This window comes from Ammodytes marinus (genome assembly GCF_949987685.1).
Source record: "Ammodytes marinus genome assembly, chromosome: 4".
NCBI lineage: Eukaryota > Metazoa > Chordata > Actinopteri > Uranoscopiformes > Ammodytidae > Ammodytes > Ammodytes marinus.
The window spans coordinates 10,295,589-10,872,304 of record NC_137233.1 but is presented as its reverse complement, the minus strand read 5'-3'; the positions used below and the strand labels follow the sequence as shown (position 1 = coordinate 10,872,304).

Genomic DNA, 576,716 nt, shown 5'->3' with positions numbered 1-576,716 from the left:
ACAGCTTTGTGTTTTTTTCCCCTGGTTCCACACATTGAAGAGGTCTTGGAAACCCCAGTGACAACACCACTGGCAGCCATAAAATGGGAAACTCCAAGTCCACTGAGTATTAGCTGTCAGCTGTTAGACATTTCTCATTCCATTAGATTTAAATTTATGTTATAAGTATGACTACATTTATTTAGAATTAAAGTGTTTGTTTGTTATGATTATTTTGCTGATGTAGTTAGGTTGGGAGTACCAGCAGCGCGGCCATTCTTAAGCAAACCTCGACTTTGCATTGCTGTGTTGAGTTGCACAGCTAGGGAGATTTAAGATCACCCACAAAAGAATAAAGCTTGACAGGGATGTATGGTTAAAGAAATGTCAGCATTTAATTAAATATTTTAATGAAGTGTGTAATATGAATGCCAGCATTCATATCAGCAAACATAACAATCATGACATTTTTCAGGTGTGTAGCTTATTTACATTCAAGGTCTCTTAGCTTCTTTCTTTATATTATTTAAAAAATCTATGTACAATGAGAAGAGATTTCGATTGTGGATTTATACAAAAAAAAAACACTTTCATAGTGTCACTTGTAGAATCAAGCTGAACTATTGCTACAGGCTGATTTCATTTGATCAGCATTTCACACCCAAATCTACCAAAGTTATTTAACTGTTTTTTGGCTCACATCCTGTTGTACCATAATTACAGACATTCATTCAAAACAAAAGTTTTAAAAAATCTGGAGAAAATGGCGACATATGGTTGTTTACAGACTTAATATCTTGGCAGCCTATTGTGCTCTTCAAATGAAAAGGGGAATTCATGCTTGCAACACATCCTTAACCAGGAAACTGCACCTTCAGCTCAAGTGCCCTTTTACAAATCTTTATTCAACCAGGGCATTTAACCTGATGGCTAATGGTTCTTCAACAATTGATCTAAGGTCATAAAGGGGCATTTGAGCCGCTTACGTGCCCCTCTCTTGTGAACCTAAGGCAAACATTAAACTAGTTTCTACCATAGGGGCACCCAGTAACACATTGAGCCCCTCACTTGTTTTTCATCTTAAGGGGCCCCTGAAAGGACACTTCCATGCTCCTTTTATGCCCCTGAGGTCACACCAGAGGGGCATTTGAGCGGCTGTGGCTGTGTGTCACTTTATTTATCCAAAACTAATATTACCCCAATATCTGAGTGCTTAAGCTTGCACAGGCCTCCCCTTAGTTTCCATAGAGGAGGTGCCTTTTTTTCGATTTTTGAAATCTGTCCTTTAGAGTGTCTTTGCACGCCACTGCCCTTAACCACATCTGTGGCGTCGAGACAAGCTGAAGAGTAAACTTTTGGATTGCAGCAGGTTTTGTGTCCACATCGCTGTATCTCAGTCATCACTGTCAGACCATGGATGTTCTGAGCTTTCCTGCAAAACACAACCAAAGAGTTTTAAACCAAACCTCTCGTAAACCAAATTATTATGTTTGCACATGGTTTAAATAATCTAAAATAAAGCTGGGTAGCTCTAATGTTGAAGGTGGAGTCAGCGATTTTGGAGAATGCTTGTTTTCAAAATCACTTTTAGTCAATATCAATCAATATATCCTCGCAATCCGCTACCTTTAGCAAAATGGCCGTTTACTGAGCCTAGTCTGTGGTTTAAAACCGTAATTTTTTCTTAAAGCATACACAGTACGGACAGGTAGTGCATCGTGACGTGATATTCACTGATTTTAGCTAAAAGTGATTTTGAAAACGAGCATTTTTCTGGAATTGATGACTCCACCTTTAAGTGTTCCCCTCTGGTCTGAGTCTCACCTGCGTGTATTTAAACCGGTCCTGTAGATAAAGCTGCCCCAGGCCGGTAATGTAACCGGTATCCTTTCTGGAGAGCTTGGCGATCCTGGCCGTTAAGTCCGCCGTGAAGGCCAGCTTCACCAGCTCAGGTGCTGTCGGTCGGACGGTGGGGGCTTCGTGGGTCGGCGACGCTTCTTTCTCCAGATACGCATCAGCCAACTTCTGGAAGGAATTGTATGTCATCCCCTGGAAGAAGTTGCTCAGGGTGGGGTTATCCTTCATCTGCGTGGGATAAAAGAGAGAAGGCAGGTGAATACAGTAAACTGATAATAAACATTCTGAGTTGCATTAAAACAAACAGTTACTGGTAAAATATGTTTTTACATTACATAACCAAACTCAAAACTGTTTCTGATTCCTATTCTTGCACTACACCTGTCAAAATAAGTTTCAAACCGACCAGGTTTTTTTTTGTTGCCTGAACATAGCTTTAACAGCGCCCTCACATGACATGCCGTGTTTTACATAACAGACTTCATGACTCTTGACACTACACTATCTTGCTGGAACTACACTTTCAATATTGTTATCACCCTTGCACAGCTCGTCTAAGGGGGTTTCTGAGAAACGGAACCAATATTTAACCAATGCAGAGTTGAAGGAGGAAATAAAGATGACAAATCACTAAATATCACAGGCTGATAGGAGTTTGTACTTTTTATTATGGTGACTAATACTTTTTATGGTTTACTGGTGTTTTTTTTTACCGCTGAACTTGCTGTTTTCCGACAATCTTTAATTCCTTAATAATTGACCAAAGGCATTATCTTATGATTCACCGCTCAAAGTTTAAAGCAATTAGCCCATAAATAATCCCAGGATATTGAGCGCTACTCAAGAGTTTGATTGACTTGAACTCCAAACAGAAATGAATACCAACCTTGTCATCTATAGCGTCGCCCTGCTGCTTTGTTAGAGCAATGATCCTGTTGATGACTTCCTCTGAGATAAAACAAAGGCAAGGAGAATCAATGTGCTGAACAACTCAACGATGACTCAGATCATTATGTGACACATGAACTCAGCAACGCTTTCTCTTCGATACAAACTGTATTTAGAAGGGAAATGCTGTTTACTGTATGCAGTGCAATACATTGATCATTTTCATTGGTTTTCTCTCACACTAAAAAGGCCATTTTGCGCTCAGCCCTTTAGGACTTTCATAACTGAAGAGGAACCTGTTTCTCACCATCCGAGAGGGGTTCAACTTCCTCTTTTTCGTGAACCTCGTGGACAATTTTTTCCAGTTCTTCTGACATCTTCTCATAGTAAGAGTAGGTCGATTCCACACTGACCGCAGCTGCGAAGAGCGAATAAAGAAAGAAAAAAAATTCTCATTTATAAATCTACTTTTGCAAAAACAGCGAGTGCACTTGAACAACAACAATCGTTAGCCTGGTTTCCAAAATGTCTGCTTACATGAAAAACATTTGACACTTGGATCATTCTATTTGTCAGTTAAGTAATCTATCCAGCCGCTCAAACTTACCTTCAACTCGGGTGATGTCAGCAGGGGTACGATCTTTATCGGCTTTGTTTTTCGGAATAGACAGACGCCTTTTGGAGAAGCGCCTTTTAATGGACTTTCTCTTCATAGTTGCTTTTGGTAAAGAGGCCTGAGTTGTGGGCAGGCAGGGGGTCACAGTGGCAGATGGCTCTTCTGCTTGTGAGGGCTTGGGCATCTCTGACGGATGGTCCTGCAGCTCTTCCTCTTTCTCCTCCTCACTCTTCCGAGAGAAAAAACCTAGGAAACTTTTCCAAAATGAGGGCTTCTTGTTCTTCTTTGATTTCTTAGTGGGCTTTTTTGGTTCTTCGGGACTCTGTGTCTCGGTCTGATTTGTGGGAGGTTTGTCCTCAGAGGCTTCAAATACTGCCTTGCCGTTTAATTCCTTGGGCAAGTCGATAAACGTGTCGCTAGAATGCCGTCGAAGCTTTCTTGGGTGCGTCACCCACTTTTCTTTCCTCTTGGCCCTCCTATTCTCCAGAGCCCCATCGTTCAGGCTGAGGCTGCGCTTCACGTAAACCTCCAGCAGCCGAACTGTATCCTTGTGAGGCACATAAATCAACTGGCTGTTGCTAGGCTTCTGACTTTCTGTCTCCATGGCTGGACCACTACAAGAAAAAGAAAACAATCATACATACAATAGACAATGAGCTTCTTGGAAGAAGGCTTCAGACATTAATTATGATAAATGGATTAATCTACAGAAATATCAAGCATAAACCAAACAATGTTTTCTGCAAGGTTATCAATTGTAATTGTTTGTTGTTGTTATTTTCTTACGTGTTAATAATAAAACTAAATATATATTTGTTTTGTCAGACAAAACAAGCAATTTAAAATGAGTGTTAGCAATTTGAGTGAACCGAAAAATGTACATATATATTTTAACTTTTTTTCTGACCTGTCAGACTATAAGATGAGTCAGTTAATGAAGAAATAGCTGGCCGATGAATCGATGATGAAAACAATCTTTAGTTTGGCAATGAACTTTATTTAGGTTGCGGCTAAAGTTTATTTTCATTATAGATTTATATGCCAGTTGTTTTTTCTTGGTTGATCGATTGATCATTTACTCCCGAAATGTAACAACAAAAGACCTGTACAGTCCTCCACGGCTTATGTTGACTCATTCAACTGTGTGTTTGTCTGAGAAACAGTCAAGCCCAAAGGTATTAAGTTTCTTATCACAGCGAACTCACCTTAGGACAACTTTAAATGTTCATGATGTAGCCTATACTAGAAAGAGTCCTGCTCTAACCATTTCTATTACATAGTCTTTGTATGTTAATAAGAGCTTCCAAACACTTTCAGGAAGAAGTGTAAAAACAGAACAACAAATGTCTATGTGACTGCACTATGGCCTAGTCTACTATAAAATGTAATGCCATTGGCTGAAGTTACTGTAACAGTGGACCCACCTCGTCTCCTTCAGCTACAGTAGAATTCACAAACTCCTTGCAGAGAGCACACAGCATATATTGAACACGACCGACTCGCAGCAGCTGGTTTAATAAATGCACCTCTCCTTTGTGTTAGGGACTCTTCGGACGAAGTGCGTGCGGGCGTAACTATAGCTTACCTGCTCACACACTCCACCCATGTTTGGGCACGTCGCTGATCACCAGCCGCACCGTCATCTTCGCTGAAAGAATGTGGGCGGATGAGGACGGGGAAATTGATAAGGTTTCCTGCTTTCAACAGGTGAGCCCATAGATAGCCTACGTAATGCTCCGACTCTTGTTTACGGTTTCGCCGTCGCGTGTTATATGCACATGGTTTCTGGCCACGTTGAAGCAGGAAGCAAAAGAGAAAGAGAAAAAAAGGAAGAAAAAAAGCTGAACAGATCATTTGCTTCTAGATAGCCTACCTTTTTAGGAAGAAACACTGGTAGCTCTGGCTGCTTTTGTGTCTGCCTATTGGGCAGGATACAACATCCTCAGTAAATAGTAGCACTACGACATGAAGAAGTCAAAGTCTTGTAGGCTATTCAAAAGTTAGCTTGAGGAAAATAATAAAAGTAGGCTATAAGCAGTAATTAGCCGAACTACTGAATACCAAAAAGTAAAATGAAGCTACTCATTAGGCAAGATGGTCCATTTCATTAGAATTTATGTTGTAAGCCTATCATAACTGAAAAAATATTGTGTAACAATGCCTAATGTTGTAGCCAGTAAAGGTGGAGCTAATTTAAACTAAGTTTATAGGCTACTGCTTGGTATATTAAATTAATCAATAATTAATTATACATCAGCATTTATATTTTGTAGCATAGTAATAATATCAATCTGCAAACAAACTTAAAACTGAAACTGTCAAATTTAAGTAGTGAGGTAAAATGCACAATATTGTTTTCCAAAATGTAGTGGAGTAAAAGTATAGGCCTACTGTTGCAAGTATCGGAAATTAGTATTTAAGTACGCTACTTGAATAAATGTACTGTCACACTCGCACACCAGATTTATAGATGCTATAAAGTGCAGTGCAACACAAGCTGCATTAGCCTATGTGTAGGCCTAAGGTATGATCAATGGGCATGATCCTGAATCCTTCTAACTTTAGTTTACCTAGAGTAGACAATAAGGTCCGGCTGAGTAGAGGTACATTGGTTTGCAGCGTGGACACTATGTTGAACACGCAATAAAACCCACACATTTTAATTAAAGATGGCAATCAAGACATACAGTGGTGAACAACGCTACACATGGCTGTAACAGCAGAGCCAGTGTATTTTCATATCATGGAAAAAGAAGCTCTTATTTTGAGATTTTGGTGTATTGGAATAGTTTTAAATTAAAGGGACTTCCTGAGGTGGGAGCTCAAGCATGGAGTATGATGACAAATCATAATGACATTTTGATTGAGCTATTAAAATATATCAAAAACAAAATGGTATTTTGATTTAATTTTTACATTTTTGAACCATGTTGTAAATAGTGTTTGCCTTTAGTGTTGAATAGTGTTTTACCTTATATTACGCCTTGGGATCGGTATGTTTTGGAAATCGACAAATAGATAAGATACCTTTAATTCATAATGTAGTAGATACAATGAGTTTGATAAAGACACCAAAGGAGGTTATGTCAGAAAGAAAAACATAAAAACTAAAGTCTGATAACCGAGACTGGATCCTATCAAGCTGTGTATTGATTAATCAGTGCCCAATGATTCTGCAACATGCATTGCTGTGGTGCTGAGGGGTTAAGGTCAAAGGTCAACAAGAGCAGCAAATAATTATTCTTATGTTTGGTTAATAAGTCACAAACATATTTACTATTCATTAATAGTAAGTCCTAAAATATATCAGAAAATGAGAATCATACGTTTTCCAAAGCCCATGGTATTTTCAGATTTTCATTATTTTGTCCAAAAACCAACAAAATGTTCAGTGAACAATGATATAAAACAGGGAAAAGAAGAGAATCGTCACATTTGAGGAGCTGCAGTATTTTTTATCAAACTAGTTATAGAATAATGATCCGTCAATCAACTCATAATATTGTTAATAATCATAGTAATAATACTATGAGTTGTTGGAGCATGTTTTATCTTTATTAAAAATAAAATACTGGTAGAGTAGTTTATTTTTAATGTGAAGAACAGTACTTCAAAAATGTTTTTCTCGATGCCATTTTAATGACTTTATTCAATTCATCAATATTTTCACCTTTGTAATCTTGTTAATTATTGACCATGTGCAATGGCCAATAAACCGCCCTCTGTCGAATAATCCCTTCTTTTCCCTGCAGTTTGCAGACATGAATGAGCTTGGCCTCAGGAAAGGAGCTGTAGAAGTATGTAGCACTGTCAACGTTTTCCACGGAATAACCGCGATCAAAGTAAAACTATTTTCATTTAAGGGAATAGGGCTTGTCTCCTTCCTTATTTTGCTATCTACCAACTATCTATATGACCAGACTGACATCTGACTCCATGAGTAATCTGTCATCATGTTTACTGGAACAAGATGCTTTATGTAATTGAAGGCGAAACCACTTTGATTGGTCTATGATGCAACTTGTTCTAGAGGCAACAAAGCAGCTTCTTCTTGCTTGTTGTGCATTGTGTGCAGAGATGACCGGAGTTTGAACTTTAACAGCCTCCGGTGACCTCGAGTCCCCAATGTTGGTTACAAACAACACGTTTCCTGATCACATTGCTGATTTGTTTTTATGTTTTCAAGAAAGATATACATTAATTCTCTTTCTTCTAATTATCTTGTACTTTGGAGAGATTTTCATTCATCTCAAAGACAAATGAGAGTAGGCTACATTTTGACATTGAATCTGTTTTAGTTGGACTCAAACCCTCATGTTTGAGGTTAGGAGAAGAGCTAATACTAAATATTCTGATTATAATTCACGATAGCCCCAGAAAATTCTAACTAATTTGGTCCTATTTTATATGTAAAGCCATAAATGAGTGAAAAAACCTCTACCAGTGCGCTTTGGTGTAGTAACACAGAGAACCCACAAGGTGCCATGCTTAACACTGTGAACCGCTTCCGCCTGCTGGGCCTAGCAAATACAGCAGCAGTGGTCTAGTGTATATAGGATGTACTTACTATTACTTGCCAAGTCATGCTAAATAAATAGCTTTAAAGTTCCCTTGAAGGATCAAAGTATCTATCTGTCTATCTATCTATCTGTCTGTCTATCTGTCTGTCTGTCTGTCTGTCTGTCTGTCTGTCTGTCTGTCTGTCTGTCTGTCTGTCTGTCTGTCTGTCTGTCTGTCTGTCTGTCTATCTATATATCTATCTATCTATCTATCTATCTATCTATCTATCTATCTATCTATCTATCTATCTATCTATCTATCTATCTATCTATCTATCTATCTATCTATCTATCTATCTATCTATCTATCTATCTATCTATCTATCTAATTCAGAGGGAAATATTGTATAGCAATTCTACTACACTACATTTGTTTTACAGCATTTAAAAAGAAAAAAAATTATAGAACTTCTTTCAACTTCTTCAACATTACATGCTGCTTGGATGTTAATGCATCAGTAATGACATTATTATAGTATAATGATCACAGGGGCCATTTTTTTTGCATGATTATTACTTTAACTTATGATTTTGCTCATAATATTCTTACTTTAATGACATTTTCAATACAGGACTTTAACGTGTAATGGTGTATTTCTATATTGCAGTATTGCTACTTTTACTTAATTAAAGGTGCATTCTACAGTTTCAAGTGAGGGGGATTTGTTTACATTTGCAGAGCTTGTAGTTAGGTTACAAAACATTTTTTCACCAACATGGATTTCTTACTATTGAATGATTCTATCATCATAAATCAAACCTTAATGATTTTAAGACACTTGGAACCAAAAGTAAGACTAGAATTTTTGTAAACTAAACTGGGGGCCGTGCTGCTGTAAACAACGACAGTGAAACAGCTTTCTAACTTCAAACAGTGTTCCAGGGATCACATTTTCCTGTTAGGCAAGTGTGTTTATTCAGATATGAAAGTGTTCCTGTAAAATGTTCACTTCTCCGACACACCCAAAGTTACATTGTGCACCTTTAATAAATTATCTTAATGCTGCCTGTTGTTTAAGTGACTTTGCAGACCCACCCACATCTCCCAGTCAATGTTCAGGTTGTATACTTGATAGTTTGTGTCGAACTAAGAGTGTCGAATGTCCAATCTAAGAGAACATTTATTTTATTTATCAGGTAGAATAACTCAATACTGAAGTCATAATGAATGAATCTCTCTTTATTCTGGAAGCTTGGTATTTGGTTTATGAAGAATAGTAATTAAGGGTGTTGTCTTTGTATTGTTATCCGGATTGATCTTTGTAATGAACTACAGCTGCATGACCGATATTTCTGGCACAATCATATCGTCTCTCCAATGAGTCTCTGTAAATATTTCTGCTTGTCCCAGATGGTAAAATCTGCCTGTGGCCGTCTACTGTCTGATCTTCGGTTGATACTTTAGGTCACCTTCTTCATTTTTCATGGCCGCTAAGCAGGACAAATTTGAGACTCATGTTTCGTCCCACAACGCCTGGCCACTGACCTCAAGGGCTGACGCACTGCAGTCACTGTGCAGTTACCTGTCATAAATCTTTATCCCCTTGAATCAGGACTCGCTCTCTCTGTCATGGGATCCCACTCTCTCCAATCTCAAAGATGATGGATATGGATTTAGTTCAGCATGGCAGATCGGACCTGAGCCAACCAAGCACATTCACACAAATACCGTTAAGTGGCATCCAAAATGATGTATTATTTTTGCATAAAATAAGCCGTAAATGCTTTGTTGATTGATCATATGAATTATAATGGGATATTTGATTTATTGAGAGCTGGTCACCAAAAACAGTCCTTTCAAGCCACTCTTAATTATTAAAGTGGACCAAAATGTCATTTAAATAATTAAAGACTTTTAATTAACAAATTCTTTCTGCCTCAAACTCTCAATCAGGATCACATAGATAAGTTACTTGTCATATCACTGAAAGAGTCTTAGAAGTATGAGAGAGAATCTGTCAATGTCATGTCTAACATAGCCAGGCGTATCCAGCAAAGAAAAATAAATGAATGAAAAATAACAAATTTACTGTTTAACAGCAGTGAATAGGTGGACCTTTGGGATGCCTCGATGACATCAGATCTCTCCAGTATGGTGGAGAAAATGAGAAACAGAGCATCTTCTCAAACATGCTGAGTGTTTTATCACACTGTGTCACGATGCCTGCCACAAAGCGGTCGAGTCCACCTGTCCTTCCTTCATCCTCTCCAGTGCTGTGCGAGCAGATGGGGCATCTCACAAGCTCAGTTTATCTCATGCCAAAAATATGCTGCTCATGTGGCTGTCATAATGCACCCTGTTCCCTCTTTTCGAGAAGATTTGTTTCTCTATTCAGCTTAATCATATTAGCCAGGTAGTCGATAAAGAAGCTATAAAAGGAATGCAAAAGCCATGTCTGAATGCTCTTGGTCAGCAAAGTCAGGGCATCGAATCAATGGCTCAAGTTATACTGTAGGGGAGCCCAGCGGAACGTTGATCAATATTAAACCCATGAGGATTGCTTTGCCACTCAACATTACACCTGCTGTGCTCCAAGGCGGCATCGCGTTTGCCACTTTGATCGAAAACGTCACGGCAAGGTCATTTCGAGCGGTGTTCAAGACTGGTGCCACCGGGTTCTCTTTCATGCTTCCAGAAGAGCTACAGTCACAAGGAGAAACGGGAGACTTCGGAGAGGTTGAACACAAAACCAAGCCGCCCTGGTCCAAGTGACTTTGCTTTCTAGAGGGCGTGAACTACAGTACACGAGCTGCTGCCAATGCCGCTCTAAAATGGCTTTTAACGTGTCTGCTGACAACAACAGAAACCCAATCCGCTGATATGAGGCTCACTCTCTGAGCTTTCGCGTGAGACCCATCCATTGTTTCCCTGGAAGGAGTCGGACACAGCTTGGACAGACAGTTAATAACAGACAAGCCACAGTGACATTTTAAGGTGCACTAAAAGTTGCAGCCCAGTCTGCTGTTCTTTGACTGTATTTCTTGTGGTTAATCTATATCAAAGGGGCATTGGATCTCTTCGTGGAACACCCCATCAATTATTAATGACAGCCTCACTTTGGCTTGACCTTGCCGGTGACACCTGTCTGTTAAATGCCAAAAGGCGATCAGGCCTATTAGTTGGTCTATCACTGTGCGATCTGTGGTCAGCAGGGCAGAATGGCACTCTGCTGACCTGACTGTTAAGTGACGAGACAAATAATCGGCGACAAAAACACAGCCGGGATGTTTAAGCATGGAGGCCTAGTGAGGAATCCATGAGCTCAAAACATCTAAAATCCCGAGTATAGAAGAGGTGCACAAATAAGAATTAGCTACTGATTTAACATAATGACAGACAATATGTCCTTGATGTGACTGTAAAGCATCAAGTGAAACAGCCAGCTCCTATAGCCTCAGCCTATAACAATTAATTAGCTTTTTTACCTTCAATTAGGTACTTTTGCTTTTGAAGCTGTCCCAGTCAACACATGTTTAAGCTCACAGCGGTACAGTGTTCTTTCATCGAGGCAAGAGTTGTGTGGCGATAGACAGAAAACAGTATTCACTTTTTTGACCGATAATTTAGACAACAACAACACTCCTCAATGACTGTGTCAATTCTCAATCTGTTGCATTCCTGCATGACTTCTATTTTTAGCCATGCTGTATCCAACACATTTCTCAATTAGGTAACAGGCGTGTTACCCAGAAGACACAGCGAGAAACATCTGCTCCTCCACAATATGCCAACACCGACTGCGGATATATATTTTTTTTAATTCAGCCCGGGACTTTTGGAAAGAGAGGAACAGGGAGATAGAGAGAGAAAGAGAGAGAGAGAGAGAGAGAGAGAGAGAGAGAGAGAGAGAGAGAGAGAGAGAGAGAGAGAGAGAGAGAGAGAGAGAGAGAGAGAGAGAGAGAGAGAGAGAGAGAGAGGGATGCCATCATGATATCATTGCAGAGAGCCCAAAGCGAGAACACTAATAACAGCTAACATGAGGTGATAATGAGTATCACATAATGAGATTAAAAATAAACTTAAAAAAAAAAAACTTAACGTGAGCTTGATGTCTGATGTGACAGGGACAATTCTATCCTAGAAAAGAAACCACAAGAGGGAAACTTAACACAGTTAGGATACATGTTTAATAAAAGGCACTCTTTACAGAAGAAATAAAACATAGCAAATTATGACATTGTATATTGTACAATGTTGACACAAGTAACAGTCCTCATACATTGAGTACTTCATAACATAGTAAAGTGCTGAGTACCACCGTGCTTATTGACGTCACCTTATTGCATTTAATTTGAATTAATTACAGGTATTGCTCTTTCCGTGGGTGAAAAATATAACACCTTAGTTTTCCACCCACCTGTCATCATTGCATAGTGTAGCAGTAGAAGAAAGGCCTTGATTGTGCTACAACTACATCCAGTGCCATTTCTATAGAAGCTGCCTTTATACAGTATGTATAATGAACTCATATATAATACATTTCCAAGATTGGATTGTGGCATGCATATACTGTATATAGTACCAATTCCTGTTTTCCCTGTGGTCACAAACAAATCAAGTTAAAATATTGGCTTTCCCTATCACATGGAATATAATGATCTTCACTAGTATATGATTAAAATACCATAACATATTTAGCTACATTAAGTAAGTCAAACGTTCATTTACTGGTAATAAGAGTTTAACCTTATTTCGGCACACTATGCCATGCAATACAAACGAGAGAACAAATGTAATGTGAGACGATTGTGCAAAGTTTTTTTTGTTAGCCATATCCTCGATTCCAGGCTGATTACAAATATGTATCTCATGATCTCAAATTTCTACACACACAAAAATATGTTTTCCCTGCCATAAGTTGATGGTGTAAAGCTCCGAAAGTGCTTAAGATGTGTGTGTGTGTGTGTGGGGTGGGGGGATGGGGGGGGGCTTTCTTTGCAATGAATTGATATGGTTATACAAGGGTTAATTCACATTATGATAACATGTTAGAATGGTAACTGCATTTACAGCTATATTGGCATTATCTGTGCCAAATAATAAAATAAAAAATATGAATTTAAAAATAACCTTTGATTTTTAAAGTTGAAACAGCTGCATGCAACTACAGTACTTCATGTGTTATAATGCAGTGAATGTTAAGCAGTTTCATTGATGGATTTTTCTTATGCAGCCTATCTACAAGATCAATAGCAGATGTGCTAACCTGCCAGGTATTTATCACACATATTTACGCAGTGCCATAAGTAGGAGAGCTGGAAAACCATTCACAACTTCATATTTGCTGATAAGACGATGTGCGCACTGATGTCCTCTGGCCTTGCACTGCACTCATTCCCCTGCCCTTGAAAATCATGCCAAGTTCCATCTAGCTTTAGCTGAATATTACAGGGTGTATTATACTAACATGGATATGTGATGTAATATGAACTTCGAGGATACTTCTAGTTTCAATGCTACAATTATCAAAACTGTTTTAGATTTATTTTCTTCTGTGGGATAAAATTACCGAATTCAAGGACATTTTGGTGAAATTGACAACATACTCTGCCTTTAATTAGTTATTCTATTGATTTACATTTTAATTGAGAATGTCTCTACTAAAAATAAGCCATCATATCTCTCTTCAAATTGCTCTGGATGGAAGAAAATCATTATTACTTTCAGTTATTCTCATCGAAGTTAACTGACATAGTAGTTGCTGAGTTGTGTTAATTGCACTTTGACACATCCACACGCGGACAGACAACTTGTGTAATTGCTGTCTCACCACACAGTGCCTAATACTGTAACAATGCACAAATGCTGCCATGTTCGGAGTACAAAACAGTTAGAAAGATAAACTGATATCACCCAGTGCAATCTCACCATTGGATATGTTTGATTTGACCTTGTAAATATTCAAGTTTCTCTATTATTGCATGCCGTTTTTCTCATTCTGCCAAGCTCCGTTACTTTTGCTTAGAGAAGGTGTGCTACCATACTTGTTTGCAGCTGACATTTTCTGGGCAGCCTCTGCCGCTGCATCCATTATCTGCTTCTCCTCCTGCTCAGTTTCACGGTGATAAAAATAGTTAAAATTTGAGACGATGACGGGGACGGGCAAGGCAATGGTCAGCACACCAGCAATGGCACAGAGGGTGCCGACCATTTTGCCTCCGATTGTGATTGGGCACATGTCTCCATATCCCACAGTGGTCATTGTCACCACAGCCCACCAGAAGCCGTCAGGGATGCTAACAAACTGTGTCTGGGGCTCATCCACTTCTGCAAAGTAGATGGCACTTGAGAATAGGATGACTCCTATAAAAAGGAAGAAGATGAGCAGCCCAAGTTCCCTCATACTGGCCTTCAAGGTCTGCCCCAAGATCTGAAGCCCCTTGGAGTGTCGGGAGAGTTTAAAAATTCGGAAAACTCTCACTAGACGGATGATTCTCAGGATTGCCAGGGACATGTTCTGACCAGAGTTAATATCATCATCAGGGGTCGTGGCCAGCTCTGTTGCCAGGGTTACAAAGTAGGGAATTATAGAGACTATGTCAATAGTATTCATGATGTTATTGAAGAAATCCCTCTTGCTGGGACACACCACAAAACGGACACTGACTTCAAAGAAGAACCATATAACGCAAATAGTCTCCACAATGAAAAAGGGGTCCGTGAAATACGCCAGTAAGTCTTTAGCAGCGGGCCGGGAGCCAGGTAATTGGGTCCCGTTCACGATTAAACCTGGGATGAAGTCATTGTCATCCCTGAACTCTGGCAGAGTCTCTAGGCAGAAGATGAAGATGGAAATGATAATGACTAACACAGAAACTAGAGCTACAGATTTGGCTGCACTGGAGCTTTCTGGGTATTCAAACAGGAGCCAGAACTGTCGTTTGACTTCGTTGGTGGGCAATAGGACCTCTGGCTCTTTGACAAACCCTTCGTCTTCCCGGAACTGCTCCATGGCTTCATGACCCAACTCGTAGAACACTATTTCATTAGCAAAAACATCTAAGGGAACATTGACCGGTCTGCGGATTCTGCCCCCCGACTGATAGTAGTGCAGAACTCCATCAAAAGATGGGCGGTTTCGGTCAAAAAAATACTCATTCTTCAGCGGGTCAAAGTGCCTTATTCTCTTCATGGGGTCACCGAGCAGTGTCTCGGGAAACTTATTCAGGGTGCTGAGTTGGGTCTCGAACATCAGCCCCGAAATATTGATGACAACTTTCTCGTCCTTTTCTTCCACGCTGTGCTTTTCAAACAAGTCTTCATTCTCATAGCAATCCTTGGCCATCTTGCTGAAGACACTGTCGGTGGGAGACTCACTATTGATCAGGAGCTTCAGATGGGAGATCAAGCTGCCACTGCTGGAGTGTGCTTTAGTGGTCGGAGTCGGAGGAGAGGTGGGTGACAACCCTTCTTGGCCGGACTGATGCCTACGTCGTCCTCTGTGCGGCGACTGGTGAGGAGAGGTCAAATGGCGGGGTAAGAGATTCTGATCGGGGGCCTCTGAGGGGGGTGAAGTCGGGTACCCGGAGTCATTGGGGTCTCCCAGGTTGATGCCAACATCATCCATGTTCTCAAAATCAACAAGCGGCACCTCCATCCCCTGCGTCTATCAGCCTGGTTTCGGGAGCAGGAGACAGAGGGGACACCCCAACCAGTGCCACGCAGAAGATTCTGGCAGGGCCTCCTTCCTCCTGACTATCATTCAGGCAGCTGTATGCTACTTTTGGATTCAGTCCTCTGTGTTATCTGTAAAAGAGAAGGGGGGGGGGTGGTAAGGGTAAAGAAAATAAATGTTTTATTTTGTAAAGAAGTGCAACACAGTTTTGTTGGTGAAGAGATTTTTCTGCCGGCTCCTGTTTGCATCAGCAGAGCACTTGGCATTTGATACTTGGCTTGCACAGGTATCCCCCCCCCCCCCCCCCCCCCCCCCCCCCCCCCGTTTGTGCTGCAAAACTGAACATGCTTAATTTCCTAGTGTAAAAAAAAACATTTGAGCTGAAGCAGAAACTCATCCAAACCGAAACACGTGTATTCCTCTCAACATTAAGATGCTTGTGAAGTCAGTTTTCTACTTTCTTGGCAAATCATCCCAAGCCTGTTTTGGGCAACCTAGTATCAGCATTACGTTTACTTTAGCGCTAAGTAGCTGTTTATCGTTACATTTGTCTAATTCAGACAGGTAACCAAATCCGGACAAGGACTTTAAGCTGCGACGTCTGTGTCAACTTGACACCAAGGGCCCTGCGCACACCGAGGATCTCATCTGGTTGTATTTCCACTTGCATTGTAGCAGATAACGTAACAGTCCCGGATACAGAATTGAATATTCTTATGTAAATGATATCATGATAGAGCAAAAAATAAACCAATCGATTGTGCCATAACAGTAAAGAGGGGTTACAGAGTCCAAGCGGTAGGACAGTCAAAGATGCAGAAAACATAAGAGTGCAGTTAGATCAACATCCGTCCATTTCAGACACTTTTGTTTCTAAAATAAACTTTTTGCTGCTAAACTGCAACAAACTGAACTAACTCACACGCCTTATCTCACACTGAGCTACAGTAACAATTTAAAACATATTAGACCTGCTGATATCACGCCCTTATCTATTTGAAACTTCAAGCTCCCACAGATACATGCAAATGTATGTTCAATTAGGTATAAGGTTTAAATCCAGATGATGTCCGCACAACTCACCCTTTTCCCCGGCTCTGCAGAAGTTGCCGTGCTCTCTCTACCCTGCTTGTAAGCTCTGCATATGCTTCCCCTTCCTCCCTTCAATTTCTCCCTCATCTAGACTCACAATCAAGAGTGTCTCTAGCTCTATTAAAGCTCCTATTGAGTAATTCAACACCCTATACGAAACCAGAGATGCCAGAGAACCCACACACACTCGCTAACTTACACAGTCACAAACGCACGGAAGCATAAACACATGCAGTCAACTCACTGTATTTTCAATGTGGGGGTGCTCCCTCCTCCGCCAGTGGGATAAGTGAGGGTGTAATGGGTAGCCCTCTGATAGGTGATTTACTCTGCAGGAGCCAATCGCTGTTTGATGTGGCGAAGGGAGAGTGGGACCCACTCTCTACCTGCTTTCCTGCCGACTAAGCATCCACATGCAGGATCATCCAATCCATCCTCACCTTGGGGATTATACCCTATTCTTCCCTCTTGCTTGTCACAGCTCTCACTACTATCTGCAAAGGGGCTTCAGCTCTCTTGTTTACAACCTTAGTAATAAATGCTGATTTTTATTTTTTTTGATTAAAAAAGAAAAATCTAGGATCTAGGATTATTCTATTATTCTATGAAATTATCACAAATACCTTCATACTTCAACTCTTCTGACTCCGGAAATCTCCATCAAACAGCCCTTGATGTCTGTGCTAATGCATGTCCAAAAAACTATACACCAGTCTTTGGAAAAACAAGAATCAGACTGCACACTGTAAGTGTTATTGATAATACTTAAATTCCTCACTGAGGTCATTTATTCCAGGCACACATTTCCCCTAGGGGTGTTTTGTATCGAGCTAGAAGAAAGTCCATAGGTCGGAAGAGAAAAACAGTCCTTTATATAGGAACATCCTGCAGATCTTTCAGTGTTCTTTATTCAATGCTGTTTTACCGACAATGGCAGAAACTTTCCGCCTGACATTATCTGACTAATCTTAATTAAAGGTTAAATTACAGAAAAGGCTGCATGTTCCTTTTTAGTTCTGACTGAATTCTCTCGAGGAGTGAGAACTTTAATCAAAGTTAATCTAGTACTTTTTCAGAAGGGCGGCCAATTTGGCATCACAGATTGAATATTGTGTTACCTGATAGAGAACCAGTTGCCTGATGTCAGTAATCATTACCTCATCTCACTCTCTCCCTGCTGCAGCTGGGGGTTGGCTGTCTCCTGGTCCCCGGTTACATTGCGGTGTGAGCAGCAGCACTGCAGGCACGGGCACATTGCTTCAAGGTCATAGAAAAGTGTTTTAAAGACTTTGCAGCCCACGTTTTGCTAAACCACCCAGAATCTCATTATGCGTCCTCACGGGACCACCATGCAAAAGTGCATCAGTGAATTTTAACTACACATGATCATACCGGAGATATACAGGAGTATATTCAGGAGTATAGGGATGCACATGTGCACGCACAAACATCCAACACAGCTGACTCAACATACTCCTGATCGTTTTCTCGTGGGATCCTGCAATGTCTTACATGTCATTGAGAATGCTGTCAGCTGAGACATGATCTGTCACTCAAACACTTCATATTCTAATCTGCCACAGGCAAACAGAGGAAGATTGACAGTGAGGAGGCGATCATGGACTGTGCGAGTAAGACTGAGAGGGTAAATAATCAATCCATTCCCCTGCAGAAACTATTTCTGTCAGTAAAAGTGGGGGAGGTAAATGGGTGAGATGGACCCAGCTACTGCAGTGTCACTCGTCTCAGGATTCCTGACAGTGTACCAGAGGGATAGTGTCCCTCCCTCTGTCCTTCTATGCAGCCCTCAATGCCTCATCATCGCTCCCTCCCTCCCTCTCCCAAATGACACTGTCACCTTAGCCGTTAACAGACTGTTGACAAAGCTATTTCTCCATCAGCATGCCTGTTTGTGAACTACACTGACGCTGCACAGGTATAAAAACCTCCTGTGCACCTTTATAGGGCTCGACTTTGAACCACGGACGCCTGACAGGAAAAGCAACATCTGTTCAGGAAAAATTAATTATAACTTCAGCACTGAAGGGACTTAACTCAGACAAAGGGAGTATCCAGACTGTTCAGTAGTAGAAGTAGCATACAAAACTGTGGTATAAAACTGCTTTAATTCTGGCTAACAAAATACTACTTGGGCAAATGTGTGTACTTTTGTTTTACATATTTAGTTGTAAGTAGAACAGTACTATGATAGTATCATGTTTTTTTTACTGCCATTGATATCATCTTATTGCTGTGTATGCTTATTAGGACTTTCAACAAACGTCCAAAGGGAGTAACTATGTATTATCTGTCCAGGGACCTTTGGGCCAATTCCAGCATATACTGTAAATATAAGGATTTATCAATTAATTAATTAGCAAGATTTAGTTTTTTCAACTTCATTTGACAGTTGAGCACAGTGTAGAAATGAGAGGTGAGAGAGGGGGAGGACATGCAGCAAATGGTCCAGGCTGGAGTCAAACCCGGGCCACTGATTAAATGATTGCAAGGAGAGGAGGAATGACATAGAACAGTGGTCCCTGGCCTGGCTAAAAAAAAGGATGGTGTAACAACATGGTCAGCATTTTAAACTCTTAATCTGTAAATTAACTAGAGATTAAAGCTGTTAATAAACGCAATAGAGTAAAAAGGTAATTTCTCGCTGCAATGCTCATTGCTCAGGTAATGTACTAGTAGGCCTACCTCAGAATGTTCTTAATTCTGCATTCATGGATTTTCTAATGGCCACTTTGGGTCAGTGCAAACAAGAAATAATCAACATCACCTTTTACGTTTATTTGACAAACTTATTTGCAAATAGATGCTTTTTTTTCACATCCAGGAATCACAGAGCAACATCCTTAGGAATCATGTTTCTGGCAACCTGATGACTGATATCTCTTATAGCTCTGTTTTTGGTCTCTGTTTACTCCTGAGAGAAATATCTGGCTAATTTAGCGGCTAAACACTCCACTTTGTTTACCAGCAAGCTGCTACTGTGTCTGTCTGCTGTTATACACGCAGTACAAGTACAGTTTTATAGTGTAGAGATTTTCACTGAAAACAGTGTTGTTTATGTGGCCATAAACAACACTTTGATGAGAGAGAAAAAAAAACAGTAAAAGCTGTGGGTCGGACAGCTACACATGAGCTGAAATTGATTATTAAGCACCGTAAATCTTAAAGGTTGAGTCAGCGATTCTGGAGAACGCCTATTGTCAAAATCACTTTGTCAACATGATTTAATATCTCCTCACGATCCGCTACCTCCGCATACTGTGTGCGCTGATAAAAAAGCCAGTGTTAATACACAGCCTAGGTTCTGTAAACAGGGATGTTGCTAGCTACGGTGTGCGCCCCTTTTGTTTACATACCCTTTGTTTAGTGGTCTACATACAAGTTTACAGAGCCTAGGCTGTGTTTTAACACCAAATTATTTTCAGCTTACACAAGGTACAAGGTTAGCTGATCGTTATGAGACTGATTTTGACAAAAAGTGATTTTGACATTAAGCTTTCGAGCGACACCTTTTAAGTAATCATTAGATACTTGACACAACAGTTTTTGAATTCTGAGTAGACTTAATCATGCAGAACATACCCACTGACGTGATGAAAATGTTACAGTGCCTCTACTGTATCTATTGCTTGTTCTTTGTGAAGGTTATTTGATGATGCCTGATATCCGTCAGATCAAAACATAAGCAGTGAGATCCTTACTCATTACAGTGTGAAGATCGTTTGTCTGACTCCAGTTTGTTTTCTGATCCAGCAAATGAACAAGTTGTGTTTTGTGCGAGCTGGATACTTTTATTTGTCTCTGGAAATGACAAAGTAACAAAATCTGTTGGCTACTCATCTTGTGCACATGATCCAAGTAATTCTATCTGAAAAGCTCAAATGCTCATCCATTAAGGGTGACAGGATTTCAAAGTGCTTGTCAGGTAGATCGGATTAGATATTCCAACCAGGGTAATCTTATATCAGTTGTAAAGGCAGCTGGTTACTCCAGGCTATATTACTATAGTCATCCTATATATTGTGACAGAGGTCCATCACGTTGCAAACAACATACAAGGTGGGGTCAGAAGGATACAAGGGCATACCTGCTAGATTATATTCAAATCACATACGGCTCAAAACACAGTGTTAGGTAATGGTAAGTGGTATGTCCATCCCAAAGCTCAGAGTGCCAAGAGTTCATATGGACCCAGAGATCAGGGTTACTCAACCATAAGGTCAGGGTGGGTTCACTTGATATTTAGATTGAGTCACAAGAGCATAAATATGTTTTGAATATATTATAATTTCAATAGTTAAGGAGATTCCTCTATGGTGTTTGGAATAAAACACAATAGAAAACAAAAATAAATGCATGGTGGCCTGAGAGTTTAAGAATCAGATGTCCCCAGTTTATGTCTGACTTTTTTAATTCAACCTTTTTGTTCTGGCCAAGACAGGCAGCAACCAACAGTGTCACAAAACACAAGACGGATAACACAAAAGGTGCCATTATTTAAAAAATCATGAATAATATTTCTAATACAATCATGAACGGGATTTCATAAAAAGCCTTAATTGTGCCTTAAAACAACTCAATCCAAAAAACAAAACAAAAAACGTTATCAGACAAATGAAGAAGCTTAAAGGAATACCTCGCATATACGGAAACGGCGTTCTATCATTATGAAATCGCTTTTATAATATAATGAATGAGGTTTTTCTTCCCTCAGATTTTCCTCAGTCTTCCCTTGGCCCAGCTGTCCTGTTATTCCTCACCCTACATTTTTACTAGTGTGATGTCACACCAGTAAAATGTAGGGTTAGACCAGGTGTCTCTAACCTTTTTTCAACTGAGAGCTACTTTCAAAAAATTTAAGTCGCCAAGAGCTACTTGTATCAAATCGCTTATATTTATTTACATAGCACACATCAAATGAATTAAGCTTCTGTTTGTACACGTGTGCAATTGCAATACCCAATGCTTATCATAAATAATTTTCCATCAAAGGTCCAGGAAAACATTACTTTACACTTTTTGTGGGCCACATATCAGTGAAAACTGACATCAATGTCTATATTAGACGTTATTGTGTCGCAACTCCTGTCGCCCAGGAGTGGAGGAGGCGCGGCGCGCCAAAAATGTTGGGGGTATTTTGCTCAAAGATGCCAATACGCACTACAGAAATGAACAACTGCTTATTTGAATAAAACAGACAACTGACCTTACAGTTGTAACTTTTTAAAGTTCCTTTTTGGATGGGGGGCTGTTGTGAGATTATTGTGGACAAATAGGCCTACTGTGATGCGATAGCCTATAATTCATTAATGGTTAATATTAGCCTACTTGCTTGATTTCTTTTTAAATACAGAGGTTATTGGTCGTTTTGGAACATGTATTTCCCAATTTAAAACAAAAATAAAGCAGCATTGAAAATTCTGAAAATAAATCTTGTATGGCTACAGTAGCATGCTGTTTTACAAATAACTCAATAGTTGAAATAATAAATACAATGTGTTTTCCCCTTAAAATGATTAAATAAGTTTATCCAAAGGTCAAAGACAGTAACAGTGTGGCACTTCAGTAAACTTACTGAGGTGCCTGGGCCATCACTCTCATGGATTCTTCAAACTTTTCTCTGCGCTGTCTGAGGTTGTGTAGGCCACTGTGATGTGGAGTCTGAACTGTTCTAGCTTTACACAGCACTTCTTTCTGTTCAGCTAAATATCCCCATAGAACCGCGCTGCGTTTATTTTTGCCACCAGTCAGTGACGGCTTGCTTCTGCTCATTTAGGCTACTCTACCGCGTGCATGCCGTAGTCACGCATGGCCGCATGCAGACAACACAACACAGTCGGTCAACCTATCAGGCGAGCTACTGAATACCTGCCCGCGAGCTACCGGTAGTTTGCGATCGACGTGTTGGAGACCCCTGGGTTAGACACTGATTTACATAGGATCTCAGAGTTCAATACACCTTTGTAGTCCCACAGGTGAAGTAGGTCTTTAACTCCACCAAAACATACGGGGGCGGGAGTACTGAGTCGGGCCGGGAGTACTGAGTCGGGGCGGAAGAAAATACAAATAAAATTTTAACGTTATTTAGACAAATTATATTGTTTTGGCGATTAAGTTCAGGCATCACAGCTGGGTGGTTAGGGTTAGGGCAAGGGGATAGGGAGAGGTTATAATATATATATAGAACATTAGATTATGTTCAGGCATCACAGCTGGGTGGTTAGGGTTAGGGCAAGGGGACAGGGAGAGGTTAGAATATAGATAGAACATTAGATTAGCCACGGCGCTAGCTCCACTCGGCTAACGGAACACCGCGGCGGCCATCTTAAGAGGGTCACGTCAAACAATAAAAAAGACCGCAGACCGATATGGCTACTAGCCCCGACACAGTACTCCCGGCCCGACTCAGTACTCCCGCCCCGACTCAGTATTGTTCTCCGGGGCTGCAGCTAGACTCTACTCAATTTTTGAGTGCACACTTCCCTTCATTGTTTGGACTGAGGATTTGGTAAGAGACGCCCATAGTGACTTAGAGGACTCCACTAAGGAGATTATACAACAGGAGATCAGATGGTGTATCACCCTCACAGATGAGGACTGGGACAAAATACTACTGGCTTAATTGAAATGTCTGGATTGTTTCCAGGATCACTAATCAAAAGACGAGTGCTAATCTTGGATGACTCTTCGCAACTGACACGGAAGGGGGTGGAGGCTCACAGCAAACCAATCAGAGAGCAGCAGCAACATTTAACACTCAGTGGTTTAAACTCACAGATTAAATTACACTTTCTAATGCAAACATCCATCTTTTCTGGGCTACTTCTGCTGTTAGAGCATTTAACAATCATCTAGTGCAGTTGTCTTCAACCGGGGACCCGTGGAGGTACTGCAGGGTGTATAATTATTTGGAGAAAAAAATGCAACACCTTTTCGTTTCCCCTGCTTTTGTGTCATCCAGTTGATATAAATTAACAACATTTCGTTAATTCAAATTAAGGTAGTGAGAAAAAATGTTTTCCATGCAGCCATCATGCAGGGAGGTTATATGCCACTCGCCAGCCCCTATACTTTGACATCAGTATTCCTTACCATTGGATGGAGAGGTCCCATGGCTGCAGGCGCTCCGAGCCCATCCAAAGCCTCCTCCTCATGTTCCCATATGGCCTGTTGAAGTGAACAAAACAGTAGAATAGTAAGAAATGATCAGTGAGTCATAATGATCACATTTAAAAAAAGAGGTTTGGTGAACACTTTGAATACTATTGAAGAATAAACTATAATACTGAAACCCCTACCAATATGACTACAGACATAAATATAGCACTTTTTCCTGTATCAGTTTAATTTTTAAATTAAACAGCATCTATTTAAAAACTACACTACTTAAATACATTTATCTATGATTTTATTTTTATTTTTTTGGTCAATTGAAACACTGTATTAGTTATTAACATTGCATTACATCGCTGTACTAGTTTAAAAATTAAAAGCAATAAATAGGATTTACCTTGGTATCCGGCTGTCAAAGATGCCTGTCCAAACTCACTCTTGCTTCCTATTGGATTAAGTAACCAAACATGCAAGTCTTAAGGAGCAGTTGTTAATCTCTGTGAGGTTTTGACATAAGGCAGGGCAGTTAAAGTTAAATACCCCATAAACAAGACAGATGTTTAGACAAACAACACGTTTTCAATGGATTTAGCCAGTCTGGATAACACGCGTATACAAAAACAAATCCTCACTGTGACCCCTGTTCACATTGTTTAACTTTAGGAAACACATTGTCCCCTATACTGTTATAGACTTTAGAACTGTAATGCAACAAAATCTACAAGACCTTCACATAAGGACGGTAGATACTGCTTGACAAGCCAGAAACTTGAGCGAACTTCTGTGTGTGCAGCACAGGGCTCATTTTTCTCGTTGCTAGTAAAGTCCTGAACCTGTCTGTCGGCCTGCCAGGTGCTCTCGCTTGGTTCTCGATCAGATTTCACACTAGTGCGTAGGATTCACTGGACACATGCCAAACTTTTTTTTTTGTGTTCACCTTTCTGCCCCTCTCTCTTGTGCATTGACTCCTTGTTGAAAGTCAGTGTGCAGTTACAGATAAAAGGGAAAAATAACAACAACGAGATACGAAGACACAGGTTGCCTGTATTTTACTTCAAACAATACTACATAGATCATCACACAAGCCACGAGCAGGTCACACATGTCATTAACCCAGTGTAATATCTTGATATTTTCGCGCAAAGTGTGGTACATACATGTGTTTTAATGGTTATATCTTTGGTGATCTTTTTACTCACATCCAGCGCCACAGGTCGAAACATAATTTTTAAAGTTGAGTGATGTTTTAGCATGCCAACCAGGTTTAGTGCAATGTTGGGGATTACATCTGCTAATTATCAGCATGTTAGCATTGACATTGTGAGCATGATGGCTTGCTGACGTTAGCATTTACTTCAAAACATTGATGTGCTAATGTACAGCCTCACAGAGGCTTATAGTCTTGTCTATGCTTTTGTACGTGACAATGATAGCCCATTGGATTAGTTTCAAAGATATCTGATTATCTAAGACACAAACTATAAATGAAGAATAAAAAAAAAGCACACACTATTAATATTGGATCACCCCTGCACCTCGTAAGATATATATTTGTCCCCCCGACTCCAAAAAGAAGCGCTCCCTTTTTCTGCCCTTATTCAAATTAAAATTGATTGTTCAAACTATTTCAGTGCCTGACTATTGTTACCACAGTGCTGACTGGTCCTGTGGCTAACTGCATTTTATGGTTGATGACATGGACAGACCAATATCCAATATTTATTAAACAATGATTTTTTCTTAAAAGTTATTATTCACATTCAGCATGTATGCAGTCTCTTGTCATTTGAGGCCAATATATACTTATATAACTGGAGTGCAGCTCTCAAACCCACAAGAAACCCATCATCAATTCCTTGCTGCTCATATTATCTTCTGGAATTACATTTCTTCTTGGCTTATAAAATATTTCTGCACAAAATGTATTGAATCCACCTGAGGTTTCTGGTTGCCTTGTGTAGCCTCCATGTATTGCTGTGTGCAGGAATCAGGTACCCCAGCATGGGTGTTTCAAAGGTGCTGAAAAGTCCCTGGTTGCTGGCATGTTACTGGGAACAGACAACCAGGTATTCACCTTTGAACAAAGGGTATCTTCTTATCTAGTGGAACATTGCTGTCCATTGTCACAAAGGTGTGGTTCTGTGGTTTTACACACTTTAGTAGGAGCATAATAACAAATCTAAAAGGTAAATTGTAGTTTATTGACAAGGACAGGTTTCCTCTCTGTGTTAACAGCTGCCTGTGTTCCTGTGAAAATCACTAAATAGCATGAATGTGTTTATTACTTTACTTCCCTGTGTGTACAAGTAGTTATAACATACAGTATTTTTTTCCATTGTATCAATGCTTTGTCGACGAACAAGGTGTTTCTACTGCATTACTCTCTTTGATCAAACATTAATAATAGATGAAGGGAAGCTGCTAAACCTCCTTCACTAGCCCTTTCACCTGACATATTCCACCCAGGAAACCCATTACGTCAGTAAGCAACCAGCTCCAATTTCTGCATGATAACACAGACACTGTTCACTTTCACCATATTGTTATAAGAAGAGAAAATGCTGAACTGCATTATGGGTAAAGATGATCAATATTTTTATATTGACAATGGGTCAAATGACTGTGGGTAAAGTGAAAGGAGTGGCTCATACTGACAAGACAAAAGAACAATCACGTGACTGCAGTTTCCCTCAGCTATGGACGAGTGTTTTAGCATCTTTCAGCATCTCACAGGTCTCACCAACTGAGCTCCCAAAGGCAGACAGACAGTTAGTGAATAGCTAGTGGAGCAATTAGCAGCTAGAGATAGACAGTGTTTCCCTCAGGAGCTGGAAGAGAGCAAAAACTGAGCTAAAACAGTGAACATTGGACTCGCAAAACATACTAATGTATATGTATGTCTGCTGTATGTTTACAATCCTACTGTTTGCTAACATTTTCCCCATACTAAGTTTGAGGAAGTTGGTCTGTAAATGAATGGTGAGTTAAGTGAGCCTGTTGGTTTGTTTAAAACATGGATGATCTACTTGTGTTTCTTGCCCTGTCTGACTGTAAATAAGATGCAAATTGTAATTACACCTACTACGTGGAACTTTTGAATTTTTATAAAAGTCAAATTTTTCCTCTGATGATCATATATGACCTGCACCAGCAAACGAGACCATCAGTGAAAACAACACTATCTTTATATCGTTTTTATTAATGCCTTTGCTACAGTACAACATCCTGACAAAACAATTTACGGCAGGCAGACCGAAACATCCTGTGTTTTCCTGAACAGCACTAAATCAAAGTTTACTTTGCTTCATCATCATCATTTTACCATTATAAATCTTACATAGTCACATCTGAAAACATTACCTCATGGCAATGCATCCTGCGGTCTCTCTTTCACTCGTTTCCTAAACAACTGAAAGATCTTTAGGACAGCAGGCGCTGGCGTGATAAGAACACTAAAGGTGCCACTAGAATGAACAAAAACTGAAAGTTCCTCGTAGCCACGTTAACACGTATCCTTTAAGGCCTTTACATGGCAACTTTCCCCCTTAACCCTGCATGAATTATAAACACACACACACAACAAGTCTTCTATCATTTTAGTTTACTTTGGCAGAGGAACAAAAGCAGCGTCATCCACACAGTGACAATGCTTTGTTTGGAGGTGGGAGGCCCTTTCTTCAAGAGATCATTGCATACATAATGAATAAGCTCTGTGAGCACAGTGGGATGCATTTACCATAACCCACATGTACACTAAAACACTGATTTCCTTCTGCTGCTGCTGCTAAACTGGTTTTGTGTTCATCACTCTCTGCGGTAAGGCTTATTAAGCATATTTTGAATGTGCACGGACAATCACAATTAAATGTTCTCTAAACGATTCCTCTCTGTTCAAATGATTCTGGAAAACAACCAAGGGTTTCATATCTCTTTCATATGTTTTCTATATTGAACTGGTTTTCAGTAAGAAGCGCAATTATTTTGGACACCCATCCAACAAACATGAGGAGGTGGAGGGGAGTTGAAAAATCAGCTGTTAGGTCCAGACTAAACGCAGAGCATTAAGTGCATAACAGATCTCCTGCTGTGTGCACAATCTCAGAGTTGGATGTAAGATGAAAGAGGGGGAGAGGCCCTGGGACTGTGATGTTGATGAAATATTAACTCATGCAGGATATTTAAAGCCACTGACATTCTTTTCCTGGTCGACATGTTGGCAATGGTTTCCACCAGTACAAAGATTTACTAGACTCACTACACGTTGGAGGTGACAGCAAGTTCAGCGTTTGTACAATTTAATCGATCATAGCTTCATGCATCTTCTGGCCATCACATTGATATCAATAGTTTAAAATGCGATGGAAAACCGGCAAACATAGAGTGTCTTCTTTGATTCTTTAAGAGGCTTTCCCTGCTATTCTCAGCAATTAAATTCATTTTGGAGTATCTAAATTATAAATTAAATTAAATAGTTAAAAGGAAAAAAGACTATTGGTTCTACTTTAACATGAGGCACTCTTTATAAGTTGTTACAAACAGCTCCATTATTGTTTATAAATAATTTATAAATGTTTTATAGATCAGTTATAAGCCAATGATAAGAGCCACTTCTAGATTGCAGGTCTTGACAAACCCCTATGGTTGGTGATTTTACTTTATAATAATAATAGGCTAACGCACTTATAAATAAAATGGTAACCCGTTAATAAATACTTGTCAATGTTAAACCTTTATAATAATCAATTGAGTCTAGAGTTATAAATCATACAGGAATAAACCTTGTAATATAAACCTGCAAAATAGCAAATCTCAAGTATGTGCACCTATTCCTTCAATAAGTTAATACATTTATATTTGATGATTTAGTAAAAAAACATAAAAAGGGTAAGACATAAAATGTTAAACCGAAGTAGGATGAATTCAACCCAAAGGTTATTAGTAATGGTTAATAACTGATGTATAAACATTAGTTATTAAACATGAATACAGTTAATTGTTTCTAAATTTTACCCCCCAATTATTATTATCAAGTGATGATAGCCAGAGCTAACCCTAACATTAGCATTTCCGGCCTATAGCATTGGGTTGTTGTTCTTTTGTGTTGGTGTCCTTTCATTCATAAATCTCTGCAAGCTTTACCCACGCACCACGAACAGCTTCAGGCTCCTAAACCTGTCCCCACTTTGTCTATCTAGATCACTATGTTATTATGTAAAAGAGGACTCCCTCCAGTTTCCATACCAGTCCCGTTTTTCATATCACTTAATGGCTCCTGGTTTTGTGTTTGCCTGTGAGATCCGGAGCATCTGTCCCCTGGTGGAGCGGTGTTTGCTCTGACAGGTTCACCATCCCCTTTGAGATGGAATGCATGGTTGGTTGAACTTAACCCAGCCCATTTGTCACCCCCTGAGGGGTGGAGGTGGTTGTGTGTGTGCGCACTAGTGGGTCTATGTATGTGTGCGTATATGTCTGTATGTGTGTGCGTGTCCTCATTCCCACTCAGTGTGGCCGTCACACAACATGTATTGATCCTCTGACTCTGGAGGGGTTGACCTGTGTCCCATTTTGTCTGGAAACCGAAAACAAGTGTTACTTGAAAATGCAATGCATTATTAAAATTGTACACATGCAACTTCCAACCCCTTTTCTTGTGGCCCCTTACAAAAAGCAGTATTAAAAATACAATAGCATACAACAATATGTTACTCACAGGGTTCATTAAGGTTTAAAATATTGTTTTTAAAAATAGGCTTTCTAAGTTTATCTCATTGAATGGTGTGCCAGAAACGTAAGCACTAACATTGTGTCATTTTAGAAACACCACCCCTAGGGGGCAGTAATGCTTTCTCCTTCTTTATTTTTCCTCATCACTGAATAAACAATGTTCCAAGTTAAACTAAGAGTCAATCTCAGTTATTTTAGACTTCACTCCAACACAAACCACTGAGGCACTGTCAAAGTATGCTAAATAAGCAACTCAATCTTTTAAGTTTCTTTCCAGGGTTTCTCGGGTCATGACAGAAAAAAAACCCTCACCAGCTGATATCAGAGTTGGAGTTAATGAACACCTCCTAATAAACGGGGTGTGGTCCGGTACTGCTGGATTAGCAGCGAGTCCCACAGCGCTCGTCTGTTAATTACAAGATGGTAAGCAGTGCAAGCCTGTATGACTGCTCAACCGTGCTCCTGTGTGCATGCTACCATCCCTGAGACAAACACACACACACACACACACACACACACACACACACACACACACACACACACACACACACACACACACACACACACACACAAACACACACCTCCCTAACAACAGCTACCAAAATGCTGTGGCCACCTGCAGCAGTCCTTGGCTGGGCCGCCCCATCCCGATGCCTCTCCCTTGGTTGCCCTGGTTTGAGCAGAGCAGAGCGAGCGGCTGAGTGCTGCACTGCATCGTCGGATCAAAGAAAAACTAATGACTATAAAGCAGAGATGCAGTTACAGCACAGAGTCCCAAAGTGTTCGGTTAAACCACAAGTGGGCTAAAGATAGCAGGTAGCACAAGGCAAGATGACAGCTTCCTCTGAAAACAAATGTCCAGGTGCAGCTGGGGCAGGTGAGGAGGAAGAGGCTTATAAAGGGAAAAATATTGTCACAAGAACGCAGAAATATGACTTCACCTGAGAAATACAACTACTGTATGACATTTAATTGTATTATCTTAAAGTGCAGTATAGCAGGATTGTTGGACCTGAAAGAAACTCACCTCAAGTTTATCCTCAAACCAACAGCATCTGTAAGGAAAAAAATGTAATACATTTGTTTTTGTAAACTGGGGCTTCTTACACATGATGTACACTTGGGTGTCAGCACTTCCAAATAATTTTTTTCCCCCTTCCCCATCTCCTTTCCACCCTTCTTTATCTCCTCTTCTGCTCACATTCCTTCTCCTCCCCTCTCTTTCTCCCACAAAAATGCTATTAATAGAACACCCTGCTCTGTCTTTTAAACTGCAGGGAGCGTATACGGTACACTCAAAAGGAGGAATAAAGCTGAAGATACAAGAAGGCGTTTGAAAATGTCCTCCGTGGCTACAAAGATGCTGCGTGTCCTAAAAATAACAACAATAGAGGCCTGTGATCGATCATGGCATTTCGTATGAGTGCGGACACTCCTCGGATAAAATTAGCTCCTCATTTCATTTTGCTGACTAGATATCTTGTGAAAAACTTGATGTGTGTGTGTGTGTAGGGGGGTGGGGGGTGGGGTGGGAGACATATTTTCAGTCGCTTCATCCACTCTTGACGCCCAAAATGTTCTTGACGCCCAAAATGTAAACCGCATCATTTTTAAACCGATTGAAAAATGCAGCAATGGAACACAATAAACACACTGAACACACATTTCAGTTGAATTATTATTGGCTTCATCATTGATATTACTTTGTCAGGGTTATGATCATTTTGGAAGGATTATATGCATTTTTAATTTCACATGTTTTTCTTGTCCTTAGATTGTCCTTATAGTCTTGTAAAGTGCAGATAATACTACATTTTGAATCCAGACTTCACATACAGTATATAGTACATGGTTCTTGCTCCATCATCCATTGGTAAATATTTACATTATTGTCATTTCATAGAAAGAAAATCCATTATCTACTGTACCGACGTCGATGGATGTTTTCAGGCCTTATGACATGGGGAGGTGAACTGTACATGGGTGTTTCAGTGGATGCCACACTATCAGGTTCTGGGGTCAAACAAAAAAGAAAACTGTTCATCCTCAAACGCACACATGCATACAGATTGCATATTGATCATCTTGTTTTCCCCCTGTGTACGAGTTATTTGTTTATGCAGTAGCCTTGTCTCAAAGAGCTGATGCCACAGTTCAAACAAACCCAAAGCTCAGATAGCTCAAATTCACATTCAGCCAACGTGTGAGTGTTTGACGTACAGCAGCAGAATGTAGCAAAGTGTGTCTCTTCTGCTACGAAAGGTTCCTTTCAAAATGTGCAACCAGCTCTCAGGGATCAACATGCAATTTGTCCCAGAATAAAACACAAAAAGATTTGTACTTAAACCAGCTCAACTATCAGCTAATAATCATTCTGTGCATAGATTTCATAGAGTGTATTCACTGTTGGGCACCCTTCTCATGCAGCCGATTTGCTGTTGGGTCCCTCAGCTGCGGTGAGAGGTGATACTTTAAGAGGCTGTTGTGCTCCCTAAATAGCAAGATAATTTTGTTTCCACTGAATAACTTTTTACAGATTAGATCTGCAGGTGTACAGATGAGGATAATTCTACTCGTCTTTGTGCTTTAAGCAGATATAACTATCACACTGTGATGTGAGTTTGCTACAGTGAATTTGTCTGAGGTACAGTAATGTGGCCAAATTCAAACATGACGGATAAATGCAGCAAGTATCTGAAACATTTATTGTTAACGTCTGTCCAGAGAAATGTAATGAAGACAATAAAATACAATGCATTTGCATGCATAGACAAATATTTTTGGTCAGACTAAGTGTTATTTTTTCTTCACATATACAGATATGCAAATGGTCTTGCATAAATGCAACTGTACATCCAGACACTGACATTCAGTGGTTCTCTTGCTTACTCTCATACACACGCACGCACTCATGCATGCACAGACAACTCCTTTATATCTGTGCACCAATACACGCACATCAATACTCAACTGATGATCAATAAGATCTCGGTTAGACTGTGGAGGCCCATAAAGGTTTAAGGAACATCCATGTTCTCCACACAGGCTCTTCCACTAAAAAGGATTATGTGAATATTGCTAAACAATTATTTAACCTGGTCCGACCTGAAAAATCTGGTCCGACCTGAAATGATTGACCATTTTAACATGTACATCCACCTTTCTGCTACTCTTGGGGAAAAGCAACGAATAGAACTGCTCCAGTTTCTGAACTAAAATTATCTTAAAATCTTTTAAGATACATGAAAGCAGACACGGATCTGGACGGAGACTTCAGAAGCCCCTTGCCAGGCAGTTGGATGAGGCATCCTGAGCACATATTGGCAGCATGGCGTAAAAATTTTGCTACTGCAAGTTAAAGACTGTAGTGACTAGAATGAAACCCTAAGAATAAAGATGTACATCCTGGTATGACATCATTTATTTAAAGACTTCATGCTACACACATCCTCCTAACCCATTCCCTTTCTAAATACCTAAGATAGTGGAAGGCAAGAGGAGTCAGAGGACCACCAGGATTGCCAATATCTGCTACACTGCTGCTAATTATCACTTCCCATATTGACGTTACTGCCTTTGACTGTTACCTTGGCAGTGTTGAGCAAACAGTGAAAAAATCTCAGATGGACACAATCCAAGAACCTAATTCCCATTTGATGACACATTTTAAAGACAAATTTAGGTTCTGGCATCAAAGACTCCATTTCAATCTGGCCAATTTAACAGCAATAAAAAGCTATGCGATACATGATTCTGGTTATGGATGATATGGTTTTGAACAATAGCCTGCCAATAAACAACTATTACATAGAAGGCAGTTTTGAACCAAGTGAAGCAAACTCTTTCAATATAAATCCAGGTTGTGTGACAGATTTTCTGGATTTATCATTAAAGAAAAAACTTTTAAAATAGCTAGTAAGAGTGTGTCACTCTGAACAGGTTTTAAATATGAAAACATAGACACAGTGCTCAGAATTATTATTATTGTCATTTTAAATAAAAGCATGGCAATGATCTGCGCTTTGTGGAAAGGCTCTTGCTTTCTCTTAAACAGTGCTATTTAATTTTTTTTAATTCTCTGATAAAAGTATATGTTCTTTATATGTGTACCATCTGTATACATATATTTAATGTATATATATATATATATATATAAGAAGTAAATATATCTATTGATATAATTATACTTTTTTTGTCTTAGAGACTTCTTCTTTGAGCTTAAATGCATGCTTCTAGGAATGTATTTGAGGTCATGCAACACTAGGGGAGTAGCGTAAACCCAGATAAAAAGGCAGTTCAGGGGAAGCATTATTCCATACAGGAAGTCCTTTAAAAGTTGCTATTTTGATCATGAAGATATGGTCATGTGTCATGTGAGGAAGACAGAACTGCAAGTCTATCGCATTTGTAACTGGGATTAATGTCCAAAACTTAAAGTGTGTGCGTTTTTCCGCCTGAAATTACAGCTCAGCCGTGGTGCGTTTACAGCGACCTGGCGAACGTTTAAGGGCAATGACTTCTACGGGGAATGTTCATATTGTCAAGGACACTGCATCCTGTTAAGTGGAGGACTCGGCCCTATGATTATTCCTTAAGAAATCCTCTAACATACAGCTTAAGGTTCTTTAAACAGCTACCTGCAGGCAATCCTTTTAAAAGAGTGGATTTGTATAGAAGGCAGTGTACAGACAAATATACAGTGGTGCAATGAAGCAAATGGCAGTCTAGAAATAAGTGGACATTCTCATTCAGATAAAAATGTCATGCAATAATCTACTGACTATGTCTAGACTGCTACTAACAGCACCTACCTACCTACTGGCCATCAGTCACAGTTAACCTGTCTATCTATATGAATAAGAACTGTATGTGTGAAACTGTGAAAGACAAACAAAACAAGAAACATTCAAGTTGTCCTCGAAGCTCTGCAGTAAGACATGTTTTGGGTGAATGGAAGGGGCAAAGCTTGCATTGCAATACAAACAGTACATGTAAGACCAAAGCAGTGAAAAGTCAAGGCCATTCTCAGTCATTCATCAGATACTGATGCCTGCTGGGAAACAAAAAGGTGTCGAACCATAAGCTTAGCGCCAATGGCTGTCATTCATCCTTAAAATAACGTGGGTTGCTTTACCACCAACCTCGTCACTATTCACTCACAGGCCGCATCAGCACATGAGTGGGCTTGTTTATGCTCACACATCCTCTCATTTCTTAACAGTGTAGCATATGACAGTTTTGTTTCATTGGCTCCAGGAAGCAGCATATGTGACGCACAAGTAGGGCTCTTCAGCAAGCGCATGGCACAGCAGTGTGCCTTGGGATATGAGGGACCAGGGGACAGGGAACTAAAGCAGGGCTTGTGTGTTGGGTTGCTTTTTTTTCTTTTTGAAAGCAATAACTAATTTTTTTTCTTGCTGTGTTTCTCCCTTTTATATTTTCTCTTTGTGCACTACTGTTGTGAGCAGGGAATTTTTAGACGTTATTATCATTATTACTATTAGATATTTTTTCTTTTCAAACAACCACACAGACAAAGCCAATTCCATGCAAAGATAGAAATTCCACTCTGCTTGAAAGCTGTGAAGTGTGAAGATAGGATGATCGTGAAGTAAGCGGATGGTCTTTTGTTATTTTTTCACTGTCTGTTATCATCATCAACATCCTGTATTCTATTGCCTTGTATTTTCCAGCACAGGGGCGGGACACTTTTACACTAGTCCCGTCCAGTTGCTCAGTTCCACATGTCCCGCTGCGACGTGGAAGAAATCTGCAGATGACTACACGTCTGTGAGCATTTTGGTGATGTTTACATAGTTTGTGTTGGCCAGCGTACAGTTGGCCGTCTTGAGGTTCTCCTCCGGAAGGTCCTCGGTGCTGTTGTTCACAGCCTCCTGGATCTCCATATAGTCCGATTTACTGACGAGGGAGCCGCTCTGGCTCTTCTTCAGCTCCTCGGCTGAATCGGTTTTGGCCACGTTGACCTGCAGGTACTGTGCCTGCTCCTCACCTTCAGTCTCACGGTGATAGAAGTAGTTGAAATTGGACACAATGACAGGCACTGGCAAGGCAATGGTCAGCACACCTGCAATGGCACAGAGGGAGCCCACGATCTTGCCGCCAATCGTAGTTGGGACCATGTCACCATAGCCGACTGTTGTCATCGAAACCACCGCCCACCAAAAGGCATCTGGGATGCTTTCGAACTGTGACTCGGGCTCGTCTGCTTCTGCAAAGTACACAGCGCTCGAGAAAAGGATGACCCCGATGAAGAGGAAGAAAATGAGCAGGCCGAGCTCTCTCATGCTGGCTTTCAGGGTCTGACCCAAAATCTGAAGCCCTTTGGAGTGACGGGAGAGCTTGAAAATTCTGAAGACTCGCACCAAGCGGATGACCCTGAGAATGGCTAAAGACATGGCTGGCTGACCCGCGTCAACATCCTCTGGCCTGTCTGCTAGCTCTGTGCCAAGAGTGATGAAGTAAGGGATGATAGCAACAACATCAATAATGTTCATTATATTACCAAAAAAGCCTGCTTTGCTGGGGCAGGCAAAGAAGCGCACTAGAAACTCAAAGGAGAACCATATAATGCAGAGGGTCTCCAGGATGAAGAAGGGGTCAGTGAAGTATGTGTTTCTATAGGTAATGACTGTGGTGTTCAGCTCAACTGAAAAGAATGATGAGACAGGCTGGTACTGATCTTCCTCATCGTTGCGGAAAATGGGGAGGGTCTCCAAGCAGAAACTGACTATAGATATCAGGATGACCATGACAGAGATGATGGCAATAATCCTAGCAGGACCTGAACTTTCTGGGTACTCAAACAGCAGCCACACCTGTCTCTGAAACTCATTATCGGGAAGGGGCCGCTCCTCCTCCTTGACAAAACCCTCGTCTTCTCTGAAGATCTCGATGGCCTCGTCGCCTAGCTCGTAGAAGCGAATCTCCTCTGAGAAAATGTCAAGGGTGACGCTGACCGGCCTTCTTAGCCGCCCCCCTGACTGATAAAAATACAATATGGCGTCAAAGCTGGGTCTGTTCCTGTCGAAAAAGTACTCATTCCTCAGCGGGTCAAAGTAGCGCATCCTCTTTTTGGGGTCCCCAAGTAGCGTCTCTGGGAACTGTGAGAGGGTTTTGAGTTGAGTCTCAAAGCGCAACCCTGAGATGTTGATGACCACTCTCTCACAACACTCATGGTCGGCCTCCGGGTCGTAGTCCTGCGGGTGTGTGTGTGCTGCCTCGTCAGAGGGGTCGACCGTGGCAACAGTCATTCTGCGGGGAGAGGAATCCTGCACTGTTCAGTGAGTGTGGGTCCTGCAGCCTGGAGAACTGCAGGCAGGGACCAGGAGAGGGAGGGGGCTCAACGCCGTACAGACCGGACGGCCACAGGATGTCAGCTAGCATCTGACTGCATGTAGACAGAGAGAGCAGAGACAGACAACAAGGTCAGGTTAACCTGAAACATGATTCAGCACTCAATACTTCTGACATTTATTACAGAGATGTCAAGACTAAGTTAAAGCTTAAAGAGCAAACACCTGAAAAATGGTGAAAATTAAGCCCCCCTCTCAAACAATGCCATAAGATCAATTATGATTTGTGTAAAGTTATATTGACATGAGAGGGCAGTCGATACAGAAATAAATCAGCTCATGGAAACTTGAAGCTGGCACTCCTGACTTGGGAAAATTAATATGCAAATAAACTATCTGCACTGCATATAAATGTCTTCAATGCAGATACATTTGAGGGCTAACTGGCGTATAACCTAACAGACGCTCATAAATTAGGAACTGACCTGCTGCTATTAACAATATGCAGTGAAATGATAAGGATTACCTTTTGCAGTGAAGCCATGCATGAATATGGCAATGCAGCAGGCAGGCATCAAATTCATCAACACAGCATCCTGTCTAGAATATCATAGAAGACCTCTGCAGTCCAAACATAAATGTATGAGACGCTTTTAAAGATTTACTGCTGTACCCAGAAAAACAAACGCCTCATATTCATCGACTTCAGCTTAGTTGTGTTGGAGCATTTTTTGCTTCGAAATGGTGCCTGTCTCTGAAATATTCAAAAACATCTGTAAATAATTTATACGCAGAAGAAAATAGGTTCCAAGAGAAGAAAAAACTGTATCTTGTCTGCAACATCTCCACTCACAGTGGGAGCACGGTTTTACTCAATCAAATCCTTATCAAACAATGTTATAACTGCAGGTGTATTCCCCTTTATCACGTTTCCAACTGAAGTGCAAAACACTGCATCAAATAAAAAGAAAAAAGCCAAGACTTTATAACATAGGCTACATCATCGCCATCACAGAGGTAAACCTAGGCTGTGTGTTAATACATACCTGAAGACATGAGTTGGTGCTCCTGCTGGACACTGGTGTCAGGGAGTGGAATAACCAGCTGCGACAAATCGAGCCTTCTGTTTTCAGAGCGTGATGATATGTAAAAATGTAATAAAAATTAATTTCCAATACGGGCGGTCGATGAAATTCACCTCATGTTGACTGCAGCATCCTCGCCGTGTACACCGGCTACAGTATATGTGCGGGTGTGTCCTCGCTTTCCCCCTCCCAGACTCCTCTCCTCCGGTTTGCCTGCCGTGGGATGGCGATTGGCAAAAGGAGAGGGAGGAGGGAACCGATCAAAGGAGGTGCTGGTGCTTCCGTTAATAACCAAAGGTGCTGGGATCAGCAAAATGATTCTGCTTTCGCTTTTCCCCTCCACGCCATGTGTGACTGTGCGACGAGCGTTGGCTGCAGACAGACAGCCGCAAAGGTAAACGGGTCCTGAGGAGGCGCTCAGAGAAGAGAACATCTGCAAAGGGAGACAACAAGCAGGGCGTGGAGGAGGAGAGCAGCTTAGTTGAAAATAAAGAAATAATCATTTTAGAGCAAAGATTTAAAAATTAGACGCGCTTTGGATTATGTGCATCTATTATGATGTGTGTGTTTTTTTTAGATATAGCATAGGCTATATATTTCAGTACGTGAATAAATTAATTCAGCCATGCGTCATCCAACCAATTTAGATTCGTGTATCCACGTAAAACAACACCTCGAGAAGAATCCAATGTACGAGCTACATACATGCGCAGCAGTCAATTAGAAGTCTGATAGTAGCCGACATGGTGAGCAAAGCAGCATCTTCAGGTCAGACACTGACTTGAGATGACGCGCATGAGAGAATCGCCCTTTGAAGTGAGCTATAGGAGATTAGACACTTAACACAAGTCCCCACTCCCACATAAGCATAACGCGGCCTGTATTGGTCCTTTGTGATGGTCTCAGCTCGGCAAGGGGCGAGGTGTTTGTTTATTTGTGTATTTAGATGAAAGAGATATTTCTGGGTGAAATATGTGTGCAGTCAGCATTGGCTGGCGGGCTGGGCGAGTATAGCCTTTATAAGACGTAGTCAAACCTGCATTCGAGCATAGCTATGCATACCAAGAGACGCGCTGCTGGTGATGGAGAAGGAAAAGGCGCCCTCCTGTATAGCACCACTCCTTACCTTATCTGCAGTGTGGGCAATTTAAAGGGATAGTAGTCTCCAGCATTGTTCAGCTGCATTGCTGTGGGTCAGTTGGTTTCACTTGCTCTGTCAAATGTTTAGTCCTATGTGCATGTATCACAGCCTTTTGTCTTATTTTGGCAGTCATAGGGACCAACATGAGCTGACAAGAACAGGAACCAGTGGCATTACTGTGACACTACTAGATTAGACTGCATCTGTTATTTAGGAAAAACAGGTCATTATGTTTGAAGAGCATTGTCCCACAAGCAGTCTAAATAAATACTTATTTGAGGTGTAATTTTTCTCATTCAGGTGTCCTTTTCGGATCTTTATTCTTGAAAATAATGCAATAATGCAACCCACATGCAGCAGCATGCAACAGCAATAATGAAGTCACTTACTGCCTTGTAATTCTTACATCAGTTATATTTGTAATATTTCCTGGCAACAAGCTTTGTTAATAATAGATAGGACGGTGACTAAAATAGAGCAAAACCCCCATCATTGTGCTTATGCTATATTCACATCAAAGGGCTGATCAATAGTAAATCCTCTCCAGTCCCCTACTATCAATTATTGAGCTGTGAATGAAAGCATCGTGGCCAGAAACAACCTCCATAGAAGCCAAAGGTCAGCGGGAAACCCTCTGCCGTGAAGGGGAAGAAGTGAATGGGGGGTGGGATGATTTGTGTGTGACTCGGCTTTGCCAAGGTTACTCCCGGCAGACCCAAGAGCTCCAAGACTCCCAGCCTCGTCCCCTTCTGTCTGCCTGCCTGCCTGCCGCCACACATGCGAATGGATACCTCTCACTATCTCTTAATGGCTTTACCAGGTTCCTTAATGACAACACCGTTATTTATAAGCTAGGAGGGGCCCATTACAAAGACTGTTAATGCAGGTTCCAAAGCTTAGTTCACTCTGCATTAAATGGCTTGCTTTAATTAAAAGCGACGCAGTGACAGTGCACCAAAGGCATGTTTCGATCATAGGGGTGAAGTGGGAATGGGGGGGGGCATGTTGGCAGATGAGGGTGTCAACTAGGAATTGGTTTCCATGGAGGTTATTGATTTCAGGGCTCCTCCTCTTCTCCATCAGATGTTGTTTTGGCAAAGGAACATGGAGAAGTGAAAATGAACTTGAGGACGTAGAAAATCAAGGGTCACCATCAGCCAGCTTTGTGTTGACAGGTCATTTCTTCACACACTTCTTGTTGTTGTTTTCATTTAAAAAAAGGATTTGAACATTTGGGTTTACCGTCTTCTAAATCATATGCAATGAGGAAGAGGCCTATTTTCTATAGCTGATTTTCTTTAGTTTTGAGGAGGATTCTTTTCATTACTAGAGGTGATGCGATGCGATGAGAAAAAAAAACGATACTTTTTTACAATGCTTTTGTCTGAGATAAAAGAAGAATGACTTCTTAAATGTTGAATGATGTCTAAACACAAGCAGCTGTACAGTAACTTTCCTCAAGACAACAGGCTAACATTGGCAAAGCTCTTGATACCTTAAGGCATGTTTTATTAAATAGAAGAAAACACTGACTGGTAATGTGATGAGATTTGAAAACAGAAATTGTTGAGATTCATTTTACATACAGTATATCTATCTACACCAATAGATCAAGGAGAGGCCCCCAATTTTCAACATGTTGAGTAAGACAAAATAGTACATAAACTAAGAATGTGAATAGAGAGCTGATGTATGCTTTCATTGGACAACTTTATTGAAACTTAATTGACAACGGAGTAAAGTGGGTAACTGCCCAGGACCTAGATAGACCAAGAGTGGTATTTGGATTGACTTCAAATTCGTCAGGGATATCAAACATGAAAGTACATCAACCTAGTCTGGTTCTTGGTTATATGCTGATTTTGTAGCTTTGTCCTATACTGGAACACGGTGTCAACATCTTTCAGCTTAATAGCTAGTTTATATTGTGTTGACACATGGAGAATACTCCCAATAAACGAATAAAGTTTGGTTTGTATAATTTAAACCACAGCATAGGATTTCTGGTTGCACTGGACTTTGTGGGAACTTTGGTCGTCAGGGTTAATTTTATACATCATACATAGGGCATTAGGGGTCATAGGGGCCTAAAGGCATATTTATGCCACAGGTCTAAAGCTAATCCTGACTACTATCCATGAGAATGATAGAATCAGTGTGTTTTTAAACAAAACAAATAAAACATGTTCTTGGGGATTTTATACTGTTAACTCTTATCAATGAATAAGTAAACCAGGCTACAAATCAAACTTTTAAACTCTCTCACCACAGACAAAATAAAGACTTAATAGAACTGTATATTAAGAGACTTGTCTCCTTTCTAAGAATGCCCAAAGGTTTACCAACCAAGCCTATACAGAAAGTATCAAGGTTCAAGCTCATATAGTGAAAACACTTACAGTATTTAGGCCCATATTTGATGGCCTTCTACAGTGTACTTATGATGTGGGTTTTATTATTTGGTAGGGAGAAAATAAATACTCGATCAAAATTTGCTGCACCCAAAGCCCCCCAGGTGACTGAGAAGTAAATATGTTTATCCATTGCATCACAGCTGTTTAGCCCAGTCCCTGGGGTGCAGTGCTCTTTATCTGAACACTGGAGGTCTACCTACTTGCTCCTCCTTGATGCTGCATTGCAGCAGCCACAGGTTACACACACACACACACACACACACACACACACACACACACACACACACACACACACACACACACACACACACACACACTCTCTGTAGGAAAAACGCTGCAACCATATTCCAACGTGATTTGTCTACAGGACCCTGCTTGTCCGATTGCGAGCTAGCTACCACTGGCCAAGATAATGATCATCAGAAATCAGATGGAACAGATGAGGTCTGTATATCATGAACCCTCTTGGTATTATTAACAGACTTTATGCTCCTAGATATGATGATGCAACACTCTCCTGTGTATTAATTCCTCTTTAGCAAATTCTCTAATGCAAAATCATCACCAAATTTGATAAATAAAATAATAATAAAAAAAAATCTTATGGTAAAGTTATTTCTTTTCTTTTACTCCTCAGGGTATCTCACTAACCCACAACACTTTTTATTCCATTGCATCTCCACTGAAACTCAATTGCTTTGACCCTCTGGGAAATGAGTCATTCCAGTATCACTGCTCAGGAGAGACAAACTGAGGTGACCTGAACAAGAAGTAAGGTTATACATATAACTACAGGGCCGGGCACAGAAAGTGGAGGTAATAAATCAAAAAAGAGGTTAAGTTACACTATTATTCAGCAAAGCAGCTCCCTGTGTCCTTCACAGTGTCCCCTGGAGCTAACAATACATCGGTGGCAGAGGCAAAATAGAGATGGAGAGAAAGGAGAGAGGGATAGGGAAGAGAAAAAGCATGGTGCACACGCAGGGAGGAGAAGAAGAGAAGGGAGAGAGTCGTGCTCATCACATTGAGAGCCAGCAGGATGGAGGGCATGCAGACGCTGGAAAGGAGCCAGATGCCAGGAGGGACACAAGGACACTGTTCCACTGCGGTATACTGCCAAGCTGCATCTCACTTAGCCAAATACGCTCCCAGAGATCTGCACACACCCACTGCACGAGTGTATTGTTATTATCGCTTATTGTTCAAACTCGTGGGTATAGTGGCTACCTGTCGACAGTTTCCACACAATGTCTGTGTGCTGCATTGTCACGTGATTCTGTTCGGCAAAGGTTGAAAGTTACAGAATGCAAACATTTGGCTGAAACAAACACAAGCACACTTTCCTAAACGGCTTCTTCATCCGTCAGTTGCGCAGACAGCAGTAAATTGACAATAAATAAATAGATAACTGTGGATTCATTCAATTCAGTGAGCTATCCTGATGCGTACATGGAAGGGCTATGAGTCAGTATAAGGGGTGAGTCAGAGTAAATGTTGCAGGGATACCCTTATGCTGCATTTTACAGTGTGTCTATAAGTGTGACTGCAATTCAAGTCAAGTTAACTCTTGTTTCAGGAACATCAGGGTATGTTACACCAAGGTCATTCTGAAAATGAGATGTTTGAAAGAGAGAACACAAATAAAACGGATTGTGTGTCAGGGACTGTGACAATACACTTTTTTTTAACATGCGGGAGGCTTTGTATAAAAGGAGGTGGTCTACTTTATGCATTGCATGCAGAATTGAATTATTGCAGCATATTGCTCCACCCCTGAGCAAAGTCTAGTTTTACTACTATTTCATGTGTTAGAAGGTGCACAAAATTGTTTGGCATTAAAATCACAAGCACTGTGCATATTCAGGTCTGCTCGGCAACCTCTGATCTGAGGAAGAGAGTGGCTGCAGTGTTTGCTTGCTGCAGCACAGATGCACATTATTGGACTTGTGAGATCTACAGTGACGACTCCCGTGTCATTGTAAAGGATGCAATCCTTGAGTTTTTTTTACCAGTGATTCAGGGAACCGATATGCCTCGGCCTCGTGAAGCTGTCTGATCTGATCTCTCTCTCTCACCTGAGGGATGAAACCGAGCAGCAGTTACCAGGGTCAAACAGTCTCATAAACAAAACTTCAAACCCATCTTACTTTTCCCACTAACATTCATCTTGTTTGTCAAGGTTAGGATAAACAGACTCCTGGAAAAATGCCCCAAAACACAGTGTCTCAAAATAAATTTCCCAATGTCAGCATTGTCATTGTAGCTGGGTGCATCTTTTTTTTTCCTTTTGCTCAGCCTCATTCGGTTGCCACGGAGACCATCTCCAAGGGCAGCAGTGGGAGGAGGCTGGGCAGTGACATCACACCTCACTGATGCCGCTAGGATATTTCAGGTAAAGCTATAGCACGATGACAAAGCACTTTTTATTTCCGTGCATCCAGGTACATTACTGATGTATATGAGGTTAGAAAAAGTGTAAAAATATATGAATGATCAATTTCCATTTTTATTTTACAGTTCCACCATGATCTCCGGCATATTGCACGGCAGCTGCATATATGAAACCGGTTATGCTATCCGCTTTAGCATGTCATCTGTATGCGGGGTGAGGGACATACTGTATGTTATCTGTGACATGATTTCTGAGCTCATACAAAGCAAACTGAACAATGAGTCTTGATGCAGAAGAGTGAACTTTATGAATAGCCCCCTGAGTGCCATTACATGTTCTCTAAAGAGCAAATGGATGAATGGCACCCTGAGATATAGTGGCAATATGTCTCACGGTTTCTATTTTTGGCAGCTTACGGAGAGAGTTAGGGCAAATACTGTGCCACATAAAAATATAATCAGAGCAGGGAGAAAAAAATGTGCAGTGCTGTGAATAATTTCCATAACTGCAGACACTGCCTTCCCTCTTCCCTTAACCGCTTTGGTTAAGTTCAGGGACGTCAGGCAACACTTCACCTGGCAGACACTCCTCATGTTGGCGTGATGGTATATCATTAGAGGTAGTGTGCTGCTTCGAGGCATCACTCATGTTATATAGGGACCGTTGCCATGAGGACAGTGAGGAAACGAAGGGAGAGGGGGAATCCCTGGGTCCCCTCTCCCCCCTCCCTGACATAGCACGATACTGATCATGCATCATCGCTTGTGCCTGGAGCGGTAGTGTCACAAAGGACCAGCTTATGGAGCTGACTGCTGTGTGTATCACTGTATCAAGCATGTGAGTGGGTTCCCTTTCACTAGCCACAGTTTGTGTGTATGTGTATGTGGGTGTGTGTGTGTGTGTGTGTGTGTGTGTGTGTGTGTGTGTGTGTGTTTGTGTGTGTGTGTGTGTGTGTGTATGTATGTGTGTGTGTGTCTGTGTGTGTATGCTTTCTGTTTTTTCAATGACCAGGATCCCACTGCAGAGTGCATTCAGGTGTAGGGGACAACGGGGTAATTTGTCACGCGGGTTGGTTGTCACAATCGTCATATCTCGGAAACAGAAGGTGCTGTCTGTGAAATTTTGGTATGTAAATATCCAGAATTGGGATCAGAGGTCACCTACATAGTCTTCCTTGGAGTTAGACTGCTGAATTTGAGGTGAGAGGACTGTTTGTGTTTTTCATGTCAAATTGAAAATATTTAGCTCCTCAGTATTTTTCTTCTAGGCTTTTACACAATGGGTTTATAACAAAACACTTGTTACCCATACAAAGTGTGAAGGGTAAACTATAGTTTAGATTGTGGTTAGCAAGCTAATTAGTTGTCGGATGGTTGTTGGCCTTGATGTTAGCAAGAAATTAAAGTTGGGGTTGGTCGTCAAATTTTTTGGGGGGTTGGTTGTCACATGTTATCTCAAGGCTGCAGCAAGAAAAGGAACCCAATAACGAAATAAATTGTCAAGCTGTATCCTCACTGACACCCCAGAGAAGGAAAGAATAGAGCAGGAAAAGGCAGCTAGCATGCAAAAGAAAAAAGGGCAACAAAATCAAAACAACCCAGTGCATCCCAAACTAGACCAGCTGCCAAGGCTACAGTAAGTTATGTAGGCCTATTTGTCAACTTGACAATGCAATTAAACTTTCTAATTTAGTTCTACTTGCTTGCCTTCTTTTTAAGATCATTCCCGATAAGATAACATTGTGACAAACAACCCCATAGTGTTTGACAACCGACCCCTAGATGGGGTTGGTTGTCACAATGTGTAAGGGTGTCTTTGATGATTAATTTCGTCTTTATTACAATAAGATAGAAAAAGTGAGGGGTACACATTTCAAGCCAACACCTTAAGCTTCAATTTAATGTAGGAATGACTATTGAAAGATGTTTAGGTGATAAGCAATTCTCACTAGAGTAAAAAGTGTGCCTACTTACCCCGTTCTCCCCTACCAGCTGTGACCATCTTACAGCTGTGCTTCACTCAAGCATGTTTAATTGTGTGCACACACTTAGAAATTGATTCATGGACAGACAATTAGACATGTCCACACATTTTAAAACTGGCAGACACACACGTGTTTAAGTCATAGAGGGCGCATCCTGCTTTAAATGTATTTTTCTACATTCTTCATTCTGTTTTATTTTCTGTATTATATTATTTATATATTACAAGTATTGTATTACAGTTATTATGACTGGGGGAACTTTTGAATTAATTATACTTGTGAGTTCAATACCCAATTTTCAATACAGATACCAAAACAATACTCATCCATGACGTAACTTAGAAGAAAATAAACTTTAAAAAAATAACTGTCAAATGTTTTATTTAAATCGATGACCATCTTATCAAACAAAATTAATCAGGACCACAAATGTGCTCCCACCTTTAGAGCTGCATTTATTTTTTGGGCCACTAGGCAGCAGAGAGAAGAACTGAAATAAAAGGGCAGATTATCTGTGTTCGTCACTGGGAGGGACACCTTTCACATTACACAAAATCACTTAATCCTTTTTTAACACAGATATATTGATTAGTGCAGCTTTAACGCTCTTTTAATGTAAGCACTGTGAAAGCAACATTGATCTGCTAATGAGGCTACAATATCTCTTAAGTCTAACAAGTTTACCTCTAATGAGATTCCCTCCTCTCCACAAACCAGAGCACCACAGGCTCAACTGCAGGTGTCCCTTGCAATCGCTGCCGTAGAGCTCTGCATGAGATGATTAACATTGCAGGGGGACTTTCAGATACGTTTTCATTTCCCCTGGTTAAAAATACATTGAAAAAGGACTTCAATTACAGTAAGGGAGACAGAGGGAACAAAGCCAGTCAGCAGTTCTGGGACATAACAGAGCACCTGGAGCCATAGGCTGAAAGCTATCTGGGTCTGAAGGACAGATCGGAACTCTTAACAAAGATAGTGGACGATTGGTTAAATCTGTGAAACTTTAAATTACTTCACAACAAATGCCAAAAAACAACTATTTGTTGTGTGAAATGTTCTGTGTGTGTGTGTGTGTTGCTAAAGAAAAGCCTTTTTTTCAAGTGTGTCATTAAAATCACTGTCATTAAGACCATTTCTTACGATAAGAAAATAGAATTAACCAAATGAAAGCTCTGTGCATTATGAATATGAATGCCAAAAGTGGGTTACATGAAAACATGCAGAGGGATTGTCAAAATAATTGGATAATTATAGGAACGATTTTGCAAGTATGTTGGTGTTTATTTGGTTTCAGCACAAGGCTATTATTGAGCATCTTCTCTTGTTCCTGGATCATAAATTCAGATCTTATGTTAAAATGTTGCTTTGCAGAAGAAACTATATGCTCATCGATTCCACAAAAGCGGATTTGATTTGCAACAAAGCAAATGTATACAAACCGTCATGTCCATTTCTGAGTGTGTTTCAAAGAGGTTAATGGAGACAACTAAATATGAATAGGATCTCATGGTATTGTTCTTACACAACTTGTATTATATATGTTCAGGGTCAGTGTTACAGCTGAAGTCTGAGACTTCAAATGTCCATCATCATCAATTCAAAATCATGTGTTTAAACATTTCTCATTTCATCAGGTCCTAAATTATCAAGCTAATAATAAAAAAATATTGCCATGTTGGTTGGTATGTTTTTGAGCTGTTGGGACAGCCATACGTCTTATTACTGAGCTCCAAAACAAATCCTGCACTCAATTATAAATTGTAAATTTAACTCCATCCCAAAATGAATAACTCATTTTAACCACTGGAGGTCAGTAGCAAACCATTTTCAAAATGATAAAGCCTCATAGCAGCAATTTAACATCATATGAACTACTCTGATGCACAGAGTTATTAGAGTTAAGTTTAATAAAAACTGTGTTGTCTTCACCTTTATATTTTGGAAAATGTTCACAAACTTCCCACAATGACTTTAAAGTAAGTAAATTCCGGGTCAGTGATCAGTGAGCACTTCTAATCACTCTACACAATGGAATACATTGAAATAAATAAAGTTATTATTGACTGAATGTACTGAAATTATAATTTTATTAATGGATTGATCGACTCCTAAAGAATGAATTGGCAACTATTTTGATAACTTATCATTTTCAGTAGTTTTTATTTGTTTTAAAGCAAAAACAATTAAAGCCACTACGAGTAACATGGCACGTTGGCGTCCCCTTTGGACAAAAGCGGTAGTATTTTTACGACGCCCGCTGTCGCAAAGCTGTTTTCTAGCATGTGCCAGGCGTGCGAGTGTGAACTGAGAAGGGCGCAATATAGTGCATCTCCGTGTGTTGAAAGTGTGAGGACTCTTTTCGGCTCCGTGAGAGTGGTTTTGACACTGCATCAACTAATGCCAGTCAGTGCTACACACACCTGATTGCAATGAGTTGATGCAGCAGCGTCACCTAACTACTCTCTCTCACGGAGCTGAAAGATTACGTGTCCTCACAGAAAGCGAATGAACGAGAGACGGCAGTTAGTATGGATCACGATGAGGTAATGTGTTTGTGTCGTTGATGTAAATAATGACTATTTCAGATAATGGTTATCTGACGATGGTGAAGCAAAGCAAACTTTGTGTTAGTACCAACCGCTCATTCATTTAGGAGTAAACACTGCAGTCTAGTTTCGCTCTCGTGAAATTGTACACACGTTGCTTGGCAACGCCCTCGTCCCGCCCGTAGCCTATATCAGTCTCCCTTTTAGCTTTTCTTCATTGCATTCTCTTTTTTTTCTTTGATGGTTCAGCCCCGTTATCAGTCATTATGACGACAAATAACTGTCTCAAACAAGGCTCCCGCTCCCCTTCCCTCACCTGGAGGGATAAACTTCTCAAATCGCGTTGCAGCGCCACACTGAAATCTGCGACCAATACGGATATGCGACCATAGAGCCTGCATGAGCGAACCGAAAATCGGACTGGGTGTGCGACCAGACCAAAAGCAGTAGGCTAATAAAAACTATATAGAAACGTCTTTCTTTGCACTGATGGTCTCGTTTTCTGTTAAAGGTCATTTATGATTATCAGAGGAAACATGAGGCTGTTTAAAATATATTTAAATGTTACTCGTAGCCGCTTTATTAGTCTGTGTGAGGGTTTGCAGCTTTTTTCTGTAGGCTACATAACACCTACATTTGGGACTGTTAGCTGAACAAAACAGGTCGTTTGAAGACATAATTGTTCTGATTATATCACAATGATTCTGATAAATTATAATATCGCCGATAATTCAATATTAAATCAAATGTATTTGATCAAAGATTAATCAACAAAATCCACAGATTATCGTTCATGAAAATAAACATTGGCTGCATCTGTTATCATTGTAATTCATTCTCAGCTATCTCCTTAGAGATTGTCTTTTTGTTTGCTTCAGCTCTGAGCCACTTTGCACTAAAAAGAACACGTGCAAGTGTTAAGGGGATGGGGATGAAAGGTATAACTGACGTCAGACCTAGTTGATATGCCAACTCAGTGAATAGAGCTCACAGCTGAAAAACAGAGCAGCCGAGAGATGTATAGTGAAAACAAAGAAGGCTTCAATTAAACCAAAGCTTTCCATGATTTTTGCTATACCATTTTCTACATGTCAACATGACAACCCACTTCCTGAAACTACAGCCTACCAACTCTGGACTAAAAGGTTGTATTGTTATTGGTTTAAACACCTTTAAAATCCATTCAATAAACTATTGAACCCCAAGTTAGTTAAGTTGATATTATAACAACTGCAGCAGTAGCCCATAGATTGTATATAAAAGAGTTGCCCCCGTTAACCCCTCCATGGACGCAGAGGTGAGGATGAACCACTCTGGAGATTCTTACATTAAAAAAGAGGGGGTTACCCGGGAAACCACCGTTGTCAAGGAGACTGCATCACAAGGCGGGGTGCATCGAGCAGGAGCAGAAGGTGTGCGCACGTTTTCCCTCCTTTCTGTTTTCTTCTGTGACGTCACAGCACACGTGACTTCAAAACACAATTATTCACACTTTATTATTTACTTCATATTCCCCCTCCTGCTGCGCGCTTTGGACGGAATTTACAATGCTGTAGCTTTTAATATTTCGTCAGAAGGTAGAATTACATTCTGAGTCGGGATCACTTTATTTAGGTTTTATTTAATATAGTCTATAATAAAAAATAAAAACGTTACCAAAGGCTTGACTTATAGCGTGTTATCACCTGAATAACAATCTGAACAAAGCCTCAGAGTATAGGCTACAACATTTAGACAGGTGATAAATATAGCCTAAACAGGCATTTGGCTGTAATAATTACCATATCTATTCGTTAGGCTACATTACCAGACGATGAAACTTCTCTTTCCACGAAGCACAAGACGTCAACTTTAGCAATAACATCAAGATATGTAGGCATTGTGTGGCACTATACGCTGCAGAAATGTCTGTTTTTCTAACAAGCCACTAACTTGAGGTTTGGAGAGTCGAAATGAATACTTTTCCAGTAGACATATTTCGGGACATATTTATACTTCTTGTTCTGAGAAATAGGCCTACTCAAAACATGTGAATCTACACTGGAAACCAGTAGAATCAGAATTTCTCGTTGCTTATAATGAAAAGTGATTACTTGTTGAAACGGACATTTACGCAGCGTCACATTACGAAAATCTCTATATAAAAATAACATTATCGCTATTATTTCTTCATGCTTCGCCATGGGGTTCATTTACACGTCTGTGAAGATCTTCTTTATGTTTACGCAGTTCTGGTCGTTCTCGGTGCTGAAGTTGGGCTGTATGATCACATTGTTGATGCCCTCCTCTATTTCCTTGCACTCGGATTTGCTGAGAGACGCGGTGCTGCTCGACCTCCCAAGCTCCTCCGGGGCGAGGTGCTCACAGCTGCCCGCGTGCACGTACTGTGCGTGCTCCTCTCCATCAGTCTCCCTGTGGTAAAAGTAGTTGAAATTGGACACAATCACTGGCACGGGTAAGGCAATGGTAAGCACGCCTGCTATTGCGCACAGCGACCCCACTATTTTCCCACCAATGGTCACCGGATGCATGTCTCCGTATCCCACTGTGGTCATTGTGACCACGGCCCACCAAAACGCATCTGGGATGCTGGTGAAACTGGACGAGGGGTCGTCTGCTTCTGCAAAGTAAACCGCGCTGGAGAAGAGAATAACTCCGATGAAAAGGAAAAATATGAGCAAGCCCAGTTCCCTCATGCTGGCCTTGAGGGTCTGCCCCAAAATCTGAAGTCCCTTTGAGTGTCTCGACAGCTTAAAAATGCGAAAGACCCTCACCAATCTGATCACCCTCAGGATGGCGAGAGACATCGCCTGTTGGCTGGTGTTGGTTTGACTCTCGGCCAGCTCAGTCCCCAAAGTGATAAAGTAAGGGATTATGGCGACTATGTCAATGATATTCATGATGTTTTTGGAAAAGGTAGCTTTGCTTGGGCATGCGAAAAACCTGACCAGCAACTCGAAAGAGAACCATATTATACACAGCGTCTCTATTACAAAGAAAGGGTCTGTGAACGGGCTGTGCACATGGGGAGCAGTGGCATTGGCAGTGGGTGCCACATTGGCTCGGTCTCTCTCGTCCCGAAATACTGGTAGAGTCTCGACGCAGAAAATAACAATTGAAATCAAAATAACAAGCACCGAAACGATGGCTATTCCCCTCGCTGGTCCAGAACTTTCAGGATACTCAAACAGAAGCCACACCTGCTTTTGGAATTCGTTTTTGGGAAGCACGCGCTCCTCTTCTTTTATAAACCCTTCATCGTCACGAAATTTCTCAATGGCCTCCTCTCCGAGTTGATAAAACCGAATCTCCTCGGAGAAAATATCAATGGGGACGTTGACAGGTCTGCGTATGCGCCCCCCGGACTGGTAGTAGTAAAGGATGGCGTCAAAGCTCGGTCTGTTCCTGTCAAAGAAGTACTCGTTCCTCAGTGGGTCAAAGTAGCGCATCCTCTTCCTGGGGTCCCCAAGCAGTGTTTCTGGGAACTGGTTGAAAGTTTTAAGTTGCGTCTCGAAACGTAAACCCGAAATGTTGATGACCACCCTCTCGCAGCATCCGTATCGACCCACCGACGACAGGTGAGGCGCCGAGAGCATGGCGGACTCCTCCAGCATGTTATCCACCGTCATGACGCCCCTCTCCGCCTCGGCATAACCCCGGCTGTCCCTCGCTCCGTTGCCCCTTTAGGTCTGTTCATCCATACAGGTGGTTTTCGGTCTGGAGGGTCAGAGTGCGCCACGCCTCTCCCAGACAGCTAAGGCCGACGACAACACTTCCATTTCTCACAACCATCACCACCTATCTGCGCGTATCTATCCACACACACACACACACACACACACACACACACACACACACACACACATACACATACACACACACACACACACACACACACGGAAGCACTGCACTCCTCTCTGCTTTTTTCTTTCTTTGCAAACACGTCGACACCCGCCCACGTCGCGCATGTGTCTGACATACATCCCACCACCCGCCCAATCGGAAATGTACATGAACCTTATAATATCATGCACACACCTTCCCTGGAGTGTGGTGGAATAAAAACAAGTAAAGAAAATCTCATCCACCTGTGAGCTCATTGATCTGATCGCCTATATCATTAACGTGGAAAACAAAGCCATATCACATTTACTACAAATACAATTAAAGAGATACAACAGGAAATACCTTCCGGAGCAATGTCCTCGTCTGTGTCCTGCACTGTGTCTGCACACAAGTCTGGCAATTATTGTCAAACACTTTTCACACCGACAGAACAATGTTCGCATCGGTCATTGCTTCACTTTTCCCACAGAAACTCAGCTGATGGCACCGCTCGGGTTTTTCCTTTTAAACTTTTTTAAACAGACGACAATGGACTGCAATGTGGATGTGAAGATAGTCACTGTACACACCCGATGAATAAAAAACAGAATATTTATTAATAATTTATTTTACGTTTTGCTTCTTGTTGAGGGCGTGTTGCTCTCCATGGTGCTGAAAACAAGCGCACACCAAATCAACGCGCGCTCTAATCTGTAAATGAGCAGTTGAGTTTGAGTTCTTTTAACAAGTGGACAGATATCCTGTGTATGTTGTTATATGAAGCTTTTTCTTTGTATACCCCATATGTAAAGTGGATACACAGAAAGCCTCGGGATCGGTCACCTCATTTCCTCTCGCCGTGTGTTGATGAAATAATCTCAAAGGGTCAAGAGTGTCAGCCTTGGTAAGAGCTGTGTGTGTGAATAACAAACATGTAAAATCAATGCTGTTTGTAGTTTATAGTGACAGGCTTCATCAAAGGCGTCTGTCACTGTCTGTGCTTTGAGGAGCACGTGCACGGTTAATGAGTTCAAATTATATTCAACGCTAATGCACAAGCTGCTTTTTATTTATTTATTTATTTATTTATTTATTTATTTATTTATTTATTTATTTATTTATTGCCAGTGTGGGTTTTAATTTCAACATGTCAAACCCGAAGGAAGAGCTGAGAGCCTCTCTTCTATTCCTAATATGGCAACATCTAGTACTCTCTACTATTTACATACTCGGAAAATCCTCTTAAAGCGGATGACACTGCTCTAAAAAAACCTTTTGACCTCTTTTGCACTGCTAGAAAAAAATGGTTCTAGGGCATGGGAAACCCTCTCACTGAGGAAACACTGTTTATAAAAAGAAAAGCAGACTAAAGCAGCATGATGCTACCAAATTACCAGGCACAACACAGAGTGACATCACTAAAAAAAACAGATCATGTGTTGAAATAAAATCTAAAATGTGTTGTGTACACTGTTTTATACAAGACTTTAACTACTACTACAACTACCACCAATGTTATACTTATTACCTCTAAGGTGGTAAATACGGGTATGCGAGAGCCTATAGGTCTAGAGCAACACCACTGTTTCTTCAAACCTATACTGTATATTTCATTTCTGGACCTCCTGTTCTGCCATCGGTTTCTCTGTCATAACTTGATCGTCATTCTCAGTTTTGTCTCATATCCTCCCTGCTGCTTGGAGATGGATGGGCCTTGTGGCCATTCTCTCATTATTTTCCACACAGGCTCTCTCCTCTCAACCTCTTCACAGTCTATTTCAGATAAAAACAATATTGGTTAACACAAGACAGCAAACACACAGCCCTGATGTAGAATTAAAATGATCCGAGATGAAAAAGCATGAAGCTCATTTCCGCATTGGTTCATGTTTGATAGGGGAACGAGAAACATAACAACACGAACAAATAGAATAGATTAGATCCTGGCTTATCTCATTTTAGTGAGAGGATCGATTGATCTATCCTTCCTATGTAACAGTAAATACTATGTAGGACTAAGGTATCGACTGTTACAACACTGATCATTGTTATATTGAGAACTAGAACTTTTATATAAGCTCACAGACATCATTCATACTGCCACTTTACTGACCTTAAGAAGAAAGTTATTTCAAAAGAAATACTTATCTAGTCTAGCATTACAGCACTTTCAGTGACTCATTTCTATTCATGTCCTTTTTTCAAAAGCTTTCAAGGCTTTGTTATTTTTTTCTCAAATGAACCATCTTTCAAGAAAGTAGTTTATAAATGCAGCCCTTTACATTTCACATTCTGTGTCAACCACATCCACACAGACACAAATGAGAAAAGGCAACATATCGCAATATTTATTTCTGTGATATCTGTATCTATCGTCAGATCAATATTTAAAAAAATAAATTATTAGAATAAAAAAGTTCTAGACTGTTTGTGAACTATAATGACAGCTCCTGTAGCTGTCGCAGTATGGATAGTGCCCTCAAAATGACGAGTTTTGAATTTGAATTAAATTAGTTTTTACTCAATTTGTCATCTGAATTATTAATACAATAAAATGTGATGTATTAACACCACCCAGATCATACACAGCAACTTGTACTTCGGCTGTTTTCGAATTTTTGATGGCATATCATATCTGAAACCATGTATCCTGATGCGTATCATATCGTGAAGTCCTTGCCAATACACAGCTCTAGTTGTTACTGAGCTATTGAAATGCAATAGGTGCGACAGTACAACTTTTTGCTTGATCCATTGGGCATCACAAAGAAAGAACCAACTGCTACTTTTGACAACTTTTGTAACCTTTATCATGCTGGCAGGATAACCTTTAAAACACTAGGTAATCCAGAGGTAATCTGGAAAAGAATGGCCTTAAAGTATTACAGTATACATTATAAGGTAAGGTGTTCATATTTATAAGCTTTCTGAGTTCAACTTAATGCATGAGACTAAATACTGGGAAGGTTTATTTTTGGGTGTAATGACAGACTTGATCATCTTCTCCCTTTGATTTAAAAAAAAACAGCAGAAATGCAAATGCATATATTCACGTTGCTTGGTCTGGTCATTTTGTAGGCACGCCACAGCCACATCTGCTTGTCCAAATCCCTGAGTATAGATCTGTTAAACATTCAAATCTAGCCGTGCTGTCGTGCTGTTATTAGCAACCTCCCAGTTGTTGCATCTCAGTAAGGACAGGAAGTATTGTCTGGGGTTTTGGTCTCCATGGCAACAAAACAGTGGTTTTCTTTGGTATATTCTTTAGTTTTTTTTAAGAGGAAAGGAGTCCAGTTGCAGATGTTTCATAATTTCCGGTCAAACTCGTGCAGGAGCGACAAGAACAGCGACTATTTTTCCCATTCCCATTGAGGAATTAATATATCGTGTGTGTGTGTGTGTGTGTGTGTGTGTGTGTCGAATGTAAGGCCGCTGCTCATCGAACAAAGATGAAGCGGCTCAATAAAAAAGGGGACAGATATGAAGCTTAGACCCTGGGCAGGAGAGGAACTTAACCATTTTATAACAGCACTCATTAAGAAACAGCCTTCATCTCCCTTCCGTTTTTTCTTTGCTTTGTACTTTCTCTCTCTCTCTCTCTGTCTTGTATGACCGATCGAGTGCATCAGCTCAGGGCCTGATTCCATTCAGAGAAAATCCTCTTTTAACTAGCTCTGTAGCTGTGTTGAACCTTTGATACGAACGGTCAGGGATGATGATAATTGATGACTGAAGCAGCAGAAACACTCCTCTTCTCTTGTGCATTGAAAGTACTTTGCCTTGTTATGAGACTGAACGGACCTGCGCCATCTGTACGTTTAAGAAATAAATCCCAACAGCTCATGTGTTAAATTGATATTCCCATGGAGATATCACCCATGGTGAGGGCCAAGGTGTCATACTTAGTAGTATCAAGTCTAATTCTTTAACAGTCAATACACTACAAGTGATTTATTGTCTTTATAAACACAATGCAAATATTATCCCAACTGACCTTGTTATACACATGCTGCTATCCAGTCTCACATGCATTCATAATTGCTTAATAGCGTTTTTTTTATTCCACAAGGTCATTCACTCCATTTTCTGTATCATTCTCCATCAGACCCATTCTGTTGGCAGCCTGCTGTGGATAAAACAGGCATATTTTGTATCTAAATCTCTCGAGCTGAAGGCTAAAGATAGACTTTTTTATCGGTCTGGGAAGTTGATAAAAAATGACTTATTAACTCTGACCGAAGCTCTAACATTGTGCCTCTGGCCTGAAGGGAGTTGAGGGCATTTGATATAATAATCCCTTCCAAAAGATATCAACTGCATTTGTCATTCTTCAGCATTGTGTCGGGGAAAAGAGGGCTTGTTTCCATCAAAAGCAACGGAAGTGCTCTTTGAGTAATGAGGAGCAAGGCTTTTTTTTCTATCTGTTCGGTCTGTCTCGCAGGGCAGGCACACACTAAATGATCGATACAGGCAAAGAGAGAGAGAGAGAGAGAGAGAGAGACAGAGAAGGAGAGAGAGAGAGAGCAGCATCTATCGATAACTCATACACTGGCTGTAATCCCTGACAGAGCAGAATCATTACACATTCACACTGTCCGCAGCAACAGCAATCAGTAGTCAAGGTGAGGGCCAAGGTCAATATGTGATGTATGTGTGAATATCTCATACAGTCAATATCTTTAAAATACTGAAATGTAGTTAACAAATTCAATCCAATCAACTCAAGGCAACTAATACATCCATTGCCTTAGCAATCAATCTACTGGATAACACAATGGCAAATGGCAACACTATCTATAGGAAATAAAATGTACTGTAAACACCACTCATTTGTTTTTCGTGATTGTGCATGTGTTATACTTGAACATGGAATGTTTTTGGAGTAGTTTAGAAATGCGGCTTTTCTATAAAGATGCATACAGGTACAAGGTAGAATGATTTTGTATCATAGACAGGGTTTGTCCTGTCTAATAGGAATTTTGTAAATTTTAGGAAAATAGTGTCAACATCTACTTTTTCTAATATGTGACGATAACCATGTTCTCTTCTTAACTTTCTTTTAAAACGCGTTGAGTGCCTATAGGCTAAGGCAGCCCCTTTGAAGAGCTTTAATATATGTAGCTCACTTTACAGCAATCCATCTAACTGTCAAGATATTTAACTCAAAACCAAGTATAAACCTCATTATGTATCTCAATTAATCACCAAAGTTCCTAGCATCTTTCACTGAGGGACCAAAAGTATCTTATGAAATACAATAACAATGCTCAAGTAACAAGCATGACATTTCATGTCAGTAAACATTTTGCAGTTCTGAATAAACATTTTGCCACTTTTCCAAAAAGTCAAGATTATTTTCATATGCAGCTTAACGGTTTCCAGATGTACAGTTCATATCAAAAGAAAAAGTATTATCAATCATTCAAATAAAATAAAAACTGGAGATAGGAGGGAATGATAAATCGGTTAAATGATGGACATATTGTAGATAGAATAGACAATTGTTAAGCTATTCAGTCAGAGACAGCCTTCTGGAGATTTGAAATGGTTGGGACGGAAACGTAGTTCAGGTGAAGTGTTCCATCATATCGTATTTGCTGTTACAAATTAGTTGCATATAAGCTCTGTGCGTATGGATCAAAATGTTTGTCCCAATTATTATTATTAATATTGATATTTTGGATTTGACATCATGTATGCTTTAGTAAGTCAATCTAATAGATAGATAGATAGATAGATAGATAAATACTTTATTGATCCCCCGGAGGAGAAATTCAGGTGTCCAGCAGCAGATAAAAACACATCCATCCATCATACAAGCATTAATAATTACAATTACATAGACCTAAACAATACTAAAATACTAAAAAACTAAAATACTAAAAAGTAAACTACCACCAATGGTACTAAAGTACACATGCATTATTTTAGAGTCCTGTTGTATAATCACCAAGGAAATGCGAGCAGCTGCTGCCACAGCAATGCATCAAACAAACAGACACACGTGAAAGACAACAAGGGAATTCAACTCAGGATCTCATTAACTTCTGTACCTTAATGTTATGGTTGCACTTCAAAAAGGAATGAACAAAACAGACATGCCACCAGTGCATACTCATATACAGTATCAATGTCAGTTTCTTGCCAATGTGACCGACAGAGAACAAAAATTGAAATGCTTGTACTGAAACAAATCCCCTAAATGAATTATAAATAATAAATACTTCTGATATGCATCATATGACCTTTTGCTACAGACAAATGCATCAAATGTGAATTCTTATCAGGATCCTCTCAACTCAAAAGCGTGCCCAAACTGGCATATGAGTTACAGTCGCGAGCAACAGCCGCGCTATCCTCGGGGATGTGATGCCAGTATCGAGAGTTACAGCGCCACATATGGCATGTGTCATTGCTATTCCAAACGGCATCCCTGCAGTGGAATGTGAAGGTCAATGGCAAAGAGGAGGGCGTATGTTGGGGACAAGATCCAGCCTCCTGGATTAGATCTCCCTGGGGAGAGCCAGCTCCATGGCCTCGGCATGACACACTGTCACAGAAATAGATTGGGCTACACAGAAAGGCCCCCCAGAGCATTGGCCCATTGCTTTATGTCCGACCTGAGACGACCACAGGCGCATGGGCTGGATGCTAATAAAGTTATAACGATTGATTGTGGACTGGGCCATGCCATATATTTTGTCAGAAGGCTGATGGGAAGGAAAAGATGAGGCAGCGGATTGTAGGCCCTCTGGGATTCACTTCCATACCCGCCTTGTGTTTAACTTCTATCCAAAATAAAATCACAGTGAGAGTTAAAACCTACATTACAATGAGTTTTAATCCACACCCTTGAACCTAGTACACAGTAAAAGGGTTATTGCAGCTCTTAAAAGGATTAGTTCAACATTTTAAATTTTTAGGTCTTTGCCTTACTCTACAGCTAATGAAAAGGTTACAGAAACTGTTCCTGTAACTGTGCATGCATTTTTTTAAATTGAAATCAACAAAAGTTGCTCATCCATGTTATTTTAGCTCAAACACTGTCAAGTGAAGGGGAGCAGGTCAAAAGAATAACTTTACAACGTCACTAAATACATACTGGAAGTAAAACAGGAAGTGCCCATGACGGTTACCCATATTTAATAAAAAAATTACATAACATGTAAAAAATATAGAGCGAAACATAACGTGGTGAATAACACAAGTCCCAACAAGTACACAGGAACATTAAGTGATGTTGTGAAGTTCATATTTTGACCTGCTCCCCTTGACTACCAGTGTTTCAGCTAAACTAACCTGGATAAGCAACCTTTACTCATTCCTCATTCCTATATCAAAAATGCATGCACAGTTACAGGAACGTTTTTTCTTGAGCCGGAGTGAGGCAAAAAGCTGCAAATTTAAAAAATTTGAACTATTCCTTTGAAATAAAGAAAGACTGACTATAGTGGGCAAAACTGTAGAATAATCTACATTCAACAGGTAATAATCCCTTAATCCCCATTTTATCAGCAGGGTAAACAGTATGGATGTAGTTTGGGAGTAAAAAGTTGAGCTAATGTTATTCCTTCCAACTTCTTTCTCGAATATGTCTTAAAAACCGTACCCTGTCACATATTCTTCTGCAAATTAACAGGCTCGCACCTCCAAACAGTAGCCGACACCGGAGACATCTTTGAAGTGCGAACCACAGTTTGTAAGAAGCAGATGGGCTGGTTAATTGAACTCCTGACTGGTGCTGAATGCGCTTTGCTGCCAATTCCCAGCGGGAGATGGCACAACGCCTCATTTGGGAATGTAGCCGACTGCAGTAGGAATCACCAGGATCGAGAGGAGCAAGAACTCAATTAAAATTGTTATCACAATAAACAACGCCACACATATGCTTCTTTAATTATTCATTGTCTTCTTCTCAGCTGCTACTCCACTTCCCTTGTTTATCTGACAATATGATTCATTAGGAGCCAAGAAAAATAGGAGTCTCCAAGCATCTCAGTACAACAATACTCAAAATGGGATTCAATTATTTTGAAGAAGATATCTATCAAGGGTATGGGAGGGGTCACACAATCACTGAAATGTAGAGAAAACTATTTGTTTGTTTCAGCCATGATGCTGATGATATTACAGTTACTCTGCTGGCAAAAACTGCCATTTAGGGAGAAATTATGTATTCTGGATTAAAGTCTCCATGGAAGCACAAAGAATACAAAATGTGGGTCTACTGTGAGGTAATATTATTATTACATAATATTTCAGAACCACCAAAAATCTTTAAAAGAAAAACTTCTATATTTAAGTTTTAGATTTAAAATGTATTTTCAATATATAATAAATGTTTTAGACACAATAGATAAACTGAGAAACTACTGTACAGGAAAGAAATCTAGAAAAGTGTTTTTTTGATGAATTAACAAAATACCATAGAGAACACGCTCACTTTATAATTGCAAACATCTACAGCTATGTTGCCGGCTATGTGTGGAAGTTTGCAAACCTTCTCATAACTAATTTGCTGACGTTAAGCAGCATGTTCACCATCATAGTGTATACTGGCTTGCTAACATTGCTATTTAGCAAAGTAAACACCTGAGGCTGATGGGAATATCTTTAAACCAACCTAATTTCACAGCAATTCGGGCAAGATTTCTTAGACATTTCACAAAAATGTCAACATCATTACTGAGAATGTAAGGGAATCACAAACGTACAAACCAACATTGCCCAAAAATGCCTAATGCAGCCAAATATGTTCAAGGGTAAGATTACAAAGTTTATTTGTGTATAAAGGAAAGCATTGCTGATATAAAACCACCATTCGGAAATCTTGTCCTATACCTTGACACGTTGAATATTTTGGAACAGATTTCTATGTGACATATGTGAGAAAAAGAGAAAATCTAGAACGGTGACCATCCCTGTTGGTCCAGTTGCCTAACACTGTACTATACTGTATACAGTCATTCCAAGTAAAACCAATATCAGTTTGCAGCAGATGTTGGCAGCCCTTTGATGGTATGTTGGCAAGCTGGTGGTAACCATGGTAACCACCGTAAAAGGGGGGAATCATATAGTACCACAATGATGTAGTGGGAATTGTCCTCCCCAGTATTCCAGGCTGTGAAATTAACACTTTGAGATTAACTGTCATGGCCTGCTTCCCACTGCACACTGCCCTCCAAGTGGCTGATCCCCCACAAGTCTGCAAACACAAACTAACATGATTTGATATGCACTGAGTAGGAAGATATGCCAAGCAGGATTTCAAATATCCTATTTATTTGGCTTTCATTTCACACCGTAGATAAACTTGGACTTCATTCAAACGACAACAGTCTCGCCAAAAACAGTAAAGTTTTTCCTTTACGATTTAAAAAACTTTACATAATTAAAAACCTTGGGATTTAAGGGTATATGGTCCTTTTTCCTGATTTTTAAATCCACAAAAACTACCTCATTTAATGACCATATCCATTAATACAACACAACATCCTTTAATTTCGTGAAGTATTTGACAGGCTTGACATCACTACAATCCACTATATTCATGTCGAAGTTTTTTTCTCCATTGCCTGTTTTCCAAAAGGATATGACTGCTGTCTATTCCCATTAACCCCAACAAGGGTTGCGTAAACAAAACCACAAACACATATCGATGATGATAGCGAGCGATAACATCCTTCCATGACTCTGTTACAGGACCATTAACCCTCGCCGTCACCAGTTTGCATCCAAATATTTACAGAGTGCGCTGTGAGGGGCCTGACTGAGGTAATGATCCAGGTCAGTGGACATGATGAGAGAGCTGGGGCACAGCTGTGGGAAAATACCCAATGAAAAACACTTTGTGTGTTCACACACACACACACACACACACACACACACACAAACACACAAACACACAATGCATTATCGGAGGAGAGAGTGCTGTAGTGCAAATACAATCAGAATAATAATGACTATTAATTTCGCCCAGATAACAATGATAATGTTGAAATATTTCTATCCAGCATTTCCCAGAAGAACGTAACCGAAAACATGCACACCATATCACAACAATCACATCTGATTGATATTATCCACTAATGAGGTTCCCACTTCATTTAATTTTAATGTTACTGGCCCAGAAATTCATCTTTTCTATAAATCTAAACACAAGCAAACAAAGCAAGACACACTGCGAGAACAGACTTCAAAGCGCGTTTCAACTTTACACATACAGTGCCTTTGAAGAGACATCAGCAATCTTTGCTGCAAAATCACAAATGAATCTATCTAGCAGTTCTGTTTTTCCACCACTAATTATGAACACATTAGCGGAATGTATTGTTTTTGGCTTTAAATGTGTAGTAGGGGAGAACGAGGTAATCTGAGCCACTTTTTACATTTGCTCCCCTCTAAGGGAGCTAAAATGATTTATCACTCAAATGTACACATTTCCCATTAATTCAGGATGTTTCCTAGAAATGGGCATTAGCAGAATTTTTTCAAGAGAAAATATGATTGTTTTAAAAAAAGTTGTCATGTAGCTCACTTTACCCTAGCTGTGGGGTAAACTGATCCACTTACTTTTTCCACTCTGACACTACCATAACAACACATATTGTAACAGTAAGAATCCTGAAAGCATGATGGGGTTTGGTCAACTAAGCAAAGCAAATTTTCTAAACACTTAAAAGTAACTCTGAACAAAATCAAATACAACATATTATAATTCAAAAGATTTTAATAAGATTCAAATGAAAGATAGAACCAGTTAGATTAGAACACAGTCTGGGGGTCAGAACACAGGACCCTTAGAGCCAGCTAGTGTCTGGGGGTCAAAGCATAGGAAAATCAGAACCAGCGAGAACAGCCTGGGACTCACAACACAGGAGAAGACCCAAATGGATTATAACATCAGCCTGTCATACTCTACAACTAGGCCTACTCTACATTCCAGCCCTGAAGGTTACAGGGAAAGATGAGAAGGTGCTCTTTCCGTGTGGTTGCCCCAGGTCGTCTTCCTGGTGTATTTCCTTGGCATGATGGCTTTTCTACAATGTGTATGACATTAAAATAAAACATATGTTATGTAATATTACATTAACATATGTTTAAGACTAAACTTAACTTGTGCCTCATGGTGGGGGAAAGTGAGACAGTGGCTCACTTTCCCCCACAGCATTTGGCTCACTTTCCCCCACCACCACAATTTGAGAAAAAACTACCTCTCTTAGTATTTCAGGCTAATCTTCAGTTATCAGCATCACATGGTTTCATATGTTGGTAGTTCATCAACACGTATGATAGAAGCTTTTCTACGTGAATACATTTGCTTTGGCACAACAGTTGATTAAGTTGACAGCAAGAAAATTTACTTTTACATGCAAAATACCTATTTTGGTGAAAAAAACATGCTTACCACAGCACCATGAGGTCCTCTCTTTCAGGGCCATGGGGAAATGAGAGGGGCTTGAAAACATATATCTCACATGACCACAAATGTTTTCCATTGCCTAGATACAGGGGGTGTCTCACATTACCCAATGCCTCAGATTCCCCCGTTCTCCCCTATGTATCTGCAGCTCTGTGACAAGCAAAATGGTGTTGAACGCAAGCATGCATGTACACTGACTGGATTGAGCAACCATTGGCAGTTTTCTGCTGACAGGCACTGCAGTGCCAAATTATACTCATAAATCCTGTGAAAGTCTCTGTTTATTGGCTCTATCAAGAGGACTGGTGCCATTTCTGACTGTGGTGGCAGTTAAAGAATTAAGGCCAATTACTGTATTAAGAGAAATGGTTTGTAAATGGCCAGTTTCAGGGTTTGTTATAGCCTTAAGGTCCACATATGCTGTTCTTGTTTTGTCTTATCAACAGCCCAAAACACAAACAAGATCATTCACAATATAAATATAATAATATTAAATACATTTAAGGAACTGGAACCAGAAAGTTAATTTCTATATAAGTAACTTGATTAATATTTTGTTGACCAACTGATTAATTTATCAATAGATAATGTACCTTTAGCTTATTATTTCATTTACAAACAAGTTAGAGTACTGTACTCATACTGAGTATTGATCCGAAAGTAATGATCTCTTTTTCAATATATTTCTGCACTCATCCTGGCCGAAACAATGATTTTTTTTTTTAACTGCACTGAGGTTGCGCCTACCCTGGGCATGAGGGAAACTATGCATGTTTCTATAACTAATGGTGATGTTGCTTTATGTAGCTGCTCACATGAAGTTCTGAAGGCTATGTAACCATGATTTCATGATTTTTTATGGTGGCATCATCCAATTCAATTTCATCTCTATGCAATTTGATTACATACATGATACGTTCCCTGGGTTTTGAACAATGTGTTGCTTCATGGTGGGTAGCGGCGATAATTTTTCAATCTCAACATCATTACAAAAATAATGTTCAGGGCAGACCATCACTTTCTGTAATGGATCCAGGATTTTGTGGCAATAATAATTAAATTCCTTCGGTTAATTATAGCGCCACCATGTAACTAGGGTTCCAGTTTGTGGGCAAAATTTCAAGTTTATAGCTCATTCCAGCTCATGGCAATTAGAGCCACGGCATTAGACAAGTAATAACTTAAGAAAGAAAGAATAATAAACTGTGACAAACTCAGCAGGGGTTCAGCAGTCCTTCAGTCGTGAAGCCTTAACAAGACATATCTGATGAAACATTAAAAGGATTTTAAAAAAGAATTACAAAACTTTTCCAAGTAGCCTGCAGCTATTGTAACACCCAATAATCAGCTAAAGACTATTATCTTGAACGAACATATTTGTGCAATTGTGATCAAATAGGAGGCGTGCATGGCCCATTTACTGGAGTGAGCGATGCTTGCAAAGCCCTCACACAGATATAGTCATTCATGCACACCATGAAGACACAATAGAGTGACATATTCATTGAAAAACATCCGGTCATTCTTTAACTGCGTCATGTTAGAATATGTTAAAGGGATAGTTCAGGATTTTGGACATAGGGCCTGATTCCCAAGTTAGCCTGAGTGTTATGTATCAGTGGAGACAGTTTTCAACACATTTCATTCAGTCCTTCTAGTTGCAGAGTTGGCTCGTGCTAGGCTAGCGCACGGGATTGGGGTCAAGCAGAGCTGCTACTAAAACAGTCTTACCCACTCCACAGTACACCCGAGGCTAATCAATTATAACGCTAGACTATCGATGTAAATGTCTGTGTTGATAGAATCATTTTAGAAATAAAAACAACCTTGCATATTGCATTTTGAGAGACTTGGTGTGTCTCAGCAGCAGTGTTTATATGCGGCAGCGGCGGACTGATACCTAGGTTACCGGATCTATAATAGGTATTTCACCTGCCGCTGTCATTGCTACAGACGCAGAGTAGCCTACAGTGCACAAAGGAATTTTATTAGCCTATTCAATAAACAAGATATGGCCACGTTTGGAGGACTGAGCGATGCGTCTGCTTTTGAAGATGATTATGAGGAATTTGTTGTATCCACCGAACCGTACCTGTACGAGCCGGAATACACTGATGAAGAACTGAGAGAGATGGATGCGCAAAGGGCAGAAAGAGAAAGAGCGTCTATAGAGACAGACAGCCCCCGCTGGAGCTGCAGTAGAGGACCGGGACAGAACAACGGGAGTTTGCAATTAGCCCCGCCAGGTACCTGTAGCTATACCATTACCTAACGTTGTCACTCTCCAAAATGCACGTCATCATCAATCTATCAGTAGGCTAACATTATGAAAGGGGCAAGCTTTATTAGCTAGTGTAGCCTACCAAAAGTTATTACCTGTTCATCAGTGGCTGTTGGTGCATCTGAAAAGACGGATATGGCACCGCATTAGTTTTCAGGGATTTCTTATTGCGGGTTTTCTCAAAGTCGTCCGGTCTGAAATTATCGCTACAAATACACCGTTCGCGAACAGTTTCCGCCGGTGTATTGATGTCCAAGCCAGCAGCAACAAGCCACAGTTGCGTCCTTTCTGGATCTCGCACTGGAAATTTGTGGAAACCTTGTGGTGTCCATCTGTAGGGTTTATTTGTACAATTCCTGAATGCACACTGACGCACCATGTTGCCTAGTCGTTCGTTTCAGTTTCTGTCCCACGCTGCTCTGTTTACTTTCTGCTGTAGTGATTCGGTTACATAGCAAAGTAAAATTCCGCTTCGGCTGAGAAAGTAGTCCCTCAAAATGCGATAAGTCATGCAATGCGAGGTTGTTTTTATTTCTAAAATGATTCTATCAACACAGACATTTACATCGATAGTCTAGCGTTATAATTGATTAGCCTCGGGTGTACTGTGGAGTGGGTAAGACTGTTTTAGTAGCAGCTCTGCTTGACCCCAATCCCGTGCGCTAGCCTAGCACGAGCCAACTCTGCAACTAGAAGGACTGAATGAAATGTGTTGAAAACTGTCTCCAATGATAAATAACACTCAGGCTAACTTGGGAATCAGGCCCTATGTCCAAAATCCTGAACTATCCCTTTAACATTTGTTCCCTTAGCACATACTACACAATAAAGTAAGAGATATTGGACACAGTAGCTGCTCCACATTAAAAGGGAGGTCTCACCCCTTCCTGCCTGTGCAATTGCTTTTGCTCAATGATTTATGAAAAGAAGAATGCAATTTGTGCACAGATGGGACATGTATAAATATTCTGACCCGTCACAAATGGGCCACACTACAGACAGTACATGCTGGTGATCTATGACAATGCACACACAGAGTAGTGCTTTTTACAGTCTATGGCTGGAACGAGATTAGTGCTTCTAATTAAAAGGGCAAATCATTTGGAAAAACACACCAAACAAATGTGTTTGTGTGCTCATTTCAAACCACCAAGGCTCTAGTATTGGATGTTTCTGTTCTGATCTTGAACACAACGTTCAAATAAAGCCGTTTTATAAGACTTTGCACCACAGCTTACACGGGTCAGCTGGCAGATTGCTCATTTTACTCTTCCATTGATGGGTATATTGGTTGGATGATATAACCGGCTGATTTGAGAATATCAGTTTATATTTGTATTGGCTTATACAGACCCGCAAAAACTGAATTCTTAACAACCTTTTGTATTAGTAGAGAAAAAGGCTAAAAAGCTCATACAAACTAGCAAACTGACCGAATTCTATGAGATCCATCAATGTTTACGTTCGCAACACTGCATCCTACATATGGCATCCTACACAACATTGAGCTCCTCCAAGGCTTGGCGCAGCATGAAATGCATGTCATGTCTATAAATAGTGGTCATTATTATGCAGGAATACCTTACGGATGAGCATGAATAAAGCATTCCTTGAGTAGTTTTCTTTAAAGCTTCTGTCTGTATTCCTGCACAATCAAGTCAGTGTGCTGCCATAATCTTACAACATGTCTACATCCAGTCAGCCCACAATGCATTCCAGGCTTGGACTGTCACAAAGATGAAGCCACTCTTGCCTTGGGGGTTTTATTCTGTATGCCATTCTGCCGCCGTTGCTGCTGCTTCTGCGGGCATGTTATCTACTTCCAATCTATGCAAACCTTCCTTCACAAAGCAAGTTCGATTCATCATATATTTTGAGTTTTCCAGCAGCCAGTATGTGCATCTGTTATTGTTGTTGTTGGCCTCGCATAGTGAAACAATCCCTGAGAGGATTCATTTGCTCGTTCTTCTAATGAGCAGTTGGACAGGCATACCTGCCGTGTCACTGCTCCTCAGAGGATATCGGCATCAAAACAGGATGTTATGCTATACATCTACTGGCAGGGTAAAGAGTAAAGGAACACGACACATTACAGGAAATGGGATCACTTTGAGTGTATAAATTACATAAGGGAAAAAAATATATATTTATATATTATTATTTTAAAAATAAATAAAAAATTAACAATGAGTGGAAGTTCACATTTAAAAATGTGTTTAATATAAAAAACAAAAATAAACACTGACGTCTTAAGATGTTAAGTCAGTAATACACAGTTATAAGTCTGATGTATACATCAATTAGCTGTGTGAGAGTAGGACAATTCAGTTAAGCCATCCCTTTGTCACAACAATGTATCTATAATCATGACACCTACTCTGTTTATGTTTTTTTTATCCACTATAAACAGTGTCCCCACAGCTCCACAGGAGGGCAGCAGATAGATGTCAACACTGCTCCCACACTTGTGGCAGACTGAGGCATTTCTTTCTTCCCATCTTGTTTCAATTCAGGCCATTCAGAAGCAGTATGGCTGGACCCAAACAGACACCAGACAGATTAATTGAAAATGACAGCGAGGGCTTAGTAATGCTTTTATTTCCTGACCCTCTCATGCGGCCGACTGACCCACCAACCTGTGTGTGGATTAAACATGTTTAAAGTGAAAATCACACATGCCATGCTCGCTGCAACTTCAGGGCCTGGGGGTTTCAGAAGCCAAGGACATGGAGGTGCAGCTAAGCATGGTGCACAAAGATTCGTGTTTACTCTTCAGGTTAATTCATCTCCGAAGGTCACCAACATGATGTGGAACACATCGTCACATATTTTGTTGAAATCAATATCCAGTGATCTGTAGCACCTGTTTGAATGTTATTGATGCTCTTGTTGCAGATTTATGATCTAGCAGATTATACTGCAGAAAAAACATCCATAAATGAATGGCCGCTGGGATTGCTACAGTAAACGATTACCCATAAATCATTTCTGAGACATATTGTAATTCAAACTGTGGTGATGGCAGCCATGTTGGAAATTATGTAGATATAGATTGTATACACCTGGCATCCAGATATCCAAATATTTGGGAGCCATTGCGTGCTGCGTGTGTTTTCATGACACAAGTGGCTCTAATTAAGTTTAGCTGTGAAAAAAAAAAGTTTAGCTGTGTGAGACCTGGTCAGCTGATTATGGAAGAACTACATTTCATTATACGAGTTCTTATTCAATGCCATGTATTAAAAAAGGAAATCCCAGGAATAAATTAAATAACTGTAGTAGGAAAACATCAGATGGCCTCTTGTTATGTAGATGAATACCTTAAAAAATTCCAGCTCAATTTCTGTTGAGTAAAAGTACACTCAACAAAAATATAAACGCAACACTTTTGTTTTTGCTCCCATTTTTCATGAGATGGACTTAAAGATCTAAAATTCATTCCAGATACACAATTGTACCATTTCTCTCAAACATTGTTCACAAATCTGTCTAAATGTGTGATAGTGAGCACTTCTGCTTTGCTGAGATAATCCATCCCACCTCACAGGTGTGCCACATCAAGATGCTGATCTGACATCATGATTAGTGCACAGGTGTGCCTTAGACTGTCCACAATAAAAGGCCACCCTGAAATGTGCAGTTTTGTCTCACAGCAAAATACCACAGATGCCACAAGCATTGAGGGAGCGTGCAATTGGCATGCTGACAGCAGGAATGTCAACAAGATCTGTTGCTCGTGCATTGAATGTTCATTTCTCCACCATAAGCCGTCTCCAGCAACTTCGCACAGCCATTGAAGAGGAGTGGACCAACATTCCACAGGCCACAATTGACAATCTGATAAACTCTATGCGAAGAAGATGTGTTGCACTGCATGAGGCAAATCACACCAGATACTGACTGATTCTGAGTCCCCAGACCCCCAATAAAGCAAAAAAATGCACATTTCAGAGTGGCCTTTTATTGTGGACAGTCTAAGGCACACCTGTGCACTAATCATGATGTCAGATCAGCATCTTGATGTGGCACACCTGTGAGGTGGGATGGATTATCTCAGCAAAGCAGAAGTGCTCACTATCACACATTTAGACAGATTTGTGAACAATGTTTGAGAGAAATGGTACAATTGTGTATCTGGAATGAATTTTAGATCTTTAAGTCCATCTCATGAAAAATGGGAGCAAAAACAAAAGTGTTGCGTTTATATTTTTGTTGAGTGTATGAATATAGTATATAGGAGCTTCATGACTTAAGATTTTGGATATTGCATCCCTCACTGGTAGTGACCCTTCCCACACTTTTTTTGTGGATCAACAAACACTGCAGTACTTCCAAAGGCAATTCACAGATTTTTTTTTTTTTTTTTAACTGAAGAATAACCAATCTATTAAAATCAAGAAACTGGCCCTGTGGACTGGACATGATTAAACTGTTTGACAAACAGTTACATAAGAAATCATTCATAAACAGACAAGAGGCACATACAGAGAAATAGTTACACAAATATCCAATAGCCAACAAAGAGCAGTGGACTAACAAGACAAAGGCAGTTTAAGGGAACCAAAAAAGATGGACATTGACAAGAGGAAATCTGTTTTATTTTTAAAGTAATCAGTAGCAAGTTGTCATAATTTTTGTTGCTGCCAACTCATAATATAGCCTACAATTTTTTTCTAAGCGGGGTCTTTAAGCAAAAAACAACAACATATAGATGCTTTGTTGGCCCTAAACTAACAGTATTAAAAGGTGCTGTAAGCGGAATGGTTCTTTTAGCTAACTTCCTGTCAGTTACTGCAGTTAGCAATCCCCTCGCTCGCCCCTACTTCACCACATTAATGCACTGCGGTGCGGTCTTCAAGCAGCAAGTTATCTAGCATCATCTCAGATCCATAAGTGTGATAAAACATGATAAAAACCATCAAAACAGACATTGGGAAGGATTTTTACCTGCTCCGCCATTGTAGGCGCATACACATTCACCCATCTGTTGCTCTGGCGTGCACCGGCAGTGAGACCATGGAGTGTATATAATATATATGTGTGAGACGCGTGTCGGTTTGTAGCGTTCTCTCTTCTGATTGGATAAAAATTTCGGGATACTACAATAAATTAATTTGCCGATTACATGCAAAGCAGCTGACTAAGAGATCGGCTTTATGAAACGCGCACATTATGTAAGTGATCACTGCATGAATAAAGAGCGATTTTACATTTATATTAACATAAATAAACCGCTTACTTCACCTTTAATTGTATTCATCTCATCAGAGTATCTGTAACCGCAATACAATGGAAGAGAAAAAAAAAATCCATGTAAAGAGACAAAGGGCTGTGTTTCACTCAATGTGTCCTGAGCAGAGGCGGAAGGTTTGATCACATACACAGTTTCAAAGGTTGGAGCGTCACCTGATCCTCTGTGTGTGTTTCTGTGTGTGTTGGGGGTTGGGTTCTCAATGCCTTCCAGCAATAATATAATAGGCACCCAAGGGTCAAACCTCTCCAAGTGACCCCCCTCAGCCATATTTGATTTCAAGGGCCAATTTTTGAATTGATGGATCCTGGAAAGGTACGGAAGAGACACAGGGAGATGATTGGGCTCTTTTGATTTTCTTACCAAATACCCACACTTTTCACTTAGGATTGAAGCGATTAACCGGTTTCACTATTGACCGTGTATTAAAACGTCACAGTTTTCTAACAAAAACTCTCAGGTACACCGATGTTTCTGTTATGACTCATTGTGCTTTATTATTTTTCTGTGAACAGCTATACTAAACTAACATCATAAGCAAAATCTATAATTGCTGCATTTCCTTTTAACTGCCAGGCTCAGACCGTACTCTGTAATTTCTTTCTACTGTAGATCATGAGTGCTCGAGTTTAAGCAAAGTATAATGGCCCTGTATAATACAAGCAATTTATAACAAGTATGTTTGATTTGCCAAGTCAATTTACTGTAGGGGAGAACGGGGGAATCTGAGGCATCGGGTAATGTGAGCCACCCCCTGTATCTAGGCAACGGAAAACATTTGTGGTCATGTGAGATATATGTTTTCAAGCCCCTCTCACTTCCCCATGGCCCTGAAAGAGAGGACCTCATGGTGCTGTGGTAAGCATGTTTTTTTCACCAAAATAGGTATTTTGCATGTAAAAGTAAATTTTCTTGCTGTCAACTTAATCAACTGTTGTGCCAAAGCAAATGTATTCACGTAGAAAAACTTCTATCATACGTGTTGATGAACTACCAACATATGAAACCATGTGATGCTGATAACTGAAGAGTAGCCTACACGGAAAGAGCACCTTCTCATCTTTCCCTGTAACCTTCAGGGCTGGAATGTAGAGTAGGCCTAGTTGTAGAGTATGACAGGCTGATGTTATAATCCAGTTGGGTCTTCTCCTGTGTTCTGAGTCCCAGGCTGTTCTCGCTGGTTCTGATTTTCCTATGCTTTGACCCCCAGACACTAGCTGGCTCTAAGGGTCCTGTGTTCTGACCCCCAGACTGTGTTCTAATCTAACTGGTTCTATCTTTCATTTGAATCTTATTAAAACCTTTTGAATTATAATATGTTGTATTTGATTTTGTTCAGAGTTACTTTCAAGTGTTTAGAAAATTTGCTTTGCTTAATTAACCAAACCCCATCATTCTTTTACTAGTCCGACATTAGTTCTGGAATGTGTGGCTAGCTTTCAGGATTCTTATTGTTACAATATGTGTTGTTATGGTAGTTTCAGAGTGGAAAAAGTAAGTGGATCAGTTTACCCCACAGCTGGGCTCAGATTACCCCGTTCTCCCCTATATAGCCTGTTGGAAAAAAAAACAGAGTTGACCAAACTGCTGTTCAAGTTCAAGTGAATGGCACATGTCTAGCGAGTAAAATCAGTAGCCAAAAAAACACAAATAGTAGTAAAGGGCAATGAATGATATAATTTATAATAAGAGTATACATTACTATAAAACAAAACAAACATTAAAACCAATCAAAGTCCACTGAAAACATTCCGAATGTATGACAGATAAACATTCTTGGAAAAATCTTGTGTGCAACAACAGACCCCTCTGTCAAACTCAGTGATCAGTGCCGCGGGGCATCAGCGGCGTGATGTAGGCCATGTAATGCTTTGTGGAGATTGGCCTTTACACTCTTATTGTTGCAGAATGCCACTTAGACTGACGTACATCCTCTGACATTAAGACCACAATCATCATAAATGACCATCTTGAAATCATGGACAATGCACGGCACACTTACTATATGATATGTTCACTTAAATACAGCTGGCAAATGTTTAAAGGGCCATGATTGTGTAATATTTTGGTTTAAGCCTATTGGCTATAAATTACCGGATACTTAACATGATTGTCAACCATTCTCCAAAGAGTATTTTTTTAGACTGATTATCTGTCATAAGGCCCAGACATTTTTTAGCATATCCATAATAATCAATCATTTTTTGGCCCTTATTTATGTACATTAAAATATCAGTAACATTGTTGTTGAACAGTCAACAGACCACTTTAAAATCTGTACTTGGCCTCAAACAAAATGTGAGTCAGCGGTTGGAAAAAAATTGCATTCATAAATTATGAAAATCAAATTAAAAAAGACAACAATGTAACAAACATGAACGTTGTGAACAGTACTAGCAGGTAGTGGATTATGAGGAGATATACAGTTTTTTACAAAAAGTGATTTTGTCATTAAGCATTCTCCAGAATCACTGACTCCACTTTTAAATAAACTAAGTAAGTGTGTGATAAGTTGGTTCTTAGAAACTAACAAGGCAGTGAACATCAGAACTTTTCTTATGAAAACTGTGGCTTGTGTGTCAGCAGTGGGTCCTCACAGAGCGATACAATCTCCCACCAACTGCACACACGCACACGGGCACACACACACACACACACACACACACACACACACACACACACACACACACACACACACAGAACCCCTTTGTAATCAAACACTAAAAACATCCGCCGATCGTCCTGGCACAACTGTAAACACAGATGTGCTGAAGATCTTGTCATGTAAAAGAAACAGACAATGGAGTACAGAAGGGTCTGCAAAAAAAAATCATTTGCACACATTCGAGACACTTTCTACACATTTGAGAGCTGCTGTAGCCTATAGAAAGATATAAAGCCAAAACATTTGATAAAAGGGGACCCCTTGGAGAACTAATGTATCGGGTGCAATTGCAAATATGGATTCGGATTAACTCTGTCGACTGAGAACAATAAGATTTCAGGATAGGATAGACTCAAACAGCCAGACATGAAATCACAGCATGGCAGTGACATTTTTTGAATTCTTCTGTTCTGTTAGAAATTGAATCCAATGCAGAAATGTTCCTTTCCGTCAAAGACAACACAGCCATTGTCCTCCAGAGAAGGGGATCCTTTCCCCGACAGGCTATCTGCCTTGCAGCCCCAGGCTGATTTGGGCTGCGTAGAGAGGTCACAGGGCACATGCTTAGCCTGGTTTTTGCTGGTGGTCTGTGCACAAATCCCCTAAAACACTACTGAGGTCAGGTGCTCAATTTGCTTAAGCTGATCTGACAAAACAAGTAGTGTATGTTTATTCAGTAGTTTTGTTTCAGAAGAAGCAGGCCACCGCTTTAAGACTAATTTCCACGGAGTGGTAGAGTTTGGTTTGGAAAGGTAGGGCACATGTCTATTTGCTTTTCCACTGTCAAAAGTTGGGAAGGGTAGCAAAATAAGCCTACACTACGTATTTTTCGTCACCCTTTTGTTGGAGTATATATCAATCAAAGCAAAGGAGTCACACAGGTCACCATGAGGAACCAAGCAGGGACCATATTTCAAAAAATATTTAAATAAATAAATTAACACATGTTATGGTACACAGGTTTTACATTGATTGGCCTATATCTATGCTGGTGGGCACCCTCAGCAGCATTCAGAAGGCTGATGGCAGAAGAAATAGGACGTTAAACAGAACTTTACTTAATATGTGTTCAGAATGACTCATGACCTGTCTTAATTTTTGGTCCACCCGTTTTTTCCAGAGGGAGCTCCGGTCTGTCAGCTTGATTCCAATGCTCCAAGACTCCAAAGTCTTAGAGCAGATTTTTACATTGCTGCTGAGGCTATCCTTGTCCGTCAGCCAATACATAAAACCAGCAGATGAAAGAAAATGCTAAGGGACTTTCAAATAAACAAATGATTAAAATAACATAAAACACTCAGACATTAAAATAATTGGGCCGGGCAGTTCCCCGAAACGTCGATCAGCGACGTTGTGGGCGGCTGTTGGCTATGAGACAGCGTTTTAGATTGCCGTTAGCGGAGCTGCTGCTGTGTATAAACACCCAACTTTTTTTTAGCCTGCACACATGACGAACAGGTAGCTGATTATTTTCCAAAAATAATTCTGGATTACAATTGCTAAGTAAGCATTTAACCATTGATTGTCAAGTTTTATATAAGTTTTATATAAGTTTTATATATTCTATATTTGCCTGGGGTCAACACTTCTCAACATAGGCAATTTTGCAGTGTCATAAATTCAAAACCAAACAAATAAATGTCCATTTATCATTCTGGGTGTTTGCATCCCAACATCCTCAATATTGAGCAACCAGTATAGGTAAAGCTGGCACAGAGTTGACCTGCGCTACATGTTGCTCTGATAAGTCTTTGTGGTAATCAAAGCTGAATGTTTCATAGAATGAAGACTAAGCCCTTACTTCCTGCTCAGTTCCACAAAGTCAGCTATCTTTTCAAACGCTGGGACTGAGTTGATGTGGCTGATGAAGGCCAGATGTGGATCGCCACAGCTCACATATTTTCTTTCTTCAGAGAAATTGAGATTTACAGTGTTGCTTTACAAACAGATGATCTGTGGTCTTCCATGACTTACCATTCATGTCACAGGTAGTTCAAAATGTACAAAGCAACACCTTATTTTAGTTTTGAAAGGGATGTTTAACACCACATATATGTTTGTTTTTTATTTCTTTACCAATGACTTGTCCATCAGGAAGGGTCATTGGAAAGGCATGAGGATTGTTGCATCTACAGTATGTTCTGGGCTATTTGGTCCCCGTTGGGATTGTCAGAATCCTAGATTTAAACGTTTTCATACTGTTCCACTCAGAACACATCATAACAGACATTTTTGTACCAGGAAAAAATAATGCAAGACAGGTCCAAAGTGGGACTCAAGCTGTTAAATCCTTCTTTTCTCACTTCGGTCATGTTATACTTCCATTGTTTTGAATGTAACTATTGGAATTGAAGGTTGAAATATGAGAAAAAGCACTTCCCTTTTCCCAGACACCCCCCATTATCTCCCCTTTGGAGCTGCCATAAACATGAGCCATAACACTCCTCCTGTCATCTTCTGTGCACACACTGAATACCCCCCCCCCCCCCTCAAATAAGACAACGTTTCTTTGCACCACGGGCCTGCATCCCATAGGAACTGATTTGGATGCTCAAATTACATGTATTATGAAATAATGTACAGTATCCTATCCTGACCTTCAGTCGACAACACACTAACTAGAAAAAGAAAGTCCCCCTTTAAATGTAAACCAATAGTTTCCCATGGTCAACGACCAGGTGCGTGCTAGTGCCAAATTAAATTTGTCAAAGCCACTTTGTGTTTACACAATAAGACAACCTTCCCTGTATTTTATTTACCTTAAGGAACCAGTTATGCTCAAATGCAGCATTTTGTAAAGGGTCTGTGAGCCACAAGTTCACATCTGAACACTGGAAACATTGATGTGTCCGAAAACAAGCATGTGTGACTTATGTTTCCTCTGCTGTTACGTTTATTCCCGGCCATGTGTGAAGATGTCCAAAATCTGTAATGAACAGCAGGGGAGCCCAGCCTGGCCTCAGTGACTAACTGGGCGCATCCTGCAAATTAGTTTTACATCATATCAGTGAGATCCAGGTTTCAAATCCCCAAAGCCATGTAGTTTCAGAGAAAGCAGGAAGAAGCCACTGATGTAACTTGTCTCTCTCAGGCGTCAGGCCATTCAGATCCCCTAAAGACAACTGGGTCACACAGTAATGCTCATGGATGACAAATTGAGGGTTATGAACTATGAACAACAGAAAATCAAAAGGGCAGCTTCTCAAAACATGGCCATGACCACTGTTGAAAATACCATTTATGCCAAGAAGATTTCAGTGCAATAATCAAAGCCACAGTATAATCCCTGTGTAATATTATGTAGTAAGCAGATTTTGCTTCCATATGTTCTTATTGGGATCCAGATGTGCGAGGAGGTGTTGACATAAAATACGAGCACACTGAAGCCCTTATTTTGGAAGAAATATAAATATCTCAACCATTATCTAATTTATGAGGAAAGGGCTTTTTCGGGTAAGATGAGAGAAAGAACACACAGATCCATACACGTACATTCACAGCCACACATGTTATTTCCCCACACCTGGGGTAGTTTAGGCCGTCGCACCTATGAGCTCAAATCTCTTCTTGAAACATTAGCACTTTTCACTCACACACATGTCTCTCTGTGCTTCAAACACACCCGATAACTCAAATCCAGTGCCAAGGTTGGTATCAACATTACATCATTTTGAAAAAAGTTTAACAATTTTACCCATTCTGGGGGGAATATATGCACTTATATGAATAAGGAATAACTGAGGTGAAACAAAATTCCTGACTGGTACAACGTATTGCATCTCTTGTATGACACAAAAATAATAGAAAAAGACACTCTCCATTCAAGCATCAGAGTTCAGAAGTTCACCGTCACAGACTTTATATCAGCCATCATGGGTACATTTGTAATGTTAAACCCTTTGAAAGGCTCGAATCTGGGAAAGGGTTTGCTCAAGAAGGTGATCTCATGAAGATCTGTTTCTGTAAAACATCTGCTGTTGCTTTTGACAAGAAGAAGCCCAAATCAAATTGGACTAATCAATTGAGATAAGAATACTTTGGGGGAAATTGTAAAAGAGACTGAAAACATCCAGCTTTGTGGTGCATCACAATCAGAATATATGGGTACCAGTTACTATTACAAGCTACAATAAGCACTCAACATATGACATGCTCATGCTGACAATGCTTACATCATGATGTGCACGAATAGGAGCAAAGAGCAGAGGATAGAGTTTGAAAAAGAGATAAAGTAAAAAATAAACAGTAGTTATAAATACACTATTAAATGTTCCAAAGGAGAGAGCCTTGAGGAAACTCAAGAATTTATTTGCAAACGACTGCTGCTGTTATCATTGTGCACATGGCAATAAAGGATATTGAGTCTTGAAAAGGTTGTATAGTCGTAGAGCTGGAATTCATGTTTTTGTACTAACATCACGTTAACAAACTGTATATTCTAGTAGTAGCAGTACTTACTTTAATAACAGCAGTAGCAGTAGTACTGCTCTGTGTCATTAAGCCTATCCGAACTTGAACGACCATATTTAAACATACAGTTAAATAAATCATCAGTACAACAGGCACTAGGACCTGAAGCACTCTACAGTCCGACAGCGCCTGCAGCCGCCGGAACGCTTCTCACCCACTTACTGAACAGTTTTCAAACAAGTGCAAGACTCAGAAAGGTTTGGAATAATTGACATATTTTTTTTGTTGTCCTCCGTACCATCTTTTAGAATTGGACACAAACTGGAATATATTTCAGTGATCCTCGGGGGGCCTTACATCGGTGGAGAAAAGACAGAGCTTTTGCAGAGGTAGAGGGACTTTTTTTACTTTCACCTAAACTGCATACATCTACAGTGACTTGCTATTATATAAAATACAAAGTAAAAAGGTAATGTAACATTTTGCATGAATTAAAACCAAATTACAAAGAAAGGAAAGGGTTTTATTTAGAATATTGAATATGTTTCAAGTTTGAGTAAAACCTTTATTAAATAGAAGAGAAAGAAAGTGTTAAACAAGACAACATTTCCCAGGTAGCAATTAAGACAGTTTCACACTTTTTGTCTCTTTATTTTATAAAAGTTACCTGGTCAGGATTTCATTTAAATGTTCATGTTTTAGATAGCTAATACAGGAGCTTAGTGTTGAAGATCAGACCCAACAGGGAAATGATCATCTCCTCCATCCCCTCAGAAACTGTTGAAGCTTAGCCTCAGGGCTCATCAGGTTACAATGGCACCGATCAGACCTGAACCCGTCTCCTTAGGCTAGTTAAAATTCTCAAAGCATTCCTGCAGAGTTTTTTGTATTTGTAGGGTATGCTGGGTTGAAAACAAGGAGCTAGCTGCAGGGTAGCTTTCTCAAATTGTGTGTGCCAGGGAGTTAAAACAAGTTATTGCATTCTTGACATAATAGTAGGTGATTATGCTCGAGAAGACTTGTGCTGTTATGTTTTTGTTGGTCAATTTGGAACGGGAACTCAATCATACCATCAAATATAAGTATGATTTATATTACCTAATACAATTGCATAAACTTATTTCCTTTCTCTCTTATTGAACACTTAAATTTGTTGATTTACAGCATACTTCTAATGTTTTCTGGAGCAGAGTTTCTTTTTTTATAGTAAGTTGGTGTTTACTGGGGTTTGCATGGGTCTGGCTTTGGGCTCCATAGTAAATACATGAACAGAGACACTCAGTTAAAACCTAAACCACATGGCTATTATCGTTTGGCATGGAAAATAGTGCACTATCAATGGGGAGTCTTCTCTGCACTCAAACAAAGGAGGCAGTGGTCAGTTTACAATGACAAAGAGAGTGATGAAGTCTCAATGCCTAATTAAAAGGTATTTTTGTAAAGGTAGCGAAAGGTATAGAAAGGTTGGGGCAAGTTTTACTTTGTGTGATGGGGAACAGTTTGTCATCAGTTTGTCATCTTTTGAGACATCCTTGAAGTACCATTCAGTTTTTCTGTGTTCAATGCTGCCTTTCTTGACATGGAAAGCTTGAGCATACAGTATGCTATATGAGTCCTTGTGAATTTATTTTCACATTTTAAAATATTTTATTTTATGAATTGAAGATTCCTTCAGTTGTGATAATAATGAGGCATAGTTTCAAAATTAGGCCTGCAACCTTTTCATGTAATATCTTGATTAACGTTTCAATACAATTGTACAATTGTTCACTTTGAACCAACAGTTTAAAACACAAAATATTATATTTAATTTATAATTATAACAAATAGTAAAGTAGCAAATCACCACAAATAATAAGCTGAAACCAGAGACAGTTTGAGGAAAATGTAAAATTTTTAAAGTAAATACCAATTATTTAATTTGATAATCAGCTCAAATCTTTCAGCATTACTCAAACTTCCCTCGCCTAATAAAAATAATAGATTCATATTCATTCTACTGAACCACAAGACTAAACAGTTCAGCTCAGCATCAGTCTTGGCAGGGTCTACACTACAGAACGCTCTTCTTGCACTGCCTGCCGTTTTTCAATTAATTCTCTATGCTAGAACGCTCAAGCAGTGCACCTCTTCCAAGCGCAGTAGCTGCCCTATAAACCCTGTCTGCGATTTGCGTTTTTAGGCGGAGCACTCCAAGTGTCTCAAGTTGCAAACGGTTAAACTTTTGAGGAAAAGTGCCAACGTGTCTTTTCCGAACAACCAATCAAAATGTCTGTTGTTTGTCCCATGTTGACACAATTCGGAATTTTTAGATCTGAGAGAATTGTTTAAATATAAACATAAAAAAAAATGTTGTTCTCAATGTTAGACCTGAATGTGGACTGGAGTTTAGTTTCCCGCGAGTCCACATCTCTGTGGGTTTCCATCTTCTGGTATGCAGAGCTACAGTTTACATCACTGTAGCTTTTTTACAGCATTCCACGTTTCTGAACAATGTGTTCCACAGGTGGATGAACTGGATCTGGCAGACTCTTTGTTACAGATGCTAATGGTCAATATGAACAAAACCAGGGTGTAAAGCGGAGAAACCTGTCTGCATTTGACATCTTTTTCTGAACCAGCTGTGCCGGAGACAAGGTGTCCATTGTAAAAAAGTTGCAGTGATACAGATATATTCTTTTTATATATAGATAAGTTAACCATTGCCAAAAAATATTAAAAATATATGGCGGATTTTAGCTGTTGTGTAAATGACAGTCAACTCCAAAATTCAATAAAGGGATCTTTACATTTTAATAGCGATGATATAGCTTTTTTGTTAGGATTCCCTTATGTTATTTTAAGACTGCTAAATGTGTATTCTATTGGATTAAGGGGAATTGATGCATAAAAACCAGACATCACAATACACACATTAAATAAGAAGACATGTGGCCAAAGATAAAAATTCTGTGGTCACATTCATAACCTGTTATCAGGTTATATTCATTTGAGCAAATGCACAAACTTCACAATAAAAGCCTTTTTAAGAACAATGTGATGCTAACGCTCAAGAATCTACTCACGAATAGTTTGAACAAAGTGCTGAGCATAAACTAACCACTGAGTCACAAAACTCCAGATTATATATTCAACATTCATTTTCCTCCCCATCAATGCCAGAATCCCATTTAAAGCAAATTTTAGAGGACAGCATATTTGGGGTCAAAGCTCAAATTTCAATTTGGGTAAAACTGGAAGAGCAGACCATGTTGAAAATGCAGGCTACTATTTGCCACAAAGTCTCTCTCCATTGGATAGATTGGCTTTGCTCTGCACAATGTCAAACTTTTGGTTCTAGAGCCCTGTGACGGTTCCTTTATGTCTCGTGTCTTTTGTTACAATCCCTATTTTGCTGGATTCCCAAGTTTGTAACAGAGAAAACGTGCATCAAAACCTGATTTATGAAGCGACTGAAAAGGGGTTTTATGTGAAGAATGAATTATAGAATGTACAGCCTACTTCCCGTTCTGCCTATTTCTACAGTCTGCCTCCTGGTTCTCATTTGTTGGAAGTGAAACACAACAGTATTAAGGAAATGCATTGTCACACTCAGAAGAGACACCTGGCCAATCACTGAAGAAAGTGGAAAAACTGCAGGTTAAAGTCTTAAATCTATTTAAATCAACCTATTTAAAGCTGACTGTTTCTTCACATATTTAGGTGTCATCCTACAATTCTTCTCCTGTAACCCCCAAAAGAGCAGAGCTGTAATTGCCAACAATTACAGCAGCATGTATTATTCCTCCCTTCATTGACACTAAACCCTTAATTCTTAATTGCATCAGCATCTATCCTTGCATGCAAACATGTCCCATCGTCTCATGCCGCCCTGGGCACAGTTCAAGGAACATAGTACCCACTTTCAAAACATTCAAAAACATTGAAAAAGAAACATACCGTTTAAACCTCCTGTTCACTACTGTACAACGGCAGAAAATATAATTTCTGTTAAATTATATTACAGTTAAAACCTACTCACGATCCGCTATTTGTACATAAGACAAAAATCCAATGTTAAAACACAGCATAGGCTCTGCATGCCCGGATGTCGCTAGCTATGGTGAGCCATCTTTGTTTACCTATCTTTTGTTTACATGCCCGTTTACAAAGCCTTTTTCAAGGCACAAACTGTATGGACAGGTAGCGGATCGTGAGGAAATATTCACTGATTTTGACGACAAGCTTTCTCCAGAATCGCTGACTCCACCTTTTAATAACAGTTTCAACACCCTACTCAAACGGAAGTCGCTGGTTTTCCTCCCTCTGTGTTGTTAAAGGCAAACTGCTAACACAGATCAATGGGCTTCTCCAACATCCAAATTTGTATTAATGAATCAACGTTTTCAAGCTTGTTATTTGCCCGAGTCTTCACAGACATACTGTAGATTACAGACTAATAGGAATCTAAAGGAATCCACTCTTTGATTTGATCCACTAAAACAAATAAGGCCAGACGGCCACTAAAAGTGACAGGACGAGGACACAATTTTCTAGAAACAGTAAATGTTTGGCCCAGCATCACTTTATTTATCTTCCATAACAGGAGAGGTGAATTTATTTGGACAACATGTACACCGTGATATAAGGATTTGGAAAACTGTGTAAAAAAAACAATGGCTGCAGTCAAAAGCCCAAAAGATGTGTGAGGGTATTTGAGAATCTGTTTGGTCATGGGGAGGGGGGGGCTGATATGTCACACGCAGTGAACCTGGACTTAAAAATAATCGACTTGGAAAGAGAGTCTCAAAGCAAAAATGTATTTAAAAAAGGAAAGGAAATGGAGAAATAATTGGTACAGGAGGGTTGGCGCTTGACAAGGCCCAAAACCAATGTTGTGGCAGTTTTACTGCCAATGTTATTTCATCTATATAAACCCGATATGAGCCTCTTTGGTCACTTTGCCTCCTGGTTTTCATTTAGCAAATGTCTGTTGTGACACACAGGAGAGTCACCGCAAACAGAAACAGACCGCAACCTAATATATACCAGGACAACACATTAAGATTGTTCCTATACCAGAAATATATTGTGGATTATGTTTTCAGACTAACATAGCCACTAAAAACACTCTGTAAATCTTAACATGTTTAAAATGGAGTTCCTCAGTAATACTACAGACATACAAAAAGAGCAATAAACACAAGTGTAAGCAAAGGACTCATTTTTACTTTTACTTGCAAAATAGTCGGCTTGTTTGTTTCTTAGCAGAATTCCTTAAATGTCAAAGATTTTTCTGGCAGTTTCTAATACGCAAATAATGGACTCAATTTAGGATCAGAGTGACTGTGAACACAAAGGATGTGCAGGTCTGGCCAAATAATCTGTCCAAGCGTTGAAAGCCATATCTGATCTGGCATCTGCCGTTGTAATGTCCTCCAATAACCGAATTGGACGTAATCCTGAAAAACAAAATCAGCGCGGTTACAGTGATTATCGGCATGAAAATTTGAGACAGCTGCACTTTACCGAAACCATTTTTAGGTTCAACTTTTCACTGGGCCAAAACGAATTCACAAGTAGACATAAATGATAATATATAGTTGATCCCAGGAGAACTGAGGTCTGCCAGGGTTTGAACACTGAATGCACAAACCTAACTTCCTCGGCTGCATGATGAAATCCATGAACAACACATAAGCAGCTGACCCCCTTCAGGTCATTGTAAAAGTTTATTTAAATAATTTGTACTCAAGCGGAACCTGTATCCCCATCGAGCCTGTTGTGTTAAGTTTAATTGTGTAGAGAGACTGGGCCAGCTGTGTTTCCTCTGTGCTGAGACCTAACACAGCTATCAGTGAGTAATGAAACCATCCTTGTTAAATCTGCCATTTATCGTACTCATGTGGTTGTTTCTGTCATAGCGAGGGATTATATTTCATGTGTCAGGATTATTGGCACTTTGAAGAAAGATGTTGTGCACTTTGCACACATGTCACACAAATTCTCTAGCTGTTTTCACTTTTCTTTGACGTCAGAAAGTTCAATAGAATTTATTTTGCATGCAAGTACAGATGTATGATCCACTGTATAATCGGAGCGGTCAATGAGAAGTTTGTTCTATGTCATCTTGTGGGAAATGCTTAGCTTGTAAATACTAAATCAAACATTTCAGATGTATCCTATCACAGGAAACATAAACACTAGGCTATTGTCATCCACATGTTGCAATCAAAGTGCATGTTCTCAGTGATAGTTTCTCTACTTAAATCTTTTTTTTAAAAACAGGCCTAATGCAGTCTTTGAGCCTTTGCTGACTGACTGGACCTCCCTGATCCTCTCTTTGGCTCCACTCAGTTCAGTATCAGTTTGGACCTGATGCAGTGTTCTGGTCTCAGCTCCAGGCAGACTTTCACACATCTGCCTTAAATCACAACCGACTGCCAGCAGAGGCCCCGTTTCTCAAGCAAAGGGCATATTATGTTGGAGACACTTTCTCACATAGTTGTCTGATAACAGTAAAACAGAAAATTGCTTCAACTAGATGCAACAGAACGTCAGTCAGGGTTAATTATGTACTTCAATTGCTTGCTATTATCCTGCTTAACGTTTTGTTTCCTTTGACTAGTTGCCAAAAGACAAAATAAAACAATTTCACTTCCCCACAAGCTGTGGACAAGCAGAGGCAGGTTAAGTTAGAGGCTCAACCATAAAGGTAATCTGAAATCACGAGCGTAATTGAGCATTGCAATGTTCACATTTTTGTTGAAGCAAATCATCCAATACCACGTGCAAGCAAGTGTGACACGTCTATTTTGTTACTCCAAGCTAAGTACCAAGTACAGTATTTGATTGTATCAGTAGCCTTAAAAACAGGGCTATAAAAAAATTAAAAATTAAACACTTTCAAATTTCACTAACATAACTTTAAGTTAGTCTGAACCCCGTGTGTTAAGTTGATAATGTTTTGTTCAAAATCTGCAAATAATTAATCTTAGCAGACATTTATGACCTCAACCGAAGCTGCATTTTGTCACTGATTAAAGTTTTTCCCGAATAACATACAACATAAGAAAAGCTTTTTTTTTTTTTTTTGACTGAGCTGTCTGCAGTTTATCTTCTGAGCAAATTCCCTGCAGTGTCTTTAGACCATTGCCAGCTATCACCTGTTGCTGCTGTGCTGTTTGTTGGTGTGTGCACAGGGCTTTGTCCAATAGATTCCAATTTGAATACACTGAGGGCTGCCTGATGCAAGATCTGTATCCTGAGAAAACACCATATCTACAGTGGGCCATTGGGAGTATCAATGAGAGAGCAAGAACTAAACTGTCATTCACATTTGTGTGCCGAACCACGGACAAGAAATATTTCAGTAATCAGGAACAGTTCTCACAGACTGTAGTAAAAGCTACCCCTGTAGTAAATCAGAATATTTACATGCCTCTCGATTTTTCCCCCAATTTTAACCCCTACTTCTTTTTGTGAACTGAGTCTGTGCCATATAAAAAAAACAGCCCTAGGAAAGAATATACTGTACAGTTACCAGAGCAACAAAATGAAGTACCATTTATCTCTGAATGAAAACACAATTCGAGCAAAGAGTTGTTTATACATTGTCATTCCCTCATCTTCCTGCCTGTCCATGTCATCATCACAGAAGAGCTGTGTACATGGTCAATTGAGAGTGGTTGAAAATAACAGGACATACTGCAACAACTGAGAAGCTAAATGCTTTGCCAGTAACTAGAGTCAAATTATTGTGGCAGGCAGCAATTTGGGGACTAGCAATTTAGACAAAAAATATTTAAAATAATTTCAATTTCACATACAGTTGATTAGATAAAAACATCCATGAAGGAAAATGTCAACTGGGGCATTTTTACAGACATTTTTGGTGTTTCGAATAATCGGTTCAGCAGATCAATCGGGCCTATTATTGTCATTTTGAGATCATTGGCATCGGCCGTTATCTGCCATCCAGAGGCCGATTGTTTTTAAAAATGTAACCCGTATCTAACCCAAATATTTACCTTGTATGTTTTTCTATTTCAATAATCACAGACTGCTGGAAAGTCCCTTATTGCAATATTTTAATAAGCTAAAACTAGAGAAGGCCAAGGGAAATAGACCACTACTTTCGTTACTAATCAAATTATGTAGCATTTTTGCTGAAATTTTGACAAATTCCACAACGGTTTATTATTATGATCTCTAAAATCAAAGTCATGGACTTCATCAATTCCACTAGGTTGTACTTAATGAAATATTCTCCTTTCTGCCTCCATTTTGGTAAACCCCATAAAGTTATAGCAGAAATTACAGGTTTTTCCGAAGTTAGACATTTTGAATATTTTTTCAGCACCACCGGGGAGAACATTTCCAGTATTTTACTATATGATATTAAGGATCAAAATTCTTGACAAAGCCGTTTTGGAAGTAACAAAAGGGGGGAAAGAAGAGAAAAAGGACGAAAGATTTTTTTAAATAAGTAAAAAAAGGAAACTAGCTTATATCATGAATGTACAGTCAGTAATAATAATGGATTGGATTTATATAGCGCTTTGCTTAGCACTCAAAGCGATTCACAGGGTTCCAGTTTCCATTCATTCACACACAGTCATAATCGGTGGCGGAAGCGTGGCTACCATTTAGCGCCTACGGCCCCTCCGACCACCACAAACATACAGCAGTCATACACATTCACAATCAACAAAACAGTAGCATTCCTGTTCTTAATAAGGATCCCCACAGTTTGCTTTGGCTGTCATTCCATGAACCTCCGAGTTTGAGGGCTTAAATTCAGCACAAAGAATACGTTTCAACCTGGTGAGCAGTTGTGCAAGAATGACCACAGCAACGTAATGAGCAGCATGTCATTCAGAGGCCATTGGTGGCTTTCAGATAAAGTCACCTGCACCTCCCATTCTCTTTGAATGAGAGCCAGCCCCTGGTGGATCAGGTTACTAGAAGGGCCTTGTGACTTTTACCATATGAATGAAGCCACTGCCATTTTTTTCAGGGGGAGGCAGATTGTTCGTGGTCTGCAGACTGAATTGTGCAACGAACCAGGGCTGCCTGTCAGTCATCCCAGGCAGGGCTCATTAAACTGACTCCATTAGAGCTAATGAGTTGTAGGTCAGTGGTTGTGGGTGGCCTCTCCATTCAGGGGTAACAGACCACATAACTGATTGGCTTGATGATTCAGTAAATTCACACCAACAAGAGAGTACCCCGTTTTGGTGGGGTATGTTGTCGAACCAGTTGACCAGACCAAGCTTTGATCCGGTCGTTCAGTTCTCCACAGTATATAAGAGAAGTTCATTATCAAATGTGGCAAGTTGGAACCATGGCCTTCGTCCTTCCGTGTCAGCTCTTCCTGCTCAGCGTCACCGCGCTCATGCTCAGCGTCTTACACCAGCCGTGCTCTCAGATGCCGTAGATCACAACCTAATGAGAGCTTCTGTGTGACGTCAGTACTGACCTTGTCTCTTTTCTAGCCCAGCTGACATGAACATTCATATACCACTTAGCACACACTAAAGCTCCACCCCTAGTATTGTAACAGTAACATTAACATTGACACTGAGTAATCTTCAAGTTAGAAATTAAAAACAGAATAACCCTTACTGGTCAGATTCTCCTCCGATTGATGATTCTGGAAGACTAGTAGGACCAGGATGCTTGATAGGCGCAGATCTAGTTGGGCCCTGGATTGCCATTCCTGTGGATTCTGTATTTTGGTAGCTGGAATGCAAGTAAAATAATATTCAGAATGCCAGAAAATAATTGACAATCATGTTTAGAATATCAGCACTTTCTGTAATGTTCCTAGATGTTATTTTGATATTATTTGATACTATTGGCTCCATCATACTTGTCATTTACAAATAAACTGTGCACAACAGATTGTGTTCTTTCTTTTAGGAAGCCTTGTCCCGGGGATTAGCAGTAGATACTGTAGATTGCAGCCGACTCCAGATCACAGCAAAGTAGGCCAAAAGGCACCAATCAATTTGGTGCACCTCTATAGCTAAGCAATCATCGATCTGGGGTTGATTGCTTGAAGACGACAGCTAACAAAGCCCTTTTCAAACAACAAGCTCCCCAATTTTCCAGCCATATTGGAACTAGCAGTTGGGATTTAGCTGACGTTAACCACTCAATTTAGTGTAGCAAAATAGCCTTCTGCAACGTAACTAACGTGGCAATGCTACGTTAGTTACTTTGCTGTTTGTCTGCCTCAGCAATAAAGTTAACCTGGCTAACCTTAGGTAACAGACGGCGTAAACCACAATATAAAGTTATTAACGAACATAATTATTTCACATGCTTTGCAACAGGAAGAAAGCCACATCTGTGTAGCTTTAGAGCCGATGTTTATCCTGCTTTTCGTCCGACTTGGTCCAATTCTCGTTTTGCCTGGCGGGCTTCAGCTGATAGTACTCTCTTTTTTTCTTACATTAAGTCTGACTTGGAGTGTGTGTTGACGTGGTTGCCGCGGTCTCTTGTTAGCAGACTCCATTTCCATATAAACGCGATGCTCTGTTGCCGCTGTATGTTGACGACGTGAGAGTCTAAAGCTGAAGAAGGCACCCGAGTTGGGAGCGTGCACGCATGCTAATCACGAGAGAGTGCTCGACCCGGGGCATCTCAAATGAGCTAACCACAGTGAGCCACAGGCTCCTTAGAGGCAGATAGCTCATATAGCTTATGTAACTGCCTCATAGGAATTAAAAAGCAGGATTTTTCCTGCATAGAGAAATTTTCGGGTGTTTTGAAAAACTTATAGATGACGAGAATAAAAAGTAAAACTAATTGCGTTGTCTGAAAACACTTCAGACTCACACAACAGACTAAAATAATGTGTAAGATATGTCACACGCGGACACGTGAGTCACGACAGAGAGAGATAAAAAAAAACGCTTTTGTAACAGAAATGTTGACTACTACACCTTTAAGTTGACTTATACTATGACTGAGTTCCATTACCCAAATTTCCATGATATTTATCATAGCAGAACAATATTTAGGATGTCCCAATACATGATGTCAAATGCAGAATACCCAGATGTACTACTACATTCGCTAATATTTTGCAGTGTACAAACCAACATGCAGCCAGCATTCTGACCCACAACCCTCTGCACAGATGTCGTCACACTGTGTTATGGCGAAAAAGTATGTGTCAAGAATAAGTTTTATGGACAGCTGCAGTAGAGTACAGTATAGTATTATTACCACCTACTGGCCAGTGGCCTGGCATGATGACATCAGCGTTATCAATTGTATTTTGAGCTGCTGTGTGTAAGGAGAGATATTCTTAAACACCAATGTGAGGATGGGATTTTTTTCTGTTGAATATTTGTGTATGGACATGGCCGCTCAGTGAACACCTTCAATAGCTTTGCCAGGCAGTGTGTGGGAATTCCCAATCAACATCAAAACAACTCCAAAAAAGGCTATTACAGAAATGTACAATAGGCTAGCCTTATATCTATTCAATTGAGATTGAATAAATAAATCCAAACCCAGCATCGGACCGTTTTCAAGGCAAGCAGTTACGCAGCAAGAAAATTGATTGTAGCCTAAATAAAACAATTATTGCTCTATTCCAGTACCGAGGACATCGACATAAAATATCAAGTGAGTTTAAAACAAAGATAAAGCCATAACCAAACAGGAATTAGATTGCATAACCGATACAGTTTATAATTATGCCACAGTAATACTCAAACATTCAAATGATCATCCCTGATCCCTCACACACACATTTAGGCTAAATAACTTCCCAGATTGTCTTACATTACCAATTTAGAAACACATCAGGCTAACATAATTTGGGTTTCAATTGAAATATTTAGCAAAAACAAAGCTTGAGAACCAATGTCAGAAACAACAAGAAACTGATTCACATTAATCAGATGCAAAAGTAAAAGACAGAGCAACCAAAAAACTGAAAACTACATAACAACCATACAAGCAGTGTAGGCTAGGCTACTGACTGCACCAAGCTAAAACGTGTTTACCATTAGCTAAAATAACTTAGCCTACTTAGCTTTGTGATGTGAAGCATTGGTCCTCGGCATTTCAGCTTGGAATAACCTTGGGGTTTTAGCTACCCAGGAAGTCCAAAAACTTCAGTTTCACCATTGTGAAGAAACGTTTTCAAGAAGACTCTGGCTGCAGGTGTTACACCTCTGGCGTCCAAACACGGTTATTAACTCACAGGTAGGTTAGGCGTATAACCACGACATGGTGTTTTTTTGCATATGGACTAATGGGCCTATGAGCAGCAGTCACTTCGCCTATAGTTTGCGAACGATAAAAACAGTGACAGTTTAAATAACCCGCCCGGGTCCCAACTGGAAGGGGGGGGGGGGGGGGGGCTCCATATGAAGATGTGAAGCGAGCGGAGCTGCTGGAAAAAAATAAGATTAGGCCTACACGTTGTATTTCATGATATCCCCAGGAAAGAGACACAAACCTTTCCAGGATAATTTCACACTACCTTAGGTCCATATTGCTGTCAGTTTTACTTATTTTTTACTACGTTTTAGACTACATTTAGTGTCACATAGGCTAGGCCTATGGCAACATTGTTCAAGGCTACTAAAATACCCATGACCCTCAGCTGCCGTTACAAGATGCTAAAATACTTACGCAGGCTAAGTAGAAGTCCTTACAATTAGACACCAATATATAAACACACAGTTTTAATTAAATTCCCTCAGGAACATCTGTGAGAGCTGCTGAAAGTTGGGGTACCAGGAACCTTATCAGTGAAAAATTCTGAATTTATTGCAAGCATTTTTTTCCCGCCAAAACCACTAACCCTAACCTGCCATTACCTATTTATTTTTTTACGTATAGGCCTACATTTAGCATCATAACTCCTGAACCAAACATGATAACACATAACAGGTGATGTGTACCCATATGTGTTCGTTATCAGGGATAACAAACAATATCATACAACATCAGAAACTGTTTAGGTGAACTCAATGATCTTGCGAAAATGAAATCACAGTATCTTAGAACCTAATTTTGTTCATTAACCCAGGCATAGGCTAATGTGTCTGTAAAATAGTATAACAATATTCTATATCCCCTACAGAGAAAAACTGTGATGTATTCCTCAGCTTTTGTCCCAAATCAAAGGGGGTGGGGAGCACAACCATATCAGAATATCCTCCTAAACAGGCTTTCAATAATGGTTTTGGAAATGTTCCACTGGGATCTTGTTCATGCAGTGTTATTGTTGGCACATTGTCCTGCAAACATCCTGTCCGACATCTTCCCAGTGGTGTTTTATTGAATTAGGTCTTCAGTAAGCTAAAATCAAAACAAACGTAACATGAAGCAGTGCCTGTTCCATTGTGCAGCAGATTATCCTGCCGAAAGCTTCAAGTAGTTCCACACATGAGGGTGAGGTGTGCCAAAAAATAACACTTCCGTCCTTCACTATTCCACTCTCCTGTTGTCAGGTGGTCGTGTGCTGCTGCAGCCCATCTGCTTCCAGGCTGAGTGAGTATAGTGCTATGTGCGATGCCCCAGTGCACACTAATGTTGAACAGCGGTGTTATGTGCATATTTGTGGCCCACCTAGAAGCGTGAATGAATGTTGCCATCCAGTCTTCTCTCACCACAGGGACCAGATTTCAGCTGGCTGCATGTTTCTTAACCACTGAGACATTTGTTTTCTATTAGAAAGCATGTTCATATCTCAAATAAAATTAAAAGGTTGTTGTTGAAGAACTTAAATATAACAACATGAAGACAGTTTCTTAGTATTTGATTTAGCTCAGCTGCTGGAATTAATAGAAGTTCAATCAGTTTAAAACATCTAATCAACTACAAAGTCATAGTTAAAGTTTAAGTAAAGATTCAAACACTTAAATTAAAGATAAGATATGTCACACCTTTCACAAACCTTCAATTAAATATGTATTATATTGTGTCACAAAACAATCCCAACTCGAGGTTCACTCAATTCACATTTAGGATGAGGAAGGCAATGCCCAAAACATCCATGATGAGGAACGGAAAATTTAAAAAAATGTTAGAGGAAAATTTGTTCTTTGTCTCTCTGTGTATAGATTTTGTTTCTCCTTGCTGGGGAGGCGATGCGTATGAAGGCAGTGAGTAGAGCCTGTTTCTCCTTTGTTTTGTTCAAGGTCCACAATATTTATCCTGGCTGTCATGCAGGTGGATCTGTTAACGTGTGTGCTCTTTGTGGTTACAATCATTATAATTATTATGATTCAATCTATGGCACTTTAAGGTCTTCTCCCTCTGGAAGACATGGCTTGAAGTTTGCTACTGATCTCGCACATGGCAGCAAATCCATATCCATGACGACTGAGAAAAACTCCAACTACTGATTCTTTGGCACATGAAATAAATGTTACATAGTATATTTATACGAATAGCTGCCATATGTGCATGTTCTGTATGCATTTTAGTTCCATAAACAACCTTGAGAAGTGTCAGTGTTAAAAAAAATTGAGTACACATCTGGAACAGGCTTCTCCTAAGTATCAGGCTTAACACCAACAGCAGTTTGGGAATTCCTCATTCTCTATGTTTGCAGAGTTCATTGCTTTGATCCTGCAGAAAAAGATGAACATTTGTTACTGTTAGATTTCTGTGGGTTAAAAGGATAAAAGGACTTAAAGGTGAAGTAAGCGGTTTATTTGTGTTAATATATGTGTTATATCACTCCATATTCCTACAGCAATCACTTCAACAGAGTGCGGACTTCATATCGCAGGTCTCCAAGTCATTCTGATTTGCAGTAATAGCCCATTTAAATTGTTGTAGTATCCCGATTTTTTATCCAATCAGGAGAGAGAACGCTACCAACCGTCACTCGTCTCACTCATATATACTATATACACTCTATGGTCTCACTGCCGGTGCACGCCAGAGCAACAGATGAGTGAATGTGTATGCTCCTACAATGGCGGAGCAGGTAAAAATCCTTCCCGATGTCTGTTTTGATGGTTTTTATCATGTTTTATCCGGTTTTATCACACTTATGGATCTGACATGATGCTAGATAACTTGCTGCTTGAAGACCGCAATGCATTAATGTGGTGACGTAGGGACGAGCGAGGGGACTGCTGACTGCAGTAACTGACAGGAAGTTAGCTAAAAGAACCATTCCGCTTACATCACCTTTAACTAGAGCACAATTCAGGGTTGAACAGCCAGTCCTGCTGATGAAAGGTCACCGGTTTGTGTCCCATGGCAGCCAGAGACCACCGTAAAGCAGGAACACTTTCTGTAACAGTGATTCTTCACAGGAGTACACTGGTGTCATTTATATTTACAGCCCATTTACTTCTGTTTAAGCATAACTTACATTCCTTTCCATTACTTCTAACCCCCATCAGCCATGTGTTAACATTGACTGCCTGCAAACAATATCTTTAAACTAAATTATGAATACAATTGAGTTTTTTTAAGGTCTTTTCTAATCTTTTCTTTATTTTTTTTTACTTTTGCGTCACTGGCAGTCAGGTAATTGACTTTAAGTGAGGAGAAATATTACGCGTAGTGCTGTCACTTAAATCTAGTGCACTTGAGCGCAGTGACATGAGGCTAAAACCAGATGACAAAACAAAATTGCAGCTTGTGGTTTACTGTGATGGATTATCCAGCTTGAATGGCGAATGCTGTGTCGAAAATGATTCATGGCACTGTTAATGTAAGAAATCAAGCCTAATGGAATAATGTAACAGACAATGAACAGATATCCAGACGTAAGAAATGGTATGTGGTGTTCAACACCATTGACTCCTTTATAGCCGGCTCATACACAAAATTCCTAAATGATCTGGTTTCTACTTGTTCTCAAAACGTCTTATGTCTTGCGAGCGTCTCAACAAACCTATTAACACTCATGTATAAAAGAATAACATGAGTATAATAAGACTAACAGACTTTACAACGTTAAACTACATAGATAACCTACACTATGCAGGTCTGCTTCTTTGTTTCAGTATGTTCAGTATGTGAGGATCTGGTGTGCGGGAATAACCTATTAACTTTCTCTTTCCCGTATTAGCCTCAACCAAGAATGTGTTTACAGTGGGTTTTATGAGCCGGATGAGACACTTTCTGTGCTTGTCTCTCAGCAGGGGGATACAGAGCGGAGGTTGGGCTGCTGGATGGGGGCCACAACCAGGCCTGATGGCAGGAGCACAGACCACAGCCAGCTCTAACCGCCACCTCTAGAAGCTGCCGCAGAGGGGCTACAGTTCACCTGGAGACACTGCAAAGGTATAGAGATGGAACAATGGCACTGTCCTATATCAAATATAGCATACGGGTCTATCGATGATAAACACAAAATACCACACCTTATTTTGCCACATTTAAAGCATTCCATTGAGATTGCTCACTACACAATGATACTGGTTTTATATTGGAGGCCTGCATTGGTCCAAGGTAAAAAGGTAGTTTTATTTAAAGTAATGTTTTCACAAAATCTAATTTAGGCCTTAAAAATTAACATTCTGACTCTATGGTTTGTTCTTTAAAACCATAAACTTAAATTTTCAGTATTCTTACTTACACCTGTGCTTTTCTGCTGTGACCCTTAAAATGTCATGTACACTCAAATCAAATCGAGGGGACATATTTGTTTTTCATATGTATATGCATCACATTCTATAGCGTATTAGTAAAATGCTTTAGGTCCTAATTTAATCATTAATTTATAACTTTTAGTTGTAACCTCAATTGAAAAAGGAAACCCTGACAAGATCATTTGCCTCCTGTGTTTATTACGAGCCTTTTACTTCCTTCTGCAAGATAGTTGTTGCCATTGGGTAGGCTCTGTGCTCGTTTAAAGCTTTTTTCTCCCTTTCATCTCCTTTGTCTTAGCTTTTTATCCACTGGATAGATGTTTCCTGTTTCCTGCTTTAATGCAATCTTCCTGTGTGTCCTAAAGCAAATACAAATTGGTACATAATTTAAGAAACCAAATAGAGACCGCTCTCCTCTGCAGTGGTCTGTTTATAGCAATTACACTAATCATCCTAAAAATTATGTCGTAATGACTTTTTTTTTTTTTTCATGTCCGATGGTTGCACCCCACACAGGGAGAGAGAGCAAGGTGTGAGGTTAGACACTAACCTTAATTAAACACAAAGATTTATTGATGTAATCACAGCTGGCATTGTGTGTCCTTCAACAAGCTCTGATTTGTGTTTGGATTTGCTGTGCCAACCACTTTGATTCACGAGCCTTCGCCCTGATACCTGAGGCAAACTTGGCATATGATAAAAACCTGCCTGACAGAACCTGTTAGTGGGGCCATCCCAGGTGTTAACACGCCAGTGATCCCTGATATACAGCATTAAATACCGTAAACAGCCGGTCTGAAGGGACGTCACAACAGGTATTTCTTTGGGCAATATGACTCGCATTCACATGGATAACTTAGATACACATGATCTATTCATGTACATGATATTATTTAATGATTAACAAAGGTTTTTCTCTATTTCTGAAGAATTAAATCAGTTTTTTTCCTGCTGAGTCAATGACAAATCATCCATTCCTTTTTACACTTTGAACATTTTGTAACTGTGAGCGGATTGTGGATATCATTTGGAATTGAGAGACAAACATCTCAGAAAGATTATGGATATTCAAACTTCAACATACAGTGGTACCTTGCCATTGGTAACCATAAATTAAAAACTATGGCATAAAAACAAAATATTGAATTCAAATTAAAGTTTACGTCCTGCATACAAATGTTTGGTTGCATTCTCACATCTCCTGTGGAATAAAACTGAGAAAATACCATTTTGTTGGAGTGACAGGGCCATCATCATCATGCCACTGTGTTCAATACAGAATATTTTAGACACTTCACTGTGGATGGTATTACAAATAAAACATTCAACCACTTCCTTTTAACATCTTTATTTATTTCTAAAATCTCTTTACCATGCCCTAAGCTTAAATATTTGACTGTGATCCAAATGATTAGACCTTTTACCATCTGTAACATAAACATACCTGACATTCCTGGGAATCTCCTTTTTGGTGAGAAGTTTGTGCAAACTCTTTACTTGTAAATGAGCATTAGGTAAAGGCCTTTAATAAAGGACAAGATGTACAGACATGTTCCCTTCTGTACCTTGATACTGCACTAGAAACATACAAAAAAGACAAGGGTTGAATTCCCAAGGAACTTAAAATTTAATTGAAACCTTGGTTCTCTGAGTAAAGATACTATCTCTGCAGCTCAGTACATATGGAATATGTAAGAGAGTGGAGAGATAGTCCGAGACAATAGAGAACATGATATTCGTTTCAATTCAACATACTGAAAAAATTAAAAACTAAGGAAAAGTCAAAATTTCAAGGCAACTGTCTCTCCACATAATTTTTGAATTATGAGGCCAAATAAAACAATTTGAGGAAAACTGGCCATATGTGAGCCAATTAAATACCTTTTGTTGAGATCATCATTCATTCTGACAATATATATGTTATATGTATAATGTACTTTGAATATACTTCAAATTTGAGTTCTACATACTAATAATTTTAAACAACAACCTTTGTGTTAACTTATACACATGCAAATAAACAAACAAAAAAGTTTTTCAAAATGTTAATTCAAACATTTAACGGTGTTAAAAACTGTCAGAAAAACGTACTGAAAAAATAAATAAGTTGACACAACTTAATTCTTAGCATGTAGAACTCAAAACATAAAAAGTTGAATTAAATATGAATGATAAGTTATCTCAACGCAAGATGTTTTTGTTTTCCTTTAAACTTAAGAGTTTTAAATCTAGGGAGGACAGTTTTCTTGTAATTTTATGTTTTCCAAACCTTTACATTTTTTACAGTGTTCTTGTTGAAGTGTAACAGGAGCAGTCACTGTGTTTTCTTGTTGACACCTTCAGGTTGAGTGCCCCATGAGGTCGTCCATGCTGGTCCTGTTCCTGCTCTTCAGTGCCCGGGCTGTGGCCGTCATCGGAGGAGACTCTTGTGTCGCCACGACGGCGCAGCAGCAGCAGGATCCAGGCAAAAACAACCCCAACTCCATCCCTGCAGTGGACCCCAAACTATTCACCAAGCGCCGCTACCGCTCTCCCAGGGTGCTGTTCAGCGCCCTGCCCCCTGATGCAGACCCGGCAGGGGGGTCACAGGGTGCAGGCAGACGGACACGCAGGCGAGTGGACCAGCCCCAGCATCGCGGAGTTTACTCAGTGTGTGACAGCATCAGCGTCTGGGTGGGCAACAAGACCAGAGCCACGGACATCACGGGCCACGAGGTAACAGTGCTGCCTGACGTGAACATCAACAATGTCAACAAGAAGCAGTACTTCTTTGAGACAACGTGTCACAGCGCCAACTCGGTCTGTCTGGGAATCGATGCCAGACACTGGAACTCCTACTGCACCAACTCACACACTTTTGTGCGAGCGCTGACCTCCTTCAAGAAGCTAGTGGCGTGGAGGCTCATACGCATCAACGTGGCCTGTGTGTGTGTGCTGAGCCGCAAGTCGTGGCGCCAGTGAAGACTGTCCATGCACATCATACAAACACACACACACACACACACACACACACACACACACACACACACACACACACACACACACACACACACACACACACACACACACACACACACACACACACAATCTCAGTGAAATGCAGTACACAAACACAGACATACTCATCACCAAAGACGTTTAACCTTCTGCACAAAGTAAATTATTGGTATATGTCAAAGCATCAGGACTGCATGTATATACACCAGGCCTGGGTCAGTTTGTAGCGTTTGTTTTCTAACAGTTTCAATCGTTAAGGGGTTGTCACTTAGAATCTGAGGTTTATAATGTTCGACCTGATCGCTAAGCCACCATTTGACAAACTATCTACAAACTAAGAATTTCACTTAGAGAGCTGCTCGAATGATTTGACACATCAAAGTCCTCAAAGAGATCTCCACAGTTCTCTTAAATGTAAGCAAATTGTAAGTAGCAAGATTGCTAAATTTGTGGCAACACATTCCCACACTAACTATAAAAGGGCTCTGTAGATGTCTACTTTTGTCTCGGCTTGGGTTCAGATGAGCCGCAACTGAACCGCACAAAAAGTGTGACGATGTTACCTTATCAGATGAGCCGGTCTGTGAGACAGACTCGGAATAGTGGTATTTGAGAGGAAATTCCTCTCAGATGTCTGATTTTCTACCATGACAATCTGCAAAGGAAAGAATTTAAAATATACCACTTGGACCACCCAAGTGGTATATTTTGTGTGTATTTTATGATGTTTAGTCCAGTTCCACATAACCTTAAAGCTCCTTTCAGCCTATGCAGGAGGTTCAGTAAATGTCACATACAATAAGAGTTGATTTCTACAGGACCTAATCACTGGGTTTAGATCAAATCACAGGTTCATTTTCAACTGCAGCTTCCAAACAGCAATGTTTTTTATGAAAGGACACAGTTTTGTTGAAGAGAGAACAGGTCTAAACTGGTCTTAAATCCTAAAGTTTGAAGTTTATCCTAACAACACAATCATGTTAATTATAGTATTCATTATAGCATTGTATCGTCCTATAGCACATCCCACTCTAAGTAGACTGAAGTACATTTTGACCCAGGTCTGATATAAGCAAAACTTTTGTTAAAATGTTGTTGATATTGTTATTTATTAAACACTTACATACATGCACTGTGTGTTTTTATTACTGTATGGATGGAAGGCCCGGACTGAGTTACCCCCTTTAGAAATGTAGTCTTTTGGCCTCTAGATGGGAAAACAAAGAGTAAACCCATATGGGTTCATTTTACTACCAATTTGGTATTTTGGCGTTGTTACGTGTTTTTCTCCTGCTCTCCATTCTACTGTAGATATGAAACAAAAAGGAAAAAGATCAATGAGACTGCGCATATTTTATCACGCCAACTGACAATATCATGGCTTGCCATTTTCTTTGTTTTGGCAGTGACTTTTAAGTGCCGAGATATTCCGTCAGCATTGGTTGTGATTCTTGTTTTAAGGTTCTTGGCCCAATCCTATCACAGCTGACATTTAAGATTTCTGGTGTGAGTTCAGGGAGCTTGGAGGAAGAAATGGAAACAGAGATAAATATAAATGAAAAAAGGCTGCTGAGATTGTGTTTCTGGAAATATTTTAGTAGAGGTATTCCAACTAGAGCTAGTCTACCGTTACACTTCAAAATAAGATTTTTAAGAGCCAACCATAAAGCTATGGCATCTCCAAAGCAATGCCTTAAAATAAAATGCAACACCTCCCTCTAGGGGTCAGATGCTGAGACATGTTGGATATGTAATCAAATAAAACTTTCTGTCAATTACATGTAAACAAATAACAGTTGATATAAAATTACAATAAAGTCCTGTTCTTGACTTTGGAAACACCCCATGAGGCTCATGCCTCATTGCAGACCCGGTTTGTAATCCGGCCCGGGTGGCTCTCTGCATATGATTCCCTTCTATTCCCCATTTAATTTCTCTCTCCTAAAAAAAAGGATTGCAGCAAATGTACACAGTTAATACTTAAAACAGAATATTCATAACAATGTTGATATATAGTATTATAATAATAATCAATTTTTAATATAAGGGCATAAAATGTAGCCTAATTAGTCACATTTCTGAAAAGTGACAAGAATATCCATCCTTATTTTATGTTACTGTAACTAATTTAGACAAACCACAGCCAACAGTATGTATTGTCACTGCACACTCTGTCCACTAGATGGAAACATTGATATGATATATTAAGCTCCATTCTACTCCAGTTTATCTAGTCCTGTTTTCCACTCTGCTGTGTTGTCCTGGTGACAAAGAAACAAACACATGTGGTCCCAGTTCTCAGATACTGATGCACAGTATAAACACATCGAAATTAATCTTAATGTTTTTTAATTTTTTTACAGGTTTTGTGTCACATTTACAATGCTTTTAAGCCTGTTAATTTATTTGTTATTTAATAGAAAGTTCCATATGTTTCAATTATTTAAAATGAAGCAACTAGCATGGCACATTGTCATCATAACATTCATGTTTGTCACCAGACTCTTCTCCTCTAATGACTGATGATGACTCACAGTTGCACCATAGAGATCAGGTTACGTTATCGCACCAGATTTACATATGAAACATGAGGGAGGAGGGTGAGGAGAGGATGAGGCTGTGGAAAGATAAAAGGATTATACTCCATTATACCCAAAAGATATGGTTTCAGTTCACTTGGACTTCTATTGTGATAATTACTGCTATAAAGTCATGCCAGGATTGGATGACCAAACTGTTATTAGGATGCAGTTCAGTTCATCTTATTCTGGGTTACTTGGAAACTATTAATAATTTGTAATCTGTCTATCTGTCTGTCTGTCTGTCTGTCCGTCCATCTATCCATCTATCTATCAGAGCTGCCAGGGTCCCAAATGGATCCTTTTTATAGTTATGCGGAGTCTTGCCGTAGTTGCCATCTGATAAACAGAGGACGTAGGCAGTGATGTGATGTGTCTCATGATCCGCCCTGGACTGATCCTGGCAAACAAACAGGGGGTCGCTGTTTCCCTCCCACAGCAGTGCAGCAAACAAAAGGCAACATTAACATGAGAAGCTGGACTGTGAGAATGATGGCTGAACCCGAGCTGAACTGAGGAGACACAGAAGAGCTGCACATGCGGGCGTCATATGAAGACTATTCAGTGTAGCAAGTACAATGCCAAGTAGTACTGTAATTGTGTATTACTGTAACACACATACAAAAGCAGGAATGTCTTAACAGAGTTTTAACTGTGACAGGTAACAATAAAGAATATGCTGCAACTCTGATGCTACTATTGGAGACACTAAGGTCATGGTGTTTTTTTTTGTTTTAGCAAAGTAGGGGGACTTTACATTCTGCAAATTAAAGATAGCACCTTTATATTTTAGACTCCGGCTGGTAGGAATGATTAGCATCCAAACAATTTAGAATATTGACCTGAAGATAGCAGGTTTCCAAAACGTTTTTACAATTCATCCTAAAGAGGAAACTATTGTCTGTGCTTTCTCAATCCCTTAGAGGAAATTGGGTTGACTGTAACAGGCTTCATGCACAGTGTCAGTGCTTTTTCACTGAGACACTGCTAGACTTACACCAATTGTATGGCAACTTTTCCAATAAAACATTTTCTCTCCAAACACCAAATGTCAAAAGTCTTGGTGGAGATAAGAGACAAAGCAATAGGAGAACCACAGTACGTAGGGTGTGTCCTTTGAGGAACACATATGCCTGTTCAGAATGTCACGTCAATCCGTCCAGTTGTTCATATCAGTCTGGACCATAGCTTTATACCATAGACAGTAAATAATAGCTTTATAGCCTACCAGCAGAGACATGGACATTGCTTACTTGACACACATCACTGGCCTGTGTCCACAAAAAGAAAATTCCTCTTCCAAGACTCAACAAGATTCAGCATTTTCACACATCCACAGGGTTAAACCTACATACGTATATAATTAAAATGTTAAAGGTGCTGTAAGCGGAATGGTTCTTTTAGCTAACTTCCTGTCAGTTTCTGCAGTTAGCAGTCCCCTCGCTCGCCCCTATGTCACCACATTAATGCACTGCGGCCTTCAAGCAGCAAGTTATAGCATCATCTCAGATCCATAAGTGTGATAAAACATGATAAAAACCATCAAAACAGACATTGGGAAGGATTTTTACCTGCTCTGCCATTGTAGGCGCATACACATTCACCCATCTGTTGCTCTGGCGTGCACCGGCAGTGAGACCATGGAGTGTATATTGAATGAGTGAGACGAGTGTCGGTGTACAGCGTTCTCTCCGCTGATTGGATAACAATTTCGGGATACTCCATTAAGTTTAAGTGCCGATTGCATGCAAAGCAGCTGACTGAGAGATCGGCTTTATGAACGCGCACATTTTGTAAGTGATCACTGTATGAATAAAGAGCGATTTAACATTTATATTAACATAAATAAACCGCTTACTTCACCTTTAACTGAAGTTGGGACTATGCACTCATGGCTTGAGTAGGCTATCAGTCAGTGACTTATCTCAGGTCAGATGTAGACTGTACACATGTTCCAATATTTCCATAATAAACACTGTTATCAGTGTCTTTGTGGAGGAATATGCACATTCAAAGCATCTCAGTGGGAGAAAAAAAATATCTCTGAGTTGATGAACTACTGGTCATCCAGGTTTAAAAAGGGACAGTAAAAATGATTGGCCGCCCACTGGCTGCCAGGGCCGGCGGTAGCCAGGGGCCAGGGTGGGGCGTGCCCACCCAAATGTGGGCTGTGCCCACCCAATCAATTTTTATTTTTTATTTTTTTTTTAGGTGGAAGTCCAGACCCACTATCGGACGGACCTGTTCATTCGCTCTCCAAGAAAATGTCAAATAAAATTCAGACAATTAATTAATACTAAAGAATATACCATTACCATGCATTGCTTCTATTTGTATTATTGGGTGGGCAGGACAGCCTGCCTCCAAGTTACCCACTCGCTTATAGTGGTCACTGGTCAGCAGAGTCGGCCCGAGGCATAAGCGAATGAGCGGTTGCTTAGGGTCCCGACTGCCAGGGGGGCCCCCCACATTTTTATTTTATTTTAGTTTGTGTGTTTGATATCAACATCATATTATGTAAATGTAAATTATCATACAATAAAAGGAATACAATGTTTTGGTAGATAATAGCTTAATAATTGAATCAGTTCATCTGGGAGGTAATCCAAGGTTAACTGATAACGTCACGTTCAAGTCCATGGCATGCACAGTGTGTATTGAGTTTATTTAAAAATATTTGAAAACGGGGCTGCACTCAGTTGCCCGTGCACTGTGTATAGTCTATAGCCTATTTCAGCCTCGTCCGTGGAAAAAAGATAACTGGACAACAGAGTTCTTCTGCTTTGTTCCTCTCACTGCATTCAAATGAATTCATTAAATTACAGAAAAATATCTCCCGTAAAAGAAAAAGAGTACCAAGCCCATCCCAGAGGACCCTGCATAATATTTCATTTCAAATTTATATTTCTATGGAAAATCCATGTGTCTTTCTTCAATAGTTTCTTATTCATCCGACCCAGTTTCTCCAAATTATTTGTTCACACAAAATTCCTCAGATTTAGCCTCTTAATTTTCCTCTCAAAGTGCACCAGATTCATGCATTTCACTTTAAAAAGGTTAAAAAAAAATCTCCCGGGGGGGCATACCCCCAGACCCCCCTAGCAGGGTCGTGACCTCAGCTGGCGACTATTTTCACCCAGCTGGACATCGGAGGCAATAGTGGAAAGACTATATATCTATATAGTGTGTATAGTATATAGCTCTGGACTACCACCATCCAGGTTGCCCAGTCCCAAAGCTTTCTCTTCTATCAGCTCAGGCTGCCTACAGTTAATACTGTGATAAAAAAAAAAGATACATTATGTTGTATATAATGTATATTATATGTTAACATTAACATTTGGGGAAAAAACATGCAAGAATCAAATCTCCCACACAGCAACACTCAACGTTTATTTGCATATTGTGTTCTACACAATTCACAGTAAATGTGCCAAAAAGCAGACGCAGAGATCTTACAAGGGCAAAAAAATCCGGTCGCACGCTCGCATCTAACTGTCTAGAACCGGGCCTGCTGGCTGCTGTGAAGTTTGGTATACGGCTCAGATATGGAGTGGCTCCTAAAGACCCTTGGGGGTATTATTATTGGAGGTGTTATTTTTACTATAGCAAAAATAGGGACACAAACAGATGGCAGTTCTCTACACCAGTTCTTTATGTCCCACCCACAAAGATTGCTATGTAATTTAATGTTTACTCAATTCTGCAAACGCATTTATTTTATAAATTGGGTTTAGTAGAAACATGTGATTAACTGTTTATTTAGTCTTTAACTGCATTGGCAAACCCATCACCTTAATATCACCGTGCCTAACCCATGGAAGAGATCTTGCATTTCCTATTCGTTGTGTTGTGTTGTCAGCTCAGCGGTCCCTGAAGCCCACCGTGCACAGCTTGGCGCGCGTGGATGGGCGGCGCGAGCAGGGCGCGAGGCGGTGTGCAGCAGCATGAAGCAGCCTGCGCGGCTTGTGCGCATGTTTGGACGTAGCGGTGCACCGTGCAGCTCATCATTGTCCTCAGTGTGAGCGGTTAATGTCCAAGTGGGAGAAAGCGGAGATAACAGCGTTCAGCTCGTAGAAACTGACGGAGCAGGTGACACCATGGGCAAAGTGCAGGGTGGGATGAAATGCGTGAAATACCTGCTTTTCGTTTTCAACTTCATATTTTGGGTAAGTCCGCTCCACTGACGGCTTGCATGGAAACAAAGCTTACTGTACTATTTTGAAATCACCATTAGGCTATGTTATAGACAGCCTGGTCGTGTTTATTTTCATTGTTTTGTTAGAGCTTCGTTGGCATTTAGAAAACCCGTTAGTGCTCCGCCTTATTGTAGTGTTTACATCATGTTGGACACACTGCAGGCGAACAGTATGTCTGTTGTTGACACTGTTGGATATCGTTTTTAATTAACCTGGTTTCGTTGTACACTGTCTGGAGAGCGGTGCAGTTCATCTTACAGATTGTCTCCATCCACCTGCTCGGTGCAAACTGAGCAGGTGTTAGTCTCTCAAATGTGTGTCCCTAAATTCTCAACCCCAGCCTGCCTCATCATATCAATAATTTTCTTTTCATTTAAAAACACCATAAAGTGCCTAACTGCAGCTCCTATCCGCTATCTAAGAAATGTTTTGAATAATTGATGAGTAAATGCAATGGGATACTGCAAGCCACAAACCTTTTTTTTATTTTATTTTTTACACTCCTTTGATTTATATGGCATGTAATGTATGGTGGGCATTTCACAGCACAAACAGAGTTGCTATGTGTTAGTATACTTTTCCAACACACACCCACTGTTCAGATCCTCTCCCACGATCCTTCTGTATTGTGCTGTGACTTTCCTGCGGCAGCTCCTGGGACTGTGTGGGGTGTTTCCTTGGATTGTTTTACAAACAGGGTTAATCTGTTTTGGGCACATCATTGAGGTATTTGTTTTTGGCCAGGTATGATACATTAGATATATTCAGATAATGACGTATCAACCCAAATAAGGTCTTCTCATTATCTGTACAGTGGACGGGAATTCAAATTTCGGGCAGTGGTCCCCCAAAAGGTGTTGGCTTCTAATTTAAACAATCTAAGAAAAGATATGTAGTTCCTAAAAATAAAAATACATTTCTATTTTTATGTTTTCCTGTTCAGTTAAACATCTCACATCCCTGCAGATTTGTTCTGCTATCACTCGCTGTGAGAACCAATATAGAGAACAATATCAGTATCAAGTTCATGTTTGTTCAGATTGCACAGTCTGCCTTTATTATAGGTCCATGGTCTGCATCCATTTTTTTTCTTTTAATGACTCAATTGTGTTTATTCAACATTAGTTTAGAGCTATGTTTCGTTGCATTGTTTGCGATGGCTTAAAATGTATAGATAATAAATGGATAAAAGACAAGAAATAGATATAACCAAGAAATCAGTTGGAATCAGTTTCAGTCGATCATAATCAATTAACTAATTATTTTCTCTGTAATCTATTGTTCAATAAAATGCTTAAAAGTATTGGCAACTAAACATCAAAGTATGCCAAAGGTGACATTTTCAAATTGCTATTTTTGTCTGAAAAAGAGCCCAAACAAAACTCAAAAGTAAAACAAAAAAAATTACTTAGACAATTAATTGATTGTCACACTAGCTGCAGATTCATTTTATCGATGTATCACCTGAGCGTTTCAGCTCTAGGTAGTATTACAGGCTCTTACAATTACCATCGACTAATGTTCATGTTTTACTGTCAAATTACTTTGTAGATATGGATTTAAGACGTCTGCGTTGATACATACAGTCATATGAAAAAGTTTGGGAACCCCTCTCAGCCGGCATTATAATTGACTCTGCTTTCACAAAAAAAATATAAAAGTGGTATGTCTTTAATTTACCAGGAACAGCTAAGTGCTGGGATGTTTTCCAAACAAAGATTTTTTGAAAAGCAGTATTTGGTTGTATGAAATAAAATAGAATGTGAAAAACTGGCTGTGCAAAAATATGGGAACCCTTGTGGTTTTGTTGATTTTAATGCCTGTAACAGCATGTAAAACTGATGATTTTAAACACAAAGTTGGTTGGATTATGTTGTTAAGCCTTGAACCTCATAGAATTGTCTGTTTAATCATGAGAAAATGTATTTTAGGTGCCTAAATGCAAGTTGCACTTCTCTTTGACTCTCTGCTGAAGTGAGACAGAATGGGATCATCAAAACTGCTCCCAAAAGATCTGAAAAACAAAGATTGTTCATTGTCATGGTTTAGGGGAAGGCTACAAGAAGCTTTCCCAAAGGTTTCAATTGTCAATTTCCACTGTAAGGAACGTTGTCAGGGAATGGAAGGACACAGGCACAGTTGCAGTTAAACCCAGGTCTAGCAGACCAAGAAAAGTACAAGAGCGGCATATGCGGCGGATTGTGAGAATGGTTGCACACAACCCAAAGATCCCCTCCAAAGACCTGCAAGAACATCTGGCTGCAGATTGTGTATCTGTACATGGTTCAACAATTCAGTGCAATTTGCACCAAAACATCTGTATGGCCGGGTGATGAGAAGGAAGCCCTTTCTGCGCCCACGCCACAGATACAGTTGCACACGCCACAGATACAGTTGCACTCCTGTTTTTTTCTTGGTCTGCCATGCCTGGGTTTAACTGCCACTATGCCTGTGTCCTTCCATTTCCTGACAACGTTCCCTACAGTCGAAATTGACAATTGAAACCTTTGGGAAAGCTTCTTGTAGCCTTCCCCTAAACCATGACAATGAACAATCTTTGTTTTTCAGATCTTTTGGGAGCTATTTTGATGATCCCATTCTGTCTCACTTCAGCAGAGAGTCAAAGAGAAGTGCAACTTGCATTTAGGCACCTAAAATACATTTTCTCATGATTGAACAGACAATTATATGAGGTTCAAGGCTTAACAACATAATCCAACCAACTTTGTGTTTAAAGTCATCAGTTTTACATGCTGTTACAGGCATTAAAATCAACAAAACCACAAGGGTACCCATATTTTTGCACAGCCAGTTTTTCACATTTTATTTTATTTCATACAACCAAATACTGCTTTTCAAAAAATCTTTGTTTGGAAAACATCCCAGTACTTAGCTGTTCCTGGTAAATTAAAGACATACCACTTTTATATTTTTTTTGTGAAAGCAGAGTCAATTATAATGCCGGCTGAGAGGGGTTCCCAAACTTTTTCATATGACTGTATGTGCCCTGTAAGACGATCACTGGTGTCACCCAAACAAACAGCGGCCCCTTTGTTCGGGAGTTTCGGGCCTGAAAGCAGAGCTGTTGCAGCCAAAAGGGGCGTACAGTACGCTGTTATTTTGGGGTGAAGAGCCAAACGAGCAGCCAATGCCAGTGCGAGTTACATCACCCAGGCAGTGTGAGGCTGGCACAGCCTGTGGCTGAAATGCACCATGGGATATGATGGGAGATTAATACTGTGATGTCGATATGATCATTTTGATTGTCCATATGGGCACATGAGCTGCTGTTACAAAGATGCTCCATTTCCAACCAATTTGACTCTTGAACGAGCTTCCTGGAAGTAGATTCATTGTGCAGAGAAGCTATCAGAGTTGTGTATTTTGCACTTGATATAGGTAACTGTTTAAATTTGTTTTTCCACCTGCAAATACAGCCAGCCGATGATTTGTTGACAAAAAGTCTAAACAAGTCTTAAACTATTCAACTTGTAAAAAAGAAGAAGAACTTAAGTTGCTGAAGAGTTAATGCATTAGCATTTCTGGCAGAGTTGTGTGTCAAATAAACAGGAGAAACAACGGGTGGTGAGAGCATCAAGAGACACTTTGCAGACGAGACAAAGACAAGAGCGCCACCTGCAGAATCTTAATGGACTGTAGAAAAACATGCTGGGCCTCAGTGTTTACTGTGAAGGGATTTCTTTCTGGGCAAAGTCCCCTGCAACACTGAGAGCTCATAGAAATCCCTAAAAAAGGAGCCAAGTTTCAAGAGTTTTAAAAAAGAAAGAAATTGTGGGTTGTTATTCTGCAAAACTGTGTAATCTGGACATGAATATTGATGACATGACATATCATCCCTCAGCTGTCGGGCCTGTTGGTGCTGGGCGTGGGACTTTGGCTCAAGTTTGACTCAGAGACGGCGGAGCTGCTGACAGGCGATGGCGCCCCTGACACCTTCTTCATAGGTACGTGGCTTTTTAGTTTTTTTTTATTGTATTTTATTGTGAAAAATGTTTGAATTATGTTGATTCGCTGACGGCATTTAAATAACCCAGCGTTGCCAGTTTTGTGTGTACATCCACCACTCAAAACTGTAGATATGGTGCTGCATCTGTTTTCCATACAAGTAATGATACGAGTAAGCCACCGATCTCCAAATTTGACTTCTATTTAAGAATTTAAATTCTATGTGGCTGAATTATTTCCTCAGTAACAGTTGAACAAGTGGATGTAACAAAGGTAAGACATGCTTTTTCTGGAGATTGAGACATTCATTTAAGTATAAAATAAATCTGTAATGCCTGATGACATCAGGTGTTGTGCTGCTCTGAAATAATCCTCGAACAAACCACTAGGACTTCCTGGGGGAATCCCAAACCGCCAGTTTCAACTGGAGAACCTTTCAGGGCCCGCAAGTGTTACAAGGCAGTAATGAACCCTTAACAGGTTCCTTTTTGCCTACTCTAAGTGCATTGTTTCATCACTTCCTCCTCCACAGCTCTCAATTTAGAGTAGTTGTATCTGCAAGTGGCCACTCACATCACGGATGGTGCTGTGTGCTGAGGGGAAGTTGAGAGAGGATGCGCCAAACGATTATTGCATTTCAACAGCGTCGTGCATTGTGAATCCTGGGTTATGGAGATAATTGCTAGTGTTTAGAAACATTGAATTTCCTTTCACATTAACAAAAAAAAATTATCAATAAGAGATTCTCCAACAGTGACAAATGGGCCACAGTGGCCTGTCAGTTATGTTTATAGCACTTGCTACTCTGGTGCCTTTTTGATTCATATTGAATGTAGAGCTCCTAATAAAACACACAGTAGGTGATTTAAGTGTATAGTACACTACACAAACACCCCTCAGTGTTAAGCAGTGTTGCAGAACTCCATACAATAGGCCCTCTCTCTCTCTCTCTCTCCCTGCGTAGGAGCAGACGATTAGAATGAAGCCTATTCTTGTTACTCCCATTTAGACCATGACCTAAAATGGTGACTTCACTTCATCAGATCTCGGCTGTGCTTCCATGGAACTGGCTGCCTCCCTCAGGAGACAGGCTGGCGGTTGGGTGGGGCAGGTGGCAGTAGTTTGAATCCCTAAACACACAATACAAACTGCACTTTAATGCATTCTTGCAAAATATTATTCAACTCATTGAGCCATTTGTTTATGCAAACGACTGCATGTGAGATCATTTTTATCATCATTTCAGTTTGATTTAATCTCACATGCAAATATCCTAGAGCTCATCCAACTTGTGGCACACATTTTTCTATGTGTATGTGTGTACATTTACTCAATTGTATGTAACTCCCCATTTAAATGACAGATGTACTTTTCAATCAGCTACTTTTTTACTCCTAAAGTTACCTTGCAGATTAAGATTTCTATATACAAAATATATGAGCAAGCTCTAAACTGTATGTTTTGTCTTTTTATAGTTTCAACTTTCCAGTAGTATAAAACATTGGCTGAATAATTTCCATCTTGACAAGCTACAACATCAAAATTACTACTACTCAATGCATCATAAATCAATAACTCATAGTTGAACAGTTAAAGGGGACAATATAGATGGGTATGACACTTTACATTTTGCTGCTAATACTTGTTTACATTTCCTTAAGAAAAGAAAGGCCTGATTGCTTCCTGCATATGTGTATTGAACGGCGCAAACCCTCGTTCTTAGGCAACAACAGGCTGCAAAGTGATTCATTTTTCTTCATATCTGAAGGATCCTGCAGAGGATCGATCGTCTTACGGATAAACATCAACAGAAGCTTCCTGCGCCGAGTGACAGAGTGTCTGCATTCACCTCGAGCAAAGGGACCGAACACAGTGACACCATAAAGAGGCGGATAAATCACTTTCCATTTTGGCACCTTAGTTGCCCCGCACGTCTTCGTGTAATCAGCCATTTTGCACACGTAAAAGACACAGACGGAGTGTAACTCAAGAGACAGTGAGATCTTTACACACACTAACACGCTTTGCTACCTGCATTAACAAGGAAGATTTATAGTTGGCAGTGGAAAATATATCACCAGTTGTCCTAAAGGGGAAGTGCCACAGGAAAGAAAAAGTGCATATTAAAGTCAGTGATTAAGTGACGGAAAACATAAGCAGCCAAGATCCCCTCAGTGTAGATACTTTGTATATACAGTAGGAGCTCTCTTGGCCCATTATATTTTCCATCGCTAACTCTCCTCTTTGCTTTGAAGCAGCGTATCCGTCTCCTGCAGCAGACTATTCACCTCGTCTCTACCTCCCCCTTTCTTTTGTCCAACGGCAGGAAAACAACAGCTTGCAATCCCCACCCCCCATGTGGGTTAATTAAGTTGCTGCAGTGGTTGCTGTCTACATGTCCCTGATTGGGCCCTTACCGTGGACCTTGGGGTCTGGTTTTGGGTGTTGGGTTACAGGGTAAATGGCTCAGTAGTGAGGGCTGGGAGCAAGGGAGTACAGCGCCACAGGGGTGACGACATCCAGGCCTGGTGGGAGCGGGGATGGTGGAGGATGTAGTCTTATATTTGATTAGCCTTTTTTTTTTTAACCAGACATATGGCATCTGTTTTACTGCTTTACCCTGCAGAAACATGAACGCACAAATTATGAGAAATGTCCTATAACGTTTATGCATCAAACAAGAATATACCAGAAGTCTTGTTTCTCAACAGGCTGTGTAACTCTGTAAGCTTTAATTCATATTTCTAAGACCTGTAAATATGGGTGGGGTCTCTAGATCTTATACGTATAATAAGATAAGATAAGATAAGATAAGATAAGATAAGATAAGATATACTTTATTCATCCCAGCAGGGAAATTCAGATGCTACAGCAGCCAGCATACACAGAACACAGGCCACTGTACATGTTTATTTTAGCAGCCTCAGCTGTTGGATAGTTTACATGCTGATGTAATTGCTTCATGCACGTAATATAGACATGATGACAACTACAACAGCATGTGGTCTATATACAAACACCAGTCCTGATCTGACAGATACTAATTTGTCACTCAAGTGAAAGCAAAATGACAAAGAAGTACTATTTTAAGCAATGGGGAGCCAAACAAGTAAAAGTGCCAGGAAAGTGTCAGAGATTCTCTTTGTGTGTTTCGGACTGTTTTCATCTCCACTCAAAGCTTTGAAATTCCCTGATAATCAGACTGAATTGTGGGAGGCGATTCAGAGGTTTTAGGATACTCGAGGAGTTCCCACCTACACTTCTGCTGCTGCTGGTAGTCAAACACAACAATAGTCCTTTTATGAGCTGTGCTTCAACAGAGAAAGAAAAGCATTTAGCCGGTGCTGCCATCCTCTGGTGACACTGTGAACTGCAGCAATGGGACAGAGCATCAACGCATTGCGATCAGATTGTTTAGTCCTTTTGGGATTTAAGTTCCTACACTATGAACATGACAGTAATTGGAGGGCTGTTCATTTTAATAGATTTGTTTCTTAAGAGTAACATAGTTTAAATGACCAATATATCCGCCTCTTCTCTTCTCTCCTCTCCTCAGCTGTGTACATCCTCCTCGGTGCAGGAGGGCTGATGATGATCGTTGGGTTCTTCGGTTGTTTCGGGGCCGTGCGTGAGTCTCAGTGTCTTCTCACATCGGTGGGTTGTAGTGCTCAGAGGAGCGGCATCCTTTGGCATTATCCCTTCACTTGTATTTCAAATATATGCTTGTTTGTTTTACAGGTCATGCAATTCTGAATTAAATCTACTGTATGCGCAATTCGGAGACTTTGATTGCAATTATTTATTCAAATTAATTGCTAGGGTAACTGTGATTCTTTGATTCAGGGAAAGCAATGTGACATTTGTCCGCAGAATGAACAAATAAAAAGATTTTAGTTTCTAATTTACTGTATAATAAATCATGAATACATATATAGTACTTTGGTTCGGCTTGTTTCTCTCATGGACGTTCCTATTTTTGCCAATAAAAGAAGTAACGTAATACCAAATGATGTTTGGTCGACTGCTGTTCCCAGGGTCAACATTGCAATTTCAATCTCTTTATTATTAGGAATTGGACTGATCCATAAAATGAAGTGTTACATTCTTGGTCAGTCACTGAGTCAAACTTGCTAGAAGGTTATAATAAACATATTTCCTGTTCTGCAGTTCTTTGCTTGCCTCCTGATTATCTTTGGAGCAGAGGTCGCCGCTGGTGTGTTTGGATTCCTAAACAAGGAACAGGTGCAACACTTGTGATTCAGTTTTTTTAAATCAGTTTGTAATGTGTCTTGTAAACTTACAAGAAAAGAAAAACACAATCCCTAATGTAACCGATTGTTTTGTTATCTTTTATCCAAAACAGATTGTTGAGGAAGTCCAAAAGTTTTACAGCACCTCCACCGCCGACGTCTCCAATCCGAATGCCACCGCAATTGCTCTCATATACCACAAAACTGTAAGTAAAACTGGACCTGCTGGAGAAAAAAAAATCTGCTGTTTAATACACAGCTTAGGCTCCATAAACGGGTATGTAAACAAAGGGGATGTAAACATAGGCGGCCCACTGTAGCTAGCAACATGCCCATTTACAGGAGGGTAAGGAAAGGTAGAGAATCATAGGGAGATATTTACTGATTTTGACAAAAACATTAATTTCAAAAATCGCTAACTCCACCTTTGATGTCACAATTCTATTCTTGTATACCTCTTACTTCAACAGCTGAATTGTTGTGGGGGCTCTACAACGGACACGTCTAATACACTGTGTGCCGAGGCTCCGGAGGACACCAAGGTAATTCCTGGCACGCCCGCAAGGACACAACCAAACCACATGGTGGCAGCACAGGGCTGTTTTCAGTCAAAAATATGTAACACAATTCACAGCACCTGTTATCGCAGTAACAATACAAATGCTCCTTTACTCTTTTTTTCAGGACTGTTTCACTGCAATAACAGACTTCTTCAATGAAAAGCTGCATATTATTGGATTCATCGGGATTGGGGTCGCAGGAGTCATGGTGAGAAAATACAAAACCATGGATTGAATCCCAGTCCACCTAGGGTTGGGCTACTTAACATGAAGCTGCATACATGTTTTAACCTGTTTCGTATACGGGCTTGTGATTTCAGATCCTAGGAATGATCTTCAGTATGGTTCTGTGTTGCGCAATCAGGAACAGCAGGGAGGTTATATAGATGGTAAGTTTACCCCCCACCCAACCGGCCCCCTACCACTACACCCTCACTCAACCCGTCATTATCTAACTGTCTGCATGAGAAGGTAAAAATCACAGTAACATTGTTATGTCATTTCTCACAGTCCACAGTTACCTGGTGGGGAGGTTCACTGAATACCACAGAGATAGAGAGAGTACATTCAACACATCCCAGTTGTCCCAGTTTTCCACGGGTCAAAGTCAACACAATACGCTGGAATCGTTATCTTCACACTTTCTCCTCCACTCTGCCAGCACTGATCATTTATTTATTTGTTCTTTTATATGATAACACACGCTCTGCTTCTATGACAACTCTGTGACATTCCTGAGTTTTGACACATTTGTTTTTCATTTCATTGCCGACAACACACAGCACATGAAACCTTCTTTGACACGGGAATGTTGTGACTGAGGAGTATTTGCTGTAAATATGGACAGCTTTTTTATGCACTTGAAGTTAACATTATTTATCTTGCTCTTTTTTATGTAATTTATATTAGGCCTCATGCCAATCATACTTTGTGTGCTTAAATGTTTTGAGGACTAGTCTACCTTTGCGCTGTAAATTTCCATCAGGTGCCTAAATTGAGTCACACAAACAAGCCTCCAGCAACTACTGTGCTACTTGCATATTCTTTGACACACGTATTTCTACTCTAAAGCACAATTAAGGAAGTGTAGAGGTGATATCAACCAAAACGGTTGTGAAAGGTCTGATGACAAACTGCCACTCTGTGAATCTCCAAATTCATCTAAAAAGGTCACAAATAACACACACTTTTGAGCTCTGCAGCAGAACTGACAGTGACCTAGTTTGCATTTTTTTTTTTGTGAATTATTTTGGATGTAAATTTTGTTGATGTGCCAGTAAGATGTGAATTATAGAATAATATAGTTTGTCACAATGTTAACCATAATTAAACACAATATTGGGTGCTTTTACTGATGTGTTTCTGTTTCCAGTCTGTGAAGTTTCTGAATCACAAGTTGTGCTTCCTGTAAGTGTACTGGTTGACCTGAGCAGAAGCTTCACATATGTAAATGATGTGGTCGGTGATCATGTCAGAGATCTGTGTAGACCTATCTATGGTGAAGACTCGTCCACAGTAAAATGGCAGCCATTATGAAAAGCACATGCTAAACCAGAGTGAAATTATAATGCTGTTTACAAACCCAGCATACTGACAGGAGAGGAGCCAGGTTCTTAAAACTAAAAAAAAAGCACACAGGACGTGGTTGAAGTATTTTTAAACACCAAGTGGAACTCATGTTCAGGGTCAAGAATGAACCTTCAAGCTGTAAATATTGCACTGACTTCAGGATCAATGTGCATTTTTTAGACTTTAACTTCTTCACAGGTAATGTCCACATGTTGATATCAGAGAGCTATGACTTTTTATTCTGTATACACTTTAAATTATTTGCGTTTTGTTGAAGAGGCTGCTATCATTTGATCAGCTGTGGTTTAAACACAAGTGTCCTCCATTGGTTACTGAAGTTTGTACCCGAGTGCAATTTGGAGGTACTTGTAGGTTGAGTATTTCCATTTTATGTTACACAAATTGCAAGTATTCCGTCATTCTAAATGGTACATTTCAAGTTATATTTCTCTAAATGTACATCATGCTGATTATAAATTCACTTTATTTAGAGCAGTAATTAAATATGCAAGAGCCATGGGATGCAGCATTTTTAATACCTGCACCAAATAAAGAGCACTTATAATTAGCACTTTGAACATTACAATATAACTCATTTAATCAAACAAACACAATGAGTGAGTTACATATTTTAATGTATATATACACACACACTGTATATACAAAAAAACAACAGACAAAATATAGTAACAGTCATCTTTCATTGCCGGTCACAGTATTAATGATTTTGGTTTTCACCAAGAGCATTGTTTTTTTGCTTCAGAGAGAATTGTCGACTTCGTTTCGGCATAAAGCAAAAAACAAGTGAAATTGCAGGTTTGCATATTCAACTGTAGAATCTGAAGTTATCTGGACAAACATAAATATAATGCGCATGATTGAATTTATTATGAAATGACTGCATAGTTCACAGACTACTAAACAACTGTAGAGCTACTATCAAGTATATAACAGGACACTATTTATGGTTTGGCAAATGTGTATGGTCCCATGTCAGTAGGAAGGTTATGATAAGTCAAACTAAACGTGTACACTTAGTTATTTCTGAAAATGCAAGTTAAAAAAAAGATCCCTTTGCATTGAATTGTTCCCAATGTATTCTCCTTTGTTCCAACTCAAAGGCTTTGTAACATTAGACGGCAAAGGAAAAGGAAGAAACACATAAGTACTGCAAGCTGCTGCATTTTCAGCAAATAAAAAATAAAACTATTTATGCATTAAAAAAAATATATATGAAAACACAAAAATAGGGCTGTCTATTGGAGTGATCTCCCCTCCCTCACAGAGGGAAACAGAACGGGGCTGTCCAAGGGACAAAGAAAGAATAACACTGCAACTCCAAGGGCACAGCTTCGAGTGCAAACGATGGCCGTAGCCCACTGAATAAGTCACAAAAGTGTTTGAGTGCAACACAGCAGTCGAACCATACAGAAGATGACAGCATAGGTCCTTAAACCATGACGCCCTTCTGACTCAGTCAGACAAGATGTACAAATTGTTTTTTGCTGTAAACAGATGGTACGTAGCTGCCAGATGTTCCACCATTTATCTCAAAAGGTCCTGTGCATAGCCAGCAGGCAAGTTCTCACGCCGAGTGAACGCGTAGAGGCGAGTTGTCAATGATGTATTCGCCAACTCCCACAAAGTACATAACCTGTGCAATGCCAAACAGAGGAGCGATGACTAGGGCTCGACAGCCGGCACCTTTCAGGAACGCAGAGGGTCCCTCCTTACGTAGGATTTTACTGTGGAGAACCAGAGGGAAGGTTTAGATTAACATGCGCATGAAAAAGAAGAAAGAAAAAAAGGGTTGTTACGTGATAGTGAACTCATCTTACCTCACACAATCCACAACTCCATTGTATGTCTCCTCACTGGAACCTTTGTTCAGGGTCTGCAATCTAGTCTTCACCACTGGAATTAAATTTAAAATAAATAAATTATAAAACATTTCAGAAACCTAACATTACTAATAAACAAGAAACGTCATGGCTGTCAAGACTTACCATCACAGGGGTTAACAGCCACGGCAGCAGTAGACCCCGCCACACAGCCTGAGAGGAACGCCCAGTAGAAAGGCGACGACTCCTCTGGGCTGGGCTTGCCGAGCTTGTTCAGGTTGGCAAACAGCGGGAAGTAAACCACAGAAAAGGGAACATCCCTGAAAGAAAACAAAATGTTAATACGGAATAAAAACCTGATGCTAATGTAACTGGTCTAACAAGGTTATCACAGTTCCTCTTTCAGGGGGAATAAGAGTTTTACCTGATCAGTGTTGCCCCCAGGCCTTTGTAAAGCCCCTTGATGCCCTGCGTCCGGAACAGCTCCTTTGCGATCTGTGTGGCGGATACAGCTCGCGGTGCAGAGACCACCGTGCCAGAGTTGTAGGATCGGCTCAGCATGGTGTTTGTCACCACAAGCTTAGTGGGAGACATCATGACTGGTTTCTGCTGCTGGGCCGCTGTGGACAAAAGACAAACAAACAAAATAACTTTAATACACACAGGCATTGTGGTTTAGACTTCATTTAAAAATAAGGTCCACTCTATTCAGTTCCAACTTTAATTTTCTTCTCACCAAGTCTGCCTGCATCCTGTAGCTGTATCTTGAGCATTTCCATTGGGGTGGTGACAACGACTTGGCACATGCCTGCACCACAACCTGCCAGCATCTCTTTGAACACCGTCAGCCCCTTTCTATGAACAGATAGGAGAAATGTTGAGTATAAAAACAATGGGTCTACTGTATTTTCCCAAGATTGCTGATTTCATGCGAAGATCTTGCTCACCCATCCTTGGCCAGGTGTTGTCTAAAGAAGTCATTAGCAGCTAGTTTGATTGCCTTCTCAGGGGTGACCAGAGTTAAATTTACAGCGGCACCTGATGAAAAAAAAACACACAGTTAGCACTGACGTCACAATCCAGTTCTCATTTAGGACATGTACAAAAACATTTCCCCCCCGCCACTATCATTACAACAGTAGATGTAATACGTCCATTGTATAGCTAATTAAACAGACAAGACAAATGCTCATTTTAAAATAGCTTGAGTCATAATGATGGAGAGGGATTACATCAAAAGGAAATTACATTAAAAACAGGAGTTTCAGAAAGAACATGAGAAACAAAGCAAACACAAGACAAGAAATGAAATGAGGGAAATGAATATCCAGAGGGAAATGCAAACATCAAGTTGATGAAGTACAGTGGGTCAGTTTATGATGAAAAGGGTCTCAGTTAAGTGGACAAAAACTTTAAGACAGGAAATCTGTGTCTACTGAAGAGCTACAAGTCAATAAGTATGTTAATGACGACAGACAGAGACAAGAGACAAGTAAGTGAAAGGACAGACAGAGACCTCGACCATGTACTGTGCCTGCACACTTTTAGGCAAACTTAAAAAAGTGATCCGTGAGACTCCCGAGCATCAAAAATAAACTTCAGGTGACCACAGAACCATTTTCAAGATCAACTAAAAGTCGGCAGGGACACAATTAATAGTCTTTAAAAAATGAGGATCTCAGAGAAGTTGACGGGACAGTGAAGAGGAAGCCATGTAGTTATTAAAAAGTAGTCAATTTACGGAACAAACAGATGGCAAAACAAAAACATGTGCCTATAACTTTAAATAGAGCAATATTGTAAGAACCATGAAATGATTTGCCTCCAGCGTGGCTGCGCCTTATCGGCTAGCCTGCAATATCCCAGGGGGAACCATGTCTGCAATATGAAAAACACAGATGCAAACAAAACAGCATTCCGCACACAAGCAGAGACCCAGACTAAAAGGTCTCGATTTTCCTCATATTTAATTTATTTCCACAAGATTAACTTTTCAACATTAATATCAATGAACTGCTACTTCAACTTGTGTTTCCCCATTTACTGCAGGGTTGTTTTACTAAACATCAGAGCTTATAGCTGCAGAACCACTTTGCAAGAGAACGGCTTTAGCAACTTCTTCCAACTAGTCACTATCATTTTAGGTACATCATGAAACTCATGCACTCAAAATACACCGTTTGTGAACTCCAAGCAGCTTGTACCCCATTGTAATCTTGTGATCAATGATCAGCCTCACCACAGAAAGATCTTACCCTCTCCTACATGTACTAGTCTAATGGTTCTTAATATTCACATTTGAATGAATCTTACCTCTGTACATTCCAAAGTATCCCTCTGATCGGACTGTTTTGACAAGGCAGTCCATCCTGGAGAACAAGAGAGCAAGGAACACATTATTGTATGAACCATTTTAAAGCTGATGGTTGAAAAAACACATTGGAATATGTTATACAAGTTAAATTATTTAGAATAAAATCCAAGTTAATAAGATTTAACAAGAGTTGAAGTCAGCAGGGAGTGACTGCTCTAAGGAGATGATCATAGGGTGTGGAGAAGTACATTTCCATTCTTCATAAATCCTTCTAACCACCTCATTGGAGAGGAATGACAACAACTTATGATCCATCTAGTGAAGAATTTCCCCTAATTTCCATTCCTCAATGATGCCCTTTGTGTGTGTCCGAGTGGGATTAATAAGAATAGGCCTGGATTATACCTGGGTGTAGTAGCTTTAGTGAAAAAGGATTTGGCAAACAGTGTTTCTATGTGTGCCGTGCAATTAAACAGGAACTAGATGTACTTACATGCTCTTGTAGACCTGCTGTCCTGGTCTCTGATTCTGTAACCTGGTCTTTGCCAAGTCAATGGGAAAGACACAAGTAACCCCGACAATGCCAGCAATTCCTCCATTAATGAGTTTGGCTGGGAGGCTAAAAGGAGACAAAATAATGCAGAGACTTTAATGGGAAAATTCTTCTTTAACTGTTAAACCAAGGCTCCAAAATAACCAATTCTAAGTCAATTTAGATTTATTTTGATTTATCGTCTGGTCTATAAAATGAAGTGACCAGAATATCTTGCGTTTGTCTGATTTATTCCAAACAACCGTAACAAGCCCAAATATAATAGTTTAAAACAGCAAAGTTCTAAAAATGAGAAACTGAAACCATTGTTATGTTTCGAACAATTTCCAAACGTCACATCATTTCAGTTTGGTAAAAACTTAAATAATAAAACATTGGTCACTTTGAATGGTTAAACATTCAGTAAATTATGCCTTATGGAGAAAGGAGAATGAATGACACTTACTTAATCTTCTGCTGAGACATGATGACTTTGAAATAAGTGAAGCTAGAAGTGTAAAAATGTAGTACTGTAGGTCTGAGTGTTCTTCAGTCAAATGAATGAATAGAGTCCTGCAACAGAGATAAAAGAAGGAGTCTGTTAACACAGAATATGTGAGCAGGTTCCTGAGAACCGGCATGCTATGTTTACATAGATAATACTACCCACAAAGCAGAGGGTAGGGCTTATCTCGGTGCCTCAGACTCACGGGACCGTGATGCAGGAGCTAAGCTTCTTGCAATACGAGTAGTTACAAGCTTTGGGGCGTGGTTTAAACCCACATACCGGAACACCATATATGGACATCACTATCACCGTCGATTCTCGTACATTCTTGCCATTGATAAGGCAGAAGATCAATTTCTAAGTAAAAATGCAAGCAGTGGCGTGAACTTGGTAGCCTATACAACGAATTTAACCCGAGTTTCAAGGGACAACGTTAATGCAAGTCAGATATAAAGAGCCTACATACTTTCTTACAAGTGCAAAACACATAAAATGTTCTGCATGAACACAACGTAGGCATGCTATGTCAAAATAAGCAATGTGGGTTTATTAGTAAGAAATAAATAGCTAAAATAAACTTTCTAAACGCATTTGTCGAATTAGATTTAGGACCCATTTTTTAAAGTGTCATACATAACGGTTGGTCTGGTAAGCAGGAGGTTAGTTTGAAAACCCATTCAAAAGTATTCTGAATACCGTCCCCAAAAGCGAACAAGCAGGCTATCGCAGACAATATGATGCCTTAAAACGTCAAATACAGGCTTTCACTTACCAAACGATTGTCTTGTTGATCTTTGTTGAGGATTGTTTCGAGCCGTTAATGTCTGCTTCCGTGCCCGGTTGCTAATATAGTGACGAGTAGAGAGAGTGGAAATTTCCATTGAGATTTAAGGAAAGGGGGGTGACGGACTCGCCCAAGTCTTTACTACAGTTAGCTCCCGTTCTCAGAGTTGATTGGCTAAATATGACCGCCTCCCTGATTTCATTGGACAAATTGGCCAGTCAATCAAATGACACCAACAATCATATGGTTACTTTGTTACATTGTTGAATGAGGGCGTAAGATGAGAGAAACCATTGTTTGACGGATACGATCTCAAATATTTGGGTTAAAGCAGAGGTTGAAAGTATAAGATTATGGATAGAAATGATCACGGCTACAAAAATGTTAAGGTGGAAAGATTAGCTATGGTCAATGAAGAGGGTCAGGACCATGGACCTATTATAAAAAATCAGGGCACTGTTTCTCAAAAGCATCTTCCGGCTAAGATGATCTTGGTCCAATTGGTGTCAATGGGCTGAGTCTAATTGCATTAAGATCACCGTAAGCTGGTTGGTTTAACTAGTGCGGTGACATCATTTTACTCTATTCTGTATTATTCCAGTCTGTGCACATGGCTCGTCTTAGTAGTGGAAAATAACACTAATGCACATACTGGTTGCCTACTTACACGTTTAAAAGAAGCCGAGGCCTACATGCCATACAGCATAGTTGCAAGTTACAGTATAGTAGCTTACGGTAGGCCTATTACAATGTAACCTCCACAGCAGAATCAGTTATAATATGGTACATTGTTTAGGATGCTCTACCCACATAATTTAGCTGTCTGTTACAGCCTTAAAATGCTGCTTAATGTATTAATAATGAAATAATGCAAGATTCACAAACTCTGATTGGAGACATTTGCCTGCATACTTTAGTTTTGGTACTTTAACTGCATTTTGCTTTTATAAAGCTTCCAAAAACAAAGGTGTTAAATGTTCCCCCCTCTCTATCACTGTTGAGATGTTCTCCAGTAAGTAACACATCATTTTGAACTGCCTGACTCACAGACCATGATTGTGTGCAATAGGCTATGTGTACATATCGAGCAGGTTATTTTGGAAACAAGCCAGGACACCCAGCTAATTTCCCTAAGTAAATACTTGTACAAATAAATAAGGTTAAAACATGGGCAAAATATATAGCCTGAATTACCCAAAGGGAATTATGGGTTTAGAGAGACCTTGCGATAAATTCTACTGAATAGCTTTCAATTGCAGGAGCTCATAATACAAAGTATAAGCAGCATCATTTACTTAAAGGGTGGATGCCAGTGATAATAGGGCTCTTGTTGGTATTGAAACTGGTTTATTTAAGATGTGGTTTTAAGTATATTGACACATCCCAAGTAATTAAGAACCGGTCTTTTACTGCTGAGACATGAAAGTCACCGCAAAGTTATTAAACATTGGGTGGTGCAAATCATCTGTGAACATTACGGATCATAAGCGGCATCACATACTTGAAAAATTACTGTTCTAGAGTGTTCTGTTTTGTTGTGTCATGTTTGATTCAGTCAACCTGAATGATATTAAATGTAGGCTAAGTGTCTTCTACTGCATTTGTATGCTATAGGCTACTGTACATTTTACAATTGATTTACAAATATTTTACCTTATAGTCTTCAACAATATTTCAGCATCTAATTCTGTGCATGTGTAATCGTTTTTGCAATTACTGCGAATTGAAACAAAACAAAAACGTATACAGGCATCAGTAGTCATTATACAGTACACATGTTTTCCAACGGCACCAAGGCACGGTTACAAAGGTCTAGCTGACTAAGATGTCTATCGACTGTACTTAGGCATGATGGTACTGGGAGCTAAATGCTTACACATCTTTCTTGAGAAGATGTCAACATACTATCATTTACAAGTATTTTATGTAATAATTTAATTTGTTCATAAACAAAAATATTGGACGAATACAATAACTTCCCCTTTGTCGTGCTTCAGGAACAGTTAAGGTATCACTGAATAGTTCACAATTCCTCCCAAGAGGCTGACACTAGTATGGGAACCAACCTACATTCTTGGCCTCCACACCTAGTTTGTGGAGACATGCAACAAGGTCACATATTATGCTAAATGCACGTTTTAAATGTGTTCTAACATATCCATGGGTCCACGGTGTGCCTAGAGACTGCCAAAATATTTTAAAAAATAACAATCTCTCCTTTTCTCACTCTCCCCCTTTCTGAAACCCCCACCCCTCCCCCCAATATACTCCAGTCAGAATTCTCCTCGTTTCTGACCTCACAAACTGGAAAGCCAGAAGCTTCCACTGTGCACCCCACACCCCTATTTCTTATTGGTCTACGGCCCTGACAGACAGAGGGCGAGGCGTATCTGGCTTCGCTTCCGGACAGGGGGCGGGGGGAGCTCAAAGATTGTATATTTACGAGGGGAGCTGCAGCTCTTTTAAAAACATAGGCCATTGTGAGATTAGCTGAACATCAGCATAGTACAATAGATTATCTGAAAGTTTTTTTCAGCAAACAATTAAAGAAAAACGTATTAGGGACCACTAAGACCATATAATATGGTGTATAATAGTACCGAAAAGTGTATAATATGGGAGCTTTAAAAGCACAAATGTGAACCTCACAGTGGTGCTAAAAGAAGGGTCGAGAATCACACAGTCATTAGCGTTTATCTTCTAAGAACATGTCTGTACAAAATCTCCAACAATCAATCTAATATCCGATAGCCTACTTATAACCATAATGGGCAACTTTCTGGTTGCACCGAAAGGAAAAGTTGGAGGATCTCCAAAGTCTGAAGGCTTTCTTAATCCATTCAATAGTTGTAGCCTAGAGATATTTGAGCTGTTAGCATGGCTAGAAGAATTCTCACATTTTTTCCAGTTGAACAAACCCAGCACAAACAAAAGTGTATACGGTTGGTCTGAATGAAAGACTGGTCGGTATGTGCTCCACATAGCTGCTCCTCTTGAAATGCTGATGAAAGCAAATTCCATTTCATCTACTGCTTTATCTATTAGGGTATGAGGGTTTTCAAAACACCACCATACCGGGAATTTCAGTTGGGCAATTCAAACCATTGTGCCATATCAGTCATAACAGGTCAACTGTTAGTATCAACTATAAAGAATAGCTAACCCTCCAGCATATGCGAATTTATGAGTTTGTCTTATTAACCATAGACATCATACTCATAGATTTTTGAACATTAATAAAATAATAAAGGTGTAAACAAGTATAAAACATATTTTTGTTATAACATACCATTTAAAAGAGGAAGCACATTAATTATAAATTAGAAGTAAATGTATGTGTTGGAGCAACGCATGGGATGATGTAAGATCATGTGCATGTACAGTATGTGTTGCTATGGATATACTGTGCTAAATAGAAACACTTCAACAATTGCATAAGATAATGTATTGCTGTAACCCCCCCGCCCCCCCCTTCTACTGGTTTGTCTTGTCTATGCAATAGTCTTGTCCTTGTGTTGTGAAACTGTCCTTTGTGTGTGTTTATCTTTCATGGAAAATCTTTAAAAGAATGAGGGGAAATGCTAACATATACCAAATCTTGTCTATTGAACACATGACTTAGTCACAGGAAAAAAAAAGCAGTACAGAATCTGACATACACCAATAGACACATATATAAATAATGGTCTACATCCCAGAGCGGATGTTATTTGCTGCCATTTTGTCAGCTGACTGTTTGCAAGGTTAGACAGTGCTGGATTGTCAGAGGTTGTACAAGCCTCCTTGAGGGAATATAGTCTCTCAATGTTTTACATATTTATTTATTTCAAGACAATAAGATTTTGCTTCCTCCTGCTCCTTTTCTAACACATATAATTCATTTATTTATATATATTGTTTCTGAGATTATTTGGGGGGTTGTGGGGGTGCGGGGAGATTAGGTTTCACACTTGCTTATTATTATTTGTTTTCATCCTTATACAACCCGTACAGTCAACTGGCTCTCATCTAGTCTGTTCCAATTCTGCCTTCAAACAAATGATCAAAATGCGTCATTGTATGAATCGTGTCAGGCATAACATAGGAATGGAGAGTAACGCAAATCGTGAATCCTTCTCTGTCTGTTAGAGGATAATTCTCCTTGACCATTGTGCTATCCCTTTAATTGTAATGTTTTGCTGGCCTTCTGTTAAATTGCTTTCTATTTTACTTCATGTTGACTTTTTGGATCAAAAGGCTCTAGAATAAGAGAAGCTGTCAGCGGTGCAGAACATACAAAAGAGCGAGTAAGGCTCAGTTACATATACAGTTAAAGTTTGAGACAAACAAAATAATGATTTAATTTACACAGAAACAGTTTAATACTGAAACTGCATCTGACAGACAAGTGTTGTATGCACAAGTGTCAGAAAATGGAATGAGGTGATGATGTGAGTAACGTCACACAGAGGTTCACATGATGGACTTGTCATACATTCTCCAACTCTGAACTGTTGCGCTATTAATAAGCATCAGCTGTCTTCCCAAATTCACAAACCTAAACTCTCTGCTTGGTATCAGACGAAATAGCGTTTCTTAGCGCCTGATCTTTGAGGATTTACACCCACACGGATAATCTGTTTAACAAGAAGAGGTGTGTCAACAATCATGTGCCTTCCAGAACGAGAGGCTGAGACGAGTATATGGTCAAGAGGTGACATTGTGGAGTGTCATTGCCTGGTGTTTGCAGTAAACGCTCAGGTCCGGCACAAGCTGTTATAAAAACAAGAACAGCTTAGTCAGAGAGCTATTTAGAGACTTCAGCTTTAATTTAGTTGCATTCAGAGTATTCCATTCAAAGTAAACACAATATGTCTGGGAGTCACACACACATGAGTGTACAGGAGGATAAATAATGATGGCTGACGTAAATGCGCACCACCCCATCCCCCATTGTAAACTGAGAAGCAGAGCTGTAGCACAGACAGGTCGGGCAACAAAAGGCACAATAAAATGGGCTGGGACAAAGGGGACCAGGGCAGACAGTGCAGACAGCACTGGGTCCATCAAAAGCTATAAGTATGGACTGTTGTCTCATCACAAAACATTCAGGTTCAGATTGGATATAAAATAAAATTAAATAAAAAATAAAAGCCAAGCAACAAAAAACAGCTGAGAAAGTATAACAGAAAAATCAGAAAGGGATCATGTAGTTGCTCTGGCCAGGGTACGGGTAGAGACGTCTGACTGGTTTGGTACACCTAGCTCCAGCCACACTGGCCCTGTGTGCGCACTCATCGCTGTCAGTCCTGCAGGCACCGCAGTGGCAGCTGAGAGCCACTGGGTAGGTGAAGACAGAGTTGGTGTCAATGGGACATCCCGGCAATATGGCCGTGCGGTATTCCACCTTGTCATAGGTGCAGCCTCTCTGGATAAGGAATGGTGGGCCTCGTATGACCCCCACATTGCTGTCCTGCTCACCACACACACACACACACACACACACACACACACACACACACACGAATATATTGTGCATTTTAAAATACTATTAATCATACTATTAATAATATTTAGGTTGTTTTCAGCTGACAATGGGTCAAAATACTTCAATTATTATGTGACTTTTGAACTATTGTCAAACACCTGTGAACCTAGCAATACATGTGATTCAGGTTGTACGGTACTTATCTTTTTAACAAATGAATACCTAACTCATATGTGTTTTTACGATTTTAACCCTGCTGCATTATTTTGTTCATATTTGAGTCATTTTCAACATTTCATAATGTTCATAATGTATTTTAAATGTAAATAATCATAATAAATGTCACTGTCAAAGTTGTGATTTTAATGGAACATTGTTTTATTTCAGAAGATAACCTGTGGTTTACTCCTTCCCCTCATTATTTAAAAAATGTTCAGAAATTCTAAAATCCAATACAGACCAGAACATATGCAATACATTGTCACAACTACTGCACATTTTTAAAGATACTAACAATTGAATCCGTCTTTATTCTATTCTATTATTTCTCCCCTGAGAACATACATACCCTTGAGTAGCAAAATCCCATGCAGATGGTAGTGTTGATGGCAACACAGAATTCACACTCTGGCCTGTCCACGTACAGGGTGAAGTCGGTGGGTAAACACAAGGGAACTGCTGGACTGAGCAGCAGAAAAAGGAGCCAACAGGAGAACACTGCAGTCTCCATGTTGAGCTGTTATTTATTTTCAATCAATTTGGCACCTGTAGGAGAAAAATGGAAAAATAAGAGACAAATTGACAACCTGATAACAGTTTGGTATCTTAATTAATATATACCCCTTTGTATTGGATTCACCTGGTCGCCTGCAGGCCTGATGATCCTGTGAGTCTGAACATCCCTGCTGAATGGTATTTATATGAAGAATTAGTAATCCACCTCCATCCAAGCTGGCCATTACCTTCTATCTGTGACGAAAAGGAAGAACTAAGCTTTCAGTCCATTATGTGGATGACATGAATTATTGATTGTCCTTCATGGAACAAATCATGCAGTAACCGAGGAAATTGATGGGATAGATTGCGCACTTGCTGAAAGCTGCTGTGCCACTCTCAATATCATCGTGTAAAGTATTCTAAAAGATCTCCACTAGATGTCACAAAATGACCCAAAGCTCCATATCAACTTCTCCAGATACAGACTTGCAGTCAAGTCCCTTAATACAATTTACCACCCAACACTAAAGGGATCTTCTTATCTGTATTTCAGTTTAATAATTGTTGAGGATAATCAAAGCCTCTAAGAAAGAAGTCATACCTGTGAAGTAAGTGATTGTTTTTAATGTCAATATAGATGTTTTTTTCTCTTTTTCCTTTATAGATCAATAGAAAAAATCCTACAGACAAATACAAATTTCTCTTTGCATTCATATACTGTGTCATAATAAGCCTACCTCACAAATGTACACTTTCAGTACTTCTCACCAAATGTAAGTCCTCATCTAATAACAGTTATCTTTTATAAAGCACATTTCTAATTGACCGACACATGTTGTCATTTAATGAATCAGGAAAAATTAACAATTCACGCAAATAACATAATACAATACTCTGAAAACACTTTAGGGAAGGTTCAATGTCCAAATTAGCTGCTCATTCTGTCTTCCAAGCCTTTACAAACATTAACAGTAAGTGCCATTATTGATTAACCTTCTTAGAAGGAACTTCAACTGATGCTCTCATTAAGAGTGACTTGAATTAAATCAACCATATAATCTCTATTCAAAAGATAAGTAAATTACAAGAAAATCATAACTCAATATCCGAGGTACTGACATAAAGGTGCCTGCCAACAGCTTACACATACTTTCTTTGCATAGTTCTTTATGCATCACTGGAGTGTAAAACAAAGATATAGATGTGCAAAGTAAAGCTATAATAGTGATGAATAAATATAATAACCCCATTTGACTGTATTGCATATAAAAACAGAGATGACAGCAGGAGTAGTAACCTAACATGCCCCCTGAAATTCCTCACATAACTAATAACTACTGAGTAACCTTGAGTTCTATACAAACCCCTCCTGAATGTGTCACTATGTATGTGTCACTTTATAAGAGTACATTTCTTGTTTACCATCAGACAACAGGATCATGACCTTTTACAATCACTGACAATATAGCTGACTTCAGTGCTGTGTGTCCTTGATGGATTATTAACTAAAGTGAACTAATCTTTATAGTCTGTTGAAAGCATTGAAGAGGAGCAGACTACTGTCACTTGCAGGAAACGTAGCTGAAGTACCACATGGTTTGATCGGTCGGAGCAACAACCAAGGCCAAGCTGAACACAGGACTTGAGCCCTCTTTGGATTTTTCTATTCTTTGACAAAGGTTTGAAGTGAAACTTAAGATGAGTGCACTTGATTTAAATACGTCTTAGACGTTTTTTTTTCTCTTGCTGTGTCGCAAGTGTGTACTTTGTGTCTTGGTTTATGTACAACTGGATGTGAGGACAATCTCAGGAAAACTTAAAGGAAAGATTGCATTACATAGAAAAACCTTTTAAGCATCTGTCTTCATCAATCAGACCATCAATCTAAGCATTCTTGACGACGGTTCAGAGATACGTATTGACCACAAGCTGCTGTTGAACTAACCATGGTGGGTACAGGTGGACCAGTGGCCACTTTCTCTGTGTGGGATTATGTGGTGTTTGCTGGAACGATTTTAGCCTCAGCAGGCGTCGGCCTTTTCGCGGCCATCCGAGGCCGTAAGGAGACCAGCAGTGCAGAGTTCCTGCTGGGTGGACGGCAAATGACTGCTGTGCCGGTTGCCATGTCGCTCACTGCCAGCTTCATGTCTGGCATCACAGTGATTGGAACACCTGCTGAGGCCTACATGTTCGGAGCTGAATTCTGGTTGTTTGCCATATCCTATGCCATCATGTCAACCGTCACTGCTGAGCTCTTTGTCCCGCTCTTCTACAGACTGGGGATCACCAGCGCCTATGAGGTAAGGAAGCACAAACTGTAAATGATTACAGTATGAAAGCAATCTGCTTTACTGCTAGGCAACAGAAAACTAAATAATCAGGGGTTCATGGCTATGGAAGACTGTAGAGATCCAGCTGATATAAAAGTACTTTCACTGAACGGTGGCTGGACATTAAAGTAAAAAATAAATAATGGAGAAACAAAATCAACAGAACAAACCGCCTTAATATTCCATGAATGTGGATATATATATGGACAGATATAAAAAAAACGCTGTGTTTATTAAATAATCACTTCAATGACATCCGACTGTTTCCCTTTTATTTCTAGTACCTGGAGTTGCGCTTCAGTCGGCCCATTCGGTTAATTGGGACATCTATGTACATTGTACAGACGGTAACCAAAACATGCTTTTATAAAAATAAAACAATTAAAATGTATTACTTTTTGTAATATGTATTCTTGTATTTGTAATTAACATGGTAAAAGGCACCTGTCTTTTTTTCTTTTTGAGATTAATATGAATCACAAGCTTGCAGTGTTTCCACCTAATCAACTAATGGTTTCTCAGGCCCTGTACACCGGTTTGGTCATCTATGCTCCAGCTCTTGCACTAAATCAAAGTAAGTGTATACTGTACATGGCCTGTATTTGAATAATTATGAATAAATAGTACATTGTGATGTTATCATCCTCTGTTGTTAATTTATCAGTATTTACTTTACCACAAACTCTCCTGACGACATCTCATGGATTACAAATTTAAATTACATGGTCTAGCTTTGAAAAACAAGAAGGCTGTTGTTGTTTTAAGAATTAGTTTTACTAAACTGTAAATTAGTAAACTGCAACAGCAACCTGGAGATACATTGCTGTGAAAGGATACAGCTATGTTTCTTTCTCACGTGTTTTGCCTTTTTAGAGGTCCAACCTTAAAAAATAAAAAAAATAAAAGAGGTGACCAATTGTGATTTTGTGTGAGATACAGGGAAAATTCATTGCTAGTGCAAAGTTACAAAAGATGAGAGGTTACAGAGACTTTGGCTTAATATCACTTAAGCCGTCCCTAAATCAGTCACGTTTTCATGTCTCAATAGGCTTACTTAAATATATGAATTCTAATGTAACTTTTTTTTCGTCATTATTCAGTCACAGGACTTGATCTATGGGGAGTGCTGGTGGCTACAGGAGCGGTGTGCATCGTCTATTGCACGTTGGTTGGTACAACTCTTAAAAAGTATCAAGTATATTATTGACTTGATAATCTAAATACCAAAAGATTATAAAAGAGGTATATAATGTATTCAAATAGACGTAAATTAACACTTTGGTTTCCCATAATACACCTATTTTAGTTTGTGGTTAGTGCAAAATATCTGATCTGCTTGTGAAAGAAATGCTTAAGTTATTATTGACTTGATAATTTAAAAAAGGGCAATGGTGAGCTGATGGTATTTATTTCAGGGTGGTCTGAAAGCAGTAATCTGGACAGACGTGATGCAGATGGTGATCATGCTGGCAGGTTTTGTGGCCGTTATAGCTAGAGGAGCTGTACTGCAGGGAGGCCTGAACAAGATTTGGGAAGACGCCAGTAAAGGAGGCCGACTTGAGGTGTTTGAGTAAGTCGTAAACAAGAAGACTTGTGTCAAATAGTGTTTGCTGTTTGTTTAAATCTGATTGCAATATCAGACAGATGGGGCTTCTTTAAACAGAGCAAGTAGTTAGGGACAACAAAACAAATGCACAATCTTATCTCCTGTGACTCTTGATTGCACTTATATCCAAAATTCATTTTCAATGATGCCTGCTTATTGTCTCAAAAGCGTCATCAAATATTATCAGAGGATTGCACTGCTGATGTCACCAAACTTTGGACCTACCTTAAGTATTCTTCTGCAAATTGTTGACTTTTGACACAGTTTCAACCCAGATCCTCGGCAGCGACATACTTTCTGGAGTATAGTAGTTGGAGGCAGCATGATGTGGATATCCATCTACTCAATCAACCAGTCCCAGGTGCAGCGATACATCTCCTGCAAAACCTTGAGACAAGCCAAGCTGTAAGCATTCCTGCAACGCAATAATGCAAAGAGTATATTATGTACCGTGAGCCAAGGTTCTTGTGACTACATGTCTTTCATTCCTCAGGTCTCTGTATGTCAACATGGTTGGCTTGTGGGTAACTGTGAGTCTGGCAATGTTTTCTGGCCTCACCATGTACTCCATTTACAAGAACTGTGACCCACTCACAAACGGTGATGTAGGCACCTCTGACCAGGTATCTGCAATTGTCATGTTAAATTACCAACACAATGATTTTCCAAAAGGCAATGTCCACAATGATGTTGTTTGTTATGTAATAAAACAACGGTTTTTAACAGTAAAATATTGTGTTTATTTGTGTAAACCAGCTGCTGCCCTACCTCGTGATGGACATCCTGGCAGAGTACCCCGGCATCCCAGGCTTGTTTGTGGCTGCTGCTTACAGCGGGACACTCAGGTGAGGCCTGAGGCAAATGAGTAAAATATTCTCTTTTTAGGTCACAATTAGAATTTCTGTGTTGAAAAGGAAATGGTATAGCAGATAAGATGCAATGGTAAGGAAAGAATGAACTGTAAATACCTGGTTATGTTGTTTCCAAGGAGTCCACATCATTGTTCAACTAACTGAACAAGTTAATGTTGGACTGTCTAGTCATTTTTGAATACATAATGCAAGATACTACAATCTACATGCGACTCATTTTTATCTCCAATCTTATCTGCTGTGTATATGCCATCAGTCTTCCTGTTCTGTTCAGTGACTCAAACTCTTACATATTTTTCAGCACGGTGTCTTCCAGCATTAATGCCCTAGTTGCTGTCACTTCAGAAGACTTTATTCTCCCAGTGTTCAAAAACCTCACACAGAAACAGGTGACCTGGATGAACATGGGCATGAGTAAGTGGTGTAAAAAAAAAACAAGAAAAAAAACTTGCAGAGTCGCCCAAGAATGAGCAGGCGTTAGAAAAAACACAAGGTGTGTGGAAGAATGCTTGAAAAACAAAAAGCCGTTTGATATATTTTTTTATTTGATCAGAAATGATTTAAAAAGTCTTATCAGTTAGTATGAAGTTACATTCTGACCATATATATCACAGGCATGAACCTACAGTGTGATTCATTGAAGCTTGAGTACAAGGAGGATACCAGAAGGAACTGATAACCATTATCTTATCTTGCTATTCATACTATTTATTCAAGCCTTCCTGAGACATTCCACTGTGCGACTGCTGTCATACGTTAAAGATAGATAGCCTGATAAGTGATAATTGTGATTGTAGCAAGTCTCTTCAGGCAGACTTCACAAATGTGCACATACAGATGTTTATGAAACACAAATTTGCGGTGTATAATGAGGTATACTTACTGAAGAGATCTGCACAAGCAGGAACATGCATGTCCTCTGATCTCCTAGATAAAATCGGGGACGCGTCCAAAGCTATATTCTGAGATAATATTTACACTGGTTAAAAAAAGAAAAAGGTCTCAATGTTCCTGTTAATTACAGTGTAGTTATAGGAGTTAATCAGAAGTGTTCATTGTGGGAGGGAAACAGAAATAATCAGGGTTTAATAATCAGAAAACCAGTAGTTCAATATGGCCTTGAAATAGGTTTTCATCATGTCCCAGGCATATTCTATGGAGCCCTGTGTATTGGGATGGCTGGAGTTGCTTCATTGATGGGAAACATTTTGCAGGTAAACCTCTACGACACCATTCACCAACAGTACTACAGCCATTTGTTGCTCTACGGCACCACCAAGAGCTGAATATTGAGTACTACAAGCCTTGTCTATTTTCAGGCAGCTCTGTCCCTATTTGGTGTGATCAGCGGGCCTCTTCTCGGTCTTTATCTATTAGGCATGCTTTTCCGCACACCAAATTCAATAGTGAGTATTTCCCATTGCAGAAACATCCACTGGTACAACTGCAACCTCTGACAAACACAAACTTGCCAATAAATGACAAATTCAGGAAGTATTTAACTGCTACTTCGCAGGGAAGCCTTACAGGAATGATCATTGGCCTAACGTTGACTCTCTGGGCATGGATTGGAGGCCAGATTTACCCACCAACAGCTGACAAGACAAATCCTCTCCCACTCAGCACTCTAAACTGCAACAGCACAATTGGGCAAAACTACACAACGACAGCCCCGTGGACCAGTCCAGTAACCCTGCAGCCTGAGTGAGTCCTATTAGCTTAAACAAAGGATTCGTGTGCTCTTCCTCAAGCTCATGATAGTTTAAATTTCCCCTAAAGAGAATTGTCATTCGTGATACTAGGTTAAATAAATACAATTGACGTGACAGTAAATTAAAATACTAATTAATGACGTAAATTATTAAAAAGTACAATGAAGTTGTTCAATGCTTAAACACTTGCATGAATAGAGTTATTGACATTTGCTGATTCATTTTAGATATAGATTTTTGTAAAGGGTTTGAATGTATCTCAAAAGAAATTCTGAAATAAACCTAAAATGCACAGGATACAGTGAAAATCCAAAGACAGTCTAGATCTAAACCTACAAAAATATATACTCTCTATAACTAAGCAACAACAATGTGTTGCTTAAGCGATCAACAGAAATTTGAATGACAAACCTAATCAAATAATTGTATAAGTCACTGATTGAAAAAATAAATCATTCCTTGATTTCAGTTTTGTAAATGTATGTTGCCTTTCAATCATCCATATAATTCTAAAGTGAATATCACTTTCATATCTAATTATATTCACCTGAGAATGTCTTGTGACATTTCAGAGTTCAAACAATTAACCCTTATATAAAGATAGTCTTTAGTTGCAGCCCTCATGTTGGCGCAACATCAAATGCAGAATGAGATGAATATTATTACTAAAATGATTTCCTCTATGTGTCAGTGTCAGGCCCATTCTGGCAGACACCTTGTACTCTTTGTCCTACGTCTACATCGGGCTCATGGGTACACTGACCACCATTGTGTTTGGCATGGTGGTGAGCATGATGACAGGTAGGACAATAATGTCCACAGCAGAGGCACATCAATGCTTACATGGTATAAATATTCATTATTGTAATCAAAATCTACAATGGAACAGCTATCAGATTAAGTATCTTTTTTCTTTTTAGGTGGGTGCACGCAAGAAAAACGGAACTCTGACTTGTTTGTGCAGAAGAAGGACCTGATCTGCTTCAGCTGCTGCAGTAAATCAGAGGTAAGAGAATAACCCATTTATAATGATAATTAGTAACCAAGTAAGGATATATTATTGACCACACTGCACATGATTTTGCCATGTTGTTAATACTTTGTTAATGTCCTCAAACCACTACAGGCATCGGACGTCACAGAAAAGGCTGCTACAGAATTTTATATGGGAGCTGACAACTTAACATTCACAGACTTCGATGTGATGAGTAAAGATGTTCAAAAATCAACCAGACTGTAATGCTGCTCTTTCAATATATTGTTCAATACATTGAAGCCATTTTAATGCATTTTTTGGTTTTATACCAAATGACAAGCCACAACTGTTCTGCCGCTACATGGTGCTTTTTTGATTTGCAAAAATAAATCATTGTAACCCTATGTATGTGCATATTTATGTTAATAGGATTTTTAATGTGATTAAAACATCGAGCTTAAATTGAGAAACAAAATAATTTTGATTCTACATTAAGAACAAACTTGACAACTTGTGACAAAGCTTGACAGCACTAAACCCTAATTTTAAAATTATATTTAAGCCCAAAGCACTTAAAAAATACAGAATGTTTTTGCAACAGTATAACAAAGTTGTTTGTGTTAACCAGGGCATCATCTTCCGAACAAATGATAAAAAACATTTAAGTGACATCATCTTTAAAGTGGATTTAGCTGCTCCCCTTCCCTGTTAGGTGATGTTTTATTGTGCCTTGTTCAATTGTTCTCCCTGATGGCACCGTCTGTATCTTTTCTATCTGAACATTGTAGCCTACTTTTTTGCTGAATGCTGACACAGACAGGCCCAGTGGAATATTTCTATTTCTATATTTCTACTTTGAAGCAATGATGGCCATTTGTTAAGGAATATGTTTATTAGCCTCTCTTGTTGCACTTTTTATGAAATACTTGTATAAATTAGTCACATATTCTATTTGTAAATAAATGTTTTGTACAAAGTTCAACTGTGTTGACTGCAAACACATGTACACAAGCATCAGATAAATTCAAGCTCTATTACAGTTTTTCTCAGTTGCTTTGGTGCTTTTCTCAGATCAGAATGAAAATTCTCATAACTATTAGTTCAACCTCTGCAACATTTAGTCATTTGAGCACATCATAGTAGCAATTTCTCCTTCCTCTGAAAAAATTGCAAATGCTTTTGGACATGTTGCTTTCATACAATTCTCTGCTGTTTTATAACATTGTCATTTTCTTATGTCATGTCAGTCAAAATGAACTATACTTATGGATGCTGAATAGTCGTTCCCAATAAAACTAATAGTCTTAATTTCATTGCTTGAGTCATTACATACAAAATTGTTGAACTAGTTATCAAATTCTGTCAAGCAAATTTTATACCTTTCTTTATAATTTTTTCCTGGAAATGTCTCCTAAATTGAACAATTGCTCTCAAGTGGACTTAAGCTTTCACTCACGAGGAGGTGTGTGAAGCATTAGTTGTTGTTCCTCGCTGCATTGCAAGGGATAATATCTGTTGCGATGTAGATGAAAATAAGTGGCCAGACAGACAGGAACGTCTGGATGTGCCAGAATGATTTACCATATATGTTCAGTTACAATATGTCCTGTTATATTGTTCACATTTGTGCACAGCTCTACCAAAAGGGTGTTTTTTTATGTTTGTTCTAAATAAGTGACTGAAGTGTGTTTTTCTTTTGCACAATGCTGTAGAATTGCAAAGAGCATATACAGTAAACATTTGAAACATACGTATTCAGTGTTTTGTACTCACTTACTCCCCTAACTACAGCAATGTGTAACTTTACTGTAGTTTTCAAATGGCTGTACAAGTAGTGTATAGTGCTGTCTTGAGCATTTTCAGGTAGTGTCACCGAGTTCTGACCTTTTTTTGCATTGGAAAACACTGAGAGAATAAACTGTCATAATGAAAACATGACAAAGCCATTTGACTATCTTGTTCATAAACAATGGTGTTCATTGACATGAATACTTGCTTTTGAGGAATAGACTATCCATTTTGAGCAAGTGACGCACTTTTGCAGGTTATCCACTAGGTTTTGCAGTTTGCACTAATTGTTTTGAGAAATGCACTAACTGCTGTGCAAATGTTAATAGTGATGTGAGAAAAGCACCAAAGCGACTGAGAAAAACTGTGAGAAACATTAAAACTTCAGTTGGGAATACAGTAGCCTAAATGACCTACGTGTGTCAGAGACACTACAGTGCAGTAAAAAAAAAGTTACTCTGAATATGCAGTTTCTCTTCTATTCAAGGCAGTAAAATGTATTTTCCCTGATAAACACACACACAGAGAGAGAGAGAGAGAGAGAGAGAGAGAGAGAGAGAGAGAGAGAGAGAGAGAGAGAGAGAGAGAGAGAGATTGAGCTTTGGTCTAGGTAGTAATCCAGTTCTTTGTTTCCTTGGCAACACACAATAGAGGAAGTTTACAAAGCACTGGCCTGCCCACTTTAACCTGACACTGTGCCAGCAAATCAACCCTTTGGAGGTTTCAGGTTTATAGGAAGTGGAGTTAGTTGCGACATGGAGAAACACACACTGCCATTAAACTGAACCAAGTGCCATTTTCACGAGGCAAGGTGAGCCTGTTTTTTGTTTGTTTCAATAAGTCTAACACAGCAATAACTTGGTATTTTACTTAGTCAAGTTTTCACATGAGAAGAATATTAGAAATGTTTCCATCGGTAACAACAAAAGATCAGAGTTCGTGAACAATTATCTATTATCTTACAGCGTACTCAGTCATGTTAAACGTGTCTCAACAGATCTGTTTATGTTATCTTTGAAAATGCAATCCTTGAGATGAACTTACAAACGGTTTTGTTATGTTAGTAAGGTATTGTTTAAAATGCCTGATATTGTCAGGTGCCCAGACTTTAAAGTTGCACTATGCTGTTTCAGGGGAGGTGGATTTGTTTACATTTGCAGAGTCTGCAGATAGTCTACAAAACATATCTATTTTACATTTAATAAATAGTATTGAATAATTATATCATCATAAATCCAAACAAAATGATTTTGAGACACCTGGAACCACATCTAAGAATGTTTGTTGACAAAACTACGGGCCCTGCTGTGAAACAGTAACTTTTCAGGTAACTTTCTAACTTCAGTGGTCTAAGGATTTCGGTGAGTAAAGTTTGTTTATTCAGTTGTGAGAAAATATTAATGAATATGAACATGAATATATATATCTTAGAAAATGTTCTCTTTTCTAACACACCCAAAGCGACATAGTGCACCCTTTAGTTTAAATTAAATATTACCAAGATAGGGGAAAACAGATTATTTAGTTTATTATATGTTTGTGCTTTGTTTCCCAATACAGAACTTGATGGCCATGGATACCACTTTTTATAAACTGGCTTGTTACCTTCTGGGTCTCTTTTTTGCTGTGGTACAATCTGAAAATGGAACTATCACACCTACAATATCAACCCCTGCCTTAAACCTGACACAAACAACTGCGATGAAGACGCCATCCAACTATACAGAAAGTGTAACTGTCATCTCAAACTGGACTGAGAACACAACTCCGTTTAACACGCCCCAGGACAATACAACCTTCACCAAAACTACAGCCGCTACAAGTGAGAGCACAAGCCATATCCATACTTCTCAGTCAACTACCATCATGACTCCTCTTACAAATAGTACATCACAAACGACCACAATGTCTGGAACTCACAGTACAACATTTACTGCCCTGACAACGCCATCCATGCAGACCACGGGAGGTTACATAAGCACACCTGACACTACAGTAATTACAACAGCAAATCCGTTACACACTGTCAATACAACCTCAAATTCAATGTACACATCCACACAAGGTAAGCATCTGCCTTCCTCTTTCACTAATTATGTAGTTGATATTTAGCTAATGTGAACAACTTAAATTGGTCAATTTTTTCTATGTTTTCAGGTGCAGTTCTAAACATTTCTGAGAGGAATATGACTATTCTCTTCAGTGTTGTACTTGGAGTGTTTGCTATGGCGTTGGTTGTGTTCTTGTTTCACAGATGCAAACAGAAAATCCAATACATGCATCAACCTCTAAACAACACTGATGACACAGGTAAAAAGTTTGCCTCCATCAGACTATCAACACAAACTATTACGTTTATCATTCATTAGCAGTTAAAAATACATGTATTTCATTTTCAACAGATGCATTTGTGGCAGACGATGACACACTCGTAATTTCTGGAGGACTTTATGAAGGCCATCCTATATATGACAATGTACCAATAACAGCCCCAGCAGACCAATCTCAATTCCGTCTGGAGTTCCTTCATTAAGGAGAGAGTTCCTATAGTTTGAGATTTCAACTTTGGTGCTTCAAAGGCAGATACCAAAACCAATTCTCTCTATCCATCAATTTGTACAATATCACTATTGGTAATTTCTCGGGAAAATAAAATTCTGAAAATTCTAAATCAAAAAGAGTAATGAATAATCACAATCAGAAGAAATTTCAAGTTAGGACAATGCTGATCGATTTAAAACATATATTTTAATTATATTATTTTCGATTTAAAACATATCTTTTAATTATATTATTTTCAACTAGGATACATAAATATATTAAATAAAAGTTAAATATATCAAAATAGTAATGCATAACAATAACACCTTTTCCCACACCAACAGTTCATCAACTTCAGATGTCTTAGGAACACCAGTAAATATAAATTATTCAATGCAACAGCACTAAAACATACCAAATCTTTTTCAAAGTAATTAGGAGTTTTGATGGTGACTCTACTGTCACTTAAAATCTATCTTCAAGCCTCAAACAAACTTTGAAATATGAACACTAACATCTTATATGCCTGTTAAGTAATACATTTTTTATCTTATTATTATACCTTCTGTATTATATTACTCATACAATATAGTATTATATAATATCCTACTCTATCGCTAACAGTACTTTAAAGGCATGCCAAGAGAACTGGAATATGAACACCTAAACCTATTTTGTAATAATAACTGTTTACCAAGCCTGTAAAGGGACTATTTATGCAAAGATCTTCTCATTGGTCTTCTTCTTTTTTTTGTCACAGGCAGTAACAGCAGTCCAACCAGCATCTCTCATCCTTTTCATAGCAGCTAGCTTCAGTGAGTTGCCTGGTGATTTATGACTGGCAGGGCTTTGGCTCTGAAACAATGTTGAGCCAATTTTTTTAAATGAAAAATACCAGGGATAATTTCTTCTTTGTCAAAATAGAATTATTTTGTTTTAAATAGCATAACACCACTATGGTTATGTTACCCTTTTGAAGATGTTGATCTTGCACTGTGGAGCAGAAAAAGTGGGTGTGGGTGCACTTGCAAAGGTCTGTCAAAAAAGGAAAAGAGAAGGCCAAATCATTTTGAACAAATGATCAAATAAAATTCACAAAACAATGAGTTCATGATACTGTATACTTGTAAAAAATAAACCTTCAACCAATAAAAATACAACTCACCAAGAGATCATTTTGATCAGAGCTGTCAGACTTGGGGTCAAGGGTAATTGGGCTCTTCCCAAAGCGTGCTGCCTTTTTACCAGAAGGGGGCGTCCTTATTCTGTAGGACTGTAAGGGAATCCATGAGTTAATGTCAGCAAAAGACATTCTCATTTGAATTAATGTCAGTAAAATGTCAGAATAATTTTGTGTATTACTTTGATCTTTGATCTGCTGCCAACTGAGCTTGTAATACTTCTTGGGGTTTTCAGGTCTTCATTGGGAGTTTTCTATGATTCAAAGTAATTGTCAGTCTGAGCTGTTATGAATGCTACAATAGTAGAATAACAGACTAAACTAATGTTTTACTGGTCTCTCTCATCATTGCCAGTCAATGTTCACTTTATGAATACATTAAACTTTTGTGTACCTGGATCTTTGGTGTTGTTCTATATGGTGTTCTGATGGATTCGGTGCCAGATTTCTAAACAAAGAACAAAACATTTGATTGCCTATAGTAACATTATTTAGTCACTATTTAGATACAAGAAAAAGTGTCTCTTACACATAAATGCAGATACATTTAATCTTGTCATGCACATTCATGTTTCCCCCACACACAATTTAGGTGAAAAGGCATTACGTCTTAATGAAAACGGTTAATACACCATGTTAAGAGTATTTTTTGCTTAACTTTTCTTAAACATAAAAAAATGGCAATTAAAATTCCAGTTATAATTACGTAAGAATGAAAAATAAGTTAAAGAGACACATTGCTTAATCTGTCTAAAAACCTGTGGTAGTTTAACTCACAGCTTTCCTCTTAACGGCACTTCTTCCATCATCTTGGCTGTTGGAAGGAGTTTTCTTTTTCTTGGAGAAGTCTGACATGTGTCTCCTGGCATCGCTCTCCACTGGAGTTTCAGAACAGCTTTCTTGTTTATCATAGCTTGAGCTTGGTGACTAGAATTATAAATATGCGTCCTTGGTTAGTTCAAGTGAAGACAAACTACATAATTAGTGCTAGCTTTTTGCTAATGTACATGTATTGGACCTGCTTGTCCTTTGCTTCTGTCAGCTGAGTGATTTTCATTGATGACATCTCTTTCTTCAAATCGACGAGCTCCTTCTGCAGGTTTTCCTATCAGCAATGAAAAGAGTTTCTCAGAGAACACACAGTCTTTCAAAAGATAAAATACAAAATGTTTAATCAAAATGCCCAAAGATACAAACAAAAAGATTAAACCTATAGGACATACCTTCTCTTTCACTTCTTTCTTTAGCTGTGTCTTCAGTTGATCATGACCTGTCTTTTGCTTTGAGAGATCCAACTCCTGATTTTAAAAGGATTGTTTGGTCAATGTTATGATAATTGATACATTATTAATTACAGGGCACACACTAATAACTTTTTTATTGAAGGCAGAATTCTCAAATTACGTGATGTGGTAAATTACCACACAGTACAAATTATTTACAAGGCTTCAAAGAAAAGCCTTCCTAACAGTTTACAAGCAATGTTTGAAGACAGAGAAGTTTCGCATGATTTAAGAAGAAAAGGTAAATTCACTGAGAAAAATATACGGACCACACTTAAATCCTTTTCGATATCTGTAAATGGTATTAAGCTGTGGAATGGACTTGATGAAGTTGTCACAGGGAGTTGCAGTTTGCGCAATTTCAAAGCAAATTATGTTTCAAAAATTATTGAAAATTACAGACCTGAGCACAATGTCAATGTCACTTTCATTACAATGTTGTAACAAATAATACAGGCCAGCAGACAGACTTGTTTTGGAATACTTTTGCAGAAGTGTTTAGACTACCAGTTTAGTAATGGAACAGGCCAAATACAAGGCCACTTGACACTTTATACACTTGGCATTGTCACAGAAAAACTGAACTGTGCTGAACTGATTTTAAAAGCTGAAGCAATTAGATTAAAATTGACTGTGTATTGGACTGCAGATTCTTAAAAAAAAAGTATGTGTATGTATATATATATATGTGTATATATATGTATATACATATATAGCTATATATATATAAAAAATAATGTTTTTTGTTTGTTTTATTTTTATTTTGTAACAGTAATCTGTGTATCTGAATCCGAATTTGATGAAAATGGGGGCGGGACCTGATAAGCCTTTGGCTTCTTCCGTCTCCCTTCGGACAACACAAAGTATGATGTATGAATATTTGCAAGAGAAAATTGTGTATTGTGTGGAATTGTCCGAAAGAATAATAAATAAATAAATAAATCTAATTGTTTTATATGTTAATAACATAAATCTAGGACTTTTGAGCATCATACCAGTGATTTCTTAAGGGCAATAGCCTCCATCTCTTTCTTCTTCTTCTCATCAAGCTCTGCATCCTTTTCTTCAACCATCCTGTCATACTGGCTCTAATAATAACAATTCAAGTTCCTTTCAATGCAACATGTTTGGATTGACAGTCCTGATGTTAACATCCTGTTTTTGATTCACTAACCTTATGTTTTTCCATTAGTGCAACCATATCTGCTATCTTGTGTTGACACTTGAGTTCATTTTCTTCCTTGTTTTTTACGGCCTCTCCTGCTGTTAATCTTAGCTTTTGTACCTGTAAAACAAGGTATTTATTCTTAATATTGATGTACGCTTATGAACTACAAAGATGCTAAATAACAAAGCATTATAAAAGTGACCTCAATTTCAAGCTCTGCTGCACAAGTTGTTTTGGACTCAAGATCCTGAAGCAGTTTTTGATACTCTTCATCGTCCACTGTTTTGAGGATCTGTGATTCCTCTTGAAGACTGTTTATCTAAAAAATAAAAAATAAAAATATTTTTACATATTACACGGTTATACTTATTAGTTTAATTCAAATATAATACAGGAAGACGAAATAAAAAAAACAGATGTACCTCAATTTCAAGTTGACTGGATTTCGCAATCTCCTTTGCTATTTGTTTCTTAAGCACTTTGTTCTGAAAATAGGGAAACGTTAACTGAAGAAATAACAAAGCCATCTTATTGTTTACTTACAGTTTCATCAGTCATCACAAACCTCTTTCTGGTATTCGTCCTGGGTTTTAGTTTTAATTTCCATTTTTTTCCTGAGATTGCACAGCTTAAAATCAAACAATTTCTTGTTAGTTCCAGAAAATAATGAGCAATAATAACAATATTTTGACCTTTAAGGTTTATAATAACCTTTGTTTCCACAGCTTTGATTTGTTTATCTTTTTCTGTAAGTTCCTCCTTCAGATTTTCACACTAAACACAAAGAGTTTTAATTTTAATTTGACACTTTCTGAACATGCATCTTGTGTTTTTATTGATAATTTGTTTTGCATACTTACATTTTCTTCAAGTTCCTTCTGTAGAGTCTCTGTTTCCTGATATTCCCCTTGGATTTTGGTTTTAATGGAGTTTACTTCCTCTCTATATAATGAAAATATAGAAATGTAAATCTCGAAAGAACAAGCCTTTTAGGTCTCTAAAGTGCAAACTCACCGTAAACATTGGTTTTCGTCTTCCAGTTTTTTAATTTTTCTTCTGAGCTTAACAGCCTTCTCCTCACTCACCTGAACAGTAAAAATAGTCATTTATATGATATAGTAGTCAATAAAAGAAATTAAAAACACTGACACATAGCAAACTGCTACTATACACATGAAAATTATCTGTCACATTTGATTGGATAATTCAGACCTTCATGTTTTCCTCAAGAGCTTCCACATTTAAAGATCCACCCTCAAACTGCTCTTGAATAGCTTTCTTCTCAGACTGCAGCTCGGAAAAGTTGGATAATAGTTCTGTGTACTTTAATCTGGAAAATTACATGAATTAAACATTAGACGTTACAATGACAACAGTGTAATATTCAACTGTATAAAGTACTATTATGAAATAACTGGCTATTAAGAACTTACTTATTCTGTGTGATGTCGTTGGTCAGTTGCGCCATCTGAATGGTGTGTTCTTTATTTTTCTTCATTTCAGTGAACAATTGTCCCTCCAACTCCTGCACTTTGATCTGAGGGTATTAAGTATTTATTAGCTAAAAAAAACAATTTCACAATGGTGTGATGATGAATGCATCAAGAAAATGAGTAACCTCTGTCTCTGTGTACTTCTCCTTCAAATCTTCGTGTGCCTTTTCAGCAGCTTCGCAAGCCAGCTTCAGTAGATCATTTTTGGCAAAGGCTACTTCTGCTTCATTCTGTCAATGGAAAATATTTACGATGGCATACATTTTAAGGTATCTGTATTAGACAACATAATAACTACAGAACAGTTTATTTGTGTTACCTTTAATAGCTGAGATTCTTCAGTTTTCCTGCAAAGATCAGCTGAGAGCTCTTCCACCCTGACTTCAGTCAAGTCAAATTTACCCTTCATGGACTCAATGGATTTAGATTTTTCATCCTAAGAATAATAGTATACTCTGAGTGTCTTCAAGATTACTATGAAAACTTTGAAAACAAGAATACATTCCTGTAGAAAATTCCTTACTAGTTCTTCTTCAAGGATTTGTATCTGCTCATCTTTCTTTGCACTCTGCTCTATGGTCTCTCCTGTTGAATAAGACATTTTATTTCAGCTCAACTCCAAATCAAAAATGTCACTCTGTGATGCTTACCTAAAAGTGTGCTTCTCCTTTCAAGTTCTGTGTGGTTTGCCATGAGTTTATCTTCAAGTTCCTTAGACCTTAAAAATGAGTCACAATAGAAGCAGAACAATATCATTTGTATTTTGGCAAGGCAATGTTGAGTTTTCAGGAGTTCATTTTACCTCTGTGTCTCTAAAGCTAGTGAATGCTGTTGCTCCAGAATGGTTGTTTGAATCTCCTCCAGCTTCTCTGCTTGTTGTTTATTAACTGTGCTGAGCTCCTGCAAGCTTAAGTCTTTGCTTTGAATCATCTCTGCATATTCTTCTTTACTTTGTTCCAGCAATGCAGAAATAGCTTCAAGATTACTCTGAGGGAAAGCAAATATTTTAATAAAAGCAGACAGAACAGAATAGATCATGGTTTCATTGATCATGTCAACATCTGGACACTTTCACCTCAGTTTCTTTACACTTCTTCTCTGCAGCATTCCGTTTCTGAAGAAGGGATTCTTGTTCCGTTTTTGAGCTTTTGAGAAGATCATTTTGTTCATCTGTAACGTTATTAAATATAGTTAGTTATCACAAAGTACCTACACACTGCACACACAATTCTATCATAACTATTGTAACATTTGTAGTTGTTAAGTTGTTACTTCCGAGATCAGTTTTTGAATAGTTTGTTGCCAAAGCTGTTATAAAATAAATGTAGAAAACAAAACCTGGAGAACTTTGTCATTGGTTCACTATGTTAACATCATTGAATCATATCGCTCACTATATGAAAATGTAATCATCGCTGTTACTTGATAATTTTCCAATTTAACCTCATTAGTCATTCAACATTTGCATTGGTAATGTTTCTCCGAACATTGCTTACCAAACATTTGATGTTGTTTCAGATAACGATAGAAAATAAAAATAAATACAGCAGGGAGGACCTTTTCTTGAAATCTCATCATATTACCTGTTGTTCCTTGAAGTTGTTTGCATTGCCTCTGGGTTTCATGGAAGTCAAGCAGGATTTGTTGTAGTTCATTTTCCTTATCCTCAAGTTTTGTTGTCAGTACTGCTATCTGTCAATCCAGTGCAAATCCTTACGTTTTTTGTATCATTGACAAACAATAAGTTCCGAAACAAATAGAGCTGAAGAGGGCTATATTTACTTACCTCTTTCTCTTTCATGTTATATTCCTGATGATATCTCTCCTTTATATCTTCACATTCCAACAATTCCTCTTTGACTGAAAAAAAAAAGATAAAATAGTTAATTCTTCCTGGTAGAGACGTTCTCTTGATTCTATCAACAATTAATCCTATGTCATAAGTAAGAAGTAAGCCGTTTATTTATGTTAATATAAGTGTTAAATCGCTCTTTATTCATACAGTGATCACTTACATAATGTGCGCGTTTCATAAAGCCGATCTCTCAGTCAGCTGCTCTGCATGTAATCGGCAAATAAACTTATTGGAGGATCCCAACATTTTTATCCAATCACAAGAGAGAACGCTACAAATGGAAACCCGTCTCACTCATGGTCTCACTGCCGGTGCACGCCAGAGCAACATATGGGTGAATGTTTATGCGCCTAAAATGGCGGAGCAGGTAAAAATCCTTCCCAATGTCTGTTTTGATGTTTTTTATCATGTTTTATCACACTTATGGATCTGAGAGAATGCTAGATAATTCGCTGCTTGAAGACCGCAGTGCATTAATGTGGTGACGTAGGGACGAGCGAGGGGACTGCTAACTGCAGGAACTGACAGGAAGTTAGCTAAAAGAACCATTCCTCTTACAGCACCATTGAAGTACACTTTATCCTGGTGTTATTTTTGACTGATGTTTAAGACTTGGAGTTACTGTAGTGAAAAACCTAATAGTCATACACAAAAAAAGAAAACACACCTTTTTGCAACTCTTTTTGATCAGCTTCTGCTTGAAAACGAAGGCTCTCAAATGCTGCAATCAGTTTCTAAAGAATAAAAGTTAATTTCAAATTGACAAAATCAAACCTTATCTTCTCATGTTTTTACCAAACTATGTCCAACAAATTATTTCCTTATAAAAAATTACTTAATTGTGATGTAGAATAAGGGGTGTTTTACCTGAATGCTCTCACTATTTGCCATTAAGAGGTGATGTGTTTCTTCTCTTTCAGATTCAACTACAAAAAATATTTTAAAATATGTAGCAATGTATCATTAACACTAAATAACACAGCTGGTAAAGACATATTTGGGCCAAACATTTTTAAGCACTTTTAACTTACATAAATGCATTTTATCCGCTGTCCGCTGAAAGGTATCTTTGAGTATATTACACAAGTTTCTGGTTGCGTTGTTCCTGTATTCAAAATGCAGAAATTGATAAACCGGTTAACAGAACATTTCATGTACACAAACCATTTATTTGAAAATGTCACTGTCATGATAATCTTGCTTTTAAAAGGGCACATTTGGTGTGTCTCAAAGCATTTACAAACATACAAAACCCCTACTTGTTTCTTAAATCCTCATTTTCACTGATCTGTTCCTCCAACTTTATGCTGAGACTTTCATTTCCAAACTGTAAAGACAGAACACACACAATAAATACCAATAAATACATAAAGGGTGTTAGAGTATGCTGTTATTATATTTCATTCATTTCATTTAACTTTTATTTATCCTCGAGAGACCAATTGAGGGGTGACCCTCATTTTCAATGACGTCGAGTCAAAACAAATTCAAAACAACAATACAAACAAAATATTCAATGCAAAAACATCAAATACACAACAAGTGAAGAGAAGAAAAAACAAAACAAGATCATTAATAACTATATGAGGTTAATTTAGAGAGAAAGAAAACTTCTCAATGTGGCACACACCTGCAATTCCTGAATGGCTTTGCGCTGAGTTTCAATTGTTCTTTTGTTTTCTTGGAGTCTCCTTTCCTTATGGACTGTGTCAGAGTCGGATTTGACCTTCCAACACTTAATTTTCTCAACTTCATTAAACAACTTGGAGTAAAGCTGTCCAGGATTGCAATTCTTCTGAGGAATATTCACAGTGGGTGGGTTGTTTGTTTTAGAATAAACAATGGTTATTAGATAAAGGTCAAGTATGCTACTGAAACATTGCGTTGTTTGTACAATTTAAAATATTACCTCTTCTTTTTCCATTGGTGACACAACTTTCATCTTTGGAAAATCTTTAGAGGATAGACAATAATTTGTTTATTTTTTGATTCATGACACCTGCCAACTGTTTTGTGCTGAAATTATGTAGCCAGTGTTGTTTGATAGAAAATACCTTGTCTGGTTGGTTTAGTTGGGGCAACCACGCTTGTGTTGGGGAAAGGCATACTCTGCTCTTTGTCAAAACATTTAGTGAAACCCTATGGGAAAATAGCAATTATGCTTAACCATAAAATTATTCATAATGATTGCTTCTACTACAGCTGACCCTTGTGTTTCCAGCTTACATGATGGAAACAATGCCCACAAGTGTCCTAACTGTAGCCCTACTTTTAATTAAGACTTTCATTATTGCTATATATCATATTAAAATCAAATGTGTTTTTAAAAAGTTGGCTAATTATTTTGTGTAGAAGTTGTCAGTGTTGAGCTAGCACAAAACGTTTTGGTCTTTAATTTATAAATTCATACTGATGGTTTACTAGTTATAAATACAACTTACCTGCTGCAATGTATTCATGAAATCACCGCAATTTTCAAGGATTTCCTGAGGTCGAACAGCAGAAATTTGTCCGTTATTTACTCTGGGAGGTACCAACAGTTTGAAGTTAAAACCCCGGTCTCTTTCCATCCTGAAATGACAACGACAGCTTTTCTTTATATAACATAACATAGTTTCCTGAACAGTTAATGACACACATTTATATCAGGAGGGAGAAAGTAAGATGATGTTATCCGACCACCTTCGTATTATTTAATTTGATCAAAAAGCATGACTTACCTTAGCGGTTGGCTAGGTTGACTAATTTTTGCTAGTAGCAACTCTGTTTAACCTATGTCATATGATGTTAGCTTACTAATTCCTATGCAACGATGGTAAAAATTAGCATTGTCGCTACGTTATTTTGGCCGAAAAAAGTACTTAGCCTACCTACCTCTCTTAAATAATGTGAAACACCAAGCTTTTACCAAGACCTGGCAAAACTAACTGTTTCGAGCGAACCGTTAACGGTTTATAATCGTTTAACTGACTGCTTGCGCGAGCAGTAACTCGCGTGCTCAAAGGAACGCGACCGTAAACGTTACGCTCTGCGGAGCCTCTAGGCAAGGCTAGCACACAGTGTTGCCAGATTGGGCGGTTTTCCGCCCAATTGGGCTACTTTTGTTTACATCAGGCGGGGAAAAAATACATTGGGCGGTTGAATAAAATTTGGGCTGCTTTTGCCCACATTTGGCGATTTTTTAATAATGTGAAAACAGCACTCTCACTATATCTTTTAAATTAAACAATTAAAAAATAATTAACTTGAGTTGTAGTTCATTCAATTCGCATCTTTTCCCCCCCAATCGGCATCATTACATTTGGCAACTTAACCGTGACGTCAGCTCAGCAAACGCACTGTAGCCGCTCTAAATTTGAAGCGGGTGGCCTAGCTTGTTAGCATCATGCCGAAGTGGGGAAAATATAAAAAATCCTACAGAAAGGAATGGGAGACCGACCCTGAACTCAAGACCTGGATCGCAGCTGTCCCAGGAGACGACTCTAAAGCCCGCTGCAAGTTTTGTAACACAGAAATAAGAGCTCACCTTAATGATTTAAAAGAACATGGCGCCACAAAAAAACACAAGTCCCGCTGTGCGCCGAGTGTCAAATCGTTTGCTGTACGGATGGGATCTGGTGTAGGACAAGGCACAGTCAAAGATGACCAAAAACGTCGCGAACTCAGGGTTGCAACCTACGTTGCCTGCCACACTTCCATCAATGCTGTTGAGGACTTGTCAGATATACTCGAAGAGGAGATGGGAGCGTTCAAAATGCACAGGACAAAGTGTACAGCGGTTATCACATCTGTTCTGGCACCACATTTCAGAGAGGAGTTAAAGGAAGATGTTGGTGAGTCTCCATATTCTCTCTATCTGGACGAAACTACAGATATATCGGTTAACAAGCTCCTCTGCATATGCGTTAAGTACCGATCACAGAAACACAACAGGTTTGTCAGTACTTACCTGGGGCTTGTTGATCTTCTCAGCGCGGATGCTCAAGCCATATCAGAAGCAATTGTTTATTTCCTGAGTGAATGTGGCCTGGACATTAAACATATGGTGGGGATCGCAACGGATGGGGCAAGTGTTATGGTCGGAAAAAATCATTCCGTTTTCACACTCCTCAAACAAAAGCAGCCTAGTTTACATCTTATTCGCTGCGTTTGCCACTCATTGGATATAGTGGCTCATAAAGCAATGCAACTTCTTCCAAGCAATCTGGACTACATGATAAGAGAAACCTACAACTGGTTCGCACACTCAGCAAAGCGCCAGGGTGACTATAACAACGTCTATAAGGCCATCAATGACGGCGGCTGTCCTCTGAAATTCATATCCCCCAGCTCAACCCGTTGGTTGGTGATCTCAGACTGTATCGAAAGAATTTTAGAGCAGGAAGATGCCCTCAAGCTACACTTCAGTTTGGTTTCAAGTGCCGAACACTGCTATGCAGCCAGGCTTTTGAATGAAATGTACAGTGACAAATCAAACAGTCTGTACATGCACTTCCTCCGGCCCGTGTTGACGGAAATCAAAACTGTCAACAAAAATTTCCAGCTGGAAACGGGAGATACGCTGGGTGTTTTTAGGGATCTTGACAGGCTGTACATTTCGACTTTGAGGAGAGTTGTGAAGCCCAGCGTATTACGCATGAACAACGACAGTCGTCTCCGGGAACTTGACCTTAAATCATCCAGCCTCTACCTCTCACACCAGAGGGGTATACTACGAAACAAACTCAACAGAGCCCGGCTCTCTTTTTTTGATCTGGTTCAACATAACACATGCCCTCGCTCAGAGCTAACCGGTATCACGAAGGAAGTTATCAACCTCTTATGTTGAACGAGGGTTTCGGCTTCAGGCTCTGTGCGCGTCCCCATGAAAGGGGGCGTTTGACCCGTCATTTGACTCTGCATCCGCACAAAATGGACTGATCTTGTGCCGCTAACTTTACACAAACGGACTGATTGCGAGCAGCTGAGTAAAACAAAAGTGTGTCGCCAACTTAATTCAAAAGGAAAAGTTTGTCAGTCAGCAGAAAACAGAGAGCCGAAAAAAACTCTTACTGCAAATAAGGAGAGTGGAATGCTGCCAGCATGGAAATGATTTATTTATCTTGCCGATCGTTCTCGCAGTGCGTAACGTGACATTATAAAACAATGAAATGTTGAACTCGGATTTAAACTATACCATTTAGCCTAATATAGGCAACTTTGCTATATGTATAACACTACGCCTATAGTCCCACACTTAAGAATGCAATTTAAGTCTGACACTGTCCCCAAATGAATAGCCTATGGAAAATCACTTTAGTTTTGGGCCACATCATAATGAATACAATTTTGATTTAGACTATTAGCCTTTTATTTGAATCTTACAATTACCAATAGGCCTACATTAAAAAACCTGTAGTCTGTATTTTTTGGACAAATATGAATCTACTGTGAGAAGCTTAACCTGCGAGTCTGCAACGATGTCCGAACTGTGACAGCTGTCACCTGTCACGTCCCAACTGTAATCGCTACTGATGAAAAGAAAGAAGCCCACAGTGACATAATGTTGCAACCTGTGATTTTTTTTATAGAACGCTTCATTAAGAGCCAGTGTGTGTAGATCGGCAGGTAAAATCATTTGAGGTGAGAGAGCATAGAGTGGCGCTGCATACAGTAGGTCTAGGCTATTTAACATTTTCTGCAGTTCACTCTGCTGTAAGCCTTATGTCACGGCTTCGTTTCGTTCATTATATTACTGATCAATAAGTTTACTTATTTAACGAGTTTCCTCAGTGAGAATTTATCGCTCAGACAGGCAGGTCCGCGGGATTTCCAAATGTGTAGTTTCCTTAAAGGGCAGCGCTCTAAGACCTGAATTTAAGCTCAAACTCTGAAACAAAAACTGGTCTGAGCAGGTTAGCCTTGCAGCCTCTGTTACCACGGTGATCTAGCCAGGTAAAAAGAGAGCCACCTTTTGTGATAGTGAAAACTCTGGCTTCAGACTCAACAGACCTCGCTCAGCCCTTAATCTCGCTTTGTAGTATACCCCTCTGGACGCGGACCTGGGCTTCTCATTCCAACAGCGGCTGGAAGCCAGCACATTAGCGCCGGAGCTGAAGGATGTAATTTCCGCGCGCTGTTTTGATTTTCTAAAAGAAGTGCTTGTGCAGTATCAAATGCGTCTTCCTGCATCAATGGAAATGCTCCGCAAACTGGAGCTTTTTTGTCCGAAGCAGGTGATGTCAACAATGAACAGGCCAGGAGTAAAAGACTTGCCCGCTGAGTTGTTCTCTTGTTCGGTGGACATATTGGAGAGCCAGTGGAGAAACATTGCATCAGCCGGCTTCTCAAGTGATCAGGCCATTGACGCCTTTTGGATGGAAGTTGAGGCATTTCAAGATGCTGGAGGAAACCAGTGTTTCAAAGATTTAGCACTGGGTGTCATCAGATTGCTCACTCTGCCAATATCAAATGCCCACGTTGAGAGAGCGTTTTCCCAGGTGGCGCTGTTAAAGGATGACACTAGAAATCGCATGGGATTACGGCTCCTTTCCAGTCTCATGGATGTGCGCTCTGGCCTGAGCAGAAACGGATTGACGTCCGCCACTTTCAAACCTCCCCGACAGTTGTTGGGGAGGTTTGATTCATCCATGTATTAGCCAGCCGACCTGGCTTCCAGTGACTGTAAATAGTTCTTCGTTATCAACATTGTTCAAGTTAATGGAAAGACAAAGACGCTGATTCTGCGTAAAGGTAAGATGTTTTTTTTTATGTCACCTAATCTTATTTGCACTGTGACTGATTTGTAGCCCACGTATTCTATGGCATTAGCTTGTTTATTTTAAAACTAGTTTTTCGTGGTTGTGTGTTCGGAATCTCAATCAGCTGCTACAGGTGTGGAAAGCAGCGAGGAGAAAAGGAGGAAGAGGGAGGGAGGGAGGGAGGAGAAAAAGAGAGGCAGGGAGAGGCGCTCTGTGCATATTTTTTTTTTGTTTTAATTTGTTTCGCAAGTAGGCTAGTCCTCAACTCCTCATACGGGTCATTTGTGTAATTAATGAAATGTATTAGGCCTACACGGCTTAAAAGTGCACCTTTTTACGTACAGCTGACATTATTACTAATCTGGGCCTTGCACTAGAATGCCAGAGGTTCATCTTGCAATTTGTGTAGCCTATGGTTGATTTTAATTCGCAAAACATATTTTTCTATCACGTAGGCCTATGTGTGGTTATTTGATGCAGATATGAAGCTCTGGATACTTACGAGTGTTTTTCTGTTGCATGTGTTATGATTCTACGGGTTTACACGGGTGTCTGGCAACTTCGTGGTTTGGGCTGGTTTTTAGTGGAATGGGCGGGTTCTAAGATGTGATTGGGCTGGAAACTGTCAATCTGATCTGGCAACACTGCTAGCACAGATAGGGATATTTCTATGAGCTAGGCCTACTTCAGTTTCACATGTTATGATTTCGAGTTTTTTTTTTACAATTTATTTCGTTGTCTCATTGTGTGCGGCCTGTTATTATATTTGTGTTAGCCTATGGGTTTATTGATAACATGACACAAGCATCCTAACTTATCACTTATATATCCAACAAGTGTCCCAAATGATGATAGAGTAAATTTAACAAGGCTGCGCAAACCCTCCAATCCAGTCTGTATAAATTATAGGCCTTACTATTATAGTAAGGCCTATAATTTATACAGACTGGATTGGAGGGTTTGCGAGGGTTTAAACAGTAGGCTATAATAGCCTACTGTTTCTGAACAATAGGGCATCTTTAGGAACAATATTTCATTAGAAAAACAAACAGTGGACTTTTTTATTCTTGCCAAATGATAGCCTAGTTTATTGGATTTTCTGGAATTTCAGTCAATGGCACATTTTCCTAATATGCGAACGTGTAGGCCTACACAAAGCTATGAAATGCTCAAAGAATAACTGATAGTTTCCACCATTCATCAATAAAAGAGGAACTAAACATAGCCTAGCCTATGTGCTTTTTTTTAAAATAAAAAAATAAATTGAGAACTATTAGGCCTATGATTAGGCTTATACAAAGTGATAATGGCAACAAGGATGTTTTCAAAGCTTCCAAATTGACAAATAGCCTACCTTAAACAGGAAAAAGTAGGCTATTTGGTTTTTGAGAGAGATGATGTGGCAAACAAAGTGAATAAGCTAAGCTACTATAGGCTAATTGTACACGTCACTGAGAATGTTTGCAGTCGTTTTTAAAGAAATGCTGCACCGCACATTGCATGTTCCTTATTCGAAAAATGTGTTGAATAATCTGATGGTACATTTGAGAAGGACGAAATAGTGTGAAAAATAGTTTTATTAAAAAATAAAACCTAGAGAGAGGTCTTAGTGATACCATCTGACATCTAAAAAAGTAACATAATATCCCAACAATAAAATTGACAGAAGATAATTATCTAATCAAATATACAGAGCAGGCCCTTTAAGAATAATATAGGTATTTTACATGTATGGTAAACTACATTGCTCAATATTTATCATATGTAATAGGTGTGTCAATATTTGAAATTCAATTTCAAATAAGGCTAAGATTTATGTGGTGACCTCAAAAAACTACACAGAATAATATCGTTCTGTCGTCTTCTTTCAGTTAAGCATAGTTTGTCTTAGAATATATAAGCCTATAAGGATAATACTGAACAAAACGTAACTTTTTGTAACAATGTTATTTAACATGGGACAGAATATTAGACAGTGCCCTCTGTGTTCCATGACTCTGCCACCTCCTTGGCAGCATTTTCCATGTTGGACTCTTGTTCTCTACTTCTCGGCCTGTCCCTCCTCTCCTCCTCTTCTTTTTCTTTCCTCAACAGTCGATAGTTGAGTCCCATTCCCGCAAACGGGAATAAACTGGAGACGATGATCAGGATCCCGCAGCCTTGGTACGTGTACTTGTAATCATGATAGCAAAGAAGAACTGTATTCTGGGCCGGATCCATTTGGTGTTAGCTACGATGCCCATCAAGGGCCGGGCAACCATGTCAACAAAAGCCAGCACGGACAGTAAGAAGGCCGCCTTCTCTCTAGGGATGTCTTTACTCTTTGCATAATTACTGAGGAACACCAGTGGTGTAAAGAGACCGAAAAACATGATTATATTGCCCATAATATAAAGCAAGAAGCCACGGTGCTTGAACAAAGAGAGGTCGATAAAGCTGTTAATGGTCTGCACCACAGTCCTCCTCTCTGTGGTCTTCTCTACAGGTTTGGGTTTCGGTCCTATGGGTCGCATGAGGGAACCAGCTACACAACAATTGAAGAGCAGGCCACCCAGGATCAGGAAGCTGCCTCTCCAGCCAAACGTGTCAAAGAGCCAGGTGTTCAAAGGAGCCAGGGTGGAGAGAAAGACAGGGCTGCCAGCCATAGCGATTCCATTAGCAATCGGACGCTTCATGTAAAAATACTTTCCAATCATAGTGAGGGCAGGGTTGAGGTTGAAGGCCAATCCCAAACCTAAAATAATCAATTAAACAAATGGGTAAGTGTTGCAGAGTTGAGGGAGAACAAAAATAAGAAGATTGTTTTAGCATGAAACAGTAGAAGTATTTCTTGGTGCTGTCATTTTTGAAGAACACTAGATGGCAACAGTGCACATCAAATAATAAGGGACTCATGACCAAACTTCAAAATATAGAAAGTTAAATGTAGTTACCTCCCACCACACCAATACAAAAGTATAGTGCTTCAACAGATTCACAGAAAGAGGCAGCAACAAGACCCGATCCAGCCAGGCATCCTCCAGCAATCATAACAGGACGACTTCCATATTTGTTCACCATGATGCTGCTGATAGGCCCTGGAGAGACCAAAACCCACAAAACAATGTACAAACACATACTGTATATTAGAAGCTGAAATATGGTGACATATCCAATCATCAGTACACAGTTCTAATTTTAACCACCAGAGAGCTCCAATGCCACAGCTGTAGCTCAGCAAATTCAAATAACTTCTGCAATCATTTTTGTCAGTGCTGCACTGCAGTAGATATGTTCTCATGCCTTTAATAATGTGATATGTCAGAGAAACCATAAAAGCCTGTTGAATTAAGTATTTATTTGGCTCATGGATACATAGAAATTGACAAAGGGATAATTTGTTTTCAGATTCTTCTTAAATGGACTCTAAACACATTTGAAATTATTAGAGGAGGCACCTGAGTTCAAAGAAGGGGGTTTGTTTTGGGGAGGGTGTTGAAAGGGCCTGGAGAGTATTTTCAGCTCACAAGAACAACTGGTTCCTTAAGTACATTTTTAGCAATAAGAGTGACAGAATGAAGAAACAGTAAACCAACTTCTAAATGAATGCACTGTGGATTCTACATCAGTTTAAGAAAATCACTATGACTTGTAACACATGACTCAAAATCAAGGAAAACAAAACATCTATTTACGGCTTAAAATTACCGACCTAAATGAGTATGAGGATCCACATGGAAGACACTGCTGCCTTCCTGCCAAATCCCGGCACTACCCAATGACGCTAAATAGAAACTGACAATTTTTGTTTAGAGGTTGTCCAAACTCATTTGCCAGCACGGTGCAAGACAAAGGGTTTTTAAATTGTAATGCAGGCGGTCTCCACACTATCAATGAGTTCTTTCCTTCCACCTTGCAGAGAGAGTTGCTCGGGATAAAAAGGTTGGAGAAAAACCAATGTGGAATAATATGAATGTAATGAATGAAACATTGAAGGAGTACAGAGGTAACAGTTGGTTGTTAATAAACTTCTCGGGGCGATGTGCAGAGAATGCGTAACAGATGGAAACAGACTCCGATGTCATCCACTCACAGCACTGACAAACATTTCCTGATTTACCATGCATAGCTTGCATTGATCTGTGTATATTTACATCTGAATGTTTGCATTCATTAACAATGTCACACCTGATCATGCATATTCAGACAACCAGGTGCTCATAACTTGTTCTGACGAGGGCATTTCTCACTTTTTCAGCCACACAAGCTTAGAAGGATTATGGGCTGGTACTAATAAGAAAAAAAGGAACACAGTGTAACTCATCACCTTTAAGCACTATATGGGAAATATGGTACTGAACCACAAGCAGCATTTATTCCTTTATGGTGAACATGGTATGTTGTAATGTACAGTAATGAGGGTGAATAATAATTTATCAATCACACGTTAGGGTAGGAGAGGCGCAGTGTTTTGATTTCAGAGCAGACGGAGCGACTTGAGGGACGATGAGAGCTCCTTTGAACTCTGTTCTCCCCGTGTTGAGTATCACACATATGAATAGAGCCTTATCACCACCTGACTGGTCTGTGTGACATCACCCAGCGTCTCATTTATCTCAACAGTACAGGAACACAACCAAACCCCCGGTGGTATTTCACTCTCAAAGCACAAGGGAAAACAATAAGCGGTTAGCAAGGCGTAAGATCCATTCATTTGCTCCAGGGGAAATATAATGCTGCAGTTTTATAAACAACACTTCAATAGAAGAGTTACTGCATTATTTTATCTCAGTATGACATGTTTGGTTTGAGTTGCACTATTGTTCTGAGAATCTGTGACCTCTCTGTGGACAATCAGAGGTTGCAAGAGCTACAATGCAAGTCTGCATTTGATCAAAAGCAATGGATTGGCTTTTAACCCAACACTCCAGAAAAAGTTATTTTACTATTGGGCTGAGAACCAGTTATAGATTTGACTTTGACTAAAAGTTCTTGATCTGCTTAATACCCAGCGTTAACAAACCCTTGTTTGGCAGGTTGCATTGTGGGTCATAGCTCACCTCCACCATACATGACTGCTAACATGATAGAAGAGATCCAGGACACCTGGCTGCTGGTCACATTGAAGATGGTCTCGATCTCTTTGAAGAAGACAGTGATGGACTTGGGGAATGCATAGGAGAAGCCAATGGAGATGAAGGCGCCAACTACCACCATCCATCCCCAGCCACCCTCAGGTGGTACGTAGCCTTGAGGTCCACCGACGCTGGGCGCCATTTTCACTCAAAAAACTCCTCGTCAATTACAACACTTTACACAGATATGAGGACCTGTGCAGGCGAGATCAACACAGCAAAGCATGACTTGGATTGTTTGTATTTCTTGAAAGATCTTTTCAATTCACAGTTCTATTTATGAGACAGAAAAACTTTGGAGAATATATCTGATCTCACACATACTCTTGTAAGGTTTTCATTTTCAAATTAAACACATAACTGTTGAAAGCTGCAAATGTCAAATTGTTCAAAGCCTAAGACAAAACACTGTGTTCCCGTCAAACTGACAATGAAAGAGAATGACTAATAACAAAATTGCTACTGTGGTAGAGTAAACATCTTCGCCCTTTAATTTCACAACTAAAGCCATTTTTTGTATCTTTGTAATCTCAGTTAACGCCTGTCACTCTTGAATTATTTGGAATATTTAGCCCTTTGTAGAAGATGTGAAGATTGTGTCTGGCAGTATTCAGTATTGATTTTTGTCTTTTCCCCCTCTGACATCTTCAGCACAAACTGACCTAACTGGAGGTTAGTGCTGAAGATGAGCCAAACTGCTCAAATTGCGCTCTTCATGTTACTATTCTCTCTCACAGTCTCCCTTTAAAGGTGATACATAAGAGGCTATCTGCATGGTCAAGCCACTAAGGGGACCAGAAAAACGATCAATCAGACAAACTCTACATGTAATTATTTTGTCATGAAAACTTTTTACTGGTATTTCTCAATTGGTTTGCTATATACACACAGTATTAATTGCACCACTGTCTGTCCTGGGCGAGGGATTCCTCCTCTGATGCTCTTCCTGAGGTTTCTTCCACTTTTTCCCTGTTAAAAGCATTTTATTTTTTTATTTAAAAAAAAATCTGAATCGAGGGTCTAGGACAGAAGGTGTCGCATGCTGTACAGATTGTACAACTCCCTGAGGCAGATTGTTATTTGTGAAATTGGACTTTATAAATAAAATTGACTTGACTTGACCACGAACACAAGTTGAATTCACACTGCTCGGTAGCTCGGGGCTGTGCTCAGGAGTGGGTGATGAAATAGTGTTTTTCAGCCAAGGAGTGCCTGATGTGGTCGATGAATTGGTTCAGTGCTCTGAAAACGTATTGGATAAGCCAGTTGTGTGCAGCGAGTAATGAATATTTAATGCATTAAAGAACTTTTCTTATTGGGCTGGGAATTTAGCTGCTGCTATGCAGCTGTAAATGTTCCTCTTGCATTATTCTACAGATGTAATAGGTAATGAAAGGGAGTTAAGAAATGATGTATTTTATTTACAGACATTAAGGTAACTTAAAATAATAAGAAAGTAACTTCTTAGGTATCAACAAGTATATTTGCACATAGACAACATATGAAAATAACATTTGTGTTTTATATCCTGTCGGTCGAAAAAGATTTTTACTGTCTGAAAATGGTCCCCATCCATCCAACAGATGGTCTCTCAAATAGTGTAGGACATATGCTTGGGAAATGATCTTCACTGGCAGCAGAGACAGCATTGAATGTAATTTTAAAGAATGAAAAATGCAGTGGTTGACATAGTAAGTGATGAATGGATCAAAGACAGGCAGGTGTCCAGACAAGATGACAAAACACTTGGATAATCAATAAAGATGATAATTTCCCACTAAGCATTGATGGCTTTATTTTATAATATAGATGAACATTCACATGTTTTGGTGCACTGAAAATATTTCTTCTTTTAGTTTGTGGAACTCCGATGATGTTTGAAATTTATTGAAAGCCATCCTGAAATAAACAAGTAAAACATGTATTTTTTTAAGGTGGGTTGGATTCACAACAAAAGTAGCGGGAGTAATGTTGAATCGTGTGCTCTTTGCAAAATACTTTTCATTATTTCAGACTGCATATATGCTTTGGACCTTTTACGACCCCAGGTTTCTAATATAACTAGTGAAATTATTTGTCCTATTAATTATAGATGAAAATCACACACCACATATTTGCTCAGGGAAATTGCTTGCTCACATAATAAGTATTGTTTGAACTCAGCAATACATTTTTCATAAATAACAAGCTGAACATTGACTACTTATGCAAGTAATTATTTTCAAAGTGACGTCTGGCAAATGTTAAATGTGCACAGTGTGTGTTCAGCATCTTACCTTGGCAGGGGTAAGATGAGCTCTACGGATAAACAGGATCCTCAAAGGCACGTTAACACACTGCAGACATCACTGGATGGGATTAAGGGTCTCTGAATATGAATGAAATAAAAAGATAAAAATCACTGCATATGTTTCACAGATACTCCTAAAGTGATCTGTGGGGTCCTTACCCAATGTGACAGTCCACCTCGGTCTCAGCCCTCATCTGTTTCCAGTGACTAAAGTGAAGCTGAAAAGTTAAGATTTTTCAGTGTCCAGATCAAACGGCTGGACACTATGGCACTAACAGTTGAGGTCAGTGAAGTATTTATTGGCTGTGGGATGCTTAGTGCAGTGCCCCTACTTTGCTTTCTCCACCCCTCTGTTCACGCACACACACAACGTTAGAGTCATTATTTGTCCTGTAATAGTACATTACATGTGACCTAAGAGGATATCAAGTATGGTTTGCACTCTAGGAGATAAGATGTTCTCTGAGACTATTTCCCTGAACCTCAACTACCTGAAAGAAAGATTTCTGAACACTTCGAGGGTCAGATCTGGTTGAGCCTTTCTCCCAAACTCCCCGTGGAGCTATCAATGACCCCGTTTAAGGGCTTGGGAAAGGAAAGCAGGAAAGGGTGTTATTCAAACAGTGTGTACTTGCAAACTAACTTCACATTCTTGACACCCTTGACACATTATTTCTCTTTGTTTCAATGTTTTATGAGATTCTCCTCATTTTCCCACGTCCATATTGTATTGCTTTCAAATAGAGGATGCAGAGCACCACGTACAATAAAGTGTTTTGTGAAGAGTGTGAAGAATGGAAATGGATTAGGATCAACACGGTTGCAAACACAAGCTTTTAGGAGTATATTCATGCAATCTTTAATTTCCCACAACTATTGAATATAGGCTTAAAATGATTAACACAGTTGCTGGGTCTGACAAAGGACATTCAGACAGGTGAGGACAGACGACAAGATAAGGTCAACCATCTTGTTGTGGACACGACATGGAGTGATGAGTCAAGGTTATGCCTATAACGTTATAAAAATTATCATTTAGATTCATGAATCATAATATTTCCTTTCCTTCTTGTATAAAATGTTCGGAAGTCTGTTACAATCTGCAGCTTTGTGGTTATGAACCACTACTGTAAATTACCTTATTGCAGCGTTGCAGGGATTTAAATTGATTAGCGCAGGCTAAGTATATGAAACACAGCTCCTATACAGTATAATAAGCTGCAGTAAACTGCTATATGCTCAATCAAACTAGGGCATTCTCAGTCAACTCACACCTCCAGTGTTCTTTGTTCATTATGCGACTAATTTTCCAAGGAGCTGCCTCATTCACAAAGGCAATGCTTTGCTGTACTGAATACCTCATCATGTGTGCAGCACAGGTCTCTTCTTAAATTCAAATATGACAAAATAAATATCAGGCTGCTTCATAATAAGAGCATGGGGTGTCTTATAACGTTGGTTATTTTACAAAACAACACCAGCAGTGTAAACATGAACCGACTAAACATTTTACCACCTCCATCGTCAACTGGACTGAATGTAATTGCATCGTGGTCCACGTAATTGACACTCACAGGTCAAAAGTCAGTGGCAATTACCTTTTGCCCAGGCAAGGTAGCACAGATGAAAGTGGAGTAAATCCTGGCTTGCTGAACCCGCAGAGAGTGGGGTCTTCATAAGGGTCAGGGTGAGCACAGAACGCTGCACAAGCCAATTAGCTCACACATACAAGTAGGAAACTGCTATTCCAAATAGCAGTGAGAGCCTTCACCTGGTACAATGTCTGTGCGTGTTTCTCTCAATTCCTGGCAGCTGTTTGGGCCAAGATGTTTCCACTGTGTAACAAGGCCAAGCAACAGTGTCACTAAGACACTGAGCCTGAAAGTTACACAGGGTCCGTTCAGCTCTAGCTTTGACAACAATGCATCATTTGCTCAGCAAAGCAGTTCGGGGGACACACTGTAAGTCTCTTCAATGGCTTACTAAAGGATGCGCTTATTAGATCCTTGAGAATTAAGGCAATACTTGTCACACTTGAATACAATACACTTTTTGGAGCCTGAAGAAGACGTCCATTTTATATAATTTAAAATCATTAACGGAAACCAGATCATGAAGTTTGAGTGCACTCTGTAAACTATATCAGAAACGACAATTTTCCACTCTCTGTACGAACACTGGGGACCGACAGCATATAAAAGTCCTGCGACCGCAAGTAATTATGGCCATGAGACTTTTGGTTAATGTATGTACAAACGTATATAGGATGGGATTAGCCCAAAGATTACCTTAGTAGGATGGGAGTAGCCCAAGGATTACCTTATCTATTAACATGCCAAAGTGAGTGAGCCAAAAGGTTGCCAGAACTGGTGAAGTTGACAGCAAACAGTTGCCATATTCACAAAATCAGCAGTTAAAAGCAACATCAAATTTTGGTCTCCACTAACTCTAAAGGGAACTAAATGCTCGTAAATGGTCACCGAGTAGACAACAACGGTGTCTGTCTGCTGTGCAGGTTGCATACAGTTGGTTTCATCGCCTCTTTGCTGGAAGAAAAGCTACCTGTCTTGAAATGATGCTGATCAGAGTGTGGTGAGTGCACCAAAACAGTATATTGTTGGGCCATAAACCCAAAAGCTCTGTAGAGCTAAGCAAAACTGCAAAGTAAGGTGAATATTTGTGTTTGTCACTATGTGTGACCCTTACAAAAGTAGTTGTGCGCGTAATGCTTCAATTTATTTGGAAAGCTTTAGGATGATTATGCTGTTTGCCCCACATAGTAGAACATTTTAGAGCAGCCACAATTTATGATGAAAACATATAACAGCAGCTACAACAGTCATTTTATAGATACACCTGAGTGCATTAAAGGTCACATATTATGCTAAATGCACTTTTTAAATGTGTTCTAACATATCCATGGGTCCACGGTGTGCCTAGACACTGCCAAAATATTTAAAAAAATAACAATCTCTCCTGTTCTCACTCTCCCCCTTTCTGAAACCCCCACCCCTCCCCCCCAATATACTCCAGTCAGAATTTTCCCCTTTTCTGACCTCACAAACTGGAAAGCCAGAAGCTTCCACTGTGCAGCCCACACCCCTATTTCTTATTGGTCCACGGCCCTGACAGACAGAGGGCGAGGCGTATCTGGCTTCGCTTCCGGACAGGGGGCGGGGGCAGCTCAAAGATTGTATATTTACGAGGGGAGCTGCAGCTCTTTTTAAAAAATAGGCCATTGTGAGATTAGCTGAACATCAGCATAGTACAATAAATTATCTGAAAGTTTTTTTCAGCAAACAATTAAAGAAAAACGTATTAGGGACCACTAAGACCATATAATATGGTGTATAATAGTACCGAAAAGTGTATAATATGGGAGCTTTAATGCCATTACACAATTTAATCTTTCTAATTTGTACCATATTGTGTGGCTAAAGAAAAGGGTGACTCTGCATACTAATGTGACCAGCATACAGGTCTGTGCCAGGGCTTTTGCATTATGTGCAGAGGTACTTTATCAAATTAAAAAGCATATTGGGGAATTTTTCTATGTTTTTCTTTGTCTATGGTCAGAGAACATTTCAATGTTATCACACAGATTTTGAGAGACACACGGTACGCAGTGATACACACAAACTGGCGCCACAGAAAAAAAGGTGGTCTGTGAAAGGATCGGAGACTATACCTTACCTCGCTCACACATGTGTTGTTTTGATCTTATGTTTGTCAACATCAAGCACACAGACACACAGACAATGAATATCCTTTCTTCTGAAGCACTTAAAGCACACAATACTTTGTGCAATAAAGGCTTAACCCTCAGCCCACCAGAGGTGGATCTTAACTGAAGGCTACGTGCACTCTTGCACAGTCCTGGACTTATTTTCTTCTCCCTTCTTTTTTTGCTCAAGACCTGTCTGTACATTTGCTGTGTTTGCCGACTTTCTGCGTGCAAACACGTGTATACGTAGGCTATACTGTATATAAAAGTTGTCTAATGTCTAATTCATGCGTGCTACCCTGCAGACTTATTCATTACTTATTTTGAAGGAACAGTTATTCTTCTTTGCATGTTACTAGCACCACCTGTCAATTATTATTGGAATAATGTAAAACCAAAACCTAAAATAATACAAAATACAGTGTCCTTTAATTAGGCTATGTGTTCCTATGAGATTTCAGTAATTATCAATCTCTTGGGCTCATGAAAGGGACACTGGATAAGATCCAACATAAATATGACTGTTTTTAGCACATCAAAGTCCATTTGGTGGCTGTTCTGCTAGCTTCTGATCATTTCACACAGGATTCTTCAGAATAGACTCAACTTTCAAGACAACATGGATTAAAAGTATGCATGAAAATGGATACCTGAACAATTCCATCATCTGAGGACAATCAAGTCATGCAAATAAAAGCTTGAGAACAGAACAACTACATGAACTTTGTGGGGAGATAATTTAGCCGAATACTGTTTCCAAGTTTCTCAATTATTTTTTGTTATATTTGTCCTTAACGTTTACATTTGAGGTTTACCAAAAAACGTCATATCATAATCATACCAGTGGCTTGCAGTGCTTATTTGCTTAAATGAAAAATAAATGTGTTATGCAATTATCTGTGTAACCTCCAGCAACAGAGGTCTGACAATTCTTTCATGTCTATACAGACATTTTTATAGCATAACATGTTGTATGAAAATATGGCTAGGCTATGACCTCTCTTATTATAAAGCGTTGTAAAAGTGTGTAGGATAATGTGAAAGCTTAGACTTGTCAAATAAGGGATGTGCATGTTTCTACTACAATGTTATTATTCTTAACAATAACAAGGAGACCGGTGTGGCAGGTAAAAATAGGCAAATCCTTTGTACAAACTTTGTATGGATGTTATTGGCTCAGACTGGACATATAAAGACAATTGCTTTAAAATGTATAAAAAATACATGTTAATCAATTAAGAATTCCCTCTTTTCTAGATAAAATTGCAACAAAGGGCAAATATATATATTTTTTTTACTGGATATTTTACCTTAAGTTTGTTCTTTTGTTGTGGTTTTTGTCGTATTATATTCCATATCCTCTGTTTGAGCTCCAGTCTTATCTATAACTGATTTCCTGCGGCTCCTATTTTCCTACGGGGATCATTACAGAGTGGTCTAATCCAAAACATCTAATCTAAAAACACACAACCACGCAAAGCCCACGGATTTCTCTGGGGAAAGAAAAACACTAATGTTGAAATGAGTTAGAATACCTAATATTATAATGCAGGATATGTGGGAAATGCACAGCCTAGCAGAGATTTGTCCCACATCAAACACTCAGCAGAGTAAGTTCCTGTGTAAACCATAGGGTGTAAACACAAAGTATGGCGGCGCATGTTCCGTCGTCACAGGGGTCCTATTGTTTGATGAAGAATCATTTTAGAAAACGATGTGAGAAACCCTGCAATAGATGGCCCACCACATTGCTGGCTGACTACGTGGGAGAGGCCAACAAGCTCTTTGCAGTCAAATTATTGGTTTTAGAACAGCACATTCTACCTTTGTCATCAATCATTTTAAAGCAAATGTATGTGACTTTTGAAAGAAGAAAATAATACATTCTCCCCCTTACAAAAAAAACTTGAAACAATAAGGAATAAAAAACACTCTTTTCAAGACAGTAGGTTACGATATTTTTGCTGCAGACAGTGCAGCGTATGGCAATTAATGTTGGCTTTAAACTCCAAACTATTCTCAAGTTGTGCAACATTTATTCTATAGTGCATTTGATTAGTTATCATTATCCTGTAATTGTCACTTTACATTGTGTTACTTTAAAGTATGAATGCAACATTAGAGACAAGTTCAATAGAAAAGAAAATGCTTTTCTCATTGTGTCAAACACTTAAAGATGTAAGTTTCAAAGGAAAGTTCAAAATTAGGAAAACAGCTACCTTGGGTCTTACCTAAGGTCACAAAGTACTACTATCAGCACCTCTAAAGCTAACTAATTAACAGGCTACACATTTGATGTGTTTAATCTGTCGAAACCGAAGTGTTGAAACAACAAATGGCATTTTAGTGGGGGATTATGTGCTTGAATATATCTTGGGTCTGAGTAATTGCTCAACAACCAGTGTGGACTACAAAGTGTTACTGTGCCTGGACAAGAAAAACTTCAAAGCACGTAACCTACCCATAAAATGTAAATTTGTCATATTGTTTTGTATACGGATCAAACAATATAGCAAACACATTGTTTTTTTCTTCATTTCCTAGACAATGATCGAGACATAAATATATACGGGTCAGTTACATGTACAGTCTTCTGTGGTGGGCAGAAAATCACTGAAAAAAACACTTGGTGTTGGCTCTTTATGCAATTACCTTTTGTATTAAAAAAAAAATACAGCCAAAGAAAGATGTGTTCTCTGGAGATGGATTTGTTTGTGGATGAGCAAATAAAGATGAAGGTATGGTATCATGACCTGTGTATAACCTGGTAGAGGAGGACACTGTGGATGGTTGAGTGTACAAAACAGTTCAGCAGTTGAAGCTTTCCCTTTATTAATTAATTAGTCAATTGACGGTCAATTAACTATGAAATATAGTTGTAAAAGTTTGCTGTTTCTCAATTTTTTTTAATATTTTAAAATAAATATATTTGTGGATGCATTGTGTGCTGTCAACATACTTTCACTTCTAACCCATAGGGCGCTGCAGGAAGGTGGTTGTAATCATCAATGTATATGAAACATGATTGGAGCACAGGGGCGGGGAGGGATGGAGGCACTGGGGCTGGAGAGAGAGCTTGGCTGTGAGGTAGGCAGGCAGTAATAGGAGAGCTGTGCTGCTACTTTGTCCAACAGCACGGAGAGCTGACCTTGAGGGGAATGGGGAAAATTGACAGGGGAGAGAGCGGTAACAAGGGCCAGCAATATATCAGCGAGGCAATTTGGAGAGGTTTATCCGATGAGGGTCAATTCCTGCCGCAGTACCATAGATCAGAGTTTTCAAGCCTGGGCGTGCCTGCGCGGGGAGAGGTTAGGATAGATCCATTTTTGAATGACTGAGCCGCTGATCAAGCCGCAGCAAATCATTCACACAAAACACAGAGGAGTGGGGTAATCATGAGGATTTGTGATGCAGGAAAACACGCATCAGCAGATTTATCTCCTGCTATTTGTGGCCTTGCAGGTTCTGGCTCGGGTCCAAATCAAATCTCTTTTTAACAGGCAGTTACACAATGTTACTTTTTCAATTATTCTACATAATATGAAGGACATGGAACAGGTTATTATCAAAATCATACAGGCATTAATATTATGATTATTACCAGCCATAAAAATGAATACCCTCATTTGTGACTAAAACACATTCCACTGGATATAAAATACATCAAAGAGCTGTACCAAATATGTCACTGTGTTACACTGAGAGCAATTTTACAGATGGCTTTACTCTGTGTCTGACCTTTTCTAATGCTGCTTCTATTTTGGATAACTGTCTCTTTGCACCTCCGAGACCGGCCAGATGGCAGGACTATTGAGTGATAAAATTTGAAAGACAAGAGCACTGTTTCGCCACGAGACTCTTTGGCTCGGGCCCCGGCTTCAGTGGGGGCTGGAATGAGCACATAACTCCAGCACAATATTTGAATTGCCTGTCATTATTTTCTCATCCTGCGTGGCCAACTCTCTGAGGTCAGTTCATATACTCTGCAGAGCGGAAGTCAATATAATGCAAATGGTGAGTTAGGTAGGACAGCCACATGCAAATAGTTACAAACTGATTGTAATGACAGCATTGTGTAGGATGATATGTTTCAGAAAATAACACTTCTCATGTGCGTGCAAATTATGAGACTTAATTATATATTAATAGGTGGGGACATCTTGTGGACAAAGTTTATTTTGCACCATTTAGGTGTTCTAAACATGAAACTGGGGGCCTCAAAAAATTGAGAGAACCTAATGTAATTTTAACTTTCCAACATATAAGGACCCTCTGCACTATACATTGGTGGTGTAGTAGATATGTTATTCCTTTATTTTTCCCCAAGTGGGGAAATTTACATCGCTTAATTCCCTTGCTCAAATCCTGGTGCAAATTGCAAATGGATTAGTTTCTTTACAAATGTCATGTACTGTATGTATGTGTCAGCATGTGTTGACGTGTGTTTTTGACAAAGTTTTGAATAAACAATGGAAGTGGATTTCATATATTGGAAAGGATCCATCTTGGGTGTGACTAACTGACGCTAGTGTGGCCAAAAAACAAACAAACAAACAAACAAAACAAAACCGTGTTTAACATTTTCAGCAATTATGTTAATGGAGAAATGCCTACCCTCCATAGTTGTACAGTTTTAAACCTATTTCTGTCTTATTTTGATTAAAATTTCATATTTGTGCGACTGTTTGGGTCAGTGACTCATTCGTTAGTTGTTGATTTTATTTGCATCCATAATCCTATGTTCAAAGCCTTCGCTGCATCACAAGCATTTATCCCGACATAAGTAAATCCATTTATCCATGAATTTATTATTATATGCTGTAGCTGTGTGAGCTTGAAGACTGAAGTCTATTTACAGGCTAATGTCTAATGAAAGCACAACAAAACAGAATCAGAGCCAGGAACGGTTGAATGAGCTGGGTGCGGGTACATTACCATAGAGACCACGGGAGAATATTTATGCAATTTGATTTGAGTTACAGTCGTTTTCTTGCCTATAGTGTACAGAATTTTCACTGTACGCCCTCATAAAGCAGATATACTACACAGTCGACAATGCACTTTCGTGTCTCAACTGTGCTCTGCTCATTTTCCGCTTGAGGAAGTTGAGAAAATTGACTTAGAATTGCTCAATGCAAAGTAACGGCACTTTCCATTCACATAGTTAGACAGAGGGCACCAGAGTGTGGCGCAGGTACGCATGGCTTTTCAACAATGCAATAGACACTGAGCGTCAGTGTCGCAAATAAAAACCCATCAGCACTCCTGCTCGCATTAATGTACTGAGGTGTGTAGAGGAATTTAGGATGCAGCTTCTTTCCCGTGGAGACACATAAAAATGCTGTGTATGCTTGAGTAAATTAATGGATTATGCGGCCAAAGCGCTACCTTGGTCTCACAATTTGTTGACTGTTAAGACATGATGACACAGGTTGTCCTTTTTCTTGTACATGTCTGTGTACTTCTTTTGGTATAAAACAATCTTCGTATACACACAAAAAATGTCCACGTTGCACACAGACCACACTGCACTGAGGCGGTCAGCACAGTTTTTTTCTTATTAAAAGGCAGAATACATCAACACGCTACAGTGCAAATATGTACCAGTTCCTTGTAAAATGTGTGATCTTGTCTTTTTTCGCTAAACAGTGGCAACAGCAAGCAACACGACCGAATCCATCATAATAATTTCACATTTTTCAGAGAATAAAAATGGTAATTTGGAGACAAACACGGAGTAAACAAAGTTCAGAGGAAGTGAAGGGGCCTGTAATATAATACCATTTGCATTACATACATCTGTTTCTATGACAGGTACATACAATCCTTTTATTTCTGCCTTGCAGAACTCTCTGAATGCTAATTCTGCCTAGGTGGCATCAGAGGCTTTGTCAGAAAAAGGTGTGTAGGCCTTGAATGTCTGCAAATGAATTATTAATTGGTGCCACCACAGTTAAGGCATAATTTACCTCACCATTTCACAGGGATTTTATTAAGGACTTAGGCTCGCTCTACAGTCAAGTTGGATCCATGCAATATTCATCAGAGGAAAAGATGCATGGGACAACAGCTCATAGCCGGAGGATTTATTTAGACAAAACAACGACATCAACAAATCCCCACCTCTTGTAGAAAGCTGGCATGCCTCACAGCTCTTGCAGCCTGCGCGTGGCAGATCGGTGGAAACCTTTCTGTAGGAAGCCAAATGGCTTGAGAGGAGCTGTTCTCATACCTCATAATGCTACGGTGGGCCTCAGGGAATAAGGCAGCCGCATAATGGTGAAGGGCACGGGTGCAGTGCTGTCCTAGATGTGCAGTACATACTATATGAGCCAAGAAGTTACCCGTTACCTAAAACATTTTTAAACATTCAGGTCTAGAGTGCTGCTGCTGCTATACTTCCACAACTGCTGCTGAGTGCTGAAGAGTATTCAGATTCACTCAAGTCAAAATATTTGTAACAAAATGTAGTTGATGAGAATGGTCTCTGTCGGTGTAATTAATATATAATTGGATCATCATTGTTTGATACAAAACAACATAAGTGTTACTTTAATCGTATAGTTGGTTGGGGTTTAACTCTTGGGTATTTAAATTTATAACAATCATCATAATTTATAGTCAATTATTTTGTTCTGGAAACTTTTTAATGTGATATCTAATTACAGCTATTAGAAAATTTTGTAAAAATTACAATATTTTTCCTTTGAATTGAAATAGGGAGAGTGGCCTAAGTTGTGCCACTTTTTACTCAAAGTGACTTTAAAGTGAGGCCTTGACAGTAAAGTCTCCAACTCTCATGTGTACATATATTTCAGGGTGTTGTGCATCCCTGGCAATAAAAACTTTCGATCTGTAATAAACTGTTGAAGATATATAGCTTTCGGAAAAAAAGTTGTCTTGTGGCACAACTTGCCCCCGGTGTGGTGTAAGTTGTGCCGTTGGAGAGAATACCATGGGGTAAATTGTGCCATTGATATATATCTCATAAACTGTAGTCCATTAGACAATCACTTATTTAAGGTGTATTTAAAGTAAATAAAGTAAATATTTTACAAAGATTGAAGACAATTTTCTTAAACAAGGCCTAGCAGATCTAATGGTTTTACCTGCAAAAGCTCACAATGACAAAGTCACCATCATCATCTTTCTGGCCATCTGAACTCTCATCAGTGGTGTCGTTAAGTGGAATGGAGGTGTCACTCTCTTCTGAGCTACTGTAGACAATCACTTTCTTTTGGTGACCAGTGTATACAGCCATGCCAAACGCACAACTCTCAGAAATGTACTTTGCACTAGCTGCTCCGCCCTTGTAGAACCAACTGCCACCTGCCATATGCGATTCCCCCTCCATTTCTGCCTTTAAATCAAGGCTCAAAACCCATCTGTATACCCTGGTTTTTCCTCCCCATTAACTATCTTACCTCTGCACTACTATCTTTGTTTATATGTGGATGTCTGGGCTTTATGACTTTTATTTTGGTTATTGTTATTTTACCTTCATTGTTTACCTACTGAATGCACTATGTTCAGCACTTTGGACAGTGCAAACTGTTATAAATGTGCTTTTATAAATACATTTTACTTACTTACTTATAACTCACCCCAGGCCCTCTGGCACAAATCACCCCAACCCCAGAATTTTGGATAATAAGCATGATGCAGCAGTTTAGGGTTGACATCGTGCTAACTACTGTATATAGACACAAAGTGTAGCATACTAAAACATGTGTCAAATGTTTTCAAACGTGTTTCTAATTGTTCAGACACAATAATCAAAAAACCTTGATCATGGAAATTTTACTTTGAAAGGCAAAAAACTGTTTTTTGAGCATAAATGTGCTTATATCTTATTCCATGTTTCTCCCTTCTTTACAGGATGAGTTCAACGGATGGCTCTTCTTAAATATGTGGTCACATTTCCAATTTCTTCTATGGTTTTCTAGAAACAAGGGGTGGCACAACTTCCCCACCGGCACAACTTAGGCCACTCTCCCCTACTTTAGTAAAATAAAAGTATCCCGAAAATCATCTTAGGTACTTGAGTAAACTTCAACTAATACTATATCTTAACAGTTCATATTTGAGAAACCAAAAAATAAATAAAAAATTACACGTCTACATGCCCCTGTAAAGGAAGATAATAGCTCAGCTCATCATTACACGGCTTGAAGGGTTATTTTGACATACTTTTTACAAGTATGATTTGTTTCATTAGACAGAATAAATAAATGTAATTTGCTACCCCTTGAAAGTGATGTCTCTCCCTTTACAACACTTGACATATTTCCATTATCGTACATTTGTTAACCATAGCTTCATTCATCTTATTACCAGACTGTTTTAAGGGCAATTGCCAAGAGATTGTATGTATAGCCTATAGTGGATAATTTTAGATACGTTTTTCTTATCTCATTTCATCTAATCTTATAGAGTGATAAAGTAGAGATCTCCCAAGTTTATTTTCTTCCAATATGATATCTGCAGTGATTCATTTATGTATACAAGTTTTCTTCTTGTTTTAAGAATGAAAATCGAGAATTTTGTTTTGTTTTTGCATGTCCAACCCCTTTATACAGGGAGCGCCACAGGCCGGAACAGTGCTTTAATGCAGCGGACATCTGTATTCAGGCAGGAAAAGGTTCGGCTAGGAGGATGGATGAAATATTCATGGTTTGCATGCTGTCTTTTGACAATGGCGCTACAAGACAATGATCTCACTTTCAAATGTCTTAGGTGCACAAATCCAGAAGGGATCTTCTCGTACATGAATTCTGCTCGTTTCATTCAGCACTCAAGTGCCAAAACAAAGCTGACACTCAATATTCAACAACACAATTAAATGAGGGGTTAGTGAATCACAGTGATAAAACAGTGCCCTTGAAAAAGTCTCACCTGCAGAGGAAAAAAAACACATTGTATGTAAATATGGGGGAAGCAGTTCATGCATATTTAATATCCCGGCAATGTAGCACAGAAGATAAAAATAATGCTTCCTTCAAGTGAGGACCTCTTTATGAAATTGGGTTAAAAGCTATTCTGTGTTATCGGATTTTCTACCAAACCCTGCATTTCTGTTGAATTGATTCATCCTTTATTTGAATGTCAGGATCCGGCTTTGTGTTGTTGGTGTTAGACGATGACTCCTGCTTTTCACAGTTTGCTGAGATCAGGGGGATGAGGGACAGCTCGCAAATCGCATTTGATTGAACTCGGAACACAAAAGGTCATTGTGAAAAATGCAGATTTTACAATTTTGTTATATTGAGGATTTCTTTCTTCTCCCACAACTATGCCTACATCCACATATCCTACTAACCTTAAATCCCTACAACATCTCATGTCAACAAACAAGAGGACGTATCTGACTACGTATAGATGTAATCTCTTCCCTGAGTTTCCAGAAACACTCACAGTCCTGACCGCTATTCTATGATGCCTCACTTTCAATGTTTTGCTTATGAATTAATTGTTTTTAGATTAATATAAATAGTTGACTTGAAGAATGAAGAACACGTGAGGTAAACTGTATCCTTGATGTGTCTGTCCTGTCTCCATTATCAACAAAACACTGCAAAAACTAAGCAACTTATGCTTACCAAGTAAGGTAAAGTAAGGTCCACTTACAATTATTTCATTTAGAACTTTGGTTTCATCAGTGCAATTACGGTAGCTATTATGAGTTAATAAACAAAACTTTCAAGACTCCATAATAGCCGATGAAGACCATGTGACTTGTTGAAAAGGAAAATAAATAAAATATTTATAAAATAAATAAATACTACAAGGTTGTCAAACACACACACACACACACACACACACACACACACACACACACACACACACACACAAGCACACGCACACACACCATTGCATTCAAGAACCTTTGACACTTAAAAGAGAAAAAAAGGTCATGTTCGGGTGGCCAGAGATGTCAATGCTGATGCAAAACTTGCATATTGTCTTGCAACTGCAGTTCCCATGAGTCCAGCGCAATGAGACACAGTACTTGCTTCCTCAGTTCTCCAATAAAAAGTTCTCACAAATGTTGACTCGTGTTAAACAATTGTGGCTGTCAGGAGCTTTCATTAAGTACTTTACGGGCTGCAAAGATAAATGGCCCCACTAAGCAGCATAGTGAAAGTTAATGTGTTGTTCATTATAGAGGCCACTAGATTGTGAGCAGACTGCACACCTAGAGAACTATCCAAAGTCGCATCCGGTATGGTTTTCATGAAAACATTCATCAACTTCACAGAGATTGCCTGCAACATATCCTGTCCAAGTGTGACAACATACCTTTATACCAAAATTTTCAAATACATTTCTGGTATCAAACCAGAAAAATTAATACATTTTGCGAACTGGAAGTGGATGGACCTTCATGGTTAACACTTAAGCTGCACTCTGGCCCAACTCATGTGAGACTCATACTGACTAGGGTTGCTGAAATTTCCCGAAATGGCCCCTTTTCAAATCCCGGGATTTCAGAGCTCCTCACGGGATTTCCCGGGATTTCCCGTTGAAACCATTATTGCCCTTTAATACTACTTTAATGGGACTAAATCAATGCCAATAGATAAATAAATGCAGCAGGACAAGGCTATATTACATCACGTTTTATTTCTACTTAAATAACATGAAGAAAAGCCATTCAAATTAGGCAAAATATTTTCCAGAAGTTAAATAGGCCTATTGAAAACGGTGTTTTTATGAAGAAAATACGAAAAATGTTTCACAGAGGTTCAATATCAAAACATGGCCAACAAACGGTGTTTGGCGAACAAATGTATTTCAAACAATCTATTTTTATTTCTATAAACGAAATCAGTTTAAATTGAATATTTTCCAAAGGATAGGCAAATAACAAAAAATGCACTAGGCTACCGATTGCTCTTAACTTGTGAAATAAGACATGACAGAACTAACAGCCTATTCAAACTGACACGCTAAGCAAGATTACTTTCCAGCTTTCCTTTCTTTTACTTTCATGAAGTGTGACTTCAAGAAACACTGCTCAGCCTGTTTCTGAGCTTTGTCACGAACTGACCGCACACCGAGAACGCTCTTTCTTCCACGGACGTCGGCTGTATGGTGTAAAGTGCAGAGTAGAGCTGCTGCAGGTGTTTGGGTCGCTCTTTGGTTGCCTCGAAGAGCGCAAACTCGTTTGAAATTATTTTGTGGAGGTCATTCCCATACCTCTGGTCTGGCTCGGGACATTGCATGCAGTCATTAGCCTCGTTCGACTTGGAGCCGTCTTGCTCAGACCTGCGCAACTATGAAGCCCGTCTTGCTGAGCGCACAACAAAAATGCTGTGCGCTCAGCAAGCCGAGCGTCATAATTGCGCAGGTCTGAGCAAGACGGCGACATCTCTAACGAGGCTAATGACTGCCTGCTGCAGATGTGCAGTAAGGCTCTGGGTCATCGTCTGCTCGCTTGGCTCTGGCTGATACGCATATTCTTGGGTATCATCAGACTCTTCCTCGGACACAGCACTTTCAGTAGCCTATTGTAGAGGCGCTGGTATTTCGTATGCCTGCCTGTCTAAAAAATACATTTCACACAATATATTGTGTAGCCTTTGTTTTATTCATTTTAGCTTATTAAAAAAAATATCCCCCCTCAAAAAAAACGAAAAAAAAAAAAAAACGGGAGGACGGGTTCCGCGGCCAATTTCCGGTACTCCCGGATTGACTAATTTCACGGGAATCCCGAAATCCCGGGACCCGTCCAGCAACCCTAATACTGACTGACTGCAAACACCTCCAGGTCACTTTCAGTTCACATTTTCTCTTTTTTCTCTGACAAAGTTCTTTCTCACTTATCCATCCTGCTGTTTTTGTATTTTTCGAAAAAAAAATATATAAAAATGTTTTCTGCTGATGATTTTGGTTTATTTAAAAATCTGACAAAATAGAACTACATAACGTTGTCAGTTTAACTGCTATGGAACCATAATTATCACTCGAATATGGTTTTGGTCTTAAAACCGGTCTCAAGACCACGTTATAAAGGTCTTGGTCTTATCTTGAAAAAAAAACTATATATTTTCACTTGTCCTCGATATAAAACAAAGGAGGATTGGATATTATTACAAGACCTCAACTGCTGGGGATATCACTACTATGTCCATGCATTATCTGATTGGATGTAAATCTTATTTCCAAATGTAACCACTAACTCGACTAATTTGTAAAAAATAGAGGGTTGCATATGTTTCTGCTACTTATAATGTATTCTATTTAATCTCTGAAAACAGAAAATGTTGCCAGTGCCCAATTAATTGTATGTCAATTGAATTAGAAGTGAATCTCATATTTCATCTCTCATGTATTTTTGCTTGTTGGAAAACGTCAAGGGGCTTATAATCGACCCTTCTGTGAACACCTGACACAGATCTGCCAGAGAGGTTTGTATGAACACTGAGCCTGCGGTGTCAACTCGTTTATTTTGTCAATTAAAATGGAGCAATCATCTGTATCAAATGCACCAAGACTGATTCAAATGGAGGACATTTAAACACTAGCAGATAGTGGTGGATCATTAGTGGGTTTATGGGTGGCTGTTTTGTTTCTATAACAGGCTTTAAAGTAAGATTGATTTAAAAAGAAAAAATGCTGTTATACTTCAAAGCAGTTACTTAAGGGTGAGCTTCTATTTCTAAAACCTTGGATAAAAGAACTAGGTCTAAAATTGTATAAGTGGACACCAAGTTGGTTCAAATGATACACATGAGATCCTACTGGCTTTGCACTTGATACAATTAATTTTATTTGATAAAGAAATGTATTAAAAAGTAGAAACCAGAGAGCAGAGACAACGAATAAGAAAAAAAAATTACCCAATCCTCCATGTAACACATGTTGTGTGTTACACAAAGTCTTTCATGGCCTGACACACAAGATTTTTTCCGAAGAGACCTGTGTGACTGAGATACAGGCAGCACAATCGAGCCGACCACAGCTACTCGGCTCTGGTAAGTTCACAAGACATGTTGCCAACAAATACAGATTGATGATAGCATCTGATGCAATTTACTCCATGTCCAGGGTTGCTGGTTCACATTCTGTGGTTAATGGTGAAAGTACAGGTTGCAAAGAAAATCTCCTCTGAATCTGCCAGCGGGGAATTGGACTGCGGGGGTTTAAACAGCAAAGCCTCTGGATTGGATTTCTTCTTTATCTGCAAATGCAGATGGGAGAATTCTTAGGATTTGTGTTTGTGTGTAAATGACAACTGCACAGGGTTCAGTGTATCTCAAATATTATGCAGGTTAAAAAAACACATCGAACAGACATGCACAGTGTTTGCATGTAACACAATTTAAAATTCACAATGACAAAAAACAAACAATGATTCATTGAGGTATATTTCAGAATTTGTATTTATGAGTTTATTTTCCAAATACAATGCAGCAACAGGGACAACAAGGGGAACTATTTGTATTTCAATACAGTCAATGTGGCTGGCTCTCTTATTTAGAAGAAAGAAGCACAACTTCATTGAACAAATTAATCGTTAAAATCTGACAAATTACCGCGCTAACTAGATAAGGCAGGGCAACTCATCAAGTAATCTCTTGATAGTTTGTCTGAGCAGTGTGATGGATTGCGTGCCTTATTTCTTTCTCTGAGATGTATTCTTAATTGGAAATTGCAAATGACCACAGAAAAGACACACAAGATGATCTGTTTCCCTACAGATATTTTTTATTTGAATTTGTTCTAAGGCTCCCAGAGGTGTGTGCCCTTCTCTTTTATACTTACTGAATCCAATCTACTGAAATCCAAATAAACCCTGGCCGTGCTTTTTCTTCTTAAAATGCCTTGCTTAATATTAATTATGTTTTTTTTAATGTACATAACACTCACTAACAAATGTACAGCTAGGCGGGTAAATCGGTCGGGACAATATAAAGACATTTTGGATGTAGATTTGAAACAGTGTCAGTACAAAGCATGTCCACCAAAAGGAATGGACAAGTTTTTTTTCCCCAATAGTGGAATGTCTAGCTCAGATCTTGGACAGTAGGCTCTATACCATTGCACTTTGCAAAAAAAAAAACAGCTTCACCCTGATTGCAGAACAAGTGTATTAAAACCAACACAGTCTCACACCGGAAACGTCACAGTGCGACTGTGGTACAGGGCCTCTTACCGTCCGTCACTGAAGTGAAATCAGACTTTGCCGTCGTCTGAAGACTGATTGGGGGTTCAATTCACTACAATGTAATGCCACCCCGGGCGCTATTCACTTCTATTGGACAGATACATGTCACGTGACTTTCAAGTTTATCCCGGCGAAAATGAAATCCAGGCTGTGGCCGCCATTGCTACAGTTTTTAATTCAGATTTTTAAAAGATTTATAAGTTATTAATTGGGTTTTTGATAACATTGTTGGTGAGAAGTGACTTTCACAATCTTCACTCAGTGAATGTGTACGATTTAGTTTGATGTTTATCACGAATATTATTCTGGACATCGCAAGGTTTGTTTATCTTTGATCAGCTGCTTGCTATGACGCTTATGACGCTGCCTCAACAACGTGCATTTGTTGACAGCGGAGATTGAGCGTGTATCACGTGACAGTAGACGAGCCTATAGCGGCAGCCCTTGTGGACTAGTAATGGCTGCCACCAATGCCTTTTTCAATGCGAATTGGGAGCTAAAAAGAGCATAAATCCTTGTGTGGTGTTGTTTTTATAAGATTTCTAGCTAGAACTTTGTCCTGTACTTTCATAATCTTGATACAGCAAATTCATATGATCTGTCTGAAGCCTGATAGTTGTCACGGAATTTTCGGTAGCTATTCTAACCGCACTGAAAGATGTTTTACACACACAGCTGAGAAGAGCGCTCACTCCTATCGTTTTTCAGAAAAACCAACTCGCCAGTAGGTTTAAAGGCCAGGACACACCAGCCCGATAATCGCCGTCGTCAAAAAAAAAGACGAATCTGTTTGGTGTGTGCCGTGACGTCGGCCGACGTAGAGGTCGTCGGGCTTGTTTTGAGCCTGTCTGCCATTTGGAGCAATTTGATTGGTGGAGGGCTAGCGAATCAGTGAAGCCCGGAAGTGAGGCGGGTAGCACAAACAGCTAACAACAGCTAGCCATCGTTTTAATGTGTTTGTTCGTTTCGTTTTGAGAGTACTCACATGCATCAACCCTTGTTGACTGCTCGACACCATGCTCGACACTCTCTGCTAAAAATTGTGCTCTTATGGTCCATAAATATAAATACGTATTTCTATCTATGTTTATGCTCTAGAGAGATGTCCAATCATTTCCGGCTTTCGTATTTTTTCGGGCCACAATACAGATTAGCGCCGCCTGCTGTTGTGGAGACATTACGTCCCGCGAGCGTACGGAAAATAAACAGTCGTCTCCAGGTGTGTTCTTTGGCCGCGACAGGAAGACTGGAGCTTCCTGAAACGGCCGACTCCATTTTTTGCGTAGTCGGAACATGTCGGACTGGTGTGTCCTGGCCTTAAGAGAAAGACGAACAATATGAAACCATATGAATAGTTTATAGAAACAACAGCATTTCACATTTTTACAATAAATGATTCAGATAGGCCTATCATACTCAGAAAAGAAATGGCACATATATTAGTGGTCCATGTGCAAAATAGCTCACGAAAATATGTTTGCTCTAATCTGGGACAGTCTGTATTATGCATAAAAAAACAATATCCCCTTAATAAATGCAAGTCATCAACACTCATGGTCTAAGATGCATTACTCAGGTTTGATGGTTTAAATGTGAACAATATGTTCTTGCTTCCTGCTAGATAAAAAAACCTAAATACATTTTCCAAATAGTATTGCATAATTTGATTCGTAATTGTATCATAACAATTTGATTAACACAATTAACATTGTTTTGATAATGACAAATATAAAGCCTTAGCATTGATTTCCTCTAAAACCTATTTCACTGTCCTTTTTCTGGACTTCACATGGTTTACTTCCTTTTTGACTGTTTCCCCTCCATTCTCTTTATAATCAAAACTGAGAATTCATTTGACTTCAATCAGAGGGAACCCCTGTCAGTCAGAAATGAGAGATAAATGTTCTGGACCTTAGGTGTCCCACATTAGGGCAACTCACCCTATAGATTTCCAAAGCAGAATTGTACATTACTTCAGTAGCCTATTTCAAAGCATGTGGCGGAACCATGAGAATCTTTAAATGTCAAGAGATTTACAGCAATGTATTCGTTTGGTCAACAAAGTTATAGTTTTGTCATAGATATGTAGCCTATTTTCTCAAGCCTATTTTCAGATACCACTATATGAAGGCCCCATGAAGCTTTTCTCTTTTGTTCTTTCTTTGTTTTTGTCGAAGTAGGAACCAAAATGAGCTAACTTTAGAGATTATAAAACATAATGCAATCGACAATCTAAAATCCAAATTGAATAGGCTATACGATGGATAGATTTACTGTAGGCCTAAATGGCCTACAGGCCTATACTTTATTCAACCTCAAAGGGAAATGTAAGTGTCCCCGCAGCAGTAATAATGTAAACAGTCTGCACGTTACATTTGCTTTAATCTGTTGTCCAGGTGAATGTCCAGGGGCCTCATTTATAAAGCTTGCGGCGCCCAAAAACCTTGCGTAGACGGACAGAAATGTGCGGGAAAATGTGCGGTGACAAACGTTGGTATTTATAAAAACATTCTTTGCGGAGAAGTGTGCATATTCCCACGCCAACTTTCGACCATGCGTAGAGCTACCGCAAGGTTTTCCTGACTCGGGGAATCAGCGACACTCAATGGCAACACCACGAAATAAAGCTCTGTCATCAGAAAAACACAGACAAATGATGCTTGGCACCCAATATATTTAGTCAATAAAATGTATAAGCTTACCTATAGTTGCGAATGTATGGCTACTGTAGTCTATGGCATGCAGTTGTGATGTAGGTTGAATTACTTATCAAGTAGCCTAGGTCTACATGTTTTGGTTATATTTTATAAGTTGAATCTTATAGCGTTACTCTATAATAATATCCTATACGTCGGGAGGTGTTTCCGTGTGTGGCCAGCGGGAGAGCAAATTTTAAGAGGTGTGTAAAAAGTAGTTTTGTACAAAGTTAAGCCCAACAGATATTAATTAAAACTGTATATTTTGTTAGATAAAATCATGTTATGAATTCAGCAAATCATTACACGCATCTCTTTCTCATAACAATTCACCCTGGAAGTTTAAACTATAATCTGACGTTGTTGGAAATGTGTGGATCTCACAGAAGGGAAACGATGCTCTCGAATAGACTATAGGCATTATTTCACTTGTCACACCATTTTATATAGGCCTACATATAGTAATACAGGTACGCTAATTTGTGATATTGCATACAGCACAAAGGTGGGAGAAACTGCTTTACAAAGACTATAACGACTGTGCCAATCATGATATGTGATCAGCGCGCCCGTGTGTGTTTGTGTGACAGTTACTGCAGCACGCACGTCACAGGCTTTCTTCCTTCCCAGTCGCTTTCTTAGCGGCCGGTTGCCTCCCTTTTTTCCTCATGTCAGTCAAAATTCCGTGCTTATTAAGTGCGTCATCATATTCAGGAGCTATTTAGCATTCGCCATGTATGGTAGATTGTGGGATGAAACTGGGAGGTGAAGTGGGAGGAGACCGGGCGGAGATCGTCTGCGCACAATTCACCGCAGGTGGGTAATTATAAAGGGAAGATTGCGTGCAACTGTGCGCCGCACAGTTTTATAAATCTGATTTTTTTTTGCGCAGCACATTTTTGGCTTTGTGCGGACGCAATGTTTTAGGATGGTTTCTACGCACACCGTTATAAATGAGGCCCCAGGTGTTTGTAGCCTTCCATCAACTCGACCTCTTCTCCCAGAATGGAGATTCAGCTTAGTCCTCCTGAAATTCAGTTAACACAACTGTCCACCAGTTCCCTGTCCTTGTACACTGTCCCTTGAGCTGCCTACAGAACTGAAACATCCTACATCTGCTGGATCATCTGAATATTTTAATAAAATAGGCCCATGTGAAAATGACAGGTGTTAATTGAGGGATGTGAAATACAAAGGCATTTTGAACAAAACAGGCTAGAATCATGGGACCAACTGTTATAGAGAGATCTTAACCTTATCATGCAGATTAAATCAGGGTGCTGTCAAGGCTTCCTCTCCCAATGCCACACCACAGGTCCAGCGCGATACACAGGCGTAATGTCTCTCCCAGTATGAAAAGAACAAGAATACATCTCTTGTCTTATCATGCCAAGTGTGTGGTGGACAAACCGCCGTCAAAACCACTTAAATATTAAGACGGGGACAATATAAAGAGTCAACTACATATGCAGAAATAAACGCTGATTAGCCCTTCATCTCTTAAAATGTGCATGAATTAAGCAATCTTCAAACTACTCCCATTTGAATTACTGGCCTACTTCTTCAACAACATTTCATATCATTAACTAAAAGAGAACATCCAAATCTATCCTAGGCTACTGTATGTCAGGGCAGAAGATGTGACACACACACACACACACACACACACACACACACACACACACACACACACACACACACACACACACACACACACACACACACACACACACACACACACACACACACACACACACACACACACTTTTTAGTTTAAAAAGCTTGTAAGTGCCATTTTAAGCTACAGTTAATTATGATTTCATGTATAATCAGCCACATATTTGATTAGAATGTTAAAATGTACAATCACAGAGACTATGAGTTATTAGTAGTGGCCCTAGAATAGTGGGTACAATGATCCATGCTTTATGGTTTAGGCCAGGGTGTAAAGATTGTGGGCAATTTAAGTTATTTTATTTATTTTTTGGTTAAGCAGCATGTTTCTGTAAGTGGTTCCATTATTCTTAAGTGCCCATGATGTTTCTGTGTGGAAACAGGGACGTTTTGTTTTGGAGGAAGTGAGGTATAACCTGTTTCCTGTTAAGTGCTTTTATTATGAAGGGTCAGAACGGTGTCAGCCGTGTGAATGTGTCTGACTTGTTGGTTTTTACGGCGGAGGACCTGGATTTGCAATGGAATGCGCCCAGAATTCACGGCTGACAGTCGGTCTGATAGGAGTCGAATGCGGCAACCTAGCCCTAAAGGATGATGGGTAATGAAGTAGGCTATTACGTAGCAACAGGGCTAAATAGGCTTACGTCGGCAAACCATCCTTATAACTAACAAAATAGAGATCTGATACTTCCAATAAACGAACATTATGATATTCTGATGTATTTCTCGCTAGAAAAGTTGTAAAGACATATTTGTATGCCCTTACTAGCTAATTTGTGAAGTTTTTGTGTCACCATTGCAACCCTTGACAACAAAAATTTGCTCTGGGGAAAAAAACTCTCCCAGAATCGAAAAAAAAACTGATTGTCCAAAGGTTAACCCATCTTAATATTGAGTTAACAAGGCCATTTCCATGTTTTAACTGTGAAACGCTGTTGGTTCTATAACTTATTCATATTGTTTCATATTACTCCATTCGTCCTTTTCTCGAGTTTACTGGCGAGTTGTTTTTTGGAAAAACGGTTGGAGTGAGCGCTCTTCTCAGCTGTGTGTGTGTATAACATCTTTGAGTGCAATCTCTGCTATCAACAAATGCACGTTGTTCAAGCAGCTGATCAAAGATAAACAAACCTGGCGATGTCCAGAATAATATTCGTGATAACCATCAAACTAAATCGTACACATTCACTGAGTGAAGATTGTGAAAGTATGACACACATTTCTCACCAACAATGTTATCAAAAACCCAATTAATAACTTATAAATCTTTTAAAAATCTGAATTAAAAACTGTAGCAATGGCGGCCACAGCTTGGATTTAATTTTCGCCGGGAGAAACTTGAAAGTCACGTGACATGTATCTGTCCAATAGAAATGAATAGCGCCCGGGGTGGCATTACATTGTAGTGAATTGAACCCCCAGTCCGTCTTCAGACAATGCCAAAGTCTGATTTCACGTCAGTGACGGACGGTAAGAGGCCCTGTACCACAGTCGCACTGTGACGTTCTAGGAGTGAGAATGTGTTGATTAAAACCCATCTGGCTGTGATACTATTTAAGTAAAAGGCAAAAAATGTAATACAAATATGGCCTATGTGTTACATTTTCTAAACTCTAAAATATAGCCTACTGTACATGATCTGGCCTCAAATATCTAGTTTTGGTCAAGCTTGTGTTTGCACCATGCTATCTCATATTTCTATGCTTTGCTGGAGATTGCATTTGATGTAAATGCCAAAAGGTTGTAGCTGTCCAGCCAGGAGATTTGAGAAGAAACAAGTGGAAAATCAAGTAAGCCCTCCCCAGAAGATACTGTGCAAGTGCTCAGAGACCTGATCTTATTTCTGTGGAAAAAAATAGATTTCAATAAAGATAGAACCTGGTAGGGCTTAAGATTCAAGCAGAAAGTGTTTGAGTGTGTGTGTGTGTGTATGTGTGTGTGTGTGTGTGTGTGTGTGTGTGTGTTTGTGTGTGAGAGAGAGAGAAAAAGAGAGAGAGAGAGAGAGAGAGAGAGAGAGAGAGAGAGAGAGAGAGAGTGGGAGAATAACATGGTCCAGAGATAACTGTGCGTGTCAGTGGCTGCCCCTGTGAGTGGGAGACTCTGCTTCTTAAATGCCACTTATTTTAGGTGCATTAATTTCATGTTAGTCCCAGTTTCTGAAAATGAGAATGAATTACTGACCTCCTCCTGATCGAATTAACATGGGTGATTGTGGATGTAATTGCTAATTAGCATGACTCACTGACTCTTAAGTCCCACAGGTGGAACGTTTTTACTCTCAGAAGGTTTTGAAAATTGAGGATAGCCCATGAACAAGGCCACTGCATTAATACTAGCTGCTTTTCCTTAAATGTGCTTGGCCAGTTTCTTCTTTTTTATAGTGATAACTTAATTTTCAGTGAAATGAAAAATGACCCACCACGGTGGAGCACCTTGCACATAAGTAAAGTAAGTCTGCACTAAACAGAGCGAGAGATTAAATTCCAATCACCAAAGGTTAAGGGAATCATTTCTCTTTTTGACGTTGTGGCCTGCAACCTTATTTTTTCTCAATAACTGGCAGCACGGACACATACCATCTACCCAGCGGGCGCATCAAATACTTCAGAAACAATATCATAATGGGAGACACAAACAATCCTTTTGCCCTTTGACCTCATGATCTCATAAGAGAGCCAAAAGCCTACACTTTCAAGCTCCGCTGCTCTTCCTGTCACTCCTTTTGAGGGGTGGAAGTAGGTGAGCACCTTTGTTTACTTAAATCAAAATCCAATACACTGCTGTGGCAGTTTGTTTCCCGTTTTTTTGCTTCTCAAGCACTCAGCTGTGGCGCGGCCAAAACAGATGCCCTTGACTTTTCAATTAGGTTATTAACCTTTGGGGGAGGTGAGCTATGATTCAGAGGTGGGCATGGAGTCCCTGGAGGAACTGCAACAGCGCCGGATGACTCAGGAAAAGAGAAGAGAGAGAAAGGTGGATGAGAGGGGAACAGGTAGGGCAGGTGTTTCTCTGACAAATGGGAAACAACAGATGTTTTTCAGGTGGAGTCAGCGATTCTGGAAAATGCTTTTGTAAAAAAAAAATGTTTGGCAAAATCAGTGAGTATCTCCAGAATTGCTTACTCCAACTTTAAAAAGTGTTGTTGTGTTGAATCCCAGTATCACTGCCTGTATGCATAAAGCCCGACATCACTGCTCAGTGCTCACAAAAGAATAACAAATCTGCCAATTTATTATTTTTCTCAATTAATATTGGTATCGTATTTCACTGGTTGGATATCAGTCCTACCTGGGTTATTCCACTGTTTTGGACAATAATGGAAGTCTATGGCACAGATGAAAAGCAATTTTGGGCTTTGGCTACACACATTTTTGTTTTTGTTTATTTCATGGGATCCGTCTATAATATATACAAAAATCTGCTTTTCAATCACTGTTTTAAAATGGGCATTTACAATTTTAGCATTGCATAATTTAAATGGAGCCACATTGCCTCAGTAGGTCCAATCATAGGTAGGCAAGGGTGCCACAGTTTTAAGTCTAGATGCAACAGTCTCCCTTAAACTGGCTGATAATGTACCGAACGATTGGACAGTTGAAAATCCAGTTCTTACTAAATCCAAGGAACCCCATGTGACATCACAACTATTAAGTCCTTACCCTAGCAAGCATGTGTGACCTGTTGTACAAAGAGATTGAGGGGTCACATCTTTGTGTGTGTAGGTATTCAACAAAATGACTCAATTATACTGAGAGGAATCCTTCTGGCAATCCTAGAGGAAAAAGACGCAGCCCGAAGTCATTATGAAAGCGTCCTGTACCCATTCACCATGTGATGACAAACCATAGTGAAAGCCAGCAGTTGTCCATACATCCGTAACAAAAGACGATTCATAAGCATTTAACCTTCATGCCCAATTTTCATGCATATGTAGAATACGTTTCTTTTGACTCAACACCTGTATTACGTGCACGCCGGCTCCTGTGGAGCTGCAGGGAGCAACAAAGGAGAGTTCCACATTAAATAAAAAATGAGCAAAGCGAGGGAAGTTTCATTATTCATCTCACACAGGCATGCCCAATTCCCCAGCTTCCCGAAGGGGGCACACTATGAAATTTCAATTGGCATCATTCTATGTGTTGAGTTTTAATGTCAATAACGCAGACAGTCTTCAACAGCCTCGTAGCCTCCCTCCTGACTCCAACAAGACACTTCAAAGGATCACTTCTCTGAATCCCTCAGTCTTGCATCAAAAATGTTAACCTTGGAGACATGCTAACTACCCGGCCGTGTATGTTCCTGAATTCAAATGAAGATTCTGATCAGTCAAGACGAAGGAGAACAGAGGAATTGACCGTGCACTCCGTTGCCTGTCGTTTTTTTTTTACATGTTTCCAGCTGACCATCGTTCTATTTCTCACCTCCAAACTCCAACCCACCTTCATGTCCACTTAATTCTTCAAAAAGTTGCTGAATCAATGGCAGCTCTTAGAAATGTAAAGCTTAAGGTGAAAAACTGCGGACATTAACTGTATGGAATCAGCTGAGGCGCACACTAAGCTCTTTCTTCTGCAGCACTCGTGTTTACTCATGATTCACATAAGAAAATGGCAAGCCCAGGAAAAAGAAAGAAGAACCCCTCATTCATTTTGTCTGAAGGCAATACAAAAGCATCAACAGTGTGGCAAAGCGGAGCAGGTTCTTTTGAGGCTTATGTTTTTGCTCCTCACTGAGCCTCAGATGTGGAGCTCTTATGGTTGGCAGCGAGGAGTCCACCTGAGCGCCAATATGCCCGTGATGTTGCCAGAGCTTTGGAGGTAGTATCATAGGTACATTGGCAGGAGAATTTGTGCATGTGCTATAGTCACACTTTGGTGTAGTGAGTCACTGGCGCGCTATCCTCCACCAACATAGAAAATATTGCTTTTCAAAAATTTGAATGACCAATCCCCCTTTTTCTGGTTTGACACTGGGTACGGTTGATCTCATGTACATAAATATGGTAGCCTAAAGCATGTCTAACCAACACAAATGGGCTTTTTTGCAAACGCTGCAGTATTTGATACCAGTATGATCACTGTTAAGGCAGCTTTCCAGGATCTAATTATGAGTGTGATGCCCCCAGGGTTTTGAAATTCTTAATAGCTGTAGTAAGCGGTGTGGTCAGGAATTATTCACTACTTAAAAAGACAGTGAACATTTTCTATTACAGGGGGAAAAAAGTGTACTGTAAGGACAAAGAACACAATGGCAATGGTTAAAAAAGCTGACATTGTGAAAAAGTTCAGCTTCGTTGCAATAGATCCTGAATATTAATAGATATTTTGGGGGATGCTACAACCCAATTTAATTTAATTTTTTAACAAGTTCTATCTACTGTACAGAGACTTGAACATGGAACTGGCAGACTTTGGCCCATCTGCTTCAGTTGACGAAGGTCCCAGTAGTTGTAAGTAAAAATCTGTCATGGTGTCAGTCTGCCTTCATTTTATTGGAATTAAATTCCTCACAAAGACAAAAAATATAAATAAATAAATGAATTAATCATTTCCCCCCTTCTTGTCATTACGTAATATATGGATGGGTTTGAATTATTCTTATACATTTCATCTCATGCATCTGGGAATCTCAAGAAAAGCATTTACACATAATGCGAGCTGTCCATCTGATAGACCTGATAGTTAGGAATAGATAGTCATCATCAGCCCCGCACATTTGGAACACCCACACAGTCTCTAAATCGTTTCATTTGAAGAGGACATGAATAGGAAGGAAAATGTCATTAGTGAGATAGGTAATCAGTTTCTTGAGAGGAATCAGAGATCATAATTGGATTTTCTTCAAGGCTGCTCAAAGCTTTTCTGAGTCTCAGCCCACTATCATATTAATGATTGTAAGTCGACTAAGCTTGAGAGGGAGCTTGGAGGAAAATGGCCACCTTTACAGGTAAAGTATCACCTGAGTCAGATTAGATTAGAGAGTGTGCTGTCACATAAAACCATCCCTAGAGTTGTAACAATTTAAATGGACTCACAGTGTGTACATTGAGTATGCGAAAGGACAAAGAATAAGGGAAGGGCAAGAGGAGGGGAAACATTATTTCACCGCAAATTGAAAAATTGTCGACTAAACTGTGTGGGACTTTGTCCTTGATGCTTTCAGAGTTGAGGCTATTGTTAACAGCTCTGTCCTGATGATCAGAATATAATGTGTTGCTAAATTGATCATTGAACCTCAAAGCCTATATCCTTGTCACCTTAAAAGTGAAAATATAAAGTTCACAAATATGGCCAATCTTGTAATCTAAGTAATCAAACAAGGTTGTGTTGGAATGACATTACAGTCTTACATTTTTTTTATAATATTAATCGAAGAACTACCTCTATACACCTTTTAAAACATTCATGAATGCCATCAATTGCACATTCCAGACCCTGTTTACGTGATTCTCATTTTAAAGTCAATCAGCTGGAAACATAAAAAAAAGAGTCTGCTGATTAAATGTTTCAACCGACTAGTTGTTAATGCTTCATTATCTCGTGTTAGGGACAGCTTTCATTTCAGCCGTCAAAATCTACAGTCGTCGTCCTAGAAATTAGAAGCTGTGTCAACCTCTTTGTCAAATGAACCACGAATAATAAAATAATGACTTGAGAACTTAAAGGGTTAAATCTGCCACGGTTTTCAATAAAACTGCCTTATGTGCTGCGCTGGATCGGAAACACAGGGACGCTGGTATAGCACAGGTGTGACAAAAACATCGCAGGTATTAATAATGAAGCTTACAGAGACGCTTACACCTATAGTCTATAGGAAGCTGACACTTCAAATGGTTACACATGTGCTAACGAGCTCCACTTTACTTCTAACATGCGATTAAAGCTTCACAGCTGGAGCACTTCACAGAACATCAAGTTTCAGTAAAAAGAATAATTTAGTAATCTGTGTTCATGCTGACATTGCCAGCCGTTTTTAATCAAGTTGCTGGATGACATGAAAATGTATTTGCTGTCCAAATGACATATCCTGCCTTATCTTTTTTCCCTCATCTATGATTTATAATTGTGGGACTGTTTCTGCGGTGTAGCCCCGTCCACTAGAGCTAATGCAACTTTCCATAAGTCTATGTAGTGCTGATTTTTACACTTGAACATCGGTCCACCTTCTCATCAAATCAAACACATCACATTTGTGTTGTACTGGGTTTCTGAATAAAACTCAAGAATAGCAACAGAGTTGGGACTTTAGAGGATGATCGGGAAAAAAACATATTCCAACTTACTCTGCCACTGCTGGCGAACATGTTTCCTGCTTCCGTCTGTAGGAATGAGAGTGAAATCTCGGAGTGGGAATTTGTTAAAAAAAGAGTCTGTTCTTCCAGCTTCTCGTCTTTTTTCTCTCACTTGAGCTGGACTGCAATTGGCTGCTGGCAGGAAGGCTCTTTGATTCCACTCTAGGCAAATCTTGGACAGCTTCACCTTAGGCAAGCCTGCATTGCCAGACTAGACGTTCCAAAATCCAACGTGTCTGAAAAGTAGTTTTCTTTGGCCCAGCCTGGCGTAAAGTCATCCAGCCAAAGTGGACGGAGTGGTCGGAAAAGTAAAGCAAAGAATAATAATTGGATGAGTAGACCTATGCTAGTGTTGCTATTCATTCAAAATGATAGCAAAGAGATGCAAAAACACGAGGGTGGCATGCATTTAGAATTACTCTTTTTCTGTACTACTTAGAAATCCTTCTGTGATGATCCAACTCAAAGGATATCATGACATTCAATGTGATAGACTTACGGACATAATTGTTTTTCCCAACTAAAGAAATAAGAACAAGATAGAACACAAAATGAGTTTACAGAGATGAATCAAACGTGAACATGATGGGGAACCCCAGCAGTAAACATTATCAGTGGTTCAAAGTGTGCTGGAGCTTTCTGTAGCCTTTCTACCAGGAACCATTAGCTTTGGGTGAAAACTGGTTGTTGGGGGAAGCAGCTACCCTGGCTTTCTTCTTTACTCAAAATGACACCTTCCGAAACCTCTAAATTCACTGATTTACATTTTGTATATGTACTTTTAATCCTAAAAGAAAAAAACAACACCTCATTATGTGGCCTATATCAACCCAAAGAGCTTAAATCTATAGATTTCAAACCATCCTTTAGTTTATTCTTGTTAACCATTTAACTGTTAAAATTGGAAGCAAACCAGCATGTCTATCCATGTGCCTAAAGCTCGAGAGGCCTCCACAGCTCAAGTGAAATGGCCACAGGGAGCAGCAGGCAGACTTAAAGGCCTCCGAGGGATTCCTCTGTCAGGTTGCATTTTTCTTGCATCATGTCTCTCTTTCCTCTCTAGTGTTGGGCTGCTCGTGCTTGACCCATCCTCTCCACTGCATTGAGACTCCATAAAACAGAAGTCATTAACAATTTCAAAGCCAATGAAGACTGAGGACACCCTTTTTTCCCCAAAGGGGCCTTGCTTAAGATGTGAATACTGTGGTGCTTACTGTGTAGTTTATCACAAAGCTGAGGGTGTTCACTCAAGCCTTAAAGCGAGTAGTTGTTAACCCTGTTGCTGTTTTAGGAAAGGCCATTTGGTCTAAACGGAGAATGTACCCAAAAACTTTAGTTTAGTTTAGTTTTTCCTGTATTATATCAGAATATCTGCTGGTCATGAAAAGCCTTAAAAAGCGCTGAATTAAATTCCCTAAAAGTAGCCTTGACGTTTTAAAATTTGGATTTCAGAAAGTCTTGAATTTTTTTTAATGCCTGCTGTTGTTGACAATAAAATGTCAGTTCTAATTTTTTTTTGTGGTTTTAGGAGACGTTATACACCGATAAACTACAGCAAAGTGAGATTGGATTGTGTCACTTATTATTGCAAGCTACAGTAGCTTGGGTCAATTTTACCCAAACACCTAAAAATACTTTGGTAGATGCAGTCACCAATTTAAAAAAAAAATAATGTTCTGCCTTCTATCTATGGCCAGATGTTGGTAATTGAACTCAGAATTATTGTTTTAAACAACTGGGAGAAACTGACAAAATAATTAAAAATCCCTTGTGTTTTTTTTAGTATGGCATGGGGAAAAAAAAATCTGTTCTGCGTGGAATTAAAAAGGCCTTAAATAGTCATGAATTTAACATGGTGAACACTGCAGGAACCCTGAATACAATACAAGTGGATGTTATATAAGCCAGAATATCCCACATCGCCCTTTAAGGCGTTCATTGTGAAAATCCTTCAGTTGGTTTCCCGCCAGCATTGAGAAGCAAATATTAGCTTACAAAAACTACAAGAGCTGCACATGCAGATATTGAAAAAAATTGCACCGAACATGCTGGGCTCGACAAAATTGTCCAACAGTAACACAGAAGCTAATTTAGACGTACACAGACATAAGCTGAGATTTCTGACCACATTTTATTCTAAAGGTACCAATTTCTACACAAAAGGGGAGAATATGCTAATTTCTATTATAAAATCTCACACAGGGCAGTGTTGACTCAAGTCTTTAATCACATCCTGCTAGACCGAATCACCTGTAGTGGTGGATTTGCCGGGGCCATTTATATTCAAGGTTGATTACAAGTAGGGTGTCATTTGCATTATCAGAGACTCAGCACTAATGAGACTCCTGCTTTTAGGCCTTAATTGGATTGCTTCACCACAGTCCCTTATTGATATTTGCATGCCACAGTTCATCATGATAAGTAATGAGAAGATTATTCTCTGGGGGTCTCCAATTGCAAACTCCATCTGTGATGTAGAGGGAGCATTGTCCATCCTATGGTTCCCATGTCGGCTGAGAGGGCACAGTGGCATGCAATGACAAACATTCTCTGGCCACACAGACAGCACAGCACAGCGCAGTGCAGGTTAAGAGCGGTCTGAGCCTGACTACAAATCCACCTTAAGACCCTATATCAGATAATGTTTACCATTTCACTAAAAGGGAAGTTGTTATTTACATTCTCTGTGCTATTAAGGCTTCTTCGAGAAATAAATCACTGGCGACCAAGCCAAAATTAGGCAAACATATGCCAGGGAGAAAGTTCAGGGGATTAACAAGAAGGTAGCTAGAGAAACGTTATCCAAAAAGAAGCCTTTGCCAAATAAAATACCTTTGATCAGAGAGGCAATCCATACCTGTATCCCTTTTTTTTTAATTTTATCATGAAAAGACCTCCACTTCAAAACCAGACATTGTAAAACAAACACAAAGCTATACAGTATCAGGCAGACTCACAGAAAGCCTTATGGTATTATTTAAATTTTTCCATACAAAACAGGAACCAACAGTGCGTTGGAAACATGTCAATAAAGCTCCACCTTTGAATCATTAAGGCAGAAAATGAGACCAAACCTGCTCATCAAGAACGCATTTGTTGAAAATGAAAATGGCAAAATGTTTATGGGCTGCAGTACAGATGGTGCTTTTTTTTCCTGTGGGCGTCAGAGCGTGGAAGCATTTTGGCTGGAATTCAGAGAAATAACTTCCTATCATTAGAACTTGTCAATTAGCTCTGAAGTGGCTGTGCATAAGCGTAACAAATGTTGTTTTTTCTAAATTGCAATCATATTGTGCCTTTTTAATGTGTGCCGTGATTGGTATGTGCAGAGAAGAAGAAACGATTCACCTAGTTATCCATTTTTCATGAATCTCCTGCTGTTGCAATCCTAACTTCCTCATTCTTACTTATAAAAGCTCCATTTCTCCAAGGTAAATATATTCGTTTTTTGAGGTGGAGTCAGATTTTTCACACATCTGGGTGTTTTTAACACCACACATGCACAGCGCTGTGTGTGTGACATATTTTTTAGCTATACATCCATCCAGTGAAATAAGTCATGTCTCTATCTTCAAAGAGTTGGGTTGAAACCATCCAATAGGAATAAGAGGAATCCAGTGATTGCCGCCTCGTCCCTGCCACCATGACTCCCTTGAGCTTCGGGCATTGACAACTACAGGGCTCCACGCCTGCTGGCTTGGTGCAGTGTGAATTGGATTAAAAACATGTGTCTCTGCTTGATAGTCATCTATCAGGAAAATGGTATGGGGCTCGCGACAGAACCACACACTGTTGGTGTTTTACAGATTTCCCCCAAAATGCATTTCTGCACCTGGGGGGTTTGATTTCATGGATGGAAAGATAACATGGTTGCAACAGATTTTTGTGCATATGAAAATATATCTAATTTAAATGAAAGGCCAGTTTTCAGATGATGTAGCGGTTAGGTGTTTGCAAAGGGAAAGGCCACACCTTGACTGTCATGTCCGACATGATATGGCTACATCTGACACTGTTGAAGCATTGGTCTCTTCTGACCTGAGCTGGGAGCTGGGAATACGCCCAGAGCTGTATTTGACACCTCAGTGAATCTCATTACCATAAAGCAGGGAAGAGGAAAAGCCGCACATACACAGCATGCAATATATAACAGTGTGTCCCCCTGCCAGCTGTGCTGTCACGGCTCATGTTTGAGGCATGACAAGTTTCACAAATGAACAAAAATCTTTTGTTTTGGAGAATAAGACAGTGACGAAAAGATGGTCACTTGCTGTTTATTTATCTATTTATGTAAAGCTGTTGTGAATGAATGAAGAGTTATAGTTATACTTAATAAACTTCATAATACACTTTGTATGTATAGCATTTTAATTAACAATGTCACAACATGCCTAAATAAAAAAGATAAAACCAGACAAGACAGATACGATGAGAATAAGCCAAAGGACATGGAGGAAGTACATAATGGTAAAATGGATAAGATCCAATACATAGGAATAAAACAGTGTGAATAAAAGCACCAAGTTGGTTGGTGCAGCATAAACCTGGCTATGGCATAAACCAGTGCTTGGCCTTTCCTGCTTTATCTAATCACTCAGACATGGCCAGGCCTCAGGCAGGCTGCCCTAACTCTACACTAGCTCCGGGCAAGGTTGAGGCAGAGGGTGCACTGACTAAAAGCACATCCACAATCATATCCCCAAGATTATCTACAGTAGCGCCCGGACATCCTCTGCACCTTTCATCTCTCCTTCCACTCACATCCTTTATCGCACTCAAGTTCATTTTATATTTGAGTAAAACTGACATTTTTTTTTGGGCAGTCAAAGATCTGTGAATTAAATACGAGATGTATGTGAGCAGATTAAAGGCGCATGATTGATGCAATATGTTCAAACAAGGAGGGAAAAAAACACCAATTAGACGTTACAAAATGCCATAGACATACAAACTAGAAGCATTGAGGACATTTTACTGATAGGGAGTTTGAATGTATTTTAGGCAACCGACTATTTGACCAGTGCTCACTTTCATTCTCTTTTTGATTAGGCAGCTCTGTTGTACAGTAATACATTTCATGAGAGGTATCGATTCAGCTCATAAAAACTCACCCACACCACGAACGGCTGTTGGAGAGTGATTCACACGGTTACAGAATGTGTGCTTGTGTGCAAAAGTTCTTCTCCAGACCAAGTGTCTGACTTTCCTCCTTTGCCCTGAAGGGTCTCATTCAGCTATAAAGTCAGTTATGTTGCATCAGTAATCTCTCCACCTTTCTTTGTGTATTACTGGCCGCAGGTTCAATGAGGCATCAAAGCAGCGAGAGGAGAGGGAGAAGGAGAGGGCCTCCTCGACACGCTTCCTCAGACCGTCTGGCAAATTCAGCACTTTCCAAGCATAAGGACATGTGAACGATGGTTGAAGGCTTTCAAAAGCAGAGCTGGCTGCCTGCATCAACTTTTTCTCCTATTATGTACTTTATTAAAAAGTAAATGGGAAGATATTTCAGAAATATATTTTGTTAGAAGAATAGATAAAGTATTTAAAAAAATAATTGTATAAAGTTTTATCTGACAATCATGACAGTAAAATGGAATTTTACAGTACCTGGAATTTACAAATGTATATTATTTTGGTTTGTTTATGGTACACAAACAGGAAATGGGTCAAAAGTCTCATCTTGGCTGGCAAGCAACCTCATGATGATGACACTTGGTCATTTTTAGTTCAGTTTTTGTACAGGTTAACCATTCCAAATATAATGCCATTAGAAGTGAAATTCAGAGGTGTTTGTACATTTAGTTAATTTAGCACAGATCAAGGCTGGCTTAATTTGACCTGGGACCAAAATATTTATGTTGAATTATTTCTCTTATTTCCAAAAAATAATAAGCAAAATGTCATGATCCTGCTTGGGCCTCTAGCCCTTGTGTTGTTTTTTCCCTTTTACCCTTGTCTGTGTGCTGGTCTAATTGCAGGGTTGGAGTCAGGTGTGCTGGAGTCAATCACCAGCATTCACAGCTGCCATCAATCAACTGCTCTTCATATACCCGGCCCTACCTTTCAGACACTGCCAGATTGTAGATTCTGTTTCCACACAGTCAGTCCCTCTCTAGCTAACCTGTTTGCAGCTCCGCTTTTTGCATTTTTCCTGGCTAACTCCTGTTTTTTCTGCCACAGCTCTCCCGGCCTGACTCCAGCCACCAGCTCCAGCCCTCCCCCGCCAGCACTTCCTCCCGGACCCCTCTGCCTGCCTGCTCTCACTCAGCTCCCTGGACTTGCCCTGTTGCTCTCTCCCTGGAGCCCCATGACAGCTAGCTTCCCCCCCCCCCCCCCGGATCACGGTCCTAACCCCCTGCTGGTTACTTCCAAATAAACCTTCTTAAAACTGATACTGTCTCCGCGCCTGTGTCCTCCTGATCCAGCCGTTACACAAAATAGTATCAGTTGGACAACATACATTTTAAGATCAATGAGCCATTTTGAATTAGCAAGTTGAGCACATAATGATGGAGCTGGATTCTCCAACTTTATTTTAGTACCCAATGCTGAGGCAGTTATTAATCCTTATGGAATCATTTCTAATAATGACTGTTTTGGACAGCAAATTGTGGAAAATTGTGCGCTGTCAACTAGAGTGTGTGGGGTCACTTTGAGGCTTGTTTAACTGGGCCGCCTTAGCCCCGGTTCAATCTTGCCTTTTGTTTTCCTTCATGGAAATAAATGAAACAGTGCAGTCATCTGCAGAGGCGAGCAGAGCCCTCTTGACTGAAGAGGCCTTCGGGCTTCGTCAGGCTTTTCCAGCACGTTGTCATGGCAGTTCAGAGAGAGTGAGGGAGAACATTGCAGCACACTACTGCTCTGGAATGACAATAGGAAGAAGGGCCAGGAAGGAGATTGCTAATGCAGAATGCCAATCATAGCAATGTTGTGCTAATGTGCTGTTTGAAAGACAGGTAATGAAAGCATGAGACCACATCTTCTTGAAGGACAAATAGGTAATTAGGAAGGAAAGGCTGACGGAGGTGGATTGTGGAAGAGAACATATGCAAAAACCAAAAGATATCTAATCAAACTTCCCCAACAAAACTTGTCCAACTAGTTTTTCCAGGTCTGACATTTTGATAATTATATGTTGCTCAAGAACTGAGCTAATTTACTGTACTTAATGAACGGTGTGCTATTATTTTCAGTATGACCGTTAATTTATAGTGCGCAGAATAACAGGAATAACACCGCCGAAATACAAAGCAGAACAATGAGTCTAATGATGTCTAATGACGCATTTCAACTGGGCTGCCCTCGAGTTGAAATTCGAGCTGTTAGATCAGAAAGTTTGACAGAGTTTGCGGGTGTCTTATATTTCAACCCTCTTATATGGCTTTATTTGCTCAAAGGCTGCAAGTTTAGAGGGATGAGGATCCAACCCAGGAGAGAGCAGTGAGGTCTTAATGAGTTACGTAACTTCCCCGGCACCGCACATCCTCTGATGTAGCACCAGCCCAAGATTTGGGAGGATTTAAATCTAATCCACAGATGGAGGGAGATTTGCAGGTAGACAGGCTGGAATTCTTATTTGATGGCTTTCTTTTTCCAGGCAGAGAGAGAGAAAGAGAGATGTCAACAGCCCCCTTTGAGTGCATTCTAGGGCAGGGCTATAAAGAAGTCTTTTTTTTTCCACTAATGATTGAGTCATTTCTTATTTTCTCAACTACTTGATGCATCTTCAAAAGGTCTTGTTTTGTTCAAAACCTGGACACATTTAGTTTTTCTGTAAAGGTAGAACATGGAAAAAACTGGAATCTGCTAAATGTTTGTCACTTTTTCTTAAAAAATTACCAAAGCAATTCACGTCTTGCATTAATGGTCTGTGTATCATCGTATCATTCAGTGACTCCATTCAATCCTGCTAATGAATAATTAAAAAAGCAGGTCAATATTTAGATTTTCTGATTTTATTTATTCATTTGAAAACTTGACTACTTTACTTTTTATAGTTCCCCATTTTCCACAATGTCTTCCTGTTGCATGTCATTTAAACTATAAAAAAATGTAAATATTTAAGAAATAAGGTAGTGTCAGTTGGCACACGCTGGGCTTTTGATTTCAATGGTGTAGTGTTCCAGTGTTTTCCCTTTGTCAGACTGAATGGGTTAATTGGATAATTGGATGATTCATGGACCCATCAAGATAGTTGCACAACAATTTTGTTGTTGTCCGACTCATCAATTCATCTTCTAATTGTTTCACCTCAAGTAAATGCATACACACCCTGTAGGTTTGAGTAGCTTACTCAAACATTAAATCCGACTGTTGCTGATTTAGTCAAGAATAGTCTATAAATATTTAATATCTTAAACCAAGCTTTCAGGGAGTGAATTAAAGAACAACAGGGCAGTAACTGTGCATCACAACTGTGATCTGGGTTACTGTATACTGTTTAAACTATATGTTAAGAATTTAAATAATAATATTTATATTATTAATATTACATTACTTTTATTATATAATCTGTGTTATGAAGCAAGCAAGTCTCCAATGACCTGAGGTATATAGGAATGTTTGGCAGAACACCCAATGCTTTTGAAGTTTAAAAAACCTGTCAAGATACAGCCTAAAGCCTGAAGTATGTGAAACCAATTATACACTCTTTTTAAAAAAAACAGCTTTCCTGTTATAATACCTTACATTTTCATTCTGTGGTTCCAAGGTTTTAAGTCGGACTCAGACAGATGGTTGCCTCTTTGAAATCAGTTCAACAATTTTAGAGAACTCATTAAAGTGTGCCCACTTGGGAAATGGGCACTTTTGATGTAATTACTGATTCATCTTGAAATTTGTTGAGATTTTTCCATCCCCAGCGGATGCATATAAATGTGTGCCTGAGAATCCTTAAAGTAACGTTCTTACAGGCTCCATCACATGGACCGGCCGCAGCAGAAGCAGGTGAAGGGATTGGCACAATTATTTCATTTGAAATATCCTGACACATGATTTCTGTGGAACATTGAATCCTTTTTAAGACTTCGGGGTAAGTGAGGTGCCTAGATAACATTCAGTCTTTGCTGAATTCTTATATTAATAGCGCTTTCACCTGTGTATACTGGAAGCTCAGCACCCCCGAGAAGAGCAGGGACCAGAGTTTTTTTAGCTTCCATCTAGGATGCCACTTAAACCAAGAGTGTTTACTTTTTCATTTTCATTTTCAAAAGGTGTTACAGAGTCTCCATCATCAAATTGAATAAATCATAACATCTCAGGGTGGTGTTAATGGAGGAGATGGAGGGTCTATCCGAGGCGGAGAAAGTCCTGCGAATGGCCACCACCACACTGAAGCATGCACCGCACGTTAGGCCTGCCAGGGAAAATAAAGTTCACCAGATCACAGTTCACTCTGGCCCTGTATGTAATCAGTCAGTGGTGGGGCCTGTCTGTCAGCACCCTGACAGCTGCCCGCGTCGTTAAATGTGCAGAGATCAGTGGTCGTCACATCCCTTCGTGTGACAGCCTCTAAACGAGGACTTTAAATTAGTTCCATGGGTGGCGGAGCGTTTCGCTTGACATAAGCTCTCTCTCTCTCCACACACACACACACACACACACACACACACACACACACACACACACACACACACACACACACACACACACACACACACACACACACACACACACACACACACACACACACACACACACACACACACACACACACACACACACACACACACACACACACACACACACACACACACACACACACACACACACACACACACACACACACACACACACACACACACACACACACACACACACACACACACACACACACACACACACACACACACACACACACACACACACACAACAAACCTCTATTTCCATCAGCACTCCCGTTCCTCTGCTCTGACTGCCACTGCCAAGCAGACTCTTTGATTACATATCATTAATGGTCCTCTCCACCTGATCTTCCAGTCTGTCTGTCACAGCACTTCTCCTGTCCCACTGAGGACACTAGAGGCTCTGCTCACGGGAGATCCACAACTTTGTTCAATATCAAGTAGACAATTGAGTTTTTGTCTGTCGGAAGAATGATTTCATTTTGAGACATCCCTCCCACCTCACCCCCGTTCTTTCATTTAACCCTGCACAAATTACATTTACATAACACAAATTTGCAAAACAAAAAGCAATACAACACAGCGAAAATCCCATTTAGACTTGATGCGTCTTGGGAGGATCGGAATCAGATAGCTATCTGATCCCATAATGCAAATGCATCCACAACAAATTGTTGTTTTAACAACTCAACAAAAATATAATGGGTCATATAGTGAGCTTTAGCGGTACTGGTTACAGAGTTTTAGTCAATCTTTGTGCTAAGCTAATTCAAACCGTAAAACATCATACGTGAATTGAATGTAATCGACAATTTTTTTCTTATCAACTTGAAGTTGAGTAAATTACACTAGAATGTTATTTATATATTTATTTCAGACAAATTCAAAACCTATTAACATGAGTGGTTCTGACTTGGTTGAATGAATGTACTGCTGTGAACTCACAGCAGCTTTTAACTAATTAAATTACATTTTTAAAGAAACGCGATCAGCATTAAAGTCTAGTTCCCAGCATGTACAAGTGAGTGGAAAAAACTCTCCAGAGAACCTCTTTGTTATAGCTGAAGAAAATATTCTTGGTGGAAACTTGCTGCGTGCCCTGTGTCTCTCCTATGTTGAATGAAATCAAATGGGTTTGTTCTCATAATAAGGAAAACAATGTGAACCACAATAATAGGCTAATGTGATGTTCAGTCCCTTACATCGCAAACTTTAATTCAACAAGGGGAATAGGGAGCAGCCTATTGTATTGACTTTGTACCATCTCTGGTACAAAGGGGCTATGACAGGACCAGCCTGCGAGCTCCTTATGTCAAATGAATAAGTAAACTGGGAAATTTAAATATGGAAAGTAGATCGCTCACCTTCGGCTGCATGACGGAATATGTGTTGATTTATCTTATTCATCGACTTTTAAAGTTAGTTGAACTCGTTTTCTCAAGTGCAGTCAACTTCACCAGGATGGAACTTCAAAACTTATAAGGCAACTTTGGACACTGAATTGAACCTACGTTCAGTTAACTCACGTCTTTAGAAAGGCTGCAGGAGAGGTTAATGTTGAACCAGCTTAAAATGATTGACAGTTTAGCCTCCTGCTGGATGTAACCTTACATTTAACCATCAGATATGAGAGCTGTATTGATCTTCTGATCCGACTCTCAGCAAGAAAGCAAATGGGTGCATTACCCGAAATGTTAAACCATTTCTTTAGCCTCCCTCACATGCACGTACTAATCTCAGCAGAACGGGTCTCAGATACAACAGCAAACTGTCCTCCAGCCAAATTATTTGATTCCCCCTTACATAATTTAAAAGTTTTACTATCCAATGTTTCTTCACAACTCTTTAAAATCGTTTTCAATAATTATGTTAGCTGTCTTGCTTTAGACGTTGAATGTAAGTTGCGTGGTTGTTTGACCTTGAATGTTGCTTGATCCTGAACTTCTATGAGACTACATCTATTAAAAAAGTTGCTTATTACCAAAAAAGTGTGATGTGAGTGGAGCACAAAGAATAATACTAAAAATAAACATTAGATCCTCTTCTGCTCACCTGGTATAGTAACATAATTCCCTCGTGACAGAATGCAGGACCAGAACCTAGGAAATCATATTTTTCTGTGACAAACAACCAAGGCAAATTTAAGAATGGATAGCCCCTTCGCCATTAATCCGGTGCAAATTTTCTTTAAAATCTAACCCCAAATGGTCTCCATAATATAGGATTACATCGGGGAGAAAAGGGGAAAAGAGGCAATCTATCTTCTTTAAAGGTTTTAATCCTTCATGAGATAGACTGGATTATTTTCTTGGGTTATAGGCTTTATGACTGGGATTTCATTCCCTGGGAGTTTCAGTGCCAGCTATATATGTGTTTCCCTCTCTCCCCGGCTCCCTCTCACTCTCCGCCAGGGGATCCTTGATTTATAGATATCATTTGACCTGTTAAGGCAACAGTCTGCCAAAAGTCCAAGATTAAGTGCCAATGTCTGGGCTGACAGGGGTTCCTGCTGCTAATTTTACATGATCTATGGGGCTAATACCTGTTCTCAATCCGCCCCTCTACGTTCTGTTGGGGGTCAGTGAGAAACTGCCCATACTTCAAACCATCAAGCAATTATTAGAGACAGTTTTGGCACTCGGTTTTTCGGTAGCCTGGGAGAATTTTAGTCGATGTTACAGATGTCCTCCATGAATGACTTTGCAGGGGGATATAACAGGTGTACCTCCTCCTCTGCAGTTTAAGTGTCTCCTTCAAGATTCTTCAAACTGTCCCCATACATTTCTTTGGACTTCTACAGTTTATCAGACATGTATGGGGTGTCACTGAAATAAAGTGTGTGTGTGTGTGTATGTGTGTGTGTGTGTGTGTGTGTGTGTGTGTGTGTGTGTGTGTGTGTGCGACAATTTCCCAATTTAAGAGCTATCTCCTAATCCACACATTAGAGACAGAAAAGGCTATACTATTTGGACCTGGTCGTCCCATTTAAATGCTGCTTTAAATGTGGTTCAGAAATGCAGCTGATACATCCAGCCCTATCTACCAGAAGAAAACACTTGCCAGAGGGCATAGATCAACAATGTACTTTGTTATTTAATTTGGAGCACATTGGAACAAAAGCTACAGATGTAACAGCTGTCCTAGAAACAAGTTCTATATGACTAAGATGCTTGTTGACTTTGTTCGCAAAATAACTTTTAGAACTACACCTACACCATCTGTAATGAGGTGTTAAATTCACTCACTATCAACAGCGTTTATTAAGTGTGCAGAACAAGAATAGCTGCACTGTACAATGGGAGCCAACAAAGACATGTTAAAACACCTTGACGCCAAAAAACACACACCCCACAAAAATGTGTCAAAGCAAGTGCTATCTCACATTGCTAGGTGATTGGCATTCACACTCATTAAACATGCATGTAGGGATCATTTAAAACCTCTATCAAACACTGCCATGCTGCAGCATTGCAGAGGAATATAGAAAAGCAGTAGTCAAATTATGAAAACAAATGTGCAATCTTTCCCCTTTGTTTGGTCCCTAGAGATATTACTCACGCCTACATCTAGAACTCAGCTGTAATAATCACCAAACAATTTGCCCAGGTCAAAATCAAAACAAAACTTGGTGGAACCTTTGCACAAAAAGTTTTACTTGATAACAACTTCTTCTGTTGCTGCGAGCTGCCACATAACCTTCCCATCCGCCTGTGTGGGCAGGCAGAGAGAAGCATCATACTTGCTATCTTTAGGGTCTAACTATATTTCTATATCATACTGTATGAGTATATCTACCTATTTGTACAGCAATGGTAAAAAGGAGCTTGCAATAACTTCATTGTGTTTTCTTTTAGACTTATCTGTATTCTGACTACAAAATAGATACATGAATAATGGGGATTCACACTGAGTGAGAATAAGAAAGTTTTTATTTCATCTTAGAGTTAAAAGGGAGTGAAGTGTATGATATTGCGCCGCTTCGATGGCGGTGGCAAGAATAGCCTGCACGCTGATATCTTTATTAAAGTGCATTATTTATGAAAACACACATGAATCATACATCAATAAAAGCCTAAATGTACACATAATCCCTGATGATGAAGATACATAACATTTGAAATGCATGGCAAAAATATATATATATATATTTTTTTTTCAGTGAAGCTCATGTCTTATTAAGAAAAAACTAAGCTCCCCCTGGCTCCCCAGTTTGCACCCTTCCACTTAGCAAACTTGGCTCACATTTCCCACATGATGAAAACAAGCTAAATGTGTGGGCCCCATTTGTGGCGCTGTCACTTAAAAAGGTGGAGTCAGCGATTCTGGAGAACGCTTGAATCATTGAATATCTCCTCACAATCAGCTACCTCTCCGTACTTTGCTTGCACAGGAAAATAAAAACAGTATTAATTCACAGCCTATATGCTCTGTAAACGGGCATTTTAAAACTTATGGTGGCCACATTTTCATTTCAATACCCATTTACAGAACCTATGCTGTGCTTAACCCCAGATTGTTTTCCAGCTAACACACAGTACGGAAAGGTAGGGGATCATGAGGAGATATTCACTGATTTTGACAAAAAGTGATTTTGGCGTTCTCCAGAATCGCTGACTCCACCTTTAATTCTTATTTTCACCTGAACTATGGAGGATCTAGTCATTCAGGTGAGTTATTTCCACAAACTTTAACATCCATTTAAATGTAGCGCTCACGTCACTGCTGGCCAGGGAAGAATCTAGTTTTGATTAAGCACAAGTCCTGCACAAGTGACTTGTCAATACATGTGTATGAGCAATCATGATTCATTGAAACTGTCACAAAAGAGCCAATGCATCAGAACAATACAACAGAGAATTTCAGCATTTCACAATACACTGAAGAAAGAGATAAATAAGATAGATTTTCAACATTATTTATTCTGCTGAAATTCCCATGAAAATAGCAGCTATACAAAAACACAGAGGCTTAATGTTAATGACTTGCTGTAAATCCATTAAAATCTCTCCATAAAAACTTGTCTCTCTTTTATTGAAATCCAGTTGGCCTATCTCTAAAGAGCATATTGGAGAGAAGCTGTCACACAGTGGGACCACAGGGAGTGGCTGTGGAGTGTTTAAGTAGCTCTGTATTATGCTACCCTATCCAATTTATGAAGATGGCTATAGAACAGCAGATTCATCTCTGCCACAACAATTCCCTATACAGTCTCCACACACGGAAACACACATATACTTTTCATTTTCACCAACACACACAAAGATCCTCTGACTCAAAACACATGTGATGTATGGAGGTCAAAATGCTGAATCTGAGGGAGTTCACTTTAAAAATATTGGTTGAACAGTGTAGGAGTTGTCGCTTTAAAAAAAATCTCTACACAAAGTAATGCAGATTGTTTTTTTCCATACTTAGTTTAGTTTAGTTTATTTATTTAGCACACATTAACAATTAATGGTGCAAGGAGGGAACGAAGCCCAATGGGCTTGTACAGAGTTCCACCTCTTATACTTTGTGAACAAAAGAGCTGAAGCATACTGTAAAGATTTGACTGTGGCAGTAAAGATGAGGACAGTATATACATTAGAGATAATGACTAAACAAGTGCAAGTTGAAATCGAAAAGTTTTTGTCCAATAATTCAATTGTGGTAAAGGTGGGCAGAAGATGGTGAAGACAAAATCCGGACTCCTTTCTGACTGTCAAAGCATCAATAGAAAGCTACACCAGCATAACCAGAGGCCACAAGATACCTACTGCTGGTCAAGCCTTGAGAATAGAAAGGTTACAAAAGAGTATGCGCTGCAAAAAAGTATTGTAAGAAACTTTTCAGAGTTGTTAAACATTTCAAGATATTTCTGAACAAAACTTGCCCAATATCAACCTGCCCAGGGTGACAAAATTAAAAAAAACACAGGGTCTACAAATCCTGCACAGTTCATCTTTTTTTTAAAGGTATTTTTTTGGCATTTTTTTATGCTTTTATTGATAGTGTAGAGAGAGTTGAAATGGGGCAGAGAGGGGAGTGACATGCAGAGAACGACCGCGGGCTGGAATCGACCCGGGTCCGCTGCTGGCCGAGGCCCATGGGGGGGGGACGCCCACTGAGCTAAGGGCGCCCCCTTCTGCACAGTTCATCTTGATGTAGAAAGTAGATTTAAACATAGATGCTTAATAGGTCCACAATTAGTTGAACAGAAAGTCAATGGGTAATAATTATGATGACCGAATAATTGTTTTTATAGTAAAGATTGAATGGGTCCTCTATGGTATGCATTTAGAGTATTAGAAAAAATAAGACATTATATGGCTCTGATTAATTGTGATGAGTATCTATATTTTGGTGTTCAATTGGTTAACCAATTAATTGATAAAAATGAACAGTCTGTAAATAAATAATGGTCAATTGTGTCCCTTCAGGAAATTTTACTTTTCTTTTTTTATAGTTTTCAAACCTTACAGTTGATCAGGGGAACTTTTGTAAAAGCAACCACATATAATTGGCAATTAAAAGCGATGTAATCTGCATGAGAATATGCATGTTCATTATTACATGTTTGCATTGCATTGAGTTATTTGTACACTGGAAATATGAAATAAATGTGCATATTGTAAAGACTGCAACACCCAAAACTATTTGACCAACTTTCACCAATAGCCTAATGGGTTCTAGTGTTAACAGAGTGGATGTTGCGTTTCTAAAGAGAGAAAGTGAGAGAGAAGATGAAGAGCCATGCTCTTGGACCAAATATATCTGCTATGGAGACAGATTTCCACACAAAATCCAGATTGAGCCTTGCAGACTGGGGATCTCTTTGATATGAGAACAGGGCTAATCCCTCTAGTTCTAGCTGCTGTCATGTCTTCATCCTCCCAACCGGGCGCCCTTTCATTAACCTTTGACTCTCACTGGCACTGTGTTTGAAGAGGCTGGTATTAAACTGGCTTATCCTAGATTGTTGTTGCCGCAGCAGTGAGAAGACTTGCTCCGTTTCTCACAGGTTTCTGAGTGTGCTGAATAGTACAACAGTGACATTATGTAACACTCAACCCAGGCTGTGCTCCACGGCGCCCTCTGTGGGCAGGGCAACAAACTGTTAACGTCAAACAACTGCCCAATTGGTATGAGAAGTCAGAGGAGTACAACTTCACCACGCTCATGGCCCTGATTGAATTCCTGATGATTTTTTCCAACATTGATTAAAATAAAATGTAGTCAAACAAACATTTCTGATTAGGAAACATTTTGGATGCTGCATTTGCCTCGGGGCAAATCAATAATTCCTATAGCTCGAGAGAATCAATAAACCACTATTTGTGTAAGAGATAAAAACACCATTCAAAAGTTTAAGAAATATGTATATAAATACTATATTTACTAAGAAAGATATATTACTTACAATCTTTTATCTTTGAGATAAGATAAAGGATATCATGGTGCTGCTGCCAGGTACGGTCTGAACATCGGGAGCACTGGGGCTTTTCCCAGTGGACTGACCACCAGGTTGGCCTGGCCTGCAAAGTCAAGCGGACAACTGACTAAATGAAATGGTTTAATCAAAGAAGAAACAGCATGGAGTGTGTGTAGTCTAATCTGTAGAAATCAAACCAAACCAAACCAAACCACCCCCTCTCTCTGTCTAGATTTGGTGTCATGGTAACATGATCCCCTGCAATTGATTCTACTGCTAATATTTGAGACAGCGAGGAGATGGATAAGGACTTTTTCATCAGTAAGGGACCAGGTCCATCAATTGTCTCAGAAGCACTAGCTTGCTTAAACCCAAACATACCCAGTGCAGCCAGCGAATTAGCTATCATATAATAATAAACAACGGTCCGGATGTATGCTATAGTTGGCAAGTAAGAATTGTACGATATCAACAAGAGCAGGCTACAAATTTAGCAGTCTAGTGGTTTGCGTGAACAGGGTGGCCTGTAACGGGTCCTAGTATTTGTGTTTCATGAAATTTGTGTTTGCAATTTGTTGTTGTTTAGAGCTAGTGACACATGAATACAAGGTATAGATGTTCCATCAACAGTAGCAAAGTTAGCCTAAACAAAAGCTGCAAACCGACTGTTTCCTCCATGGTAACTATCTCTGTAATATATCTGGATGTATTGGACCATTGTGAAGGATGGTGCAAATCAATGAACAAAATGGCTTTTAATGACATTGAATTACATTATAGATGCTGGAATAACTCAATATAAAAATGTTTGATCTGTTATTCTATCCATAAACCCTAACTATTGCATGATGCATACTGACATTCGGATATGGAATTGCATACAGGGATTTTTTGTTCCCCCCATCCATTTTGCCCACTCCTACACAGAGCAATGTTACTGACAAGATGAGAAGCTGTGAACACAGTCCATTTAAAGTTCAGATTGAAATGTCTCTGCTCACTACAGACATCAGCAGAGTTTGGAGCATGTCTACCCTTTGTGTAACCTCACAGAAAATAAAATATTAGGTCACATTCTTGCCTCAACAAATAATTTATCATAGTCAGAAGATATTTATTTAATGTTTTCAATCCCAGAGTGCACTTTTCTTGTTTGATTCAAACACAAAGTCTTTGTTCCATCCTTGGACATAAATAAATCCTTTTCTGTACATCCGGTATGACTCATATTTAACAATGAAGTCCAATGTTGTTGCAGGATAACTTATGCATGACGTATTATGGTAACCCATTACAAAAACATTGTTTTGTTCTTATTTTGTATGACAGATTTTAGGCCAGCACTCAGCGGATACGGGAAATTTGCACTTTGAAACCCTTTTGAAAATCAAGTTGGAGCAACCACTCGCACACACGCACACACAAATTAAAACTCAATGAAAATGTTCCCCTTTCCCTCTACCTCGGTTCCATTACTTGAAAGTATTTTTCAAACTGTTGAGACTGTAGCTGAGAAAGCTGCAGTGGATGTACTGAAAAAAAAGAACAGGAACATCATTAACCTCGAGTGTTTCTCATTGTTGCCCAATGATCTGTTTTCATTTTCTGCATTCCCCTGAGAATACTTTTTACACTCAACAATGAATCAGACAATAATCTGAAAGCACAGCAGATGTGTATAATCAGCTGCTTGCTTTCAAACTAGGGAGAGGGTGGACATTGAGCACTGGTCCCTGAAATTACAATTTTGTTGTTCAATTATCCATGATGCCACAGAATGATACATCTTGGCCAGAGGCCTGTGAGGTCAGCACAGCAGTGTCCTTTGAGAGCTGCTTTCCCCTTTGCTTCTCTGCTGCTGGGAACCATATCATTTCATGTAAGTGCTGTGTGAATGACACACATCAGACCAAATTAACAGCAATACATAATGTCTGACCATGGATTCTGTATGTACTTTTTGCCAGGTCTAAATTATTTTCAAGAGGGAATCATCAGCTCATCCATGCGGCAAACAGCAGCATTAGCAACCAGCTGTGCATGAATTTAGGGCCATTAAGATAATTCATTATATTACTGAACTGTCACCACACACATAGAAGTGTTTGGCTTGTTTGGTGAGCATTTTTGAAAACCCACTTGGGAACTTCCAGGCAATGTTTGAAAAACACACTTGTAAATGTGCTCTATGGTGCACTCTGAATAGTATTGGATCAGTCCCCTCCATGTGAGGTCTAACCTATACATGAGATGTGGGAGCATTGGCCGCTCAGATGTTTCACTGGCCTTAGTTCAGGAGAATACATTTCAGATGATGGTTTTCTAAAGAAAGAAGTCATGATTTTTAATAGAGAGCTCAATAAACAGAACCAACTCTTGGTTTGTAATGTATGTTGGGTTGGGTTATTCTGCCAACCTGATATATTTGATATATTGAGACAAATGGCCACACATATTAACTGGGCATGCACTCAATAATGTACATTTCAAAGTGAGTGCCACAAACAGAAAAACACACACTTAATAGAGTGCATGTGTGTATGTGCAGAACCACAGTGTATCAGTGAAATTGGTTCTAAAAGAGCTGCAGCACTTGTAACACAATCACAATCAGTCCATCTACAAGTAATACCACTCTGTCTTTCTCCGAGATGGATGATCTCCTCTTTTCACACTATAGAGTTCAATAAGGAAAGTCTGATCTACCCAGAGGCGATTCTGTTCTCATCAACTCCACACAGTCCTTCTCTCATTCTCGCTTTCTTTCTTTCCCTCTCTGTGAGAAAGCAACCATGTGTTCAATACTCAAGTGTTTTACTGAACGTGTGATGTGCCATTCTGCACATCATCACATAGATAGGGAGATAATCTTGGTTAATAAGGCAATGACCAAAGTCTACTTAATATTCTATTTTTAAAAACATGGCTCCCAAGGTGCTTTTTTCTATTTATATTTTAAAAGTCTGGATTGATATTTTTCCCAAATACAAGGCACATCTTTCAAGTGACTACATATTTATCATAGCTCAATTGAATCGAGGACAGAAGGTTAGTAAATCAATTCGGTTCTCAATTTAAGACATTTAATCATTTGAATAATCATACATAATGTATTAGAGCAGATAGAAAGCAAATATGAAATGTGTTGATCTTTATCTGATTTAAATTATAACAACACGTTGGAGAAATGTTTTTACAATCAGCATGGTAAACTGAATCGACCATGTCTCCGCAGATCTAAATATAGTAATGTCTGTTTGCTCTCTGAATTGCAAAATGTAAGACATTTCAGGTAGTTTTACATAAGAATCATCCTCACCTTTATTTTCTATTGCTAGCAGCAAAGTGCTTGTAATGAGGCAACCTAGGGGGTAATGATTATTTAGCAAACTTGTTCTGTAACACTTTACAATAAGAGTACATTAGTAAACGGTTAGTTAAGGTTTAGTTGATGCTATTAAGGGTTAATTAATGTTATGATAGGTCAGTTAATGCGTAGTAAAGGTGTACTAAGCATTCATTTTGCATTAATGCTTAGTTAGGGCAATTTATGCTTGGTTAAGCATCAAATGTGTTTACTTAGCCAATGCTTACTTAAGCATTAAAGCTGGGGTGGAGGCTTTGGGGAGAAAATGGCAGTTGGGATAGAGATTCGAATCCAAATACCTCAACCGCTCCACTTGTTCTCTTTGGTCCCTCCCCTATGGTCCCTCCCTAACACGCTCTACACCAACAAAGTCGCGCCAAAGTGAATGGACAGTCCCAACAGCCAATAAGAACAGAGAATCGGAGCCTCGCTCTGATTGGTCAAAGTGTGAGCTCATGTTAACTTTGACCAATCAGAAATCATATAACCTAGCTTTAACTAAGCAGAACAGTTAGTTAATAATTATTAGGCAGTAAGGTCTACTCAGCATTAATTAACCTTTCATGCTTAGTTATTAACAGTAAGTATATGCTTAGTAAATGTTCATTTAGCATTAATTAAGCCTTAACTAACCATTAATTAATGTACCCTCATTTTAAAGTGTTACCATACTGGTTACGTTTACATCTCGCCACATCCAATCTAGGCTTTCCCTGAATGACGTAAATGAGAGAGGGGAAGTCACATAAATCTGGATGTTAAAGGAACCCTTTTCGCACCATTTCTTTATCTCTTTGTGTGTGTCCTCCTCAGTGACCACAGCAGTGTGACAGCTTGCAAGCCACACCTGCACCTATCCATCTCTGCTCTGTTTCTTAAAGTCTGCGTCAAGCTGTTGCTCAAAGGCAAAGTCCAACAGGCAGGTAGTTTTCAATCGGACAATTTATGAGGTAGCCGTTTTTTGTTTTTCTGTTTAATTTGATCTGGGGAAAAAACACATGATACATTTGAATTTGAATGTGATTAGCAGGGTGACTATGTAACATCTGGCAACTACATTCCAAACAAGCCTCTTTGCTCGCTCTGGCACATTTATAGTAATGTTTATTAATGTGCTTTGTCTAATTTAAATTCACCAGTAAATATAGTAAATAAAACAACCTTCATATTGTGGGTTACATACCAAATACATTGTTAGGTCTGCTTTGTATATAATGCAAACAAATAAAAAAATTAACAGCTATATCCTAAAACATCTGACTCAATATGCTTACAAAAAATGCATATCTTTCTGTAGCACTGATAGCATGACCCGATGCCCATGAACCTTTGTGTAATTCCAGGAATACCTTATCGGCTTTCATGGAAGCTTGGGATTTTTAAGTTCATCCAGTCAGCAGTGTATGCATTTAAGATTTTGTCTCAGTATGAAATAAGAAACTTTAAGCAGGTAATACTAGGGCTGGGCGATATGACGGTATTATATCGTGGACGATATGAAAGTGTCTACCGGGAGAGATTTGGCCATACTGTTTATACCGCGGAGAAAAAAAGTTCTTGTGGCGGGAGCATAGATAAGGCGAGAGGCAGCTGTCCCTCCGAGTCCCTACAGTTACACTGCAGTTACACCGCCGCGCCACATGGGGGCTCTGCAGCAGAGTTCTGGGCTGCAATACAGCTTCTCTACCCTCAACAGGTAGCCTCATCTGTTGCTCTAGCCAGGCCCCCAGGACTGTGCCTTCTCCAAGCAGCCAGGCCAGCATGGACATGTGGCCAAGCCATTGGTATTGCATGGTTGGGGGAGGAGCTTATTTTCATGCGGTCCGTAGGCATATTTCCCTGTCCACACAGTACAAGCTGCGAACAAGATTGTGTCTCTGCAAACATTTTCTGGATATCAATCATAGGCTCATACTTACACTCAACAAAAATATAAACGCAACACTTTTGTTTTTGCTCCCATTTTTCATGAGATGGACTTAAAGATCTAAAATTCATTCCAGATACACAATTGTACCATTTCTCTCAAACATTGTTCACAAATCTGTCTAAATGTGTGATAGTGAGCACTTCTGCTTTGCTGAGATAATCCATCCCACCTCACAGGTGTGCCACATCAAGATGCTGATCTGACATCATGATTAGTGCACAGGTGTGCCTTAGACTGTCCACAATAAAAGGCCACCCTGAAATGTGCAGTTTTGCCTCACAGCAAAATGCCACAGATGCCACAAGCATTGAGGGAGCGTGCAATTGGCATGCTGACAGCAGGAATGTCAACCAGATCTGTTGCTCGTGCATTGAATGTTCATTTCTCCACCATAAGCCGTCTCCAGCAACTTCGCACAGCCATTGAAGAGGAGTGGACCAACATTCCACAGACCACAATTGACAATCTGATAAACTCTATGCGAAGAAGATGTGTTGCACTGCATGAGGCAAATGGTGGTCACACCAGATACTGACTGGTTCTGAGTCCCCAGACCCCCAATAAAGCAAAAAAAAATCACATTTCAGAGTGGCCTTTTATTGTGGACAGTCTAAGGCACACCTGTGCAATAATCATGATGTCAGATCAGCATCTTGATGTGGCACACCTGTGAGGTGGGATGGATTATCTCAGCAAAGCAGAAGTGCGCACTATCACACATTTAGACAGATTTGTGAACAATGTTTGAGAGAAATGGTACAATTGTGTATCTGGAATGAATTTTAGATCTTTAAGTCCATCTCATGAAAAATGGGAGCAAAAACAAAAGTGTTGCGTTTATATTTTTGTTGAGTGTATCTTTAGACCATATACTATTAAAATGGAAGTTTTCTCATTTCAAAACGCCACCTCAAGCGTTTTATTAGCCCAATGGCTTTTAACGGCTTTCAGTTTGTTTTTCGCCAGGCTAGATGCTATAGAACGAGAATGATTCTACACCCGCCTCCAGTCTGCTACGCTTGCCGCCCTCTTTCTTGATAGGTCCATAATGCAGCTACGTCCATGCTACGTCTTGCTTCCGGGCCGCATGGAATTTCCGGATTATGTTTCCTTGTTGCTTCTCTGCGCCAATGAGCAGCTTTCATAGGAATTAATGGGCGCCGTGTTTCAATCCGGTGTCCATTTCTTTATATGTCCATGGCTCTAGCTGTCCAACTCCGGTGCGCCGTCTCTACAGTTAACAAACCAACTCCGTGTCACGGTGGCAGAGCAGCTGGTATTAACGGTCAAAAATGTCAGTGGGCAAAGGAAACTTGCTGCTGTTGCCGTGACGCAGAGTTGGCTTGTTTTAAGCCGCAAACTACATGGGTTAGCTCTCGTGAGCTAGCTGGCTAACGTGCTGCTATTGGTGGAGTCAGCCAGCAAGGCTGGTTTTATGTAACTTTAAAACATGTCAAACTTGAAAATATTATTTGTGTTTAAGCTGGAGTTAAAGTATTACCAGACATTTGCTCACTAGTTAATTTTGACAGCTTTTTTAAATGAAGATGAGCAATACTGCAGGAAAATTCAAGTCTCATTATTTTGATATAGGCTACTATCAATTGGAAAATGTAGGCTATTTGGTTGATGCTGTCATTTTTATTTTGCACTGACTGACTAAAGCCAGACTGGTGTGGTATTTTGCACCAGTTTTTCTTTTGTATGGAAATTTAAGTTCCAAGCAAAAGATGAAAATAATCTAATGTGATTAAAGTTCAATACGGTTATTGTAATCCATTGAATTTAAAGGAAAAATACTATGCCGTGATATATATCCATATCGTGATATAAAATTACCTATATTGTGATATGAGATTTGGTCCATATCGCCCAGCCCTAGGTAATACTTATTTTGTCCCATGCATTTATGTACATTTGCACTTGTTCAGGCAAACTACAAAGTGCACGGAGCAGTTAGTAAAATAGAATACAAGCAAGTGTCCAATGGTGTAAGGGTGCCTAAATACAAGAACTAAATAAGTAAAACTGAGTGAAAGAGTTTCTCATTTTGTCTTCAAGTGAGACTACACACAAAAGAGAGTTATATGACAAATACCGTGTGTGACAGCAGTACCAAATGAAGAAAAGGAGAAGTTGATAATTGATCCGGACTGTAGCAACTTAAACTCTGGCAGCAGTCAATGCTGTGCACCTCGCTTTGCACTATGGGAATAAAAAAAGCATCTGCACTTATAGATCGGCTGTGTTTGCCAAATAGCTCCTTCATATCCTGCGATGATTTTTTTTCTGGATACTCTGCCTCAGGCTAGATGTTTTTTAGAGTGTAGATTCTTCATTTAGATGAGTGACAATGTTTGGGGCATGAACTTGTCCAATTGAAGTGGATGACTGGGACTCGCAGCATACATTGCTGACTAACGTAAAAAATAAAATGTATTATAGCTTCAACAGAGCTCTGTGGGTTTACATTATACAGTGCCATTGTGAGTTTTCAATACAGTTCATTTTGCTTTGTGCAATTTGTTTGTTGTGGTTTTTCATCTCGGTTTTATTTGCAGCATCTTGAAGTTTCTCCAAGGGAAAATAAATAATTTGATTTACTAGAGTGTGTGTGTGTGTGTTTGGGGCGCAACTTGAAAGATATAACCTCAAAGAAAATCCAGATATTATGATATAGCCACTTGACTGAAAATATATTGAAGCTCTTTGCTCAAGATAACAATGTTTTACAAATAAAACCTAGCGGTACAAAAGCAAGGCTTCCAGTAGTCAATCCACACACTGGAATCAACTAAAACTACAACCTCAAATACTCATTAAAGAATTAATGTTAGATGGCATGGCTATCTTAATGAGTACACATATATTTAAATAATTGCATCTGCTAAGCTAGCTGCTCCAACAGCTCTGGACCAAATTATTGACTGTCAGTGAAGGTGGAGAATCGTGGTTTTCAATGTTGGCCAGTAAAAACAAAGAAAAAAAAACACTAGTACAAAAACAATTTTAATCGCATGAATGAAACGCAACCAGATAGTTGGTTGAAGATGTTAAAAAATGGTTACATATGTTACCACAGTTCTATGAATTAGGAATGACCAGATGCATCTAGATATTAAAATGGCTAAATAAGGGTTGAAATCGGTCAGTATAGAAAGCCCAGTGGGAAAGATAGAGGAACACTGGAACAACGATCTGGCAGAAGAAATTTTTGAAGGAAGCGTGTTCAAGCCAAAACAAGCTGTTCATTTGCTCTTCAAGCCTATGAAATCTCTGCTGATATGTATGTACCGCAGTGGAAGACAGTGCACAACTGGAGAAGATGTCTTAAAGATGTGGGGCTTCATATAGGAGAAGATGGATGTATTTTTTGATGAAGCCTGGCAAGTGTCTTGAGATCAAGAAAAAAAAAAGAAGTGCACACACACCCATTCCCCCGAGGACCAATTTGAAAGAAGCAGAAGAGTTGCAGTGTGACATGCTGACATGCTTAATGTCTGTGAGACGTGACACACAATATTTACACAAGAGCTCGAAGGGACTGGCCTGGTCTGCCTGCCTGACATTTATCCATCCCATTTAATTGATAAGCATTTCAGAGGGTCACACACCCTTATACTGCTTCCAGACAACAGCTGACAAGTCTGTGGGTTGGAACCAAAAACAAAACAACCCTTTAAAGCTACCAGCATATGAGGCTCTTCCCATATGACGCGGATGATTTATCAGCCTAATTTGGACGTGATGGTCGCAGTAATAAAGTGAAAAAGCAGCGTACAGAAGTGACTGCACTGTCCCTTCTGGGCATGGAAACAGGCGACATTCACAGCTGTATCCAGTGGGCTATGTACTTGGAAGGAAGCATTTTTTCAAAAGTGAACTGTATTTTAATCTCCTTTGAAAATCTATCCCTCTGGCACAGAAATCCTCTCTATGCTCCATCCCATCGTCTCTGCTTCACTGGGGCATATGATGGGAGAGGTTTCAGCAGTGTCCCAAGGTAGACGATCTTTGAGAGATGACAGGCCACAAGTTCCATTTTTATTATGATTTATTCGAGCCAGCCAGTTTTCTGTAATGGAAATTCATTTGAATCAACGCCTATCTGCAGAGCCAGTCGGGAACCATACTGGCCATCTGTGAGCCAGGAGAGGAGTAGGCCGGGTCCCATTTGGCAAAATGAAAGAAAGCGCTTTTAATGCAAACAGTCGCCAAGCAGAGCAGAAAAACAGGTTCCTCAAGCCCTATATCCAGATTTGTGGGCTATTTCCTAAACACATTACACTGTAGAGTGGGATTTTCATTTTAGCTTTGGCGTGTTTCTGACCAGTTTGAATAATGGTAGAAATTGAAGTATGACTTGTTAACGATGCCTTTTTTGTTGTTTTACGGCACAAACAAATGCCTTTGGGTTTTATTTTATTTTCCCCAGTGCACACAGCTTTTGCCAGGGTATTAGTGAGTTGACAGAATGACACATTAGCCACATCACCTCTAGGGGGGAATGGCTATTGAGAGAGACTTGTTCAGTCAAATTTTAGATCGTTTACCTTTGTTTAAGGTTAGGAATGTGTTTTGGAGATAGCTCTGTCAAACGTGGTAAATGTATCACTGTGACTATAATGGATCTCTATTTGAGTATAGATGTTAGTTTGGGATTTCAGAGATGCTTATCCTTCTGAATTGTAAGATTTTTACTGTGAATGCAAAAGCACATCAAGCAATGAAAAACTTTAAGCCTAATATTTTATTATAGTCAATTCATAAATGAAAATATGAAAATAAAAGAAATGTATGATTGAGCTTTTTATGTGTTCTTTTTTTGTTACAGTCCTTGGCATTTTCGTGAAAAAAACCTTTCAAGGCATTAACATACATGTAATTATCTCTGTGTTTGTTTATGGGTCCGCCAATACTGCAAAGGATTCAAAATGCCTTTACACACACAGGGGGTTCCCAAGTAATCCAATGTAACTTTATTGAATTAATATCACCCTTGTCATTTCATCTCTTACAGCAGTATGAGCGTATTATGTTAATACTAATGCAAACTGAACATTTCTTAATACTACTTCACATTCGAGTTTTTATACTGTCAAAGCACAGGGTAGTTTTCATTATGAAATCTTATGTATTTGGTTGTTGGTTGGATTATTTGGTTGTTGGTTGGATTATTTGTAAAAAAAAACAAAAAAAAACTACAGCGAGCATTTGGATGGCGATGTATGTCTGACTCAAGAACCACGCCTTACTGTGTAGGGCATCATGTGATGTTCAGCGTGAAATCAGATTGCAGTTGCAATTCATTTCGAGTTCTTTATTAAAGCCATGATGAGTTTGTTTGGCTGTGTTGGAAGCAGATAAAGCAGCTTTTCTTGTGTTGTTTTTTTCGAACAAAGAAGCTGCCTGTGGAGTGTTTGCTGGATTGTGGGATTTGTTGAAGGATTAGCAACTAAAATATACTGTCGCTCAACATAAGATTAATGTTCACATTATTTTGCATAGCAATTTATTCACTTAAAAAAAAAAAAAAAAACTCACTCTCAAAGTTATCACAACTATAGTTTCTGAAGGAATACAATCTTAAAATGCATTTCATGGATTTTTTTGTTAGACCTAATCGGACATCATTTAGGAGAAACTAAACTCATGCTGATGATGCAGCAGACAGAATCTGCAGGCAGCTGTGCCCTGGAAAGGAACACGGGTAGTAAGTAAAATGTATCTGCCAGACAAACCCACACAGTGACTTCTACTGGATGTTGGTCTGGGCTAAAATGGATGGATGTTTGAAAATGTGATTACTTTAAATTTAACCGCTCCGTCATGGCGACAGCTGCTCTATCCTCCTCTGCTGCCATCTCTCCTGCTCACCCTTTTGCAGAGTTTATACTAGATTGTGTTATGTGTTCTGTACTCGTCGTTTTGTTTGCCTCAGACATGAGCCTACCTGTTACAGTATATACACAGACGTTTGGTTAGTTTCCCCACATTGCCAGAGTGATAGCATTTGTATATGCACACAACATAACAGGTGATGGTGGGAAATATGCAAGATGATGAAACTGCCCTGCAATATTGTTACTGTAAACCAACGCTTACGTGCAGCAGATTAGTAACAGTATTTAACCCCGAAGCCGAAGCATATTATTGTACAAAGTCTGGAATATTCTAAGTATATTAATGTAGTAGATACTGCTAATTTATTTTGTTTTTGTTAGTATTCGTATCGATTCTGATTTGTGCAAAAACCCCATTAGCAACCCTGAGAACACTGGCAAGTAATTAGGTTTTCTAGCAGAAATGTACTTGTGTTCACCAGGTTTCTGTAATCTCCTTTCCCAATTTGCAGAAACCACTTGTTAGAATCACCTTAAAAGAAAATAAATAAAGGTTTCTTTAAATAGCCCAATGGAATTAGTTAATTAACGACTTTCTTGTATTCCAGTGTAAACTCTTAGTTTTTTTATGGTGATTTGTATAATCGTCAACAGAGGAATTGGCTATGCATTTCCCCATTGTCTAACAATTACAAACTCAAGTTGCAAATTTAGAGGCCTCACAGGAGACTTACATTTATTTTCAAAATCACAGCAGCAGAGGCTGATATATCCTGACCCTTAAACCCTAGTACGGTCAAGGCTGGATCCTAAATTGCCCATGAAGTAACGAATGAGTAAAATATTCCAACCCTAAATTCCCCTCTTTTTTCAAACCCCATGCTGAGTTTTAAGTGATGCTTCTTGTTGAACATTATAGTCTTAATCCCTGAGATGACCCTGATAAAATTGTCATGGGTATTTTGAAAAAGGCCACAGGAAACCATAAACAACTATTTACAGGCCAAATCATACTTTGAGGAAATTCTAAACCCCAGATGTACCTAATACAAGCCACTTATAGTGTGATACATGGTTTTCAAATCAGGCTGAACATCAAACTAGAGTAAGGAATAAGTGCAGCTTTCTTTAAAACAAGTGAATTTCTTCTTTACAAAAGAACAGCTCGGTCAGATCTCAAAGCAGAGTGCAAATATGGAACTTGTGTTCTGCACCATTTCAGGCCCTCAGGTGATGTCTGTGTCGGTGTCCATGGAGTCTGGATAAGGTGTCAGCAGCAGTGAGACATCAGCGCTTGGGGCCGTCATAAGCATCTCCGTAAATGTCAAGTGACAAAATGTGAACTCTTGGCGGCATAAAGAGGGACAGCCCTTTAAAGAATGACTTTGTATGGATGTGACAAATGTATCATCACAGTGTCACAGGGGTTCATCCATAATTCAGTGTTTGTTTGTATATGTGTGTGGATGTGTGGATGTGTATAGTATGTGTGTGTGTGTGTGTGTGTGTGTGTGTGTGTGTGTGTGTGTGTGTGTGTGTGTGTGTGTGTGTGTGTGTGTGTGTGTGTGTGTTTGTCTGCGTAAAAAAAATAAAGAAAAGAAGAGTAAGATAAACTAAGGACAGGAGACATATGGAGGGATACAAAGTGAGGCAGCGACTAGAGTTCAACCTGGACATGTTTCAACAGTTACGGAGGACATATTGTATATACTTTGGACTTTCAACACTTCTTTCTGTGATGTTTTTCCATCTGTTGACAAAAGACTATTCCAGTGTGTTTGTGTGTGTGCGCACATGTACATGCTGTTTGTGTGTATGGGTGAAGAGAGACAAATATTAAAGCAGATTTACGTCGCTCACAAACTGATGTTTTTTTCCCGGGCTAGAGAGGAGGCGTTGTCTGCCAGCTCTGCTCAGCGTATGCTGTCATGTTCTTGACTTGGATGTCAATCACTCTCGGTGTGTGAATTCACCGCCAGGGCCCTGACTTCCAGTGCAGCGCTGAGGAAAAGTTCTTCATTTACGGGTTCACTTGCTGCCAAGCACAGCACAGTGCGAGCAGCATCTGATTAAAAAAAGGATATAGTGACTATTTATTTAACCTATTTTAATGTATAATTCTTCTAAGCAAAGTCAAATAGAACAGGCTTTCTGAAAGTGCACTGAGCAAAGTAATTTTTTCAATAACTTCTATTCAAATAATATCACTTATATTTGCTCTATTTGATTGAGTCTGTGCATTCAGGCGTATAAGCCTTCGCCCACATAAGCTGCAAACTGAATTATATGTTCAATACACCAATAATACATATCACTCTTTTTGACAGTTTATGCGGTTTAAGTGGCAGCCGATATGAAAAGCAAGTGATAGAGAAGTATATGAATAAAACATTGGCATTTGGGAAACATATACTGTAGATAGGCTGGATATGTCTTATGTAAATATGCAAAACAAATATCATTCCAGGGTATATACATAAATGGAATCTTCTCTAAGACTAGAGAGCGAGGGGATATGCTTTGAGAATGGAAATCTCATTAGTCTGATATCAAATAAAAGCAGTCATCTGGAGGGAATGGCACCGACACTGCGGTGAGGGAGCACAACACACAAGAGGGAGAGTGAAATTTTCCTTTGAAGTCAATGGTATTTACGGAAGGAAATTTGGGACTATTTCAAGCTGTTTTTGTCCTGAAAAGGCGGCATGTGTATCCTCGCAGAAGTTTGCCTCCAAATGTGAAGAAGCGGGCGGAAACACTTGCATTTTCTCGGCTTGTATCATGCGGCCTTTTGTTGCCATTTTCCTTTGTCAAAATAAGATTCTCCTAAAGAAACATTGATGCTCTGCTTACCAGAATTGTATTCATCCCATCTGGTGGTATGTAAATATACTATTGGGGAGGTGAAGAACAACTACAGTACAGCATCCCCTCATGACATATAAATGTTTACGCATTGCTCCAAATGGGTGTTTGACTAATGTCAGCCGTCGGATCTTTGTTTACCGCCGCGGTATGGTTTATCCAATTTTTTTTTAATGTACAATAATAATTACGAATTGCATTTGCATGATGTAGACTTAGATTTAATTGTCTCACAGCCTCGTTTGCACATGTCCCGCTGATGACAAAGCCATCTGACAAGTCAGGCTTAATGAGGTAAACTGTGGCAGTTAATCCAAGCAAAAACATTTACACAACACGAGCTCACGCAGAGGAGCAGATCAGAATCAATAATAACTTCAGAACAAACAAGTGATTATAAGAGAAATATCATTAGCTCTCGGGGTCATCTGTTCTGAATTCATTTCAGACCACTTAGTAGCGCTGATGATAAAGAAAGGGCTTCATTATTTGCACTCAAATACCTCCCTGCTCTGCTGAACATAAATAACCATATCAATTGGAGGCTTAAAGAAATCAACAGTCTAAAATAAATGTTTGAAAGCTGCTGTATATGTGTTTCAGGTTCGGCTTCCCATTTAAATATATATTTGATGTACTGTATTGTGGTTTTATGTCTAAATCCATGTTATGTCTGTACAATGTAATATGAGCAGTCATATGGTTCCCAGCAGGTCACATGAAGGACATGAGATTTCCTGCTCTCCTATAATGATTATTCTTCCGTTCTATAAATTACATAAAGGAGGGTTGTTGTTGCTCGAGGACATTGCTCGGTCCCTTATAATACATTATTCAACCTGCTTCAACCCTGACAAGAATCTAAATGATGAGTGCATCTATTTATTTATTAATCAAAAATACCGTGTACATCGAACTTCAATAAAAGGTTCCCTATCCATTTTCGAGACCAGCACTCAATCATAATCATCGTGGTCACCAGCACCGGCAGCTAGCAGCAGCAGCAGCCACATCATCACCACCATGATATAAAAAGCCTAAAATGGGGCGTGTTGTCACAGGCCATGATGGATTCAGGGGGCAACGCTGAATGTTGATCAAGGTGAGGCATAGAGGAGGCCCTGCTTGTCAGGGAGCCGCCAGCATCCCCAGGCAATCTCTGCAGTCAGGAGATGGAAAGAGCAGCGCTCTGAAATCCATCATGTGCCACCTACCAACGGAGCATTGATAGAGAGGAGCCGCCGTCCCCCAAGTAACAACATATGAATGATTTGGGATTTTAGAGCTTGTGGCACAATTTTTCTGGAGGAAAAATAATGAATAAATGGTGCATGTTTTGCTGATTCTGAATAACAATGCATATAAATGTGAAAGCATTGTGTTTATTTCAAAAATACCTTGGGGATTCATGTGTGTTGTAATATGTCTAACATGCAGTATAGTGTAACCTATTTTTTGGTGAAGAATGTTTCTCTTTTTTTGCCACATATTGTGGTCAAGAGAACATATTTGGTTTGGGACTGTTGGTAGGGGGAAAATGAAATATAAATCTGTGACCTTGGCTTAATCTTAGTAGAACACAATTGTATGACTTATATCAGATAATTAGACCAAATGATTAATCAATTTATCAAGAAAATAATTATAGTTATAACCCCACTCTCTCATACACGTGTGTCAGAGACATATTTTTCCCCAAAAAAAAACAATATCCCGTGCATAGATTAGGGTGACAAACACCACTGACTACCCTACCACCTCAAACTTGACCACAGAATCTATCACAACGGTTCCATAATAGATGATCACACCTGCTCGTCACGTTCTGTCACTTCTTGTATTAACGACGTACACAAACATCAGATGGAAATAAATTGGAATTACACAGGGATATATCTTCATAATTTTCATCATAATTAATCTCGTTAGATACCACTTAGTCTGATTTATTTGCTGCTTTTACCCATGCTCAGGCACTCTCATATTAGTAACACTTACAGCATAAAATGCTGAAGTGTTTGAATTACTGCTGTAGACCTGCTATAATTTTTTTTTTAAAACATATACAGATAAGGGATGTAGATATAGTAAATATTACTATAGTGTATGCTGAAAGTATTGCATTGTCAAATTCCTCTTTATGTGTCCAAAAGATGCATTCGATTTGAGTGCTGAGGGAGAACTTTTATGAATTGATTTTGCAACAGCAAATTAAATTTTCCATAGAGTCTATAGAAAATACTTTTGTCATCCAGCTCCCAGTTCTGCTGTCCGAGCATTGTTTAGTCAATGGGATGCATCCCTCAGCATCCAATATCTGCAGATGCAATTTAAAGTCCAAACACTTCCTCAGCCTTAAACGCAGACGGCCTGTAAAACCAAACAAAGACACCAAGTGCTGGTCAGCAGTGCTAGCGCTCGGCAAAACTTGACAGGCTCTGTGAATATTCAGCACAATTACAGTACGTGAAATATCTTGCAGATGGAACAAGCCCAGATCAAAGCATGAAATTAACTATCAGAGGACAGTTTGAGTGTGGGAGGAGAGCCAGAGATTAAGGGAGTTGGTGAGTATTGCGTCAAACACGGCTAAGTGAGTGTGTGTGTGTGTGTGTGTGTGTGTGTGTAGGTGTGTGTGTAGGTGTGTGTGTGTGTGCGTAGGTGTGTGTGTGTGTTTGTGTGTGTAGGTGTGTGTGTGTGCTTGCTTGCGTTTGCATCTGTGTATAAGGTACCTGTATGAGTGTGTATACCTAAGGTGGACTTAGAGAGCTAGTTTTTAAATACGTATCTCTGTGAATAATTCTTCTCCAATGCTCAACAAAAATCAGCCAAGGGCTAATATCTCTTTCCTCCACCTGTCAAATTATTCCCAGGTGAGCTCAGCAATGAGTGACTCATTTCCTGCTCGAAAAACAAAAAGACACACACATTCAACCTCTATACTTGGGTTGAAAGCATAAACTGAAAGAGGTACAATAAATAAATAAATAAATAAATAAATAAATAAATAAATAAATAAATAAATAGCATGTCAAGGTTGAGGTTGTCAATAGTGTCACATCTTTGTTTTGGCAGAGGAGGGAGAGGAGCCGGCCAGAAATAGCACAGAGTCCAAACCATTGTCATGAAAGTCGTCTCCATTTCCCATGGGTCGCATAGGGAGATAGAGATCTGAGAGGCAGCGCCTTGATAAAGATCACAGATTGACTGGGAAACCTCCCCCAGGATTTAATTGAAGTCAACCCAAGTCACGACATCCAAGATCTAAAAGATGACCCAAGCGACGCTCAATTCTTCATTCTCTATTTTTATCAGTAAGCTCCCCTCCCACCGCCACTAGCACATCTCATACTTTATTTGATTATTTATTAAAATAGGCCTACACAGGGCTGTACGCTTATTTTTTAGGTGGTAGCACTGATGCTAGCAAGCAAAAAAATTCAGTAGCACAAAAATAAATTTGGTAGCACACAAAGTATGATCGAAAACTTGCATAACCTTAACCCTTGCATTTCGCTCTAATTACCTTTGAGCATGTCATCTTGGTCTCATTTGAGATTCTCAATTAATATGATATCCTAGTGTGTGCAGTAATAATTGTAGAAAAATTAATAGGGGTGCAGATTGCAATTTAGAAAAAAGAATCTAACCTTTTCAGAATTATTATTATAATGTCCTTCTGTTAATTAAAACCAAACTTTAAAACATTAAACATAGCCTATTAAATAAAAAAAGTATACATATTGTTACAATTTAGGATAAATTAAATAGGTTGTTGTGAATGTGTTGGGACTGGGAGTAGCTTTTCAGTGGCTTATTTAAAACTGAGTAAATAGACTAGGCTACTGTTGACTGCTCGCTGCAGCTGAATGAGTTGCCTTTCAAGCTAGAAAAAAACGCTAACTTCCTGTTCTTACCGGCTTCAAAATAAAAGTCAACTCACGTTTGGCTAGTAACAGGCTTTTAATGTGAAGGCGCACAGGAAATGTTCTGTTTGTACACGCGCTAACTTAACTGCGGTAATGTGCCGTCTCCTTCCGGTAATTGCCGTTGGTGAAGTTTTTATACCTAGAATCGCTGCACGAGCACAGATCCCGAGGACGCATATCTTTCACCAGCCAAAGTGGAGGGTGGACTCAATAACTTACTTGCCTAAGACTCATTTACCCGCAGTGTTAATGTAGAGCCCTCTAAGCAGTGTTGTGCAGCGCTCCTCTGTGTTTCAAAGACAGCCTCTCCTCATTAGCAACCTGTCGCACGAGTGCGAATGGATTTGTATTCATCATCGCACCGCACATGATCAATTTCAGTAGCAAATGCGATCAAAACTGTCGCACTGTACAGCCCTGGGCCTACACATTCTCCATTAATGTCAACCAAGACCCTTTGTTGGCTGCAACCACCTGATTGATCCGTTTCCCTGGTGACGACTGGAAACTCAAACAGCATCATGGTAAATCCTCTCTGTTATTGTAGGCCTACTTGTCTGTTGGGTTTCGTCAATTTTCTGTTGCATTTGAATACAGCAGACATAACTTGATAATGCAGTACATGATACTACTGGGGCACTATGTGGCATTGAACTTCTACCAAGTAGAAGAACCTGCGAGAAACAGATATTAAATTGAAGAATCCATGCAGTTTAGCAGAGAAAGCATCACTGTCAGGCTTAATGACTGGAGGTTCCAACAAACTGACAACCACAAGTTCCATAATGCCAATCAACAGCATTTCACCCTATGATTTGATGATGTCATATCAAAGTTCTCATCATTACCTCTTTCCCTGTCGCACTTGCGACTGAGAATTTTCAGATTTCTCAGTGTCCCGATTTCATGAATTGCATAAAAGCCAAACAAATACCGACGCATCATAGCAGCCAAAGTCTAAACCCAAACGTAAAGCAAGACCACTCTAACTGTGGCCACAAGTGAGAATTACTTAGAGGTCCTTCTCAATGACGCCACCAGTTGCCTTAAAGTGAGCTGCAGTGCTTGTGCCCGCGAGAATCTCTGGCAGAGAACCGGCCAGACAGAGTGACCGCACCGCACTAACACACCCGCAGCCGCGCATGAAGCAAGCTGGACCACCAGTGTTAAAACAGCTAAAGTAGAGATGAGTCACACTGACTCCATAACGTCAGCTACACAGAAATATACTATAAGTAGTGCTTCACAAACTTTTTCAAACCATGGCAGTATACGTAGTGATTTTCTTACCCACTTGGCAACTCTTTTTCCCACCTGCAACTGGCAGCTGTCGACACAAGCCTTGGTTACGGCATAGCTGCATGTTTCACAAGGTTATTAATATGCTGATGTAGATGCTTCGTCTTCTTTATTGATATGTTTGAGAAAGTCTTGTTTTTTTTAATGGGATGGTGATGAGCATGAGGCTCCCTAATGCGCTGACTTTCAATTAACAATTTCAAATCTGCAGGCCTGATGACATCATCGGGGGTTGCTGTCTCAGACTCCCTCAAGAGCCACAGAAGATTTTACGTAACGGTTTTCACAGACTGGGTGGATCAGTAAATCAACGGAGAGGCTCTATAAAACCAAACCTGTTTGATAATAAAGGCCTTGCGATGATTGTGATGAGGAACATAAACGTGATTGCTTTAGTGTGAATTGTGCTTGCCCACTTCTTTCTCAGCTGTTTTCAATTTACATCTACTCCTCCAGTGGTTTCTGATCCCAGGGGAAGGGGGGGGGGGGATTCTAATACCTGTCTGTGCTCAGGCTTTGCTCTGACAGTTATGCCTTCTACATCCATCGACATTGTCAGAGTCAAGTGAAGCCTGTCAGCCATTCGGACATGTATTACTGCTGTCAAGTATTCAGTCTGTAATCCTAATTACCTATACTGTATACAGCATGAGGCTGCTCGGGCCAATCAGGCATTTCGGGTGCAAGTGTGTCCTCATGACGGGACACGGCTCCTGTTGTCTCTGAGCGCAGCTGTCAGGGTGGGACAAGGAGTGGGTGATTGATGCATTTCCCAGAGAGGTGGATTGTTCCGCTGAGTTGCCTCACGCACCAATAATGACACATGATGGAAACCCCTGTCACTGAGCCATGATAGGAAATGAAGATGGATAGTGTGTTGGATGGGAAGTGATTTTGTCGAGCAGGAAGTTAAGAGCGTTTTTGTAGCGATAATCTTGCACAATAACTGCTGGCAGTGCAGCATTTTGGAGATGGGACATAACTTCTAGGTGACATCATTTGAAGTCTAATATGGTTTAATGTAGTTGTAAAAAGTTATTTATTAATGTTGTGATTTTTTACAATAGCATACTTTTGTGATGCTTTCTACTTTTTCAATGTTGATAAGCCTCCTGCATGCATGTTTAGATTGCAGTTCCCTGCAAGAGGATTGGTTATTTATGAGTAGCTTTTATAATTTGTTTTTTTAACAATAAATGGTGTAGGGAGACCGGGGTAAGTAGGCACACTTTTTACTCTAATGAGAATTGCTCATCACCTAAACATCTTTCAATAGTCATTCCTACATTAAATTGAAGCTTAAGGTGTTGGCTTGAAATGTGAACCCCTCACTCTTTCTAACTTATTGTAATAAAGAAGAAAGTTTACCATCAAAGACACTGTCACACACTATGGGGTTGTTTGTCACAATGTTATCTTTATGGGAAAAATCTTAAAAAGAAGGCAAGAAAGCAGAACTACATTTGAAAGTTTAATTTCATTGTCAAGTTGAAAAATAGGCCTACATAACTTTATGCATCTTAACACAAAATGAGCAAGGAATTAACAAAAAGGAAATCCATATTATGACCAACCTACTGTATGTAACAACATAAAGAACAAAACAAATAGGTCTAACAATAATAGCCTATTTAACTAGGCTACAGTACACACATTCACTATCTGAGTTACAGTGATGGCAAATGTAGGGTCTGCTCACTCTAACTAAGCAAAGATTGTGTGCCCACTGGTTGCACATACAACACTTCTCCCTTACCTCCCCTGAACGGGTGCTGGAGTGTTTCCATACAAACCAAACACAATCTATCCTCTTCATCTGATGAAGATTCCTCCTCCTGTCTCTTTCTCTTCTGTTTCTTCTTCCCCAGCTGGGGTGGAGTGCACTGGGGTGCAGTAGCCTTGGCAAATCTAAACTATAGCTTACCCTTCACACTTTTTTAGGGTAACAAGTGTTTTGTTATAAACCCATTGTGTAAAAGCCTAGAACAAAAATAACTCCAAGGAAGTAGGAGACCTCTGATCCCAGTTGTGGATATTTACATACCAAAATTTAACAGACAGCGCCTTCTGGTTCCGAGATATAACGATTGTGACAACCTACCCGTGTGACGAATTACCCCGTTCTCCCCTAAAGTAAAGCAGAAAACAAGTGTTTCAAGATAGGTCTTCATGAGACATAATCATGTATAAGAAAAATAACCAATACTGGTGTAAGGATTGATGGGGCTGGCTAAGGTTTAATAATCATGTCACAAAACATGCTTTTATATTCACAGTATTAATAATGTGTTTCCTTAATAGTTTCCTCTGAAATCTACATTCACCGCATCACCGTCACACACATTTCTACCCATTAGCCTGAGGTGCTAATTGTCAAGTATCGGGAACTATTGCACAAACCACAGCACACAGCAAGACTTGGACAGATTCATTATATATTTGTTATGTTTAATTTTATCAACAGTGTGTTATTTTAATATCACCATGGATTACACATTTGAGGCAGCATTTGTCTTAAGCTTACTCTGGAGATTTGGATGAAATGAATCATTGTGTTGCCATAGCTCACCAGCTGAAGCTGTGAACACAGTCGGCGGGTACAGAGCGTGTTCTTGAGCAGATCTTGTCGCTGGAAAACAGAGCTCGCGCCCTCCTCCTTCCCCAGGTTTACAGCTTTAGTCTCTTCACTTGAGCCTGGTGATTTTAATTTGTCAAAACTGTTTACCAGAATGCCTCCGAGGCTATTACCGGTGTGTCCTGAGGGAGCGGATAGGTAATGAAAAGCATACAAATGGCAGATGAAAAAAGCTTTTCTGCAAAGGGGAGAGGGGTTGGGTGGATAATGTAGCTGGATCTCTCATCCAAAAGGAGGCCGACAATGATTTATTATTCCATCTTTTCTTGAGAATCAATTATGCTAAAATGCTAATAGGGGACATTATGAATTTCTCAATTTGTTATGAATAATTCAAGTATTTATTGGGCGTGGGTTGACATCTCAAACAACTTTGTCCTTAGGACAATGCATAACCTAATGATGTGATGTCTGTTTGTCCTACACACACAGGCACACACCAGCACACACACACACCTTTCCTGTCGGTGCAATGATTCACCACTACCCAGTTCAATACCAATGAAAGGGCTGACCAGTCTATCTACAAATGCTTCAAAGTAAATCCAGCTCAAAACACAGGGATCCAAAAATAAACCGCCCATCCAGTGGAACAGAGCTATGCGATCATGAGGAGGGAACAGCGTGCCAATAAAGAGGAAGAGAGCGCTGCAGCAGAGGAGGAGGAGGAGGAGGAGGAGGAGAAGTGTCACTGGCCAGAGAAGTAATGAGGCCACACAGACACAACGTTGACAAGGACGCGTCTGGCTGGCTGTCGTCATTTAAGTCCCACGGAACGGACCACCACACAGTCAACCCGCATTAATGTCACACTGGCCCATCATGGGGAATTAATTACACACCTGTTAATGACAGGCCACTGGAACGCTTCCCTCTAATATCCATCTGGGTGCGATACCGGATCACATGGTGTTATGGCAGTTGCCGCTTGCCATAATCAAAGCACACACCAATGTGCCTGTGATCACGCTAACTACTGCAACATATGCCGTTTGCTGCAAATGCTTTTATCTGAAGTGCCACAGTAGCATGACAGCATACATTTTCAGCATGGGTGATCCGGCAGGGAATAAAAACCCTCATTTGAGCTGCAAAAGCTTGAGCTTCTAGCCACAAAGCAACACACTGGGGCTGTAACTAATGGTTATTTAAACTCATTGAATCAGATTATCATTTTACAAACTGATTGACTCATTATATTTAGTGTTAAAATGTAGGACAATTCAGTAATAAGGCATGTCACCTTTTGAAGTAAAATTGTAAAGTGAATTTTGAAATGTTATCCTCAGGAAATTGTGATTTCAACTACTGTCTAACTTCACACCAAATATTAAATTGAGAACATAATTTGCAGGTTAATCAATAAAGAAAATCCTCATAAGCTAGAGGCCTATTTGTTTTGAATGATCAACAGTCGAACACCCAGAGAACAAGATACAAATCTTACAATGATGGAAAGCAAATTATGACATAATAAAGGTGAAAGAGAACAATACATTAACGATTAGTTTTATTTATCCTGTAGTTGTTTTCCTCAATGTATCTATTCATCATGTGGTCAATGAAATGTCTCGAAATAGTGGAAAAAAAACAATGACCATTTTCCTAGAACCCAAGATAACTTCTTCAAATAGCTTGTTTTGTCCAATACCTTGCTGATTGTGCCTTTGCGTCTTTCTACTAATTGAGTAATCTACTCATTGTTTCAGCTTCACAATTAGGTCATTTTCCACATGTTTGTCTATTGAATTGACCAATTCATAGAACCATTTCTTCATCATGTCAGCTCTATTACACAACTGGATCTACCGCTGATTGCAAAAGTAACAATTCGGCGAGCACTGACCTATAACAGCCCTCCGGAGTGAGCGAGAAAAGCTGCCAAACTACATTTTGAGGAGGATTCAGTGAATACTCTGCAGCAATGACACGCTAGCGTTAATTAGACGGCAGCAAACGGAGGGATCGCTTGATCCAGTGCTCTAGCAGCTGACTGCAGCCTAGTAATCAGGTCACGCAGATTGATACAATGATCCCAGGGGCACAGCATGAAAGGAAAGGCTAACTCTGCATTGGCTCGGTGCAAGCCACGGATGTGAGGGGGAGATATCCCTCTGAAGTCAGACTCATTCTCGGGCCTTGGAAGACAAGTTGAGTAATGAAGAGAGAAAGATAGAGAGAATTCAAGGGAGAAAAAGCATTCCTCCTATATAGATTATAATCTTGGCTACTATGGAATTTTTACCCAGAAGAAGGAAAAGAAGCTGAAGCTTGAGTTGCACAAAAAAAAGCCAGTTGGGACTCAATACATGTGACAGAGGATTGGGCAGCATTACAGGATCCTATCTTGTTCAGAGTCAAGGCTGGTAAGGCTTAGGAACGACGATAGTGCAGCAATCTTTATAGAAGTTCACACAGAGAAAGTTGCACAGAAATATGCATAGATTGTGTTTTAAAGTTCAGGTAAAGGCAATTATGAGACAGGATAATACAGTACAAGCATGCATTTTAAACTGTGTTCATTTATTGTTTGGTTAGCGATCAAGGTCATCTAACTATCTTAAGAGTTTTCAGTCCATTAGCGTGCCTGTTTGCTTGGACAGGGGCCTTTATGCCAGGATCCCAAGGGGTTGGAACTACACACTGGAGTCCGGTGATTGTTCAACAGAATTGTCATTTCCGTAAGAGATAAACCACTGTCAGTAATCAACTCGGCAATCGTAAAGAATGTTGTCTTTTAAGAATAATACCAGAGTGCAACTATACCATTTATACACTGTGTACTGCTGCTATGATTTCATGATACAGTATAAAGTTGCCATGGCCCGTGCCGTTTAACGGCTCTTTCGCTGTCTGGTACATACCCCGCCTACCAAGTAAGGGTACTATTGGCAGTGGAAACGCAAACCAGATCTAGGGTTGCCATTCTGTAGCAAAACAACTGTAATGCCAAGTGGAAAGAAGGCTTTACTTTACCTCTCAAATAACTTTTTATTGAACAACATGGTGTACAATGGTGAACGAAATACCAGGAGGGAAATAAAATGAAAAGGAAAAAGAAAATAGAGAGAATCTATGGCCTGTCCTTTCAACACGTCTCAATGGGTTGTCATGTTGTAGTTCTAGTTCTTGCTCTTTTATTTGTAATGTGCACAACAATTACAGGGCAATTCGCTGGCAATTAAATTCTTAAATCTCAGGCTGCCTCAGACAATGCAACATAAAAAATGTATAAAGCACAACACACAAGTGGAAAGAGAGTCTGAGACATAAACAAAATACATGAATAGTGCAAGAGATATATTTAAAATGTAGGAATAAAGTACCCTACAACAGAATAAACTCAAATGAAAAGTAAAATGGAGTAGAATACTGTTTACTATGATCTGTGGGCGTATAAGCAGGTTGAATTGATGAATGAATAAAATGATGTAAACACAATGTAAGTGCACTGAGTTTAAGAGTCCAACAGGTCCTATCCATTTGGCAACAACTTAAGTTGTTCAATGTCCTCCTGAATACATATTCTTCATCATCTTTCATCAACTTTTTTACAATATGCTTGTTATAATAACATCAAATGAATTGGTCTATTCTATACACAGGACATCTACTGCATGTCTGTCAGTCCTACTAGGAGAGGAGGGATCCCTTCTCTGTTACTTACTCTCCATATTTCTACATTAAGTTTATTTCGGGGTACATTTTTTAATTTTGAATAATGGTAAACAGAAATGAAAAAAACTTTAAAGCAAATTTTTAAGGCCTAAATTTAAGATAATGTATGAACATCACAGTGATAACTAGAATATTTCTGAAAGTAATGTCTAGTCTTCAATTAATCATTAATATACAGTATGTCCCATTACAGAGTGCAAACATCAGATTTCTGCACGCACACGAAAGAGAAAGACAAATTTCAGCCTTTTGAAAAAGAGAGAAACTGAAATATTTTCTTATTCTAGTAGATTCTATTCTATTCGGATAGAGCCTGTCCTGCTTTGATCTCGATATGTCCAGTTCATATGAGAACATTTTCTTTTTTTTGCCCCACATCAAAGACACTCTGTGTGACTGCATTACAGCCGGGTAGGATGCCAGACAACAGACACTCATCAGCAATGCACTTTCCCTGACATTTGCAACCATGTGCTATTACCAAAAAGGCCTGGACTTTCCTGGAGTGACATTTAGGCTTTGAGTGAGACAGACGGCATCAACATTACACGGTACAAATGGGGACCAATATATATTCTTCCTTTGTGGAAATGTTAAGAAAACACAGGGTGGGTGGAAAAGAAGAATGAGAGAACACAAGCATTATCTTTGTGCTTACTTTAGCTTTTAAGAGTTTGAATCTCTGCACTAGCTAAATTGCTAACTTTGCTATTTGGTGATGGTGAGAAGCATTGGGTGGGTTTATCTCCCTCCCTCCACACATTAATTTTGATAGCTCAGGTTATAGAACTTTGTTCAACATGGACATAGATTGAAACAAAACTGCTGAACACAATGTTCAACGAGCGTACAGAAAGGAAAATGAATGCGAGAGGGACAGGGAGAGAGAGCAAGAGGCGTTATCAGATGCATTTTAGACAGCATGTTACCCAACGGAACAGCTTCACTTTAGAGAGGCTGCCTTGACCTTTTCAGTATTCATCACCAGATTGTATCTCGAGCCCCTAAACCAATCAGCATTGTGGAATTTCCAGGTCAGCGTAACCACCTCAAAGTAAAGGTCAGTATGGAGCATCCACAGTAACTTGGAGAGAGTGCATGGCGAAGAGGTTTATCTACCTGGCAAATAACATATTAACTCAGGGGGCTCAAGTCTACTTTAGTCAGCTGCGAGAGCACTTTGGCTGGCTGCGGAAAAGGGATTTTCGGCTTGTGATTTTGGTTCAGAGGATATCAACCTCCGTTCAAATTGTGCTGATACACATTGTGTAGACTATTTTGTAGGCAAAAAAAAACCCTTAGTAGTTGTGACATGCAATTCATGATACTTGTAAAGTATTGATTTTGGGTGAAGGGATGATAAGTTAAATATAGATAACCCCTCTCCACTGTTGCTATATTTTTTCAATGCAGAATTCCTAAATCCCTCACTAGCTGTAAACACGGTTATTTTAGTGTATTCTATTATTAATTAGAGTTCTAACTGTATAGTTAAGTATATCTATTGATACTCTATGTTATTTAATTGGCTACTAATTCTCTCTGTTTGAGCGTTTGGTGCCCCGAGAGTGAATTTAATGCAGGTTAAATTCTGCTATATCTTATATTCCTTTATAGCCTGAAGTGAGTGATAATCCCCAACTTCCCCTGACTGCATTTGAAGTAATATTGTAACACTTTTAGAACTGAAGTTCCATACAGCATCATCAAATGATTTTTTGTAGAGCATTAACATTTATTAATAATTAAAAAATTTGACTTGAACTAATAATCTTACTTTGTTATCACTAAATACCTGCCAAACCTGCGTTATCAACCACACATTTCTATTTAATTTGAAGTGCACTGGTGGCTCATCCCTTCCATATGGAGCAACTCCACACGGCTATTGTTACAAAAAAGTGATTGTGTCTGGAGAAAGGGTTGTGCAATATTGGTTAAAAAACTAGGAGGTGCAGTGACGTGTATATATATATATATATATATATATATATACGTATATATATTATGTATTTTTTTAGTAATTTGTTTGATAGTTATTGTAAATATTATTGCTATAATTAATTCCTGTATATGTTAAACATATTACATGTAAAGTTATGACACAAGACAAAATAAATCCACAATACATATTCACAGTGCCATTCATGCCTCACTTTTATATTTGTTAAGCATCTTCTTTTTCAGTATTTTTTTAAATCTTTGTACCGTGTTACACATTTTAATTTCTTCATCCAAGACATTCCACATGTTTACTCCTTTTACCGATATACATCTTTGTTTTACATTTGTTCTTATATTTATCTTTGTAAACATGCACAGTCCCCTTAGTTCATACTTGCTCTGTCTAATCTGAAACAACTTCTGGATACGGTCTGGAACTATCCTGTTTTTGACTATACATTATTTGCGTTGTTTTGAACTCCACTAAGTCTCTAAATGTAAGTGTGTTTGAGTTTATAAATAATGTATTGGTTGGTTCAAGATATTCTGGTGTATTAATTCTGATTGCCCTCTTTTGTAAAATAAAAATAGGGTTGGTAAAGGTTTTGTACGTGTTTCCCCATATTTCCACACAGTATGTAATGTATGGTAATATTAAGGAACAGTACAACATGTGTAATGATTTTGAATTGAGTACATATTTTGTTTTATATAGTATTGCAGTGGACATGGATACTTTTTCTTTTTACTTGTTTTATATGTGGTTTCCAGCAAAACATCAACATTGTCTATCATGATTTATATTTCATTTTTGATTTTTTTGTATCCAAATATAATGATCTTAGTTTTCTTTAAGTTTAGAGACAACTTATTAATATCAAACCATCGTTTTAGGATTTTCAGTGTATCCACTGTATCCAAAAGCTGCCCCAGATCCCCTCCAGAACAAAATAAATTTGTATCATCAGCAAACAACACATATTTCAACAATTTTGACACATTACAGATTTCATTAATGTACAGTAAACATTGTTTGGGTCCTAGTACTGAACCCTGTGGAACCCCACATGTTACTTTCATTAAATCCGATTTGTCATTCTGTATGTGTACGTACTGCTCTCTATTGTAGCGATAGTTACCAAGCCATGTGTGTGCTACTCCTCTAATGCCATATCTTTCAAGTTTTCTCATTAGTATTGTATGATCTATTGTGTCAAATGCCTTTTTAAGTCTATGAATACTCCTGTGAATTTCTTATTTTCGATTGCTGTTGATATTTCCTCTACTAATTCCATGACTGCCATTGTGGTGGATCGTTTTGATCTGAAGCCATATTGGTGGTCACTCAGTAAGTTGTGCTTTTCTATGAAGTGGTCAAGTCTTAGAGCAAAAGGTTTTTCTAATATTTTTGAAAACTGAGGAAGTAGAGAGATTGGTCTGTAGTTAGAAAAGGAGTGCATGTCTCCATTTTTATAGATGGGTATGATCTTTGCTATTTTCATTTTGTTCGGAAATATTCCTGTTTGGAATGATTGGTTAACGGTCTAGCAATAGTTTCTAGAATAGTTTTTACTAGTGTCATATCCATATCATTACAATCAGAAGATTTTTTATTTTTAAAGTTATTAACTACCTCAATCAACTCCTTTTCCTCAACTCTCTTCAGAAAGATGGTTTTGGCATGAATGTTGATGATGTCATTACCTACATCCTCCTTTTCTTTTGGTTCCACAATATCCTTTGCTAGATTATAGCCGACATTCACAAAATAATCATTACATTCATTGACAATCACTTTAGGGTTGGTTATGGTTTTTTCATTATGTGTTTTGAAGTGGTTTGGGTATTCTGATTTGGCTGCACCCTCTTTAATGATGCTGTTAAGTATTTTCCATGTACCTTGTATATTGCTTTGTTGCTGATTTAATAATTTATTATAATATTCTTTCTTGTTGCATCTCATTATAGTTGTTAATTTATTTCTATATTTTCTATATTTATTTTCAGCTTCCTTTGTTCTAAGTTTTATGTAATGTTTATACAGTATAATATATTTTTGAGGCAGCGAGCAGTGGTGCCTCACTTAGGATTGCGCAATCCCTCAAAAAACTGAGTTGAGCTCAACCAGGTTTGCATGCCTTTTGCTTTTTCACTGTTTGTCACCTATGTAATGTTTGTTGAAACTTTTATTTATATGTCAGCACTTTACTTAAAATAGTTCATGTATTTAATGTATGTGTATTACATATTTAGTCTTGCAGCAGATGTGCCCGAATGTACTACTTAACAACCTCATTGATGACCAACATTTAGAAAAACATGTAGCCTTCTTTTAATTCAGCCTTAGGTGAACAGGGTGAATTCGAAGCGTGGTGTGTACTTCCGCCTGCACTGGATGCTTGCACGCTCCCTCAGACGGGGGATACAATTCTTATTATGAAGTATATAACAATTGGGTTCAAATACAGTATTTGTAAATCTAACTCTGAGCCTCAAAGTCAGTGCCACACCAGCCACGAACCTCACCGCACGTCTCTGAGGAGGTGACTCTTTGGTTCAACCCCTCCAGCATGGCTCCATCTATTTCTATCAACAATTGTCTGTGTGGAGTCTCTATCTTCACCTCAAAAGATACAGAGATCAAAGCTCTGATATCATAGGGCAGACAAGAGTGTTTTTAAATTTCATCCACCACCACCTAATCTTACTCCACATTAGGAACAAAGCTGTGCAGCTGCATGCTGTAAGCAATCAATGCAATTGTTTAAAAAATGTAGGGGAGAGTGGCCTAAGTTGTGCCGGTGTGGAAGTTGTGCCACCCCTTGTTTCTAGAAAACCATAAAAGAAATTGGAAATGTGACCACATATTTAAGAAGAGCCATCCATTTAACTTATCCTGTAAATAAGGGAGAAACATGGAATAAGATTAGTGCTGTCAGTTTAACGCGTTATTAACGACGTTAACGCAAACCCATTTTAACGGCGATATTTTTATTATCGTGCGATTAACGCTCGTCATGGCCTAACAAACGTTGTGGTTTTTTCACATGCTGTTGAATCAACTAGTAATGTTAGAACAACTGAAACACCACAAACTATAGATGTGGCTCGCAGTTAAGTTACTGTTCATTTAAACGGAACATGTCCTACAGCGTAATTTCACATTAAAATCATTTAACTGGCAAAACGGCTAAACGTCCAGTCAATTCTGACTTTTATTTTGAAGCAGAAACCGGAACCTAGCACTTCCTAGCTCAGCTGCGCGACCTTCACTAGTAGCTTCTTCCGTGTGTGAGTCTGGGACTTCGCGGAAGAGAACAGAAAAGAAAGCTTGTCATTTGCAGAAGTCTTACTTATAACCCTGCGCGCACACCAACACCTCAATGAATGTTAGTGGCAGCCGCCAGTCATTAATTTTCACTTTAGTTTTCGGTACGAAGGGCGACTGGAGCCTCGGCTGCAGCAGCGCCATAGCAACCACCCCACATACACAAACTATAGAGACAGTGCATGAAATAGGCCACGCCCATGGCCACGCCCATCGTGGGGGAAAACATTGAACAGCGCTCCATTCACTTTGTATTGAAGGAGACCTGTCTTCTGCAAACACACGTAATTAAAACTTAATCAAACATCCATTTAACAAAAAAACTTTACTTTCTTGAAAGCCACGACTCTTGTCTGTCTATACGAGCTGTTTTTGTGAAAAATAATTGAGTAATTTTCAATATTGAGGTGTTTTTGTCCGGTCGGACCCATCGTGGGGGAAACCGTTGAACACCGTTCCATTCACTTTGTATTGAAGGAGACCCGTCTTCTGCAAACACACGTAATTAAAACTTATTCAAACATCCATTTAACAAAAACACGTTACTTTCTTTAAAGCCACGACTCTTGTCTGTCCATACGAGCTGTTTTTGTGAAAAATGATTGAGTAATTTTAGATATTGAGGTGTTTTTTCCCGTCCGACCTGGCTAGCCTACAGCAGAAGGCTAACATTAGCCTAGCATAAAGCATACATTAGTTAAGAGTTTTGTCTCGATATGGAAAATTACTCAATCAATTTTCACAAAAACAGCTCGTATAGACAGACAAGAGTCGTGGCTTTAGAGTATGTAACGTGTATTTGTGAAAGGCATGTCGTATTACGTTTTTATTAAGTTTGTTTGCCGAATACGAGTGTCATTCAATAGAAAGTGAACGGGGCGCTGTGAATTGTTTTCCCCCACGATGGGCGTGGCCTCAGATTATGACGCGTTATGCACTGTCTCTATGTTGACACTGAATTACAAGGGTGTAGAGAATGGGTGTGATAAGAGCATTAAAATTTGAAAAAATAATGGGACAAAAAGAAATCAAGGGACATTTAGGCTAGAATAGATAAAAATGCGATTAATCGTGAGTTAACTATGACATTAATGCGATTAATCGCGATTAAATATTTTAATCGTTTGACAGCACTAAATAAGATATAAGTACATTTAAGCTCAAAAAACAGTTTTTTGCCTCTAAAAGTTAAATTTCCATGATCAAGGTTTTTTGATTATTGTGTCTGAACAATTATAGACACGTTTGAAAACATTTGACACATGTTTTAGTGCTTCAGTATGCTACACTTTGTGTCTATATAGTTAGCACGATGTCAGCCCTAAACTGCTGCATCATGAATATTATCCAAAATTCTGGGGTTGGCGTGATTTGTGCCAGAGGGCCTAGGTGAGTTATAAGTAAGTAAGTAAGTAAAATTTATTTATAAAAGCACATGTATAACAGTTTGCACTGTACAAAGTGCTGTACATAGTGCATTCAGTAGGTAAACAATGAAATAACAATAACAAAAATAAAAGACAAAGCCCATACATCGACATATAAACAAATATATAGTGCAGAGGTAAGATAGTTAATGGGGAGGAAAACCCAGGGTGTACAGATGGGTTTTGAGCCTTGATTTAAAGGCAGAAATGTAGGGGGAATCACATATGCCAGGTGGCAGTTGGTTCTACAAGGGCGGAGCAGCTAGTGCAAAGTACATTTCTGAGAGTTGTGCCATTGGCATGGCTGTTTAGGCTGGTCACCAAAAGAAAGTTATTGTCTACAGTAGCTCAGAAGAGACTGACATCTCCATTCCACTTAACGACACCACTGATGAGAGTTCAGATGGCCAGAAAGATGATGATGGTGACTTTGTCATTGTGAGCTTTGCAGGTAAAACCATTAGATCTGCTAGGCCTTGTTTAAGAAAATTGTCCTTCAATCTTTGTAAAATATTTACTTTAAATAAACCTTAAATAAGTAATTGTCTTATGGATTTGCCTTGCATTACAGTTTATGAGATATATATCAATGGCACAATTCACCCCATGGTATTCTCTCCAACGGCACAACTTACACCACACCAGGGGCACGTTGTGTCACAAGACAACTTTTTTTCCGAAAGCTATATTTCTTCAACAGTTTATTCCAGATCCAAAGTTTTTATTGCCAGGGATGCACAACACCCTGAAATATATGTACACATGAGAGTTGGAGACTTTACTGTCAAGGCCTCACTTTAAAGTCTCTTTGAGTAAAAAGTGGCACAACTCTCCCCTATATTATTTTAATTATTTAATTGAAAGAATACAAAAAAGCCCAAAAACGCTTTTTAATGTAAGATTAACAATTTCAATATGTATTTACCCCGGGATGAAATGTTTTGTAAAATTGAGTGACAGCAGTTACAGCTACTTTAAAATAAATAAAAATAAAATAAAAACTCGACTTTCCTCGTTGATGTAAACACTGTCACTTTTCTTCCATTTTTACCATTGCAACCAACCTTTTTCACTACTTTGGCACATGATTAATCTTATGCAAAAACAAAATCTAACATCAGTCACAAGTTAAAAGCTAAGCTGCCAAATGTAACGATGTAGCCATTTAAATGCTTGCCATCTGTGAGCACACTGACCTATAACGCAATGTTTAAACATGTTTCTGTCACAGTCAAGAGCTAACACAATTGTGAAATCTTTTTCAGTAAGACCACCCAAGAGTTTGGAATAGAAAATCCTGTTTCAATTAATTTCTTTACATTGTGGAATGACAGAATGATGAAATGAAAATATGCCCTGGCGAACTGCAAGGTGGAATGACACTGTCAATTAAATTTGAATGTACAACTACGTTCAAAGATGTGAATGTACCATTAATGTGAGCGTGATTGTCCTAGCTTTGTAATGAACTGGACACCTATCCAAGAGTATAACTTCAACCTGCTGCATACATGCTGGGATACCATGCAATGGTGGACTTTGTTATTATTTCTGATTAGATGCCAATCTCCAGAGGACTTCTGACAAAATAGTACAAAGTACATACTTTTTACGGACAGCTACAGTATGTACTATAACAAATAGAAAAAATATGCCATTTCCCGTTGGCTCAGTCAATGGAATGTAACTTCCACTGAGCAGAGGACTGTGGTCCAGAATAACAGCCATATTGCATATTGGGACAACCTTAATATTTTTCTGGCATACTAAATAGTATGAATGTATCGGTATTGGAATGCACAGAAGATATTTGGTGATGTCAGCTGGAACTTTTGCAGGAAATGAGAATTCATTACCACTATTTTCTACAGCTCTAATTGGTTCTCAAACTTAAAACGTATTTGTAACTTAGGTCTGGCCCAAAAGTTAAGAACACACGCTTCTCATCGCAGAAGAAATACTGTAGCCTACATGTTGACATATTAGTCATGGAGGTTAATTGTATGTGCTAGTGGTTAACAGGTTTTTTTCACAAACGGCCTTGATGTTATACTAATGCTTTTATTATCTTAACTTTGATTGTGCTGTTACCTGCCACATATATGAAGTGAATTCTATCATGGTAGCTGGGAGGATATGATAACTTGGAGTAGAGGTTCTTCCTGTGCAACAGACAGTTCCTTAATTCATCTCTGCTGCCGCGTGGCACTTACGGTCAAGAGTGGCTGCTAATACTCTACTGCTGGATATTTAATCACCCAATCAATCTTATGTGTGACAAAGGCTCCTTAGCTGCACTTGCTCAAGAACATCTCTGCCTGCAATCTCCACCAAATTCAATGGAACGGCAGAATAGGTGGAATAGAGGAGAAGGGGCGAAGAGAGGAGGAGGGTGGTGGTGGGGAGGGTGTTTAATCTACTGATTCAATTCCTGCCAATGCCTGTCACTCCCCCTCTCTGTAAGGGAGGGCAAATGGAGCATGCAGCCCAAAACACCCAGACCAAATCACATTTTCTCCCAACTTCTCTGTTTCTCTTGCATCTCTATGTCTATCTCTCGCTCCATCTCATTCTCGCTCTGTCTTTCTACCTCTCCATTGCCTTTTTCTCCCGTTTTCATCACCCGCTCACTGACTGACTCCCAATCCCCATATCCTTCAGCCCTGTGAAAATGAAACCATTGAATCCAGCACTTATCTGAAGGATTTGTAACACGCAGACGTTGTTTTATTGGTATTGAGAAACATCCTGACCTCTAAAACAAACCTGAGGAATGATCCAGACCCCTGAAGTAAACATGCTTAACAGATGACTCACTCAGTCCAATTACATTAATATTAAATGTTGTAGGTGATGGAGTGTAACCAGTCAGACAGACCGTTCTAAGAAAAGTCAATTTGGAAATGGTTTTCATTACCTGCACATTATACCACCCTGAACTAGAAGCACAATTTAGACAATGTTTGTTAGATTGAAATGGTACTAACTAGAGTACAATGAGAAGGTCAGTATCACTCATTTGTTTAAAGATTCTTGTCATCAGTCTAATGATTCTCTTGACGACAAAATGTTTGCCCCGTATTTTTCTGAATTGCAGAGGTGATTATCAGAGTTATGAGATAATATCCCTGTTAATTATTCTCCGTACCATGAGCCCATTCGTTAATATTTCTCACTCTAGTGGGAGGAGTGGAAAAGTTTATTTTATTTTTATTTTTTTGAGTAGTAGAGAAGTTAGAGGGTCAAGCATTTGTTTCTCCTGTTTCCATGGTGAATCATGTTATCAGCGATCCATTGACGATGGCTACTACGCACGCGCTCAACCCAGAGTGAACATACTCTGAGTTGACTGACCCAACGCTGATCTGCTGTTCTGAAACCGATAACCCAGAGTTGCTCATCAACCCTCCATTCTGAGTTGGTCAACCCAGAGCGCAGGGTTTAACTAAAGAGTTTGTTAACCCTGCTTCCTGAAATAGGCCCCTATACTGACTGTTGCATCATTCTGTGCACATTTGAGAAAATGATGGCAATAATAATCTGAGCAAACATTGATCATACTAATAAACTTGTGAAGTACCACTCATTATAGCCACACCATAATTATGCTGTGATGGAAAAAAAAATCTCCTGAGTTTTTCTGATGTCTGGATGTAATGAGACTTTTGTCATACATTGCCCCTGATGTGGATTTTCAGACGCCTACTAAATATGTGTTGTGAAATTATTCCCTTTTATCAGGAGGACGGCCACATCACTCCAAAAAGACATGCAGAGTATGATGGATCATACAGTAATTTTTTTCTGTTGTATTATTCATAAACTGTAAATTCCCACGATGCTGGTTCAACTTCAATATTATTGCCTGGCTCTGATTGAATCCCATGTTCATTGTAATTTGACAGTTAATCGTGATACAATATAGTCAGGTATCAAATTAAAAGTAAAAATCAAAAACAAAACATAAAACTGAAAGCACAAGTACAGTATGCAATAACATGTCTGTGTCTCTCTTCTCAGCTATGCGTTGCATGTTATAGATGAAGCAGCTTTATTCATCCTCTTGCCAGCTTAGTGAATTGACACATTAGCATACATGCCTTATGTTTTTTCAGTCGTCTTTTCATCTGTGCAGGGTATAAGGCTAAGAGTGCCACTGCGCCGCTATAAGCTCCGTCGCCCTCACATGGGGCCCCTAGCTAGCCACGCCAGCTCTCTCTTCAGTCCTCTCATTTACACCCGGCATAATTAAGAGATTCAACCCATGAAAGCTGGTGACTCTTGTAGAAACAAGTCCCAGAGGATTTCACAATAACACTGCCAAAGTAGCAGGAGAGTGAAACCGGAAATAACTGTACAAACTTTCAGTGATTGAGAGTTCCTGTTCAGTTGAATTACACTACGCCAGAGATCCAATAAGCATTGATATGTCAGCCAAGGAAAGTACAATGGAAGAAGACACACCATTCTTATATTAGTTGCTTGGCAGCAAACCTACACTCAGCCTTAGTGAAAATGTTTTCTACAGCATCTATTGATGCCACTAGGGAAATATAAAAAAAGATCAGTATAACGTTATAATGCGATAATTATTGATCTCAGTATAATGTGATATATATCTTGTTTTATATATTCTTTATCAGCCTCCAACATTATTATTTCTTCCAGTCGGCGTCTGTGGTGCCATTCACATGTCCATGAGGCACTATACCGGAGGGCAGAGGGTGTCATACAGATGTGAAGCCTATGTCATGCAGTTTTAAAGAAGTTCTGTTTTTTTGGGGAACTCCAGGGTAGCTCTTTCATTGAGTATTTTATTTATATCTCATCAAATCAAATGTATCAGTCACCTTGTTCTAACATCTAAATGGTATTTGTTCCCATCCTATAATGTATCCCATCCTAATCTAATCTAATAATGCACAAGATCATCGAGAAGGCCTGTATTACACACCAAATAATCTGTGACATACCTTATTATTCCATCAAAAAGAAAACCAGTACAAATTGCAAGATTACCAGCAACACATGTGTGATTTATACACTGAGCGGCTGGCAGGTGGGCTTTACAACGTGCAGAATACAGGCTGGAGAGATCCCCTGCGTCGGAGATTAAAGAGGTGACCCTTATTTCCCATAGGATCACTTGCATCCCATCTCCCTCCACCCCCTTCAAATCCCCACTGAATACATGATCACTGCTGAGACTGCGACCTGGAGGATTGGCTGTAAACATAGCAGGGGGGGAGAGAGAGAGAGAGAGAGAGAAAGACTGAGAGCGAGAGGAAGCAAAGCTTGCTCCTCAGAGCTCCTCTATCAACTTGATGGGAGGTGTTATTTCTTAAGCAGGCAGCCAATATCCATGTAATCTGTCAAGGACGGGCAGAGTATGGCGGAGGTATGGCAGGAGACAGCCCTACACAGCACAATGACCTTGATCAGTGCATATGTGTATAAGTACATCCACAGACACATACACAGTGGCTATACAAAGTATGCAGGCCTCTTCACCCCTAAGACTTTATCTGTTATTTAGATTTAATTTCAAAATGGAAATTGCCACTTGAGTCCATCTCAAAATTACACTCAATAAACCATATTGTCAAAGTGAAAACAAGTTTTTAAATTTGATTACAAATGTTTTCAAAAAAACTGAAATCTCTTATCTCTTATTCACAGAATTATTCAAACCCTTCATTCACTACTTTATAGAAGCAACTTTGGCAGCAATTGCAGCTTCAAGTCTTCTTGGTTAAGCATCTACAAGCTTTGCATACCTGGATATTGGAAGTATATTATTCCACCGATATCCTCTAAAGCTCCTTCAGATTTGATGGAAAGCATCTGTGAATTGCAATGATCAGGTCTCTTCAAAGATGTTATCTGGGGTTTAAATCTGGACTTTGGCTCGGCCACTCAATTACAGACAGAGACTTATCCCAAAGGAGCTACAGTGCTCTCTTGACTGTTTGCTTTGGGTCATTGTCTTGCTGAAAGGTTTACCATCGTCCCAGTCTTAAGTTGCACACTCTGGGAGAGGTTTTTCTTTAAGGACCTCTCTGTATCTGGCTGTATTATCCTTGTCCTTTCCACTGAGAAGCTAAACCCTTAGAATGAAGTTGCCACCACCATGCTTTACTGTAGGAGTGGTATAAGCCAGGTGATGAGCACTTTCTGGTGTTCACCAGGCATAGTGCTAGAACTTCTGCCCAAACAGTTTGATTTTTGTCTCATATACTATAAACACTTTCCCTCATGCTCTCAGTTAACTTTAAATGCCAAGTGGCAGAATCCAAGCTGGTTGGGAGGACTACCACCTAAGCAGCCCTCCCATCAATCAGGTCTTTGTGGATGAGTGGATAGACAAAATCCCCTCTACTTAATGGAGTGCTGCTAAGACTGTCATCCTTTAGGCAGGTTCTCACCTCTCTGTGGAGGATGTCCAAAGCTCTGACCATTGGGTTCTTAGTAATTTCCTTGACCAAGGCTCTTATTTCCTGGTTACTCATTTTGGCCAAAAGATCAACTCTAGGAAGAGTCCTGTTGGATCAACACTCCTGCCTTTCCACACTTATTTAGATACGTGTTTTCCTGGGAACACTCAAGGCTTGAGCAATTGTGTTATACCCTTGCCCTGATCAATGCTTAACCACAGTTTTATTGTGGAGGTTGTGGAGTGTTCCTCATACTTTGTGACTTGGGTTTTCACTGACATTCATTTTGAATTGTGGAAACTCCAGTGCATGCTTTTTAAAACTAAATCCAGTTCATTCAAATTGCCACAGGTGGAATCTGACACAGTAGGCACCTGACAATTTGAATAGCCACAGCAAAGGGTTTTTTCTGTTTTCTCAGATATCAGTTTGGTATTTTTAATACGTCAGTAAACGTGTCTCAAAACATTGTTTGACTTTAGGCCTATGGATTAATACATTTAAAATTAAATCTGCAACACAAATGCAAACAGTGAAAAGGGTCAGAATACTTATCAAGCCACAGCACATACACCAATCTAGAAGTTCTTGAACCTGGATTGTGAATGGATCATCATATTTAGAGCCTATCAATTTAAGGCAACCAATTAATGAAACATTACAGTCCAAGTGTAAGGTGTGCTCTGTGCTGGTGTCCCTGGGGGCAGATACAAGAAATCACTGCACTCCTCAAAGCTGTCCTCTGGGTTTGTCTTAAGGCCAGGACACACCAGTCCGACTACCCGAAAATGGAGACTGCCGATTCAGGGAGCTCCAGTCTTCCCGTCGCGGCCGAAAAAGTGCAAAGAACACACCAAACCGACTGCTGACTTTCCGTACGCTTTGCGCTTGCGCGGGACGTAATGTCTCCGTAAACAGCAGGCGGCACTAATCTGTATTATGGCCCGAAAAAATACGGAAGCCGGAAATGATGGGACGGCTCTCTAGAGCATAAACATAGATAGAAATACGTATTTATATTTATGGACCATAAAGAGCACCATTTTTAGCAGAGAGTGTCGAGCATGGTGTCGAGCAGTCAACAAGGGTTGATGCATGCGAGTACTCGCTGAACGAAACAAACAAACACATTAAAACGATGGCTAACTGTTGCTAGCTGTTTGTGCTACCCGCCTCACTTCTGGGCTTCACTGATTCGCTAGCCCTCCACAAATCAAATTGCTCCAACTGAAAGACTGCCCGCCGCCGATTGAACATGTTACCAAGGCAATGTTTGATAGCTATAATTTGCTACTAGGCTATGTAAGCCAATAACTTTTCTGAATCCAATTTTTACAACAAATCTTCATTTAAATTTGTGTCTCTTAAAAGAGAAAAGAAATCAACAAATGCTAAATCATGGGAGCAGGACAAACAGGAACTGATCACTCAATTACTTAAAATCTCTGGGATTTGTATGCTACAATTTTGTTTTACCTTATAGCCAGCATATACACCCTTATCAATATATTTTTTGAAGCTACATGGGAAATATACAGGTATATGTCTTTTTTCACTATAGATTATTAAATGTGCCTGCAAACCAACTACTTGCAACACAGTTGACATTAGAATAAGCCATTGAAAGTGACAAATGATGCCATGTAGCCAGAGGTTTTCTATCTAGGGCATCACTGGGCATGACTCAATCCTTTGAGGAATTTAATCTGGCTGCTTTCTGTAGTCAAACTTGTGGGACATGAAAGCCTTGTTGGGTCATCATTCTTCCAAAGTTGGCCCTGGTGCCCCTTGGTCCAGGAGTAGCTGGTTTATTATCAAGGCCAGAGGGGGATGCCAGGGGCCAGCAGAACTGTTGAGCTGGAAGTACAAGCTTCACGGCTTGTTGCTCCCACCTCTGTGACCCAAAGCACAGGGAGGCGAAGAACCAGGACATCAGAGAGATCTGTGTGTGTTTCCTCTATCTATAAAGCAAGAACCGTCTGTTTGTGTGTCTCGCATATCTCTCTGAGTTTTAGTCGGATCGGCATGAGCTTCCGGAGATTGCTTGCGTACAGCACGAAGGTGTGCATCCTTCATTGTGAAGTTTTTAGAAGTACGAAGGTGTGCATCCTTCATTGTGAAGTGTTTAGAAGTATGTGCGCACACTGAAGGCCACTGTGAGCACAATGAGCACGGAGCATGAAGTAGTCTCTGGCTAAACCCCGCCTCCCTCTGATTTGATTGGCCACTGCGACCAAAGCATGAATTTATGAACAGGACACACAAGCAGACCGACATAGCCTGGTGTTACTTCCTCATTCAATGCACCCAACTTTCCAAACAAAATGTTCTTAAACAATTTCCACAGCCATTACCACTCCTCAAACCTGTCCGCTTTAGTGTTAAAGATCGCATGTTACGCTATTTTCACTGTTATATAGTTAATGTTAGTTAATTTCAGTTAGCATGTCAATAGCTATTTAAACCATAGATAGTATATAATATGGATGTATCATCCGTGCTGACCTCAGTTATTCACACGGCATCCAATAATCCTGGTTTATGCGCGTCGCCATCTTGTGAGATTTTTTCTCCGCCTCACGTTGGGGGGCGGGAGATACGCCCATCTAGCTGACGTATACCTCCGAGGCAAAGTGAGGGAAAACGGGCGGAGAGCTGTCACTCAAGAGATCGCGCCAATACATTTTAACCTCCAAAAGAATAAAAACTAGCCTGCTAGAAAAAAATTCACCCCCCTCAGTGTTGTCATGGAGATATGAACTAAACATACAGACTAGAATGGTTTTGTGGACCAGGCTGTAAATAGGTTTAATAAGACTTTGAAAACGGCCTGTCTAACAAGTGAGTCAAAGAAAAATTGCTTGGTACCACCCCCAGTGACCACCGGAAGGTACTTCAATTTTGGTCACTTCCTTATTGGATGCTGGTAAAAATCTGAGGTTTGAGGCTTGATTTAAACTAGCACGGTCTCAGATAGCTCTGCTACCGGTAGATGTAAACATGATCGCTTACACATAATGTTTTAAATTTGTTAGAAACTAACACCTAAACAAGCTAAAGATGCCCTCCATTTTGTTTGCAAAGGTAAATGCTGCTGCTGCAATTACCAATGAAAAAAAAAAGTCACCTGCTTTGCCCATAAAGAATAGAGGATTATGTGGCCCAACAATTATTAAAGAAAGAACACGAGCAATGTGACAGCCATTTCAATGACTGTGTGACACTGCCTATGTGTAGGCTACATCTGTTTATGTGTCCCACTTTAATAGATGGGTTACATTTCAGCATGCGCTACTGCTTCCTACTGGCACTGCACTACAGTAGTATATATAGTATATGTATGTGTATAGTTTTTGCTTTTGATTTGTGTTTGTGTGTAATTAACAGAGCTCCATTGAATAGCAATGACACTGTGTGCGTTCAGTGTACGTGTACTCTCTAATTAAGCTCCATACAGTATAATCAACAAAATACCCCAAAGGTGGATTGCATCAACTTAAATCTAAAACTGTGTCACATTCCTCGAAAACAACCACTACAGTACATCTTTTTGCCTCATTTACCTCTTCACGTGTCTTAGATTCATCCAACAAGATGCAGTTTGTGACAGCAAACACAAGCAAGTACAAGGCATTTCGAAATGCATTCAACTGAGGCACGATGGAATTCCTCCAGATGTATAATTTATAGCACACACCTGTTTTCTCTGCAGTTGCCCCCCTCCACACTACCTCTTGTTTTGTATTCTGTCATGTTCCTTCCCCCTGCTATAATTATTCATTACAGGGGGCTTCAATCCACTGTAACAGGGCTCTATTATGAAGAAGTGGGCTTTGTCTGAGCTCGCACAGCTGGACAATCGGAATCCACCTCCGCACGTGTAATGCACCCTTCCTTCTGAATTTGGCATGCCCAGTCTGCCTTGATCAAAATAAGATCTCTGAACTAATGTCTTACTCAGTGCGTTTCCATGGCACAACTAGATTGGATTATCACATATATCGAACAAGACACTCGAACGGACCGTGTCACTTGTCTGAGTATACATGGCCTTTCAGAAATCGGATAAATGTCCGATGCATGGCTGTCTCCACTATGCTAGGTGGCGCTGTAGCCCTTTCAACCATGCTTTCAACAAGTGGTTTTAGAGCCACGTCCGGTTCCCTTCCGTCAATAACCCATGGTGTAGCCCATCACGCGCAGGCACACAAGCACAGAACGAGAAGTCCGATATGCGATGTCCGATCCCTGTATACATGCAGAGAGAAAGCCGACAATGAACGAGTTATCTAGGTGTTCTTATCCGACTTCTCTTGTCCGTTATTGTGCCGATTTGTGTGCGAAGTAGATCGGATAAAGGTGTTTACATGCAGTTTAAAAGTCATGTTGAGGTCTTATTCGTTTAGTTATCCGATTATGAGTCTGCATGTAAACGCACTGAGTGTCTCGTTTATAACACCGAAAAAAACGCAAGGAGGTCTTCACTGATAGTTTGGCTTTTTGTATAGAACATACAGAGTAAAACATTGTGAAAAAGTTTTTTTTAGCAGGGATGGTTTGAGAAGTAATTTGTGCAAAGACAACGTGCCCCACTCCCCTCCGTGCAACACACATACACCACCCGCCTCACCCGCAAAGCGACCAGGATTGTGAGCGAGGCCAGCCATCCCGCTCACAGTCTGTTCAACCTCCTGCCCTCTGGAAGAAGGTATCGGAGCCTCCGTGTCCGCACCACCAGACTCAAAAACAGCTTCATCCACCAGGCTGTCAGGAAGCTAAACTCTCTCCCCTCAGCCACATCAACAGGGCTGTCAGTAAGCTGAATTCCCCCCCCCCCTTTCTGCCTTGCTACACTGTGGACTAATTGTCTTTGCACTATTACTAGTTTAAATACACACCATACAGACTGAAATTGCTGCTATTTATTTATCTATTTTAAAAATGACTGTCTTTCTGCACTATACTGAATACATCCTGACTTGTTGCTGCCAGTATTGACTGCCTTTTTGCACAATTAATTACTTATTTATTCATACAGAAACTCCTATATGTTATGTCATTGTCTATTTTTAGTGTTGTCTCGTATATTTGTTGTTTGTGCCTGTGCACTTTTTAATATGTTCACCGCGGGATAGGGGGAAACGTTTTCTCGATTCCCTTGCATGTCTTGTACATGTGAAGTGTTATAAAGCTGACTTTGACTTTGACTACCTTTGGAATAAATTGTAACTGGCATTACCTGGCCAGAACTGCGATTCTCTAAAAACAACAATCCTATCTAAATTTAAGTGATTGCTTTAAGCAAATAAACAGAGTCTAGTTAGTTATATAAGTTATTATAACCCTAACTCAACAGTGCAGTTCCCCTATAGATGTAGATGATACAAGTTTGCATGATATCAACCTCGATTTTAGAAAAAAAAAATGATTATTCGTGTTCTCAGGGAGAATAACTACAGTACCCACGATACTAGAGCATCACAGCGATGTTTTTGATTGGTGGTTACCATAGAAATATTTACCGCCCGTGGGAAATTTTGTTGTCCAATGGTGGTGCTAACCGCCATTAAAACGAGAGAAGAAAAAGCTTGGCTGTCAGCTGCTATCACTATAGTCAACGGCCATTTTAATTTTTTACTTTATTTTTAAACAGCAGATAATAGATGATAAATGTAGAAAGTAGGTCTGTGTACGTTTTGCAAGATGCATGCTCAACTATCGTTTGTTAGGATAGGATTTGGATTTGTGAACCTTTGCCTTTTTTCTAAGTTTTTCACCAAAATAAATTGCAATTTGTAAAATGTTTTATAGTCACGAGTATTTGTGTAGCTGGTTTGCTTGGTTCCATGAATACAACTATGGATATAAGGAATTGTTGAAATGTCAATGCAGGTTTTGAATGGGTAAATTTACTTCCTGATCTGGGGACACTGAAAAAGTGGGCGATCACTGTTGAGCTCTACACTTCATTGACATTGATTTGGTTAAGGCTCCCCTGAAGACTTGTTTAAACGTCAAAGTGTAGGACCTCACTATTGAGTTCAGTGCAAAGAACTAAAACTTAACTTGTAAGTCCCAAAGCAATGACTTTGTTTGGCCTTTTTCTATTGGTTTAACTGATTACTACATAATTTAGGAAACATTTTACAACGCTGAGACAAAACCAAACAACCAAAGCCCTGAACAGAGGTCCAAAGGGCAAATAAATTGCTTCCATAGTTGTTTATTGTTATTCATTAGTTAACTTTGTGGTGGCATTGGATTCTAGCAGGGTGCTGCAAGACATTTCTTATCAAGTTGATGCACTGTATCTCCCAAATGATTCAAATAAACCATCAATTTGATCGACTATGGAATTAGTCATCCTGTAGGCAATTAAAGCGGCTGACATGCTGGAGAGCTGTTTATTAACTCTTACATTAAACGGCTACAACCGAGAAGCCTCCAGCTTCCAGCAGCTGAATGAGCTGATTTCACAAAATAACACTAAGGCTCACCACTGCAAGATTTCATGCTATAAAACTGCTGGGTTTTTTCTTCACTGTGCATCAGCAGCTTTCCACGTTCTCCTTAGGAATCAACAAATGTGCAGGAGGAGGTGTATATAACATCTCCACCAGCCCCTTGGTAAGTGATTGTGAGAGGTAATGAGGGGAGAGGGCAGGGTTCAGGAGATGAATGAGGTTGATATGCGTTCCCCAGAGTCGTCCAGGCCCCTGGACCCATCTCTGGGGGTCACACAGATCAGAGGCAGCCTGCTGCTGCAGCTGCTGCATCGCAAAACAGGGCTCTGGCACCTCCGTTAGGAGAATAGCAGCAAGGTAGGGGAGGGCGAATGTTCTGAAGGCTTCATATAAAGGGTTCCTAACAGTCTGTCTGTTCATCAGTATCTTACATTTCTCATCTGGGTCGTTTGCTTGGGAGGAAATTGGAGGGTAGGGCAAAGGAGGATGGAATCATACCAGCTGGGTAAGCATAATGTTACACTAAATGGGTCAAATGAGACAGTGCTCATAACTGGAAGGCACTCAATCGAGTGTGGGTGGTTTGCCCCTAAACCCACTGCGGGGCAACCTGAGAGTGTATTTAGTTAAATTGGTGCCTCTGTACCAGTCACGAGAATTCTAAATACTTTACCTAAAAGGACCACTCTGGGATTTCTCTCTGCAGTGTGTAGCATAGAAGATACTTAGGCGAGTGCATTAGGTACTTCAGATCTGCATCACATAGAGCACATTACTTCCCCAGTGATGATATGCCGCTTTATGAACACCTTTATGGATTTTTTAAAGCTTGTCTTGGTGTCATTTATGGTGAGTCAATTTACAGACCTACTCTCAGTGTCTGCTCCTTCCTCAGAGTAACCGCTCATAGAGACTGGAAGGTTAGATGCTGTGTTGTGTTCCCCTGTGACTACCAACTAGCTGATTCTATCCCAAGCTTGTCCTCTCACTCTCTGTATCCTTGCTGTTTGTATTTTCATTTTCCGTCCCCTGCGGCATACCAAGCTCTGGCATCGCTACAGTAGGTTTGTCTCTCCGTCAGGGAACACGGTTTCCTTTAACTTTGACCTCATGAGGAACCGAAATGTACCGAGCATTACATTCAGTTACTCTAAGAAAACCCAACCTTCATGGAACGAGAGACTACTTAATCCATACAAATTTGTTACTGTGGGCACGTTTTCAATACATAATTGACGCTTCACACACATGTACCCTGGATTAAACTAAAAAAATATATAGAAAGTATCTGCATTCAAGCCGCTCTGAGATAAAAGAAAAAAAAATATTATAAAGGGATAGCTGAAATTAAACAGAAAGAGAGGGACCCTCGAGCACATGGTTAGCATATAAATGGTGTAGGGAGAGAGGGGAAACTTCAGCAGAAGTTATTGGTCCAATTATTTAACTCCAATCCTGGGGGGTTTAGTGGTCTCTTTTTATTGAAGCAATCCCACCTTTTATCACCGACACCAACAAGTCTGTCGCGTCTTAAACAAGACTGCTCCGGTCATTACAAGCTTGGTAACATATTACTTATATTCTTCAATGAAATAATGATCTGCTAGAGGACAGAAAAAAAATGAAGAGCTAAATCAGACCACTTGGCATGCCTTGTTTGAATCTCAAAAGCTAATACTGGGCATTATGACACTCTTAAAAGGTCCCCTGCCACATAATGTTAAGTATGATATAGCCAGTATAGTAGGTTCAAGGTTTATGCTGCTTTTTGTGATTTCTCATCCTTGTTTGTTTTATCTCTATTGGTCCTACCAAAAGCAGGATCAAATAGTGGCTTTATGAACCAATTCCTATTGTAAATTTAAAACTCTGTTTTATTCAGAACTTTTATTTTAATACAGTGAAACACTTTCAACTGAACTGAGAGACGTCTCTTGTCTCCTGGCTCAAAGCAGTCCTCTGTGTTTGCTCCTGATATAGCACATCATAGCACTTCCAAGTTTTCTCACCTTACCCAGAACACACTGTGAAAGCCTGCACACCACACCCGGGTGTGATGATGGCCCACTCAGTCACACAAGGGCATCTTAAGACACCAATGGTTTAGCATGCATAGAGTAGATACACTCTATATCACCGTAAATAAAATAAAATATGGTGCTTAGAAAATATCGGTAACACACTCTGAGAAAAGACAAACCAACCTTCATCTTTGTGTACTACTATTATAGTAACTAAGAATAATTTGGTAATTGAATTTGAATGTGAATCTAGCTGTGCAGGGGAAATTCAGGCCCAATGCAATCAGCCTGTCATTGTTAACTAAAACATTTCAAAGCACAGTTCTCTAAACTCTGTTTGATAAAAGATCTGACACGCAATGTTTTTTGTATTCGTTCTGCTCACGTGCGTCCAAATCACCTAATATTTGTTACCCACATTGGGAGCATTTTGGGGTTATTGTCTTGCTCAAGGACACTTGGAAATGTGGACAGGACCATCAAGCCGACAATTAATAGATGACCCACTATAACACTTAAGCTACAGTCGCCCTTATTCTGTACCAGATGGCAAATCAGCCTCTGTAGCCTATTTGAAAGCAGCACGCATTTTCCGAGGGCATACATTATATGCCCTTTGCAGTGGATATAACAGGCAATGAGCAAAGATAGCAGGAAGCAGTATGAGACAAAAACTAAAAAGCACGCAGGACACAACATATTTGAACATAATGGTGAATATCTTTTTTTATTGCAAAACACCTTTGCTTGCCATTTGGATATGTTGTATTTATAGTTATCTCTGGTTCATGTTGAAGGTCAATACAAGGTTGCTTACCAAAATGAATGACAAGGTCTGAGATAGGAATTTATCTAACTGACGAGGAGGAAGATGGAAAACACAATGCACTAACGATGAGTCACTGATATTAATAAAAGGGATTCTGACCATCAGAACAATGCATTTCAAATGGACTCCACTCTATCAAATAGCATCAGAGCAAATGACTATAGTTTATAAAGACATCTAGCTATCTGCACATGATATAGCTAGGACCAGATAACCCAAACAATAATGAAGGGAAAAGCGGGAGATGGGAGCGTTGATTCTCAGTGGGTTTAGCACAAATTACTATTTCACATCATGCAACAGCCATTTGAAAAACTGTTCATATAAAACAACTTAAAATGTCCCCCAACAACCACAATGTGTGAGATTTATATGACAGAGACATGCTAGACGCAGTACTTTGTACACTTGTACTTGTACACAAATACAGAGCGGCTTCTTCAATGCGATGGTTTCATCAGGGCAGAGAATAAAGCGCCCACTGATGTCTTTCATTAATCCCTCTTTAAAGTAAAGTTCCACGGGCCACTTGTAGGTTTTGTGCATTTCAAATGCTCCCTTTCATCCCATCAACAAAGGCAGCCATCTTGAGTTCACAGCCTTTTTAGTCACTCAGGATCGTGTGGGGTGCAGCCTTGGCTTCAGTTGTTTCTTCTTGCTTTTTGATGTTGTGCAGCAGCAGGACTGATGCTTTTTTGGTGGCCGAATGGTCCTTGGGATCATTACGATGTTTCAAACCCTTAGTGTTGCAATGTGCACAACCGGCAGTGAAATATAATCTCCCTAATGATCAAGGTCATACTTGATCTTCAATTCTTTCTGTGCATCTTGTGTTTGCCATCTATTTTGTGTTTGGATGTTTTTGTTCCTCCAGGTTTCATGACATCTGAGACACATGTCCGTGCAAGTGACAAGAGAGCAATGAAACATCTTGCCTGTAATTCTACAATCATCCCAAACATCAATATGCACTCCCCAACACATATTCCATCCGATCTGAAGACATGAACTTTGTAACATGTTGTTATGTTGTATGCATCTCATTTGATTAACACTTGTGCGACCAAACTGAATGTGATTTAGTGCTTCCAAAAATGACTCCAATCGATTGTACACCATAATTCTACATACGAAACAGATAACTAAAAATACACAATTATTATTGGAACAAATATACATTCTTTAATATATCAAAGATAAAATGTCTTATTGAAAAATTTAATTCTGTGGTCTGTTTTTGTGTATATACAACATATTATCGGTATTTACATTATAAGCATTCCCATTTACATTTAATTCCCTTTTATAGATATTATTCATCATTTCTACCTACTATCACCTTGAAGTTATGTTGGAGGAGAGCTGCTGCTCCACTCTTTACCAATCACTTTAAAGCTCCTATGTGTTATTGAGGACACACAAAGGACAAACATCAAAGCTGCAGTCCCAACTTGTCAGCAGTAGCTGCACTGCACCAGGTACTGTATCATTAAAAGTAGGGGGCATAGTGACAGGGACAGGAACATTAGGGCAAACAAGTTACTGTAAAAACATATACAATGCAACACACTTCACCTCTTGTTAGAGTTGAGTGTTTCTCCTTGAGTCAACAAAGATAAGCTGCTTCTCATGATTATTTTCATAATAAATGAAAATTTCAGGCACTGAATAATTCAAAATATTGTTTTCACTTCACAATATTGACTATCACAACCTTCTGATCCCTTTAATTTGTAAGTTTCGGAATTGAGCAATGTTTTTGTTGAGCAAAAATGTCAAAACATAGTAAAATATGCCGTAACACGATTTCCCAGGGTCCAAGGTGAAGCTTTCAAACTGCTTGTTCTGTTTTGACCCACAATGGAAAAAAAAAATCATGTATGACAAGAAAATATCTGCTGGAACCAAATCACCAGAGCAAATCAAAAGTGATAATATTAAAAAAAATCTTAATTTCTTTACATACCTATGAAAAACTTGCCACAAATAATGTTTGGGTTCCGGTTTACACGTAAGATTCGCTAGCTGTTACGTTACTGCTGCTTGTCCTGTCCTATCGTGTCTTAAGTTTATTCTATTGTTTCCTTCACACTTTCCTGTTTTCTTCACAAATTGTGCCCTGTGTATTGTTAATCACTTTCCTGTCGTTCTCCCCTACCTCGCTGGTGTTGGGGGGTGATTTGTTGTTGTCTGTATAGCATATCCTAGCACTTAGCTTCTCGCACTCTCCCCTGGGTCTGACTCTGTGTCTTACTCATACTTGTGCGTGATGGCTTGTGCGGATTGTGCTACTTTACTGGCTAGAATGACTTGTTTAGAGAGTCACGTCCGTGAGTTGGAGCAGCTTTCTGCTACCGACGTTATAGACAGCACGGACACATTGCTTAGCCCTAGCCCCGGGAGTCTTACTACCCCCGGGAGCATTGAGGTAACTGCTTCGGCAGACGCGGCTGGGTTCTGCCCTGTCCTGCGGGGCAGGGGTGCACGCGGTGCTAGCGGGCTTGCTCGGTGCCCCGGTTCGCGGTCCCCTCTCAGGACTGAGAATCGGTACTTGGCTCTTGCGAGCCCTGTTAGCCCGTCTGTCTCCCTCGCTCACGTTGGTCGGGCTGGGCCCCGCACGCTAGTCATAGGGGACTCCATCACTCGCAACATTAAACTTGATTTGCCAGCCACTGTTAAATGTATACCTGGAGCCAGAGCATCCGACATTGAGCCTAATCTTAGTGTGCTGACTACATGCAGGGATAAGGGGGATAAAGGCGGAAGGCAGACACAAAACAACACATGTTTTGATAACATTGTTATTCATGTCGGCTCCAATGACATTAGGCGGAAGCAGTCTGAGATCACAAAATATAGCTTAGCTAGGGCTTTTGAGACTGCCTCAAAGATGTGTCGGCGTCCATTACAAGTCTCTGGTCTCCTACCCAGGAGGGGTGATGGTGAGATGTACAGTAGGGTTACAGCGTTAAATCGCTGGCTGGCACAGCACTGCCAGGAGCAGGGTTTTAACTTTGTGGATAATTGTCTTCATTCTGGAAGCGCCCTGACCTGCTGAAAGTAGACGGCCTCCATCCTAATGGAGAGGGCGCTGCTATTTTGTCTAGGAATATAGATGGGTACTTGAATCGCGATTGATATAGGGATGTAATACCCAGCAGGTCGCAGGTTGTACATGAGCCTGCTAGTGCGGAGGTGGAGTCAATTAGCTTACCTACCATGTTAAACGTAATGTTAAATCATGAAACTGTTAATGTGCTTAACCATAACATTCCTCCTCATGTTAGCTCCTTGACCGATGGCTTGGTCTACGGCATCGAGACTGTGTCCCTCCCTCGCCGTGCAAATTGCTTACTGTATCCAAATGTTGCTAAGCACAATAATTTAATTACCATTCCCACATTGGGAGGTGGTAAACCAAACCCCACTATGACCCTCAAATGTGGGCTCTTAAATACTAGATCTCTTTCTAGTAAATCCCTATTGATAAATGACTTGATTATTGAACATAAGTTTGATATGATTGGTCTGTGTGATACATGGCTTCAGCCAAACTTTTTTCTACCTCTAAATGAGGCCTCTCCTGCTAACTACTCATACTCTCATGTGGCCCGGGATACTGGACGGGGTGGAGGTGTTGCCCTTATCTATAAATCTATTTTCAACCTGAGCTCGAAGAATGACTTTAAATGCGATTCATTCGAAGCCATGGTAATGAGGCCACCTCCTGTAAATAGGAAAAATGGCTTTCATGGGGAGGGTTTCAATTTGGTGGTGGTCTATAGGCCCCCCGGCCCATACTCACAATTTATAGAACAATTTAGTGACTTTGTTGCAGATCTTATCACCCACTCTGATAAAATCCTAATGATCGGTGATTTTAATATTCACCTCAATAAGGCAGCCGATCCCTTAAAGAGGACCTATGATGCTTTTTGACTTTTATGACCTATAAACGTTGTTATGATGATTCATAGTCATGCTTAACCATACTAAATTATCAAATAATGACTTACATGCATTTCGACGTATTCCCTGCTGACCGTCTGGGGTGTCTGTGCAGAGCACTAAACACTATTCTAGCCAGTCGAGAAGTCACGTCTTCAAAGCGGTCTACCCTTTCATAATTTGTGACGTCGCATAAAAATTTGTGACGTGACCACGCGGATGTTTCCATGTATGGTAATGCTGTCACTTCCCTGTTCGCGTCTGCCTCGCGCCCTTATAGGTCCATGCTCGCGCTTCCCGCCACTGAAAGTGTTCCGGAAGGAAGGTAACCAATCACAACGGAGTGGGGTTTGCAGGAGGGGGGAGGGTAGCGGAGATGGCCGATGCACAGGCGGAGGGAGCGGAGATTGCCGAAGCACACACACTCAAGTGTTGACAGGACGTGCTGGATCGCCAAAATAAGAGAAAGAGCTTCCCGAAAATCTACATAGTTTTTTGTGATGTGATTCGTGTCAGGTTGCTCTATAGCAGTGTAAAACAAGAAATTAAGACCAGAAAAGTAGTATAATAGGTCCTCTTTAAGGAAAGCCTTTGTTAATATTATTGATAACTTTGGTTTCAACCAATTTGTAAATGAACCTACTCACTGTGAGGGAAACACTCTCGACCTCGTCCTCTCCCGTGGGATTTCTGTAATGGCCCTAAATGTTTCTCCTGTCACTTCTGTAGTATCTGACCATTTTCTTATTTATTTCGAGGTTGCCCTGGATTGCCCGAGCGCGGACGATGGAGCAGTGGTAACCACTCGCCATATCGGTGCGTCAACTGTAACAACCTTACTGGATCAACTTCCCACGGTCCTGGCCTCCTTAGCACCGGTGACCGAATCTGTCGATAGCCTGACAGCTGCGCTGAACTCAACCCTCTCTACCCTACTGGATTCTGTGGCACCTCTCTCTACAAAAACCAGAGGAACGATGAGGGCTTCTCCCTGGTTTACTGACCACACTCGAGCTCTGAAAAAGGACTGCAGGAGATTCGAACAAAACAAGAGTCCACCTATCGGCCTTGGAGAGATAGCGTCTCAATCTACAAGCGTGCTCTGAATGTAGCAAAGAAGGCCTATTACTCTTCTCTTATTAATAGGAATAAGAGTAATCCAAACATTTTATTTGACACTGTTGCCAAACTTACAAAAAAAACGCAATCATCAAATCGCTCAATCCACACTGCGCAAAATTTTATTGACTATTTTGATAGTAAATTTACCAATATTAGAAACCAAATCAGTTCCTTCGGTACAACGAACTGCACGATAGCTGCGTGTAAGCGTAATATCGGTTTACTTAATAACTTTGAGCCCGTTCCGTATGAAGAACTGACTCAAATAGTCAAAAACTCAAAACCAACGACCTGCCTTCTTGATCCCTTGCCTGCCAAATTGTTTAAAGAACTCTGGCAAACCCTCGGTCCTACAATACATGATGTTGTCAACCTTTCATTAATGACCGGTACTGTTCCCACTTCCTTTAAGGCTGCTGTGGTGATTTTGATCCAAATTGGTCAAGAAACCCAATTTGGATCCAGATGATCTGAGTAATTATCGCCCAGTGTCAAATTTGCCTTTTTTATCCAAAATACTAGAACGTGTAGTGGCGCAACAGCTCTCGGATCACTTGACTAGTAATCAACTTTTTTAACCGTTTCAGTCTGCCTTTAGGGCACGTCACTCGACTGAAACCGCGCTCACTAAAGTAGTTAATGATACTCTGTTGATGATGGACTCCAATACGGCCTTGGTGCTTCTATTGTTGGACCTCAGTGCAGCGTTCGACACCATCGACCATGACATACTCCTGGATCGGCTGGAAAACCTGTTTGGCTTTACAGGGCCGGCCCACGATTGGCTGAAATCATACCTATCCGGTAGAACTCAGTGCGTCTCCTACAACAACAGTACATCCATATTCACTGACGTGAAATACGGAGTACCTCAAGGGTCTGTTCTTGGACCTCTGCTTTTCTCTTTGTACATTTCTCCGATTGGTCAAATTATTCGTAGCTTCGGGGTCAATTTTCACTGCTATGCGGACGATACTCAGCTCTATGTCCCCGTCAAAGTTAATGATGTTACTCAAATCGCTAATTTAGAGGCCTGCCTATCCGCTGTTAAAAGCTGGATGTCGCAAAACTTTCTGCTCTTAAATTCAGAAAAAACTGAATTGTTATTAATCGGTCCCGCACACGTTAGAAATCAGCTTGAGCAACTGACAATTAATTCCGACAATTGCGTTATCTCTCAAAGCTTAACAGCAAGAAATCTTGGTGTTAAGTTCGACTCCAACCTGTCCTTTGATCAACACGTCAAAGAGATTACCAAAACTGCGTTTTTTCACTTACGGAACATATCAAAAATACGATCCAGTCTGTCCATGGCTGATGCGGAAATATTAATACACGCCTTCATATCTTCTCGTCTTGACTATTTCTGGGTTGCCCAGGGCAAGTACTCGAAGCTTACAAAAAGGTACAAAATGCTGCGGCGAGGCTTTTGACCAGAATTCGAAAATACGACCACATCACCCCCGTTCTTGCGTCGCTCCACTGGCTTCCGGTTCATGTCAGATCCGACTTTAAGGTGCTGCTATTGACCTATAAGGCATTAAATGGGCTTGCACCTTCATATTTGTCTGACCTAGTTGCGCGATATGCCCCATCACGGGCACGGTAGAGTGTAAATCAATGTAATTTAATGTTAATTGTGTTCATATTGTTTAACATTGTTATAGCGTTATTATTAACAGCCTGAGGAGCGGCCTCGGTCTCGGTTTGTCTGGGCCTGAGTACCGGTTGTCCTCCCACTGAAAAATTGTCCTGCCGACGCTAATTGCATAACTGATACCATTTCTCTGACATTTGTTCTCCTCTGTCTATCTTCCATGATTGGCTGAGCGTTGCCCCGGGGGTTCTCTCCCTCTGTCTACCAAGCACTCTCCATGCTATTCGACTGACTCCGAGTTCTGTGCGGAATCAGCTGTCCTAGGAACGGATGCTCCCCGCCTGCTATTGCCTCACATCAGCACTGATTCACCGTCCATCAGGATAGTACTCTTTCTACTCGCTTGCTTGTTCAATCTTTAAATTAATGTTTGCTTTGCTCACTGGTTGCCTGTCTGTCCTCTTCCAGTTTTCCCTGGTCATGACGAGACGGTGTGGATCTGGTCCCCCCTCCGGTAACATCTGAGAATGGACCATCAACGCGGAAGATGTTGCAGTGGTTAAGGACGCCACCTGGAGACGTAGGATGTAATCCCGGCGCTGGAAACCTTAGTTTTCCCTGGTGGAGACGAGACGGTGTGGATCCTCTGGCAGCTTCTGAAGTCTTCCTGCATCCACACTATTCGCACTTTACTTAGTATTACCATGTAATCACCTGGGCAATGATCTACTTGTGACATCAATTGCAGTATGTCCGTCCTGGGAGAGGGATCCCTTACTCTGTCGACTCTCCCTGAGATTTCTTCAATTTTTTTTTAATCCCGGTAAAGGGTTTTTACTGGGAGTTTTTTCTCAGCCGAGCTAAGGGTGTAAGGGCAGGGTGTCATATTGTATCATATTGTATGAAATGTAAAGCCCACGGAGACAAATGTATTTGTGATTTTGGGCTATACAAATAAAACTGATTTGATTTGATTTGTGACCCCATTTGTGCTAGGTCATAATTCAGCTGCCCTATTTTCCGTGACTGGGCATGGAGCAGTGTCAAGCTAAACAACACCACCAACATCAACAACAACAACCACTGGCTGATGAATGACTGCTCAGATAGAGAAGGGGATCGAAGGGATTGATCCGCGGCCTGCTATCTCATCCCTGTTTTTACCCTCTGTCAAACAGGTGCCGAGGGGAGATGGATTCTGCCTGCCCAAGGAGTGGATTAATGGCAGTAGGAGAGGGGGGTCTGGCTGAGCCCTGGACCCAGCCGAGTGCTGCTCTCCTCGGGGCAGAATGGAGGTGGCAGAGGTGTTATTGACAGGGCTCTAGGAGGAGAGAAGCTGCCAAAGGCTCAGGTAGAGTCGAGAGAGGATTGCGAGAGGAGAAACTCTCTGCACCTTTTATCCTGCGCACACACACACACACACACACACACACACACACACATACGCACGCACACACACAGTAAGAGGCTTCAGCCGCCTGCTCACTGACCTTTGTTCAGACTTCTTGCTCTGTGAGTTGAGTGGCCACGCTAATGAATATGCATGCATGCGTAGATGATGTTCACAAACGCACAACACAGAGCATATCAATTGCCAATTGCACTGCGTTAATGACACAAACATAACCCTTTGTTCAATTCCCATTGACTTATTGTGCGCCAAATGAATTGTCTGCCATCCAATTACAATGGATATTTTCAGTGCATGGATATGTATTCTGTAAACATAGATTACATTACTCTAATTGAGGGAAAAGAAAATATGTCTAATTTGGCTGTGATATCACATCAGCACTAATGGCAAAGCAAATGGAGCGAGCTCGTTCATCTATGCCAACAATAACTCAATTAACTGTAAACCGATACATTTAACGCTGAAGTGGTCACACTCGATGGGTAGTCGCCGAAAACTTTGAAGGTCACAGTTCGGGGGACTCCGCTTGTGTGGAAAAGTGTTATGGATTGGCTCGCTAGCTAGGAGGCCCTGAGTGTCGTGAGAGAGAGGACGAGAGAGCAAGGAAGCTCAGTATGCCACGGGCGTCCATCTCTCCCTCTTAGCACATCTCTCCCACGTAACATCACTGACAATCTCTCAATGCAGCAGAAGTGCTAATGCTGGTTTTTATAAGAGATGCTCGGCAAGACAACAGGGTGTGCCCTGTCTCAGATTAATGAGTCCTCAAATGCAAGCAGACAGCAGTGGAATTAACAACCTCATCACCCTCCATCTCTCCCTCCATTCCTCTAGCCTTCTTGCTTTGTTTTCTCAAATACTCTGGCGACTAATTAAAGAAACGGCATCATGAAATGTGCGCCTCCTTCTCGTCACGCCTTAGGCCTTCATCACAAGGGAGTTTGAATGTCAGCCCCCTTCTCACCACTCCACTTATGACAAGACATACTTGAAAGTGTCTGCCGTGTGAAATCCTTTGTGGGGGTTTGTCATATGTAGGAAACAAAATTAAAAGTGTGAAAACCTGTGAATGATCACCCACTGTCATCTAGAGGCAAAAAATATCAATGTAAAAAAGCTGAAGACAGAAACTTACGTTGTAGAAAAATATGTTAGGTCTTATGTCAAGGGCTGTTGAACATTGTTAAAACTGCTCCGGTGAGGAACACATACACACCAATACTGATGGATGATGTGATACATGTTTAATTACACATGACAGTTTCCGACTCACGCCGACACTGAAATAGGCCGGAAGGGAAGACTTCACAAGTTCAAGAGGCGTGGACAGTGAATTATCTGTGACTTTAACCTCAGGCTGTTGTCACTGCCATGTCGACAGTAAAACATGCAATCAACAAAGTTAACTAAACTTGAAAATATCTTTGTTGTATTTTTGAGACTTAAAAACTACGGGGAAACTTGGATTTTAGCAAACAGTAGTACTCAGTATATTTTAAGCACATACGTTTCACTGGTGAGTATTTGTATTTGATATTATTATTATATGCGGGATTGACTTAAGAATTATCATTTAAAAATCATGTCAATTAGTCCATTTAGCCCATTCAGTTTATGGACGAGGAGATGGAGGCAAATGCAACAGCAGAATAATCTATGGAAGGATTTTCATTTGCAGGCATTACTTGGAAGTTCAGTAGAATTAATTCATTGTTCGTTTAAGGTGTTTTCATGGTCCTTTTTTTGACAGTAAAAAAAATGGTAAGCATTAATCTTTAATGACTTCACATGCTGTTTCATAGTGAAATTTACAGGTGAACGTCGGTTGAATCTTTTGACATAATATTATGTTAGTGATCTATATTTGGGAGCCATAAAATAGGTCAAGCATTTCTACACCAAATGAAGGTGCATCAAACATCAAACACTGCAAAGTTATTTTGCTCTCTGTTTAATAACGCAATATTGAAAACCATTATAGCATCTGCTGGACACATCCCTCTCAGCAGTTGGCAGTCACAGGCTGAAAGGAACCAGCAGGGATACGACAGTTTACAGGATTTACAAATGGATCATTATTGTAGCGCCTTATATGACCCACTAGCAGTGTTCGTATTAGTGATTTAATTCCATTTAGATGAAGGTTGTTTTCTAACAAAAACACAATACACGGGCAGACAGTGAACTACAGTTTATACATTTTTCTCCCAGAGCCAAGCCAACTGGTTGGTTGCAGTTCAAAGGTGTAGCTGCCATGCTACTGGTACCAGTTAGCCGCAGCTTATCTTCAAACTCCTCCTATAGAAGGATCACAGGTTTGTGTGCCCAAGATGTTCCATTCAGTCATCTCAGAAAGCAGCAATAAAGTGAGGATGGATGTGCGTCTGGGTGGAATTGGGATTGGGATTTAAGCGATTTGCAGACAAGGCAGACGCACAGGCAGAGGGGTCGGAGGGAGCCTGATGGATCGTTTTCTGTGAACGGGCAAAAGGACTTGGAGTACTTTTTCTACTGTCCCCATTGTCCCATTTGTCTTTGTCGCAGCGAAAAAAAGATGTGCGAGTGGAAGAGTGGAGTTCATTTTAGAGAGCATTTTGGTTTAAACGTGCATCCATGTGATGATCACTTCAATCTTCTACTCTCAAACCAGACATTCAGTTACAAGTCCATGTGGAAAGCTCTATTTATAGGCTGAACATTTTACTTTTGATTGAAGTCGCTACATGTAGCATTATACTATCAATAAATCAATACTACATTAATTTTGACACACTGGTATAATGACTAATGCGAGCCCTGTGGAAATATAATTTCAAACTATCTCTCTAGTAAAGAAAGAAGAAACACATGGAGTGATAGCATTTGGAAGCACACTGACTACAGGGGCACAAGGTGTCTCATCCATGTCCATAATAAATCAACCCAAAACAGAAACCGACTGAGGGCATTAACACGTGAATAATAGATGGACTTATACCATTATGCACCATTACTGAGTGCACTTTATTTTACAGTGCAATACATACAGAAGATCATATACACTTTTTAAGCCAGCAGAAACATGTGAAACTGATTGTTTGAATTCAGAGTTGACATTTGTTGATATGCTCTAACCTCCCCACTCTCTGCAAGTAAAAACCAAGCAACACAATTGTTGAGCAATAATGACAAAAAACTTCCTCCAAGCACCACCGGCAGCCTGAGCTGAACCCAGTAGACGTTATATATTTTACACCCCCGGTAATGCATTTATGGTCAATATATCAATGACACAAATTTGATCAATCCAGACCCACCAATGTGAAATTCAACATTGGCTGAGATACATCAGTGATAATAAGCAAAAAGCACTAATGAGAACATATGAATTAATGGCTTTAAGAAGAATATGTATGTAGCCTTGATAGCAATATTTGGATATGAGCTTAATTCCGGCAGCAAAGAGCAAGTTGTGTTATTTAATCTATTTCTTATTTAAGTGTGAAGTATGCCAAGAAAATATAATTGTCATCACCCCTCTCCTTTGTGTCATTGATAACATAATAATAATGAACGGCCCAGATGGACCAGCGCCACCGAAATGTTTGTGACTGCTCGAGTTAACACTCTCCAATCTGTCTTAAGAAAAATCATGTTTAAGTTCATCTGCCGTCTGAATAACTCAGAAAATCTGATTGTTTTGGAACTGACGAACATTGCATTTAGTGCCACACGTTACACATCACTGCTCTGGAAACACTGGTATAAGTGTCTTTTAATAGGGGGTTGCTAGACAACCTTGTATGTTGTTGTTGTTGTTGTTGTTGTCGTTGTCGTCGCTGTTTGTATTGTTTTATATTCTTTTGTATTATCTGGACTTAGAGTCTGTAATAAAATTATCTATCTATAATATACTCTCCATTAGAAACCCATGTTTTTTAGTCAAATCAGAAGCAAAATCCCCAAAACAAAGGCCACAACAGAGGATCAATGTTGCAAAATAATGCTTGCACTAAAATACATTTCTAATAAGCATTCATATATTTCTCCAGTCATTCTTAAGCACAGGTCTATTTCAACACTCCATGAATCCAAATTTAGAGAAGAGTGATGCACATGCCAAACAACAACCAAAAGAAAAAGGGGCTAGGCCACAACATATATATATTTTTACAATTTATACCAAATGCAAAATGCTGCACACAGGTAGATAGACACAGCCTAATAGCAGCTGTAATCTCCAGCTATTGGTTGCTTTGGAAAATAAGCACAAAAAGGTAGCCTATGCAGGCAAGACAACAATACTGATTTGACCACAAGTAGCACAGCTAACAAGCAGCAATTACTTAGCTTGATAAAGAGCAGGGTTCCTCAGCATTTCAGTAGTGTTGGGAAGATCCAGCATAACAGGGACACTCCTCATCCAGTTCAAAGTAGTTTGAGTCCTTTTGTTGATGTAAACAGAGTAGCAGAAATTCCATTGTTTGTGAAATTAATTATGCTACAAAGTGCAGCAACAATCAAACTCCATCTTGTTTCTTCAATTAAGCTGCCATATTGGACAAGCTGTTTTTTCTTCTTCAAAACTTTATTTAACATTGTGATTGTACAGAGAATCTTATACTGCACTATATGCAACAATACATTGCAAGTCAAAGTCATATTTAAAGTAAGTAAGATACATTAAATGTTTAATAAAACATGTAAATAATATTTTTTTATTACTGTTTTTATTAACAAGCTAATTTTGAAAACAGTTATATTCAATCGCCATGTGCAGAAAAAAGACATCAAAACAAAAAATAATAAGTGGTATGTAATATAAGTAGCACTGAATAATTAGATGTTTTAGGTTGTATGTTGATATTCCAATTCACTGGACAGTTATGTTTAAACTGTCTGACTGTTAGCGTTAGACATTTTTTTCTTACATTTGTGAGTCTTATGGTTGTCTGCCTGAACTAGTTCTATTTCAGCCAATGCCAGATATGTGTCCTAGGTGGAAATAACCAGTGTTATTTACAGTAGAGATCATGAGAATGGCTGACTACAACAAAAAGGAAAACCATTTGACAGAAAAAAATCGGAGGGCACAACCTGAAAGCGACCAATGTAGAAAACAATGACCTTCCTCTGATTCTCTTCTCCATCCTTCCAGCTGAAAACTCTCCTCTCCCTGATCTCTGGCACACATCAGCTAAGTTGTCCCCTTGTAAGCCTCCTGTCACACAAAATAAATTGCCTTCACAGTGAACGGGTCAGAACAACACAGAGATGTCATTATTTCACTGCAATTGATCATACCTTGGGAAACACAAGTCAATAGTTTCTATAATTGCAATGTCTCCAGCCTTCTCCGAGGCTCTTCCGTAAGGGCTCTTTTGCTTCTTTTCATCTTCCCACTGATTATTATTTTCATGTCTCATATTTCTTGCCATCCTTGAGAAGGCTGCATATTACAACGAGACATATTCTAATGCTAAACAAAGGGTGTTTGTATGATAGATTTCAACCTAACAATGTACTTTAAATCGGCATTTTTGATAAGCAATAAGCCTTTGATATCTTCATTACACCACTGAAATACAAGCTTTCACTATTTAAATCTTTTGATTGAAGGCTTTCAATAAAAAATGTTTTGCCTACTATTTTTAGATGAATGCGGTAATTTTCAGATGAAGCAAAAAAGGAGTTCACAGAGCAGCCAATGAATGAAAGCTATTGTGATAGACATGTGATGTACATATCAGCTAAAGTAAGCCAATATGTTATGCATTTTTGTTGGCTAATGTATTAATCTTACACTAGACATAGATTTTTTCAAAGTGAGCTGCGGGAAGTGCGTAACCTTAATTGACTTCTATTTGACTATTTGTTTTTCTGATCATTAAAACAATATTGGTTGGTTTTGCCCAACTGCCAAGGTTAGATATGGGGCAAAACTAACATGTACAACATAAACAGTTAATCAATTATCGATCAGTTGGGAAACATGATCCATCTTTTTGTCCACTTCTCTATTCAGCTACAGTATGTAGTAATTTGTTTTAATAGAATTCTTACTCAAACTCTTGAATATCAGCCAATATGTTGTGCTGTTATGTTGTGTTATTGGCAAGTTCAATTAAGAATATATCAATGTTGTCCCTCAAGGCCACACGTCAATCAAACCTTGTCTTCTCACTGATCAAACACCTGCTTCAATCCGTATTTTACGGAAACATTTAGCCAACCAATCAATAAGGCGAACGGCGGAGAATACATTTGCAACATTTCATAACAGTTTAGAAGTATTATAGATTCCATAAACAAAAGTGATATGGTTTGTTGCATTTGTCCTCTACTGAGACTGCATCAAACAGAATTATATCCAGCACAGAGCAAACTGTACATACTCTTATAAAGTGGAGTCCTGCGGTGGTACTCCAATTTGATACAGGGAAGTGAAAAATGGTGGTACTGTGCAGAGAGCAGACTGAACAAAGGCAAGCGTGCCGAGACTCACATGCAGTTTAATGAAAGCAATCTCCTGCAGTGTGGGGCCAACCAAGCCTTCTGTTAGGCCTCACTTCTTAGAGAACATACAGTACATATGCAGATACAGCAAAGGCATAAAATATGTGATCTTCACACATATCCTAATATAACATCACACAAACACACACACACGCACGCACGCACACACACACACACACACACACACACGCACGCACACACACACACACACACACACACACACACACAGTGTATGTCATTTGTTCATACCCACACCCGAACACATAGTCACATGCTTGTGTCAGAATCATCAGTCCCTAATGCAACCATCTGTTCCACTCTGTTTTTATTTGATGCATAACGTGCTAACCAGCTCTTGGCAATGGGCCCTCACTCACCATCTCATATGCATCACAGCAAATTAATGAGTTACCTGAGAAAGAACATGAATAGCGCTTTTGTGGGTCTAATGGGAAATTAAAAATGGCTAACAACCCTGAATCAGCCAAACTAATGGAGAGTGTTGCTAAGGCCTTTCCGGACATTGCCAGAAGTGCACCTAAACTGCCAATGAACTGAAAACACAAACAGGAAGGATTGCATGACAGTGCCATAATTGGCAGCGCTAATGAGTGATGAAGGGGGTAGAGGAACGAGCTGGGATGAACCAGCGAGAAGCATGAAGCATTACTCAGTTAAAAGGCAGTCCCTTAAGCAACGAACCAGTCTCTATTATCGGTCTATCTATTATGTATCTGCATGCTTAAAATGTATGATTTGAGAAGTGACGATTTATGCTGTGATGTTTTGAAATCTGGTTAGCAAGTCTGTTTGTTCTACAAAGTAGTTACTGTACTTCAGCAACATAACAGCGTGCAGATCTTTAGGCTCAGTTTAAGTTGTTATTATAACAATAACACTTCATGGGGTAGCAACATTTCAGACAATACAATATCATGAAAGAATATGGAAAGAATATATAAACATATATACACTGTATATATACAGCAAATGCATTGACAAGTATTCCCTGTGTTTCCAAAGCCTAACATAGTGAAGTATTCTGTGCCATGGACTGGTAATATTTTCTTGAAATAAAAATAAATTCAACAAGCTACACGTGGGCTCTTGTCATTTATTTTGAAACAATTATTCATTGCCACACTACTGCAGTCAATACTTATAATCAATAAGCTGTACAGTCAATACAGTCCAGCTGGTATGCAATAGGAGTATTTTGTGTTACTAAAAGACAGACAATTCATATTGTTGATGTATAATAAATAATTACTAACTAGTGAATATAGATTATGTCCCCTTAACATTAACAGTAAGGCTCTGGGGGGAAGCTCATATGAAGCTCATATGAGATTATGCATCTTCCAATATTCCTATGTAAACTGATTGGGAGGAGGGGAATGCGATTTCAACGGTGTCTGCATCAACACCCTTCCAGTCCCCCTTTAGCACCTTTGACTCCACCTCTTCAACCAGCCAACACGCTTTAATCTGAAACACAAGCACTCGGGTTGCAAGAGTCACTCTACATCTTGTCAGGACAATATTTTCTCTGCCTCCTTTTCCCAGCGGCGATGACCTTCCTGCGTTTCTCTGGTCTGTGCCAGCCCCACAGCCGCAGCCCACATTGACAGGACTGCGAAAGGCAACCAAGCATTTCTTAATCCATTTCAGCTCTGGTTTGCTCGGGCACGGGTTGTCTAAGGTGCATGCTGGAGATCTCGCACTGAACAAAAAGGGGTTTCAAGTCCACCCAGTCCATTAGTGCGAATGGAAGATGGTAGGAAAGACTGTCGAGGCTGACAGCTGACAGAACCAGACTTTGTCTGTCGTTTCTTGTTATGTAGCCAAACCTACTATCTATTTTTTCTGACTTTACCATACTGAAATATTCAGGCTGTGTTGGTGCAAGTGTGCATACTGTTTCAATTTGCTCGGCATGTAAACACTCCTTTGCTGAATTATTCATCTGGAATAAATGTGCCAACATGCTCATCATAGAGAGTGGTCTTAAGAGCAGAAAACTAATTTTTGTCTGAGATGTTAAACTCTTTTGAAAAATAGATTCACACAGCATTAACTCTGCACACAGCTACAGCTGCAGTTAAAGTACCTCTAAATCAAATCACTTCCGCTCGCCTGGCTTCACAAACGGTAGATGTCTTTCAATTTTATTCTTTTTCACCCTTGTTCAATTTATACTTGTTGAACTGGGTAGCCTACATCAATTGAATCTGAATGAGTAGCTCAATGAATTGGCTCTCACGATTCCTAATCAGCAATGATGTTCAAAGGTCTGTTTCCATAAATAACCAGTTGGCTTCATTAAAGCCCAGTACACGATGCCACAGCTGTTTTTCCACAAAGTACACTTAAACCTAACAGCTGTAGACCGTTGCACTTTATATAACCTCCTTCTCCCATTGAGCTTAAACAGCAGGAGGAGGTTTGCCCGCGAAGATGACAGCTAAAGGTGTGTGTGCACGGCACTGTGTGTCGCTGGTGGGCTAGTCTGTGTGTCTTTCCGGTTCCCTTCACAGACGGAGAGGAGTGCCCCAGGTAAATGGAGACCAAGCCATGGATATGAAACGGGGATGACCAGGCTCCCACCGGAAGACAACAGAGGAACTGAGGGATTGTGGGATTTGAGCTACAATAGATAATTAGTCAGGAACATCTGTTGGAGAAAGTTCCCCTGTATCGCATGCGCCACAGATCTTAAATAACTCCTTGGTTTCGGTGTAGAGAGCGAGCAGCTCGAGCTATTTACTTTGATAAATCATTTGTATTAATCACCGGGGCCCTCCTGTGCATTTCCATATGGCTCTGGTACGGCGCTGTAAGTGAACTTCAGTCGATCCCAACGTGGTGAAAAACGAACTTATCAAATGAGACACTTTTTGGAACTCCTCTCTTTCACTTTAAAGTTGAATCTCTCATCACATCCTCAGAAAGAAACTGTGTAGCATCAAACATGACAAATTCACACTTTTGTTTCAACAGCCACATTTTATTATTTGATATTCTGTTGTCTGTTCTGTAAAGGTTCCAGGTAGCATTTAAAGCTTCTTAGTTTAGCTCTTCTGCAGTCTAACATTGGCTTAGTAACATTAAACATAAAATACAGCTGAGGGGTATGCCGTTAGTTTATTTTGTTGTACTCTGCTATGAAGACAATGTATCTATCTATCTATCTATCTATCTATCTATCTATCTATCTATCTATCTATCTATCTATCTATCTATCTATCTATCTATCTATCTATCTATCTATCTATCTATCTATCTATCTATCTATCTATCTATCTATCTATCTATCTATCTATCTATCTATCTATCTATCTATCTATCTATCTATCTATCTATCTATCTATCTATCTATCTATACTAAACTAATGTATTGGTCAAATTTTTATTTTGACCTGCTGTGGTTGCTGGTGATGAAGATGAAAATGTAATACTATTCACTCTGAGGGGGAAATGAATGTGTGTACCACATTTGATTGAAATTCCTCAAATAGTTACCACAACATATTTCTAAAACAAAAACATTTTACAGTTTTTCTCAGTCGCTTTGGTGCTTTTCTCACATCACTATTAACATTTGCACAGCAGTTAGTGCATTTCTCAAAACAATTAGTGCAAACTGCAAAACCTAGTGGATAACCTGCAAAAGTGCGTCACTTGCTCAAAATGGATAGTCTATTCCTCAAAAGCAAGTATTCATGTCAATGAAACTGCCAGTGTCATCAAAATGAGAAGTCTTGACACCATTGTTTATGAACAAGATAGTCAAATGGCTTTGTCATGTTGTCATTATGACAGTTTATTCTCTCAGTGTTTTCCAATGCAAAAAAAGGTCAGAACTCGGTGACACTACCTGAAAATGCTCAAGACAGCACTATACACTACTTGTACAGCCATTTGAAAACTACAGTAAAGTTACACATTGCTGTAGTTAGGGGAGTAAGTGAGTACAAAACACTGAATACGTATGTTTCAAATTTTTACTGTATATGCTCTTTGCAATTCTACAGCATTGTGCAAAAGAAAAACACACTTCAGTCACTTATTTAGAACAAACATAAAAAAACACCCTTTTGGTAGAGCTGTGCACAAATGTGAACAATATAACAGGACATATTGTAACTGAACATATATGGTAAATCATTCTGGCACATCCAGACGTTCCTGTCTGTCTGGCCACTTATTTTCTTCTACATCACAACGGATATTATCCCTTGCAATGCAGCGAGGAAAGTACAACTAATGCTTCACACACCTCGTGAGTGAAAGCTGAAGTCCACCTGAGAGCAATTGTTCAATTTAGGAGACATTTCCAGGAAAAAATTATAAAGAAAGGTAAAAAATTTGCTTGACAGAATTTGATAACTAGTTCAACAATTTTGTATGTAATGACTCAAGCAATGAAATTAAGATTATTAGTTTTATTGGGAACGACTATTCAGCATCCATAAGTATAGTTAATTTTGACTGACATGACATAAGCAAATGACAATGTTATAAAACAGCAAAGAATTGTATGAAAGCAACTGATACATGTCCAAAAGCATTTGCAAAAAAATTTCAGAGGAAGGAGAAATTGCTACTATGATGTGCTCAAATGACTAAATGTTGCGGAGGTTGAACTAATAGTTATGAGAATTTTCATTCTGATCTGAGAAAAGCACCAAAGCAACTGAGAAAAACTATAACCTTATGGTCAGGGAATCCACGTAGTAGGGCTTAATCGCCTGGGAACCAAGACTGTACAGAATTTCCTAACAATCCATCAAATGGTTGTTGAGATTTTTCACTCTGGACCACACTGGTGGGCCGATGGTGTGTCTAAAATATTGAGTTCAGCACTTCACCTGCATCTCAAAGCAGTGAAGCCCCACAACCATAATGGAGGACCCGTTTTTGCAAAATGACCGTCTATTGACCCCACCTATAGAGATAGTTTAGTTTCATTATCATCATCTACTTGTCCCCTTCTATCATCAAATGTCACACTGGGGCCAGCCCTGCTACCTGGTGCAGTGTAACCTGACCATTAGCAAAGAAATATATACGCTATTTACAGTCCTGGGAAACGAGGTAAAACAATTTAAAAAATGAACATTTGCGCGCCACAAAATGGGGCCAAGGAGAAAAAAGGCAGTTAGAAATCCATCAGAATGTCATTTGGTGTGTCTGCCTCTGCCTTTGTGGCCATCCAAATAGATTTCAGCTCATTGCCGAACTCGTTCTCATTAACCGTCATTTTCATTGGTTGCCAAGAGTGAATGTAGTAGTCGTTTTTTTTATACCTTCAATCAACACTCCCTGCTCACCCCCACCCTTCTTTTACCTCTCCTCTGCTTTTGGTGTCTGTTTGAGCAAGCTCCACAGAAGATAATTTCCTTTTCAAATTACAGAAGGCCCTTTTCACTGACCCGATGGCATTGTGATAATGCAGTGTGGGAGCTGAGAGTGTCTCAGATGAGGGTTGGGAGCCAATGCACTGGCCAGGCACTAATGTCTTGTCAACACTATATTTGGACATGGGTGCCTATAGGAATGCCGCACAGTCTCATCCTTGCTTAGTGGGGCTGTTCAGTTTGATATCTCTGCAGGCATTTTGGGCACAGAAAAGTATGATTAGCTTGACACTTGCTTCACACAGAAATTGATGGCGCATGTCTAGGTACAGTGTGTGCTTTTGTAAATAGACAGAAAAGAAGAAAGGAAGAAGAAAAAGAAAGCTTGCATAGGAATGTGCCTCGCCAGGATGTGTGAATGACTTTCTGAAGCTGCTTGCGGGGCCATGTGGTGATTCATGAGCTAATCGCCTGGCGGTCCAGTCAGGCATGAGAAACACAGAGAGGAGGAGGTGTCAGGTACGGAGAGGAATACTTTGATATTAGAATTCAAGGCATCCACGTCTTGCCTTGAAGCAGGATAATCCCATTATTCCTCAGGTCACAGCAGTGTGCGCACACACATGCACGCACGCGCGTGCAAATACACACACACAACACACACACACACACATACACACACACACACACACAGAGGCACAACTCACTTCAAAATAAACTACTTACGAAAGACGAGAATAACACAAACTGCTGTCAGAAATAACATCAAACTCCGAGCCAAACTGGATTGGAACATCCAATTTTGGGATGAAAAAATACCCCAGATATTGAAAACAGATGAAAAACACAATTGGATTAGTTTTTTTTAAAGCGGAAGTTTCCCCAGCTAGACTTTGTTACAGTTCATCTTGGGTGTTTTCAAGATCAAGTGGTTTTTCATTAAAGTCTTGTCGGCTTTCATTATGAAATGAGAAAATCTAATTTTGCTTGGTCTACTGACAGTTTTTTTCAGACTAATTCCTCCCGTCATAATAAAGCCCTGGTAAACAGATGGTGTTTGTGTTACTGGGAGCTTTGTTTTCAGTGCGACAACCAAAGTCCAAGAACCCTCTTGATTAAGATCTAAATGTGCATTGTGTTTTTTTTCTTTTATCTTAAGGAGATACAAATAATTATAGACAACCATCCTGTTTGTTTTTAGATAAACCTCAACACAAATTGGTTGGTTTTGCTCGTAAAAAACCCAAACGAAAAACCTCAAAGGAATATCAAATAGAAAGCTGCAACGTGGTGGCTATCATATAGCCTGGCACCGCCCGCCTACGTGCTTCCGCTCAATTTTCATTTCCCTTCAATAGTCAGTCTGGGCCTGCAGTATATTAGTGGGTTTTCTCGGTTCTCTCCGCCCAGATTTTTGGCGGTCCAATCAGTGAACAGATTGAGTGGCTGAGAACAATTACGTGCACCAGTTTCAGTTGTAGTCAGAAGCCGGCGCATGACATACGTCCCGACCAAACGTTATGTGACTGGTTGGCAGATCCAGAGTGGCACTGTTCAGATCCAATAGTTTTAAATTTCAACAGACATCTGCCTTCAAGTCAGGAGGAAGTCAGCTGTCAGTCACGCTGTCGCTCGCGCTTTGAAATTGTTTGCGCTGAAAATCATGTTTCTTCTATGCTGTAACTTTTAATTGACGACAAAATGCCACCGAAGAAAACAGCAAGCCAGCCTGACGAGGTGGAGGAGATAAGAAGATCGCTTGATTTCTTGTCAGCTGAGGTGGCAAAAATCTCAGCGCAACAAACAAAAATCATGGATCTGATGGGTGAAATCCAAGTGAGTTAACGTTTGTCAATTGAGCGATTCCAGACCCTCTGTACAAATTAAATTAAGTACGATGGGACAAGGAATGGTTAGACTTGTGCACTTCCCTGACCAGGTTTGAAAAATGCAATTTTTCTAATATTTTTCTCCTTCAGATGGCTGAACCGGGAAATGATTTCAGGGAGGCGGTGTGGGAGGACTTTAATCAAAAGCTTAACAGCCATTAGTCTGTAAAGCCTGCAATGGAACCAGCAATAAGCTAATAACCTACATACTATAACTATCTCAAATTCTTTCATTGGTAGGTGTCTGGTGATTTAAGTGCTGTTTTTTAAGTATGTGTTTTACTGAAGTGAAAAACATTAAGAGAAAATTATTTATAATTTGACAGGGAAATTGTAATATATAAAAAAAGAAAAAAATGGGTACACCCATATAATGTTGATGGCATTAAAGTAATGTTTTTTTTTGGATACATTTATTCACGTTCCTGCTGAGAGTTAGATGAGACTATTGATACCACTTTCATGTCTGTGGATGCAGCTGCGACCACCACCAGCAGCTTTGCTTAGTTTGGCACAAAGACTTAAGTACCAGACTATTTATTTACCAGGAACATGAGTCCAATAACTAAGTCACCAGGAAATAGTCTGGAACCCTCTCTAAAACAACATGTAATCTTTAGATTTGAGATTGAATGTGTTAATTAGAGAACTTCAGAGTTTACAGTGGGACGCACAACCCATCTCATTGTTTCCAGTTTTTGAGCTCAGCTAGGCTGAGCGGCTGCTGGCAGCAGCTACACATTTACTGACAGAGTGTTATTATAAGTGGTCAATACAAGTTAGGAGAAAGCCAACTCAAAATGATCAAACTGAACTGACTTTGCCCAATCTCTATGATCTAGAAATAAAGCATGATCTGTAACTGGTGGAGTTCCACTTACTGGTGACTGACAGGACCGTTTTCAGCTCTGCCGTTTCCAAACAAGACCGCATCGGAGAAGATGCTACTAAAATGAATGTGACAGCTTGAACCAGCACGACTGATTTTACATTGAATTGATGATATGGGCAACTTACATACTAGTTAGTATAAATCCAAATTAATTTACATTCTGTAATAAAATACAGCAAAATAGCTTTTTTCTACAAATGTTGAATTGATCAAAACAAAGTTCGGGGGATCCTGAGGTTGTAGTGACATGACCGGAGTGAGGATTGCAGCGGTTACAGGTGGTCTCTGTGTCTGCACAACAGGTGACCTATACACAGGATGTGATGCGTGACCACCGCCAAACTCATCCCATGTGCATCCTGCCCCACTCATTGTACTGAGGAGAAAGAAACCTTGAAGTAAATAGCAGCTCACAGAACAGCCAACCCCTCAAATCTACTTTGTGGTTTCCAAAGACACACAATGCAATTCCATTCAACTTTTGTGAAGGTCTTTTACAGCAGAGCAACACAACCCAGAGGAGCTATAGTATGAAAATATATTTAATTATTAATAGCATATTAGCCCACATAAAGGTGAATGACTGGAGGATTGTGTATCAACACTGCAGGGGCTGTAAGGTGCATAGAGGTTAATTCTCTGATCCAAGGGTAGATTTGTATCATTGTTTGTAGTAAGAAAGGCTTTTTTCCAGGGGACTGGATTCATTTGTTCCCCCTATGTTCCTCGGAGCACTGTGGTGGATTGCCTGGTCTGATTAATCTTAATGAATTATGCAAATAGCCTTTATCTCAAATGATTTAGCAATGTTTCTGTATTGTTTTATTAATGCACTTCTGAATTACTCTGTATAATCACGTAGGCCTTTCCTCTGCCGCTCGCTGTTTGTAATTCATCGCCAGCTCTTTATTAAATCCATGGTGGTCTCCGGCGAATTGCATGCAGGAATGAGAAATTAGTCATTACTGTAATTTAATGATTTCTAACCAAACAAGAGGCAACCCGGTTCGCTAACCGCAGCAGCACCTCAGTCAGCTCCTGTCCCTCGGGTCGGATCTTTCGGAGAGAGCTATCTACATTTTTGCTTAATTAATTATGTTTAGTATAAAGAGCGTTCTGCGGTGAATGCACCCTTTCAATTACAGACGGAAATTGACTAACAAAACATGAAATTCACCCATAAATCGGTGGTTTGTTTGACATTTTCAACACGCTTACAATTAACTGAAGCTCCCCCTGCTTCAATGTGTGGATTTATGCTAAATTTAGCATCAACCGTTTTCTTGCGACAACCAGATTAAAGCGGATACGAGTAACATTTAAATATCTTTTAAACAACCTCATGTTTCCTCTGATAATCATAAATTACCTTTAACAGCAAACGAGACCATCAGTGCAAAGAAAGACGTTTTTATATAGTTTTTATTACTGCTTTTGGTCTGGTCGCACACCCAGTCCGATTTTCGGTTCGCTCGTGCAGGCTCTATGGTCACATATCCGTATTGGTTGCAGATTTCAGTGTGGCGCTGCAACGCGATTTGAGAAGCCTATCCCTCCAGGTGAGGGAAGGGGAGCGGGAGCCTTGTTTGAGACAGTTATTTGTCGTCATAAATGACTGATAACGGGGCTGAACCATCAAAGAAAAAAAAGAGAATGCAATGAAGAAAAGCGAAAAGGGAGAGTGAGTGATAGGCGGGCGGGAGGACGTTGCCAAGCAACGTGTATACAATTTCACGAGAGCGAAACTAGACTGCTAAATGAATGAGCGGTTGGTACTAACACAAAGTTTGCTTTGCTTCACCATCATCAGATAACCATTATCTGAAATAGTCATTATTTACATCAACAACACAAACACATTACCTCATCGTGATCCATAGTCTACTAACTGCCGTCTCTCTTTCATTCGCTTTCTGTGAGGACACAGCTCCGTGAGAGAGAGAGTAGTTAGGTGACGCTGCTGAATCAACTCATTGCAAGCAGGTGTGTGTACTGACTGGCATTAGTTGATGCAGTGTCAAAACCACTCTCACGGAGCCGAAAAGAGTCCTCACACTTTCAACACACGAACATGCACTATATTGCGCCCTTCTCAGTCCACGCTCACGCGCCTGGCACGAGCATTTGCGACAGCGGGCGTCGTAAAAATACTACCGCTTTTGTCCAAAGGGGACGCCAACGTGCCATCTTACTCGTAGTGCCTTTAAGCACCATTTCTGGAATTTCTTTGATTACCATTTGATTACCATACACAGATGACATGCTGATATTTCATACACATAAAAGCTATTGAGAAAAATTACTTCTCAGAAATGTCTCTCATTATCACATCAGAGGATCGGCCAACTGTTTCATTCCTGATGAAGTCCAAATTGTCGACCGAAACGTTGCACACAGTTCAAGTATTTTTTCGGAGCATTTAGCTGTTGTGCAGGCTTTCACTTCTTTCAAAAGTAATTTTTGTCCTGCACCAGCAACAACATGGATGTGCATACCAAGGTCTTTAGCTACCTTTATTATATACCATGGTTTCCTGTCCCTAAGGGGTACATGTCATATGCCTGTGAGATATAAATACATACCTGCCTCTTTCAGAGCAGCATGCCTCTCACCTGTTTGGCTTTCACAATGAGGTGAATGGAGCTGCATGTTGATATCAGTGGTGATAACATGAAAACGGATGGACATCTAATTTGCCGGTGGACAACACATTTTCAGTCCACTGGTGCTAAATCATAAATTTCTGCTAAGCTCTGTCTTTGTCCATCTTTTACCTTTTTTTCTCCACACTACCCAACGTGAATCCTTCAGTAGACTTAGTTCTTGTGAGCTCATTATGACACGCACCAACAATCCTTTGTGTGTTTCTATCAGACAAGGCATTTCTAAATCCTTCAAACCACCACCCATCACCAAAAAATGTAGGATGGATTTGATGAAAACAACATCTAGCTTTGGAAATGAATCACAGGGGTTGTTTGAGGCAGAGAGCTAATTATCAGTCTCTTCTTGGACCAGATTCAGTTGAGATCTTCCCTTTGTATTTCTGAACATGGCCTATTTTCTTTTTTTCATTTGCTGAATTTCACATTTCAGTTCCAGCATGAATACAACATTGATTAGATATGAGCTCTCTCATCCTTTTTTTCTGTGTCAACTTATTTGCTTAGCAGCTCAAACACATACAAGGAGCATTAAACAAAAATTGTAAAAACCCAGATTTTTCTGAACAGCGATATCCATAGAGTTAGATTTATTGAGATTATATTGACATTTGTAACCAATGGTAGTCACCAGGCTTTGAAAACACAGTCAACCATTAAAACATTTTGGCAGACCTCAGCTGTCTTTACCCCTGGCGACTTGGGAGTCAAACATCATTACATTTCGTTCTGGCTTTATTGTGGTGGCATCGTCTTTGAGTCTTTTAAAAGAAGACTTGACATCCTAACAAACTGAAGAAAGCCAAACATTTGATAGTTTTAGATCAACAGAACAGAAACGTAAACTAGATCAACTCCATAAGGCTAAAAGGAATGAAAAATGCTTGTGATCTCAGTAGATCTCCAACAAGTTTATGCATCAAGAGTCCTGGTGGCTCTTAGTGGCAAGAAAATAACACGAAAGTTTCACATCACATGGTTTTATTTTAAGGGATGTTTTTTTTTCTGGTGTAATCCACAGTCTTTTTAGTCAATAAATATGTTCATGGTTGAATCTGCGAGGTCCATGGGAATAAAACTATAATACAAAGAGAGATTTGGTGAGCAATAGAGTTCAGATACTGTTGATGCTGGATCTAAAGTCAGGAATCTTTTTGGATATGTAGTTTTATGCGATGTCCCCCCACCCCCCCCACACCCTCCTGGTCCTTTTACGTCCACTCGTTCAGGGGAATGTTCGTGATTATTGTCCGTGTTGGTCCCGAGTTTCCACTAATCCTCAAAACACATGATATCCAAAAGTCCTACAATGTTGGTCAAAGAAAAAAAACTGCGTCTGGTTCCAAACAAGGTTATCCTGGGAAACAGATGACTATCGTGTGACCTAGAAAGAAAGGGAAAGACAGACAAAAAAAACAAGAGTCAGGAGAAAAACTGTCAGTGACATTAATGGATGCTGCGGATGGAAAAGGATTCGACTCATTAATTGTGACGAATAGTGGTCGTCACACTCTCAAAACAGGTGCCATCTGACAAGCAATATGGCAAAAATCCCTGGGAATAATGAATCTCACTGCACAGTTGAGTCATCTTTAGTATATCAGTGTAAGTGCAGACACAAAAAAGGTTTTACAAAAATTCAAAACACGTTGGTGACAGAAACTAGTCTGCAATTCTAGCTTATGTTTATACAGCCTAGTATATTGCTTGCTTCCCTTTATTATTCTCCATATGGATCATTTTGTTCACGTAAGGCAGGGGTGTCCAAACTTTTTTCACTGAGGGCCACATACAGAAAAATCTACGAAGGGCCGGGCCACTTTGCAAAAATAACACATTTATCAGGACATGTAGCTGCTCTGATGTTTAGTTTCATAGTGTCTTCGTAAATTGTAATCCTTCTTCACGGCAACACTTGATTTGCACATTAAAAAGATACATCCCCCCTCTTGTTAAATGCCATTAATACACCCAGTGTTTTCTGCTTTTACGTCTAATGTCCAGCTTGGTGAAAATAGTAGCCAGCCGAGATCCTGCCCCTCCAAGGGGGGTCCGGGGGTATACCCCCCCGGGAGATTTTTTTAAGTTTTTAAAGTGAAATGCATGAATCTGGTGCACTTTGAGAGGGAAATTAAGAGACTAAAGCTGAAGAATTTTGTATGAAAAAAAATGTAAACACTGTGTCAGATGAATTAGAAGCTATTGGAGAAGGACACATGGATTTTCCATAATAATATTAATTTAAATTTAAATATTATGCAGGGTCCTCTGGGATGGCCTTGGTGCTCTTTTTCTTTTATGGGACATATTTCTCTGTAATATAATGAGTGCATTTAGATTATTTAAAAATTAAAAGGGCCATATTACATTATATTTTTAAAATGTGCCAATGGCAAATCAATCAGTTTTGACACCCCTGCACTAGTGGGTTAACTAAGAAGTGCAAAAAAAAAAAAAAAAAAAAAAATTCAAAGGGCCATATTGCATTATATTTTTAAAATCGGCCGCGGGCCAATAAAAAGCGGTCTGCGGCCCGCGGGCCGTAGTTTGGACACCCCTGACGTAAGGGCTGCAACCAAAGATTTTTTCATTATTTACTTGTATCAACTAATTGAATCGAGTAATCTATGAAAATGTCATAAAATAATTAAAAAATTAGAAGACTAATAAATCCAGAAAATATTCTATTTGACCACATTAGAGGTACAGTATGTAATGGGGGATAGCACTGTTCGTAAGTCAATATTTAACTCCACCACCCTGGTATAAACAAAAGCATTTCAATTGATTTTGTTGCTATAAATATTTGTACAGACATTCATGGTTCCCAGGGGATGAGCCCTCATGACTTTTTTGATCCATGACATTTACTGTAGAACCACAAACAGACCTTGGTGGTGCCTGAATTTTCCTCAAAAAATACAGTAGGTATGTGTGATTTGAATTAAGATGACTCATCAACTATTTGATGGATTATGATGCAATATAGTAAGTTATATTCCTGTCCCCTTCAGGATAGAATTTTCATCAGAAGTGTGACTTTCCCGGGTGTTTAAAATGCAAACGTCTGTGGTGTTATACAGAAAAAGAGAGACGACGGTGATCATCTAGAAGTCAGGCGTGAGTCAATTTACATCATTCACAATCATTTCCATGCAAACAGAGGGAATAATAGTATTCATAAAGGCATACTGCTTGCACATGTAGTCTCAGATGTTTTCATGAATAATATTCAAAAATATTGAGACACACAGGTTGAACCACTACACATTTTCGCATAACTCTAAAAATACTGTGGGAGGTGTATGTTGCTCCTTGTTTGTGCTTTAAAAGTAGAACACAAGTAACTTTTTGACTTGTCCTCTGATGTAGGGGACACCGAAAAACACACACGCACGCACAGTGTGAACATTTTCACAATGATGTCATTTGATAAGCAGTTGGACCCAGCTAAAACAAATCAAGTATAATGTGACGTGTGATTTTTCTGCTGCTTAAATCTGCAGATGGGGATGAGGTGCTTGCTGTGTTTAATTTTCACCTCCATGTGACAATCCTCAGGTAGCATTGGAATGTGAAATATATTTGGTCTACTGCATAAAGAGGAGGTGGAAGTGATAAAATAAATTAACAACAGAGTAACACAAGACAAAATAAGGAATGTCTATGGCAGCAGAAATAGGAAAATGTGAAGCAGAGCGAAACCTTATCAAAGCAATTAGCATGCTGTGGTGTTGTTGGTGTGACTGTGAGGGCGATCGGTGAGTCAACACGCAAATGGGAATCAGGGGAACAGAAGGCAGCTCCTCAAACTCTGATCCTTAAGCTGCTTCAGGATGAAAGACTGCACTTGACTGGTCAGCCGTAGGTTCAAAGAGCCATTGACAAACAAACTAAGACCCTACCTTTGATGGAGTGGAAGTGTGTTCGTAGATGTGCATAGTGTGTGTGTGTGTGTGTGTGTGTGTGTGTGTGTGTGTGTGTGTGTGTGTGTGTGTGTGTGTGTGTGTGTATGAGTGTGAGTGCATCTGCGTGTGAGTGTGTCCATGCATTATTAGACGCAGCAATGAGAACAAAGAACCTATTCATTTTCCCAGTTTGGGTTGTCATTAAAATATATTATTTCAGGTTTCAATATTTGGCTGCGTTGAATCATGACTAGAGGCCGCAACTTTGCTTTTTCTGTATGTTTAGAATAACCTTTTTCATGCATTCACCTGAGTATCCTGGTAAAAAGTCAGCTGCATTGTAACAATCGTCCACCCCTTCCACCACTAGACCTTTGCATTAAGTAGTGTACATGTTGTGCCTTATATTCCGTCTCTCTTCATTTCCCATAGTTTGTTTTTTACCCTGACAATATAAATGGACATCCAGATAGTAGGATTATAATTTCATGAGTAGTACATGTGGAGTCTTAAGTGCAGTCATAGAAAAACATTGTTGATTCGAGATCACTGGGTTATTATTTCTTTTCTAAACTTAGCAATCTCGAGGGGCTCCCCCCGCTCCACTGCGCCTATGAGTTGTCTTTCACTCGCTGCATGTCAGTCCCAGGAGCCGACTGCATAATGAGCCACTGCCTTAGTAAATCAGGAGCCTTATGCGTGCACATTGTGAACCCACATTTATGGTGAATCACAATGCACGCTTTGTTCAAGTCTCTCTCTCCAACAGAAATGTGAAGGGAAAGTAGCCCAAAATGAAGAAAAAAAAACACAGGTACAGTTCAATTACCATATTTCCAGCTGCAAGCCATTATAAAGTATAGAAAGGCTATTCTTTCTGCACAATTTTGGTTCACTCAATTGAAAGCCTATTTTCTTGACAGCTATCCATCACCAGCACATTCTGAACAAGCATCATAGCACCTTTCAGGGGGGAATGGACTGTGATTATTTTGCCTTCTGCCCTCTGATTGATAGCAAGTGAAAGGCAGAGAGCTGGTGGGGTTATAATTCATTAGCCTACATTACCAGCAGGACTATAAAACCGGCTGCCCCCCGGGCATGTAGAGCAAGAGGGTACAACTGGAGCTGTCCGAGAGGGAGCCTGCAGGGTGTCAGGACGACTGATTTATTGATGTGACTTCATCGGGAGGTGAAATGACACCATCATTTTTTATCAACAATGGCCACGTTGGATATCAAAGAATAAAGAATTCATAGCATATATGATACATGTGCTGGAACTGTTCACACCTACTGTATGTTATGTATCCTTTTTGAGTCAATCTTTACGACAAGTACCTTTTTTACCACTGGTATGAATAACATATACAATATAACTACATTTCACAGAGCTACACATTTTAACCTAAGGACAGACTTTGTAAAGTAGTATAAATTAAAATGTGTTTAAGTCTGGAGTTTTCACCTGGCTTTGGGCAAGCTTTGACAAGCCACATATTTTGATTAATAATTTGCCGGCCTATGCAGTGAAAGGACATTTAAATATTAAGATGAATATAAACATTTTGCTTGGACCATGGACCTTACACCTTTAGACTTGGACTTTTCTCAAAAGAAAACTGTCCCTTCACCGGTTGCAATACTTGTGAACCTGAGCTGGATCCATTTATTCTTCTGACTGATGTTAACTGCCCAGGAAGCTCGGGTACAGAGTCCTCTCTAGCAAACACAGGCCGTCCCTCGCTGCTTCTCTGTGTGAGGCGGCAGGGCCACCAGCAATGGAGTGACCCCCGCTGACTCCCAAATCAAAAAAAGAGTGGAAGGTTCTGACGGGTTCTACTAGCCACCTGGACCCCTGCTTGTCTGTGCCTCTGCTTCTGCTTTCCCCTTGGCTGTGTGAGAGGGCATGAATTATTAACCCGGCTAAAATAAAAAGCTCTGCTTGGTCCAGGCCCTCCTGTAGCCATGAATAATGGAAGAGGGGGGCTCAACTACAGGCGTTTGGTGAGTCAAACACTGGGCCGTGATGGATTGCTAAGAGTCCAATGTGCCCCCCCCCCTCCCCCTCTCTCTCCTCACCTACCATCCACTTCTAGGTCTACCACACCCTGAAACCCAGAACACACGTCCAGCTAACCTCTATTAATCTCTGGAAGTGCTACAGCTTGAGCACTGCTTCCCTGTGTCAGAACATCGCATTCGACGATGTGGCGTCCTGGAGGGTTTTTTGTTTGTTGTTTGTTTGTTTGTCTTTCGCCCGCCCTTTGCTAGCATGCCTTTGTTTCTGCAGTTTTGAAGCCTATTCTGACTTTTCAAAGGCTGGACCATGACTCAAGCCAGCTCTCTCAAACTGTGAGGAAAAGATGATATCCATGTGAGCTGGATTTCTGCTCAGTTCCCCAGGCTGAGTTTTCCAATTTGTACTGATGAACTCACTGGTGTACATTCACACTGTTTATTACAGTAGTGATAATTGATGTTAAATGTGCAATGATTTCTTGTGCAGTGAAATAAACCACCAACAGGAGGATTGTGAGTCCCATGATAATATTGTTTCTTTATTTACTTTTATTAATAAACATATTTTCTGTTCTCCACTGAAAGTGTATTCCTCATCCTACTAATAATATCATGTTTTACATTATTATTGTCATTCAAGTGAATCACGTTTGTTCAACCCTGTAATTCAGATTTTTAAATTATGCAAACGGTTCATGTCCATACAGGACTAATATATTGTTGCATAAATCAATATGACACATCATATACATATTCATGAATCACTTTGACACAAAATAGTTATGATGAAATCTTGGCTCGAAAACCCTGAAAATATTCAATGTTTACTGATGAGAGGACGTCAGAACAGGCATCACGCTTCTACACCATATTTATGAGTGACAAATCAGCTTTCAATCAAGGACATGGAAAAATTATTTAATTGCTGTAACATTAAATGCTTTGTCAGTCTAAAATGATTTCAATTAAAAGTTTCACAAATTAGCCTTGGTTAATGTTAGAACTTTCAGTTTTGATTTTATTCACACATGACTTTTTAATGGCATTTACCAGTAGCTAAAATTTCAATAGATTGACACGACACTGAGGCACGAATAGGAATTTGTTTTAGGTCACACATGAAAGCCAATTAACTCTTGCACACACTCAACATTTAAAGGTGTTTGGCAGAGTTGTATTTTGATTCCTAAAGTAACATTCCTAATTAATGATGAAACATATCATTTAACATTGACTCTCTATAGTAAATGCCTGCATTCAGTCTCTAAAGAAGCCATACTGGTCAATATTTAGCCATCAGAATTCAGGTTTCTGGGTTTTGCCAAAATGTATCAAAGGCCACTTTCAGTAAAATGAGTCTTGACCATGAAAATTATTATACATGATTTCTATTTTTTAGTTTTTATCCCGCATTATTCCTTGTTCTCATTGTTTTTTTTTGTTTAAAAACAAACCAAAGAGCTGTAACTAACTTGTTGTTTGGGCAGTGTTGGTGATTGTCATCCTGCATCATAAGCGCTACATGGACATATTTGGGGTATTCAAATTCTGGACACTGACAGCAAGCCATGCCTCATATCACTACACCTTCTGTGTTTTTTATATCTTCTCTGACGGGTTCACACAAGAGGTGTTATGTGTCGAGACTGCAACTTGACCCTGTACAGGATTTGTGAAATAGTGACAAACAGGTGGAATTGGAAGAAATAAAATTAGGTATTTTGTACTATAATATTAGAAGGGGATAGTCACTGTGTGTGTGCTACATTTAAGTCGTTGTCACTCAACTGATCATTGGAGGGCTGCAAAAATGCAGGAAACAAGCTAAACATATCTGACATAAAGAAGGTACAAAGAGTCTCCGCCCATGATCAGCAGACATTGAGCAGATTAGCTTTAGAAATTATGCTAAAATAAGATAGGTCTACACTTAGGGTGTATTCACACATGCCGTGTTTAGTTCGGTTGAAACGAACTCAGGTGCACTTCCGCCTTCGGTGCGCATCTTTCAGACAAGTGTGAATACAGCAATCGCACTCGGGGGCGGACCAAACAAGCGCTCCGAGACCCAGCTGAAGAGGTAGTCTCGGTGCGTTTCCAAGCGCACTCTGCTGCAGTTCGTTTGTGGTGTGAATTTGTCCGGACTCGATCCGACCCAAATGCAGGAAGCACTGTGCCTTTTCTTTTTTAATAAATTACCGTCAGCTTCACATTATGGGAAAGTGTTGTTGTCGCCATTGTTAGGACGATAAGTTGTGTTTTGACCGGGAGCCCAGAACAATATATTACATTTGATCGAGAGGACGCGTAAAAATGCTGATGTGTTCAGTGATCAGATGGAGGAGAGGGGAGCATCTCCTGCACAGTGCCAACAGGTTCACGCTGCGCAAGAAGTGTGTGTTTTTATTTTGCTTCCCATGTACGGGACCATCAATACTATCCCCGTGTCAGTTTGGAGCTGAACTGCGCCGAACTGACAGCCAGCTGATACACAGCTTAATCAGCTGAGTGTCGGCATGAGCCTATTCTTCTCGCGAGCCGCACGTCCAGTAGCAAAAATACAGTAAAAATTATGTTTCACATCGTAGACTACAAGCCACATAACGTGGTATTGGCATAGGGCTTCATATTATAACCATATGAAACAACAATAATTAGATTTTTTCTTCTTTATTTATAGGCTAGATGTAGGCATTTTTATTATTTTTAACCCCGTATTATATCAATTATATATTTCGCAGTTTTTACTTTGTGCTTCCTGCCCCAGAATGTCTGTCCAATGAATGAATGACCTCAGATCACGTGTGGTTTTGCTTCGTAATTCTGGTTCACTTACAAAAGGGGCAATATGAATGTGGACCACACCAAACAAAAAAAATCTAAACTCTATTTGGTCTGCACCAAAGCAAGTGAACTAGCGGATTTTTCCTGTGTGAATACACCCTTAGAAGAAGATAATTGTTGGAACAGATCAAAAACGCACAACATACAAAGGAATGTAGTTTTTCAAATTAATTTCATAGCAATGGTTTTACATTGCTTACTTGATTTTTTTAAAACAACTTAATTTTCAAAGGCAGACAATCTTTTTTTGTCAGTGTACTACTGCAGAAACAGGGGTTGTTCGATTTGCTTTCACACCACAGTCAAACCGCGCCAGAGTCTGCCTTTGACTTTAACAGGGATGCATGGGAATCGATGTCTTGGTTTCTTGATGTGCTAACTGGATTGACTAACCTATCTACCTGGCACTAAGAAATGAACAACTTAGATAAAAATACGATAAACACACTGTAGTTACACAGCCACAACAAAATGGGAGCTGTTGCTAAACAGATGGCTTAACTTAACTCAGCCCTTTTCACTACTTTAAGCCGATCGCTTGAAGAAACACTTCACTAACTCTCCCCTGGGAGTCACATGTTCCTCCTACTCTGCCGTGCTCTGCTGTGCTCTCATCTGAAGTTGATAAAAGTAATATTCTCCAGTGCTCTCTTTAGCTCTTGTTTCTATCTTCTTGAAACACTTAAAGTAGCCCTCCTCCATATTGTAGGGTCACACTTTTCTCACAACTATTATTAATGGCGGTGAATTTTGCCATCCTTTCAGCTTTTAAACATGACATTTTGAGAATACCTACTGCAAGATTTTTGTGAAAATGAAACCCACCTTGGTTGTCTTCACTTTATTTCCTGTACTGCAGCTCCATCCTTTGAGATCTGGCAGCACTTTACACTCTTCCCCGTCCATGCAGGGATGCATCTGGCACCACCACTTCTGTGCAACTATGGATGCTGTCAGGTCGGTAAAAGAACAAAAACAATTATAATTTAAGCACTGGAGGCAATTAACAGCAACATGTTTTGAAATTGTAGCATTGGTTCTCCCCTGAAGCAATAACATGTGCCTTTGGTTTCTATATACGTCACAGAGATTGAACAGATCGTCTTTTGATCTCAGCCCGACGGAGGAGAACTGTCGGTTCTGCCCTGATGTGTTTTCAGGTCTGAATCACAGGGCGTGGGTCAATGTCAAGCCGGTGAGCGTTTGTGTGGGGGGAAGATGTTTGTAGGTAGGGCGGGTAATAAAGCGTGTAGCAGATGTTGGCATGTCAAGGTCTGAAGCTGCTCTGAGGAGGCCTACAGAGGAGAAACAGCTCCACCTGACATTTCCCAAGTGTCAAAATCGAGGAAGCCCCTGTCAGAGTCATTACTGTATAATAAAAAAATAAAAAAAGAGGAGTTTGCGGTCGATTTCACCTGTAACTAAGGCCCCTTTCGACATCATATGAAATGACCTGGCTTTTGGTGTGAAAAAATCCCAACAGCTGAAGGGGTGAACAAATGAACTGGTGGGGCAATTTGATTCGGAAGATTATGAAGCATTCGTCAAGTGTCAAATGCCAAGTGTGTATTGTATTCCTTCTTTCATACAATAAATATCTTGTACACAAATAATCTCAGCGAAATAGGCACCAGTGGCACAGGGACAGGTGTGACAGTTTTGCACCGCGACGCCTTTCCACCCTAATCAGAATCCGTCTCAAATCATTACAGAAACTATAATGAGAAGCTCCTGGCATATACCGTCTACACAAGATGGCGCCGCTCTTGTTGTGCCCGCCACCTGTCCAGGGAAGCAGGAGCATTTGACGGTCTGGGATCTCTCTTCGATCTTGTTCTTGTTACAGCATCGGTGTGCAGCAATCACCTCACAGGTCCCCGCTTTCACGTGAACTGAAAGCACAAACAAACACTGTGGTTAAAAATACAAGATGGCCCAGGAACAGTCATTTTTTTGTCAACTGTTCACAAATATATAATTCAGTTGTTTTTAAAAGTCAGGGTAATTTTGTTCAAAATTTAAAAATATATATATAATTTTGGTCTTTTTAATGTATTTTATGACATTTCCTGTAGTACAAGTAGTAATCTTGAACAATTATTTAGTATAAAACTGTAACATTTAAAAGAACAGGAAATCCTCTTATTTGCTCTCATGCCGCGGGTTAGATGAGGTAATCACAGTCATGTGTGTATGTACGGTAAAAATAAAACTACCGCAAACAGCCTTAGCTTAGCTTAGCTTTGCTGAGCGCAAACACTGGACTCATGGGGAAAAAGCATTCCTTGCTGAGGGTTATTTAAGTAATTTCCTGGCACAGTTTTGTTTCTGACATAAATACTTGAAATCCAGGTCATGTCTCGGATGGAGGGGCCAGGCTTTGAACCAGCGAATCCCCCACCTGACCACGTATCCTTGAGCAAAATACCTAATCCACTGATCCTGCAACCACACCAGAGGGCAAACAGAGAATGTCTCCATTGAGATCAGACTAATGTATTAACACAGCATCAAAAACACACATACCTTTGGAAAATGACTTGATTAACATCACTAAACTGCTTATTAACGTGAAGGAACATCACAATATCAATTACAAGGACACTGTTTTCACTGCTATCGGGTTGAATCAAACATCAATACTGCTCTCTATTTTATATTCATTCGTTTTCTGCATTGAACTCATCAGCATTCCGAGCATGTTTGTGTATTTACGCGTAACAATCAGGATTGGATGGGTGTAAAAAAAGCAAAATAAAAAAGCATTTGAAAAGTTTTGACATTCCTTTCAGATAAAGCCTTAATTATGCCTGTAAAGATTTTCAATTTGGAACTTGACTCGAAAATAGATTGCAGAGCGCTTCCATCTTCCCATTAGCTAGCAATCCAGAAATCTCATCCACAAAATTAAAAACATTTTGCTTCCAATCAATAAGGTGCTATTCACATTCACACAAAAGGCAGGACAACAATTGCCCATTGACTGCTTTACCACCCTCAAGCAGAAACTTACTGATGCAAAAACAGGTCAGGCTGCATGCCCTTGATGTGATTATCTTTAAGCCACCAGCAGCACGCCCCCTGGTCAAAGTTAATTTCACAAGTTGGAAAAGCTTGGATGGAATATTCTAACTTTGTTGCACATGGACAATAGGTTACCGCAAGAGGTGAAATGAACAAAGACAATCATATTAAATCGTCTTATTAAAAGGGTTTGGTGTCTAGACATTGCTTATTTTAACTGGCCAGCATGACAAAGCACAAACCACACCTGCAATACAACAAGCTAAAGTGTATCCTTCAATATAATTGAAGTAGCTCTCAAAAAAGAAAACATCGAGGAAAGCTACAATGTGGGCTTTATCCAGGTAGCATATAGGACTCTAGACTCATTTAGGTGCAGAAAGGCTGTTGGTTGTTGCTGCCAGTGTGGAGAAAGCTGCTGATCAAAACAGGAGCTGCTGGCAAAGGTCGGCGACTCTGAGGCCAAACACTGAATCCACCATGCAGTGTGGAGTGGATTCAGGGTCAGAAAACAGGGCGGTGGTCAATCCGAGCTGGTAACGATCCATATGAGAGAAAAAACAACCATTAACTGTCTGACTACTGCTGTTACTATGTACTCAGTGATGGGTCAGTGAGACAATAAAGTAATGAAGATGAGAAATATTAATTTATGATTTTCATGGCATTAAAGCATGTCATGAAAAGTAGATTAAGAACACATCCTTTACTTAAATTAGGTGGGAAAATACAAAATTAACTCAAAACTCTTAACTCGAAAGGAATGCACATACTGTATTAGCTTTCATTGTGCTACAGCCAAGAGACTGTTAACAAAGCAAAACCCAATTTAAAACCTCCACTTGTCATTTATACACTGTTATTTTTGTACAGATCAAACAAATGAGATTAAATGTGTTAGCTTGTGAGGTTTAGAAGTATCTATTTATTAAGTGTTACCTTCGGACCGAGCCAGGTTAATTTTCCCATATGCGTATTTTCCAAAAATGTCAAGGTAATTTCTTTGTGGAAATATTTGAAAAAAATAAAAGGGGTGAAATCAAAATATTGTTTGCATATCTTTAAAATGTAAAATGGGTTGTGCATTATGGGCACAATGCTTGCATGAAATATGGAGGGAGATGTCCATTTTTAGAATTTTTACTTTCTTTTGTATTATCCTTTTTGTTTTTATTAAACTTGCCATATTAAACCTTTAATTTATGAGTTAACGATTATGGCTGTAACAGAGTTCTGGATGGTATTTTGTTTGAGTGAAAAGGAATTTTAAAATAGATATAGATTATTTTTAAAATCCTTGTAGAATGAAAAATAAAATACATCTATAAATGATTTAATATTCATTTATTATGTATAGAATCCTTCAGGCATATATCACACAGCCAGGTGTGTCTATAAAACTGCTATCGTTTTCTCGCATCCTATCAGTACATTAACACATCCGTCCGAGAGGTGCGGCTCTGGGCAGGTAGGGCATCAGTTCTGTTGGGGTTTTGATCAAGGACGCTTGGGGGAGGACCATTGAACCTTGTATTCTCTGTTTGTAAAATAGTATGTCGAACCACCAGGGTTACCCTGTCAGCCTGTTTACAGTACAATTATGCTCTTTATATGGCTTCAATGGAAGCAACTGGGTGTGAGTGTCATGAAGTGTAACATATATATGGGGGCGACTGTGGCTCAATAGGTAGAGCGGGTCGGCTGATGATCAAAGGGTTGGAGGTTCGATCCCCGCCCTGCCACCTGTGTCCTGGTTGTTGTGTCCTTGGGCAAGACACTCACCTGTGAATGTCGATAGTTAGCCTGCTATCGGTGTATGAATGTGTGTGTGAATGGTAACGTGTAAATGGGAACAGGTCTCCCTTGCAAAAGAGTCTTCGGACTCAATGGGATTTACCTGTATAAATAAAAAAGTTAAAAAATATACATGTTGGAGTAAGGGTGCCTGTTTTCTGTGTGTGTGTGTGTGTGTGTGTTGTGTGTTCATGTTTGCTTGTGTGACCCAACAGTGCAAATGGCTCACAACACCTGTGATCGATACATTTCTATTAAAGCACTTAGGACTGTCATCAGTTAGAATCACCAGGCAGGCACACACGTCAGGAGAAGGGAGAGATGAGAGACAAAGAGAGGTGAAAGGACAGAGAGCACTAATGAGGACTGGCATGAGGCCCAACCCTTCAGTCAATCAATAAATCAATACCACTCTGAAGCAGAGCACTCTGCTCTACAATCGTATTCATTGGTTCCAATTGATAAGCGCCAATATCCAACCAGAACCTCTAGGGAAACTCTACGTGTTATTTTTCCTTCCTACACCAGGACACAAGATACTGTCATCAGTTTAGGTTTATTAAGACAACTAATGTAAAGCATTGCCACTCAGCTTGTCTCCTAGCATATACTTATGGGATTAAGACAGGAAACCTGTATCTTTATATTTACTGTTCAGTAACTAAGGGCAGTTACGCACCAGATAATCCCCTTCTAGTTCGCTTCCTTGGTTCGCAACAGATGGGAGAATGATGCATTGTTTCGTTTTTCACCAGGATCGGTTCCGTTTCACACCCATCATTTGGCAACCCGAATCAGTTGGTGAAGTGAACCAAAATGGCCCTGTGAGAAAGGTCTAAGTGTTTGGTGCAGTTGCAACAATGTAGTTCCTGATTTGTTTTACAATTGGTCAGAATTTCCATGCGGAAAAACAACTGGAAGAAACTTGTGAAAGTAGATTGTCTTCCTCAGCCCATAATGCATGGTGTAGCTGGCTACGGGAGCTCGTTACGCGGTGCTTCCTGAAGTTGGGTAGGACTCAGTCGGCTCACGTTCTCACAACCAACAAACCGCACCAGGGTTTGTTTGGAAACATGCCTTCCATGACCTCTTCAACAAGGTGTTGGAAGGCATGTTTTGTGGGCTTTTGATGAGCACCATAGTGTGATTGCTGTGTTCTCACCTGCACAATTGAACTGCAGAAAATGTGGAACAAAGGTGGTTTTAATTGAACCAAACACAGCAGGTGTGGAAGCACCCCAACATACCTATACTATAGTGTATTTGCAACCACAAACTTTACCTAACCTTAACCATAATTTTTAAAACTTTAGTAGTTAGCCTAATGTTGAAATTAAGATAACATAGGGTCTTCCTTTTTTTCCCCATATCGTTTCTCTACACAAGGGTTGAACAAGTGGAAGGGTTGTTGTGACAGCATGTTATAACCATAAAGGATTCAAGGGGCTGCCAAAACTACCAAAAAGCTATGATTAGAGGTTTTAAACTTACTTAAAATTACAACAGTTTGGCACATTTACACAGGAATGTGATCACACAAATGAAACAGAGCAGCTATATCTACAGTGTTTGGAAATAGTATATTGTCAAAATATTCGGCAGTAAAAAAAAATGTCTTCTTCATAAGAAAATGGGGGTTAAAATAAGATGGTACTTGTGTGAATCTATTTGATCCTTGTACCACAAAAGTGTATATACACACATATGCTGGTATGTCACAGCTGTACTGAAACGAAGAGATTCTCATAAACTCAATCAGTGGGGATTACAAAACTGTTAAAGAATATCAGTTTCCCATTTATAAACCTGTGAACTACATAGCATTGTGAAATAGTTTCTGATTATTAGGTATGGAAAATCTTAAAGTACTAAATACAAACCTGTAATTACTTTAATAAAGGGAACATGCTGTGTTAATCATGTTTTTCATGCAGTTAGCCAACGCAGTGACAAACGGCAGGCAAGGGGAAAGTAAACAATTTCCCTTTCCTTATTCCTTAAATTTGCTTTTTACATTTGGTAGGCATTTTTACTTTTTCAAAAACATGTTTTATGTCCTTAAACTGTTACGCAATGATAACAGGAATATCAAGCGAACAGGGATACAGACATTATCTGTTTAATTCACAGCAAGCGACCACATTGACCCACAGTAAATTAGTAATCAAGACGGTTTGAATGCAATAGATGTTTTATTTTTTACTTTTTAAAGCAAGATTTTCACAATTGAAAAAAAATTAAATCAGCAAAAAGTTACTTAAAGAGCCCCTCATATATTTAAAAAAGTGAAAGTGAAATTAATCTGGCAAAGAAAGCCCTTAAGAAAGTCCACAGGATGCTGAACCTAATGGGAAAGCACTGTACATGCATTTCTGTACTTAAACTAGTTGCCAATCACTGGGTTAAGTGCTCACCTGTTGTTATAACAAAAAACTAATAGAACAGGTAACAACGAGGCCACATGTTGCATTTAGCCTGTACAGGAAATAATTAATCATAAATGCACGTAGGGAGGCATGACAAGCTGTATCAGCCGTGCCTGGCCAGCCGAGCACAAGATACAGTACTAGAAGCACAACGGTTCATTTTCATGCTGATGGGGAGACTTCATCGCAACAAGAAAAATAAAAAAAACAAAATATAATGCACAGGATGTGTCATTTGTCATTGTGACACTGAGGTATTTTGTTGAACTTTTCTGACACAAGGGTAGAATACAGTATATCCGGAGATAAATATCCCAAAATGACTGGCAGAATTATATCTTGCTCTAAAATAATATTTTCGAAGGCTCAGCAAGAGACTCATTCTCTTGCTAAGACGGGCTCAAAAACCCCATGGCAAACTACACTGCAAGCTACTATTTAACATCACAAAGCACTCATTAAACTTGACATCTGTAACTTTGCAATTATATCGGAAATGGCGGCGCAATAAGTGTTACTTTTGCCACCCTTGTTGATTCCGCCCTTTTAAGCAGCGTGCACATCATTTTGCAGTGCACATAATTTCAACCATGGGAGGCTGAATCGAATGCCCAAAAATGTTCTGTCGAATTAATGTCAAATCAGAAGCTATTTCTTGACAGCGTTGTTGACGTGAGCAAATGTATTGTTCTGGAAAACAGACTGAAGCATAAAGAAAAGTCTGGCTTCAGTAGGCTTTCACCTCAAAAGGACAGAGAACAAAATACACATGTGTATTTCCTGTTTCAACCCAGGCATCATGCCGCGTGCTGCCAGCCGGCCTTTTTCATTTGGCATAAGCAGAGCCAGATCAAAACACTGAAAAAAGAGTCACGTCCTGGCCACAAGCCCAGACCACAGAAACAGCAGCAGTCATAAAAACAGAGGTTGTAGGCCATACAATGGAGACACCCTATGAATTAGTAATGACTTAAATCATACTGTTTGCCCCAGATGCCGATAACCCATTTCAGTCGACTCAAAGGCCTCCTCTACATGCTGATCACAACTAACGGCAACATATTTTCCAGGTAATACTCAGCCTGTAATGCTAGAGGAACACAGCTGCCAGTTTTTACACAGCCAAAACACACATTAAATTGAAATGTGAGAGGGTATTAAAAACTGTTCCAAATAAAACTATTCAAATGGGCAAATTAAAAAAAAAATGTGGCAACAGAAAAAACAGAAACATACAGGGGCATTGGTTCATGAAACATTCATTCATCTTGCTTGGTGAGAAACATGAACAGAACTCTCACAAGACCAGTGTTTGATGGCATTACTGTATTCAGAAAAGGTTGACTCATTTCCACAAGCTGTAAACCTGCTGAGCCAACACTCCGCCCGTGCCAGACCCAAGAAATAAGGCCTTGTCCAAGAGAGAGATATAAGCAGGGTTTTAGTTTAAAAGGGGAATACCAGTATTTGTCCACCTGCATGTTCACTTCATTGTTCATCCTTTATAAAAATTGGTCAAGATAATATATCATGATCGTAGATTGAAGACATATAGAATATGTGGACTTTGCCATGGGGCACACTCAGCCATTGTTTTCAAAAACACTTTTAGTCAAAATCAGCAAATATCTACTCGCCATTCGCTACCTGTCCATAGTGTGTCTGTCTGAAAAAAAGTCTGGTGTTCATACCGAAAATGGCTATGTTGACATGTTGTCACGTTTGCAAACGCAAAAGGTCAGTATGGCTGGAGCACTCACTCTGGGTGTCAACTAATACTGCCTTTCAGTTCAATTAGCAACAAGTGTTCTCTGGACACCATATACTCCACCTTAGAATAGAAATAGCAGGACACTGCTCTTAGAGAGAAAGGAATGTGTTTTCCAAATGTGGCGCAGGAAACCCCCATTCAAATTTGCATCTTCTACTTCGACTCTTTCATTGACCTTAACTACGCAGTCTTAGCCATCTAAACCCAACCCAGCCATAACCATAGAAGTGGGTGCTGGGAAGTCTGATAGTATGAGAGATTTTCGTAATGATGATTTGGAACAGCTTTGACAAACGATACAGTTCCACGAGATCAGAAAAACAGCCAAACACCCTTTTGTGTCCTTTACTGTAACATAAAGCTTTTGAGATCCTAGGTGTTTCAATTACTATGATACAATGTGAGTTCTTGCTCATTGTTCATTTTTCGTCAAATAGGTCTGTTTCCTACAGTCCGGAATTCTATTATTTTGTAATCTTTTTACTCACTGGGGACAATCCTTACAGGGAAAGAATATAAAAACAGATGAGTGGGCTCTCCCATTCCCAGAGTGTATGCTTTAGTGGTTTAGATGAAGTCCATGTCAGTACCATTCATCTGGCTGCCAAGATGTTAAAGCCCACCACTGACTGATCAATTGGAGTCCCTCAAGGAATCATACAGCCTTATACAGTAAGTGAAAGGCTACTGAAGTTATTAAACCAGGGGACAGCCGCCGCAGCAGCAGAAGAGAAAAAGACTCTTACACAGACTCAAAGCCTTCTGCAAGAAAAAGTGTTGTCTTGACATGGTTACTCATTCTCTCGACATTCACTGAAAATGCAATAAAGGGTGTTCAGACAAACCACCAAGGAAACATTATAGTCTCTTTTTTCATTTAATCACATATGTTTTCTTGACGCTTTTGGTGTATAATACTGTCTGTATTTTTTTCTATCTTCTCATCTTAAAATAACAAGATAATATACAATATGGGGCATTTTTTCTTATTTTTCTTATGATCAACAGCAAGTGGTTAAAAGAAAACAAACTGGCAAATGTATCCCATAATTGTCCATCACCACATGTTTTTTAATTTACATGTATGCCTGGGAACGTATTCGGTATATGAGGTACTTCACAAGAGGAAAATGGCTGCGAAATAAAAAGGACTGGACTGCCATTTCTTTTTATATTGTAACTATGTTATTGGTAAAAAGTTTTACTTTTTTTAAGTGAAACCGATCAATGAGAAATCACCTCAAGTGTCATTGTTTGGCTTTACTAGCAAATGTATCCCATAATTGTCCAATCATTTATCACTGCCTGGCGGTCCGCCCTGGGGCGTCGCTGTTGGCGTCTGTGTTTCACTGCCCGGCGTCGGTGCCCCTCCGGCTGGTCCTGGCTCTGGGTGTGCGGTGGCGGCGGCGGATGCGTCACGCCCTTTGTGCTTGGCGCCTCTGGCGTGGCCTGGCGTGGCCAGTCCGGCGGATCTGGGCGGGTCGTTCGGGTCGCCCCTCCGGGGGTTTCGGCTGTGGTTGCTTGGCTGTGTATTCTTTATTCTCTATTCCCTATTCTAAACTCTCTATTCTCTATCTATGGCCCCGGACCTCCTCGGGACTGGTGCCGCGCTGGGGCTTGCTCTCTGGGTGTGGGGTGCTGGGGGGCTGGCTCTGGGTCTTGGGGGCTGGCGCCGATTGAGTGTTGGCAGAGAACGGAAGAGTGTAAATCAATGTTAATTGTGTTAATTATTAGACCTAAACCCCATTTGGACTATACATCCTCTGCGCATTTTTACCAGATGCACCACAGCGGCTTCTAAGCTATACATAACAAAAATCCTTTGTGAATTTTCTCTACTTATGACATCTACTGAAGTATGTCCGTCCTGGGAGAGGGGTCCCTTACTCTGTCGACTTTCCCTGAGATTTCTCAATTTTTTTTAATCCCGGTAAAGGGTTTTTTACTGGGAGTTTTTTCTCAGCCGAGCTAAGGGTGTAAGGGCAGGGTGTCATATTGTATGGAATGTAAAGCCCACTGAGGCAAATGTGTATTTGTGATATTGGGCTATACAAATAAAAATTATTTGATTTATGACTAGCAGAAAGGCATCCTTTCAAAACAGCCATATTTTATAACTGGGATGCAATTTAGCAGAAAAAGGTTTTTGACGTATAATACGCATTCCAGTCTAGATTCATTGAGTTGTTTTTTTGTGCTACTTGGAATTTAGTTGAAGCCAGCAGGCCTGAAGATACTGCAACATTGACCTAAATACTTACAAATTACTGTAAGTGAATTTCTGAAGTCCCAGTTTCTCTATAGCCATACTAGGCCAATGAGACCATCTGCATTTAGGCTATTTCTATTTGCAATATTACTTTAAAGCATGAAATGAATATTACATGGGCATAATTAGCACATATAGTGCAGACAACTATTTTATATAACAAGCTAAAGGCTAAAGGTCATGGATGGCTGATGGGAATTCTTTGTGACATGAACCAATGGTGCTCATGGCCAAACTTTTATTCTACAAATGTTTTTCCTACATTAATTACTTTGCAAAATATGTTTCATTGGACGTATAATTGTGCCCTGGATAAGGTTTACAGGCAATGTTTCTTCCAATCAAAAGGGTGGAACAGAGTAAAATGGTCAATTTAGAAAATTGAGCATGCATAGTTGAGGGAACTGTAGATCTAGACTCTTGCATCCCTTCAAACCAGCTAAACCAGTTTTGTTTACTGGGTTCTATCTTGTAATTTAAAGCTCCCATATTATACACTTTTCGGTACTATTATACACCATATTATATGGTCTTAGTGGTCCCTAATACGTTTTTCTTTAATTGTTTGCTGAAAAAAACTTTCAGATAATTTATTGTACTATGCTGATGTTCAGCTAATCTCACAATGGCCTATTTTTTTAAAAGAGCTGCAGCTCCCCTCGTAAATATACAATCTTTGAGCTCCCCCCGCCGCCAGATACGCCTCGCCCTCTGTCTGTCAGGGCCATGGACCAATAAGAAATAGGGGTGTGGGCTGCACAGTGGAAGCTTCTGGCTTTCCAGTTTTTGAGGTCAGAAACGAGGAGAATTCTGACTGGAGTATATTGGGGGGGAGGGGTGGGGGTTTCAGAAAGGGGGAGAGTGAGAAAAGGAGAGATTTTTATTTTTTTTTATATTTTGGCAGTCTCTAGGCACACCGTGGACCCATGGATATGTTGGAACACATTTAAAAAGTGCATTTAGCATAATATGTGACCTTTAAGCTTCACTATTTAACCAGGATCAAAATCAATGACCAAGTGCTTTGAGTTGCCATAAGTAACAATGTTTTTTTTGTTGTTGACACAAACAGACATTGTACTGAAAGTACATTCTTTTACTTTCATTCTATTTTGGAGAATGATACTTGATTTTGCTTTGCTATACAATTTAGATCCATACTATTTAACATAATATTATAGCATGCCTGAGACTGCCAGGCTTTATCGCCTCTACCAGTGACCATGGTGTCTCATCTCTCATGCACACATGCTGGTGACCTGTCAAGCAGATGTCATGTCTGCTCTTAACGAATACCATCTCTGAATCCAGCCGGAGCAGATTTTACTGATACCATTCAGACCTGGATGACAAGCACAGTGTCATAAACAAAGGAGGTTGAGGGTGCCCACTTACATTTTATTAACAATGACAGCTCCACAATGATCTGAACAGCAGAAGAATCCATCTTCATTACACAGAGGAGAAGACAGACTGTGTTGAAGGCAGAGCAACAAGCACAGTCTGAAAAGAAGAAGTATGGTTCGCTTCAAATTACACATAAATGAGGATCAGAGATTATTCCCCGCTAAATCAGACTTGTCATGTAATTACATTAGCAATGCTGCTAACCGAGAGATATATTTAACCAGTTGCTCTAAATCAAACCTCGCCCTGGAGAATAATATTATCTCGTTAGTGGTAGAGGCAGCCACCGGCACTGATCCCCTGTTGAATTGTGGGCCGCCCGAGGACACTATTAAAGGAGCACCTGACCTGTCCATCTACTGACAGCTCAATATAAATGTCCCTTTTTTTAATAGACCGTCGTGTTGAAAAATATGTCGACAAACCTTTTAAAAAAGCCATTTCAGGAGAACTCCAATGGTTCCACCCATTACATTTTATGCGCCAGTCCATTCACATAAACTCAATGCTCAGCTCTTGGTTGCTGTTTTTATGGTCCGATGTGGACGCTCGGCACTGCACTTCATTCCTGGAGAGATGTCAGCCGGAAGGCGAAAAATCATCCAGCAGAGCCGGAAGATGGAGGCAAGCAATTGATAGGCTGCATTTTAGAAGCTTATATTTCACTTTATTCAGTCAGTTTCCAGCCCTCAGTGAATAACTACCAGGCCATGGCGTAGCATTACTTTAAAATAAAAAAAAGGAAACTACCCAAGGCTGAACGACTGACTGAGTTTCTCTCCGAATTCCTACGCAACAACGCCTGACTGCAGATCAGCACATAAATGTCTGTTTGGATTTATATTATCAAACCGCATGGAAAAGTGGTTTCGGGGGACAGTTGTTGAGGCAAACGTGCACAATTTACGATTGGGGTTTGCAAATTTGTAATAGTAAGTACAGAGAATTAGTGCTTAGAGGGGACATTAAACTTCCCCGCCATGTTCTCAGACATCTTGAAATAATACTATAAGCCAATTTAGAGACAGATGTCGAGCTATTGAAAAGCTTTCACCGGTCTTAATGACAGCAGAGCTACAACAACCAGCCCTTGGAGGGGAAAAAGGAAAGCATAAGTTGAATTTCAATTGATCATGATGAAAACGTTTCAATTCTCAAAGCAAACTGTTAAGATGTTGTTCTTTTGTTTAGAATGTGTTCATCTAGACAGGGGTTTTCAAAGTCTTTCTATGCAGGCCCCGAAAACTTTTTTCTGATGATTTTTGATTTTTTTTTATAATTTTTTGGCATTTTCAAGCTTTATTAGATAGTGCAGAGTTGAAATGGGGAGACAGAGAGAGAGGGGGGATGAGAGAGGATGGATTAGAACCCGCTTTATCCACTACGCCACCAGAGCGGCCACATTTTTAATGGACATCAAAGATAATAATATCTTTCCAAAATGAAACTCACACTTATTACTAAATGCTATTTCTGACTCAAATTGCAGCAATCCGGAGCCAAGGGTTTTAGAGTGTGTGTTTCACAGCTACTGCTGACCATATTGGTGAGAGGGCCAAACGATAACAGCAGACTTCCTGCTGTTTTTCCGAACACAAGTAAGCACCTGTCCTTTTCACCTCCTGGTGTATCTTTGCCTCACATCTCTCCCTTTAAACCCCCTCTTCATCTCTCCTGTGCCCCCCTGGGGAGGCCTGCCTTCCTTTTAAAAACCTCTGGGCTAAAAGGTACATTTAATTGCTCTGAAAGGCCTGTGTCAGTATTTTGGGGATTTTATAAATTAATAGGCATGACTCGACTACCAGTCATGCACTTTGAGTTAAGCTCATCTGGATACTGGAATTCACACTTAAGTCTTTTCATGTTCAAAGGATTGATTCATAATTAATACACCACCACTTCATCTTTTGTAACTTGAAACATGTGCAAGCCCAAAAGACCTTTTTGCATCATATTAACTTTAGTTCATTATTATTCTGCCTAAATTCACCATAAACTGAGCAGCTTGTTGTTGCTCTTTGAAGTCTGTAATCCTCTGTGCACCACATGAATGGTCCAGACATCAGGTTGTAAATATCGAATATGTTGCTTGTGCTTCATGTCTTTGAAAGCTGAATAATGGCAATATTCCTCTTTATGATACATGCTATGTACTTTGTAATGAGTTACTAATTCCAAAGTTAATGTTATATAGCAACATGCATTAAATCAAACAGCCTCTCACATGACACAGTCTGTAGAGCAGCGAATCACCATCGCCAACAGATTAATTACTTTTTGTTAATTAATTCACCAACACATTCAAATTTCAGCAGAGCACAGAAGCACTGTGACAAGGAACAGAGCCATGTGGCCAATCTGAAAAGGGTAATTCACCTACTCCTGCTAAGCTTCAACCAAGCATGGACCATTAACAGCAACACAATTGACTAACTTTAAAGGAGGTTGCTCTAATTGCTGGATAAGGGCAGGCTTTTACGTTGTAAGACCCAATTACCGCCATGCTGTTAGCACTTCTCCACTAATTGCATTCATCAGCTTAAATCTTTATCACCGGGCTTCTCTTCGATATCTATCAAAATCCAAAAATCCTCATTTCTTTGAATTTCAGAATAGCTAGAGGTAACTCATAATGTGGCGAGGGATAATGGGTTTACATTTGAGCTGTAATTAGAGAGAGAATGGAGACAGAGGACTACTGGGCGTATCCCATTCTGACACAATATGGGGCCAATTCCTAACCAAGAAAACACAGAGCCAGATTTTACAGATACAGGTCAGTACAGACATTGAGATTAAGTAGAATTTTACTTTATTACCATCATTCACACCATAACATTGTTTCCTGAAAGGTGATTGCTAATATCTAGGAACCTGGTAACACTAGTGTCAAACCTGTGATTCCCAGCAAAGCACGTCTATAAATGATGCTCTTTAATAATGGCTTATTTCTGTTTAGGAGCAAAATAAACAGACAAATCGGATAAAAAAACTACAGTGATGAACAAATTTAGTCACAATTACCAATAACCTTTTAAGAACAACAAGGCTGTTAGCCAGTCAGTTGCACCACCTTAACACTAAACGTTGCAATTGAGAGTTCCTGAAAAGTAGTTGAGCAGGCAAGCAGAGAAGTAGATATGCATGGCTAAAAACAATGAATGAATGGTTAAAAACATCCAGCTTATGCCTCTCCATGTTCATATGTACAGCCACAGAACCACAGGAGCCATTGAAATTTCTCTGCAGTGAAAAAAGATTCAAATTTTTCCAAGAAGCAATCCTGAAATGATACAATTAGAATGGACTTGAGCCCATCTGACAGGGCTGTGGGTCAAGTAAGATTACAACAGAAAGTAACAGAAAGATTGGGAAACCACTTATCTAAACTGTCTCATATTGAGGTAAGATTGTTGCTAAGAGCATCCAACATGTTGGAAAAAATCAACAATTGAACAAGAAAACTGTATCTGTACTCAGACCTTGATATACTCTTGAACAGTCATGGTCAACAGGGCGGATAGCTGACTTACACACTTGGTTTAGATATTACTTCCTAGGGTGTCTTTATAGGCTTAACCTTCCACACATGGAAAGGCACCTTGAGTCTGTGGATACATACAGTCAATGTCAGAGGACATTGGCAGTTGACAAGATCCTTTCAGCTACGTAGACATGAAAAGCATAATCTAAGCATCCATATGTTGAGTCAAAGTTGAATGATGAAGTCGGTCTTCAAACTGTAATGTTTACAACAGACATTTTTTCCAATAATTCTAACAACTATTATACATGTATAATCATCTTACTACTTGTATTTCGGGCCATGTTGGACTTGGTTTAAATACATTTCACATCTCGGCAATCCACTTGATAGAGTACGTTTTTATTACCGATAATACAATACAAAATACAGAATACAATAAAGGGGGTTGTATGAAACCACACTTACCCTTTACACTCTGCATTGTAGCAAATGGAGGAAAATACTGTTCAGGTTTCTTTTTTTCATCACACACATGATGAAAAGAATAACCTCTAGAGTAAACTTCGATTTCCTCTAACCATGTGAAGAAAGCTATTGATATTCTCTCAGCACACACACACACACACACACACACACACACACACACAAAACACACACGTTCTCTCCCCTTGCTCCCCTCTGCTGGCTATACGCAAGCACACACACAGGAGGATGCAACCAAGGCCACACGCAGCCACTCATGGCTCATCTATACAGCTGCCATTCAGACGCATATAGCAGAGGACGTTTGATGGTTTTCTAATCTCGGGAGCTGCCACCGGGAGATGGGGCGAGCTGACCCCTGTCATCCCCTCAGTGCATCTCAAACAGCCCCACATCTCCATCTCAATCTCCCTCTATTCGCTATATATCTCCGGCCACCATTGTGTCGTCCACCTGCTCTCCAAATGTCAGGCCGAATGCCGCGCAGCCACATCCCCGCACATCCCCAGGGGCGGGGCCGACCTGCTCCGCGGCCGCATGGTATAATGTCATGCTCCCCCTGGGCAAAGCGTTCCACACTGACACGCTGGCTGATATGTGTTATCGCGCAAAACAAATGGGATCGAGATACATTATACATCATATTCTGCATTACAAGTGTCATTACAGGCCTGTACAATGGAACTAACTTCAACACCAAGTGCTCAGGCTGTGAAGACTGAAAGTTACAACTTGACGTGGATGGAAAATTCACCCCTATAATTGAAAAGTTATGACTTTTTTTTGTAAACAGTGACTCAGTCAGATTTCTTTATCTTTTGTATATATTAAACATATATGACACCGGTTGGTAAAAGTGTTAGTTACATAGGGCATTAACCTGTTCACACTAAAACTTTTAACTAAACTAAATTTTAACCTCCAATATTTTTTTTCTTCTTTAGCACAAATTAATTTAACTTTCTATTCATGCATGTTTGTTTGTTTGTTTGTTTGTTTGTGTCTTGAACATATGCAACTCTTCTAACTTCCGGGTTAGCAGTTAATTGGGTAGAGTAAACACGAGCACACTGGCTAAATCTATCCCATAGCTACTCAACGTTGAACAATCACAAATATATTATTTTGAAATATCTAAGATAAACATTTAAACACCAAGTGAAAGTATGCTGCCTGATTCGCATCAAGCACGAACATCTCTATTCTTCAGTCTTTTTCCCTCCAGGCCGGCACAAGAAAACTATTTTCATTTATCTAGTCAGCAGACTTCATTTTTACAAATTGTCTTTAAGTGACACATCTTAAAATATAGTTTCCCTAAATCAATCTGACTGGGAAAATGGGGGGAGAGAGAGAGAGAAAAAAGTGGATGTCAGGCAAGAAAGTCAAGATAGTATATGTTGGATTCTGCCATTCACAGGGTCTCAGGAGAATCAGTTGGTTCCCAAAAAGAAACACTGAAAATGAAGAGGGAAAGAAGTTAAAGCCAATTTGCATACAATACAAAAAAGAATCCCCTGAAGCATATAAAGCAGCTTGAGAAAGAGCTTATAGTGCGTCACACAGTTTTTAGAAAGTCTCTACCATAAGCAAATATGGAAATATTCCCCTGAATTCAAATGAGAGCTACTGCACAGTTTCATCTTATTAATGAGGCAGCATGGCCCCTTGTGTGCGTGTGAATATAGAACAGGACCTTGATTTAAACCCAGCGTAAACCTGAGCTGCAAAGTCATTTTGATTCCAATTTGCAGAGCTATCCATGAGCCATCCGGCTTAATGCCTTATATTTAAAAATGTAACAGAGTTTACGACCTGTAAACGGAACACTTAGAGCGGTTTTATCTCGAGAAGAGGGAGTCGCTACCATGTCCCACAGCCTCAGCGGAAAATGGGTTTTTCACGCCTGTTTTCCTCTCCATCCCATTTCAGCATCTGCCTTCACAGGCACTGACCACCAAACCACAGAGTGCTTGATTAATGTTTTTCAATGAGACAGAGTGAATTACTGTTGAAAAAGTATCTTAATAGCTGAGTAATGGGGCCGCATTTTGACCCAGTCACATCATCAGTCTAAATCCTAATCGACAGGACCTAAACTAATTGTACAGCCGAAAGGTACTTGTTATAAGGCTTGTGCTCTCTCTTTCTCCAGACCACTCTCCTCTCGCACCCTTCCTTTTTCTCCCCACTCTTTCATGAATGGCTAATGAATGCAGATGGTGCTCCTGGGGATGCAGTGGTCTTGTTACAGAGATTATGCGTGCGCGCTCTAAGCTCCACGTGCCCCAGTCGGGCCATGGTGAAAGGTTCAATTGCTCTTGGCGAAGCCTCCCACCTCAATAAACAGAAGGGCTAAAGAGGTTTGCTTATTGGGCCCACCTTGACTTGACCTCCGTAGCTCAGGGACAGGCTACGTGATTACCCATGTGTGAGTGCAGCCCGGGGAGAATTGGGGGCCAGGCTACTTGTATTACCCCCCTCCAACCCTCTCTCCTAATAAATCACAGGAATAAGCGCACAAACCACAAGAGCCGGATGAATGCAAAACCAAAGAGACAGCGATGTAAGCCCAAGGATTAAATGGTTTAGCCAACATGTTTGCAGTCAAACAACTGGGATTTAGCACTCTACTGTCAGTCTAAAGTCATCAAATATTTATCAGAAAATATTGAATGTATGGATGAGATTACAACACGAGAAAAGTAGACATGGGATTCCCCTTCAATGTTGTGGAGTTGCCAAAGAAGTATAGGCCTACTACGTGGCCAAAAGTAGGTGGACACTCGATCATAATATTTGTGGTGTTATTGTTTTAACATATCAAAAACCAAACTCATTTATATGACACTTGAATAACCTCCAGTCTCCTAAGAAGGCTTGCCACAAAGGTTTGGAGCCTAGTTGCAGCTTAGTGTGGCCGGCCACTGGTGTAAGATTTAGTACAGGCAAATATGTGATACATTTAACCTGAAAAGTGTTAGATTGAGTCGGATTCAGGGCTCTGTGGAGAACAGTCAAGTTCCTCCACACTAAATGCAGGAACAGCATTTATTTACAGACCTTGCTTGGTGCACAGTGGCATTGTCATCTTGGAACAGGGAAGAGCATATCTCAAATTATTAACACACATTTAAAATTACTAGATCTAGATCAAACCATGGAAAACAACCAATACACACCAGACCAGCATGTGGACAGGGTTGTTCATGTGCTTTATAGTGTATCTCATGTTTCTTGGTTGTATTCATGAAACTTTTTATCTTTTTACTGCTAGAGACTAGAAGAAGAATAGAAGATTCGACTAGCCTGGAAATCCAGACCCTGATATCTTGAACGATAGAGGGTCTGGCCACGATCAATAGTAATTTCCAACTCAAGGGCGGCTCCTACTCGTGCATTTCAAATGCCACTGCACGCAGTTGGATAGCACTACAACCAATCAGAGAAGGGGACATATTAAGCCCCGTTCGTTTAGCTAACAGCTGTTAAACTGTTTAATTTAACTTTTGCCGTGGGTGGTCGGTAAAACAGAACATTCCACTTACTTGCTTATGAAAGATTTAAGTGCCGTCTTCCAAATTGTAAAGGGTCGAGGCCAAAGCAGTCTCAAACTCACACAACATATCCACAGCCATCTTTGATGTTTACTATCACGGCTTCGACGTTGAATGCACGTCACTGTCGTCATCCGGTTACGTCCGCCCCAGAGCACCATACAAAGGGCTCTGGCGCGCCCATATTAGATAGAACCAATTGAAACGTGAGTTGGGATTTCTCGACTTTTTGAAAAAGCTTCAATGGAGAGTGTCCAGACCAACAGGCGCAGCAAATTTGCCTAGTGGCAGGTCTGGGAATGCCAGGCTAGGTTTCGACTGCTGGGATACAAAAAAAAAAAATACAAAATAAAAAGTAACGTGCCAAGAAGAGACAATCATGCCAGCACAATATAAACTTCACCAAGCGAAAGAAACACCACAAAAGATTTAATTCCCCCAAAAAATTGTTTACTGAGACCTTCCTAGAGCTGTTTCATCACCATACACAATGTGTTTGAAACGATTTCGTATTTGTGAACCGCTCATCCATTTCTTTTGTGCACTGCATTGTGGGATAATGGTCCCAATAGCAGGCTCAAAAATGCATGCACACTGACCCTTCTACACAATTTAAGTACACTTGATTTGCCAGTTTTCCTATGTAAACCACACTGATCACTCAAAACTTCCTCAAAATCAATAGTGAGAATAGGTGTGGACCTTTGTCACAGCTCTTATCATATCTTGGGTCGCGATCACACCAGCCTTGTTAAGTACAGTTGAAAGGATCCCTGGAGCGTGTACCCGCCTGGTGCAGTTCATCACTGTTGTGAACCCCATCTGCACCAATCACAGGAAGCCTAGTATTAATGCGTAATATCACCCTCTACCGCAGAATGTCTTTGGCATGTGATATTCATTTATTTAGAGCAAGATGTCTGAGCTTACCCTAATATGAGCTATGCACTTGAGTCTGCTGATATTACATGAGCTGGTGTAGGTGGAGGAAAGTAGTGGAGATTGTCGTTTCCAATGGCATACAGTGACAATAATTTACAATACAGTATGTATCAATTGGCCATACAACACCAAGTCTCTTTGGCACTATATTCATTAAATCATTTATATATATAAACGATATATATAATAATAGAATGCGGCTCTTACAAAATCCGATCCAATTTAAGATCAGCATGAAAATAACCTGCCGATGCTCCATACTATGGTAGACACTGGGAGGGATTTGCATTTTTACCTGTCTGACTGACCAATAATTGAACGGCATTTCCGTGCACTTGACTTTTGTTCACAATTTATAGTTTGTTTGAGGTTTGCCTTTATGAACGTGAACCAAACTTCAAACTCAAAAATGAAACAAGGCATCCAAACTACATCTGGTGCGCACCAAAGAAGTGTACTATTAAGTGTGAACACAACCTTAGGTGGGTGTAATAACCTTAAGTGTGGTTCAGGTTTCTGCCCTTGTGGCAATTACGCAAGTCTCCGGTCGGGGTGGCGGTTGCTTTAATTCTGATGTCACAACTTTTTTTTCCTCTTCTGACTTTAATTGATTTGTAATACAACTTGACAAGGCAAATTGCTGCTTTTTAGATTCCCAGTCAAAGTTATTTTGCCGATCATGTTTTTGTTTTCGGCTAATTTTGGGTTGTCCCCCCAGCCATTGTGCAACCTTTGCCCTTCTGTGAAATAAGGCTCGTTATTTCAATGTGTAGTCACAGTTTCTACCGATATGCCCAGGGATCAGGCAAGCTCCATTTTGAGTGGAAATCCTTGTGAAAGGTCTTGTCCCCTGCCACATTCAGTAAATACACACACACACAACAACTCACAAAGATGCATACACACTTATTGTCCTGGTATTACTTTTTCCATGTGATGCTTAACTTGCATGACTGCTAAACTGCTGAATTCACATGTGCACAAACCTGACATGACTTTTTTGCCCCGCTGGTGAGCAGAGAAAAACAAGCATGCTTGGCTTATTATATTAGTTTCTGGAAAATTCAGTGAAGTGAACTTAGGCCAGCGTATGATGTTTTTTTATTTTTTATTCAACCTTTATTTATACTCGAGAGAACATTGAGGGGTGACCCTGTTTTCCGATGGCGTTGAGTCAATCACATCAGCCACATAGATGTAAATTTTTCCAATTTTGTACCAATTTACTCAGAATATAGCCAATGAGAAAACTGTTATCAATTGTTATGACTCATGTTATTGTCTTTTATTATGACGTTGTTTTTGATCAGGGTAAAAAAGATAAATGGCTGTAACATGTACAGGTCTATTTCTATGAGAATAAAAAATGCTATCTTTCCTTGTGTGTGTGTTTGTGTGTGTGTGTGTGTGTGTGTGTGTGTGTGTGTGTGTGTGTGTGTGTGTGTGTGTGTGTGTGTGTTTTAATTTTCATAATCCTATTCTTAAAGCATTAAACTGTAACAGAAAATGCTGTGTAATGGCCTTTAATGGCTTTACATAGCCTACATGGCTGATGACTGAGTGGTTTTATTAAATCTCTGTGAAGATCAAATCTTAAATAAATGTATATATGTGAGGAAAATTAATGAGCAATGCACTGTCTTAAAAATGGCCATTAAAGTCTACTCTGTAGGACACATCAGTGTGCTATATGTATAATTCAATATGTTTTTGCTTGTATGCTTTTCTTCCGAATGCCATTAATGCCCATGAAATATCTATAATTATCTACCCTGCTGGTGTATTTGCCAGTCTGCTACTGCTGTTGGCTGTTCTCTTGCCCTCCCGGAATCCAATAGCTCCGGTTATTTTCCAAAATGCATTAAAAACAAACAGCTTTCTGGATCAGTCATTTTAAACGTTTCCCTGTAGTGGGGAAAATAAGAGTGAATAGAATTACAGCAGTACTTTTCTTTAATCCACAGCTTCTGCAGTGGAGCTATTGATCAGACAGAAGTGGCACACAACAGTTGTTCTTGGCAAGTTGCCCAATAGCAATGTGGAAAACATGCAGTGTTTTACCTATGTGGCTTCTGTGTGATGCTGCACTGGTCAGTTGTCCCCAGAGAGACACCATACAGACGGTCAGCAGCAGCGCCCTTCTGCACGTGCTCTGTAGGTCCCTCTCCTGCATTCTGGAAGAAAGAAAAGAAAAATCATCATTGGTCAGCCATAATTTGCATTGCACTGACACACAGATGTGCAGGCCGGCTCATCTGGGCTCACGCCAACAAGCTCCCAAAGCTTTGGCTTGGCCGTGAAGAGGTGGTCAATTAGCATAACTCCTGAAATCACAAAGCTTTGATCTACAGAGCTTTAACTGGACGCCTTGTCGGTATTGAGGATTGGATTGCCGGGGGCAACACACAAGAGGGTTTCTCTACGCTGCTACATGCACACACAATCCAGTGTGCACGTGAAGTGACGTCACATCGACAAAGCCTCCATATGAAAACAAACGGGGATGCGACGGAAATAAAAGCAAGAGGCAAGATCAAGGCGCAATTATTATGATGAAATAAGAGAGTTAAGTGTCCCAATAGTATGCCTGCATCCTAACTAGATTATTTTTATCGTCGAATGTAGTATGTAGAATAGAAAAAAGAAAGAGTATGCGATTCGGAACGCAACCATAGCCTATCAGTGCCAGTCTTCTATTATAGAACAGTGAAAGGTGAGTTTGATGTGTGTCTCGGCTCATCTGAAGGCAGAATGTGTCCTTATAAGACACCTAGGTTGATATTTTTTCTACCTAAATAAATCATTCACAATGGAGCGGCTACGTGGCTCCTTTACATGAGATTTAGCAGCATGAAAGAGTGAGACCAAGCTTTAGAGTGTTTGTAAGCAACCCTGTATAAACACATTGCAATTTATAATGCCAATTTAGATCTGGAGAAAGCGAGAACAAAGTCTATTTGCTCTCTCTGCTACCTGGGAAGTGAGTAATGCTGTGTGTGTGGTCTGTCTTAATGTGCTCGGCTCAGTAATCTTCATGTACTTTTCAGAGGGCTGTTGTCCAGTAATGCTCTCCATCTCCTTCCAACCGGGTGCCTCTGGAGAGCACAAGCAATGCATTCAGAGGCTCATTTTACTGCCAACCGAACCGGCCTCCTCTCTCGTGAGACACCAATCGCAAATCACAGCTCCGCTTTGAACATCGGTTCCAGTGCAGCCACTCAAATTAGTAAAATGCTTGGTTTCATGCAAAGACATCAACTCTTGCTTATCTGAAAAAGGCTTTGCGTATGTGTAGAGATGTGTTGTTGTGACTGCCTTTGTACTGGCAGCCAGAACTGGGTGAGATCTTAAAAGGGAGGCTCTAATTCTGTACAGTATCAGACAGGCTGATGCAATCCTGTTGATGTTATGAAAGCACACAGACTGTACACAAACATAGACACCGTCTGGAACATCCCCAATAGATTTCTAAAGGGAGCATATGAAGCAGTGAAGTTTTGGTGTATGCTCCCTTCCCTCTGGACGAGCCAAATGTTAAAACTTTCGAGCAGAAGGGTAGGAGTATGGGTGGACCTGAGGCGAGGCAAACGAGCGGCAACCATGAGAGCTGACTGTGATAGGATGAGACATCTGTCAATTAAGATACACCCAACCCACTTATACCAATATTTCGAAGCCTCCGTCCCTGCTGGGAAATCAAGTTTCGGGACGAGCACCAAGACACATCTTGAGACACTTATGTCAACATGTCAAATGTGTTGACATGTTCTAAAGCTAGATAGGGGTTTTCCCAATAAAAAAAAATAATATTTCTGGAACTAAATTCACCCTTTAAATCCCTATGAAGCAATATTATAAATTTTGAGTTGCCTTTTAGTTTATATCTAGTAAAACACACAAAGATGCCCATGCAAGCCGGTAATATGATATTGAGGTGGAAGTAACCTTTTGACAAATGTAGCAGCATGCAAACAACAGCAAGGAAGAAGAATGGCTACCTGTAGCGAAAATGGAAGGAAACAATGTCAGCTTAAGATTCTTTCAAGAATGTAGGAAGTAGATGCTTCCAACAAATGTATTGGGATACACAATGCATTTTGGTCAGAAAGCCTGAATGTAAGATAACACAAACAAACAGTAGATACATTTACTCGTATAAGTCATTAAATGAAATACATCTTACAGCCTATAGACCTTGCAGACCTTGCGTAACACACTGCTGACATTGAAGTGGTTCAATTCACAGTGCCGACACTAATTTTCACCAGTTCTCCATGCAGTTTCTCACAACACCAACACTTATCGTCTCCAAGACCAGACCAAATGAAGACCAGATTTTCACATTTCAAATACATCGATACTTGCTTCTAAGACAGACCTCAGTTTCAATTTGTTCTCCTTTAATTACTTCTGTTAATATTTCCGTGAAAAATAAATTAAATTAAAAAGTAATTAAATTAAACTCACATTAAAATGTCAGCGTCTGTTCAACGTAATATTTGTTTGTTTGTAACAGTTAGGCTATTGATAACAATCAAGGAAGAAAAATAATAAACTAACGGCTCAGACAGCTGAACACCAATAATTGGAATTTGAGCGCATACTGCTCAATGTCATAAAACTGAAATGTCTAATAGTTCGTAAATGTTGGCGTCAGGTTGCAGAATGCCAAGTTTTGCTCCATATAAGATTTTAATCTAATCTAGCATCTAATACTTCAATTTCCATCTTGCGTCTGGTCGTGTTCAGGTGGCCTGTTGGAGCTGGTTAACAGGAAAATTATTCCACCTGATGGATATGGCACTGAGACCAGGTGGCTCATCAGAAAATGGGACGGATCGGGGTAAAGCTATTTGGGATTGTATGCTAAGTCTGATTTCCACATGCACATTAAGTGTGATTATCAAGTTACAAAGTTATTTTCACTGGTTTCATCCACAGCAGTGCCCACGCATCTTATCTAACCTGTTGTGACACAATTACACCCTGTGCAACTGTGCAAGTAAGTTCTGGGTGCAGTTGATAATTGGCTGAGTAAACTAGGGTAAAAAAAAGGAAAAATAGAAATACTTTAGTCCTCACTATATTCTAGATCTTCAGTTTGTTTTGAAGAAATGATTATGAACACTCAACCTCCAATATAATCTCATGGCAACAACAGCGCAACTAATGTTTGGAAGATTATGATTATGCAACTAAACAAAATTGGTTAAAGTTATCAAAAGAAATCCTTATTTATACTACATACTCATTCTTTACAGTATATTTTGAATGTTATAATATATTGTTTCAGTAGTATACAAAAAAAAAGTCCTCCGCTTTGTACAGACTTCATCCACTCCAACCTCATTTCTATTTCTGATTGGTGCATTATGTTGTGTTTTCTTAAAAAAATACTTGAACATTATTTTTATATTAGTGGCATAAGTGATGTAATTTCAGGAGACAAGGTTGGTTGACTGCTAAACGACCATCAAAACAGCTAAATGGAATATTTGCACCACAAGAAGCTTAAATGAATGGCTTGTGAAGAAAAGGAGTGTCAACACCAGGAAAAATCTAACCATCGGCTCCAAATTGTAATTTAGTTGCTTAACTAAGACAATGAAAATGGAAAACGTTACACACTTGGCTAAAACAACCTCCTCTCTGATTATGGCCTAACAGATAGACATAATTGACAGACAAATGTGTGCAAACACACACACACACACACACACACACACACACACACACACACACACACACACAACAAATGTCCCCCAGAGCACCCATTGCCTTGAAGCATCAGGGGCCTGTTTCAGGTAGCTGGTTTTACATACTCTGGGTTTAATCATACGCTCTGAGTTGGTTAACTCAGAGCGCAGGGTTGATAAGCAACTCTGGGTTTTCGGTTACAGAACAGTGGATCAGCGTTGGGTTAATCAACTCTGAGCGTGTTCACTCTGGGTGGAGCGTGTGCATAAAAGCCATCGTCAATGGATCGCTGATAACATGATTCACCATGGAAACAGAAGAAACAAATGCGTGATCCTCCCACTTCTCCACTTCTCAAAAAAAGAAAAAAAAACTTCTCCGCTCCTCCCACTGGAGTTAGAAATATTAACGAATGAGTTTATGGTAGCCTATGGAGAATAATTAACGGGTATATTGTCACATAACTCTGATCTAATCTCCTCGGCAATTCAGAAAAAAACAGAGCAATCATTTCGCTTCCGTATGAGAAGCCATAGTCTATTTTAAAAAGTTACGCATATCAGCAGTAAAGTAATAAAGCTGGCGCGGCACAGCATTTCTGACAGTGTTTTATATTCGCTGTATTTGGGAAGCTGTAGCCTAATAGCCCACTGTGCAGTAAACAGACTGTCGCTTCTTTTAAATGGGGAGTGAAAGACATTAACGTCTGACACATAAGGTGACAGTTTCCATTGAAGAGCCTGATTGATTTATTATCAGATCCATTTTCCTCAAGTGATCACAGTTTAAATTATTATATAATTATTTATATAATTTTTATATTCATATTAGGCTATAATATGAATATAAAAGGGCTCGTCTGTGACTTTAGGATCGCACAAGTGAACAGTAACAATCGCGTGCAGCCGCAGCGTTACATGAATCCACCTGACATAAATCTGTTCAGTGGCACAGACGTTAAAAAGCATACAATACAAATATGTTTATTAATCTGAATGTAGAGCATGTCACGATGTGTAAGGTGGCCGCCTATATGAACGGACCGAGGGCTGAGAACAAGGCTACTGATCAGATAAATGATCGGTCAAACGTAAAATCATCAGGAAATGATAAAAACATCCCGATGGAGATTTCTGTGGAGTGATTTTGCTTCAAACTGTACAGGGACGCGTGTGACAGTGACACTCCTTCTTCAGTCGGAGCTGCAGCGTAAAGTGAAAACAAACTCAGGGTAGGTCTAACCACCTATCCAGCAGGTTAGACCCACGGCGTATTGCCGCAGTAACTGACTCTCGGTTGCATTGAACCTGCTACCTGAAACGGAAAACCCAGAGTTTCCACCAACTCAGAGCGAACAAACTCCGGGTTGCCTCAAAACCAGCTACCTGAAACAGGCCCCAGAAAGTAAATGGGAGTGCTATGACAGAGGAGCGTGTTTACAGCTTACACACAGAGTGGAAGCTTGAGGAGGGAAAAACACAACCAATTTTATTGTTTATGTTAGTTGTTTTTGTTTACCTCTTCTCTAGGTATGACACACCTTTGCTTGTGTAGTGGCCATTTTGCCCCGGGGCCATGCCTTCCTTCAGTTACATAAACACCTATTACACTGACAGAGAGGACATGTAGTGTTCTGAAGCATAGTACATCAGTTTAATACTGTTAAGTATAATCTCCAGTGATGTAACACTCTTTATATTGTTTACGTTATATGACAGTTTTCCCATTTTGTTTACACAAAAGGTAAAATTTTGTTTACCTTTATCATTGTCAAAAACATCTCATTTCACACTGTCTGGCAGTATCACATACTTGATATTCTGTAACAGCTCTTTTGTTGTAGCAAAGAGTGAAATATTTATATCCAAGAATCCTTATTTTTTTATTCGTATCATTCCATCAATATATAAGAACTCATTCAATATACTGTATATCTTTTTTTATTGATGTTTCTTGACTTTTTCAATAATTTATCTTATTTTTCTGATTGTTATACCCTGCAATACCAAGGTAAATTCCAAGTCGGATTAAATCCAGATGTGTTTTGCATGTTTTTACACAGATTTGATACACAACTAAGCCCGATTATTTGGGATCTTAAAAGTACGGTGGGTTTAATAAAAATGTTTGGCTGCGCGAGTATACATAATGACTGACCTACAAGCAGAGGTTAATGGAGCAGGTTGGGAATCTAAAACCAAATCTTATTCCTTCGATGATTTATACAGCAATACTCCTTTACATGGCGACAGGTAATGGAGAATATATGAGGTTTTAAGTAAGGCAGCAGCTAATGATAGCTTTCATAATCAATTCATCTGCCCATTATTGTCCCATTCATTTGATTTATGGTTTACTCCCTAGAGGTCCATCGCGCTTTCCCAGAGTCCAAGGTGACGTCTTAAAATGTCTTGTTCAATCTGGACAAAATCCAAATATATTTGATTTACAATTATTTAAAAGAGTGTAAAGCATTAAATATTCACTAATGATGATAACTATAAACAGGGAGTTCTGAGTTTAAAAAATTTTCATAATAATAATAAAAATATATGATTATTATTATTATGAAAGTGTGAATAGATGTTAATAAGTTAATAAGTTAACAATATACAGGAAATACATTTACTTGAATGAAATAATTAATGAAGGAATAAAATAACTCCACAGGGAACTCCAGTTTTATGAAAAACCAGTGATAAACAGACATGTGTGTCATACACCAGCGATCGTGTATTCCATCTGTTCATTGACCTTGTGGTTGACCTGCTACAGCTTATGGAATCAATACACCACCGGTGTCAAAGAAAGGCACATCAGGAAATGTGTATATAATAAGGGTTCTACAGTATATTGGTGTTAGAGCATACGTTACAAATGATTTATTATTGAGTGGTTCAGTAAAATAGTACATCAAAACAAACTATGCATTACTTCATTTTAGTTTATGACAGCAACATTAAATCCATTGCACATGAACAAGAAGTACGCAGACATAAAACACACGCTTTTTGACATTTTTTTTTGTTTTGTTTTAGCAGAAATAATGTCTCGGTTAAAGTACAAATCATAAAGACACAATGCCAATGTCATCCTAATAGTATATAGATCAGAGAGAGTCTAGAATGAACTGCTGTTCTCAGGCTCCTGGTGATATTTAACATAAAATGAGTCATTGTGTTGATATTTATTCTGGTGAGTCCACGTACCTGTTTCTTGTTTTCTATAATTTTTCTTCATATGATAACGTAATAAGGTAGAAGTGACTTGGAAGAAGAGTCGCCATTTCAAAATGCTGTTGGAAAGACTGTTTCACAAAAGGATTGTAATGACGAGATGAGCTGCTTAAATCCTGAGATGAAGGGATTGAGGGAACTCCATTTCCATAAAGTGATAGAATTTGCCCACAGCGTGTTTTCGTACCCGCAAATCCCTTGCAATCCGGCCGATAACTTGAAACAAGAGAAACATTTGCACATTACACAACCGAATGCCATGGGAAAGTCACATTACAAGATGAACATCAGACAGCCTGTCAGCAACAGCTTTAACTCAGCAGGACTGATTACCTGACAGAATTAGGACTTCTTAGGGAATAGTGCATGGGATGTAATCAAATGCACAATTAACACTGCAGCATATGGCTCATTTGGCAGTCAAGTATGGGATGATGTAAGTATGTAAATAAAACAGCATGGAAGGAGGCGTAACAAATATTAGAGATTCTAAATTAACTGACATACAATTAAAATGTGTTATAGGTTTGTTATATAAAGAGAGGAGAGACAAAAATATTATCTATTCATTTTCCTCTGCTAATACGATTATAAATTGGGTCTCATTATTTGCAGTCTTGAAGAGCCACACGTCATTTTCATGCTACAGCCCATTTACTCCAAATCAAATATAATTTACATTACTCAACCATCTACAACCTATATCACATTACATGTTTAGTTTATTGTCTTGTACTCACTTTCAAAAAATCGATTGGGTTTGATTTACTGACTGAAAATTCCCTGAGTAGATGCATCTGATCTTATTGTCCAGCCGGAATAATCCGGAGGGAAGTTATGACATGATCAAAAAGTTGTTATAAGCACATCCAAGTCGGTCTAAATTATAAAGAGCGCACTCACAGAAAGATTTCAGAGCAGCTGCGGTGCTTCCAGAACTTTTTTAGACCTGCATTTCACAAACCAGGCAACAAACACGCTATCCCTATCTTCGTGGATGTCTTGGGGATGTATGTAGCCAGTGAAGCAAACTGCAGGAAAGACTTTTGGCTACTTTTGACTTCTAATGTTTTTTTTGTTGTTGTTTTTTTACAGTAGGTATATTGCAACTATTCTCTTAAAGAAATATATATAAACACTTACAGAGGAAATTGCGTTACATTTTTTCCAATTTAGTTTGACCCTATACCCCCCACTTCTGAAACCAAACACATCGCATTTTAGAAGGAAATGGGTTCAAAATGCATCCAATCAACCAATATTATGCAGCAAAAAGAGTGTGGCAAAGTGTGTTTTTCCACCAATTATTAGAGCTCACCCCACTGTGCTCTCAGGGATAACAGCAACAGTAGGAACACGTATTAGTCCACACTGTGTAACAATGGCTACAGGACTTCCATTGCACAAAGAGCCAATTCTATTCAGGCTATTTCCTTAGAATGGGAATTTGTGGCTACTGAATTTATGTTACAAAGATAGTGAGAAAGAAATACCGACAGAGCTTTGTTAAAACTTCAGTTTCCTAGTTATTTCTGGTTCAATAGCTTGCCACAATCAAACTCCATATGACTTGCGGACTCCCACCGTTTCTAATGCTGACAGAGAAAATTGGAGTTATGAAAAACAGCAGTAAATCTAGTGGGTAGGGGGAGGAGAACTGCAGCCCTGCTCCAAAGTTTACACCCCGCCGGGCTTAGCATGGTGTTATTTTGGAAGTGACAGACCAGAGGAGGCCTAGTACTTAGTTCCAGAAGCCAATATTAGGCTTTAGACCTGTTGAAAAAAATATTCCCTTTGGGCGCAGAAGCAAGAGGTTGTGTGAGTGTATAGCTCTAGACCTCTGACACACTTGGCTGGTCCCTCTATCTGGTTGTGTTGCTCTCTATCTCTCCATCTCCTATGTTATTGTGGTTCAGCAAGGTCTTCTTGCCTCTGACTCATCCCGTGTCCTCACAGCATGTTCTAGTTCCACGGGACAGCAGGGATCAGATAGCTGTCCCACTGCATCATCACACAGGGAGCAGAGGGAGAGTTGACCACGCTCGGTTAAATAGCGAGCGCTGCTAGCGTAAAAATCTGCTTTGTTTTTCCCATTCGGTCACATTTTATGCAAATGTAACACTAAACTGCATTATGCACACTGTACGTCTCCATCCAAGCATCGCAGGTTGGGGTGAAAATTCAAAAGGGAAATAAATCGTGGCATACTGTGTACAGTCACATTCATATTTAAAAGAAGTCATTCAGAATGATTTACAGAAATGTGCGACATCTATTCTACACAACATCCTAATGTGTCGTGTACATTTATTTACTCTGAATAAACAACTGTTACCCATACATTTTCTGATTGTCAACAAATAGCTTGTCAGAAATATAAATATTAAAAAGGCTCTTCTTTGAGAATAGAAGCAGTCTGATATTCATTGTAAACCAAATTGCTCCAGTTGTTAACCTGCTACATACAGCAAACTATGTTGTGGTTTCTGATTGTTTGAGTTCTAATTTAAAGCATTATATGAGTGAGGATCTGTCTCACAAACACTGACAGAGCTGACAAAGAATAATAACATGCCAAACCTAAAACACAGTGAGAATTCATAAACCAGATTATGATGATAAATGCTGTCTTGATTGCATAGAAATTGTATGATCTTTTGAGTAATTTGCATCTGAAAAATGTACCTAATCGGTAGTATCCTTCGTTGTCATGTCTGATATCGAGTCTGTCACAAAATGTTGCTATGGACTGTGTGTGCCGTGTGTACTTTTGACTTAAATTAATATTCAAAACCGTGAAAAGCATTTTGACATAAACTGAATGCATTAGCCAGACATAAGCTGTAATGAGATCAAAGTAATGCTAAGTGGATCTTCGAGCTTTATTTCCACATTTCATCCAACAATGTGTCTGCCGAAGCAGAAAATGATTCTGCTGCTTTAAAGCAATATAAGTCACTCTAGAATAAACAGCGTTCACTCAGGTCCATATGCACATACAATTAAGCTCCAACGACTGAGTGAGCAGATAAAAACTATTCAGAAATGAAGCCAAAGTAAAAATGGCTAACAGCACTAAACCAGCAGACCAACAATCTCTGTGTGTACAGGTACCTCTTCAACCTGTTTCAGGAGCAGGTGAAATGGGAGACATTTCTAACACCCTTCTTTCATTTCCTCCTTCCACATAAAGCTGAAGTTCATCTCCACAAGCCACAAAGTGCTGTCCTGATTGCTCCCTGCAGTCTGCTTTAACCTCTCTGTCAAGATTGCCATAACCCGTAATGCACTGCCTTCTGTATCATTAGTTTTGAAAATGCAATTGTATGTACTTATAGTCAGTGAACGTTGTTCAGCAATGGCTGGCAACTGCAAGCCAGGGCCAGTTTTATTGAGAACAAACTCCCCAAAGGCCTTTGAAGTCCTAGTTTGGTCTACTGGTGATAATGTTAATGAAATTATGGATTATATCTGTAAGTAATTTATCAAATATAATTAAAATGGAGACTGGAGCATCTCAGGTCAACTTTTTCTTAATTTTTAAAAACTAATATTTGCCTTGTTTGACCACTTTAACATCCATGTGTCCAACGTTAAACATAGGAATCGAAAGAGGAACAATGTTTAATTCTACTTGAGAAACCAGTGACATTTTAACGATCAACCTGGGTTCAGGAGAATGAATTACATCTGTAACTCAGTTTCCCATCTTGACAGAGATGTAATACTCTGTTTCCTGCCCAGGGACTACAGATGAAAATTAGCTTATAGCTAAATCTGGTACTGCTTATGTGCTGTACATTGTCCCTGTTCAATAAACAAATAAATAAATAAACTCCAGGTGTCACTTTCCCTCAATAGTCTGATTAAACACTATGGCACATTATGGATCACTTAGATATAACCTATATACAAAGTGTGCAAAGACGGAAGGAAGGACGGGTCTAACTTTTGGTCTCTCCACTAAGTCCCTGCAACAATGTATGACTATTTGGTCACCTGATATGACACAGTGATCATCTTAAAAGGGCAGAAAATGTGTTGTCTGATCCTGCAACAGGAGCGGTTTTAACTGAACAGGAATTCTTATTGCCCTAATTTGTTTTTAGTTAGTTCAGGTCCGGTTAGGGTGTGACTCATTCTAAGAAGTCATTTTAGCCTCAACTATTTTTGAAGTCTAATGTCCAATTAACCCTTTCCTTTTTCTCTAACCAACCGCTTTGGATCCCGTACAACACTGAATCCAAGGTTCAAGGTTCAAGGTTCAAGGTTTTTAATACATGTCCCACAAGGGCAAATTTGTATACAGCATAAGAGGTAGTGGTTGCAGCTCCATGACGTTCAGATCCGGTAGAAGCAAACTTTTACTACTCTATTTGAGTAGTTTACTGGAACTTTTATATTCTACACCAACATGCAATTGATTGCTGTCAGTCTCTCAGAAGAGGGACAGCCTCATGATGGCACCCCTGCAAAAAAATAATTAAGATTCCAATAATGTCTTATTGAAGGCAGAGTGAATGGGACTGGGGCGATCATCTACATTAATGCAGACCTGTTGCTAATGATTCACTAACAATTCAATCAGTGTTGGGTCATTGTTAAGCATCTTGATTGTTCAGACTTGGGAGCAGAACATCTTTTTTCAGAGGCCACATTTTTTTGTATAGTGCTTTGATCAAGACCAAGTTGTGGTACAGAAGAGCTTTCTAGGAAAACAAGCCAACCTTACCAGTCATAGCAACTAATTGTTAAGTCTCCATGTCACTTCTGCTGCTGCTGGACTCTCTGTTCTGCATTATAATCAGTGTTAGGTCAAAACAAATATATACTTGGAACTACTGGACTGCACCTCATTAGCTCCGCTTTAGGACAGCAGAGTATGCGCCAGAGACTCTAAAGGGCAACATGCTGGGACATGGGCCAGTTATTTGCGGAGCTCCAAGACAACACTGTGCTCAAACCATCTTAAAGTCGTCCACCAATACCTCCTGCAAGTTCGCGCCAAATGCATTATTTACACTGGAGCAAGGCAGGGTCCCCGTTCCATTTGCTTCAGCAGAAGTACCTTTGCATGCATTCATAAATAATAAACGTGCAGCACAGCGCATGGGAACGTGGAAGAGCAAGCATAAAGACCAACCCAATCACACGGCATGAAAGAGAACAAGGATGCTTAATCTGCGCATGGCAAAACACTGTCTATGCAAGTGATTCACCCATGAAGAACTCAACTCCAGATGACAAAATGCAGGCAGAAAAAAAAACTACAAGGGCGAGCATGCCACTAAAGATAAGCAAAATTTGCATCTCTTGCAGCATTTGGGCACAGTGCCACTGAGCTAAACTGATCTAATCACTGTCTGGCAGGGGGAAGCAAGCAGCGAAAGGGATGGCTGCAGTTCAGATGGATATTTCATGTACTATGATGTACAATGAGAGGCTTTCACTGACAGTTATGACAACTAAGCAGAAATACACTGAGACACGGTCTATTGCATGTTTTCACGCAACTGCCACTTATCTAATTCTTCCTCTAAGCTGCCAGAGAGGGTTCCACACACACTGTCGTGACTGGCGCCGTATATATACGAAGGAACCTTTTCAGATGGGATTAAACGTCAACCCGACCCCCTGCCAGTCCATTGAGGATTTGCAGAATGTTTGGATTCATTTTTCATAAGAGAGTAGTTAATAAACGACCCTGGGAGAGCAGTGGCTGTAATTGGATGTCTAACTGAGTCGTCTGACATGTTTGGACAAGCTAATTCTGAGAGCAATTTATTGCTTTAGTTTGACTCCATACAATGCTGCAAGACTTTATTCTCCTGACATGATCATGAACAAACAATAGAAATTTGCTGCTTTCCACATTTCAGTTTTTTGACTCTGTTGGGGGGTTTGTCATTTTTATATTGCGGTAACATTACATGTGCAGATGTACAGAACGGTATGCTCAGGAAATAATTAAGGCAGGTAATAATTACTTACTGACAGAATACAATGAAGAGATGAAACAGGAACAGGAGAAATTTTATATGAGAGTTTATATGATCGTCTGACTGTATACACAAGACTATAAAGTATAGGTGAGTGTGTCTGCTACCAGTTTAATTCAAGATCCATTTTTCAAAATTCCTGTTTATTTTGCATAATCATTTATTATGTAGCTGAATCCACATTCCACCAATTGAGAATGAAGCATTTTTTTCCCCCACTTACAGTGGATAGGATTGCCTCAAAATGTTCAATATGACATCATAAAATGAAGCCAAGGTCAGGTTGGAGGAAGCAGTCAAATATCTAAACCAGTACAGAGAGCCTAACACAGTTCGAACCCCCAAAACTATCTCTATTGATATTGGATAGCATTTCTGACATTTGATTATAATATTGATAAATTCTTAACATAAAATATACATGATTGTGTTAACAACTGTTGGCAGCTTTTAAATTACGCACTTTACTTTCCATGCAAGGCTTTTGGTTTAGCTCAGTTTTTGGTAAAAACTCGTAACTGATGCATGAGAGCTTTGTATTTATTTATTTTTTTATAAACTGTGTTTCTCTTGCTTTCTTTGGAAGGCAGTTAATTAATTCAAACTGCCAGCAATAGTGTTCTGTGTTTCTGATCATGTTATCAGTCGTGTGCAACAGACTCAATATTTCATTGCCAGTCCAGTTGAAAATCAGGAATATGCTAATCCTAGCTCTGGCTTAACAGGTATAATCAAAACAGTCTTCGAAGAAAATAAGAAAAAGTGTTATACTAAAAAGATATAAACTGGTTTATCATAAGCTCAAGCACGTATTCGTATTCTGAATGTCAACAATACATTTGTAGGTTTTTTCTTTCTTTTCTAGACAATACTCAGTGTTAACAGACTGGTTGAGGTTTACCTCCATGGCAGACAGATCTGCAGTGTAGACTGCAGTGTCTCTTGGCAATGCCCCGTGTATTTTGGGGGAAGAAATGGAGAGGCAGAAGAGAGGGAGCTAAAATAATCCCTTTTCAAACCAGAGCCAGTTTAATTTCTTGACAGGCATGCTTAATTCCCTTTATAGAGTTCCTTCAAAAGATGTTGTTCTGTTGGGCTCTTCTGTGCCTCTCTGGCGGGGAGTGTGTTTGTGTTTTTCTGGGCACAATTCAGCCTATTTATGCAAGCTAATTTCAAGTATAAATGAGGCCACATTGTTGGTGAGTGCTTAGACAATTGCAATTGGGAATAGAGTTTACTGTTTATTTTGTTTCACCTGCAGTCAGATGAGCCAGGATGCTGCTTATGCTGTGTCTTCTTGATAATGCGTCACAGCATATGATTACAGATTTCACTGAAATCCATAAATTGTCTTATGTATAGTTGCATTTGTGCTAACTGTATTACTTATCACGTGACAGTATCCCTAATACAGTCTAACGTTAAAAGTTGGTGTTCAAACCACAATACTTTAAAACCACAGACTCTGGGTTTGGGTCAGGTTAGGGACAGAGAACCATAAAAGTCAACCCATGCTCCAAGTCAAAATTGACCTTTTTAATATCAACCCAAAACCGCAGAGTGATGAGTTTGAGTCCACAGGTAACCTGCGGCTCACATGTAGTGATAATGACTACCTCTGTGAGCATGTCAGTGTGTTAACATGCCAATGGTGCAGGCGAGTGGGAAGAGCCTGGGGGTCAGCCACATGGTGCAGGATGTGTAGTGTGGAGCATGCGCTTATGTGGGTGGCAGTGGGACGTGGACGAATACAGCACCTAAATGTGTAATTTGGTTGACCTGTCTGTAGATTTCCTTCCCATATTTTGCACCATTCCTCTACTATAAAAATATATATATCAGCCAACTGTTGTAAACAAATATATTTAATTCTATTTATTTGACTGGGGCCTTTTTTTTTAAACTACACCCATAGCAACCAGCTGTGTGCACTCACCTGTGCATACAAGCTATGCGCCCTGACTCTCCTGCCTGACTTTTTCTTTTGTACAGTACTTTGTCTCACCCTTTTCATTCAGCTGTTGCACCACAGGAATCACAGTCCCCGTCAAGTATATATAAAAACCGTGCACACCTTCTCCTCCCTCTCTCCGGGGTGAGAGAATCTGCCTATCTTGCAAAACCACTCGGGGGAATTGATTAATTCATCACTGCGAGCTGTTTTTAATTACAGTGTCAAATGATCTGTTAATGGAATCTATTATATCATTCTATTTATAAGTGAGCAGCTTTGTGCGTCCAAGCCAACAATGCTTGGTCTCCAGGGGCCCAGGTCATACAGGATTACTGAAATATGAAACTGTATTCGGAGGCATAAGCAACTCGGACGCCTAAGCAACACTTAATTATCTGCTGTCTGCTCACTGATCACCATCTTGGTGTAATCCATACGGCTCAGAAAGGGTTCGACAACACTTTACAAAGGAAATGTACTTGAAAGTATTACGTGCAAAACAGACCAAGACATAAAAGTATGATTTCAAACATTAAGGTGATTAAATACTATGTTGCTGAATTCTGGCAGCTTCATCTGCAGACATTAGCGTGTGGTGGTACTCAAAATGTGAAAAGTGTGCAACCTTGACATGGTGGTGAAATAATTGGCGGTGTGGGTTGTCAGCCTGCGAGGCGAGCTCAAGGCCCCAAGGTTGAAAACTGCTTTCATTGCGTTTGGCCTGAAACGATAGCACAGCACATATTATAATGGCATTCCACCTAACGTCAGGTGTATGTTGATATGTGCTGTGTTATCACTTTCGCCGAGACCCTTTGAAAGGCTTTTTTCTGCAGCTTTATACTTTATTCCGTAAATGAAAATTTAATCTCCAGATCAAGGACAGAAGGCCTCAATTATTTGTCTCTCCAGAACATGTGTCTAGACAGTCTTCCTTTCATTTTCTCCTCTGTGTTGTGTTCTTTCCTTCACTTTTATTTTTTACTTTTTGAATGAGGTGGGGCAAAAATGACATTTTCAATAAGAAAGATTTATGGATGCTATCTGACCCAGAAATATGAGGAATCCTAAAGGTGCTTTGCCTCAGATAGTCCCCTCACAGGAACAAGATACATTCTGTTTCATAAAATATGTCTTTGTGATCACCAGCTTGTCAAGCAGCCTTCAGAAATGTGCTCAAGTTGTTGACATGAATTATGCTCTTAAACTATTTTGGGCGCATGCATAAGCAATCCAGACATTGTTCTGTTGTCCCTAAACACCGCTTAACATGTTGTTTTATGAAAGTATTCAGTCTGGAAGGCTCCATTAGCATTGATTGTAAGCTAAAAAAAGATACACTAACTTCCACTGTAAGCAGTTATGCTGCACTGATGAACAGCAATGATTGCACTGGTCCCCTGAGCCATGGCTGCAACATTTATGAAAACCCGAGTCAACACAGGAGTTACTACAATGTTAACCATGTCATCTAAGAAACGGCAAGAGCACAAACAACATTCTCCGGTGATGATTAAGATTTTACCTTACGCTGCACTACCACTGTCTGTGAACAACACTGTGCCGGGCTGCCGAAACCAATTTCCACTCTTTTCCTGTTCCCTATCCCCTCTATCCCTTTTAACCATGCTTAACACTCTTTTCCACTTAGTGTTACCCATATTTCAGCGCCCCACCCTCGGGGATGTGGCACGCACATACTGTATGTATGGAGAGGAGGGGAGGGAGAGCTATTATACAAAAAAAAAAGCAGGCGTCGTCCACTTAGGCCTCCTAAGTCCTATCACTAAGTCCTCACACCACTACTCTCCAAACGCGTTCCGTATTAGTGTCTATCCTTCCTGTTGGCGTTGGCGGCCACAGAGGAGCACCACCGCTATACGTGTGATCTTTTGTAAAGTAAGCCCGTCGGATTACAGACAGCCCTGGGACGCAGATTGGGTCGTGCTTTAGGGGAAAGGCCTGATTGGCCCAACCGATGAGTTTCAATGAAAAAGGGAAAGGCTTAATCAATCCAGTTTGCCCACTGTTTACGGAGATGTTATTGCCGAGAGTAGGAAAGAGAGAGCACAGAGGGGGAAGGTTGGCTGATATTAAATAAATGTTCACATCCTGTAATTGATTTATTTGCTGTTGTGTGGGACTTTTTATTGACCCCTTCAGAGTAAACACAGTTAGTCTTGTTTGTATTCATTCTGCTGTGAAAAACAACTGCTACTGTAAAGTTACTATAAATACATACATATAGGAGCTTGTGCGAGTGCAAAATGGCATCTGGGCCGGTATATCTCTTGTGAAGCCAATAGCAAGCAGTGTACATATAGCAGCAGCTGTGATCATTAAGTTACCAGTCACAGGGAACCCCTGGGTCAGTGCACACTTGCGTACATGCTGGGGGGAAATGTTTTTCGTTACTGGTCAAATGCACAAGACTTTTCAAAGGCTGGTTACAAAATATGACAAATTGACCATTTGATAAACCCCTCCCCTGAAAAGTGATTGTCCAATCACAGCTAAGCAACTAATTCCTTATGTTGAAGTGGGATGTATAAAGAATAGTGGATTAAAAAGTTTGAAGTCACTTGTTCACCCCTTCACTGCTCCATATGATTGAGATTTTGGGACACTTATCATAATTTTTGTCATCACTAACAGCTGTTGTTCTGCACAACTGTTACTTTCACATTCATAAAAATGCTTCACATTTCACTGTGGGAATGTGAGCACAAACATCTTACCTTCTTAATTCCATTGTTTTGGAGTTTTTTAGGGCACTATGTAGTGGATACATTAACACACTTTGAATGCACACAAATAAAATGGTCTAAAGTCAACCTAATGCACTTTCTAGTAAATATGTGATTTTGGACTCTAGCATCTTATTGGATTTGGAAAACTGTATGCACGCCGGCAAAGCGCCGCAAAAGTTACCTTTGTCAAAAAAAAAAAAATCTTCTTAGCATTTAATGCAGTGATTGACTATAAGCATGTTGACTTCGCATGAGGTATGCAGTGATTGAACTGTCAACTGTTAACATGATTAATAATGTGATAAATGACACTTCATGATTCAAAAATAACTTCCTCCAGGAAGATCTGAGGAGAGAAAAGCGTGCAGCAGGAACAACAGAAGTTGTGTGGAAAACATTTTGTAATGTGTCAACTTGCTGACGGGTTTCAAAGCAGAGTGTTGACAGCTGATCTGAGTTGATGGGAAGTCAATGGAGGCCCATTTCTACATGTGTTTTTAAATCGCCTTAATGATTGACAATTCTCCCATGGCGTGATTTGAGGCGAGGATGGAGATGAAAAGCATCACAGTTCTTGTCAAGTGTGTTTTAATGAGATGCTTGGTGGAATGAAAATAGATCCTTCTATTTATACTGATGGACCTGCACGCGATCCAGTGTGACGATTCATCAAATTCTAATTTTCTCCCACAAAATCCATTTAATCTGATGTTTTATGTTTGTACTGTCATTAATTTAGGGAAAACCTAAGCCCTGGCTTTGTTTTTTCGGTTTCCCTTTGATCAACCTCCCATTGTGTGACTAAAATAGTGGTTGCGGTTCTCCCCACATTTTTATCCAGGATTTATTGGGCCTGTGACTGTGCATGTTAATACTTCATTGCAGCCTGTATGCTAAATGGATTGTATAAGCTTTCTTAGCATAATCTCAGAGGTGTAAGCATATGCACCGCGGCACGCAAAAAAAACACACACACAAACAAACACGCACGCACGCACGCACACACACACACACACACACACACACACACACACACACACACACACTTCCGCAGCTAACAGATGCTAAACCTTCAGTTGATCCAGGAGCTTACTTACCAATTAGTTAGTGTATTTTCTACTATTTTTTCCCACTGGATGCACCTTCAAATCAGATGTTTTTTTCAGTAGAGCTGGCATTGCCTTACAGTGTGTGTCCATAGAAATAACAAAAAGGAGCTGTGTTACTTTAGCTGCAAGACTACTTCTTGCTCTTGTGTGAGTAATCTGGGGAGCAGTTTGACATGTTGCTGACTCGGAATACTTTTTCTTCCTCTCCTCTCCTCAACTCTTGTCTCTTTTCTTTCTCTCATGCGATCCTCCGCTCCCTCTCTCATTCTCTGTCCATCCATGCCCTCCTTCCTCTGTGACAGCTGTCTGTTGAAATATACCTGTACAGTATCGCCTTCCACACGGTGTTGTCTACCGTATGGCTCACAGAAATAAGCCTCTTTTCTGCTCTACCATTTCGCAGCAGAGGTGAAGATAAAAAAGAGAAAGGTCTGCTGTGAGGAATGACCTTTTTTCATCTCCTTCTCTCCCTCTCTCGAAGATGTAAAAAAAGGAAGAGCACGCCAAAGCATTAGCACGGCTCAAGGGAATAATCTGCCGCCGAGAATGTTAAATATGCACACATTATATCTTCCCTCTTATGTCAAAACAAAATGTAGCCTACAAACCCAGATCGTCTTTCTTTGAAAAACAATGTATTCCAGGAATACCTGAAATGTATTCCGTGTATTGCAAATGCTAATTCTAAGCTTATTCTAAATGTGCATTTTTTTGTTGGGTGTCGTTTCATCAGATTTCACATTCAGCTCCTTAGATCTGATCACAGCATCTCCACCTCTGGTACTTTATCTCTTGTTGTCCCCTGCGTTCAATCCTCATTCTGAAACCCCACACAATCACTTTCTCTCAGGTAAGGCGGCCCGGATCACCAATATGCTCCTCCGCTATAACATCACCTGAATAATGAAGTCACATTCACATGACCCACATCCTATTTGTATGTATAAGCATAGCTGAGCGGACGCAGGTCACAAATAACAGTAATCTGAAAAAGGAAGACAGACAAAGGGAGAGAGAAAGGAGAAGACCGGCTCCCCTATACCAATCGCATATAGTCTCATATATTGTTGCAACCGGAAAATAAATGACACTGACCTGTAGCATCAAAATATCCTGTTGACAAACTGTTTCTATTCTAAACCTATTGTTGGCTGTTGTCTGTATGATACATACAGTATGTCTGTAATCTATATCCAGCAGAATGCTGGTTAAAGAAAGAAAGAATGGGTGCATGGGGAAACAGCTTCACACCTTAGAGTTTTAAGAGTGGTATACATCTTCAGCATTCTTGTTGAGAGGAAGCAAAACAGCAGTTTTTCTCAAAATGTTGAACTATTAGCAACAATAATTTAACAAAGGCCAATTTCTTCCTGGATAAAGCACCAGCTCACTGCTGTTGGGAGGGCCAACAGTTAAAATCCCAAAGGCCTCATTTGTTGCAGCCTAAGTTGTGAAACTTGTGATTTTGGCCGATGTAATGTTTCATTAAAAATCAGGGATTAACAGACTTGTAAAGATGAAAACCTCAGATGAGACTACCTTGCTGTACAACAGTCACAGATTCCTGGCACGGCTTACTGGTCATCTCCCAGAAGTCAAGCAGAAGAAGCGATCTGTTATTGACATCATCCTGCAACCTGAGAGACTTGTCATATTGAATCTTGCTCAGCTCTGTTGTGCTGCATTATAAAAGACAACTCAAATGTGTCACCGACACAGACAAGCACAAACATGATACGAAGAGGACAGCAGCTCCGACCGCGGATGCTCAGCAGGAGAAACTGAGGTTGCGAGAGCAAACTCTAATCTCTGCTCCATTTGATGTTGATACTTTTTTTTTACAAATGAGTAATATGTATCATTAAGTCATTCCTCACGTGGACAGTAGTTTTTCTTATTTGCTTGCATTGTAATTCTCATGTATGCGCAGCTGTTTGTGTATTTTCTAACCTGCATGTTTTATTGTGGTTTTACGTAATATAAATATCTGCATGTGTATATCCTTAATAAAACTTATACCTGATATGCTTAGATAATATATACGATAGATAGATAGATAGATAGATAGATAGATAGATAGATAGATAGATAGATAGATAGATAGATAGATAGATAGATAGATAGATAGATAGATAGATAGATAGATAGATAGATAGATAGATAGATAGATAGATAGATAGATAGATAGATAGATAGATAGATAGATAGATAGATAGATAGATAAACTGACATTCAAATTAGCTTCAGGTGGCTTAACGATATGTACAGCATACGACAACATTCACTACAACATTTGTTCAGTCAGTGTGTGTGTGTGTGTGTGAGTGTGTGTGTGTGTGTGTGTGTGTGTCTGTGTGTGTGTGTGTGTGTGTGTGTGTGTGGGTGAGAGAGAGAAACTCACACATACACAAACAAGCATATGACTCAGACACTTCCAAGACACAGGCATCTGGTGTGTTAGATGAGGTCAACGTTTTCACACATCTACATCTGCCTCCTTCAATCTTATCACACAAACATGAAATAAGACAGGCCCACGAAAAAACACAAATACATGTTTATATATCATCAGACATGGCGACCTGCACACAACATAGCAAAGCCACAATAATTTGAACTGGGAGCCCATAAACACACAGCTGTATGCGCACAAACATCTGAAAAGGACTGAGCGAACACTGGGCTTGTTATCCGATCAAGTCGGCCATCTTTTGACAAGGGAGCCTGCTTCCACATTCAAAATGGTGATTATTGATTTGGCTATTAGTGTCTGTCTCCCTTTCCAATCCATGTCACATTTAGTGCCGTCTTACACCCCTCCCTTTGTCAGCGTGTCTGTAGTTTATGGTGCATTTAAGGGAGGTGGGATCATTATGTCTAACAGCATGACAGCTGTAGGTAGCAAGTTAGAGTCGGGATGTTTTCAAAGCCTTGGAGGTGGAAGTGCTCTGCCAATCTTTTATTTGGGTCTTGCCACCGCATTTCAGTAAAAGTAAATTTTTATGCATTTTGTAAATTACAGAGCTGACAAGAGAGGCAGCAGAAAGAAAATAATGATGATGGTTTTGTGACGTTGCTTGGGCCACCTGAGAGCCGTGGAGTGAGCTGAAAAAACAACATTTCCATGTTATAACCTTGTAAATTGTCTTTGGCTAACTTATTTCTTGCACCACACTGTGCAGACAAACAACATTAACATTTATTTTAAGCTGTGTTTCTGTCCTGTCCATCTTGCAAATGGAGTTCAAAATGTACTCTCTTCTTTTATTTTCTCTAGTCTGGTTGTAGCCAACTCGTGGGGGAAATATCAGACTCTTTCTTTTGGTGAATCAGTGCTGGTGTGGGCAGTGAAATTGAACTACATAACAACAATGGAATCACAAGATATAACAAATAGTAAAAAAAAATAACACTCCGTTGACCGCAGTGAATTTCAATTATCGGGATAGTTTTGGATATTGTCATATAACTGTTATCAAAAATCTGTGTGCTCACTAATGTACAGTCCTAAATTGGTGAACTGATTTATTTTGAATTGTCTGAAAGGGGCGTTGCATCTTTCCAGTAATTCCTAAATCCTAAACCTGTCACCATGGCTGCAGACTGGGCTTGCCCAAAGTACCTATAAAAAAAACCCACTGCTAGAGACGAAACCATTACAGTTCCGTCCAAATGTATTGATCCAAGCAAATTAGTGATATATTAATGCATTAAATAAGGGACAGAGTTTATAGATGGCATTGGTCTTCATAGTCTCTGAATTAAACTAAACTACTGTATAGCCTCTCATATCCCCATCTCTTCCAGTCTCTGAGATTTTAACACAGATGTCTGGCATTGTTTCATTCGCCAAAAATGACAATGTTTTTTTTAAGAAGCCTTGTTGCACGTGTAGCCTCTTATGATGATAGGTCCATGTGTGTAGCCTACACACTCTACATAACAGCCGTTAACCAGGACATGCGTCACAAACTGTTGGCAAATGTCGAAAAATGCGGCAAAAACACCGATCGGAATATTTATTCTGATTAAGGTGTATATGCCACAATATTGTGATTAAGACCGGAATACTCCGGGTGTCTTAACCGGGCTAAGGTTTATTCTCAATATGAGCTTATTCTGATTAAGGTGAGCAAGAACCGCTGTTTACATGGCCATGTCTTATCCTGAATATGACCTTAACCGGGTTAATATCGGAGTATTGCGGTGCATGTGAACGCAGTCAGTGTGAAGCCTCCTTACTCGACTGGTTAATGAATTCCTCCAGCATTCCACTGCCAAACAGCAAAGGGTATCAACAAAAGAGCCACGGCATCTGTTTCTCGAGCAGGAGGGCCCATATCCTTACTTCATCCTTTTCAGTTTTTTTCTCCTTTCTATTTATTCATCATCACTTTTTCACAATCTTGTTTTTCTCCTGGAAGAGCAGCGTGTTTCTAATTACCTCAGGGCTATTCATTTCAGATGACACCCTCCACATTGCACTGCAGAGATATTCGGAGAGCAGAAGAAAATGGGGTTTGCCTTCACACTGTGTTCTTCTGTATTGATGCGAAGGGAGATAGAGGGTAGGGAAGGCTTTTATCTTTTGACAAAATGCTACGCCGAGGCACGAATATCTGCTTTTATTGTCAGACTATCTTCTGTGTGAGGAATCTGTTGGAGGGAGTTGGTCTTGCTTGAAAGAGCACTGAGAGAAAGTTTGATCTGCTGCGGTGAATCACCTGGAGGGGGCATTCACGATACAAGTGACGTGAGATAAATTAATTTTTTTTTTCTTTACCACAAAGAGGATCAAGTGTTGAAGAGCAGAAAATGCACGGCATGTATACCACCACAGAACAAAATGCTCTGCAGTTGTATTTGTGCTGGTGCCGCAGTAGAGGACGCACCGTTTCCCAAATCCCTCGACATTAAGAGTAATACTTAGTGGTAATAGTTGTGGTAATCAGACATCCGGCTGCCTCCCTCGCTTCTGGCCAGAAATTAAATAAACATATTCAATCAGCCCCCAATGGTGTGCAATATTTAGCGAGTACAGCTGTCGACAAGGCTAACATCGCAATCACAGAATCAATGGTGTGACATGATTGCTTTTTCCAGGCAGCCCTGAGAGAGTTTTTAATGTGTGTTGGTTCTGTGCAAACTAGATAGAGCAAAAATAATGTTTTTAAACAGTGGTTAGCGAGACATTCAGTGGTGACCTCCTTTGCATATTTTCAAGTTCAAATGATGCAGAAGGGATTTGAAAAAAAAGACAAAGTCTAAAGCCAAGCTAGCAGCTCCTTGACACAACACCACAGCAGAGCGTTGAGCTTAATGCTAATGTCAGCATACTAACATGCATCAGGAACATGTTAAGCAGGTCTTATGTGTACTGCTGTAAGTTCACACTCATGTTTTAGCATGTAAGAATTCCAACATTATCTAATTAGCAATGAATCCAAAGTTCAGCTGAGGCTATTGTTATTCATTTGCAGATTGTTATTTGAACATTTGTTGTCACTAGTAGAATAGTTCAGGGGTCATCAACGTCATTAGGATTAATTGTTTGGAGAATGTTTGGACACAATTTGGTGCAATACACTTTAAATAAAAATATTGATCTTCTTGCGACATTAAAGTAAATTCATCCTGTGGGGATAATACGTATCTGAATAACTCAAACAGAAATCCATTCAAAACATTTTATTTTGCTTTTTAGGTCCGGACCAAAGCAGTGCAGAGACAAACTGACATTGCCATCCCTAGAGCTATGCCTCTAGCATTGCTTAAAACTACTACTGCCTCCGGTACCAGCAGAAAATACACAGATTTTTCTCAGATTAACTTCAAATGGATGTAACTTTGTGATGACAATGAATGGTTAACTACGTTCCTGTTTTTAGTATTTACTTCAGCTTAAAGATCTTCTTTACAATAATGTAGCAGTCATTCCAAATGAAAAAAAGCTACCGGCAATGCACTGTCCATCATCTCTCAGCTCCCCGTTTGCTTTGTTATTTTTCTTACTCTGTACTGTAGATGTTAGTCACTTGCAGTTAAAATAAATAAAAAACACACCTAGGAAGCTGTAGAAAAGTGGAGTTACCATTTGAGTCCATTATGCAGCAGTGTAACCATAAGATATGTGGTGACTGGTTACTTGAGAGAAGACTGTGTGACTTTTTATCACTTTTTTGGCCATGGAAATACACTTTATCTTTTACCCTTAACATGCCATCAGTTTCTTTTGCTCTCTCCACCTACACAGGTTCAGTTCAGCAGGGAAGGTGTGATCTCTGTGCTTCTGTCCCTCTGCAATTTGTTATATCCAAGACGAGTTGTGAAGAAATGCTTTGCACAGCCTTTAGTATCAACCTGACATCCAACCATTAGCATGTCACCTTAAAGTTCATAATGGGGATACACTCATAGCAACATTATGAACTAAAGTCAAAATAACCTCTTAACCTTCAACTAGGTCATCAAAGGCGGACCTTTGTTAAGTGAAGACTCTACGGATAACTTTCAGGTTTAAGAATATCAATAGGCTTTCATGCTTGTCCACTGGAAGACATGTCAGTCTCTTCTACACTGATTGTAATTGAAGACATGACTGTAACAACCCTCAATTAATTCAATAAACTTATCAGCAAGGTCTGATTGAACTGTTGCTTCAGAACAAAAAGTTACACAGCAATATATTTGAAATGAAGCCAAAAGTGTAATGCACGTGTTCATAAGTGTATATTCAAACCTTTGGACAGAGCCAGGTAGGTTTCCCACTGCCTTCAGTCTTAATAGTAAGCTAGGCTAATCGACAATTTCGAAGTGAGGTCCATTTCAATCACGCAGTCGCTCCGCGTTGAGTATGTCACCTCAAAATCTTATTGTTAGGGCAAGTGCATGCTGCAATCAGAGGGTTGCAGATAGGGCCACGTAGACATTCAGAGCGGCAATCATTCCGGGTTTCTTCTTCAAATAACATTCACACTTACTGTTACTGAACACAAACGTTTTAATGTTGTAATTGTTCTCTCACAGACTAAAATCTGGATACAGAAATAAGCTGGGTTTGAGGCCAACCCTGAAATGAACAAGTATGAACGGTATACACACGCAAGGTCAGACCAGTGGGCCACATGTGATGCCTCTCAGTGAAAACATGTGGGTGGAAGCTGGACGAGTGATGCTCAAGAGGGCGCAGAGGGAGGCTGACGGAGCAAAGTGGAAGTGAAAAAGCAATGCGAAAAAATGAAGAATTTAACAAGAGGCAGGGCCATGGGAGTATAGGAGGATGAAGGTTGATATATAAGGGTGTAAGGGATGAAAAGGGTGCAAGATATGGGAGAGACGGTGAAAGTCTGGTTGAGCTGACTTGATTTAAGGAGTAAACCGCAAGAGGAAAAGACATGTACACTGGGAACGGAAATTAAGTTTGGAAGGCACAAAGCTCTACAGCGACAGAACGAACAGTGGGAGCTCAATTATCCACATTTCCCGCTGCTTCCCTCTCTGCCTGTGATTGGACGGCATGGATATATATCACCTGTCACAGCAAACTAATTAGTGTTTGTTTGGGGCGATCATCTCCAACAAAGTTGAAGTTTGCATCATTATAACACCCACATTTCCAAGCTGTTGGTGCATAGTAAACATTCGATTAAACTTAATTGAGCAGTTTGGAGCGCTGTCAGAACATGGGGCATGCACAAGAAATCAGATGTTTCTGAGAAATTTGCTCACAAACTCTGTTTGCGATCCCTCGGAGAGATGATGTCATCACAGGGCTAATAATACAACTGTAATTTAGCACACTTTCTCAGCAGGTTGCGACCGGCTCTCTCGGCTTGATTTCCCTTCTCTTGTGTTTTTTGCGATGACCGGGCAAACAAGATGCTCGCACAGACACAAAGACAAAAAAGTTATATTGAAAATGGCAGTGGAGAGATCTAATCCATCTAAAGGCTGACGGGGGCTCGATCAATAAAGCTTTTGGATATTTTAAGAAAATGACTGAGGAAGCACGCAGACAGCTCAGAGCTGTGCCACGGCTTCAGTGCTGTGTGTATTTAGAGAGCTATTCCTGAGGGGAAGGCAAAGAGCAGCACAGCTCAAACAGAGCCACAGAGTCATTATTTTTAGTCCTGTTTGCTGTGGGCTGGTTCCAAACGCCCGCTCTCCTCCCCGGGAATAAAGAGCAGCAGCGTGAGAAGACGAATGGAACAGGCCCAGAGGAGAGCGCACACATCAATATAAAATCAGATACAACCATAATTATAATCACTCAGTTTTCTTATTTTTCCTCTCTTTTTCTTCTTTTTACAGTTGCTCAAAGTCATTATGGAGCTGGTTGCATACTGGGAGAACTACAACAAGCCTGGAGCTGAAAAAAATCACGTGTCTCGGTGCAAGTGTTTGCAATGCATCCCGTTCATCTGACTAAAACATTTTCCACATCAAACTAGATTATACTTTGGCTCTTTGTGCTGGTGGACTTTTACAGGTCGTTAGAGAGGAGGAAAGGTTTGACACTGAGGCGCTGTGGGATTTCAAGGCTGGAAATGCTACTTTATCATAGCTGCTCTGCTCTTCCCTGCAGGTACGTGTGTGTGTGTGTGTGTGTGTGTGTGTGTGTGTGTGTGTGTGTGTGTGTGTGTGTGTGTGTGTGTGTGTGTGTGTGTGTGTGTGTGTGTGTGTGTGTGTGTGTGTGTGTGCGCATGTGTGTGTGTGTGTGTGCGCATGTGTGTGTGTGTCCAAATGTACACTCATAAATGAATCCCCAACGCTCGCCTGTGTGCCTGTATATGTCCATCTGTTAGTCTCAATGTCCTTGGACATGCACACACGTGTCGCTGAAGCATCAAAGACAGGAACCCATTGTGGCCATGCTAATACCGAACAAAGCAGAGCCAGAGATGACATCTATGATCTATCACACTCAGCCACCTGCTTCCCTCCAAAAGAAGGCCATTTAAATGCCACATCTGCTCTGGTGCACCGCCATCCGTTACACAAAACACAGGACCACGAGAACACAGCACTCCCAAAATACATCAATTACTCCCTATATACAGTAGTCTTACACACAACAGAAGAGCACACAGTGATACCTGACAACCATTAGAAAAGAAGGGAACTATATATAACCTAATTTGGAGTTTACAGTAACCCACAGAATCCAAATAATGCGTGTGCAGCTGTCATGTGTCATAGAAACTACCGAGGATAACACACAGATGCTTCACACGCTGGGAACCAAAAGCCCACTGGTCACAGGGCAAATGAGGTCCTACAAAATCCAACCAACTGTCTATGCTTGGTTGGCTCGATGTGTGAACTGAGCTTCACTGGTGTGGCCTAGACTTTATTGTGCTGTGCCACTGTGTACCAACAGGAAATGATGCAAAGTGTGTGCCGAGGAACAGCTGAGCAGGCGACTAGTTTCACACTTTCGTCGTGTGTCTTGCGTCTGCAAAAGAAAATATGTTGGATATGATCTTCTGTCCAGCATGTTTGTTTGTTTCATTAGCAGGACATCTAAAAAACATCTGACAGATATTTATATGATGGAAAGATGGTAGAAAGAGCAGATCCAGATAAAGATGCAGTTCAAGGAGTATTTTGAGCTTATATGAGCTTTATAGGTGCTATTTTTTTAAACTTTTGGACAGAGACAGGCTAGCTGTTTCCATGGGTTCCCAGCTCTTATGCTAACCACCTGCTGACTCCAGCTTTCTATTCATCATGAGTGGCATTTTCATCAGAGCTTCTGCACCAATGTCATTTCTTTAAGTTTTTCTTCTGACACCAAAGTGTCCGTCAACCGAGCATTCAAGTTCAACCTGCTACATACTCCAAACAAGGTCAGACTGTATATAATATTTTATATAAATAAATGAGGAACAGGTTTATTGTATTTTAATAATGCATCCACAGTATACAGCATGTACAGTCCCCTCCATAAGTATCGGAACAGTGAGGCCAATTCCTTTATTTTTGCTGTAGACTGGAAACATTTGGGTTTGACACCAAAAGATGAATATGAAACAATAGATCAACATTTCAGCTTTCATTTCCAGGTATTCACATCTGGATCTGATAAACAACTGAGAAGATTTAATTTTTTTAAAAGGAACACCACATTTTTAGGCGAGCAGAAGTATTGGAACAGATAGACTTTAAATAAATTAAAGTAAATAAACCATAATATTTTGTCGCAAATACTTTGCTTGCAATAACTGCATCAAGCCTGTGATCCATTGACATCACAAAACGTTTGCATTCTTCTTTTGTGATGCTTTTCCAGGCTTTCACCGCAGCCTCATTCAGTTGCTGTTTGTTTTGGGGGGTTACTCCCTTCGGTCTCCTCTTTAGCAGGTAAAATGCATGCTCTATAGCGTTTAAGTCTGGAGATTGACTTGGCTAGTCTAAAACCTTCCATGTCTTACCCCTGATGAACTCCTTTGTTGTTTTTGCAGTTTTTTTGGGTCATTATCTTGCTGCATGATGGAGCATCTTCCAATCAGTTTGGTTGCATCTTTCTTTAAATTGGCAGACCGAATGTTTCTGTAGACTTCTAAGTTAATTTTGCTGTTGCCATCATGTGTTACTGTGTTGTTGTCAAGATGAACCTTTACCAAAGTGATGGAAAGGCTAAAGTTTGGAGAAAGAAAGGATCTACTCATGATCCCAAGCATACAAGCTCATCTGTGAGAAACGGTGGAGGCAATGTCATGGCTTGGGCTTGCATGGCATCTTCTCGGATGGGCTCATTATTCTTCATTGATGATGTAACACATGATGGCAACAGCAAAATTAACTCAGAAGTTTACAGAAACATTTTGTCTGACAATTTAAGGAAAGATGCAACCAAACTGATTGGAAGATCCTCCATCATGCAGCAAGATAATGACCCAAAACACAACAAAGGAGTTAATCAGGGGCAAGAAGTGAAAGGTTTTAGACTGGCTAAGTCAATCTCCAGACTTAAATGCTATAGAGCATGCATTTTACCTGCTAAAGAGGAGACTTAAGAGAGTAACCCCCTAACACAAACAGCAACTAAATGAGGCTGCGGTGAAAGCCTGGCAAAGCATCACAAAAGAAGAATGCAAAAGTTTGGTGATGTCAATGGGTCACAGGCTTGATGCGGTTATTGCAAGCAAAGGATTTGCGACAAAATATTATGTTTTATTCACTTTAATTTATTTAAAGTCTATCTGTTCCAATACTTCTGCTCGCCTAAAAATGTGGTGTTCCTTTACAAATAATGCTATCTTCTCAGTTGTGTATCGGATCCAGATGTGAAATGTTGATCTATTGTCTCATATTCATCTGTTGGTGTCAAACCCAAATGTTTCCAGTCTACAGCAAAAATAAAGGAATTGGCCTCACTGTTCCGATACTTATGGAGGGGACTGTATGTGTTCATGTTCTAAAAGGAAACACTTTCCCTTACTGTTAATATTGTAAAAGGGTTCTATGCGCTGCTTTACAGATGTTGTTTTGTGACTTTACTTTTACAACTGGCTGAGTGTGTGCCCACACTCAGCCAGTTGCCCTCTTCTAAATGTATAGCGATAGGGAGGTGAATAAGGGTTTCCAGGCAACATACAATGAGCCTTAAGTGAGAGAACACAATCAGCTCAAACTATTCATGAAAAAAACACCACAGAGGACAACATTGTTAGCGTATATTACACCCACAACAAGTCTTCAAAGGCTTCACAGAATTCTGATACTACGATAATGAGTTACTGGAGAAATACATATCTCTGCCCCTTTGAAGCCAGCTAGTCCTCTGTTCTGTGTCAATGTCACATTCAAAGAGGAATATTTTCTCAAGCTCTCTATCAGATTCAGAATAAAGGAGAAGAATCGCACAAAAAAGGAATTTTATCTGAGCTCTCATTTATGTTTTAATACCATTCACATTTAAATGGAATTTGGTACCCATAGCCAATGTCTTTTTTCGGTCAATTATTCTCTCTTTTAAATGTAACTTCAGAATAAAGAGAAGTATAACCACACTTGGGACGGCTTTCAACGCGCCATTGCCCTGACTGTAGTATGAACAAGTTGCAGTGGTGACATGCTCTCGCTCTTGACGTCAAGCTCTGTTACCAACATCTGGAACTGATTTATTTTATGGAAATGGGTACTTGGCAGTATCTAATTTGATTGGTACATTTAAAAAATACAGAGTTCGATACTCATACCCATATTCTCAATGTACCTACTGTACATGCAGTTAGTGCTAAATCAAACGCACACACAGATGTAGCTATTATTTACAAGGCACTCAGATACAGTCGCTGTACAGATACAGGGGTTTAAACAACAGCTTTCTGCAGCAAAAGTTGAATCAGCGATATACTCCATATGTAGACTATATGTTAAATGTATATATTGAAAATAAAATATGGATACTGGTTCTACAGTTCACCATTAACAAAATAGGAACAAAATCTGTAATATTTAGAAGTAAAATATTCAGTTTTTCAATAAACAAATGCATTTTAGATATAGTAGTTTTCAAAAGGTTACCTTTGCTTAAAGTAACTGCAATGAGCTATCCAGAGCCTTGCCCTTTGGAGAGGGGGTTCATTTATATATTTGTTTGTTTTGTTTAAAAAAATAAAATTAACTGGAAATATATAACTAGAAACCTTAGCGTTTTAGTCTGTTGCAATCATGCTGAAGTTTGATTATGTTTTTAAAAAAGAGTTATTATGGTTGTTGTGTTGTTTTGCCGTGGTAATTTGGGTTAGGGTTAACCCTTTGATCAATGTTACTGTTTCACTAACTACTACCACCTTTGGAAGTTCTGTTCTGTTTTTAATTTTTCATCATTTAACATCTGTGTTCATTCCGACTAAGGAATAAGTAATGCTGTGGTAAAGAAGTATTTGTTTTTTACATCACACTGGGATACACTTTTCTTCTATATTCCGGTTTTTGATACACATTATACATGCAACTCAATTGGTGAGAAAAGTGATTGCTTACGCTATATGGTTGAACATTGGTGCAAAGGAGATTATTTCTTTTTTTTTAAACAATATTTGAAGTTGGAAAGTCTAGTTAATATCTTGACTCGGAATCAACACCACAACACCAGTAAGAGGAATGAACTACTTTGAATTCACCAACACTAGACTAGGTATAAGAAAATTTAAATATTGTGTAACAAATCAGGAGGTTTCTGGTCAAATATGTATGTGATTTATCCTCAACCCATTATCTGTAGATAGCAACCAATGGTTTTTCTATTGAGAGGATATTATTCCAGCATTATTGTATCAGTGACTGGTGAGATCACTTTTTGACCCTGTTTGTTTAGCATGGGAGGCTGGCTTTGGTTCAGGAGCCACAGAAGAGGCTGCGTGGGCTATTTTAATGAACTCCCTGCTTCAGAGTGATGAATAGGTGTGTCTGAGCGCCATGTCTGCTCCACCCCTTCAGAGGGCTCAACTGCCAGGGCGCTCGTAAGGAGAGCCTTGGTGCTACCCACACACACACACACACACACACACACACACACACACAAACACACAAATCCACATAAAAAGAGACACAATCAATGCAACAGTATATTTTCGTGGAAGATGAGAAACACGGAAAGATGAAAGGGCACATAACTACACACATCATACATCACGACACAATTACCAAAGAGAAAGCCAACAGCTGGTGTTATTCTTGCTTAAATTAAAACAAAATAGTCTAAATGAAGATATCTTGAAATGTGAGAGAAGATTATAGAAGTAGAGAGGTCGTGAGATAGGGTTATATATATTTGTATGTATTTAATGTAAATCTTCATGTTAGTTAAGCTGCCTTAATCAAAATTGTGGATAGTCAGTAATGCGGTGAAATTAATGCTATTTTTGTGCATGCTTCATACCTAGCTACATATATACAAAATGGCAACAGAAAAATGTCATCAAGCATGGAAGAGATTAATGCAGCAGTTGACTCGTAAAAACTAAAAACTCTTAAATCTAAATTTGTCTTTGAAGTTTTTGAAGTAAAGTGCTCTTAGCATCTTATACCACAGCTCCTGTGTCAACTAAAAATGACTGACAGGACGGATATATCACTTGCCATTGATGCCACTTGCTGGTACATCATGTCTGACAATTGATATTTCTTATATTCCGTCTACAATGATTGCAGAAATATATATTTTCTTGAAGCCCTAATATAATAGATTGGTAGAACAATGATTCTCAAATCCAACAGCGAGACACCCGTAATTAATTTGGAGGTTAAAACAGACAGTAAGCAAACTTGTAATATAAGGAGTGAGTGTTCGTAATCACAACTACACAAGTGCAATATGTGAAAGTTAAACCAGGAATTTGGACGTTTGATTTCATGGGGGTTTGTCTTATTGTTAAGAGCCAGGTTTTGACCCAGTTGTTTGCTGTGATGTAGCAGGAGGCTAAAATGTGGAATGAATTAGCCTTTCTTTATCAATGAAGACAAGAGACATATAGACTATACCATCCCTGTAGTCCTTTAATTTTTTATTTTATTTTTTTTCCGAGGAGATGAAAGAGACAGCTTCTATACGATATCACAGTTCATTAGCAGTGAGCCAGAACCGTCTCATTTTCTTCCCTTTTCAGCGAGGATTTATTCTTCTCCTCACAGCGGTCAGGATAATATTCTGTCAGATTCTTACACTTGTGTCTCAGAACATGCTCTTTGGAAAGGACATGCTCTATATGTAGCCGAGTGTTCTCCGGCTTCGCAACCCTCGCTGTAATGCAAATGTCCAAGTCAGTGTCCAACTCTGTAGTCTATAGTGGTGCCCAAGGGGCCTTCAGGGCAAGATATGCCATATCTTAATACAAAATCACTGTCTGTCAAGTCTCGCACCATTAATTCTATGGTGCTCCGCAAACTGTTAACTGTCAAGCCATCAACTCATACTCTCTTCCACCCCCTCTCTCCCTCACTTTTTATAGGCCTCATTTGCGGATAAAGGGGCCATACAGTAGGGAAATGTGCCCTTTATAATTATCCCCAGGATTATGAGGTTTGAGTTTGTTGCCAAAATGCAAATGTATAGATTGCAGCTGTGCATCTTTGTATATTATTACCCTTCCGTTTGGCCTCTGTTGCTGATGGCTTACAGCTGATCTTTGCACACCTCATTTGATGGGAAAATAAGAGGCTAAAAAGCTCTGCATGAGAGACCTGGGAGCGTAATGATCTCCTGAGATCCGACTAGGGAGTCAATGGCAGAACTCACAAAGTTAATGACAGAAAATGAGGGATGGAATCAATCAGAAATTCATTTGGATTCGTAAAAAGATACTGATGAGGAGGATTTTATGGTGGTGGGTCGAACTCATAAATCATAATGTGTAGAATTGATTGATTCGGGGGAAATAATTCTTAAGAGTTTCAGTTAGTCACAGTATTTCAGTAGCAGATGTGTGAAGTTTACAACACCAGGACAATTCAGTGACGAACGTTATTCACCTCAAGTGTACTCAACTGACTCAAGTATAATAGACCTAATTGTACACCGAAAAAACAGACTTTTAAAAGATTTACATGAACACAGATATACTGTAAATGACTGATGCACCCAAAAGACCCGTTACAAAGCACTAACTATAATGGCGACATAAAAAAAAACACTCACGTTGAATCTGCCCTGACCATACATTTGAAACTTTTCTGATTCCTACCACACACAAAATAATCGGTTTACTGTATGTTTCAGCAAATCAATAACAGCAGTCCTGAAACAACACAGTGGAAAAATTTTTCTTCCTTTTGTTTAATTCTATCTTTTTTTTCCTTGGCTCGTTAAGCGGATACTTTGTCAGCGAATGTGGGAGACAAAATAATTGCCTCTATATTTCCTCAATTGATTTATTGCACAGTTCTAATACAGTGGTCTGGTTGGCATTCAGGCATCCATGGCAGGCCCCTTTTTACTGCAGGCTTGGTATTTTAGGAGAAAAAAAAGCGCTTAATAGTCAAGACTCCTTTTTATTTTCTACAGCTCGTTAATCAGATCAAGCATTAGCAATCAAAACAGAAATTCCCTGAAGCAAATCCATCCATCTAATCCTAAAAGCAGATGAAGCACATACTGTCGTGACAGCTGAAATCATACTAAATTAACCTAATAATGACATACAGAAACCTCAATTGTAACATACAACCGACCTTTGAATTCCTCTATTTCAGAACTTTATGAAACATTTTCTTTTTTTATGTCATGTGCAGCTATATGTACTAGTTGTATCTATCTGTCAGGCCTCCAAAACTATTCAAATTAAACTGTATAAGGACGAAACATAATTGGTTAAAGCACTGGCAACTCATAATATGCAAACGGTGCCAAAGTTTTGAGAGTATAGTGCTGGGAAGTTCTAGTGCTATGCTGCTTCAGTATCAGGTGGAGACATGTGAATGTACTTAACAGTGCAGTGCACCCTTTTCAGCAAGAGTGCAGGGCATGCTAAAGCGGTATTGAGTGGAAGTAAAGCAATCTATGTTTCATTATTCTTCCCAATATATTAAGCTGCAGGCTACAACAGGCTCACAACTTATGAAATCCGATTTACTGCATTTACTGTGTTAATTGCATTGATTCTACTTGTTAATTTTTTTTCCAATTAGTGCGCCTACCCACACATTAGTTTACACCAGCGGTGGAACATCACACTCAGCACACTCAGCACCACACAGCCTCATCCCAAACCCACAACAAATTACTGTTCTATATATATATATATATATATATACACTCAACAAAAATATAAACGCAACACTTTTGTTTTTGCTCCCATTTTTCATGAGATGGACTTAAAGATCTAAAAATTCATTCCAGATACACAATATTACCATTTCTCTCAAACATTGTTCACAAATCTGTCTAAATGTGTGATAGTGAGCACTTCTGCTTTGCTGAGATAATCCATCCCACCTCACAGGTGTGCCACATCAAGATGCTGATCTGACATCATGATTAGTGCACAGGTGTGCCTTAGACTGTCCACAATAAAAGGCCACTCTGAAATGTGAATTTTTTTGCTTTATTGGGGGTCTGGGGACTCAGAACCAGTCAGTATCTGGTGTGACCACCATTTGCCTCATGCAGTGCAACACATCTTCTTCGCATAGAGTTTATCAGATTGTCAATTGTGGCCTGTGGAATGTTGGTCCACTCCTCTTCAATGGCTGTGCAAAGTTGCTGGATATTAGTGGGAAGTGGTGCACTCTGTCGTATACGCCGGTCAAGCACATCCCAAACATGCTCAATGGGTGACATGTCCGGTGAGTATGCTGGCCATGCAAGAACTGGGACATTTTCAGCTTCCAAGAATTGTGTACAGATCCTTGCAACATGGGGCCGTGCATTATCTTGCTGAAACGTGAGGTGATGTTCATGGATGTATGGCACAACAATGGGCCTCAGGATCTCATCACAGTATCTCTGTGCATTCAAAATGCCATCAATACAATGCACCTGTGTTCTTCGTCCATAACAGATGCCTGCCCATACCATAACCCCACCACCACCATGGGCCACTCGATCCACAACATTGACATCAGCAAAGCGCTCACCCACACGACGCCACACACGCTGTCTGCCATCTGCCCTGAACAATGTAAACCGAGATTCATCCATGAAGAGAACACCTTTCCAACGTGCCAGACGCCATCGAATGTGAGCATTTGCCCACTCAAGTCTGTTACGGCGACGAGCTGCAGTCAGGTCAAGACCCCGATGAGGACGATGAGCATGCAGTTGAGCTTCCCTGAGATGGTTTCTGACAGTTTGTGCAGAAATTGTTTGGTTATGCAAACCAATTGTTTCAGCAGCTGTCTCAGTGGCTGGTCTCAGACGATCTTGGAGGTGAACCTGCTGGATGTGGAGGTCCTGGGCTGGTGTGGTTACACGTGGTCTGCGGTTGTGAGGCCGGTTGGATGTACTGCCATATTCTCTGAAACGCCTTTGGAGACGGCTTATGGTGGAGAAATGAACATTCAATGCACGAGCAACAGATCTGGTTGACATTCCTGCTGTCAGCATGCCAATTGCACGCTCCCTCAATGCTTGTGGCATCTGTGGCATTTTGCTGTGAGACAAAACTGCACATTTCAGGGTGGCCTTTTATTGTGGACAGTCTAAGGCACACCTGTGCACTAATCATGATGTCAGATCAGCATCTTGATGTGGCACACCTGTGAGGTGGGATGGATTATCTTAGCAAAGCAGAAGTGCTCACTATCACACATTTAGACAGATTTGTGAACAATGTTTGAGAGAAATGGTAATATTGTGTATCTGGAATGAATTTTAGATCTTTAAGTCCATCTCATGAAAAATGGGAGCAAAAACAAAAGTGTTGCGTTTATATTTTTGTTGAGTGTATATATATATAACTGTTCATCAACTTTACATATAGTACCTTCTTAACAGAATCCTCACAAGAATTAACGCAAATAGAGTAGGACAGGTGCAACAAGCAATATTAAGCTACAGAAATTAAAAACTGTTTTTATCACATAGCTTATCGCTATTTTTATTTGTTGCTAATATGTGAAAAACACAACTTGAACTTAACCACATAACTTGCAAGGAAGATTTCTTTTTACACAAAAAACGACTGTTTAAGAGTAAACTGTTTAAAACAGTAATATAACTTGTTACTTCACCTAAACCCCTGCGGTAAGCCCTGAGGGTAAAACATTCAGTCAACCCCGCGCTGCTAGCTAAACTTTGTCACACGGTGCTCGACTGAGTGTGTGACACTGTTTAATGTTAATGTATTGCTTTTGCTTCCATTTCAGTTACAGACGGTTTGTTTAGTAACATATAAACGCTGACAAGACAAGAGCTTTCGTCAGTGTTGCAGGTGAGTAGTTGCTAGGACTGTGGCTACTTTCTGAAGATTTGTTCGTTCATTTCTTTCTAGCTCTTGCTGTGAAATGATATTGCTTTGTTTTACAAGATTGGTGGGTGGAAAAAAATCCTTATAATGATAATTATATAACTCATTATTTTGCTCTTGGTGTACTTATTTCTTGCCTTTCTGCGGTTCCTAATTACCTAACTTGCGTTCCCTGTGGTGAATGTTGAGTGTGTTGAACTCATTGAACCATCTCTTCGGCTACAGACGGCTGAGTGAGGTAACCGCTGCCCATGTGCTGGGCTGAATGGTGGAGAATACCGGGGCCCGGTTCTTAAGAAACAACGCAAACTGTACAGAAGTTAAGAGTAATGGACTTTGTCCACCGAGAACAGTCTTGACCCCAGTGATCCGACCATGAACTGAGTTTTTTCTTCTCATCCAACCCCTTGTCTGACATAGTCTTTCCTTTTAGCAGGGGCCAGTGGGGTGATGATAGAAGACACACTTTTAGCCTTTTTAGCGCAACTTCCATCACATTTCTGCAAAAACTCCTCACACCCTCTCCGTGTGAGAGAGGGGAAGAGACGACATGCTGGATTGGCAGGGAAAGCAGGCGGAGTGTGAGAGTGCATTAGACCTCTGGCGTCAACTGAGGCATCAATTAATGAGCAGCCTGGGAATGTGTCCATCCACACACACTCTGTACCGGGGTGGCGCGGGAGGCCAGGCTAGAGCACAGACGACTGGGGGACATGAATAATTGAGGTCCCTGTTTTAAATGTTTAAATGAATTAGGACCCGGGGAAGACGTGTTCGGAGATGTACAAGAGGGAGGAAGGGAGCAGTGGCAGAAATATCCCCATTATGTCTCTAATCATGAAGCAGAAAAGGTGTTCAGTGTCAGTAGTAAAACTTGCTGAGCCGCATCATTAGTGGGGTGACATGAGTGCACGCCATGTCCTACAATAACACTAAAGCTTTGACAGTCCTGTGGATGTGTTTCTGTCTGTGCACTAACGGTGGAAATCATGGCCTTGTGTTGAAGCATTATGCAAAAACGTGAACGTGTCTTTGCTTTGGTACATTTCAGCCCGATGTTCAGACTATAGCCAGAAAATGACATCCCACCACGGTAGGCTATATCAAACCTCAGTACCCAATAAACGCAGTGGGTAAGGTCCTAACATATAGCAATACTGCCATCTTATTTTCTTGTCACACTGTGCATCTAATTTGTTGTGTTGTATGTTAGTATTGTTTGCAGTCTTGGAAACCCTGGAGCATTGATTGTTTTACTAATATGTCTAACTGCAGATTTGGGGCTTCTCAAAAAGTGATAAATGAAGGACCCTTTATTACGTTAATGACTTACTTAGTAACTGCAGACTTGAGTGTCATGAGGCTAATGGGATTCTCACTTTCTAATGAGACATTAAATCTACAGTTATTAATAAATGTATTTCAGTCCAGATGCTCTTCAGTTATTTTCCAGCAGGTAAGCGGCCAAACAGTCCATCTGCACATCAGCTGCAACCTGGTAACCAAAAGATTAAGATTATCTTCAGAGAGGCAGATAAGAAAATAGAGGGGGGAGCAGTTATTATTTGCATTAAAAAGGCCTGTGTTCTGGCTGGGACCAGAGACATTGCGGGTCTTCCCAAGGAGTTGTACTTATGATGGCTTATAACTGATCTATATAAAATCGGCGAATGATTTATTTATGGCGTGGCCACTTTAAACTGTTTTTAAACCACTATATCTATAGAAATGTCAATATGTTTATTTGTTTACAGACATCTTGATGTTGGACTTCATGTCACCTCCCACCTAAGGAAGGGATGATTTCTCCCTCTTTTAAATTTGACTATTCAGAAAATGCAGAAAGACAATGAAGGTAAGTCAAGTTGCCGCATGCCGCAATTAAAAACAGCTAAAAAGTTTCCAATAACATATGTGCTATTAGCTTGTAAAACACAAAACGTATTGGCAACTCAACTCTAAATGGGAAATGTATGAATTGGCAATGCAGCTTATGGATTGAGCTTAAAGACTTTTTGCTATTAGTGAACATTAGTGACTGAGCTGTGAAAGAATGGAACAATCTGAACGCAATACGGTTGCATCCATTACACATCCAGTGTAAGAAAGTGGTGCCAGACTTCCCCTTCCCTAAGTTCACTAGTCTGAAAGTCTGAGAACTTCCAAGAGTGCATATTTACCTGCTCACAGATAGGAAATATTCCTGTTGAATTGCTGCCAAGAGCTGGGTCTGCAAAAGTAGCCCAGTGTAAAGCTCCTTTTCTTTCCAACTACTTTTTTTTTGTTTATGTCAGTGAAAGAAACTTTACTTCACCAAAGGTTTTAATGAAGAAAAAATCTGATCTGGTGATGCATCCATAATTGAAATCAGTTATCTAAATGACTGTGAGGTCTAAAACAACTTGATTCTCTAAAATAAGTGACGCATGTGTACATCTTAATAAAACACAAGGGGCCAATAAAACAAACCCAGTTCTTTGTTCTGTTAAATTGTTTGTGGGCACAGTGTGTGACACTGAAGCAGCTGATATTTGTAGCAGCCAGTTGTCAGCAGGACGCAGAGAGTAAACAAAGCCCTACGGATTGGCAGCCGTTCCGTTCCACCGAATCCAGCAAAGACGGCTCAAATTGGAATGCAAAAACGGCACACTCAATTTCTCCTCACAGATGGAGGCACCACTACACCAAGCACATTGCTTGTGATGTGTCTCCAGTCCCCGAAACTGGGGGAGTAAACAGTGATCAAAATGACATGGAGTCCCAAAGAGGATACAGGCATGCTGGGCGCTCTGGGGCTTTCACAGGTTTCTGAGACAGAACAGAAAGACAAGAGGCCAAAAAAGATGAGATAAGAGCTGGTATCAGGCTCCTTCGATGTGGGTGGCTTCCTCCGAGCTGCCGGTGCACCACTGCTTCTCATCTCTCTTTCATTTTCTCCTTCTCACCCTCTCTCGCACCGAAAGTCCAAAGCCCAAGAGAAATTAGTCACCCCGCATGCCGTGTGTGCGTGTGTGTTCCTGTGTGTGTGTGCGTGTGCGTGCGTGCGTATGTGTTAAGTAAAGACAGAGTGCAAGCAAGAGGAAAGAGAACAGGGAGGGAGACAGAACAAAATTGTTTTCCATCCCAAGACATATAATGCTGCCTTGTATCTGAGAATTGATGCTGGTCTGTGAAAAAAAAAAGCAGAAAAAAAAAGAAAATACATCAATCTAAGCATCAGGAATGTGCTGCAACAGGAAAAGCCTCACTGAACCGTACGCATGCATACAGTAGTGGCCACAAGAGGATGGACTGAAAAACGCTACAGGAATCTACAAGAGCCTGTTAAGCTCGAAGACATTTTCACACAGACTTATACAAGCTTTGAGTCAGATCGCTCCATGGTGAAAAATGACACTTAAATGTCCGAGTCAGGAGGGCCTCCCTGTACCGTATTGCTCCCCTTGAAATCAATGGCAGGAATAATACCATCTGCGAGGCGACACGTATACCTTAGAAACCCTGTTACCAGGCAGATTGGTTGATTCAAAATCTTCTCAAATTTTCATCTAATTTCATTATTTTATGTTTCTTTGAGCGTACATTCAGAAGGGAGATCTTAAAGCATATCATACGAAAGATATTCCACCTCAACTAAAATATAATTGCCCATCGTCCAAAATGTCAGATGAAGCGGTGTTCTTTACATAATCAACAGGGTGAAATTGATTTCCTTTTTCTGATTTCCGCTATGGTTAGAGTGATATTTCTTCCTAGAACACTTTCAAATTATACCTCCAAATCGTACAAGGAAGAACGAAACATACATTTGAACTTATCCGAACGAAGACCAGTAAAGTTATAATTCTGTCAGGAAACAAGGATCTAACGCAAAAACATTTCTAGACTGGTACTGTGCTTGTGCTTGTACACAGTAAACAACAGTTTGAATCCCTTAACTTTGCACTTAGTTATTTTATTAACCTCAATCTGGATCTGGAGTCGTGAATATGACAGGGAAATTCTAACATTAGCGTCAACATTAGCTCAGCTGTCAAAGACGAGACTGAGAGCTGTCAACCGAGATTATTTCTAGATACAGATAAACTAAATCTCAAGTAAAATACTCATTTTGCCAAGGGCATAGTTACAGCCCGACTACAGTTTCATCCATATGATTTCATAGTTTCATAAAAAATTATATGTTGTGTCATCGCAAACAAAAAATCAGTTATATGTTCGACATAACGTAACAAATAATAATATGCTTGGACTCATTGGACTTGGACTATTTTAAAATAAGAACTTATGTGCCCATTTGCCCCCTCCAAGACTGTATCCATTATGTATTAGTACAAGTACATTTTAAACATAACCGACTGATAGAGGAGTCATGTTTGAACAGATGAAAGAGAACTGCGTGAACTGCAGCTACCCTTGAGCTTATTTCTATCATGGCGGAGAGATAACACAAGTACCCAGATTTCAGTTTCTTGCTCTCATCTTGCACATTAGATCAAGGCTCCGACGTTGGCATCTGCACCATACATTTAATGACACCAGTACATTTCTTTTGAAGATAGCAGCCCTGTCTTAAAGAGTCCTCAGCCCTCCAATTGCTGGGATCTAATGATGAAGAAACCTGACCGACCTCCTCCGTGTTGTGTCACAAAATCCAACCCACTTCCTATTGTTAACGTGATGAGAGGCAGGAGAAGGGTTAGGGCTGCCAACATAAGCTAACCACGGGGGGCAAGTGTCCCAGTTTCAATAAGAAGGTGAATAAGAAAAAAGTCTGAACATCACCTTTCCCCCAAAAAAAGCAAATGGAGAGTCTGGTCAATCAAGTCCGGTTTGTTTTTAATCATGATCACAACAGTGTTGCCTGTCTTCTCAACAAAGAAATAGCAAGAGGCGGAACAAAAATACAGGCTCTGTAATAGCAATGTTGTACCCAAATTGCAGTCTAATGATTACATGCATGAGGTGAAGCTTGACAACAACATCAGAAAACATATTGCTGAGGACCCTCAGGCGAGAGAGAGAGAGAGAGAGAGAGAGAGAGAGAGAGGAATTGAAAGAGAGAGAGGGAGAGAGAAATCTGCCAACAAAAAATGAGAGCTCCCATGCTCTGATAGGAATTAGGGTTTAGGTGGGTTTCTGCAATTCCCTAACCTTTCCACTTGGCAACTGGTTGGGCTAGGAGAATTGAGTTCCTTCCTGCTTTGCTGGAGAAGGAGCTGATGGGAATTCTGCACAATGGCATGATATTGAGAGAAAAAGCTTCCAAATACTGACTGCTGCAAGGAAAGGGAACAGAGCGTCAGATTAGAGAGAGAGAGAGAGTAGGCTTGGTAGAAAAACCTGATGCCCAAAACCATCTCCTTGGAAGAGTGGATTCCCTAAGCTGTGCTGAGCCTCTAGGCCACTCAAACCTCACTGTCCTCAGTGTCCAGAGCACTTGAAGAGTTGACTAGAGAAATTCCCAGGCTGGGTCACATGACTCCTCCACTGTGCACAGATGTTCAGGACAGACAAGAGCATATGTGCTTAAAAAACGTTGGGTTTGATCGGATATGTCATCCCAGCACAAAAACAGATTTGGGAATCTAGTTGGATTACATTGAAACTATCTGATTGTGAATCTAAACCTAAAGAATTTCATACGTCAGTGGTTCCCAACTTGAGATGGGGGGTGGGGGGTCAAGAGATAACCTTGGGGGCCAAAGAAGATCAACCAGATAGCGTTAGGGTTATTATTCTGCCCTAAATAATCTAACACAAAATGGTGCCACAGTTGAGGAATCGTGGCACACACTTAACAAAATGTTATCTTTGATTGGACTTTTCTTGCCTGAAAGCATCTTGGGAGTTGTAGTTTAAGAGCAATTTATCACAATTTATCAAAATGTTTTTGGACCCTTTATTTATACTAGTATTTAAGAATATATGTTATGGATGCAAATAAACACACATTTAAAAATGTAGCAGTGCATGAAAAAACGAATGCTTTGCCTACAGTCACTTAAATGCATGATATGAGCCGGTGAACTTTACATGATGGGATCCCTGTAGGATCACAGTCTGTACTCCATGTACAGTGAGCTAATAACAAAAGGAACTGATATAATTCAATGAGTTTACAGAATTCATATACACACAAACACACACAGAGTGTTGATAAAGCAATAAGAGGCGCGGAAGCCTGTAAATACATGCATGATGTGCCCACCCATATCAATCAAATAAACACTCACTATGCACACACTCTTTCTCCTCTCTCCCTTTTCTCCCTCACACACTCGTTATACAGCCACAACCAAACATGCACACAACAAATCAGCTTTGATAAATACAGGAGATGGAGTTGTGCTTCACAGCCTAATCTCTGAGGGAAAAGAAACAGCCTGCCGCATCGGCAAGGATCAGCCCGGGTGTGTGAGAGGGGACACTGCTGGCTTCCTAGAAACCAATTTGTTTGTTTATTGTCTTGGTGTTTTGTCAACGGTTACAGTTCATCGCAGCCAGCCCATCTTGGGCATGCTTCTTTAAATGGCATCTATAAAACATGGGATATGCTCTCCCGGCATTCTCCCCCTCCTCTGTACATGACGGAGGAGCTGCACACGAGTGTTACAATGCTGCATTTGGTTCGCCATGGTGGGGCTTTGAATTTTTCTCTTTAAACGCCCGACGGATTCACCCCAGCGGCTCGAGCAGGAGCTTTGAGAGGTGGAACAAAACTGTGCTTTCTAAAACACATTAGCCTATGAACACCGCTGAGTGGCAAATGGCGGGGTGCTGAAATCGTGTGTAATCATGTAGATGGATGGCTGACTTTTTATTGTTCCGTTAAGCCAAAGCTGCAAGGCGTGATCTTGGGGTGAATACAGAGTTCCTGCCATGATGCAATAGCTAAGATGTTATGGTTAACTGGTGGTGCTGCAGTGCTATTTTCTCTGTGACGAGACATTGGGCTCTGTGTTGTATCACATGCACCCACACAACAGAAAATGCAGAAATGTCAGTCTTTCATGGAGACATTTGGAAGGGGGCTGTGGTCTTGGCAGTCTCTTAGTAGTACAACTTCCACAGGGCTCTGTGTGCATTTTTTTTGACGTAGAGTGCAAAAAAAGCATTGTTTTGTCTCTCACGCCTGCAAAACACAAGCCATACTCTTCTATCATGCCCTATTGATCTGACAGAGTGAGCAGGAAGCTGGCGGAGAACACAAATACTGCCTTGGGTGGCTCCTTAAAACTAGAGACAAGCCTCTTATCCACGGTGTTCTCTTCCTCTGGAAATCACCTGGTGGCTCATGCATAGCATCAAGTACACACTGTCAAAAGCCTCAGTCTTCTGCGCTCTGCCTTCCTCAGGCTCTGATGTTACTTGCAATGACGTCTGTGTGTGTGTAACGGTGGCTTGAACCTGAAAACACAAACACAAGTGACACAACTGATTGCAAGCTAATCTGTGTAACCTCTTCATTCTGGTAATTTTGCAGAGCTGCAGCACATTTGACGCCACTAAAACGGTGCAAGCAACCATTTTGGTTTCACAATTCGTCTGTGGAATACCGTGCCACAGTGCAGGCTGGCAAGGTTATGGTGGCAGGCTGTTAATAGCCACAGACTTTACTATGAGCCTTTAGCCCCATAACAAATTCCCTTTGTTTTTTTTCGCACAAATCTTTTTTCCGAGTTTCCAGTGTTACTGTCAAATACAGCTGAACTGTCACAGGGATCCCATCTCCAGTAATCCCTGGGTGGCCTTTGCTCCCACCTGTCAGCAATACCAACCAATAACACTGCACAATAAAAGCCTCAAGAACAACAGTGGGCCACAGGCAGCTTCAAGGGCTACTGACAGCGATCTATAAAACAATATAATGGGTTGCCTGTCAGTGTGTGTGAAAGGGAAGATCTACGCCTCCTCTGACTCTCTGAGGGGACTTCAATTAATCACAGCAGAATTGTATCACCCTACAATAGGAGGCTAAGGTTATTATCACCATGACCGTATTCCGCAGGATGAAATGCGATGATAGCACTAATTGAGAGGGCAAAAAAAAGAAAAGAAAAACAGCTGACCGCACATTGCCTGTCAAGGGGATGAAAGGCAGATAGAGATGAGGTGACCAAGGAGACAGGCTGAGACAGGAAGAAAGGAAAGAGAAGAAGTATGGAGGGGAGATGAATAATATTCACATCAGTGCAAGCAAAAGCATACATTTCTGCAGTTTGTGTGCAGGGGCATGCTTGACATCAAATACAAGTCGAGTCAGCACTCATTAAAGAGTCCATACATGTCTTTGCGACGTAATCCAACCAGATAACTACTGCATGCACTTTTCTTAAGTCACAAAGAAGACGCTTAGCAGAAGATGCTTAGTTTTTTTCTGCCTCGTCATGGAATTGAGGGGGGAATCAAACTGATGGGGAAGACACAGCCGACGCTGTAACATTTAGCTCCAGGTCCCAAATTCTGCGCCGCCATTCGACTTGGCTGGAGAGCTTTTACTGTGGGGAGACATCTTTATGTTCAGGTTTACCTTTTACCAAGGTACAGGTGATCGAAACGCTTATACAGAAATATGATGCATGATGCATTCTTTTTTTCCAAGAGGAGGGGTTCCAAAAGCAGATAAGATGCAAACCACAGCAAATGAGCTGTTATTAACAGCATTGTATGATAGATAGATAGATAGATAGATAGATAGATAGATAGATAGATAGATAGATAGATAGATAGATAGATAGATAGATAGATAGATAGATAGATAGATAGATAGATAGAGAGAGAGAGAGAGAGAGAGAGAGAGAGAGAGAGAGAGAGAGAGAGAGAGAGAGAGAGAGAGAGATCATCACATGCCAGAATTTCACAAGCTTATCAGTGATTAATCTGGTTGGAGATTTTAATTTCTACTTCCCTGAAGCCATGAACACATAATCTGATCTGGTCTGCATGCTGATGAGACCACACACACCACTCTTAAATGGGTTTCTGAAAACGAAAAAGTTTCATTTTGCATTTGCACGCAATGGGGAGTCCTTTCAGTGAGCGGTCAAATGTGATCTCATGTTGCCGCACAGATCTGATCATATCTTAATCATGACAGTACGATTTCCCAGCCCACAGCTACACCCGCACCTGCATGCCACCTCTACCCATTAGTTTTGCTAGTAAGTGTGGTGCTGGCGACTCACAAGTTACCAAGTATGTATCATACTGGAAACGATCAATAACCTAATCGATGCTCTGACTTTATTCATAGGTTCAGTTGCACGGTTATTTCGCAGTCGCGCGCGTGAGCTGCGAGGCTTTAGAAATCCACTGTATGAAATTGTTTGACTTCGCTGTTTTCCGTCCAATTCAACGCCGTGAAAGCCAAACACACACATATTACACAGTTCATGACACATGAGTACAAACATGACATTCTCAGCGCGTGTCAGCCTACCTGTCGTTGTGCTGTCAGTTAATCCCCTTGAAACGTCCCTTTCATTTATTCTCCATTGTCAAGCACAAAACCCAGAAATGTGCCATTTCCTCGCCGTTTCAAGACACGCGTTCGGCAACGCATAACCTTTAAAAAAAAACTAAAATGTCTTATGTCAAAGCTCTCCCGAAGAACAATCCCCGAGTCAAAGAAGTCTGAATGTGGGGCTGGTGGCTACTTGCAGGCGTTGGACTTCTCTTCTAAAGTCTATAAAAGTTGCTGGTACTCTCCAGCCTCTGACTCACAACTTCCCATCCGCCAGAGCGCCACAGCAGCTGGACACCACGCCGGACCGTCACTCATAGTTTCTGGATTCACGCATGATGATGGTGATCATTTTTTATATGTGAATGCAATCCTCCTTCCAGATTGTGGTTGCAGTTTGGTTTAGCTTAAGGTTTTGGTAGCGTCCCCGCGCAGTCAGAGAAATGGATTGGAGGTGTCCGTCTGCCTGATGACAGAGCAGCCGGTCTCATCCCGGTTGCGCTGGTGGTTTAGCGCCATCCTGTGGACGTCTGTGTGAACATAAAGTAGTGCGGACGTTATTCATCACCAAGCTTTAGATGATGATAATATAACTGGATGGTTGTGCTTTCTTGATGACACCAGTGCACTATCCACAGCAGCATAAATGTTCCTTAATGGTATCACAAATGGCTCTATAGATCTCCAACATTGCCCGTGGCTTTTTCACTTGATTTATAGTTTTTAATATAATTTTTATTCATTTCTAGCTTCTATATATTGAGGATATGTATTGCAAAGATACTGGTGTGATATGTTTTATTAGAAAGTGCTTAAAGTTGGCCAGTCACTGGGTAAGCATCAGAAAGGACTGTATGTAATATTGGTGGGGAGGGGTGTTTGAATGTTTTATTTAGATTTAAAAAAGATTTAGCAGGTGGACAAATAGAACATATTTTATAAAGTATTACCTCTTGGCTTTACTTTCCAATCGCAATGGTAAAAATGCAGCCAATTTCTGTTCTTTGAACGAAGAGCAAGAGCTGCAAAATATTTGTTTATTGCAGCCACCAAATAAGCGAACCGGGAACAAGAGACAGCTGTGCACCAAAGGGTTTGTGCACAGAAATAGTTTCACCCTGTGTGTCCTCTGCTCTGCATGTGGAGAAACAAACCTCCACGGTGCCACATGAAGACCATCTTTTTAATATTTGATTTTATTGATTTATATATATGAACACTCCCTTAGTGAGAAGAGCGTACATTTTACGACATGCATTAGGCACTATACTTGACTATTCACTGAGGTTATAACACATCTGTTTGACACTCAACTTCCGCCCTCCTCAAGGATTACTACTATAAACTGCATGACCCCACCCCCCGTAATTGCATCATCATCTTTCCATTTCTCAAGCAGTCTCTTTCGCGCCCCCCCCCCCAAAAAAAAAGACAGGAATGGGTGGAATAATCAATACCGACCTTTGAAATCGCCTGTGGAGACGGTAGGGAAGCATTTGGGTTTGGATATGATTGATTTTGGACACCCTCGGAGAGTATTATCATCATAAAGCCAAAGCCATCTAGTCCCGTAGACAGCTCCACACACACACACACACACACACACACACACACACACACACATACACACACACACACACACACTCACACACACACACACACACACACACACACACACACACACACACACACGCATGCATGCAGGCAGAATCAAAGGGCAGAATACACAAATCCCATGGGACCGAATTTTAAAAATGTCAGGCTGTTATCATTGACCGGGATGAGCTATAAAATTGAAAGCAGATATGAAGACCGGAGCCCGGCTTCTCATCCCTTCATAATTGCCTATGAACACAGAAGCTGTTATTTAAATTCTATTTACGCAATTTATTTTATGATTCTCAAAGTCATCAAGTTTCTTTCTTCCTCCCTCTCTGTTTCACACACACAACACACACACACACACACACACACACACACACACACACACACACACACACACACACACACACACACATACACACACAGGCACACACACACACACTCACACACTGACAGTGGAGATGACCTCATTAATCTTCAGTGCATTGTGTAGAGCCATCCTGTCATACCCCTGACACTGTGGTTTGTGACACCGCTCCCGCTCATTAAATCATATGACAGGATGAGGTCAGCCGTGAGGTAAGGTGTCTCAAGCTGTGTGAGCGCAGATAAAGCCAGCAGCATTAGCTTCCTGTTAAAGAGAGCTCAACAACAAATCTACTGTAGGTGGGCAAGCTGAGGTGAGTCATATGGTAATCCTTAGGTTAGTGAGCGTTTGGCATCCAAATCTAATAAAAACTAATTTTTTTGTGTCTTTAGGGTCAAACCGCATGGAATCAAGAAACACACATTCTCTGCGTTGGAAGGCGTCATGCTACTTGGCACCTCACAGAGAGAGAGCACACTGCCTTCTTCTTTAAGGTCTCGTTACTGTAGGAGGCACCGTTCATAACACTCATCACCCCGTGCTTGTCATCCTGTGATTACTTTCCCTTCACACTGGGAGAACCAGAGTTGTGGGTGCCTCTTTGGCCTGACATTGATTGTGGTGGTTCGGATTAAAATAACTAAAATAACAGCCCCCCTGCAGGGAGGAGTGCGAGCCCTCTGGCTGAACCCTCGCTCGCCTTCACCGCGGAAGTGTGCTTGAAGACAGTGGGACGTCTACCAGAAAATTGCAAGAGGAAAAATAGGAGGCATAATGGCCTGGGGAATGGAGCCGGCCATCAATAATGCAGAGGAAGCGGCAGTTAATGCCCCCTTTAATTCAACAGGTCTGCAGACACCGGGAGTTTATTCTTCCTTGGCTGCAGTTGCTCCATGAGAGGCAGCTACATCAGGCTTTATGGCTATGTGTGTGTGTGTGTGTGTGTGTGTGTGTGTGTGTGTGTGTGTGTGTGTGTGTGTGTGTGTGTGTGTGTGTGTGTGTGTGTGTGTGTGTGTGTGTGTGTGTGTGTGTGTGTGTGTGTGTGTGTGTGTGTGTGTGTGTGTGTGTGTGTGCACTGTCAGGTCTTTCCCCCCCACCTCCCCGACCTCAATCCCAATTGTAGGGCCATTAATGGGTTTTCATCAGGGGTCCGCCTAATGGAGTTTCCAACTTCACCATCTTGATCGGATAGCAGTGGGAAGCTGCAGCCACAGAGAAAGACTAAGTGTCCACACAAAGTCAGAACATATGAACTAGATTTAGTCTGAACAGTGAGAATACTGACAGCTTTGGTAAACAAAAACAATGCATGATCAGTCAATGTTACCCTGCAGGAATGACCATGTAGAACTTAATGTCTGACATTCAAGTTTACCACAAGTGCATAAATCTGCCGTCAAGATGAAGAAATTATCAGTTTATCAATAATGTTCTCATGTTGAGTTTCTGTTTACAGAGTTTAGTCAAAGTATCAAAAGCAAAAGAACTTGTAATGCCCAGTTTAACAATGTAATGTATGACATCATCAGATTGTTAACACTGATGCATTAATGCAAAAGTAGCATATTACTGGCACTAATTCAAGGTGGAGTAAGTTTGAACTACTTTATTGAAAGTAAGTTAGTGAGGTATGTCCATTGGTTCCCAACCTAGGGGCCGGTTGCTTGCTATGGTGGGCCAAACCTTGTTTACGTACCCTTTGTTTACATACCCGTTTGCAGCACCTATGCTGTGTATTAAAAAAAAATGTACTAGAGCACACACATTACGGACAGGTAGCGAAGTGAGGACATATTCACTGATGTTGAAAAAGGTGATTTTGAGTGTTCTCATGAATCGCTGACTCCAACTTTAAGGGGCCCCTAACAATCACTGCTTCTTGGTCACAAGCAGAAAAGGACAGTAACCAGTGGTTTAATATGTAACAAGTTGCAACACATTATATTGTATTAGTAAATCATATTATGTTAAATCTTAATCTGAAAAGTAACAAGTAACTATATCTGTTTAATTAATGCAATGGAGCAAAGTGTACAAATGGTATGAATTGTCCTGGAGATATGCCGAGTAGTGGCGTTAAATTGAAACACGCTTCAAAACTGTACTTCAGTGCCGCAAGTACATCAAAGTTTAATTCCAACACTGATTTTAAATCAAATCAAAAATTGAGTTCATATATTTTAAAGATGTAAAATAAAACGACTGCATTGCCTTCTTCAAGGTCTACATCCGTATCCGTGTGCCAGCAACAGATTCAGCACAAAATATGAGAGAGGATGAAGACCTTGTTAAAACGAAGGTTTCTGCAGTGCAGATGTGACTACAGTGCAGTCATTTTGCTTTACAATAAAATATGAACCAGAGAAGTGACTCTTTTTCTTTTATCTTGTTTTTTCTCCAGATTATCTGCATATCAGATGACTTGAGGACATTTCGCCAGAGATACAAATTCTCCCTGTGTCCCTCCTTGGATTCGGGGCAGTGGGCCGACACAGCCTCTGACAGAACAAGGCAGTGGGTCATTCATCAGGAGAAAGATTATGTTCATACACTGTTACTGGATGCTCAGAGTGCTTAATCTTTGCGAGGGGAAATCAGAGTTTAATAATAAAAGAAAATCCATCCCTCAAGGCAAAATAAATCATTTCATTTCCTTGTATCGCATGTGGTGTCGCAGAGGGTTATCAATAAAACACTGTGTTATTAGAAAAGAAAAGCTAAATGAAAAATAGGCGAAGAAAACATGCAACGTGTTTTTCCTACAGAGCAATAGATTTATAATGGGTCTGACAAAACATCCATTTATTTAAAAAGAAATAATGATTCATTTGAGCCTCTTCTGCAGCAGACAAGCCCCCTTGGACAATCTCACCATCCGGTGGTACTTCAGCTCCATCTACTGGAGAACATATACAGGTGCAAACATATCAGTGCACACAACCAAAAATCAATACTTTTGCATTTTAAAGTCACACACCAGCATCAGTCAGCTCGAGGATGGACCGTGAACTCAGATAAAAGAGATTATGTAGTCACAGGCTTCTCTTCACAAAACATTGAGTTATCTTTTTTCATAACTGAATCGATAAATAAGGGCCATTGTCTATGATGCCGAACTCCAGCTGCTATGTGCACAGTTTCACTGTGTTTTGGAGATGGGAGACATGGATATTGTGTGATTACTTGGCCTTGTTCTTCTGTATTATAAGTGTACAACTGCTACATCTGTATAGTGAGTGTCAATTTCGAAAATGTTTTACAGTTCTCACATCATACTGACGGTTTGTGTGCTGACCATGGAGATTTTTCAGCACTATTCAAATCAACTTTTCTGAATAGCCAATACATATTTTAATAATGCTTTGTAGATCAGTTATAAGCCAGTATTAAAAGCAGCCTTTGGGCTGTCAGGTTGTTGCTCTTATTATTCTTGAAGACATTTACACTTGATGAATTGTTGCCATTAAGTTGTTTTATTAACTTGACATTTAATAAAGAATGACTTACTAACTTTTTTCTTACTGTATTTTTTCTTACTACATTTCTCTTACTGTGACATCACAGTAAGATAAATGTAGGGTTAGACAGTGAGACCATAAAAGACTCTTTCTGCCTTTTCTCAGGCTAGGGTGAACCAATTTCAATTTTTTTGCACATTTATACTAGGATCTCAGAATTCAATACACCTTCATATTCCCACCGGTGAAGTAGGCCTTTAAGTGAAGCGCACAGTATAGATATGATTTGAACTACAAAACATATAACACAACATCACAACCTGATTTTTTGGCAGCTATGTTGGACAGGTGTACCTAATAAGCCAGGAAGTGTAAATGTACTTTGAAATGGTACTTGCTTTAATATAATGTGACCATTCTCATTCATGGGGTATTACAATGAAAAACAGTAGAGTTGATTGTTTATTAGAAAGCTGGACATAATTCCTTACTGGACAATCGGAGAGATATTTCAAAACCAATGAATGCCCTACAACTGATTTATGAATCATAACTGAAAGATGTATTTGTGTCACTTTAAAAAAAAGTGAGCTACAAAATGTTGAAAGTCTAAATGTAGAGGGTGCCTTGTTTTTTTTTGGGTTTTTTTTCTCATGGTCACAACTTAAATGTATGCATAAGAAGATTTTTTTAAAGGGGCACTATCTTTGGTTGTGTCAGAGAAGTGTGCATTTCCAAATGTATATTCTCATATCTGAATAAAAAAGCTTTGCTCACATGCAAATCGGATCACAGGAAAACTGTTTGAAGATAGAAAGCTTCCTTAAAAGTTACTATTTGACTGTTATTGTTTACAGCAGCAGGGAGCCCACATTTTTTTTTTACAAACATATTCTTATCTTACGTCTTGTTCCAGGTGCCTCAAAATATATTGTTTTGTAAATGAAAAAAAAATTAAAAACAAAAGACAATCCTCGTGCCCTAAAACAGTCAATATATCTTTTTCTAGCAGGTGAGATAATGTAATAGTGTTTTTATTCTATTTTGTGCGTAATCTTTTCGGTGCTGGCTGCTGGTCTCTGTGAAGCCCTGCCTCCTGGGATGAGATACAGCCATCTGCCGGATCACAGCCTGTTGGCAGCCAGAGAGGGTTTTTTTTTATTCGGCTTGAATGAGGAAAAACGCAGAGTCCGCTTGTCTGAAAGCTGTCACATGGGGCCGAGGAGGGGAAACAAATCGCTTCCTGAAATGAACCTCTTCGCTGGCTGTGTTTTTAATTTCTCTCTCGTAATGTCGCATCGCGTTTGAATTTGCCCTACCGGATCTCTTTTATTTTGTTTTATTTTATTTTCCTCCATGATGATCAGCAAAGTTAAGAACGCGATGAGCACTCTGGTGGGACACAGACACCACCACCACCACAGTAACCATCACCCAGGTGGAGGTGACGGCGGCGGCCAGAGCGGCGGAGCGGACAGCCTGCCGCAGCGTTTCCCCTACGGCCGGCCGGACTTCTTGGACCTCACCCCGGAGCTGCTGCAGTATTCCACCGAGCACGCGTCACGACCGGTGCTCACGCTGAAGAGAGACAACCGGCTTCCCTGGCGGACGGGATACGCAGAGTGAGTGACTGAGGGGTTGAATGCGATCACTGAAAAAAAAACATCCTTCACATCACTTAATATTCAGATTGTATTGCTGTCTTTATCAGTGCCTGCGGGCCTGTTTTGCAGCAGCCCCAAGTGCACTGCAGCAACCAAATATGGCCTTTTGCTATGGCACAGTTTCAGTGTTCCTTCCCTGCATGAATGAGCGGCTGGAGCCTGAATGATATTTGGAGCTGCATGTCTGAGCGCTGTAATTAGACGAAAGGTTCCCTATCATCACCATAGTGACATTTTATGCCCAGACAAATTTGCCTATAGGGCTCCTCTTTAAGTTAATTATAAAGAGTTATAGCCTATCTGCTCGAATCTCCCAGGTTATACAAAAGTGAAAGCAGGAAATGCCACTTAACAATCGTGTGTGTGTGTGTGTGTGTGTGTGTGTGTGTGTGTGTGTGTGTGTGTGTGTGTGTGTCTTCATTCATGACGTTTTTTACATAAAAAAATTATTTTGTGATCTCCTGTGTCAGGCTGGTTGTTTGTCGTTTTTATATACAGTAGACAACACAAAGAGCTGCTGTGTTTGGGTTAATTGCTCATATTTTGTCATAGCAAAAGACCCCTCTTCATGTCCTTGGTTATACTGCAGGGGCTTTCACAGTATTACACCTGCAGTAGCCTATACTCTCACCCTCAGGTAAAACAACAAAGCATGCAGCACTATTTCATTCACACCATTGGCCAGGAGGATTATTTTGCTGTTCTGGCAGTTCCTGCTGAGGGGGAGAAAAAGACTCTCAGACATTCCACAGTCCCAGAGGGGGGTCGGGCGAGGGTTTGTGAAGCACTGATTAGCTCCAATTGTACAGGCAGAATACCACCTCTGCATGTCCTCCTTGAAATGGAGAGAGAATGAGAGAGAGAGAGACAGAGAGATAAAAAGGTTGACTCAATGCATAGAGTCTCAAGGTGACAGGGACCAGACTTGTGACGACAACCGTCTCAAAAGACTTGAATGTGGGAGAGGTCAAATGAGGATGCTGCAATGTGAAAAGGGAGGTTAGGTTAGTGTGTGTGTGTGTGGGGGGGGGGGGGGGGAATGTGCACCGTCATCAGTACCGTCATCTGCTTGACACATCGCAGTTTATTCTGATGTACAGTCAGTCGCTGAAACTAATCACAGCATCAGCAGATGTTCCGTTTTTACGACACAACCTTATCAGATCTGCTCTCATGAATCATGCAGCAGCACGTGATGTCAACGGACTGATCAAAACATGGATGATTTAGCTGTGCCGCATCACTTAACTCCATCTATAATCTCAACAGATTATTTGAAGTGCTGTGTTTCCTCCCTATGAGTAGAAACAATGACAGCCAAACAGTGTACAGAAGGTTGACACTCTCCAGTTGGAAGGCATTCAGACTCTCTGTTTGATATCACTTCATAAGAGTAATAAGGATTCATGGTCATTTTGGTTGGGTTATGCTGGCGTCACACTAATCGAGTGGTGTGTGTGTTTTCACTTATCCTGATGCACCGGGTGTTACAGGAGCATCGTTACTCTTGCAGAAGTGAGAAGGGAAAGTGTCTAGTTTCATAGGGACGTTGTGATTCTGAAATCTGGCTGCGGTTTTGAGCACCACAACATACTATATAGGTTCAGGATGCTCCAGATAATGAGTCCAATTAAGGCTGTGACGCTGTGCTGTACAACATCGGGTCAGCAAAAACATGTGAGTGCACTTTGGGTAAACTGCTCAAAGTGCTTTTGTCAAATTGCTGTTTAATTCAATTTAACAAGGAGGCAAGCGGCCAGGCCCTGGCAATGAGATCATGGAAGAGAGAGAGAGAGAGAGTGTGAGGATGTAGAGACTCAGAGGTGGAAAAGAGAGAAACCAGTCGTCTTGTGTCTAGATTAATTCTTGAAATGTTTAGATATATTCACTTAAAAAAAAGCATGGGAACAAAAATTATTCATACTATATATTCTATAACATCATGAATGGATTGTTGTCTATGAGATTAGAACTCTTGGTGATCTTATTTAATAATGCACGAATGAACAGATGCTAGAAGAGCATGAAAGTACAGGAGAAAAGTAATTCAATGCTCCCTGTGATCCACAAGTGAATAAACAGGTATAGAAGAACAATAAACGTGACCAGCACAGAAAGCAGAGGAACCAAACTATTTTCAAGCTATGAGAAAGTTATGGTGCACAGTTTACAGCTGCAATGTAATAAAAGAGAGTCACGTATATTTCAAACAGTCACAGCGCTGCATAATGCACTTGGACGCAGTGGAGACTTTTGCAGTTCACAAACACAATCTGTGTCCGAATCATAAAGTATATGGTGTGTGTGTGTGTGTGTGTGTGTGTGTGGGGAGGGGGGGGGGGGGGTTGTTCAGCACGTTTTAATTACTGTGTACCTGAATGATGCACTGAACACAATCCAAGTTTCTTCAGTAAGTAGGGTGTTTGTTTTCGTCAGGGCTTCGATTGACTATCTTCGTTTCAGCGATGCAACATGTGTCTTGCAAACTGTGCAAAGCAACTTCCTCTCCCTAAAAAAAAGAAATCATAATGGCTTATTCTAAAATGTTCCAGAGATAAAGACTTTATACCAGGCCTGAAGTCTTTGTCTAGCTGCCTGCCTACCTCCATTTGATGTAGCAACCAGGGGATTCATCCTTTTCACATTTCGTTTGTTAAAGTGCTCTTGAACAGCCCACCCTTTCACTCTCAAATGTGTCTGTGTTATGAGCAGAGGGATTAGATACACACACCCGCGGGCCTCACTTCTTAAAGAGGTACGCAGGTTTTATTTGAACCCTTACCAATGGACTATACACTAAGCTATGTACTGTATAAACTATATTGACCACTATGCAAAAAGTATCATGAACAAAGAAGGAACATTCAAACTCACATCAGGGTTACAAGTGTTAATTTGTGATATTCAACAGTTTAAAATCTAAGAAATTATAATTTCCGAGGTGTTTTCATTCACTGGAGTACTGACCACTCTGCCTCTGATTGGACCACGAAGCTCTACATCAGTAAAACAGCCTTAAGAGATAGTGGCAGTGGTTGAAAAGACACGAGTTAAATTGCCACATCTCATAACCACAGCTTTTATGTTTTACAACAGAATTTGAAGAGAAGATGCCCAATAAGGCATTTTCATCAAATCAATGACGTTTCGATGGTCGAGAAGCCACACACAATCAGAGACTTCACTGGAAAGTCACAGCTTCCTCTTTTGAACTCTCCTTGCATAATGTACCTTACAGTGAACTGAGAAACGCTGTATTTACCAAACATGAGCAATATGGTTTTTAGTCACAAGTTGTTCAACCATATGACCGGAACGCTGATATGTGAAACATTTAAGTCACATAAGTCACATTAAAGGGAGACTTGAGCGCCTGGTTTAGAAGGACATCCTCCTACGCACCAGACAACATGGTCAATTATAGCTCATGGAGCGCATGTGACTGCTTTCAAAACCGAAAATAATCACTTATTCTCTTACCATGGGAATGGTGAAACCTCATTACACTGCAGACATGTAGACAGACATGAAGGTAACTTATTTACATAGTTAACCTAGTCTCCTTTAAAAACAACTTTGTTGAACTGTTTTCAGTTACTGTTTCACTTTAAGTTTCATCAGAAATGTCTCATTTTAGGACATTGTAACAAGGCAGAGCAAGTTAACTATTCCACTTTTATGACATTTTATATAACATAATTAACTCTTATTAATATAACATATTATTATTTAAAATGTTACAAATTATATTATAAGAGGTATTTCAGTGGCAATTTTTATCAGCTAACCTAATATGATTTAGGCCTCCAATGGCTGATGAAACAGATGCATCCGTTAACAGCAAATAAAAAAACATATTCTGTGTTGCGTGCCAATTTGGGGCCTTGGCAGAAAGTTTAGACGACAATCGGGTGACTTTGAATTCTTCCCTGTCATTAGTCCTAATGCAGGGAGCACAGTGCGGGACACTGTGGTGCCTGTTCAGTGCTCTCAACTGATTAGAGAGAGTAAGGGCTTTTTATAATCCAGATTTGGGCAGCAGTTGCATTCTGTGCCTCATATTTGCTGCTCTCTCTGATATAAGAGCGACTATTTTCTCTGATGATTGTAATCAGCTGCTGAACTATTTGTAAAGTGATAAGTCAAAGGTCTGATTTTAACTGTGCAGTTTTTTTCTTCTCTCCCTCTCACTGCCTTGCACTTTTGGTCTCTTACTTTGTTTTCTCTTCCTCTGATGATCCCAGAAGTAACTGATGTATTTAACAAGCCACCCTCTCAGCAGAAGCCAATCTTAATGACAATACTTGAATTACAGGAATTGTGCAATGCGTATTACGCCCCATTATCCAGCTAATGTGGAGTTTATCTATAATTGAAACAGAAAATGTTACATAATATGCCAGCATGAGGTCCAAACTGAAGACTTTCCGAGTGAGCCTAATGTGGCTGCTTAGAGGACCATACCAGTCGATGTTCTTATGTTGTATTACATTTACTACAAATGGCATATACTTTACTACACAGCTAACCTTTTTGCAAAACATACTATTGTTTGTATTTTTCCTACTTTTATTTTTAAAATAGAGTTGAACGTTGAATATTGCTGGGTGTATCAATAAGCAACAGTTTGCGAACATAAAGTATATAACAACTGTATAATGTGTTCTCTTTACAACTTGTTCCACACTCTGTTGCAGAGCCCGACTTTCAAAAACCAAACAAGTATTGCAGGTTAATGGTGCATAATGAATGCAATTTACATTTACCATACATTATTAACTTACTGTAATATGATATATGTAACAGATTGAACAACACAAGTTTGAAGAGTCTGCAAATTGATTTTTCAAAATGCACTGAAATGAGTGGACACCAACAGCTGCCTGGAACAGTTGGAAAAATAAATCCAGGAAACTGTACAACATGGGATCAAAACTCTTTGACAGAAATGTAAAGAACTTTATACATTATTTGTAAGGCTAGAACATGAGCAACAAAGCTATGATTAAACTCAATGTGTAATGAGATTGTTTGAGCATGCACCTAAATCTAACAACTGATTTCAAGGTATAACTGAACCACTGTTACTATTGATTGCTATTTTTACTATGGCTCAGTTTAACACAGCTTCACCACCGTTTTTACCACTGTTCTGCATTGGTGAACACTGCTGCCACACATAGGCTACAAAACTGCTGCCAGACATACAATATAATAAATGATGCTGCTCGAGTATGAAAAAGTGCATTACTCTAAAAGCATGATCCTCCACTGGCATCAGGACATTATAAAAACACTTAATACCTCCTGCAAAGTTCCCCTCTGGGACCTGACTGCATACTCCCGCCCCACTTTCTTCCTAACTCTCTCAAGCTTTTATGGCTGCCATTATGTTTCCATTGTGGCTGGAGGAAAGGAGAGCAAACACTGTTAATGATCTGACTCTCCCTCGTCTCTTTTTCCTCCGTCAGGGTGATCAATGCAGGGAAGAGCATGCTGAACGAGGACCAGGCCTCCTGTGAGAAGCTGTTTGTCAAGAAGCCAAGCAGCAAACACCGCAACTCCACTCTGCAGGAGGACAACGGGGTGAGCAAATAGCCTGGAATCTCTGCTCCAAGGCTGGCTGCTTTCAGTAAACAAACAAACAACTCTACAGTTCCCCTTGAACTCTATGCAGCATTTCAACATCTGTCACTTCATTGTTTTGGTTGTTAATCCTGTTATTTTACAAGTTGTCAGTTCACTCTCACTATAACCTTTGGCCCAAGCAGCTGTTTTCAGCAACAACAAAAAAGAAACGCTAATAATACACTACCTGTAGGAAACCAACAGACAGACACAGTCATACAGCATGTCTTGCTGGTTAACATGGTGGAACATTTAGCAGTTTCAGTGATAGAAATTTTCATCAGGGCTTGGCGGAGACCAACAACAGATGCTAACATGTGAGCAATATCCACTGAAAGGGTGAAATGTTTCCGCTTTAAATCAGTTATTGCAGGTTCAAGTGCCAGATCTGACTGAGCATTGAGTTCCTCTTACTCTCTACAATCCAGATTGTGCCTTCCACTTTCTCACAATGATTCCTTTTCTTAACATGATGAAAATATGTGTGCACACACACCCACAACAGGTTAACCCTGTTAACCATGTTGAGCTTTTGTTTCTTGTTCTTCAGTGATTGTACTCCTGTAACACCACTGTGTCTTCCACGGTCAATATACAGTATCGTTTTTATACCTACGTATATGTGTGTACACACACACACACACACACACACACACACACACACACACACACACACACACACACACACACACACACACACACACACACACACACACACACGCGCACAGACACACACACACACACACACACACACACACACACACACACACACACACACACACACACACACACACACACATTCTCATCCTCCATTTGGTGAATTACATCATCCCCGGTTGCACCCCTCCCCCACTTGAGTCTATAGCATCAGAGGGGTAAGCCTGTTCATCTGTTGTATAGTCAGTCATGCCAGCTTGGCTTGTAAACATGTTGCAAACAGAAAGGTGGCAACGCCTTCCCATCGCCCATTGCATCATAGTAGATCAGCAGAAACCCTGCGATGCGAGGAGATCACATCTGTGGACCCTGCACTCACCGGATGCTACTATAACTGCAGTTCTATCTGGGTTTAGACTTAAATTATGCCATAGAGATGAAATCATGAAAAGTAAAGCTCATAATAAGATTAGTTCCTCTTGCCAACCTTTTTCCGTAATATTATAATCTAGATTTACAAATGTCATCAGCTGTAGTCATGGAGCCTGTAAACCCCTCAGAATCTGCAGCTTCTGCTCAGATTTGTCATCTTAAACCCATTACTATGTAAATTATTATTTTTCTATTACTAGCTGTTTTGACTATGTGTGTCTTATATCTGTTTTAATGTTTATATGAATGATCTTTTAGCAGGATGGTACAGGAATCCCTCTACACTTTTGGGGCGTGTTCGATGGGCATGCTGGTTCAGGAGCCGCCATCGTGGCCTCCAAGCTTCTTCACCGCCTCATTCGGGACCGCCTGGGAGAAATCTGCCACCTTCTGGAGAACCCCAGCAGTGCACCTCCCATCTGCCTGGCCAAGAACGGCAGCCCCTACCAGGCAGACGGCAAGAAGGGGGCCACGCAGGAACCAGAAGACCCAGATGCTATCAGCGACTCCACAGTGCGCTTTCACATGGAGCAGGTTGTCAGCTTGGAGAGCCTGGTGATGGGAGTCATAGAGACCGCATTCTCACAGATGGTGAGTGGATGGTATTGGTAACCAACGATCTATGTGGGGAGAAAAACAGGGGATCAATCATTTGCATATTTCAACCTGCACAAGGTTTTTTTCTTTCACATTTGTATCTTGAGACTGCAACAATACTGAAGATTCTTTTACTTTGGGCTTACTATCTTAGCCAGCCTGTTCTGATTTGTACCAACGGTCACCAAAGGCAGATAGTAGAAATGTCATTTTCCAGTGTGAATCTATGTTTCTTTTATAGCTTTTGGATGGCAGCCTTGATCAGTCAATCTGTCGGCCGGTCTGTCTGTTGATCGTTCAGTTAATCCAATCTAAATCGGTTCTGGAAGCCAAGGAAAGCAGTTCTTGAAATATTTTTTTAATGCTGTAATCTTGTATAACAATCCAGGACAAAACAAAAGGCTGTTTTTTCAAGATCACAAGATTGTAAACATGACAAGGAAACCAAGCTTTGTAATATCGGATTGGTTATCGCGTTATATCAAGAAATCAAATCAAATCAATTTTATTTATATAGCTATAGCCCAATATTACAGATAGCCTTTTGCTTCAGTGGGCTTCAAAGAAAAATATCTCAAGATATCTCAAGATAACCAGATCATTTACTCCTGGTCTAAAGATAACATCATATAATATCATCAGCGATAAGAGGAAATTAACAAGGTTTTTTTCAAGACTCGTCAGTTCTTGGTTTCCACAGTATGGAACTTCTGAATAGATGACCATATACAGTCATTTGGTCCAGAGATTCATGGTGACCAATCCTTTGCTGATCTATGTCTTTGCTTATAGCGCCATCATCTGCTCGAAGTTCAACATATCCAGTGATCTATCTCTACATCCACTACTAGATTGATTGCCACTAAACTCCATACCAGCATTCATAGGTTCCAGATATTGCAATCTTATCACTTTGACTTTTCCCTCTAGCACCACTTTTAATGGTGACATTTGTCTTTTTAGTCAAATATCGCAACAGCCATTGGATGCATCGCCATGAAATATGGTACACACATTCTTCCTGTTTGTATCATACATTCAGGATCCAATTTGGTCAGTCAGTAAGATGTAAGGGATGTTCTTCTCTGATGCAAATACTGTCTGGTTTAGATGATACTGATAATGACCCGCTGCCTGGTTAATGCATTTCTTGAGATGTCTTTATTTCTCTCCATCAGCAATGCTTTTTGGTTTTGAATGTAAATATTTACAGTATAAAGAAAGTGATGAGTCATTCTGGGGGAAGTGCACTCTTAAAACTACTGAAGGTGGTGTGGCCTTTTTAGTGTTTTATTTAGATTTTTCATCTTTTTCATTTTCAGGATGAACTCATTGAAAAAGAAAAGACATCATATGCCATCTCTGGTGGGTGTTGTGCCTTAGCCGCCATTAACCTAATGGGGAAACTCTACGTTGCCAATGCTGGAGATAGCAGGTGAGAGAACTGAGAAAAACCTTCTAACAGCAGACCCTACGAACGATGAAATGACTGTATATATATACTCTAGCTGTCCTCTGCACATGTAGCTTATGTCCGTACGTCCGTAACTTTATGGGACTCATGGGAAACCTTCTTAGACCTGCAATAGTTGCTTCTTGTGCCCCCTGGGGCTCAATTGAGATACTGCAGCATCATGTAGCCTTCTCTTTTTATACTCTTGTTGACCAACATGTGGCCTTTGTCTATATTGACTCTCTGTCTCCCCTCTCTCCTTCTCTCTGCAGGGCCATCATCATACGAAATAATGAAGTGGTTCCCGTCTCTTCTGAATTCACACCTGAGTCAGAGAGACAGCGGCTTCAGTATCTGGTATTCTTCTATATTTGTGTCTAGTTCTGTGATGTGTCAGAACTAGACATTTTATCATCTCCTAAGTGCATAGCAAGCTTTAAAAGACAGTGTAAGAAGTCAAATGAGGTTTAACTAACAGTTATGTTGAGTTGAGGATAGTAAGTGGGCAACGAAATCCGGTCCTCGTTGGCTGTTTTTTCACAGAGTGAGTGGATGCTTTGTGCCTTGAGAATACATCATAGATCCATTGTCTTATTGCTTATCTCGTTTTAGAAAAATGTCTTGAGTCCTGATGGACACGTGGGCTGAAATTAAGCTTTTTTGACGCGACCGACTTGTTGTGTGTCACTCCAGGGCTTCCTGAGGCCAGAGCTCCTTGGTAACGAGTTCACTCACATTGAGTTCCCTCGTAGGATCCAGCACAGCGAGCTGGGCAAAAAGATGCTCTACAGAGACCACACCATGACTGGCTGGTAAACCGCAAGATCCTTCTTAATCACATTTTAAAAGTTAATCAATTTTCATGAACAATCCTATAATTGCTCAGTCGTGGAGTGTTGAATTAATTCGTATTTCTAAACAAGGGCAGCCACCAACAATGGTTTTGAATATCAATTAATCTGCCAAGTACTCCTCTATTGGTAAATCAATAACTTGTTTAGGTTCTGAATGATCTGAAAACAGTGAAAGTTTCCATTAAACTTCCCAGAGGTCAAGTGGACTTTCTTTAAGGAAAATACAAAATGTTCAATAAACAATCACACACGAAAACAGCAAATGTTAACATTTCAAGACAACGAACCAGTGAAATGTTTGACGGTTTGAATGAAACAATATCAAAATTCAAAATGATATATCTATCAAAATTGTTGACTTATTTTTCAAACAGTCATGTCTCTGTTACTTACATCCGTCTCCCTTCTTTTTTTTGTAGGGCTTATAAAACAATAGTTGAAGATGATCTGAAATTCCCCCTGATATATGGAGAGGGTAAAAAGGTAAGAAAGAGGGAAAACTCCCTGTATTATATAACACACGCAATAGGGGATTTCATAGGGATTTCTAAATATGAAGGTGATGCTGACAAGTTCTACTCAGTAATGATATTATCATAAAATGCACTCAACAAAATCATAAATCCTCAAGAAGTCTCCAAATTAAAACAAATGTATACATCTCTGCTTGTATAGAAAATTCCTCAATATTTTTATTATGGTTTGAAAAAAAATGCTGTTAAATGAATAAACCTTCACATTAAATCCTAAACTAATAAGTTACATGTGTGTGTGTGTGTGTGTGTGTGTGTGTGTGTGTGTGTGTGTGTGTGTGTGTGTGTGTGTGTGTGTGTGTGTGTGTGTGTGTGTGTGTGTGTGTTGGTCCTCACTGTGTGTGTGCACCTGTGTAAATGTGTGTTGGTGTACACAGGCACGTGTCATGGCGACCATCGGAGTGACCCGTGGGCTGGGAGATCATGAGCTGAAGGTTTACAACTCCAACATATACATCAAGCCCTTCCTCTCATGTGTCCCTGAGGTGAGTTTGAGTAGCAGCAGGACTCACATCATCATTGTTGGTTTTAGCTCATTTTGGCTTCCCTTTCTTGGCTGCTAGTGAGACTATTGCATTGCTCATAGCCGTGTAGCATAAACAAAGACACTCCAGTAATCAGTTATTTAAAGATATATTACCTAAGAAGCAAAACACCATAGAGTCTTTATGATCATATTGTGACATAAATACAGATGTTCAATTTCAGAGGATACATAGTTTAAAACAAATTAAATAATCCCTGACTTGTCCTACACGGCTTCTACTGCTAGATTAATACTCTATGTTGGATTGATGTGCAAGTGGCTGTCAAACTTGTCTGAACCTTTTTTTCGAGAAAGGTTAGACGTGCACAACACTTCTCTTTCTTGTTTGATGGAGTTAAAGAAAACTGTCTATTTCAGTTCAGTTCAGTTTCAGTTTATTTCGATCACACAGATTCACAACATTTCATATAAGTAAAAAAATTTAAAAAACAAAGTTGTCATCTTAATTTATACATTGATTTCTTATAAATAGTATTGATCGAAAAGGTGTAGGCTGAAGCCTTAGCTTATTGCACCTACCCTTTTTACGTTATGTTTATTTATTCATTTTTCATTGGTCCCTCAGGATCTTTTTTAATTATTATATATATATATATTTGTTTTAATAATTTGTTTGATAGTTATTGTAAATATTATTGCTATGATTAATTCCTGTATATGTTAAACATATTACATGTAAAGTTATGACACAAGACAAAATAAATCCACAATACATATTCACAGTGCCATTCATGCCCCACTTTTATATTTGTTAAGCATCTTCTTTTTCAGTATTTTTTTAAAATCTTTGTACCGTGTTACACGTTTTAATTTCTTCATCCAAGACATTCCACATGTTTACTCCTTTTACCGATATACATCTTTGTTTTACATAGTTCAGCATTACAGGAACACCATCACACCTCTATTCCTTGAACTAAATAACTTACTAATGCAAATGTTGCCTATGTCACTTGCATGCCCACATACAGTTGGAAATCTTCCAGCAAAATAACAAATAACAAAAAGGTTTACTGCCTTCTTCAGAAAAACATTTTTTTGAATACATCGCTGCAGTCGGATGAAAATAAAACCTCTCAATAATCTTTCCTTGTGTTCCAGGTCCAGGTTTATAACCTGAATGAACACAAACATGGTCCGGACGACGTGCTGGTGATGGGCACAGATGGATTGTGGGACGTAACAACGGACAGGGAAGTGGCAGATGCTGTGTCGGCCTACTTATCCGGCTGTGACCCCTCTGATCCCATGAGGTATGCAGTCTCCCATAATAATCCTTTACATTGGCCTTTTGTTCTGTGTTCTGTTGTGCGCTTTTTGAACATGTTTTGGAAAAGTACATGAAAGCTGCAGTCACATAAATCCACTGAAAAGTTACGTCGGGCGGTTAACTACTAGGTATATCCACTAGGGGGTGACACGCGCTTAGGTTTCCTGTTTATAGTGACATTATAGTATATTATGGTGTATAAGTGGGTACCACTTTAGGTTAACTGCTGGCCCCATTTTTTCAGCATACTGTACTGCATAGAGACAAATTGGATTCAGACTCTTAACACAGTTGAGCTTTCTGGCAAAATGACAGAACTGAGTATGTCATGTTTCCTCTGCTAATTGCTTACTCAGAACTCCTTTGGATAAGTACATACTCAAAGTCAAAGTGGTCCCTTGAAGATAAAGGTTGACATTGTCAGCTTCATATTGTCTTTATTCTATTCTTACCTGATTGAATGTTGAAACTGTTTTAACTGTATCAGTAGCTGTGTATCTGAATCTTATGGCAGTGGGGGCGGGACCTGATAAGCCTTTGGCTTCTCCTGCCACCCTTCGGACGATAACACAAAGTAATATGTGTGAATATGCAAAGAGAAAATTGTGTATTGTGTGTAATTGTCCGGAAGAATAATAATAATTAAAAAAAAAATGTGAAACTGTGTTTTGCGTGTTAGTGCTTGTCTTAAATCATAGCCTCATCTCTTTGTGTTTTGCTTCCTGCCTTCTGTGTGTTGCCTATAGGTACACCCTGGCAGCCCAGGACCTGCTAATGAGGTCTCGAGGAGTGCTGAAAGAGCGCGGCTGGAGACTGCCCAATGAGAGACTGGGCTCGGGTGATGACATCACAGTGTTTGTCATCCCTCTGGCGGAGCAGGAGTCATAGACATGAACAAGTTGTTGCTGCTATGACAGGGCTGACTCTGTAGGGGTTCCCCTCCTCGCTCCATCCAAGCGCCCATAACCCTGGACCGGGCCAGGCGGCAGGGGAACACCTTTATCATAGGGGAAGACTGGGGTCTGAGCAACACCTTCATCCACCCACTAGACTGGACCCGCTCAATGCCGCTATACATTTCAACCAAGTCATGTACAAAAAGAGACATTTTCAGTGACATTTTCAGAGAGTTCCCACTCTTTCGCCTAGACCTGCTGTTTGTAACGTTTGCAAGTGAGAATTAAACCCTCATAGTATTTTTTCTTTCTTTCCCGTTTTATGTTCAAGGCTGGACCGCTACTCCATCCTTTTGAATGGATTGTTCATTTCCCTAAAAAAAAAGAAGCTTCCGTCAGTTTCACAATCATGTGTTGTAAAAGGGGTTTGCAGTAGAGCATGTGAGGAAACCAAAGAGATGCAGATACAACATAACGATGGAGATATGTTTAACATAAATACATTAAAGATAAACAATAAAACATAGAAAAAATCATTAAATTCATGTCTGCACATTTAAAAATAAACAGAAAATAAAGCATGTGGGAAGTAAAAAACAGAGGAATGGACCTTTTTTAGCACTGGACCCAAACAGAATCAGTTGAGTCTGCGTTGATGTACTCCCTTTCTTAACAATGAATGAATGACGACACCTTAGGCGCTGTTGCACATGCTCTGTGGTAACCTGTTGATCTACGATATATTTTTATCAAGTGTGTTCATAGATGATTTGTATTATGTTTGATGTCATCACAATACAGAGACCAGGGGCCTGTTTCAGGTAGCTGGTTTTACATACTCTGGGTTTAACCCTGCGCTCTGAGTTGGTCAACTCAGAGCGCAGGGTTGATAAGCAACTCTGGGTTTTCGGTTTCAGAACAGTGGATCAGCGTTGGGTTTATCAACTCTGAGCGTGTTCACTCTGGGTGGAGCGTGTGCATAAAAGCCATCGTCAATGGATCGCTGATAACATGATTCACCATGGAAACAGAAGAAACAAATGATTGATCCTCCCACTTCTCCACTTCTCAAAAAAGAAAAAAAGAAATCTCCGCTCCTCCCACTAGAGTTAGAAATATTAACGAATGAGCCTATGGAAGCCTATGGAGAAGAATTAACGGGATATTGTCTCATAACTCTGATCTAATCTCCTCGGCAATTCAGAAAAAAAAACAGAGCAAACATTTTTTGTCAAGAGAATCATTTCGCTTCCGTATGAGAAGCCATAGTCTATTTTAAAAAGTTACGCATATCAGCTGTAAAGTAATAAAGCTGGCGCGGCACAGCATTGCTGCTGACAGTGTTTTATATTTGCTGTATAATATGTTGGCAAGCTATAGTCTAATAGCCTACTGTGCAGCAAACAGAACAGACTGTCGCTTCTTTTAAATGGGAAGTGAAAGACATTAACGTCAAGACACATTAGGTGACAGTTTCCATTGAAGAGCCTGATTGATTTATTACCAGATCCATTTTCCTCAAGTGATCACAGTTTACATTATTATATATTTTTTATATTCATATTAGGCTATTTAACGAGGCTCGTCTGTGACTTTAGGATCGCAGAAGTGAACTGTAACGATCGCGTGCAGCCGCAGCGTTACATGAATCCACCTGACATAAATCTGTTCAGTGACACAGACGTTAAAAAACATACAATACAAATAGGTTTATTAATCTGAATGTAGAGCATGTCACGATGTGTAAGGTGGCCGCCTATATGAACGGACCGAGGGCTGAGAACAAGGCTGATCAGATAAATGATTGGTCAAACGTAAAATCATCAGGAAATGATAAAAACATCCCGATGGAGATTTCTATAGAGTGATTTTGCTTCAAACTGTACAGGGACGCGTGTGACAGTGACACTCTTTCTTCAGTCGGAGCTGCAGCGTAAAGTGAAAACAAACTCGGGTAGGTCTAACCACCTCCCGAGCAGGTTAGACCCACGGCGTATGTTGCCGCAGTAACTGACTCTCGGTTGCACTGAACCTGCTACCTGAAACGGAAAACCCAGAGTTTCCACCAACTCAGAGCGAACAAACTCTGGGTTGCCTCAAAACCAGCTACCTGAAACAGGCCCCAGAGGGTTACACCTGTTTTCAATTAGAGAAAAAAAATAAAGAAAAGCAACATTTGTTGATTTTAAATACATGGTTTTATTATTTAAACAAAGTTTTTTGTTCTTGTAAATGTCTTGGTATAGTAAGATGTGATAAGCTTCACATTTAAGCCTTATTAAGCGATGAAAGGGACTTTCAGTTTTTCTCTAAATTTCACCCGTGTAGAAGTGGCAAACAACGTCATACAGTATGCCCTCAAATGTACCATATACCTCTTTTCTACCATTTTTTTGTTGTGTCATGTTGTTTTTTTTTATAATCCATATATTTTTAAAAAGATAACTTTGGTTGTAAGCAGTTTCAGAAATTTTATATTTTATGTTTCTATCCATTGATGTTTGTTTAGAGAGACGGTGTGTCCTGGAATGTGAGGTTTAATGTGTACCAGTTTAGAAATAAAACAGATTTTTCCCATTTTCTGGTTTATTTAGCCTACTCTCTTGTGTGTTTTTCAGAAGGAAATGAACCATTGGTTGTGGTAAACCAGTGAGTCAAAATAGTTCAGAGAGTCTGTCACTGATAATTTAGCTGTTTCTATATTTCCTTAATGTCCATTTCCCCTATTCTGACATTACCACCTTGACCGTTATGAGTTAGTATGGAAGCACTGATTTATTTATGCAGTGAGGAAACGCTCCAATTAACCTCAACCTGAGCAAACGTGTAACCAGCAACAATGAATGTAAAACATGCATCTGTAAAGTAACAATAAACTATAGCTTAAAATAAATTAAGTCGAGGCCAAACGGGGACTACAGCACATAGGCAAAGTAAAATAGCCTTCTAATAAGTAAAACATCAGAACCGCATTGTAAAGCAGTGAAGTATATGCATTTAGAGAACTGTCCACTGTCAAGATAAACAAAACGTTGTATTGACGATATTAGGCCTAATAAGCCTGTCATAGCTTACTTGATTACATTAATGTTTTCGTGTGAGTGGGCTTGTGTGCTCTGATATGAATTGAATGGGTTTTTCTCACTTTGTGCGATCCACGCCCATCCCTCCTGTTGCTGCTGAGTCCTCTTGTACTATACAGATGATGTCATCTTTGACCGGGGAGGGGAGGAGAACCTGGGTGACTCGAGCGCCCGCAGCAGCTCCAGCAGGTTAGTCAAAATTAAGCCTAACATCACCGGAAATAGAGGTATTAGCCTTCAAGATAACAGTGGGAACTTTGGTGTAAGTTTGAGTGTACAAGGAAGAATAATTCATATGATTTAATATTATCAACAATGAATTATAGTGGATTGTGTTATAGCAGGTGTTTTTCTTCTGTGATGGAAAACACTTTCAATGATTATAGTGTGTCGTATATAGGCTATAGGCTACTGCTTGTTTGAATGTTATGTGATTTCATTTCAGATTTATTTGCTTTTGTGACTAGCACAGTTCCAAGATTGTATTAGAAGTTAAGAGAAGATAAAGGATAAGCTGAAAATGACTGAATATCATGGTTTAGCCTACTTTGGGAATGGGCAACACATATTTGGCTATTGACCCCTGTTAATTTCAAAATCAGATAAAGTCAAGGGCGTACTGCACGCTGTGCCCAACTGCTATCTTGCCCCAGGTTCTTAGTGATTAGATAAAACACAACTTTAATTAGTAACCTCATAATCAAGAAGCCCAATAATGGAGGACCCAGTCTAAGGTGTACTTTTATGGTACAAATTTGCACAGCATTATGAAATAGAAATGGACATACAGCTGTTAAAGCAGTTTCTTTTTTAAACTGTAAATATATATAACTTATATTTGTAGATATCCTATGTGGATAAAGCAAAAAAGACATGATAAGCCCATGTTGCTTCACATATTTTAAATAGGCCTAGGATGGATTTTTTTTACCTTTTATTTTTTTCATTTTTTATAAATAATAACCAAAAATGAAGAAAACATAATTGGAACATGTCTGTATACCCTGAATCTTGTGCTGTTTCCCCCCAAAGCCCAAACACGATGGATTTTAACTTTAACGAACCCCTTTCTTTTATTTTGAAGGTCCTCGGCGGAAGCAGCTGCCTGTTGGCCTGGCCTAGCTTGTCGCTGGTCGCTGGTGTCGGTGGGAGGATCCTGCTCCGCCTGCCCCGCTTCTCCGCACCCTCTCGGTTAAATTAGCGAATACTGCAGAAAGAAGTGAGTGTGTGTCACGGTCAAGAGGAAAGAGCAGCGGGGATTAATATTTATAAAAACATCTCATCTTGCTTCTGACAGGTAAATATGAGACGGAGGCTGCAGTCTGACTAAATGTTCCGTTTTTGACACAAGTCGAGGGGCTAATTATGGCTCACTTACTTGGGTGAGGTAAGGTGGTGGCTTGTCTTCACTCAAACATTTAGCCTTTTTACCCCTCCTTGTTTTAATCCCTTACGGTGAGCAGAGGGGGGTATAAGGAGAAGTAGGCTATATGCAGTGTGAGTTGATAGACGGCAGGGCGTGTTTCTGTGCAACTGTTGATGGCTTCATTGTTTGTAGTTTGAAAGTCGGATCCTCTTGGTAGGCAATGTATGTTAAGTAGGCTACAGTCTGTCCAAGTGCTGCGACCTTAATCAGCAACTCCGCTTGGCAAATCTCCTAATGAACCATTCTCTATTTCTGGGAACCCTTAATTTCCGGTTGGAAAAAGCCATGTGTTTTCCAATTCCATCTTCTCAAAAATCATAGGCCTACTGAATATTTTGTCTGTTCTACATGATGTTAAAATGTAAATATTTTGAGTTTTGGACTAGTAATCATCACTAATCAGACTATATAGAATACATTTGAAGATCTCATAATGAGCTTTGGAAAAGCGTCATGGCAATTTTTCACCGTGTCCTTAAACAATATTTTAGAATAAATGATTACTTAGGCAAACTTATAAATATAAAAGGAGTTTCAGCCCTGCAAACTAAAATACTATTCTAATAAGCTCAACATTTTGATTTTCCTACATTTTATCAGCATGTTCAGCTATTGCCCAGTGTTGCTGCAATAGGCCTACCTACTACGATTGATACCATAATTGATTGTTTTTAACTTTTAGTACTAAATGTCAGGAGCACAAGGTAACGTCTCCAAATAGCTTGGTTTTACTGAATTTTTTTTTAAATAATTCCTTGTCAACATGATTAATTTTCTATCCATCGATTGATCAATCATTTAGGCATCTGGATAATCCTTTCATCACTGGAATAGAGCAGATTAGAGAGTAATAAATTAGTTTAACAGAAAATCTGCTTGATGTGATTGTTTCATTTTTTAGAGGGACAAAAAAAAAGCCAAAAAACGACTTATTCCAGCTCCTCCAATCTGTTAATTTTTAGATTATGTTATGGATGGCCGATCACACAAAACAAGCTGTTTTAACAATGTCGCCTTCTCCTACTGCTTTCTGACATTTTACACCGAATGATTAATGGATTCATAAGGGGAAACATTTGCAGATTGATTGATAATGACGATAAGCATTAGTGGGAAGCCATAGAATAGATGGACCTTCCCCTGGACCAACATACGTGTCCGGGCCTTTGTATACAGTATGGTGAAGGCTCAGAGTCCTGTGTGAGTCATAAAGTGTCTATCCTGCCCTCACCGTGTGCTTTATCCTCTGTCTCTGAGTTTGGTCATCACGCTCCAGTCTGCCAGCAGCTGACTCTATTCTCTTGTCTTGCCCTACTTCCTCTTAATAGGCTTTGAGAGCGGGAGTATCTGTCAATGTTTTCCTCCTGCATGTATTTATAAATTCATGGCTTGAAGGTGTCCAGGCTACATTCATTTTTTTTTTAAAACAGCCAGCCCGCTAGCTGATTAGACAAGCTTCAATTGTGAGGCTCTACTTAGTGTGCTGTGTTGAAGATACCACAACTACAGTGATTTTTTTTAAAGGAATAGTTTAAAATTTTGGGGAATAGGATAATTTTTTTCTGTCTTGTAGAGATAAGATAGCACTCTCCACTCCCACTATTATGTCTTAAATATGAAGTTTAGATTAGCATTAAGACTGAGCAGATAGCAACAACTAGCAAGGCTCTATTGAATGGTGTCAAAATCCACTTCTGAAGCTGACGAATGAAAACATCTCGTTTGCTGCCAATGTGTACTAGTGGGCACTCTTCGTACCGCAACAAAAAGTCCCCCGTGGCCCAAGAAACATTCCCCCATAGACTACCACATTATCACCACTTGTTATAACTCTTTCTATTTTGAATTAGTCTCTTCTAACGCAGCTTTGATTGAAGGGAATCTCATAATGCATCCATTTTTTGTTTTTTTGCATGACAATTTTTTCAGGCCGGGAGCAGAGCAGTGACTTTCTGGAGTCTTATTGACATGAGGTTGCCAGCAAGCCAGCTGATCTATCTATTCACTAAGCTAACTGGCTTCTAACTGTAGCCTTACATTTATATTTTCGTATGTGAGAGTGGTGTCAGATGTTCGAAAATTATGATTTCTTGGTATTACTGTGTATGGTACGTCATTATCAAGACGCCCGGTTTTATTTCATGGGCTGGCCGACATTCGATCATTTTCATGGGTGTACCAGTAAAGCTGTGACTCAGTGAGTCCAAGGAGCTGCTTTGCTTGTAACGTACGCCCAAAGAATGTGAGAGGTTGACCTGGCTGCTTTGCTGTGTATATTCCCTACTGTTGTTACAGAGTTTAGCATTCAGGTTTTCATTTTGTTTTTCATAGCTCTCTCTACATCTGTGTCCATTTAAAAGGCTTTATTTGAAACTGCCTGAAGCTTAGTATCTTGTGTGAGGTTAGTTTTTGAGTAGTCTAGTCGCCCAATGTTGGTATCCTCCACCTGATCTTATCTGTCAGATAAGATGTTTTTCGGCCCGAGTTTAAGTGGTGGAGAGACAGACTGTGTGTCGCAGGCTGTCTGCTCTGTATCAGCTTGTGCCAGTTTATGAACTTTGCCCCATTTCTTAGGCAGGCAGACAGACTTGTAGAGTTGAGGCAAATTATTTTACGTGCCTCCACGTCCAAGTTTTTCTTTTTAAATAACAAAGAAAAGAAAACCAAAACATCCCGTTAACTCATGTCTCTTGTGAAAAAGTAATTGGAAAAACGTATTCCTTATTAGATATGGGTTTCCAATGACGCGGAAGGGCATTCCTGTAAACACCATGTCCCTGAAGTACATTAAAAGCATTTTATATCCGTAGTAAAATAAGTTTAGCATTGTTCCATAGAGACGTAGGCTATACTTGTAATCTCTGGGTCAATGTTTATCCGTCAAACTGAAAAATAATTTGAATACAGCCTCGGTTTAATTGCTGTGTTATGAGTTATGGAGCTGTTCCACCAAATGGTCTGCCTGAGCTCCTTGAATACTCCTTCTTATAGAAGCCATGAGGTGACATCAGCTCTCTAACTCTGGCTCAGTGTATCAGAGAAAGAGGTGCAGCCCTGGGAAGCCTGTTGGATGAGCAAAAACAATCACCAGGCCTCATTTCCTGGAACTTCGTCAACATCTCAGAAACAACAGGGCATTTTATTGGCTGGATGTTTGTCTATCGTTCAGCATTGTTGTTGATTTTAAATTAGTATGAGGATTGAAAGGGCAGCCCTACCTCCATTGGTCGGGGTCACGCTCGGCTCAGCTTGTTGCATAACTCCTGTTGGCCCCTAAGCCACGGGAAACCTCCTTGTAGAGAAAGACAGAGGTGCTGTGTTCATTAACTCTGGATATTGCGCAAATACTTGTAGGAAGCAATGGTGCTAAAGCTATTTCCTATGTGTTTTTAATTGCTTCTCGTGTTGTGTTTGGATCAAGTTTCACGTATCCTTTCCTTTGTCTGACAGCATCCTTCATTGCTCAGCGACACATGGGATTCACACGTGTGAATCCCATGTGTCGCCCTTCATTAGATTGCAAGTTATTGTTTTTTAAGTTATATGCATGGTTTAAACAAGCAAAACATATTGTGGTAATAGCTGTGAGTATGTGGATTTAGTCACCTTTGTACTGCGCCACTCTAGCTCCCCTCTTATTGTCTTTGTGCTAAGCTAACCAGCTGTTGGAGGTAGCTTCATATTTACGGCACACTGCAAGAGCAACATTTCGATGTATTAAGGATGGTTTGCAACATGTGGGTCAGGGTCCCACTTAGGAATAACAACTTGCATACAAGAAATCTTGAGAAGAATAAAGTAATAAGATAAATAGCCTAGTTGTGCGGTAAACCGTAGAAATGTTCACTATTCAAAGTGATCCAAATCTGTGGGTTTACGTGTACGTGATTGGCAACCACACTATTGCATTGTGACTTTTGACAATTTGAGCCAGGTTCAGTTTATCACCTACGACCCTGTGCTCATTTTTTAATTTTATTCATTGGAAGCCTTTTATTGAAGTCGGTTTTAAACTAGGCCATGAAAGAAAACCCTTATTTTCAAGGATCACAGGGTAGAGCTCATATCGTGGTATCAACTTCCATAGCTTGTGTTCTACCTGGTGCAGTAATAAGAGATACGGTGTAGGCTTTTATTAAAAACTAGTTTGTTAGGTTTATTATGCTCTAGTCTACAGTTTGTCTCTTTTGATGTTTGAACCTGAATAACAGTGTTCCTGTTTGACCTCACAATGATTGAAGGCATTATGAAACATGTTGTTGGTAGCATACCATACGTCTCTCTGCACCATTGGATAGATCTCGGTTGTGTTTAGTGTGGAGTGGCAGTGACAGGTTAAATGAAAACGCCTGCACCTTGAGCTGACTGATGGTTGTGTTGGGCCGACAGAATGATGTTGAGCCTTTTTCTGACTTTGTCAAAGCTTCCACGAGTGCACTTAATCTCGGTGACACCTCTGCTTTCAGTCAGTGGTGTGGAGGGTCGAAGGTCAGATGGCTGATAAGAGTTGCAGATAAATGGTGGCCATTCATTCACAAGTTGGGATTGAATCAGGGTGAGATCAGACTTTGATATGAATAGAGAGAATCAATCAACATTTATTTATATAACCTTTTACAGCAACCAGCCTGTTTCCAAAGTGCTTTATCATGGAAACAATTAAAACGTAACATACAGTAACATCAAAAGAGCTAACATAAAGGAGGAAGAAAGGAAAATGTCAAGGTACTACTATATATTAAAAGCCTTTCGAAATACATGTGTTTTGAGCTGCATCTGGGATAGTGCGAATGCCAAGGGGTAACATGTTCCAGAGTCAAGGGCCAGCTACTGAACTGCATGAGGTAGGATGGGTAGTAGTTCTTCTTTGCTGGCTAAACCTTGATAAAATGGCCTGATCTGGATGAAGACACTAGTTAAATCAAGTTACCTTGAACAACAACCTAAACTCTCTTCTCTATTGTTGCTGTCATTAGCATCCATTAGCACCTTAATTGAGGTCATCAGTCAGGTAGCCCTGAGTATTGGCCACAGTTTTGACTATATGGGAAATTTTCACACATCTTTACCTCAAATGTGTAAAGATGTCCCTTCCATCGGCTCCCAATATCTCTACAACCACGGAAAAGCTTTTAATGGTGCAATGCAAAGATAGCGAATGTGTACATGTGCATGCGTGATGTGTGAATTAGCATGCGTGTGTGTGTTGCGTCGCCTCTGGCAGCCCTCTGTGTCCCTAGTCTGCTGAGGCCTGTCCAAACATAACTGCAGCCAAAAGGCGCTCCCCAGGCCTCCCAGAACAGGAAGTGGATTGTTTTGTTTCACAGTGTGAGCCTCCGAGGCCTCAGTGCTGCCGTCTCCCATTTGTTTTGCCTTGAATCTGTCATCTATTCAAGGCCATCACTGGTCCGTTGGTGATCTCTGGAAATCAAAAGATATACTATGCGTTTTCTCTGGAATCACAATGCATTCCAGTATCAAAAAGAAAAGTGGAAACAGTCTCTGTTCTTATGCAATATTCTTTTTGTCTGAAGCATTTGCAACTGCAGCTACAGTGGGGTTTGGTTGTCAGTGTGTGTACAGTACAGTGTATTCAGGGAGTTTACTTACTTGTCTTTCAATACACATGTAGAAATAACAGGAGTAAGGACACCAGCATCTTTGGCATCTTTGTGCAGCTGTCTCTGAACAAACTGTTCCAGAAGGAGTCAACAAACCCTGACCAGAAATTCCATGAGAGGGAACCAACACTTTAATAAGACAGTCACCCAAAATTTCTAGTACGGCTACTGGTTATGCCAAGTACAATTATGCATGGAAACTTGGCAGGGTCTTCTCTTGTATCCCCTTTTTTAGTTTTTTACTAATTCTTGGGTTTCTTTGCTCTGTGTGTGGAACTCATCAAATGCAATATTTATAGATTAGTGTCCTCTTTTAAATATTTGCATCTTCTCGGAATATGTACTAATATTTATGAGCTATTTTTGGAGCTTATTCATAGGTCTATGTGCCTATTCCTTTTTATTGTGTGCGTTAGACTTTTATTATACATTATTTCAGTTGATTTATGAAATCCATACAAAGCCCTTCTATGTTTGCCACAGTGTAATCAATAAGTTGTAAGAGCTGCAAACATTTGATTAATCAATTGGGTGAAAAATGAATGATACATATTTTAATAATTGATTGGCCTTTTTCAGAAGAAAAAAACAAACCCAAATCTGTTGGTTTCGGTTTTTAAACATTAGCGTTTGCTGGTTTCCTCAGTCGTATACAACTTTGTTTTTTTCAGTTATTTGCCACCCAATTCAGTTTTTGAGCTGGGCTAACTGGCTTTAAGAAGATCGACATTAATGATATTAATCTTATTTAACAATTTTTTTTTATTTTCTTAGTAAATGTTCAGTCAGCTGTTAGTTTGATGATTTGTTAAGACTTTGTTGACAAGTGGAGCTGTCGGATGTCATTACTGAGATATACATTTCACACTAATCTCCTTGCAAAACAAACAACTCTTAACTAAACCAACAGTTGAACCCATAACTTCCGTCCGCATGACGTCTTCCGATGGTTCAATGCTACTTACTGGAAGATTTGGCGTTGCTATGCATTCAGGCAGAGATTAAAAGTGGGCTTTGGAGCAGCCTCGACTCCAAAAAGTTTTTGCCCGCAGCACTGAAAGATTAATTTCCCCTGATAAGTGGGTGCCCTCGCGAAGAGGATTGCTGTCAAGACCGTCTGGCAGAAAGTGGATGAGGTGAGGTGCCAAATGACTATATGCACAGCTGCTCCCAGGCAGCAGGGCTCCAGCTCATCCATCAGCACACAGCAGCAATGCTAAGTCTCCCCCGCATAGCCTGCACCAACTCAACCAGTCCGCTCTTATCCAGGATTATTGCGGAAAAACTTCTTAGGTTTTGAATGGGATAGTTTCTTCTGCAGTATGTTCACAGATCACCTCTCTACACCCTATGTAACCAATCGTTGCTTGGCGTTACACTGCCATATTTAGGCCTTGTCGATTCTGGAGAATGATCTGTCAAAATCAGTGAATATCTCCTAACGATCCACAACCTGTCTGTACTGGGTGCGCTGAAAATAAAATCTGGTGTTAATACACAGCCTAGGCTTTGTACGTACTGGTACAGTATGTAAACAAAGGGGGCCCACCATAGCAAGTAACTTGCCCGTGTACAGATCATGGGCTGTGTATTACTCCTGGATATTTTTTTTCAGAGCGCACACAGTACGGACTGGTAGCGGATCTTCATGAGATATTCACAGATTTTTTATTTATTTATTTTTTGACAAAGTGATTCTGAAAACAAACAAGCATTCTCCAGAATGCAGAGTGGTTTTGAATTGATGATACTGTCTACTATCTGGGTTTTCCTGACGAGAACACAAGAGACATCTGGAGAGATCAAAAGCATGGTGGTGTTTTGTCTGCTCTACGACAAAAGCAAGTACTTGACCAGCTGCTTTGATTTCGCTGTCACTTCTTTTTTCCACACACGTTGCCGAGGGAAACAAACAGGGCTGTGCAGGAGCCGATAGCACATTCCTTCATGTCCCGGCTTGTCTCAACACAAGCCCCCACACCTCTTTCTTATTATCTTTCCTGTCACTGCACTGTCTTCATCCTTCTGGTGAAGCTTTGTAGTTTAGATGCGGCATTGGGGATTCTAGGTCTGCGACTGCGGTTGTCTGACAACGTGCAGATCAAGGAGCACTCCCTTAGGATATGGTGCAGTAGGCTGTCAATGTGGCTGCTTTAGAGCCACACAGCATGAGCCGAAAACTATTTTTGTACAATATTGTGTTCTTGATTCATCTTCTGTTCAAGCGATCTCTACAAGGAATTTGAATATCTATAGTGTTATAAACAGAGTGCTACTTTGTCGTTTGGCTCATCTTTAAAGCATGACAAGTGAAATCTCGTCAATGCCAAAACAGGTGAATTTTGCGTTTTGTGGTGCTGCTGATTACTTTGGCACTCAAAGAAACATCTCCTCTTGTTTCCCAACAGAGATGGCAGCCATCCGGAAGAAGCTGGTGATAGTCGGTGACGGAGCCTGCGGGAAAACATGTCTCCTCATTGTTTTCAGTAAAGACCAGTTTCCCGAAGTCTACGTCCCGACAGTGTTTGAGAACTACATCGCTGATATCGAGGTTGACGGAAAGCAGGTTTGTACATTTGACACTAAACCCAAAGCTTGACAGACATGCTGTGCCTACTTACTGGTGCTTAGCCGTGATTGGAGAATCACTGCATCAGAATTCTAGCCTGGAAATCCAGACCCTGATATCTTGAACGATAGAGGGTCTGGCCACGATCAATAGTAATTTCCAACTCAAGGGGCGGCTCGTACTCGTGCATTTCAAATGCCACTGCACGCAGTTGGATAGCACTACAACCAATCGGAGCGATGCACAAGGTGCGATGTACAGCTGTTCGCTGAACGAACTAAACTGTTAAATTAAACGTTTGCCGTTGTCGGTCGGCAAAACAGAACATTCCACTTACTTGCTAATGAAAGATTTGAGTGCCGTCTTCCAAATCGTTAAGGGTCGAGGCCAAAGCAGTCTCAAACTCACACAACATACCTGCAGCCATCTTTGATGTTTACTATCACGGCTTCGACGTCGCATGCACGTCACTGTCGTCATCCGGTTACGTCCTCCCCAGAGTACCATATAAAGGGCTCTGGCGCGCCCATATTAGATAGAACCAATTGAAACCATAGCCAGATTTCTGGTTTTCTTGATAAAGCTTCAACGGAGCGTGTCCAGACCAACACGCGCAGCAAATTTAATTTGCCAGCGCCTAGTGGCAGGTCTGGGAATGCCAGGCTATCAGAATTCGGCCCCTAAAATATAATGAATGATGGTAACCAAAGTCACCATACACTTACTGTTATCAAAACAACTACTTGAAAGTCCCACTACCAAACGCGTGTGACATCTTGATGCCGAATAACAGGGATTTTGTTAGCGAGTGTTGAGTCTGAGTCGCAGATGTCTTATTATGTCGAGGGGCTTTGTTCTCTGGAGCTGATCGCCACTGCAGGATCACCGCTTGGCAAAACAGGAAATGACTCCACTTCCCAGCTTCCTGTTCAGACATGGAACAGGGATGTCTCCTGGCAACCCCCATCCTCTCATCATGACCCTCCTCATACTCCAGAACTGTCTCTCATTTCCTGGCCTGGTCTTACTTAGATCGTGGGGGGAGGGCAAAGAATGGGGTTCTGGACAGGAAATATGAAGTTAGGGATCCATGATAGACATCTGGCTAGAGGCAAATTATTTTGGTTTCGACCCTTTTAGTTACACCCCCCCCACCCTTCAACTTTCCAGAGGCTCTTCTCCTGTAAGAATGAGCCCATTATACAACCAGCTGGGTTTCATTCCCAGCTCCTTAATCTGAGTCCCGCACCCCCAAGAGGCTAAAAAAAAATGTTTTCTCTCACCTTCTGTGCATTGGGCAGACTCTAAAAATAGCTGTGTTTTTTTTCTTTTCTTATTCCTCCCCAAAGTCTTCCATCTTGCAGGTCCAGTGGGAACATAACTGCCCCAGTAGCTCATGAAATCAAAAACGGTGTGCAGCCACCTCCCACCCTCTGCCTCTGCAAACCTCTATTTTGGGACTGTTGACTGATGCTCTCTCTCTCTCTCTCTCTGTGTGGGCAAACTAGAATCTAACATCATTCATTAAAGTTTGTTTGCAAAAGTTTTTTTTATTCCCCCTGAAACGGCAAGTCAGCTAAAGATTGGAGTGAGGAGTTGTTAATGCCCGCACAGGGACAGAACAGAAGGTATCTGGATTGATGCTTACTAATCTCCCGTTCTGCCTAATTGAATTAATCAGTGGTGTGATGGGATGAGGCCAGTCCCTGGGTTAATTTCCACAACCCTGACAACATCACAGACCCAAAAAGCTGATTAGGGTCAAAGCTGCAGTGGTGTTGGAAAGCAACTCTCCCAACACTGAATTCCCCTCAAACAAGAGAAGTGTCCGGGTAAAACATATTAATCCTAAAGTATGTGTGTCAGCAGGTGATACAGGTCCCGAGGTAATCTTAATATTAGTGACTTGCTGGTATTTAAAGTATTGACTTTTGGGAAAAGCAGACTTAAACGCGTGGCATGCGGCAAAGTTCATATGTTATACTCCACCATATAGTCACAGCTCTTAGTGGATGAGAAAATGAAACTTGGGGTAAAAAATAAATAAAGACCGTTTAAATATATTTTTTTCACCCGGAACAGTGAGCAACATTCATTAGCCAGCTAATTTTCACGATCAAAACGTTCAACAAAAACGATGGAAATAGAGAAATTATGAGAGGAGTAACAGAATCCTTTTGTTTCCCAAACCAAGATACAACAACTTTCATTGTACAGCTAATGACTTTGTTTGTCCTGCTTTCCCAGGTGGAGTTGGCGCTGTGGGATACCGCAGGCCAAGAGGACTACGACAGGTTGAGGCCTCTCTCCTACCCCGACACAGATGTCATCCTCATGTGTTTCTCCATCGACAGCCCTGACAGTTTAGGTAAGGAACTTGCTGTTGTAAGAAGCCTATTTTTAAAAAGGGTTTTGTTTGTATGACCAACATTTAAACTGGTCATTTAGATTAACTTGACTGTGACTGCAGCAGCGAGGTAGAATATGATACATTTAAAAGAAACATAACTTCTAGTTTATATAAGTGATATTTTATCATCGGTGTATCTGCACAGAATCAAAGGCAGTCCACATCAGCTCGGCAAGTGGTTTGTTAAATGCCTTAATGGACTTAATGAGAAGTAGGATTAGTGCAGCTAAAAACATCTTTGCCTGGAGCAGTGTGCCGAGCAATCCATCATTAGAAGTGTTCTGCACAGTGACTCTGCACTGCCTGTCCCCGTTTTATAGTCCCTCCACTTTCACTCACTCACTCACTCGCTCGCTCGCTCACTCTCTCTCTCTCTCGCTTGCTCGCTCAAGTGTTTCAACTCACTACTTGTCTCTCCCGGGACAGAAAATATCCCTGAGAAGTGGACGCCTGAGGTCAAGCACTTCTGTCCCAATGTTCCCATCATCCTGGTGGGCAACAAGAAGGACCTGAGGAACGACGAGCACACACGGAGAGAGCTGGCCAAGATGAAGCAGGTATAAGGGGATTAAGTCATTGGACACAAGTAGGGCAGCTCTTCATTCCTTTAGGATATGTGCAGGATTAAACATTTCCATGAGGCTCTACCTAAATTGTTCATGAAAAATATTGCTTCATGCTGACACCAATAAAAGCACAAGGAGATGCGTTGATATCATGTTGCTTCAGGTAAAGATATTGTTGTCACAGTCTTTCGGAAATGTTCTCCATCTGACAGTTGAGTCCCTCTGGGCAGAGTCTGCATTTCAACTTTCGGTTCAGTCTCTAGCTGGCTTTGGTTCTGGCTTTTTAGTTTAGAGTTTATTATTATTATTGTGTAATTCATCCTCATGTTAAGCACATTTAACTGCCAGACTGCAAAATGCAGCATCGCACGATATCTTTCCCCCACATGGGGACAGAGAAAACATGTCATTTTTAATTGAACAGAAACCAAGTATCACAGTACAGAGATCCAGGAAGGGTAGTTTGAGTAAAAATGTCATAAGTTTGAAGGTTAAACAACACTCCAAAACACTGCACCGCTGTTTATGATACTATGAGACACGGTAATATAACTGGAAAATTATCATGGAGAAAATTATTTTTATGATCTCTACAATCGCTGGGTAGCAATACCCTGGTCACATTTGAAACTAATCTACCAGGAATTTTCTACTCACCGCCTAAATCACAAATGTGCCATCTCTTCAATGTATGAAAACTATCTATCCTCAAACAATAGCAAACAAACTTATTTTCTTTCTTTTTTGACGATTTCCAAAATATTATAGAAAAAAAAATAGATGAATACAGTGCTAACTTGACAAATATTGATCCCAGAAGTTAATCATTGACAGCCCTCTGAGTCATACAATGATGACAGCAACATGTGGGTTGACTGTCACAGAATGGCTCATCACGCCACTGTTGGCCTCCTCTGTCTGTCTCCAGGTCCAGCTCATAATAGCTCCATGTTGACAAAGCTCTCCAGCTCTTTCAGACGCCACCGTCAGCTTTTCCTTTCTGTAGAAATCAGGAACCGTTTGACAAAGAGTAACACTAAAGTCATCAGTTTAAGTGATTTGGATTTGACATGCTAGCAGACATTAGTGTGCTGGACATGGGTAAGCTATGATATGGCTCAGAGAGGGGTTGTGAAGTAGTGTACTTGAGGTTTGATGAGGGCTTTGTTTGATGAGGTCATAAAACACAGGTTATAAGGGACATATAAATTATTGAGTTTTGGAATAAACATGCCGACAGCTGCTGCTAACAATTATTTTCATTATTGATTCATTTGCCAAATATTTCCTTGATTTTCTTTTATATGATTTTCTTTTTAATTGAAAAGCTGCCCACAATTTCTCATAGCCACAGTGATGTTTTCTATTGGCCTCTTCTGGCTAAGACCCAAATATATTCAATCTACTTTAAAATATGACAAAGAAAAGCAGCAGCTCGTCCAGAGACTGTTTTGACATATTTGTTTTAAAAAGGAACTGAACCAAATAATAAATTACCGAAAACTTTTTCAGTTTTCTGTTGATTTTCTTATTAAAAAAAAGGGAGTCTCTTCTCAGCGTTGTTAATCCCCCTATCCAAGTGCTCAGCAAATTTAAGATGATTAATCTATAATATATTGATGAAATGTTCATTTTCACTTCATGTTCACATCACACTATAGAAGTAGTATTAGTAGTAATTGTGACAATTGTAACCAACTGACAAATCCTGTTTATCAAATTCCACTCATTTCTTTTTACCTTTAAGCTGTCGGTCACTTTTTATGTTACATTAACTTTTTACGGACATTTTATTGTTGTCATTCTAATCATTTTCATACAGTCCCTAACGCTCTTTTGCTCTAACCAACCAGGAGCCGGTGAAGACAGAAGAAGGCAGAGACATGGCCAGCAGGATCAGCGCTTCAGGCTACTTGGAATGCTCTGCCAAGAGCAAGGACGGCGTGCGGGAAGTCTTTGAGATGGCCACCAGGGCGGCACTGCAGGTCCGCAAGCGCAAGAAGAGGGGCGGCTGCAGTTTCTTGTGAGCGGGCCAGACCACACGAAAACCAACCAACAGGAGAGAAGCAAAACACAAGAAAAAGGACTGACCTTTTACCAAATGGCATCTTTGTACTGTATCTCGCATTCCACAATAAACAGTCCGGCAGATGAATCGAACGCAAAACACACCCAATACAAGAAATGGACTTTGTCTATATTACAACTGTGGTTAGAAATGGATGTTTAAAGTTCCTTTTTTTTTAATTTGCATTTATTCTTTGAATGTTTTCCTACTTGTTTTTCTTTACATTTGTAATGTAATGAGGCAGTGATAGATGCACATATTTGTATGCAATATTGTGCTTCCTGAGCTTGGGCGAGCAGCATCCTTCTTAGCTTGTATAAAGGCTTCACCAGTTAAGTTCTTGTCTAGTCGTCCATAAGAGCTAGTGCCTTTTTTCTTTTTAAAAGTTTTGACGCCGTCTACTTATGTCAGCTAGCTAGTATTTCAGTTGAGGGGCCCTCCATTGTACTGCATCTTACATTTACACAGTGCTGTCATCTTGAAACCTGAGCAAAGCCATAACTTAGGCTTTCAGGGCTGACGACAGCTCGTCAAGCACAACATAGTTGCTTTTGCCATGATTTGTTTGGAGTAAGCGTCACATTCTGTGTAACATCTAATTGTTCACCCCTCATACGTATGGCTAATTTGTGCAGTGGAACAGAAAGGGCAGACACAATCGAGACACAAGCCAATATGACTCAACTATGCACAATGGCTGTTTAGGACCAACAGGGAGATGACGCAGCTGAAACAGACATCACTTAAAGGCTGCGGCCTGGTGACACGTCCCGTTTGTTTATTGTGAGTGACTGAGTTCAGCTCTTGTTCTGCTACAACACAAGAGAGCCAGTCACGCTCGCAGCAGGAATCTATGTCATACTGACGGGTTAGCCCAGTGGTGGATATCATGTCTTGTTAGAGCTGTAATGCTTTTACATGTGGATGTTTCCAGTCAGATGACATTCTTTACATATTTGAGAGGAGCTGACTTGTGTGTGTGTGAAGAGATTGTTTTGTCCCCCCGGTGCCTTCTCTGTTCTGGTGTGCCTTTCTTGGTTCTCTCCTAGTCCAGACAGACCAGCTGCTCTATGCCAACCTGACACTGTCTGACTTGTTTTCACAAAGCTTGGTTCTTTGAATTGCTTCAAAACCAGGCACGACAACTTAACATGTGTCATTAGGTTCCTAAACGTTAAGACCTTGTTACATAAATGTGAAGATTCTATCAATAGATTCAGTTTGACTTGTATTAACTAAGCAGATAGGATCGTTCTACCAATGCACGTCATGTCGTTTAGCGTCAAGAGTGAATCATGGGAAAATACAAAACGTGTATCATTAGGCCTACATATTTCCTCAACGTCACTGGTAAAACATGTCTACAACTTTAAAGATTGTCTTTGATGTTGAAGTTTACTGCAAAAATGTTCTTGTTTTTAGGGTGCAACTGTCAAAAGATGGATTTTTTATTTTATTTTCTGTCTTAATCCAGATTTATTTTGCCCTCCATCTTCACTTCTTGGTATGAATCACACAATTTTATTTGTTATAAATATACACTGAACTTTACTCCATAGTAGCTTTAGGAGACATATCAGCAACAGTCCAACTGGTCCCAGTTATTGTTTCTCCTCTCATATACTCTTTTATTGTGAATTTCATCTGAAAATATAATAGCTTATGCAGCCTACAATGCTCAATTATGAACTGTACATGTCCCTTGGTTGCATGTAGCTGTCCGTCTAGAGGAGGGTGGATGTTGAAATATGTGTGGCGAAACCATCTCTCTTCGATGTTGCATGCGACCGTCTTTTAAAGGCAACGAACCTACCAGCTGGCAGGATCTGCGTGTATTATATTGTGATGCAACTTTATATCTTATATATCTACTGGCCAAGCACATACGCTTTAACTGAGTGATCCAGTGGAGAAGCTACAACTTCAACTGTAGGGGCATCTATTAATCTTACCTCAAATCTTTATAGGGTGTTGTGGAAGACAACAAGCACACTAACAAGGCAAGAGTAAAGAGGTTCACATCCTTAATACTTAAGTATTTTATCAATGGAAAACATAGGGCTTTGAGTGATGCGCTTCACAGCAGAGCTATGATAACATTCCCGCAGAGTAGCAGCAGAAGTGTTTTCTTTTATACATAATCTCTTAAAGAGCATGTACAATACCGCTGTCAATGTGTATGCAGATAATATTGCAATACGTTAAAAGTTGCCCTTATGTTGATACATGCATGAGAAAAAAAAACATGGGTCTTTACAGTTCTGAGCACACAAGCACTACGCTAAACTATACACACACACGTCTTTGGGAAAAGCTTCTGCTCAGTGTTGTAACTTTTCCTTTCTATCTCAAAGTATTTGAAATGATAAAGGATCCAGATTTATATTAAGGCTCATTGTAATAATGCTTTGTAAACAAAGTGTTGTAGTGAATGTTTGATCTTAAGTGAACATGAACATTGTTAATAAACTATTTTTGAGACGAGCGACTTGCCTTCGTCACATGTGTCAAAGTAAGTATAAAAGGTGATGATTATTCAAAGAGAGGGTTATGACATGACCGTGTGCTATATGGGTAAACGATTAAAGTGGTTATTTCTTCAGTCTTCAATTGTCAGAAAAGGAATAGATGAGTTGAAAAGTACCTAGAGCAGGGAGATAAAACGGTGAGGGATTGCTGAGAAATCTCATCAAATTTTTCTCTGAAATACCTGCCCTAAGTGGCAGCTTTGTTCCAAAATCAAGTGAGGAGGCAAAGTGTAGAACAAAGGTCTAGATCATTTATTTTGGCATTGTCATCAAACACACAAGAGGGTTGTAATGCTCAGTCAGTATGCAAACTGCTCATAGAAAAGTTCAGAAAAAGGATGCAATGTGTTGAAAGAGAAAAAAATGAAATAGTGATACTTGCTATGCATCTTACATTTTGAATGAATAATCTTTTTGTCACTGCAAATGGGTCTGTTGTTTTTAGTTGGTTCTCTAACTGATATTAATGCTAATTTTTCCATTCGGGGTCCACATAGCACTGGAGGGCACTCTCCTCCACTTCAGGGCCTATGACGAATGCAAAGAGAGACACAAACCTTTAATCTTTATTACAATGTTTTACTTTTTCAGCATGACAAAATATTGCAAACTCGTTTTTTCTTTTGTTTAAATCATAAATATTCCACAAAGTATGTCTGTTGTTGATGCCTCAATATCCATTAGGAAAGTGTAGCTCCTATTTGAATTTTTGATGGGCAATCAAGGTTTGTTTTACCAAGGTTACGGCTACACTTACCGTCAGAATCGACGTTGATTTTCAGGGTCGCTAGTCTTGACACAATATCATCTTCTCCCTCTGCGTCTTTAAAGTCATATCCAGTGTAGCCCTTCTCCTTCACACAGTAGCTGATGAACCTAAAACAAACAAACAAAAATACGGAATCCGGACATTTAAAACTTATGTGTTAAGCTCCGTAACATCTACTTATTACACCTTTGGGGTGAGATTGTTTTTGTCCACTACTGTTTCCAAGGTCTAGAATGCACTTTCAATCTCAAGACTATCATTAAACATCTCCTGTAGCCATGCTGTGCCTTACTTCTCCCAGGTTGGGTCCTTGGTGAGGATAACAGGGTTTCCCACGACTATCAACAGGGACTTGGCTCTGGTCAGGGCCACGTTGAATCTCTGCAGAGTGGATGCAAGACATGAATGACTGTTTTGAAGGTGCACTGATGAAAATATATTTTCTCGACATGTAATTCTAAGTATTGAATAATTCCATCATAATATAACAAAACTTAATTATTTTGAGGAACCTGCAACCAAACATAAGACTATGATGTGTTTGAAAACCAAAGTGTGGGCCCTGCTGCTGTTAACAACAGTGAAACAGTTACTTTTCAGGAAACTTTCTAACTTCAAAAAGTGTTCCAGGGATCACATTCTCCTAAGAGGAAAGTTTGTTTATTCAGTTATTAGAATATACCTTAGAAAATGTTCACTTCTCTGACACACCCAAAGTTAAATAGTTCACTTTTAAAGATGAATGTATTTCAGAGCCTGCTGTTTTTTTTTCCATCACTTTCTTTAGCCATGAAGGAGAATAAACAGACCTTTTCATTTGAGAGGAATCCGATGTTGAAGTCTTTGTCCATCCTGACATAGTTGATGCTGCTGCGGACGGTAGAGACCATAATGATCTTCCTCTCTTGTCCCTGGAACTCCTCTACGGACCCCACCTGATACATAGTCAAAAGAAATGGCATAAGACTAAGAATTGAAAAAATAAATTGTGACGACCATAAAATGTTGTATTTTCTTAACCAAGATGTACAGATTCAGAGTTAGACATCACTAACCTTGATCTCTGCGACGTCACTCCAACTTCTCAGAGATGGAGCAGACTTCAGGCCCTTGCGGATTTTCTCAACCTGTCAGAAAAGTAACCAAGTTACAGACGGCTGGGTAAAAAACTGTTCTCTGTCACACAAACCACCGTGCAGCAGTTTAGTAGTACTTGAGAACAGTCTCAAGAACTGTTTTTGAAAATCTTGTCTCGGAATCAACAGAGTTTTTTCTTGTGTCTGTTTTTCTGGGAATGAAGATCATTTAGATCAATTTGAGGAGTGCGTTTGGTTTGCATGATCCACATTCTATCGTAAGTGTGTCATACAGATTGGGACTCGCACTGGTCAGGTCTTAGTCCAATCTCCGTCTCGATAAACTCTGGTTTTGGTTACAACTTGGACTAGGTTACGGTTGTGTTTGACTACAACACTACTGTGCAGACTCACTTGTTTCCTGTAAGGGGTGATGATGCCGATGTCTGTGCCAGAGAGTTTGGGCAGCCCCTTCTTCCCTTGCGTTTCCTTCAGCTTGGTGAGGTAGTCGACCAGAACCTCGATCTCAGTCACATTGAAGAAAGACGGGCTGTTGGCCTCTCTCTCGTCTTTGCCCATTACCCCGTGGAATATCAATGGGAAACCCTGTAGTGATGCGAGAGTGAGGAGTAGTCCACGTTACTGTTAACAAAACTTTGTTTCTTATATATTATAACATTGTACTGTAAAACATTCATCTACTGTTTTCCTATGAACTTTGTTTGACCTCACAAGAGAGGTACTGTGAATGTCCTTGCAGAAAGAAGTAGAGAGACTCCCACATTCCGTTCTCAGATATGAACCCCTGCGCAATTAAAACTCATCTTGCAAGGAACTCAATGACCTGGACACACATTATTATTAAAAACACTTGGGTTTTTTGATAAAATAATTCCTTTAACAGTTACCAATGTGCTTTGCGTGCTACTAGGTGATCCGTGTATTTTGTTTTACATTTCATCTTGTTTCATTTATGCCGTTAACTCTCTGGTCATTGTTTGAAGCATTTTCTATTTAAATACTCCAAAAAGGTTTTTTTTCTCCATTTTATGCTAATGATCCTTTTCTAATTTAATTTTTGCCCCACTTTGTTTCCTAATGAGATTTTCTCCCCCTAATTATCTAAAAGATCAAATTACGGCGTAATTATTTTTGTCTTGCTTTCTGTGGCAGTCTAAAGGCTGTGTTTAATTCATTTAGATGACATGGGGTGTTCATGCCTCATGACAATAATGATGATGAAAAGGGTGCAGTAAGTAGTGCCCTTCCATAAAGTTGTGATACTTTTGAGAGAAAAGTTAGCAAGAAGAAATGTTAATAAAATCAGGTCAAAATCAGTGCAGCAGAGGCTGATACATCCTGACTTAAATTCCCTGGTGTGGTTCAAGCTTCAGAAAAACCCTGGATCCTACACTTCCCATAATGCAACGCAAAGCATATTTTGTATTATCTGAGACTACTAAATTAACTTTTACACATAGAATTCATGGGAATTCCATTTGAGGGATATTTAAATAAACGGTAGGTGATCAGCAATATGAGCAGCCATTTTACATGTAACTATGTGAACATTTACTTTTACGAGTGGTTTCCTGTTACAAAACGTCCTTGTAGCCAAACCTTTTTGGGAAGGTGTTCCCAGTTGCAGTACGCCTCACGCTCCCACTGGTCTGCAAACACCTGCAGTTCATTCTCATAGAACTCCTCGTTGGGGATTTTCAGAATGGCAGCATGAGACCTGAGTGAAGAAAGTAAGAAAAAGAAAAAAAAGATTTAATCCCAACACATACTTAATTAAACTAATTAAACAAGTAGGGGAAAACTGAAAGATGCACCTGTAGTTTCGAAGCAGTTTGGTGACAAAGCGAGTGTCAAAGTGTCCAGAGTCTTTACTTTTCTGATATAAATCGTTCTGACTCATCAGCCTCTCAAGCAGAGAAAGCCCTGTATGGAGAAAATCATTGTCACAGCATTAAGTTTATATCCTCAAATGTGAGAAAATTAGTTAGCGATTCTGGGAGTATTTTTTTAGATACCCGTTTACAGAGCCTAGGCTGTGTATTAACACTGGATTTTCAGCGCACAGAAAAAAAATATGTACAGGTAGAATATAGTTTGGAGATATTTATTTTCTGTAACAGTAAATGTGTATCTGTGTATCTGAATCTGAATCTGATGAAAATGGGGGCGGGACCTGATAAGCCTTTGGCTTCTTCCGTCACCCTTCGGACAACACAAAGTATGATGCGAAGGAGATAATTGTGTATTGTGTGGAATTGTCCGAAAGAATAATAATAAATAAATAAATAAATATTCACTAATTTGGAGTGAAAGTGCTAATTTGACAACAAGCCTTCTCCAGAATCGCTGACTCCACCTTTAAATTGCGCGGTTAGAGTGATATACAATGAAGATGAAGAATGTATTCTCACCCAGTCCATACTCCAGGGCAAGAGGGGATCGAAGGATCGGCCCCAGCTGCTTTGGATCTCCAGCCAGCACCAACTGGCCTTTCTCTGCACTGAGAAGACCTGTCAAACCAAGTGAACATCAGCCAATCAGTAACAAGATGCATCGCTTTCAACACTGCTGTAGCTGTTATAACACAAAACAAAACTGATACAGTGTATAATGTGTAAGAACAAGTGGTCTGTTTTAACGTTAGTAGTATACAATCTCAGAGGTGTCAATAGAAGTCTGGAAACATCAAAAAAATATTTTCAGACTTTTGGATAAAATGTGTTTCTCAATTTGTACATGCACACTTTCTGCAGCCATGTTTTCAAGGTTTGCAAAAAGCCAGACACTAAGAGAAAAGGGAGTCCTCCACATTCCTCACATTCCTTCTAGAGACATACTCGCAGATGACCTCGCCAGTGTTGGCAGCGATTAAAGAGGCTGTGTTCTTTCAGAGTAGTGCAACTGAAATCCCTTCAGTGTTTCACAGCCCCAGCAGACAAACCCTCCTCATCTGTATGTCTTAATAGGTATATATCTGTTCTTAACAGTAAGCCAGAAATTATTAAATGTTTTAATGTCTTCACCAGAAAATTGTAAGTTTAAGACATCATGACAGTATCAATTCTTAAGTTTAAATTTTTCGCGCACACTTTAGCCAATATGTTTAGTATGCGTTACGTTGTGATGCAACGCATGAATTTACCTGCTATAGCAATGACGCACTCTGGCTCCACTGCCTGGCCCGCTTCATCCAAAAAGACATGGGTAAAATGGCCGACAGGGATTCCTCCGGACACCAGCCTTAAAAAAACAGAAACACACAGCAGAAATTGTACAACAGTTACATATGTATGGTGCATGGCCCAGGCTGTGAAACAATGAAAAAGTCAAATACTGAATATTTACTGAAAAAGCAAGACACCTACCTTCCAGCTGAGATCATAGTTGTAACCACAACTTTGTATTTCATCAGACTTGATTTAAGTGGAAACACAAAACAATCTTGTGTCGGGTCCCAGTTACAATATTTCTGGAAGAGCCAAAAAATAAGACAACCATTAAGACAAATATAGTTTATCTACATCTTCCTCTCTCCAAGGGAAAGGTTTCCCATTCATCCATACGATAAACTAAAGCACTTGAATGTGAGATATCCGTCCGTCTCTGTCTCTTCTAGTTATTTATTTATGATCCAAACATTCTATCACAAAGAGGTTTAGTAATCAGGAAACACTGGAACAGAGACTGCTGTGGTTTACTAAGTGACTCTAGTAATCACCATCTGGACCAACAGACATCCTGGATGGTTCAGATTGGATTTAGATCACTGTGAGGAGGAATCTGGTTAGAATGTGGGAGGAGCACTTGCTCGAGTTACAGCTACAATGTGTATAAACATGGTTTTCATTTTGTAACTCAAAGTGTTTTCGGTCATACAATAAACATGCATCTGGTCACAAGCATTGTGATAATTAAATCATATAACATCTTTTTAAATAAAAGGCAAACTCAAAAGCCTACATTATAAACCAGGCGTTTAGAGGTGTATCTGTGTTGGTCTGTGTTTTGTTTCCCTGTATGAAGCACATTGCACTACATTTGCTTGTATGAAATGTGCAACACAAATAAAGTATGATTGATTGTATGATAAGTGTAACTTAAATTTCAGATATCCAAAGCTCATTCGAGCTGCAACGATTAATCGACGAATCGATTATTAAAATAATCGCCAATATTTTAATAATCGATGAATCGTTTCGAGTATTTTTTTAATAAAACATTTCCAAATTCTCTGATTTCAGCTTCTCAAGAGTGAATATGTTCTGGTTTCTTTAGTCCTATTATGACAGTAAACTGAAATATCTATGTGTTTTGGACATAACAATACATTTGAGGACGTCAACATGGGCTTTGGAAAATTGATCAACATTTTTCACAATTTTCTGACATTTTACGGGCCAAAACACTAATCAAAATGATCAAAATAATCGTTAGTTGCAGCCCTAAAGCTCATATCAACTTGTAGCCAAATGTACCTCCAATAAGACACCAATAAGTGAGTGTAAAACTGCCAGCTTAACTCACCAGTAAGTTGTTGGGGACACTGTTGGGGTCCCTACTGCTGGCGTACACACGGTAGACCTGATGAGGATCCATGTGAACCATCAGTCGCTCACACAGGAGGTCACACGCACTGTTGGAGGGCGCACTGGCAAGGATATGGGCGGACGGGTCGGCCCTGCTCACCTGGCCATGTCAGCAAAGTAAAGTCCATTACTTTTTGTATGTAAACAACATGGTGCAACAATAAAATCCTGCATTAAACACGAAGCAGTTTGTTTCTGAATGTGTTCAGGCTGTTATACATAGTTTACATACAGTACTTCAAGCAGTAGTGTGCGAGTTGGTTTCATAGGAACATTAACGAAAATATACTACACTTGGAACTTTTCAACAGTTCATCAGCCTACACATGCAGTTGTATGGAATTAAATGTGCGATCCATTTTACAGAATATATTTGCTAGATTCAATTGGGCTCGATGGAGACTTAAATATGCTTTTTGTGAGCTGCCTCTTCTTTTATTGATGAGCAGCTCCCACTCACAGACCCACAAATAATAGATATGAGAGTTCATATTTCATGTGCACAATCCGAGGATACAATCCGAGGATACAAACAAAAACTGTCAAAGGACCCAAGAAGTACATTTAAAAAAAGGTATTCCTCCGCTGCTTAGGACTGTGTAGGTGTGGCTGAATCAGATTTGACCAGCAGTGTCGTCTCCATGGTAACTAAACTACCCAACAACAGGTCAAAAAACATGATGTCATCTTTTCCCCCCCAAACACGACTTCTCCACTTCACCCAAGTAAGAAAAGCTTAAAACAGTAATCTCTCACTCTGGCAGATAATAGTGTGTTCATGCAAGGGGTTAAACTAACAATTGTTTTCATTATCGATTTAAATGCTGATTGCTTTCTAAACAAATCGTTAGCATGATAAAAAAAATTGTAAACAGTAAAAATGGACATTACAACATCCCGTAATCCATGGTCACAACATAACATTTCTTGTTTTGTCTGAGAAACTGTCTTAAACCTCAAAATAACACAATACAGGATGATGTAAGACCACACAGAAAGCAGCAAGTACTCACAATGAAAAAATCTAAAATAAGAAAAGTTGGGGCATTTCTATCACTTAATACCTGATTCATAGCTTCCACCAGAGTGATGGTCTTTCCTGTCCCAGGAGGCCCAAACACGAGGTGAGGAGCGGGCCGCGAGGATCCGGCTACGATGCGCTGGACTGCAGCGTGTTGCTGGGGGTTGTTTTCCAGCTGACGGTTGACCATCCTGGGAGGAAATGGGAACATTTATTTTTATGGAGCAGACTCAGGAGAGGCTTAAAAAGAGGGCTGAAACTCCATCAGTTGAACATTGCAAATCATTACGAATGTCTAAATGAAAACATCATATGTATATGTATCTTCGGTAACACAACTAAGTGTTAGTTAACTATAATATAATTTTATTTTATTAATTTCAATTTTCTGTTTTGCTCTGTTAATAGTTTGCAAACACTAAACTGTTTTCACTTTAATTTGACAGTCCTAAGACCCGTCTACTTATGGTTAGTTGAATATTGACTGATAGTTTGTCGACAGTCATATGACAATCAACAGATAGTCACCTACACAGGGTGCCTATTGATTGATACAATATTCTCATCTTTATTTTACAATGAACATATATGATCAACAGAGGGTTGAATGTTCATTCATTAGACGTGTTCCTTGTGAGTGGGGGGAAAGTTGATCCATATGAAACGTAAGTTGAGTATTGTTAATAACAGCAGTTGATAGTCAACTTACTAGAAGTTGACAGACTGTTTTTGTAAAAAGAAATTAACAAAATAAAATTATACTATAGTTAACTAACACTTTGTTGAATGCATGTTACATATTTGTTGACAGCTCTATTGACTATCAACAAACTCACTGTTCAATATCAACTAAACATCAACTAATAGTGCAACTTGTAGTTAACTTACAGTTAGTTGAATGCTTGTTTCTTATCTGTTGAAAGAGCTCTGTTCTATATCAACTAACCATCTACTAATAATACAACTAATAGTTAACCGAAAGTTAGTTGAATGCATGCTACGTGTACAAAACAACATCTACTAATAATGCAACTTATAGTTAACTAACAGTTAGTTGAATGCATGCTAAATATATATCAACTAACTCACTATTGAATATCAACTAAACAGCTACTAATAGTGCAACATATATTTAACAGACAGTTAGTTGAATTCTTGTTTCTTATCTGTTGAACAAGCTCTGTTGAATATCAACTAACAATCTACTAATAGTGCAACTTATAGTTAACTTACAGTTAGTTGAATACATGTTACTTATCTGTTAATATAGTGCTGTTGAATGTCAACTCATTCACTGTTGATATGCAACTGCGTATCTACTGATGGCTTGTTGAGTGTCAACAGTGGACTATCAAACTAAAGTGTTACCGTATCTTCTTGTGAGGTGTTAATACACAGCCCAGGCTTTGTAATCGGGCATGGTAACGAAGGGGTCCATTGTAACTAGCAACATGCCCGTTTACAGAGCCTAGGCTGTGTATTATCACTGGATTTTCACTGCTTACGACAAAAAGGGATTTCGACAACAAACACTCTCTAGAACCGCTGACTCCACCTTTAAGTAACCAATGACGAGGGGATGCAAGTTTGTTAGGATCATGGCTAAGCATTTAACATTGAACTGTACAGTGACTGGCCAACACAATAGATGATACTTCATTAAGAAGAGTGTCTGGTGTTCTGTAAGCATGTTCTTCATGTGTGTATAGGCACCGTACTTGAGTTTAGGCATGGAGAGATTCTCCGCTGCTGAGCCGGTGGGGAACAGCACCTCTCCTAGCTGATGTGTTGCTGCCAGATCCACTGCCCGATGCTGCATCTTCAGCGGGTAACGGTTAAGAGTGAACTCCACGTTAAACTTCATGTTGCTGATAAAAGTCTGCAGCAACCTGAAACAGTGGGAGAGCCAACGGAAAGTGTGGGTTAGGAATTTTTTTAATATTCACCATCACAGACTAAACATAAAGTAGGATTAAAGCAGACAAGTAGCAGACTTTACCTCTTGGAGAATCCCAGCTTGACACTATCCAGCTCCACTCTGTGAACATAGCCGGTGAACACAGTGATGGGCTGCACCGTGTCCTCAGCTTTGGATAACCTCAGACAATCCCCTCGTAGCACAGACGGACGATTTTCAGCAACGCCGGGCACCTGTTGGAGAATAACAATGACAATGTTTCTTTCTGCTATGTCTCTTTAATTCCTTTCCATAGCCTAGAGACTGATCCCTAACTCACAGTAGATGGTGATAGGATGGCCTAGAGAGGAAAGGGGTCCGACCAGTAACCATCAGTAGCTGGTTCGATCCCCGGCGCCGGTGTTATTTGTAACACTAGTGGTAGCTGGTATTACATCTACGGCGCCCACAATCTCTGCCATTGTGTCCTCGATTGAGGCACTTAACCCCAAAACTGCTCCAGGGGCGCTGCAGTATGGCTGACCCTGCACTCTGAACCCCTCCGAAGTGGAAAACTTGAGAGGGGATTTGCGAAAAGGCACATTTCAATGTGCCTTGTGTGCATTGACTAAAATGTTATTAACTTAACTTAACAAGGTTTCGGAGGAGAACGACAATATAGAAATGAGATAAAGATAGTATCATTCTTAGATCAAGAAAACTAACTTTAAGACTTAGACATTCTATCGGTGCCATTTCAGAGCGGAACTGTGAGGGTTCCTTACTCTAAGTACGAGCAGTTTTCGGTTGCTTTGGTCCAGGGTCATGGTTTGGTTGCGGAGGTCGTACTTCCTGATGTCAAACTCCATCTGGATCTCCTCCTGGTGCAGCAGCAGGTGAAAGCGACTGGAGTATGTCTTCATCTTTATAGGACAGTTGAGGACACCCCTGGACACACAGACATTGGGATGAGATGATGATGGATCAAGCCCAGAATAGACCTGACTGATAAAGGGGCACGGCTGGGCTGTAGGTCGTACTCACTTTACCGATGTGAGTTTCTCCCTGGCATTTTCGGAGAGGTACTCAGAGTCCTCCATCCTTTGTTTAGCCAGTCCCTTCAGGTAATTGGGGTACATGTAGTTTGATAATTTCACTGTTGGCTTTAGCTTCTGGACGCCAGAACTGCAGATGAGAAGAAAACACAAACACACCATAGAGTAATTGGTCAAGAATAAAACACAACATATGCTTACCGCTCTGGGTCCATCAGTTTCCGACAAGCTACCAATTGAATATATTTGTGCTGAAATCTGTGATAATGGATTTCTTGCTTTTAAGGGAAAATATCTCTACTATTTGGTCAAATGTAGACAGTGTGCTGCAACAGTGAATTCACAGCGTGTTTACAAATACACTAAATATAAATTCTGAGCACCACGGGTAACCAGAGCAATGAGACGAGAATAAAGGAAATGTGCTCATATTTTTTCTAGTTTGTTTATTATATACAGTATTGATTTCTGGGGCACACCAGCCAAATAATTACAGTAATCCAGATGGCTGGAGATGGAAGCATCAATGAATGTTTGTACATCGCGGAACGAAAAACTTACCCTGCGTTCCAATCCAAATACTTCCATGCTATCTAGCATGCAAGAAAAAGATTTAGGATGTCCCAATACATGCATGATCATCATGAGACATCACTGTGAGAGCATGAAGGATGACGCCATTGTGTGTAAACTCGGGGAATGTCCCTTACTGAACAAGCAAATTTCCTATCGGGTACACTGTGGGCCTTGTCTCAGTGAACTCTTCACCCAAACACCGGCAAATTTTGCTTGTCCATAAATGAGCAATTCAGGGAGATAGGGAGGGGTCACTAGAGTTTTGCCTTTGCCTTTTGTTGTTCATGAGTTATTACATCCTGTAAGAGCATGTCTTGGGGTTACACACCCACAAATGTATACGCACACACACACCTTGGTCCTATACAGCTTCTGATATTCTGTTAATTCTTTGACAATCATGCAACACTTGTGATGCAGATATTGGTCCCTTGCTTTGCTCGGAAGTACAACTCTATCTGACTTTGAAACTGCCTGACTCAGTTTCTTTATTGAAACACTAGGGTTTTAATACATGAGCTATTTGAATTTCACTGACACAAACCAACATTGCTTCAGTAGTATAGTAAAAAGAAAAAGTATGAACGCAGGGATGATCTTATCTTGGCAATCCTCCTGATCTGGCCAATAGCTGATTTGGAGTTAATGCTCAAATGTTTTAGAGAACTTAAGGTATGAATCAAGGATTACTCCCAGATTTCTGGCCTCATGTTTGTACTGCTGAAACCCTGGGTAACTAAAGTCCGTCTTACAAAATCCCTGTGTTGCTTCTTAGGCACGGTACGAATGCCTATAGTGTGAGTGCGTCCTTAGACTGGTACAGTTCAGTTTTTTATTTTAAATCCCTCACCTGTCAGGAGGCACTCCCTCCACTACCACAGTATCCACAGGTCTGCTTGTGAACACCTGGAATGGTTTGTATGGAGCCACGGGCCCCAGCTCCACAGCCAGCGGGGTCCTGGCCGATGCTTCAATCTCCCTCACGATGCAGAAGGGAGCAGATCCTGGAGGCTCCGGACAGAACTCAAAGTACATGGTGGCGGGGAAATATCCATAGTGTATGAGCATGTACTGCACCACCACTTCATAACTCTCTCCTGCCAAAGAAAGAAAGAAAGAAGGGAGCTGTTTGAAAATTTAACACACCTCTTCAGTGATTTTTTGTTGACAGAGAGAGTTTCCATGCGTTCCAATACCCATACTTCCCTGCTATTTAGTACAGTAGAAAAAGATTGAGGATGTCCCAATTCTTGTTGTCAGATGCAGCATGCTTAAAAATACCCTGATGCCTACCACACCCGGTCGGGAACGAACAGGCAAGTTCAAAGTGCGATGTTATGATGATATAAATAAGGAAAAGTATGTCCTAATTGTATGCGTACAGCATGCTAACTAGATTCTATAGTATGTAGAATAGAAAAAAAGTGTGTGGTTTGGAATGTAGCCTGAGCTAGGGCTGGGCGATATGGGCTAAAATCAATATCTCGATATTTTTTTACTATATCTCGATACACGATATATATCTCGATATATTTCAAATCTCCTCTAGAGCACATCCTAAATGCTCAATTTAATGTATGTTTTGCATAACATCACACCAGTAATATGATTTAAATAGTCCCTGCAAAATGTGTCTGCGCTAACGATGCATTATTAGGCTACATGAAACAACATCTTGTTTATATTCTTTAGTGCTTTCTATTGGAACAATTTGAAACTTGCACATGGCAAAGAGTTTGCACATTGTATTGATTATTCCACATCCTTCCACTCCCATACAATGGATCCAGCATTATTTTATTTGGAAACAGTTTTTCCATCTTCTGTTAATCTGTAAACTGAGAAAACTAATTATGCCTCATTACAACCACTCACTAATTGTTTATCACCACTAACCCCCTGAAGATAGCAGCCACACTTTAAATGCAGAACAGGTTTTGCTCCATAATAGTAGTCTATGTGTATACAAGGCTCTGACATTTATAATGGTTACTGTCGCTTTAAGAGCAGTTGCTCCCAGTCTATAATGTGTAAATTAAGTTTTCGTTTTCTGCCTGTTAGTCCGAGAGAGAGATTCATGCGAGCGTAAACAGCAGGTGGCTCATCGTCCCTCTGTTACCTGCCTTATTGTTTAATTCTCCTGTATTGAGTTCATGAGAATAAAACTGGAAGACAATCAGAGGATTTAAATAAATACGGCTGAGAATAATATAGTCTAAAGAAAGCAAAGTCTCATCATCATCATTCCTTGCATTCTAACCGATGCACCATTCCTGGATGCTATTCATACCTATTGATCTAGCCCTCCTGCATTATCACTAAAACACTATGTTTTATTTTATAAAAATACTCGCAAATGTAGCCTACTTTACATAGACTTTTAGTTAATAAACGGTGTGCACCTCCCTTGGTGCTGACATGGACATATTGTAAGAGGCTGCCCGTAATAAATGTGATGCCGTGGTTGTGTGACGTTGGACCAAAAACTCTCTGCGAAGTCGGAGTAATCCGCCCCCCGGCGCTTGTTCGCCTTCCACTCATAAGGACCAGGCTCTGTACATCGGCCGCTTATGCTGTCAAGCGCCCGCCTCCCCCGTTCTTTCGCATGTGTAGCCACTAGCCTTCCTCTCATAAGGACCAGGGCAGGCTGTGCTGTGTACAGCGGCCGCTAATGCTGTCATGTGCGCCCGCCTCCCCCGGTCGTTCGCCTGTGTGCTTCTTCTCATAAGCATGGACCTACAGAAAAGGTCCATGCTATGAACGACGGCCACCATCGCCGTCATGTGCGCCCCCCTCCACCCGCTCGTTCGGCTGTCATAAGAACACAAGAGCCTCGTCTTTTTTCTCCCCCTCTCGTTGTTTTCACATGGTGATAAAAGTAACAGTAACAGTAACACACACAGGGCGCACTGCAGACTACGTCACAGATGCGCGCCCAGGAGACTCTGGTTGGGAGGGGGGAGTGAGTGAGTTGCCAATGCATGTGAGTCTGTGAGGCAGAGAGCCACAGGAAAGAGCGAGAGAAGCGAACACCAGCGAGTTTGCGGCTAAAAAAAAGCACATTATGTGCCAATTTGTATTCGATGGTCGCGATAGGGTCATTTTATACATCCCCTGGAGAACATCTCGCGATACATCGCATATATTCGATATATCGCCCAGCCCTAGCCTGAGCTTTACCAGGACACAGGAAGAGTGGAGAGGCCCTGCTCACTCTCCTCTCATCCTGCAGTGTGAAACAGCGCATCCGGTGCAGGGCCGTGTAGAAGGTGAAGTGGACTTGGTTGGTGCCGTTGTTTGCGATGTGGAACTTGAGGGTGAACAACTCCCTCAGATGTTCCACGCTGAACTGAACCTTCCCGCCACTCGCCACGGGGTCTGAAGTGATCTCAATGCCCCCCTTGTCCGCCGTCAAATCTTTCCTGTGAGAGAGAGAGAGAGAGAGCGAGAGAGAGAGAGAGAGAGTAAAAAGTAAAGTAAAGTAAACTTTGATTTAGTACCATTTGGGAAACACAGGATGTTCCCGTCTGCCTGCCGTAAATCATTTTGTCTAAGTTCCCTGGGAAGTCGTATACTTGAGCAAAGGCATTAATAATAACTATAGCCTAGCCTTGTTATGTGTGTGTCTTTAAATGTCATGTGGTATATGTTGTGTGTGAGTGTGTGTGTGTGTGAGAACATGCGATCAATTACTGATTCTTCTCTGCTGACATATACTCGTCTGTTGTTTGTTTGTTTGCTTTAAACCAAAATAAAAATAATTATACAAAAACAAAAACTATAGCCTACAGAAATACCATTGTTTTTGCTGGTAGTCTGGTTTGCTGTTACTGGTTATTTATATGATCATCAGAGGGAAAATTAGACTGTTTTATAAACATTAAAAAGTTATTTGTAGGTTTAACTTCTGAAGAGAACCATAGAATGAAACATCAGCATGGGATGTGTGGGGCCATGTGCTTAAAGGGACACTCTGAACCTTGAACATTGAAATGATGACAGAGAAGAAAAAACCCTCCCATCCATCTTGTGTACTCCTCAGCCGGGTGACGGTAAAACTTCCTCCCATAAACTGAATGCGAACGTCTGTGTGCATAGCGCCTGTTATGTAATTGTTAACAGTAAGGGGTCTGCATTGAAGTGCATACAAACCTACCTGTTCACCTTTAACTTGTGGAGGATTTTGGTGGCCAGTTGTTTCTTTGGGGTCAGCACAGGACTCATGGGGACAGGGGCGAGTGGTGTAGTAGGGGTCTTCTTTTCTTCTTTGTTTTTATTGCCAGGGCTGGGAGTGTGTGGAGACTGTGGAGACTGAGGGGCCCGCCGGGGCTTCCTCCACTGGTCACAGTACACTCTGACCTACAGCACGGATTTGGAAAAAAAAAATTGCATTATGACACTTCCTCATTTTGTTTCTATTTTCCTGCATTTGTAGAAAAAGGAAAATAAACACGTGCAGCCTTGTCCCACTACCACCACACACCCCCTTAGAAATGGCAGCATCGTCTCACCTGAGGTTTGACATTTAGGAAGACTTTCCCTTGTTTGATGTAGGCTTTGTTGAATTTCAGAAGGGCATAGAGAACACTGGAGAAGTTGGTGTGTTTTAATAATCCTTCACTGTAGACATAAACATACAGAGAGAAGGAGTTATAACACGCACAGGCACAACCCTTACATAACAAGTGCATGTGACACTACTAGCTGGTTTCCTGCAGCTTACCTGCTCTTAAATTCAGAGTTGTAGATGTCACGAAGTTCCGTTTTGGTGCTAATGTCTGACACTCTGTCTCCCAGAAATTCAATGAAGTCCAGTCCGGATTCAAGGTTGTCCATAAGCGACATGTTGACGTGTGATACAAGCTTGCTGCTGCTACCGACCGACTGACTCAAATGAGGAAGTTCACTATTAGCCCTTATTTCCTGGAGGAATAATGTTGCTGTGGTGGTTGGTGTGAGTGCGCTCTGGCAGTGCAGACCCTCCCACGGAATTTGCGCGGATTTTGCACATGTTCGCGGTGCGTGGAAGTTAAACTTTGACGTGGACATCGATTTTCTCATTCATTTTTTGTGTTCAGATTTCGACATACAAATCTACTGTTTCGCGCAGTTTGGCGCAAAGTGTCAGCCGAGCAACGCTCTCAAACGGTCTGAAGAAGGGAGCGTCTGCAAATGATTATTACACCAGGAGAGCGGAAAACCCCCTCAACGACAGAACAAAAGACGCCGTCTAAGCTCGAACAACTTTTATGCAATGTCTTCTGTTTTGAAATATCTGACAGTTTACAATTCCCCCACACGTCTGTCATGTCGAGAACAAGGCTGCACGAGCGTCTTCAGACATCTCATGTAGTTGACACTTCCTAAACAAGCAGCAGATCAGAGAGCCCTCTGTGTGCACACTCCAACGGGTCAATGCTCCCGTCGATTTTAAGCACATTATCAAAATGTTTTAATTATAATTTATACATTGTATTTAGGATATAGATTTGAGTCTGATTATTGTTGCAATCGACTCATTATTTATCTGTATTTTTGGTTAACCCAACGACGTGTCAAATACAAAGGTCAAATAACTGTCAAAAACCATAGGGTCCGAAACTAAAGGGTTTTTCATTTGCGAAAAGCACGTCTTTGATCTGAAAATAAAGTTAAATTATGCTTGGTAAATGACCGGTAAATTTTCCTTATTTTATTATCTATATTAATCAATTCATTATTTGCTCAATGAAACTCAGAAAATAGTTTTTATTTTTTTAAATACCCATCCTGAATTCATAGAGTAAAGGGTGAGTTTTTTTCAATACATTTTTTATTTATTTTTTCAACTCAGTCAGCCCTCACACTGGACGAACACTTCATTCAAAACATCAACTCCTCCTTTGATGTAAATCACCAATGATCACCGTTGGTTGAAGATCATAGTTTTATTTCAGGATTAATACATGTACTTACAGTTTGTATAAAAAATATAGCAAAAGCTAAAGGCAAACAGCTGGCAGGAGCCAGGAGGACACCAATACTTGTAATCAGTCTGGGGGGGATTTAGAGGGATTATTATCACCTAAAAATGTCTCTCCAACAGAAAGAAGTTAAAGAAACCAAACTTCAAAAAAAAGGAACACAAATATGGTCAGTGAATGGGAAAAAGAAACATTTATGCTTTGGCATGTCTGCTGGCTACAACCCTTTGTACAGAGGGATACATAAATATAAACGGGTTGGGATATTCAGACAGAAATAGAAATTATATATAACTAGATACTGTTAAGTCTTTCTCCAGTCAGTTTAACATGTCCAATTGCATTTAGTATTTGCCCTCTGTTAATAAAAAAAACTATAGTAGGTATTGGAAGCTCTTAAGGAATACCAGTTATGTTATATAGAGGATTAGTTGCTACGTAAACGTTGAGGGGTTTTGGGAGGTTGTGCGTCCATTTAAAGCACTGAGGGAGCAAAAACCGTGTGTGACTGTGAGAATTCAGAAATACGAGGATATTAACCAAACTTTCACACTGTCACTAAAAGGCATTATTTGTTAAAAAATATGTTTGGAAATGAGCGACGGTTACACAGCTCAATGTCATTTTTTAAAACTGAAGCTATCCCTCGTAGTGCACAACGGACACTGTCATTCTCTGAAAAAAAAACCACACATCACCTCTTTTAGAAGGACAAGCAGTACGTTATGTTGCGAGTATGAGCGTCTCTCCAATCATTTTGTTTTCTTGTAACCCCCCCCCCACACACACACACACACAAACAGCCTCTGTCCTCTAAGCATTCTGCATTTCTTTGCCGATCTTGTAGCTTAGGATCTTGTTCCAGTCGATCTTGGTGCGGGTGACTGGGAGCTGTCTGCGCAGGGCTTTGAAGGTGGTGTCCGACATGGTCTGGTAGTTCTCGCTGATGGCCACCTGAAAAAAACAACGGAGATAAGTTAGTAAGTCATAGCTATTGACAAGTCGTACCATAGTGACAGTTAAAGGTGGAGTCAGTGTGATTCTGTTGTCAAAATCTGTGAATATCTCCTCATGATCCGCTACCTGTCCATACTGTGTATGCTGAAAAAAAACCTGGTGGTAATCCACAGCGAAGTCTCTGTAAACTGGTATGTAAACATGGGGGCCCACCATAGCTAACAACATGTCCATTTACAGAGCCGAGGCTGTATATAAACACTGGATTTTTTTAATCAGCGCACACACAGTACGGACAGGTAGTAGAACTAAAATTTTATTTTGAATTTGCTTCATATATTCAAGGAACTGATGATCAAAGCAAAAGCTGCCCAGTTTGCTACTTTGGCTCAAAAACCTGGACTAGAAGGCACTAATTAAATAGCTATTGATTCTGATGTTCTGTCAGTTTTTCACAAGTTTTATTATAGTCTGAAATTCCCGTTTTGACAAAATTCAATTATACTTTTTATGGTTTAAAAATGTAGCAACAGCATTCTCGATCTGGCCTTCATGCATTTGTGGTGTATTGTGAGCCCATGCAGGCTAGGCATTGTAATGCACGGAATAATAATAAAAACCTTTCATTAATATGTGTAGGGGCAACTCTTCTTGTAACTCCCACATACCTGGTATTCATTCTCTGCATCCTCAATGATTTTCACCAGCTCCTTCGCAGTCTGGCTCTCATTCTGTCAAAAACAAACATGTGTGGGTTATTTAAAAGTAACTAAACACACATAAACAAAAATCAAATATGAATTACTCCGATAAGTCCATTCATTATTTTCTACTTGCTTCTGTTTTATCAGCACTTTCTTTGAAAACTCAAACACAGACCATGAGTAAACAAATCTTCAGCTGCCCTATACAACGTATAAACCTATTAATTACATTTTAATCTAAACAATGAATACATGGAAATACTTACAGAGACAGTCAGTGCTTCCTGGACATCTTTATGGCTGACCAGCTGCACATTTCCGTCCTCATAATAATGAACCTGGATAAAGGGAGGAAATAAATACGAGATTGACACAAAACTAACTTCTTCGCAGCTCAGTTCCCACTACGCCTGTTAATTACTCAACATACCTGTATCTTCATGACTCCAACCAACTGCGCTGTAGATTGCGAAACACTGAACTTCCATTCAGACCGGCAGCGACCGTTCCTAAAAAAAAAATATCTGAATTTAAGAACACATACAAAAAAAACACCAAACGCAATACAAACACATCCATGTATGTACCAACATAATCACTCAGATCAAACTCGATTAGAAAGGCTTTAACTTAGGTCAATTAACTTACCAGAAGTTTTTGGGCTCAAACTGATGACCCTCGATGCAGGCGATGATGGTCTGCTGGCCGTCGATTGTTTTCCCGTACACCTGAGGCAGATAAATAAAAGGATGAGTGGGGCGATTCTATGTGTGTGTGATGCTGAACATGGGGCTGGTGGTGAGACAGCCAAACATACAGTGCAGACTCCACTGGGGTAGTGCTCCTTGACGTAAGCCCTCAGAGCAGAGTCACAGGCGTCTCTCCAGGAGCGGAGGGCGGCCTCTCCGTCGTGGGGCTGCGGGTCGCTGGCCTCCTTCCTCAGGTGGTCGAACTTGAAGGAGATCTTGTTGTGAGGATCAAAGAAGCGGCCGTTACCCAGGTCTCCATGCTCTGTTATCAGGACCTACAGACAGCAATGGACAGAGAGACCTTTCGTTACTATGGCTGTTTACTCAGGGCACTGTCTACATAACATAGAATAATGAATTTGACCTCTCCCAACTGTGCCGTGACAGAGGAAGTGTACTGTACTCGAGTACGGAACGGCGCACTCACACTGGTCAAACGTACTAGACTTTATGGGGCAAACGTACTTAGGCACAGTACAGATGGCCTAGTGTGAGTGTGCCCCTTTAGTAGGTTTAATGATAGAACAAAATTATCAGAATACTATTTTGAAAAGGTAAAGCTTGCCTGATCTTCATATCCACTAATTTTGGCAGCAGTGAACTGATCCATGTTGTACTGGGCAAAAGCACTGGATTAAGAAAGAAGAGGAATACAATCACAATTTGCATGTACATTCACTCACAACTTAATAATTTTACTTTGTTAAAAAAACAGCAAATAATGAGACTCACTGAGCCGCCCCCTCCCTGAGAAGATTGTCATTGTTGAGCAGTATTCGCACATCTGAAAAGAGGAATTAACATGAAAGAAGCATTAATGAATTGTTTCTAGGATGCACATTCAAAATCCTAAAAATGCAGAAATAAGGCTCACCATTGAAGACTTCATTGAACTCTCCAGGAGGAGCGTGCATCACAAAATTAGATGAAATGCGGACCTGTAAATAAAGAAAATATCTTGATGATACAAATCAAATCTGCTGCATGTTTTAATATTTTGAAAATGTTGTTTCAGATAAACAACAGATGATGTTTATTAGAATTGAAAAACCTGCAAACAGCCACTAGAGTGAAGCAGAGAGCATGTTGCTAACTGTCTTGGCTGCGACTCTATTTTGACCACTCCTTAGATGGCAGGCAGGGTCTGTCGCCCACAGGCTTTTCTTAGCAGCCAGTATGTAAGCATGTGGTGTCAAAGCCTCTGGGTGGAGAACTTGTGGCAGGTAGTAGTTCTATCATAAGGTAACACTCAGTAAGGACTGGTGGGTATTGCCATGTTAAACACAATCACGCGGCAAAGTTTAACATGGAAGCAAAGTTGATTGTCAGTAGAGAAGTATCCATAAGTCTTCTTTTCTTTGTATTCCCCATGTGTGGCATTCAAAGCCTTTAGCCAGTCCCACATGCTTATGCCACTGGCACATTAGTGATGCGGTCTGTCAGACAGACAGGGGTTATTTACTAGCCGTAGGGCCACTGCTGGCAGTGACCTACAAACGGTCTGTCCAGCTGAAAGGGCAGCGGGGGACATAACAATGAGTAACCTAGTTTAACTGTGCTCCTGAATAGCCACTGCTTTAAGAGCCCAGAAAGCCCTCGCAGCAGGCTCAGACTTTTGGAGCTTATATCCCAGAAAGATACAATGGAGATAGATATCTGATAAAAAGTTAGAAAGGGACATTTGAACCATTTCACTACACTGAATGGTTTACATTTATTTGAAAGGTTCTCTGCAGTAATTGGAGGTGTACACTTTCGGACACACCATCAGCTTTAGGAATGCAAAGCATTATTTTACAACATGTAGCAGCATGAGGCAGAGAGGGAGTCACACAAGCCTACACAAGCCCAAACTATATGAATACTGTCTGTCCTGGGGATGTGGTGCAAATAGTTACAAGCTCCATACACAATCACACCTATATAAAAAAAATCAACAATAACTTGTGAATAACTTCAAGTTTTGATGTTGCCAAGACTACTCGAGGCAGCTACTTTAACGTACAGTAAACTGGGTGTGGATGGTTTTGCCGATGCACTGTCATTATCCTCACTGACTGTAGATGCAGGAAGTAGCTGCACTTCCTTCCATTTAGCATTAGCTTATCATTTACAATTATGGTATAAAGTCACAGTGGTGCTATAGCAGACACCGAGCTCAGCCGTACGAGCATGTTATTCTTTTAAACTTAAATCGGATGGGATTCACAAAAGTCAGCTAACTTACATGATGTGTGTTTGTGAACAGGAACAACATGCAAAGGGGTTCAACTCTGAGCTGTCAAACACTCCAACAGAAGACACCTAACACGACCGATTAGCCTCTCATGCTACACTGTAATGGTTTCCTAACGCACCGCTGCTTATCGAGACACACGTTGAGGGTAATGTAACAATTGCAGTATTAATTTAAAAGGTAATACCTTCTCTTCATCGCTTAGCTCTTCGAAATCTGCCATCTTGGCTCAGTGAAGTGTTAACAAAGCGACTGTTCGTGTTGCCAGGTTTGTAGGACTCCTCCCAGCACAGACACAAGCTCCCAACCAGCAAACTGAAAGGCACACTGCAGCGGGTTAACTCACTATATAAATACATATTCGAATGCTTAACCTCGGGAAAAAACTCGGGTTTTAGTAGCCTAGAGATTCACCTTTTTTTTTGTGAAAATTTAGCCTACTGTCAAATAGGCTATGTTTTAAATGACACACGTCACATTACATAATATCATTTGTTTTCCCCCCCGAATGAAACTCAAAGGATTTCATAATTTATATTCCACATATCCGCATACAAACTAATGCTGTCAATACCCCAACCTGGCAACCATGATACGTTCATGTCATATGGGACGAATTGCTTCACATTAGCACATATATATCTTCACATATCTTCACGTTGGAGTTTGTTGTGTTGGGCATGCATTAATTGTTTATTATCCATTTATTTATCTATTTTTATACTTATCTTTTTAAGTGAATAATTGTTTGCGTAGGCCTATAGCCTTCATTATGTTAATGTTAAGGGAAATTCCTAACAACAAAACAAAACAACAACAAAACAATCTTTTGGCTTTTGCTGGATAATAACAATCTACACATTTTAAAACGGACATGTTTTACACATTGTCATTGTGTTTGACAATCTGTACTGTAAAAAACGTTTACAGTAGCCTAGAGAAAAGTGATTTGCTACAGGTTTTTCCACATGATCCTGTCAGAGGAGGAATCTGGGAAAATAGGCTATGTTTGAAACTGGACAGCGGCTGAAGAAGTGCAGAGCAATACTACAGTATACTGAGTGAAATTGAAAGTCCTGCATTCACACAAACTATGTATTATAATTTATATTACTGAATTATAATAGCCTAATATGCATTACTGTTCATATCACTTTAATGTCTCTTCTTTTTCAACTATTAATAATTGCAAATATTACTCTTTTTATCTGTTTTATAATGTTTTTTCTATGTACTGTATATATTATCTGACTTGCTTTTATGTTTATGTATGTTCTATGTGTTTTATATTCATGTTTATACTATTTTTTTCATATGTGCACCATCAGACCACAGTAAATGCCTTGTTATTTAAGTATTCTAAGTAGGCCTAATCATTTTGTGACCTGGCAAAAAACCTGATTCTGATAGTGTAGCTGGTAAATATGGGACTACTTTGTATTCTGCTGGCTTAACCTTTCTCAATACACCATAATGCATTGATTGATTTATATTTTGTATTAATAATGTAAATCTGAAAAACTATCTAGTAACTAAAGCTATCAAATTAATTTGGAGTGAAAAGGTGCAGTGGAGTACAAGTAGGCCTATGAAAATGCTTAGAAGTGCTATATCCTACTTCAAAATAGAACTGAAGTAAAGTAGCCTACTTATTCACATTTATGAGTAGGGGAGAGTGGCCTAAGTTGTGCAACTTTTCACTCAAAGTGACTTTAAAGTAAGGCCTTGACAGTAAAGTCCCCAACTCAAATATGTACATATATTTCAGGGTGTTGTGCATCCCTGGCAATAAAAACTTTGGATCTGGAATAAACTGTTCAAGAAATATAGCTTTCGGAAAAAAAGTTGTCTTGATGCACAACTTGCCCCCGGTGTGGTGTAAGTTGTGCGGTTGGAGAGAATACCATGGGGTGAATTGTGCCATTGCTATATATCTCATAAACTGTAATGCAAGACAAATCCATTCGACAATTACTTATTTAAGGTTTATTTAAAGTAAATAGTTGACAAAGATTCAAGGACAATTTTCTTAAACAAGGCCTAGCAGATTTAATGGTTTTACCTGCAAAGCTCACAATGACAAAGTCACCATCATCATCTTTCTGGCCATCTGAACTCTCATCAGTGGTGTCGTTAAGTGGAATTGAGATGTCACTCTCTTCTGAGCTACTGTAGACAATCACTTTCTTTTGGTGACCAGCGTATACAGCCATGCCACTGGCACAACTCTCAGAAATGTACTTTGCACTAGTTGCTCCGTGCTTGTGGAACAAACTGCCACCTGACAAATGTGATTCCCCTACATTTCTGCCTTTAAATCAAGGCTCAAAACCCATATGTACACCCTGGTTTTTCCTCCCCATTAACTATCTTACCTCTGCACAACTATCTGTGTTTATGTGAATGTATGGGCTTTACGTCTTTCATTTTGGTTATTGTTATTTTACCTTCATTGTTTACCTACTGAATGCACTATGTACAGCACTTTGGACAGTGCAAACTGTCATAAATGTGCTTTTATAAATACATTTTACTTACTTACTTACTTATAACTCACCCAGGCCTGTTGGCACAAATCACCCCATCCCCAGAATTCTGGATAATAACCATGATGCAGCAGTTTAGGGCTGACATCGTGCTAACTGTATAGACTCAAAATGTAGCATACCAAAGCACTAAAACATGTGTCAAATGTTTTCAAACTTGTCTATAATTGTTCAGACACAATAATCAAAAAACCTTGATCATGGAAATTTTACTTTGAAAGGCAAAACACAGTTTTTTTTAGCTTAAATGTGCTTATATCTTATTCCTTGTGTCTCCCTTCTTTACAGGATGAGTCAAATGGGTGGCTCTTCTTAAATATGTGGTCACATTTCCAATTTCTTCCACGGTTTTCTAGAAACAAGGGGTGGAACAACTTCCAAAATGCACAACTTAGGCCACTCTCCCCTATATAGGCTATGGAATAAAATGGCTTTAAAGGAGTTTTGATAATGTTTTTGTGGACATTATTAGGCACTATTCTCAGTAGTTTCTGACAAAGTATAGCAGTTTGAGAAGGATGCATTTGGTTCCTCAGTTTTCATATTGAATGATGTTGTCTGCAGCTCGTGTTGAGCTGTCAAGCTCAGTGGGCACATATTCAGTAGTCACTAGTTACTTAGCAACAGCATGAGGCAAGATGCTTGAGCTGCTGCTGAGGTCTCTGAAAGAAAAAACACTGTTTTTGATTTATGGCTCTGTTTGTAAGTCCGTATCATCCACAGAATCAAGTTATGTGAACTCAATGATTGCATTCAACACGTGAAAGTGGAACGTCTTTCATTAAAGCAGAAATCAAGTTATTTCACCTTGCTTTATAGCAGGCTGGATGTTGTGCATTTATTATTAACCTTTCTGTTTATTATGAACTATTTTTTTTATTGTTCTTATAGCCTAATGGATCGATTTCTTTGTCTATCTTTAAATAGTTTTTTCCCAAAACCCAACCAATAATATTCAGTTTGAAATAATAGCCTGTAAAAAGACGACAAGCAGTCCATTTCAACATCTGAAGGGCTGGAACCATTCTGGGTTTGAAATTGACTTAAGATTGATTTAATTGATTGATTGGGTGTGTAGACGATGCAAGGTGCAGAAAACACGTAGGTCTACTAGATTAAAATATTTTGCTCCAAAATAGTTCAAACTTTATGTCTCTGCCGTTATGTTTTGCACATAATTAAACTGCTTTTCAATGTGAATTTAGGCCTAATGTATGCGTTCGTTCTCGTAAGCAGGTGCCACCTCTCTTACAGTCGCCAGTAGGTGGCGATGTAGGCCATGGGAGGTCGGAGGAAGAAGAGGAAGAGCAGCTTTGTGAGAAGCTAACGAAACCGTCACGAGCTTGCTGTGGCCCTGCGCGACTGTAAATGCTGATAAATTCCACATCGAAGGTGAGTGAAGAGATGCTGTGTTGCTTTTAAAGTAACGCCATGCACAGTGAAGTCGTTTACGTGAATGTAGTTTGCTGCGTTACTACTGAAATCCCCTTTTGGTTTGAAGATGACACCGAGCTAGCTGCAACATTAGCCGCCGTTTAACCTAGCAACGTGTAGCCTACATCGTAATCAGGACCATACAAGGTTTACGATGTAAACGTGTAGCGACGTTAACTTTAAGACTGATTTTGAAAAACAGGGCAAAACCAGTTTCATTATATGGTTTGTTCTAATAACCCGGTACTGTATCGTGTGCTGCGCCATTTTTAGCGCGACCTGTGTTATGACGAGTTTTGTCCTACGAGAAATGTGTGCCCCGTTTAAACATTGATTCAGTAGCCTAGTAGAGCTGACTAGTAACGATTTAGTTTGTTTTAACTTGTTCAACAGACATTTTCGACATTGTGAAATTTCATTTTCCAGTTAAAATATTATGTATCATCAGTAAAACAATTGAAACCTTTAGTAATTATTTATGGATCTCAACTGGGAATTACAACACATCCACATCGATTTGGAATAGAAGTGATTGGGTAATCCTTATCCAGTTACATATTAACTACAGTGAACATTAACACTATTAATAAATGAATTGTTGTATATCAAGAAGGAACATTTTGACTTGTGAGAATTGAGAATATAATTCTTACATATCTGAAATTAGAACTGCCACTAGTCCAAAATACACAGCAGACATGAAATATATCAACTGTGTTCCTACAAATTCTTAGTCTTAAAAGGCTTTTTTTAATTCGATTTTAATCATGTTCATGTAGCAGTTTTTAGGTGGCAAATTATTCTTTTTTGGCTTCTGAGTTGTGTTTTTTGAATGACCTAAATAAAAAAAAATTACATTCCGTTTGAAATGAATAATTTTTTTCATCATGTAAATTATTACTTTATCATTTGACCAAATAATCTTTAGTAGCAATTATTGTGTTCCCCCCTCCCTTTCAGGCATTTGCGGGTGGACACAGAATCACAGTAATCCAGGTTCAAGTGAAGGTATGTAAGGGTCTGCTCCCTCAAAAGCATTTATGTAAATGACCTCAAAGTTAACCATAAATTTGATTTAAAAAAAAAAATGTTAGTTTATAACATCTCTATTTGGACTGAAAATCTCCAGAAATATTCTTTTTATTTATTGATATTGTGCCACCATGGAAAACCATGCATTTTCTTAGGACTTTTTAAATAACGTTGTTTATTTTAACGAAGGAAAATTTAATTTTGGAATTTTCAACGTGACCATACGCCCACAATTTTAATTTCATCAATATGGTTTACTTTTACTATTTCAAACAAAAAGGATGATTTGAACTAATGCTGTCCTTTTTGAATTGTTGAAAACACAAAATGTTCTACTCTGTACATATATTTTGTGAAATGCTACACACACAAAATCAACACTTGGCAATTTTTTTCTGGGGGAAACTTTGGCGATTTGTAGTGTATACCGTGTGACATGTGTTTTCAACATCGAATTTAAAAAAAATTCAACAATTTTGACGAGCACCAATATCATTCGTTACACGGAAGCAACTACAACAGGAGCCTTTTAGATTTCTGTAAACCCTGCTGAAGTCGAGCTGCTTATGTCTGAGTACTAACACTTTCCCTAACATTTGTCGCAACATCTTTCCTCAACAATTGGTCCTGCCTCTGGAAGCGTATGCTCACTGGTTAAGATACAAAGAGCCATGGTGCGTTATATGTAATGTCATAGTTACATTTTCCCTAATACTGGAAAAAATCATTTATATCATGGTGTCGTCTCAAAAGCCAGTACACCACTTATCTTTAAGAAATCGCTCACACAATTAATTCCCCCTCAGGATTATGTTGGCTTTGCCTCACTTCTCTAGGGTTATAAAGCCAGACTGCACCTTTAATGCCCATTTTTCACTACGGCATTTTAGTCTGGGAGACGTCAACTGAGAATGAATTGAGCTCAAAGAGGTGCACTTGCACACCTACTTTGAACAAGACCAGAAACAGATTTTGGTGGATAACGGAACCAGAAATGTGTCATTTTGAAAGCAGATAACCTGCTGGTAAAAAGGAAGCAAAGAACAAGTGCACAATTGTCTGATCATGCGTAGGAACGATTCATCCGCAATTCTACATAAAATGGCGTCCATCTTGTGAATAGGAACCTTGCCAGTTGTAGTTATTGGCCAAAGTCTGTTGTGTCAGAGACTTTGCGTGGTTGGTTTTGCGCTACATTTTTGTATTAATTATTATTAATTATACACTTATGATCCAGCACCGTCCCTTGTGCCATAATTCAAGGCAAGTTCCCAAATAGAAGAGTAGTGCAAATGAGCAACGGACAAGTTTTAAAAAGAGCTTTGCGAATTTTTTTGCGAATTAACCAGCACATTTCGAAAAGAAATTTGCCTCAGCATTTTCACTGTCTGAATTTTGATGTGTGTTGTGCAACTTCTGCTCTACTAAAACTTTTTATCCTTCCAAGGAATTTGATCCATTCTCATAACTCACTGACATATTTCAGGATCGTGGACGCCAATTTTAAAGACTGTTTTTAGCAAACAACGCAAACTTTTTCAACCATTTGAGACCCACGGAGAAAGAAAGCCGAAAACCCTTGGATCGAGTCATGTCTCGCCGAAGAAGCCGCAGCACGTCTCCGCGGGGTGCACGCTCCTGCAGCAGTAATGATCCTAGAGATTTGGAACGAAGGATTTTTGTTGGGAATTTGCCAACCTCCGACATGGAAAAGAAGGATTTGGAAGAGCTGTTCAGCCCATACGGGAAAGTAGTCGGTCAGTAAACGCACCACGACCAAATAAGTTGTACATTTTTATTTATGGCAGTAATTTCGATTAGGCTGTTGGATCATTTTCAAAAGTGCATTTTATGTCTAGTAGCTTTAACTTAGTTTAGTTTTTTTATGAAATGCAAGTTCTTAATAACCACTGATCATTTTTTGAAGTGGATAAATGGTAGGTATCCAAAACTGATTAAAATTGTTCTGCGTTTGTACCACTCAAAATGTTCCTCTTCCAGGCGTGTCCATGTTTCGTGGGTTTGGATTTGTACAATTTGAACACGTTGAGGAAGCCGAAGCTGCAAAGTCGGCCCAAAAGGGTCGACTATATAAAAGTTATAAAATAGGTAAGCCTCAACTGCGGTGGGTGTGATTGTCTGGCTATAGACGAAAGCTATCTTTATTGCTGCTCAGGAAGCAACACAACCAAGTTCACAAAACATAGTGTTTAGGGTTTGTTTTTGAGGAAAACTTGATGAATTTGCATGACTGTTTAGTGTTAATCCTGAAGATAATCTGCTTCTGTGGACTGGTGTTATCTTCTGTGGACTGGTGATTAAAAATGACCAGCTGTGTTATTTTAAGGATTAACACTTAACCGATGAGCTTCTGTGTTATAAAGGTTGTGTATGAAAACTTATTTAGTTATAAAAATAATTACTGACCTCAAATCTTTTGTTTTAAGCGCAAGATTTTTCTACTTAAACCGTTCATTTTGTAGACATGTACCAATATTATCTTACAAAGCAAATAAACATGTTCATTTTTAAATTCTGGCAAAGCCACAATCTCGGACATTTCATTTGCAAACCTGACTTGGAATTTTCTTCTGCCTGATTTAAATGTGTCGCCAAAGATTTGTGGTTTTGGAAGTTTCTGAAACCCAAATTTCGAGATTTAAATCTAATTTACACATTTGCTTGGCTAGTGTTTAGCCAACTTTTAAAGGAGAGAAACCATTCTTTCATTTCCATATAATTTTTTTAAAAATTTAATTCGACACTTTTGGCAACTCGATTTGCGGCGTTTTCACTCTCGTCCAATTTGGATTTTCAAGCTTGGACGTTGGAGCTCAGTTTCATTTGGATCGTGGAAGTGTTGGCGTGGCCACTCCATTCTGCGTGAAAACAATCGTTTACATGTCACTGTTATGTTCAACGTTTGGATTGATTTGTTTTCAGATGTAAATATGGCCCTGGAGCGACGGAATAAACTTCAAACCCAGCAGAGCCCTCCTCGAAGGTAAAGTAACGCGAAATGGGTATGAAGAACTACCACTCGCCTCCAAGGTGCCAGTAAAAGCGAAAAAAAAAACTAAGCGTGTAACCTTTTCCTCAACTGACGTTTTCATCAATGGTGGAGTTTGGTTGATGGAAGCTGCCGCATTGTCACATAGTTTTGCAATGGTTCATGGAACAGTCAATATTTTACCATAAAATTAACATGAAACAACCAGATGTGTTGAAATAAAGAGCAGAGCCATATGAATGTAATATAAAGTGTCTGTTTTCTCTTATGGCTTTTCACCTCTTGTGTTCTTTGCGTGATTGTGTTCCACATTGTGCCGCGTCGCTAGAATAAGTCTCCAGCTGAAGGGAATGCTACTCCCTCCCTGACCCATATCAATGAAGCAGGTCTTATGACCTACATCATGGCCTGTAACCAGTAAGGTGTGATCATTAAAACTGAAATCAGTCTGAAGAACCGCTCTCCTAAAACCGAACACATACAATGAAGACACAAACAAACGTAGGCAAACTACGCAAAAAATTGATTTAAAGGTACTGTCATATATTTTAAGGTTTCTCACCAGAACACTAGGACACGTTAGGAATTTGTTTACCAAGATACCAAGATTTACATTTGGAAACTGAATTTTATGTGCAATTAAAGAATATTTTTATTTTTATTTTTAAAACTTTATACATTTTCCAAGGATGTTCTAGGTTTTTTACCATATATTAGTTCTATTTTCCTAAAGGAAAATTTCAGCAAACATTTGTTTTCTGCACATTTGCAACCTGGGAATATGGCTTACTGATGAAAAAAACGCATTGAGCTTAATGTGCAAAATAAACTGCCTTGCTTAAAGAGGTCTAAACAGCCAAGGTACTTTGGTTTTAAGAGCTTGATCTATGATCAAAGAACTTCAAATGGTCGACGGATCAATACTGTTGCGTACCCGGATCACTGGACGTTACATCCTGAAATTAATTTGCGTCCTTTTTCGAACACAAACAATTCTTTCTGTTGCTCTATATCGGCTTTGCGATTAAAAATATTCTGTCTTTAACATTAAATAGATTATTTATTTTGAAATGTACAATACCACCTGTAGGCCTGTCATAGCCACAAGTTCCTCTTGCTCTTTGTAGTATTTCATAGGCAGCACAAGCTCTAACCTGCCTTGCATTAATAGCAAACTCTTCTCCCAGGGCCCCGTACGGCGGTTTTCTGGACGGCAAAGAACCCCGGCCTCGGTCACGTTCTCCGGTTTATGGGCGCGATCGAGATTCAAGAGACGCTCGAGACGCACGTGATGTACGGGAACCTCGGGACAGCCGTGATGGAAGGGACTCGGCTAGAGAGTCAAGCAGAGACCCCACTAGGCCAGCTGGCCACTCTCGTGACCATGACTACCGCTACCGTACCTCAGAGAGCAGAGAGAAGGACCCGGTCAGACCCAACCCAAGGGATCCTGCATACAGGTGACTGCTGAAGCTTGCACATGAGTTGGAATTCCAAAGTTTATTGGTTACACTTTTGTCTAAACCTGAAATCTGTCCATACAGCAGCAGAGAAGATTATGACCGATACTATCGCAGTGGCAGCGGTGCTGAAGAATACTACAGGAGGAAGGATGAGCCCTTCAGGGAACCGTTCAGAGATCCATGGAACGGACGCCGCGAGCCAGAGGGTATGTGTTGTCTACCGTGCACCTGCTACATGTTGTTGCTTACTTAAAGTTTGTATTAATTTGTGAAATTATATATTTTCCCCAGCCCACGGGATATATTTGTCGATTAGGGTAATTCAAACTGTACATCTAATTCTCTAACATGCTTGGCCGTTCAGATGATGGGACACAGCACCATCCCAGTTTAAAAATATTATTTAAAATACGTTTTCAGAGTTCAGATCTTCATTCTGGAGAATGCTTGCTGTCAACAATGTCTTTGTGTCTAAATCAGTGAATCTCTCATGATCAGCTACCTGTCCGTACTGTGTGTGTGCGCTGAAAATAAATCTGGTGTTAATATACAGCCTTGGCTCTATAAACTGGCATATTGCTAGCTATGGTGGGCCCCCTTTGTTTACATACCAGGTTCCACAGCCTAGGCTGTTTAACACCATATTTTTGTAACTGATTATGAGGAGATATTCACTGATTTTGAAAATGCATGTTCTTCAGAATCGCACTCCAGGTTGTTTTTAGAGACGTTTTAGAATTGTATAATTGTACATAAGTATATACTTTCCTATCTCTCCTCAGCTGTAGAGGATCGGGCCCGACCAGAAGAGCGTCGGCGTAATGAATTGTATCGGCAGTATTATGAAGAACTCCAGCGGCGCTACGACACTGACAGACCAGTTGACTGCTCTGTGATTGTCGTCAACAAGGCGCAAAAGTATGTCCACTCTCTGTTCATGACACCACACAGATCTGGGACCAGAAATGTTTTTGTTGTTGTTGTTGTTGGACCAGTACATGGCGTGTTTTTATTTCATATGGCTCCTGTGTCTGCTCGTTTGTACTTTTGCTTCCAAATGGACAGTAGAGAGTATGCTGAGACGGTCGGGCGGAAGGTCCGTGACTTAGGCATGGTGGTGGATCTGATCTTCCTCAACACAGAAGTGTCACTGACCCAGGCGCTAGAGGACGTTGGCCGCGCCCGCACTCCCTTCGCCATCATCATTACCCAGCAACACCAGGTGCACCGTTCCTGCACCGTCAACATCTTGTGTGGCACACCACAAGGTAACGCAAGGCAACAATATGCTCCTGTATATTCAATGTAAAGAGGACAGCATTCTAGTACCCTTTTTTTTTGTTTAGTTTTAAATGCTTATATTTGTTGTTTCTTTACTTCCATAGAGCATCGAAACATGCCAATGCAGGACGCTATGATGCTGGTTGCCCACAACTATGACACCTACAAAGTTGAAAACCGTGAAAAAGAACGCGAGGAGATTGCCAGAAAAGCTGCCAAAATGGCGGACGATGTGTTACTCAGGGAGCCTGACAGAGAGGGCCACCCAATTTCTGTGCTCACTGCCATCACGCTGCTGTCTGAAAACAGGTAAAACATTTTTACACAAGTGTTGTGAAGCATCTTGAATCAACAATTTAAAAATGGAAATGTGGTGAATCCGCCTTTTTGGCTTTTACGAATGTCTTAAAAAATATATTTTCTTTTTTTGTGTGGTTGCTGGGTAGATTTGTAACCCCAGAAGAAATGGATGGTCTCATTGCATACCTGAAGGACAAAAGAGGCCGGCTGCTACGAAGTACTGCAGACCCTCTTGCAGGTAAGAAGAAAAAAGTGTCATATTAAAGGATCTGAAATGTCCTGTCACTCCTCCGATGCAGCCCTGCAACGAAACTCTGTTTGTTGAAACGTGTTGCACTAAAAAGACAACATTTGGAAAATAAATAAATTAATTTCTATCTCGAACTCAGTTTGCTGAAGCCTCATATTGGCTTCAGCTCTGTTTCGCATTGCACTGTGGTCAGTTCCACATCTCTTGTGTCGGAATTCTGTGAAATACATTTTTTATTATGGCTAGGGGGAGTAATTAAAGAAAACAACACTTTTTCACAATATACACCTTGGCATGTATTTGTCATAAAAAAGTGAACCGATTGTTAATCATTCTTCTATTCTACAATTATATCTGAAATGTTGCTGTACTCTGGAGTATAGTGTGTTGAATTCAGTGTTGTTTTCGTGTAAATAATTCTAACAACCTCCTCTCCTTACAGCTCCAGTCCACGCTGCAGCTGCTGTTGCAGTCCACCATGACATAACGTCTTCCTCTGCCGGTCTGCCTCCTTCCTCCCTGTCTAGTGGTGCTAGCGCCCCGGCTAACCAGAGCCATCAGCAGGAGCTGCAAGCTAAAATCCTCAGCTTGTTCAACAGCGGAGTGGGGATGCCGTCGAGCTCTGTAGGCCATTCGTCCCTCTCCTCCCAGTCCCAGGGCTATAGCTCCCTGGGCCCGCCCCCTTCCCAGAACCAACCGCGTGCAGCCATGCCGGGCCCTCCACCCTCTGCCCCCCAGGGCTACGGCCCCCCCCCAGGCCGCATGCCAATGGCACCAGGTGGCCCGCGGCCCCCCAGCTCTGCTTCAGGAATCAATTTTGACAACCCGAGTGTACAGAAAGCTCTGGACACACTCATTCAGAGCGGACCGTCTATCAACCACCTGGTGGGCTCTGGCCCCTCTCAGCAGCCACCCTCCAGACCACCACCCAACATGGGCCAGGCCCCGCCTATGTCCATGTACCCCCGACATTACTGATAGCTGCTAGTGAATCAAATAATGTGATGTCCACCTCTCCCTCTGACGCAAGTACACCGCAACAATTTTCTGTGCCGTGAATTTACCAGCCCTGTGTAGGTAAACCGTAGGGATGTTTTGTAAGAATTTTTATGTTTTTATCTTTTATTCTGGGTATTGGTTAAATTTGGCGACTTGTCCAGACTACCCAATTGTCTGCATTTTCAATTATTAGGGAGATAATTATTCAGTCTTCTTACATGCGAGTTAAACTATGAAGTGTGTAAAGAACAGTTGATTTTGGTGTATTACGCTCTCCTTTGTTCTTTTTCAACCATGACCTGTTGTGTGTTTTATAGTTTTTGTGTCTTTTTTTTTGTAACATTTTCATTGTCAAAACAAGACAAAATTAAAAACTCAAGACACAATTGCTGTAGTAAAATGGTATTGGTTTATTGCATTTTGTGCTGACAAATCTATAAAATGGAACGGGTATCGCCAGAAGCCATAGATATAAGCATTTGAAATGTAAGATAAAACTACTTTGTCCTCTTTTAATGTACCATGAAACACAATAGAGAATACATGTTTTTTTTAAATTTTAGAATATTTAACTTACACTGACACAAAAAAAACACCTCCACACTAACTGTATTTGATTTATTTACACTTAGACCCCTCCCACCCCTGCCCCCAGCAGTTACAAGTGCACATGTACACACATACACACTCCCACATAACTCAAAAGAAAACACTACGGCTTACCATAAGACTAGGTACAGTATCAAGGAAGAGTCATGAACAGATCTGAATGGAAAAAAAAAAAAACTTTCATATTTTTACTAAAATTTGATAGAGGTGTGTCTTTGTGTGTATGCTGTATATATTGTTTATATCTACATCCATTACATGTTTCAAGCATCCATACAAAATGTTTCCCACAACTCCAGTGAATTAAAAACAAACTAGGACAGTGGAAAGATTCCCAGTGGTTATTCAAATAAATGCTATACTTTTCAAGGCCATAAAGCGTTACAGCAAAACAAATTTTAGTAACAATAATTTATATATTATATATCGCTGGAGATGAAGCTGCAGCCAATTTAGCTTAGCACAGAGTTTTGTTAACAGGAAAAAGCTGCATCGGCTCAGTCCACTGGTGACAAAATCCACTTTCAACACAAGCAAAACTCAAAATGTAATGTAGAGATTGTGTTACCATTGATTAGACAGACCCAGATTAACTTTCTGAAGAAAAGCAAGCAATTTCCCCAAACGTACATTATTTTTGTCTTTTAAAAGTTGCCAAATATAACCTTCAAAGACCAGTTTGGATGGATAGTAGGATTTTTTTTTTATAATTAATGCACTAAAACGAACCACAGTTATTGATAGAAAAGTAGGTAAAAATACAGATTTGGACACTTCTTATCTCATTAAATACTTTGGCACTTGACACTTTTCATAATTTTACCCTATTTAAACCAAACAAAATTATGTACTTGTTAATTGCTACAGATCTTTTGTGAGACGGTAAACATTATTTACTCGTCTGTGTCTAATTCACTGGAGTACACATATGCACACTTATCATTAATGTAGTTAACTGAAATATACTTTGGCAATCAGTTGATATTTGATATATATTTTGACACAATGAGAGGACCTTGTCAACAAATCCACCATAAAAAATAGAATCTCGTACTAGTAATACTATTCACCTTGGATACAATGGCCTGTGCTAATGAGAGAGAGAGAGAGAGAAAAATAAACTCATACTGCTAGAAATAAAATAAGTGTGTAACTGATTTTTTATAACAAACAAAATACTTTTATACCACAAACACCCAATATATTTTCAATACACCTTGTTCAGGGTAATTGCATGCATGCACTGAGATACACAACATAACTGGAAACGGGGCTCTGCTTGTACAGTACGGATAGACACTTTGACTTCTTCTCATCTGACTCCCAGAGAGATCGACTGTGTGACGTAACCTATGACATCAGGCACTTGTGTCTGATGTTTGTGTGTAAAATATACTATTCGGTACGATCTTATCTCAGCCACAGAGCGTGTGCCCTCTCTGCAATAATCAGGGGTTTTGTTTTGTGTGTTCCTCTGTTGGTGTCTTTCACAGGACAGCCTCCTCAACCCGGTAACAGATGTGTTTCAGAGCCCTTAATATCCATTTAAGGATGGAGACTGGGTTATGATCACCAGCAACTTTGTCTCATGCTACAGTTGTGCAGGCGGAGGATCTGATCTAAATCATGGATCAGTTTGGGGGTTTTGGAGGGGTGGGGGGGGGCATGCTGGTTTCTAAGTAGACTATCCCATGTTGTCCAAGCAGAGCCAGCACCAGAATTGGAAGCGCGAGTTTTATATTCTTTGATCATTTTTCAGAATTATACTGCAATCACATTTAAAATACAGAGCTGGGGTGGATTGAGTGGCTGGGATGGGCAGGAGGCCAGGGGGTTGTGGGGCAGACGGGGCGAGGAGATGAGGGTGGGGGGGTTGAGGGAAGGTTTACAAGAGGGGATTCTGAGAAGGCTCACCTCACAGATTGAGTGACAAGCGCTATAAAATGAACAGTTTACTACTTTTTCTTTTTCATATGTTTTGGCAAGAGAAAGGAAAGAAATGTGATGCATGCGGAAATGTCCAAGAAAATGCTCAAATGATTAAAGATGTAAACTAAAATCAGCAGGTAGGTCTCTGGATTATGGGGGTTCAAAACTGCTGCAAATTTGATGGGAATTAATTTTATTTTGTATAATTCCACTGCTGGCTGTAATACACTGGTTTACCACCAGAGGTCACTGTGGGATTGAGTTTGCACTCCCCTCAGTTCCCCCTCAGTGTAAAGTGCTTTGCTGTCTCAGCCACATCTGGGATGAACACTAGATAGATATTTATTGTCCGTGAGACCTGGTTACAAACACTCGGAGGAAATAAGCAACACCTCCATTTGTTTGTACAAAAGTAAAACAGAACTGTGAAAAAATTTAAAGTGGCCAATGTGAGAACAATATTGCACATAATCTTACAAAAACTCTAAGACTTTGCCCACAGTGATAGAACAGTGTACAACAAAAGACAACACTAGTCGGTTACAGTGTCTCTGACTTAATTGATATATATTTACAGAGGTGAAATGACCATTTTTCTGAGGCCCATTCAATCGCAAACTTAAAATCTCCGATTACGTTACATAAGACTACTTGAGCAAGATTGAAATATAACAGGTAACAATATAGTGAACTCATACTTTTTCTTATTTTTTGCAAAAGACTTGTTTTCAAGGTCTCGCCGTGGCGCCGACTGAGCGGCCAACACTTCTGAGTTTCTCCAAAGTCTGAGACCTCAATGAGAATGCTTGACAACTTTTGACCCCACGCTGCACCTTGAACACGTTAAGTCATCACTATAACACATATTGCCACATAGTACCATGCAAACAGCAATTATAAAACATTTATAATTCAATAAATAAATTCATTTCCGATAAACTTCTCCAATAAACATCAGATATCTTCTCTTTTGAATAAATTTAAAAGGCTCAGTAGATGCAGGCAATGCAGGAAACAATCCCAAAATAGCCATGTTCTTCAAAAAACTGATGTGAGCGTTAAACAACCCCTTGTCAAACTGTGTCAGAAGTATGACAAGCACTTTAAAGAAAATCTTCATCACTTGGCTCTCTAAAATCTTTGAAAACTAGGAGTGGCTGCTTCTTAAGTAGCACAGGTGTCAAAGGTAGCTGTGTTCAAATGTGCAAACAGTAAAGTTTTTGCCGATAAATCAGGAATATTCATATTTAAATATATTTTGGTGATTCTTCTACGTTTCTTTAAGTCAACAACGTAAATTAATAATCTGTTACTTTAAAACTGGTTTTCTTTACGTAAGGAATTAAAGGTGGTAGTAATCAAGAGAGCATTTCTTTTAAAAAGACAATAAAAGGGTGGAGGACCTGCCCTCAGTTGTAATATTGCATCAAGGTATTCAGTAGTTTTTTTTAATAAAACGGAAAGCTAACCCTGTCCAGAGATCACAGGCCAAATGTTTACAGGTACAGCCTCGTCTTTGTTTGACAACCACCACCACTGATATGTATGTCTATACCCTTTCCACTTGATCTTTAATGTTGCTTTAGTCATTTCTATTTACAGTACATATAAATCTATTGATACTAGCAGCATTCACAACATATGGTCAGACATTCAAGCAACACTAAAAACATTAAATACAGTTTTTAAATAGTTCTAGAAACATATTTGTTTTGCTTCCTTATAATGTATATACTGTATATATATACGTATTTATATTCATATTTCTACTACAAGTGCAAATGACCAAAAACAGTTTCTTCAAGAAAAAAGAAACCAAATCAAAGTAAAGTGACAGCTGTCCTTGGTCAGTGAGATGATTCTGGAATTTTTTCCCCCAAGACTTACGAAATCTACATATACAAAATATATGTGTAAAAAAATAAATAACATGATCACATGAGTCCGGATTTCAACTATTGCACATTCCTTCCAAGAATTATAATTTTTTTAAACTTAAATATGATTTTGCTCACAAGTCATTCAGCCAGGGACATGTGGGTGTGGCTCAAATCTTAACCAATCTAGAGGATATAAAATATCTCTGGAGAGTCTACTGCATAGAGTTCTGTCTTGTGGACAAAGTGTGCTTCCTAGCTTCAGAAGCCATTGTCCTCTGTGTTTATTTAGACTAGATCCTATAAACAATCAATCAATAGATATTCAGAATCTCACCTCGGTAACCGCGGATGCGCCTACTTCTAATCTGAGCGTTGGTAGACTGACGGAGGTCTGAACATCTATTCTTTTATCATCTAAAGGGCGACTTTCCATCTCAAGTGTCATTGCCACACTACTTTCACATAGACACTTCACTCCTCTTTCTTTTTAGCACGTTTTAGCACGTTTTAGCACGTTTTAGCACGATTATCTCTGATTTAAGCAATAGATTTTTTTTTGTTCCTCTTTGAAAAATACTTTGATATGGCACATTTAAATGTATCTAAATGATTCAAAACAACAATATATATGTTCAGTGACAATCAGATGACATAAAACTATTTTTTTTCATCAATATGTGTAACTTCTGTCTATAAACATAAATACATTTGTTCTCTAGATGAAAAAATAACATTAAATAATTTTCTTTTTTTTTTTAAATTCAATGAACTTGACGAATTCATCAAAATGTCACTTGTTGCACAGTGGCAGACAGTGCAGGTGCAGTGCTTGTTGAGGTTACAATGACGGTTACCATAGTGAAAGGAGCCTATGCCATCCAATAAGTAAATAAATAAATACATTTTAAAAACAGCGTTTTTGAGCGGTTCCTTCTGAGAGAAGGAACGTTTTGTCTCCACTAGAAGCTTTTTAGTATGTCACAAAAATACTACACTCATACTGAACAACGCGTCAGAGCTTGTACATTATTTACAGTGATCCACACGAGGGTTCGAGAGGTGCTGGCAATGATAATCTCCTCGGGGTGTGGGGAGGTCTGCACTGTCTCCCCATTCTGCTGTCAGACCAGCCTTCTGCTAGGAAACGCACATTTCACAGTTTAATTACGTGTCAATCTCTACAGACTAAGCTATCCTTCTTGTATATATGTATTTTTTTGTTTTGGCACTAACAGTGGCCACAGGGATAAACAGCCACTAAGAAATGAATTGAAAATGAGTGAAGAAAGACAGTGAATGGTGTAAAAACACACACGCACACAGTTATAAGGATGTCATGCTGAAGGAAGTGATCAGGTTAAAGATAATACTGCAGGTTTGATCCACGTGCCTTTTTCAGTCCCCTTTCGAAATATCAATGTGAATTTCACAGTTCTTACTTGACACCTCTGTTCTCCTCCTTTGCAGCTGGTGGTCCTGACGGTGGGGGTAGCAGTGTCTTTGGCCTCCAAACAGAGATCCCATCATCGACAACGGGCCGCGGCGCGGAGGGGAAGGTGTCCGATCATAACGAGGGAACTAAACAAGACACTGAGCTCACGTTCTTCTCCAGCACAAGTTGCTGCAATGCCATGTTGGCATTTGACATATATATAAAAAAAAGAAAATAAATATCTGCAGCGATTTTGAAATAAAGAGACGCATACGTGCATGTGTGCTCACACTTCAGCTAACAACCCACACCCACCACCATCACCTCCTCCTTACAGAGTAACTGCGACTCAATGCGAGTTACTACAGTCGATTTACAGACTAGCAAATAAAGAAAAGTCTCTTTAAGAAGGAATCTCCAGAGCATATGAATGAGTCTAGAGCCTACGATAGTAACAGTGGCTTATTGGAACTAGAATGAAGAGCATGTGACACTGCTCACCGGTCTGCAGGGGTTGGAGCTGAGGGAGAGGTGCTGAAGCTGGGCGGGGCTATTGGCTGGGTGTGAGAGGGCTAACCTACACAAATAAACAGTAAGGGGGGGACGCGATGACCAAGCAGCGTTGGTAAAAGGATGGGAGTATGGGTGAGGGAGGGGTGGGGGGTAGTGGTATTTTTTGTTCAGGAGTAGATCGTGATAACCTCGCGGCCGCCTCCGCGGACCAGGAGGACCCGGTTGAGACCCTCAGTCAGGACCTCCAGGAACTCCATGTCTGGGAGAGAAAGAGTTAAGGAAACTAGAGGAAAAGATGGTAGACATTCACATCTCTTATCCCAGGTCCACAAAACGAAAAACTGCAGTATTAGAGAGTTGCAGCATCTCTTGTTCTGCTAAGAGGTGGGTGAAATTATCTCAGGTCTGTACAGTTAATATGGAGCCATAAGACAGTTAGCTTATCAGTGAACAGTGAACAACAACTTGTGTTGCCGTCTTGCTCATACTTCAGATAACAAATCCCAGATAACAAATGCCAGTGCCATTTTTGTTTCTGAAACCAACTCAATTAACTTATTATTATTATGAATTATAAGAGGAAAGGGCCAAAAGGCTTTAAATGCATTTGATTGTATCTGTATAGCGCAACTAAAAGTCTCACCGTTTTTCACACCACCGTTTTTTAATGTCACTTTGCCAACATTGTTTTTTATTTCTATACTTACATAGTTCGGTACTGTATGCCGATGGTTAAGGATCCAAATAAGTTGAACTGAGCATACATTTTGGAAATTGCCTATAGCTGCATCCAGGATCTAATCTTAAAAAAGGAATCCCTCCATCCTTGTAGTCATTGTGATATTTTGAAGTTCATTCCTTGGGCACTGACATTAGTCAGAGGGCGAGTGACTCAACATTGTCAGAGCTTATTACTTACGTATTACTTGTGTTTGTCACGTGGCACTGTCTATAGCGTCTTATAGGAGTGAACCTAATTCTGTCTGGGTGAAGGATACAGTTCTCGTCACCTGTCCGGTTCCTGGGTGGCCCGGGCATGTTGAGGAGAACTAGCTTAGCCTCTGAGGACTTTTTCATTATGACCTCATTCAGCCGGAGTGCTGTGTGCATACGTCGCACATTGGAGTGGTTCCTAAGAGAAGACAAGAGCCACAGAAAAAAATCAGTGCAAGCCCTTTCACACCAAAGCGCAGGCAATGTGACAGTTCAAAAGCATGTTACAAAGCACTCCGCAATAAGAGGTTTGTTTAGAGGTGACGGATGCTCATTCACACACAAGCATTTCATCTGCATCTGCCCATGTGGCCAACGTGGTCAGTATGAGATGTGAATGGACTGAAGGAGGTTTATAGGGACTTTGATACTTACAGGTTCTCCCACTCGCTGCAGCATAGCAAGAAGAGAAACACATGATTATCAGTACTGAGCTAGGAATCTTTATATTAGTGAACCTAAATCTAAGCTCAGCTAAAAAACTGCTTTTTAACAGCATTTTGGAGCTTAGCTGTGAAGGAAAATAAGGCTGGAGACTTAAAGGTGCAGTCAGCAATTCTGGAGAATATTTTTTGTCAAAATCAGTGAATATCTCCTCACAATCCGCTACCTTCGTACTTTGTGTGCTTTGAAAAAAAACTGGTTTTCATACACAGCCTAAGCTCTGTAAACTGGTATGTAAACAAAGGGGGCCCACAGTGGCTGGCAATATGCACGTTTACAGAGCCTAGGCTGTGTATTAACACCATTTTTTTCTTGCAGCGCACACACAGTAACGGACTGTGAGGAGAAAACTCACTGATTTTGATCAAAAATATTTCGACAACAAGCTTTCTCTCCACGCTGATTTTGACAGGAACATGGTTAAACACGTGAAAGTTCAATGAGCATTGTTTTTAAAAAGCAGCACTCACGGCTTCATGCTGAAGATGTCTTTGACGCCCTCCGGTGTGGCTGCGCCCGGTGGCTTGGGAGCCTTGGCCGGCTCTCCGTCCAGCTTCTCTGTCCAGGTGAGCTGGACCTGCTCCCCAGGGCTCTGAGCCCCCTCTGCGGGGCTGAGCAGGGCGGCCGGGGTGGCGGGGCTGGTGGGGGTGGTGGTGTCGTTGATGAGCTGGACCTGGACAGGGGGGGACACAGGGGAAGAGGCCGACTTTGACTATGAGACGAGAGGAAGAACGGGACGGATGTGGAGTTGTAAAAGATGTACATTACAGTGGAAAGGTTGAGGTGGAAATGTAGGAATACAGGTAAAAGTCACAGAGAGAGCCACACAGTGTTTGAGAGAGGGAGAGGAGAGAGAAGTGTGTGATTAAAGGAACCTTTGTGCTGCCCGCTCTGCATATCTTCTTTTGCAGTAACATTGGGCATGGGTTTTAGGCAATCCAAATCTATCATGCATCACCTTAAACAGAACCAATCAGTTAGAGCAAAAGATGCAACAGAAAATTCTAAACTGTGAATTGATACCAGAAAAGAGATTTCTTTTTAACTACACTGGAAACACATTATTTAAGCCTGTTTGTATGTTAAGGGAATAGTTAAGAAATGTTTGGAAGATATGCTTATTTGCTGTCTTGCTGTAGTTTTAGATCAGAAGATTTATTCCACTCTCATGTACGTAGGCGATATGACGCTACAGCTTAGCTTAGTACAGAGACACCAGACATCTCCAGGAACTTTTACTGTACGAACCCAGTTTAGTGATAGTCCTGCAGGAAACCCCCGGGTAACAACACGACTTGTACATGCAAATAAAGGTTACTCCTCTTTAGGAGCTGAACGGTGTGGTCTACCTCTTCCTCGGGCTTCTCCTCCTTGCTGGCTGCGGGCGGCTCCTCGGTCACACTCAGCTGGGTTGTCACAGCGGCCGGGTTCTTGCGACGGATAGAGCCGCGGGATGAATCAGTGATGCTCTGGATCTGTGACCATACATACAGCAGAAGCAAAAGCAAGGGAGGGATATGAGGAGATTTCAGTTTTTTTCAGTTCAACAAAGAATAGGGCGGGGGGGAGGTATAGTAATAACAGTATGACACTGAGATCGATATCTTTTATGTTCCACCATCTGTCAAATATTAGGCTGTCATGTACACAGACAAAAGCAAAGCCGTGTGCTGCGTTGGCCGAAGTAAAGAATGATAGAGAGTGGGGGAATATGCTGTCCCACTGCTCCCGATTTAACCGTGGCTATGCTTTTGTCCAGAGGGGGCTCATGTGTCATGTTACGTCAAGTCAAGATAAATCATGCCAAGTCGGCCTGTCGAGTCACGTCAGTTTTATGTGTGCATCCTGGAGTGCATTTCACTACAACAAGACTTTTGCATGAAAACACAGACAAACTTTCGTACCTCACACTCGCGCTCGGTCTTGGTCAGGTTGATCTTTTTAAGCATCTGCGACCGTTGTTCCATCACCAGGGTCTTCTCGTAAGTGTAGGCTGAGATGTCGCTGTCATGCTGAGAGGTGAGAAAAAATGTACAGTTAATTTTCTTCTATTCTTAAATATATATATATATATATTTTTTTTTGCGTGCTTTTACATCTACCACTATTCATTACCAAATCACCCATGTGTAAAGCTGTCTCTGACCCAGTTGTACTCCACTGTTCACCTGAAAGGATTCAAATGCAATCCCCCTCAACCTGATACACATGTACAGTAGTCACATCCTGCTTTTTGTCCTGACAGGGGAGAATGAGGTGACCTCCAAACCGTAGCATGAACTAATCCAAATGACGTGTCATCCAATCACGTCCAAAGTTTGTGTTTATATATCGAAAGCAGCTTGGGCTACACGCAATGCTTTGTAAAAATGGGAATAATGGCGCACGCTTTAGGAAAATCTCTCCCCGAAAAGCATCTGTGCGGTGTCACACTGGGTTGGTGCATATTAAAAGTGACAGAAGAGATTGTGTGAGAATGACTTCCCGCATACTTTGCCACCTTTCGCAATCCCAACCCATCACTTTGTTAAGTGGGCGTGAATGTCACAATGAGGGGTGAGGAGGTTTTGCTGACTCCTGTTAAACCATGCGACAAGCACTTTTGGCTGAAGTCATGTTGATGCATTAACACAAACACTGTAGTTCAAGCTGTCCCTCACAGCAATTAGCAGGTTACAACAGTGCAGTGGGCGGGCCAGTCGTGTTCCCTCATTGGTTCCTCCTCCGCCTGGGTAGATCACTAGTCATGTTCACTGGAGTAACTGGCTCAGCCCCGAGGCACTGCTGGGTTCTGTGATGATGTAACCAGCTGAGTGACACTAAGTTTAACACGCTCATAGATATATAGGTGTGTACAGTATCTCCACAGACATTTCAAATGTCTTGAGACTAACTCACCATTTCTACAACTTCCACCTGGGCGTCGATACGGAGATGGTAGAGGAATGTGGTCAGGTCCTTCTTCATCTGGATGCTGTTGTCGTCCATCTGGGCCACGGTGAAGATGCGCATCTTGCACTTCCTCCAAACCTGAGCGACACAAACAAATGCTGTTATATGCTCAACAGTGATTTTTCTGTGACTTCTTAATGTAGGTATTAAACATTAGTACATCTCATTGTATGTGAATGTGATATGTTGGTCGCGTTGGCATATTTTCACAATTACAATATACAATTCTATTGTTAAAAATAAATTCTATTAAAAGGAACTATTTTAGTATTAAAATGAAAAACTTCACTCTCTAATCAAACATAAAAATGATGACCGGACGATGAGATAGGACACACACCAGGCATGAAACCTTTTTCATGATGAGTTCATTTTGTCTAGAAGAACTTTGGCTTTGCTTGTTTACACGGCACCGTACTTGAAATGTTTACTTGTTTTGTGTCTTTTTCTTTGTAGTAATAACGGTTGCGCTGTAGGCTACCTTGTGCTGTCGGAGGAGGAAGGGCAGCAGCATCAGCATGCCTCCATCATGGACGATCCACCACACGTCAATGTGTCCCTCGCTGAAGCGCTCTCCATTAGACGGGAAGGCAGAGATGTTCTTTGGGACAAGCAGAGCAAGGTCTGCAGCTGTGGTTTCTCTCACCAGCTCTGCAGGACAGACACACAAAGATTGGCAGAGGTGTTAGCTGTACCACTTCTAAAAACCGTCTTAGCTGATTATATTATATGTATGCTTGAAATCCATTTGAAAAACATTGACCTGTCAATGCTTTTACAAATGTACTTTTATTGAGATGAAATCGTTTTGTACGTGTTTGCGTGATTAATGTAACATATTTTGTCCTTTGTGTTGTCTGGAAATGTTTAACAGTTGCTGCTGCCTGTCCAGGCCATCAATGGGACTTAAATAAAGGTTTAGAAAAAATGACTGGCATGTTTTTTAGAAGTTGTTACTGTATCTTTTGACCTAAATAATGTTTTTGACCATAAGCACATATCACTTCTTTTAATTGATGCTGTAGTGTCATTCTTAGGGAGATTTTATTGCAACTTGTAGTAAGTAACATAGCAGGATGAGACATAAAAATAACTCGAAACCTGCAGTCTTTTGCACAACTCCAAAATCTTTCCCCAAAATGCCTTTAGAGCAGAAGTGTTATTTTTATTTTAGCCTTTCTAAATGTGATTATTGGTTTATTCGCTTTTCAGGTGACCCACCAACAAAGTTCCTCCAGTTCTGGAGCTCGTCTCCCTGCTTCCAGTTGCGTGGCCAGGACACCAGCACAGCGTTGTGTTTGAGTCCGCCCAGCCCACTGGCCTGGATCAGGTGGGAGGTCGCATCACGTATGTTGGACGACACGGTCACCTGACAGAATCCCTTCACCTTCTCAGTCTCCATTAGCTTACGCAGCGCCTACAAAGGCAAGACAGAGAAAATGGTTACCAATAGGCAGGGAAGAAGTGAAATGCTAGCCTAGTGCTGTGGATAACGTCTGACTGAATTAGTTGAAATTGTTTCCGATAAGGAATATAATAAAAGGGTTATTTATCATGCTTGTACTTAATGTTATTCATGTCTCTCATGAATATTAATAGTTACAAGCATGACAATAAATACACATACACACATTTGTACAAATACTAAAGAGAACGGCCCAACACTAGACAAATCCCCGAATGTATGTGATTTAAGGATAAGTGCCAGCTCACAAGGCATGGTCTATTGTCTGTGATTCAAATTAATGAAACACATATAGAATTTGTAATCGCTTTCTTTTCAAGTTTAAAAAAAACAAACAATTGTAGATGTTTAAAAAGCTGCAGTTGATAGTTGAGGCTGCCAACCTGCTCTGTAAGCAGCTTCTTGTCGTAGTTCTCCAGATAGGTGCCTTCCATAGCGGACCCTACGATGGTCAGACCTTTGCCTGCCTTCAGCTGGTTGGTCAGAGAGAGCAGACGAGGCTGCTCTACGTTATGCTCTGAGTCTGTACTCACCAGCACCAGCAACTGGGGCCTGAAGAGATGGTAGAAGAATAAAAAAACACAGGAAATAACATATCTACATTTCTAATATACTCCTGTTAGTTGCTTACGTACTTACAGTTGTACATATTGTATAATAATGTTCATACTTACTTACTGGTACTTACTTATTAACTTCTTATTCTTATATTATATTGTTAGATTGTTATTGTTGGTTAAACATTGTGGCCTTAAGCACATATTCTTTACACTTGTTTCTTTAACATGTTTCTATTCTAAATTGGAGCAACTGTAACAAACGGAATTCCCCCCCGGGGATCAATAAAGTATTTCTGATTCTGATTCTGAAAGAGAAAAATGCAATGCCGAAAAAATGCAGGCCAGGGACAACCATTACGAGTCAAATAAAAGGTGTGCTGCAAGAAATGGCTGAGTAAAAGTTTAGAAAGAAAGACATAGAGAGAGAAAATGGTTGACCTGTTAATAGGATTTCACATGTCTGACAGCTTTGATGAGGAGAATAGCATTAATTGGAGAGAGCGGCTGAACAAGTACCGGCATGTAGTTAATTTCTGTTGATTAATAGTACCACAGTAAAACAACACAGGGTGTGATGTTGTGTGTGTGTGTGTGTGTGTGTGTGTGTGTGTGTGCTGTACCTCCAGTTCTTGGTGTGGGGTGGCCCTTCTTCCAGCCGCATGAGTGCGTAACGTGCAGCGCTCAGAGACAGACCTCGGATCCCGTCGCCCCACTCTTTCTCCGCACTGTGAAACAGAACAGCGCCACATTGATATTTGTCATTTAAAATATGAACAATAGTTGTGTGTCTTCATTCTGGATCCTTAAAGTGACAGTGAAACAGTCAAACTGAAACAAATCTGCTTTTAATGCCATGAAGGATTAGGCATCACCGGTGCATTTCAGGTAAACATGATGTCTCTCACCACATGGATCAACTATTAAATACTCAATGTGCGTGGCTTTGTGTTACTCCATCATAAGCATGAATAGATGGATTACCAAATGCGTCTGAGTGGTTGACAATGAGGTCCAATTTAAAAACATGTTTTTGTTTATTTTTCAACAGCTGCAAAGCATTTTGAGGCTAAACAAAAATGTCAATAAAATACAGTAAAGGTATTTAAATAAGATAACCCTACTCTTTATTGGTTTCCTATAAAACCTGTAACCGTGTGACTCACGGTATCCAAATCCATCAGTATAATAATAATAATCTTTGTTATATATATATATATCACTTTTCAAAACTCAGTTACAAAGTGCTGAGCAGATAAAAGAACAGTTTATACAGCATACCAAGTGGTTTGTTAGGCAATCAACCCTCCCACATGACTAAAGCCTGTCCCTTTAAATCCCCAAACAAAAAAGATTGATGGTGAGGATTAAGACACGAAAAACTCTTAAAATATAGTACACACACGCACAGGCACACACGCACACACATACACGCACGCACGCGCGCGCGCGCACGCACGCACGCACGCACGCACGCACGCACGCACGCACGCACGCACGCACGCACACACACACACACACACACACACACACACACACACACACACACACACACACACACACACACACACACACACACACACACACACACACACACACACACACACACACAGAGGCAAGAGCCAAAGGAGGCAGCCAACGAATCCAATCTCTGGTTGGGATGCGCTCCACTCACCCTGAAAACTCAATATACTTGTAGATAGAGCCGGCAATAACCATGGCGACGATGGCATAGTACCAGGAGCACAGGAACATGAGAGTGAGACACAAGCTCATGCCCAGGAAGGACAGCAGCCTGAATAGATGGATAAAGAGATGGATAGAGAGATGGATAAAGAGATGGATAGAGAGGTAGACAGAGACAGATAAGAGACACACAGACAGTAAGACAGAGGCCCAGGCAGAACAATTCTTTAAAATTCAGAAGATTCAGAATAGCGGCTTCTTCTCTTTCGCTCGCTGCTTAACTGACCAGTGGTAGAACTTGAAGCGGGGTCTCCAGTTTGGAGTTCTCAGTAGTGTCTGAAGAGCACAGGCCAGGTTCACAAACATGTAGCACATCAGGAAAAACCTGCAGGACACACACAGTACACACACACACACACACACACACACACACACACACACACACACACACACACACACACACACACACACACACACACACACACACACACACACACAAAAAAAGAGTTCATCAGTTCATCAAGTCCTCAGACATTACAGAGTGATTTGACCCTGACTGTAGCCCAAGGAGTATGTAATCTTGATTGCTGTCACATCCACTGGTAATTAAATGTATTGGATAAGTGGGACTGAGCCCATCAAATGTGGCATTTGCATCCTTTAAGGAATGACAGGGGACTGGCTGCTGTTGGCTTTAAAACATATATTTTTTTGAATGGCAGTAAGTGAAAGAGTTTGTTTTCCGTTCTCACATGGAGAGAATGGGAGCCACTGCATCGAGGGAAGCGATGATGATCCCGATCTCACAGATACAAGCTGTCAGCAGCAGGGACCATGTGGGCTCTCCGTTGGCCTTTCCATGGCCAAAGATCTGCAGGGACAGACAGCACAGACACAAATTCACACCACCATATTTTTTATTTTTTTTAAAAAGAGTATGTCCGCTTGGAGAGCTTTCTGCCGTTTGTCCCAGTTTGCATAAATCATTAGAACATTAGGGGAACATTATTGAATTTAATTTTAAATATATTTTATTTCGAACAAGTAAAGAAAAGGAAAAAAGGAAAAGAAAAACAATAAAATAAAAAGATGAGACAAGTGGACGGATATGATAAAGTATTATTTACAAACAAGGAAAACCTTAAATGAAAACAAACGTGTCTATCACTTGCTTTACCAGTTCCAAAAGGGTTGAGAAGAAGAAGAACTTATTTAATCTCACCACATTCATCAATAAAGAGCTAATATCAGCTTCCAAATTACTGATATAAAAATCCTTATCAAATATATACATCCCTATCATATATATATATATATATATATATATATATATATATATATATATATATATATATATATATATATATATATATATATATATATATATATATATATATATAATGATGGCGTAATCCTGCAGACAGACTGACCCTCAGCGCAGGCACGATGTTGTCTTTGGCGATAGCCTGCAGGAGACGAGGAGCTCCTGTCAGACTCTGAAGACCCGCCCCGCAGGTGGAGAAGAAAGAACCAATCACAATCACCCATGGTGACGGCCAAGCCAACGTGCCAATCACCAAATTCCCGTGGACTCCCTCCCCAAACCTGTAGTTGGAGATGGAGGAGAAACAGGTTGCTTGCAATTTCAAAACCACAAGAAACCCTTTTTTTTTTTTTGAAGCAACGTAAAGGAATAATCAGTTTATTTCAGAGATTGGTTGTTTAGGCTATAGCCAGAGGATGAACTTACTTGTCCCTGAGGACGACTCCGTCGATGCAGGCACCGAACAGAAACACACTGGACACGTCTAAGCAGTTACGGATCAGGAAAAGTAACAGTTTTTTCATAGACAGGTCTGTGTTTTTTACACGGTGTAGATTTGATATATAGCAAGCCGACATGAACATTTCTTAGATGAGACGTGTTTAAGTGGTTGACAGGAATTGATTATAAAAATTAGAAACCTTTCCCTTAGTGATCTGATAAACCCATCGACTGCGTTTGCCGAGAAAAGACATCCATCGATTTTGTTTAGGGTAATACCTCAGAGACCAATGTCGTTGTATCTAATCTGCTTCTGCTTTATTAACTTGTGATTGCATAGGAAGCCCAGTGATGTGATTAGACGTCCTAATCAGATTTGTGTTGAGTCCAAGCTGATTGCTCTGAGATACATGGAAGACGTTTCAAGATAGCTGCCTCAGTTAAGACGCCTGTAATCACATTTTACATTAGGCTGAATTAGATGTCAATCAAATAATTCTTCTGTTGACAATTAAGGATATAGAAATATATTACAACAATTGAAAACTTCCACACATAGGATTGTCATTATCCTACAATTCATAAGGGGAAATGAAAGGTAGCCCGGTGATATTGTGTTTAAGACAACTACGCACCATAACCATGCTAACGTCTTTTATCTGTTCAGAGTTTTTACAGCAGAAGAAATGTTGATATTCAATGAAAAATTTTAACGTGTTGGAGAGGTGAAAAGCAAAGACCTCTTATTGGAATTTTTCGGTAGCGAAGAGAATGTCTTCTCCTATCAATGATACAGGCAATTCTCTGGGCCAATCTGACAGACAATGCATTACCGAACGTCAAAATCAGACTGCTATTGTAGCACTCATGTCCTTTCACAGTTTAAAGCCATGACCTTTAATTATGTCGCTTCCCCGCAGACCAATCAGTGTGTTTTTGATGCAATTGAGAAAAAGCCATAGAGTGCATCATCCATTCCAGCCTTGTCAACACTGGACCAGTGGTGTCTCACAATATCATCACTAAGCAGAAAATACAATTTGAGCGGGCATCTAGCTAGAATACGGCAAGAGTACTTTCAGATACCCTGGTCTAAATAAGGTCATGATTGAATTTGTGTAGTTTAATCTAAAGTGTCTTCTCTGAGCCTTAAAAATACTTAAACATATGTAATTTTCTATCAATCAAAAATCTTAAAATATTTCTGTAATTCTCCTGTGCAGTGACCCTTGTCATCTTGCAGGGGGCAGTAGTGAAAGGATACAGACAGTGGAGGTGGTGGTGATGGCTGCGATGGTTCCAATAGGGATGGACTTCTGGGCATCACGCAGATCTCCAGAGCGGTTGGAGCCAGCCATGATCCCTGAACAGAGGTCATGAACAGCATCAGGAAAGTCGTACAAAAATTTGTTTTTTTCTGAAACTCCTCTGACTGCTTAAAATGAAATCCCCCAATTAATACATGATTTGATAAATATTGATAATAAAAATAAAACAATTATGACACACCAAAAAGATTAAAAATATATATTTTTGGGGTGGAAAATAGAGATTTTCACCTGTCACGGAGGGAAAGTAGATGCCGACCAGCAGCGTAAAGAAGCTGGTGATGTCTGCCAACACATAGCGGTTTGAGTTGGTCAAAGGGTCGTCCTGGTCTTCCACTATCCCCTCCATGTTTTTTCTGGCAATCAGATCCCCCTTGTCATAGTAGGTACCAAACAGGTTTTCTGGATGGGTGAGAGGGAGAGAGAATCAGGTGGTGTTAAAAATGAAGGACCCAAACATGGTCTCACTCCAGATGATAGACTAAATTGAAGATTTTGTATTGATTTTCAATGAGGTTTACTTTATCAAGTTATCCGTTGTTTTTAATTCAACATAGGCTAGTCACTTTGATGCTTTCAACCTTGTTCTTTTAAATAACAAAAAACAAATACGTTCCAGTTATCTTACAGGTTGTTTGTAGCTATACTGACACTAAGTTTTGCCTTGGGCTCAGTTAATCCAGGGTTTATGGCTCCGGAGGCCTTTGTTCAAATATGGAACATGTCGTCTTCCACCTAAATCTAGTGCTTTGCATGATCTAAACATGAACCTACGGTTGAGTTGAGAATATTGCAGTCCTAAAGCAGCACTAGCAAAACTTAAAGTGTCTATGCAAAGTTTGAACCCCCTTTGAAGACCATGTTTGAATGCTTTACATCATCCTGACACTAATCACTAATCATTCAAAAAGCCACATTAAACAAAATATTCCAATGGGGTGAATGCTTTAAAAAAAATGTTTTAGCTTAAGCTAGCCGTGTATGATGTAAAACATATTTCTATACCTTCCATGGCTGTGTGTATGTATTTGTGTGCTCACTGTTTTTACATTACACACTGGCAGATCCAAGCATGCTGAACCAACCTGTCAGGATTCCACTGGCGACCCCCGGGATGCCCTGGATCTCAGACACATTGTTGTTTGCAAAGAACTTGTCGCAGGTGGCGTTGAGGAGAGGTGAGTCACAGAACAGGCTCCACAGCTTGGTGGTGACTGTCCCGTTAGCCGTCTCAATGGTCTTGGCACAAACATCAAAACTGGTCTTCCACACCAAAGTGCGGTTGCCCAAGAGACACACACTGGAGGGAAGAAAGGCACAAAATGGCTGTGTCATTGTCTGAGGGATTGTTGTGGGGACTCTACAGATATACAAGTAACTTCAATTATTTAGAAAGCAAAAAAAAAAATGAAACCCTAAAGCACTAATTTGAATAATTTAATCTGTTTTAATAATTTCAAACTTCAGCCTTAAAAAATGAAAACATTTCTCTCCCAATGAAGTTTTACAAATGAAAATGCGAAAAGATGGCTAAAAAGTAGATTCATCAGCATCTTTATAACTATACAAGTAAGAGTGAAGCAGGTTCTTACAGCATGCTTTAAATCATTGGCAGCAACAACTCTTCAGACCTTCAATGCATTAAATAAGAGAGCACACTTTGTGTTGGTCCGTCACATAAAATCTGAATGAAATACATTTACATGTGTGGTCGTAATGTGACAAAATGTGGGAAAAGTTCAAAGGGTATGAATACTTTTGCAAGCCACTGAATATCCCTGTTGGACTGTGTAGTAGGTCCTTTAAATGCTTACGGGAACACGGGAGGCTCAATTGCGGTCTTGATGACTCCGGCGTAGACAGCCAGGATGGAGAGAATGACGCAGGCCAGAAACACCAGCGCCAGCTTGTTGACGTACTTGACGCCGACAAACACCACCGTTGCCATGGAGGCCAACAGGATGGTCCCATAGACACGCATGTTGTTGAGCAGGGCGGCCTCTGCCTCTGCCCCCTCCAGGCCCTCGATGGGAAAGATGGCCGCTTGAGGGCATATGTAGATCTATGGAGAAGAGGGAGTTGTTGTGTTAATCTCTTTCCTCCTGTGTATAGAGTACATATCCAGGGGAAAGAACCGCCTGCAATTCCCAAACAATCTCATTGTTCCCCAAGGGCATGTTGTGGTTGTTTACTCATCCACTTCCCCCCCCCCCCCCCCCCTTCACTTTTCCACCAAAACTGTCTGGGGATTCAACTGGGCAGATTTCAGGTCACATCCCTGCTCCTGTTAGCTCATTGTTTAACTCTGGATTAAATAAATTTCACCCTAGGTCCAAAAAAAGAAAAAAAAAGAAAGATGATACAATTTACAAAAGGTGTGAAAGGCGTGAGGCAGAGTGATGAGGACAACTCTGTGAGGTGTGAAAAACATGTGGTGCTCAAATTAACAGTCCCCCCACTGGAGCTTTAAACAGCACATATAATCTGCCATTTTTAATTTGGCTTAATGAAAGAACTCAAGCATGGTATTAATATTCGAAATAAACTGCCCATTATTACTCTCTTACTACGGGTCAACCTAAGAATAGCTCCATCGTATATAAAACGATAAAGCCCCTAATTAGCACGTCAGTATCTGTCATCGGCTTTAAGATGATTCATGGCTAGGCGGTTACATAAGCAAAGGGGAATTTCTCTTTTTTCAAATAGTCATTTAGTTTCCACTCAAAACAGATAATTGACCACAGAGAATAAATCCAATTGCTAAGAGAAAGCGGGAGAGGGGGGGGGGGGGGCTGGAGAAAGTGATCCAATGCTAAGAACAGCATATCACTAGGCAAACAAATCTCCTGCTTCCCTGTGAACTGTTGGTGCTTCCTAAAAATAGCAGCAGCAGTTTGCGTTCTTGGCTTGGGTGGAAGAAGGATGAAACATATTCAAATCAGCCTTCTCCAGATCCGCTCCTTACAATTCTGCAGGGATTGTTATTTCACAATGGGAAACTAAGCCAGCTCTGACCCAGAAGACAAAATTAACCTTCAGGCATGATCAAACTCTGCATAGCCATTAGAGGCATCCAGGAGGAGAAGAAACGGAGGAATAAATAAAAAAATTATAATTTAAACTTTTTTTTTTAAACACACACTGTGCTATGTTGATAATAGTAGACAAAAGTGTTGAGAGAGGTTTCAAGGAATGCTCTTGTTTCTGGGCCAGTGTCTTGTTCGCTCGCTAATGCAGCATTTGCATAATTACCCAATAGTCCATGCAACATGGGGGACTGCAGTGGAATAAGTGTAGAATAAAAGCTAGAAGGAGGAGGAGGAGGAGGAGGAGGAGGAATGAAGATGGAGATGAAAGATCCTTTCATTTTTATCAACTGATCAGAATTCACGTTGAAGAGCACAACAAACAGCTAGAGAAAAAATAGCTTCAAAGAGCAGTGAGGAGGAGGACAAAGTGTAGGTCCACAGTAGCTGCTTCTTTTCCTTCCACCTTTGCCAATTCACCATTAATTCCATAACCTGAAATGAGAGCAGTATCAAGTCTTCCAAAATATAAGGGAGCTATTTGTTTCAGTTAATTGCTCCAAGGAATTTATACCCTGTCATCTAAAAATGACATCAGAGGAACTGACTGAATATATCCACTCTCAAACTGCTGACACCACACACTGTCAGATTGAATAATGAAGTGTAAACTAAATGCTAATGCAGTCTGATTCTCCGAACAGGCCGGGTCTCCTTTTAAAAACACATTAATGTTACTTTTGCTCGGTTAGATAACATTGAAAAAAGAAAAAGGAAATATTGCCAGTTTCTCAGTAGACGCCAGTGATTGGTTTCTGAATGTCCCTGTGCTGCTGGTTTAGTTTGGCTCCTTGCCTCATATCTTTGAAACATTTCCAATATTGGCACCAGCTTTTCCTTGGATCAGAGCAACATGGAAACAAATCTATTTTGTATTACCTACCTAACTTAATCAAAGGGGGTCAAATTCAATAGTGGCAATGCTGCACTTGCTTACACAATGACACTGCCTTCCTCTTGAGAGTAGCTTTTGTGACGGTGTTATCGCTGTGATAAAATTACAAAGTATGTTGTTGCAGAGTTTACTGTAGGGAAGGGGAGGTTGTGATTTGAGCGGTCATCCCCCACTGGACTGGCAATGCTATCTCATCATTTTCCTCTTTTACTCATTGTGCTCTGGCAACGCCATAGATGAATAAGCCTCAAATGGATGTCATTTTAACTAGGCCGCACAAAACAGACAGTTGACAGTTCTCTCCTTTACTCACATCAACATGAACCCACTCACAACAAGGCTGTCATTGGTCTAAGTTCCAGTCTGAGAAAAACATGGCAGCTGTTCTGGAAATGTTGTCAGGTTTTTCACGAATTATTAACGCGAGTCAATCTCAGAATAACTCTTTGGTGAGAAATAGGCCATGTGCCTGCAGAGCGATGCACCATTTTATATGTACGCCTAATTCAAATATTTTTCTTATCAAGGTTCAGTAATTTGTAGATTGTAGAAGAGTTACATGGTGATCTAAATATTCACTGATGGTCGGACACAGTGGGCTGAATCAACTCTGCATTGGCTGTTTCAATGCAAATCTGTGAACACTCACCCACTCATAGGGGTTCATCTATTAAGATTCAAATTTGCATAGCATTTTGCGTGTGATCAACTAAGAGTAACTGCGCAAATGGCAACAGGTGCAAATATGTCAGAGGCAGTAGATCTAAATGAGGGTTTTGGGTGTGTTACTGGTTGCCAGGTTTGGACGGGGTGAAGAGTGACCGCAAGCGAAAAGGGAAATGTAATGCCATTCAATTAGAATGTGTTGTTGGAAGAGGAAAACACACACATTGTAAGTACAATCAATCACTCCAATAACTTTTGGGAAAACATCAACCACATTAAAGCCTTGTTTGGTTAAATTCAGTTCATTGCAAGTGCGCACCTGCCCAATCCCATAGTGTACTCCTCTTGATGATACCTCTTTTCTCAAGTGACATCTCAACTGTTTCCACTGCCTCCCACCACAAAATCACAGAGTGACTGACTCACACTTGAAATATGGCCCATAGCACACAAAAAAAAAGAATTATAAAAGGGACGCCCTGATAATGACAGTAAAAGAGAGAAGAGTAGAGGGGCTGTTTCTGACCAGGAGTAGCTCGATGGCCCCCAGGATGTACATGGCTCCAGCGAAGGTGGTCCCCAGATAGAAACAGATCCCCACGGCTCCCCCAAACTCAGGGCCCAGAGAACGGGATATCATGTAGTAGGCGCCTCCAGCTGCACACACAAACAACAATGTTAACGGAAACAGACATCTGACAGGTGTGTGGTGTGTAAGTAAGTATATCATTTAATGTGCATGACTCTTTTCACTCTGTACATTTTTTTTTCATGTATATAAGTTCATGCACTTTTGTAATTTGTAATTTTTTTTAATCATACTGCTGGTATTTCCTGACAATAAGCGGAAATAAATGAACTGAACATAAATAAATAGAGCTTAATCAGCACTTTGAAGTAGCAATAAAGGCTGGTACCAGTTATAACAGAGACAGTTATAATTGGCGTAGACTTCCACACTTCTCCACAAGCCTGTAATTTGCTCTGACCCCTGCCGCATGCAAACCAACTGGTTAGACGCAGGCCATCATTACTATGTAAACTCGCATTATAAAATACAGCTATACTGCATAATGTGTACATCAATTTGTCTGCGTACAGATACAAACAAATTATTATTATTTTTTTTTTAACATTTCAGGCATGTTTGGCTTGCGTTTTATTTTGTGTGATGACAAGTTAAAGTGCACCAGATCCCAGTCTGAAGATTTAAATGTTTGTGGGGATATCAAGCTGCACTGGGTGGAATGTGCCAAAAACAATCAGGGAAAAGAGAAATTTAGAAGCGGACAGACTCAAACGGCGATGCCTGTGTGGTGCCAACGTCTGCTCACCCACCTGGCACTACTCCATTGGTAGCGATGGCACTCATCGAGATGGCAGTCAGCATGGTCTACACAGAGAGGGAGGGGGAAATGAGAGAGGAGCATAGAAACAAACATTTAATCATATTTACCCAACTCTGCGTATTCTGTAAATATAAATTTGATTGATGTGGTTCTCATCGTTAAATACTTCAAGAAGATCATCTTATTTAATTGTTTTGATGTGACAATGTTTATAATCAATTATTCTAACTAATTAAGAACCATGGTTAAAAATGTAGGAAAAAAACAACAACAACCACACAAGCGTAAGAGTTTATAACCATGCTAACAATTGTAGTTTGGCATGGCTGCGTTTTGAGCTAAATGCTAATGTAAAACAGAGTTAGCACAAATACCTCAGACAGATTGGCTCTGTACCATTATGCTGTGGCTTAGCATTGTAACATTTGATAGCTAGCACTTAAGATGAAGTACAGTTAATGTTGTTGGGAAGGACATCCTTTTTTTGCAGCTATTTGGTCATTAACCAAAGTATTGGAGTAGCATTTAGTTAAAGTCACTTTTCCGATAGAGTCCACTTCAGTTAACCACTTTAAGAAGGTAACTGTAAGAATTTTCATTTCCTCCCTGTGATGTCCATTATTACAGCATCAGGCCTGCGATATATGAAACATCCAAATGACCGGTGACAAAGTTCACGTGAGGACAACAAGTCCACAGCGACGCTACATGCTAGAGCTGACTGGTTTGGTAATTAGATAAATAATAACGCCACCGGGCCTGTCAACAGCTGTCAGAGCACATTCAAACAGCCAATGACAACTCTGATGTAAAACACAGTAGGCCTATTGAAGGGGTGAGAATACACAGAGAGAATGTGAGGGCATGCTAGAGTGGAGATCACTAGTTGCCTGCAACGCAAAACGCCAGCCAGAGGAAGAATGGGCCAGAAAAAAAAAGACAAAGTCAGAAATAGACAGAGAGAGATAGTGTTTGTGAATTTCATCATTCTTTCAAACACCATTGTTGAATTTCTGACTTTAACGTTTTACATGATTGAAAGAGCTCCACGGACACAGGAAAGAGAAGCAGGAGGAGGAGATGTGAGAGCGAGCTGGTAAAAGTCAGTGGCATCTCCTAAAAAAGCTCCTGATTATGTCTCTGTAAATAGTCTCTAATTGCTGCAGTTAAAGCCAGTTTTTATTGTTCCATAGGCCTATTTGCTATTGCATTTATTGTTTTGGTCATCGTGGAGTCTGTTGTATTATACATTTAATGCTTTTTTTCTTATCAAACTTGTATTTTCATTTCCATATATATGAATTAATAAGTAATATGTATGTCGTTCAATTGAGAGGTGATTGTGAAATTAACATAATGTATGCTCATAGTAACTTTTATATTTCTATATTTTTTTGGCTCAACTCACACTGTTGTTTGCAGCTGTTTCAGACAATTTTTATTTCCAGGTAAATTGAAAATGTACATCCTTTTCTTGTGGTTAATTTGGTGATTCAGTGCAGGCTTTGGACAGTTTGGACTACCTTGCTTATCCTACTGCCTACGCGATCCCGGGTAATTGGGAGAAAATGGACTGATGGATTTAGTTAATTTACAACTGCAACGATATGCCAGTATAATAATCACAATTCTTTAAAACACCAAAATGTTGGATGTTCAAAATGTAATTAAGTGGCCGATACATTTTTAATAGTCTTTTTTTTAAACTTCTTTTTTAAACACCCTAGAATATTGCTTTTTAGTTAACTCAATTATAAATTAGGGATATAATGGATTTTACTTTGATATCCTTCTGACGGCTTTTTCTTTGAAAAGTGCTTTACCCATAAATGTAATAATACTAGAACAATTACTCCTTGTATTAATAACAACGATTATTTTTCCCCCTCTCGAGACTGTTTAATATTATTCTTTGACCACTGCTGAATTTTCGTGGTTATTAACATTGTTCTATTCATAGCTGAGACCGGCAAGACAGTAAAATAGAGAGAGTGAGACATACAGTATGACGCTAGAAAGTCCACCGAGTCCTAGCCAGTTATATTGGACTATCATGAAGTGGCTTCTTGTGAAGACTGTAATGTAGTTAGTGTCACCTGAGGCCCGGTGGACTGACAACCAGAAGTGAAGACTGCGCTGGGCTCCTCTCTCTCTAATCTGGTCATAATGAGGCCACAAGCTCTTCTCCCTCCACAGCTGATAAGACAGTAATTGTTTAAGTGTTTTATCTGATGTTAGCAGCAGCCACGCAGAGGTAGCTCTGTCGCATACTGAGTCATTGAATCACCACACAACTGTACCGGACAGCCACCAATGGATTTATGTGATTTAGACTTACTAATACAGCCAAATATACAGTAGATGTATGGCTCTGGACTGGACTACATATATTTCAGTAATTTTGAGGTAAAATGTGGAAAGATGATCAGACAAAAGGAAAGGAATCAGACAAAAACCTTCATTTTGAATTTAAAAAATATGTGTTAAAAATAATAATTAACCATTGGATGAAAGCCCTGAACAGTGCCTGTGTTTGTGTGATAGTGGTTGTGCATTGAGTTCGGAGGGTGGTTTATTTTAATTAGGTCTTCAAGAACCACAAAAGACAAGAGCAACAGTATAAAGAAAGAAGCCTGTTTTTGTCTACCTTTGTGAGAATTCAAGGATGCATTGTATAGGAAAGGATGGAAAAAAAATCTGCCACAGACGGGCACAGTAACAGTAATTGAGGTGGGTGGGGCTTAACGAAACGTTAATTCATCCCTTTCATTAGATAAGTTGGGGATGGAGTTTATCGTAATTGTAGATTTATACATCTTTCCAATGTTTATAAGACCATTTTTTTCTGGATTGTGACAACCTTTAGAAGGATATACAGACAGCAACTGTAACCTTTAGAAACTCTGTCTGATTTTGTTTTGATATATGAAATCCCTTTTGGTTCTTTACTTTTAGCATGTATCCTACATTCCTATTCCACTCGAGCCTCCGGGTGTCACTGTAGACAGGGACATTTAGAAATGTCATCAATATTCTGCTGTCACAAACACAAAGGATCTTTGACTGGCCTGCAAAGTTTGCAGTGATCTCAGAAGGTCACCCTTTGATTTAAGACAAACTTTTGTTCAGCTTTCTGTCTCTCATTTTCTACCTGGCCGGATGATTGATGGCTGAAAAAGCCTCAGTACTCCCACCCTGATGAATCAGCCCCTGATTGCTGTACTGGCAATGGAGGCAGCAGTGATCTTGTGCAGTGGGCAGGATGTGCAAAATCTTTATTTTATTTTTTTTACCTCCACTGACCCAGAGCCTGTGGCCTGTTTTTCGCGTCGTCCCACTTTCAGGCAAGTGCAGGTAACCCAAAAAACTGTGACAGATTGTGAGTTTGCTTAATAGGGTTTGAAGCCTACTCGGGTATGCCACGCTATTTATTCACTATGCAGCCCGGAGTCAGTGACTGTATACTTCCAAACTCACACGCACAAACACGCCCTCTGGCCTCCAAGCGTGCCAGTAGAAGATGTTGGATTATGCCGCCTCACCGTCTGTTTTGTTCATATGAGGGTTTAAAAGCAGACGGCTTACATCTCAAACAAAAAAAGGGACCTTTTCTCTGTGTTAGCTTGCCCGAGGAATGTGTATGGTGAAGAAGCTCATTTGAATTTTTAAGAAAAGTCTGCTGGCTGATTTAAGGCCTCTGAAAACCTGGTCTAAAATAGAGAAAAAAATCTATACGGTATCAAGGTAGGGTGTCATAATGAGCTTTAACAAAAATCTGATAGAAAATAGATGTTCATAAATATTATGAAACATATTTTTTTTTATGCCTAGACCGTTTGACAAGACTGTGTGGCCGTGGCAATATCAAACGGTCTCCATGGTGAGCTGACAGTCGTTGTTTTTATAGGATTGTGTGGATTTGGGTTTACAGGGGCTTTAAGGACACTTTAGGTCTGTGTTTGCCCCCGAAGCGACAGACATACTCTGATTTGGCCGTTAGGTGACCTACGAGTTAGGCGGAAATTGGTTTTGACAGGAATGGAGTTTTGGCACTGCCCCGAGACCGTGGTTCATTAGCATGCTTCATTACACAAATGGAGAATAGCTTTGTCCAGGATACAACTTCATCAATTCAAACTCGCACACACACACACACACACACACACACACACACACACACACACACACACACACACACACACACACACACACACACACACGTACCATAGCAGTCTATTCTCAGTGTGCTGTTTATCACTTGAAACCCCTGCGGATGGTAAACTGCAGAAGGCAAAAGTCTCAGGTGAAGGAGATGGAGGTGATTTTAACTTTCAGAGTTTTAGACACCAGGGATGGAGAGAAAGAGATGCAGCTGTATGTGAGAGGGAGAGAGAGAGAGAGAGAGAGAGAGAGAGGGAGAGGTGGCATAGGAGGGTTGAAAGAGAAGGAGAGAGAGTGGCAGACAGAGCAACAGAGAGGAAATAATGAGACAGTAAAATGAAAAACGGGTCGGAGAAAATTGAGGACGCAAAAGAGATGAGAGTAAAAAATGAAAGGGATGAGAGGAGAAAAGCATCCTTAGCATTTAAATGAGTCACGACGACAGAGGGCAAGCCACCCTTCCCCTTCGCAGCAGTTTGGATTCAAGACCTGGAAGTAATGAGGAAGGCCAAACAACAGATGACTTTCCATCTAGAATATTAAAGCTCATTTTATCTTGGTGACAAGCCTGCATTCATTATCTGGGCTAAAAATACACACACGCACGCGGGGAGCGCATGTCTGAATATATCGGCTCGGAGAACGCCGTCTACCGCTCATGTATCGACTTTTAGAATGGTTGTGTGTGTATAATTTCATGGTTAATGGCGTAATGTGTCAGAGCTGTTCCACATGGAGGCACATTCCTCACATTCTAATGATTCCCAGAATGCGCACAGGGGTTAGGCTGCTTGTTAATGTCCTGACAAAATGCTGCGTGACGGAAAATAATAACGGTATAAAGCTGGGAACACACCGCACTGGCCGCGCGGCGAGATTACATACAAAGTCAATGTACTAGCACGTGGCCGCGCGTCCACCCAATAATCGGCGTCCAGCGGCCGGCGGCGGGGGCTTGCGCGGCGCGTGGCCGCGCCTCATGAGAGGCGCGTGAATCGGGAGCGCGGCCATTAGCGGCGCATAGAAATTGTGTCATCGAAGGAGCGTGAATCGAAGGCTTGTGCGGCGAGCACGGCGCCGCAGAAAAAGATGAAATTTTTCATCTTTTTCTGCAGCGCCGCCGGGCACCGCGCCTCCACAGCCAATCAGCGTTGAGATTGCCCGGTGGCGGTGGTCTGCAAGACGAGGTGGGCGTGTGGAGTGAGGACATCGGGCTTCCAATACATTCTGCAAATATGTGTAGGCTATTTTGCATCTGTTTAGCTGTTGGTTGTACTTTAGCCAAGGTAGCGCCGGTTAGCATAGTGAAACTCACCAAGCTGTGTGCTGTTCCTGAGGATAATATACCCAAACTTGACGGCGGTGTCCGTGTGGAATTCCAATATAGTGCAGCGAAGAACCGGTGTTGTCCTCCGTCAGCCGGCACACTTTCACTTTCAGGTAGGCTGATGTTTGCCTTTACTTTAGCCGCTGAGCACACACTGCTGTTGTTAATGTGTTTAGTATGTTGCTGAATTGCTGTTAATGTGTGTGTATTTGAGATCGGGGTGCGTGTTCAGGCTGTTTTAATGATATTTGTGACAAGACTGCCGCTGGTTACACAGTGAACCTACATCTGTATTTTTTGGCACAGCTGGACCATGTTATTGTTGTTGTTGCACCGTAAGTGTGACGGGTCTGATCTCGGCGTCGGCGTCAGGAATATATGGCCCAATATGATCAAGCGGCGAGCCTCCTGCTGTCACGCGGCCAACCGCTGCCTACGATGAGGCGGCGGTTGGCCGCGGCGGCGACTGCGGTGAACATGGCCCAATATGACCAAGCGGCGAACCTCCTGCATTCACGCGGCCAACCGCCGCAGGCGGCCAATGCGGTGTGTTCCCAGCTTAAGTGTTTCGACGGCTACAGATGTGTGCTGCTGTGATTGAGCACCTAATGAGTAGTGCTCCGTCAGTGATGCCCCATCATGCAATAATGTGAATAAAACATGGGCTCTCCCATTGTATATTAGTGGGCTTTAAAGCATGCGTGATTCCTCTGCACTTCAGGTCCTGTGGCTTTCTCTTAAGGTGGGGATCACAGCATACATGTTCAAACGCACACACACACTCCTGTGGTGTGTTGATGGCAACCCCTGGAGGGCTGGGTGGTTATGTGTTATGTAAGGAGCTCAGGAGGAGAGAGGTGGGGGTTTCTCACACACTGCTCACGCTCAGGCTTATCGCCCCGGGGCTCTGCAATGAGCACGGTGTGACAGATAAGAAATAAGCATGTGTATGTGTGTGTGTGTGTGTGTGTGTATGTACGTGTGAGAAAAAAGGAGCGAGAGAGGAGGGAGGAATAGGATGTAGGTCCCAGACGGTAAATACTCACCAGTATATGACATGAAAAATAATTTTTTTTGGCTACATTGAACAATTTTCATCGATATTTTTGGTGTAAGCCTTTTTTTAATAAACTTCGCCAGAATATATTAATCTATTGAATTGAATTTTAGACCTTACACTAGTGGTACATTTTAATGATAAATTGTTCCAAATACCAATGGCATGTAAAATCTGTGTTCAAATGAAGAAAAAAAAAAAATAGCTACTGCTTTCCCTCAGTATGCAGTTTCAAAGCCCTCTCTTCACTGTCACCGAGAAACGTGATTGGGAAGCATATTGCCTGTGTGTCTGTGTGCAGGCAACTTTGCTATGGTTCGGGATTTGAGGGGGTTGTTCTATAAATACACTCTGTGCTGGAGGAGAATCTAGGCTGCAAAAACACACAGACATGCCAATATACAAGGCTGCCACAATGCACAGTGCACACTGCAAACCAGAGAACAGATACAAAAGCCTGACACGCTGAAAGACCACACTAACTGCCCTGTACAGAAACATAAGCATACATATTGAATAGATAAGATGTTAGACATTGAGAGTGGAGGCGCAGTAGCCTATATACAGTATGTTCCCTGACAATCAAATGCATCAAACGAGTCAAACACAATCAGTTTGTAACAGCAACTGGGATAACTGACAGTGGCGATGCAGATCCTGTGGGACACTGTCTTTTGTAAATCCAGTTGAACACCAGAGTCGCTGTGACACATGACAGCTCAGTGGCACTGACATTAATAGAAACCAGGCAACATCACAGTGTGTCGGCGTCCATTTTATTTATTTTACAGATTGCAATGTGTAGCGTCTTCAAATATAAATTGTCCTCATACTGTGCCTCAAAGGGAACTTTCTGTTTGATAGAACATCTCTGAAGATAGCCCTCATAGCTAATGTCATGTGAATGCAGTTACGGCAACGTCACAGATGGCCATATGATCAGACTGAATTAAACAGGAAAAATCTTAAAAATTCATCACTTGAAATGCTGCCTTAATTAGGTCAACATTACCATTTTAGCAAGTAAAAATAGATACTATTTCCTAAAAAAGATTGAACTCTTAACTATGAATATGTTCTTTGTGGTAATCACATCTTGGTCAACATGTCAGGCAGTGGATAGGATAAGGATCCTTCTGTATTAAATCGTTGTGTAAAATGGAGCTGTAAAACAACAAGATTTTTTAATCGGTATGTTTTGTGACCGTGTATTTGGATGCATGGCGGTTTCAGATTATGGAGGTTTCAGTTTTAAAAACCTGGTCATATTCTAGATTCTTCTCGTTCAATTCCAATTACGAATATATATCCTGCTTCAACAAGTCGTGTCTGTTTATTCAAAGGCTGATATAACGTATTCCTCCATGGCTGTCCAAAACCTATTCAAAACACATTACTGAGCCACACTGTTGCACTCGATGACATATTACTTCATTACCATGAAAATGGGCACTGACGTGTGTTTTGAGTCGGTCCCACATACACTTTCCACTTTACCACGTAAATGCTCACTGGCAGATGAAAACGGTCCCCAACAAATGCACCAATTACCGTGTTTGCTGAAAGCTACAGTGGCAAGCTGTGTTAGGAAATAACACTGGCTTTATAAAAATAAAAAGTGATTAATTGTGATACATTTTTAATGATACAGTATATACGTCGATGTTGACGATAAAAAAAACACTGAAAATAACTGACATTTAATCATTTTATATGAACATATTTTAAGCAATTGAGTTCACTCGACGTCATTGAAAATGAGGGTCACCCCTCAATTGGTCTCTCGAGGATAAATAAAAGTTAAATGAGTTCACAAATTAAACTGAATTACAAATGCATGGTGATAGAATGTGTGCCATATAAAGGCTTACCAATGTAACAAAGAGAAAATATATTACAGAAGGACCACATTTGACCTGAGAGACCAACTATATTTAGAGTCTGCATTGACTCTTAAAGACAATTTACGACCCTTTGCAGTGGCCTGAGGGGCAGTAAAATATCAGCTTTAGACAGGAAAAAGCAGGACACTAACACAGGAAGTCCATGTTTGTGCAAGGGTGTTTTTTTTAATTTGTGCTCCACAGAGGAGGTGGGAGAGAAGAGAATTATGGCCAAGATATTGACCGTCTTCATCGGTTAGAAAGGACATTAAATCCTGTTTTCCTACCAGATCTATACAATTCATGATAGAGAGAATCTTTTTGTTTACTATTGAGGTTAGATTGGAATAGGGATCGGAAGATATAAGATATATCACAAATATAGATAAATGACACTCACAATATGTGATGTAATATACCGCAATATGTGGTACATTTCCATTATCAGGAAAATATTTTCATTTGACTTGAATAAGCTGACTAGATCGCTAATGTGCAATCCTACAGTATATTGATTTGCTGATTTATTTTGAATTGCATCAAGGTGGCGCTGAATCTTTCTAGTCATTCCTAAATCCTAAACCTGTCACCAAGGCTGGAGGCTTGCATCCCCGATAAAAATAAAAGTAAATTTGTGACGGTTTTTAACTAAAAAAAACCTATATCCTATGTGTGATACAATACAGATATTTGTTTTCGAAACAGATGGGTAAAGTTATTCCAGTATGTTTGAGAACCATTTTAGGAGACATAAAAAATAAATAAAAAAAACATTTAGATGATTATTGTGATAATATCACAATTCACAATTATTCTGACCAAGATAGTCATGACATAAAATGTTCCTATCATCCCATGCCTAGATGGGAATGGATGTCTTTGCTGCACCCATGTTGAATGTCATTCATCAATGACACTATTATAAATGTATGGAACAAGTATGTCCTAACCGAAAACATACCAATGTATGTACTTTTTTCCTACCGTTTGGTTTTGCCTTACATTTTGCACTATTTAGAATCTATTTAATTATCTCATCTTGTCTTATTTTATCCTTTGTGTACATATTGCACCATGGGTCGGAGAGAAACGTAATTTAGATTCCTCTGTATGACTGGCACATATTGCAGAAATTGACAATTAAGTTGACTTGAAAGGGCTAAAATGATAACAGGTGACACACTCACTGTGGCACAGCACATGAAGACGATGAAGAACGTCCCAATGACACCCCCGATTCCCACCAGCCACGTCATTCTGAGGAAGAGGATCACGCCGAAGATGTTCTGGATGCACGGCATGTACACGCCCATAAGAGTGCCGAGCTGGGGGGCCTGGAAGAGAAAGAGGGGAGAAATGAATTAATGGGCCGAAAAGGTTAATCAAAAACATTTCATTGTTAGTTGACGTTTAGTTTAATGAGTTTATTGATTACAATTAATTGTGAATTTCAAACCACAAAAGGGAAAAGTTTGGCTCAGTATCACTTGTTTATTTGCCATAAACCCGACACACCAGATGTGTAACACTCTCTCTCTGACTACTGCTTCATTTTGGCGTCCACGTCAATCAAAGCAAATCAACACAACGACGGCTAGAATCACAGTGTGTCAATTTTGCTATAGTTTCTTTGATATAGGACACATTCAAAGATAACACACCACAGATGGTCACACTGCCATTAAGGCAAAACACACATTTACTTGTTGGACTGCACAGATTGTCGCTTTCGAAGGCGCAATTTGTAAAAGTCACACGTTGCTTCGGTTTGAAATAGCTCCTGTTGTCGCATTACCGGCTTAGTCTATTTTGATTTATTGTGAACATCTGTTTCTCATTATGTCAGTGTTAACTTTCTTTTATTTACTCGACTCTAGTCTTTCTTATAACTGATGCAGCTTGATATGCATTTAAAGCTGTAACTGTATTAAGTATTTAATGGTTAAAAGGCTCAGTTCTTACATCTTCCTCGTCTGTTAAAGTGCACCTTTTAATTGCAGATTTTTTTTTATTTTGATGATTTCCCACGTTGCTTTCTGTAATTCCTTTGTTGCTTTCTAGAAGAATTATTACTTTGAGTCCAGAAAAAAAACAAAAGTTTGAGATCAGGCGGCAGCAGGGGACCAATCTGTTCAATGGATGGATTATTATTTTCTTAACGTGCAGGCTCCTGTTTTTCATGGAGAAGTTTGGCTATTGGTTTTACTGCAGTGGCTTCCCTGCTTTGGATCAGTGGACAAAGGAAAACCCGCTCAGAAGCAGCAGAACACGGGTTCGAATCCCACCCGGGTCATTCTCTGCATGTCATTCCCCTCTCTGCCCCATTTCATCTCTGTCTCTCCAATTCCATCTAATAAAGCAAAAATGCCAAAATAAATCTTTAAAAAAAAGCTGCTCTGTACGTCCGCATACAGTACGTTTTTCAAGGCCGTTCTATTGAAAGCAATTACTGACACTTGGAGACTGAAGATGTATCTTGTTGTACTACGGAATGATTAATAGGAGGTTTCTTTTCCTGAAGGTTTTAAGGATGTTCTTTGTGTGTGTGTGTGTGTGTGTGTGTGTGTGTGTGTGTGCACCAATGTGATGTGTCATGTATTAAATCTGAAGGACACATCAGCTGACCCTGTACATAATAGAGGAATATTCATTTAGGCTCAAGGACAGCTTGGCCAATGAAGGGTAATTGCTGGTATCCAGCCATGACCCATTTTAGCAAAGTGAGAGCACAGACCTCGACTGTTACATCATTACGTCACAGAATAACACAAAACTTCTCTGCTGCATCTCTACGCTTAAATAGAGACAAAGAGGATGGATAGAGGCGGTGATTAGCTGTGGATATATATATATATATATATATATATATATATATATATATATATATATATATATATATATATATATATATAATATAAAATCTTCATTCTGTCTACTAAAGGATTGAATCATCTAAACTGTCAAACAACTAAATCATACATTTTGAAATATGACTGCAGCACAGAAAGGCAAAAATATGTTTTGGGTCATTTACAAACTGTTTCCCCATGATGTTCGTTGTTTCAAAAATGCATTATGTAATAATGACGTGCTCTTGTACCTTGAAAACTGCTCGCTAATCAGTGAAGGCTGCTAATCTTTTTATTAAAAAGTGGAAGTGCAATGGAATTAGGAAAAACTGGAATGACACTATACAAAATGGAGGATCTAAAAAAAAGAGATCTGCACTGGGAAGTGACAGCAGATGCAGAATTCATAAACAAGACTTTTAATCAAATCATCCTGACAAGTGGCTGACATCAAATGAATAATATTGTGCCTGATGCTACAGTATGTGATTTGTTTGGAGAGGCTCGCTTTCCTGCATTAATAATGCACAGTTTGCAGGGAGGAGAAGAGAGCAAGAGCAGAGGGAAAGAGAGAGAGAGAGAGAGAGAGAGAGACAGAGACAGAGAGCGAGAGAGCGAGAGCAAGCCCAAACAGGTCTGAGGCAAATATAATTATCATCTAATTTCCTTTGGATAAACAACAGAGCAAGAGCTCACACTTAGAACTGTAATTAGCGAGCTTATTACTTTAGAAACCTGGCTGTGAAGCAGCAAACGGCTTAGAATAACATGTCCAATCGCATCATATCAAAACATATTATATCACGTATCATCAAGAAAGGACAATAAATCAGGCATCATTCCTAATTTAATATTTTCTGTTTGCTATTCTCAAACTTTTAGCTTGACACTAAGTGCATTGTACTTTACTTTGTTGCACCGCTCAACACGCTACTGTACATTGATACTTAAAGGTACCCTGTGGAGATTTTCATTTAAACAAAGAAAAGTTTCTCTTTGAATTCAGTGTTCAATTGACCTGTTGAGTGCATTTCATCCTTCATTGAACATTTGCAAAGCAGATTTTTCTTAAAGGTTTGAAACCTGAATTGTTTATGCCCAAGATCTTATGGGAGCATTCTTCTTCTCCTTCCCTGCCTTTGTTTGCACAAATAGCACAAAACCAACATTGTCAACGTGGCAGACAATTTGAATTGGCCAATCAAATGGGAATCTAAATCCATTCAATTACATTTTCAATTTCAAGTTCAAGCTTTCATTTATCGCATGTGCAATAACAATTTTAATATGCCATACACTGCTTCTTGGCTTCCCCACAGGGAATAACCAAATCTCATCTCTTTTTTTATTGTTGCAGTGTTAAGGTACTTTTATTACAAGATGGCACCTTTCTGATGTCTAAATGGTCTTAATGTATTTTTTTGTACTTATGTGTTTTTTTATTTATTCTAATTAACTTAATTTTGTTTCTAATGTTTTTATTGGTTGGCAGCTATGCAGACGTTTTGTGACAATGCACATGTCACACATGTCTATAGTTTCTCCTCTGTAGAGCTGAATATGTAACATACAGCAGCCCTTCCTGTCCTACAACTTAATCCTCACAGTGGGGGATCTTTCAGCCTTCAGCCTCATTGTGCCTCAATCATAGATCCATGTCGTCGCCTCCCCGGGTTTCTGGAGGACGCAGCGGAGAACAAACCTTGTCCATCTCTGTCAACCCCCCATCACACGATAATGATTCGCACAGTGTGTCTGCCCACCAAGTCATGCAAGTCAGATGGTGACTCACCCTGGGTGTGTTTGCCCTTCAGTGGGTGGCGGAGAGGTATTTTCATCGTCTGGTTGTCAAGGGTCTTTATCACGTTTTCTTTAATTGTATGAAAAATGAAACCCTTACAGTAATGGGCATTAACCTTTAAAACAGTTGCATTATTTAATTCAATTTCATTATTATTATTTTTTTTGTGCTACAAGCATCCCTGTCAGGCTTCATTTCCTGTATTAAGCTTAGTTGATTTGACAATCAAAAGTGTAAAATTGTTTCACTGGAACAAAACCAGTCAGAGCAGCCATAATCTGTATTTAAACTGTGAGCCCATGCTGGAAGTCTGCATGTTCCAAACAGGAGAAAACGACTACATGGATAATATAATCAGCAATAAAATCTGTCCAAACAAAACATCACATCTTTTCACCTTCTTTTCGGGACTCCCACACCACCTGCTAGCAAGTGTTTTTATGCTGTAATTAAAAAAGCCTGAGTTTCCATTGACAGGTCCTCCAGGGATTTGGTGTGTAATATACATTAGCAGTGTGGGGTTGCAGGTAGAAAGGTACGTCTGCCATCAGCACTTTGTTGTTGGTCCCAAAACTGCTGCTGCAGCGGAAAGCGGTCTGAGGTCAGTTTGTAATAAAGTAAGTTAGTAGAGGAAAACCTGTGAGCATTTCAATAAGGCGGTGTACAATAACAGACATAACACCCGCGAGATGATGAAGGCTCTCTAGGTCCTTTCAAGGTGGAGGATGCTAATTAAACAGGTTTTACAAAACTACAATGACTTTGTTTTGAAGTCAAAAAGGCGAACACATATTTTACATATTTGCCTCTTTTATTCTGCAAAATCCTTTGCAGCATTCACTTAAAACACATCAAATCAGAAATAGTTGCAACTTGCTAGATTGTTGATTTGTATCAAAGAAAGATAAGATGAAAGTATATCTCTGTAAAATCAATAACACACTGAAGATAGACTGCAGACTCCAAATAAGATTACATTTTAGCAAGTGAGGTATTTTTTATCCTCTGATGCTTTCCATACACATCTATTGAATTAAAGAAAGGGAGGTTAAAAAGCATAGAGAGAGAGTGAATATAATGATTACAGCTTGTACTGATCTGCCCTAAAAGGTGTGTAAATACTATTCACTATCGCAACAAAAATGTATTTATGCCCCCAAAATGCTCCACAGGAGAGTAACATAACCAAAGTAGGCAGCAAGCCACACAAAGGAGAACCACTATCAAGCAGACCTTGAGTGTTGGCCTGCTGATTGAGTGTCTGCTGCAGCTCACAGCCGAGTGATGAATTCTAATCCAGATTCAACAAAAGCTGGGCTTTGGAAAACCAGTGTTTGCCTGCCAGACATGAGCTGTACAGACACAATAATAGAGTCTGAGGAACCAGAACATGATATCAAATCTCTGTGGGTTTGGTGAACAGCCACTAAAACTAAAGAATCTGGCCAACTAATGGGTGCTTCTGATTACTTTATATTGAGAAAATAGCCTGAAACTGATGAAACACTTGTATATGCATTGAATCAATGACCCTGCCGGGGAGAAGGCTGGACGTTTATTGAAAGTGCCGCATTTCTATTCTCATTCAATTGGTGTTTCATTTGTAGACGGTGATTGCAGTCCCGACCGGAGTCTGCTCTGATACACACTAACACCTGCACACACACACACACACACACACACACACACACAAACACGCGTCCGCACGCACACACACACCTGCACAGAAACACGCGTGCGCACACACACACACACACACACACACACACACACACACACACACACACACACACACACACACACACACACACAAACACACAGACGCAGGATGAGTGTCTGTTTAATGGGCTAGGAGCCAGCGGAGTGATGATTTCCCCAGAGAGCAGAGCCACCGTGAGCAAAGGCAGCACTGACTGCAGCAGAGCCACAGGTAGGCCAGCATGGCACCACTGAACTAGGAGGGAACAGCTGCACCGCAAAACCCCTGGGAAGTGCAGGGAATGGATGGCTCAGGTGTGTTAGACACACAACAGGACCTTTCAATACCTCCGTCGTAGCACCTACTTCAGACTCACTGCCTCCTGCTGCCCTACCACTTACCACTAGCCTTTCACCACCAGGCTGGACCTCTCTCTCTCTCTCTCTCTCTCTCTCTCTCTCTCTCTCTCTCTCTCTCTCTCTCTCTCTGCAGCCTCTACATCCATCAGGAGCACTTTATTCACAACACCACTAAAGCGAAAACCAAGCACCATAACCATTTTAAATCCACGTTAAAGCTTTCCTGATGTACAGTATGTGTGCACGGCAATATCGCTATAGTTACATTTGGGGAAATATTTTGGCACATGGTTAGGGTTCCGTAACTAAAAAATTTGGTTGAGATCGAGAAAGATCACAGTCGTGGTTGATAAAAATGCAATTGCTGCTCTGTGATGTGATGCCAACTCTAGCCTCCTGCATGAATGACAGAAGCACTATGTACACCAATCAACCCCACTGCTACATTAACAGCACATCACTTATTGGCTTTATATCAACAGAATTTTGCACCGAACTTCAACAGTCATCATATTTGATTTTAAGCTTTACGTCAGTGGTTTCCAAACCTTTACCAATTCATATTAGCAGTCTACATTTAACTCCTAGTAGTGTTTTTTTTAGGTTTGGTTGTTTTCGGAATAACCTGGACAACCTATTTTAGTTTTCAGGACTTTTCAGGACACCAACATTCCTAAAATCTTTTATAGCCACCTTGTACTTACCAGCACAATTTCCCAATCATATTTCCTCATACCCCCCCACACTGTCTTATTTTGACCCGCCTATGGACATCTCCAGGACTGCTTAGCCTGGCACTAGACATAGCACTTTCTCTCACGTAGACATCAGACTTTGTAAAAGCGAAAAGTAAGAAAAAAAATAAAAATAAAAAGGGAAGGTGAAAGCAGCTTCAAATCCCCGGCTAGCTGCAGGGGGAAATCAAATGAAACAGGGCAGGGGAGGAGGTGGAGGAACCCTTGGATGACTACGTACATCTGAAAGGAGTTGCATGAGAGAGGAAAGGAAACATCCAGGCCCTCAGGCTCTGGGACACCATGCCAACCTGCTTAGGCTGGCGAAATGAGCGCCATCTTCAAATTCAATTCTTAAAGGGATCTTTTATGCTCCCCAGCAGGACAACAATCCACTGCACATCGGAAAAGGCTTCTAGATCTGTGTTTGAATGTCCCTTAATTCCTCATAGGAACTGTGGCTGTCTTTGTAGGCGAGCTAATATTAATGTACAATAGGTGACTGCAAGGCCCCAACATCATGACATTGTGTCCTCCATTTTTCTTTCATTGTTTACAGTAGATCAGTGAAATTCTACCAAAATCAATAAAATATTACCAAAGCATATGACAATTGATGCATTTGTCAAATGTTAATATTTTTAGTCAACCTTTGTGTTGTCATTCATCTTCAGTTTTGTGAAGATTGCTTTCAGTTGAATGTGGGGCTTTGTTTAGTTTGTAAATCAAATGCTTAATTTATCTGTAAATGCTTCTGCCAGTTTCTCGTTTTTCCCCTGGGTTGATATAATTGTTAGTCCTTACATGGACCTAACAATTTTGGGGGCTTGTCCTGAAATGACAAAAAATACCCACAACCGCACGTAACAACAACAAAGTAACTAAGTTTCTTGTTTGACGTCTCTGATTTAGTAACCTATAGAGGCAAGGGGGAGAGGAGAGCAGCGTATGCACACTTCCAGTTTTATTACTGTGGGGGCCTGAGGACTGGGGCATGGAGGAAGTGGAGCGGGTGGAGGGAGGCTAATGACAGAAAGGGAGGCAGACTGGGAGCTTGTAGCGCCATCTTTACGCTCCGCTGGCCAAACAGGAGCTGATAGGGCAAATGTGTTTCTGCTCAGGTGTGCTGAATTATTAAATAGACAGAGAGAGGAGAGGCCAGCGAACATCAGCCTCTGTGACCGGCTGTGAATGAGCCAGTCACTCAGCGGTCAACGCCGCATGTGTGCCAGTGTATGTGCATGGGTGTGTAAAAGCGTTACCCTCTGGTTATCTGTAAAACACCGCCTGCTAAAGCCAAACGTCCTCTGTGGTGCTGAAGCCTCACCACCTCCAAATAGCATATACATGTGTTACTAGAATATTCTAGGTTGAAAGACTCCACAAAGCCCCATGTGTTCCCACCACTTGTGAAACCTTTAGCCCCGCTATCACATTCAAAGGCTAAAAGTCTCCTTATCCACTAATGCACATGCACTGTGCACTAGACTCGGTGAATTTTACTCCTCTTTGAAATCCAGGTCAGCACTTACTTGGCTTGGGTACAAGGCTACAAGCAGGACGGCAGGGAGGAAAATGTATTCTATACTGCAAAAACTCACTCACATATAGGCACCCATGAAACTTCATGATAAAAAAGCTCAACGGTGAATCATATGTTTCATTTGTGGTCTGACCTACACTTAAAAAAAAGAAAAGAAAAAACGTCACTAACCCTATTATCCTGCTCTTTTAGCAAAAATTGACTATATGCCAGGTGTGAAAATCCTCTTCATCTCTGTGTGAACCCAAATGCACCCTGCTTTAATCTATGATTAATTAACATAAATCAAGGCACATCCTCCAAGAGGCAGCTTATAGGAAATACTGATCCGATGCAGCGGTCTAACACGCAGGGAAGGGAGTGAGGGGGTGGGATAAGGTCAAAGCTAAGAGACCAGGGATCATAAAACACCTAGGACGAAAACAGTATTTATGTGAGGGAACATTAAGCTGTAAAAAGCAAGGATAGAGAGCGTATGGAATAATGTTCCTGCAATTATTGGCAAGTGCACTGGTCTAGAAAATGACTTGAGTGCAAGTAAAGAGGTTCCTGGTGTTTTGTTAGGTTATTACTTAAAAGACTATAGAGAAAATACTACTTTATATGTTATGTTGGATTTTATTGGTCAACAAAAATATCCTGCAAACTGACCGCCAACTCGGACCAATTTTCGGAACTATTAAGACTAAAGGCCAAGGGACACAGCTTATTGGTTCAGTAGCCACATCGAGCCAATACCTAAATCTGCCTTTTAGAATCTAGAACTAAATAGAAAGAATTATAGGTCTCCCGTCCAGACAAGCTATTTTAATCCCAAGCAAGGTGCACTTCTGTAACAGTCCCCTGTCGTCTTCCTATAAAGATCATTAGACACCAGCTACGTACATATTCAGGACAGTGCTACCAGATTTAATGAGAACCAGGAGAATTGGACATGTTTTTTCTTAATAGTTTTTTCTTTTCAACTTTTTTTCATTTAGTTATGGAGGCTGCTTCCTTTACCGACCCATACAAGTTAGAGCAAAGATTATTTCTGATAATTGAGGATATAAAGCTAGCAGGCCCTTCAGATCTTTAGGAACCAACCTTTTGATGATCTTAAATGTTTTCCAACTTTATCCACTTTCAAATTGAAATACACAAGAAAGGGCATTCCCCCTGGGTTTAAAAGGTACATTGCAAATAAACTCGTCCTGTTATGTTAGATTTCAAATGAGTGAGGTCAGCGGCAGGTAGAAAAATCACAGAGTGATCAGCTGTGACTGTGGTTGCGTTCCGAATCGCATACTTTCTACTATATAGTATGTAGAAAAAAGATTTAGGATGTCCCGATTCTTATGGCCAGATTTAGGATGGTTAGAAGTACCCGGATGTCCTACTTCATTCGGCCAAGATTGTTAGTGTTGAAAAGTGCATCCTATTTGGGCGATTCTGACCCACAATCCAGTGCGCACGTGAAGTGACGTAACATCGACGAAGCCTCCATATGAAAACAAACGGGGATGCGACGGATATAAAAGCAAGAGGCAAGATCAAGGCGCAATGTTATGATGAAATAAGAGAGTAAAGTATGTCCCAATAGTATGCCTACTGCATCCTAACTAGATTCTTTTTATCATCGGATGTAGTATGTAGAATAGAAAAAAGAAAGAGTATGCGATTCGGAACGCAACCCAAGTTTTGCATTTTAACCTGTGTGACCTCTAGGCTGCTCCTGCGTGTCACATGCCAACCAAATCTCTAATCTTGGCTGTCACACTGCGACACACTTGCTCTAACAACTCCCTCCCTCCCTCTCTCCCTCCCTCCCTCCCTCCCTCACTCACTCACTCAAGGGGCCGATGATGAAGGAGATGGAGAGGGAGGAAGGGAGAAAGGGAGTAGAGCCAGAAATGGAGAGGAAAGGCGAGAGAGAGAGAGAGGTCGCTGTGTGAGCGATAAAACGCCACAGGCTTCCTTAATGAAAAGCCTCTCATGGCGATGGAGAGATTGCCTGCGGAATGGGCTGCTGATTGGAGAAGCAGCAGCATGGTGTAGCGTACAGACTAATTAAAGTATTGAAGGGGCTGGGGTGACAGGGGGGAAGATTAGGCCTGCTCCCAGGGTTAGCCCAAATGAGGAGAGCCGGACAAACACACCTCTCATCTGGGACAGCTGGCAGGGATGGATAATGGGAGAATATACCACCAGCAAAACAGTGATGACGTTTGAACCATGCAGTGCTGAAGTCCCATGTGGACGCTGTTGTTGTCTAATGCTGCTAGCTACATTGTTTGTAAAATCAGGACTTGATAGAAAATTGCTTTAGAAAACAATTTAACGGCCCCCAGATCTTCTGAGAATCCACAGATCTCAACGTCATATTTAGCATGAGGACTATTTCTTCAGTAGAAAGTAGTTCCAGTGAAAACCGTTCACAGTGTGTTTTATCTTGGTAAAGTGATAAATTGTTTCTGGAAAGAGGCAGGGACTGTTGTTGTTTTTCAAACAAGTAATTTGAATTGTTTTGGGCTGGAGGCAGAAATCTCGAAGACTTGTCTAAAATCCTTTGCATATAAAAGCCAGACTATCTGCCTGGCTAGATACCACTTCAAGCAAGTAAAAATTATGTAATGTGTTAATGTCAAAACTGTTCAATATCATTGCTGCCGTATCTACTGTTGCGTCCACAGAGCCATACAGCTGCTCCATTGTTCTACTGCATTAATAGCAGTTCGACAGACAATTCCACTTACTTGTTTTTTTCTGGCCCATTCAGCCACATTTTATGGACCTTCATTAGCAAATGCAGTTTGCTAAGTTGTGATTGAAATGGTTTAAGTGTTAACATTAAAATGACCAAGAGTGTACAATCCTGGTAGCATCTGTGACCTTGCACTTAGGCGCAGCAGTGCTTTTAACTACATGCTAATGTCAGTGTGCTAAAATGCTCACAATGAAAATGGTGTAATGTGCCTGGTCATAATGCTTAGTTTTGCCTGTTAGAAGGACACCATTTGATTAGTGGCACTTGTTGGCAATGTAAAGAAACAGCTGCGGCAGAAGAGGATGTCATTAGATTTGCAGGTATTTATCTGGTCATACGCCAGAGTATTGGTACTTCAATTTTGACCTGAGGATGGTGCTTGATGAATAATAGGACTATTGTAAGTATGTTTAATTATGTTTACCCTAAAAACAATAAATGTCTATCTGCTGGTCGTGCAAGAGGAGAAGTCTCTAGAACTAAGCTTCACGCTCCTGGGGTCGTCAATATCTGCACAAAATATGTTAGTTGTCCATCCCAAAATTCTTGACATATTTTAGTCAACACTAAAGTGGTCATCCCTTGTGAGATGCTCAGCTGCTTGTGTGGCTAATGTTCTACTGAACAACTGAACCATCTCCATGACACATTAAATGTCTGCTGATGAGATGCGGATGAAATTTTGAAATAGCGCACCTTGTTATACACCATTTACATTCAATTAAACAGTTTTTCTGCCTGTAGTGTTTTTGACATGAACTATTGTAGAAGAAAGACACGTGAAGAAATCAATATGGTCCTGAGTTGGATTTTACCTTTAATCCTTATCTCGACTAAGGATCTTACAGTGTGGACCTACTGTATATCTACAAACAGGATTGATCTGGATTCGCAGTGGGGCAATGTAGACAGTGTTTTTAGATAGGTACACTGGCCTCCAAGGTCATTTATCAGTGATGCGCTTTAAGGTGAGAAACAAGAGGAAATCTGTCTTGAGTGAAGGTGAAACATACTGGGTCATAGACCTGTCCCTGCTGTAGCCTCCCATAATGTCTAAACTGTGTTTTGACCTCACTGGACACTGGAGTTTCGCAGTTTAAAAGGTTTGAAATATTTTGAGGTGTTAATCAGTCAACTTCCATGCTAATAAAGGATACCTTGTTGCATTGTTTCCATTATCATCATCATTTGTCACATCTTGCTTTGTTGCAAAAAGCCCTATTTCCCCACGGTATTAATATTGTAGCTTCCTGTCTGTCTATCAAGTGCTGAGATGGAAGAAAAAATGGAAGTAAACTCCTTCCTGCTGGCATCTCAACAACCAAAAGCTGAAAATACCAGGGGATGATGTGGAAGGAACTCATTAGTGAGTGGCATTTAAGATGCAATCGAGTGCCATGAACGGGGGATTTATAATATCTACGGAGAATGATTGACAAGTTGGAGTTTTTCTCTCTCTCTCCAGCGAACAGCGCGCAAAAACTCTGTTGTTAGGGATTCAGGATGTAACCTAATTGAAAGTACAAAACTATTTTTGGTAACACTTAATGGCCATACCCTGGCAACAAGCGTAACAACGCTTCTGAAGGTGAACGAGTTGTCCAGGGTGGGCAATAAACAATATTACAGCATTAAATGTATTCCACCGGAAAGTGATGTATCTCTGCATAATGCGTCATGCTGAGGAGTCATGCGGCTGTGAGTCATTGTTTTTGAACTAAAAACCTGCCTAGCTATCATTTCATCATTATTGCTATTGCGCTCAGTAAAATCATTAGTCTATGACAGATCAAATTGGTATTGCAGTGACTGCATGCTGCTTTAAGTACATTGTAATTATATTTGAATGTTTTTAAGAATAGATGAACACCTCAGCAGCTAAGAGCTACGATTAATCATTGAAATTATTATGAACAATATGTCCAGAAAAACAACATCAGTGCTGTTGTGTTTACCGCAGCAGTTTTTTATTGATTTTCAGTAAGAGGACAGGAGCAGGTTTTAAGGAGCAGGTCATTTCCCTCTGATTTCACCAAGACTACAGCGTCCTGCATTCTGAGTGTGTCACGTTCAGAATATATCTATATTGTACTGTGAATCTGTCCTGCGCCAGGCCCACACTATGAATTATGTGATAGAGAACAGATAAAAAAAGGGGAGGGAATGCAAATGTGCTGCTGATAATGTGTGTGAAAAAAGTAGTCGTGTTGTAGGTTATAGTTTTTTCTTGCATACACAATCATTCTTATGAATTACTGATTTTACAATCGAAATCAGAATTACCAACATAATCAAATACAAATAATTAATGGGTTAGTGTTATTGTGTGTGTGTGTGTGTGTGTGTGTGTTTGTGTGCGTGTATGAGCGCTATTGTTTGTATGCATGTGCACGATGCTTTGGTGGTTAAATACCTTGACAGGCTTTTTGCGTGACGACTCAGCCTCTGCGTTGTTCTCGGCCTCCTCGTGCTCCTTGCTGCCCTGGGGCAGGTTGGAGTAGTTGGCCAGGCTGCTGAGCATAGACGACACCATGGGGATGGTTTCCATCTCCTCCTGCAGACACACACACACACACACACACACACACACACACACACACACACACACACACACAGACAGGAAGGCTACAGTCAGGGCTTTAAATCACAGTTTCAAGGGAAAGTGAAGGAGAAAAGATGCAATCCTTCAAAGACAGTGAGCCAACGCCACATCGTTGCAACAGCTGTGGTACTGTGACTTTATTATTTGACTTGACTTGGTAAGCGTGGCCTTAGATCACTGTAGATGCCGTACGTTGCCATTTCAGGCACTGTGCTACCAATATTTTGTAAATTCAAACCCACTTTCAGATTTTTGTTTTCTTTTTTTTCTTGTTTAATCTAGGAATCCCGCTGAGAGCACCGTGTAAATACAGGTGTGCAGAGCTCTGGCAAATTGCCTCGTTGAAGTTCCTTTCCTGTGGCAGCGAGAGGTTTGCTTGCATTAACCTGAAGTCCCCACATGCCCTTCACACGGTAATTACTCTCGTTAATCGATGTCAGAGCCTCTAGTCAATCACTGGATTGTGAGAATAAGTGTACCTTCATCTTACAATCATGCCTGATTGTGTGTGTGTGTGTGTTAACTTGACATATTCAAAGTGTTTGTGAGTGTCTATGTGTATATGTGTGTGTGTATAATCGTACAGGAATCTTTTTAAAGGACCAATTTAAGCTTTTAACCATCGGAGTGAGGACATTGTGCCTGGTCCTCACTTCTTCAGAGGGTTGTTTGAGCATTGAGACTTGGTTTTAAGGTTCAAGTTAGAATTAGTTGTGTGGGTTAGGGTAAGTGTAAGGGCTTGGGTTAGGCATTTAGTTCTGATGGTTAAGGTTAGGGTAAGGGGCTAAGGAATGTTTTATAGATATACATGTGTGTGTGTGTGTGTGTGTGTGTGTGTGTGTGTGTGTGTGTGTGTGTGTGTGTGTGTGTGTGTGTGTGTCTGTGTGTCTCTTTGTGTTTGTATGTGTGTGTATGTGTGTGCAGAATATTAAACCACCCACCTCAAACAAGGCCATGTTCTTGGCGTCATACTGCTGGCTCTTCTCTGCGGCAGCATCACTGCTGTTGATGAAGGGGCTGCTCTCCTTGGGGTTACTGTCACCTGGAAGAAACAGACACACACAAGTCCAATTTTAGACCAGACTGAAATAAAGCAGACAACCACAAAGACACCAGGAGCAGAGAGCATAATGCATGAACCAGACATGAGCTTCTTTCTGTCAAAACAAACCTTTTGTGCGCTACTTTGCAAGACCAAAACGGCTTCTATTCATTTATTTATTAAAGCAAAGAAAGACATACACACACAAACACACACACAGAAAGAAGGCTTAGAGCAGAATACGTCTGCCAGAAGGGGAGGGAAGGCTTGTCGTTTCCATAAAGCACCAACAGTCAGAAATGCAAAGAAACAGCACCACAACTAATGGAGTGTGCACTCACAATATGTGCATTGCTATACAATTCCATACGGCCATGCGTGGAACGCAACCTAGAATATCTCAATCGGGTTATGAGCGCAGACAGAGAAATTATAAGAAATGTTCAAAAACTGGGCAGCTTTTTACAGAACGCTGGAGACAGCGTGATGTTATCTAGGAGACAGTTCGCTTTAGGCATCGGCCCCGCAAATCGGAAAACATCTGTCTACAAGTTCACAGTCCATTGCACAGGGCAAATCTCCAAAACAAAACACACACATTGATAAACAAACACTAGTATTGGAAAGGCAGTATCCAAGTCTTGGGAGATTTATTGATCAAAGTAGTTTGACAAGCTTGTGTGATTGAGTGATTTTCCAATTGAGGTTTGAAAATGGGTCAATCCATTTTTGCACTGTGATAGATATACCGTACTTTCCGTACTATATGCCGCACTGGACAATAAGCCGCAGGTGTTATCAGGGCTGCCTTTACCTGCCACTGGGCCCTGGGGCTGAGAGGTCTCGTAGGCCCCCCCCTCCCCCCCCCCCTCGGGCGGCGGTCTTACAATACAGATGCGTAAAAGCCATGTTTGTCTACACCACAATATCTCTATTGATGAAATACAAAATCACCTAAGGTATCATGTACTTAAACCCCTCCTGGTATAATGACTTTTAATAACCAAACACACATGGTTGGTTACAGTGTTTTTCCAAGTTATTGAAGAGACAGCGGTGGGGACCCAGGACCTTCTAGGGGGGTCCGGGGGCATGCCCCCCCGGAAGAAAAATTTGAACCTTTTAAAGTAAAATGCATCAATCTGGTGCACTTTGAGAAGAAAACTAAGGCTAAATCAACTGTGTCCTATGTGAGCTATTTTCTGGAATAATTTGACACAGAAATACCAAAAAGCAGAAACAAAAATATAAAGGTTTAAAAAATCCAGTCATTCAGCATTCCATTTTTTTTTTTTAAATAATCCCTTATCCCAAAGCTACTTCTCTCTTTGAATTCTTCGTTTTGTTTTTATGGCTCAACTCAATATAGGCTCATGATCTGCGTTGCCCCGAACAATGTTATTTAAACAAAAATAACAAATGTACTGGTGAATGATAGGCCCCTTGATCTTCATAGGCCAAAAATAATGTGATTTTTTTTCCTTTTTCTTTACTGGTTCATAATAGGCCCCTGTTCTCCGTACGCCCGCCCCCCCTACGAAGATTAGGGGCCTATCATGAGCCAGTCAATAATTTATTGTTTTAAATGACAATGTTCGGGGCCTTCTTAGATCAGGGGCCTATATTGAGAAAGTAAAAAAAAAAAAAAAAAAAAAAAAAAATTTTTTTTTTTTTTGAGAGGCCCCTGATCTTCGTAGGCCCTGGGGCTTCAGCCCAGGTAAGCCCGTGCATAAAGGCGGCCCTGGGTGTTATAATGTTTAATTACCATATGTAAGAGTTCGTGCACGGAGGGGATTGTCGGGAAAGAGATGGCTGCTTGAGGAAGCTCCCACATTTCAACAAACAAGTTGCATATTTGCATAACGTACGTAAGTGTTACCATTTTGTGCAATAGTAGCTATTAGGGATGGGCACGAGTGTTTTCGCTACTCGTGTGATCGCTTGCATTCCTCGAGGATCAATCATTCCTCGTTAAACTTTTTTCTATTTTTAGGACGCAACGCATCTGTCTACAGAACAACGGTTGACCGCAATAAAGCGCTCAATGCTTATGTCAAACAGTCACAGTTGCCATGATATTAAGGATTTATTTTCCACAAGTTTAAAACACATTTTCCTAACTGAAAGTAATTAAATAAGCGGGCCACAATTTAAACCGATCGAGTAGGTCTGCGGTGGAGAGAGAAAAAAGAGAGAGAAAAAAGCATGGGCTGCAGTTGGCTAACATTCAAAATAGACATTTTAAATAAGAAGGGCAGCAAATACAATACAATTATTGTCCTACAATTTAAACACATAGATAGGCTAAATAACTCACCAAAGCAGTAGAAGTAGTAGGCTAGTATATCCAACCGCGTATGCTCACTCCTGTCCGTGACTAATTACCGCGACTAATTCCTCGTTAACGGAACGTTACATCGTCGGCTTTTGAATCTCAATCCTATATTCCATAATAAAGGCTTCTTATCGTTTGCTCGAATGTGCCCGAAGTCAGCCTGGCTTCTTTACGTGCCTTTCCAAGTTTTCCAGCACCGCATTCAGCTCCGCGGTGCTGAGGCCACACACTGGCTGCGCTGCACGGAGGTGGCAGTTATTTGCGGTTTCTGTTTGACACAACGCTTAGTTTATTTAACTTGGATCAAAATATTTAATTTTGTTAAACTTTACATCCGTTTTGTGCCGTTTTGTACACGTATATAACATTTTAAAATAGGGGCGGCCCGCCGGCCGGCCTAAAGGCTACAAACACTAAAAAAAACAAAAAACGATTTTCCTCATCCACCAATCGAGATCATTTGAAACGAGGAGTACTCGAGTACTCGATTACTAACGCCCATCCCCAGTAGCTACAGAATATATACTGTGCTGTGTAATAACAGGGTCGAAAAACGGGGAAAAAAGTCGCGGCTTGTAGGCCGAAAAGTACGGTAGATAAGATAGCTACAACTACACTTCCATGAGTGACATGGAAACTAAAAAACTGTAATTCTGTTCACTTTCATGTTTGTAGTAGTGTGGGCACATTTGTTGCAGGTTGAAAATGTTCTCTCTTCAAATTCTCACCACACTGCAAGGCGACTGCAGTTATCTTCATTATTGAACAATCTGTTTTGTATGTGTCAAATGTTTTTTTCTTCAAATAAGCCATCCATGATTTAGTCTTTTTTTCCCAAATCCCCAAAATGTCGTCTTCAAATATTTTGTTTTGGTCGATCAGAAGTTTACACCCCAAAGATATCGGAAACAAAAGCAACCATTCTTCTCATAGAAACGGCCACGGACTCATGTGGATCCTGAGTTATTTTACACCTCATTAAATAATTAAAACATTTAAAATTGTGGATTGACCTTGAACTGCTTCCTACCTAGACATTTGCTTGTCTACATTTTTTTAAAATCTTCTTCATAATCACTGCATTCAAGTAAAACTAAGTCTTGGTTGCGAGGGCTGCACAGAGTAAGTTGTCATTTTCTTTGCCCCCCCCCCCCTTTGGAGCATGTCTTGAGGGAGAGAGAGAGACAGCAGATTGCACTCTCCTCTCTCCCTCTGCATGGCTCTTGGTCCTGTCTTGGACCGCGCACCACGAGACCCGGTTTATTTATAGCCATGGATGCTGCAGCCATGTGTCATGACGTCTGGGCAAAAAACAGCCCGTGCACACTCTACCACAGAGACACAGACAGACTGAGAAAAAAAGAGGAGACATGCGTAGAGATTTGGGCCACGAAAAGAGCACCAGCAAGGGAGGAAGAGAGAGATGCTAATGCAAAGAGATGGAGTGCAGGAGCGTGAGGGTGCAGGTGAGAAGATGGAGAGGGACACAGATAGATGGCGCAGGAACCAGTAGTGACAGGGAGGGAGACATGGACTACTGAGACACACAAAGACAGAGGCAGCCAGACCTGAAGTAGGAAACCCACATACAGAGAGAGACACACATACTCTAAATCTCTAGCTGCAGAATGTAAAAAGCTTCCGCTGCACTTAAAGGCTAGACACTGCAGGCAAAAACAATTCTTTTTTTCAAGCACTGGTCAATTTTGAGTTCTTTGGCTACTTTGCTTCCATAACATTTCTTCTTTCATACTAATAAATAACAGGTACAAAATATACATTAAGGTGCTTACTTAACTAAGCCTTGTGTATTTGCGTCTGTATATCTTTCCTATACAACCATCTTCAGAAATCCCCCAATGGAATGCTTCACCTTAGCCAGATATAAAACTGAGTGATGGTATGAAATGATTCATGTGTTGGACATCTAAATGGACCACTTACTATAGATTAACTTAAGGTTTATCAATTGTAAATGATACATTATAACATACTTTCTTTCACACACGAGCACTTCTTAAAGGATCAAAGGAAGTGATCCCAGTTAGAAAACACTGACACACATGCCCACGCCCGCACACACACATAAACACACAACCACACACACACTGTTGTATATCTGAAGGACTAATGCCCCGAAAAACAAATTTCTCTATCCAATCACTTATCTCTCCACGGCCCATTTCTCCTCTGCTCGTCTAATGTCTAATAATTAAAACTCCATCATCAAAGGAGTGATGGATACTCCCGTCTTGGGGAAATGACAGGGCCTAAAAGGGTTTTGCCTCCGACCACGTCCCCCAAGCAGCTTATCCTACTTCAATCTGATGGGATCTGTCCAAACTCACTTTGAAAAGCCTCTCTCCATATCTATATGGTCACGATCCAGAGCTTTACTGTCCACTGAGCACGGGATCATCTTTCCAAATCTTTCTGTAAAACAAACTCACTGAATCTAGAGTCTTCTTGTGTCTCATTTGCTTGTCATTCTACAGAAGAAGTTTGTTAAGAAATGTAGTGAAATTACTCAAACTTGATGTACTGGGGGAATATAACCTTGGTTGGTGCCATTAAAAGGCAGGGTTTTACTACGTTAGTTCATTGTGCCACTTGTGTTCACTTTATTATCGTTATATGTTCAGTGCAAAGGCACAGCATGAGAGAATAAAATGCGTGCTGGACATTTTTCTGCAATGTTGTCACTGAGAATCTGTCTGAGCTGTATTTGTTGCGTTTGTGGATGTATTTGAATGCAATCCCACGAGTGAATTCCAGTGTTTGAGTGTAAATATTACTTTTACTCCAAATGAGAGGAGGCCAGGTCCTACGCTCTCATACGGACAGTTCACAGTTTTCCAACAGATCTTTGAACAGAGCCACAGAGGACTACTTGGTGAGAACTATTTGACTTAGTTTTATTGACCCTCCTTGTATGATGGCGAGGTGGCAACAGTCACGCTTATTACTCTCTCTCTCTCTCTCTCTCTCATTTTACATTCACCGTCTGTTGTCTCTCACTCTCTTTCCATTCTGCTCCTTCTCCCTATGGACTGAATTCAATGGGAAAAGCCAGAGAGCTGGATGTTGACTCAACCAAGACTTAGGGACCATTTGTATAGATTTGGTGTGTGTGTGTGTGTGTGTGTGAAATGTTTGGCTCAGACCCCACTGTTGTGCAGCAGCAGAGGAGCGAGCGGCTGTGGCCAATTAATCTTAGTCTGGGCAAAGACGACTGGATTTCAGCCATATCACGTGAAAACAGGGACTCGGGGAAATATGAATTACTCCAGTGCAGCTGAAAAAAAAATTGTCCAAAGTGTTCTCACAGCTACTTCATGTATGGAAGTAAATATAAACTGTCTGTTAGTCAGACTCACAGTGGAGTAAACAGTGAGTATGTGCGTGTGCTTCCAAAGACGTTTGACTATGTTTTCCAGAGAGAATGAATGCTTCATCTTGTGGAAAAATTTGAAATTGGAAGTTGGATTTTCTGGCTGCGTTCCACTGCCAATGTTCCCTGGTGCATCGCCAAATCTGAGCAGTTCATGAGTTCACGTGTGGATTTTCTCGTCTCCTCAGACCGTCACCACAGTAACACATTAATTCATGCTTGGGAATCAATGGCATAGAGGTCCCTCTCTCTATCTGTCTCTCTGTCTCTCTCTCTCTGTCGCTCTGCTTGCTGACATAGCAGGGGGGTGGTGGTGGGGGTGGATGCTGCTGGGTGGAGTCAGGTGAATGGATTAAGGTCACTCTAATCTAAATTCCTGTCAAATCAGGATTGACAGCGATTAACATGTACCCAAACATATCCATGTTCCATTTCTGGAGAAAAAATGTTTGGGCTAAAACGTGACCCACATGTAGGAGCTTTCAGTTACAAGGCAGTTGAATATTACATGGATCTCAGAGGGGGAGTTGCAGGACGTATTAAAATTCAGACTAAACCAATAGCAAAATAAAACCCAGATACAAATCCAATACAAAGAAATTAATATTTGTATAGGCGAAATCAATGTTGTTTATTAAAGTATTATTTTGAATACACTGATAGATCAAACTATTGCAAATTGATACAAAATCTAAGTGCAATTTTTGTAATCATTTCTTGTGTGATCATATGACCATTTGATAAAGGCCAAAGATGATACTATAAAATGAGTATGCAGCCATATAACTATAAATTGGCTTAACCTTTCAAATTGACTGAAATCAAATATACTGCAGGGCCATTAGCACAAAGTCAGACTGTTCGATTTGAGTAAAAATATACCAACAGCATATGGTTACATGCCCACAACTGCCCACACACACGGTCATAAATAGACATTCTCTCACTCGCGTTCTTCCCATCATTGCTCCAGCAAAACACATCAGAGACACAACAGCCTTGTATAACGGAATCTCACGCTCTGCTTTTTCTCTCTCCGTCTCCCACTATCCCTTTTTCTACCTCTCTTTATTCTGTTTTATCATCTGCTGCCTTCACCCATGATGTGCTTTTATGGTGATATACATGTATGTAGGGAACACACAGTTGTGGATGCCTTTTAAAATGGCCTTTTTCTCCCCTTCAGCGATGCTGCAGGACAGGACTTGCTTGCCCTGATCAGTATTCAGGCTGGTGCTTCAGCTTCGGTATGAATTTTCATGCAGCCTTGCCTTACAGGCTATACGACTTTGACACAGTCCCCTTCTCTTCAGCACCTCGGCATCTCCATCAGAGAATCCTCGCTCCTCATTGGCTCCTGAGCTGACAGGCGCCTGATTGGCTGAGAGCAGAGGCAGCAGGGCAGGAGGATGCTTGTGCATTTAACATGAGACTGTGAAGCAGCTTGTTGGCATGTGGACCGGGGGGCCGCCGCACATGTCACAGTCTGATCATGATAAATAGGTAGGGTTTGGTCCAATTTCCCCCCAGCCACCGATACCTCGCCTCTAGTCTTAGACGTCAGGATTCATTTTCGTTCAATGGCGGACCCCTGCAACGCCTTCACAGCAACACGTTCTCTCTCTGACATGCGCCATAGAAGGTAATTGTACACAGTGGGAGATGACAGACAAATAAAACTAAAGCCATCCCTTCCTTCTTTGTTCATCTCTGCAACTATCAGACGAGACGACCAGAGTGGTATCTCTTGTTGCTGGGGAGTTAATATCTGCCAGACTTTACAATGAAACGAAAAGGCAGACTGAGAATTGTGTTCACCGCATATTGTAAGAAGTCGATACTTATTTTTATCAACTGATGTTCTATGACAGAATTAAATTCATTCCTCTGCTTCCGTTTTCACATGAACATAAAATACTGTTCGATAATCTCTCCAGCGCTAATATTCAAAAGATAAGGATCTGCTTCCATTAAACGCGAAAAGACACATAACCGAAGACATCTGTACCCTTGCTAAAGTGTCTTGAATTTTCTCCACATCAGATAAAGAGAAATAGAGCGCTGGCGGGCACACAGACAGTCCCTGCTGCACTGTAATAAATCATTTTTGATAATGCATTTGTGGCCTTAACATTGTCCTTTGGATAAAGTTAACGTCTGCTGTATCAAGGGCACAATTTCCACTTTTCAGGATCATACATTTGCTCCCCTTCCCCAAATTCTATGTCTTTTCTTCTCCCCCTAGGTAGGGCTGCACTTAGTCGATTAGTTGCGTCTTCTATAAATGTCAGAAAATAATGAAAAATGTTCATCACGGTCTCCCAGGGCCCCAAGGTGATGCCTTCAAATGTCTTAATCCAAAACCGACAGAACACTATAATTGTACAATGCAGCAGCCAAACCCCTCAGGCATTTGAAAAAAAGAAAAGACCCAACAATTATTCATCAACACGTTTAGCCAATTAACTGTCTAACAATTAAACAATTCATCTCTAATTTACAGAGCCTTTAACAAACTCCTTTTAATAAAGCCCCTGTGTTACGTCGAGGGAAAATAACAGTCACATACATACACAGACACACACAGGAACACGCACACACACAGACACACACAGGAACACGCACACACACACACACACACACACACACACACACACACACACACACACACACACACACACACACACACACACACACACACACACACAAACAGTCGTCTCCTAAAAAACCTCACCCTACTCCATTTCACGGCCCACATTTACTTGAATGCTGCTACATCAGAGATTAAACTTTTAAACCGAAAACCCTTCCTACAACCCTTGTGCAGTCATACTGTGGCTTGTTCGCCTGTCCACAAGCCTTTCAGCATGTTGACTTGAACAGGAGACGATGTCAGGCAGGCAGCTAGTGGGGCCGCCTGGTATGAGGTGCAGCAGCGAATGGCTAGCCAAGTAAAGCCGCTGACAGCGACTCCCCAGTGGAGCCTGGCTATCAGTCTCCCTCAGGTTGTTGGTGGGGGTTGGGGTGGGCTGGGGTCTATGGGAGAACAACACTGTGTCATGTCAGTCGGCTGTATACATGGAGACTAGCCCCTGAGGGAGTTAACGTTAGCTGGCTGCCTTTACTTGCCACTGTAATTGGTGAGCCACAGAGCCTAACAGGGCTGCGGGGATGAAGGGAAGAGATGAAAAAAGAAGAAGAAAGAATTGCGTGGGCGGAGGTTAGCGAGGGAGCGCGAAACGGAGGGGAAAGGGAATGGAGTGGGAAGAGAGAGAGGTGAGGCTGCGGGTAGGATTACTCACCGTGGAGGTAATTGGTTGAGGAGCAAAAAGGTGTCCCATACCTGCTATCTCTTACTTTTTTTTAAAGAACAGCGTAAAAGCCAGAAAGAAAGACACTATACAAGGGGGCAAGAGACAGAGAGAGAGAGAGTGAGGTGACATGATGGGAGAAACGATAGCGAGCCGGGTGGGGGAAGACTGGCATATTTTCATGAGGTCATGGATTAAAAATTCACCCCGACTTATCACATGCCAGGAAACCAATTTAACTTTCGGAAACATAATTTCCTTTTTCCCTGCCGCTCTGGTGCCAGGTTCCGGACGTGGAGCCAAGCGCTATCACACTTTTTATTACGTTTGGCACATTTTTGGACAAGGGGCTCGGGAGAAGAAGAGGGTTCAGCAGCCTGTGACAGGACCAGAGGAAAAAATGTATCTTGGCTGAGTTCAGAGTATGAGAGAGAGAAAGAGAGAGAAAGAGAGGGAGGGAGAGGTATATAGGAGGGGACTGGGTTGGGTATCTTATCGCCTGCAGCAACGTCTTATAGATGGCAGGGATGGTTTTATGCGATTGTTGGGTCTGTTGGAAAGGTGACAGGGGGCAGTCGTCTCGCCAGGTCTGCAGCTTTCTGGCTCAGGAATGCTGCAGGTGTGAATGGAGGTGCAAATGACCACCAGAGTATTTCTCTCTCTCTCTCTACCTCCTGACTGTAGCCAAGTTCTCCATCCTTTCCCCACCTCGATGTCCAATGTCTGAGAGAAAGCAATCTAGCCAAAGCCCCAGAGGACAACAAGGTCCTCTCTCGGCCTCTTCCCCTAATTATTTCCTTCTCTGGGTTTATAGCACGTCCCTGTGGCTATTCCACACCTCTACTTGTCTCCATTTTCTGCTGCCCAATTCTATCCTTTCTGCCCTCATTCCAACCCATCCCGAGTTCTCTCTCCTCCGGCCAAATTACAAAGTCAGGGCTGTGCAGACGAAGAAAAACAATCTATCTAACACACGACGGTGAAACGCTATTCAACTAAGAGATGAAATACAATGAAGCCACAAGTAAAACCAATGAGAACTGAGAAAAGAGAAAAAAAAAGTCAAGGAAATAAAAATTATATCGACAAATGAAAAAAATCACAGGATGTCCCAGTCTCCCTGCAGTAAATCGTTTTGTTGAAAAAAATGAAGACTGTTTCATAAACACTTTAAAGTTCTTCATAGGAAGGTTTAATCATTTGACCAATTGTTGATGAAAGAAAGTATTGATTAGTGCAGCTTTAAGTTAAACCACAACTTGTGAGAAACTTGTAGTTCTGCGTCAGCACCTGAGGGAGCAGGAAAGGATCATCCGTAATGGGCAGAGTTTATAGCCTCATCAACTTCAACAGGAGAAGTAAAGGAGTCAAGAAAAAGGCAGACTGAAGACTGAGGCACTGCAGCGGGCCGACAGAGAGAGAGACACACACACACACACACACACACACACACACACACACACGCAAAGATTACAGCCTTGTTCTTCAGCCTGGCCCGGACAGATAAGACTTCAGCATTCAGGGATTTATCAGGTGCCTCAATACAGGTGCATTACCTGGACGACTGAGCCACAGTACTAGTCATAGGGCTGATAGCGTTCAGAGTATATATGTGCCTCAGTGTGTGCATGAGTGTGTGTCAATCTCACTTGTGTGCTCATTTACCCATTTTATTTTGTGAGTGCGTGTATGTACCCACGCCGGCCCAGAGACCCACCGCAAGGCAGAGGCTCATCATGTCGAAGCCTGGCAGATCTTGGCGGATATTTCTGGTCTCTGGCCGATAAATAAATAATGGAACACTGGTTTGGATTTAGACAGCGATGAAAGCTTTAAGAGCTGAGCTTTTACAGCTGTGCCCTGGGAGAGAGACAAAGAGCAAGAGAAAGCGAAAGTGGCACCATCAAGTACACACGCACACACACACACACACACTGACTGAACCATGTCCCATCACTCCAGGAAAAGGGCCGCCTCTTTAAAGTGCACTGGAAGCACACCCCTGAATTATTGCACGGTGTTATGTTATTGATAAATATAGCTTAGTAAATTCATTTGCATTGCTAGTCATCTGCATTATATAAAACATTAATGTCCAAAAAACATTCAGTCCAAAAAACATGTTTTAATCTTAGTATTCATAGCACACACGCAAAAGGAAAACCTCTCTTTGGATGCACTCTGGAGGAAATACACAGAGGACAGAGAGAGGAGCAAATGAAATACGAAGTTATAACCAGGGAGTTTATCTTCAGCCTACTTTTTCTTTTGGTCTAGACAAAACTATTCTTTAAATGCAAAAAAAGAGAAAGAAAAGAAAAGGGAGGGCTCCCAGGCAGAGGGGGGAAATGAAGGGCCCATTTTTGAAAAATCCTCCGCTCTCTCTATCCATCGTTTCCTCATTTCAACCTCCTTTCTTCTGTCAGTTACCCTCTGTAGACTATAGCCTGGCTGGTAGGAACTTGGAAAGAGAGAGAGCTGCTGCTGCTGTGTGTGTGTGTGTGTGTGTGTGTGTGTGTGTGTGTGTGTGTGTGTGTGTGTGTGTGTGTGTGTGTGTGTGTGTGTGTGTGTGTGTGTGTGTGTGTGTGTCAGACTGTGTCCTGGTGGGCCAACAGACTTGAAGATTGTGACTTTTGACTACCTTCGATTGCTCTATGAATTATACATCCTGCAGCTCTGTGTTTGTGTGTGTGTAAATGTGTGTGTGTGTGTGTGTGTGTGTGTGTGTGTGTGTGTGTGTGTGTGTGTGTGTGTGTGTGTGTCTGTGCGACTGGAACCGAGCCAGAGACTGCAGTGTTTTGTGACAGTGAATGATACTGCTTCGCCCTTCTCAGACTCTTTGCACACGTGTACGTAAAAAAAAATCACGCAGCATTCTCACTAAGGCACACACCGACACATACATGTGCACACGCACATGCACGCACGCACACACACACACACACACACACACACACACACACTGAAACTTAGTTACAGTGACTGATGTGTGTCCTTGTCTCCTCATTTTACTCTCTCATCTCTCATCGCCCCTCAGAGATGTGGGCTACGGAATGCTGTGAAGGTCAAAAACCGTGTGGAGAATTAACAAAGCTGTATTACTTCAATTAAGAGCGAGAAGTGCCGTGAGTCGATGATACACTCTTTTACAGGGTTGTTTGAGACATTCTTGCACAATTCAAATGATTAGTTTTCAAATAAGGATGTACAGAAACCTCTCCTTGCAAGTTCCACAAAGCACAGGTGCCTCTTTTGTCTGCCCAACATTCCCAAAGATATTTTATTTTCAATTATATTAAGAAGAACAAAAAGAACCACGTCTTCACCTTTAAGAGTTAAACTGAGCGATATTTATTCATTTTCCTGCCTGATAAAGTATTTGTAAGTCAACTGAGAGCTGGATTAAATTGCTTCAGCCGTACTGTTGACATAAGATGGTCCAGAGGGGATATTGATATACAGACACAGCACGGTCTAGCTAGTCTGGTCGGAAAACTGAGCTGCCAGCTTGCCAGACGGAAATGGAGGAGCTTAATAAAAACACTGCAAACCAAAACACAGCACTTGTACACATCCGCAACAGGATGCAACCTATTTGGTGCATCTCTGAATTGCTTCTTTTGGTTCTCAGACCTTAATGAGAGATGGGTAAATGATGTTGTGCATAATCATGGCATGGTTTCTGAGTACTGTGTTGTGATTTGACATTACATAATACTAAGTCTTCTTTCAAAAGTAAGCAGTCACACTTCTAGATGTAAAAACCACAAACTTCATTTAGGCTGTAGCAGCGCTGTGTTATTTTTCCGTTATGATAACATTAAAGAAGAACGTTATAGACAAGTGCCATTGGGAGCTGGTCGGTGGGGAAAGCACAGAAAAAGTTCATTTTCCTGTCCATTCATGAGTTTCTTCGGGCCCACCAGGTGAACACACATCCAAGTTCAGGTAGAGTGCAACACTGCGGCAAAACTCTGTTGTGGTCATAACTTTTTTTATAAGGTGACCTTCTGCTGTCACAGTTATATCTGCACATGCATCCATTGCGCCTGTCTAATAGCTTTTCTCTCCGGCCCTCCACCGCCGAAACAGCACCTTAGGGACAGTCTGCTACATCCCCTGCATTCACGGCCAAAGGAAATCCCTTAAGACAGCGCGTGCTGTGCATATAGACAAAAAGGGAAGGCTGTTTTCCCTTGAAAGATGCAGTAGTTTACACTGTCGCTGCGTAGATGCCGCACAGTCATACGTCTTACTGTCAAGATAGCAGGTGATGCATCCCGGCCAGCTGTTTTTATTTTTCTCTTGGTCTTTTTTTCCCCCTCATTGCAATCTGACAATCTCTTTTCTACTGTATCTCTTCAGTGGGCGAGAGAGGAAAATAAATACCAAAAAAAAAAAAATGGGGAATGTAATATTGAGGATAAAGAAAAAAGGCAGAGAAAGGTCGAAGGGGTGGCCGTCGTCTTGTTACAGTCGCGGAAAGAGAAATGGCTGCAGCAGTGGGGAGAGATGGGGTGTGGGATATGAGTGAGAGAGGGTTAGAGCTAGAACACAGATAGAAATTGAGAAAGAGATCAACAAAGGGAATCCATTCAGTCCAGACATTGGTTTTCACACTGACGTTGTGCTGCTATCGGGATCCATCCATCACAGACACAATGCGCCCAGTCTCTTCAGCCCACACCACATTTACTCTGAAAAAAAGATACTGTCTTTTAAGATATAGAGCAGCTCAGCGAGGGGGGGCAGCACACACAATGTCTTTTTCTGTTATTGGTTTGAACATCCTCCTTGCACCTGGTCTCCCTCTCACCGTCTCCCATGGCTCGTATTTTCCACTCTCAACAAGAGGGAGAAAAAGGTAAGATAAGCTCCTTTTTTTGGGGGCACAATTTCCCATTCACATTGCAAAATAAACCTGGATCTATTTCTAACCCTTAAAACTTTTTCGTGTAGACATTGTTAGAGAGACAAAATTGGTCTTTTAGCTCAACCTGCCATATGGCAAGGGTGAACAAAATAAACACAGTAATAGAAAACACAATGTTTTATAGTATTTGCAATGCAGACACACAGGCAGAAATAAATGAAGCACAAGACGGGGCCACGTATGTCGTTATCTTTAGCAGTGAGGCAGAACAGATTGGGTGAAGTCGGGGAACACAACTTTGCTGCTGTTTTTTTTTCATTAAAACTGCTGCAACTCTGCAGAGCTCTCTCTCTCCCTCTCTCTCCGTCTCTCTCTCTCCGGGAGCAATAGCAAATCTTTGCACCAACCATTCCATTGGCTGAAGTGGAGTAAAAGGACAAGAGGAGTTGAATTTTGTAGCACTTATACTGTTTAAAATGGTGGTAAGCTTGTTTTGCTGTCACAATTAAACAAATGCTGAAGGCGTTGTAAAAAAAAAGAAATCCCCTCTCGTATCTTAAAGGTTAAAAACGACACAGCTTGGCTCACTTCACCTGTCAGCTAAATATGTGACGTGGGTATGTGGGCACCTGTGTTGGGTCTACAACACTGTTGATTGTCTCCTACAATGTCCCCACAGAGACATAGTGTCTATTTTCTGTTCTCTTGTTAGTCATCAGTTCGACCTTTGGACTCTCTGTCTGCTTCTATAGATCCTCCAGAGGGACAAAGCCCTTGTGCAATGATACAGTACACTGAAATGTTAGTGTGTGTGTAGCTATATCAGCTGATGGCATTCTTCAGTTTGCGAAAAGCTTTAGAAGAGGCTCCTTGACCTCGAGTTAATTTTAATCATGGGTAAAATGTTCAGTTGCTAAACTGATTTTTTTGTAATATAGCATAAAAAATATGTGAAGAAAATATGAGTTGTGAAAGGTGATCTCAGGTGGCTAGAAATACAAACTCTAATGAAAATGTTGCTCGGTAACTGTAGGTTCGTGGACTGGCTCACCATGAAGTTCACCCATGACAGCGTAACATAGAGTTCTGTTCATGTTTAAGCTTAAAAGTAACACACTGCCTCCAATATAACCAATTCCATTTAAATCATTTTACAAATCACATGCAACGGTCAGTGATGTGGTACATTCTCAATGTACTTAACTTGAAATACACCTGTCATGTTTCTTGTACTGCAGAACAAGAGCCATTGTCTCCAGACACACAAGTCCAACGCCAACAGGGTCCACTGTCAATCAAAGTACCTACAATTCTTCATGCCAATCATTTCAACAAATGTCAAGAAAAGACTAAATAATGAGATATTGTACGGGTTGACCTCCGCTTGCTGTTGACCATGAAAGGTAAATATATTAAAAAGGACAAAAACAGGAAAAAAAAAAAAAAAAAAAAAAAACACCAACTGCCAATGTGACTGACATATTTTACTGAAAGGAGTCTGTTTATCTTAAAAAGCCTGTTGTGAAGATGCCCACATAGACATTGAATGACGGAGAGTCCCTTAATATTTAATAGGGACCATTGTGTCCCCTAAGCAGTCAAAATGGGAATTGTTGAGCCGCTGTAGGCTATAGCTGTGAATGAGTGATGTTAATCTGCTTGTTGGTCAGTCGAAAAGGTTGAAATTTGTCGTTTCAGCTCTCCGCTATCATTATTTAATGTGGTGACCTTGGGTGTGTTGATCGTGTTTTGGATGTCAGTCCTCCCTCCATTTTGCCACATGTGTTCCCATCTGTAAAGGCTGTGAGATGGATTTAACTTGTCAGTGATTTGCCATACCTGCAGAGTTCTTTTGCATCCTTCTACTGTGTGCCTTATGCATACTGAGCACTTGTGCTTGCAAGCATCTGTGGTTGTATTTTGAATACTGAGTGTTGCGCTACACATCGATGTATTGGTGTGAGTGTGCGTGTGCATTCATGTGTGTGTCTGTGTTCCTGCTTGTGTGTGTCCTTGACTGTGAGTGTTTGCCTGTGGTTTAAGTGAGGTGGTGGCTGATGGCTTGTCCACGCTTGGCTATCCTCAGCACATCCTCTCAGTCTGTCTGAGTGACGGCAGGGAGACACACTCCCGCTGAATAAAACATTCCTTCAGACAGACTGTCAGCAGACACAAGGCTCCGCAGGACGATATGACAGATGTGCATGTACGTGAGACGATAACAACTTCTTCCTCACTTACAATTAAATACATGTTGAACTAAAGACACAGCTGGAACTTGTATTTCGTAGCAAATACAAGCATCCTCCTTACACACAAGTATATCAATTATACTGTATGCTTAACATAAACAGCATCTTAGCATTGTAATTGTGTGCATGTTAGCATTCCTATGTTAGCTAAGTAGTACCTCCCAGAGCTGTGAGGGTAGACACTTTGTATTGTTTATACATGGTTCTCAATTTCAGTTAGTCAAAATTTAGACTAATGCTACGTTGCATAAGTAGGCTGTGTACATTTAATTCTGTATGGGGTAATGTAGTATGTTGAATGATTTATAGTAATCTTTTGTATAAATTAAATTAGCTAATTTTGCAGCACAAGTTTATTTTTTGCTCTTAGGACTTGTAATTGGCGATTTAAGAATTAAAACTAGTGCTGTCAGTTTATCGCGTTATTAACGGCGTTAACGCAAACCCATTTTAACGGCGTCATTTTTTTTAACACGCGATTAACGCTCTTCATGGCCTAGCAAACGTTGTGGTTTTTTCACAAGCTGTTGCATCAACTAGTAATGTTAGAACAACTGAAACACCACACACTATTCATATGACTCACCATTAAGTTACTGTTAAGTCAACCGGAACATGTCCTATAGCGTAACTTCACATTCAAATCATTTAACTGGCAAAACGGCTAAACGTCAAGTACATTTTGACTTTTATTTTGAAGCAGAAACCGGAACCTAGCACTTCCTAGCTCAGCTGCGCGACCTTCACTAGTCTTCCGTGTGTGACTTGGCGACTACGCGGAAAAAGAACAGAAAAGAAAGCTTTTAATTTTCAAAAGTCCTACTTATAACCCTGCGCGCACACCAACACCTCCATGAACGTTAGAGGCAGCCGCCAGTCATTCATTTTCACTTTCATTTTCGCTATCAAGGGTGACTGAAGCCTTGGCTGCAGCCGCGGCATACCAACCACCAGGCACCAGCACACAAGTGTATGGTGTGTCCACTCCACAAACAGTCTGAAATAAGTGGATGAAAGACTCCCAAAGAATTTAGGCAGCAACCAGTTTAATTTAGCCTTAATACTAATTTGTTTTATATAGGCTAGCCTATGTTGTTTTATGGTTTGGTTTTTAAATAAAAAAGGAAGTTCCAATTATGTTTGTGTATTCTGTTCTAGGGGTGGGGGGATCTACATTGTTGTCTATTTGCACTGAATTGGAAATTATGATATTTTAGAAGAAAATTCACTGAATTACAAGGGTGTAGAGAATGGGTGTGATAAGAGCATTAAAGAGGACCTATGATGCTTTTTGACTTTTATGACCTATAAACGTTGTTATGATGATTCATAGTCATGCTTAACCATACTAAATTATCAAATAATGACTTACATGCATTTCGACGTATTCCCTGCTGACCGTCTGGGGTGTCTGTGCAGAGCACTAAACACTATTCTAGCCAGTCGAGAAGTCACGTGTTCAAAGCGGTCTACCCTTTGTAACTTTGTGACGTCGCATGTAACTTCGTGAAGTCACCACGCGGATGTTACCATGTATGGTAATGCTGTCACTTCCCTGTTCGCGTCTGCCTCGCGTCCTTATAGGTCCATGCTCGCGCTTCCCGCCACTGAAAGTGTTCCGGAAGGAAGGTAACCAATCACAACGGAGTGGGGTTTGCAGGAGGGGGGGAGGGGAGTGGAGATTGCCGAAACACAGGCGGAGTGAGCGGAGATCGCCGAAGCACACACACTCAAGTGTTGACAGGACGTGCTGGATCGCCAAAATAAGAGAAAGAGCTTCCCGAAAATCTACATAGTTTTTTGTGATGTGATTCGTGTCAGGTTGCTCTATAGCAGTGTAAAACAAGAAATGAAGACCAGAAAAGTAGTATAATAGGTCCTCTTTAAAATGAGAAAAAATAATGGGACAAAAATAAATCAAGGGACATTTAGGCTAGAATAGATAAAAATGTGCGATTAATCGCGATTAATCGCGAGTTAACTATGACATTAATGCGATTAATCGCGATTAAATATTTTAATCGTTTGACAGCACTAATTAAAACGTAATGGATTAATTCAGCCGTTACACACGATGGATGGACGAACGGACAGACAGATAGATAGATAATATACGGTGATAACAAACTGAAACTAAGGATGGGTCTGCAATTTAATACGGCACACTGCGAGGAATTGTGAAAAGTTCTTGTAGAACATCAAGGCTCACATAATTCAATTCCATCTGCAACCACATCGCCTCAGGGAATGAAAATGCATATGCAGTTGAAACACAAAAATATGTAAACCCCTTAATAGAAAGAGACGATCTCCTTCATGTTGTACGGAGGCAAGGATTGTACTCAGAGTCATTTCTGACTAACGTATGGTACGCAATGTTCTGTCTCTCAGCCTTGCTCAGCTTAACCTTGTCACATTCATGAGACAGCCTCTTTTGGCCAGTATGCTTCTGAGTCTAATCTCCTGTGTTCCCTTTGCCCTGATTATCTTCCTCTTTAATTCTCCTGCCCCCCTCCTCGTGTTATCGCCCCTGGTCTATCTTCTATTCAAGCTATACCTCACTTTTCTCACGTCTGTCCCATTATGCCGCTTTTCCCCCATCCCGTCTTTCAAAAGCAGCTGGGGGTCTTCTGTTATAGACCCTCTGATGAGACCCCGGCTCTCACTGAGCCTCGGCAGATGTGCTGCCGGTGTTAAGCGCACTTGTCCTAAGTACACTTCAGCTTCACTTAAGTATACATCTGACAAGAGTCATGAAAGTGCAGGTTGACCGGGCCAACTGACACCACATAAGGCTCTTTAACAAAAATGAGTTGCCTAGAAACATATGTAATCAATCCTTTGTATGACTTTAAACGTTGACTATCAAAAAGGCAATTAACATGAAATAGCAGGTTGTTTAAACGATCAGAGGATGGGGCACATTTATTCATTTTAGAGGTCACATACTGTATTATGCTCTTTTTCAGGTTAATCATTTTATTTTGGGTTTCTACTGGCTGTTTTAATGGGGAAGTGTCCACAAACACTTGTCTCGCAGTGCCATCGCTGAATCTCCTCTTTTCAGCCTCTGTCTGAAACGCTCCAGTCTCTTTAAGCCCCGCCTTCCAAAAAGTCCAGTCTGTTCTGACTGGCCCTGAACTTAACTCCCGGTTTTAATATAACTGCCAGTTAGTTTCCGGTGACCTTTAATTGTATTTTAGCTTGAGATATGGAAGGTGAGCTGTTCAAAGAAGAATCTTTAATACATGTCCAACTAACCCTTCCAGGTTGTGGTGCCATGCCCATTTATTCCTTATGAGGGTGTTAATCTATAAAAAACCAAACCATCCTCCAAACTAAATGAAGAAAAAAAAAAACACAATTTTTTTCTGATACAAAACCACTACGATTAAGATTTGGTTTGGTAAGGTACAACTCGATAAGGTTACAGAAAGATGGTGGTGTGGGTTCAAATGATCTCTAAGTCATTTTTTTCTAGTGTTTCGTGGTTAAAAGAAACCAACCTCGATGTCGGTAGCAAACCACCACCAGTCTCCTGTACTACTCGCAGACACTTTATCCTCCCTGTGCGGCCTTCCACACCAGTATCAGGTGGTCAGACTGTCATACAAGTCACAATAAACACTGTGGCTAGAGGTCCCTGTCCCTTCACAAAGTGCTGTTTTTCTTAAGAGGACAGTGCTAAAAAGATCTGAAACTTTATTTTCATTGCTAAAGAAGTAACTTCCTAAAACAGTTAAGTGCTGAAGTTTTTTTTGTGGTTTATAGCAAACATCACTCAAACTGGAATAAGCAGTACATTGGGGACTCATTTCAGCAGCGGATAAATACATACTTGTTGTTCGAGTGAGCATTTACTGCCAGACAGTGTACGTGATATTGACTTTACAGTGCCCATGTTCATTGTAATGAAAAAACAAATGTCACCCAGCCAACGTTGGCTTATTGATGTGTTTTTAATAGCATAAAGATATATGGCCCTGAGAAATATAAATATATTAGGTTTTTGCTCCACAGACAATACTTGCTCGAATCAATTCTGTGATGATTTATTGCAATGAAGATAAAGAATATCCCCAGCACATTTACTTGAAATGGATTTAGAATACAGCAGCATAAAGCATACTAATGGTCTGACCAAATGCCATGACCGCAGACTAATTTACACTCACAATTGACTAATTTTAATTGATTATTTTCTTGGTTAAAAGATGATTTTTTTGGTCTACAAAACCTTTAGAAAAAGTATTAAAAATAATTAAGTAAATGAGCCATTTCCATACTTTTATAAGACAAACAATCAATGATACAAATTGCTGTAATTTCTACTTTTTCTATCGATCGATTAATGTATTATTCATTTCAGCCCTCTATTAGGTAACACTTATACAGAGTTATGATGCAGAAGCTCATTTTAGTTGCCAGGAGATTGTTGAATGAGCCGAGTAAACCGAATGTTTAGCCGCAGCAGCTTTTCAAACTGTGACATAAGACCTTCGCCACAGAGGACACGGGCGCTCCTTTTGATATTTAACGTGTGTGAGATGCTCCTTGCTCTGCCCGCTGCCTTTGAAAATGCTAATTAGCCAGGCAGGGCCACGAGGCTGGACGCGTGCACAGTTCAAAGGCTGGGCCAGGTGCAGCACAACCTCAAAGCGCCGCGCCGAATCTGTTCCGCTCCGAGGCTCTTTAAGTACCGCAGGCCAATGTGATATGCCTCTACGGAGACACCCTCTATACCCCTTTCCCTATATGCATTACACAACCAACCCCTTGAGATTTTATGTATGCGAATGTGTGGGGGGACCTCTCTGTGCATATGTTTTGGTAGGCATAGCAAAATTAGAAGTTCTTGTTTTTACAGTGGCGGTGTGCTGGAAGATTTATTCTCTGTAATGGTGAAGTCTGTACTTTGTGTTCTTTTGGAAGCAATTCCTCCCAAAAACCCATGCCCTTCCAAATTTCTGCTGGATGTTTGTCTTTTTTCTGTCTTTTTGAATGTATTTTTTTTTTATCCTCTCATAAATCTTTTTCGAGAGCGTCATCTTCGTTTTAGTGTTGGACCAATCCCTCTTGTTCTGAGCTGGCATCATAAGCAAAACTGAAATATTTGAGTGAGACCTGAAGCTGCATTGCACTAGTATGTGTGTGTGTGTGTGTGTGTGTGTGCACGTGTGTGTTTGTGTTGGGGGAGGTAACGACATATTACAGGTAAATAGAGGTCACATCCTGAAGGAGGATGACAGAGGAGGATTCATGGGCACACGAGTAACGTGTAACACACATTAACACACATGGTCACACATACACACACACACACACACACACACACACACACACACAAACTGCCTCCTAAGGTGATTTATGAAACGTGTCGACTTTGCAAGTGTTTGCATTTGAGGGAGGATTTTGATGTATCTCCCTTGAATGCTTAGTTCTAACAAGTACCTGCTGGATGCAATTTCATTGCTCTTGACAAAATGTATGTGTGTGTGTGTGTGTGTGTGTGTGTGTGTGTGTGTGTGTGTGTGTGTGTGTGTGTGTGTGTGTGTGTGTTTCTGTCCGTGTTGAATGCATAGCGTAAGTGTGTCTAGTACAGGGGACTTTCAACATTAGATGGAGCTTGCTGCATCATCAATCAGTGCTAGGGAATAATTGCACCAGTTTGCTCCGACTGACAGTTTACCGTCTGTAACCGCTTAGGAAAGTCACACTTCTACAAAAAGACAAACACATACACACACACACACTCACAGGAAGAAGAAAAAAAGATGTTGGCTTTATAACAAAAGTAAAGGACTGACTTGCGTGATCCAATGTCTTCAGTCTCCATTAACATCTACATGATTCCTTGATGAATCATGTAGATGCCACTTCGTCTCAGACAATAAGCAAAGTTGAACACACGCAAGCACATGCACACACACACATGCACACACACGCATGTCGTGACCAAGAAGACAAACACGTAAACATTTTAAGTGGGTAAAATAGACTTGACTGTGCTATTTTTGGCTGAAACCTTGTTCGGTGTCTGTGACTGAAGCAAGAAGTGATGCTGGGATTGCACTGGGATGTCCCATCCAGCACACAAGCTCTGTCCAAGACAGAAGATTTACTAAATATTTAACCATTTTCCATGTGTTAAGATACCTGTGACATAACCCACTGTCTAATTAAACAGAAATGCATCAACACGTCGCCTCTACTTTTCCAAAGTGGTAAGATACATTGAGACTTCTCAAAAGTATGTGTTGTTTAAGATAGTAGCACAAGGCCTAATGTTAAGGAAGTCTGAGAGAGAGAGAGAGAGAGAGAGAGAGAGAGAGAGAGAGAGAGAGAGAGAGAGAGAGAGATAATAAACATTGTGGAAAGAACAGGGGGATTCACTGCTGTGTTGAGAAGGTCAACACTCATCTTCACCCTACTTCATTGGTCACCATTTTTAGGCAGAGCTTCAACGGACTCAAGATCCAGAGATTAATCAGAAGAAATATTGACAGAAGAGAAGGGATGCGAGGAGGATGGAGCAACTGTTGCCATGACGTTTTCCCTCTATTGATAGATCACTGATCAGTGGGGGTGTTGCGTTACAGCACTGGACCTTCTTACTTGTGCTGCAGTAGCTGCAGTCGGGATGAATAGCATCTTTAAAAAAGAACAGGTCAGATATAGCTGACAAACACCAGCTAGGACAAAACCTCTTTGGCAGGGTAACCTATCCAATCCATACTATATAGTGTACTATACTACAATGTCAGATCTCTATTCCTGTCATCCTAACCTGGTCCCTCTCCCTCCTGATCCTACCCCCACCCGCTGTTAGCTGAGCGGGAGGGCTGGAGGACCGCAACACCCTCTGCATGGCAATCAGATCAAGGAGCGTGAGGAGGTGAAGTGCAGCACTGATGTAAGTGATTCCATTAAAGGCCGTTGACACTGGCATTAGAGGCTATTGACACGGCCACAGGTATTAATAACATAATGAGGGTGTTAAACTGTCACAGTGGGCTTCGTTAGCACATATAGTGTGTGGCTGTGTGTGGGTGTGGGTTTGAATCTATGTGCTCTTAAAAGCTCTGTCCTGTTCAAGACTGGTGATGGGAACACAGCAGATGCTCCGGACAGAAATGGTGCAAGAAAGAACTGATGTTGTGTATTGAATTTTGATCAGAGGTTGGCTGTGTTCAAGACAAATGTCTCTCCTCTTATCAGACCTCACAGCTGTGGAAGTTAAGCTAGAGGAATGCCACTGCCGATATACGCCTGTTTTCTGTCTGAGAGCCAGCAATCTGATGATGATCGATCTTTACATATAAATAAATGTTGAACTGAATATTGGTTTAATAGCCGCAATCTATGAATGATTTTTAATATACGAATGAAAGTATAATAAGCTCTCTGCAGAAAATTACGATGCACAGTACAGCTAAGAAATAAGTCTCTAATATACTTCAACTCACATATGTATGTTATGGTTTGAATGTCACCAATGGCAAAACCTTTTCCCCATCGTGGTGAAGGGAGTTTACCCAAATAATGTTTTGGAAATGAACGTTGCAGAAATGACTGCACCACTGTGTTCTGATGTGGCTTTTCGTTCTCATGTAATGGCTCAATTTCACACACAATACTTTATCTGGGATTTCACACTGTTTACCGAAATAATTGACGTGAAATAACAATACAGCCCGTTTTGGATGAGAGCGCACAATGAAACTGTCATGTCATTGCAGATTGGCTGTGCGTATGTAAGATTTCCTTTTTATCTGCCTTACCATCTCCTTACACTGTGTTCATCAACCCTCAACATTTCGTTCACCACGATCGCTGTTTCTGTGCTGCGGTCTTTTAATAGCACAGCTTTGTCTAAAAACCCACAACTGTAAATCAGCTCACTGCCTTTTTCTTGTGTGTGTGACTCCTCTGCCTCGTTTCCGGTTAGCTGCCATCTCCCCTCAGTCAACGCTATCATTTCTCTCTTTCTCTGATCTTATGTCTCCTCTCTCCTTCCACCATTTGCTTTTTCTCTTTACTCATCCCATTCCTAAATACATTCTGCGTAGTTCTCTCTCTCTCTCTCTCTCTCTTTCTCTCTTGTACCTTTCATCTTTCTATTCGTCTTCACTGGCTCCCTGTCGATCTCTCGCCTTCTTCTCTAGCTAGGGAGCCAATGTGACTGCAGCGTGACCTACTTAGCGCTGGTAATGCTACTGCTATGCCTCTGCCTCTGCTCACTGGCATGGTTGAGAGTTGGCATAGTGATGGAAGCACAGGAGAACGGCCAACAGAAACTCACAGAGAAAACACGGAAAGAGCACGAGTCGTCCAACCACTCAACCATGTGTGTCTCTCCTGAACCCCGTCTAAAAAGTGGTAGCAGCTGATTAAAGATGTGTGTTCCCAAATGAGATATCGTCCAGTTACATAACTAACCGTTACTTCATTGAATGTCACATATATCTCATTAACTACCAACTCAGTTTTCATTAAGTTATAATGGGAGAAGGGTATTAATGAATGACACATAAAAGCAAACACGCTGACCAATTCTGCATCATCAAAATGCTTTGGGGGAACCAAGGTAATGCTAATAACATAGGAATCGTTGCTGAGCATTAACAATCAAGGTGATTCCATTCGAAACCCCAAACTGCAGATAGGGTAGTTATACAGTGTCATTTTATGTTTGCCATGTGTGTCAGTGTTCATGTGCAGTACATGATTGTTTAAGACCACGCATGCGTGCACATGTATGTGCGGTGCCTTTTTCTATAACTCCTTCTGTTTGCTTTCGGCAGGATTGTGTAAACCTACTGCAGATGTTGCACTAATGAGCCGGGAGACTATAGTGCCACCTTGTCAAACCACGTAGATTAATTTTCGAGTAGAAAACTCTTTCTTTCTTTGTTTTCCTCCCTGGCAGATACTTTTTATGATGCCCCACAGCTCCTCTTTTACCAACAGCTTGGCAACAATTGCTGGAAACAGCAGTTATTACATGTATTTTGTTTTGGGTTTATTATTTTTCTTGTTTTGCATTATGAGCCTCTGCACATGCCCAATGAATTCACCTAGATACACAGTTGTGTGCCGTGCAATTCAGTGGAACAACAGAACAATATGTAGAATAACCAATTATCCATATACATAACCCATTCATCAGAGACGGTTCATGAAAACAACCGCAGATTGTGCCTCCACAATGCTTCATTGTCACCGGTCCTGCAAAATTCCTATTTGCATTAGATAAGTAGAGGCACTTGCATGATTGCACTGCACACATGGAGCAGGGGGGAGGAAGATGGAAATTAGTGCATTTCATTTAAAAAATTTGCATTTGTGCACGGGAGAAATATGTAATTTTTCTACATTTAAGATATCCAGAACATACACATGAAGCAATTTCACGTGCTATTCTACCCCAATGCCTATAGGTGCCTGTGAATGTACATCACAGTATTCATTGTTAGAAGACATTTACTACGTATATAAATATACATAGTACATGTACACTCGACAAAAATATAAACGCAACACTTTTGTTTTTGCTCCCATTTTTCATGAGATGGACTTAAAGATCTAAAATTCATTCCAGATACACAATATTACCATTTCTCTCAAACATTGTTCACAAATCTGTCTAAATGTGTGATAGTGAGCACTTCTGCTTTGCTGAGATAATCCATCCCACCTCACAGGTGTGCCACATCAAGATGCTGATCTGACATCATGATTAGTGCACAGGTGTGCCTTAGACTGTCCACAATAAAAGGCCACTCTGAAATGTGCATTTTTTTGCTTTATTGGAGGTCTGGGGACTCAGAACCAGTCAGTATCTGGTGTGACCACCATTTGCCTCATGCAGTGCAACACATCTTCTTCGCATAGAGTTTATCAGATTGTCAATTGTGGCCTGTGGAATGTTGGTCCACTCCTCTTCAATGGCTGTGTGAAGTTGCTGGATATTAGTGGGAAGTGGTGCACGCTGTCGTATACGCCGGTCAAGCACATCCCAAACATGCTCAATGGGTGACATGTCCAGTGAGTATGCTGGCCATGCAAGAAGTGGGACATTTTCAGCTTCCAAGAATTGTGTACAGATCCTTGCAACATGGGGCCGTGCATTATCTTGCTGAAACGTGAGGTGATGTTCATGGATGTATGGCACAACAATGGGCCTCAGGATCTCATCACGGTATCTCTGTGCATTCAAAATGCCATCAATAAAATGCACCTGTGTTCTTCGTCCATAACAGATGCCTGCCCATACCATAACCCCACCACCACCATGGGCCACTCGATCCACAACATTGACATCAGCAAAGCGCTCACCCACACGACGCCACACACGCTGTCTGCCATCTGCCCTGAACAATGTAAACCGAGATTCATCCGTGAAGAGAACACCTCTCCAACGTGCCAGACGCCATCGAATGTGAGCATTTGCCCACTCAAGTCTGTTACGGCGACGAGCTGGAGTCAGGTCAAGACCCCGATGAGGACGACGAGCATGCAGTTGAGCTTCCCTGAGACGGTTTCTGACAGTTTGTGCAGAAATTGTTTGGTTATGCAAACCAATTGTTTCAGCAGCTGTCTCAGTGGCTGGTCTCAGACGATCTTGGAGGTGAACCTGCTGGATGTGGAGGTCCTGGGCTAGTGTGGTTACACGTGGTCTGCGGTTGTGAGGCCGGTTGGATGTACTGCCATATTCTCTGAAACGCCTTTGGAGACGGCTTATGGTGGAGAAATGAACATTCAATGCACGAGCAACAGATCTGGTTGACATTCCTGCTGTCAGCATGCCGATTGCACGCTCCCTCAATGCTTGTGGCATCTGTGGCATTTTGCTGTGAGACAAAACTGCACATTTCAGGGTGGCCTTTTATTGTGGACAGTCTAAGGCACACCTGTGCACTAATCATGATGTCAGATCAGCATCTTGATGTGGCACACCTGTGAGGTGGGATGGATTATCTCAGCAAAGCAGAAGTGCTCCCTATCACACATTTAGACAGATTTGTGAACAATGTTTGAGAGAAATGGTAATATTGTGTATCTGGAAAGAATTTTAGATCTTTAAGTCCATCTCATGAAAAATGGGAGCAAAAACAAAAGTGTTGCGTTTATATTTTTGTTGAGTGTATATATATATGCACACACACTGTATGAACATAACTATAAGCAGATATCACTATAAGCAGATATCACTAGAGTAGAAATGCACTTTAATGCAAGAGCCAGGTTATCACGCCTCAGTGCCTCCAGCTCAAGCTTACTCCCTGCATGCCTGGTTTCCTCACGCAGGACTGACTGTCACTATCTATCTATATACCCATTATGCAGGAGCCCGCACACAGCTCTTTATTTCACTTGCCTTGTTAAAACAGGCTAATTAGCAAAATACCATTCTGGAAAAACAGTATTCAAATGATGGATGCTGTGACACACACATAGTTCAAATATATGATGAAGGGTGTATGATCAAAATCTCTGACTGAGCAGAGAAGGATGGCCAATTACTCTAATAAAGGTCCGGTTGGGTTTTTGTAATTTGGCCATGATGGGCTGTAGCTGAAGTGTTCACTGACACTCCTGATAAATCATTATCTTGGGGCATGATGGGCTTGGTAGGAATAGGAAACCTGTCTGCACTAATGGAGCATCGTAGACAACAGCAGTCCTCTCTAAAACAGTGGAGTTTAAGTCAGCCGCAGTGGCGAAGCATTTCAGGACAAAGGAAGGTTGCCGAGGGAGAAGCGAGAGTGAGAATTGATCAAAAACGGCAGGTGAAAAGGAATGCAAAGTCATGTTGCCATAGCAACTAGCCATGCAGCTGAGAATAAAGACTAGAGTTGCATGCAGTCCCTCTCTCCATCTCTCCCTCCCTCTCACATCCCAGAACACATGAGCAAAGCTGCTGCTTGACCATCTGAGTAGCTTCCTTATGTTGTCGGTGCGCAGATAACACACCAAGTTTACTGTGAATCTGACTGTCTTTTCACATGCACTCATTAAAGGGTGTGCGTGTGTGTGTGTGTGTATGTGTGTGCATGTGGCGGGGAGGGCACTCTAATCGTGCGACAGGGTTTTTTTGTTGTTGCCAAAGCCAGAGAACGCGATCCATTCCAGGATGGAATCGCATGCTAACCTTCCCATTTGTATGCATGAGACAATGTTGCTGCCTATATCATTAGAGGCAAGTGCCTGCGTTGTTGAATAATGGAGCCTGGAACACTGCTGGTTGCTACAGCAGCACTAAAGCTTGGAAAAAAACGTTTGCTGCAGCAATATGTTGCGGTTTGAAGGATAATACAAAAAAAAATACTAATGGTAAAAGACATAACAAGGGTTAGTTCTTTTGACAAAACAGACTTTAGATGCATGTGGCGAGAGAAGCTTTCAACAGTAAATGGGCATGAGATTTGGGGACCTACCAGAAGTCATACATTTAGATTTAGTAACCCTGGAGGCTGCAGAGATGTTTGCGTTATGTTTGTTTGATGCCATCTGGGTCTGTATTTATGAGTCGAAAAAGAGGAGCAGTGGCATAAGCAGCAAGGCTGCAGTAATGGCCAAGGCTGTGGGTATATGTTCACCGACTCAACTCTGGGCTGTCTGTCACCTTAGCAATAGTGTTAATGTATAGCCAGCTGCACTAAAATCCACATATGATTCTGATGGCCTCATTCAGTCAGAAATGTTTTTGAAACTACCAGTGTACAATTAGGCCTGTCAGGCCTTCAGGCCCAGAACATAGCTAACACAAATTATTACTCCTGTTGCTTCCTCTTTTGAAACAGAGGATGACAGCTGCAATAGATGCAAAAAAAACTAAACAAAAACAAAGCCATAGGCATACTTCACTTCTCTCTGTGTGATCAAACGATACTTTAATTCCACAAAATAAAAGGCCTCACTCTGATTTACAAAGCTCAGAGCAAGTTCAAAGATCGGAAGGATACAAGGGCCACACAAAGCAGTGCACAGACCCGAGCATGCCGCATAAACACCAACCTGTTCTTGTTACTGCGGTAATTGACTAAGCTGACCTGGCAGCCATCTTGTTTAGAGACATCTGCTGAGGAATCCTTTGATGTTGCCTGAGCAGTGATGGCAGCGCCCCCTTCCCATGAGTCCCTCTGTTTCATTCTCCCCACACATCGTGCCTCCCAAAATATCAAAGGCTCCTTCGCTCCCTCCCTCTGCACCATCAGCGATAATGAAATTAAGTGAATGTGTGACAATCTGCGGCAATCGTGTCCAAGAGTAGTCCCAATCCTGCCTGAGACACGGGGAAGTGAAAGGTGGAGAGTGAGGGGAAGACCATTGGACGAAGTGCTGAAAAGCAATCAAGCTGTGGTAGGATGGCCTATGGAGGTTTGATCCCTGGCACTGGACAGAAGGGGATTATTTGTAAAACTAGTGGTGGTGGTATCTAGGGTACCCACCATCTCTAGCATTGTGGACTTGAGCACAGCACTCAACCACCGAGACTGCTCAAGGGGCGCTGTGCTATGACTGACTCTGCGCAAGGACCCTCTCTTGAGTGTGGTCTGAGAGGGGATATGCGAAAAGACACATTTCAATCTAGCCTTGTGTTAGATTGACAAATAAAGCAACTTAACTTAAAGAGGGAAGTTGAATTATTCAAAATAAAGGACACTGTTTGTTTTGTAGCTTTAGAGGATCATTAGCAAATCCAAAAATCTACAACTGCGATTACTCTTAGTTGACTGGGCAGCTGCGAGGTCTCGAGGCCAGGCCAATCTGTGACAAAGAGCCGCTGAGCCAAGGTCCCAGGCTGTGCGAAAACTACCAAAGTAGCGGTTCGATGGCTGAACTGGGCGACAGCTGCAGAGTAGCGGGATGAGGAGATTAGGACGTGTTGGATTAAATAATCTAGACATCCTGGCCAAAGATGACAGGGTAGGAAAGGAAGATGAATAGCAAACGAGGAAGGGATCAGCAGTGTGTAAGAAGACGTCCAGGGATTACTGGACTGAGGTCACGGAAAGCTCTCACTCTCGCCGCCGGGAGCATACATGTAGTAATGCCTTTCTCAAGAGACGTACATGGAACATTGAGCAAATGGACTGAGATCCGTGGGGCAAAGACTAGTTGACAGCTTTTTGAAAAATAAAAAAATTATAGAATGCGAAGCGACAGTGGTGAGGGATTTTCGTTTTAAGCATTCATAGCACATATGAGGTTACGTCGTGAAACTCCTTCAGCTGATGGATCATGAATAATAGGGCAAAATAGAAGACCATAAGGGCTGCTATTTTAAGAAGCTGGAGGCTTTTATGTCCCCCAGCAGAAGTCTTAAGATGCATTATTGAATAATAAAGAGCATAAAAGCAGAATAAATGCATTCATTAGGGGACTTACAATGGTGCAAAGTGTCACTCACTACCATCATTTGAATGGTGCAGCCTGCGTTAAAAGAAAGGGTCCCTTCAAATATATCTGAGAGGATGGATGAGAATAGCACTTCAAAGCTGTAATCTGAGACACAAACATCAAAAAATATCTTTCTGATGGACAATGTCAAGTGAAACAAATGATTTAATAACGATTTTTGAACTAAGGGTGTCTATGTTTCCTACTGCTTGCCACATCTCAAACAATCATCTCTAGAAATGAATGCACTTGGGAGTACATTTTCCTTGCGTTATTTGAGTTTTTTCCCTTGATATTCATCAAACCTTTTACAGCACGAGAGTTTCTTGGGACATTGGGGAGTCTTGTGATGGAGAGTCCCACAACATTTTCATAAAGCAGCAATAATTGATTTTCTTTGGTGTCTTGGGGGCAGCAGAACAAGCTGCAAGCACAACATTGACATGGTATCACCTTGTAAAGCTGCAACAATTGGCGTGTTAGCAAACAGCTGCCAATTGACAGGTCCAGCAGATACTGTCAAGTGAATGCAGCATTTGGAGTCGTGTTTCTGTCCGCCACATGACATAAAGTAAAATGGAATTTCAAATAGAATTTCTTAACTTATTCTCGGGGATGGTCATTTGAACACTTAAAAATACATTTCACAAATTAGGAATTATATGAAATTCTCAAAGCTGAGATGGGAGTGGATAGAATGGACCTTAAAAAATGAAAGCTGTGGGCCACTGTGGGCTACTTATCGACTGAGCTTAAAGATCCTAAAATGCTCAAATGATAATTCCACTGCTGCGAATGAGCCCCTCCTACAGTAGACATAGTACATTTGTTAATATAAAAACATTGATTACTCCAGCTTTAACGAAACATCAACTCCATTGATAGATAACTCAAAGTGACAGGCTGAAGTGTCCGTTTTTAAACCAATCTGAGGTACAAATGTGACAAATTGCAAAACCTCATCTTGCCAAGTACCTAAAAAGTATTGTACACGACTGTAAATTGACGACCCAAAAAGCCAGAATATCCTCTAATCCTGGTCACTAAACATAAAACATCAAACACTGGGGTGCCTCCAGAAATCCCCTGTATTTATGCTGCGGCACACAAAACACCAATCCCAGAGCTCTCCAGTTAAGTTGCTCCATTTCCTATCTGACAATAGCTTAATGGTTTCCTATTGAGGGCCGAGATGGAACACGGGGCGAGTGGCACGGCTCTATGCCCGCAGTGGAGGGGCCCGACTGACAGAAGGTCTATCCCCATTTGCCGAGATCGCTGATAGGCTCTCCGGGCCATGGCAAAATGGGAAATACTATTCATACGGCTATATCTGCCCCAGACACTCGCGTGACTGAGAGTTATGCAGACACGTCAACCAAGCTGTCGTCAAAGAGAAAGGAGAGAGAGAGAGAGAGAGAGAGAGAGAGAGAGAGAGACATAGGGTGGTGTTGTAGCACGGTGAGCTAAGTGGTCGGCCTAGCCAAAGGCGACACTATACTCAGGGGAACGGTGCATGAAATTCATACCTACTGACATAAATATTTGATTGTGAGATTATGCATCTATATGTCCACTTAGCTGGGCTGTGTTTAAGTAGTGGGCTGAAAGGCAATGATTTAATAAGATGATATAGAGGCAGTGGCTACTGTGGGGCATTTGAGGGGCATTTGATTGCTTTCTATGAGAGCGAGGGAGATGAAATTATGTAAAATGTTTAGAGAAGCACCTGAAATTCGAGTGACTTCGTTCAATTATTAAATAAAATAAATTATATGTTGCTGAATTATATCAGTTGATACGTCTTCGCCTAAACCGGTCCTATGAGAAGACTTACTGTGTGTGTAAAATTCAGGCAATAATCACAGAGGCTATTAGCCACTAACAGCAGCATCAATCACAATCTCTTCACCTCCTCTGTCTTCTCTTTCATGCCATTTTGATGCCTAACAAAAGACATTGTCGTCAAATGCCACTATGGCTTGATAGACTGTGTTTATAGCTATAAAGACATCAAACAGCTTTGAGCACCATAGGCTGTTTACAAATTGGACTATTTAGTTGATAATAAGTAATCAGTTTGTTTTGTGTGTTTGTGTGTGTTTTTTTTATAGAATTAGCTGTCTACAGTTTGCCCTGGCAAAAACCGATGCAAAGTGTCCCCTTTTCACAATGAATGACTATTTTCCCAAACAACTCCACTGATAGCCCTGCCATTGAAAATGTTCAAATTATAGAGCTGCTCTTTGTGTCCCGGTCATAATGGCCCTAATCCAGTAATGTCCTCGTACATTTATCTGTTACTTCAAGCGAGCAATGTGTGAAGGAGGGGGAAAGCAGGATGAAGGGGTTTGTTATTAGCTAATGCAACAGTTTATTTGAGCACAAATATTCGATTGACACCGGGAGGACAGACCTTTTCGACATCGCATTTATGAAAATATTGACATCTGAATTTAATTGATAGAGAGGCTGATGAAGGAATTGCCAAACTCTTTTCAGCATTATAAGCCTGAAGAGACATCTCATCATGCTTCCAGCCACCCCCCCCCCCCATCCTCAAAGCGCTGCCAAACCATTTCCACTAAAGAAAAAGAAAACGTAATATCCTTTAATGACACTCTGGGAACCCTAATGGCCAGGAACTAAGAGCAAAACTGGAAAGAGAGAAAAAGCTGAAACTTCTGGCCATTTACAGCGTTATTGCCAAAATTACAAACGGACCATTGGGCTTTACTGTGGCCAATCACGCAAATGGGGAGATTTATAATCAGTGTCGGCCTTGATTGCAACAGTGGCATCTGGACTGCAGGTTGTTGAAGGGAATGAGAGGTACCGTGGCTTCATTTTTATCACTGGAAACATCCTCATCAATTTGTACCATTGTGGTTAATGGGCATTGGGGATAGCTTAGTCTTTATAAGGGCAGGGCAGATTTAAAACAGGTAAATCATGTACCTATTTCACAATACAGTAATATGCAGGTCATTCAGACAAGGTATAGGTATACTTAAGATGGGGGAAATTTATAAAATCCTAAATCACAGTAGTAATGTAGGCATTTTAAATAATAATAATCAAACAAGAATGTAAAGTAGATACCAAAACGATATAAAGTCACAAAGTCATGTAAATGTATTATTGACATAACAACAACTGCCTGTCACTTGATTTTCAATGCGATGTTACAAGTATAGTCACCACAGTACAACAGTGTACTAATGTAGGTACATGAAACAATCCTTTTATTTAACACCACTTTTATATATTTGTTTTAATTTAGTCCATTTGTTGAATTTGTTATGATAAAATTAAAACTTATAAGAAATTAAAAAAAGAAAAACAAATGGGATCATCAGCAACATATAGGCAACACATAAGCAACACAAGACATATGGTTTGTTGCTAAAGTTTAAAGTTGTAAACATTGTCGTGATGATCAGTTAATCATTTGTCTTTAAATAAAGCATGCATGTCAAATATTTGCTGCATATATATATATATATATATATATATATATATATATATATATATATATATATATATATATATATATATATATATTATTTCTAACATGATTTTAGTTGAATATCTTTGAGTTTAAACTGTTACTTGGACAAAACAAAACAAAACATTTGAAGGCATTGCCTGTGAAATATTTTTTTTTTATCAATTAAGAGATCTAATGGTGTAGCTTGTTAGCATTAAAAGTCTAACAACTCTGTCCACTTTTGAAAATAATTTAGGGTCGAAATGACCAACATCAGACAAAAAATCAAAATACCAAAGATTTACTTCATTCACTAATGAGGAAAAACGAGTTTCACTGTCTGAATGAAGGGAGCAGAAACTCATATGAATTGTCTTCTATTTTGTCCTGCTTCTAAGAGTGTTCTGATGAGTTGCTTCATTACTTTAACTTGTTCACTTCACTGTATAGTAATTAATCAGTGGGAACTTTTTTCATCATTGAAGCTGTATCATTGAAGCTGTATCATTTGCAAGATGGGGGAAATTTACAAAATCCTAAATCACAGTAGTAATGTAGGCATTTTAAATAATAATAATCAAACAAGAATGTAAAGTAGATACCAAAACGATATAAAGTCACAAAGTCATGTAAATGTATTATTGACATAACAACAACTGCCTGTCACTTGATTTTCAATGCGATGTTACAAGTATAGTCACCACAGTACAACAGTGCACTAATGTAGGTACATGAAACAATCCTTTTATTTAACACCACTTTTATATATTTGTTTTAATTTAGTCCATTTGTTGAATTTGTTATGATAAAATTAAAACTTATAAGAAATTAAAAAAAGAAAAACAAATGGGATCATCAGCAACATATAGGCAACACATAAGCAACACAAGACATATGGTTTGTTGCTAAAGTTTAAAGTTGTAAACATTGTCGTGATGATCAGTTAATCATTTGTCTTTAAATAAAGCATGCATGTCAAATATTTGCTGCATATATATATATATATATATATATATATATATATATATATATATATATATATATATATTATTTCTAACATGATTTTAGTTGAATATCTTTGAGTTTAAACTGTTACTTGGACAAAACAAAACAAAACATTTGAAGGCATTGCCTGTGAAATATTTTTTTTTTATCAATTAAGAGATCTAATGGTGTAGCTTGTTAGCATTAAAAGTCTAACAACTCTGTCCACTTTTGAAAATAATTTAGGGTCGAAATGACCAACATCAGACAAAAAATCAAAATACCAAAGATTTACTTCATTCACTAATGAGGAAAAACGAGTTTCACTGTCTGAATGAAGGGAGCAGAAACTCATATGAATTGTCTTCTATTTTGTCCTGCTTCTAAGAGTGTTCTGATGAGTTGCTTCATTACTTTAACTTGTTCACTTCACTGTATAGTAATTAATCAGTGGGAACTTTTTTCATCATTGAAGCTGTATCATTTGCATGATCTGAACTACAATCTGTGCATTGAAGTTCAAATCAAATTGCCCATCTGCTTCATTAGCAAATCCAGTCCATCCCAAATGCTATTTCCTGTATGTGTGTGTGTGTGTGTGTGTGTGTGTGTGTGTGTGTGTGTGTGCGCGCGTGTAAAGAGAGTCCGCCGGTGTACTGCTGGCCAGAATTAGAGTACTGACGATGAAGCAGACTGTGAGGGATTGATCCCCCTCTGTGCCCCTCCCCCTTCCCTGGGCCAATTACAACACGTTGTTTGATTTTGGTCCAAGGCGCCCAACCGCTGTTTCTTGGTTCTACAGAAACCTCCGCCGCTGGCCGTGCAGTCCCCCTGCCCACTCAAACCCACCAATTAAGCCGCTTACTAGTTGAAAGACGCAGCAATCCCACAATGCCATACTGCACAACAGATGATCTACACACATAAACACACACACACACACACACACACACTGGGGTTTCCAGTGCTTTCCACAGCTGAAACTGTAACCCCACCCCTCATTCCTTCTTCTAACACACATGATTATTAACATTTCCATTGCTGCTGGCCGACATCAACACCAGTGGTTATCTTCCAGTCCAAATAAAGGAGCTGCTTTAAGTTTGTTTTCAAATAATTAGGATTACATTACAATTTTTTTTATTTCAGCTACAAAAAATGACAGCAAAACTTAACTGTTACTGACTTCTACTAAGTAAATGACCCCATCTTCAGGCACAAGTACCGGACAGATTTACAAACATTGATCGCTCGGCCAAGTGAAAGGTTTTTGTCCTTAACAAGATGGTTAATTTGATTTTGCAACTTTATAAAGTTTCTTGTTAAACTTTAGTGTTGTATGGTTAAAAGAGCAGTAATGGCTGATGAACAAGAGTCTCATCAGAATATATACGTACAAGAACATAGGCCAACGTTTCTACACCAATTCATTACAAAAGTGAGAAGAGAGGGAGTCGTTATGTCACTCGTGGTGGAGAGCGAGGTATGCGCTTTTGTTCTTCATCTTTTCTACTAAACAAAATGAGGCGCCACCTAGTGGCACTACATTCAATACAACTTTGGCTCTTGCAAAATACACAAGTGCATTCTCACACATTCAATGTTGAAGTGCACGCAATACATTTTGTGGTGGGTAATTTATTACTAATCAACTAGTATTTCTGGTACCCACTAGTAAGGCAGCCAGCGGGCGTTAAAGGGTTGAACCGATAAGTCATGCGTATCCCTAGCCCATACTGTACACAGAAAAGACTCTTAGGATGAAAGAAACATGAGTATTTTTTCAGTTGGCTGGTAGTTACCATAGGCAATCAAAGATTGAGCTGATAGGACGGTTTTTAACTTCCTCGGAGACGGAGAGAGCGCCATGACGCAGAGGTGAGCTTGAGAAAAGAGAGGAACGACCATGCACCAGGGAAATTCCCCAATTTACAGACTGTATTTTCCAAATTAAATGTAATCTAGAGTACCACAGCGGTGATTTCTGTGTAAAAAAAACTAACGACTCGCAGGAGAGAAGCAGTACGTGCTGTATCGTTGTTGTCACATTTACCCTTGGTGTAAAGGGTTCATAAATCAGCAGATATATGGAATATTTCCAACAGCGCAGACTGTAACCATGGCAATCCACATTACCTACTTGGTTATTTTTCCCTCCTGAGCCAAATGAAAACAGCTTGATGCAATGGGATGAAGCCAGGCTTTACACAAACACACACAAACACACTCTTGGAAATGTAATAGCAGGGGATCTTTGTTCCCGACACAAAATGAAATACAGACCAGTAGCCTTTGCGTACAACGTCAATGCAATGGCTGATTGTCTTATTACTGGGTTGAGAAGATATCATGGTTCTGGGGCTGGTCTCGACAACACGGCAGCTAAATCACCACAGATAGGTACATGAGTGAGAGGAAATCAATACGAGGCTTTTCATTAGGGGGTTCCATCTCCTGGCACAGGTCGGTCCACCGTAGTGTCAGATATGTCGGAAATTGAGAGACTCGTCAAGGACTTGGGTTTCTTCAATAACGACCCGGAGCCAAAGGAAGGAAATGTCAGTCACTCACTCCCCCACCGGTGTGCCGACAGCTCCACTGGACTCATTTTGATTTACTTTATCTGCCGTGGTGTGGACATTCACACAACAGTTGTTAGCTGAATCAAGTGGATACCTTGTGAAAAGTATCTATAAAAAGGACATATTATACCAGTTTTCAAGTCTTTGTCTTTGATGTTGGACTCCTGTAAAGCAGCTAGAAATGATTGACCACCCAGTAAAATCTACAGGAAAAGGTCCCTCTCTCCTCCATGCATCTTTAGCCGTCGCTCAGAATGATCTGTGGTTTTTTTTTAGATCTAGTTGGAAAGTGTTTATATTTTTGGGTGTTTAAATCGTTATCAAATGCAGAATTTTTCTTCAGAAATTACCAACATAATACCTTTTTTTTCTTGTTCCTATATATTTTTGCCTTCTGCTCAAATATGTGATTCATTATTACTGCACATTTTAATATCCATCTTTCATACATCATATAAATACGTTGAATTGATCACGATCCGCCTTCATATAATAAAAGTCTCAATTAGTTTTAGGGCATTTAAATAATTCAAATATTCCTTGACTTACAGTATGTAGTTGTTTCATACAGTGGCAACTACAGAGGTGGCCACAATTCCCAGTAACGTGAGAGAGAAGGTTCCTGTGTTCAGCTTGGTTGAGCTTCTGTTGACTTGATTCATCTCTTTCCTTCACTTCCACTGACCCCCTCTTCCCCTCCGTACACCCGGCCATCTATTGCTCTCTGACACTATCCATCCGTTTGAAAATATTTGACCTGAGAAACCCTCTGCTCCAGTGTTTTCCTACTGCTGTTTTTTGTGGCTGTGAAGGGACTTGTGTTGCTGTAACATAACAATTCAATTTAGTCGGATAATTAAGGTTGTGCAGTGAATGGATCTATTCGTTCCAAATGGAAGGCAGTGATTGTGTTTTTCGGCTTTGAGTCTCAAAATCAACCAAATTAGATAGAAATGTGTCAAGGTAAGGAAAGGGGGTTAGTAGCCTAAAGCAGAACAGTTATGACTAATAGTAGTGTGTGTGTGTGTGTGTGTGTGTGTGTGTGTGTGTGTGTGTGTGTGTGTGTGTGTGTGTGTGTGTGTGTGTGTGTGTGTGTGTGTGTGTGCGTGTGTGTTCACGAGCCCCCTGTTTGTACATGCTCTTTTCTTTTGTGAGAGCTTTTCATTAGAACAGTATGACTCAACAGCTAGCCTTGGGAAAGCAAAGCCCTTCACCACTGATTGTACTCTCCTGCTTTTTAAATGACAAACCAATGAATGAATACCCATCTATTATATCTGGACACCCAGCACTGATGGTAACCACACTGTAATTAGAAAGAGAACCAATTCTTCCGCCCCACCGTGACATAAGCCATTGTACCCATGTTTCATTAATATCTACTTTTATTAAAGGTAGGTATTAAATTCAATTAGGTGATACATAATTAAAATCTATATTTGGACGCCAGAAACCATTGGTACGATGTAGGGTAGTACACTGATGAAAAATAGCACTGACTCATGAGCAGGTGATTTTTTTTTAGCATTAAACATAAGGAAAAAAATGTATCTATTACAAACAAAAAATGTATCTATTTCAAACAAACTTATCACAAAACATAATTATTGCAATTAGTGTTTGCACAATATGGATTGTCACTGGTGTTTTATACTATTAAATGCAGAGTACAGCATTCTCCTGCTACGCAATTAACGTGGTTGACATGGCAAATAAAATATTGAACTTGACCTATACATTTCTGTACTTCAGGCTACAACAGGCCTATGTGTCTGTCTACTCATGTGTAGATGATACACTTTAGTGCTAAGCTACTGAAAATGCATTTTTGTGTGTTTGTGTGTGTGTGTATGTGTGTGTGTGTGTGTGTGTGTGTGTGTGTGTGTGTGTGTGTGTGTGTGTGGGTGTGTGTGTGGGTGTGTGTGTGTGTGCGTGTGTGTCTGTGTGAGCAGCCAGAGAACTACCTTTCCAAGTAACAAGTACCGGTGGTTCTGTATTAGCCAGCAATCTCTCTCACTTACAGTGCAATTCTGCTCTCTCTCTCTCTTTCCATTCACAGTGGATAACTCGCAGAAGGGGCAGACAGAGAATAATGACGTTGAGCATGCACAACAACTGCCTCCCTAGGAGAGGGCCCCGGGGAGCATTTTGCAGTATTATGCAGTCAGCCATAACTGAAACACCATTACAACCCTATTCACAGCCTTGACCAAGAGTACGGACTGGCTGGAGATTGGGGATGAAGGGATGAGAGAATGGATTGATGAATGGACGGATGGATGGAGTGCAACTAATGATTATTTTCATTATCAAATAATCTGCCAGCTCTTTTCTTGATTAATCTGTAAATCAACTGGTCTAAAAAATGTGATTAAACGCCTGTTATAATTTCCGAAGGTCCAATAGGTTGTATTCAAATATTTTTGAGTTGCTCATTTGACCAACCATCCAAAACCCAGATTTATACTTCACAATCGTATACAAGAAAGACAACAATGGAAAGGTTGCTCCCAGGGAATATTAAGATTTTAATGTAAGTGATTTTTTGGTATTTTTATATCACTGACTTTCTTTTTTTTTCTTCTTTAACTCATCAGTTTTAAGTTTTGTATGGAGGAATGGAACAAGAAAACGTAGCCTTTAGAGAGCTTTTAGAAGGAGAGCTGCAGGTAACACTGCATACCTTCAACTCCTCAGCAAGATAACCAACTTAGATGTGGACTGCTGTTAGGAACTACTCAATTATTATTGACTGACTTCTTCATTAAAACCAAGTTTGTTTTGCTGCACAGATACATCAGTTGCTTACCTGTTGTATTACTCTGTGTTACCACAGTAACCGCAGGTTGTGACAAATAAACTTACCGATATTTTAAGAAATATAAGTTTATTTTTCCCTCACTTAAATGCAATTACTGTCGTTGCATTACCCTTTATGTATGTTAAACCTCCTCAGGGATCTTTTGAATGTTGATGGAAAAGTAAAACATTTCCTGTGATGATCATAAATGACTTGTAACGGCAAACGAGACCATCAGCGAAAACAAAGTTATCTTTATATAGTTATTATTAATGCCTTTGCATGGGTACGATTTTTTCCCAGGAACTGGGATTATGTAATGTAAGTTTAATCAGCTTCATCAAAGTCATATAACCCTTATTAATCTTACATATTCATTCACATATAAATACATTACCTCACTGCGATGCATCTGCGGTCACTCTTCATGAACCTATCGACCTGCTTCCTAAACAAATGCACATGTCGCCAGCGCGACAGGTGTCATAAAATCACTATGTCCAAAGAGGCAGCTAGGATCAACAGGATTAGCTACTTTAAAGTATACAGGTATTAATATTTATAATTTGTTTTGCATGCTTCATTTGTGTTTAGTAAAATTAATTAATATTTGACATGTTTTTAAAACAAACTTTCAGAGTGGGATCTATTTGTAGTGGAGTGAGGCTGTCAGCTGACCTGCTGAGCCAAAGACTGTCCAAGGAAAACTCATTAGCAATATTCAATTATGCACACGTTACAAAACCTACTCACTCATTACACTGGAGCAAATAAACTGAACTGGCACATTAATGAGCACTGATTACATAAATGAGAAAATGCAGACAGTAACAAATACTTGGAGAAGTAGCATGAAATTACTTTTGCTTGCTAACAAGAACCCAGGCGGTTGAACACCAACAGCTCCTCTTAATACTGCACCATAAACAATAAGTGCTCTGACTGTCCGAGCAAGCATTGTTTACACAGTGGCTCATCATTGTAACGCTGACAGAATTAACACTGTACATGATTCTGTAGATAGAGTACATTTGTAACAATGAAGAAAATAGAAAATGGCACTCTCAAATGAACTCTCTCAGCGCAATGTGAGCTAAAGAAACAAACAACCGAAACCCAACATCCCACATCATTCAACACCTGCCAAGCACATCAACAACTCATTTCAACCCCCTCCTCCTGTTAGTAACCATGGCCCTGCAGCCCCACATCTTTCAGACAAACAGCTTCCCCCTCCAGAGCTCAGCCATTAGACCCTCTCTGTGAAAATGGATAGCTAAAAACTTCACCTCCCCTTCAACTCTTGATTGCATCCCACCTCCGTGCGCTGCTGACACTGCTCCAAAGAGAAAAATGTGCACGTAATTAAGATTATGGTGGGAGAGCAACAGGACAATTTATGAATATGTAAATTCGGCCCTGAGTAAAAACATGCATCCATTTCTCTTTAAGATTCCTTACGCCATTTTTTAGATTACCCTGACAATTCAACTTTTCATCAAAAAGGCATAAACACACCTCTACAAACACACACACACACACACACACACACACACACACACACACACACACACACACACACACACACACACACACACACACACACACACACACACACACACACACACACACACACACACTCACGCACACACACCCCCACCCTGATGCTGTATGTAACACGTTGTGCTGTCCTCTCCCGGGCTGTACCCCGGCCATGTAATGAAGGCTATAAATCAGCACCTCGGACAGCGCCAGGCCCTGAGCTCCTGGATATACGTGCTGGAGTCAGGCAAAAGAGAGAGAGACAGAAGGGTGGGGGGAGAGCCGCTTTCAGCACCAGAGGAGAGCAGACAGCTACAGCCTCTGACATTCTCACTGAAAAGAGGCAAAAGCCCTCCCTATGTGGAGTTGCCCTGCATAGTACTGATGACTAAACAGAGTTATTCAGGTTGTTGCACAGCTATCTTAACAGAGCTGTGATTCAGATTAAAGGGAATGGGGGATGGATGTTTGTATGTGTGCGTGTGCATGTGTGTGTGTGTGTGTGTGTGTGTGTGTGTGTGTGTGTGTGTTTGTTTGTGTGTGTGTGTGTGTGTGTGTGTGTGTGTGTGTGTGTGTGTGAGGTCCTATCCTGAGAGATGCTGCTACTGCAGAGTGACAAAAAGAGAGAGATAAAGAGACGCAGAGGAGGGCACAGAGAGAAATTGAGAGATGTGCCGAGAGGAGGCGGTGGCGGCGGCAGTGGTGGTGGGCACTTAGCCACATCTTGTAGGGTCCCAACATGGCTCTCTCTGTGCTGATTACATTGGTCCTATCTATGCATTACCTCAGAATAGATAAATGGGACAGCCTGGCGAATAAAACATGACATTCATGTATAGAAAGCATTTTGATCAGGATGGAAATCTGTACCAACTTTAAAAAATGCCATTCTGTACACAACACACACCGATGCACCCACATACACACATGATGAAATAATAAACTTTATTTATATAGAACATTTCTTAACACAGGTACATAGTGCTAAACAGATTCTTAGAAGGTAAATTCGACAGTGCAAAAAAGGTAGGAGCAGAGACAGAGGCAGCAAACGCTTAACTAATCATATTAGCTTAACACTTTGGCGTGCGCTGTTATGTGGCTTTATGTCACGCTTGGAAACCTGCCCTTGATGGTTCAAATTTGTCGCACTTAAAAATGGGGTCATGCTTCAGCTCGGCCGCCAAACCTCTTCAACTGCTGCCCCTGCTCTTAGCGCACCCTTGTAATCCCCCCGCGAAAAAAAAAAGAAAAGAAGAAAAAAAAAGATGCCCGCATTAAGTTAAATATTCATGTTCCCAGCGCTGGTCTATTTTTATCATTAAGCCCTCACAGGTAGAAGAAGCAGCCTAGTGACTGTTCTTTCATCCGCAACCCGTCTCTCTAATGCATCCCGGTGAGTCCAGGACTGACAAGAGCAGGGATACGTGTGCATAACACTGAATGGGGGACATACAAGAATGAGACAAATTAAGGGAGCAAAAGGGTGGGGGTGGGGGCGGGGGGGGGGCGGAGGAAGGCAGTGTCAGAGGGAGCTCAATCCTTAATATATAGCAGATAGGAAAAATAAATAGTGCTGCTTTGAAGCTTCTGCACAGGGAACTGCAGAATTATCCTCAGTTTGAATCAAGCAATGTGCATGAAATTGGCAGCCAAACTAAAGAGACCGGCTTTACATGCATTCATGATTTAATGCAGTTCCAAAAATGTGCGGCACTTGTCACTACTTGCATTTAGAAAAATAGGGTTTAATTTCGGTCTGGGCCTAGAAAGGTAAGCACTCCCTGGTGAAATGCCGCTGAAAGAGCAGTTGAGACACAACTCCGCATAATCCGCCAACCTACAGGTTTCTCTCTAGAAAGCCTGCGGAGACTGAGGATGGGGCTGAGTGATGGGGATTGGATGGAGGGCTCATTTTGACAGCTGGGGGCGATGGGATTAGCAGCAGTGGTGGCTTGGTGTCTGTAATTGTGAGTGGTTGTGTGTGTGTGTGTGTGTGTGTGTGTGTGTGTGTGTGTGTGTGTGTGTGTGTGTGTGTGTGTGCCTATACCGCCTGTCCACAGAGTGCCATATGTGGTGGGAGTTTTTACTTTGCCATGAAGAGTGAATGAACCAATGGTAAGCCACGGCAAAAAAAAAGATGTTATGTACTGTGTGTGCATATATATTTGATTGTATGTCTGTTTGTGTGTGTGGAAGTGTGTGTTAGTGCGAGTTTGTGTGTGTGTGTGTGTGTGTGTGTGTGTGTGTGTGTGTGCGCGCGTGTGTGTACTGTATCAAGCTGTAATGCCCTTACACTCGCCATCCATCGTATGGAGCGAGCACATTACTATTCTTGTCACAACAGCCTTGCAGTAAGAGCAGCAGCAGTGGAGGCAAGCAGGCCGACCACCGTAAAATGCTGTAACCCACACATACACACACACGCACACACTTCTAATCCAACGACCACTCACGGCCATCAGGTTGCGTGTCGTAAACATAAATGGTGCATGTTGCATGTTGTGCGTAGCCAGGTATTTATGTGCTACATAGATCTATGTGTTTGCGTGGTGATGATTTATGTTCAGTATCCATGTGTTTTGGCCTGTTTATGCATGTGTGCACGTGTGTGTGTGTGCTCGTGCTTGTGTGTGTGTGTGTGTGTGTATGTATGTATGTGTGTGTGCGTGTGACACATCCCATCACTCACCCTGGCCTTGCGCTCCCCCGTCCCCCTCCTCCGTGTCGGTCAGGTTGTTAAGCATCCCGGCTCTTCTACGGCGCTCGTCTTGTGCTGCGGAGCGATGTCACCGATCGAGCTCTCGGCGGCTCTCCCTGCGCTCCACCCACTGTTACACTGTTACAGCCTCTTGTAGAAAAATCAGCAGTGGAAGAGCAGCAGTAGAAAATATGCCAGCCACCGGATCCTCCTCGCTGCCCGTAGGATGCTCGAAGAGAGGCAGCAGGAGAGAGAGAAGGATTTTTTCTTTTTTCCCCCCTCCTCTCTGTGTAGATCCTCCTCTTGACGTCTCTCCTCCGCTGGCTTGTAAGCCTGACTCTCTCACTCTTTCTCTCTCTCTCTGTTGCGCTCCCTTTCTCTCTCTCTCTCTTTCTCTCTCTCTCTCTCTCTCGGAGGAGGAGGGCAGAGGGAAGCTGCAGGAGTTTGGTGGGTGATGGAACGCCTCAAAGCTGCATACTCTCTCCCTCCTTCTCTCTCTCTTTTTTTTGCCTTGCTACCTCCTGATCTCGATCTCTCCCACTCACAGATAGAAGAGTGAAATACAAACGTGCACTCGCCCCTGCTCAGATGATGATGATGCTCAGTCACAGTATAGCTGCCAAACTGATTGCATATTCAAGCAGTAGTGTGATTACTTCTTCTCTATCTATCTATGTTCTCGTCTCCCTCCACACAGCTCTTCTCTTTTCATGGTGTCGGTCAAACGGAGAGAGGTGATTGGAGAAGTGGAATTGATGTTGTAAGAAGAGTGAGCAAGCGGTATAGCCTGGCTGCTCTGATGTGTTCTGTCCACAGAGGTACATTATGCATCAGCTCTCTCCTCCTGTCGGCTTTGTAATAAGCCGGCGCGCTCACTCCCTACGTTAATGTCAAATGCAAATACAGCCTCCTGTTTCCTTCAAGGGATGAACAAGCTCTATCAACATCACCTGAACGCACTTATGATAAACATGAAGAGCCGTGCACTCGGATGCACACACACACACACATGAAAAGACACTGTAGCAGCGATGGGGTGCATAAGCAACTGTTTGGTTTTGAATATGCACTGCCACTGGTGCATTCAAACATGTGCCTCTCTGCTCGCGCTGTGACTGCAGCTAACATAGCATGTGCACGGTGCCTTTTGTATTGTACATTTCTTTTTTTTAATCTAGCCTTCAGAGTGTAGAGACTGTTGAGTTCCAACCGAGAGGACGACCTGCGTGCTGCATGCCGTCGGCGCAGCATTGAAGCCTCACTGCCAATTAGACCGCTCTCATTTTGATCCATGCAGATTCATTTTTTAACCGGTACACTGTGTACCGTATGCAAAAAATACGTATGCGAAGACGCTTAGTGTGTCTGTGTGTGTTTCTATGTGTGTACCAACGGTTGTAGTCCCACACCAGAGATATGAAAGCAATTAATCTTGGTTTTAGTCATGGTAGCGCTGATGCACAGAAAATATTTGGACAGAAAGAGGAGGAGGGAAAAATATAACGGCACGCTCGGCTCCATGGAATAAATGTATTACCAATGTCTCAAACAAAACTGGTTTTGTTAAGGCAATTACCTTGACAGGGACCGAAACCTTGAAGCTTGGCAATAAATGTCCTTACTGAGCGGTGTTCACAGATACATTTCTCTCCCTTTGTTCATTAACACTTACACAGGCAGGTTGTTGGAACAAAAGGAGATATGCACAAACGAAATTAAGATATCCATGAGGGGAGAGCCTTTGCATTTACAGAGCTGAAGCATCCAGTTGGTTCAACAGTGTCCTGGATGCTCATCATATGTAGATTATCCCATGCACAGTTTAAAGCAGGCGATCTAGTTCAATGTGCATTGGCCTGACATATAATTGCACTGAATATGTCCATTGGTTAACTGGTTACAAAAGAGGGACTATTTTCTTGTTTTTAATTGACGTGGAGATAAACAACAAGAAATCAGGACGTGTACATTATTAACAACTCGAGTGCATAGTTTAGTGCGAGAACGGGCCCCCACAGTAGATGTGCCTCAGACACTAATGATACTGCACCCACGATCCTGATGAAGCACTCCCATTACATGCATTTCTGTTTTAAAACACCAATTGATCTATGTAGATGTACTGATCCATACTAGACATCTACTCTAAATGATAGTCCCTCCGAGGCAACCGCCATAGGTGGTCAGTCATTTACTCTACAAGGGTCGCTCATTACTGCTGTCATATGGATGGATGTTCATGCTAGTAAATGGTTAACTTAATTTTGAGCTGCATACCAAGCTTCTGTTAAGGTGCATTACAGACAACCGCCCAGTTTAACGTCTACTCAGCCATTATGAGATTAGCTATGTTTCTTTGTTATCTCTTGTAGGTACTTACTGTATGTAAAGGTCCATCTCGTGATGAGTATGGAAAACTAGCTGGGGCTTTAAGTGCTTTGCTATTTGGCATGGGTCCAAGCCTGTTTAGATAATAAACATTACATACATAAGGGATGCTAGGGTGATTGGAAACTAGGACTAAACGATTTAGGGAAAATATATAATTGCGATTTTTTATGATAGACATTTCGATTTCAATTTGATTTGCGATATCTATACTTTAAAGTCAAGCTTCAGTTCTAGAGAGCAACACATCATTTGAAAGTTCAGGTGTTTACATACAGTAGTTCTCACTTGTATGCGTTTTTTTTACATGTTCATATTTTAAGTGTTTGAATTATGTTTTGCATAGCTATATATCTTTGATCCAGCGATCAGACTGAGGTAGTGAGTTCTGATGGTGGTAGCTTCACGGTGCTTGTTGTTGGTGGGCGTGTACACAGTCACTTTGGGACACTTTAGATTGATGAGCCTGACCATCACTCAAGAAGGACGCCATACATTTGTTAAACATGACAGTTTGTTAAAACTCTGGATCAGATATGCTGCATATCGAATATTTTAATTGCAAACATCGCAACTTGCTAAACACGTGTCAAATCGCAATTTGAACTTGAAATCGGCCATATGAACCAACATGTTTAATCGTTCAGCCAATCCACAAACTGATTGATGCACCATCTTTTTCATCAGGCTAAATCCAGTTCAGCATCCAGCCATAGACTCAAATTTCCCCCCAAAGAGAGGTGGATGGAGGTTGTCGTCTCTCTCTCTCTCTCTGAGCAGGTTTAAACGTCACAGCCCGGACACCAAATATCAATAATGCAAAGTCATATTGAGTACGCATATTGATATAACCGTTCCATGTGAGTTGGCTGTATGAAATGAAAAATGTATTTTGCACACACCCAAACCAGCTGACAGTAGCTAACACGCTGCCAAATCTCAGCAATATTTTGATTAAGAGCGGAACGAGGTAGGCAAAGAGCCAACTGTAAATGTGAGTAATTTGATGTTATACATTGTTGAGCAATATAACGTATTGGCTGACAACATTGACCTTGAAATAGGATTCCTTTATATGACATAGTGCATGAATAAATTTGCATTTTCTAAAATCACCTAGGGCCATCGGGTAATAAGAGTATATTTATAAAGAACTGCATTACATAGTATGTTATGGTATAGTGTAGTTGTTAGAAAGGTCCCGGTGACGGTTTACAGTCATCACACAGAGGATAGTTTGGAGAGGGAAAGAAATGATCTGTTGAGCTGGAGACGAAAGACGGAGAAGACGGGGAGAAGGCACAATGCCTACACAGAACAAGGGACAGGTGAGAACATGCAGGAGTCAGGCAGATGGTGGCTACTACATGTTTACTTCAAGACGCCTGCTTATCACAACTGCACCGTCTTCTGCCATTTAAACCTGTCTGCTGTATGGATGTTTGAAGGGAATACTTCACTCTATATATTCTTCCCAAACACCCAATACAAAAACATACAGCCTACAGGATTATAAATAGGGCAGGTGTTGGAACTTTAAGTTTGTTGATTTGACATTATAAAAAAAAACTATACAATTTATATGTAAAGATATGTTGAAGGACAAGACTGTATCGTGCTTCATGGCACTGATAAGTAGGGATGCACAAGGGAAACGGCAGACACGCACTGAGCGCACCGGCACAGAGGGCTGGCACAGCAGCTGTTTTCCAGCATGGTAAGAACAAACAAAAGCTCAGTCGCAATTTTCCAAAAGAAAAATGTATCGGTAAAATGAAGTTATGACAGATTAAACAGAAATATGATACTATTTTTGAAAAGTGTGAGGTAAAACTTATTGCACTTTGAAGTTTCATTTTCCATCAATGGATTTCCCAACAGCACAGAATCAACCACGTCCATCTGAGAGGAACATACTAGATTAAAAAACACTTCCAATACAATCTATTTCAACTTTATTAGCAAAAGAAAAACGCATTGGTCAACGCTACATCTGGTTCTGTTGTGTGGCCAGAAGTTGTGACACATTCAACATTCGAAGAAGCAGGAAGTAGTCAAAACATGTCAAGGTACAAACAAATGAATACTAGTCTGTTTACATGAACATACAAGTTAATTCAAAATTCTTATTCTACAATTCCCTTTAGTTTTTACCGCTTTATTTGATTGAATTTGGGCCATCAGAAAGTCTAATTAATGCAATTCAAATTTTCTGTGGGTACTATTCTGTGTGTGTACTGCTGACTCACTCAGGCTTCTGAAGGCTTTCTTATTTCTTAAGCAGCATGGGTTGCTGACAACTTAACAGTGTCTTGTCTACAAACAGGGCTCTTATTGGATTAGCCCAAAACCTTACAACAAATCAGACAAAGCAAAAAGCAAACTCCTGGGCTAAAATATCTGGGAGGTGAAGGCAGTGAAAACTACACTGATGGCAGATGCATGTAATATGCAATGATAGTGAAAGTGGGACTCTTCTTCAGAGTGCCCGTATGTGTGTGAGTGTAAAAATACATGAACTTAGGCCTAGGGGCGTTGTAGTCAACAGGCAGAGTCTTTGTAAATCATTTGTGTTGCTACTACAGGGTTGTGGGTTAGGCAGTGTGTGTGTGTGTAATAAAGAGACACATACTGCCAGAGAGAGGAGCAGTGGCAAATAAGAGGCTTTCATGACTAAATACAGATGTATGAATCATACATTTTCCTGAAATTGTATTTGTTATCTGTGCCTGATTACATGCGAGTGAGTTGGCATTCATGTGTGAACATACTTGTGTGCAATTTTGTTTGTATGTCACGCTTTCCGCAGAGGAGAAGCCTACTCTTACCAATTAATCCCCTTCGAGAGAACACTTTTCAACAGCCTTTTTGAAAACAGAAAGGCTAAATTCACATTTTCAAGGGGTTGGATTGCGGGCTCATTTAAATGTCATGGACTTATAGCCGGGCTCTAAACAGCAGTTGGAACAGGACAATCTTTTGTTGGGTTATGTTTAACTAAACAGAGCCATGGCTAAGGTCATATTGGCCTGGTCCACTCTGTACTCAAGAGGCCTACTAATGAAGGAGAGACACTCACACACACCAACTACTTTTAATGATAACAGGCCATGGTCAAAAGAAATTCAATTATGTTACAGAGCAGGTCTTGCTGACCTCCCGTGACCTTGAGTCATCATATCTTAGCGAGAGAGGAGAGAGAGAGAGAGAGAGAGAGAGAGGTGAGAGGGACGGTGCTGGCCTTTAAGAGGTACATGTCGTCACCCTCTTAAAATAATGGCCTAAGTCATATTTTCAAGTTGTTCAGAAAACAGAAAAAACTGAACCATATATAGAGTATATGATATTTATGAATCATTTCAAACAAAAAGGTTATGACAATAGATGACTATTGATATACAAATAAGGATGTCAGTCAATTGTGTAACATGAGAGGATAAAATGACTTAGGCCTATTTATAAACATGCCTTTGCGATTTACGCAATTTTGAACCTGACTTGGGCCAAATTAATTCTGGGATAAGTAAGGCAAAACAGTGCATTTATTTTTTTCCCCAACTACTGTAACATACCATGAGGAAGGGTATGCCACAAACATTCGAATATGCTAGTGGAGCACACATAGACTCATGAGACAGAGGGAAGTTTGGCTGTGAATAGCACCATTAATCCACTCTACCGACGCAAGACTACAGACTCGGCACCCCACAGCTCTCCTGATATTCAACGGAGACTTCAATCATGTCTTCCTCTCCAAAACTCTGACCAGCTTCACACAGTATGTGAAATATAAAACCAGAGGAAATACATTCCTGGACTTGCTTTATGCCAATGTGAGGGAGGCATACAGCTCCTCTCCCCTCCCACCCCTCGGCCAGTCTGACCACAACCTGATACACCTTACACCTGTGTACAAGTCTGTAGTAAGCAAGCAGCCGGCTACCACCAGGACGTGAAGGTGTGGTCTAGAGAGTCTGAGGAGGCCCTGCAGGACTGCTGCCAGAGAACAGACTGGGATCTGTTCCTGGAGGACCACGCAGAGGACATTGAGGGACTCTCCCATTGCATTACAGATTACATCAGGTTCTGTGAGGACAGCGTTGTACCCATCAAGAAGGTCCGCTGTTTTCCTAACAACAAACCCTGGATCAATAAGAACATTAAAAACCTACTCAACAGGAAGAAGAGGGCTTTCATGGCAGGAGACAGAGAGGGGGTAAAATCAGTTCAGTAGGAACTGAGAAGGGAACTAATGCCTCGTTTCCACCGAGTAGAGCGGGTCGGATCGGAGCGGTTCGGTATGGGTTTAAGCGCACCTAACCGCTCTGAGCCGCTCCCGATCTCAGTACTCCTCCGTAGGGGTACTAGCCGCCTGAAAGCGGGCCGAAACGGCGGAGCCGTCATTTGATTGGTCGAAATAATAATTTCCGCCATGTGTAGTCATCTCGGCAAGAGTGAAGAGAGTCTTGTGTATTGGCGAAAATGTGAGCACAGCAATGTTTATTGTGTGGTGTTTTTCCTCGTCAATAAATTAATCAGTTGGTTATACTGTGTCCCACTAGTCACGTAGCCAGCGCTGTTCTCTCACTGTCTCTATCAGTTGCAACTTGCACCGAGCCGTCTCTGTGTGTTTTCGCCATAGATAGTAGGCTAGTAAATACACGCTCACAACAACACGGGGGGAATAAATAAAGAAACGGCTGGTTTGACCAAGCAAAAACGAGAGATCGCTGGCTTGTGAGCGCGGCACTGTTTATTGTGTGGTGTTTTTCCTCGTCATTAAATGAATCAGTTGGCTACACTGTGTCCCACTGCTACGATGTCACGTAGCTGCCGCAGCCAGCGCTGTTCTCTCATGCCTCGTTTCCACCGAGTAGAGCGGGTCGGGTCGGAGCGGTTCGGTCCGGGTAGTTTGGCTTTTCATTTGCCAAAAGTTGGGTAGGGTACGGTTTAAGCGCACCTAACCGCTCTGAGCCGCTCCCGATCTCAGTACTCCTCCGTAGGGGTACTAGCGGCCTGAAAGCGGGCCGAAAATGCATGAGAAGGCGGAGCTACACACTGCCGTCATTTGATTGGTCGAAAGAATCATTTCCGCCATGTGTAGATCTCGGCAAGAGTGAAGAGAGTCTTGTGTTTTGGCGAAAATGTGAGCACAGCTCTGTTTATTGTGTGGTGTTTTTCCTCGTCAATAAATTAATCAGTTGGTTACACTGTGTCCCATAGTCACGTAGCTGCTGCAGCCAGCACTGTTCGCTCACTGTCTCTATGAGTTGCGCCGAGCGGTCTCTGTGTGTTTACGCCATAGATAGTAGTAATACACGCTCACAACAACACGGGGGGAATACATAAAGAAGCGGCTGGTTTGAATCATCTCCGCCGTTTGTAGTCACCTCGGCTAGAGTGAAGAGAGTTTTGGCGAAAATGTGAGCGCGGCACTGTTTATTGTGTGGTGTTTTTCCTCGTCATTAAATGAATCAGTTGGCTACACTGTGTCCCACTGCTACGATGTCACGTAGCTGCCGCAGCCAGTGCTGTTCGCTCACTGTCTCTATCAGTTGCACCGAGCCGTCTCTGTGCTCACAACACGGGGGGAATAAATAAAGAAGCGGCTGGTTTGACCAAGCAAAAACAAGAGACCGCTGGCTTGACCACAGTTGTTCCCACAGCCCGATAGTTTGACCCACATTCTGGCGTCGGCTATCGCAGTCCAGCCTAAACCCCGCCCTACCAGTAAGGGTAGGGTCGGCGGTGGAAACAACACCGAGATTCTTAAAAGTGAGCTGTCCCGCTCTGAGCCGCTCCGATCCGACCCGCTCTACTCGGTGGAAACGAGGCATCACTGTCTCTATCAGTTGCAACTTGCACCGAGCCGTCTCTGTGCTCACAACAACACGGGGGGAATAAATAAAGAAGCGGCTGGTTTGACCAAGCAAAAACGAGAGACCGCTGGCTTGACCACAGTTGTTCCACAGCCCGATAGTTTAACCCACATTCTGGCGGCGGCTATCGCAGTCCAGCCTAAACCCTGCCCCACCAGTAAGGGTAGGGTCATAAACCCCGCCCTACCAGTAAGGGTAGGGTCTTAAACCCCGCCCTACCAGTAAGGGTAGGGTCCGCGGTGGAAACAACACCGAGATTCTTAAAAGTGAGCTGTCCCGCTCTGAGCCGCTCTGATCCGACCCGCTCTACTCGGTGGAAACGAGGCATAAGGGCGGCCAAAAACAGCTATAGGGAGAGGCTGGAGGGCAAGCTCCAAAGGAACAGTGCCAAGGAGGTTGGAATGGGATGAAGAAGATCACGGGACACAAACTGCCAGGTCCAGCTGTGGCGGGCGTACATGAACGTGCTAATGAGCTGAATCTATTTCTCAACAGGTTTGACTCAACCCCTGCCCCAGTGAGCTCAGCAGGTCAGTCTGTGCCCCCCTCCTCCACCTCCCCTCCCTCCCCTCCCCTCCCTCTCCCCCTCCCTTTCCCCCTCCTCCCCCCCTTGTTACCAGTATTGTCATCACATCAAGCCAGGTGAGGCGGGAGCTATCAAAGCTCCAGAGGAATAAGGCAATGGGTCCGGACAACATCAATCCCAAGGTGCTTAAAGCGTGTGCCGGACAGCTTGCTGGAGTGTTCCAACACCTCTTCAACCTCTCCCTGAGGCTGAAGAAGGTGCCCCAGCTGTGGAAGACCTCCTGCATTGTTCCGGTGCCTAAGATGGCTCGCCCTAGCTCTCCCAACGATTACAGGCCAGTGGTGCTGATCTCACACATCATGAAAACCTTCGAAAGACTCGTTCTACATCACCTTAAGCCCCAGATGTGTGACTCCATGGACCCACTGCAGTTCGCGTACCAGGCCCAACTCAGCGTGGACGGCGCCATCATTTACCTGCTACACAGGGCTTACTAACACCTGGAGAAGCCGGGGAGCTCAGTGAGAGTCATGTTTTTCGACTTCTCCAGTGCGTTCAATACCATCCAGCCTCCCCTGCTTGAGAAGAAGCTCTCAGCAATGCAGGTACACCCTGACATGGTGGCCTCGATTGGTAACTAACTACCTTTCCAGCAGGCCACAGTACGTGCGGCTGCAGAGTGGCCTGCCAGATGTTGTGATGAGCAACACTGGCGCACCCCAAGGAACAGTACTTTCACCCTTCCTCTTTACCATCTACACCTCTGACTTCAGCTTCAACTCTGGAACTTGCCATCTCCAGAAATTCTCAGACGACTCTTCCATCGTGGGCTGCATCAGGGAGGACGGGTACAGAGGTGTGGTGGAGGACTTCGTCAGATGGGCAGAGGAGAATCACCTCCAACTCAACATCGGCAAGACCAAGGTGCTTCCGCCGGAAGAGGAAGCCCCCAACCCCTATTACCATCCAGGGGGTTGAAATAGAGACGGTGGATTCGAATAAATTCCTTGGAGTACACATCAACAATAAACTGGACTGCTCAGACAACACAGAGGCCCTCTACCGGAAGAGTCAGAGCAGACTGTTCTTCGTCAGGAGGCTCAGGTCGTTTGATGTGTGTGGCAGGCTACTAAGGACATTTTATCTGTCTGTGGTAGCCAGCACGCTGTTCTTCGCTGGGGCGTGCTGGGGAGGAGGCATCAAGGCTGGGGAGTCAAACAGACTCAACAAGCTGACTTCAACTGGACAGTCTGGAGGTGGAGAGGAGGATGATCTTATCTTATCTTATCTTTTCTTATCTTATTAATGCACACAATAAGGGTGCATTAATTAATGGTTATTTAATGCTTAATAAGCATTAATCAATGCTAAGTTAATATTTTATAAGCATCAACTTAGCATTGAAGGTGGGTTAAGCGGGTCGTCTTTGTTAAAATTCCCTAGCCTAGGCTGTGTATTAACAAGATTTGTCAGTGCTCACACAGTATGGACCGGTAGCAGATTGGGAGGAGATATTCACTGATGTTGACAAAGTGATTTGTCAACAAACACTCTCAATAATCATTTACCACACATTTTACTTAACTGCTTAACTAAGATATTAAGCATGAACTAAGCATTACGTGAATAAGCATGGTAATTAAACATAACCTTACTGTTAATGCTGATTAACCCCCTAACCCTAAACCTTATTGTAAATGTTTACCATATTTGGTTATAATTTCATATAAAATATATTTTTTTACAAACCACCGCCATTTTGAAACGCTTATAAAATTGCCTAAGTCACTCCGTCTAGTGACTTAGGCTAAATAAAATGGCCTAATTCACACTCTTGACATAGGCCATTGCACTAAAGGGGTGGGATCACATGATCTGTTCAACTGAGGATGCTGAGAGTTTTACCAGAGGTGGCCAGCATCACAAGGAGCTGATTTAGGCAAGAAAATCATTTTTGGCAAAAAAGTGACTTAGGCCATTATTTTAAGAGGGTGACGATGGAGTTAATGTATGTGAGCAGAGTTCTCAAACTGACCTAGTCAAGCCATGAGAAGGATTTAGTGTGCTCTGGTGTATGCGCCGATGCATCCCAGACGAGGCTAAACTATTCTGTAACGTCCATTAAATCTTACAGCATGTAATAAAGTACAGCCCACGGTGAAGCTGAATAAACCCAGGACACACAAGGATTCCGTGTGGGTTTTATAGACGGTGATTCTGCATAATGGTTACTGGTTCTTATCAAATCCTGGTGCTGTGAATCAGTAAGAAAAGACACCAAAGTGCTGTATGTTGATCACTTGACAACCGTTGTATTATAAATGAATAGTTCTGGTTATATGCTTGTTCATAGAGATTAGATGAGAAGATCTATGCCACCATAGGTAAGATATACACAAGTATGAGGCTACGGCCTGCGGCAAGTTAGCTTAGCTTAGCATTAAGACTGTTAACCGGGGGGAAACGGCTATGAAACCTGCCCAACACTTCTAAAGCTAACTTATTCCCAAAGTCTCCATTGTGTTGAGGCAAACCTCATAGCAACGACAAGTCCAAACGTTGCTCCGTTATCATGAGACAGGGAAATTTCATCCTTTGTATTCACTTCTTCCCAGTAAGCAGTGATTTAAAAAAAAAATTGATTTATATATAGTATGTCTTATGTACACAATATGAACCAAATCAACAATCCATTATCAATGCCTTGTGAGTGATCAAAACATTTTCAGATTCTTATCCTGATAACGCGAAGTGACGTCATATGTTTGAGTACTACAGCCAGTCTACCTAATAGTTAACACATAGCCTACAAGGAAAACTACAAATGCAACAACCACGACTTTCAGAGCTTCCCAGAAATAATTACTGGACTCAAAAAGAATGTCTATTACAGTAAGAAATCCCCAGATCCAGTTCCCATTCAGAACCATGTTTTCAGTAGCTGTCCCGATGAACAGAGACGGAAATGCTACAAAAAATTTCTCACAGCATGATGGTGATTGGCTCAGGGAGCTTGGGTTCTTATAGGACAAAGAAAAAACGAGAGGAAATCTACTTTGTTCTCTACTCCCCTCGTCTCATATGTCTTTGGGTCTGGACTCCTGCCAGAGCACTATGGTCTGTATTAGCACCTCCAAACGTTGAAATGGGCATGCAGTATTTTACAGCATATAGCGACCACCCCCAAAAAAAATAAAAAATCTAGAGCCCAGGACAAAAAGTTATACTTCCACTGGACACAAGAGACACAAAGACAAAACAACACAAGAAGATTAAAAAGGCGCTTCAACTCATAGTGTGCGACGTCAAGAGATGTGAAATGAAACAGCATTCGTGATATCCTCTCTGAATTCACTCAGTGTCTGAAATAAAAAATACATTTTGAGTGAGAGAAGGCACTTACACTTAAATAATGCAAAACACAGGCTTTCTTGATCCGTCGAAAAATCTCAGTCAGTATTCCAATTGGACACATTGAAGCCACCAGTTTGATCCTTAAAAATTACAATGTTCACAACAGGTTTGTGTTTTGCTTCACACAAATAAATTGGGTTGATTTTGACATTTTTACAATCATGCTATGTGTTGTATTTATACTACAAGTCGGCTAAACATAGCTCTCATAAATCCAATCTTTTTTTTGATGATGGCTGCAGTAAATCCAATCGAAGCTGCATCGTGATAAATAATGCAGTTTGGTTTTCTGTTTTAGCCGTTTTAGGTATTAAACATGCAAACATTAAAAAACTCTTTCCATAAACATAATGTGAGGCTGATGTGTTATTGCGGAGCCATGGTGAACCAATTTGAGAATGCAGTTTCTTAGCACAATACTTGAGCACTCCTATTGATGAGTTCAGCTGGGCAAGATTTCCCATGTGTCTTTTTTCTCTCTCTCGACTGTAAATCTGATCAGGCTGTGCTCAAAGAATTGTCTAATATACTCTCACGGCAAACCCGAGGACAAACGCAATCATACACGCATGCACTAACCATATAGTTATCAGTATATTTGTATGTAATTGCGTTTAGATGGGCTCAAGAAAATTACATAGTAACTGTTTGAATTTATTCCCTCGTCTCCTGAGGGGAAATTTACTGTAGGCTGTGGCCGATAATGGATGCTATTCAGTAGAGGCTGGGTGAATTCCATCTACTGCTGTCCATCAGTTAACCCGCCGCTGCCAAATTTAATAGCAAGTTTACACCCACTGTGTAAATTCTCCTTATTGAATCGACCCGCTTTTTTTGAAATGTGTCCTTCACAAACAAATTAAATCAGAAAGGCTGGTTTTGCAATAGGAAAGAACTGACTGTCGTTATCCAATATGTGTGGGAAACATGGTGGAGGGAGGAAGGGAGAGAGAAAGGACAGAAATCAATCATTTCAACGCAATTCTGCAAAACTTAAAAAAGCTAAAAAAATAAAATAATCCCCAGTCCCCGGGAGCGTTAGTTGATGGGATAGTGTTTCATAGTTTGACATGATAATACATTGTTCATCAGTGCATAGAGTGGACTACATGTGAATGTGTCAGAGATTTTTTAAGTGTTGAAACCTGCAGGGCTAGCAGAACCTCTTGGCCCTCACAGGAGATGTCATGTAATTAATCTAAGAATAGACAGAGCCGTCCTGAGAAACAAGCCCCTACGCCTGACAAGGCTTTGATTGCGGGACAGGCATCTGAAGATGTGAGGGAGATTCTTGTAGCCTTGGCAGGAAGGGCGAGGAGATCAAAGTGGTGTCGGGCTGTTCAGACACCGCAGAGCCGGGCTTTTGTTTGCTTTAAACATGTTTTTATCTGATGAGGCCTGCTGGCCAATCTCAGAGTGTTGTCTTTCTAATCGCCTAATCCGTTCCACAGCAGCCACTGGCTCTCAGTAAAAAAACAACAACTGTAAATTACAGAGGTCATACTGTCTCTATAGGACATACTGTATACAGTGTATGTGTACTGTATATATATATATATTATATATTGTTTTTTTGTCGCCTACCAGCACCCTTTGACTGCATGAAGTGCACAGGCTTTTTTATTTAATGTGTTTTAAAAAAAAATTACCTTATGTGTTTTGGTTAAAAATGACGATCAGCTGATTCATCTTATCAGATTTTATAAGCTATCATATATCAATATCTGTATCAGCCTTAAAAACTCTGTGTCAGGCAGGTTCAAATATATTATATCATCATTGTTATCATGTGGAAACCAGAGGATTGTGATAGTATCATATTGTTAGTTATCCTGTGATTCCATTGCTGTTGGAGATATTGTAGCAGATATGCAGCTTTTCGGTGTGTGTGTGTGTGTGTGTGAGAGAGAGAGAGAGAGAGAGAGAGAGAGAGACAGAAAGAGAGAGAGAGAGAAAGAGAGAGAGAGAGACAGAAAGAGAGAGAGAGAGAGACTCTGACATCTTCCCACGTTTAAAAGGTGAACCTGACAAAACTATTGAGCCGTGGCGGCGGGCAGTCCATGCTGAAAGCCCTGAAATGTTAGATAAAGACGTAGCAGGAAGAAAAGCAACAGTGAGATGCACCTTGTGAGGAAAAAGAAAAAGGCACACAATGGTGGATAAGATGCACAGCGAGAGGAGAGATACGTTTCAAGTGCTTTTCGGATTGAGTGTTACACACCTGCTGTACACGCACGCACAGACTCATACTTTAAAACGAGTGTGTGTGTGTGTGTGTGAGACTGTGGCCATACTGTCATCCATACCTCTACATTTCCATACATGCACCAGTACTGCATTAATTCGCTGAGGAGTAGGAGGAAGGATGATATGACCCAGTTTTATTTCCTCCAAAGAAAACTGACAGAGCAACAGAGAGAAAAATGAAGTGAGAGCACCAGAATAGGAGCTGGGAGAATCTCCTTGAATGAGAACAGAAAGTAATGAGGGCTAATTTGGCTATACATCTTCTGGTCTTCACGCAATAATCACCAACCCAGTTTTGTCGAACAAGAACAGCAATGCAATATTTCCGAGAAAGTGTTTTGCATACAAGAAACGTATAGAGCCAGATTTACTACTTAGGCTTTTGAGACAGCTTTTCGGGGGTGCATTCTGTCCCAAACACATCATGCATTGTATTTGTCGGCTGGAGTTGTCGAGAGTCTACAACACGCTCCTCTCTCCTGATTGTTAGAAATAAAAGTGAAGCTGTTTGGCTATTGTCATACACAAAGCCCTTTTCAATAGGTTTAAAGGTGGAGTCAGTGATTCTGGTGAATGCTTGCTACAGACACAAAGTGATTTTTACAACAAGCATTCTCCAGAATGTCTGTCTCCACCTTTAATAGGAACACATTAAAGTACAAGCATATGAAGTAGGGGTGGTCAAAGATTCAATTTTGTGATGGTGGAAGCAGATTTTCCAGCACTTGACATGCAATTGTAAGAATCAGCATGCTTTTTTGTTGTTGTATACTTTATACAGAGGATCTGAAAATAGTTTCACTCCCATACTCAGTGCATCAATAAGCTGTTACTGTAGTAGGCAATTCATTTCTTGCAGCAACATACTGAAGATTGTTGTAGGCTGTTCGTGTAAGCTGCTTTGGAGCACGGAACATCTGTTTACGTCAGAGAGGAGACACTTTACTCAGATGGAAAGGGGGGCGATTTATCCAGTGTAACACAAATCAATGTGTGGTTCAGCCTTCACAGAAACATGATCAGAGGGATTATTTTATTGAGGAGCTGACAGCCATAACATTTGTGGAAATAAAATGCAGTGGATATTGTGTTAAAAATAATAAAAGAAGCCTTCCATTGTTGACTGAATACATTTGTTGTGTTATAATTGTGTTATAATATATGAATTGTTCTGCCTGCAGTAATGAAGTTTGAATGTTTTAAATGGTTATTGTTAAAATGTATATAGGCTGCTTTAATATTTGTATAGACTTTCTACACTGGCTGCCACTCATTTTCTATATGCACACCCACAATACACAGTCAACCGACCTCTCTGAGCAGGAAGCTGATTTTGGATTAGAAGCATAAAGAAATAAACTGCTTTGATGTTCCAATTGTATGGTTCTGATGCTTAGTATTTTCAAAATGCATATGGCTTAACGTTGTCCACAGTTAACCAGGATGCCCAAAGTGCTGCTTCTCTTCAGCTGTGCTAGTCTCCTGAGTGAGTCCATTAAATCTTTACTACGTTATTCCTCTCATGTTTATAACTTTTTGAATGGGGTCGGCCTGCGTTCTGGTCAAATATGAAACATTTACATTCATAAAAGATTAAGAACAGACATTGGCCGAGATTTTGACTTGTCTAACAGGTGTAACTTCATAAAAACTCCATTCCATTGGGATGTGCCAGGGCCAGGTCCCTGCCAATATGCCACTGGCTGGCATCGTTTACTGTCACACCTAAATGGACTCAAGCCATGCAAGTTTTTTTAGGCATGTAGAGCCTAAATCCAGACTTAAATTCAGCACTAAACAGCACCACTCTTTTACTCATCAACCTTTTTGGATATCCAGTGCAGATGGCGATATTCTCTATGAGGGACAGGGAGAGGAAATTCGCTATACCTGCAAACTTGTTGAGTCGTACGTTAGTAATAAATGGACCAAAAGCCGTGAAATTACAGTAGCGCAAGCAGTAGTGTCCCACATGGACCTACATGCATTCAGTTATTGATGCAGAAAATATTAAATACTGTATGCAGCGCTGGCTATTTGAAAAGTTGTTCTTGCTATCAGCAAACTATTGAACAAATTCCTGGGTTCCCCTAGGCATTTGCACATGTGCTTCTTTTATAGCCAGTATGTATACTGGCTATAAAAGAAGCCTTAATAAAATTGCAGGACACATTAATAGTTCACTATATAATGAATTTTTCTATGACGTTAACTTCCATGTGGTATGCGGTATAATTCCATGAGATTATTTTTAGAAGGTTCCGTATATTACACTCACATCCCTGGAGCCTGTGTGGAACATGAGAGGGACTAAATATTCATGGCTGTCCATTCTGAAAGCGTATTCCTTTTGAGTAAAGTAAGCAACAGACGATTGGTCTATTGAAATTACCAGATTTTTTTCAGTCTTCATTTTTATTTTTTTTATGCCCCTGTAAAGCACTTTGAATTGCCTTGTGTCTGAACTGGGTTTTGTGATACACACCTTTACGTTTTCTTTTAATTATTTTTCTTGCCTCTATTCCAAAACACTATATTTGACTGGATTTTCTGCAATGTATATTGGACATTGACGATAAGTTTAAAACTAGCTGCATTAATCAATATGTTGATATTACATTGATTAAATTAATGATAACGAAAATCTAAATAATTTGTACAATATGTAAACTAATGATAATGGTACGATTGCTTGTTTAGTGAGTAGTCTAAAATATTAATAAAACAAAATGATATGCTGGTTCTCCGTAATATAATATACATTATTTTACATATGCAGTATGTTGGCAAAAAGGTATTTAAACACATCGTCAAAACGTGCTACAACCCTGTATATAAATGTTAGGGATGTTTACAACCATACATTAAGCCAGTGGTTCTCAATTATTTTCTGTCTAGGGGACAGAATTTTTTTTATTTTGTTTTTTTTTGGTCAGTTGGAAATCAAGGCAGCCTGGTTTGTAATGCACTATTTCTATTTATAGGAACACAGTATATGAGGTCCACATCTACTTTAAAAGGCCTTCGTTAATCTGCTCTGCTACTGTGCAGTTGAACGTACTTATGTGGCATGCACAAACAGGTCAACCATTATGAAGAGAAAATGTTTTGCGACCAGAAGGAAAGGTCGCAAATGCAACATGCTACAATATTAACATACAATTGAACCTATGCCAAACTACACAGCGTAATGTGTAAACAAAGAATTGTTGTCTTCTAAGATCTTCCTCTGAATCCGAGATATCTGAGAAACTTTCCTTTCATTCACGTCCCGTGTGTGCTTTCAACCACAGCTCACAAGATATGCGTTCGTCATGAAAGGTCACCTCATTAGTGTTTCCACATTAGGTAATCTGATGTCAATTTTATGCCACATTGAACTTTGTTTCTATTTCTGTCCGTTCTGCAAAAGTGCAGCTTTAGGCTCTTAGTCGGCACTGACCTGAGATGTCTATACAAAAATACTCACCGCTCTGATGGGGGGGGGGGCACTCAGGCATTGAATAGGTAGTTAGTGGTGTCCACCATGTTCTGCATTGAAGCCAGTTATAGTCTCACAAGCTACTGTCAACAATACTGACTACTAAACAGCATTTGGTTGTATCAGTACTTTTCTTGTGTAATTAACTTCTTTAGAATTAAATTGAAAAAAATAATTATATCATGAAGAAACTGAGCTACAGTTCCAGAGAGTATTTCTGCACATGGCTGTAATGTTTGTGGCTTTCTGTATTCCACTTGATAACATCTCAGCATGACAGGGGCAATCAAACTTCAAAGCTCTTCATTCATGATGGACCAAAATCTTACTTTCTGGGGCATTTATTCGATCTGTTGGCAAAAAGAGCGTCAACAATTGACTGTACTTCTGTTGTTGTGGTCACAAACTGGATAGGGAGCCAAGTGGCAGGACATGGCTAATCAATACCATCCTGCAGACTATTTAAAGCTCACCACAACATTTTGTTAGGTCGGGCTTTGTAAGGACCAGAAAAAGATGTAAAATAAGAGTGGATATTGGACACCTATCAGGTGGACAGAAACACGACTCCAAATGTATTTTAATGCTGGTGGTCTGTAACTGTGCTTGATGTGTAAATGAGTAACTGTTTGCTCACAAATTGGCCATATTCACTTTTTGACGCCAGCAAAACAACATATATCTTGGCAGGCTGCACACGCCTCCTAAAGCTCTCCAAATACATTTTACAATTATCCTTTCAAAATGTTTGTCTCTAAGTCCAAATGAAAGTAAACACAGACCCTGCGTTCCGAATCGCATACTCTTTCTTTTTTCTACTCTACATACTACATCCGACGATAAAAATAATCTAGTTAGGATGCAGTATACTATTGGGACAAACTTTTACTCTTTTATTTCATCATAACATTGCACCTTGATCTTGTCTCTTGCTTTTATATCCGTCGCATCCCCTGTTTTCATATGGAGGCTTCATCGATGTGACGTCACTTCACGTGCGCGGATTGTGGGTCAGAATCGCCAAAATAGGATGCTGTTTTCAACACTAACAATCTTGGCCGGATGAAGTAGGACATCCGGGTATTTCTAACCATTCTAAATCTGGCCACAAGAATCGGGACATCCTAAATCTTTTTTTTACATACTATATAGTACAAAGTATGCAATTCAGAACACAGGGAGAGAGTGAGCCCCTGGGTAAGCTATTGTCTTTACATAGATAGTCATCTATTGTTAACCTTACCCACCACAATGTTTTAAATTAGGTGAAGCCATTTCCTGCGTAACTGCCCAAGTATTATGAAGATAACATGTATTTATATTATATGATATGAAAGAAATGAAGGCTGAGCTATATAATCTATTGATAAAACACTCATGAATTCCCTTCGAGTAGCAAAATAACTGACTAAATGACTGTTTACCTTCACATAGGTCAAACATCTGTCCTCACATGTCGCTCGTCTGTGGCACAAAATGTAGTACAGTAACAGACCAGCAGGCTGCACCAAACCAGCTCTACCCCGTCTGGTCTAGTTAAAGGGTCTCATCTTCTCTATAATTAACTGACGATGGGAGTGGCCCGCATCACTTGAGGGACAATGTGATTGGATCAATTGACACCTCTGGCTTGTGATAGGTGATAATGTCCCATTCTGAGTGGATAATGCAGAGGTAATCTGCCCTGTGGCGATCCCCATCGCTGCCGAGCCCCCACCCAACCCCAACTCTGTTAACAACAGATAATAAGATTAGAGCTCAGCCCGTGGCTGATAGAATTACCAATGTATCAAGGAGGTAGATCATTTCACGTTATAGCATTCCACCAAATTCAACTGTAGAAAGAATATCACTTTGACAGTGCCACCTCACCTTTCCATTGTTATACATGATAAATTCATACTGTGTATGTTGGGCTAAAGTAGCTACGAGGAGCTTTCAGTTTTCGATGATTCTAGTGACACCTTTGGCAAAAGCAGTATTATTTTTACGAAACCGGCGGCACATGCATTTGTTTAGGAAGTGAGTGAATACGTCCATTAAGAGAGACCGCATGATGTGCTGCTGTTAGGTAAAGTATTGATATGTGACTGTAAGATTAATAATTCTAATATAGTCATGGTGAAGCAGATTAAATTTTGAATTACGAACGTTCAAGAAATACGGGCATTCTGATCCGTCTGACATGAATTGTTTTGTCTAAATTCCTGGGGGAAAACAATTCTGTGCAAAGGCATTAATAATAACTATATTAAAAAAGCATTGTTTTTCGCTGTTGGTCTGATTTGCTGTTAAATTACATTTATGTATTTACTAACTCCATCAGTTAAAGCAGAGAGACCCGAGAGAGACGCGCGGCTCTCAGAAAGAAATAGGCGAGCCTCCTGAGGTAAAGGGTAGCGGTACTGCAGACTCGCCTCTGACGGGCGTCTGCAGCGCGGCACAGGTTGGATGTGTGGCCGCTCTAGGTTGATTACACGGTCGTCGGTCAGTGACAAAAAGTCAGACGCAGACGCGCAGTAGAGGTAGGATGTGTGTGGAGGCCGTAATGCCTCGCAGCAGACCCGGGTTCGAACATGACTTGGGTCAGTTCCCTGCATGTCCTCCCCTCTTTGCCCCATTTCAACTCTGTCTCTCCAAATCTGTCTAATAAAGTGAAAAATGCCCAAAAACTCCTAGTGGGAGTTTTAAATAAATCAGTATCAATGGAAACTCATAATTAGCGTGCATGAATAAGGAATAGGAATAGGATATATGTATTCAGGACATACTGTATTCATCCTTTATTTCACCAGGTTAGTCTCATTGAGATTAAAATCTCTTTTACAAGACAAACCTGGCCATGATGGACAGCAGTACACAGTTACACATAAAACTCAATACAAAATAGATATTCAATACTAAGTGTAGTTGTAAAAAACATTATTGACTAAATCATTCGCAATTTCCAATGGAGTCTGACTTCAAACTCATGACAACAGCCTTAAATTCATTCAAAGTCACTAGGTCCTGAAGCTTGAGCTGCTTGTGATATGACAGTGAACATGTTCAAAAGCAGCCAGTGATTTCTACTTCTTGTTTAGAGCTAAAAGCTGATGCAAGGCTGACTATTATAAAATTAAAGAAGTTGTTGCTGGACAGGACAAGCAGCAATATCTTCTGTGTGACACAATGAGGATCAGGGGCAAAATGCTCTTCATTTTGAGGTTTGGCTTTGTTGAAACAAATAATGAACATTGATTGAGTCCCCTGATAACTGGGATTTAAAAAATGGGACATTTGCTTAACATTCAGCTCGCTCATCACTATTGTACATCTGAAGCCTGAGGCAGTAAATGCACAATGGGATTTTGTCAAATTCTTCGGAGCCAATTACTCCAAAGTCAGTGTCAAGACAGTAGCCACGTGAGCAGTCACGCACACACGCACACACGCCACACGCACGCACACCAGTGAAGATATTTGTGGTCCACTGCAATTCTGGTTTAGGGCATCTGCCAATCAAGGGGGAAAAGGCAGCAGCATGCTGTTGATATAATGCTGCTGAAGTTTCCACAGGCATAGTGTAGATCTGGTCAGCTTGAAGTGAGGGAATGTCTGCTTCTGAAACTAAATGCAAGAACCTTATCTGCCCAATAGAGCAGGAAGCAGAGAGGACCTAAATTCCCTTTTGGATATTTTCTCTGGCATTTCTGGAAGACCTTCACTGAGACACACACACACACACACATGCGCGCTTAAGAGCTGAGGATAATTCATCTATCTGGTTCTGAGTGAAGATTTCTTGATTTAAAAAAAGGAAAAAGAAAAACCTTGTTTTGGGGGCTACCTTAACGGTCCAGGTTACTGCAAGAAAGGCTGGCACATCACAGCACTGTATGTACTTTGTGAGTACAGATTGTGAGTTTAAAGTTATGTCAATGTAACTTTGTGTGTGTCAGAGAAGTGAATATCCTCTAAGATATTTTCTCAGAACTGAATAAACAAACTTTCCTCACAGAAAAATGTGATTACTGGAACAAGAAGTACAAGAGCTTCCTGAAAAGGTACTGTTTTAGTTTTGTTATTTATAGCAGCAGGGCCCACAGTTTGGATTACAAACATATTCTAGTCTTACACTCGGTTCCAGGTTCCTCAAAATTATTTAGTTTTGATTTATGATCCTAGAATTATTCAAATCTAAGAATTACATGTAAAGAAAATATGTGTAGTACACTAACTGCAGGCTCTGCAAATGTAAACAAATTCCCCTCTTCTGAAACTGCAAAGTGCACCTTTAAAGGCATGCTTTAATGCATACTACGATTATAAACCAGAAATGTTGTGGACTATAAACATAAACAAAATTTAGACTAACAATTGCGTAGTATGCCTTTAACTCAATCATGTGTGTTTGGGTTCCATTTAAAACTTCCTTAACAATGGTTACTACCACCTCATTGGCTGAATCTTTGATAACATTATATTGGCAAAGATTAATTTTTCATAGCAGGTAGATGCATCAAAAGACTTTCACAACATATGCAATATTAAGAGGGAATGAATGTTTGATGAGGGAAGGTGAGTGTAATGCAACTCTAATGTAAATGTTATGGCATTCTGTTTTACATTTGACTCTGATACTCAGGGGAAGAACTGAACACTCACAGCCTCGCTTTGCTTGTTTGCACTTACTCTGTGTCACGCTGCATTATCTGTGTGTGTGTGTGTGTGTGTTTGTGTGTGTGTCCTCGTGTGTGTGTGTGTGTGTGTGTGTGTGTGTGTGTGTTTGTGTGTGTGTCCACGTGTGTGTGCGCGCGTGTGTGTGTGTGTGAGCCCGTACGTTATGTGCCAAAATAGCACTGTGAATAACACTATCAGCTGAAACATCTCAGAGTGCTCAATAGATAAAAGAGGGCGGTCAAGACGGAGAGAACAAGATGTATTTTCTGACGCTTCTGTCAAGTCAAGACAGTTGAGGAGATGGTAAACTAAATAGTTTAGACAATTTTTGTCTTCATCAATTCTCTTTGCGGTCTGTCTCGCTTGCCTTTGACAACAGAGTATAGTATAGAAATATACCCATGCTGGCTAATTTGATTTAAACAATAATAGAACTAGCGCAGTATGTTTAATCCGACGAGATCAATACGTCCTTGATATACTAACTAACTACATCTACTACTTCCAATGTGCACAGTAAGTGTAACATCGGTAAACAATGGAGTGCAAGAATGTCCTGCCTTTAGCTACATTTTTCCTTCTTGTTTTTCATGTAGCTCATAAAGGCTTGAAAGGAGCCTCAAGGAGAGAGGTAGCGTCTCAAAACAAACTTGAGGTGAGTTGAAGCGAAGTGACATAGTGAGGTCAGCCTGCACCCCGCGGTGTCACCTGTTCCCACCTGACACACAAACCAGTTCTACCTCAGAAAAACCAGCTGCTTAGTCAGCATGTATGGGTTTCCGAGGGGCAGGTCCGAGGTGACAGCGCCAAATGAAGTGAAGGGAAGCTAATGTGAAGTGTGTTCGGTAGAATGGGGTGGGGATATGCTGAAGAGAGGTGAATGTCACTCTTTTTGAAGGATTTTGGAATGACTGGAAAGATGCAGCGCCACCTTGAAGCAATTCAGGAAAGCAAGATAGGTTGCAAGCTATTTAAGATTTATCATGTGAGGATGTTCAAAATTATACTGATTCTCAATTATCCTGGTGATCCTGACATTTCACAAATATTCACATGTTGTGAGTGGTTTTAAAATTGCAATTCACGAAACCAAATGTTTAAATCTGCACGTGAAGAACACATGTATTCAAGCTTAAAGCTGCAGTTGAGAGTTTTTTTACTGTAATATTTGGCAAAACTGTCATAATAGCCATTCAGCTATATGTAGGTGAAGTGGTCTGAAAATATTTTTTCATGACTTTGCTCCCCCCTGCCTCTGTGTGCTGCCCCCCAAAATTGCCACCGCTCATGTTAATTTTGACCAATCAGAGCGAGGTCAGATTCTCCGTTCTTATTGGCTGTGGGACCTTGGCAACGACGTTGATGCGTCAGTTGCGTGAGCGTTCACGACCCAAGCAGTCTGACACTAGCCTACTGTTTGGTACTAGGCTACTACGGCGGACAGCGAGTAGCAATGTCTTCACAAACGAACCCTCAATTTACCATTCCCAGGATACCAACAATTTACACCGCTAAGACAGCAAAAAAACGAGGAAAGACGAATGTTGAAAAGTTAACTGCTGAAAGGGAGACGGAGAGAGCTCGAAAAAAAGTACACCGGCCATGTCTTCTTGCCCTATCACATCAAGACCTCTCCGACCGCGACCTCGTCCCCTTCCTCTGCCCCTAGGCTGCCTGCCGCTAGCAGCAGGACGTCCGCTGGCCCTATATAGCCCTCGTCCTGTGCTCAGTGTTGCCAACTCAAAGCGATTTTGTCGCTATATTTAGTGACTTTTCAGCCCCCCTGGCGACTTTTTTTTTCAAAACAGCGACAAGCGACAAATCTAGCTTTTTTTTCTGGTGTTATTGGTGACTTTTTTCGCCAAAGCAAGTATCACCTCTTCTCAACGAGCAGCAGGAGCACTGACACGCAGCCCGCTCCTCGCGCAGCAGCCCCGAGCAGCCCCTCCCAGCTGCGGTCAGAGCAGGAGCATAGATAGTAGGAGATACACACACACCTCTCCGCTCTGTTACAATTAGTTTGCTATCTTGCCTGGCTGTTACAGCTACTTTTCTTAGGCCTACGAGCACACTTACAATGATTTTAAGCTAACATACATGGTATGTCTGTGATTAAAATGTAGATGCTCAATATGTACGGATGTAGTTATCATTACTAATGTTTAATCACCTCGGAATCGGACATGGTGTTTGTCTCCTGTCAATGTAACTGAATTCACATGAACGCGCATAGCTGTCGTTCGGAGGGAGGAACTACAGCAGGTAGAGCGTTGGGAAACTCTCAACTGCAGCTTTAAGCAGGGTGTTAACCACTTTTATAGTCCAGTCGAAATAAAATAGTCATTCCTTTTTGCAGTCAATGGGTTTTTATTTTTAAATGGAAGAAAAAGAATAGTAAATATCCCAAATAGTCCTTTAAGTCTCAGCCAACCGGAGGTCTATGTTTGATTGACAGCAGGTAGCAAGTTTGGACGGCCAAGGAAAGACACAAAGTAAACAAACTGACAGGCCATGAGAGTAGAATGTCACTCAGACAGTGTTGTTAGCAGTGCTATTAAAGAGCAACGGGTCACACCAGCACCTCAACACACTGAAGTGACATTTATAGTGTGTACAATGTGCTGCAGTTGAGCAGCTAATTAGCAATCCAGCTTCCAAACTGAAGTTAGCAGTGAACTTTTCCTTAGTGTTTGTTTGGTCACTCGTGTTTTCAAGTCTGTAGGCTAGATAAGAAGGAATCTTCAGCAAGAAAGCGTATATGGGTTGTTGTGCACAGACTGTTAGCTTTCAGCGGTCTGGCAGCAGAGTGCTGCGCCGACATTTTTCGCTACACACAAGACTCTTCACTCTTGCCGAGGTGATCACACAAGGCTCTCCTCTTTCCTTAAAGCTGAAGCTCAAACATGCACGTCGCACCAGGAAATGGGCGTGTAATTAGACAGGAAATGCAAAAACTGCAATATAACTGGCTGTTGAGTTTATTTCTGCTTTGTGATTGGCTGTTAGGTAAATCCATATCATTTATTATTTTTATTTTTTTCATATCGAGGATTTATGTCAAACGCATATTGACTTAATCGACGGGAGTTTTATCGCGATTACTAATCGTAATCAAATTATTGCCAAGCCCTAGTCTGGCTGATAGGCAGTGTTCCAATCTGGCAAAAAAAAGGTGATGTTGTATGCAAATATAGTTTGAAATGAAGTGATTTGACTTGGCTGTATGGCAAAAAAAATATATAAAAAAAAAATCGAGCAATAACACTATTCTCAAAAGTTCAAATATGTAATACGAATAGGAGCAGTGTCATAAAAAAACGTACCTTTTAAAATTAGATTTTGTTTATTTTTTCCAATGAGAACACAGGAAGGGTGATTTACAGGGCAGATATGTATTCTGCAGACAAATGTGCAAAATCATTTTAACTTGGATTTTGAGAGTTTCTTATTGGTTTATATAAAAATAAGAATCAATAAAGAATCAATCCCGGATTAAACTCTTTTCAGGTTCTTAATTAGTTGGAGGCACAATGGGTCAAGGCCAAGGGTTGTGTCAGCGTTTTGTCAAGGGGAAAGGTCACCTTCTCTCGGAAGATAATATACTTTGTATTGTAATTTAAGATCAATAAAAACTAAGGTGACGATTGTGCATGATCCGTCAACAAGACTTGAGATCTGCAACATGCTGCCATTTTCTGAAAGACTATTTTCAGAAGGCAGCCAGTAAACACAGCTGTTTATGGGCCGAGTTTGCACAACATTATATAACTCTATTCACCTTAAGAGCAGTGGAGTGCACACAGCATCCATCTGAAAACAATCACAAAGTGGAAGAAAAACAAGTTGAAAACGCGTATGTTCTGCAAAGGCTCATATAGTACAACTATTCTCTCCCAGAAATGATTCTGAGCTGTTCTGGACTTGAACTACCCAGAGATGATGTCACCTCATGTATCCTATCAGATATTAACTTAGCAGCTCTTGAGGGGAAATAGGCTTGAATAGGAAACAAACAAAAATGTTGCAATAGCTGGGGACTCATGCAGAAGGAGCACCTCATTGTCTCTTCAAGTATTTTTGGAGGCTTAAACATAAGTACACCAGTAAATAATGAACAGGCTCCGGTTCTCAGAGGAGGCCCTGTTCATTTGATGAGGGATAAGGAACGCATTGGAAATTAAATGAAGTTGTACTCTAGGATTGTCATTATGTAAAAATATCCTGAAGGACTGTCACCCGGGCTGCATTCATTTACTGTTGCCGGAGTTGTACTAAATGTTTCATTGAAGAAATGATTTACTAACTCAAGTAACTGGAAGGGAGAGTTGTAACACTTCAACATTGGATTTTTAAAATAAATGTTACAATGTTACAATGTGGTTGTACTAGTGTCCACATTTGTGAATCCGATTTTTCTCTATATACGCATATGTATCCCATCCTTATATTATAAGTTGATCATTTTGAACATGAATGGAAAATCTTTATCCATATGCTTGTTGTCTGTGGATATGCGGTATTGGGTGCATATTTTTTGTTCATGTTTATGGTCTTATTTGGTTGTGCACTGTATGCTGCCAGTATCCTGTACATAAACAAGTGACCCTCTGAATTCTAATTATAAACAGATGAAGTATGTTCATTAGCCACCGAGTAAACAAGAGGAGGGAGGGAGAGGAGGAGGGGTATGGACATGCATGCCCTCGTTTAAGGAGGCCACGTTGAAAGGAAGATTGGAGCCTGAAGGTATTGACCAAGCAGCACAAATTGCAAATAACTACTGATACATATTTTTGTTATGCTACTCAAGCAATGTACTGTAGCTTGGGAGATATTGTTTTTAGAAGGTACACAAATTAGATGTTTGTGTAATTTTTCAATGTTTGTGTTTATTGCAGACAAAATATTACCACTGCATTTTCTTATCATATCCATGCCTACACAATGCACATTCTACAACAATCCTCTCTGATGTTGGATGAACAAATACAATGAATTAACACAAATTATTTTGAGTTCTTCCTTCTTTGTCTCAAATTAAACTAAATTTCAAAAGGAATTCTAATGAGTGAACACCGTTGTGAAAAGGCGTTTGGTACGGATGTCATTTCAAGATAAAGATGTTTTTCTATTGTATACTTTATTCATCACGCAAAATACAGCGTACACTAATGGCACAAGATATAGCAAAATGCACATTGCCATGTGTTATCCCTGAGTGCATTGAAGTTGACAAGTGAAAGATAAGAAAGAGAGAGAGAAATGTCAATCATCTTATGTTTGACTGGACAAATGCACTGCTTGCTGGGCTGTCATATGCTTTTGATTTATAGCTGTATAATTAGTACGGCGGCAGCGGCTGTTATAAAAACGATGTCAGATTCCTCCTGATCTATGCACTAGAATCACTTTCTGAATATTTGCACTAGCAGAATTATACTTTTTAAATATATATGACATAGTTTTAAGTTTTTTGATTTGTTTTGCCATATCTGACAGTGATTAACATTATCATCAAACAACACACCAAATTTTCCATCAATTCTCAGTATGTGCTTCAGGCTTAAATCTCGGTGCAAAAAACTGAGCTCGGTAGCCGGGCAATGCACTACTGCATTGTCTGTTGTTCGTCCATATCTTAACTTCATATTACCGAAGGTTGCAGGTTGGAAAAAGGATAAACGTACAACTGTCTCCCATGTGAAAGTCTGATGATAGGTTGTCCCATTGATCCAACCTGACCTCCTCCCTTTTGCCCTAATGATAATGTCAACTAACTTCCTTCTTTTGCTCTTGCCAAAATTACAACGGCAATTAAGAGCCTTGTAACTTGAAAGTTTTTTTTGGGAAGACCGTCATACTATTCCTGCAAAAGTTTTTATTTTCATCATCAGCCTAAAAGCTTTGCCTGGATGTCCATGTCAGTTTTGATGTTGTTTTGCAGTATAACAAATCAGGGATCATGTGAAATTGCTAGAGGTAATAAAAAACCTAATGCCAACGCCGTAAGCTTTTACTGTAAAGAATTGAAACTGTGCACTTGCTATGTAAGCCACGCTGTAGTCAGCTCAGCAGGCGATGACTGTGTGTTCAGCAAAGAATGTGTAGTAGGCGGTACTCCAGGGGGACTGGGAACACTAATATGAATGATTGAAAGACATAAGAAAGAGGACAGGAGTGGAGAGCGGGATGGTAAGTGGAGTGGTGGAGGAAGAAGTGGAGATAAAAAGAGAGATGGAGGGACGGAAAGTGGGGGTTGAAAGACACAGGGGTAAAGGGTAAAAAAAAGGGATGTAATCCATGATCCAGATGGAGGGAAGCTTGCTGTTGGGAGCAGCAAGGGATTGGGGCTCTCTAATGTGACGGGCATGCTGGGTAAAAATAGCCCGGGGAAGCAGGGCAGGAGTCCTCTATGATGAATAATACACAGAGGAAGAGGGAGGGGGGGGGGGCTTTGCTTCTCTTAGATAATAATATAATTATTTATGGGAATTCTGCTTCCTCATTATCCAACTAGTCTCTAGAATGACAATGACAAATGATGGCAGTGTTTTTTTTAATAATTTTTTTCTACACTTGTTTATATTAAAAAACTTCAATATTTGAAGGTTGATCACACGTCAAAAAAACATGCCATAACTCAGGAGAAACCACAGTACAGAGAGCATTACAAAACCATTTGGGTCTTAGGAGGGAAGTGAGAGCAGGAACGTGGAGCTTTTATCCCCACTAAATCCACAGAGACACAGGGATATGCAGTAAGCTCTTTCTCTCTATCAAATATTCACACGGAGGAAAATGCATTGTGTAAGACGGATCCCCCCTAGATCTGTCTTTAAGACACTTTGTACTGTGCATCAATGCGGGTACATTTTGTTCTATAAGTTACAGTACAGGCGGCATACATTTTATTTCCTTTCAATCAAAAGTGCTCAGTATACCGTATCTATGTGCATGACCTAAGACGCTCAAAATACGAAAAAACAAGTTCCAGACCAAGGGAATATAAATTAAGCGAGCATCAGTGTTTTGTGGACAGCCAGGTAGTAGCCACACAACCCTGAACCAAAACACCATTCCTTCTGAGGGCTGGGTATCTAAGTTTGATACTTTTTTGGCACTGACCGAAATGCCTCCATACCATTGAGTTTCGAAAATGTTCCTGTTGTCCTATACCAAGTTTCAGTAGTGGAAAACAAAATCAGGGTTGTGTGTATTGGCTGGGCCAAAAGTGCCAGTGGAATATTTGTTGGAGCTGCAGTGGCTCAGGTGATAGGGAATATGTGGTAATCTGAAGGCAGTTAGTTCAATCAAAGAACCATCTTTTTACCATAATGTGTAATAATGTAATTTCTTTTTTAACAGATTTTATAAAATTGCTATAGAAAAAAAAGTATCGTTCAATAACCGGTATCGAAGTGAAGGTATCTGTATCTGTATGGATATTGAAACCATTTTAACGCTACCCAGCCCCCTGTTTATTCTAATAAAGAAGAAAAATTAATGTGTCTGGTCACACTCCACTCACTTCATTGCACTGTAGACATGTCACTCCAGAAAACTGGGAAACCCAATCCATGTCAAATCCAACAATGACAGAGTGTTTCAGCCAGAGCTCCTTATTGAATGCTAGCAGCAGCAGCGGCGGCGGTGCATTGTTTGAGCTTTACTTGTGGAAAATTGATTGTCACGAGCATTATGTTGCTGAATGAGTTTGTTTACCCTGCTCAGTTTACAGAAATGATGGGGGAGATGTTGTAGCCGCTCACTTCTAAACTAATCACCCCGTCTCTCCATAACACAACAAAACAATGATGAATTTGTCTCAGGGAAAAAAGGTGGACACAAACATAGTGCTGTCCGTTTGACTGACAAGCTCACAGATTGACCATAATGCCTCGCTTACTGCCAACTTCAGCTCAGTGGAATGGAGAGCTTTTACCATGTATCTTTACATATCTATGAAAGTGATGCACAGTAATGGGAATGTCTTTAATGAAGCTATTATCTTTTAAGCAGAAGCCAAACTCTTATGGTGCTCTTGAGTCTTTGAACGCAGTGCCTTGACAGATATCATGAAGCACTTTCGGATGGACACAATCCATTTGTCCATATTATTTTTTATTTTTCATTCCTAATTAGTTCCTGGAATATTATGTGACCGGCAGACTTAAAAGGCTTGGACGACATCTCTTTTGCATGTCTACAGTGTATGAATGTGTGTGTAGAGTATATGGGTGCCAGTGTGCGTGTATGGGGGTGGGGAGAAGTGCGTGGCCAAGGATGTTAAAGTGGTGCGGAACTACAACCAGAGGCTGAAAATGGACTCAAAGTGCTTGCCATCCCTTTTTTTTCCTGCTGGAAGTGAGACCGGCATTCAAATATTTAAATGACAATGCTGGTGTGACATTGAACCCTTTTATCAGATTTATCAACTGAAGTAGAAAGAATAAAAGGGGGCCAACTTCAAAAGCAGAGAGAGAGGGACAGAGAGAAAGAGAGAGAGTGTGCTTTGAAAATTAAAAAGCTTCAAATTAAAATCGTATTTGAAGTTGTTTGGTGGAGGGTGTTCTGCACAGAAAAGCATCATTACGCGATTATATGATGCTTGTTTATCGAATCGCAGAGGCTACAAGACGATGCAACGAGGCTCTGGAGTTGCTTTTGTGGGCGCAGCGGGAAATGTATTCTCCCCACTTTTTTTTTTAAATGGGGGTTCGGGTTTATCTGGGACTTAAGTAATTACCTACATTGTGTAGCCGAACCATGAAAAGGGTGTTTTTCAATCTGATCTTCCAGTCTGATTTGGGATCACTCAAGAGAGACATGCAGGGGAGGGAGATAAGAAGTTTGACTGTAAAAAAAGTAAAATACATGTTATGGCTGACCAACCTTAAAGGCCATATAGCTTGTTAGGTTATTGTTATTCAATGCTTTGACCCGTGTGTAATCCAAGTTTACATTTTCTCCGGTCCAATACCGAATAGAAATTCAAAGTTGTACATGATCCTTTTTGCTTTTACATGTTGATTCTATAAAACATGCTATCAACCGTGGACACTACCACAACAGTCAAAAAATATCTTTCTAAACCCTATAAACTTCTCCGACATACTGACCACGTTGTTAGTAGGGATGCACCGATCCACTATTTTTAGTTCCGATCCCTATATATGGGTTTTGGACATCGGCCGATACCGATACTGTCCGATACGATATCATAATTGTTATACATGTTTTTGTTGGTGGTGATGTTATGTGTAAGGCTAGGAAGGCTTAGCAATTCTAATTTAAAAGAGCAAGAAATATACACAAATGCATATACCGTATTTTCCGCACTATAAGCCGCACTGGACTATAAGCCGCAGGTGTTATAATGTTTAATTACGTTGAACTTTTTTCTATTTTTAGAACGCAACGCATCTGTCTGCAGAATAACGGTCCACCGCAATAAAGCGCTCAATGCTTATTGTCAAACAGTCACAATATTAAGGATTTCTTTCCACAAGTTTAAAACACATTCTCCTCACTGAAAGTAATTAAATAGACGGGCCACAATTTAAACCGATCTAGTAGGTCTGCGGTGGCGAGAAAAAAAGAGAAAAAAATGGGCTGTAGTTGTAACAAAAAAAATAGTCTAAAGGCCAGGACACACCAGCCCGATAATCGCCGTCGTCAAAAAAAAAGACGAATCTGTTTGGTGTGTGCCGTGACGTCGGCCGACGTAGAGGTCGTCGGGCTTGTTTTGAACATGTTCGGAACATGTTCAATCGGCGGCCGACCGTCTTTCATTTGGAGCAATTTGATTGGTGGAGGGCTAGCGAATCAGTGAAGCCCGGAAGTGAGGCGGGTAGCACAAACAGCTAACAACAGCTAGCCATCGTTTTAATGTGTTTGTTCGTTTCGTTTTGAGAGTACTCACATGCATCAACCCAATTGTTGACTGCTCGACACCATGCTCGACACTCTCTGCTAAAAATTGTGCTCTTATGGTCCATAAATATAAATACGTATTTCTATCTATGTTTATGCTCTAGAGAGATGTCCAATCATTTCCGGCTTTCGTATTTTTTCGGGCCACAATACAGATTAGCGCCGCCTGCTGTTGTGGAGACATTACGTCCCGCGAGCGTACGGAAAATAAACAGTCGTCTCGGTGTGTTCTTTAGCAGCGACGGGAAGCTGGAGCTTCCTGAAACGGCCGACTCCATTTTTTTTGACGACGGCGATTATCGGGCTGGTGTGTCCTGGCCTTAAGTCACCATTTAAAATAAGAAGGGCTGCAGATAATATAAAATTATTGTCCTACAATTTAAATACATATAAATAACTCACCAAAGCAGATAGTTGTATATCCAACCGCGAAATGCTCACTCCGTGTCCGTGAATAATTACCGCGACTAATTCCTCATTAACGGAACGTTACACCGGTCGGTGTAGGCTTCTTAACTGTTGTTGGCTTGGAGCGAATGTGCCTGAAGTAAGCCTTGCTTCTTCTTTACTTTTCTTTCCAAGCGGAGAGCACCTTGCATGCTCACCTGGAGTCTACTCATTACTAACTGAGAGTAACAGGTGTCATCTCCCCTTTTAATAAACGTAACTTTATCATCTGCTTTGAAATAATTGGACAGTTATTTTCCTGGAAATGTTCTGGAGGAAGGAGAGACCGTGTTCAGCTCCGCGGTGCCGTGAAGAACACAGGCTGCGCTGCGGTGGCACGGAGGTGGCAGTTATTTGCAGTTGCTGTTTGACACAACGCTCAGTTTATTGCACTTTAATTGCACTTTATAGGGGCGGCCCGCCAGCCTAAAGGCTACAGACACTAAAAAAAAATATATATATTTTCCTCATCCACCAATCGAGTTCATTTGAAACGAAGAGTACTCGAGTACTCGATTACTAACGCCAATCCCTAGTAGCTACAGAACATATACTGTGCTGTGTAATAACAGGGTCGAAAAATGGGGAAAAAGTCGCGGCTTATAGTCCGAAAATTACGGTAAGTTTATTTTAAAGGCAGAATTATAGTCCCACAAAAATAATCCTGCTCAATGATCACTTCTGCCCCATATGTGTTGGTCTGTTTGTCTGAACAGTCTTCCTCTCTCTGTCTGTATTTTACATAGTATAATTTGTCACAGTGCAGAAGCCTCTCCACTTCCTTGACTTTGGTTAGCTTTGGTTAGCTCACTGGCTAACAAACTGATATGTACTGTATGTCAAATTAGAAAGTGGTGTACTCTCTCCCTCCACCGAACGTCGGTGCATGCTCGCACGGCTCGTTCGCTCTTTCATAGTAAAACAAATAAATAAAAATTAAATATTTTATTTATTTTTTTATATCGGAGCTGTCAGTCCGATATCCGATACGCAGATTTCGGCCATATCGGACCCGATACCGATACTGGATCGGATCGGCCCAATCCCTAGTTGTTAGAGTTCTCCTAATAGTCATGCACACAACCACACGTTACGGCATTAATCTGTCATAAAACAAGAATAGATAGGGTAAACTGACTAAATGTAAAACTATAAATAATAAATATTAATCAAAATGTTTCCTTACGTATAAAAAATAGCCATAAAAATAACACACCTTTACAAATTGGAAATTAGCTCACACTGGCTCTTACAATACATATAATAAAAATATCAAAATATGAGTGATCAATATTGGACAATCCTAATGACATCAGTTATCAGTGCTGCTAGTCCTAAAAATTTCCTAATTTAAAAAGTAAAAGTATTCTGATGGAAATGTTCGGGGGTGGAAGTGCATAAATATGATTTGGGTCATGTTCTACTCAACATTGCAACGGCTTCACAGATGTTTTGTAATACTTTTGTTGTTGCAGAATCAAAGGCCAAGCTTCACTGGACCTTATATTGTCTTAATGTTCCCTCTGTGGTAGACTGAACACTAAATAAGAGGCAACTACTCTACCTATCCGAACTCTGACTGCATATGTGTGAAAAAAATTGTACCCTCATTTCATTTACAATGTCAAGGTGTTATGACAGTGAAATCATTACATAAAGGTAAATGTGTAAAAGTGTACGGTATTACTGCTCTTTGCTTGAATGTATGTCGGTCTGACCTTGAACTCAGCAGGTTTACAAAAGTTAAAAAAAAAGACAAAAAGAAATACACACATTAGTCACAACGCCAACAATGAACGCTCCCTAAACTACCTCAAATCATTCTCTGTTTACATCTCCTAATCCAACACTGTGAGTTGCAGCACCAACATCTGTCCGGTTGCAGGGAGCTGTCGGCTAATCTGGCATGGGAAGAGAGGGATTTTCACGCCAAACAGGGGATAGCGAGTGAGGTGTGGAGCGAGCAAAGGAGTAGCGGACTGTAGCTCAATATTAGCTGACCCCAGATGTGTACTGAACATCAAATCCTCTGCAGTAATTCCACTCGCTGCTGCTCCAAATACCAATCGAAGGCTGCCGGTTGCCATGGCAATGGCACTCCTGTCCAATATAGCAAGCGGTGGGTCTGCCAGTCTCTCTGTTCCTCCGTTCGCTCCCACTCCCTTCTTCCCCGCTGTTTTATGTTTGTGTCGCATGTGTAAATACCACAGCATGAATGTGCCACATACTTCTTCTTTTCATCCTTTTTTTATGTGTGTGGTTGTGATATGACCGGCCCCCATGCTGATAGCCAATATTTATGGACCGTGCCTTTAATGTACTGTGGTGAGGGATTATATTTTCACATGCCTGATCATGTGTGATGTGATCCGATGAGATGACACATTAGAATTTTCCTTTCAATCCCAATTTGGATTTGTGAGTAATCGGATATCTATTGACAGTCATTTTTTAATGACTATGACTCTGGGGAGCAGTATGGCATCAGCTGCACTTGCACTTTTGGCATAAAATGGTAAATGATCATTTAGTTTTTTTTTATTATAACAAAAACAGTTCCCACTGCATTATGCATTTGCACAAATAATGGCCCTCCTTAATAAATGTAATTTTACAAACATGTGTGCTGCGGCTGCCTTCTCCTATCTAACCCCTACACTTACTGTGCGGCCTCAGATTCACCAGACTGCCCTTTTCCACTTGGCCGCTCATGTGCCAGGCTGTGGTGCAAACTGCCAGAGCGTTCCCCTCTTCCAATCCACTGCCCCTCCTGCAGCCTTCAGCAGGCAGTGCCTCTCACCTTGCCTGCCTCACAGTCAGGCCCCCTAGCAGCCTACACTATGATTAAACAGTATGATAGAGCAAAATAAGGGTGATGGGGGCAGCTGTTATGCTTTGTCTGTTGCAAAGTATTTTTATCAGTCTGCTATAGCTGTTACAGGCTTTTGATCTATTGCAGACAGCAACAACTATTCTTATTTAGATCATTCAAGACCTATTGCAACTTTTCCCAGTTATCCAGTATGAATGCACAGGACTTGAAATTAGCTGACATACGTATTCAGATAAATTCAGAGTAAAATCATTATTCCATAACAGGCTGTTCTTAACAACAATTACTAAAAGTATAAATAGACTCAAATACTTCAAATAAAATAGTTATGTAAGATCTTTTGTTGGCAAAGTCAGAATACTTCAAATAGGCGCATTTTATGATTTCTAAAACCATCCTTCAACACATCATCTGCTTGTACCGTCCTCCGTCCTTCACACTCAGCAAAACTGTCAATCACATGCATGGGGCTGATGAGGAGCAAAATAACAGAATGTTCTACATTAGACAAGCTTTATCCCCCATCGCACAGACAAAACTGACAAAAAGTTTTCAAATATTAACTCTGCTTATGTTACCTATGTTTTTTTTTTATTTAGGCAAATTCCCCATTAAAAGTCACTAAATTAGCTGTTAACCATTCCATTGTAACCATTAATAGAAAGATAATTATCAGCTGGATTATTTTGATTCTGAAGAAAACATAGGAATCTAATGATTGAAGTCAGAGTATAGTTAATAAAGTAACTTAGGGGCGTATATCCTTGAGGAATAGTAGCAGGTTTCTGTGACTGCAGCAGTAAACACTGTTATGTCTATGTATTTTGATTTGACTGATTGTATGTGTGAATTTGGTCACATAAATGTAAAATAGAAAGAGCACTACCTCACACAGATAGCATTTGTTCAGATCACATTTGTTTTAAACATTAAAACGTTTAGGAATGTGGTACAAGGCACTACAAATATGGATTGTATCGCAAGATGAAAACAAATTAAATATGTTGACAATTAATATTTTACTGATATGTTATCTCAGTATGTTATTAGAACATCTTATTTAATCAGCATTATGTTTCTTAAAAATATGTGTGTTAAGGGGCTGCTCGTGGTGTAGTGGTTAGAGCGAGCCCCTATAGGCTTAGTCCTCATCGCAGCAGACCCAGTTCAAATCTGACCCATGGTCGGTTCTCTGGATGTCCTCCCCTCTTTGCCCCATTTCAACTCTGTCTCTCCGAATCTCTCTAAAGCGAAAACGCCCCAACAAAAATCTTTAAAAATAATATACTGTATGTTTGCTTGCAAATGTTTTATATATCCATAATTCCTAAGGAAAAGATCTGGTTAATAATGTATTCATATTTTATTACATCACTATAAGGGTGAGTTTTGATGCAATATATTTTTATAATAATATTGTATAATCATTTATTATTCATAATGCAATATGAAAATCTGGTTTCACCTGATCTAAATAGCAAGGGTAACTTGAGTATAATGATTAAAATGTTCTTACCATGGAAACCTTTATGCTGCGATGATTGAACATCAGCCTGAGGTCATGCTTAAACACAACAACACCGGACAGATGTTTCAGAGCTCTTGCTTAGATCACCCGGGCCACTGGGAATACCCAGCCAAGAAAACACAGCCATGTCTTAATCTGCTTTCACAGCTAAGCATATTTAGCGAATGAGATTACAAGCATGACCATCACAGCATGCACGTGTCAGTAGAGAATATCAAATCAGTGTTTGACGAATGCGTAAGCCTCTTATAGATCCACAAGGGAAAAGTGCAAAACAAATTATTTGGGGAGGTGTGAGGACTGGTGTCCGAGTCGGACAAAATCCACTTTCAAAGATTTTAACTGTTCACTAATTAGAGCGGCTAATTATTCTTTGATTAATTAAATTGTGTTTGTTCAGGGGTGATGAACACAACCTGAGGAGGAGCTGGTGGAAGGTAGCAGCGGAGGGCACAATATCATGGACAGTTTTTAGGCCTTAATGTAAAGATAATTACTAACCAAATAAGACATTCTCTAGTTGTATCTTAAGTGGGTAAATAGAATTGTGGTTATAAAATAAAAAAATAAATAACATTATCTGACTGCAAGTTGAAAAAATAAACTTAATTTTTTTTTATAAAATAACAGCTATAATTGATCTATTTAAATTCTCCACAACACTAGTTTAACATTACACCCCTGGATTTAAACAGACAGAAGTAAATGTCTCTCATTTGCTCTGAAGCTGCAGGTCTCCCAGTGTGACGTCTGAGTAGGGATCCTACACACAGGATGAGAGTGGGCTGCTTTGTGTACGGCTGCTCTAGGAGTGAGCCAGATACCACAGTAGCGTGATCAATTACTAATGAAATGTTGAGATGCTCTCGCAAATTCAGGTTTTCTTGCATATGTTAAACATTTTTTGGAGGGCATTTAGCTACATGCTTTATTAGATAGTACAGAGAAATATAGTGGAAATGGGGAAAAGAGGAAGAAGAGATGCAGCAAAGGGCCATGGGCTTGATTTGAACCACAGCCTATGCAACTAGGTTAAAGCAGGGTTTTTCCTGGCTCAGAATGGGCCTTTGGGGGGTCAGTACGCGACCAACTTTTTTTGGGGTCGCGACTGTACAACAGTAAAAGCAAACGGTTTGGGTATTTTAAGAGGGTGTGGGGTTGGGAGAGGGCAGTTTCTGTCCAGATAAAGAGCATTTCAGTCAGCCTGTCAATCACTGCGTTACCATGGAGCTCACTGACGCTTATGAAATCACAATAAACAACCTGTAGATATGAAGTCAAAATACTAATAATGACTAGGCCTACCTATTTAATACTTTAATTGTTTCTAATTGATCTAAACCATGGTAATTGCAAGACGGTAGGGCTGCTCGATTATGAAAAAATCATAATCATGATTATTTTGAGTAATCACATTATGTTATCACGATTATTAAAGACAGTTAATCATTGATTTAAGAACATTATGCATTTATTTTACTTTTAACAAGGTTTCTTTCTAATAATAGAAAAATTATTTGGACTTTGGACTTTAAACAAAGGCCTAATTGAACTGAAAACAGGGAGAATAAATAGGCTAAATAAGTTAAACATATTTTTAATAATTGAATAAATTAAATATGTCAAAATAAAAATAACCATTTGTAAATGGTGTTGATAGGGCACATCTTTTGATAGCATTAAATGTAAGGGCATGATTTATTTATGTCAAGGAGCAGGGTGGATAGGCAGTTGCATTGTGTTGACAGTTGTGGTGGCAGGAGTCAAGGAGCTTAAAACTTCCTGTGTTTTTATTCATTGATTGCTTGGTCATAGACCACTATGATTCGACTTAAAGTGAATAAACTAATTGGTCGGGATGTTTAGAGGTGCAGATCAGGTCGTATATGCCTTTTTTCTCTCTCTCTCTGTCTCTCTCATGGACATATGGTCTCTCTCTCTCTCTCTCTCGCGGTCGCGTATGTCACGTGACTCGCGTGTCCACGTGTGAGTCTGAAGTGTTTTCAGACAACACAATTAGTTTTACCTTTATTCTCGTCATCTACAAGTTTTTCAAAACACCCGGCATCTCCCATCTACTCTCTGGACCAGCCGATAGCTACACTATCAGGTGAGGGAGGGGCCGAGCAGGGCTCACGACTGAAAGGGTTCGCTGCATTCAAAAGCCTGCATGCCCCGGCGTGCGGGACAGAGATAGTTTAATAACTATTATTTTGGTTTCATGATTGAGGGAAGCCGTAATAGTAATCGAAAATGAAATTCAAGTTATTGCCCAGCCCCTCAAGAAGGATGACTTAAATTGGGCTGAATTTGGAGAGGTTTTAAATAGCTATATTTATTCTCAATCTTTATCATTTTGGCGCTCCTGATTTTCCTTTCCTTTGGCGCTGGATAAATCCGCTTTGGCGCGCGCCAAAACTTTCTCTATGCAGGAAAAACCCTGGGTTAAAGGTACGCACTCTACCGGTTGAGCTACTGGCGCTTCAAATATGAAGATAAAGATAAAGATATCTATCCTCTTATGAGATATAGATTAATCTATTACATACATCGCTCAAATCGGTCGCACTTGGTGAAGAGAAACTGTTCTCTGTAAAAACAAACATCTATTTTAAATGGTTGCCTTGACAACAGGGCATCCTAGGCACATCCATTAATAGCACACTGTGACGTTGATGCTGGATTCCATCCCTGAATAATGTCTGAGAAAAGCAGAGAGAAAGTGTGGAAAGATGGGAAACTCCTTGTACAGGGATTTTTCTGTCTTCCGCCTGTGCCCAAAGCCTCTCCCAGGATCAAGAAAACAAAACGTTGGTCCAATATAAAGACCATTTGGATTCAAGTGTCCAATCCATAGCACGGGGTTGTGTAGGTGATTAGGGCTGACAAGACATGAAGTAAGAGCAGTTTTATGTTGAGCTCGCTGAGGCATCAGGGAGGAAATGGCCATCAAGGGCGACACAGCTCCATAGTCTTGATATTCAAGTCGTCGACCAGAAACTTCACACCTGCTATGGAGAAGAGCAAGTGTCTCTCTTGTTATCGTGACAGGAGAAGTAATACATCCATTCCACTACAGATCAGACTCAATAGAAAGCAGTTTGGGTGTTCAATTGGTCTGGTTCAATTCAATAAGCGATGTGTACACACACACACACACACACACACAAACAGCCCGGACAATAGCACTTGCTCATATCTAAGCCTAATGTGGAAGGACAAGCTTCCATGCACTTCAAACGCCTCACCGCTACTTTCCCACTTGAGAAGGGGAGGGGGGTGGGGGGGGGGGGTGGTGACAAAAAAGCAGTCTTCCACTTATACACACCTAAACAGACGAAGAATAGTCACACTATAAAGAAAGAATGAAGGACATGGAGAGATAGAGGAGGAAGGTAATAAAACCAGATTGAAGCAACAGTCAAATCTGAAGTAATGACTTCATTAGACGGTTACTCGGCAAGTGAGGCAAAGAAATTATACAAATGAGCAGGAAAAGGAACGTTACATGCACCAGTTGTATAGTGATGCTGCTCCAGCCCTTCTGTCATGAGAGCAAGTTAACAAGAGATGCACTGTTTTTTGTACAATTCTAGACTTATGAGCCTTCAGAAACCATTAGGACTCAATGTGAGATTTGCAGGCAGCTATACGCGACATTGCCTATCTATTACAGCAGCTTCCTGCGCTGGAGAAGAAAAATCAATTTCAATTAAAACCAATGCTGTCCGAGACGGGGCCCCCACTTCTTGGCTGAGAGACGGGCGTAGATAGCGGATGACAGCTTCAACATAAGCTGCTGACAGGCTGTACGGGCCATGTATTCATTTGACCCAGAAGTTGGGAGGAGGAGACGAGCACTTGGACCTGCCCGGAGCTGTGAAAGCTTAAATGATCCATTGATCAAGGCATTGCATAAGCCGTTCCCTCATGGATGACCTTTTGAGTACTGTCTTGAATTCATTTTGGTTTAAATCACATCGTTTTTCATCGCTTTCGATTCGGGTCCATAAATGCACACAACATCCATACAGGTAACAAGAAGAGAAGGAGAGGGAAACATTGTTTTTCAGAAGAAATGTGATCACTTGGAGATAAAGTAGCAAAGTTATATCTTTTTCAGATTTTAACAAAAAGTGATTTAGACAACAAGCACTCTCCAGACTCTCGCTGACTCCACCTTTAAAAAAACGAACAATAATAAAACATAGAGATCATGTTAAACGTTTGAAATGCTGCATTGTTTAGAACCATGTTTACTGCCAGCATTCTTCTTCTTTACTGTCATTAATGTTGCAAATTAAGGTTAGACCAGCAAGACAAGTGATGTCATAATTGACTTTTATATTTTACTCTCAGAAACAAACAAGAAAGGCTTTCTGAATAATTTACAAAAAGAAACGCGACAACAGCAATTAAGAGTTCAACAGCACAATTCTACTTTGTCATCTACGATAGTGGATAACCACTATTGGTTACATGGTCTCTACATGGCTACAATTTGTGGGTCTTTCAGTCACTGCACATAACTTGTCACATATGTCATGTGGCATGAGTGGGTTAATCCGTGCAAGCTGTGACAGGCCATTATATGGTCTTCAGGGAATGAAAACCTGACCTTTCATGGCCGTGGGTGGCCATGTTGTCATGCTCCTCTGTCAAGTGCAAAGGATTCCCCACAATCTACTCTTACACACACACACACACACACACGTGAGCAGATACAGACACACATAGTCACACGCATGCACACACAGATAGAACATACTATTGTTCACTGATGCAAATACACACGCACATATACAACCGCCCTACAATCATGCAATCCCTTTCATTAATAAACTATGCCTGTGCTTGGAGAGGAGTTCAAGCATGAAAGACAGAAGCATTATGTAACGCATCGCATGCATGGAATTCTAAATCAATGGCTCGTCTTTGGGTTTTCACAAGTGTCAGTGTCTGCCTGAAATAGCTGGGATTGTAACAAGGGATGCTTCACACCCGGGTTTGCCCCTACAGTCCTGTATGTCTCTGTGCCGGGGGTGGGCTGATGTGCTGCTAATAATTGCCTTAAGAAAGTGACAAACAAACAGATTCCAGGCATAGGACCTATAAGAATTTCATGTCACGATAATATTAGCCAAATTAATTTTGCTTCACAATACTACCCTGATATTCATGAAAATACTGTCTCCAAAACATCTACAGGTATCACTTTATCTTACATTTTGTTAACGTGGCTACGAGTAACCTTCAATTTCTGTTGTTTCTAGCACTACCCCTTTGGACAAAAGCGGTAGTGTTTTTACATCGCAGCTCACGTTCCTGGGTGATCGGAACCGGGCAAACACATTAAGAAAAACTATATAAAATATTGTGCTATTTTCACTGATGGTATCCTCTGCTGAAATCTATGATCATCAGAAGAAACATTAGAGTGTTTCAGATAGATTGAAAAGTTCCTCAGAGCTACTTTAAATGTGCTACAAGGAACTTTTAAATATTTCTGAAACGGTCAAATTTTTCCTCTGATGATCAGTAATTACATGTAACAGCAAAGGAGACCATCAGTCCAAAGAATGCTATTTTTATATAGTTTTTCCTAATGCCTTTGTCATGGGTACGCTCACCCAGGAACAACAGCTGCTTTTGTCAAAAGGGGGTGCAAGAATTAACACAAACTGAAAGTTCCTATTCCATACACATATTGACTTATGAAAAACAATCAAACAATCTTAAAAAAGTATAATATTTTTTGTTGGGGATACATTGGGCTAGCCGAATGTGTCAGCCACATTGACTGATTTAGGATTCAGGAATTAATGGAAAGCACTCCCAGTGCCCCCTTTAGGCAATTTAAAATAAGATTCTCTCTTTTTTCTTGTGAGATGTATTCCTGGTATTGAGTTTCTGCCAAATTTGCACAGACTGCTGCTTTTTCTATGCTTAAAAAAACTCACATTGTCACTTTTTTATTGTTTATATTACATTTAAATCTCTTCCTCTGTGTTTGTAAAGATTATTTAGGACTAATCAATACAGGATACACTTAAACCGAAATTCACCCCATCAGTAATCTTAATGATACTGCAGTTTACTCAGTCATTATTAATACACAGAATAATGTGTCTGTAATATATTATCGGGGAGAGTGGCCTAAGTTGTGCCGGTGGGCAAGTTGTGCCACCCCTTGTTTCTAGAAAACCATAGAAGAAATTGGAAATGTCTCCACATATTTAAGAAGAGCCATCAATTAAACTCATCCTGTAAAGAAGGGAGAAACATGGAATGAGATATAAGCACATTTAAGCTAAAAAAACTGTTTTTTGCCTTTCAAAGTAAAATTTCCATGATCAAGGTTTTTTGATTACTGTGTCTGAACAATTATAGACACGTTTGAAAACATTTGACACATGTTTTAGTGCTTTAGTATGCTACACTTTGTGTCTATATAGTTAGCACGATGTCAGCCCTAAACTGTTGCATCATGCTTATTATCCAAAATTATGGGGATGGGGTGATTTGTGCCAGAGGGCCTAGGTGAGTTATAAGTAAGTAAGTAAGTAAGTAAGTAAGTAAGTAAGTAAGTAAGTAAGTAAGTAAGTAAGTAAGTAAGTAAGTAAGTAAGTAAGTAAAATGTATTTATAAAAGCACATTTATAACAGTTTGCACTGTCCAAAGTGCTTTACATAGTGCATTCAGTAGGTAAACAATTAAGGTAAAATAACAATTATGAACAAAGATAGTAGTGCAGAGGTAAGATAGTTAATGGGGAGGAAAAACCAGGGTGTACAGATGGGTTTTGAGCCATGATTTAAAGGCAGAAATGGAGAGGGAATCACATATACCAGGTGGCAGTTGGTTCTACAAGGGCGGAGCAGCTAGTGCAAAGTACATTTCTGAGAGTTGTGCCATTGGCATGGCTGTATACGCTGGTCACCAAAAGAAATTGATTGTCTACAGTAGCTCAGAAGAGACTGACATCTCAATTCCACTTAACGACACCACTGACAAGAGTTCAGATGGCCAGAAAGATGATGATGGTGACTTTGTCATTGTTAGCTTTGCAGGCAAAATCCTAGATCTGCTAGGCCTTGTTTAAGAAAATTGACCTTCAATCTTTGTAAAATATTTACTTTATTTACTTTAAATAAACCTTAAATAAGTGATTGTCTAATGGATTTGTCTTGCATTACAATTTATGAGATATATATCAATGGCACAATTTACCCCATGGTATTTTCTCCTATGGCACAACTTACACCACATCGGGGGCAAGTTGTGCCACAAGACAACTTTTTTTCCGAAAGCTATATTTCTTCAACAGTTTATTCCAGATCCAAAGTTTTTATTGCCAGGGTTGCACAACACCCTGAAATATATGTATATATTTGAGTTGGAGACTTTACTGTCAAGGCCTCACTTTAAGGCCAGGACACAGATAATTGCCGTCGTAGTGTCGGTAGGGGGTCGGGACACAAATCTGTTTGGTGTGTGCCGTGACGTCGGCCGACGTAGAGGTAGTCGGCCTTGTTTTGCGCCGATTGAACATGTTCAATCGGCGGCCGACCGTCTTTAATTTGGAGCAATTTGATTGGTGGAGGGCTAGCGAATCAGTGAAGCCCGGAAGTGAGGCGGGTAGCACAAACAGCTAACAACAGCTAGCCATCGTTTTAATGTGTTTGTTTGTTTCTTTTTGCGAGTACTCACATGCATCAACCCTTGTTGACTGCTCGACACCATGCTCGACACTCTCTGCTAAAAATTGTGCTCTTATGGTCCATAAATATAAATACGTATTTCTATCTATGTTTATGCAGAGAGCTTTCCCATCATTTCCGGCTTTCGTATTTTTTCGGGCCACAATACAGATTAGCGCCGCCTGCTGTTGTGGAGACATTACGTCCCGCGCAAGCGCAGAGCGTACGGAAAATAAGCAGTCGTCTCGGTGTGTTTTTGGGCCGCGACGGAAAGACTGGAGCTTCCTGAAACGGCGACTCCAGTTTTTGGGTAGTCGGAACGTGTCGGACTGGTGGGTCCTGGCCATTAAAGTCACTTTGAGTAAAAAGTGGCACAACTTAGGCCACTCTCCCTTATGTTCACTGCTTTTATTGATTATTATTTCCTGACCTCCTTTTCAGAACCATCATAAATCGTATGTTAATTTTGTATTGAAACTAGCTAAATAAAGGAAAAGGGATTTAAAAGCCAGGTTTGCATCCCAATATAAATCATATCTATTTTAGAGATATAGGTCTGAATTTGCTCTGTAAATGGAAATGAAGGGGCAGTCCTGCCATGTTTATGGTTGGAACATAATATATAGTCCGGTGCTTCAGTGGCACAACCACTTAACAAACATACTATACATTTCAATATCATGTGTTGAGCCCTAATTTCTTTTGGCTCTTTTTGTCACATTTTCATCTAATTTGAACCAGTTCTAGCTCCTGTAATGGAAGGTTCTAAACAATAATATATCGACATATATTGTTTTGACTGTTTCTGACCTTCCAAAAGGTCATGCAATCTAAAATGTCTTCCTTCTTTTGAAAAAGTGTTATAACTGATGAAGGTATACAACTCTTTTCCTTTCAAATAAACTTTCCAGAGGAAGACAGGTTTCTCAAAAGGTTAGGGGGTCAACTATATCTGTGGTAACCCTTTTGGAACCGTTCTTTGCAAGAGTGTGAGCCTACTGTAACATTTGTCATTATTTCATGTAGGAAATGAGTAGGTGGTTTTGTGTGTGTGTGTGTGTGTGTGTGTGTGTGTGTGTGCGTGCATGTGTATAATGTATTGAAGTTAGAAACAGTTAATTATTAAAGAAAGGCATTTGAAGATCTGTTGTGGCATTATCCTAATGTGTTTCAGTAATTTTTGTTTTCCACACATGAAGTGACATCTTGGTAAAAACAGCTCAAAGAAGATGAGGTCATTGTATCGCGAGCACGACACTGAACTCCTTCTGTTGGTTTGTTGGTATATGCAGCTGAGGATTCTGGAGAAGAATCCCTCATCAAATACATGTTTAATTAGAGCTGGCAGAGCCAGAGCGACAGAGGACTGAGCCGGATTGATGCTATGACACAATGCCATAGGCGGTGTCTACAGTGCCCCTCTCCTGCTAGTCTATTCAGGTGTGATAGATCACACAAGCAGGGAATCTTGCAAAAGTCTTTGTCCTCCCAAGATCTATGAAGTGTCTTTATTCCCCAGAAATCAGAGAGCAATCCATCATGAAAATTGAAGAGGTGGTTGCCTTGCAACCGGTTCAGAAGCGCGGGGCTTCTGAAGGCTGTGATATGTGTGCATATGGAAATCTCCTATTCCTCCTAGCAGGAATGAGGGCAAAGGCTCATGTTTGTGCCTTTTTATTTTAAATCTTGTGCAGATTTTTGATATGGAAATGGTTGAAGATACTGTTTGGCTCATTCTCAAGGTTTGTCTCTCGCTTTCGATAAGCCTTGAGAGAGTAAGAAAGTAGAAGAGATGGGAAATTGGGGCTAAAACAAGAGAATAGAAAGTAGAGAGTGTGTGTGTTTGTCCATGTGTGTGTGTGATTGTGTGTGCATGTTAGAGAAAGAGAGAGAGAGAGAGAGAGAGAGAGAGAGAGAGAGAGAGAGACCTCGTTTGCCAAGGCTGTTGTGTCTCCAATGTGGTGGTGGAGCCACTGCAATGCACCAAAACCAAGGGGAGAGAGGGTGTAAGAGTGAGGGGGTGGGTAGAGACAGAGAGAGAGAGAAAGAAAGATGGAGAGAGGAGAGGAAATAGAGGGAGTCAAAAACACAGAGAGGGGGTAAAGGCAGTGGCAAAGGGAGATGTTATCGAGAAGACAGAGAAAGAGAACAAGAAGGATTGAGACGGATGGAGAGAACACAAGCAAACGTGGCGAGTGATGGAGTGTGTGTATGTGAGAGAGAGAGCGAGAGAGAGAGAAAGAGAGAGAAAAAAACATCTAGCTTTAGCTCACACTACCAACAATTGGGTTGGGAGGTGGGGAGTGAGGGGGAGGTGGAGGTGGCAATGGCTAAACTGGAAATATGTCAGTATTTCACTTTTACCTTGTTATTCGTAGTGACAATCCTGATCCATGCAGCTACGAGCAACGCACAATATCATTGAGTGCGCACACAAAATGCAGCCGGTGCAGTCTACCTATCATCCTCTCCACACACCATTAACAAAGCAAGCCAACCAACCAGCCATTCACACACTGGTGATTTTTGCCATCCATTCAGCAGGCCAGAAAGTGGCCCAGAGCTGAATGAACAAAACACGGGGAGAGAGAGAGAGAGAGAGAGAGAGAGAGAGAGATGGGAGGTTTGGATGCAGGTGAAGAAAAAGTGCAAACGTGTGAAAATCATCATTTATAAATGATGGAGAATGGGCGATAAATGCACATCAGGTGGACATATGATAGCAATAGATCATGCGCGCGGCTGAGCTGTAATGTCTGCAGTTTACCTGGGCAGACAACGAGCACATGGTGGGGGGGGGGAACAAATGACTGCGGAGACAGTGGATCATAATGTGCCTTCTTGAAATACTCGTCAGTACAGCAGCAACTCCAGAAGCACTCGGGCTTTTGGCAGGCGGATCAAGGGGAAGGTCACGGAGACATGAAAAGGGAAGGTGAGAAAGAGAGCGAAAAGAAAGGAAGAGAGATTAATGGGTTGTCATGACTCAATCCACTCTTAGAGCAACTGTGGGGCTGATGGCCAAAAAGGATAGTGGCCAAGTGTTAAATAAACTTGTAGTGAAGAGATGGATGGAAAATTGAATAATAATTTTTCTTCCGAAATGTACAAAACTTTGTATGTCCTTGTGGTGGAGAAAAAAAAACAATTAAAGTGCCTATTATGAATGAGACATGTTTTAATGTTTCAATCACTTGGCAAAATTGTTGGCTAAAAAGTGGAAACAATCATCACGTGTGCAATGTCTATTCCTTCTAGGTTGCGATAATGTTGAGATCTGTGTCAGCTTTAAACAGTTTTCCATACAGAATTATAGATTCACAGCTTTAATCCAACTAGTCACTTTGTATTATGACTTCGCTCACCCTAAACTCTGAAATTACATGTTTCACGATCGTGCATGAATGCATCATTGAGAACAAACTGGCTTCAATAAAATGCTCTTGGAAATATCATAATTACAGTACGAGCTAAGCATTCACCAACATCACACAGTTAAGTGGTAAATACACCAGCCAAACTGAAGCCTCTTGGTTGCTGAGATACAACATTTATGGTGTGGAGAGAATGGAAGTCATATCACCAACTGATTGTGTACATGATCTATTATTGTTGCCCTACTTATTATTTAAATGCTGACATTGTACACATGTAAATAATAATATGAATTATATTTTTTCTGTAATTCTGCTGTAAAAGACTGTAGATTATCAATTGGGATGTCACCAGCATCCACATCTATAACACCACTTAAAGAGGCAGTGACCACCTGTGTTCATTCAATCTGTACAAACATATCCTATTGGATTTAGGATTAAACAATGGTAAATAGAAATTAAACAATTGATGCAATGTAGCCTATGTATTCCACTGTCTTTACCCATTGTTGATGCGCTGACTGTGTACATGTGCTTAATGCGTTGCATGCATCTGTGGACACATAAATTGTGCAATGGTCTTTCTTTGTATGTTATTACTTGTATGTCGGTATTCTGCAGGCATAATTTGAAGAAAATGAATACATGAATAAATAAAAGCCCACTATGGAAAATACTATGCAATAATGTGTCACTAACCAAAATCAAACTCAGAACTTAAAGCCACTACGAGTAACATGGCACGTTGGCGTCCCCTTTGGACAAAAGCGGTAGCTTGTGCCGGGCGTGCGAGATTCAAATGATCAGGAAGCAATATAGTGCATGTCCGTGTGTTGAAAGTGTGAGGGCACCGGACTCTTTTCGGCTCCGTGAGAGTGGTTAGTGACACAGCATCAACTAATGCCAGTCAGTCAGTGCTACACACACCTGATTGCAATGAGTTGATGCAGTGTCACCTCTCACGGAGCTGAAAGATTACGTGTCCTCACAGAAAGCGAATGAACGAGAGACGGCAGTTAGTATGGATCACGATGAGGTAATGTGTTTATGTTGTTGTAAATAATGACTATTTCAGATGAATAATGGTCATCTGATGATGCTGGTGACGAGGCAAAGTAAACTTTGTTTTAGTAGGCTACCGCTCATTAATTTAGGAGTCTAGATCGCTCCATGGACATATAAAGAAAGGTTCGCTCCCGTGAAATTGTGTATACGTTGCTTGGCCAATACGGATATGTGAACATAGAGCATGCACGCGTGAACCGAAAATCGGACTGGGTGTGCGACCAGACCAAATGCAGTAATAAAAACTATATAAAAACGTCTTTCTTTGCACTGATGGTCTCGTTTGCTGTTAAATGTAATTTATGATTATGTGAGGTAACATGAGGCTGTTTAAAAGATATTTAAATGTTACTCGGAGCTGCTTTAAAGGGATTAAAGTAATGGGAGAAGCGTAAGACCACCAGCAGAAGCAGAATAAGCTCATTAGTGTTATGTAACAGCAAATGTATTAGAACATTTAAAAATAAAATAGAAAATTTAATTAAATTAAATATACCAACTTCCTATATTAAAGTGTTCACCAACCATGACAGTATAAAAAATACCTATGGAGCAATATTCACACATTGGTACTGTAACATATTGCACATTGAATAATATTTGTTATAACCTACTTGTCTATTAGACACTAATCTGTTTTATTTTTCAACAATGCATTTAGCCACAATATTTCAAATTACAATGAAAACTGCCAAACCCACTGTGAATACATTTTTGCAGTTCAAAACAACAGACCAACAAAACCAAGACTTGCCAGTTCATACAGTAATATCTTGGATAGCCGGGTGTAGTCCAAAGGCTGTGGTAACAGTTAAGAACAAACAAATTTCATAAAAAAAGACTCAAGACCAAACCAATGCTAAATCATTGTGATGCGGAATGTTAACAGGTGGTACTCATATCATCTACCCATACTGCTGTGTATTTAAGTATACAATTGTTGGCTGACTTGTTAGCAATACACATTTGTTTACGTATTTATTGCTATGACAAATGAAACAGTGATTTCAAAAATAATGAATATGTTTCAAAGTAATTCATTTTAACTTAGTGCCACTAGTCCAGCTAGCATCAGACAATCAAATAAACCTCATGGTTGCCTGGGCTAGTGTGTTGATAAAAATTCAGAATGATTCATTTAAAAAAAAAAAAAAAGTCACGATAAAGATTTGGACAAAAAGCAACCTGTGATTCTCCTTCAGATTTGGAGAGGAGAATCATTAAATGGTGTGTGTGTGTGTGTGTGTGTGTGTGTGTGTGTGTGTGTGTGTGTAGGGGGGGGGGGGGGGGGGGGGCTGTCAGAGAAGCATGCCACTGATTTCCAATAAGATATTAATGTATTGTTCTTGTAACTACCACAATAACTAACGCATTCAATGTATTTAATGAGATTGTATTTGTAAATCCAATTTGACCCAGGCCTGCACTGCAGTCACCCTCTTGACATTGCACCACAGCAGTGGCATGGTAATAGTGATGGAGAGTGTGTGTGTCCCCCCCAACCGAGTGCAACGAGCCGACAGAAGCTTTGGACTGTGGAGAAAAAGTGAGCTGTGGAACAACTCCAGTGAGGCAAACACACACATGGGGCCAAGGCTCATTCTTCTCCCTTACTGTCCGCAGCTATAGCCAAAGAACCATCACGACACTAAATACAAATTGAGAGCACATCATTAAAATTAATTCAGTTAGTGGAAAAACTGTTGTTTCATATATCTTTCTGTACTGATCGACATTTTAAAAAACCCAAAGCATTCTCCTAGTCCCAGGCCCAAGCCCAAATGTATTATATTCCGGCGAGAGAAAGAGAAATGGGGGGAGAGTGAACGAACAAAGTGCAGCGAGTCCCGGGGGACAGGAAGGCCTGGTATGATTCCTGAATACCAGACCGGCCCCATGGGGATCCATGACCTGCATCTCTGGCACGCTGCTCCCTGCCTCCATCGCCTCAGCTCATGGGACACGTACCGCTCTCCTAATCAGACCAAAATAACACACACATACACACACACACATAAGCACATGCACATACACAAACACCTC

The 576,716-nt window shown here is 40.2% G+C and overlaps 17 protein-coding genes and 1 pseudogene across 22 annotated transcripts; 6 read left to right on the top strand and 12 right to left on the bottom strand.

Moving 5' to 3' along the window:
• Window positions 1-408: 408 nt before the first annotated feature.
• On the bottom strand, window positions 409-4,873 carry LOC307249122 (uncharacterized protein). The gene is made up of 6 exons (XM_080025756.1): window positions 4,765-4,873; window positions 3,332-3,954; window positions 3,032-3,142; window positions 2,723-2,784; window positions 1,804-2,064; window positions 409-1,411 (listed from the first exon to the last, which is right to left on the bottom strand). The coding sequence occupies exons 2-6, from the start codon at window positions 3,942-3,944 to the stop codon at window positions 1,373-1,375; spliced, it is 1,086 nt and encodes a 361-aa protein (XP_079881882.1). The 5' UTR covers window positions 3,945-3,954; window positions 4,765-4,873; the 3' UTR covers window positions 409-1,372.
• Window positions 4,874-13,814: 8,941 nt separating this feature from the next.
• LOC307249529 (potassium voltage-gated channel subfamily A member 10-like) lies at window positions 13,815-15,497 on the bottom strand (the record flags this gene model as incomplete). Its single annotated transcript, XM_080026291.1, has 1 exon — window positions 13,815-15,497. One exon carries the CDS (start codon window positions 15,495-15,497, stop codon window positions 13,815-13,817), a length of 1,683 nt encoding a protein of 560 aa, XP_079882417.1.
• Window positions 15,498-35,242: 19,745 nt separating this feature from the next.
• LOC307249530 (potassium voltage-gated channel subfamily A member 2) lies at window positions 35,243-36,733 on the bottom strand (the record flags this gene model as incomplete). The annotated part of the gene is made up of 1 exon (XM_080026292.1): window positions 35,243-36,733. The coding sequence occupies one exon, from the start codon at window positions 36,731-36,733 to the stop codon at window positions 35,243-35,245; it is 1,491 nt and encodes a 496-aa protein (XP_079882418.1).
• Window positions 36,734-50,532: 13,799 nt separating this feature from the next.
• On the bottom strand, window positions 50,533-51,969 carry LOC307249903 (potassium voltage-gated channel subfamily A member 3-like; the record flags this gene model as incomplete). The annotated part of the gene is made up of 1 exon (XM_080026800.1): window positions 50,533-51,969. One exon carries the CDS (start codon window positions 51,967-51,969, stop codon window positions 50,533-50,535), a length of 1,437 nt encoding a protein of 478 aa, XP_079882926.1.
• A 26,526-nt stretch (window positions 51,970-78,495) lies between these two features.
• Window positions 78,496-98,689, top strand: ngfb (nerve growth factor b (beta polypeptide)). Of its 2 annotated transcripts, none has more exons than XM_080026350.1 (3): window positions 78,496-78,583; window positions 94,313-94,457; window positions 97,109-98,689. In XM_080026350.1, the coding sequence occupies exon 3, from the start codon at window positions 97,121-97,123 to the stop codon at window positions 97,724-97,726; it is 606 nt and encodes a 201-aa protein (XP_079882476.1). In that variant the 5' UTR covers window positions 78,496-78,583; window positions 94,313-94,457; window positions 97,109-97,120; the 3' UTR covers window positions 97,727-98,689. The 2 variants fall into 2 exon arrangements, with proteins under 2 accessions (XP_079882476.1, XP_079882477.1); XM_080026351.1 differs by lacking the exon at window positions 78,496-78,583 and adding an exon at window positions 91,661-91,697.
• Window positions 98,690-104,351: 5,662 nt separating this feature from the next.
• Window positions 104,352-114,667, top strand: tspan2a (tetraspanin 2a). The gene is made up of 9 exons (XM_080025541.1): window positions 104,352-104,510; window positions 108,403-108,505; window positions 112,063-112,160; window positions 112,674-112,748; window positions 112,870-112,962; window positions 113,227-113,298; window positions 113,441-113,524; window positions 113,637-113,705; window positions 113,827-114,667. The coding sequence occupies exons 1-8, from the start codon at window positions 104,442-104,444 to the stop codon at window positions 113,700-113,702; spliced, it is 660 nt and encodes a 219-aa protein (XP_079881667.1). The 5' UTR covers window positions 104,352-104,441; the 3' UTR covers window positions 113,703-113,705; window positions 113,827-114,667.
• Window positions 114,668-115,502: 835 nt separating this feature from the next.
• On the bottom strand, window positions 115,503-120,965 carry slc25a55a (solute carrier family 25 member 55a). The gene is made up of 10 exons (XM_080027006.1): window positions 120,853-120,965; window positions 120,039-120,145; window positions 119,534-119,659; window positions 119,040-119,095; window positions 117,674-117,764; window positions 117,463-117,581; window positions 117,151-117,346; window positions 116,892-117,046; window positions 116,724-116,799; window positions 115,503-116,630 (listed from the first exon to the last, which is right to left on the bottom strand). The coding sequence occupies exons 2-10, from the start codon at window positions 120,056-120,058 to the stop codon at window positions 116,471-116,473; spliced, it is 999 nt and encodes a 332-aa protein (XP_079883132.1). The 5' UTR covers window positions 120,059-120,145; window positions 120,853-120,965; the 3' UTR covers window positions 115,503-116,470.
• A 5,072-nt stretch (window positions 120,966-126,037) lies between these two features.
• Window positions 126,038-127,061, bottom strand: tshba (thyroid stimulating hormone subunit beta a; the record flags this gene model as incomplete). Its single annotated transcript, XM_080025755.1, has 2 exons — window positions 126,038-126,316; window positions 126,900-127,061. The coding sequence occupies 2 exons, from the start codon at window positions 127,059-127,061 to the stop codon at window positions 126,038-126,040; spliced, it is 441 nt and encodes a 146-aa protein (XP_079881881.1).
• Window positions 127,062-128,994: 1,933 nt separating this feature from the next.
• slc5a8l (solute carrier family 5 member 8, like) lies at window positions 128,995-134,808 on the top strand (the record flags this gene model as incomplete). The annotated part of the gene is made up of 15 exons (XM_080025920.1): window positions 128,995-129,348; window positions 129,660-129,725; window positions 129,901-129,952; window positions 130,479-130,546; window positions 130,794-130,948; window positions 131,249-131,389; window positions 131,478-131,607; window positions 131,741-131,829; window positions 132,158-132,270; window positions 133,003-133,070; window positions 133,176-133,262; window positions 133,373-133,560; window positions 134,260-134,369; window positions 134,489-134,574; window positions 134,695-134,808. 15 exons carry the CDS (start codon window positions 128,995-128,997, stop codon window positions 134,806-134,808), a joined length of 1,821 nt encoding a protein of 606 aa, XP_079882046.1.
• A 3,935-nt stretch (window positions 134,809-138,743) lies between these two features.
• sycp1 (synaptonemal complex protein 1) lies at window positions 138,744-148,422 on the bottom strand (the record flags this gene model as incomplete). The annotated part of the gene is made up of 29 exons (XM_080025919.1): window positions 138,744-139,728; window positions 139,843-139,908; window positions 140,039-140,295; window positions 140,827-140,980; window positions 141,072-141,158; window positions 141,277-141,351; window positions 142,332-142,424; window positions 142,511-142,621; window positions 142,707-142,823; window positions 143,070-143,132; window positions 143,216-143,278; window positions 143,365-143,446; window positions 143,519-143,589; window positions 143,717-143,834; window positions 143,938-144,041; window positions 144,123-144,227; window positions 144,317-144,433; window positions 144,521-144,582; window positions 144,648-144,715; window positions 144,800-144,984; window positions 145,073-145,167; window positions 146,520-146,586; window positions 146,720-146,778; window positions 146,884-146,957; window positions 147,112-147,179; window positions 147,483-147,647; window positions 147,762-147,805; window positions 147,907-147,991; window positions 148,294-148,422. The coding sequence occupies 29 exons, from the start codon at window positions 148,420-148,422 to the stop codon at window positions 139,588-139,590; spliced, it is 2,925 nt and encodes a 974-aa protein (XP_079882045.1). The 3' UTR covers window positions 138,744-139,587.
• A 5,731-nt stretch (window positions 148,423-154,153) lies between these two features.
• LOC307249077 (monocarboxylate transporter 1-like) lies at window positions 154,154-160,242 on the bottom strand (annotated as a pseudogene). The gene is made up of 5 exons (XR_013845634.1): window positions 160,156-160,242; window positions 159,983-160,074; window positions 157,632-157,901; window positions 155,526-155,669; window positions 154,154-155,326 (listed from the first exon to the last, which is right to left on the bottom strand). The product of XR_013845634.1 is annotated as a monocarboxylate transporter 1-like (transcript).
• A 120,943-nt stretch (window positions 160,243-281,185) lies between these two features.
• Window positions 281,186-359,418, bottom strand: tafa3a (TAFA chemokine like family member 3a). The gene is made up of 5 exons (XM_080025525.1): window positions 358,994-359,418; window positions 311,954-312,066; window positions 290,475-290,624; window positions 289,558-289,682; window positions 281,186-281,342 (listed from the first exon to the last, which is right to left on the bottom strand). Exons 2-5 carry the CDS (start codon window positions 312,063-312,065, stop codon window positions 281,331-281,333), a joined length of 399 nt encoding a protein of 132 aa, XP_079881651.1. The 5' UTR covers window position 312,066; window positions 358,994-359,418; the 3' UTR covers window positions 281,186-281,330.
• A 6,208-nt stretch (window positions 359,419-365,626) lies between these two features.
• ppm1j (protein phosphatase, Mg2+/Mn2+ dependent, 1J) lies at window positions 365,627-380,538 on the top strand. Of its 2 annotated transcripts, none has more exons than XM_080025355.1 (10): window positions 365,627-366,066; window positions 371,580-371,694; window positions 373,087-373,416; window positions 374,745-374,857; window positions 375,148-375,232; window positions 375,569-375,687; window positions 376,149-376,212; window positions 376,640-376,747; window positions 377,911-378,062; window positions 378,826-380,538. In XM_080025355.1, the coding sequence occupies exons 1-10, from the start codon at window positions 365,801-365,803 to the stop codon at window positions 378,965-378,967; spliced, it is 1,494 nt and encodes a 497-aa protein (XP_079881481.1). In that variant the 5' UTR covers window positions 365,627-365,800; the 3' UTR covers window positions 378,968-380,538. The 2 variants fall into 2 exon arrangements, with proteins under 2 accessions (XP_079881481.1, XP_079881480.1); XM_080025354.1 differs by having other exon boundaries at window positions 373,084-373,416.
• Window positions 380,539-383,235: 2,697 nt separating this feature from the next.
• On the top strand, window positions 383,236-399,192 carry LOC307249617 (rho-related GTP-binding protein RhoA-D-like). The gene is made up of 5 exons (XM_080026418.1): window positions 383,236-383,355; window positions 391,514-391,671; window positions 393,922-394,042; window positions 394,511-394,641; window positions 396,504-399,192. Exons 2-5 carry the CDS (start codon window positions 391,516-391,518, stop codon window positions 396,675-396,677), a joined length of 582 nt encoding a protein of 193 aa, XP_079882544.1. The 5' UTR covers window positions 383,236-383,355; window positions 391,514-391,515; the 3' UTR covers window positions 396,678-399,192.
• Window positions 399,193-399,475: 283 nt separating this feature from the next.
• mov10a (Mov10 RNA helicase a) lies at window positions 399,476-415,326 on the bottom strand. Its single transcript, XM_080025752.1, has 22 exons — window positions 414,971-415,326; window positions 414,759-414,867; window positions 414,404-414,606; window positions 413,428-413,669; window positions 411,098-411,344; window positions 409,661-409,801; window positions 409,402-409,564; window positions 408,719-408,870; window positions 408,438-408,608; window positions 406,763-406,910; window positions 405,637-405,798; window positions 404,478-404,581; window positions 404,255-404,352; window positions 403,524-403,622; window positions 402,927-403,035; window positions 402,712-402,829; window positions 401,506-401,697; window positions 401,071-401,142; window positions 400,825-400,950; window positions 400,308-400,396; window positions 400,004-400,122; window positions 399,476-399,774 (listed from the first exon to the last, which is right to left on the bottom strand). The coding sequence occupies exons 1-22, from the start codon at window positions 415,306-415,308 to the stop codon at window positions 399,716-399,718; spliced, it is 3,261 nt and encodes a 1,086-aa protein (XP_079881878.1). The 5' UTR covers window positions 415,309-415,326; the 3' UTR covers window positions 399,476-399,715.
• An 829-nt stretch (window positions 415,327-416,155) lies between these two features.
• On the bottom strand, window positions 416,156-421,126 carry LOC307249887 (F-actin-capping protein subunit alpha-1). Its single transcript, XM_080026776.1, has 10 exons — window positions 421,044-421,126; window positions 419,495-419,558; window positions 419,353-419,404; window positions 419,186-419,249; window positions 418,689-418,895; window positions 418,520-418,599; window positions 418,302-418,380; window positions 418,138-418,209; window positions 417,836-417,898; window positions 416,156-417,164 (listed from the first exon to the last, which is right to left on the bottom strand). The coding sequence occupies exons 1-10, from the start codon at window positions 421,077-421,079 to the stop codon at window positions 417,024-417,026; spliced, it is 858 nt and encodes a 285-aa protein (XP_079882902.1). The 5' UTR covers window positions 421,080-421,126; the 3' UTR covers window positions 416,156-417,023.
• A 3,572-nt stretch (window positions 421,127-424,698) lies between these two features.
• ncoa5 (nuclear receptor coactivator 5) lies at window positions 424,699-433,738 on the top strand. Of its 3 annotated transcripts, none has more exons than XM_080025492.1 (12): window positions 424,699-424,794; window positions 425,797-425,844; window positions 427,355-427,625; window positions 427,870-427,977; window positions 428,812-428,872; window positions 430,066-430,338; window positions 430,426-430,547; window positions 431,124-431,259; window positions 431,407-431,609; window positions 431,727-431,931; window positions 432,069-432,160; window positions 432,615-433,738. In XM_080025492.1, exons 3-12 carry the CDS (start codon window positions 427,460-427,462, stop codon window positions 433,148-433,150), a joined length of 1,902 nt encoding a protein of 633 aa, XP_079881618.1. In that variant the 5' UTR covers window positions 424,699-424,794; window positions 425,797-425,844; window positions 427,355-427,459; the 3' UTR covers window positions 433,151-433,738. The 3 variants fall into 3 exon arrangements, with proteins under 3 accessions (XP_079881618.1, XP_079881616.1, XP_079881617.1); XM_080025490.1 differs by having other exon boundaries at window positions 430,423-430,547; window positions 431,392-431,609; window positions 432,615-433,737; XM_080025491.1 differs by having other exon boundaries at window positions 430,423-430,547; window positions 432,615-433,735.
• Window positions 433,739-439,701: 5,963 nt separating this feature from the next.
• On the bottom strand, window positions 439,702-525,239 carry slc12a5a (solute carrier family 12 member 5a; the record flags this gene model as incomplete). Its single annotated transcript, XM_080026060.1, has 26 exons — window positions 439,702-439,793; window positions 440,533-440,666; window positions 440,903-440,917; window positions 441,442-441,683; window positions 442,321-442,446; window positions 442,876-442,983; window positions 443,870-444,001; window positions 444,405-444,574; window positions 445,145-445,340; window positions 445,772-445,940; window positions 446,569-446,673; window positions 447,621-447,740; window positions 447,918-448,016; window positions 448,384-448,502; window positions 449,062-449,236; window positions 449,382-449,439; window positions 450,661-450,759; window positions 450,956-451,126; window positions 451,810-452,024; window positions 452,539-452,786; window positions 455,901-456,031; window positions 456,713-456,767; window positions 466,339-466,485; window positions 479,296-479,436; window positions 480,426-480,519; window positions 525,181-525,239. The coding sequence occupies 26 exons, from the start codon at window positions 525,237-525,239 to the stop codon at window positions 439,702-439,704; spliced, it is 3,420 nt and encodes a 1,139-aa protein (XP_079882186.1).
• Between the last annotated feature and the right edge of the window lie 51,477 nt (window positions 525,240-576,716).

Bases quoted from the DNA above. Each gene is read 5' to 3' on its own strand.
- LOC307249122 (XM_080025756.1), bottom strand. From the start codon at position 3,944: ATGGAGACAGAAAGTCAGAAGCCTAGCAACAGCCAGTTGATTTATGTG. The intron at 2,065-2,722 runs GTTGGTATTCAT...TATCCCACGCAG, and splicing joins GCGACGCTATAGATGACAAG to ATGAAGGATAACCCCACCCT. The intron at 1,412-1,803 runs GTGAGACTCAGA...TGTGTTTTGCAG, and splicing joins ACCGGTTTAAATACACGCAG to GAAAGCTCAGAACATCCATG.
- ngfb (XM_080026350.1), top strand. From the start codon at position 97,121: ATGAGGTCGTCCATGCTGGTCCTGTTCCTGCTCTTCAGTGCCCGGGCT.
- tspan2a (XM_080025541.1), top strand. From the start codon at position 104,442: ATGGGCAAAGTGCAGGGTGGGATGAAATGCGTGAAATACCTGCTTTTC. The intron at 112,749-112,869 runs GTGCAACACTTG...TATCCAAAACAG, and splicing joins GATTCCTAAACAAGGAACAG to ATTGTTGAGGAAGTCCAAAA. The intron at 112,963-113,226 runs GTAAGTAAAACT...TTACTTCAACAG, and splicing joins CTCTCATATACCACAAAACT to CTGAATTGTTGTGGGGGCTC.
- slc25a55a (XM_080027006.1), bottom strand. From the start codon at position 120,058: ATGTCTCAGCAGAAGATTAA. The intron at 119,660-120,038 runs GTAAGTGTCATT...GTCTCCTTTTAG, and splicing joins ATGTCTCAGCAGAAGATTAA to CCTCCCAGCCAAACTCATTA. The intron at 117,347-117,462 runs GTGAGAAGAAAA...TTTTGTCCACAG, and splicing joins ACAGGATGCAGGCAGACTTG to CGGCCCAGCAGCAGAAACCA.
- tafa3a (XM_080025525.1), bottom strand. From the start codon at position 312,065: ATGCAGGAGAGGGACCTACAGAGCACGTGCAGAAGGGCGCTGCTGCTG. The intron at 290,625-311,953 runs GTAAAACACTGC...TTGTGCTTTCAG, and splicing joins ATCACACAGAAGCCACATAG to TTCACGTGAAAGCGGGGACC. The intron at 289,683-290,474 runs GTATATGCCAGG...CCGACCTGACAG, and splicing joins GGCGCCATCTTGTGTAGACG to CATCCATAGTTGCACAGAAG.
- ppm1j (XM_080025354.1), top strand. From the start codon at position 365,801: ATGATGATCAGCAAAGTTAAGAACGCGATGAGCACTCTGGTGGGACAC. The intron at 373,417-374,744 runs GTGAGTGGATGG...TTTCATTTTCAG, and splicing joins AGACCGCATTCTCACAGATG to GATGAACTCATTGAAAAAGA. The intron at 376,748-377,910 runs GTGAGTTTGAGT...CTTGTGTTCCAG, and splicing joins TCCTCTCATGTGTCCCTGAG to GTCCAGGTTTATAACCTGAA.
- LOC307249617 (XM_080026418.1), top strand. From the start codon at position 391,516: ATGGCAGCCATCCGGAAGAAGCTGGTGATAGTCGGTGACGGAGCCTGC. The intron at 394,043-394,510 runs GTAAGGAACTTG...CTCCCGGGACAG, and splicing joins CGACAGCCCTGACAGTTTAG to AAAATATCCCTGAGAAGTGG. The intron at 394,642-396,503 runs GTATAAGGGGAT...CTAACCAACCAG, and splicing joins AGCTGGCCAAGATGAAGCAG to GAGCCGGTGAAGACAGAAGA.
- mov10a (XM_080025752.1), bottom strand. From the start codon at position 415,308: ATGAGAAAATCGATGTCCACGTCAAAGTTTAACTTCCACGCACCGCGA. The intron at 400,951-401,070 runs GTTAGTGATGTC...ACTATGTATCAG, and splicing joins GTGACGTCGCAGAGATCAAG to GTGGGGTCCGTAGAGGAGTT. The intron at 400,123-400,307 runs GTAAGGCACAGC...TGTTTGTTTTAG, and splicing joins AAGGACCCAACCTGGGAGAA to GTTCATCAGCTACTGTGTGA.
- LOC307249887 (XM_080026776.1), bottom strand. From the start codon at position 421,079: ATGGCAGATTTCGAAGAGCTAAGCGATGAAGAGAAG. The intron at 418,381-418,519 runs GTAAGTTAATTG...TTTTTTTTTTAG, and splicing joins TTTGAGCCCAAAAACTTCTG to GAACGGTCGCTGCCGGTCTG. The intron at 417,899-418,137 runs GTAAGTATTTCC...TGTTTTTGACAG, and splicing joins AGGAAGCACTGACTGTCTCT to AATGAGAGCCAGACTGCGAA.
- ncoa5 (XM_080025490.1), top strand. From the start codon at position 427,460: ATGTCTCGCCGAAGAAGCCGCAGCACGTCTCCGCGGGGTGCACGCTCC. The intron at 427,978-428,811 runs GTAAGCCTCAAC...ATTTGTTTTCAG, and splicing joins ATATAAAAGTTATAAAATAG to ATGTAAATATGGCCCTGGAG. The intron at 431,260-431,391 runs GTATGTCCACTC...TTTGTACTTTTG, and splicing joins GTCGTCAACAAGGCGCAAAA to CTTCCAAATGGACAGTAGAG.